Genomic DNA, 568,371 nt, shown 5'->3' on the forward strand with positions numbered 1-568,371 from the left:
GGGGGATTCGCAGATCGACTACTTAAGTTACTATTTATCAACAGTAATCCAGTCTTCCATTCTGATTTCAGAATACTAAGTTACAACTAAGCCTAAGTACGATGTACCACCCAACCTAGCCCACCTATTCCAGGCGTGCCAATTGTACATTAAGTATGCATTTCCAATTCTTTTAGTCCTCAACAATGCATATGGTCAAATGGAGGACACATGACTACATTTTTTGTATACACCAAATTTTGGGTTGATTGATTGATGCTGATGTTCTGCTAGTGCTAAGCCAATTACCACCACTCATTGAACAAACTAGAAAAGGTTCTGATAAAGACTGGCGTACTAGCAGCACGTGACGTAACTGAGGGGGCATCATGCATACCACTAAAAAATTACTAACTCATACAAAGTACCTAAACCTAAGTATCAATCCGCCCCTATCTCTTAGTGACAGGACAAAGTAAGGACTAGAGTCACTGCAGCATTACGTAACTTAATTTCTCTAAAATAAACTCTTACAGAATCACGCTAAGCGAGCGCAAACCCAAAGTTGCAAACAAGTAAGATTAGTAGTAGCGCAGAGGAGCACCTGTGTCATAACAATCACAGAAGACTTTTAAACATAATTAACCTGGAATGTAAGCAGCAACATTGTAGCTGGTTGGAAGAAAAAAAAGATATTCGCAATATAACACAGAGCAGAAGTACAGACACAAAGTAGTAATAATTAAATAGTTACTCACCAAGACCCAGGACCTCCACTCCTAGCAGGTCCAGCAGGTCCTGCTCACGGTCCAGGATGTCAGACCACCGGTGCGTCAACTGCGCCTGGGTGTGCCGGAACCCAGAGCAGCGCAACACTGCCCGGCGCACCTTCCCCCACTGCTGTTGACGCTCCCGGAGGCCGTACCCGGACCCAGGCCAGCCACCTGCTGCAAGGTTTGTGGGGAGGTGGCGCTTCACAAAGAAAATGAGTGCAGCCAACTCCACCTCCCAAAATAAGGCCCGTGCCTGCACCCTTTGTGGGCGCCGCCTTCCACAAGGAAGGCAGTTGCGGCTCTGGCTGCGACGTGCCCTACCCTTTAACATGGTTCTGGGACGGGCGGGAAAGAAAAGGTAATAAAATTAAAAAAGTAAGTAAAGGAAATAAATAGCAGGCAATAGAAAGAGTGAAAAAGTAGCTAAAAAACAAAAAAAAGTAGACAAAAACCAAAAATATAGAAGCAGGAAAATAGAGAAATATTAAATAAAAAAGATTAAAAAAAAGTGGCTTCAAACAAAGGATTGAAAAGATGCAGAGAGGATTCAAAATCAGGCCCCAGAACCATGCAATAGAGTTAAAAACAAGATGGACGCGCCCATTGCGACCACGTGCGCAAGTTCGCGCGATATTTTCTCACCGAGCAAGCAAAAAGCAACGCGAACAAGTAAAAGCGTTCACGAACAGGAAATATCTACCGCGAACGGGCGCAAGCATGCATAGCGCGACCCGGAACAGGAAGTAAGCATCGCGGGAGGGCGGGACAAGTGAAAACAAGATGGCCGCGCCCATGAGCAACCGCATTGGTAAGTTGGCGAGCCGCGATCACGCAAAAAATACCGCAAACAGGCAGGAAAAAAACTTCTGCGTCTTCGCGATATTTCCGGCATGTTTGCGGAGATTTTCAACATATTCGCGATAGTTTGCGAAAGCAAATTTCGCAAATTCCGCCTACCCCTAATTGTAATTGTGGTGGGTGGCCTCAGCATGTGGGTGGCAGCCATTTTGTGATGGCAGGCATTGTGCTTTTGCCATAGGCCTGCATTGTCTGTCTTGTATTCCTGACCTTTTCTTGTTTTTGTGAGTGGCCTGGCCATGTGGTGGCGGCCATTTTGTGGGACCAGCCACTGTGCTTTTGCCATAGGCCTCCAAGCTTGTGGCCTAGTCTGCCATTAGGCCCAGGGGTACTACTCATCAATCATCACGGGTGCATGGAAGTTAAACAACTGTTTTTGTGTTGTGCATTGAATTTCAACACCATGTATGGCTTTGGATTAAATTGCAAAATGTGGGCTTTACTTTTTTTCTGGGGTATATTTCACTTTTTTGGTGTTGTAAATAAATGCCTTTTTCTGTGTATATGTTCGTTGTTGTTGCTCCCTGATGCTGAATCCATCCCATGTGATGCACACATTTTTATTTAGGGCAAACAGGCTACACTACATTTATGTTTTTGTTCTTTGCTATTCTTATTCTTCCTGTGTGTACACAGTACAGTAGTACACCAGGAGCCCTGGCCTTGTTGTCAGTCTCATAAATGGCTACACTGTTGTTGTTCACTGACTTACTAAAATGTAATTATTGTGACCACCCACCACACACTAAGAAGTTATATATTATATTAGTTTGATTGCACTATCTTTTGACTGATGTTCTTCTGGCTTCTTTGCTTTTAGGTGCACAAAAGACGGAGGAGGCGTGTCATCATCGCCCGTTGTGGTGCCAGACCAACGTCCTGCTGCTGTACACGACGTGACGTGTGAGTGACCTGACCAGCCATCTCTGCAACATGTGCAACTGAGTGCTGTTGACATCTGAAGAAGATGCCCCCAAAGAAAGCAGGTAGCAGGTCCTCCGGTACCAAGAAAGTTGCCATGGAGAAGAAGGAACAGAAGAAGAAGGAAGTGTCACTTAAGTCTGGTGTGCCACCCAAAACCTTTTTTGGGACACCAAAAATGACGCCAGCAGCAGCAGTGTCCGGGGGCCAAGCTGGGGGCAGCACCTCCGCATCAGTGTGCCCAACCCACCAACCCAGGCCAAAGCAGATGAGTGTGGAAGAGGTAGCCAGCCTAATGGTGGAAAGCAGTGATGCTGAGCCTGAACTAAACGTATCGCTATCTCAAAGTAGTACACAATCAATACAGGAGGGAACACAGCAGATAAGTGGTCAACACCAACAGCCGCAACCACCGCCCGCAATAGTAGCTGTTGTTCCTCCCGAAGTAGGGGCAGTTCAGGAAATTGAGCCTCATGCAGAGGAAGAAGAGGAAGCCACTCCTTCAGAAGTTCCATTGTCTTCCAAATCCCCAGCAAGGAAAAGGAAGGTTAGTACATCAAGTTCTTCGCCAAGCCCCCCTTCTGATGATCTAGATGCCACTTGGAAGCCACAAACTGAGTCTGAGAGGGAGACACGTCACAAGAGCAGGCATGGGAAAAGGAAGGTTCCAGAAAGCCTTACACTTATGGAGGTTTGTTAGAGTCGGGGATCTCTGGTTGGCGCAAGGTTGCCCTTGTGTCAAGCAGGAACCCTCTCCTCCACGTCAGGGCGCAGGATAACCCCTCGCGAATGACCCTTGCTCACCCTCTAGGTGCGTGGCGTGAGCAGCCAAGGCGATTCCTCAGGCGTTGTTGGTTAAGCACTTACAATCATACACACAGTAAATACATCAATCCCCCCAGAAACGGACACCAGACTTGGATATATATCAAAATACGATTCTTTATGTAAAAATAAGGTATATATATCTCAGCAGACTTATCACAAGACCAATAACGTTTTTCGCTATGCCACCAGGTTATACAGCAGGCAAATGTTCTTGGTTCGTAGTTTCAAATGGATAGTTTGTAGTCTCTTTACTTGTAGCTCCAGTACTCACAGAGATCGGCTCCTGCGAACGGGGAAATAAGGCGTTGCGGGCCCCGAGCCCGATACTGGACTTCTTCCGTGATTAGGAGAGTCGGCACAGGTCGGTGCGACTCTCAGCTTGGGACGTGTTCTTGGGTCCTCAATCAGCAGGTGTGGGCAAGTAGGCAGGCGCGGCCCGCGACCCTTTAGCACGGCGGTGCAGGAGGGTCTCCACAGCGGGGGCGGCGCGGCCTGAGGTGTCCGGGGATAGCGAAGCGGGGTCGCAGGGCACGGTCAGTGCAGCTGGATGACCCGGCGTAGATCACAGTCGTCGGACGGCTTCCGGCAGGAGGGGTGATAGCGCGTTCAGCGCACTCCAATGGCAGGCGGTGACAGGGATGCAGGCGGCCTGGCCCGGGAACAGAGAGCGGCTCGGGACGGAGCGGGGCTTCTCACGGGTTGGAGGCAGGCGAGCTTCTGAGTGTCACGGCCCTAGGAGGGGCGATGAGGGGCGCAGTCTCTTTTCCAGCGGGATGCACACACGGCTCGAATTGGAGGACGAGCAAGAAGCACAGAGAACCCACTGGTCCTGGGGTTCAGTTCAGGGGGCAAGCTCAGATCAAGCCCTTGGAGAATGTTCAAGCACAAAGTAGCAAAGTCTTTTCAGTAAGTCTCTTCCTCTCCTTTCTCAGCAAGGCAAGCAGCAGGCCAGCTCCTCCAGCGTCTTCTTCTCCTTCTAGTCGGGCAGAGGTTCTTTGTGGTAAACAGGATTCTGATTTCTTAGGAGCCAGGCTCCTACTTTTATACCATGATTCTTTTGTTCTTTAGCGCCAGGGGGCCTAGGCCTGGCTCAGTCCAGTTCTGGAGCACTTTGTTATGGTGACTCTGCTCTTTCCTTTCAGCAGCAGGGCAGAGACATCAGCCGCCCCACAGGGGGTGGCGCCGGCTTTGTGGTGGCAGAGCACAGGTCTATTCAAGAGTCAAGGTGTACTCCTCCCACCCATCCAGGTGTAATCTCTCTACCCACCACCTGGCAGCCAACCTGTCTCTGGGGATTCCCCAACCCTGCTCCTTACTGTTGCCAGGCAGAACACATACACACAGCAGAGGCGGACTGAGATGGTCAGGTCAGTAAATACTAACTTTCTAAAAGTAGTATTTACAAACCCAGGATACTAAAATAGACTTGACTACAAGAAGTATTTTATCATCCTGAGTTCAGGCATACTAAACTTGACACTTCTACCATGCTCTCTGAGTCCACTGGGGTCACAGCGTCGGCGTGATCCCGGCAGCCCATTCTGGCCTATGGAGAGCAGGTAGCCTTCAATAGTGAAGAACGGAAATGGCTGTAATTCACTACTAAGACATGCCACACACATCAGGGCATGTCCTACCTTATGCCTACAATGCACCCTGCCCTTGGGCCTACCAGAGGGGTGGCTAATATGTAGGTAAGGGAAGGTTTAGGGACTGGCAAGTGGGGGCACTTGCGCAGTCAGCGCGACGGTCCCGGACCGCGCACAGGGTCTGCGGTGGCAGACCCTAGACACATTTTACAAGGCCGCTTCCGTGGGTGGCGCAACCAGCGCTGCAAGCCCACCAGCAGCATTGGCAGTCACAAGCCCTGGCACCCCTGGTGCACTCTACTGGGGACTGACAGTGAATCCAATCAACCAATCATGAACATCAATTACAGGTACACTTTACTTAGGGAGCACTTGCACTGCGGCACGGATTAGCCGTGGCGCAGTGCCCTGAGCGGACAACACCAGCAAAACAGTCGAGGCACACCATCAAAAAGTGGAAGGGAAACTCACGCCAAGGTGCCAGGTCTAACACGTGTCCCCTCCAGCTGAAATGTGGGGAGAACTATCCTTGCCCAGGGGGTTCCTCGTCACTAAGGCGGAAATACCTGGACAGACCGTCAGCGTTGGCGTGATCTGTACCAGGACGGTGTTCCACCGTAAAGTCCATACCCTGTAGGGAGATGGACCACCTCAACAGCTTCGGGTTTTCACCCCTCATTTGCATCAACCATCTGAGGGGCCTGTGGTCCGTCTGAACCCGGAAGTGAGACCCAAACAAGTAGGGTCTTAGCTTCTTTAGCGCCCAGACCACAGCAAATGCTTCTCGCTCAATTGCACTCCACCTACTTTCCCGTGGAAGTAACCTCCTACTGATGAAGGCTACGGGTTGGTCCCAGCCCTCCTCAGTCATCTGCGAGAGAACAGCCCCTACACCATGCTCTGAAGCATCTGTCTGTACTAGGAATTCCTTGGAGAAGTCAGGGGCCAAGAGCACGGGCGCCGTGCACATGGCAGTCTTCAGGGTGTCGAAAGCTTTCTGACAGGTGTCAGTCCAAATCACGTTCCTGGGCTGCTTCTTGGAAGTCAGCTCTGTCAAGGGGGCAACGATCGTTCCATAGCCCTTGACAAACCTCCTGTAGTACCCAGTGAGCCCCAGGAAGGCCCTCACTGCGGTCTGCGTCTTGGGGGGTTCCCAAGCCAGGATGGTCTCAATTTTGGGTTGCAAGGGTGCCACCTTGCCACTCCCCACTTGGTGTCCCAAGTACACCACGGAACCCTGCCCGATCTGGCACTTGCTTGCCTTGATCGTGAGGCCTGCTCGGCGCAGCGCCATCAACACTTCCCAGAGGTGGCGCAGGTGTTCAGGCCAGGTGGCACTGAACACTGCGATGTCATCCAGGTAGGCGGCACTGAACGCATCCAGCCCAACCAGTACCTGGTTGACCAACCTCTGAAAGGTGGCAGGGGCATTCTTCATCCCAAATGGCATGACTCGGAACTGGAAGTGCCCATCTGGTGTAGAGAATGCGGACCTCTCTTTGGCCCCATCGGTCAAGGCGATCTGCCAGTACCCAGACGTTAAATCAAACGTACTGAGGAACCGGGCAGCCCCCAGCCGATCAATGAGCTCATCAGCTCTGGGGATGGGGTGCGCGTCAGTCTTCGTGACTGAATTGAGTCCTCTGTAGTCCACACAGAACCGGAGTTCAGGTGTGGCTCCCGGCGCAGCAGCCTTTGGGACCAAGACCACGGGGCTGGACCAAGGACTGCTGGAGGACTCAACCACCCCTAGCGCAAGCATTTTGGAGACCTCCTCCTTAATGCAAGCTCTGACCCTGTCAGTTACCCTGTAAGCCTTGTGCTTTACAGGTAAGCTGTCTCCTGTGTCCACATCATGGACGCACCAATCTGTGACACCAGGAACCAGGGAGAATCGGTCGGAAAACTGTCCCAGCAAGTGGCGGCAATCTTCCTGTTGTTCGGGCGTCAGGGTGGGTGAGAGGTTAACTCCATCCACTGACCCATCTTTCTCAGAGGCCACTAAGAGGTCAGGAAGAGGCTCGGTCTCCTCTTCCATTCCATCATCAGTGGCCAGCAGCATGCCCACTTCGGTCCTCTCTAAGTGGGGCTTAAGGCGGTTAACATGTAGGACCCTCAAAGGGTTCCTGGGAGTCTGCATGTCCACCAAGTAGGTGATAGGACTTTTGCGCTCCACAACCTCAAATGGACCTGTCCACTTATCCTGAAGTGCACACGGCTCCACTGGGGCCAAGACCCACACCTTTTGTCCAGGTTGAAGCTCTACCAGAGTGGCATTCCGGTCGTACCACCGCTTCATCTCCTCCTGGCTGGCTTCCAGATTTGCCTCAGCAAGTTGCCTGAAACGCCGAGTCTGGTTTCGGAAGGCCAGCATGTAACTATATACATTCTGGGGAGGTTTCCTGGGAGATTGCTCCCAGCCTTCCTTTACCAAACTCAGAGGTCCTCTTACCGGGTGACCATACAGAAGCTCAAAGGGGCTGAACCCTAGAGACTTCTGCGGCACCTCTCGGTAAGCGAAGAGCAGGCATGGCAAGAGGACGTCCCACTTACGCCTCATTGGACCGTCCAGGCCCATGATCATGCCTTTGAGGGTTCGGTTGAATATCTCAACCAACCCATTTCCTTGGGGGTGGTAAGGAGTGGTGAACTTGTAAGTTACCCCACACTCCTTCCACAGGGATTTCATATATGTGGATATGAAATTGGTCCCCCTGTCGCTCACCACCTCTAGAGGGAATCCCACTCGGGAGAAAATTCCCATCAGTGCCCGTCCCACCACGGGGGCCGTCACTGTCCTCAGAGGGATGGCTTCAGGGTACCGGGTGGCATGGTCCACCAAGACCAGGATGAACCTGTTGCCCAGGGCTGTCTTGGGGTCCAGAGGCCCCACAATGTCAATACCCACTCGTTGGAATGGCGTACCGACCACAGGAAAAGGTTGCAGAGGAGCCTTGTGCTTCCCTCCGCTCTTACCACTTGCCTGGCAAGTCTGACAGGTTCTGCAGTAGGAATCGGAATTCTTGTGCATTTGGGGCCAGTAAAAGTGGGTGACAAGCCTGTCATAGGTCTTGTCCATCCCCAAATGTCCTGCTAAAGGCACATCATGAGCCAGCCCCAGTAGGAAGGTTCTGAACTTCTGGGGTACCACCAGCACACGGGCTGACCCAGGTTCAGCAGCCTTAGGCTCGGAGTACAGGAGGTCACTCTCCCAGTACACGTAGTGTGTTTTGGCCTGAACACCATTGGCCTGGTCTGCAGCCTGTTGCCGCATACCCACGAGAGAAGGGCATTCTTTCTGCTCCCTGCAGAATTCCTCCCTGGAGGGACCTCCTTCTTGCTGCCAATGGGTCAGCTCAGGCAGATCTCCCAGTTCGGCAATCTGTTCCCCGGTAGGCTCCAGAGCATCCCCCTCAGGGTCTACTTCCTCCCGGGCCGTGGGAACTTCGGGGGCCGGTTTCCCGCGCCTCCTGCGCCTTCTCCCTAAGGCCGGTTCCTGGACCTCTCCCTCAGGCTCCAGGACCCTCTCAACACCCCTACTGGCTGCCATGGACCGGGTGGTCACGCACGCCCAGTCGGGTAGACCCACCATCCTCAGATGCGTGCTCTTCTCCACCTTTTCCCAAGGGGAACTCTCCAGGTCGTTCCCTAGCAGACAGTCTACAGGCATGTCAGTTCTCACAGCGACTTGTAGAGTACCAGAGACCTCCCCCCACTCAAAGGGAACTTGAGCCATTGGACAACGACTCTCTACGTTGTCAGCATTGACAACCCTACAGTAGGCATTGGGTACAATTTGCTCTTGAGACACCAGGTGTTGCCTCACCGAGGTCACGCTGGCTCCTGTATCTCTAAGAGCCTCAACCTTCTTTCCATTGATGGTCACCACTTGCCCATATTTCTTAGTGTTAGAGGGCAGGTAGGTTACAGGGACCATCTCACTGTCTCCTAGCGAGACTAGGGTCATCTGCCCGGGACCCCCACCCTCCTGGACTGCTACCTCCTCCCCAAAGTTAACACTAGCTACTTGCCGGGGTGGAGCACCAGTGGGTGCGGTTTTACCAAACAGGCGACACTTAGGATCAGAGGCAATGTGACCCGGGTCACCACACTTATAACAATTGAAGGGCCCCTTTGGAACAGGTCTACCTGTCGGGGCCCCGTTCTGCTGCGGGGGTGGGGGAGGCTGAGAACCCTTCTGCTGGTTCCCTTGGGAATTACTTTGGGGGCCTTTTTGGAACCCCTTCTGTTTACCCTTGTCCCCCCCACTCTTCTGCTGGGGACCCTGCCCACCTTTGGCGGAGTCTCCCACTTGACCCTTGTGGACCCTGGTGCTGAGCCAGCGGTCCGCCTCCTCAGCAAGCTTCCTCGGGTTGGACAGCTTGCTATCTATCAGGTGCTGGCGTAGCTCAGGAAAACATTGACTGGACAAGTGCTCCCATGCAATTAAATCAAGTAGCCCTTGATAATCATTCACTTGCTACCCTTCACCCAACCATCCAGCGCTCTGCAGAAAAAGGTCACATACTCCACATACGTACTCTCAGGGATCTTCTTGGTCTCCCTGAACCTCTGTCTATATAGCTCAGGAGTTAACCCATACCTGGTCATTAAAGCTTCCTTCATATGGGGGTATGAGGTCTGGACTTCTAAGGGCAAATCTAACAGTGTGTCCCGCCCTTCCGCAAGGAACCTTCCCCACAACCCCGCTCCCCAGTCTTTCTCAGGGACCCGGTGTGAGGACATGGCCACCTCGTAGGCTCTAAACCACTGCCCTATGTCATCCTTTCTAAAATACTCCTTTACTACATCTTTGGGGATGTACACCTTGGACTCTACCTGCGCTGGTGGAGTGCTGCCACCAGAAGGAGCGGTGTCCAAACTTTTCGCCTTCAGCTCCAACTCCTTCAATCTGATATCATGATCCATTTGGCGTTGTTGTGCCTCCAGGGCCAACTTCTGCTTTTCCATTTCCATTTGTCCGGCCAACTTTGCCATCTCCATTGCATGCGCCCTGTCTGCTGCCCTGTCTGCCAGCTCCTCTGGCGACCGGACTCTGCTGGGCTCCTCAAGGTTGTCGGGTGGAACGATGTCCCCCGCATTCCGTAGGTCTCGTGACTCCTTCCAGGCTCTCAACGCCTTGGTGTACTGGGGCTTCCTCTTGCATCCAGCATGGGGGACTCTGAATTTTACACTGTAGCCTTTCAATTGCTCCATCGTGTAGCCTTCCAGTCTCTCCCAATCCACCTCATCTATTCCAGAAATCACAGAGAGTGCTCTTCCAGCGGAGTGCGAGCCAGGCATGGTTGCAGTAATGGCAGATGTCTCAACAAAGTTCAACAATTACAAACCTGTGGCTGCGTTATTTGGTCTGCTCTCACTATCTGGCGATTAATAATTCACTGTATGCAAATTACAAGTGCAAATCCGAAATCCCAACCGCTGCCAACAATGTTAGAGTCGGGGATCTCTGGTTGGCGCAAGGTTGCCCTTGTGTCAAGCAGGAACCCTCTCCTCCACGTCAGGGCGCAGGATAACCCCTCGCGAATGACCCTTGCTCACCCTCTAGGTGCGTGGCGTGAGCAGCCAAGGCGATTCCTCAGGCGTTGTTGGTTAAGCACTTACAATCATACACACAGTAAATACATCAATCCCCCCAGAAACGGACACCAGACTTGGATATATATCAAAATACGATTCTTTATGTAAAAATAAGGTATATATATCTCAGCAGACTTATCACAAGACCAATAACGTTTTTCGCTATGCCACCAGGTTATACAGCAGGCAAATGTTCTTGGTTCGTAGTTTCAAATGGATAGTTTGTAGTCTCTTTACTTGTAGCTCCAGTACTCACAGAGATCGGCTCCTGCGAACGGGGAAATAAGGCGTTGCGGGCCCCGAGCCCGATACTGGACTTCTTCCGTGATTAGGAGAGTCGGCACAGGTCGGTGCGACTCTCAGCTTGGGACGTGTTCTTGGGTCCTCAATCAGCAGGTGTGGGCAAGTAGGCAGGCGCGGCCCGCGACCCTTTAGCACGGCGGTGCAGGAGGGTCTCCACAGCGGGGGCGGCGCGGCCTGAGGTGTCCGGGGATAGCGAAGCGGGGTCGCAGGGCACGGTCAGTGCAGCTGGATGACCCGGCGTAGATCACAGTCGTCGGACGGCTTCCGGCAGGAGGGGTGATAGCGCGTTCAGCGCACTCCAATGGCAGGCGGTGACAGGGATGCAGGCGGCCTGGCCCGGGAACAGAGAGCGGCTCGGGACGGAGCGGGGCTTCTCACGGGTTGGAGGCAGGCGAGCTTCTGAGTGTCACGGCCCTAGGAGGGGCGATGAGGGGCGCAGTCTCTTTTCCAGCGGGATGCACACACGGCTCGAATTGGAGGACGAGCAAGAAGCACAGAGAACCCACTGGTCCTGGGGTTCAGTTCAGGGGGCAAGCTCAGATCAAGCCCTTGGAGAATGTTCAAGCACAAAGTAGCAAAGTCTTTTCAGTAAGTCTCTTCCTCTCCTTTCTCAGCAAGGCAAGCAGCAGGCCAGCTCCTCCAGCGTCTTCTTCTCCTTCTAGTCGGGCAGAGGTTCTTTGTGGTAAACAGGATTCTGATTTCTTAGGAGCCAGGCTCCTACTTTTATACCATGATTCTTTTGTTCTTTAGCGCCAGGGGGCCTAGGCCTGGCTCAGTCCAGTTCTGGAGCACTTTGTTATGGTGACTCTGCTCTTTCCTTTCAGCAGCAGGGCAGAGACATCATCCGCCCCACAGGGGGTGGCGCCGGCTTTGTGGTGGCAGAGCACAGGTCTATTCAAGAGTCAAGGTGTACTCCTCCCACCCATCCAGGTGTAATCTCTCTACCCACCACCTGGCAGCCAACCTGTCTCTGGGGATTCCCCAACCCTGCTCCTTACTGTTGCCAGGCAGAACACATACACACAGCAGAGGCGGACTGAGATGGTCAGGTCAGTAAATACTAACTTTCTAAAAGTAGTATTTACAAACCCAGGATACTAAAATAGACTTGACTACAAGAAGTATTTTATCATCCTGAGTTCAGGCATACTAAACTTGACACTTCTACCATGCTCTCTGAGTCCACTGGGGTCACAGCGTCGGCGTGATCCCGGCAGCCCATTCTGGCCTATGGAGAGCAGGTAGCCTTCAATAGTGAAGAACGGAAATGGCTGTAATTCACTACTAAGACATGCCACACACATCAGGGCATGTCCTACCTTATGCCTACAATGCACCCTGCCCTTGGGCCTACCAGAGGGGTGGCTAATATGTAGGTAAGGGAAGGTTTAGGGACTGGCAAGTGGGGGCACTTGCGCAGTCAGCGCGACGGTCCCGGACCGCGCACAGGGTCTGCGGTGGCAGACCCTAGACACATTTTACAAGGCCGCTTCCGTGGGTGGCGCAACCAGCGCTGCAAGCCCACCAGCAGCATTGGCATTCACAAGCCCTGGCACCCCTGGTGCACTCTACTGGGGACTGACAGTGAATCCAATCAACCAATCATGAACATCAATTACAGGTACACTTTACTTCGGGAGCACTTGCACTGCGGCACGGATTAGCCGTGGCGCAGTGCCCTGAGCGGACAACACCAGCAAAACAGTCAAGGCACACCATCAAAAAGTGGAAGGGAAACTCACGCCAAGGTGCCAGGTCTAACACGGTTGATGTAGAAGAGCAGGTTGATGATGATGATGTTGATGAGCCAGTCATTACGAACATCACTCCCGGCCCAGAGGAGATGGAGACCAACATTTTTACCCTATCCAAAATGGCTGCGAGGGATGTAGCACGCATACCTCCAACACAGGTAACACCAACACGACCTCCAGCTTCCATATTTACATTAGCAAAGGGCCGGCAGCGTCCTACATCCAGCACAAGCACCACCTCAGCAGAAGTAGGTAGTGGTACTGCACAGAGTCAAATTCAACGCACACCCTCCATTTCATCTGGCATTGGAAGTGGCACCTCCAGCAGGAGACAAAAGTTAAGCTCCCCAGTGTGGGACTTCTTTACGGTTAGCGAAAAGGAGGAGAACATTGCTATATGCTCCATTTGTCATACCTCTGTTAGTCGTGGTAAGCTTGGTACAAACTATGGTACCGGGGGCCAAATGACCCATCTGAAAAAACACCATGTAATCCAGTGGGAGGAGCACCTTCATCGCATAAAAACTGGAACCATTGCTGTTGGTTGGGATAAACGAGTAGAAGGTCCACTCACGGTGGAACAGGAAGAAGAAGAAGAGGGAGACATTCTCTGTGGTAGTGGTACACAAAGTAGCCCTGTCCCCAGCACTGCAGTGGTAACGCCCACATCCTCAGCAACATCTCAGTGGCACAAGAGTAAGAGTCAGCCTGAGACACCAAGGAGTTCTGCTTTTATCAAAAAGTGTGACATTGAGCACAGGAAGGAATACCATGCACCCTACCATTCTTTTCATGTTTACTATGCCGGAGGGGCAGTACGAGCGCAACCACCCAATAGCACGTTTGTACAATACGAAGCTGGCTAAAATGTTAGCACTGGACCTTCTCCCTTTTTCTTTTGTTGAAGGGGTGGGTTTTCTGGAATTTGTGACAACCATCTGTCCAAAATGGAAGGTTCCCAGCCGTTACTATTTCGCCAGAGTTGCTGTTCCAGCACTACATCACGACGTGCTGGAATTCCTTGGAAAAGCCTTAAAACAGAGTGGTGTTCAGAGTATCCACCTGACAACAGACATGTGGACCAGTTGCCAAGCCACTGATTACATGTGCATCACTGCACACTGGGTCTCTTTTTCGGGTGTTATAGATAAGATATCTGGAGGTGTTGTTGACACTGCTGAGATTTTTAAAGACACTCGAAAACATGCAACTGTAGCCATGTTTGCTATGGAGAAATCTCATACTGCTGCAAACATTTTGGATGAGTTTAACAGCAAGGTGTTTGAGTGGCTGCGACCAAGAGGGCTTAACATTGGTTTTGTTGCCACGGACAATGGCAGTAATGTAGTTAGGGCCATGAAAGATGGTGGCTGTTTCAGGGTCCAGTGTTTGGCACCCTGCATTAACATTGTTGTTCAAGACTTTCTGAAAAATGAAAGCAAAGTCAGCAACTTACTGACTACCTGCAGAAGAATATGCACACATTTCAAGCATTCTTTTGAAGCCCGAAAGCAGCTGAGGGTCATTCAATGTGAGCATAAAATGCCGGTCAAAGCACTCATCCAGGAGGTGCCAACACGTTGGAACTCAACTTATTACATGCTTGAGCGTCTGTTTGAGCAGTACATACCACTCAATGCTTATGTCATGAAAAGGTCAGGAGATCCTACTGTGAAAGGCATGACCGTTGAGATGGCCCAATGGGACCTCGTTAAATGCCTGACAGAGATGCTACTTCCTTTTGAGGTCTTCACACGTGAAGTCCGTAGGGAGGACTGTACTCTGGGCCAAGCTATCCCATTGTTGTACATGCTAGAGCAAGAGCTGAAGGAGGTGTCAGAAATGTACGTAGGTGTGGATGACAAAGTAGACGCATATTATTTGGCGGATACCTTAACCGTTCGCTTATCTGACAATACAAGGATTCAAAATAACATTGTGTCACATCGACATTACATTACTGCCTCAATTTTGGATCCACCTTACAAATTATTGTTGCGCAGTAATGAAGTAATTCCTTTTTCAGAAGTGGATGTTGCCAAGTACAAAACTTGGATAGCTGATGAAGCCACTGACTTTGAAAACGAACGGATCTTAATTAGAGGCCTGCCACCCCATGCCAGAAAAAGTACTACAGGGCACCCAGAGTCAAGTTCTACTTCAGAGCCCGAGAGCAGTGCGTTTGCCTCCCAGCAGTCACCAACACTACCAGCAATAACATCAACAGCGCCAACAGGATCATCAGCCACATTAAAAAAAGCGGCAGGTGTTTGGTTTCTACGGAAAAGGTATTGTACGTCCATTACTGATGCAAAGGCAAAAGAGGCCAAGCAAATCGGAGCACCACTGAACATTGAGCGGATGGTTCAGCCCTACCTGGATGACACAACAGAGGTCTTCATGGAGCAAACCCCATTGGTGTATTGGTATGGGAAAAGAAGCCAATGGCCAGTGCTCAGCAGGCTGGAGATAAAGTATGTGGCTTGCCCTGTTGCAACTGTCTCTTCAGAGCGTGTTTTCAGTGCTTCTGTGCCATTGTTACTGTGAAAAGGACCAGTCTCTCGCCCAAAAGCATGGAGAGGTTAACCATGATCAAAATGAATCAGCACTTTATACCACCGGAGTACAAAATACGTGAATCACAGCAGGAAGAGGAGAGCGACTTCGATGACATAAGTAGTGGGTTACATGACGTACTTCTGTCCGAACCACCAGAGTTTGAGGACGAGCTCCTCTTCCCTGACAACTAGGCTTTCAAATTGTTCTTCCTTCCTTTATTTGTGTGTGTATCTGTTTTTCTGGTTCAAATCTAATCACAACAAATCCATCAACACCGTCTCCTCTTTTTATTTCCCTATTGGAGTTGCACGTCTATGCATAACTGTCCACTCCACTCCTCAGATTCCTGCTCCATCTTCCTTACTCTCCCTAAATACATTTCAAGCAAGCCAGACATTGGATGGAGATAGAGAATAGTACAATACATGTTGCCTCTAACAGTCCCTCCATAAGAAGTGAAACGTGACTTCAGCTATCGTCCGTTTTGTTTTCAAGTCAAAACTCAACACTGTCAGAAGGCTAGGCATCTGATCTGATCTGACAGCCAAAGAGAAGAGCAAGACAGGTAATAATGATTATTATGAATGATGGCATGCATTGCATTGGATGCTTGCTGACTACGAGTGAATGTGCATGAAGTCTAACTATACTAGTTTATCTACAAAGTAAAAGTGACTCAGGTGACAGTCAATGTTTCCTTGTTGTTTAATAACCACATTGTACTCCTACTACTGCAGGTGCCGGCCAATATCCATTGCAGTTTTGTAATATGGAATATATTATAAACTTAATCAGTCACTACAGACTGAGTTGGTGTTGGAGAACACGTACCACACGGTCATGATGCTGACCATACTATCTTTGCACACAGTCAGTCAGTTGGATCGGAGATAATTGATGGAATAACTGGTTCATGGACTGCCTTAAAAGGTAAACAGTTTCAACAAGAACCACAGCAGACCTAGGCTACATGTCTGTGTAGTGGTGTGGACTGGAGAAGAGTGTAGTGGTATGAGGGACAGTGGCGCATTGATTTAGTCATTTCATTTGGAAAATGCTAGGTTGCTGCAGTGCATATGCCTTTTGTCTGGCTCTGTCAAAATGTAAGGTAAATGGGGGTAGGGTGCCTGGCCTGTGCCATGGTTGGCCTGTTCTGTGCTGGCTCCTGTCCCGTTGTTGTTGTAGCTTAATGCTGTAGAGTAGACACTATGTATCCAAGCCGCCTCAGTCTGAAAGTGTTCTCTCAAGAGTCTTGTCTTCTCTTCTTGCACTCCACTGTAATTGAGTTTATTTTTTTTAATTCAGTTATTATTCAATACCCCTTTTGTTTTTCCATCTACACTTACAGGCCGGCCTTTACCCTGTGCTATAGTGGGAGAAACAACTCACACTTACCTTGCCAATCCGCATCAGGCAGGCAGTGGTACCCAAGATTGATGTGCGGAGTGTCCATGGAAGGGAGGACCAAGATGAATGACGAGAATGATGCAACTCCACATTTGGACCAGGATAATACAGTAACTTTAGTACCATTCATCATTCGTCTTAAAATGTATTTGATTCCTTTTTTCTCTTCAAACATCAATCATTGATCCCTACAACTATTTTTTAATTTCCTTTGCTAACTTGAAAAATAAAAGTAAGTCCGGTACAGCATGCAATTTGGTTCGCTCTGAGGGCAGACAGGCAAGGCAAATTTCATATTAATAATTTCTGCCCTATACAGTCTAATTGTGTAGTAGTAGTTAGTAAGTACAACTCATTAACCATCAAGTTCTATTCATCATTCATCAACATGCATGCATTTCCTTTTTCTCACTTTATAGATTTCTTTGATAATGGATCATGGCCGTCTTCCAAGATAGTGTTTTACTTTTCTTGTGTCCAATGCATACTGTCTGTTTTTCTTTGTCAAACCTTTCCCCAAACCCCCCTTCCCATCCATTCATCAATTCCCCGGGCTGTGTGATTTATATTGAGGTGTGATGTGACTACATTAAATGTACACCAACAATTGATCATACGCTTGCTGGGGCAGATGTGGTGAAAGCAACACTAATTGAATTTCAACTAAGGCAGGGCAAGGATCTTCCTCTGCATGCCCACCCATGCTGTACTTTACTTTGTTCTACTACTACTCCCACAGTCAAGTGACTTTCTCTTTCTTTTTTCAAATGCTATTGCCAGTGTCTACTACTACCACCACAATAATGGCATCTTCTCCATTCATTTGGAGAGCCAACCATGCAGCCATCACTGTGCCGAACTTCATCATCATCAATCACAGGTAAGATACGTTTGGTGGGAGGTATAATGGACTAGGAGGAGAGACTGACAGTACTAGTATGACAAATAAAATAACTCAGTGAGGGGTACCGCATCTATCTGTTTGTGTGTTACAAAATTGGCAGATCTTTTAAAGCAAATACTGGCTGCGGGCATGCAGCAGCAAGGAAACAAAGTAACAAACCATGGCACGTAAATTGAATTTGTAAAACAGTAACCAACCACAAAACATTAACATCATATGTTTAAGTGAATAATATATAATTGAATATACCCTAACAAAAATAAACTATCCCACTCTGACCTGACCCACCCCCCTCCCTAACCCCAACCAATGTCCAAGTCAAAGTCTAAAATGTCCGTAAAAAAGTTAAACCCCAACGGCCAAAACCCACTAACCAACAAAAGGAATTAAAAAAGGGGCAAATTGACAAGGTCCTAAAGTCGGCGGGCCTTGAGGTGTTTGTCCACAAGAATTTTGACACGCTCCTCTACGTGCTCCTCCAAGCTGGCCATCCGGCGGAGCATCTGGCGGTGAAATGCCCTGCAGTTACATACCGGGTGGGGGCAGCAGTGCTAGATGTAGAGGCACAGCGACGGGCGGCTGCCGGACCATGGTGCCTTAAAACTGGAGGCAGGGCCTGACTCGGGCCCGGGGCATTGGAGGAGGCTGATGCTGCAGCCGCCTCCTCCTCCTCCGCCTGAGCGACCAGCTGCCGATATTCCTCGCAAATGGCCTCCAGTTTACGGCTCCGGGCCATGGCTGCCAACTCCTTCCTCGTAGGTTTTGGTTGGGAAGGAGTATCTATATCAAGAAAGAAAAAGAACATGTTGCAACCAATACTCTTAGCAAAACAGAAACACAAAATTCATTAAACACATAGTGGCACAGTATCACTAGCAAGCACAGTGCATAACATTTGTGATTTTGTGGTAAGTATCTATACTGCTACTTCCTCGGACTCTAACATTTGTGGGAGTTTCCGACATTATACGAGCACTATGTACTCCAGTACACACCAGTCGTCTTGTTCTACTTCTTATCTCTAGTTTAGCAAAATAAATTACATAACCTTGTTGTAGCTGCCATGCCAGCTCAATCAGCTAAGCTTGCACCCAAGAGAAACAGATATGAGTCACATGATGCAGACTCACGTTAGTTTTATTTACTACTACTGTCTGCAGGTGGGGAAGCTCATATTTTTGTATTACAGCTGGCACTGGCCATACTCTGTCTGTTACATAAAGGCAATTGCTCAATTTCACTTTCACCCTGCCCTGGGTTCTACAAAAAGGCAGATTATTTATCGGATCCAATGATCATTGCTTATATTATAGATGGTAATACGACATCAGGTCAGTAGCGGTCGGTGGTGGGAGTGCTGCCGGGCAGTGACGTGGGAAGGTGCAGGGTGGGGGTAGTAAACTATGGATTATGGACAATCACAGGTAATTAAACAATACATATAAATAAATAAAACAAATTTTGTTGCACGCACTGCATCGCATTTGGCGGTGCAGTGCGCACAATGAAAATCATTTTATTTATTTTTATGTTTACTTACCTGTATTTGGCCGTAATACATAGTTTACTTCCCACCCACCCTGCCCCTCCCCATTTCACCGCTCGCCAGCACTCCCACCACCGACCGCTACTGCATAGGGTACTTTGCTTTCCTTGATTGTGTAACCAACAGATAGGCCACCCTTTGCAGGCTGGCTGACACAATCGAAAATACATTAACATATATATATATATATATATATTACCTACTGGCGGTCGCCAGTAGGTAGATATAGTTAGGACCCTGTTTCCATAGGAAATCCGCAACATTCTATTTGGAATAACTTTGGCGCCGGTCGACGAATCCTCGCAAAATTTTCAAAATAGGTGGGGCGCTACGCTCCGCTCCTACCCTGAAAGTCTCGGGGGGATTCGTCAAGCAGGGGCCGAGAAAAAGGGGGGTCCCAAAACGCGTCTTCCCCATGCATTTTTCCATAGGACCTTTAGACACAGCTACAGCCCGAACGGCTGAACAGAATTACTTGAAATTTGGCAGAGAGGTAGCCATAAGGTCAAGGAAGTGCCTTTTGCAGGTCTGGTGTAAATCTGTTCAGTATTTCCTGAGAAAATAGCATTTAAAAGCATATATATATGTGGGCGGAGCCTAACCACACATCTCATCCTGAGATCTGATTGGCTGTCAGCACTTCATCCAAGAAGTGTTGGCAGCCATCTTGGGACCAATATACATGATAGCACCTCATTAAAAAGCATTGCAGTTAATAGAAGGTTTTAAGTCTTTAGTTACATTATAAATCATTTGTTGATGGTACCATACTCATTTTAGGAATTGTGGTATGTTCTAAGGTGATTTCACCATGTGAAAAAGCCTTCTGCTGGGATATCATGATTGAGAGAAAAATATTTTCTCATGCTTTTACCACAGAGGTTTGGAAGGTGATCTATAGGCTAAACTGAGAGCTTATTTTCTGTAAATTCACATTATCTTTCTCAGTCATGTGAGAATGAAGTCTGACATTCTCAGTAAAACATGTACATCCAACAAGGGCAGAGACTGTCAGTTGATTCCTTTGTGTTCTACTGCAGCTTCCCAGAGTGTTCCAAAGAACTACTAGAGCGCTAACAGTCCTACTTATGATAAACGTATGGCACACCTGAAGCCATCTTGCTTGGATTAAAGTGGTAACTCTTAAAACATTTAATTTAAAAAGGAACAAAATGAGGGGGTTCATTTTTCCATAAAAAGTATGATTAGTGCTGCAGAAAGAAAAATTAGGGCACATTTTGAGTGACTTCTCAAATCCTCTTCTATTTCATTAAAAAATTCTGACATGCAGACTGAAACATGCACTTTCAATACCAGCAGCAGTTTTCCCTGGTGAGCAGTAGCTTTACTACAGTGATCTAATGAGCAAAAAGAGTGCTAACATTCTGAATTTATGGCAAATGTGTGACACATCTGAATGCCTTCTTGATGGAATCAAAGTAAAAAACTGAAAGTATTTCCTACTGAGGAGACTGCAGTAAATGAGGAAATTAGGAAACTTCATAACAAATAAGTCTCCCAAGATGGCCACCAGAGACAAAAGAGCCCAAATGTAGCCCAAATATCACCCAGATGTAGCCCAAGTATAGCCCAATGACAGAATGTCCCAGAATGTTCTTAAAAACAACTAGAGCGCTTACTGTCTTCATTATGACAAAAGTAAGGCACACCTGAAGCCATCTTGATTGGAATAAACTGGTAACACTTAAAACATTTAATTTAAAAAGGAACACAATGAGGAGGTTCATTTTGCCATAGAAATTATGATTAATGCTGAAGAAAGAAAATGAGGGCACATTTTGAGTGACTTCTCAAATCCTCTTCTATTTCATTAAAAAATTCTGACATGCAGACTGAAACATGCACTTTTAATACCAGGAGCAGACTTCCATGGTGCAGTAGTTTTACTACAGTGATCTAATGAACAACTAGAGTGCTAACATTCAGAATTTATGGCAAATGTGTGACATATCTGAATACCTTCATGATGGAATCAAAGTAAAAAACTGAAAGCATTTCCTACTGAGGAGACTGCAGTACATGAGGAAATTAGGAAACTTCATAACAAATAAATCTCCCAAGATGGCCACCGGAGACAAAAGAGCCCAAATGTAGCCCAAAATCACCCAGATGTAGCCCAAATATAGCCCAATGACAGAAGTGTGCAAAACACTTATTATTTTGTGTTTTTGCAGTGTTATATAGTGCAGACTTGTCAGGTATTGGAGTGCTTTACATGAGCATTGGTTACATCACACAAGAACAAATTCATTTTGGTTGTAGACATGGGGAGACTAAGTGATTTGACCAGAATCACAGAATGTCGAGCTGAAGCAGAAACTTCAACCTGGTTCCCCAGTTGCAAAGTCTGCAGTTCTGGAAGTAACACCACATCCTCTCCCCTAAGTGCAACATTTAATCAAGTGGTCAACTGGATAAAAAAACATAAGATAACAAATAATTTAAAAGTGCTTTGTCGCTATTTGAAAACTCAGAAAATATGTCCTTATTTTAGTCTTTTAGAGCACTAACCATAATTTTGATGCCAATAAGACCCTCTCATATATGTAATTTCTAAAGGAAATGCTCTAGGTATTACAGTTTTGATTACATCAAGATGATGTCAGGCGTTCCACACTTTTGTAATAAATATAGAATGTTAGCAATCTAGTTGTTCATTAGGATACTGTTGAGAGGCAGAGGCCAGGGGCACGGACTCTGAAAATTGAAGGCAGGTAGGAGGGTGCAAAGGCAACAATTTAACCACACTGAGCAGGCAGGAAGGGCCGTGGAAGCACAACAGACTATGGAGGGCAGTGGAAAGGGGGGCAGGGGCAACAAACCAACAATACAGGACTTGCAAGAGAGGCTGTTGGAGGGAAGATCTATTACGGGTCAAGGAAGCTAGGGGCGGTCCCCAGATCCCCGGGAGCCACCACAGAACTGAGCAGGAGAGTGAGTCAGGGACAAAAGGGGCACCTTAATTTGAGCCGGGGTGCCTAGGAACGCTTGCTCCAAAAATGAAGAAAACAGACATATGAGACATGGAATTGGAGGCAGAATACAATGGCAGTTTAATGAGAAGATGCAACTTCAAAGAAACCGCAGAATAGAGACATAAAGTACAAAATACAGAATCCAGATAATCATACAGCTGTCATAATATTCTCTGTATCTCAATTAATGTACTGACAGAGAGAGAGAGAAAACACATCTATAAATGCATCATGAGAAACAAGTTACACCAAGGAAAATGTTACCTAGGAACACTCACGTTTACTCTTAGAGCAAGCATTCCTGCAATTACAATACAAAATCTTTTAAATGCAAAAGTAAAGAGAACAATGGTTAAACATAACATGACATTTCATATAGGTAAAATAGAATAAGATACTTCAAGCAAAGCAGAGCAAGACATTTTAAGCAAAGGAAGACAAGAGCTCCCAGCTCTTGGGGAAAACCTGCACTGCCTGTTAACCTACATACAGACGGCGAGGTAGTCCGTCGATATCTGTGGGTGCTCCCTTTTTATATCATTTTGTGGGCTCCTTTGCACGCCACATCTACCTACGTATGCTACCCAAAAGCTTCGTCTGCAGATTTTACCAGACATTTTGTCATTTACCCACTTAATGCTGACAATGGACTGGGTGAAAAGGTCAGTCTCTCAGGCCAATCGCTTATCGTAAGTTCCATAGAGCAAGCAGAAAATAATGGGTATTGTACGGGAATTCAATATATTCATGTATAAAATCTCCTCAGTTCTCCTAACTTGACGCTCTGCGGTTGCCACTTCCTTAAAAGCGGGAAACCTGCCCAGGAAGCAAGTACCAGTCCAGGATGCAGCCTACTGTATGTCGACAGCTTCAGGGGGATGTTGAACTTTGATACCGAGCACGGAGCACTCGGGTAGGGTGGGGGCTACTAGTTTGGATCAGAAGGCCTCGCAGACCTGCCTTCAGACTGCTATACACTAAAATTGCAGAGCTATGGTCAATTTAACAAAGAGGCCTACATATTGAACAGAAGGGCCTACACAGGGGTTTTATGCTGGCTGAGTGGTAAGGATGTCTCAGGATAATTATATAGCAACACAGGACCCGCTGGTCAATTTAATACGGCCTACAAATGCAGCTGGCAGGGCAAGGACAAGGGTCTCATACTTCAGGTGTGGACAGAACGGGCCAGGGGCCCCCTGTGATACAAAATCTACCCTCCTTCAAGGCTGTGGCAATGTAATAGACCATTGTGGGCAGAAGGAAGAGGCAATGGTAGTACAACCATACATGCCAACAGACCCGATTCAGCCAGGAAACGTCCAATGTTTTTAAGCTCAAATGGGCTTTATTTGATCTGTCTCCTGTCTACAATATCCTCTTTTTCAATGTAACTCAAAGGGGAAAATCAATACCCCAGTTTTTTTTCAAAATCTCCCTCTTACCAAGTTCAAAATGTTCGCAAGTATGGTACATTGGATCATGGAAGGAAATGGGATAGGGACATGGACTTGGATAACAGAGGACAGGAGGGACATGGAGAGGTGCACCAAACTGACCCTGCAGGGCAGGCATCAGGGTTTGCAGCAGCACAATACACCACACAGGGCATGCAGGACGGGAGTGCAGCACAACAATCCATAGAAAGCAAGAGGGAGGGGACAGGACCATGCACATGGACAACAGAGAACAGAGGGGCAAGAGGCAATGGTAGCTAGCTGACCATAATGGACAGACAGGAGAGAAAGCTGCAGTATAACAGACCATAAAGGGCAGGAGGGACGGATCAGGGGCATTACAATGGAACAGACAAGCCAGGAGGGAGGGAGTAGGGCTGGGGGCAAGGGGGCAGGGCAGGAGCAGCAAGATAGCCATGGAGGTCAGGCAGGATGGGCACTAGAAGCAAGACACACCATGAAGAGCAACAGTGAGACTGTGATGGCATACACACAGACCATGGAGGGAAGGTGGGAGGGGGTCAGGGGCAGCTAACTGACCACACAGGGAAGGTGGGAGGGGCCATGGCAGCACAGAAGACCATGCATGGCAAGTGGGAGGGTTAGTGGCAGCACAATGGCTATGATGGGCAAGAAGGAGGGTGGAGGGGCATGCACAAAGGACGATGGAGGATAGAAGGAAGGGTCAGGACCTGTGCACAGACAAGAAAGTTCAGGGGAAGGGACCTCACAACAGACCACACGGGGCAGGCAGGAGGAGCAGTTGCAGCACAACAGACCAGGGAGGGCAGAAGGGTGTGGCAGTACAATGGACCATGTAGGACAGGAGGAAGAGGATAGGGGCATGGCATGTGGACAGGCAGGGTGGAGGTGGCAGGGACAGGTTACAGTCCTCTGACAATGCTAGGCAGGTGGGAGGGGAGTGGCAGCTCAACAGAACACTCAGAGTAGATAGGAGTGGCAGGTCCATGGGACATGGTGGGCAAAAAGGATGGAGCAGGGGCATGCACAAAGACATCGGAGGGCAGGGGGAAGGAGAATAGGGGCAGCAAGATAAGCACAGAGTTTAAGCAGGAGGTCAATGATGGGGCATAGAATTGGGCAATGGAGGGCAGGAGGAGTGGACTGGTACATCATACTAAATTGAGGGCAGTGGCAGCACATCAGACCATGCATGGCAGGAGGGACGAGGCTAGTCCATGGATTCACACAACAGAGGATAGGGAGGAAGGGGATGGGGCAGCAAGCTAACTGTTCAGAGAAGGCGGGTATTAGGAACTTTATTGTTTTTAAAACATTGTGTCTGTGCGAACTACTTAAAATATGAACAAGTATGCAGCATAATCTCACTTTTATTCAGGAAGAAGAGGACGTTTGTGACTGTGACTCCGGGCTCACTTGGCAGAAACACCCCCTGACCCTCCACCCCCTATCGCAAAATGTAATGCCCGTGAAAAGGGTAGGTGAACACAGTGTTATATAGAACATAGTCCTGAGAGCACGATTGAAAATGAAAACTAGATATAGTGTATGGTATAAACTATGCACCAAAAAGTGTGATATAAGATGAACCGGGCGTGAAATATAATATGCAATACATTGTGCGCAATGACAGATTCATGGGAGAGCGCGAGATAGCACAGGCACTAGCGCGTGCTATGCGATATGCGCCTTGGAGTGTAATATGCACAGGGCAGTGCTGTGTAACCTAACTAGTCTCTAAAGTTGTAATATAAAATATGTGCTGGGGAGTGTAACGTTGCATATGCACTGTGACAAAGATATGGATCCCAGATTGTAATATGTATGGCATAGCACTGTGCGTTATGACATAGGCATCGAGAAAGGCACGTTAGATGGGGCAATATAACCCGTGCGAAGACAAGTGTGGCATGACATATTCACGGGGTGGTGTTACAGTGCACATGGGCTAGAGAGTGTCATAGCATATGCACTAGCTAGTGGAATACAACACAGAGGTGTGTGGCACTCGGCAGGCAATGGTGGGTGTAACACAGCATTGGGCTCTGTCAGGAGCACGCTGTGACTCTCAAGTGATGTTCGTCCCCTTTCCAGAGAGTAAAATAAAAAGTATTACACATCCGGCAGTGGATGTGTGTTTTATTAACCGTGAGGGGGGTTTCTTGCATAGTTTTGGTCGAATTTTTGTCGAATCCCCTTTGAATGGCTTGGTGTGCATGTGTATTAAATGTGCCCGTCAATAGCTACCCATGTTTGTATAAATAAACGACAAGGGTGTCTACCAGGATTAGGCACGGTAGGGCATCAGACATGTCAGAGCTTCACTAGTGGTGTAAATACATTCCACGTGGATTCATTGCATGCATAGTCGCCTTTTAATGAATATCACGCAAATCGTCATGGTGATAGGTACGTACGGTTTGTCCATCATGTCCTAGGTGTGTCTATAAATATATATTTTTTAAAAATAATAAAAAACAGTGGCCGGCCCTGGGGATTGGGGTCAAAAAAATATAATTAGGAGACTGGCCCTGGGGGATGGGGTCATCAGGGCCAATACATTAGAATAAGAAGGGGAACCAAACAGCCCCCCTTCTTAAAAAACTAAAATAAATAAAAGACTGGCATCGTGCCGGAGGCCATGCCCCCTCCGTGCAGCACTCTGCAAACGCGCCCCCAACAGGCATCTCCAGTATGCGCCAGGGAGCTGCGCTGCAGCCAGGTGTTCTGAGGCCAAGCCCCTTTTTACACCTCTCTGCAACGCAGCTCTGTGGCGCTTACTGGAGGTACCTAGTGGTCTAGTTTGACCCTAGGGACCCTTAGGATTCAGGGGGACTTAATCTCTCAACTTAGAACAGCCACAGGGCGCGTTTACACAGTGGTGAAGGGAGGGGACGGGGCCTGAGGTGACGTGTGCAAACACGCACTATGGCACGTTTTAAATTGGGGATATAATTTCCCTTCAATACTGAGGGCCACTGGGGGCTAACTAGCCCACCAAGTGCTTCCAGTAAGTGCCACTGAGCTGCATTGCAGAGAGGTGGTCCAGGCCGTGCCACTTTTTACACCTCTCTGCAACGCAGCTCTGTGGCACTTACTGGAGGTACCTAGTGGGCTAGTTGGACCCTAGGGACCCTCAGGATTCAAATGAACTTAATCTCCCAACTAAAAATGGACACAGGGCGTGTTTACACAGTGGTGAAGGGAGGGGACGGGGCCTGAGTTAACGTGTGCAAAAACGCCCTGTGGCCTGTTTTAAGAGGTAGTTTTAATCCCCATGCCCTATTATACACTAGGGGCTTACAGAGGAGGTCATGCTAATCACAGGGGGACCCCAACGCATAATGTTCCCTAGTGTATGTAGGTGTTTTCACTGTATTCTAAGTGTCTTTTAACATAGCACTGGCTCTAGGACTGGTTAGTCAGACTCAGTTACCACCAGTATCCGTCTGATAAAGTTGAGGGTACAGGATGATTTTGCAACAAGGCTTCTTTCTGCTCTTCTTTTTGTTCTTTCTGCACGTTATCCTTCTTCCTGCACTTATCTTCGTATTTGAGGACTTCTGTTGCTTCTTTCTGCACTTCTTTTGTTTCTTTCTGTGCATTTTTTCTTCTTTCTTCACATGTCCTATCTCTGTAGGCATAGTTAGAAATTAGCATTTAAAAAACCTTTGAAATTCACAGAAAAAACCATAGGTTTCAGGCACGTTATAGTTAGGAATTAGCATTTAAAAAACCTCAGAAATTCACTGAAAAAACCATAGGTTTCAGGGGTGTTATAGTTAGCTGGACTTTTCACTTGTACAAAACCATTGAAATTCCCCCGTTATAGTTAGTTCAGCTAACTATAACTCGCGCGCCCGCAATGCACTGCTGATGACGTCACATATTACATCACTCATGACATGGTCAGTGACATCACTCATGACATCACTGATGACATCTCAAATGACATCACTGATGACATCACTGATGACATCATCCTTGTGATAGAGTGGCAGACCTCCTCTTCCCCTAATATAACCTTTGATACACACATTCAAAAATAGAAATTAAAATTTTAAAAACAATGGAAATACCAATACCAGTTACAACAACCTATACAGTAATTCTAAGATCCACATACACATCCACTCATTCACCAACAGTCCTATACAGTCACTCATACATGTACTCACTCATCATATGTACTCATACACCTATACATCCTGTTACACAATGCCACTCATCCATAGAGGTACTCACACACATAGTCACTCATGCTAATAAAGAATCAAACATACATTTACTTGCATATACAGTTATACACACACCACCACACTTACTTCTACGGAAACTTACACATACTTAGTCTTTTAAACAATCACTTATAGAAACACATACTTATTCATATAGGAACTCTTTCAATCTCTCACTGTCACATATACTCGCTTATATACACCAATAGTCACATATACTAGTTTAAAACATATGTAGTTACTCATAAAGACACTATTGAGACAGTCATTCACTCACTAACACACCCATACACTCACTCATCCACCCATAGAGTCCTGCACACATGCTGTCTTCAACACATACAAAGAGTGAGTCATTCATTCATGCACCTATGCACTACGTAATACCCCCACCGAACCATGCAGACACTCAGACTGATACTCATAAAACCAACTAATAACCTATATAAACACCCATGTAGCTACTCACCAACCCATGCAGCCACTTATACACAAAGTGAGAGACTGATACAGATATTTACATATTTAAACATTACTCACTAAGCCATGTATTCACTATGAAACACTTAATCAGTCAGTTACACAATCAATTTTTCAAAAACAAATCATCCATTTAGACACTTATATACCCATTTATTCTTCCATCGACCTTGAGATATACATATATAAAACATATTTAATTTTCAGAAACACACACATTCACTGGATGATGTCATCAGTGATGTCATCAGTGATGTCATTTGAGATGTCATCAGTGATGTCATGAGTGATGTCACTGACCATGTCATGAGTGATGTAATATGTGACGTCATCAGCAGTGCATTGCGGGCGCGCGAGTTATAGTTAGCTGAACTAACTATAACGGGGGAATTTCAATGGTTTTGTACAAGTGAAAAGTCCAGCTAACTATAACACCCCTGAAACCTATGGTTTTTTCAGTGAATATATATATATATATATATATATATATATATATATATATATATATATATATATATATATATATATATATATATATATATATATTCACTTAAAAAACCATAGGTTTCACACATGTTATAGTTAGCTGGACATTTCACTCGTAAAAAACCAATGAAATTCCCCCGTTATAGTTAGTGCAGGCAACTATAACTCACGCGACCGCAATCCTCTGCTGATGACGTCAGATATTACATCACTGTATTTAGACACTTATTTACCCATGTCTTCTTCCATTAATCTTTAGCTATACATATATTACAAATATTTATTTTTCATAAAGACACATATGTCATCAGTGATGTAATATCTGACGTCATCAGCAGAGGATTGCGGTCGCGTGAGTTATAGTTGCCTGCACTAACTATAACGGGGGAATTTCATTGGTTTTTTACGAGTGAAATGTCCAGCTAACTATAACATGTGTGAAAGCTATGGTTTTTTAAGTGAATTTGCAAGGTTTTTTAAATGCTAATTCCTAACTATAACGTGTGTGAAACCTATGTTTTTTTCAGTGAATTTGTACGGTTTTTTAAATGCTAAGTTATGTATTTATTAATTATTTTTTTCCAGGTTTTTCACCATGCGCGTACAGTGCGCGCACCTCGCGATTTTTAAAAAAAATAAAAATTGTTTTTTTCGCACTTGGGGGTCCTTCTGTGACCCCCTGACCAAGGCTAGGGGGTCAGGAACTGTCCACTCTGCCCCCTTTTCACGTTATCCACCTTTTTTTTCACCACCTCAGACTGCGAGAGACAAAATGGCGGCCGACACTTCCTGGTTTCGACCGATTCGAATGTTTACCGACATCTAACAACCAATCAGAATTGCGCTCGCGCACGGCAGGGTGCACGCACAGTGCGCGCACGGTGCGCGCGTATAGATATTGATATGCTTTTAAATGCTATTTTCTCAGGAAATACTGAACAGATTTACACCAGACCTGCAAAAGGCACTTCCTTGACCTTATGGCTACCTCTCTGCCAAATTTCACGTAATTCTGTTCAGCCGTTCGGGCTGTAGCTGCGACTAAAGGTCCTATGGAAAAATGCATGGGGAAAACACGTTTTGGGACCCCCCCTTTTTCTAGGCTCTCGCTTGATGAATCACCCCGAGACTTTCAGGGTAGGAGCTGAACGGAGCGCCCCATTAGTTTTAAAAATTTCGCGAGGATTCGTCAACTGGTGCCAAAGTTATTCAAAATAGAATTTTGAGATTTCCTATGGAAACTAGGTTGTAACTATAACTATCTACTGGCGACCGCCAGTAGATAATGTATATATATATATATATATATATATATATATATATATATATATATATATATATATATATATATATATACACACATATATATATATAAGATGTGCTTGCAGACTCCTGCGAGTCAACTGTATTCTGAAAATACTACTTATATTCCCCTCCGCTTTGCTACTCTGGCGCAGTTTCTTTTACATTTTCTTCAAAGTAAGACTCTCCAGTGACAGTCTCCACCTATGCTGTCTATTGATGATAGTACATCCAGGCATACATCCATTAAAGTAAATGTCTATCCTTCTTTTTTACATATCTCTTAACAAACCTTAGTTGGTTTCACCAACAACCACCCATGCGTCTGCTCCTTCCTTGCTTGCCTTGGCTTTGAGTTTGAACCAAACACCGCTGATTCTTGCTATCTAGTACTATCCACCCATACTGTGTCGCCCACCCAGGCAGGCATCCTCTTTCACCTTCCACCCATCCTTCAACAACCCATGCATCTGATCTGATTACTATCAGCCACCTATGCATGCTTCCAACATATCATTCTCTGCCAGTCAGTCATATTATCTTGCCCGTCCTTCCACCCTTCTTTACCTCTTTGTTCAACACATCCATCAAGGTCATCCAATCTGAGTTTGTCTTCTCCATAAAACCTTCACAGCTGAGTTGGAGTCAGATAGAAGAGGCCATTGGTTACTCAACTCACGCTGCTAATGCTAAGTAAAGGGTGTCTTGTTCAACCGTTGTATAATGTTCACTACAACTTAATAAGTTGCACAGAACAGTGAGTGAAGTAGTGAACACACTTCCATCTAGTAGTAATTTCATGAAGTAATGAATATAACTTACCACCGCTCGCCACTGCTGCTGGCTCCCCCCTGTAGCTCCTGCAGGTATCACCTGTTCTCCCGCCCCCTCCGGAATGGCCGCATCGCCGCCGCTGGCCTCGCCGGCACTGGTGGTTGGAAGTATGCCTAGAAAAAACATTACACATTTTTAGATGCCTGGAAACCTCCCCCTATTTTATTAGTGTTCACGTGGAAGATTGAAAAAAAAGTGAATACAACATACATCAGCACTAAAGTAGTACAGTCAGTAGACAGACACTAGTAGTGTTATATGGTTCCTAGGGTCATCTAGTCCTGCTCTACTCTTTTGAAAGTTAGCCTGAGCCATGTGTAACCCTTTTAGATTCATCATGTCTACTACTCTTTTTGGGCATATTTAATTATACCTCGCAGCTTATTGACATGTGAAGTAGACGCCTTTGAGGCCACATGACGGTTGCGTACAAGTGAAGAGGTCGAAAAACAAGCGACTTTGTTATGGAGTTTGGTTAGTCCGTATTGCTTAGCCATCACATGTACATGTTTCACTTTCTGCCATGATTGCGAAATGCTTGCATTATTGCAGCATTTTTCTCATATAATAGGCGGAAGATTCCCTTCTACAAACCAGAGATTTGCAGAGCTTATGATGCATGATGTAACCAGTATTTGTACGTTCTGCGGTGAGGGGTCTTCCAGAATTCACACAGATCTTTTGTCTTGTTCTTGTTGTCCTGCACTTGTAAATGTTTACTGTTTTAATCTCATGCTTTTTGCTGTTGACGATGGCTGTAGTAAAATTTCATATAACGACGTACAGAGCTTGTTACTTATTTCAAATAAACCTTTTGAACTTACACATAGACACTGTGGTATTTGGTGTGGTGGGGTGGACTTACACAAGTGAGTGAGCAAAAGGGTGTTATTATGTTCTGGGTTGTCTGTCTCAGTCATCATTATTGTGTATCTTCTTCGTGTGGGTGGTCAGGAGTGGGACCTAATATGAGATACTATAGCTAGTCAGTCAGGGGATCGTGGGTTCTTCTGACTGAGGTGTGATGAGTAAGGTCCAACCTCCCATCACCAACATCCTATTTTGTTGTGCATAGTTCTGTATGTGGCTCTGCAGAATCACTACAACAGTAGTAGTATGTACTATCCGATCCAAAATACTAGTCAAATATCTGGTTGGGCACTTTGTTTGTGGTAATTGTCAAAGCCTCAACATTAAGAAGACTAGAAGAAGACAACCCAAAGGACAGGACACAGTGGCTAGAGCTATTAGTCAATCTAAGTTTTATTATTCCAAAGAAAACCTTCAATAAAGAGTGGGCAACTGTGCAAGCTTAGCTACAGACAGAATAATAGTAGTAGTAGTAGTAGTACAGAGAGTCATAGCAGAGGCAGTTAGAAGTAACTTAGTTAGAGGCAGGAATAACCAGAATTTGGAATTAGAAAGTGGACCCTGTCTTCTTGCCCCTGGGTGGTGCTGATGTTCATGTAAGATATAATAAAGAAAGAGACAAACATTAAGGAGTGCTGTGAAAGAAAGAAATCATTTGGAAAAATAAGTTAAAAAACATTTTAGGAAACAACAATTGCAATTATAAAATTGACCTATCTAATCAGATGGATCAACCACTGGGCTGCTTGCTGGATTCACGGATCGTCTACTTATTTATGAACACTCCAGTGTTCCATAATCATTCTGATTACAAATACTAACAAAGCCTAGTAAGTACCACCTGACCTAGACCACCTATTCCATACGGGCCAATTGTTCACTAAGTCTGCATTTCCATTTTTTTTAGCCTTCACAAATGCATAGATGAGATGGAGGACACATGCATACATTTGTGCATGCACCAAATTGTGGGTTGGTTGCATCTGATCTTGTTCTGCTGCTGACTGACCCTGCTAAGCCTACCACTCACTAAACAAACTACAAAAGGTTCTACGGATGACTTGTGTAAGCAGCACTCAGTGACAGAAGAGGCATCACGCAGACCGTAAAACAATTATTAACTAATACGAACTAAACCTAGTATCCAATATCCATCCACCACTATTTCATAGGAGGACAATGGAAGGACTAGAGTCTCTCTAGCAATAGCATTACCTAACTTCAGTTCTCTAAAATAAACTCTTACATTAATCAGCCCAAGCTAGCACAAAGTTGCAAACAAGTAAGAGTAGCACCGAGCACCTGGGTCCTACAATCACAGAAGATTTTGAAACGTAATTTTCCAGCAACGCGTTAGCAGCAGTAATCTTGTTATTCATCAAAAATGTAATTTAAAGACAATAAGTTACTCACCAAGCCCAACGACCTCAACACCTAGCAGGTCCAACAGGTCCTGCTCCCGGTCCAGGATGTCAGACCACCGGTGGGCCAGTTGATTATGGGTGCGCCGGACACCTGAGCACCGGAACACTGCCCGGCGCACCTTCGCCCACCGACGGTGACGCTCCTGGGTAGCGTACCCGGAGCCAGGCCTGCCGCCTGCTGTCAAGGTCAAGGGGAGGTGGCGTTGGATGAAAAAAACAAGGGCGGCCACCTCCGCCTCACCAAAAAGTTGCCGGGCCTGCACCCCTGCAGAACGCATTCTGCCGCAAGGCTGGCGGCTCTTGGGCACAGGCCCCTTGACCTTTGAAGCGCCAGACGTGCCCTTGGCCATGGTTCTGGGGTGGGTGGGAGGTGGAAAAGAAAAGTTAGAAGGGAAAAAAGTTAGGGGGAAGAAGTAAGAAAGAAGTAATAAAAGTAAAAAAAACACAGTAAAAGTAGAAATAAAATGCAAAATATAAACTTAGGGAAAGAGAGAGATAGATGATAACTAAAAAAAGTCAGAAAACATGTTTTAAATACTAAGGATTACAAAGATTAAGGGAGGATAGAAAAGTAGGCCCAGAACCATAGCATAGAGTGAAAAACAAGATGGCCACGCCCATTCGCGACCACGTGGGTAAGTTTGCGCAATATTTCTCGCGAACATGCAATAATCGTCGTGAACAAGTAAAATGCGCTCCCGAACACAACATGCGCATCGCGAACACGCTATACGTGACCCGGAAAAGGAAATAAGGCATCGCGAGCGGGCGGGACAATTGAAAAACAAGATGGCCGCGCCCATTGGCGACCGCATGGGTAAGATCGCGAGATTATCCCCCGAGCATGCAAACCGCTCCCCGAACACAAACAACACGCTCCCGAACAAGAAAAAGGCATCGCGAACGGGTGCCCCAAGCAACTACGCATGCTCGCAAAGCGACGTGTAGCTCGCGTAGTGCAAGAACATCTTCGCGTAGCTTCGCGTAGCGCGACTACGTGAACTACACCCAGGGTTCGTTTTAATGTGCACATGTTCTGCAAATTTATGAAACACCGTTTCTTGAAGCAGGGGCATGCTGGGGTGATAGACGAGAGGTAGCAGCGGGGAATAGAGCATCGGGGCATCTAACAGACCACTTATGCGTTGCCACGCTGCCACAGTGCAAGCAACTGTGGTCGACGGCTGCTCCCTGCCAGTAGACACATCATACAGTGCTTCGTCTATCGAGATGGGATGAGCAAGCCAGTGTTCTGCTGCCACTTGTGGCATAGATCGCGGTTGACGCACTCAGAAATAAGCATATTGAGCCTGCGCACTAAGATAATATAATTCAAAATTGGGCACGCCAAACCCTCCCTGCGAGTATGGTCTAATGAGTACACTCCACTGTAGCCTTGGGTGGTTGCCCCCCCCATACCAAGCGTATCAATTCAGATTTCAGTGTTTTGAAAAAGTAATTCCCCGGATAAAATGGTATGTTTAAAGAAAGATACAATAATTGGGGCAATATCATCATTTTAATCAGGGATGCTCGTCCCGCCATGGAAAGAGGGAGAGTAATCCAGCGGGAAACGCATTCCGTTATACGGGTCAGGGCTGTTCCATAATTGAGGCGCATTAATGCATCCCTATCCCTCGTGATTTAAATGCCCAAATAGCGCAATTCGTCCTCGCACCACTCCAGGGGATAATCTAGCGGGAAGCGGGCCGCTGCAGCCGTCAGAGGGAAGATACAGGATTTGCCCCAGTTAATTTGGATCCCGTAGAGCTTCCCGAACACGATGGACTCTCTAAGGATTGGATTCAAATTAGTTTGCGGGTCACGAATGTAAAGAGTGATATCATCCGCATAGGGATAGGGGGCATCCCTGCCGGGTACCCCTTGTGACCGGGAACGCCCTGGATGTGCGACCATTGATGAGCACCTTAGCAACTGGCGAGCAGTACAATAGCTTAATCCATCAGAGAAGGAGAGGAGGAAAGCCCATGCACAGCATCATCCCAAATATATAGTCCCATTCAATTGAATCAAAAGCCTTTGTGGCATCGAGAAACACTGCCGCCAAAGGCAATTCAGGAGAGACGTTATTCAACACTGTGAAAAGAGTTTGCAAATAATGAGAGGTAGCGCGGCCGGGCACAAAACCAGACTGATCAGGCAATATTAAGTTCTCCAGCAACAGGCTAAGGCGGTTAGCGATGAGCTTGGCCAGTATTTTAACGTCACAATTAAGGAGCGACTACGGCCTGTACGAATCGCATTGATGAGGCGCCTTCCCAGGCTTTAATAGCGAAACGATTAGGGCCTCTCGCATAGAGGGGGGAAGGTGCCCGACTTCTAGGGCATCTTCATATACTTCACGAAGTATGGGGTCCATCTGATCTATATACATTTTATAGAATTCTACAGGTATGCCATCTGTGCCAGTGGCCTTTCCCGATTGCAGATGCATAATTGCATCCCTGACTTCATCAAGCTCAAACGGTGGCATAGAAACTCTTGCTGCCTGTCACTCAGCCATCCCAATGTCACATCGTTCAAATAGCTATCCTGATCCAATTCATCTACCCTATGCGTGGCATACAATTGAGCATAGTGCATGGTAAAGGCATTGAGGATACTGGCAGTATCTCTATATACCACCTCCCCTGAACCCTCAAGTTCCAGAACCTTTGGCATACTTTTACTACACAGTTGTTTTGTGCTCTGTGTGAAAGGAGTGATGTGAGCATGATTACTCACCCAGTAATAATTGTTTAACAAGCCATGCAGGAAGTGAACATACTGACAGGCCTTATTCCTCTATGTGGTTATGGAATTCCTTGGTGTTTTGCAAAATACTTATAATGTGTGTTGAGGGTTCTTTATCGCTTATATAATTAAAAAACTATTTTATTCAAAATAACATTAATCTTTTTAAATCTAAAAATAAATGTAACTGTAATTTGTAAAAAATATAATACTCAAATTAGTTTAAATTAATTCTATAGATAACATTTTGTAACTTTTTATACATAAAAATGTAAACATTTCGCTTTAGGTTGAGTTTTTGTTATTTAAGCTTTAAAAAGTAATGTTAATTCAGTATAGTAACATTGATTAATTATGTGCAGAGCGAGCTAAACGAGACTTGCTCTTTGTTTGCGAGCACCCACAAGATTTGGTAGCTGCCCGTGTATTACTACAAGATTTTGCCGCTGTTAAAGCGGCATTAGGCCGTGCCAGCGACTTCCTGTGCTTCTTTTGTGATGTAGGTGAGTGTGATCGATTGAGAGCGACTGCAACCTGGAGAAGATGCTGCCCTGGAAAAGCAACTAACTCCCCTCAAAAGACAATTTGGAGTTAATAAACTTCACAAATGGAGCGTTCGGTTTGTTTATTTTTGTGCGAGGAGCCCTTTTTTTTATTTTACTTTTTTTTTCAATAAGGAGTAAGTGCCCAACAGACTCCAACTTTCTGTTCCTGTTCATCAGGCTCCTCCCAGTTCTTTGTCCACCTACTGGTCATTCTCATTTGTATTTCGAATTAGCAGGATCACTGTTTGTCTGATGCATATATACTATTGGATTTTAGAACTTTGTCTTTGTGATTTTGAAAGTAAGTAAAAAAACTGTTGCATAAGGGTGTTTGTTTGATAGATGGCATGCACCATGATTTATTTGTACTGTTAATTGATTTTTAAAATGTATTGTGGTGGGTGGCGTGCAGTTTTGGTAGGGACCTAGTTATTTTTTTGCATGTAAGTTTTCTTCTTTTGTAAAGACAAAATGTTGTACAGTTCAGTACATTTTCTGCATGTTTTTAATGAATTTGCAATATTCATTTAATTTACTATGTTGCTTAGTACTAGTCATAGGTACATGAAACAATTGTTTCTATGCTGTCTGTTGAATTGAAACATCATTTAGGTCATGGATGGCATTGGATTAAATTACAAAATGTGTTTTTTGGGGGGTATTTCACGTTTTTTTCCGCAAACAGATTATAGAGGGGTAATATCTTTTGATGCCTTTGGAGGATGTGTGTTGTTGTAAAATTGTATAGCCCCGTTACATTTAATTTTGGCATTGCTGAATTAATGTTCTCCTGTGTTACCATGCCTCCTTTGTCTGGCCAATGTGTGAATGTGTTTTCTATAGGCCACCATTTGTCTTTGCTCCCCATGCAATGTGGCCAGTAGTCATTTTGCTTAGACAGTGTCCATGGGCCTGCATGTTCTCTTTGTTTTCTATGCCTCCTTGCTTGTTGTTTGCCCATGTGGCTGGTGGCCATTTTGTGTAGCCACTACCAGCCAGTGTGCTTTTGCCAGAGGCCTGCATATGTTCTTTGTTGTAACCATGTCACCTTGCTGGTTGCAGTTGTTTGACCATGTCACTGGTGGCCATTTTGTGTAGCCAGCCAGTGTGTTTTTTCCAAAGGCCTGCATGCCTTCTTGTTGTGGCCAGACCTCCTTGCTGGTTGTTGTTGTTTGACCATGCGGCTGGCAGCCTTTTTGTGTAGCTAACCAGTGTGCTTTTGCCATAGGCCTGCATGTGTTCTTTGTTGTGGCCATGCCTCCTTGCTGGTTGATGTTTGACCATGTGGCTGGGGCCATTTTGTACAGGCAGACAGTCTGCTTTTGCCATAGGCCGGCATGTGTTCTTTGTTGTGGCCATGCCTCCTTGCTTGTTGTTCAACCATGTGGCCATTGTGTGCAACCATCCTTTTTTCAATTTTCAAAGCCATTTTGTATGTAGGGGCTTAAGCCTTTTTGTTTGTGCTAATTTTCTTTTTAACTTTTCCCTGATACCAGTTTAACATTTTGCTTAAGGCCTAGTTGCTGCTCAATGCTCAGAGTAAATGTACTGTATGAACTGTGTTTTATATTATTATATAACTTTTTAGCATTTTTCACCTGCACCATTCCTTGTCTTCCAAATCCCAATGGGTTTCTCATGATCCCCCAATACATCAGCAATTATATATTTGTTTGATAATTGTTTTTACATACATTTATTTAATGTCTTTAAAAATTACTTTTTTCTTTTTTTCATTCTTTATTTCTATTTTTACATTTGTTTTAAAAAAAAGTTTTTACATTTTGTTTTAGTTTTTAAAAGCATTTGCAATTTCTTTTATTTAAATCTTTCTTTTAATGATTTTCCATTGCACATTTTCTCAACATTCATTAACCCAATGTCTGCCGTAGGCGCAAAGCCGCACACAGCATTCATTTTCTAAGGATTATTCCTTTGTCACTGTCTTGCTTTCACCCCTCAGATAATACAGAATCTTCTACATGGTAGCTCAAACCCACAAGGCAAAGCAGGAGACATAACACAGCACCTTTCGAAAAGGGTTTTATTTTACTAAATGCAAGAGCTCTCTTTCTTTGAATAAGGCTTTGGGTTTTATTTTACACAATGCTCTCTAACAGAAAGGCTTTCCCAGATGCCAAATGCAGAACATTCAAATACACATAGAGATATATATTTATATACAAGCAATAATAACACACTGGATAGATGCAGCAGTTAGATGCATGAATAATACCATGAATAAACAAGCAGCAAATAATATGAAACTACACTCAATAACATATAATATGCTGGACGTCCTGCAAGATATCAGAAGGATATATACACTGAATACATGAAATGATTACTTTGGATGTGCACCTCAAATCACTCACACATCACAAAGAAGACACCTCAAATGATCAAAGCCACTGGCCAAACATCACAATGGCAAAATTCAATACTCAATATTAAAATGACCACAGACACTGGAATCACGCATCACAATGGCACTAGTCAAAACTCAATACTTCATCTGGTGCAAACACTGCATCTTAGTCCACTCCTGACTGGGGGATACATTAACAGCCGGGGATAAGAGCCTCAGCAACCAGGGTTCCACGCTCCGATGTAGACGCGTTCGTACCCTGTTTGGATTCCAAAATCACAGTTTCTAAGTCAACAACCATCAGCTTTATAATCTCAAAACAAACTAGAAGGTTCAAGAGAAATCTCCCCCTGCGCCAGAGGAATCTTACCAGAACTGGCCAGCTTCCAAACAAGCATTCCCTGGCTGGAAGGAGTTCCCATGTTCCCCTCTCCAATCTCGCATGTTCCAGCCTTTATCTTGGCGAAGCTCACAAAGCCTTCCGGGTACATTAAACGATCTGTGCACGCAGATAGAGGTCAAGCAAGGCAGAGTTAGAAAACAGGATGACATGAGGCCATGTCAAAGCCAATAGTAAGAACTTCATAATTCTACCAATGTATTTCACAATACACATTTGTGAACACACTGCTTATAGATTCTCATACTTCATCTCTCAATGTCCTATAGCATCACATACTTTATCTCTCAATGTACAACACCTAGCACATTTGTCATCACAACACTGCACTTCGAGACCAAAAAGTACATTCCACACCTCTCTCTCCCTCTCATGCTTTCAAATGCACATCCCACACGTTCTGTTCTTGGCAAGGCTGTTCTACTCCATGACAGCTCCCACTGAAAGACAACAAGATTAAAAGAAGAAACTTTTAAGAGAAACAGGCATATGCTGGACGTTGTACATTCAGGTTAGGATAAAATAATACACCAAAGTCAATTAAAATAATGGTAGTCAAAGGTCATCACAGGGTATCAGACCACAAAAGTGCCTCTAGCACTACATTCACCTGCACCTTCCTGAGTGCCACATCCCAACTTGACGCACATGAACGAACAGTTGCATCTGTATGTTGTTGCCCTATTTTATCCTTCATGATTGTAAATGAAACCTTATGTTGGTGTGGTTTTACTTTTGAATGGATACACTGTATTGTTGTTAATATTTATAACTTAAGTAACCACACTAAATGATATTGTTTGTATTACTAATTAAAACTGCAACAATGCCATGTTTCACTAATGTTTTTCTTGTTTGTTTGCTTTTAAGTGCACAAGAGAAGAAACATCCCCCACAGTACTGCCAGACAAAAGGCCTGCTTGTCTAAGACTCAGGCGGGATCCAAGTGGAGTCTTGATCATCAGAATGGGGGCTTGGAGAAGAAGATGGTGGAGTACCCTTCCTTTTTCTTGCTGGAAATCTGAAAGCCATGATATTAGTCTCCTGTATGGTCGGATTGGAGTTGGACCAGTGTGCAGTGTAGAAGCCCCCCCATTCCCTTCAAGGACAGTGGAGAGACAATGCCTGCCTCTATCCTGTGCCTATCCTTTTTTTCATCCCCTGTCAGGAGTGCCCCAGAATATTTGATTTGCAAGACTGGCCAATGAGTGTTGTGTGAATCAAAGAGGATCAGCAGTGTACCACCGTGTTTGAATTGGAAAAGGTAAGTAATACACCAATGAGTGATATGTGAGTGATTGTGAGCGTTGAGATGATTCATGTGGTGGCAGACAATGAGAGTGGGTATTCTGTTTAATGATAATTTGTACGCTTGATTGTCTTTGTGATGATTTACAATGTTTTTGGCCGAATGGGCGATCATTTGTTGCCTGTAGGTGATTATTCCTTCCCCTTTGGCACTTAATGAGATTTGCTTACTGGGTCCACACTGCTTTGTTTTCTAAATCATACTCCTCAAAGACCCGACCAGTCCATTTATCTAACAAACACAAATCTACACACAAAAATTACTCAATGTTTCTCCTGTTTTTCATCAACAGTATCACACTACAGGTCGATCTCTTTCATTTGGGTCAGGAGTCGGAACGGAGTTGGACATATTCGTTACTCGGAGTCATGAGGATGATGGAAGGACTCAAGTTGTTACTATCTCAACAACTGCCAGAAGAAGGAAGTTGTCAACTTCACAGAAAACAACATGGTGATGCCTCCAAGAGGCCTTCTAAACTCCGTGGACTGGTGAGAGGTGTATTGATTATTTGATTTAGGAAATGCATTGCTGCTGAGTGTGTGTGTTGGCTGGCTCAAATTTTAAACTATGGGGGATATTCACAAGGATCTATCGCCGAGTTAACCGCACATTATCGCAGCCAAAGTTGCGATAAACTTATCGCCCAAATCACAAGCTGGTGTTAACAGCCCACAGCACCAGTTTACCCGCGATAGCAGCTGCAAAAAACATCGCCACAGATAACCCCCACAACTATCGCTAATGAGATGCAGAGTAGGCGTTCCCGTGCCAAAAGCCGCGACAACACCACTCCACAACATTCACAACGACCAGCCAGTGCTGCGATAAGAACACAAAACAGGCAATAAGGCGCGTTAGCAGCAGGAAAATAACACTTGCTCTGACCTGGTGCAAAGTCAGACCACAGCCTGCACCACAAAAGGGAGCACAGCCCAGACCCACACCTGAAGAACAACAGATGCACCCGGCCAACTGAACATGCAGCCCAGAGGTCCGAAAGGGCAACAACACCCGCTGCCACCACCCCCAGGACCCTCCCTCCCCAGCACCCCCGACCAAAGACATGGCATATCAGCTACACCTAAACATGTACAAAATAATCCGCTTGATGTCGCACAATCACAACTGGTGACATACATGTGTTGTCACAAAAATGAGCATCACATGTTCACTTTAGAAGCAACAAAAGAAACTTTCTTAAAATGAACACTGAAATGAAGACACATGGTGGCTCCGTAGGTCACAGCCTGCAAGACAAAAATCATGATGAGAAGGTGTGTGCTGCGCACATCAAAGGACAGAGGGGGAACAAAGGAGAGAGAGAGGGAGAGAGGGAGAGAGAGAGAGAGAAGAAGAGAGGGGAGAGAGAAAGAGAGAGAAGAAGAGAGGGGGGAGAGAGAGAGAAGAAGAGAGAGGTAGAGAGAGGGATAAGAAGAGAGGGGGAGAGAGAGAGAAGAAGAGAGGGGGAGAGAGAGAGAAGAAGAGAGGGGGCTGTGACATGCTGACAACTAGAGCAGTGGCCTGCAGACCACCAGCGAGTACGCCTGCGACGGGTAGCAATGAGGGCCGCCCTTCGGAGCGTAAGCGGAGTGGTCTGGCCTGCCGTACGCCGGACCAGCGCAGGGCTTGCAACAATGACTTGTGGGCTCTGGGCGTGGGTCAGTCCATGTCCGGACATGGAAGTGACTGATGCGTGTGTCCCTATTGTAGTTCACGGGACCCGGTACACAATATGCAATGTAGCACCCTCTGACTGGCATCCAACAGGATGAGCATCATTGACGCAAGGGAAATCACTGTCCCTACATTCATCCACACATTCATACATGAATGATGAAAGACATGACACAGCAGTGTGTCACTGGATGTTTATTGCACATCCAGTGCAGTTCTGCAGCTGAAGCGGTACAGGGCAATGCTGAACACACTACACAATATGGGCCCGTGGAAGGCCAGCCAGAGTCCATCCGGGGATGACAATTACTGCGGAAGAGGAAGGGTACAGTCCGCAGTCTGGTCGCCGTGTCATTGGTCATCAAACAGGATATGGCAGTCCATGTTGCTGTCCAAGGTGAGTGCATCGGAGTGTATCGGGGTCAGTGGAAGGTCATGAGGCCATTTGCAGCACCAAGCAGAAATAGGCCAGGTGGCGGAGATGAATGCTAGTGCCTCCTGATCACAAACGCATCCATGTTTTCGTCCCCGGATGTGTGCTCTACCCTACCTGTGGGTGTTGCAGTACCGTCTGAGGCACTGTGTGCCACTGACACATCAGGTGCCGGAGTAGATACGTCTGCCGCACTGTGAGGCAATGGCACACCAGGGGGTGGAGATGTGGATGGTGTGGGGGCAGCAGCATTCATCTGCGCCACGCCTTGTGACAGCAATGCTATGATGATGATCTGCAAGGCATGGTAGATCCCAGCTACATTTTGCTGATGTACAGCGGTTGCTGCCATCCTTTCCACCTCCATCCACACTACGTCCTCCATGAGCCTCCGCATGTGAGCCAGCTCACGGCTGGTATTGCTGGTGCCCCTCTGAGTGGACAGGTGTTCTTCTCTCCGCGTCAGGACTCCAGCGATGTCAGTCAGGGCTCGTTGGAGACCATGGAGCGGGCCTAGACACCCATGGATTGCGTCCAGTTTGGTGACCATGAGCTCGAACCCACCCGCACCTGCTCAGCCGTCTCCCTCTGGGTCTCCAGCACATGGTGTTGGAAGGCCGTGTGTTGTTCCTGGGGGTCTTAGGAGACTGCTACGGCCGTGGGTGCCACCTGCTGGGTGGTTTGCGTGGTGGGTGGGGTCTCCTCGATGCAGCTGGTCAGCCCTGATCCTAGAGGTGAGTCGCGGATGATGTCAATGATGTCTAGGAGGGCTTGTGCGTCGATGCTGGGGTTGTCCTCCTCATCATCAGTGAATAGTGGCTGGTACTGCTCTGCAGGGGGTGTTGACGGTAGCCCTGCAATGTGAAGGGGAGATGGCGTATTGCTATGTGTCCACATGTATGTAGCCGCATGGTACATGTTGACATTCAGACAGCATGTCATTGTACATTGTGACAGTCTATAGATCTGGGCAATGAGCCAGAGTCATTGAGGATATGCACTGTGCTCTGCTTGATTGTGCATGTGTGCCATCGTGGCCATCTCCACCCGTCCCCCCAATACCTGGTTGTCACTCACCCTGTTGCGGTTGTGTTGTGTCCTGTTGAGCAGTGTCCGGTCCCCCAACTCCGACCACAGTATCCACACTGATGACTGTCGACACCAGCTCCTCCATGTCATCCAGCACGAGCTGTGGCGCTGGGCCCACACCTCCAGTCTGCATCGCTGCCTTCTGGTTGGCTGCGAGTTTGTCCTTGGTCTTTCTCTTGATGTCATTCCATCGCCTCTTGATCTCATCCATTGTCCTCTTGTGCTCTCTGACGGCATTCAACTTGTCCACGATGTCCTGCTATATTGATTTTTGGTGCCCAACGACACGTTGGAGGTGACAAACAGTTGTTTATGGTGTTCCATCACCTCCGTGACTATGATCCTGTTCACCTGCAGACTGAACTTCGTCTTCCTCTTCTTCTTGTCCTTGCCCAACCCTGTCCCCGATGTCCTGGGCTGGTCGTCCGGGGTGCTTGTGGGGTTGCGCTCATCCTCTGCGCCTGCTCTAGCTGCCGCCATAGTGCTTGGGTATTGGTCAGTTTGTGTTTGGGTGTTTTTCTACTTTTATGGTGATTTTTCCCGCCTGTCAGGTTTGTGTTGCAGGCCTGGCGCTGCTTATCGCTGATTTCCTCATTGCGCTTTGGCCCATCGCAGGTTTTTTTGTGTTGTGGTTTGTGGTTTTATCTCCATCAAGGTGGTTGTCTCGCGGACATTGTCCATGGTTTAGGCAGACTATTGCATGGTACCGCCTTGTTGTGAATTCCACGTTGACACAGGGTTATTTTCCCGTGATGGGCTGTGATGTTGAGAGTTGCGTTAAGCTACTCTTGCAGTAGTTAACACACATTCTTGTGAATATACCCCTATGTGGTTGGGTGGGCGCCTGTTGCTGTAGGTAACTGGAGACAAATATGTGATGATGTCACATCATCACATTATCCACGTGCTAGGCTAAATGTTATGATGATGATCATGACAGTTGCGAGCTTGATCAGCCCGGTACATGAAGCCACTTGTCTGTGATTGTTGGTTGTTGTAATTGCTCTCACTTAATTGATCACGCATGAGTCATAAAATGAATGACTGCAAAGGAGTATGCTCTTGCTATGCCTCTGAATCTTCTTGGTACACTCCTCATAAAGCTTACCTTCTGTCCTTTTTTTTGATTCAACAATATCATTTCTGTTTTATAATCTGCAGGCCTTCTCTTTTCCTGCTTAAAAGACAAATGCACCATAACACTCATGCTTACCTTACCGGACCGTGTCAGCCAGCACCCAAGATTGACAGACAATCCAATCAGATTATGGATGGTTAACTTTCTATTTTTGGTTATGGAAGTTCTATTTACGTTGATTGTGACTGTTCCAATTTCGTTATTGTCTCCCTTGTAGGGGAGATTAGAGGACTCAGGTGTAGACTCATAGGACAGTAGTAAGGCTAACGTTTCATCTTGCAATAAACACTTAAGTTGTTGGCGAGGGTAATATTGCCTAAATATCAGCGACACGGCTAGACGATTTGGCTTGCTTTGTAGATTGAGTATTGATTTTTTAATTAGCTTGATTTTTGACAGGGAGTTTTCTGTGAGGTGTAAAATGCTCTTCATTTCGAGAATAGCATTTTGAATGTTGTTAGTTTTGAGTTTCAGTGATTCTAGCTCCGTTTGGGTTGCTGGCGATGGATGAGAAGGGTCCCAGGATCGTTTTGCTACAGAGCTCGACGCACTTGTGGGTATGGCTAGCTTTAAACCTACCAGTAGCTTTTTTTCTAGTAAGAGGAGTGACCGAGGCACCATTTCTATTCAGAGTGGGGGGGTGGCCAAGGGGTCTTTAGCAGAGTTCAGCGATGCACTTTGGGTGTCCTGGGTACCTGATGCTGAGGAGGTAGTATGCGGAGATTGTATGGTTGATTAGGTTAGCGGCGCTGGTTTGTGGTAATGTTTAGAAGATTGACTGACCATTAACCTATTAGCTTTTTGGTGGTTGCTACCTGGTGCCACGTGATGAGTGGACAATCCGATTAGGGGTATAGGGACCGACCTATCTGTGAGTGTTGGTGTTAATTAGCTATTGGTAATATATGGTGGATTGTCCTCTGACTACGGGTGGTCGCTATCCTGTGACTTGAACCTGGTTGATGTGAACTTAGTTCGCTCGGGTTCTTGTACTGTCATAGGGTCTGTTCTAGATGGGAGACTGCTTAGAGGTATATTTGTTTGAGTGTAAGGCCGCTGAGTAAGTCTTGTGGGAGTACTATTAAGTACCTGCTCTTTCAGGGTGGTAAAGTAGTCATCGAATTTCTTTAGATCCTTGTTAGCCATTTTGATAGATTGTTACATTTAGATCTGCTCTTAGACCTTGTGAGGGAGCGATCTGTAACGTGGTGCCATGCGGTATATTTATTGGATCTTGTCTGTTTAATAATTTTGTTATGGTTGTGTGCCATATTGCTATTTTTCTACTGAATAATATTAGGCAATTTACAATGATCCCTTCTTTTATGTTAAAGGACGTGTCAGAAATCAGTGTCTCTAAGTACTTTCTCAAAAGATTGTGTTTAAAGGTTTTAGTTGCAGTCCTTGAGAGGTTAGGGTGTATAATATAGTGTAGGAGTTTCTTCCTGCTGTTTTCAAAGATTATCGTACCATATTGGAGATTGTGCTTTCGTCGATTTATATACATTTCTTTCCATTTCCCTTTCCAATCAGCAAATTCCCTGTTGTCTCAAAAAAAGCAGTCTAAATTGAAAACATACAAGAAATTAATAGCTTTCTAAAAATTGCTAAGGTTAATACAGCAAATTAGCTGATAAATTCTGGTCAATGTATTGGTAGTCGTTTCAATATGGCCGCCTCTTTGCTTGCAGCAATCAACCTAGACAGGCAGTCCTCTTTTCTTTTCCAACCTGGACTAGCAGTCCCTTTTTCTTTTCTATTTTCAAGGTGTTGGTGTTCTGTCACTTGCAAGTGCCTGAGGGCTAGCTCCGAGTTTGGCCATTTTGGTCCTGGGCAGATCAGAAAATGAAGATAATGGCAAAGGAAAAAAGTGGGGACAGGGCACCAATAACAGGTCAGTAAGAGTACTCCTTTGGCTCCACTGGCAGTTCCTGCAGTTATAGGGCAGCTGCGCACCATGCATTTAACGGTGTGTCCTATGACTGAAACTGGAAGGAGAGGAGGCAAGAGACCTCAACGTCCCTCATGAAATGCAGCACAGACTATGTGCTCAGCCACACTGCTGGGGGGAGGGGGAGCGCCGCAAATGGGCGAGAACATCTCTTTCGCGCTCTTGCCGGCGGCAGCCACGCCTACCAGTCTAGGTTGGAGCTCTGCTCCATGTCTGCTGTGATAGTGACAAGACCTAGGCAGCCTTCATGGGTCTTGTGGGGTCGGGAGGCCCTGTGGAGTTAGCGGGCCCAATTAACCTCGGAGGAGAGCCCCATTTACACCACGGTAGCATGAGTGGTAAACTATGCAATTGCTCTGTTGGGTGGTATGCGGATGTTAGTAGGGCTTCAAACAGAGCCTTTGTGGGTGAGATTTCTCTGGCTCTGTCAAGTTTCGTAGTTACTCGCGACAGAGGAGCATTACCTGTAGGGGCGGCTGGTCTTCCAACTTAGCTGTGAAGCTCCGATATGAGAAAGTCATCGATCTTGCACATGAGTAGAACCGGTGACTCTTACTTAAGTGATGTTCTGAGCCGGGGTGGTATGTGGTGGGGGGTAACACAGGGATCACTACCGATCGGTAATACCAAACTTGGGAGCTTCCTTGAGATGCTCCTGTTCAGCGGACATCTTAGTTGGTTAGTAAGTAAAAAAGTAACTGCTACTGCATAAGAAATCTTTTATCTTTATCTATGTTGTTGTAGGCAATATAGGTTATGGCATCATCCCCCTAATGGTCAAGATAATTACACAGGTACATAACTAAATATAACTAACCAGTATACACATTTATAACAGGCTGCATAAAAAGGCAGCAGTGCCAAGTAAACGTAGAACACAATTAAACTACTTTAGGCATAAATTGTGAAGACCTTGTGAGGGAGCGATCTGTAACTTGGTGCCATGCGGTATGTTTATTGTATTTTGTCTGTTTATTCATTTTGGTATGGTTGTGTGCCATATGGCTATTTTTCTACTGAATAATATTAGGCCATTTACAATGAACCCTTCTTTTATGTTAAAGGACGTGTCAGAAATCAGTGTCTCTAAGTACTTCCTCAAAAGATTGTGTTTAAAGGTTTTAGTTGCAGTCCTTGAGAGGTTAGGGTGTATAATATAGTGTAGGAGTTTCTGCCTGCTGTTTTCAAACATGATCCTGCCATATTGGGGAATGTGCTTTCGCCGATTTATATACATTTCTTTCCATTGTCTCAAAAAAAGCAGTCTAAATTGAAAACATACAAGAAATTAATAGCTTTCTAAAAATTGCTAAGGTTAATGCAGCAGACTCGCTGATAAATTCTGGTCACTGTATTGTCAGTCGTTTCAATATGGCCGCCTCTTTGCTTGGAGCAATCAACCTAGACTGGCAGTCCTCTTTACTTTTCCAACCTGGACTAGCAGTCCCTTTTTCCTTTCTATTTTCGAGGTGTTGGTCTTCTTTCACTTGCAAATGCCTGAGGGCTAGCTCCGAGTTTGGCCATTTTGGTACTGGGCAGATCAGAAAATGAAGAAAATGGCAAAGGAAAAAAGTGGGGGCAGGGCAACAATAACAGATCAGTAAGAGTACTCCTTTGGCTCCACTGGCAGTTCCTGCAATTATAGGGCAGCTGCGCACCATGCTTTTAACGGTGTGTCCTATGACTGAAACTGGAAGGAGAGGAGGCTAGAGACCTCAACGTCCCTCACGAAATGCAGCACAGACTATGTGCTCAGCCACACTGTTGGGGGGGGCGCCGCAAATGGGCGAGAGCATCTCTTTCGCGCTCATGCCAGCGGGAGCCGCGCCTAGCAGTCTAGGTTGGAGCTCCGCTCCATGTCTGCTGTGATAGTGACAAGACCTAGGCAGCCTTCGTGGGTCTTGTGGGGTGGGGAGCCCCTGTGGAGTCAGCGGGCTTCACCGGAGAGAGCCTTGGGTCCAATTAACCTCGGAGGAGAGCCCCATTTACACCACGGTAGCATGATTGGTAAACTATGCAATTTCTCTCTTGGGTGGTATGCGGGTGTTAGAAGGGCTTCAAACAGAGCCTCTGTGGGTGAGATTTCTCTGGCTCTGTCAAGTTTCGTAGTTACTCGCGACAGAGGAGCATTACCTGTAGGGGTGGCTGGTCTTCCAACTTAGCTGTGAAGCTCCGATATGAGAAAGTCATCGATCTTGCACAAGAGTAGAGCCGGTGACTCTTACTTAAGTGATGTTCTGAGCCGGGGTGGTATATGGTGGGGGTAACACAGGGATCACTACCAATCGGTAATACCAAACTTGGGAGTTTCCTTGAGATGCTCCTGTTCAGCGGACATCTTAGTTGGTTAGTAAGTAAAAAAGTAACTGCTACTGCATAGGAAATCTTTCATCTTTATCTAGGTTGTTGTAGGCAATATAGCAGTGGCGGCTGGTGACATTTGAAAGTGGTAGGGCGTAAAAGTTCAGGATGAGTGCCTTGGAGTGAGTGAGCTAAACTTGTTGTAAGGGGGGGGCTTGGGGAACAAAAATTTGAAAAAAAGAGTGGGGAAAGGTGCGTTTTCATGCAAAGTTGAGAAAGCAAGAAGGTTAATAAAGCAATAAGAGCCTTTGAGATAACAATGCTGAGTACCTTACAGATCAGTGCGCTGCACATGCTTTTCTTGAGCTGGAAGACATACTAAGCAGCATGCTTAATGCACTGCTGCAGGATGGCTAGAGAACCAACATTCTACCCTGGAAGATATTTTCCAAGCCTGCTTATGAAGACTGAGATTGCTCTTGCATGTGTGATCTGCGGCAGAAATGTGCCCTTACGAATGATATTATTCATGTAGTGAATAAGCACTTCAGTGTATAAACAGCTTTGTGGATCAGGCCTGCAGCAAGGTCCTTTATAGGTGCTAGATGTTGGCACTGAAAGTTGTGGTGAATTTGTTTGAGGTGTAAAGAAGGATTGGAGATCTGACTGCTAAAATGAATAAGTGTGTGCTTTGTTCTTACATAAATGGAAATTACAATACTTACTACATACACGTGTTGTAAAGGAGCTACTGACCATCAGAAGTGTGACTTAATTCAACTGGTTTAACTCACACAGTGAACAGGTTTAGAAAAAAGAACATTAAGGCTGCAGTTTGATTTAATTTTGTAATGATTGTAATATGGGGTTCCTCCTGAGGTTTCATTATCAGTCAGTGAGCCAGGGCTCTAAATTGATGATGTGCATGTGAAGGTCAGAGTAAAGCCTCCACACCTTGTTGACACTCTGGTAAGTCTAAGAGCCCCCAGCCTCTAAGGGAGGCGAGGGGCACTGGGGATTATAAACATTGCTGATGAACAGAGCTGAAGAAGATCTGGGTCACTGAGTAGTGTGTCCCTCGTGTTTAATTTAGGACAGCTGCTCAGGCTCCTGTGCCTCTCTAACCAGTGCCACGCCCCCACTATTATTCAAACAGGCCTGTCTGCGAATGTTGCCGATTAGCAAAGATCGATTCCGTGCACTGCAATTAGAAAAACGGTTCGGGGCACCTTGCACACTGAGAGGAGAGCGGGAGGTTTGCCAAAGACATGCACGGTCCTGACAGTGGCGGCTGGTGACATTTTAAAGTGTTTATGCCACACTACGTTTTTCTCTGTAATCATTTCATATCCATTTCCGCCGATAAAAATAAAAAATAAACTTGCTGACTCGCCAGTCTGTGCGATTATTAATGCAACTAATTTTCGGCGCGACTGAGAAACATCTCCAAACCCCGCAAAAGCGTCACCCACTACCTCTCCACGAGCTTCCTGACGAAACCTCAGCCACAATTCCATGATCTGGGCATGCATGCACGAACAAGGTATCAAACTCCGAATGTAACAATGGGAAACTGCACTTAAAATGCAGGGTCAAGCGCGGGGGGTTGTTATAATTAAAAAATAATACACCTACCTTACCGGTCCCGCTCCATGCCGCCTCAACGCTCCTGGCCGGGTCCTGCCGCGTTTTTCACAGGAAGCACCCGCAGGCAGCGTCCCTCCCCTCCACCAATCACAACGCTGCGATGGCAGCGTTGTGATTGGTGCGGTGCAGGCGCACAGCGCCCCACCCAGGAGCCTAATCGGAGGCCCTTTTCTCTATGTAGGCTGCATGCAGCAGCCTACATAGAGAAAAGGGAGAGTGCGCATGACTGCTTTGGTTTGCCCCAGGCCGAACAAAGCAGTGAGGTTCCACAACAGTGGGAAAGCCACTCCCCTACTGCCCTCCAGCGGGACCGCCCACCCGCCCTCCCACAACCAAGCACTGCCGGCACTTCTGCTTACTCGCAGTGCGAGAAGCAGAAACATACTGAAAATTGTAGTTTTACCATTGTATGTTTCTGCTTCTCTCACTTCGAGAAAGCTGTGGGGCGACGCCCCCACACCCCTATAGAGGAGCCGCCGCTTCAATATAGGTTTTGGCAGCATCCCCCTAATGGTCAAGATAATTACACAGGTATATAACTAAATATAACCAACCAGTATACACATTTATAACAGGCTGCGTAAAAAGGCAGCAGTGCCAAGTAAAAGTAGAACACAATTAAACTACTTTAGGCATAAATTGTGAAGAAATGTATCCCCTTCATTTTTGTACAAAAATAACCCACCTTCTCCACCCACAACAGGTCTACCCCTCTCCCCAAACAAATCACCCAATCCCCAACCAAAGTCCAAAGAAAAGTGTCATAGTCCAAACTCCAGGTCCCAACGCCCTTCCCAATTCCTACCCTCTCCACACACAATAAAAGTCCCTCCCACCAAAATGAAAGATTCAAAAAGAGCTAAACAGGGCATCATCTATTCAGGTCTAGAGGCTATCAAGGTTCTCCTCCATCCGGGCCATCCAGTTCTCACATGAGGCAGCAATGGAATTGGTAGTCTTAGTGGGAGATGGGGGCAGCAGTGGCAGTGTGGGCCCCTGACAGCTGGCAGCAATGATGATGTATTGGACAGGAGGCTGGAAGCTGCGGCTGGTTGTGAGAACTGGTGCCCGGGGCAGATGCCTCCACCTTCTCCTCCTCCTGGGCCACCAGCAGGGGGTTTTCTGCCTGAATAGTCTGCAGCCATTGCCACCACTGCCAGGCCACTATCTCCTGTCTGTTGGGTAGTGCTGGTGGACCTGCAAGAGTAGCTATATCAAGTAAAAACACAAAAGAAAAAAGACAAATTGAAAATAATGCTATGTGCAAACATTTTTTTAAGATTAAATAGTGGCACAGTAGCAGTACATTGCTGGTTCCCCAGGACCATTGGAATTTGATGTGATTAGGAGTGTCACAGGCCACTTTTTTACACACACATGCCTCACATAAAAAACACTGACTGTCTGGCTGAAACGAATTAAGGGTGAATAACACCAGACTAAAACAACAGACTGTTTTATTATTTTCTCTTAAAGGCTTTCCTAGCTAAAAACTAAACAGACACTTTAGGGCTGATTATGATGATGGTTGGATAGCCTCCGACCGCAGGTCAGAGGCTTTCCAACCGAGATCTCTAGTTTTAATTCCGACCGCCTAATAACAATGTAGCCGGTCAGAAATGAAACGGGCTGGTCATTCTGGCTGTATTCCAACATTCTGAAGGAGCCCGTCGTCCAGTCAGAGGCTCCAACGTAATCCCTGAGAACGGCGTTTCCGCCGTCGGGATTACGGTGTCAGTTTCCAACAGGCTTTCCATGTCGAGCTTTCTGACAGGGAAAGCCTGTTGGAGAGTGACTTGGGGGCCCCTAACAGGGCCCCCATTCTTCCATGGCCTCCGGTTGAGGTGCCTGCCACCCGGTGCAGGGATTAAAACAATCTCTCATTTCTTCATGGGAGCTTGTGCCACGGCCGGTTGCAGCACAAGTTCCCATAGGGAAATGGGAGTATTGCAGTCACCTTGTAATGGCGGTGTAGGGATTACCTCTCATTAATGAGTAATGTATTATGCACTCTGGAGTACAAGTTGTTGTGCTAAATTGATGGAGGCATGCTAGCCACCACGTTAGGCACTTTGCTACTCTCTACAGTCTGCATCTGGGGCAGCTGTAATGGACAATAATCTTACTTTAATTCCAATGGCCCTGCTCTTTGTCTGTAAATGCCTTTCAAATTCGACCCTGACTCCACTGCAGTCATGGTGCTGCCTTTGTGGTAGCAAAATGCAATGGACAGGGAGGGAGGTGACATACCTGCATCGCTTAACAAATACAGTGCGTCAAGGGAGTAGACCAACAATCAAAATAGCCCCTTGTTAGAAATGGGGGTCTCTAGTTGGCAGGTTTGTACCCTGTCTAAGTAGGGATCCTTTCGTCTAGTCTGGATAAGGGAGTACAGACCTAAAATAACCCTTGCTCACCCCCTTGGTAACTTAGCACGAGTAGTCAGGCTTATTTCAGAGGCAATGTGTAAAGCATTTGTATATAACACACAGTAGCACAGTGAAAACACTACAAATGGACACCACATCAGTTTAGTAAAATAAAGTATCTTTATCTAAACAAAACAAGACTGAAACAGCAAAAATCCAACATACAGATATACAAATTTTACTTTTAAAAGGTAAAAACAGTTCTGTCTATAGAAAACTATGGGAGCGTCACTTTTAGCACTTTTAGCACAAAGTACCTTGGATGTATCAAAATTACTGGACGAAAACAGGTGCAGGGAAGGTGATGCATCAGTTCCTTGCTTCAGGGGAGGTGATGCGTCAGTTTCTTATTGGAGAGGAGATGATGCATCGGTTTCTTACTGCGACAGGAGGTGATGCGTCAGTTTCTTACTGAAAGCCCAGCGTTGATGTAGATTTGGTGCACAGGTGTGATATGTGAGAAAGTCCAGGTGCTACGGGTCGATGCAGCAGGGATACAGGTGCTACATCAATTTTTTCAGCCGCATACAGGTGATGCTTCGATTTTTTCAGGCACACAGCAGGTCCTGAGTCAGAGTCAGAGCGGGAGGTTCAGACTTTGGAGACTAAGAGCTCGGGACTTATGTTGAGTTGGTTTCTTCAACCGCTAACAAGTGCTGCGTCGATATTTTCAGCCGCACCGTGGAGCTATATGTGTTTTTCAACTGTAAAACAGCCTGTGGTGGGAGAAATAGCACTAGAACAGAGATGCATTGACTTTCAGCAACAGGAGCAGCAAAACAACGTCCAAGGGCCCAGAACTAGAGTTGGCACCACAAGGCAGGACAAAACTCCCTCAGTGGAGCTCAGGATGCTGCAGGTGAAGTCTTTGTGTCCCTGAGACTTCTTAACAGGAGGCAAGCTCTACATCAAGCCCTTGGAGAATCTTCTCAAGCAGGATACACAGCAAAGTTCAGTCTTTGGCCTCTCCAATGCCGAAGCAGCAACTGCAGGCCAACCCAGCTAAGCAACACACAGCTAAGGGGCAGTACTCCTCCTCAAAGCTCTTCAGCTCTTCTCCTTGGCAGAGGTTCCACTTGGTCCAGAAGGATTCTAAAGTTCTAGGGTCAAGGCCCCACTACTAACACTACTTTCAGCCTTTAAAGTGTGCAGATTTCAAAGAAAATCTCTCTTGCTTATTAGCACCAGGTCTGTTCTTCCTGGTCCAGCCACACTACAGGTGGTGGAGACAGCATTGTAAAAGGCAGACACAGCCCTACTCAGGTGCCAGTGACAATTTCTTCCACCACTCTAGCTCAGGAAGGCTCATCAAGATATACCAGCAACACCTCAGCTCCCTTTGTGTGAGTGTCTGGAGTGAATGCACAAACAGCCCTAGTCAGTCTAAACCAGACATTGATTCCACAAGCAGACAGAGGCATACAGAGTGGTGAAGCAAGAAAATACCTTCTTTCTTAAAGTGGCATTTTCAAACACACAATTAAAAAAACAATCTCACTAAAAGATGTATTTTTAAATTCTGAGTTCAGGGACCCTAAACTCCAAATCACTAGCTGTTCCTAGTCAAAAGTTACACTTGTAAAATGTTACAAGGAAGCTCCAGTGATAGCCTATGGGAGAGTTAGTCCTTGCAATAGTGAAAAACGAAATTGGCAGTATTTCACTATCAGGACATTTAAAACACACCAGTACATGTCCTACCTTTCACATACACTACACCCTGCCCATAGGGGTACCTTGGGCCTACCTAAGGTGTGCCTTAGATGTAATAAAAGGGAAAGTTTGGGGCTAGCAATGGGTGCACTTGCCAAGTCGACATTGCAGGTTAAAACTACACTCACAGACACTGCAATGGCAGGCCTGAGACAACTTTACAGGGCTACTCATGTGGGTGGCACAGCCAGTGCTGCGGGCCCTCTAATAGCATTTGATTTACAGGCCCTGGGCACAAATAGTGTACTATACTAGGAACTAACCAGTAAATCAAATATGCCAATCATGGACAACCAATCATAATCACAATTTACACAGGGAGCACTTCCACTTTAGCACTGATCAGCAGTCGTAAAGTGCCCAGAGTACCTAAACCAGAAAAAAACGAACTCCAGCTCACAGTCAAAAAGCCTGGGTAAACTATGCCAAGGATGCCAGGTCTAACACCCCCAATTTGAACCATAGCTTTGATAAAACCAAGTAAGGGAAGTAGGTGAGCATGCCACTCTCCGGAAGAGTTCCCTTGTTTCTTCATCCAAGCAATTACTTTTTCGTCCTTTCATCCCTCTACATTCACCCATTGATAGCCACCATGTCTTTCACCAGAATTTCTAATCCATCCATACATACATCCATCCATTTAGCATCCACCCTTTCAGCCATACTTTCACCCATCTATCCAATATTACTTACCACCGCCCGTCCCCGCCATTGCTGTGTCATCTCCTCCAACCGCAGCCACCTCTGCAGAAGAACCAGCCCCGGCACTGGTGGTCTGTCCGGTTCGAAAAATAATTGCACATTTTTTAGATGCTGATACACCTCCCCTTTTTTTAAATTAAAAAATACAACTAAAATACATCACTACAGTTTGGGTAGCAGTATCTTCTATCAAAAATATCACTTTGGGCATTCGGTTGGTTGACAATGTTAGAAAAGCCAGGTAGTCAAGCCAACCAAAAACATTTCGTAATGGAGGGGCAAAGCTATAGTCTATGATGATGACTCTGAGTCATTGAAGCGCAACAAAGGAGTGGAATAACGGTCAATGATTGACATATGGTGTTGGTTAGCAAATGCCATGGGACCTCATACTAGTTTCCAGCCATGTTGCAGTGAGATGGAAACTGCTGGTATACTGTATAAATGAATTACAGCACAGCAATGGGGGGTAGTCCATGACCCTGGCCACTCTGTCGTTAATTGTTAGAGCATGAGCCAGAAAAAGCAAACCTTCTAAACAAGCATGTGTGGTGAATATTATTCATAATGCAGTCTTCCTTGGGCCTGCAATCTTCACAAAAGACAGTATAGGACCAAAAATCTGTTCTTAGTCTTACAGTACCACTAGTTATAGAGGGAAGAGGGAAAGATTACTAACAAAGCAGAAGAAAACCATAGACTAGTACAGACAGAAGAAAGTCCGCTAAAACAAAACCATGAAATTTGGATAAAAAGGATAGTGCAGGGATAACAAGATTTGTTTTTAAATTGGATAGGTTAGTTGGAAAAAAAGGAGACAATATATAAAAAAAAAACAAGGCAAAATGTAAAAGTAGCATAGTGGGAAAAGGAAAACAAGCTAATCCATTGTGCTTTGCACTCGTTGGTTTGTATCCCATCCTCATTACCACATGAAAGGAAGACAGCAGGTATGGGTGTAAGAGCAACTTTATTTCTCGCCAGCAACACAAGGCTCTAGGCAGTTACTCCTGTCCTGGAACCCAGCACCAACATTCCACTACCCTGATATTCTACCTTGAGCCCACAACAATCATACAACCCAACATTAGAGAAATGCTAATAATAAATATTAGGACTTACTGGGGTTAGTAGGGCCTTCTGCAGTGGCACTGGTGGTTGGCGCCTCCTGACCAGCTTCTCCTGGACCTGCCTCCTCAACGCCTCTCTACTTGCACGTGGGTGCTGATGTAAGAAATAAAGAAGATTTTAAAAAATAGATTAGAGGTAGAGTTAATCTCCACAGAATTGTTAAGACAGACAAAAGCAGTCACATTGTACTTATCTAAAACAGATTGCCTATAATACTAAATTCAAGCCTATCGACTGTCGTTGTGTTAGTGATACAAATCCTAAAATCCCTATTCCAAAGTTCTTTAACAAAACCTGCATTTGAACTAATGTATTGCAATGAATGATCTTTGATTCTATTCTCATTTCTCAACCTTCCGATAGACCAACTCAGTCTCCCTTTTTTGCAATGCATAGATATACTACATATCAGCGTGATATAGCTTGTGACTGTAGGAACTACGTCAAGAAGGTCCCACTGAACTCTAACTCACTGATATCACTGATTCACTAGGGTGGCAGAAGGACAGAAGAATCTGCAATGGCTTCTTAATTATTCATCCAAAGCAAGGGCCGTTGAATACAGTTAGGTAGTGCTGAACAAACACCTGCCTAGCTAAAACTAGGTCACATAATATTCTAACGTAAACTAAACGTAACTTACCAGTTCTGAGTGTTAGCAGCATGCTATTTGAAAAAGAAAATGTTAGCACTCTAGAACATAAACACAACAAATAATTAATACTCACTGAGCCCAAGAATCTCGATGCCTGGCAGGTCGATCAGGTCCTGTTCTTGGTGAAAGATATCTGTCCAGCGGTGCATCAACTGCTCGGTGGTGTGCTGGACTCCGCTGGTGTGCAACACACCTGTGCACCCTGCCACAATGCTGCTGATGCTCCCGCAGGGGGTACCCACTATCGGGCCTGCCGCCTTTTGCAAGCATGGAGGGGAGGTGGCGCAGAACGAAAACAGTACTACTATCTCCACCTCACAAAAGATTGCCCGGCGATGCACCCCGGGATGGCGCCACTGCCCACAAAGTGGGTGGCTCCTGCTACTGACTGTTCGGGGGGCCTGGACCCGCTGCCCCCCTAGTCACCCTGCTCTGCTATTGTGCTGGGTGGGGTAAAGAAAAGAAACGGGAAAAGGAAGGAAGAAATAAGGAAGTAAAGGGAAAAATAAACAAAAATACCAAAAGTCACCAAAAAGAAGTAAAATACACAGACACAAAAACACACACTAATACAATAAATAAAAATGAGGGGTAGATTAATTAGGAGGGCGGAGGATTAAAAAGATTAAGAGGGAATTGAAAAACAGGCCCAGCATCATAAACAGAGTGCCGTTTGCACGTGATTTTGAACGAGAGGACGTACTGCAAATTGCATTTGACATAAAATGCAACGTGACTGGGTGTGCCGGGAAACTCTGCCTGCCCACAGGATTCTGCACAACTCTGTGAATTCGGCCCAGGCAGAATTTTAAGTCCCTCCAACCATTTTTAGGTCTCGCCTGACCCAGCGCATGCGCTGGTCTGGCGAGACTTATTGAGAGGGCTCCAAAAAGTGCTACCAGGCCAGCCTAGAGCTACAGTGCATGTGTGCGGTCGCGCGCGTTGCGCTTGACCGCGATTACTTTAACTTTCACGGCCGCACGGCCGCTTTGATGTTTGATCGCGATCACTTTCGCGGCCGCACTGCCGCTTGTTTGTTTTTGTTGCAGTTTTGTAGAAAGCGATCTCGACCGATTTACATGAGCACTGGTTTCACTGCACACGGTAACATTCATTTTTTTGTCAGCTTGTCCATGACTCTTCCCCCCCATTTCCCATGCTGTTCCCAACACCATCTCACCCATCCCACTTGCCCACCCCACCACCCTCCGAGGTCGAGACCTCTTTCAGCTTTGTATTGATTCCCCCCCATTTTTTGTTTCAGCAGCGGCTTCTGCCTTATAGCTTTGCGCTCGGCCCTCTAATTTACATACATTTACAATGTATTGTATTGGTAGCGCTGTAAACCATCCCTGATTAATTGACCTCGTTCTGTTCATTATTGCATCGTAAGCAAAAGCGAGGCTCTGAAAGGCGCTTGTCTGGGCTTACCTTTTTACAGCCCTTAGTTATCATAACAGAGGGACTGCAGCAGAGTGAATACTAGTGTCACAGGAGTTTTGGTTTTAGAGGACGCTGAATATGGAAGCCCCGCGTGATGCCATCATCCCTCACGGCCTTGTGAAATTTCCTTGTTTGCATCAGTCTGTCATCAATTGCAACCACACTGCTTAGTGACTTACATTGACTCTCTTGTGGACTAATGCCTGAGTTATAAAGCTTTAAGTGGAAGGATTACATATTCTAATGTAGTAGGCAATAAAGTAAGAAAATAATGGCTTATGTTTATTTCATACAGGTAGAGAATGTGGCCTTATGACCAGACCTGCCGACTTTGAAACCGGGGTCCGAGGTTCTAGTCTGAGGAGTAGCCTCAACAGCCTTTGATTCTGGGCAAATGACGTAATCTACCAGTGTCTGAAACTCTACATAATTTAACTGGTGCTCATTTAAAGCGCTACATTATATACGGTCAAGTTTACGCTTTAAAGAAGTACAATTATTTCTAGATGAAGCTCATGCAAATTCTGTTAATGTGATTCCACCTGTTGTATTTGCGATTGAACTCCCTCTCTTTTTGGTGTTCTATAATACATGCTTTACTATTACAGTGTTGCCTTTCCTGGTGATAACTTTGCACAATTTCCTTCCTGTGGCGCAGCAGACGTTGCACTCGCTGTCCAATGTTCTTGGTGCACTTAATGGCTCTGTACACAGTGACTCTCGGCCATGGCTCTTAACAAATCTCGCTGAACAGTCTCCCCGTGCCAAAGCTGTTTGCTTTGTCTACTAGATCAGATATGAAACATTTTGTCAACTTCTGTTTTCTTGTCGTCCCCAGACTCTGGTGTCCCTGGGTCTCGTCTGTCACAGAAACCAGTGCTGGTTTCTCTGAGCTTTTAGCCAGTAGACTGAATGGGTAAACTGTATAAATGTATACAGTATCCTATAGTGCAAACGAGGCCACAAAGGCAACATAGCGTTACTAAAGAGATGCATCTGCGGGAGAGAGAATTTGGTTGCAGTTGAAACACATTTGTAGTTAGGCGTATGATACGTTTGGCCACTGGTGCCACTGTGCAGATAAATGCCAGAAGCCTCTCTACTTCCAAATGGGAGACAGAGACCAGCTCATATTTCCTCGCTCAGTGCACTTCATGATGCATGTTTTCGCCACACCACTTAGAAAATTCACCAGCTGCCACTGGTCTGTTTCTTCCCCATCCCCTCGACAAAAGCGGTGTCTTTATTATTCTTTATAGAACTAGCTCTCATTTTGAGGTATGTGATTGTTTGCAGTCTGTCTTTAGTTAGAGGAGTAACCACCTCACCCGCTCTACAAATGCCACCTGTCTAGCTGCTGCCGCAGCCAGGTTTGGGTGTTATCAGTAAAATAAAATATTTGCCTCATATCACACAATTTACTTACTCTCGGAAGCTGTGATTAATCCAGGTTTTTTGGTTTCACTTTCTGCCTCCTGATCCATCCACTTTATTAGCTTGCTTTTTGTTTAGATGTTTTCAAACCTGCTGATTGTAAACATCAAACCGCTCATGCATACCCACAACCACTCGACTGCAGAAAAAAACATAAGTAGGAAACATTGCCATTTACATTGCCAGTAGCTCTAACTTTCACCAGTGCGAGACCTATTGCATTGCAAATGCTTGTTGTTTTTATGGGAGGGTTTGCCAGATCCAGTGGTTGCCATAAGATGAGCTGGACTTACCCCAGCTTTGAACTGGAGCACATTGATTACTGTTTTTGGTTCTTTTGTTGGCTGCAGTAACTTTGGAAATGCACTTATAATAGCAATGGGCTTCCTCTTTTGGTTGGTGGGTGCATGTTCCGCCCTAAGAACATCCTGAACCATTCCTTACCCCTCTCTAAGCCCCTTCTCGTGTAATAGCAAGTGTGACCTGTTTTCTACGAACTCATTATGTCCCTCAAACCTTTACTACTACGTGGTAGATGTACATGTGTGAGGCTCTCCCTATAGAAAAGACAGGAGAGGTGGAGGGGAGATTTGCAGTCTTAGGTTTCTCAATCACATTTTATAGTAAGGAATACGTTCTAGAAAATGTAGTTCGTGAACGGGCCTTCATTGTCTAAGACAGGATGCTTACGTTATCTAGGTGAGCCTCAGAGAGCACCAGTGAACGGCAGCTGTTTGGAATTGTCCTTGTGTTGCAAGCATCTGCTGTGACTGAGTCAGGCAAAACCTTTACGTCTTAGAAACCAGCGCCATCTGTTAGTGTGTCTTCCTCGGTACTTGGGTAAGCATCCTCTTGCCTGATAGTGAGCACTTTATGCTTGAGAGGATATGCTCTGAGTAAGCTGAAATATGAGATGGCTTAGAGCAGTTTGCAACCTGTGCTTTGGCGGCGCGGTCTGTTTCGTTGCAGGCTCATTCTCATCAAAGCAAAGCCACTTGCAGTCCACATTCCTGCTCTTCAATCACAACGTTGCTAGGCGCTGCGCTCTCGCCAATCAGGAATCACGCACAATAGGAGCGCCAGGCCGTTTGGCTTTGCCAATGCTTGTTAATAACTGCATTCACAACTAGACATATTGTATGAGATGCCGAGCTTGTTAAAATTGCGTGAGCCTCGCAAGTCAGATTGGCTACTGAAGTTTAGTATGATGTTGATTGATTGATTGTAGACTTAATTACACACACTCACCGATGATGCTAAAAAATACAGAGACAGAATATTCAGGATGCAACGCAACAGATTGATTGATTCCTCGCCCTTAGTTAAAGCCCCATCAGTCAGGCGCCCTCATTCAGCGCGCTTTCTATGCTATCTAACCTTCTGAGGCGTCGCGCGCTTTTATTTCCGTCCGTCAGCATATCCGCCACGAGCTAGAGAATCTTTCTTGCAGGTTAAAGCCCACTTCAAAGTGCAGGTTTGATTAATGCGCTCATGGGCTGTGCGATAGCTTGCACCCGCTGTCGGCTGAAGAGCCCCTCTCTGCTGCCTTCCCCCTGTGCTCAGGCCAGATAGCATTAAAGCAGCAATGGGGACCGTGACATCCCAGCAGGCCACAAATGGGAAAGCGAATGAGTTCGTCGCGTCTGTGTGCTCCACTTCCTGGATAAGCTTTTACGTGCTCATCTGGCTACAGGTGGGGCGCAGGGCTCATCGGACCCTGCACGAGTTCTCATTTCACCTCTCTTACCTTTTCCTTCTGTAGGAAGAGGTTGTGGCGTATAGCCAGAGCTGCCGACTTTAAAACTGGGGGGAAAGGGTTTGAGTCCTGGCGTTGTATCTACGTTCTGTGAATCTGGGAAAGCGCTTAGAATCATTGGGGCAGATTTACAAGCCCCTTGCGCCATTTTTGCGTCTTTTTTAACATGGGAAAAGTGACGCAAAAGTGGAGCATGGGGCTTGTAAATCTGCCCCCTTGTGTCTAAAGAATGACTGACACTATGGGGGAGATTTACCAAATCTCCACGCAACGCAGCACAGCCCCACATGAGGCTGCGCTGCGCGACAGGGAGGAGCAGGAGAGCGCCAATTTTTCAAATATATGGCTCGCTCCTCTCCTTTCCCATGCGCCGGCGCTGACTTCAGCTGCCGTGCGCCACCTACACACCTTAGCGCCATAGCGCTAGGGTGTGTGTGTGTGTGAGTCCAGCATAGGTTTTGTACAGGAAAGATACCCTTCCTGTACAAAATACTATGCCTAGACACAGGGGAAAGCTTTCCCACTTTGCATGCGTGCTGCAGAGTGCAGCACGCATGCAGAGTTGCTAAAGTAAGGAGAAATGAAAGCATTTCTCCTTCCTTGCGCCTAGTTTAAAATGGCGTAGTGTTCTCACGATAAACCCAATCTACTGTGTCTAGTAAATTGGGTTTAGCGTGAGAAACTTTGGGTGGATGCATGGGAAAGCCCATGCACCACCGTTGGCACGTCCCTATGGCGCAAAGTAATACGAAACAGCGCTAAGAGCTGCTTCGCATTACTTTTACATTATTTCCAGCGCTAATCAAGTTTAGCACTGGAAAGTAAATTAGGAAAAAAAGATTTTGTGCCATTTTGCGTCACTTTTGTGACACAAACAGGGCGTAAAAACTTTGTAAATCTCCCACTGAGTGTGTAATTTAGCTGGTGCTCATGCAGGCGCGCAACTGCCAGGGGCTAAAAGGGCTGAAGCCCCCCTCCCCAATTTCCTCCTTCGTGTTTTGTGGCTAGGCAGAAACTGTGTGTCTGTCTGTCCCAAGGAAAGTCTGGGCAAAGGACAGCTGGTGAAGAGAGCGTCAAAATGAAAAATGTTCTTGTCTCTAACATAGACCTACAACTTATCTTGCTGCTTGCTTTGGCCATCAAAGGGGGCTTCACATGTGATTCATAGCATCGTGGACAAAAACCCACAGTGGGGGTTCTAATGGTGCAAACAGTGGAGGATCCCACATCTGCATTTTAAAGTCAATCTCAGATATCTTCCTGTGCTTCTGTGCAAACAAGACAGAATCTCAAATTGTTTTATTTAAAATTATATAGCGGCATATCATCAAGAAACGGCGTTAAAATTATTGCCGCTTTAGCGGCAGAAAACTGCTGCTAAAGCGGCGATAATGGGCTTGATAATATGCCCTTGAGAATTCCCATAGAAGCCCATGTTCTGGTGTCAACATGGGCTACTATTGGAAGTCTCTGCGGCATATTATCAAGCCCAATATCGCCGCTTTAGCGGCAGTTTTTTGCCACTAAAGCGGCGATAATTTTAACGCTGTGCTTGATAATATGGGGGCATATCAACAAGCAGGCGATAAAAAATTATCGCCGCTTTTGCGGCCGTTTTCGGCCGAAAAGCGGCGATAATTTTATCGCCTAATCAGCAAGGTCACGCTAACGCGTGAAACCTTGCTTTAGCGTCATGATTCCTAACGCCCAGCTTTGCATCTCTAATGAGATACAAAGTGGGCGTTCCTGACCTGGCATGACAGGAGAAATGTCGCTAAGCGACATTTCTCCTATCAGCAAGCCTAACGCTATGAAGCATAGCGTCAGGAAAAGTAGCGATAACCCCTGTTATCGCTACTTTCCTTACGCCTGCTTCAGGACTGACTTAGCCATGATATCCTAAGGAAGGTGGATATCATGGCTAAGTTTGTGAGTCCCTATCAACTAGCTAACGTGAGATTATCGCTGGGTTTCCAGTGATAATCTCACGTTAGCCAGTTAGCGCTAGGATTTTTATCGCCAATGAGATAAGCGTTGCTAATAGCACGCTATCTCCGCGATAAAAATCGGCGCTAGCCGTCGATAATTATCCGAGTGCTAAATGCGCTCAGCGATAATTATCGCCGGTTGTTGTTGATATGCCCCATGCTCCTTTATTTCTCCTACTTATGTGAGGAGTAATAAGCGCTAAATGCATGCTAAAAAGGGAAGAAAGAGGATTTAAAAAAAGCAGTGACCATCCAGCCGTCCAGACTTTTCCATCAAATTTGTGGATTTGGTTATAAAAGTGCCAAATACTAACTAAAACATCAGAACAAGCAAAATTATGTTGGCAAAATAGGGGTGGGGGTGGATGGATAGTAAGGAGGGCCAGTGAGTAGCTGTTCCAATCCTCTGGGTAGAAGTTTCCTGGCTGCCTGTCATTTTTGTATTTGTGTAGTTTTATATAGAGCAAGCACAGACAAAAGGCATCAGGTTGCTTTACATGAGCACCCGATTACATTACACAAAATAAAATGAAAAAATAGGCACAGGGAGACTAAAGGATTTGCCCAGGATCACAGGATGTTGAGCTGATGCTAGGATTCAGACCTCATTCCCCAGTTCCAAAATCGGTAGCTCAGGTGGTTAGGCCACACCTCGTCACTTAGCATTGGCGTCACTGGCTGCGGGTGTTCTTTAAAAGTGGTGGGCGTAATACCGCCATGAAGTTTACACCCATTTTTTTCAAAATTTGCGTCACTCCTACTCATTGCCGCTCACATTTGGAGAAAGATTAAGAACAATTTTGCACCGGGTTTACTTCTCAAATGTGACGCAAACCTGCACAAAGTGTTTTTTTATTTATTTTCCAGTGCACAGCATGTTTTGCACTGGAGAGTTGCATGAAAGTATTGCAAAGCAGTGCAAAAGCACTGCTTTCTGTTACTCTGCGTCAAGGGGGCATTCTCCACTCACTCCCTCATGCTCACTTTGACTCTCATTTACACTCTCAAACACACCCTTTCACTCAACCCCATTCATTCTCACTCACTCACAAACACATACACAAATGCACAGAGAAGTAACATTTTACATTTCAACTTACCTGGCTTACTTAGCTGGCAACACGGAGGCTCCGTGGCAGCAGCAGAACAGTAATCTGGTGGTGGGCATAGCAACCAGCAACCCATGATTCCCAACAAGGATCCAGATGGAGCAGCAAGGGCAGGAGTGAAAAGGGTAAGACCCACCTCAATGCCTCTCCCAATTTATTGATAGGCAGGGCACTGAAATTATGTGTCAGGGCAGGGCCAAATTATGCGACAGAGTTGACTAAACTATGAGGCAAGACAAGTCAAATTATGCGGCATAATGCAGCACATTTTTTGAAAGTATCATTTCATTATTTTGTTATTTTTACATTTGTTAACACTTTCTGAGCGTAGGCTGCACCTCAAATGTACCAATTTAACACCTCTAGCAATAAGCAAAGGCCCCCTGCTACGTATCAACATGTGCTGTGTTTTTTGTAACTTTTTTTAACCATTTGAGCTAGAGTTAAAATCAATTCGGAGAATATGCAGTAGATGATGGCTTATGTGGCAAATAAGGCAAAATCATAATTGTGTGAAAAATGCTGCAGCCACACAATCATATATTTCCAGTGGCCCTGTTGAAAAGACTTGAAGCACAGGAGTATAAAAAGCTGGAATAGTACTGGGGATCCTGCCTCTGCTGCACTTTGTGACTTTTCATTGGCTTCAGGGAAGCACTGATTTGTGCCCTGACTGCCCCATTTTAGCAGATATACTGGGGTGCCTGAGGCATGTGCAGTATGTCTGTTAAATAAAATAGATTGTGCCTTATTAGGGAATCATAGTTGAACTACGCACCTAAGACATCTCACAGTCCACCTCCCAGAAGGTCTTTGTGTTCCTCTTGCCCTCTTTTGTTTGGTGTACAGACATATAATAAACTAAAGAGGCGGATCAGAACAATACTGTAGCTAGACCTGGCACTTCTCCTACCAAAGCTTTCTGCCCCAGCCGCATGGTGTTCCCCACCAGACTGCTCTGACCTCACGTGTTCCACCTCTTGATCATCCTTACCATCCCTGAAAGTGGCAGCTGGGGGTTGGAAAATCTTTAGCCCAAGGTCGAATGGTGCCTCCAAGACACAGTCACATTTCATAGGATCCAAATCCGTAAGTGTAGACCCATGGGTTAACACACCTACCTCAGAGCCTTGGTCCACCTTGCTTCCCCCTTAATGGAGTCCACCTGTTTTAAAGTTCAAACTTGATGCTCACAGACAAGGGTTAAACATTTATGTTTTTTTTTACTTTGCTTTTCTGCTCAAGCCCACACTTTCCTTCCAATGTGCCACTGTGTAGGTAACATCTATTGCATTGCCCATAGGTTGCCACCTGGACCTCAGCACTGTTCATCCTGCTCTATGTCCCTCTTGTCACTCTCTCCACATGTTGCTGCCTTCTCTCCTGTTCCCTGTCATCCTCCCTTTTCATTTTTTTCAAACTGCCCCTTTCCACCCCATACATTTCACCTTTGTCTTATTTCAGATTCAACATTGCCTCCATCTCTCAGCCTGATCTTCCGCACTTTTTCAAAACTTCCTCACTACAAATCTAGACCAAAAAAAGTACATACCAAAATGACTTAAAAGCAATGAACATCAAGAAGACATTCCCAACAATTCACACTCTGAGAAGAAAGAGGGTATACCTTTGAGGGGGATAGGAAGACAAGATAAATAGAGCTCAGCACCATGTGCTCAAACTCTTGTAGTGCAAAGTCAATTTAAAATTCACCACTCAAAAGGGTAAAGTCTGCTCCGTATCAAGTAGCTCATTTCAATGTCAATGCCTATTTTAGTAAGAAGAAGAAATTGGCTGTTCTTTTGGAGATAGGCAGAACACTTAGAAACATGAGCTGCACAGAGAAAAAGGAGTTTCTTGCTCATACAGAGACAGTGGAGCTGTGTCATCATCTTGTAGAGCTGAACTTACTCCTCTGCAGATAAAGTTGAGCTCCAGCACAGATGCTGCCAAGTCCCCGCATACATAGTGCTCAACCCATGCACAAATATGAGCAGAGACTTTGTACCCATAGGTAATTTACTTAATTGAGCTGGAACTGAGTTCCTGCTTATATAGCACTGCGGCTCTGGGCAGACAGAGCCGATCTCTTCCAACTATGCAGCTCAGCTCTATTGCAGGCAGTGATGAGCCCCTGTGTAGACATAGATGGAGGTGGGTCAGTTCGCAGTCTGAGTTGAGCTCTTACAGCATTCAGTTCTATAATGTAAATCCCAAGGTTTTGTGGGAACCGTTAAACCAGGACTAGCTAATATTCTGTGGAAGTATGATGCATCTCTCACCCAGGTTAATCTTCCTGATAGGGAGTGAGGTGGGGAAGGTAGGAGGGAGGATGACAGTGAAATAAAAGGGATTGAGAGAAGCGATTGGAGAGAGAGAGAGAGATAGATAGATAGAGACAGAGAGAGAAAAACAAGGTAGAAAGTAGCGAAATAGAATTAAGCATGTGAATATGGACATAAAGGTGAGGAAGAGAGGAGAAAGAAATGAGGATAATGTAACTGAGGTGGAAAAGAACAGATACTGAGTGTGAAATGGGAGACATCAAAATGAGAGATGTAGGAACAACACCAGAACAATAATGCTAAGGCAAACTTTATATTTTGTTATGTTAAGGGTATTTGTGAAGTGCACAGCTCACCCTGGCAAGTATTCTAGTGCTGTTAGAGCTGAGGCTATGTCGGCTGTGAATGGGCGTTTTCCAAGTTTTCAGTTTCTTGTGGAGCTCAAGTACTGAGGAGGCAGTTCTAATGTGTAATGGATAGGCCTTTCCAGGCTTTAAGCACAAGGTAGGGGAACACACAACAGCTGACTCTGGTACTCTGTATGTGGGGAATGTGTTCAAGCAGGATTCTGATTGAGCAGAGGTGTCTGGTGGGTGTGTTGCATGTGAGTTAGTGATTGGTGGCATAGCAGGGGTGTTTGTCGGGGGGAATGATGTGAACACGGGGGAACGCCTAAGTATGAGTATGAGTATGGCAGTCAGATTGTGGTTCTGACAGTGTGTGTTGCTGTAGTCCAATTTGCTGGTGATGAGGGTCTGGGTGACCATTCTGCATATGCTGACTGGAAGCCATTTGAAGATTTCATTGAGCATTTTGAGGGTGTGGAAGCAGGAGGGGTTGACTATGTTGACTGAGAAAACTTTACAGCATATTTCACCCTATTGCGTTTGATCCCTTCAGAAGAAGTCTGCCTTTCATTGTTCCAATGGGCAGTGTTGTTTGTGGATGGTGCTGATAACAATCTCCAAAGAAACATTTTGGTCACCACCACACATGCTTTTTAGCAAATTAAGCAGTAGGGTGGAGTGAAGGTGCTACGAATGTGACAGATTTACTTGGCAGCTATGTTTTAGAATTGTAAAAGGTGGTCTAGACTATTTTGAAATTGTTTTTCATGTGGAACATCAAATGTAAACCCTTTTAACATGAAGGAGTTTGGTATTGTATATATTCACTTCTCTGTTATCATTTCCCAGGCGTGGTTGATATAGGCAAACCCCATAGTGAGTAAATGGAGGAGTAAAGCAAGCTAATCATTAAAGTATGGATTGGTGGCACTACAAATAAGGGGAAGGGCTCCAATCATGGTGCCCTCAAATCATGGTCTCCTCTGTGGACAAAAGCTCTACATACTCCCCTACACCTTCCATCTCCCTGCGAGAGAGCACCCAGCATTTGTACAGGTGAAGGAACATAAGCTCTGTGTTCGCTGAGGATGCAGTCATTGTGCACTGGATGGAGCTACATGAGCCGTTTGAGTCAATTACTGCAGGTCTGGGGGACACTCTCCGAGCTCCAGCAGTGTTCGGAGTCCCTGGGGAATACATTGGTGAAGATAATAGATCTGGCTTTCATGTGCTACAGCATGAAAGAACAGGCATGGACATGTTCCTTTTCCATGCATTAGCACTTTAAAGCCAGGCCATGTGGCCTTCCAAACGTGAATTCTAATACTCTCAGCCCCCAGTGTGAGAAATGGTAGCCCCACCAACACTGTCTAATACAAGCCTCACCCGAAGTCCGGGCTTAGTTGTGCCCCTGTGCTCATGTAAGGTGTTCCAATGCAATTGGGCCGTGTTTCAGCTCTATAAACTGCAAAAAATATGCACAATTTGTGCCTGAAATCTTTTTTTGGAGGACGACCTCACCCCCTTGTAGCCCATTTCTCCAAATAGTGCCTCTCACTTCCACCCCAGGCACCCCCTGCTGCCGGCATGTAAAATGACCGAAGCCGGATTGTAGCAAGTGAAGCAAGGAAGGAAGCACAGTTTGCAGAGTGGAGTTGAAGGCAGTTCTTCCCCTTGGAAAAAGCTTTAAAAATTGGGACGAAAAGGATTTTGGAGCACAGTTTTCTCTTAAATTTGCCCAAAATCCATAGGCTCTCAAAGGTCATTCTGCCACATCATGTATGCAGTATTCTAGTACATTTATGGTCCACTTTGGGGGAGCGCAAAAGCTGGAAATACACCTGAAATAATTACAGTAAAGTAAGGTAGTCAAAAGTGATCTGAAACTTGTTAGCCTTGCTTATTAGCCATTATTCGTATGATTAAAGGTTTACGCAGGACTTTATAATGGGATGAAAAGAGAGGGGTGGGGAGGTCTTTAAAAAGGGTGTGGCCTATGTAATTAAGGATGAGGCATGTGCTGAGGTTGAGCCAGTGGTTGCAGGTGGCAGGCACCAGCACTCATTTTTGAGGACCGAGATTTATTTTTTATCATTAGACTTTAATTAGAGAGAAAGAGAAAGACAATAGAGGAAGACGAAAAACAATGAGAAGTTGAGAAAGCAGAGATGAAAAAATACCTGCAATAGTAACAACAAAGGAATAAGATTTATAGGGCAGTGGAACAAAGAGATGTAAAGTTGAAGTAGAATGTTGTATCTTGTGTTGCTGCAATGCATTCTTCCCTGGTGCTCTGTTCCTTGCTGCTCAGCCAGGGTGAGTGTGATGTCACGGAATGTTGGTGTGTGCCTGGTTGAGTGAGCGTCAGTTGGTGGGGCTGAGCAGCAGGGAGGCGGCTCCTTGTGGGGCATACTTTCCATCTTACCAGTTACTTGGAGCCAACTGTAACTGTGACTTAATAAACCTTTCTCATAACCTACTCTACTGCCTACTGGATTATCTACATGCAAGGATGTTACCCCCATTACAACATTGAACCATGTATATGCAGGGTTGGCATTCCAAACTCCAGCATTTGGCAGAACACTTTTTACAAATTAAGCATTGAGAAGCACAGTCCGAAAGAACCTTGAGGTTAGCTCTAGGTGTTTGACACTTCGAAAGTGGGGTTCTTGTACTGCTCCCAATGAGAAAGGAGAGTCCCAATGCCTACCCTGCTGTAGATGCCCCCACAAAGACTTGCTGCCACACACACTGCACCATGCATGTGGTGCAGCAGAGGCTGTGCTGTTTGTATCAGCCCCCTTAAGAGGGCTTCAAGGTCACCACATGGACCTGCGAACTCTATCAAACACAGACAGACAGTTTCATCATATTTAGTAAGATATGGCACATGTTTTCTCTCCACTATCACTTTTGGCTTCCATGTGCCAATGCTTGCATGCTTGTACCGTAGTACAAGGGTGTGTGCGTTCTCTGAAGCATAGTTTTTGAATTGTAAGTGGGCCCTTCAAGTCCAAAAACGAACCCTTTATATTTTTCTCACGTTGAATTTGTGCTGTACAATGTAGCACACATGCGAAATTGGAAAAATAAGGAGAAATTAGAACATTTCTCCTTGTTACGCCTGCCTCGAGGTGGCGTAAGGTTTTTGCCCAAATCCATGTCTACGAATGATAGTAGAAAGGGATTTCTGTCAGAAAGCATGGGTGGCTGTATGGGAATGCCCATGTAACACTCCCTTGATGAAAGGTAGTGAAAAGTAGCGGATAGTACAACTTTGCATTACTTTGGGATACATTCCAACGCTAATCCTGGTTTGTGTTGGATAGTAAATCCCACCATAAAAGTCTGCACAAGATTTGCATCACAAAAGTGACACAAACTCATGCAAAGCATCAATAAATCTGGGCCTGAGTGTCACCCACCCACAATGTAAGGATAAGCCTGGGCAATTCAACAGGAAGAAGCAGCAACACAGAAGGCTTCAATACACAGAGGTTTCCTTATCTTTCCAAATGATCTTGGTCTCATAATGTAAACTTTTCAAGTCTTCTCTTCGAATCAACACCCATGAGCACCAATCCTTAGATAAAATAGTTAGCTCTGTATCTCAGAGAGGGCATTACATTTTGTCGCTCTATAATGGGAGATGTGTCATCCATAGGGTCACAAGAGGGGAGCCAAGCAAAGTACCAGACTACTGGATCCTGTTCAACAAAGCCTACCACTCGGTTAAGGGTGCAGCCATTTATGCAGGGGTAAGCATCTCATTCTTTTTTATTTCTTTGTCTTTGTTCCCTACTCCAGCCCACCACTATACAAATAAATGTGCATGTGCATGCACACACACCATCAAACACATGCGTATGCATGTGCCTAATCGTGACTTTAGTCAGCCATATGAAGTCCATTTAATAATCCTTGTATTCCTTCGGATGGATGGGTTGTGATGTGATGCATAGTGCTGAAGTGGATGGTTTGTCAATTTTTCGGTCTCCTAGGCCAAAGATCATCTTCAAGACCAGTTGTAGGAAAGTAGGATCTGCTTCTTATAGTTACCCCCACTTTTTGCTTGACGTCACACTGTTTTTGACTAGTCTGACTGAGATCTTGCTAATCAAGACCTCCGTCTATCTGCTTTCTCCCTAAAATGTTATGCCATGCAGTAAGGTACACTCCAGATTGGATACTGGGGTACCCTTGTCAGCCCCAGTATATGGTACACAAGTACCCAGGGCATAGGTACCCCAGAGGCCTCCCATGGGCTGAAGCATGTATTATGCCACCCATGAGAGGCTATGCAAAATGGAACTGCAGGTCTGCCAGTGGAGGCTGTGTAAACTGGTTCTTGCACCACTTATGAAAGATATAGGTTTCCATATGTCAATAGGTCACTACACTTAAAACTATCAGTCACCCCTCTAGCAGGCCTTAACAATCCAGGGCAGGGTGCTGGGTTTTACATGAGAGGGTGCTCCTGAATGAGCAGGACACCCCTACATCCTTCGGAGACCATTCTTGCACCACTTATGAAAGATATAGGTTTCCATATGTCAATAGGTCACTACACTTAAAACTATCAGTCACCCCTCTAGCAGGCCTTAACAATCCAGGGCAGGGTGCTGGGTTTTACATGAGAGGGTGCTCCTGAATGAGCAGGACACCCCTACATCCTTCGGAGACCATTCTCCCAGGTTGTCAGTGACACATAGATAGAGGTGCATTATATGCTCGCGTAAAATGCTATCTCGAAAACGGCTACAACAAAACATGTTGTGTTTGGTATCAAACACCTTGGAATCAAACCTCCCCACCGGTAACCGCTGAGGTAGGTATAACTCCACCCTTCTGAAGTGAGCTTCGTGGGTTCCCTGGTCTTCCCGGTCCCAGCCTTCTCGACCCGGACAACATAAAATGGTTGCTGCCAACCAGAGACTCATTTCTGCCCTCCTGCTGCTGAGCCAAGCTCGAGGAGGGGAAGGCAGAGCAATGGGCATCCTGTCACAGGGAGGTGTGACCACCTCCCAGGCAGGATTTAGTGTATTGGGGCTGGGTGGGTGCACTTCCAAAGTGCCTGAATGTCTGCATCTGGGGCACATTTGGTGTCCCTGTGCATAGTCCAGTTCAAACCAGTCCTGGTAGCCGTTGGCTCCTGCTCTGGCGCGAAACTGGACAAAGTGCATGGGAGTATTCTCCCCACTGTCCTGACCCTCCCCTGGGAGGGTCCCCTGAATCTGTCCAACCCTCTCCCGTGGGTATATAAGGGTATACCTGGCTGTAGGAACCCTGATTCGACTTGGACAAGATTCTGAACAAGAGAACACTGATCTTTGACCATCTGGACACACTGGACTTTGCTGGACTTCGACTGGGACCGAGTTTGTCTTCCTCTCTGTCCAAAGCATTGTCTTTGCCCGTGCACCATACAGGCTCCATGCAGGACCTGTGGAGCATCAAGGACAACTGAAGTTAGCTCCCTTGGGGTGAAGGAGTCACTCTCCTGCATTTGCAGGCACTGTAACATTACTGACTGGTCTGCTGATCCTGAGCTCCTGCATACTGCAAAGGCTCCAGCAACACAAGAGGTGGGTTCCTATGTTTCTTGAAGTTGAGCTGCCCTCTCACCAAGTCTGAGACCAGTATCCCTTGCGGGGATTGCATAACCCAAACCCCTGTGCATTGCGTACTTTTGCAAGTGCATATGCTTGTTGGCTTTTTCCGAATGAGTGTATTGGGCTATAAATAGCCCCAACCTCAGCGCACATTTCATACAAAGAACTTTGGCCTTCTAGCACTCTGTGCCCTGCAAGCTGTTACTTTGTGAAACTGCTAGAGGTCCCCTTGCGACTCTTATGCCTCCGGCCTGTGGGTCCATTTGAGGGGCAACAATGCTTTTCTTGGGCTTCCCTGGCTGCTCCAGGCCTGCTCCGCCTTCCCTTGCTGTGGTGAGTCTCCTGGCCCTTGCTAGGCCAGACCGTAACCTTACTCGACCTTCTGTGTGGGTTGCTTCTGCCAAGGCTTGTTGGTGTTCCTGCCAGACACCGACCCCTCAGCACTCTACATCCTTTGTGGAACAGCTCTTATCCAGATCCTGGTTATCCTTGATGTCTCCTAGTCCCCATGGCTGCAGAGTCAAGGTCTCCCTCTTTCACACCTGAAGCACTCGACACTGGTGAGCATTCGTCTACCAAGCCCATGGTAACTCCTGAGTGACCCAGACTCTGTTCCCTCTGCTTTCAGGTTCCTTCCATCAAGAATCCACTGTGGGTTCCACTGGACACTTTTCTCCTTTCCAGCAGTGGCATTGCTTTGAAGATTCCTATTGAGATCGACGACGGTTTCTGATGTCAATTCAGCCCTATGCACTCGGCTTCCCTGGGATAGGTAACTCTGGTATCCACGGGTGGGGTGGCTCTCCAACCTTCTATGTTGTAAAGAGTTTCATCATAATCCACTGGGAAGGGTCCGTAATCACTAAAACTGCAACCCGACTCTCCCATTGAATTATACGTAGCACGCGGTCGTGTTCTCACACTCCACCCATCCTCCATTGGGTCCCGCCTTACTCCCTTTGGGTGGTTCCTTGGGGTCCCAGCGATTTTACAACCTCTAGACACTGTCTTAAATTGAGTCATGGCTCCTATAGCACTATTTTAGTATATGGTTTGGTCTCCCCCTGGAGCCCACTGTGTATTAGTGCTACTTACGATTGTTTCTGTGCTACAGTATTGTGTGCTTTGTGTTTATCTACGTGTAGCAGATACTGTGAGGTATTTAAAGTGTTTTATAATAATATATACATATTTTTATAACTACTGTGTGGTTCTCCTTTCATTTAACCAATACTATAAGGTTGCATTCTGGTAAAACAAGCTGCTTAACATTTCTTCAAGAGTAAGCCTGAAGGCTGCTCTCCACAGCTACTACTTGGATAGCTTTCTAAGGTTATCTTTGACCTCTTAAATCACCATAAGGGTTGTTTGGACTGATGCAAGGTGCCCACTTTAATTAGTTGACATCATATACCAGGCCAACTTCTCAGACTAGTTGTCAAAAAACACAAATGGTCGACCCTTGTTGATCCTAATATGGGAAAAGGAATATACAACTAAAAATTGTGCATGTGCATAAGATAGCATAACATAAAACTATAAAAACCACACAGGCAGCATAACACAATAAAAGGCAAAAATAAAGTCCAAAAGAATCGGGGACAACTTCATTTACAACTGGTACAGCTATGTCTCAAATCCTCAGCAAAGTCTATGAAAAACACAAGTTAGCCAGAGAAACACTGCACAGTAGCCACTGCAAATTAACCTAATGAGTAAAGTAAAGATAGCTGGTGGATCTTACAGAGTGAAACTCGAAACGGGGAGGAAGCACCCAGTAACCCAAGTCACAATGAGGTAGTCATTGACTGGGTAACCTTTCACTTGCAAACGTTTTTATGCGTGTTATGAGGTTGCCATCTTGAATCTGGTGGAAGTGTCTAGTCTAGGATGAACTTAAACAGATATCTGAGCATAAACCAAATAAATGGTGTATTGATATGAACCTCAACCAAATTAACTCCTAATTGTATCAGTAGTGCAGCGGAAGCTGTATAAGAATAGGCATAATAATCTGCAAATAAAAATAGCAGCTAATAAAAGCTGACCTCTCCTGGCACAAGGGTGCTAATGCTGCCATACGTAAAATTAGAGGTAAAACGTGGGTGCCATATTAGTAGTATGCAAGTAAACAGAAGAGGCAGACAACGTACATCATTGTGCGAGGGAAATACAATAAACAGAGCATAATTACAGGCAACTTAACAGTACTTATTACCAAAACAACCTGGTGCCCGATTCACAGAACTAACTTTAAGACAAAATCCTATACTTACTACCATTTTGGCATTCACAGAAGGCACTCATTTATTTTGGTATTCAAAATGAGTAAGTTACTCATTTTGGTATTCACAGAAGACACTTACTCATCAATGAGTAAGTACCTTCTGTGAATACCAAAATGAGAAAGTGCCTTCTGTGAATACGAAAATTAGTAAGTGCCTTCTGTGAATACCAAAATGGTAGTAAGTTTAGGATTTTGTCTTGAATTAGTTCTGTGAATCGGGCCCCTGATGTTTTTTAAGTAGTTCTAGCCATGTAATGCTGACATCTGTAAGCTAGAGCGGCGCAAACTGACTGCTATACTGGTAGTATGCAAAGGAAATGAGTGACAACCTGTGTGCATATTGTTGTAAGAAACCAATCACAGTGGAGAGAGCAAGGAGCTGTAAGAAAAGCTACAGACAGATATAAATGTCAACCGAGTCTGACCAACTCTTTTTAATTAGCTGGACAGATTTACAATATAAAATGACAACTTCCAATGAGGAGAAAAACCAACTAACTGTTAAACAATGTTTATTCTGGTGAAATGGAACATGCATGTGTTCATCCCATAAAGTGCGGCCAGCACGTACAATTCAACTTACGAGTTGAGACCATTTTTCACAGCCTCTGCTTGCCATATACACTTCTTTTATGTGAGCAACCAGTCCACATGATGTTTCCTCATGCACCTTTTGACCACCTCTAAATCATAACATTTCATTTCATTAGCAGAACGGTTGAGTTCCTCATAATGATCCACCAAGTGATCACTGAGAACATTACAACAAATTCTTGATTATTTAATTTATTTATTTATTCAATGTTTTTTATAGCGCGAAAATGACCCAAAACCATGAGTGTCAGAGCGTTTTACAGTTAGATCACACTACAAGTTCAGATAATATCCCTATTTTACATCTTCTACCGGGGATATGTGACTTATCCCCGATGCATGCTCTAAAAGTTACAATAACACACACTTGATAGTACTAGACAACCGTAATACAAATCCCATAACTCTTATTTACAAACCAAAACCAATACTGAGAATTACTAGGAATACACAATGGTTGAAGTATTGTATGACAAGTACAGTAGAAGACCAGAACGACAATGGACTGGTCAAGGAACCTGACGTAAGTCCTCTGAATTGACCTTATACCGCTCCATTGTTATGGGAGGAATTTACTCATCATTATTCACTCAACATCATGATTGATGTTGCAACATACAGTGTTGTAGTTTTTAGGATGTCTTTCGAATGTACCATAGGCCACATGGACTTTCAATTCAGTAAATTAAGTTTATTGTGGTATATTTCGAAAAATGTTGTTGTTTCCATTCTTTACCATTCATGTTGCATGATTTTATAGTACATGTTGTGTTGCATGCCAGACAGTTCCCATATCGGTAGTGACCAACATGGAGTTCTAAATAGGGATTCGCCATCATTTGTTAATGCTCATTTGAACATTTTTTTGACCAAATGGTATGGTTATCCTCTGGCAACCAATTTGGATGCTAACAGTTAGCCTCAGTGAAGTAATCATTTATCTTTGTACAGTTACATCGAAAATGTATAAATTGGCTAAATGGCAAGTTATCCCTAAGATTTCTAGGGTGCTGACTGTTACATTCTAACAGTGTATTACATGGAGTAGGTTTGGTGTACTAAAAAGTACAAAAGGTTCCTGCATCATCCTTGATTGTCAGATCTAGAAAGTTAATCTGAGTGGTGATCCATAGTAAACTGTAAATTTGTGTTTTGTCTATCAAGCCAGTTGTTGGAAAGATCTAGATTGATCAATGACCCTCTCTATATCACAAATACATTACCAATGTATGACAGTCGTTCGCTTATGTGGCCTTATAAGGATTAATATCAATATAGGTAGCAGTATTCTCAAATGTTTCTACATGCATGTTAGCTATTTCAGGTGCAAAAACGGCTTCCATTGCCATTTCTTTAACCTGGGTAAAAAAGCATAACTGAAAATAAAGTAATTAAGTTTGAGGGCTTTAGCTGCACAATTCACAATAAATTAATTAGGTAAACAAAGATTGAAAGATAGATTGACATCCTGCCACAATGGGAGGGCTTCATATTGTAAATTGGACATATTGTAACTTATGTAATTATGCTTTCCAAAGAGTGCTTGTACTTCAGATAGTACAGCGTTTTCATGAGTCAATATCTCTTTCATCATGGTCTTCGATGTAGTGAAATGCAGAGATACAGCTTAAACTCATCACATCCGATTGGGGTTCTGAATCTCATGTAGAAAATAAATATCTCAGTCGAATAATTCGAAAGAAATGTAACAGTTCCTTTGAATAACAGCGTGTACACTTTTCATGAGCTGGGACAAAAGGTAGTCCTGTGCTGAGGTCTTTCATCTCTGATGTACCAAGTTTGTGACTTGACAATATGAATATGGGAATGGTCTGTTAGTCCATATTATCTTCCTCTAGCATTTGAAATGTTTGTAGTGAGCCTGTAGTTGTCCTGGTGTGTATTGGTTTTTGTACTACCCACACCTTCCTCCCCCACATGGACACCATTGGAGCTGGCCCTAAGGGCCTCTGTCTAAAATAGACAGAGTTGAGCTTGAGGGTTGATCACAGAATCCTAACCTTGTGTTACCTTGGTGACAATGGTCACTGTCTGATTCTGATCCAGTGTCTGAAACATATGACTGTGGTATGTCAGTTTGGTCACCTGGGACCTGTTGGTAAATATCTTTCCCTAATAGGGATAGGTAGATTCTTTATTTTTATCTTTTGATATCATTCTGAAATTTGTTTGCTTTCTTTAGGATTTTAGTTTGTTGAAACTCTTTGATTGTCCAAGACGACATTGGCCTTACACAGCATAAAAACGTTTCCATTAGAACAATTGCCCAGTCAATGATATATGACTGAGGCTGCTGGGTGTTTCCTCCCTGATTTAGTGTCTCACTCTGTAAGATCTATGTGTTATATTTACTTTATACAATTCATTAGATTAATTGGTATTGGTAACTGTACAGTGTTGCCAACTTGTGCTTTTTCTGGACTTTGCTTAGGATTTGGGAAATTACTGTACCGGTTGCAAGAAGATATACCCTGATTTTAATTTTTGGCCTTTATTTTTGTAGATTAAAACTATTGCCACTTGCTTCACAGGATACAGCATGTATCTTACTTTGGATGTACATTGAATCCCTTTTATTTGTTAGTATTTGGTAAGCTGTATTTATTCATCACTTGTAATCTTTTTAGGGCTTTTTGGAAGCCAATATTTTATAATGGTTGCTTCACGATTCACTAATTGCACAGCATGAGATGGGAAACAATATGCGTAATGGTTGTGAATGATGGGTCCATGGCGTGCTTTCGGTATTTTCACTTTCAGTGGGCGTACTTCCGTGTAATTTTTATGGTTTTATGTAATATATTATGCACTAATACAATACTCCATTGTAAATAGCGTTTCCCATATTAGGATTAAAAAGGGTCAGCCATTTATATTTTTCAACACGTTGTCCTGAGGATGGTCTCATGTACTTTTTGACCTGGGAGACCAAAATGACAGTAAACTATCCACTTCAGTCCTATACATCACATCACAACGCCTCCATCAGAAGGAATACCAGGGTTCTTAAATGGACTATATTTGGCTGAGTGGACTTCCCACTGACTAAGGCCACAATTATAAAGAATCTTGCAAATAAAATTGTCCCTACATGTCAGTGTGTGGTTTTTATGGTGACTCCATGATGAGATATAAATGATTTAGCATTAAGAAAACTATTGATCATAATGAAATACTTTTTCATTGAATGTGATCTCAAACAGAGGTCACCTCACTACACCCTATATGTTAAATGTATATTCTCTTGTTTAAATTCTTTCATTGAAGTAGTGATTCAGATAACAGCCATTGTATAATATTGTAATCACTCTGATATTACTCCTTCAGGAGTTGCCTGTGTTTTTGAAAGTAGGATATACCCAGTCTCCTGAAGGATTGGGTTGCTGTATAAGGTATTCACTTAGACTCTTGTATTAAGCTCCGTCCAGCTTTTTAAAAACATTTTATTTTGCTTTTTCAAAGATAACAACAACAAACAGCATATGGCTTGCTGATCACATTTCCCGCTTGCCCCCACTATCAAATACAATGTCCTTTTCAGATTTACAGTGTGATGTTACTACTTGTGCTAGTGCTCAATCAGTTCCCCATCCAGGGAAGGCTGATCTCTTGATCGCAGGTAGTTCAAAAGCGGCTCCCATATGTCCCTGGGCCGCGATGTCACTGGTAACTCTTCTGCATATAGCTTCAGGTTCTCCTTACAATACACCAGGTCTTTTATCCACTGCTCGGGCAGAGGAGCTGCCCTGCCCTCCCAGTTCCTCACCACCCTCCTCTTTGTTAGTAGTAATGCAATTATTATAAATTTGCCAATTGTACCTTTCAAATGGGGAGTTAGACTCAGTAGACAGACTTGTGGTCTACACTGCATGGTGGTGGCAGTCATGATCTGTAAGTGATGTACCACCAACTTCCAGAACTTGTGTACTCGTTGACACTCCCCTGTTAAGTGCATAAAGTCTGCCCCCTGCATCCTGCACCTCTACATGCGTCATTTTCCCTGATGCCGTATTTATGCAACCTAACTAGTGTGTGATAGATTTGATGTAGGTATTTGAAATGAATAATGCAAAGGTTGCCATTCAACGTCAGTGCTTCCGTCAGCCGGCAGCTATGCTCCCATTCTTCCTGTGTGAGCTGGGGTTGGATCTTCTCATTCCAACGAGGTAGACTTCTATTTGTGTCATTTGTAATTTCGTCCCTAGCTGCACTATATAGTTTAGTGATTAATTTGTGATGCATGGGACTAACTAATAGCGTCTGTAGTGTTTGTAGTGTGGGCGGCTCCTCTGGAAAGGTGCGGTAGAGAGCCTCTACAGCCACCCGGAGTCAGTGATATGTGAACGTGAACAGTGGTGTCTTGCTTTATATGCATTGTAAATCATCTGTCGAAAGAAATTTGCCATTCGGATAAAGATCCTGCATTTTTTCTATGTCTGCATGTTTTAGAGTGTTCACAGCCCCTGCTTCCTGGTTATCCGATAGAGCTGAATGCTGCGCTAACAGGAGCATTGGGGTGTATAGGGGAAGTTTAGCTGTTGTGTACCCTATGGCCTGCCAGGCAGTGACTGTGCAATCTATATTGTTAATTTCAGTTCTGGGTGTCCTACGCTTGGATTATGTCAGAATGGTGCATAAAGGAATTGGGTGTGCATCACCGTCTTAAGCACGGTCTAGCTTGTTTAGGTACCAGATGGCCAACACATTGTCCATCATGAGAAGAATACAAGACAATGCACCAAACCTTTGAATGATAAAGAAAAACTGAGCAACTTTGAATAACTTCTGTGAATTGAGCTTCTGCCTCTGACCATTTGCTTCCTGCAATAAAATCCCTGTACCTTGTTCTCCGACAAGGATTCTAACGTGATATCTGTGATATGGCCAAAACCTGATTATTTATTCCAAGTCTCCATCACGGACAGCCACCAACCCACCAACCCAACTCCTCCCTTCCATTTGGAGACAGGGAAATTAACGCTGAGTACGAGAGCTCCATTCTTAAATGAGGAGTCTTCGAATACTGCAGAACTCGGTAGTGAAGAGGATGCAGAAAGATTGCCTTAATGGATGCTGTTAGCAAACCCACAAACTAATTTACTAACTTCTGAAGGGAAAATATATCTAATCTCGTATCTTGTATTGCGCAAGAAAAAGGGACAGTGCCACTGAGGCTATTAAAAAGCTAGGAACAGAATCAAATGGGATATGATTAAGACTGACTATTTGTGATTGATCAAAAAATCCTAGTTGCTGTAGAACCTGTGCTGCCAGTTTGAGATGAATGATACCCATAATCTGTCCTCAAACATCAAAAGCATCCCATTGAGGTACATATTAGCACCCTCCTTGACTTCAGGAGAGCAAGAACTGGCTTCAGCAGCTTCATAAAGCATCATGGGGCTGAGGATTGATGAAATGAAATGGATTTGAACTGATATTTGTTGAGGTCTCATCAAAACTAAAGTAAATAACGATGAGGTGTCCAAATTAGAATCAAAAGAGAAGCTTCTTTCAAATCCAACTTGAACATCCAAACATGACAGTAAAAGGAGCTGCTCAAACAGTGCATTCCCTCTATTTTGTACTGACTTACAGTACTTATGGATTTTGCAACCTTATATTTATGAGCGGATGAACATCTTCGTCCTCTTTCACATCTAAAAACAAATGATCAAACTTGAACCTGCTCTGATTCTAGCTGCAATGGACAAGAATACAACTCTATCTTGTACTTCATGACCCTCTGAAGAACCTAGACTTCTGATTTGGTTTCTTCCTACAGATGAGAAAGAGGGTGAGTCTGCCATTCAACCTTTTCAGGGGAAAAAAGATGTAAAGATAGGTGGTTCACTATTTGAGGGTCTGAACCAACAACCTCTTCCTCTCTAAGCTCAACCAACCCAGGAAATTGAATGTCAGTTGTCACTTCGCATACCATTACACTGAGAGTCTTTTAATCGGGAGTGGTTTGACTTTGCAATCCCTGAAGATAATATATGTGTGTGTGTGTGTGTGTATATGTATATATGTTTATTTATATATATATATATATATACACACACACGTGTGTATAAATACACATATATAAATATATATAAAAACAATACCCTTTCAAGCATAGATTGCTGCATAAATTATGCTGCTGGACCGAGAGGCCGTGGCCGACGCGCTATTTCTTAACCTACCTGAAGTTGAGGAAGCGCAGAGGGGTCAGTCTGTAAACCCCAACACTAACAATGACATTAAATCTTTATTAAACAAATTGGAGAAACTGCTATGCACGGAATTAACTAATTGGGGGGAAAAAAAGTCCCTGGAGAAATAAAAAGAAGTGGGAAGGGTCCCACGAGGACTAAGGGTGATGATAGCTCCTTCATTTGAAAATCCAAATCCCCTTATGTTGAAGGAGTGGGCAACCAATAACCGGGAAGCATCAATGAATATGGTGTCAATTTTGATTCAATATGCCGAGATAGACAGAGTGGAAATTTTAAAAGACATCGAAGCAGTGAATGGTCTGCTGGAAGCAAGCGAACACAAAGAGCAGATTAAAAAAGGTTGTGATGAGATAGAAGCACGCCTGAGGAAACATGAAGATACCATAAAGGCTAGAAAAATCTCCAAATTCGCTAGAGACAAGCGAGACTATGAGACAGGGAGAATTTTTACAACGTTAAGAGGCAAGCACTTGTTACTAAATCCACACCTCTCGCAGTACATGTGCAAACTGGTTTTGAATCTTCATATTCTGAGACCAGCTCTGTAGACAGTAGTCATGAATTCAATTACAGTAGTGGTAGTAACATGTTTGTACAACTACCCACCAAGTTCACTCCAGGAGAGGAATTGAATTTTATATTGGAAGACCGCCGCCAAACCCTACGACCGTGCAATCCTGCAAGGAAACAAGAAGAAGGAGAAACCAACACAGGAGACAGAGGCGCAAGCTCAGGAAATAACGGCAGAGGCAGGGGCGGGAGAGGCAAGAATTGGTCCCAAAAATAAACGATTCTGACAATACAGTTATCAGTTTATCTGACACTGTTCTATCCATTGCAGAAAAAAAACTGTTGTCACTTGGACTATCATACTGTCTTACCCATTGCTTCAAATACACACTGACAAGAGTGGATGTCTTTAAATGTATCCGGAAACTCAAACTTCGGAAACACTTTCAATTGCAAAATGCAATAGAAACTGCATCCAACATTCGGAAACCTTTGGGATTTTCTTCTACCCTCCAAGATTCAGACATCAATACGCTTTTGTCAATACATTTCTTGGCCGCTGATGAAGCAAATACATCCAATTCCACCCAAGAAGACCTGCGGGAAGCTGGCATTGTTTGTAGCAGTTCCTCAAATAACCCCTTTCGTCCGACTTCAACCTTCATCCCTATCATGCCTATAGACGTTATTGATGTTTTTAGTGAATGTGTTATTGAGGATTTGAAAAAACTGAATAGAACTGTCTTGCAGAAAGTTAAACAAAAAGACATTTGGACATACAACATTCCAACCTCATTCACAAGTTGCAAGATAATGCTGATCTAATCATCAACAAGGCAGACAAAGGGGGCAACATAGGGCCCGATTCACAGAACTAACTTAAGACAAAATCCTAAACTTATTACTATTTACTCATTTTGGGATTCACAGAAGGCACTTACTCATTTTGGTATTCACAGAAGGCACTTACTCATTTTATTTGTTTTTTATATATTTTTTTTATTGAAGTACTTTAGTGTCATTAAAGGATTGCTGATCAACAATACATAGGATCAAATTCAAGGCACTTACTCATTGATGAGTAAGTGCCTTCTGTGAATACCAAAATGAGTAAGTGCACTTACTCATTTTAGTATTCACAGAAGGCACTTACTCATCAATGAGTAAGTGCCTTCTATGAATACCAAAATGAATGAGGGCCATATGTATCATTCTAAATTGCGATTGCAAACGCCGTAATTCGCAGACTTTCGGCATTTGTGATCGCAATTTGGCTCTTTGGTAAAACTGCCTCGCAAAATAAGGAATCGCAAACTTTGCGATTCCTTATTTTGCAATTGCAATTAAGGAATCACAAATTGCTATTCCTTAAATGCTATGTAAGAAGCACAAAAAAAGTGCAATTTGGCCTTAAGGAATCGCAAATTACCACCAACTTCAAGTTGATGGTAATTTGCGATTTCTCTGAAAAATGCACTTTATTGCATTTTTCAAAGTGCCATGAGGGGCACATACATGCCTTTAAGGCATGTATGTGTGCCACTTGTGCACACATGCACATTTCAGGGGTGCAACAGGGTGTCCTTTTGACACCCTGGCACCCTTGAAATTGCATTCTCAATTTGCGATTCTCTAATTGAGAATCGCAAATTGAGAATGTCTTCCCATTCATTCCTATGGGCCTCTAGCACCATAGGAATGAATGGGGATGTATTCCTTAATTGCGAATCGCAATTTGCAATTCGCAATTAAGGAATATGTAGGATTCGCAAAATTATTTGCAAATACTACATACATAGCGTTTTGCGATTCTCTAAAAATGATTCACAAAAAATCGCTATTGGAGAATCGCTAAAATGTATTTTCATACATATGGCCCTAAGTGCCTTCTGTGAATACCAAAATGAGTAAGTGCCTTCAGTGAATACCAAAATGGTAGTAAGTTTAGGATTTTGTCTGAAGTTAGTTCAGTGACTCGGGCCCTTTGTGTTGTGGCCAAGAGCCCACTATATGGAAGAAGCCTCTCGCCACTTAAATGATGGGGACTGCTACAGAAAAGCTACCTTCAATGAACTTGGGCAAGTCAAGGACATTGTGTTCAAAGATTTGGCCCAGTGGAAGCGCATGGGCTTGTTAATTGAGAATGAATTCTGCTTTTTAAAGAACGATTTACAAATAACACCAGTATTGTATTTTATACCCAAGGTCTATAAGAATGTAACACCAGTGCCAGGGAGACCGATAAGTGCAGCTCAAAAAAGTCTTTTAGAACCCATGTCTAAGTATGTTGAATATTTGTTACATGAGTTTGTTGAGCTTCTCCCTTCTTTTATCAGAGACACAGGTCATTTTTTGTCAAAACTTCAGATAGTTAACTGGGAAGATAATTGTCTCTTGATAGTAATGGATATTTGTTCATTGTATACTAGCATTCCCCATTCTGATGGCTTTGAAGCAGTACGTCACTTTTTGGATAAACAAAGTATTCACTTATATGAACACACCAAAATGATTTTAAAAATTATTGAGATTTGCCTTACTAATAACTATTTTATGCTCAATAAGGAGGTCTACCAGCAGCTACCTGGGATGGCGATGGGGGCATGCTTCTCTCCCAGCTATGCGTGTTTACATGTTGGCTGGTGGGAGGAGCATGTCCTCAGTACCACCCACAAAGCTATATTTGACGTTCATGTACTCCACTGGTGGAGATTTATTGATGATGATGTCTGTCTGATTAAGAAAGGATCAATGGATTTAGCTAGACACTTTGTTGAGCCCGTAAATAACAACATGCTGAATTTACAATTTACAGCAGATATAAGCGATGAGAGGGTGCAGTTCTTAGATGTACAGTTATACATTGAGGGTAACTCCATCCAGACCAGACTCCATAGGAAAAGGACTGCTGGAAACTCTGTACTCCATGCTAGTAGTTCCCACCCAAACCATTTAATTTGGAGTATTCCTTATGGGGAGTTTTTAAGAATACAGCATATATGCAGTTCTGATGCTGATTTAAATACCTGTCAATCAGAAGCTTTCCAGCGGTTTAGTGCCAGAGGCTATAAAACTAAAGATTTGAAAGCCACTCTAAGTAGAGCCAACAGCCACAGTAGGGAAGAGTGTCTTACCGTTACAACCAGTAGCACGCCCCCTATTCCGACTACCACTCACCAGAATACCTCTGAAAATATGAATACAGTCAGATTAATAACAATTTACAGACAACAAGAGAGACAAGTACGCAAGATCCTCTATAAAAACTGGCCTATAGTATTGTCTGACATCACTATGTCAAATACTGCCAGAGCTCCCTTCTTTAACCTTTAGGCGAGCACCATCGATGAGAGATGCTCTTGTCAAAACTAGTCCCGAGGTGATTGTCTCCAGTACTTGGTTGTCAACACGGTCAGGAATTTTTAAGTGCAGCTCGTGTCGAGCTTGCAAATTTGGCAAGAACACCACTGAGTATGCTACTGCTTTTGAATCCTAACCCATTAAGATCCAGGGTCATTTTACTTGTAGAACTGATTTCGCAGTCTATGTATTGGAATGCACTTGTCATCTACTTTATGTTAGGAGTACAAAACTGCAAGTTTTTAATAGAATACTCCAACATTTACATGCAGTAGTTAACTCAGATCCCAACTATCCAGTGGCGAGACACCTTAAATTGGTCCATAACAACAATCTTAATGATCTTAGTTACTATGCCATAGGTTCAGTACCAAAATCTATCAGGGGTGGCCTTCGAGAGAAAAGATTAAGGCAGTTAGAATCAGAATTTATCATGCTACTAGACACTAAGATGCCTAATGGTCTCAATACGGGTGAAGATCTGCATAACTTTTTCTAGACTGGGTTCTTGGTGTCCCTATTTTTATGATGTGCTGTATTGTTTTAAGGTGGCTTTTTACTATGTTTTAGCTCTATTTTCCCGTTGGTTTTAACCTGGTTTTATCCGGTTTTACCTGGTTTAAGGAGGGTTTTTGCTGGTTTTAGCTCCTTGAATCAACTGTACTGTATACTCTGGAGGCTCTAATACATGTATGATACGTCTATTGGTTTTGCACTAATCATATGTTTACAGTGCACTTGCACTTTAATACCATGTGAACGACAACTGTGCAACATGTATATACTGCTATTGTTTACAATCAAATAATCTGCGCTCAGTCATATGTTTACAGTGCACTCGCACTTTACTTGTATATGAACTGGGCTTGCCTTAGGCTGGTTTAAGTTTAGTTGGGAACAACGATCATGAGTTATTGTTGATATCTAAGCACACCTTCGCACATTTACTTGCGCTTGCACTTTACTGTTCTTTTATTACTTTGTTTATCTCATAGCAATAGCTATCAGAAAAAAATGGAGGGGATGTTCCATGTAGCATACATGTATTTTAACTGCATTCTGTATAGGTGATTACACTGTTATTTCCACTTGGCAACAATATGTATTATATGTATGTAATTCTGTTGTTACTGAATGCGATTCAATCAAGAATCTGTGATTAGGAATAATGTCCCCTCTCTTGTATTCATCAAATTTATTCATCAAATCTTTCATGTTAAATTTTGTTGTAAACTGCAGGCTAGTAGACTTCATTTTAGAAGTGAAACCTAAACAATATGTTGTCTATTTCTATTGCTGAAATGGGTGTGGCTATGTTGCTAATGAAACTTATCATGTCATTATATATTGGTTTTATTGGTCCAGCGCGTCATGTGATCAAGACCGTTGAAACGCGATCGAAACGCGTCAGGCTGGGCACTTGCTTTGTTAATTTTTGGATGCACTTTTTCCTGCAATAAAAGTGCTGCACTTCAAACTCCACGTTATGGTCCATACCTGTTTGTTGCAGTGGTGGTAATTAAGGACTGTGGTTATTGGTATATATATATATATATATATATATATATATATATATATATATATATATATATATATATATATATATATATATATATATATATATATATTTATATATATATATATCTTTATATCTTTATATATCTTTAAACTCCGCTCGCATTCCACTGCCACCAATGTTAGTGACGGAGCACGGACCACGTTGTTAGTGCATAGAAGTCTTTTATTTAAACTCCTCCAACACCAGCCATCAGGACGCGTTTCGAGCCCCAAAGCCCTTGATCAAAATATTCGAAGAAGAGAGCGGCGCAAAAAGAGGAAAAGCGCCAACAAGAAAATCATACTGGCGCAGAAAGTGAAAGCCAACAACAATACTATTATCAACCTGTCATCATTAATTTTATCTCAAGCAGAGGAACAACTTTTGAGCTTGGGGCTTTCTTTTTGTCCGGTAAGCGATTTTAATTATTCCCAGACTAGAGTGGATGTGTTTTGTTTTATTAGAAAATTAAAACTCAAAAAGTTCTTTGCCATCAAAGATGGAATGAAGGAAATACAGGCCAACCAAAATACATGTCAAATGAAGTCTACCACATGCAGCAGTGAATTAAATGCTTCAGATGCTATGTTATTACGAGATATGCAACACCTCAATAGAGAGACATTACCAGGGATTGATTTGGAGGGTGAGCTGAGTTCCACACAGGAAGGTTTACGCCTAGAACATATATCACAATTGGGAGCTGGCATCAGTCCATTCAAGGCTAAATCAAAGTTCATACCTATTATGCCTAAGGATGCTATTGACATTTATCATGAAGTTGTAATTGAAGATTTAAAGAAACTTCATTACCGTACAAAACATAAAAAACGGTACAAAAGTGAACAAGAAATAGAATATGCCAAGTTGATTAAAAAACTGGGAAACATGCATGAAATCATAGTCACCAAATCGGACAAAGGCGGCAATATGGTTATTTGGCCCCAGAAAGATTATATATTAGAAGCCACAAGGCATCTACAAGACGCAGAGTGTTATGAGAAAACCTCTTTTAATAAGTACAATGTGGCCAAACAAACTCTTAAGAAGAAACTAATGGCTTGGAAAAGAGAAGGGGTCATTTCTATGGAGGAATTCAAGTTTCTGCACATAGAACATCCAGCAATAGCCAAACTTTATTTCATCCCAAAAGTATATAGAAAGACAACTCCAGTTCCCGGTAGACCAATTATATCGGCTATCAATAGCATGGGGGAAAATGTGACCCAATATGTTGACTTTTTCTTACAAGAGTTTGTTAAAACATTACCAAGCTACATCAAAGACACTGGGGATTTCTTATCAAAGATAGAAAACATTACGGGGTCAGAGGATTTACTTTTTATAACATTGGATATAGAATCCTTGTATACCAGTATCAAACACTCTACAGGTCTAACGGCAATAGAACATTTTCTGGGGCTAAGACCCATTGAATTTTATCAGCATAATAAGATGCTTGTGAGCTTGATTTCATGGTGTTTACACAATAATTATTTCATATTTGGCAACGATGTATACCTACAGAAAAGAGGCGTGGCGATGGGGGCTTGCTTCTCCCCCAGCTATGCATGTTTGCATGTTGGCTGGTGGGAGGAGCAGGTCCTCAAGATTACCCATGCCAATATTTTTAAGGAAAATGTTTTGTACTGGATGCGCTACATTGATGATGTTTTTGTAGTTTGGAAAGGGAGTGAAACTGAAGCATTGCAATTTATTGATGAAATGAATGTCAATACGGTCAATCTTAAGTTTACATCCAATATGAGCAGAAATAGTATTGACTTTTTGGATGTGAAGGTGTATAAAAGGGATGGATTTTTAGGTACGACACTGCATAGAAAAGAAACAGCTGGCAATTTAATTTTGCACGCCAGCAGCTCACATCCTAAGCATATGGTGGACAATATCCCATATGGTGAATTTTTGCGTCTTAAGAGGATCTGTAACAACCATGAGGATCTTAATAGATGCACTGAGGAAGCATATAGCAGATTTAAAGAAAGAGGATACAATGAAAAAATTTTAAAAACTGCTCTGATTAAAACAAGGGAAAGATCCAGGGCATCCCTTCTCACTAACAAAGTGGACAGTTTACCTGATGATAAATCTGCTGTAAGGTTGATTACAGCGTATAACAAACAAGAGAGGAAAATCCGTGCCATAATCAAACGTCATTGGCCAATTATCTTAACAGATGGGTTTTTATCGACTAGATTACCATCCCAACCTACTGTCACATACAGAAAAGTGATCTCTATGCGCACACAAATAGGTAAGGCATGTCCGGAATTAACTAATGCCAAAATGTGGCTACAGCCCAAAAATGGCTTTACAAAATGTACCACTTGTAGGGCGTGTAAATTTGGTATCAATACCACACATTATTTTTCGCCTTTCAGCCCTGATAAAATAGCCATTAAGGGTAACCTTACCTGCAAAACAGAGTTCGCTGTATATGTCCTGACGTGCACTTGTGGACTTAAGTACGTTGGCAATACTAAGTTGCAAGTGCATGTCAGGATATTGCAACATTTACGCGCTATTGTTAACAACGACTCCTCATACCCGGTGGCCCGCCATTTCAAATCTACTCACAACAATGACCTTAGTTGTTTAACTTATTTTGTGGCAGCAGCCATTCCAAAACTACGTCGAGGTGGAGATCGAGAGAAAGCCTTAAGACAGTTGGAATCTAAATTAATTCTTGAGCTCGATACTAAGTTCCCATCTGGCCTTAATAATACTGAGGATTTGCATAATTTCTTATAAACTAGCATAATTTAGTTAGATCTTTCAAATCTGTTTCAAGTCCGGATCTTTTTATGTATCTTATCCTTATGTCTATGTATATATTTTTAGATATAATACATGTATATTTACTGTTGCCACATACATATTTGCCTAGTGAAATATAAATCAATTGAAATATATTTTATTGTTATATATGGCTGAAATATGTTTTAGGGATACATGTACCATGGGTATCACACTATTGTAATTCACACAGTCACACTTTTGCTATACTTTGCACATTATATGAACATTTTAGGTGTTTTATACTGATGATATGGTCTTTCAATTAGAAAAGTCAGTTTTGCTCGCATTTTGGGTTTAGAAATATAGTATTCGGTACGGCTATCACACGATGGTTGTATACTTGCATTCATGCAGTATTATTAGCATTTTAGGATCCTTATCTATGGGTTGCAGATTGAAAGGACGGCGACTTTGCACACAAATATTGTTAATTACATTACTGAATGGTTTTTTAATATTCGTAATATATTTATATTTCAATTTTTTCAGATGAAATTATTATTGAGTGATTGCAATGTACCATCCTCATAACTACATACTATGAGATTTATCTCAGGATCTGATGTTTCCGGTCACTTGATGAAATCCAATATGATCTCTTAAGGACTTTTTCTGCATATCATGTTTAACACGCATTAATGTTGTTTTCACCCTAACCAAACAAGATGTTAATTCAATGTAGTAATAACATTGAATTAAGGGGCACGCTTTTGAAATATAAAGTCAATATTATCATTGCAAAAAGACCATGACATCCTTTTAGATATATACCTGATATCTAAATGTGTGAAGTATTTTGTTTATGTTTATTCACGTTGTGTGGTCACATGGGTGTAGCATCACAATTTAAAAATGGCAATTTTACCTCTTTTCGTTGATGTGATCAAGGGCGAGTGACGCCCGAAACGCGTCTTCAAAGGATTCTACAGCTTAAATAAAATTATTGCTGCTTTAAATCCGTGGTTCGTGATTCCTTGGTGACTGGGTCGGCGAAAAAACAAGCTGCAAGTTTACTAAGGACCAGGTGTGTTTCTATATATATATATATATATATATATTATATATATATATATCTTTATATATCTTTAAACTCCGCTCGCATTCCACTGCCACCAATGTTAGTGACGGAGCACGGACCACGTTGTTAGTGCATAGAAGTCTTTTATTTAAACTCCTCCAACACCAGCCATCAGGACGCGTTTCGAGCCCCAAGGCCCTTGATCACATGACGCGCTCTCAAGTAACAGGTAAGTTTAAATGCATTTTTTTCATTTTCTCTTAAAGTGACAGTGCAATGGGTGGTTTGTATAGTAGACATAGTGGACAGATCTTTGGCATTTTAAAGTGCAAGTTATTAAGCAAACATCATATGAATAGCAGCAAGTTTTATAATAAATAAATAAATAAATGTTCACAATTAATTACCTGTTAAGGTTAAAAACAGTTTTAAATATATAAAACCATTAATGTGAAACAAATATTATATATTGTTGTTTAATGACATATATCTGGCAGCTTGCTAGACTTCGGCAGTAGTGCTTAGGTCTGACTGTATCCAATTCAGAGCTGATTAGCAGGGAACCCCATTTGTGAGTATCCTGTTTCTTCCATATGTCTATTACCATAATTCCCCCTGCTTAACTTAAGATGTGTTGCCTGCCTTTGTTTTTGCCTTGTCTCACTAATGTATTTGCAGGGTTCGCCTGTATTGCCCATTTGAGGGTTTTAGGTGGCGTTCAGGTCTAAATACCTTAAATAGCCACAGACTTCGTACAGTTGTTACTTTGCTATATAGCCATATAGCTTGTTGTATCAACATGTGCAGTTATATTAAAAGCTCCAAGATAAATACCTGCAAATAAAATCTTGCCCATTGCGTGTAGTGCAAATACTAAAAATATTAATTTACTAAAAGTGTAAAGTGCTGATGTGCTGTTATCTTAAAAATAAACACCCTGTCTTGAACCGTGAATGAATGTGTTTATAATAAATTTGATTGGGAGTTGGGCGGATTTCATAACCTTATTTCTTTTAGCTTGATGTAATATGACAGATTTGGTTCAGCTAGATTTGTAGAGTTCCTCGGTAGCATTCAAGCCCCGTGGGGCCTTTGTATCTAAATCCAAAATGTACCGGGTCTTGAAGCATCTTAGTGCCTTTTCTCTATTTCCTCCTCTCTTGTTGGGTGGGATGGCATCTATAAGGAAATACATGAGACCCATAGGGTTTCCATTGTGTTTTTCTTCAAAGTGCCTCGCCACCGGGTAAGATTGGTCATGATTTTTAATGGCTCTTATGTGTTGGAGTACCCTTTTGTGGCCCTGCAGAATGGTACTGCCCACATATTGTAGGCCACATGGGCACTCCAACACATAAACAACAAACTCACTTTTACAAGTTAATGTTTTGGTAATAGGTTTGCTCACTTCACTGAAAGGTGTCTGGTAGGTAGTTTTGCTTATCCCAAATTGGCACGCTTTGCAAACTTTGCATTTATGGAAACCCTTTCTCTGGGATAACCATGTGCCAGCTGGTGGTGTGCTTACATCGTTATGTACCAGGGAATCTTTCATTGAAGGTGCCCTACTAAATGTGATGGAAGCTTGTCTTGGTAGCAAATGACCTATAACAGGATCTCCTAGCAGGAGTGGCAAATTTCTTTTGATGATATTTGTTATGTTTCTGTGCTGTTTGTTGTAGTCAAAAATTATTCTGAATGTTGTATCATCCTCTCCTTGAGTACTTTGCTTTTTTTTGGCTGATTTCTGTTCTAGGAAGCTTGTTCTGGGGATAGCTGCACTTTTCTTTATAGTTGCATCTACACATGTTTGTGTGTAGCCCCTTGCTAAGAATTTGAATTTGCTGTCTGTCTGTGCTTTTTTCAAATCATCCTGACCACTACAGATCCTTCTCAGTCTAATCATCTCCCCATAGGGGATGCTATAGATCAAATGCGATGGATGGGAGCTGCTCGCATGTAAGACCGAATTCCATGCCGTAGATTTCCTATGCAGTGTGGTCTCTTTCTTACTTTCTTTTATGTAAATCTCAACATCCAGGAATGTAATTCTTTCGTGGCTAATGGTGGATGTAAAATGCAGGTTTAGGCTGATTACATTACGGCAGTCTATAAACTCTTGTGCTGACCTTTCTGAACCTTGCCACACTACAAAGAGATCATCTATAAATCTGTACCAACATTTCACATTGTTGCGTAGAGTTGTTTCAAAGTGTTTATGGAGGACCAGCTCCTCCCATCACCCCATATGCAGACAGGCATAGCTTGGGGAGAAGCTGGCCCCCATAGCCACCCCCGTTGTTGTTGGTAGTGGGCATTTTGGAACAGAAAAATGTTGTTCTTCAGACAGAATTCAACCATACTGATGATCATTTTACTATGCTGTTCTTGTTCCGGTGTTCTTCTTGCAAGGTAATGACCCAGGGCCCTGTCTATCCTGATGGTTGATAGAAGTATAGAGCGAAGTGACATCCAAAGCAATTAATAGATAGTCCTCCTTCCACTCCAGGTCTTGTATCTTGGATAGAAAGTCCCCCGTATCTCTGATGTAAGAGGGCAGTTGTTGGACATGGTCCTGTAGATAGTAGTTTACATATTGCGATGTTGCTTCTAGTAGACTACCTCGGGCCGAAATTATAGGTCTGCCCAGAAGTTTGAGAGGGTCCTTATGCACTTTTGGAATAAAATATAGTATGGGAGTGACCGGATGGTCATTGCGTAGAAATCTGTATTGCTGTGCTGTGATTAGTCCTGCAGTTTTCCAAGCTATCAGCTTGCTATAGTAGCTGTTCTGCATTATTTTGATTGATGTTTGATCAGCGGAGATAACATTCTCTGCCCTTCAGTTGCTTGTTAGCCTCTTCAATGTATGCTTTTTTACTCCAAATTACTAGGTTTCCCCCTTTGTCTTAGTTTCTAACGACAATGTCTTTGTTGGTTTTTAATTTGCTGATCAATAGATGGTACTGTAGTTCTTTTTTGTTTTTTGTTTTACTTCTGTTAGGTTTATTGACCTCAAAGTTCAGTTTTTTAATGTCTGATATCACGTGCTCTTGAAAGATGTCGATGGCGTCTCTTGTTATAATCGGGTTAAAGGTTGACCGTGGTCTAAATGGGGCTGTTTCCCTTGATGGTGTAGCCTGTCCACTTAACTGGATTGTATTCCTACTTTCTTCTGCTAAATCCAATAGATTGTTGAATATTGGGGCATCAGAAGGCGTGAGATCAAAAGAAGGTGACATATTTGAAGGTCCAGCTAACTGTTCTGAGGGTTCCTTATCTGTTTTATCACTTAGATGAAAGTGTTTCTTCAATTTAAATTGTCTCACGCTTTTGTAGATGTTTACTCTGGTTTCTGCATAGTTGAAACTAGTTTGAGGACAGTATGATAATCCAAGGCTTAGAAGTTGTTTTTCTGCTTCGTTAAGTTTAATCATCAGTCAAATTGGTGATTGTCTGGTTATTTGAATGTTCTGTGCTGCTTAACGCCTCCATTTCTTTTTTGATTTTTGTGCTGTTTTTTTGTTGTTATATATATATATATATATACCTGTTTGGAGTTTCATTTTCGTATTTTACTTGCATATGTCTTCTATGTCCATTGGCCCAGTCATCACGTGTTTTAGTCACTGGCACTTTAAATAATTTGGCTTGTACTACAGACGTCATGTGATCAAGGCCTCCGTGTTGAGGCCGAAACGCGTCATGGTGGTTCGTGTTGCACTGTCCGATTAAAGATATCTTCACGCACTGAACTTTTGGGTCCTGTTTCGTCCTTCCAGGAGATGTGTCCTTCCAGGAGATGTGGTAGCAGAGGCGAATTTCCTTTTATATTTCACACCGAAAAGCTTCCTCGGTGTTTGAAGGACCGCTCCCTCCCTTGGGCCGAGCGGCAGGAAGTCAGCCTCTGGGAAACCGGAAGCATCTGTTTGTTCCGGTGAGGAGCAGCCGCGGGAGCCCCCGGTCAGCCGGACCTATACGGATTGTCAGCAACGGGCAGAAGTTGGAGGATTGTATCCGTACACTGCTTCAGCCCTGGATCCTGCAAAGGTAGGCGTCGTTAGGCTCTGACCGGTGAGGGAGTGTGCTCGATCTAGCAGACACCACTATTTGATTGAGTGTTTGGATTGTGGTCGATAGATTATTTTTGGATCAAGACACAGTGCATAATGGCCGCCGACGCTGTAAGAAGCCGTGAGGAGGCGGCAGCTCAGATGTTTGATGACGCCCCGGTCACTGAGACGTCTAACGTTTCGACAGACATCGGCAAACCCGGGGGTAATGAATTGAAGGAAACGTTCAAACAATTGGAGAAAGCGATGCGGGTAGAACAGTCAAAATGGTGGGAGCACAAGTCACTTTCACGATATTTAGAGGTGGGTCGTATCCCACGAGGTCTTCGCATAATGCTGGCTCCAAGCTATGAAAACCCCGACCCAAATATGCTATCAGAGTGGGCCGAGTGCAATCTTGACTCTTCGTGTAGCCTGGTGAGAATCCTAGTCAAATACGCGGAAAGCGATATGTTGGCAGCTCAGACCAGAATTGCGGGACTTAATGATTTAATAACTAGAATGGGTGACCCAGAATCAGAAAAGAAAAAATGTCGTGATGACATGCTTCTTCGCCTGGCGAAAGAAGAGGATATCATAAAAAAACGCAAAGCGTTTAAATTCCAAAGGGATAAGATGGACTATCAAAAAGGGCAGATTTTTACATTTGCGAAAAAATTTGACTCTTTCAAAAGAATCAAAGCTGCGACATTGGGTCAAACAGTGTCATCCAACAGTAACCCCCTGGCTCAGTTATCTTCATCCGTATCGGATCTAAGTTCCGTACCTGGAAGTGAGTCGGAGGACGAACTAGCATCGTCTAGCTCAAAGTTGGGGTTTCCCAAATTCTCCCTGGGCCAAGAGTTAGACTGTCTGAGACAAGATCGCAGGCAAACCCTCAGACCCCGGGTACAGAATCGCAAGCCAGACAAAGAGCAAACCGCAAACGACACGAGCGCAGAAAAAGCCGCAAGACCAGACAACTGCAGCAAACCGACCTTCAAAAAACAACAAAGGAAATGGATTCGGAAGTGAGCCCTGCGGATGTCAATCCACTCTCGATCATAAATCTCTCTGACATACATCTCACCCACAAAGAAAGTGAAATCCTCTCCTTGGGTCTATCTTACTGCCCTCCAAATGACTTCAACTACACAAGGACCCGCATCGATTTATACAAATTTATTCGGAAATTAAAACTGAGCAAATTTCATCTCTAGAATACTTCTAATCGTGCCACTACAAGTAAAAATATGGGTGTCGGTCTCAGTCCCTCATGCCCCACGATAGGGGAATACGAGTTATTAAGTAACTTACAGGACTTATAAAGGGAAGGCACGACTGATGAATATCTCCCTGTAGACACTCAACAGCCTAGACTGGATCTACCGGGCTGCTCAGGGTTTAAGCCCAAATCCAAATTCAACCCGATTATGGTACATGATAACATTGACATCTTCAATGAAGTGGTCATTACCCAGCTCAAGAAATTACATGCTTCAACAATAAAAGCTCAAAAACATTGCCAAAGTCAAAACAACAACTTTGGGAGTTTGACGAAGAAGTTGCAAAGCAATGACAGCGTGATAATCCGACAATCCGACAAGGGGGAAATGTTGTTCTCTGGCCCAAATCCAAGTATATGTCGGAGGCCCTCCTCCATCTGAACAATCGTGATTGCTACAGACGTGGCGACTGGCCAGCTGTCAATAGAGCGTGGAATGAACTTAATGCTAAGTTGTTATCATGGAAGAGTATGGGCTTACTGAGTGGTGATGAATTCAAATTCCTAAAAACAAACTATCCAGTCATCCCAGTATTTTATTTAATTCCGAAAGTGCATAAAGACCCTGCCAAACCCCCGGGGAGACCCATTATCTCTGCTAGGAATAGCATGATGGAAAATATCTCACGATACATTGATTTCTTCCTTCAGGAACACGTTAAGAACTTACCCTCTTATCTTCAGGATACGGGTGATTTCCTAAGGAAGCTAAGTACTGTTTGTTGGCAAGATGACTATCTTTTAATAACATTGGACGTTTCTGCTCTATATAAGAGTATCCATCACTTGGATGGGATAAGAGCGATTGAACACTACCTGCGTACTCGTCCTGTACATATGCCGCAGCACAGCAAAATGTTGGTTGATATGATTCAGATTTGTTTGAATAATAACTACTTTCTCTTCCAGACTCAGGTGTAGCAACAACTGAGAGGCGTGGCTATGGGGGCTTGCTTCTCCCCCAGTTACGCATGCTTACACATGGGACTGTGGGAGGAGCAGGTCCTCAGGGCCCGCTTCAGCCACATAATGGACAATCATGTTATATTGTGGTATCGCTTTATTGATGATTTGTTCATAATCTGGAGAGGGTCAGTGGCATCAGCCAAGTTATTCATTGATGAAATTAATATCAATAATCTGAATCTTAAATTCACTTCATCAATCAGCGAAACATCTGTTCATTTTTTGGATGTAGAAGTGTTCATCAAGGATGGTCACATTGAGACCAAACTACACCGTAAAGCTAGAGCAGGTAACACTGTTCTGCACGCGTCCAGTCATCACCCAGACCATCTGGTGCGCAGTATCCCTTATGGAGAAATGCTGCGCATCAGACGGATCTGTAGTAGGGATACTGATTATGTAGTGGCCCAACTGGAGAGCAGGCAGCGTTTTATCAACAGAGGTTACACCAGCTTAGTGCTAGACAAAGCAATCGAGAAAGCTAATTCTATATCACGATCCACAGCACTGTCAGTTAGCTCTGAGATTACGGTATTACCCAAAGATATCAATCCCATGTTTGAACCACCAAGACTAATTACTACCTACAATTGTCAACACAGTAAGGTACGTGCCATCTTCAACAAGAATTGGCCATTGGTTCAAAATGATTCTGTAATTGGTGAGTTCTTGCCCAAAACCCCTAACATTACTTTTCGAAGATCAAGATCAATGAGGGACATGCTAGTGCAGAGTAGTCCTGAGATCAGCACGCAAAACTCATGGTTACAGAGCTCAAAGGGGTTCTTTAAATGTGCCAGTTGCAAAGCATGCAAACTGGGGCGCAACAGGACATCTTTTAAAACTCCTTTCAGCGATGTTCCTGTCGTGATCTCAAAGAAACTAACGTGTAAAACTGAATTTGCCGTGTATGTGCTGGAGTGTGCGTGTGGCCTGCAATATGTTGGTAGTACCAAGTTGCAGGTTCACAAGCGCATACTCCAGCACATGCGGGCTATCATCAGCAACAATGATGCAACCTATCCTGTCGCTAGACATTTTAAGGGGATCCACAATAGCTGTTTAGATTTTTTAAGCTACTTTGTGGTAGATTCAGTCCCACGGCTCTGGCGCGGAGGCGATCGGGAATCTCTACTTAGACAGCTGGAGACTAGGTATATTCTGATGTTGGATTGCAAAACACCCAATGGGTTAAACTCCAGCGAAGATCTCTTTACTTGTTTATAACGTTAGTCAACACCCTAGAGGTGATGAAATTACTGTGTTTTATAAACAATGGCTATTCTTGGATTCAATTCCAGGACCCAATTATGTTTTAACTTGGTATATCCTGATTGACTACAGTCTGACGAATGGCTGCATCGCTTGAGTCACTAACATCTGAGCTGCTCATGTAATATATGGTAGTGATGTTTTTGTAGGAAAGTTTTTGTATTATTACAATGTTTTCTCCCCTCCTCTTCTTTATATTTTATATTTCACTGATGCGTGATAATTTTCTGGGCAGATTGGGCATGAGGTAAACAATGTTTGGATTAGCCATTCAAGATCTAAATGGTATGACAAAGTTGATGAAACATGACCGGCAACCATCAGCTTGCATTAAATACTAGGCACTGGCACTTTTAGCTGGGTGGGGATCTTGATGTCATGACCTCAATTTTAGGAATCTTGATGTCTTGTTGATCCTCTTTTTGCACTTGCAGCAATTTGCACTTTGCGATTTTTTTGCACATTCGTTTTCTATTCGAATAGTGGAGAAATTCTGTATTAATAAGATTCTGCCACTCCAATGATCAATCGACTGCTTATTACAGTCTGTGATTTACGAATGTTGAGTCATCTTTGAACTCTTGCAAAGTTAATTATTTTTGCACACGCAGGTATTTTGCACAATGTATAAATTATTATTTATTGCACTTGCAGCTATTTGGACCATGCTATTTTTGCACATTTGGTTTAATTGGCTCAGTGGAGTATTTTCGTAGTAACTATACTCTGCCACTTGAATGATGGACCCACTGTTATTTACAGGATGTGTTTTATGAATATTGAGGTATTATATCTCTTCAATTTTTGCCAAATCAGCTAAATTTGCATAGGCAGTTATTTTGCACATTGTATAACTGATCATTTGCTGCATTGAAGCTTTTTACCTGTTTGGAGTTTCATTTTCGTATTTTACTTGCATATGTCTTCTATGTCCATTGGCCCAGTCATCACGTGTTTTAGTCACTGGCACTTTAAATAATTTGGCTTGTACTACAGACGTCATGTGATCAAGACCTCCGTGTTGAGGCCGAAACGCGTCATGGTGGTTCGTGTTGCACTGTCCGATTAAAGATATCTTCACGCACTGAACTTTTGGGTCCTGTTTCGTCCTTCCAGGAGATGTGGTAGCAGAGGCGAAGTTCCTTATATATATATATATATATATATATATATATATATATATATATATATATATATATATATATATATGAACAAACTTCTCTCTCGCTTCACCCCGAGTCCCAGGGTTCGTCGCAGCAAAGGAAAGCACGGCACCACAGGGAACACTCAGTTAGTGTTTATTCAGCATAAATCATCAAGAACACGCACAAAAGGACGGTCGACGCGTTTCGGCACTCAGCCTTCAACTGGACCATAGAGTCCTATTGCCCAGAGTGTCTTTTTAAAGAAAACATTTTCAAAATAATAGTAGAAAGTGAAAACATACTGGACATACATTGTATCGTCGATCAAGATATGTTATTTAAAGGTAAATAAGAATTTAGATCAGTTGAGAACCACAATAATTCATCCTCCACGGTGGTTGTTGTTAATTTAAATAATGTTAGAGAATTATTACAATTAATCTCAGGCAATCTGGAATTAAAGATGAATCACGATCATGGTAAAGTACCTTTAGCCTATCAGAGAATCTTATTGGAATTAGGCAATCCTAGATGATGTAGTCTAAGATGGGTATTTACATAAAGTATGTAATGTCAGTAGACAAAGTGCATTATTTGTCAAAATTCATAACGTTACCAACCTAGAATCATCTAAAAAATTCCAATTGTTGCAAAGTAGAATTCATGTGTCTATGTCAACAACAATCAAAAAAATGGATGGGTAAAGAGAGATGCAGTGAAAACAATTGACAGTTGGCAATTTGTTGATCAACCGTGGAAATATATACAAGTGCAAAAAGGAAAAGGAACAGGGAGGAGCCCATCATAGGTCGTCAATTCAAGTCTCGTTAAAGGTGCACATGTAGTTCAGCATCCAAGTTATGTCCTAGTGGGTTTTCTGTACCCATTAGTAGTATCATTCTCGACTCTGCTCTTCTTAACTCAAGAATACGATTTCCACCCCTTTCCTTCTGTTTAACAATTTTGATGCCAGAGTATTTGAGCTGATTGTTGTCACTTGAGTGGAAGTCATAAAAATGTTTTGCCATAGGATATGTAAAGTCCTTATTCTTGATAGCACGCAGATGCTGTAGGATGCGAAGTTTGAGTTTATTGATTGTGCTGCCTATATAGTATTTATGACATGGGCATTCCAATCTGTAAATTACATATTTAGATTCACATGTGATGTGGTCTTGAATCATTTCATGATGGCCATTCTGTAATTGGTAAGAGGTGATGTTTTTGCCCTGTTCACATGCCTTACATTTTGAACATTTCCAGAATCCCGGTGTGGTTAACCAGGACTTGGTGGTTGGCGGTTTAACTTCAAAATGGCTGTGTGTGAGAATGTCTCCCAGAGAAGCTGTCTTTCGATAGGTGATTCTTGGTCCGGGAGGCAGAATTTTCTTAAGGGTTTCATCAAGCAGCAGTACTTCCCAATATCTAGAAATAGTTTTTTGGAATTCATTACTTTGATTGTTGAAATCAATTATGAGTCTCGTTATGTTAGCAGTGTCCTCTTTATTCCGGCCTACTTGGAGTAATTCATCTCTGTTTTTGTTCTTGACTCTATTAACTGCAGTTAGGATTACATCCATAGGGTAGCCTCGTTGCAAAAAAACGTTGACTCATCTCATCTATTTGTAGGCTAAAGTCTGAGACTTCTGAGCAATTCCTTCTGGCTCTTAACATTTCCCCATAGGGGATACTCCATTTAAGTTTAGCTGGATGTCCACTATTGGCATGAAGTATGCTGTTACTGGCCGTAGGTTTTCTGTGCATTTTGGTACAGAATTTGCCTTTTAGTATATAAACTTCGACATCCAAAAATACAATGTTAGAGGTACTAGTAGTAGATGTGAAAGTCAGTTGGTATCTGTTGGTGTTGAGAGAGTCCAGAAAGTTCGTGAAGAGCTCAGAGTCGCCTTCCCAGATGATGAACAGGTCATCAATGTATCTTGACCAAAATTTAATGTTTTTAGCGCGATCATCTTTTAAGACTTCAGTTTCCCATGTTGCCATGAGGAGATTGGCATATGTTGGGGCAAAAGATGTGCCCATCGCAGTCCCTTGTTTTTGCAGGAACAGTTCACCTCTAAACAGGAAGACGTTGTGTGTCAAACAGTAGGTCAGCATTTCAATCAACATTTCAGAGTGTTCCAAAAAACAAATTGCTCTAGTATTAAGGAATTCTTTTACTGCTGCGATTCCATCAGAATGACGGATGGAAGTGTAAAGTGAAGAAACATCAATTGAGGCCATGATGTAATTTTGTTTCCACTGTAATTGATCAATTTTTTGCAAAAAGTCCATTGTGTCCCTCATGTATGATGGGAGGGCTGTAACATAATTCATTAAAAAGATGTCAATAAACCGAGATGTAGATTCTAGTAGAGAGCCGATGGAGCTAACAATGGGTCTGCCTGGTGGATTGATGGTAGACTTATGGATCTTTGGTAAGAAATAAATTGTTGCCGTAATGGGATGATTGGTTTTTAAGTATAAGTATTCTTCCAGATCAATAAGTTCTCTCTCTTTCCAAGCCGTAAGTTTCAAATGGTATTCCTCTGTCCAATTCTTGATTGGATTCTTTGTTAATCTTTCATAGTGATCCTTATTATTGAGTTGTCTGACAGCTTCTTTAATGTAATCCTCACAGTTTTGAATAACAATGTTGCCGCCTTTATCAGAGGCTTTAATAATGATGTTTTGATCATTACGTAATTCTTTTAATGCATTGTGTTCTTCAAAGGTGAGGTTCCATGTCTTACTCTTGTCCTTATGTTTAGTAGTAGTTTTAAACTTTTTATTTGATGACATCGGACAATTGGTGGACATTTTATTGATCTCCTCCACCATAATTTCCTGGAAGAGATCGATTTTGTTACCAGGAGGAAGTTGTGGACAAAACGTTGATCGGTTTTTAGAGCCACTATTTCCTCCTCTGTTAGTTTCAATGCCAGTGTCTTGACAATATTGTAGATCAGACATGGAAGAAAAGTTGCTGGCACCAGCTTGTGTAGGTGATTCAGTTTGTAATAAGGTAGCTGTTCTTAATGCTGGAATGTCTTTGATACTCAAAGGTTGAGTAGTTTGGCTTGGTGGGAGTGTAGAAGATGGTTGGGAAGGTTTCTCTTCAAAGTATTTCTTGAGTTTGATTTTACGGCAAAATTTGTACAGGTCAATGCGTATGTTGGCAAGGTCCATGTCTTTGTTGGGACAGAAGGATAAGCCCTTGTTGAGCAGTGAGGTTTCTGCTTTGGTAAGAATTTTATTGGAGAGATTAACAATCAAGTTAAGATCTTGTGGTTTTAGTTTTATTTTGCTCTTCCTCTTCCTCTTTTGGGTCTGACCACCTCTCCTGGTTCTCCGTTTCGGGGTTGTGGTCGTCCTCTCCCCCGTGATGGTCCTTGGCCGCGTCCTCTTTGTCGCGTTGTCATCTGCATGAGGCGCATTTCCCCGGAAAAATCCAGACTGGAGGTGAGTTGATCCTCATCAGCTGAGCTTAATTCAGAGCTCTCTTCTGAGACAGGAGTTTCTTGTCCACTGTATTTGTCCATGACAACACGATTTCTGAATGTATCGTATTTTCTGGCAAAGGTATAAATTCGGCCATATGTGTAGTCAAGTCTGTCCCTGTTAAATTTATTAGCTTTGCGTTTTTCCACATCGTCCTCGTGTTTGTTGACTTTCTTATCCATTAATTCAATTGATTTGGTAATATCCTCATCAGTGGGGATTTGATTTAACTCTGTCTCCAATTCTTTAATAGTTGTAGCGACCGTGGCTAATTTCCTTTCAGCGTGGGCAATCAGGGTGGCCATCAATCTAAAAGAGCATTCGTTGGTGTCGGTTTGCCATTGTTTAATTAAATCAGCATCCAGGTCATTAAGGGTGGGCATAATGAGAATCCTCAAGCCTCTGGGAATTCTTTTGAATTCGATATATTTTTCTAGCGTCGTTTTCTCCCACCATTTGTTAATTTCTTGGATGCGAGCGGCTTGTAATTCTTTTAGAATGCAGGAGAGGGTTCTCTTTTTTTTGTCTCCACTAGATGAGCCATCAGCAGTTTTGTGAGAAGAATTGGAGTCATCGTTAAGGAGATCACATGCTCTCTGTGCGCGATTTTTTACTCTTTCAGCCATGGTGGATTGTGGGTATTGTGGTTCAATGAGATGTAATTACGATGCAAAGATAGTAATTATTTAAGTGCGTGTGATTAGATGATTAATCTTGTAAGACGGTGTCTCTGTTACTTGACTAATAATTCGTATTAGTCAATTCCGGGAATATGGTCGTTGTTTGCCGCTAATGGTATCGTATGTTGATTTCGTTCAAGTATGCAGGAGAAAGTGTAACGAGGCTCTGATCGTAACGATTCTCTGAAACAGTTCCTCTACACTTGAGCAGAAATGGAAAGCAAGGGGTCTCCGAAGGTGTCGGGTACACGGCGGGGGCAGCTCGGAAACCGCGCCGCAGTGTCTAAGGCGCCACCAACCGCTTTCCCCGTGACCTCACTCACCCGAAGCTCTCGAGTTGCTCCTCCGTGTGCGAAATCCTGTTGCGGAGTCTCCAAGCCAGTGATAAACAGGTAATGGGCAGCAAACAGCAATCAGAACAGCCGGCGAATGATTTCTCCTTCCGGTAATTGGCTTGTACTACAGACGCCATGTGATCAAGGCCTCCGTGTTGAGGCCGAAACGCGTCATGGTGGTTCGTGTTGCACTGTCCGATTAAAGATATCTTCACGCACTGAACTTTTGGGTCCTGTTTCGTCCTTCCAGGATATGTGGTAGCAGAGGCGAAGTCCCTTATATATATATATATATATATATATATATATATATATATATATATATATATGAACAAACTTCTCTCTCGCTTCACCCCGAGTCCCAGGGTTCGTCGCAGCAAAGGAAAGCACGGCACCACAGGGAACACTCAGTTAGTGTTTATTCAGCATAAATCATCAAGAACACGCACAAAAGGACGGTCGACGCGTATATATATATATATATATATATATATATATATATATATATATATATATATATATATATATATACATATATATATATTTATATATATATATATAAATATATATAAAAACAATTCCCTTTCACGCATAGATTGCTGCATAAATTATGCAAAACAGAAGTAGTAAACTTTGGGTAGTTCCCAAGTTTAGGTGGAGAGCAGCTCCTGTATTGAGCACCCTACAACACCAGCGACACTCTGAGTCTGCTCACATCAAATGTCTGCTTTTCTATCAAAGTTTTTAAGCATAGGATTAGCAGAGTGCCATCCATGCCTAGATAGAATGGGACAAAGTCTTTTGCCATTTCTGCAGCAAAGTCTTTAAGCATAGGATTTGCACAGTATCATCCACGCAGAGCTGGAAAATTACAAGAGCTTTTTACCACGCCAGGCACAGTTTACAGCTTTGGATTGGTAAAATACCATCCAAGCCAACCTGGAATTAATTAAAGCAACCTCTGACACGTGTTTCGCTATCTTTATAACTCTTCAGAGAGATTCAGCTTTGTCCAGACATACGTGAGCACCCAGTATAAGTCAAAACAATACTGTTTCAGGCATTGCGTGCGGCATATATTAGGCAAAACAGAAACAGAGAACTCTGGGTAGTTTCCAAGTTTAGGTGAAACCTTTGTTTTTTCCAATGAATTTGTATGTTTTTTTTTAACAGAAAGTAATATGTAATTACAGTATGTTAATGCAACCACTGCCACGAATGGACTTTGGCCATGTGCAGCGGGGATTGACCCCAGGGCCTGGCCGCAAGCTGACCACAGCCTTAGGCCATGTGCGGCGGGGGTTTGGTGGGAGAGTGGGTGTATTTTTTAAACTCTGCGTAGGATCAGAGGATCCATTGCAAAATTACACTGGGGATCACTCTGAGCTCTATGGGGATCTACAAGATCTACCTTTTGGCCCCAAAAAGTATTTTTGGGTAATTTCTTGCCCATGAGGGGTCCCTTAGGAACCCCTCAGTGTGGTTAGGATACATTATCCTGACTCCCTATTTATTTTTACACTTTATTTTTCTCCCCCTCAGCCCAAATGACAAACAAAATGGTGCCCACAACTTTCCTGTCAGGTTGTGACCAGCCAATCGGGGCCTTGCTTTTGATTCTGGATCTGTAGATACCCCACAAGTGATTCTGCGAAGGACTCACGCCCCTAGATATACAATTTTGTTTTTGCTTTAATAACTCTGAAACTACTGAACAGATTACCACCAAATTACAAAAATGGATCTTTCAAGACCAAGATCTAGCTTTCTGTCAAATTTGGAGTTATTCTGTTCAACAGTTTGGGGTGTAGCCGTGTCTAATTCCCATAGACATTGCATGGCGAAAAAGTGTTTTGGGACCCCCCCTTTTTCTTGGCCCCGCCTGGTGAATCACCACAAAACATTACACACACAGCAGCTGAACTGACTTGCGTATTAATTTTGAAAATTTCGTGAAGATTTGTCAAACTGCGCCAAGGTTATTAGCAAAACAAAAACTGCTTTATCTATGGGAAAAGTTAGTTCTAACTATTATATATAGTATATGTATCCCAATATTAGTAGCTGTGTAGTAATAGTTAGGTCTGCTTTTCCATAGGAAAAGTATTTTTTGCTTTCCTAATAACTTGACTCCATTTGATGAATCTTCACAAAACTTTCTGGAAAAAAGGCTCATCCACCTCAGTTCCATCATGTTAAGTTTCAGGGTCATCTGTCAAGCGGAAGCTGAGAAAAAGAGGTGTCTCAAAACACGTTTCCCTTCTTAATTTTCTATAGGAAAATTGAACAGTGATACCGCAAATAACGCTGAACGTATTTACACCAAATGTGGCAAAAGCTAAATCTTGTTCCAGAAAGTGTGCTTTTTGTGATTTGGTGTAAATCCGTTCAATAGTTTTTCAGCAAGTAATGTTTAAAAACTTTGCATATTTCACTACGGGGAGGATTCAAGCTGAGATCTAATTGGCTTCCACCACATCAACAAGGGCTGCTATAATGGCGGCTCCAGATATGATGAATTTCAGCTCGGATACGGGGGTAGTCGCCTTTGCGTACTCTAACGACTCAGTCGCCAGTATGTTGCAGGGAAGTTGCTGTACAGCATCCTGCTATTCAGCAACTTTCCTGCAACATACTGGCGACTGAGCCGTTAGAGTACGCGAAGGCGACTCCCCCTGTATCCGAGCATCCTGCTATTCAGCAACTTCCCTGCAACATACTGGCGACTGAGCTGTTAGAGAACACGATTAAAGCAGCCCTTGTCTCCTCGCCCAAGTTCCCCCATTCTGGAATTGCGGCTAATGAGGCTCTATTTCACAGGCATGTTATTTAAGTCCTGATGATGATCCACTCATCCTTCAAACGAATTGAAACGTCGTCGTCACCCTAATACACCTTATACGCAAAAAACCTTTCGGTCATTCTGCTGTAAAGGTGTTTTTTAGTGATTTGTTATTGTAACACTGTATATCCTCCTTGTGTAACAAACCGGAAAAGCTTTGCCTGAGCCCCCTGTTGTTCGTTTTTGCCTTGTTTATGTACTCTACTGGCTAAGTAGGACACAGGATTGTGTCCCATTTTATGTATTGTTTTGTATGATTATATCCTAAACCTACAAGTAAATATCAGACCTCTGTCCGGCTGGACAAGTCCACTAAATATAGCTACAATTGAGTCTATATTAATTTCTTTGGTTTCCATTTCACTTTCTGAGGACCACTGTTGTTGAAAACAATTTTCTCCCAAGGTCCCTGGTCGACTTCTCTTGGGTTCCCTTGTTGTTGCAGAATATCCTTCACAGTACTATGGCGCAAAACAAGGCTGATATCCTGGAGGCTATTAGAGACTTCCGTGTGGCGCTTGAAACTAAAATAGACACTGTGGTGATGGATATCAATCATTTGCGCCTGGATCTTCGTAAGGTGGCGGATCAAGTTACGAGCACGGAGGGAGAGCTGGGTACATTAAGAGAGGAAATCCAGAGACGCCGCACGACAGTAACGTCGCTTCAGGAGCAGTCTACCCATCTGGAATACAGAGCAGAAGATGCAGAAGGGAGATCAGGGAAGAACAACCTACGGTTCCTGGTATTTACGGGGAAGGCCGAGGGCATGGCGGCGGACCTTTTCCTAGAACAGTGGATAGGGTCGGCTTTTCCGAACATCAGCAGTCCAAAATGTTCCCTATAGAGATGGCCCATTGTTCCCTTGGGCGCCCACAGAGTCCGGGATCACCTCCCAGAGCCATGATAGCCCATTTATTCAATTTCAGAGACAGAGATATAATAGTGCAATATGTCCGTGCACATGGCCCGCCTAAATTTGAAGACCGGGACATTCACATCTACCCTGACTATACCAGGAAAGTGCAAGATTTATGGAATTACTTCTTGGGAGTCAAGAGGCATCTTTCGGAAGTCAATAATAAATACGGCATGATGTTTCTGGCTCGGCTTTGGATACAGTATGGAGACAGAGTGCACTTTCACAATATTCCGCAAGAGGCCACGGATTGGATGGACTCAATAGGCCTGGCAGGACAAGACCAGAATCACGGCTGGTGAGAGCAACGCAGGAGAAGCGGGCAACAACGGAGACAGCGTCAAAACACCGGAGAAGAAAGATCCAAACCGCACAACTCATCAGAGATGGGGCATATTCTAGTGCGTCCCGATGGAACCCTACGGACCGAAGTGGAGGGGATACTTACACAAAACCAGTTTTCTCCCCTCTGCTTGGTTCAAGAAACTCAATCGCAGCTGGATGATAACCTTAATAAAACCGATGAAGGCTCATAAGGTACATTGATACGGTTGTCGGGATTGAACCGGAAGACAATATGGTCACTGAAGCGGTAAGTACAGAAACATGGAATATGGGGGAACGAATGTGATGGAAGATAACGGGGGGGTCGGTCCCTTAAAAGACTGAGAAATAAAGACTGCCAAGTTTGTTGGGACCCGGTTCCGCCACTGTAAATGTTTAGGACACTCCAGCTGTGATGCACTGATGCGGCCTTGTGAAACCGAAGGTTGGGCGAGGCAGCGCGGTGCCTGACAGTCTGGCCGTACTTCAGAGACTAGATTTTTGCATTTCTATACGATATTATATTAGTTGGAATCTAAGTTGGGTGAAGGGAACTAGGGAGGGGGAGGAATGAGCGTTATTGGGCAGAGTTCCAAGTCCTTGGGCAACCGTGGTGCTACGGGTCCAGGGTACAACTGCCTGGGCGAGGGGTTGGTGGCTTTTGGCGATTACACAGTTATGTTGGAAAGTTCATTACCGGGAATACAAAGAGACGATATGTCAGTCAACATATAGCAACAATGGGTGGCCTATACTATAACACAGTAAGGGGTCCTCAACCAGATAGAGAAGTGCTGCACCATGGCACACTGAAGTCATGACAGGCAAAGGACAGAACTACAAGTTTATAAGCTGGAATGTTCGGGGGCTAAATAATGTGGTCAAACGGGTTTGGGCGGCAATGTCTCTTAAAAGGTACGGAATGAGTATAGACTTTCTTCAAGAAATGCATCCATGGGGTGACTGCCTTAAGTAGGTCCAGAGATGCTGGAGGGATCAATTCTTTGCAACGTCTTATTTGGGGTATGCCAGAGGCGCACTGATCTGGGTGGCACCGGGAGTCCCATTTCGGGTGGTAAAATCTAGAATAGATCCATCAGGGAGATATGTGGTGGTGGAATAAACACTAGACAGGCGGAATGTATGTCTGATTAACATATATGCCCCAAATAGTTATGATGGCGAGTTTTTGGGGTCAGTACTGGGACAGTTGGACTGTGCACCGGACACGGAATTGATAGTTGCAGGGGACTATAATTGTGCATTAGATGGCACAATGGATAGACATCCTCTGCGGCCGGAGGCCAAACCTAAAACCAGAGATGCCATGCATCAGATGTTAACAAATTACAATCGTATGGATATTTGACGGCACCATAACCCCCATCAAAGGGAATACTCATGTCACACACCTGCGGCTAACACACATAGTAGATTGGATTATTTCTTCATACAGAAGGGGGCACCAAATCAAATAGAGGAGGCACACTACCTAGCCCGATATCTGTCAGATCATTCCCCACTGTGTACAGTATACACACTGTGCCGGCCACAATCTAAGGTACCACTTTGGAGAGTTAACACAGAGGCACTACCTGATCCAGTATTTAAGGCCACAATAGGAGAGGAAATCCGGGGGTATATTGACACAAATAGGGATACCGCCAGCACAAAAGCGCTGGAAAGGGATGCCATGAAAGTCGTGATGAGGGGAGTATGTATGTGTATAGAGGCTGGGGTCAAGAAAATGCTAGAACAGGATTTGAAACACCAAGAACAACATTTGACTGTCTTAGAAAAGGCACTCCCACAGATAGAGAGGGCCCAGCTAGCTGGACGGCACACCAACAAAAGATAGGGGGCATATGGGAAGCACTAAGCAAATATAACAGAAATAAGAGTAGAAGATGGTGGAATACGGAGGGTGACAAGGCCGGTTGCCTACTGGCAAAACTAATCAGTATGGAGACACAGCCTCAGCCCATTCTGGCAATTAGAGATGACCAACGACAAATGGTCTAAATACAACATGAGATCAATAAGACTTTCACAACCCACCTGACCAGGATATATTTGGAGTCTCCAGACTCCACACATACCCAGTCTATAGAAACATACTTTGCAGCAGGGTCGGACTGGCTGTAGCGGGCACCGGGCAATCCCCTGGTGCCCCACACGGGTTGGGGCCGGTTTTGGGCCCCTTGGGGCCGTTTTTGTTACAGGGTTGTTTTTGCAGCATAGCTGGAAAGTCGTCCCTGTAACGAAATCGGCCGAAAACCGGACCTGGCAAAGAGCTCGGTGGCACCCCCAACCCCCCCGTGGGGTGGGGGGGTACGGCCGAGTACTTTGCCAGGGCCGGTTTCGGTTCCCAGTCCGGCCCTGCTTGGCAGGGGTGGAAGTACCCAGCCTGGACCATGAAACTCAAGAAACCCTAGGGGTCTCCCTCAGATAGGAGGAAATAAAAGCAGCAATAACTCATTTAAAAACAGCTAAGTCACCTGGCATGGATGGCCTTGTAGCTGAATTCTATAAGGAGTACACTGGAGTGATGGGTCCACGACTGCTGGAGGTTACTGCGGAAGCGAAAGAGAAGGGTGAACTACCAACTTCAATGCAGGAAGCATTGATAGTCATGATTCCTAAACCAGGAAAAGACCCATTGCTCCCCAGTTCGTATAGACCCATCTCTATGCTAAACGTTGATCTTAAAATTATAATCCAGGTGCCTGCGAACAGACTCCTCCCCTGTCTTCCGCAGCTGGTGCATGTGGACCAGTCTGGGTTTATACCAGGTAGAAATACGCTGAGAAATATTTGCCGTCTTGTATATGTAATGCAGATGCTTGGGGGAAAGGCACAGGACAGTGCATTAGCTTATTTGGGTATTGAACAAGCATTAGTTGGGACCACTTGTGTCAGGTGATGCTGTAGATGGGATAGGGCTCAGAGTTTGTGAATTGGGTCAAACTGCTTTATACTAAGCCTACTGCAAGGGACTGCACAGGACGCTATGTGTCGGATATTCTGATGCTACAGAGAGGAACAAGACATGGATGTCCGCTTTCCCCTTTGTAATTTGCCCTTGCTATGGAGCCAATGGCGTGTCACCTCCGGGTAGTGCTGCAGTGTCATGGTATTAAAGTGGGTCACACGGAACATATCGTGTCACTGTACGCGGATGATGCTTTGATGTACCTTCGCCGGCTGACACATTCCGTTCCAAGATTGCTCGACTCGCTGCGGCGATTTGCCATGGCCTCTGGCTTGCGTATCAATAAACTAAAATCACAACTATACGAAATAGGGATGGTAGAGGAGGGAGCAGAGTCTCAGCCCCCGAGTTGCGGCTCCCCTGGGAACCAGAAATGGAGCGCTATCTGGGGATACGGATAACTAGAGGAAAAGATGCTTTTGACCAACACAATTTGGGTAGGATACTCAAGGGGCTAAAAGGGAGTCTAAACTTTTGGAATACACAAAAATTGTCCTGGATGGGAAAAATTGCCTTAATAAAAATGGTGGTACTACCCAGATGTCTTTATACCATGCAAGAGTCCTTCTATGAAATACCGCATAGAGTATTCAAGGAAATAGATATACTTCTTACACAGCTCCTGTGGAATGGGAAATGTTGTAGGGTAAGTTTGGAGGTGATGAAAAGACAATGGGGCAAAGGGGGGCTGGAAACTCCAGATTTAGAGTTATACTATATGGCGTCACAGCTACAGCATGCTGTAGCTTGGCTGGATATGGAATCCTCTTGGGAGCGGACATTGCTTGGTGGCTCCTATGGTGGGCAACAGCTGGGAGTGCTTATTTGGCTATCCAGGAAACAACTGGAGAGGTACCCCCCAATGATTGGGCTAATGGCTAGACTGTGGGACAGGACGAAAAAAAACAACTGATTAAGGGGAGACCCTATGCACCAGAGGGAGATATTTGAAACATGCCGCAATTTGCCCAAATAGAACGAGTAATGTCAACTGAAAAATCGAAAGAGGGGGGTTGTTTGATGTTGTCCGACCTATACCCTGAAAACAGGTTTATTACCTATCAGAATGTGGTAGATGCGTTTGAATTGGGGGCTGGCCAATTCCTGCAATACGCTAAAATAGCAGCTACGGCCCGGCAAAAGTGGCCTATGTTTCCTGAAGCTCCGGTACACACACGCACATTGGTTACCATGATTGCAATGGCGGGAGGCCGGAAACTGGTCACTCACTTGTACAGGGCACTCAGAGATGACAAAAAGCTTAAACCCTTGAAGGTGGAGGAGGAATGGCAAGAGCCCAGTCCGCAAATGATCATGGAAAAAGAGTGGGGAAAAATCCATTAAAACATCCGCAAAGTGCAAGTTTGTAGTAGATCTAAACAAATTCAGTACATTATAGTTCACATGACATACCTTTCTCCCAGGCGACTGCACGCCATAAATGCAACTCGATACCAGAAATGCCCACACAGGCAGATCTGGTGCATATGATATGGCACTGCCAACTAATACAAACGTATTGGGCGGTCGTCCTAGAACAACTGAAGAGAATAACAGGCCTTAGATATGAAAACCTGCCTCCTTGGTCCGAGACCCAAGAACCGCAAGTGTGAGACGAGTTGGCGATTTCTAATTCTGGGGCTCACGATAGCGAAAAGGAGAATAGCAATACACTGGCTGACCCCACAGGGGCTGCAGGTGGATAGCTGGAGGAAAGACTTAAAAGAATGGGCGTTAGCTGAAGAGGAACCTATGAGGAAGACTTGAGCAGATGACAAATTCCCAGATGTGTTGATGGCATGGGGGATAATGATACAAGAAATAGAAGCACCTGCCCAGCAATCTACAGGTGAATTACAAGACGAGGAACTTTGCAATAGACTTGATAACCAAAGTCAAATATCAGGGAGGGGGGAAAATCAACCCAATGTACTGACAAACGCTTAACATCGATCTAGTAGGAAAGGGTAAGGGGGTGTGGGGAGAAATAGTTGGGGTGTTAAATGGGTATTTAACATATTTCAGATATACATTCATGATCCTTATGGAGAACATCTAACAGAAATAGTCCTTCTTTGAACTGGAACAATGAACCTACAACATACATGAATTGTACAAATCTGTATTTTGAGCATTGATCATGTCTGTTTTCTTTTTTGCTTTTGAAAAGAATAAAGGATTTTTTTTTATATAAAGTTCATTCACTTTGGCTCCTTTGTGGAAACTTTTGTGCTGATCCACCAAGAGGGGGAGAGAATAAGGGGTATCTGAAAAGTGTTATTTTCTATTTTAATTACCATCAAACGTTTGCTCTCACATACAGAAAAACTGCTGAACAGAATTACATCAAACATGGCACAAACTCAGAGCTTTATTCAAGAATTATGCTTTTGTTGGTTTGGTGTAAATCCATTTGGTAGTTTTTGAGAAAACAGCAAATAAAGAGAAGTTTTGGTTGGACATGAAGGGCTTAATCCTCACAAAAATTTGAGCTATATTCACATTGAGGATCCATAGATATCCGAGAATCCCAAAAATAAAAAAATAAACAACGTCTATTGTCCAAGGGAGCTTTTTCTTTTCTAAATCAATTAGAATCTGAGATCCAAAGGAGGATCTACACATCAAAAAGGATCTGATTGGCTGGCACAACATAGGAAGAAAATGTTGCTGCTACCATTACAGGGCTTGAGCCCTTTGTCTTTAGTCCTGCATTATTTTTTTAAAGGATCCAAAAGAGGGCAGGATGAGCTCAATTTGACGGCAAGTGATGAGAATCACAGTGGGACCCTTCAGTATAGATGTGAGGATCTGTTTGTGACTGCTCACCAGTGACACCACCACCCGGTGCAAGCTTCACAGACTCAATCGGCTTGCTGCAGAGGCACTTCCACCACTGGGTGCAAACCATACAGACTGAAGGGTCATGCCAGCGGTGGTGCTACTCCTGCCCACTCTGGTCACCATCACTGACTCACCAGATGCATGCTTTATGGACTCAAGGTGGCCAGTTACGGAGATGCTAGAAATGCCCACCTAGCATACCACCACCAGATCCAAGATCCAAGGACCCAAGTCTCTGTCTGCAGAGGCGCTAGAACCACGTACCCGATACACAATGCACCGGGGTGCAAGCTTCACTGAATGAATGGACCTCGATGCAGAGGGGTTAGTACGCTGGCATGGCACACCACTGGAGGGTGCAAGCTTCACAGATTTAAGATTCCCAGCTGCAGAAGTTCGAGTACCACGCCTGGTACACCAACACTTGGTGCAAGCTTCACTGACTCAGGGGACACAGCTGCGGTAGCTCTTCCACCACCATGTGCAAATTTCACAGACTCAAAGGGTCTGTAAGGAGAAGTTCTGGTTCCACCTGCACAGTACACCACCACTGATTATGTGCAATCTTCACAGACTCTAGTGACCCGGCTGCGCTGGGGCTAGTACCGCCTGCCTGGTACACCTGCAGTGGGTGCGAGCTTCATGGATTCAGGAGGCAAGGCTGGAGAGACACTAGTACCTTCTGCCTGGCACAACACCACCAGCTGCATGCTTTACAGACTCCTGGAGCCCAGCTGCAGAGGAGCCTCTACGTCTCCACCACTGGTTGCAAGCTTCACAAATGACTGTTGAGGGAGGATCTAGTTCCGTCCACAGGTACACCACTACTGGGGGTGTACCAGTAGTGGACAGGCGCTTGGCTGGCGGTGTGAGTGGACTGGTGCTTGGCTTGTAATGTGTGTGAGTTGGTGCTTGGCTGGCAGTATGCGTGGACTGACACTTGGCTGGCAGTGTGCGTGGACTGGTGCTTGGCTGGCGGTATGTGTTGGCTGGCACTTGGCTGGCAGTGTGTGTGGACTGGCACTTGGCTGGAGGTGTGCGTGAGCTGGTGCTTTGCTGGCAGTGTGCATGGGCTAGAACTTGGCTGGTGGTGTGTGTGCACTGTTAAGTAGCTGGTGGTGCCTGACTAGTGGCTTGCTGCTGGCCACTACACACACTGCTAGCCAAACGTCATTCCACACAATCTGTCAGCCGCTAGCCAGTGTGATAGCTGTGTCAGTCATGTGGGAGTATGAAAGTGGTGGGCCCTTGATTGGCACTGTCTAAAGTGTGAGTGTTATAATGTGCAGGGCCCATGGCTGGCAGTATGAATGGTCTTGTGTGTGTCCAGAATGAATGGTGTATGAATGACATGTTAAGCGGTTTGTGCCTTGACACAGCTTTACAGCTCACGAGCTCTGAGTCATTGGTTCAGTTTTTGACCTTTCAATTATTAACAGTGTATTTCATTTTTGTGAAATCTCTGGTTGATAAAATTTACATCTTGAACCTTTCACTCTACCTTGTACCAAATCCAAGTATGTGTGTGTACTTGACGAATAGATGGTTGTGAAGTAATAGTTGTCTTTTCTGTCTTTCCCTGCCAGCTTGTACATTGTCTGTAGGGAATATCTACCAACTCTAGATATTTTTGTAACCTAGACACCCAGGGGAGTACAGGTTGGTGTGCCTCTTGTGGATCCCATCAAGTTTTCTCACCCACAATGCCCTGCAACCCTCAAAATGTGACTAAAATCATGCATTTTTGTTCATTTCAGTGCTATATTCTTCCAAAATAAGAAGGAAACTACAAATTTCCTACCACCCATCATTCCCCCAGGTCTCTTGATAAAAGTGCTACCTCATTTGTGTGGATGGGTTAAGTGCCCGCAACAGAGAAGGGCCCAAACTGTTTTTACAAGAGGGCACCTGCGTTTTTGGTCCCGTGCTTGGTGATCATCTAGGGATCCCCTGCCAAATCCAGACATTTCTGAAAACTAGACACCCAGAGGAGTCCAGGGTGGTGTGGTTTGCAAGGATCCTTCATCGATTTCTGACCCAGAATCACCATCAAACCTCAAATTTAGCTAAAAAATACCATGTTTGTCACATTTCTATGTGACAAAGTTGTGGGAACACCAGACTGGCACAAACTTCCTCCCACCCAGTGTTCCCCGGGTCTTCCGATAAAAATGCTACCTCACTTGTGTGGGTGGTGCAAGTGCTTGTGACAAGGAAGGACCCAAAAAACACTGTGGACACATCAAAAATATCTATTACAAAACAACCACATTTTTCAGGGGGGCACTTGTGTTTTTGGTTGAGGGCTCGGCGGCCATCTAGGGAAATTTGAGGAAAATGTGTTTTTTAATCAAACTAGAGTTTTGCAAGGGATTCTGGGTGAATAAATGTGATGAGAGCCACACAAATCAGACCACCCTAGATACGCTTAGGTGTCTGGTTTTCAAAAATGTACAGGTTGGCTAGGCTTCCAAAGGTGCTGACTGAGCTGGGATCCAACATTTAGAGCTACCTACATTGGAAAAATAGGCTCAGGTTTCGTGGAAAAATGTGATGCGTCCATGTTGCGTTTTGGGCCGTTTCCAGTCTCAGGCCTTAGGCCTACCCACACAAGTGAGGCACCATTGTTATCAGCAGACTTGGAGGAAAGCCAGGCAGATGGAGGTTTGTGGCTTTCGTTAGATTCCAGAACTTTCTATCAAAGAATGTGAGAAAAAATATTTTTTAGACAAATTTTGAGGTTTGCAAGGGATTTTGGCCAACAAAACCTGGTAGAAGCCACACAAGTCACCCCATCCTGGATTTCCTCAGGTGTCTACTTTTTAACAGTGTACATGTTTTCTAGGTTTCCCTAGATGCCGGCTGAGCAAGGACCCAAAACCCAAATCCATGCACAATGCAAAAAACTGATCAGTTTTCAGTGGAAAAATTTGATAAATCCACATTTGGTGTTTGCCCGTTTCCTGTTGTGTGCACGATACCTACCCACACAAGTGGGGTACTATTTTTATCAGGAAACTTGGGGAAATGCCGGGTGAGCAGACGTTTGTGGCTTCCAGCAGATTCCAAAACTTTCCATTATAGAAATGTGAGGAAAGTGTGCTTTTTTTAGACAAAGTTAGAGGTTTGCAAGGGATTCTGGGTAACAGAACCTGGCCACACAAGTCACCCCAGCCTGGATTCCCCCAGTTGACTAGTTCTCAAAAATATACTTGTTTGGTAGGTTTCCCTGGGTGCTGGCTGAGCTACGGCCCAAAATCCATAGCTAAGCACATGCAAAAAATAGTCAGTTGTCAGTGGAAATATGTGAAGTGTCCAAGTTGCATTTTTGGCTTTTTCCTGTAGCGGGCACTAGGCCTACTCACACAAATGAAGAAACATTTTTATTGGAAGACTTAGGGAAACAAAGAATAGTGCTATTATCAATTGTCTTTTTCTGCATTTGCGCCTTCCAAATGTAAGACAGTGTGTAAGAAAGAAGTCATTTTGAGAAATGCCCTCTAATTCACATGCTTGTATGGGTAACCACAAATTCAGAGAATAATGACTGGGTCTAAAGTCCATTTCTTATGGCCATTTAGGAAATACATTGGTTTTATTGATACCTATATTTCACTCTTTATATTTTACCAAATGAATTGCTGTATACCCGATACACTTTCAAAAACCATTGCAAGGTGCAGCTCAGTTATTGGCTCTGGGTGACTCGGGATCTTGGTGAACCTACAAGCCCTATATATCCCCATAAGCAGAAGGGTCCAATAGATGTAACAGTATATTGCTTTTGAAAATCTGCAATAGTTAGAAGTTACAGATAAAAACGTAGACACAAATGGCTGTTTTTATCAATTCAATTTCAATATTTTGTCATTTCAACTGTTACTTTTTATAGGAAAACCTTGAAGGATCTACACAGTGACCCCATGCTGAATTCAGAATTTTGTCTACTTTTAAAAAATGTATCGCTTGTCAGGATCCACCAAAAGTTTCATACCCACTTCTACCAGTAACTGGAAGGAGGTTGAAAGCACAAACATTGGGAAAAATGGTCTATCTCCCAGTAAAATGCCAAAACTGGGTTGGAAAATTAGGTTTTCGGATTCAAGTCTGCCTGTTCCTGAAAGCTGGGAAGATGGTGATGTTAGCACCACAAACCATTTGTTGATGCCATTTTCAGGAAAACAAAACAAAAGCTTTCTTCTGCAGCACTTTTGCCCCCCCAAAACAAATTTAGCTGTATTTTGGCTAATTTCTAGGACCCCTCCAGGGGAATCCACAAAACCTGGGTACCTTTAGAATCCCCAGGATGCTGAAAAAAAAGGACACAGCTGTGGCGTGAATACCTTATGTTGACAAACAGTTATGTGAGCCTAAAGACAAACTACCCAAAATAGCCCCAAAAATGCTTAGCTTCGGGGTGGGGGGGGAGGGGGGGGAAGGGGGCTAGCAGCTAAGGAGTTAATTTAAAACTGCATATTTTTGAGAATATATATATATACATTTATATATATACACGGCCGAAACGCGTCATGCCTACTGAATAAACCTTACATAAGACAATCTTCAGTGTGTGGTGGTCTGTACCTGTTCCAGCTATCTACTGGAGTCTGGGAACTCCTCTTGTGATATATATATATATATATATATATATATATATATAAACTATTAATTTTTGCATACAAAACAAGAACACTGGCGTAGAGTGATGGACATGCAGTGGAGTAGAGTAGTGTAGAGTGGAATGGCATGTTGTATAGTACAATGTAGTGGCATAAATGGAGTGTTGTCGAGTGGAGTGTCGTGGAGTGGGCTGTCTTAGAATGGAGTGTCGTCTAGTAGACTGCTGTAGAGTGGCATAGAGTGGAGTAGAGTGTTGTAGAGTGGAGGGACATAGAGTGGAGTAGACCGGAGCAGACTTTCTGGAGTGTCATCAAGTGGAGTGTCGTAGAGTAGAGTGATGCGAGAGTCGTAGAGTGTAGTGCCATAGAGTGGAGAGTCCTAGAGCGGAGTGTTGTATAGTCAAGTACAGTGGACTACAGTGGCATAGAGCAGGGGGGCATACGGTGGAATAGATTGCTCTAGGGAAGAGTGGTGTAGAGTGGAGTGGCATATCATAGAGTACAATGGAGTAGCATAAAGTGGAGTGCAGTGTCATGGTGTGACGTGTTGTGCAGTGGAGTGTCGTCAAATGGAGTGTCATCGAGTAGAATGTCGTAGAGTGGCATAGAGTGGAGTAGAGTGTTGTGGAGTGGAATAGAGTGAAGTAGAACAAGTACAGTACAGTATAGTGGATTAAAGTGAAGAGAAGTACCATACAGCAGAGTCTCATAGAATGGGAGTATCGTGTACTGGAGTATAGTTGAGTGGACTGTCATTGAGTAGAGTTTGGTACAGTGGCATAGAGTGGAGTAGTGTATTGTAGACTGAAGTAGAGTGGAGTAGAATGTCGAAGGGTGGAGTGTCGTCAAGTGGGGTGTTGTGGTGTAGAGTGGAGGAGAGTGTTAAGAGTGGAGTGTCATAGAGTGGAGTGGTGCAGAGTGGACTGGGATGTCTTAGAGTAGACTGGAGAGGCATAGAGTGGAGTGGCATGTTTTACAGTAGAGTGGAGTGGCGTGTCTTAGAGTGGCAGGTCATAGAGTGTCTTTGAATGGACTGGTGTGGAGTGGAGCGGCGTAGAGTGAAGTGACATATCGTAGAGTAGAGTGTCATAGATTGGAGTTGCGTTTCAAAGAGTGGAGTAGAGTGGACAGGCATACAGTGGAGTAGAGTGTTGTAGAGTAGAGTGGAGTGGCGTGCAGTGGAGAGGTATGTCATAAAGCAAAGTGCAGTGGCATAGAGCAGGGTGGAGTATCGTAGAGTGGAGTGTCACCAAGTGGAGTGGCATACAGTGGAGTTTTGCTGAGTGGAGTGTTATCGAGTAGAGTGTTATAGAGTGGCAAAGAGCAGAGAAGAGTGTTGTAGAGTGGTGGAGTCGAGTAGTGTCATAGAGTAGTGTGTTATCATGCGGACTGTCATAGAATACAGTGGAGGAGAGTGTTGTAGAGTGCAGTGTCATATAGTGGAGTGTTATAGAGTGGAGTGCAGTAGAGTCTCTTAGAGTGTGGTAGAGTGGAGTGGCATAGAGTGTCGTAGAGAGGAGTGACAAAGAGTGGTATAAAATAGAGTGGCGTATAGTGGAGCAGTGGAGTTCAATGAAGTACTGTGCCGTAGAGTGGAGTAAACTGGCATGGAGTGGTGCAGAGGGAGTCGCATAGAGTGTCGTATAGTAGAGTAGAGTGCCATAGAGTACATTAGAGTGTGGTAAAGTGGCATAGAGTGGAGTAGAGTGTTGTAGAATGGAGTGGCATAGAGTTGAGTGGAGCAGAGTGGAGTGTCATACAGTAGAGTGGAGGAGAGTGGCGTGTTGTAGAGTGTCATAGAGTGGAGTGGAGTGTCGTAGGGTGGAATGTCGACAAGTGAATTGTCGATGAGTGGAGTGTCATCGAGAATAGTGCTGTAGATTGGCATAGAGTGGAGTAGAGTGTTGTTGAGTGCATTGTAGGGGTGGGCGGAATTTGTGGAATTAACCTTCGCAAATTATCGCGAAAATGTTTAAAATTATCGCAAACAAGCAGAAATATCGCGAAGATGCGGAAGTTTTTTTCCGGCATGTTCGCGAGATTTTCTGCATGGTTGCGGGTCGCCAACTTACCCATGTGGTTGCTTGCGGGCGCGGCCATCTTGTTTTGAGTTGTTCTCGCGGTGCATGATCGCGAGAAGAAAGACGTGATCGCGCGACGCATGACGTCACTGCGGGCGCGAACTGTCGCGAGACAGCGCAAATGGCTAAAAACAATACAACATCTCATGGAGAACGCGACCGGATCAAGAAAACTTGTCGGCGAACGCAGGGATTCAGGTAAGGCGATCGCGCGCGCGCGAGAATGTATTATTTTACAGCGCGAGCAAGAAACAAATTATCGCCAAGCTGCGGAAACCGGAATTTTTGACATTTTCGCGCTCTCCGCGGAACGCGAAAATGTCAAATTATCGCAATTTCCGTGAACGGAACAAAATTTTTGCCCAGGCCTAGTGCATTGGCATAGAGTGGAGTGTCGTCAAGTGGAGTGCAGTGGAGTGGAGTGGAGGAGCATGTCGTACAGAGCAGTGTCAGAGAGTGGAGTGTTGTAGAGTGGCGTGGCATAGAGTAGCGTAGAGTTGAGAGGCATCGAGTGAAGTAGAGTGGTGTGGTGTGGAGTGAAGTAGTATAGTAAAGCGGAGTAATTTGGAGTAGTGTGTAGTTGAGTGGAGTTAAGTGGCATGGGTTGGAAAAGAGGGTGTTGTGTAGAGTGGAGTACAGTGTCGTAGAGTGCCGTAGAGTGGAGTAGATTGGAGTGGCACAGAGTGAAGTACAGTGTTGTAGAGTGGAGGGGCGTTGATTTTCATAGAGTGGAATGTCGAGCAGCAGAGGAGAGTGTCATGGCATACAGTGTTGTGGTGTAGAGTGGAGTGTTATAGAGTGTTGTAGCATAGAGTACCTTGACATAGAGTATTTTGGCATATACAATATACTGTCATGGTGTAGAGTGTTGTAGTGTAGAGTGTTGTGGCGTATGGTTGAGTGGTGTAGAGTGGAGTGGTGTCTTTTAGAGAAGACTGAGTGGCATGCAGTGTCGTGGAGTGGCATGCCTTAGAGTGGTGTGTCGTAGAGTGTCTGTGAGTGGATTGGTGTAGAGTGGAGTGGCATAGACTGAAGTGACATATCGTAGACTGGAGTGACGTATCATCGAATGAAGTGGTGCGAAATAGAGTGGAATAATTTGACTTAGAGTGGAGTGGAGTGGAGGGGCATACACTGGAGTAGAGAGTTAGATATGGGTGGGCAGAGTTCGTGGAGTCCCACTACGTGGAATTCTGTGGAGTTGCAGAAAACTCCACCACGCAACATAGAGTTCCGTGTTCAGGGGAAGTTTGCAAAGTCACGCAGGAACAGCACTTCGCAGTCCTTAAGTGTGCTCTCGTTCTAAAGCACACATGAACATCACCACACGTTCCGCATGGGCGCGGCCATCTTATTGTGCTGAGACTAATTTTTAATCTCTTGTTAATGTTTGTCATACTCCTCCTTTATTACTTTTGTACCCCTAATTTTTACTTTTTACAAGTGTGCCTCTTTGTGTTTGTGTATTTTATGTTTTTGTTTAAATGTTTTCTGTTTTTTGTGACTTTTTTGACTTAGTTTATATTCCCTTCTTTCCTCATTTCTTTATTCTTTACTGTCTCTTCCTTTTTCTTCTTGGTTTTTATTTCCCCACCCAGCGGCGTGGCAGAGGGCGTCTTCCTTTCGGGCCACGCCAGCGCCCAGGTGTGCAGCCCCGGTCGATCTTTGGAGAGGGGGAGGTGGCAGCACTAGTTTTTCTTTTGCTGTGCCACCTCCCCTCTATGCTGACCATAGGAGACAGGCCCAGTAGCGGCTACTCCCTGCAGGAGCGTCGGCTGCACTGGGGACGGTGCGCCAGTGCTTGCGGAGCACCAGCAAGGTTTGGTGCACCGTCCAGCAGCTGAGGCAGCGCTGGGCCGACATTCTCGATCGGAAGAAGGACCCGATCGACCTGCTAGGAATCGAGATTCCGGGGCTTGGTGAGTATTATTTATTTGTTGTATTTGTGCTCTACAATGCAAGAAAGAATTCTGAATAGCATGCTGCTCACTCCCAGAGGTAAGTTATGTTTAGTAAAGTTTATGCTGGTGTATTATTGTGTCATCCAGTTTCTAGTTTCTGCTAGGCAGGTGCCGCTACCTATTTGCATTCATCAGGCGCTCACTTTGGCTGATTAATTAAGAAGGCATTGCAGACTGTATTTTTATGTCTATACAGTAAATCAATGAGTAGCGCGTTCTCTCTGTGACTTTGTTTATGTAGCTCGAACAGATACAGGTTATTTAATTGAATTCACAGTGATGCTGTGAAGTATGCATCTATGCATTGCAAAAAAGGGAGACTGAGTTGGCTCATGAAGGGTGTTGAGAAATAGGAATAGAATAAAATCAAAGATCATTAACTGCAATACAATAGATCCAAATGTTGTGTTAAGGAGATTTGGAATATGGATTTAACGACAGTCGATAGACTTGAGTCAAAAGCAATTAGTAGTACTATAGGTGATCTGTTTTAGCGATTGCGTTTGCTTTTCATAAAACATTTTGTGGAAATAATTTTTTTAATAAACTTTATTTAAACATTTTACAAAAACACAAATCAGGTGTGCAATCAGTGAAGATAAAACATATGATGATAAAGCATTATGGTGCAGTGCGAGGTAACAGTACAACTGCGACCCCTCCAATGGTAGACATTTAACAAGCATACTACACTATTATTCCCCTTCATCTGCTTCAGATCCAGCCTGGCTGTCCCCCGATAGTACGCTCTGGGACCCTGTCTGCAGTTCATTGGAGAGTAAATCGTGACAATGTTCCCTCCAGAGTCTTAAGTCATCGTCTAGTTTGTCGTCTGTGCGGCAGCTCTTCATATGTACCTCCTCTGCTAATGTCCATTTGCGCACATCACAAATTCAAGCCAAGACCTCAGGTGGACGCACCGCCAGCCACACAATAGCTATTCTACACCTTGCTAAGTCTAAAAGCAACTGCTGGAGTCTTAATACTATCTTGTTTTGCTTCCTGTGCTTCCGAATTAGGCCCAACAAGCAATGTGTGGGTGTCAGTTGTACTCGCCCATTCACACTACCCCTAATCCACTCAACCACCTCTGCACAGAAGCTACTGATTTCAGGGCTTTCCTACGCCAGGTGCATAAAATCGGCGCCCTTCTTGTGGTACCTAGGGCAGGAGTTGGACCTGTCAGGGGCCATGCAGTGTAGCCTCTCAGGGCTCATGTAGGTGTGATGCATATAATTATAGTGAATTAATCGAAAATGGGCATTGAAGGAGACCGTGCGTGTGAGTAGACCTACCGCCCTCCAGTCCTTATCCTCCAATGGCGCCCCTAGATTTGCATTCCAGGGCTCTAACTGCCTGGGTGGGAGGAGCCCCAGTGTCTCCCCTCATAGCCCTATATAGTAATGAAACCACACGTTTGCCTGCAACACAGGTGAGTATGATGTCCAGTGTCTGTGTGAACTGTGAGATTGCTGGGTACATGGCCCATATTTATTTGAATATATTAGCTAAAGTGGCATATTGGATGTATAGACCCTGCTCCAAATCAAATGCATCTCATACTTGTTCAAACATATTAAAGCGTTTGCTCGGACACAGGTGTGCGAGCGTGTCACAGCCCCCCTCCCTCCATGCCCTAAATATCATGTTGGACATCAAACTCCTAACCGGCACAATATCCCACACCGACAGGTCACGATGAAATGGAGCATGTTTCAAAATTCGCACTACAAACAAACGCCACACGTGCGCAGTCTGTCGGACCACGTATGACACTGCACAGCAATCTTCTGAGCTTGGCAATGTCTTGCTTCAGTAAGATTCAAGCAGCAGATCTGAGGGACTCTGCCGCCCCTCAGATATTTATTCCAAGTTCTTTGGGGCAAGCAGGAGGTCAATCCTGACCAATGGGAGCAGGCTAACTCCCCAAAGATATGACCACATCCTGTAGAGTGTGGCATTATTTTGTCCTAGAGTGCACCAATTCTTCCAAATTCATAATGGCTGATTTTCCAGGAGAGACTCAAGAGCTGGCTAAACACATCACCTAGGGTGGCTTATTTCCATAGACTTCCCCCCTACCATCTGCACATACCTTCCCCAATCATAGGTCTGGTTGGGGTCAAATGTGTGGAGTGGAAACTGACACTAAGGCCACCCCCCTTCTTTTGAAGACCATGGTTTACGACGCTTCCCCCTGCTCTGGAATTCCTGTGCAGCAGCACACTGCCCTCCCAGCAGAGTTGGTTAACCCTAGGGGCTCTTTATCACCTCTTCAAAGCAGCCAGGCTAATCCACTTAACTCTGACCAATCAGGACAGACGACTGGAAAGCTGAATTTGGATTTACAAACAAGAAAGTCTTATAACTTCTTGTCTGTGCATTTTAGGAGACATTCAACAATATGATATTGTTGGATTTATTAATACCATTCTGGGAAGTCTTTAAATGGTATTTCTAGCCTTTTCCTATCAAGAGTTATTAGTTACTAATCTCTTGTCATGTTAACCTATGTAGTCTGGGATTTGCAATGGAGAAAATGACTTGGGCCATTTTTCCAGCAGTAGGGCTTACAAAAACATATTTTATAAGTACTTCACTGATTTCTACAGGACCCCCACCCCATGTGCAACTAGGGGAGGCTTTAGGGGTTCTTAATCTGTAGAAATATTGCAGATCCTCCCTCCACAGTGCTCCTAGCATCAAAGTCAAATTTGAGCAGCACTTTACCAGAATATGGGGAGTGAAATGTGAAATTTCACTTAACCCAGGGCATATAAAACTCATTTTATAAGGGTGTACCGTATAAATACCTGACCCCCCCACCCCTGGGACACCTAGGGGAGACCCTGGGGGGTTCATAATATGCCAAAACATTGTAGGTTATCCATTCTTAAGTGCCCCAAAGTCGAGTTTGGGCACAATTTACTTTTTAAAAGCAGTCCTGGCACCCAGGGCTGGTTTTAAACTGACCTCAGGCTTCAGCAGTGCACACATGCAAGTGCAAAAATAGCTGTTGGCCTCTACACTGCCAAACCCTAGGGTACTAGGGACTTCTAGGTAGTTTCAATTCCCCTACCCTATTATATACTAGGGGCTTATAGGGTAGGTCATGCCAATCACAGGGGTACCCCACCATACCATTGTGTACCCTAGTGCATGTAGGTGTTTTAACTGTAGTCTAATGTGTCTCTTTCAGCATAGCACTGGCCCTGGGCCTGGTTAGGCAGAGCCCAGGGTCAGTCAGAGTCAGTTATCACCAGTATCAGTCAGCAAAAAGTTGGTGGGGTCACAGGATGACTTTGCAACACTGCCCCCCAAATGAAAGGCGATGGGTTACTAACCTACACTCTGGAAGTCCTCATCAGCTAAGTGGAAACACCTGGAAAGTCCATCTGCATTTGCATGGGCAACCCCAGGTATGTGTTCCGCTATAAAGTCCATTCCCTGTAGGGAAATGGACCACCTTAACAGCTTGGGATTCTCCCTTCTCATCTGCATGAACCATCTGAAATATGGTCTCAACTTTTTCAGGGACCACATCACAGCTAAAATCTCTCCCTCAATGGCACTCCACCTCTGCTCTCTGGGAAGAAGCTTCCTACTAATAAAGGTAACTGGCTGATCAAGGCCCTCTTCATTTAGCTGGGACAATACTGCCCCAATCCCTTGCTCTGAAGCATATGTCTGCACCACAAATTCTTTTGTGTAGTAAGGGGCAAGCAGTACTGGTGCTGAACACATAGCAGCTTTCAGAGTGTCAAAAGCCATCTGACACTCTGGGGTCCAATACACCTTTTTGGGCCTCTTCTTAGAAGTCAGTTCTGTTAGGGGCTCCACAATGGTCCCATAATTTTTAACAAACCTGTCAGTCCAAGGAATGCCCTGACCTGAGTCTGGGTAACAGGAGCTGTCCAATCCAAAATAGTTTGGATTTTCGCTTGGAGAGGCTGTACATGGCCCCCACCTACCAGGTGGCCCAGGTACACCACAGAACTCTGCTCTATTTAGCTCTTACTTGCCTTAATAGTCAGGCCTGCTTGCTGCATGGCCTGACACACTTCCCGTAGGTGGTTTAAGTGATCCCCCCAGGTAGAACTGTATACAGCTATATCATCCAGGTAAGCTGCACTGAACTGTTCCAACCCAGACAAGACCCTGTTCACCAACCTTTGGAAGGTATCAGGTGCATTACCTTGAACTGATAATGTCCCTCTGGTGTGGAGAATGCCAACCTCTCCTTTGCTCCATCAGTGAGGGCAATCTGCCAGTAACCTGAAGTCAAATCAAATGTACTCAGCTACTCCGCAGCCCCTAACCTATCTATGAGCTCATCAGCTTTAGGTAGAGGGTGAGCGTCAGTCTCTTTGACTGCATTCAATCCTCTGTAGTCCACACAGAACCTTGACTCCTTGGGTCCCCCCTGAGGATTAGGTTTAGGTACCAGCACCACTGGACTAGCCCATGGGCTCTCAGACGGTTCAATTACCCCCAATTCCAGCATCTTAGCAACCTCAGCTTTAATGCTGGCTCTGACATGGTCAAACAACCTGTACAGTTTATTTATGACAGGTAGGCTGTCACCAGTGTCAATGTGATGCACACACCACTCATTGATGCCTGGGGTCAAAGAGAACAGGCCAGTAAACTGCTCCAGCCCTTGCTTACAGTCTCTGTGCTACTGGTCTGTCAATTTGGGAGAGAGTACAACTCCCTCCACTGACCCATCTTGCACATTAGTGGAGAGGAGGTCGGGCACAGGCTCAGTTTCCTCCTCCACATCCACATCAGTGACCAGTAACATGGTCATATCTGCCCTGTCATGGTGGGGTTTCAATCTATTCACATGCAGAACCCTGTGAGGGTTCCTGGGGGTGCCAAGGTCAACCAAATAGGTAACCTCACCCTTCTTTTCTAAGATTGGAAAGGGCCCACTCCACTTGTCATGTAGGGCCCTGGGAGCCACAGGTTCCAACACCCACACCAATTGTCCTGTAGTATACTCAGGCATAGTAGCCTTTTGATCATACCAGTGCTTCATGAGCTCCTGGCTGGCCTCCAGATTCCTGTTTGCCTTGTACATGTACTCTGCCATTTTAGATCTCAGGGCTAACACATAGTCAAGCACATTGACCTTAGTTTCTTTAAGATGCTTCTCTAAAGATTCTCTTAGCAGGCTCAATGGCCCCCTCACAGGGTGTCCAAACAACAACTCAAAGGGACTGAAACCAACCCCTTTCTGTGGCACCTCCCTGTAGGCAAACAGTAAGCATGGGAGGAGAACATCCCATCTCCTCTTGAGTTTCTCTGACAACCCATTTATCATGCCCATCGGGGTTTTGTTGACGCTCTCAAAAAGACCATTTGCTTGTGGGTGATAGGGGGTGGTGAAATTGTAGTTAACACCATACTCATCCCACATAGCAGTCAGATAGATGGACAGGCAGTTTTTGCCCCTATCTGACATCACCTCTTTTGGAAAACCCACTCTGGTGAACACAGCAAGCAGTGCTCTAGCCACCGCAGGAGCATCAATGGGTCTAAGAGGTATGGCTTCAGTGTACCTAGTGGCATGGTCAACTACCACTAAGATATACCTATTCCCTGTTGCAGTAGGTGGGCCCAGGGGACCAACAATGTCTATCCCCACCCTTTCAAAGGGAACCCCAACCACTAGCAGTGGTATTAAGGGAGCCTTTGTCTTGCCCCCTGCCTTGCCACTGGCATGCAGGTGACACAGGAGCTGCAAAACTCCTTTACCTTTTCAGATATATGGGGCAAGTAGAAATGGTTCACCAATCGGTTCCATGTCTTTGTCTGTCCCAAATGTCCTGCCAAGGGGATATCATGACCCAAAGTCAGGATGAACTCACTGTACTTCTGGAGCACCACCAACCTCCTGGTGGCCCCGTCCTTGAGGTTTCTACCCTCAGTATAAAGCAGTCCATCTTCCCAGTAGAGTTTGTGAAACCCACTGTCATCCCCCTCCTCTTGCTTAGAAGTAATCCACCTCAAGCTCTCAAGGGTGGGACAGTCACGCTGACCCTGACTGAACTCCTGTCTGGAGGGTCCACCTCCTCCTGTCAGTTCTGCCAAATCTGACAGCTCTGGCAGGGATGGAGTCCCTCCCTCAGAGGCCAGATCCTCCCCATCAGGGTTAGATTATTCCTGCACCTCTGGAGTTCCCTGGACTGCTCACCAGGCCCAGTACCCTTGTCCTTGGATGTTTGGCCCTATGTTCCAGGGTCCAAGTGTCCAGCCCCTCCCTTCTTGCTAGTCTGTGACCTAGTCACAGCACATACCCACTCAGGGAGCTCCACTATTTTCATATGGAGTCCTCTTTCCACCTCTGACCACTGAGAGGCTTCAAGATCATTGCCAAGTAAACACTGGACTTGGAGCACCTTTTACACAGCTACCCTCATAGGGCATGTCACACCTCCCCATTCCAAATCCACCTCAGCCATAGGATGGAGTTTGGTAGTGCTGTCTGCATAATTCACCTGGTGAAACTCACCAGGTAGCAACCTTTCTGGAGGCACCAGCTCATACAGGACCATAGTTACACTTGCCCTAATGTCTCTGATACCCTCAACCTCAGTCCCATTCACTTTAGGCCTCTGCCTATACTTGTCCATGTTTGTTGGTAAGGCTGCAAGAGTTGCAATATTCACCCCACCCAGGGACACTAAGGTTGCCTCCCCACCTGACTACCCCTCTCTGGGACACCATTGTCCACCCCCACACTTACACTGGCAATCCCTGTGGATGGCCCCTTAGAGGGGAGCTTTTTGGCACAGACAGCATCTCCCTGTTTGTGTCCTGGCTGGTTACAGTCATAGCACTTACCCACTTTTGAGGGGTCATTTAACTTACTAGGCTTTCCCTGATATCCCCTCCCTTTGATTTTGGGTTGGCTCGGGTCCCCCCTCCTTGTGCAGGTTTTTGTGGGTTTTTGGAGGACTCCTTAGGTTTTTGACCTTCATTTCCTCGGGCTTTCCCATGGGAAGGGACCTGTCCTCCTTTCTTCTGGTCGTGTGGGCGTAGTGCTCCGCTCCGCCCGCGGAGTGTGCGTAGTGCTGCCTACTTCGTGGTCTACGAAGTAGGCGTAGCAGGCAGGCTACGCACACGCCACAGCGGAGCAGAGTTGCCCACCACCCACTTCCCGCCCGCCCTAATTTTAAAATCACTTAAAATGCTTAAAAGTAAGTGCCCCGCGCATGCACATTTGTGAGGAAGAAGTCGGCGTTAGAGCAGGAAGAGGGAGCCCCGGGACGCCGCAGTTCAGGTAAGTCATTTTCCTTACTTTTAAGCATTTTAAGTGATTTTAAAAGAGGGCGGGAGGGAGGCGGGTGGCGCGTAGTAGGGCTACGTGGAGTGCGCGAGTGTGCGTAGATTTGGCCCCACTACGTGATGCTCCGCATAGCCCCACTACGCCCACTACGCCCAGGGTTAGTCATCTCCCTGGTCCTGAATGGAAACCCGGGTTCTCACCCACTCATCAGCTGCTTCCCCCAGCTCTCTGGGGTCTGTCAGCTTAGAGTCCACTAGTTACTGACGTAACTACTCTTCTGCACAATGACTCAAAATATGTTCTTTCAAAAACAAACTATACAATCCCTCATATGTGTCAACTTTGTTACCAACAATCCAGCCTTCCAGTACCTTCACTGAAATATCCACAATGTCTACCCAAGACTTTGAACTCACTTTCTGGGTGCCTCTAAACTTCATCTTGTACTGCTCTGGAGTCAGACCAAATCTCTTGACTAAGCATGCCTTCATCTGCTGCTATGATTCTGCATCCTCTCCCTTCAGGGTCAGGAGCCTATCACTCCCAGCTACTGGAATCAACTCCCACAGGAGTGTACCCCAATACTTAGAGTGGACCCTACTCATTCTAAGGGCCCTCTCAAAAGCTGCTAGCCACCTGTCAATGTCATCCCCCTCTGTGTACTTGGGCACAATACCCTTGGGAAGTTTGTGATCTCGACCACCCCTGGACATTTCAAAATCTTCATCATTTTCACTGCCACCATTTCTTTCCAACGCCTTCTCCCTTTGCCATCTCTTCTCAGCCAATTCCAGTGTACTCTGCTCTAAAGCTATCAAAGCTAATTGAGCCTGAAGCTGTTGCTCTGCAAGGGACGGTGATGGTTCCTGAGTAAGGGACCCTTCCCCACTCCCACCACCTGGAATCACCTGGCTAACATTAGTAACAATGGAGGAGGTATCATCCTCACCCCACTCTTGGGTGAGGTTGGGGGAACATCCACCATCCCCCCCTTGGTTTTCCTCAGCTCCCCCAGCCCAGGCCTGTAGGGACTCAAGCAACCCTGCCCTCCTCATCTTCTTGGTAGCAGGCAGCCCCCTAAGCCTACACTGTGCCCTAAGATCAGCAATCTTGAACTGGGACAGTTGTCCAGGTTCAGCTCCATGGTTCCCTAATTTTGTGTCACAACAACTAGGCACAACCGACTTAGAAGAATTTGGAAAACTCAAAACAATGGATTAAAAACAGTTTAGTCCAAATTCTCAAAAATCAAACTCAAAAGTTTTGTTCTAAGGCAATTTAGAGGATTTTTATAATCTTAATTCATTCACTGAAAGGTGTACTTTTTAAACACAAGTCCACATCCACACCGCTGAGCACCAAATGTTGGAAAGTAGATTATTGGTAGGGGCAAATGTAGGTCTGCCACTGGCAATAAGGCCACTAACACATGATAGGACTCAGCATAGGTCTTAGAAAATTATTCCCATGCTCATCCCTTGGTAGCTTGGCTGCGAGCAGGCAGGTTTAACTTCAAAGACAGGTATGTAAAGCATTTAAAAACAACAATTCAGTAAAGAATTCAGACACAACACATAATAAAAATCCAACACCAATTTATAAAGATAGGAAATATTTTTTATCTTTGAAAGGACACCAAAATGACAAAAATCCAATATAGGGAATCAAAGATATGAATTTTCAAAGATTTAGCCAAATATAGCACTTTGAAGACTATAGCACCATATTGGGAAACCTGCTCGCGATAGACCGGGTCAAAGTCAAAGTTTCAGGCCGACCGCGATGGAGCCCTGGGCGGCTACAGCTCTCGGCAGGTCCCGGTCTCAGTTTCTACCTTCGGACTTAGAAACTTTTCTGGAGCTTTTCTCCTCGAAGCTCCCAGCCAGTCCGGATTCGGTGAGGGTTTGCCGGATTGCCTTGCGACGAGCTCCCGGTCACCTTCCTTCGAGCGAACTTAGAAACTTTTTCTGCAGTACTTCAGCGGGGCAACCCAGGAGTCCAGGCTGACACGCGGTTGAAGGCAGGCAGCTTGGCGTTTGCGGTTGCTCCCGGTCACCTTTTCTTCGAGCGGGCTTAGAAACTTTTCTCGAGCCTTTTCTCGCTGGGTCCGTCGATGGTCTTCATGTAGCTGGATCCGGTGAGGGTTCACCGGCTTCAGGTTTCTTCTAGTCCCGGTCAAACTCTGGAAGTTGGACCGACGGAGCTTTTAGTGGGACAAACCTGGAGGGCTTGGCCAGCTCGCGGTTGAAAGCAGGCGGCCAGGCCAGCCAGGTTGAGTCGGTCCCTCTAAGGAGTTTTTTTTCAAAGTTGCTCCAAAGTTCTCCAAACTTCTTGAACTTCTTCCTGAAGTTCCTCAAGGGGTCCCAACGTGTCTCAAGCCCACTCCAAGGTTCTGGAAGCTCCAAGATGGTCCTTGAAAGTTGAGGGCTTCAGTTCCCACAATTAACCTGTAGCTTTCAGGGAGTCAGCTCTTTAGTTCTTTTTAAGCAAGATAATCCACAGGGCTGTAGTTTCAGATGGTGCAGTCTTCAGAGGTCAGGCCTTAGAAATCTTTGCACAGCAATCTTCTCAGCTTGTCAATGTCTTGCTTCAGTAAGTTTCAAGCAGCAGATCTGAGGGACTCTGCCCCCCTCAGATATTTATTCCAAGTTCTCTGGGGCAAGCAGAAGTTCAATTCTGACCAATGGGAGCAGGCTAACTCCCCAAATATATGACCTCATCCTGTAGAGTGTGGCATTATTTTGTCCCAGAGTGCACCAATTCTTCCAAATTCATAATGGCTGATTTTCCAGGAGAGAGTCAAGAGCTGGCTAAACATACTCCCTAGGATGGCTTATTTCCATAGACTCTCCCCCGACATCTGCACATACCTTCCCCAATCCTAGGTCTGCATGGGGTCAAAAGTGTGGAGTGGAAACTGACACTAAGGCCATCCCCCTTCTTTTGAAGACCATGGTTTACGACTCCTCCCCCTGCTCTGGCATTCCTGTGTAGCAGCACACTGCCCTCCTAGCAGAACTGGTTCACCCCAGTGGCTCTTTATCACCTCTTCAAAGCAGCCAGGCTAATCCACTTAACTCTGACCAATCAGGACAGACCACTGGAAAGCTGAATTTGGATCTACAATTAGAAAGTCTTATAACTTCTTGTCTGTGCATTTTAGGAGAAATTCAACAATATGATATTGTTGGATTTATTAATACCATTCTGGGAAGTCTTTGAAAGGTATTTCTAGCCTTTTCCTACCGAGAGTTATTACTTACTAACCTCTTGTCATGTTAACCTATGTGGCCTGGGATTTGCAATATGGAAAATGACTTGGGCCATTTTTCCAGAAGTCTTGCTTACAAAAACATATTTTATAAGTACTTCACTGATTTCTACAGGACCCCCACCCCATGTGCAACTAGGGGAGACTTTGGCGGTTCTTAATCTGTAGAAATATTGTAGATCCTCCCTCCACAGTGCTCCTAGCATCAAAGTCGAATTTGAGCAGCACTTTACCACAATGTGGGGAGTGAAATGTGAAATTCACTTAACCCGGGGCATATAAAACTCTGGGGGTTCCTAATATCACAAAACATTGCAGGTTATCTATTTTTAAGTGCCCCAAACCCAAGAGTCGAGTTTGGGCACAATTTACTTTTTTTTAAGTAGTCCTAGCACCCAGGGCTGCTTTTAAACTGACCTCAGGCTTCAGCAGTGCACACGTGCAAGTGCAAAAAGAGCTGCTGCCCTCTAAACTGCCATGCCCTAGGGCACTAGGGACTTCTAGGTAGTTTCAATCCCCCTGCCCTATTATATACTAGTGGCTTATAGGGTGGGTCATGCCAATCACAGGGGTACCCCATCATACCATTGTGTACCCTAGTGTATGTAGGTGTTTTAACTGTATTCTAATGTGTCTCTTTCAGCATAGCACTGGCCCTTGGCCTGGTTAGGCAGAGCCCGGGGTCAGTCAGAGTCAGTTACCACCAGTATCAGTCACCAAAAAGTTGTGGGGTGCCCAGGGCACAGGATGACTTTGCAACACATACAATTCGGCTGTAACCCCGGGGTCCACAGTATAAACCTTCTGTAAATGATGCTAGAACACCTCGAGTATCCTCGCCATAGTATGCTCGAGCTTCCCTCACACAGCCAGTATTTGGGGGGCATATTAAACAGAATCACAAATCTATTTTTATTTATCTTCTTAATTTCTTTCATCAGCACCCAAGGAGAAGAATGGGATGATTCTGAAGGTCCTGGGCAAGCTGGTCAGCCGGCGCTGACCACCAGCGCCGCTGCCAAGGGCTCTGCAGATCCCAGTAAGTCATTTTATGATTCTTGTGGACTTCTTAGGGTAGAACCGTAGAATCTTGGGGTATTTATTTGTTTATTGGAATGTTGGTGCTATCTATCGTGATTTTAAAGATTCAGATAGCACGCCCAAACAAACTAGAGTTTTAAATAAAAATAATAACCATGTATGTTTGTTCAGAAGGCTTTCCTTTTCCTGATTATGCGTATTTCTAATAGAATTCAGTTCACAAGACAGTGGCCATGGTCATCATGGATCCCCCCTCCCCCCAATGTAGTGTGCTGCAGAGTGCAGACCCATTCATTTATAGTTACAGTACACCACCAGTTTCCAATGACAGTGCAGCAAGGCTGGAGGTCCCATTTTCATTGCATTTGCCACCCAACACAATAGGTTTTTCATTGACCGTTATTTCAGGCCTGGCTTGTCTAATTTTGTGAACCAACCAATCAACTGCACAGAGTGATATTTGGTAGATACGTGATAACTATGCTGTAGTGCTGCATTGCTGTTGTATTTGGGGTTGCTTATCTGGGATCTAAATTATGTATAATGCTATATATTCTAGCCACACAAAACATCGGTGATGCTGGCTCCAGTGCTGCTGCAGGAGGAGACAGCAACGGCTCAGTTGCAAGGGGAGAATCGGCAGCTGGGACAGGCACTGGTAAGTCATATATATCTTGCAATTACTATGCTCACTAGCTATTGCCATGGCGTCGCTCGTCGTCGTCATCAAAAATGACTGTGAGGTAATCCCCCCCTCAGCTTTACCAGCCACAGCTGTGGTTGAGTTATTATGGACTCTTCTATCTACAATGCAGCAAAATCTCACATAATGAGCTTTGATGGCTTGAGGGAGACATGAAAAAATGGAAGGTAACTTAAAAGAAAGACAATTCTAGATGAGTGACTGGGTGGGTGGACCATTCCTGGCATGTACCACATTTAATCATGCGATACCCATGTGAAGTGATTCCAGAACATGCATCATGGTTTCCCATAACATATTAATTTACACTTATTCAGATTTTTCCCTTTTTAAATTGGACAGTGACTGAGTAAGTCAAAGATGATTAATCGATGATCAGTGTAGTGGCCCCTCTATTATATATAAAGAAAGGCTCTAACCTACCTGTCTAATCCCTCTACCCTACCCCCTGCAGTAGAGAAAATCAAGTTTCCTTTCCTTGGTTCTTGTCCAGCAAATGATTTTGCTGGAAAACTTGGTGACCTGCGAGGCCACAGAGTAAAGTGGGAGTAAGTGCATGATTTGAAGTTTGTCATGTGAGATACACAGTGATGAATGTGCCAAATAAAATCTATATAATTTGTTCCTTTACCTCTAGTGCAGTGCATTAGATTTAATTTTCCTCAACGCCTACTTCTCACCTCTTTTTAAAAAAAAATCTGGGGCTCGGCACAAGCCAAGTCCCTGATGGCTGCCAACACTTCCTGGTTTGAAGTGTTAGCGTTAGCAGCCAATCAGATCTCAGCACGAGATTGGGAGGGTTTGCGAAGCCTTTGCGTCCCTAAATATACAAATATGTCTTTTCTCTTAATATCTCAAAAACTACTGAACTGATTTATGGCAATTTACAAAAAGGTCATTGTCTGGACCAACAGCTACCTTTCTGCCAAATTTGGTGTAATTCCGACTGTAGTCTTGTCTGAACGTTCTATGGGAATTAGCATGGGGAAAACGTGTCTTAGTACTCCCCCCACCCTTTTTTCTTCACCCCTGTTTAACGGATCACTACGAAACTTTCAAGACAGCAGTTAGAGTGAGCGTCATACTAGGTTGGGAAATTTTGTGCGGATTTCTCAAACTATGCCAAAGTTATTGCAAAAATATTAATTTCATTAAAATATCACAGTATATTATCACAATCATAACTGCCAACAATTAAAATGTAATTGAAATTAAAAAGCATAATAAAATTAATATTTCACAAAATAAATAACACTATTTTTAATAAATGAATAAACACTTTTAGATGTATTATAGCTTAAATAACTTCCCAACCTATACCTCTACAAACTAAACAACACTCACCTAAAATATAACTTACCAAATATGATTATTTCACAATTTACAAAATTATCAAATAAATAATTAACAACAAATTCCTAAATACTTATTAAAAATTATTTTTTAATTATCTTCCCACTCTGTACTCCTTAAAACCCCAGCAAACCACACCTAAAATATATCTTCAAAATTATAATAATTACACAATTTACATAATTAATGATCAATTAAACAATAATAATCAATACATAATTATTTATTTTAAATAACTTCCCTGCACCTGAAATATAACTTTAACAATATCTTAATTACACAATTTAGAAAATTAATTATCAATTAAATAATTATTATTTATTCACAATAAGTTTTTATTAATTAAAATCAATTTACTTTACACCCTGTATCCCTACAAACCCCACAACTCGCACCTAAAACATAGCTTTAAAAATAAATTAATTACCAAATGCCAAATCACACTTATCCCAATGTTTTACGGTAATTCCCTCATTGGAGATGAGGAGTGAAATGACGCGCTGTAATCAAACACTCAAATGGAAAGTGTATAATCATTATTTTGAAAATGCCAGCTATTTTGCTATCTTTTGTTTGTCCCAAGGAGTGTCTATTAATCACTTGTAGTAATATGCAAACCATTGTGTTTTTGGAGCAGCAGCAAAAACAACTTTCTCCTTTTGAGGATAAATATATGACTTTGTTCTCGGTCCTGCCTTATTCTTATACTGAGAAATCAATACAACAGCTCCAAGTTTTGGAAAGCTGTAAGATATCATCCCCTAAAAATACCAAGATAATTAGTCAATGTTGTAAACACATAAATTATCTAGCCACATTAGTGTCACAAGTAGTCCTAACCCTGTAAGGATGAATCATCAGACAAAAGCGCATAAAGGGTAAATTAACTTGTTGCAGTTTTTGCTGATAAAGATATCAATTGTCTTTAATCAAGAAAGACCAGGGAATCTCATCATTAAGCTCATGTCATGGATAAGTTGGACCCTGTCATTTGGTCAATAACAGTGAACCACATTTCATTTTCACTGTGCCCTGTTTCCACGTAATATGTGCTAAGTAGAGTTGCTATCTTTCTACATCTAATATTACTCCTCTGGTCATGTATCTTTATACAGACTTTCCATAGGGTCATACCCACATATCTGAGACCACATGAACAGGTGATAAAATAAATTTTGTTCATAGAATCACAAATAGTATTTTGCTGTAGGTTCCATGGTGTGTGTAGGCCAAGGACTAATTCTTTGATTGGCTTCGTAAACTGACAAATGCCACAACTGCGGCATGGATTGGGTCACTCTGGTTTTTTGCTGCTAGCGTTGGGACGCTCCCTAGGAAGCAGCTGCGCACTTAAATATTTTGCATGGTATTGTATGGATAGTCCCCAGTAACAAGGAAGGGTGGAGCAGTCCCTACAGAGTTGTCCCTTTCCCTTTGTTGTCTTTTCTTGGCTGTGTATGAACTTATAGGTCACACAGTTGAACACTCCTCCTGAATGAGAGCTTGGGTTTCCCAAACTGTAGTTTGTTAACACATAGAATCAATGCTTATTGATTACTTGTTTGACTCTGAACGATTCTTTGTTAAAGCTAGTGACGTATATCAATTTGTCATCCTTTTCATTCAGATATGTTTTAGCTAGGGACTCATAATAATTGTTTCTAGCTCGCGTATTAGCCATTTCAATTATTCTTGTAAGATATTTATGATTTATGAGTTGCTCAGTCAAGACATCTGCCTGATGCTCATAGTCAGTCACAGAGGAGCAGTTCTGACGAAGACATAATAACTGTCCAAAAGGCACCAGAGACCAAGAAAATAATATGGGGAGCCCCGCATTTCTCAGCCCCATCCTTTTCAACATATACATGACACCGCTCGCCAACATCATCTGATCACAAGACATCACCATCATCTCCTACAGCGATAACACACAACTCATTCTTTCCCTGATGGACAAGACAACCACCACCAGAACCAACTTCACCAACTGCATGACCATAATAGCAAACTGGATGCGAACCATCTGCCTGAAGCTCAACTCCTGACAAGACAGAAGTATTGGTCTTCTGCAACAAGACCTCCCTGTGGGACTCCACCTGGTGGCCATCAGAAATAGTACCCACACCCACCCTACATCGCACCCAAAACATGGAATGACCTCCATCAACACATCAGAGCCTCCTCCTCACTTCTTGATTTCACAAGAAGCTGAAGATCAGGCTCTTCATATAAGCACTGTGTGGACCACACAAATGTACACCTGCCCTAGTGCTGCGAAGCCCTCTCTGGTTATTAGTGCGCTATACAAATCAAGATAACAAGTTCTAGCTTACCAGGTGAGGGTAGAAGCTGTCGAATCATAATAGATTATTCTTATCTGTTGGTTTTTGGAAAGTACCAGTGACTAGTTGTCCATCTGTAGATGATATTGACAGATCAAAAAATGGTTTTGGATATTGAGTGCGTGAAATTGAGTAACTAATTCTGCTTCTTATTCAGATATCTAATGAAATGATTTGCTGCCAAAAGGTTACCCATCCATAAAACAAAAATACTGCCAATGTAACAGCGCGATCGTTTTATGATGTCTTTGAAGGGATCGTTTTCAGCCCAGATATGTTTAATCTCAAAGCTATGTGTGTATAAGCAGTCGAAGCTTAGGGCAAAAGTACTACACATCGTTGTTCCATGAATTTGTAAGTAAAATGTTCCATCAAATTCAAATTGTTTTTCCTGGGTAAACTCAGCACTTTCCGCTACACAATGTCTGGGAGTATTATAGGCCCAATCAGAATGGATTAATAGTTCCTCAATCACCCTTAAAGTCTTCTCCTGTGATATGCTAGTATAGAGGGACTCAATATCCATACCAATAAGGAGTTCATATTCACAGTCAAAACTCAGGTCTTTGAAAACATTCAGAAGGTGTTTAGTATCTTTGATGTAAGGGGGCATTTTGATTATCAGTGGTCTAAGGAAACAGTCACAGAACTTCAATGGTGGTTCAATAACTGTACCTATGTAACTTTCTCAATTGGGCATTAATGTGGGGGTCAAGTAGGTTCAGGTGTATTTGGTAGAGTGTAAAAGGAACATGTAAGTGAGTTCTTAGTGGTCAGAAAGTATGGGTGATTACTTGTGATTCCCTTTTTTGTAGAGTCTCATTAACAGATGTTTTAATATTGAGGATCAAATCATTAGTGGGATCATGGGAAATAACTTTTAGTTACGTGGGTCTCTTAGTAATAGTAGCGATTCATCATTGTATAATGCCCTACACTGCAACATAATTGCCTCACCTCTATCTGCTAGTTTAATTGTCAGTTACATATATGACCTTTATTCATGTAATGCTGTTTATTAATGTTCTGATAGGTTAAAGAAGGTTTCACTATTACTAACATTGAGGTTCTCTATTTCTTTGCTTGCTGAAAATTCACAACTGTTACCACTGGTGGAATATTCTGGGAAGGCGGTGGAAATGGGGATTGTTTATCGGTCCTGTATCGCCTCTTTCTTCATCATCTAATTCCACTGAGGAAAAGAAAACCATCAATGTTATCATTCAAATAAATGCTGACAATTCACACCTGAGTTTGAATTTGTCAGGTCCATTGATCAGTACCAAGCCTAATTCTTTCTTAAGTAAGCTCACTTGCTATTCAGTCAGAACCTTGTCAGGAAGGTTGTCAACTAAGTTGATGTGTTGCTTGTCCCTGGTCATGATTCCTTGGCCAAGCTGCACATAATTCTTTGGTTGATATCTTCTCACTGTGTAATTTGTGAATTTCTGTTTTCCCCTTCCCTGTCCCCCAGGGAGCTCTAAAGTAAAAGGCCAGGGCGTGTAGATAAAAGACATCCCCTGTGGTGGACCAAACTGATTAGGCAAACCAAGGAAGGGGGATATTTAAGGTGGTGGAAAGAACTCCAACGGGTGAAAATGTTCCTTTTTATCTTCCTCATCACCACAAACTTGTTCCCATCCCATTACCTTCATTACTGGAGGCACATGTTCAACTATTCCTGTGAAATCTCCTCTGGTGAGATTTCTTTTTTCAGATTGTTTTAGATATTATTGTTTTGTAACATAACGATAAGTAACTACATGGGTAAAAGTCTTTAGATCCTTCCACAATGTATTAATCTCTGGTTGGATTAGGAATTTCTTGAATTTTGTGGTTGACTCTTACGTGTCCCATGATCACTTCCAATTTTCTTTTGTCTACCCCAATCTGTATTGGGTTTTCGACAGATTTTCACTTGTTTGAATATTTATCAACATGGCGTCTGATATTCTTTTTGCTGTGTTAATTATAAGAGTCAACCAATCTGCCATGCACTTCCATGCCATTCTTTTCTAAATGCAGTGTCATCTAAAACGATATGTGCTCGTTAGTGACAATCAGCCCCCAAGGAGCGGCATACCCATGTAAATACTCACCAGTGCTCCAAAGTTTTGACCTGATTTTTTTCCCATGATTCCCAACCTTCCACTTGAGTGATTGCTTGGATGATGCTATTTTCTGCCAATAATGGTGGTGCTGATAAAAATGAGGATGGGACCTAGTCTGAAAAAGAGAGTCTCAACTTCTGAATCATTGTTTAACCGTGTATGAGCACAAACGTCTCACTACATGTTCCTATTTCCGATCCTGTAAATATTGTAACTACAATAACACAGTGATCCACTGCTTAAACTATTGCACAAATAATATGAAGTGAGAGGAAAAAACGGTTGGTTAAGATATCCTCCTGAATTAACACTTCAACAAAACAAATCTAATGGACTGTTCTAGACCCAAAATAGAGGTTCTACAGATAAAGTAGAAGAGAAATTCCTTTCATTAGATAAAAGGATCAATCAGTGCAGGTTCATCAGGGTTTGCTTGATAGGGTTTGTAATGTCTGCTGCTTCGTCATCTGTAGTCTTGCTGCTTGTCTTGCAAGTCTTTGATTTTCGGTCTGTGAGGACAATGGCCCCTGTTCTGTTCTATGATCCTGCTGTGTTCTGCATTCCTGCATTCTGTTGCTGTCTAATTAATGTTCTGTATTCTAATCAGTTGTTTCCTGCTCCCCTGTTGAAAACGTGACTCACCTTATCTCTGAATTATTCATTTTCTAGCAACTGCTTTCTGATTGGAGAGTGTTTTGCATTGATATTTTGGTTAGAAAGCACCTCAATCTTTGCCCCGTCCCCCTGCTTCCTGATCATAGATGGTTCCTGCTCCCTGCCTCCAGCCAGGTGCAGTGCGTTCACTCTTTACATTAAATCACTTAAGTCCAAGCCATAAGTCGGGGGTGCATGGTGGTAGACAGCGTCTGAAGTCTCGCACCTGAATGCAATAGAGGGGAAACACAGGCAGAGTTTTTCACTTCACAGGTCCTTAAGTGAGGTTGCTTTTGACTTTGTTCAGCCCCTGTCTATAAGAGATATGCATGTACTTTAGGAATGTCAAATGTGTTTGTTTGTCTCAATAATTACACAAATAACAACTTAAATGCCACTATTTTATTTGTTTCTATTATAACGCTACTTATCCCAATGCAGGGTCTCAGAGCGCATTACATCATACGTAAACATTATACATTGACAATAAATTGTATGTGTGTAAACAATAGATAAGATGTGTCACATAAGACAGTGAGGATTGGAAGTTGTAGGAGTCACATACCCTTCATAGTTCACTGTGCTATATGAGAGGGATGCAATTTATGAACTGGAAGTAACAAAATAATTTTTGTCTTAAAAGCAGTAATGCACTTAACTAGCTACATACAATTAAAATCTGTCATCTGCATGTTACATGATGTGCTTGTTACTTTGATTCAAAACTGGGGCCTTAACAAAACACAGATCTCTAACCTTCAGAGTTATCTTATCATTATTATTATTCCCTAAGATCTACTGGGCGCACAAAGACCTCTGCAGCAGGTGCCTTAACCCCATAAGATATTTTAAAATGCAGACTTTGTGACCAATACAAAATAGATGTACTGACACATTTCTCCTTGCTATCAATTTCTTTGTGGCAGTGTTTAAAAAAAATAAATGTCTAAATTGAGGCTCAGATTTTGTGTTGGAGTTTCGTCACTCTTTTTGTCACAACCCCAATGTGAAATGTCACTTGTTAAATCTCGTAATGCGCTCAAATGTGCTTGTGATAAAAATGCGAAACATATGTCTGAGGTGTTAAGATCTACTGTCACGTCTTGTGATGCCACTTCCTGTGAGGCCACGGGTTGTGATGCCACTTCCTGTGAGGCCACGGGTTGTGATGCCACTTCCTATGATATCACTTTCTGTGATGCCCCATACGATGTCACACGCCGTGGTGTCATGCACCAGTATGTCATTGGCACTGCCTAACGTGGTTTTAGATGGCATACAAAGTGCACTTGTCCCCCACCACCATTCATCACCCTCTCATAGAGACACCTGAGTCAGCTTTGGTCTTCACAGTGTAAACATTTATTAAATTACATCTCTGGCCAATTATTCCGTCGGCCTCTCTTATTTATTGTGAACATCTTTTAAAATACTTTGCTTAGAAACACCACAGCACTCCAAATAAATCTCAAAATTATACATTGTCGTTGTATTTACAACCCGCTCTCCAAGGGTCTTTTTGCTTGACCTTCGGGCTGTGCCAGCAGGCCACAACCAAGATAGCCTGCTCTCCTTAGGCTGACCGCCCTCCGGTCAACAGAGCCGCAGGTAGATAATTTGCCACCACTTGTGACAACCAACGGCTTCCAGGGTAGAGCTAGAGAATCCAGAGCCACCAGCAGGTCAGCCCCATCTCTCGCCAGCCCGGAGCCCCTGATAGATTTCAAGACCTGTTCTGGGGCCAAAAACGGCACCGACCAAAGGAGTCCCTGTCATTCCTCTTGCCCAGGACCCCGCCTAGCGCTAAAAACATTATCTTCAGGGATGGGTGGGTGGGTAACTTCCGATGCGACCTCCGACCCCGAGCAGGAGAGTGGACAAAAGAGGGCGCGGCTACTGCCCCACTGCCTTTTCAAACCTCGCGCCAGCTTTAATTACCTCCGGGGTCAGCCTGCCTTTTTCCCGACGCACTTCCTGTTCTAAGGGTTGGTATCCCCTTCCAGGTCACACGACCCGGAAGGGATCCCTACACTACACTGTCCGGCCCTTTGTTGCCACTAACGGCGCCACGCCCCCTAGGTGGGGTGGCGCCCTTCATTCCCTCCACTTTTTTAGGACTTTTGCCTAGAAATACCTACTTATTTACATTGAAAGAAACAAAAAAACAAGGTCCAGTGGGCGTAGGGGTGTCTGATTTCAGAATACTTCGAGGGTCTGAATCTGAGTCTCCCTTGGTGGGTGGGTTGTCATGTACACATGCAGCCCCACTCGTGAGTCAAGATTGCAGAGCCAGAGGTTCCAGAGGGATTCGTAGCGCGATTTGTGTAATTACGCACTGCTGATTGCCTGCTGATTGCCTGCTCAATATGACGGGGTCTCTGATTGTTTGAATCCCGTGCCCTCCACTGATTAGAGGGGGACTGAAAAATGATTTCTCTAAAACCCATTCATTCCTCTCTCCACTCCCTGCCGTTGTACCAGGATCCGGCCGGACTCGTAGCGCGCTGCATGATTGTCAATATTATTATTGACTATTTTTACAAAGCGCACCACAAACTACAATGTCCCTTGACATTTCAATAACGCAGGTGTTATTTATTAGTCGCCTCAGGTGTACTCATCAAGCTTGTGAAATAAAAGACTGAGTCAGGATTCGATCCTCAAGGCCTCCACAGGGTACTAAATTCGGTGAGCTTTAAGTGTTACTGTGGAGACTCCTGCCTCTCACTCTGATTATTCTGATTACTTTCCGTCTCTTGCAGGCCAGCCCATTCCTTGGCAGCTGTATGTGGCAGTGTGTGTATGTATGTAGTCCAGAGACGGCTGCAGACCATGCATCAGCAGATGTGGCCTTAAGGTAAGAGATTTCACATTTGCAACTAAGGCGCCAGGTTCGAGTCCCTGCGTCGGCTCAACATCCTGTGATTCTGGGATAATCACTTGAATTTTAAAAAAAAATCGAACCTTGTTGAATGTAACTGCTGCTCATGCAAAGCGTTTCAAACCGTTGCGTCGTCGAGTGCGTGCCATATAAAACTGAAAAAATAAAAAAGTTGCTGTTTGTGGTAGGCAGTCCATTGAGATACTGAAAACTATGAAAGTCTTTCGTGTTGCATTCCGAACAATAGGTTATTGCTTCTTTGCTGAGAGCCTCCGCCCTTGGTACATGATCATGGAGACCCTTTAACACTGCTGAAGAGGCGGGCACATAACCTCGAAGAACCAGTGAGGCGGCCGAAAGAGGATGCTTTCAATAACCAATATCGACAAAGATAACTGCGTCACGCCCGTCCTACTTTTACCGATATGCAGTTCACGTGGCAGCTTTTCCTCTTCCGAAGCCCGGGTTACTGAGACATCTGTAAGCTGGCATCGATGTGCCATGGACGAGGCGCGCGGATTCACGGCTCTTGACTCCTGTGCCAAGACGCTGTAACTCGAGAAGGTTGAATGTTCCACTCCTTTCTTTCCAGAAGGTCTCCGCCAGGTCATCCGAGGCAAGGAAACGTCATGTGCCAGTGCGGCGGTGTGGGTGAGCGGCGGATCCGCTTTGATAATCCTTACCAGGTGGGCGAGGACGTTCTGCCTCGCCACATGGCTTGATCAAACAGTAGTCAGTGCCAGCTTCGAGCAGCGTGGCATCACTGGCCCTGAAGGGTCCAGGGATTAAATTGGTTGGGGTCGTTGCACAACAACACTTTTGCTGAAAACAGCTCCCCTCAGGGTGGATATAACAAACACAGTGTGTACTCCCCACGTTTGACAGAGAGGAAGCAAGAACTCTCTGGTCTCCGGAGTGTCTACAGGGTTTAAACGGCTGTCAGTGCTCTGGTTCCAGCCCAGTCTTCCGCCCTGCAGCAGAAGAGTTCTATTCTACAATTGTATCCATAATAACCTGGATAAAAAGATTAACTTAAATCCAATAAAAATTATTTAAAAAACTCTAGGTCATGCATAACCAACCAAATCTTGGCAAAATAAACAAAATACTGAACACATAGAGGCTGAATTGCTTGAAACTCAGTGATGACGCATAGGAGAAGAGCTCAAGTCTTTTGATCCAGGCATACAATCTATATTAGAACATTAGAATGTGGAGCACTCCATTGAATACAATGGAGTGCTCCGGGCTTCTATAGGCCGGTAAATGCCCGCAGAGCAACATTCCAATGTTGCTTTTCTTCACAGCTGTTGCTGTGAACAAAGGGCTCTTGGAGCCCGAGGGGATTTCCCCTCGGGCTCCAAGAGCCCTTTGTTTGCTTGAACATTCTACCCTCTAGTGGCAGAATGTTCTGATAGCCGTATAGCTCTTCGTAGCTGGGCTATACCGGCTATTAAAGCCCCGCTACCCTTTTAAAGCTGGAGCGGGCCTTTAATGGCCGGTATTGTCCGCTACAGCAGGCTATAAGGCTATATCAGAACATTGGAATATTGGGAGCTCCATTGAAGACAATGGAGTGCGCCGAGCTTCTAATGGTTGGTAAAAGCCCAGAGCTCCAACATTCCAATGTTTGTCATTTGCAAGTGTTGCTGTGAACAAAGGCCTCATGGAGCCCAAGTGGATTTATTTGTTAGAACATTCTACTCTCTAGTGGTGGAATGTTCTAATAGCCTTATAGCATGCTGTAGCTGGGCTATACCAGGTGTTAAAGGCCCTCTCTCTCTTTATAGGTTAGAGCCGCAAAAACTGGTATATCCTTCTGGAGCGGACTATGAGACATTTCCTGCAAGAAGTTGACTCAACAGTGGTTTGCAAGTGTTGTTTACGTCAATGCGCCCCAGCTAGAAAGCCACCAATCTTTAGCATGACATTCCATTCTGCGGGCACTAAGTTCAGATGCTTTTCATGAATTGTAGACTTAAGTTCCACCTCAAAAGGGCTATGTATTTGAATTGCTGATTCAAATCAAACCAAGGAACTATGCTTTACTTTTGTTTGTCCCAGGAACACGTTGGTTATGCACACTAAGATGCCTGCATCAGTCATCAAAAAGACTGGTCAGAGTTGACAAAGTCACAGGCCCAGCTCAGGGGTCTGCCACATCTCAGGGTCTCCCTTTTGATGATGCTTTTCAATGTCACCCATAAAAAAAGCTCTAGGGGATTTAGGCTTCCGCCCTGCAATAGCAGGGTTACACATAATTCAGCTTGTTAACCAACCCTTTCTCAACTTGCCGCAGGGTGAGGTGCGGTCAGCTAGCTTCACTGACGCCATTCCATACTTACCACGTTGGAAAAAAGTGTCCCGAAAATGCAAAAACCTGGTATTATGCTAGCTGAAAGCTAGAACCAGACTCTTGCTTTTAGATTCCTGCTTCAGCGCTTGTGGAGGGAGCAATAACCAGAATATAGGTGAGCATCTGCCGGAAGGCTCCTTTGTGCACCAGCAGTAGAGGAATTGAAGCTGGACCCAAACAGGAAGCTGAAGGGTGAGTAAAATCAAAACAAAATGTTCTCTAATTTGGTGTGCAAATATGGAGGGACACTGAGTGTGTCTGAGATATGTGTGTGAGAGTGTATGAGAGCTTACATGTGAAAGATGCTGTGTGCATGAGCGAGTGGGAGTGGGAGTAAGCGTGAGAGTCAGTGAGAAAGCGTAGGAATGAGTGGGTGAGACTGTGGGTAATTAGGAGTGTGAGTGAGAGAGTATGTGAGTGAGAGCGTGAGTGAGTGAGGGAGTGAGACAGTGAATAAGCATGTGAAAGTAGGTCATATAGGGAGTGAGTATTCATGGGTGGAGAACAGCGTATTAGTGTGTGAAAATGTGAGTGAGACAGCTTGGGAACATGAGTGGGACAGTGAATGAGCATGTGAGATGGATGTGAGTATACGATGGGACAGTGTGTGAGATGGTGAGTGAGCATGAAAGAGAGCATGAGCGTAGCAGTGCTTGAGACAGTATGTGAGCAAGTGTGTGAGACAGTATGTGTCTGTGAGCATGTGAGTGAGTATGGATGCAAGTGTGTGTATGTTATGCTTCTGAGTCTTCTGCTGATACTGTAGGTAAAAGATAGGCCCTGGCATAGTGGAAGTAGTTCTTAATTTATGGGGCATCCATGGCAAAATGCAGGCACTGGCCTGTCACAGGTAATTCTTGGTAAGTATCTAATTCGCAGAACTTCTGTGGCAAAATATTGACATAAATAATATTAGCGCAGAAAAATATTGCTAAAAAAAGAAAACACAAATATTACCATCCGATACATAAAAAACAAAAAAACAAATATTGCTGTAAAATATTTCTAAAATACTTAAATAGCAAAATCAAAAATATAGAAATACTAAATATTGTAATTGTCAAAAAACATATGACACGTGACCCAAGCTACAAAAACAAAATTAGCAACCAAAATATTGCAAAAAAATCTGTAAAAAAAATATTTGTAAATGTATTTCTTGGATTAAATATAAATACAAATACATGTATACATAAAAAAAAAGGTAAAGGGACGTTAGAGTTAGGTGAAAATGTCAGTTAAAATATGCCATTTTAAAAGAACAAAACAACTGAAATTTCCCAGTTACAGTTATCTCAAGTAACTATAACTTGTGCACATAATTAACTATTACTAGCACCAAGTTCCCATGTCCTGAAATGGTAGCTGCAACATTTCTCTTCATGTTGCGGCCAGCCAATTGCAGCACAAGCTGGGTGGGCTCCATCGGGGGCAAAACAGCTGACAGGAAAAAAGCCCCCTCGGCAAATCACCTGGCTCTGTTTTTGATTTCACCAGCCTCTCATGAACACAGCTTCCAGCTATAACACGTTTTTTAACCTTTTTTTCTGAAAAACTACTGAGCAGAATTACACCAAATCACAAAAACACGCTTTCTGGTCAAAGATCTTGCTTTCTGACTAGTTTGGTGTAATTCCGTTCAGGCATTTTGGCTGTAGCCCTTTCCAAAAATCCTTATGGAAATTGCGTTTGGGACTCCCAATCCTTGCTTGAGATATCACACCAAAACTTTCCAAGAGCACTTTTTTGTAAAGTTTTGTGAAGATTCATCTAACAGTGCCAAAGTTATTAGCCCACCATAAAAGCCAGTGTCCTCTCCCTTTCCCATGGAGCCGCAGTCTTCACTATAACTGTATAATAATAACAATCACTATATCATTCATATATATATATGGGGCGTTGGGGACCGGAGGGAGCTCCCAGCACCGTTCAGTGCGCAATCGCCAGTTGGTATACAGCCCCCTTCTTTTGCTTGGCACAACACAGCGCCTACTGCAGTTACATCGATCCAGCTGCCACACTTACCTTCGTGATGCATGCTGGAGTAGTAGTCTCCCATTAGACTATTACGTTCCCAGTGCAGCTGGGTCAGCTGATCTCTCGCCAATGGGAGTGCCTGAGTAAATTCAAAAGGAGGGAGTAGGTGATTGAGGGGCATTAGCAGCACCTGAGGAAGGCGGACAAGCCAAAATGCATTGTGCACTGCTGTACCGGTGAATAAAGAGCTTCCAAAGTATTCCCCGCTGTGTCCTTGTGGTTTACTTTGAGGAGTTGCCTGTTGGAGATATATATATATATATATATATATATATATATATATATATATATATATATATATTTATATATTTATATATATGTAAATGTATACATGTATATATATGTATGTATATATATATATATATATTCACTGAAAAAACCATAGGTTTCACACATGTTATAGTTAGTGGAAATTTTACTGATAAAAAACCAATGAAATTGCCCCGTTATAGTTAGCGCAGGCAACTATAACTCACGCGACCGCAATCCTCTGCTGATGCTAATACTGTATTTAGACACTTATTTGCCCATGCCTTCTTCCATACATTTTTAGCTATACATATATTACAAATATTTTTTTTTCATAAAGACACATATGTCATCAGCAGAGGATTGCGGTCGCGTGAGTTATAGTTGCCTGCGCTAACTATAACGGGGCAATTTCATTGGTTTTTTATCAGTAAAATTTCCACTAACTATAACATGTGTGAAACCTATGGTTTTTTCAGTGAATTTGCAAGGTTTTTTAAATGCTAATTCCTAACTATAACGTGTGTGAAACCTATGGTTTTTTCAGTGAATTAGTACGGTTTTTTAAATGCTAAGTTTTTTTCCCTTATAATAAGCCCTGTACATTTGGTGGACTACGGCCACCAAAAGCACAGGGGGTGGGGTAAGTGTGGATAGTGTTTTTTTCCATTGTAATAAGCCCAGCACATTTGGTGGCCTTCGGCCACCAAAAGCACAGGGGGTGGGGTAAGTGTGGATAGTGTTTTTTTTATTTTTATTTTTTTACCGTACGCTTACCGTAAGCGTACGGTAAGCGTACCCCGCGAAATTGCCGAAAAAAAAATAAAACCGTTTTTGCACTTGGGGGATGTTTGGGGACTCCCTCAACATGACTATGTGGGAGGGAGTTGTCAAAACAGCCCCTTTACATGTTTTTGGGCTTCCGATTTTAAAAATCTCTCTCAGTGCGAGAGACAAAATGGCGGCCGCCGCTTCCTGGTTTCGGCCGATTCGAATGTTTACTAAGATCTAAGAGCCAATCAGAATCGCGCTCGCGCACGCCACCGTACGCTTACCGTAAGCGTACGGTAAGCGTACCGTAAGCTGGCTCAGATATATATATTGATTTAAAGGCTATTTTCTCAGAATCTACTGAACAGATTTACACCAAACCTACAAAAGGCACTTCCTTGACCTAGGGACTACCTCTCTGCCAAATTTTGAGTAATTCTGTTCAGCCATTCGGGCTGTAGCTCGTTCTAAAGGTCCTATGGAAAAATGCATGGGAAAAACGCGTTTTGGGACCCCCCTTTTATCTCAGCCCCCGCTTGACGAATCCCCCCGAGACTTTCAGGGTAGGAGCGGAGCGTAGCGCCCCACCTATTTTGAGAAATTCGCGAGGATTCGTCGACCGGCGCCAAAGTTATTCAAAATAGAATGTTGAGGTTTTCCTATGGAAACGTGGTCCTAACTATAACTACCTACTGGCTATCGCCAGTAGGTAATATGTATATCACGAACTCCGCAGTCGAGCAGCAGCACAGCACATACGGACACGGACCAAAGGGTAGGTGCAGATGAATTTATTTCGTGCAGTATGTCACCATAATGTTTCGGCTCGTCCGAGCCTTGTTCACATGACGTATATATATATATATTCACTTTAAAAACCATAGGTTTCACACATGTTATAGTTAGCAGGACATTTCACTCGTAAAAAACCAATGAAATTCCCCCGTTATAGTTAGTGCAGGCAACTATAACTCACGCGACTGCAATCCTCTGCTGATGACGTCAGATATTACATCACTGATGACATATGTGTCTTTATGAAAAATAAATATTTGTAATATATGTATAGCTAAAGATTAATGGAAGAAGACATGGGTAAATAAGTGTCTAAATACAGTGATGTAATATCTGACGTCATCAGCAGAGGATTGCGGTCGCGTGAGTTATAGTTGCCTGCACTAACTATAACGGGGGAATTTCATTGGTTTTTTACGAGTGAAATGTCCAGCTAACTATAACATGTGTGAAACCTATGGTTTTTTAAGTGAATTTGCAAGGTTTTTTAAATGCTAATTCGTAACTATAACGTGTGTGAAACCTATGGTTCTTTCAGTGAATATATAAACATATAAATATAATCTGCATATCTATATAAATATAAATTCATGCAAACATATACATATATGCATACATATGCATGGTATGTACATGAAAGTTTGAAAAACTCTAATACAAGCAAAGCTAAAAAGCCACCTAATTACAAACAGCATTGCTTTAACTTAAACGAGGGCGAGACCTATTGCATTTTCAATGCTTGTTTACTTTGATTCCATCAGAAAGGCATTCAGATGTGTGCCACATTTTCCATAAATTCTGAATGGTAGCACTCTAGTTGCTCATTAGATCACTGTAGTAAAGCTACTGCTCACCAGGGAAGTCTGCTGCTGGTATTGAAAGTGCATGTTTCAGTCTGCATGTCAGAATTTTTTAATGAAATAGAAGAGGATTTGATAAGTCACTCAAAATGTGCCCTAATTTTTATTTTTTCCTCACTAATCATAATTTCTATGGCAAAATGAACCTCCTCATTGTGTTCCTTTTAAATTAAACTACTCATTCTCTACTACTCACTCGCTACTACTTTATACTACTAACTCTCTACTACTCACTTTCTACTACTCTCTACTACTCTACTACTCTCTACTACTCACTCTCTACTACTCACTCTCTACTATTCTCTACTACTCTCTACCACTCACTCTCTACTACTCTACTACTCACTCTCTACTACTCTCTACTACTCTCTCTCTACTACTCTCTCTCTCTCTACTACTCCCTCTCTACTACTCTCTCTACTACTCACTCTCTACTACTCACTCTCTACCACTCTCTACTACTCTCTACTACTCTCTACTACTCTCTACTACTCTCTCTACTACTCTCCCTCTCTACTACTCTCTCTACTACTCACTCTCTACTACTCACTCTCTACCACTCTCTACTACTCTCTACTACTCTCTACTACACTCTACTACTCTCTACTACTCTCTACTACTCTCTACTAATCTCTACTACTCACTCTCAACTACTCCCTCTATTACTCTCTCTACTACTCACTCTACTACTCACTCTACTACTCACTCTACTACTCTCTACCACTCACTCTCTACTACTCTCTCTCTCTACTACTCAATCTCTACTACTCACTCTACTACTCACTCTACTACTCACTCTACTATTCACTCTCTACTACTTCCTACTACTCCCTACTACTCACTCTACTACTCACTCTCTACTACTCTCTACTACTCACTCTCTACTTCTCTACTACTCTCTAATAATCACTCTCTACTACTCACTCTGTACTACTCTCTACTACTCTCTCTACTACTCTCTACTACTCACTCTCTCTACTACTCTCTCTCTACTACTCACTCTCTACTACTCACTCTCTACTACTCACTCTCTACTACTCTCTACTATCTACTACTCACTCTCTACTACTCTCTACTACTCACTTTCTACTACTCTCTACTACTCACTCTCTACTACTCTCTACTACTCACTCTACGACTCATTCTCTACTACTCATTCTCTACTACTCTCTCTCTGCTACTCAGTCTCCACTACTCACTCTCTACTACTCTCTACTACTCACTCTCTAATACTCACTCTCTACTACTCCCTCTACTACTCACTCTCTACTACTCTCTACTACTCCCTCTACTACTCACTCTCTACTACTCTCTACTTCTCACTTGCTACTACTCTCTACTACTCACTCTCTACTACTCACTACTACTCTCTCCTACTCCCTCTCTGCTACTCTCTCTACTACTCTCTACTACTCTCTCTACTACTCGCTCTATACTCTCTACTCTATATTACTCATCCTCTACTCTCTACCTTTCTCTACCTCTCTCTCTACTACTCTCTACCTCTCTACCTCTACCTCTCTACCTCTACCTCTCTACCTCTACCTCTCTACCTCTACCTCTCTACCTCTACATCTCTACCTCTCTACCTCTCTCTACCTCTCTCTACACGCACACATATGCTCATATATGCATTTATATATATGTATGTGTATATATATGTATATACATACATATATAAACATATATATAATCTGCATATCTATATAAATACAAATATAAATGCATGCATACATACACAGATATGCATGTTATTTACATGAAATTTTGAAAAACACTAATAAAAGCAAAGCTAAAAAGCCACCTAATTACAAACAGAATTGCTTTAACTTAAACGAGGGCGAGACCTATTGCATTTTCAATGCTTGTTTACTTTGGTTCCATCAAGAAGGCACTCAGATGTGACACATTTGCCATAAATTCTGAATGGTAGCACTCTAGTTCCTCATTAGATCACTGTAGTAAAGCTACTGCTCACCAGGGAAGTCTGCTGCTGGTATTCAAAGTGCATGTTTCAGTCTGCATGTCAGAACTTTTTAATGAAATAGAAGAGGATTTGAGAAGTCAAAATGTGCCCTAAGTTTTCTTTCTGCAGCACTAGTCATAATTTCTATGGCAAAATGAACCCCCTCATTTTGTTCCTTTGCAAATTAAATGTTTTAAATGTTACCACTTTATTCCAATCAAGATGGCTTTAGGTGTGCCATACCTTTGTCATAAGTAAGACTGTTAGCGCTCTAGTTGTTCTTTAAAACACTCTGGGATTTCTGTCATTGGGCTATACTTGGGCTACATCTCGGTGATATTTGTGCTACATTTGGGTTCTTTTGTCTCTGGTGGCCATCTTAGGAGACTTGTTATGAAGTTTCCTAATTTCCTCATTTACTGCAGTCTCCTCAGTAGGCATACTGTCAGTTTTTTACTTTGATTCAATGAAGAAGGCATTCAGATGTGTCACACATTTGCCATAAATTCAGAATGTTAGCACTCTAGTTGCTCATTAGATCACTGTAGTAAAGCTACTGGTCACCAGGGAAGTCTGCTGCTGGTATTGAAAGTGCATGTTTCAGTCTGCATGTCAGAATTCTTTAATGAAATAGAAGAGGATTTGAGAAGTCACTCAAAATGTGCCCTAATTTTTCTTTCTGCAGCACTAATCATACATTCTATGGCAAAATGAACCCTCTCATTTTGTTCCTTTATAAATTAAATGTTTTAAATGTTACCACTTTATTCCAATCAAGATGGCTTCAGGTGTGCCATACCTTTGTCATAAGTAAGACTGTTAGCGCTCTAGCTGTTCTTTGGAACACTCTGGGAAGCTGCAGTAGAACACAAAGGAATCAACTGACAGTCTCTGCACTTGTTGGATGTACATGTTTTACTGAGAATGTCAGACTTCATTCTCACATGACTGAGAAAGATAATGTGAATTTACAGAAAATATGCTCTCAGTTTAGCTTATAGATCACCTTCCAAACCTCTGTGGGAAAAGCATGTGAAAATAGTTTTCTCTCAAACATGATTCATGATATCCCAGCAGAAGGCTTTTTCACATGGTAAAATCACCTTAGAACATACTACAATTCCTAAAATGAGTATGGTACCATCAACAAATGATTTATAATGTAACTAAAGTCTTAAAACCTTCTATTAACTACAATGCTTTTTAATGAGGTACTATCATGTATATTGGTCCCAAGATGGCTGCCAACACTTCTTGGATGAAGTGCTGACAGCCAATTAGATCTCACAATGAGATGTGTGGTTAGGCTCCGCCCAGATATGTATATGATTTTACTTTTGATTTTCTCAGGAACTACTGAACGGATTTACACCATATATGCAAAAGGCACATGCCTGACCTGAGGACTACCTCTTTGCCAAATTTCAAGTAATTCTGTTCAGCCGTTCTGGCTGTAGCTGTGTCTAAAGGTCCTATGGAAAAATGCATGGGGAAAACACGTTTTGGTACCCCCCTTTTTTCTCGGCCCCCGCTTGACGAATCACCCCGAGCCTTTCAGGGTAGGAGCTGAACGGAGCGCCCCATTAGTTTTGAAAATTTCGCGAGGATTCGTCAACCGGCGCCAAAGTTATTCAAAATAGAATTTTGAGATTTCCTATGGAAACTAGGTTGTAACTATAACTATCTACTGGCGACCGCCAGTAGATAATATATATATATATATATATATATATATATATATTACCTACTGGCGGTCGCCAGTAGGTAGTTATAGTTAGGACCACGTTTCCATAGGAAATCCGCAACATTCTATTTTGAATAACTTTGGCGCCGGTCGACGAATCCTCGCGAATTTTTCAAAATAGGTGGGGCGCTACGCTCCGCTCCTTCCCTGAAAGTCTCGTGGGGATTCGTCAAGCGGGGGCTGAGATAAAAGGGGGGTCCCAAAACGCGTTTTTCCCATGCATTTTTCCATAGGACCTTTAGACACAGCTACAGCCCGAACGGCTGAACAGAATTACTAGAAATTTGGCAGAGAGGTAGTCCTCAGGTCAAGGAAGTGCCTTTTGTAGGTTTGGTGTAAATCTGTTCAGTAGATTCTGAGAAAATAGCCTTTAAATCAATATATATATCTGAGCCAGCTTACGGTGCGCTTACGGTACGCTTACCGTACGCGTACGGTGGCGTGCGCGAGCGCGATTCTGATTGGCTCTTAGATCTTAGTAAACATTCGAATCGGTCGAAACCAGGAAGCGGCGGCCGCCATTTCGTGTGTTTCACTCAGAAAAAAAAGAGTGATAACAAGAAAAGGGGGCAAGGAGGAGAGTTACAGACCCCCTAACATTTGTAAGGGGGTCAAAGAAGGACAGAAAAGTACAGAGAAAACATTTATTGATTTTAAAAAAAATCACGGGGTACGCGTACGGTAAGCGTACGGTAGAAAAATAAAATAAAAAAAGAAATGAAAATCAGATTTAAGTGTTTAGATATTAGGGGGCTCTAAAAAGAGCCGTTGTATTTATTAAGTGATTTTTTAGTGGTACCTACAAGTAAGTACCGATGCAGAGTCTAAGGTTCAAGAGGAAGACTCTGTTCCCTTCATCATTGAAGTGTACACCATCTCCTCTATAAATGTCTTGCATGTCATAACGCAAGTTGTTGTGGTAAATGGAACCCATACCATAGTCACGGAGGAAAGCAGAAACAGATTTGTTGACGTGCTTTCTTGCTTTGTCAATCTGCGGACAGAAATGATTGGACCAGTTCCATTTTTGCCTTTGGCATATGTTAGAAAACACAAAGGCAGTTTTAGGGAAAAGTGAAAACAGTTGTGCAAAGGTGTCCTTCATAAGCATTTCCAGACCTACCCCAGTCAAAGTGCCTAGGTCATTGCCACCACAGTGCACTATTATGAGGTCAGGGTGTTGGATGTGCATGAAGGATTTCACCAATGGCATCAATTGATGCCACTTTAACCCTCTCTGACCAATCCATTTAATGTCTACATTTGGCAAAGCAAGGTCTCTCACCATATCTGTTTTCTCTGCATACTTTTCACTCCAGAAGACATAGCTGTGCCCTACAATCCACACTGTGAACATCTTCAAAGGAGAACTGGATGCACTCAGGAGGTGTCTTTCAGTAGAATGGCAATATGAAAAGAAAGACAGTTTGGAAATGGAGGCATACATATTTTTTTCAAAAAAAAAGAACTGATTGGCTGTTTCATACCATTCTAGAATAAAAACTAGGCTGTATGTGTAAATTAATAGAAGCATGTTTTGTATTGGTACAGAAAAATGTGTTACCAAAGAACAGTACTATGGATTTGCTGTTAGGTTTGAAAAGTCAAGCACTCTTGCTCTTTGGAATTGAAACATTGTTTGGCGAACTTCTGACCTGACTCCACACAGCAGTGTTCCATGAGCTGTTGCTATAGTAGCAGGCAGAAGTCAAGTTGGGGGAAGGGTACTAGGCAGAAGTCAAGTTGGGGGAAGGGTACTTTTGGAAAAGGGTTGGGTTTTCAACCAATAGAAATGTGTGATTACATTTGAAAAAAAGGGGCAAGCACTGAGATTTGAAACTAACATGTATATGTGTGGAAAAAGAGAGGGAAAGTTTGCCATTATCTGGTTCTGCTGAGAGGAGAGAGGTGTAGAGAACAGAGATCCTGGCTCTGATAATCTGCTGTTTGAGTGCCACATGTCTTTCACAACTAACTAATTTTAAAGGTGAGTTTAGAGTCTGGGAGGGGATGTATATGGTAAATTAAGAAATGAATAATAGAAATGCAATTCTTTTTGTTGAAGTTGTGTTTATTATTTTCTGTTTTGGGAGAAATTTAAATGTGAGGAACATGTAAAATAATATGGACTATGTTTTCACAATAAATTAAGGTGTACTGGTATAATAAAAGAATAGTTTAAGGGTTTGAGGTTGGACTCAGTAATGCAAATACATTCAGCATCACTAAGGCTGGTTGCCCTTGCTGGAGTGTAGGCAGACACCCAGGTTACAAATGATGCTGGTCTGAAAAAGCAGTTTGGACATGTGCTTTGTAAAAAATCTGAAAAGTGGATTCATAATGTGTCAGTCTGTAAAAGTGTTTATCACTTGCCAAAAAAAAGAGCAGTAAGTGTGCTTTCAAATTGGCAAAGAAATTTCGTTTTGTGACTAATGTGAAAACATGACTCTGTGTGCAAATAGGAATTACAGGCAGAGATTTATTGCGTATTTCTCTGGTGATTTCACAGTTGCATTAGATGGAAAGGGGGAGACATTTTTTGGTGCAGAAGCAGACTCTTAGCACACAGGTAGCTGCTTACCATGTGGAATCATGCACAGTATTCACAAGCGAGTGGGGTTTGAGGTTTCAGTCAGTAATGCAAATACATTCAGCATCACTAAGGCTGGTTGCCCTTGCTGGAGTGTAGGCAGACACCCAGGTTACAAATGATGCTGGTCTGAAAAAGCAGTTTGGACATGTGCTTTGTAAAAAATCTGAAAAGTGGATTCATAATGTGTCAGTCTGTAAAAGTGTTTATCACTTGCCAAAAAAAAGAGCAGTAAGTGTGCTTTCAAATTGGCAAAGAAATTTTGTTTTGTGACTAATGTGAAAACATGACTCTGTGTGCAAATAGGAATTACAGGCAGAGATTTATTGCGTATTTCTCTGGTGATTTCACAGTTGCATTAGATGGAAAGGGGGAGACATTTTTTGGTGCAGAAGCAGACTCTTAGCACACAGGTAGCTGCTTACCATGTGGAATCATGCACAGTATTCACAAGCGAGTGGGGTTTGAGGTTTCAGTCAGTAATGCAAATACATTCAGCATCACTAAGGCTGGTTGCCCTTGCTGGAGTGTAGGCAGACACCCAGGTTACAAATGATGCTGGTCTGAAAAAGCAGTTTGGACATGTGCTTTGTAAAAAATCTGAAAAGTGGATTCATAATGTGTCAGTCTGTAAAAGTGTTTATCACTTGCCAAAAAAAAGAGCAGTAAGTGTGCTTTCAAATTGGCAAAGAAATTTCGTTTTGTGACTAATGTGAAAACATGACTCTGTGTGCAAAAAGGAATTACAGGCAGAGATTTATTGCGTATTGCTCTGGTGATTTCACAGTTGCATTAGATGGAAAGGGGGAGACATTTTTTGGTGCAGAAGCAGACTCTTAGCACACAGGTAGCTGCTTACCATGTGGAATCATACACAGTATTCACAAGCGAGTGGGGTTTGAGGTTTCAGTCAGTAATGCAAATACATTCAGCATCACTAAGGCTGGTTGCCCTTGCTGGAGTGTAGGCAGACACCCAGGTTACAAATGATGCTGGTCTGAAAAAGCAGTTTGGACATGTGCTTTGTAAAAAATCTGAAAAGTGGATTCATAATGTGTCAGTCTGTAAAAGTGTTTATCACTTGCCAAAAAAAAGAGCAGTAAGTGTGCTTTCAAATTGGCAAAGAAATTTCGTTTTGTGACTAATTTGAAAACATGACTCTGTGTGCAAATAGGAATTACAGGCAGAGAATTATTGCGTATTTCTCTGGTGATTTCACAGTTGCATTAGATGGAAAGGGGGAGACATTTTTTGGTGCAGAAGCAGACTCTTAGCACACAGGTAGCTGCTTACCATGTGGAATCATGCACAGTATTCACAAGCGAGTGGGGTTTGAGGTTTCAGTCAGTAATGCAAATACATTCAGCATCACTAAGGCTGGTTGCCCTTGCTGGAGTGTAGGCAGACACCCAGGTTACAAATGATGCTGGTCTGAAAAAGCAGTTTGGACATGTGCTTTGTAAAAAATCTGAAAAGTGGATTCATAATGTGTCAGTCTGTAAAAGTGTTTATCACTTGCCAAAAAAAGAGCATTAAGTGTGCTTTCAAATTGGCAAAGAAATTTCGTTTTGTGACTAATGTGAAAACATGACTCTGTGTGCAAAAAGGAATTACAGGCAGAGATTTATTGCGTATTTCTCTGGTGATTTCACAGTTGCATTAGATGGAAAGGGGGAGACATTTTTTGGTGCAGATGCAGACTCTTAGCACACAGGTAGCTGCTTACCATGTGGAATCATGCACAGTATTCACAAGCGAGTGGGGTTTGAGGTTTCAGTCAGTAATGCAAATACATTCAGCATCACTAAGGCTGGTTGCCCTTGCTGGAGTGTAGGCAGACACCCAGGTTACACATGATGCTGGTCTGAAAAAGCAGTTTGGACATGTGCTTTGTAAAAAATCTGAAAAGTGGATTCATAATGTGTCAGTCTGTAAAAGTGTTTATCACTTGCCAAAAAAAAGAGCAGTAAGTGTGCTTTCAAATTGGCAAAGAAATTTCGTTTTGTGACTAATGTGAAAACATGACTCTGTGTGCAAATAGGAATTACAGGCATAGATTTATTGCGTATTGCTCTGGTGATTTCACAGTTGCATTAGATTGTGGTAAATAATTTTCATTACCGGGACTTAATTTGATACGGAAACATAATAAAATAGCTCAGTAAAATGAGAGGCAGAATCCGTGGTATTAGAGGTTCGGAATGGGCTTTATTCCAATGAACGATTATAATCGGTTGCTCCAAGTTCCATCACCACGGAGGTTCAGGAAGTGAAGTACATACTTTATTGACAAGAAATGACTTTTATAGTACATACATTACAATGAAGCGAATGCAGTAGGCGTAACAATTGATAAGGAAAATGACGATTCATATGCGTAACCGAAAATGGGTGTAATAAGGAGTAAAAAGGAACATAATTGGTTATGATGTCATATATAGGTGGATCTATAAGATAATACTTGGCATAGATGCGCGCGCAGCAGCATGACGTGTGATTGACGTGCAACTAGGGGGTGAAGGGGACTTGACATTTAGCTCTACATGTGGAGACGAAAAGTCTGGGGGGTCAAGTCAACCTAATCCCAAATCATATCTAACATCCTATGTTTAAAGAACTATGTTATCCACAAAAGAAGGACTCTCGAACAGAATCTATTCTATACTGACTGTGCGTGCGTGTACAAGCGTCTAAGTGTCTACACTAAATACGAGGGGGTAGGAATATTCCATGGTAACAGGACTATGAATTACTTGCATAAAGACAGAGAAGCCGAGCCATTGCTCGGTAGCTGGAAGGAATGTTTACTTAAACTACTAGACAGGAATGCATCGGCTGAGGGGCGAAGCAGATAACTCGAAGGTGAAATACAGTTCTTGGCAGAGAATAGGCTGATGTCAGGCTTCGTGAGCCGCGCAGAGAATGAGACAAAGTTCATGGTCACAGATGCAGGCTCAGACTGGTGCTTTCAGAGGCAGAAGGCAAGAAGAGTTTGACGACAAAATCAGGGCCTACTTGCCTGGACTGTAAAATGGCATAGGTAAACCATATAAAGCCGGTGGCTTTTCATACTTAGGAATGGAATATCCGGCCTATTCATGGCGGATCTGACAGAGGACATGTTGACGGTGGACGCACATGTGTTTGCGTCTTCATAACTGGAACTGGAGGGAATATACATGTACTTGTGATTCATACATGGAACCGTTGGGGTCCAAGATAGGGGACATAACTGACCAGAAAAATCCATATTTCCACATTCCCTCCTTGTCCCCTACTTGCCCGTCAAGAGATATCAATCTTCATCAATCCATTGATCTGTTCATATAACATCATTTGTTCTTCTTTCTTCTTCCGTGACGAATGAGATCTTGGTGGTGGAATACACGATGTGGCACACAGACCACAGATCGCTGGTCCACATTGTAGACATAGACAGCAACTGAATAGTATGAGAAGGCCAATACCTAGGAAAGATAGAACTCTCCATCCCCAGGCTGATATCACACTCCAAAACCAACCGGACCAAGTCCAAGTGCCTGGGTTCTGGTGTATCTGGCTTACAATCTTATGAAGGCGAGTTATAGCTTTATATACAGATGGCGAATTTTCTGGTATGAAAATGCAACAGCTTGATCCGATGACCCTACAAGCTCCGCCCCTATCAGCCAGGATGACGTCAAGGACAAGACGATTTTGAAGCACAACAATCCGCATAGCAGACTGCTCTTCTGTTAAATTGCCTAAGGCGGAAATAGTTTCATTCACTACTGCTTCAAGGGTTCTAGTTAATCTACGTATCAGCTTACTATTAGTAACAGTACCTATATAGGGAAAGATGCCTTTATTGAAATCTGTGTATTTTTCCCATGCTGTTTCAGTGTAATCGACAATTGGGAGATCTCTCCGCTCTCTGTTGTGTATTAAATGAATATTTTTATAATAATCAGGAGGAGCTAGGAAAACAGGTGGCAAAAGGAATGCAATGTAGCAGGTACCATCCCAATCCAGAGGTAGACGCATATATGCAGTTTGACCACATATAAAGTAGGAGTGGCGACAAGCTCTAAATGAAGATTTGCCTTGATCACTGAATTCTACTATAGTAGTGCATTTACTATGGCCCATATGTATGGAACCAACTTTTCTTACACACAATTCACCTTTCGCTGGGAATACTGACATGGTTGGTAAAACTAGTTCAACTTCGGATTCGACATTTAGAACCATGAGATTAGGAGTAAAGTTACCTAATCCATATACTTCATTTTCTAGATCAGTTCCTGTTCCTTTGGGGCGACCCTCCTTGTCAGGGTAACAGACTTTGAATAAAACTAGGTTCAGATTTCCCCATACCCACTGGTCTTGGTAAACGGCTGTATCTGAGTCTATGGAATTGATTAAACTAAACCATGCTCCACAGGAGCCATTATGTGTAAACGGATGTGGAAAGAAAGGCAGGACTCCTTCATAATTCTGATAGGGAGGGAGTCGGCCACACACCCAACAATTAGTTGCATTACTAGTCTGATGGGAATGATGTAACATACTAATGAAAGTGTTATTGCGCAGCGCAAGTCTATAAGACAATTCATGCGGGGGTAAGTCACTAAAAGAATGTTCAGCAGTAACATTGTAAACATTTCTGGCAATAGGGTAATATATGTGCAACAATATACTTGCAGTAATTATTAAAAGACTTAAGAAAAACAAGATTAATAATGTCACTATGCAATGGCTACGCAGTGATTTACAATACGCCTGTTGTTTCATCATTTTTCGCGACTGTCCATGATTCAGGTCTAGGCGATACATGTCGGAGACAGATTCAACCGCTTCACCTAGGAGAGGACTTAAACAATCAAATCGTCCGACGGTCTAGGCCTTAATTTTAGTTTATAAAGTTCGGAGTCACTTTTTTCCACAAAAGGAAGTTTTGAGTCAATGGGTGAAGACACACAAGGTGTGGTATTCACATCTGATTTCAGTCCATGAAATTTCTTGATATGACTTGAATGAATCCATCCTTTCCTGCCTTCAATCTTCACGGCTGTCCTTGTGGTCAGCAGGACCAACTTGGGTGTCTTCCACCAGGGCTCCAGCTGAGTCTTTCGGTCGAAATTCCTCACAAGGACGAGGTCCCCCGGAATTACGTCATGGGGTTTCACCTCAGTGTTGTCGGGAAAGGCTGCAGCTACCTGTGAACGACAAGATTGTAGTGCAGACATCAAGGAAGCCAAGTAATCTGTCAGCATATTACAGTCAATATCAGTTATTTTGCGTGGTATAGGCGTCCCCCACATATTTGGTGGTCTGCCGAAGATCACCTCATACGGGGATAGCCCTGTTCGAGAGTGTGCTACCATTCTTGTGAAAAAGAGTGCAACTGGTAACGCTACTACCCAGTCGACACCTTTCTCCCTGCATATTTTGGACAATCTAATTTTCAGGGTCTGATTATGTCTTTCTACGAGACCTGCTGCTTCGGGGTGTCGGACACAGTGGAATTTCCACTGATAACCTAACAAAAGTGAAACATGTTTCATTAATTCGGATGAGAACGGCTGGCCGTTATCTGAGTGAACAACACGTGGTAAACCGTATCGTGGGAAGAATTCTCAAACTAACTGTTTGGCAGTAGTCGGGGCAGTGTAATCTGAAACCGGGTATGCCTCCGTCCAGCGGGACAGAGCGCAGACAACTACGAGAACATATTTGAATCCTCGACATCGTTCCATCTGGATATAATCCATCTGGAGGACTTCAAAAGGGTGATTAGGAGGATGAAATCCACCTTGTTCTACGGGAACACTTTTTCCTGGGTTGAACTGGCAACAGATCATACAGGTACGGACCTTTTGTTTGGCTGCTGCTCGTAAATGTTTATTGAACCAAATATGTTGAATGCTGTCTAGCATAGCTTTTTCTCCTAGATGTGCTGGACTATGTATAGTGTTAACTATAACTTGGACCATTGAATCAGGAAGGAACCACACAGACTTTTCCTTCATAATCCATCCTTGATCCGTTTGGATCCCTCCTAATTCAGTCCATTTCTTTATTTCGTCTGGTGTAGCATGTGTCTGTATGTCAATTACGTCAAGAGTAGGATCTTTAACTGTCATACAATGTGTCGGCATCGGGACTATTGTCTTTGTCATGTCGGACGTTTGTGTTTGAGCAGTCTGTTTAGCTGTTCTGTCGGCTAGATCATTGCCTTGAGAAATGATATCAGTGACCTTCGTATGAGCCTTACATTTCATAATTGATATTGCAGTAGGTAGATGTATTGCATCTAATAAGGCATGAATGAGGGGTCCGTGCTGAATGTGGGCACCGTGGGAAGTTAAATAACCTCTCTCTCGCCACAGCACGCCGAAGTCATGTACAACTCCGAATGCATAACGTGAATCAGTGTATATGTTGACTTTTTTACTTGTGGCTTGAATACAGGCTTGTGTCAGAGCAATAAGCTCTGCGGCTTGAGCTGACAAAGTATTTATACGATTAGTTTCAATGACTTCAGTATCTGTTGTGACTGCGTAAGCAGCCACCAACTCTCCTGTATTTGTTCTCATACATGAACCATCTACATACAATGTCAGGTCTGGGTCTGACAATGGGACATCGGTTAAGTCTTGTCTAGGTTTCGTCGTTATTGTAATAACTTCAATACAGTCATGGGCTAGTGGGTCTGTTCCGGTTACTGGCAAAAGTGTGGCAGGATTCAATGTGTTACAGCGTCTGATTTCTATGTGTGGCTGAAACAATGTAAGTTCGTACCCTGTAAGTCGCGCTATAGTCAAGTGTTGTGTTTGCGTTCTATTTACAAGAACCTCTACTGCATGTGGTACTTGAACTGTCAATGGATGTCCTAACACTATGGCATCGCTTTGTCTGATTGCTAAAGCTGTCGCTGCCACTGATTTTAGGCATGCAGGCAAAGCCTGAGCTACGGGATCTAATGTACTAGAAAAATAAGCACATGGTTTGCGTGCTCCTGCTTGTTCCTGTGTGAGTACTGACAAGGCAGTACCTTCGCGTTCTGTAACAAAGAGTGTAAACTGCTTTCTGTAACATGGCGTTGCTAAAACAGGTGCTTGACATAAAGCTTTCTTTAGGCTTTCAAAAGCTTGTGTATGTTCCTGAGTCCAAGGGAGAACAGTCGATGTGGCTGCCTCCTGTGTTGTCAACTGAATGAGTGGTTTTGCTAGAAATGCGTACTGAGGGATCCACTGCCTGCAATATGACGTGAGGCCTATGAAAGCCCGCACCTCCTTTTGTGTCTTGGGTATTGGCATGTTAGCTATTAACTGAATGCGGTTGGGTGTAAGCTGCCTTCCCTCCTTGGACAGCGAGTGTCCAAGATAAATAACTCGCTGGACACAGAATTGCAGCTTAGAAGGGGACACCTTGTGCCCCTTTTCGGCTAGAAATTGTAAAACTGTCAGTGATGCTTTTTCACATTCCGGTTCACTTCTCGCGGTGATCAACAGATCATCGACGTATTGAAGCAGAGCAGTGTTAACTGGCATGTGGATACTGTCAAGTTCTCGTTTCAGTGCTTGGCTATAGATGCTGGGGCTTTCTGTAAATCCTTGAGGTGCGCGTGAGAATTTAAAGCTACGTCCATTTAAACTAAATCCGAACAAATATTGGCTTTCCGGATCTATTGGGACGCTGAAAAAGGCATTCTTGAGATCGATTACAGTAAAGAATGTCGCTTCGGAATCAATAGCTGTCAGTAATGACGAGATATCTGGGACCACAGGAAATTGTGGCACAATGCATTTGTTTAATTCGCGCAGATCAATAACCAATCGATATACTGGCGGGGCCTTTGGATCTGTTCGTTTAAGAATCGGAATTATCGGTGAATTACATACATTGGAGTCTGTTTCTACAACTACTCCTTGGGCAATGAGCTCGTCAATGATTTGTAGTAAAGCCACTACAGCATCTGGTGGTAACTTGTATTGTCGCATTCGTGGTAGCACCACTCCTGCCTTTAATGTGACTCGATATGGTGTAATATTCATGCAACCAACATCAGTAGGGCCTTGTGCCCATAGATGTGTAGGTAAAGTCTGCAGTCGGGGATCCATGTCTCTAGACACATAATGACCTTTAAAATCACGTAAAAACAACCTTACTCCTTCCGGAGAACAACATATTATAGCTCCTAGAGCTTTCAGTGTTTTTATTCCTAACAGATTTTCTGGACATGATTTAGTAAGCAATTAATCTGTAGTTCGGGTCAAAGGTCCTATCGTAAGTGGACGAGGTTGTGACACTTCATTAACAATAGGTTTTCCTGAAAAACCAAGGGAAATATTCTGTGAGCCTGAGAGGGGTGCCCCTGGAACTTCACTACGTTTTATGGTTGTTCGACTTGCCCCTGTATCGAGTAAAAATTTTCTGTCTTGGCCTAATAATTCACTATGTACATAAGGTCCTTCTTGATCTACAGGGATCTCGATAAGGGGTAAGTCAACTTCCCTCTCTAGGCTGGTTCATGCGTATCGTTGATAATCAGGATAGTCGTACTGTGCGGTCTGGTACAGTTGTCGTGTCGTGGTTTGTGTGGCAGCAACAGGCAGCGCTGGTGCAGCTGGCACAAACTGTATAGACTGTTGTGAAGCTGGCATGGACTGTGCATGCTGCGGAGCTCCTTGTTCATTCTGGCCCTGTCTAGGTGGCCGTGGTCTTTCTTGTGTTTTACCTATGGTGATATTATGTTTCAAAACTGAACAATCGTGTACGTAATGACCTGGCTTTTTACAATAATTGCATGTCCCTTTTACAGGTCCGGCTGAATCACCGGAATGTGTCATACCCTTTTTATGTCCTTCAGCTGGTACTGTCTGAGAAACTAACATTTTCATTTTTGTGTCTTTCATGCGTCTGTGTTCATGTTCTTGTTCTTCTCTAATTCTATTGTGATGGTACTGTAACATTTGTAACATTTGTGATGGAGTGTTACCTTGCCAGGTACTCTCGAATTTTAATACTCTATTCTTTACTTGGGGCAGGGCATTTTCTACTAATTTTGTTACAAACAGATGTGGGTATGATTCGCTACTCGCTTTTATGCCACTATTTATACCAAAACATTTTTCAAATCGGGCATAGTAATCACTAGTGTCTTCATCTTGCTTCTGTTTACAGGCTGAAATTGTACCCCAATCTTCCTTTTTCGTAGTTAATAAACGTGGCAGTACCTGTACTAATAAACCTGGTAGTGCTTTAGTTTTATCCCCGAGTCCTGCTCCTGCAGTTCGGGCCTTTTCTTCTGCTTCTAATACTGACCATTCTATCTTTTGGTCTCCTACCTCCCACTCTTTTTCCCTGAGTTTCTCATAAATGCCAGCAGGCATCAATACCTTTAATATTGTCATAATGTCGGGATAGGTATACTCTCCCATGAGTAACATGTCTTTAATTTCTCGGTGAAAACCCGCTGGATCTTTGTCATGACTGGGTACCACTTTCTTCATTTCTAACAATTCTATTTTTGATATGGGCGTATATACAAATACGCGCTTAAACTCGTTGTCCTCGCCCTTTATTGGGTGCACTTCTCGTAAGGGATTCTGTCTATCCATGTAATACGTGGTTCTTTCCTTGATGGGCAGTGAAACATGTTCTGAACATACAAAAAGAATATACTGCTTTCTTGATTCTAGAATTTCTTTAATTAATTTAGTACCTGAACCTCTCCATCTATTCATGAGTAATTCAGTCAATATGTCAGGTAAGGGACCAGGGTCCGAATGCTGACTCTGATATAGTATAATAAGTTGTTGAATCATATAAATCCCAGCTAACCGCTGTTCATCTGGGGTGAGATTCAAGAATGCGCGTGCTACTGTATCATCACTATATTTTCCGGGACTGTCAACCCAATGGACAGCTGACCTGGCTAATTCTTGTTCATCCATAGAATCGAGAAAATGATAACCCCTTCGTTCTCGGAGTAGTTTGTCGGCGGCTTGGAACGAATGCTCGTTAGACCTGATGTTAATTATAGGTATTTGGAAATTCCTGTTATTATCTGGACATATCGGACGTATCGGGTCAATAGGACATCTATTACTATTACAAGATCTTCCTTTACCTACATAGGCTATGGTGTCTGACTGTCCTGCGGGCAGTCCTGACCCTTCTTCCTCGTTTTGTTCGCACTCGTCTACCGCTAATCTTTCTTCGTGTAGGCGTTCTATTTCTTTACGGATCTTTCGGCACATGGCTATTATACAATTTTGTTTATCATGTCTACCTTCTGATATATTCTGGCTCCATCTGGTAAGAATTTGCATTGCTTCCGGGTCTACCCCCGGTCGGTCTTCATTTCTGATCACACAATTTATGAGGAAACGTAACAGTTCCCCCTGTATCTCCACTTTCTGGTATTCCATAGCTCTGTTGATACATTCTGGATCTCGCCCTGTTTGGACAAAATGGTATATTTTATCTAGGTGCGCAGTCATTCCTGGTAATTTCCCTAAATACACTGCGGCTCGTCTGATACGTAATGATGCTAGGGTCATTTCGTCCTCTTTTCCGGGCACAGGGTCATATCTACAATCTATAAGAAGTTCCTTAAGCGTACGGGCATTTATGAGTTTGGGGGTACGTGAATGTGCTGACTCTTGGAAGGTAAGTTTATTTATTCTGGGTGGCGTAGAAAAAATGTTACTAGCACCTCCCGTAGCCCCATCTGGGGTGTCGGGTGTGAAAGGATTCGTTGAACGTGACACAGCAACTATAGGTGTGGACACAGCTATAGAAGCAGCTGTAGGAACAGATGTAGAAACAGATGTGCTTGTCGGAACTTGTGACACGATCTGTTGCTGTAGGGATACGGGTACTGGATCTTGGCGTTGAACCTCCCTGGCAGGCGGTCTATGTGGGGCGGAATTTGCATACTCGGGAGCTGCGTCATCTAAATATGAGGAAAGAAAAACATCTTCTGCGGTTCTAGGATGCCCTTTAGGATGTACCTTTATTGGGAATAATGGGGGCGGCAAGTCTTTCGGTGTTTCTGGAGTAGCTTTAGGTAATCCTTCGGCCAGAAGGGGATACATACCATTCATAAGGGCATTTCTTTGTCTGTCTACTTGTTCTGATTTCACTCGGATACCTTCCTCAATTAATAGATTTTCTCGAACTTTATTGGAATTCTCTTTACTCTTCTCCTCCTGTCTACGTGCTTTTTCTGTTCGTCTATGTGATTCTTTACGCCATAACTCAATGGCGTCTTTCTGTGACTGTCTGACTTTCCTTTTCCATAACTCTTCTTCTACTTTCATGATGCACTCTGCATCCCAGGTTCCCGCTGTGGGCCACCTCTGACTTTCTGGTAATTCCTTGGTGTAGTCTACCCATAAATCAAGAAATAATATAGCGTCTAAGCCATGTTTGTGATACATGAAGTACCCTGGAGTGTCCCTAGGAGGAATAGGAACGGCTTCTTCGAGTACCCCTTTTCTTGTAGTGATCTGTCTTAGTTTCGAAAAGAGCGGCATATTGAGAACTGATCTGATACTTAATCTTGAACACACTTAGTACAAAAGCACAATAATGAACAACCATTCATACCACAATATGCCGGACGTTTAACACATTAAACATTAAACATTAAACATTTTTTAACCTTTAAAATAACCAACAATGATGATCGTCTGCATAACTAATCACCAAGCATAATTCTTTGACAATAACTAGATACTTCGGAATACTTGATATACTGCTAAACAGTACATATACACTGCTAAAACAGTGCAGACCGGATTTGTGTACCCAAACCCGTCTTGACCGGCACAACCTATGTGCACGTCAGAAATGCCTCCCCAGCAATGGTACTCACCGGGTAGCTTCGGAAACGGAAGGCCTCAGAAACTGAACTTGGACCGGACTGGACTCAACTCGACTCGTCGGAAACTGGACTCGACTTCGAACTGGTGGGCCTCTGTATACCTCGGATCTTGCTCTCTCAGCTAGGCTCTGGTCGGGATACTTCGCACTTCTCACCGCCTCGTCTGGGTGTTGATCGCAGCCTCAGTCGCCCCCGCTTGACCGGAGGGAGACACAGGAAATCCTGCTGGTACGCGTTATTGTCCGTCCAGCTGTGGCAGGAGACCGGGCCTGCAACTCACCGCCGGCGCGTGAGATGAGAAAGTGTCCCTGTTCGGGCGCCATTCATGTGGTAAATAATTTTCATTACCGGGACTTAATTTGATACGGAAACATAATAAAATAGCTCAGTAAAATGAGAGGCAGAATCCGTGGTATTAGAGGTTCGGAATGGGCTTTATTCCAATGAACGATTATAATCGGTTGCTCCAAGTTCCATCACCACGGAGGTTCAGGAAGTGAAGTACATACTTTATTGACAAGAAATGACTTTTATAGTACATACATTACAATGAAGCGAATGCAGTAGGCGTAACAATTGATAAGGAAAATGACGATTCATATGCGTAACCGAAAATGGGTGTAATAAGGAGTAAAAAGGAACATAATTGGTTATGATGTCATATATAGGTGGATCTATAAGATAATACTTGGCATAGATGCGCGCGCAGCAGCATGACGTGTGATTGACGTGCAACTAGGGGGTGAAGGGGACTTGACATTTAGCTCTACATGTGGAGACGAAAAGTCTGGGGGGTCAAGTCAACCTAATCCCAAATCATATCTAACATCCTATGTTTAAAGAACTATGTTATCCACAAAAGAAGGACTCTCGAACAGAATCTATTCTATACTGACTGTGCGTGCGTGTACAAGCGTCTAAGTGTCTACACTAAATACGAGGGGGTAGGAATATTCCATGGTAACAGGACTATGAATTACTTGCATAAAGACAGAGAAGCCGAGCCATTGCTCGGTAGCTGGAAGGAATGTTTACTTAAACTACTAGACAGGAATGCATCGGCTGAGGGGCGAAGCAGATAACTCGAAGGTGAAATACAGTTCTTGGCAGAGAATAGGCTGATGTCAGGCTTCGTGAGCCGCGCAGAGAATGAGACAAAGTTCATGGTCACAGATGCAGGCTCAGACTGGTGCTTTCAGAGGCAGAAGGCAAGAAGAGTTTGACGACAAAATCAGGGCCTACTTGCCTGGACTGTAAAATGGCATAGGTAAACCATATAAAGCCGGTGGCTTTTCATACTTAGGAATGGAATATCCGGCCTATTCATGGCGGATCTGACAGAGGACATGTTGACGGTGGACGCACATGTGTTTGCGTCTTCATAACTGGAACTGGAGGGAATATACATGTACTTGTGATTCATACATGGAACCGTTGGGGTCCAAGATAGGGGACATAACTGACCAGAAAAATCCATATTTCCACAAGATGGAAAGGGGGAGACATTTTTTGGTGCAGATGCAGACTCTTAGCACACAGGTAGCTGCTTACCATGTGGAATCATGCACAGTATTCACAAGCGAGTGGGGTTTGAGGTTTCAGTCAGTAATGCAAATACATTCAGCATCACTAAGGCTGGTTGCCCTTGCTGGAGTGGAGGCAGACACCCAGGTTACACATGATGCTGGTCTGAAAAAGCAGTTTGGACATGTGCTTTGTAAAAAATCTGAAAAGTGGATTCATAATGTGTCAGTCTGTAAAAGTGTTTATCACTTGCCAAAAAAAAGAGCAGTAAGTGTGCTTTCAAATTGGCAAAGAAATTTTGTTTTGTGACTAATGTGAAAACATGACTCTGTGTGCAAATAGGAATTACAGGCAGAGATTTATTGCGTATTGCTCTGGAGATTTCACAGTTGCATTAGATGGAAAGGGGGAGAAATTTTTTGGTGCAGAAGCAGACTCTTAGCACACAGGTAGCTGCTTACCATGTGGAATCATGCACAGTATTCACAAGCGAGTGGGGTTTGAGGTTTCAGTCAGTAATGCAAATACATTCAGCATCACTAAGGTTGGTTGCCCTTGCTGGAGTGTAGGCAGACACCCAGGTTACACATGATGCTGGTCTGAAAAAGCAGTTTGGACATGTGCTTTGTAAAAAATCTGAAAAGTGGATTCATAATGTGTCAGTCTGTAAAAGTGTTTATCACTTGCCAAAAAAAAGAGCAGTAAGTGTGCTTTCAAATTGGCAAATAAATTTCGTTTTGTGACTAATGTGAAAACATGACTCTGTGTGCAAAGAGGAATTACAGGCATAGATTTGTTGCGTATTGCTCTGGTGATTTCACAGTTGCATTAGATGGAAAGGGGGAGACATTTTTTGGTGCAGATGCAGACTCTTAGCACACAGGTAGCTGCTTACCATGTGGAATCATGCACAGTATTCACAAGCGAGTGGGGTTTGAGGTTTCAGTCAGTAATGCAAATACATTCAGCATCACTAAGGCTGGTTGCCCTTGCTGGAGTGTAGGCAGACACCCAGGTTACACATGATGCTGGTCTGAAAAAGCAGTTTGGACATGTGCTTAGTAAAAAATCTGAAAAGTGGATTCATAATGTGTCAGTCTGTAAAAGTGTTTATCACTTGCCAAAAAAAAGAGCAGTAAGTGTGCTTTCAAATTGGCAAAGAAATTTCGTTTTGTGACTAATGTGAAAACATGACTCTGTGTGCAAATAGGAATTACAGGCAGAGATTTATTGCGTATTGCTCTGGAGATTTCACAGTTGCATTAGATGGAAAGGGGGAGACATTTTTTGGTGCAGAAGCAGACTCTTAGCACACAGGTAGCTGCTTACCATGTGGAATCATGCACAGTATTCACAAGCGAGTGGGGTTTGAGGTTTCAGTCAGTAATGCAAATACATTCAGCATCACTAAGGCTGGTTGCCCTTGCTGGAGTGTAGGCAGACACCCAGGTTACACACGATGCTGGTCTGAAAAAGCAGTTTGGACATGTGCTCTGTAAAAAATCTGAAAAGTGGATTCATAATGTGTCAGTCTGTAAAAGTGTTTATCACTTGCCAAAAAAAAGAGCAGTAAGTGTGCTTTCAAATTGGCAAAGAAATTTCGTTTTGTGACTAATGTGAAAACATGACTCAGTTGTACAAATAGGAATTACAGGCAGAGATTTATTGCGTATTGCTCTGGAGATTTCACAGTTGCATTAGATGGAAAGGGGGAGCCATTTTTTGGTGCAGAAGCAGACTCTTAGCACACAGGTAGCTGCTTACCATGTGGAATCATGCACAGTATTCACAAGCGAGTGGGGTTTGAGGTTTCAGTCAGTAATGCAAATACATTCAGCATCACTAAGGCTGGTTGCCCTTGCTGGAGTGTAGGCAGACACCCAGGTTAGAAATGATGCTGGTCTGAAAAAGCAGTTTGGACATGTGCTTTGTAAAAAATCTGAAAAGTGGATTCATAATGTGTCAGTCTGTAAAAGTGTTTATCACTTGCCAAAAAAAAAGAGCAGTAAGTGTGCTTTCAAATTGGCAAAGAAATTTCGTTTTGTGACTAATGTGAAAACAAATGTAGTAATATATTTAAATAAAATAAAGGAATTTTGTTTTTTGTTTTTTTCAGGTATTGCTGAAGAGCAGTGAACAAAATTTAAGATGCCTACAAAATCCAGAGCAAAAAAAGAGCAGAAAAAAAACCTATATTTGAAGACAACTGGAGGACCTAAGTTAGTTGAAGATGCTCATGTTGGGAAGAAGAAAAAATCTTCTGGTAAGCAAAAAAAAGATTTTCTAAGGAACATATTCAAAAAAAGGAAAAATGTACAAAATGTCTGTACTGGAAAGAATTATTTGAATCGAAAAGGACAGGAAAAAATTGAGAATTTAGTTAATGCAAATATACCTTCTGCAACTCAAAAGATAAACTTAAACAGAAAAACAGCGTTTAAAGAGATAAGTAGAAAAATGTTTCAGAGGAGAGTTATGTCCAATTTGATAAAGGATGTGAAGAAATATAAGCAAAAGGCAAAGTTTTTTAAGAGAAAAAAAGAAATTGAAGCCATTGCAGCAAAGGCATTAGCATTAAAAAGGAAACTATTCATTTTAATTTTGAATAGGATGCGTACATTAGACAAAATGGTTAATGTACTGAAATCACATAGCAAAAGGAAAAGAGTAGTGAACAGAACAAACTTTTGTAAAGTGTTTTTAGGAAAATGGATGCATAGTTCAAGTAGTGAACCTTTTTTTAATGAAGAGAGCTATTTTCAAAGTAATAGTTTGCTGCATGCAGTTGACACCAGAGGTCGTGCTTATGAAGTGAAAAATGGTTGCATAATGGAGAAGGAGATAATGGTTCCAAGAGATGAGGTACAAGTGATGGCGGATGAGGCTATGGGGAGACGTCCTAAAGCCCCAGTGTACACTTGGAATTGTAGTAGTATTTGCACTGTGCGTCAGGAATCTATTGATAAATTTCGTGAGTTTCTAAGAGAATATAGCAAAAAAAGTGTGAAACAGAAGATTAAGGTGCTTCAAAGTCTAGATCCATGCAGAGTGAGAGAGAATACTGGTTTGCAGGGTCATTCTCTGGCTTGTCTATCTAGAAAAGTGTGCAATAGTGTTTTCCATCATTTTAGGATGCTGGCTGTTCATCATACTGAAATGAGAAAGTTTGTGAGACGGTTGTATTTTGCTAAAAGTCCAGCAATAAAGTTAGATGAATTGAATAGGGCTCTGTTCCGTGGAACGGTATCAGATGTAGAGAAGGTTGTTGATGAAATTCAGTTTTGTTACTTTGGTCCTGAACAAAACAGTGCAGAGAAGGACACAGTAAATGAGGAAGAAGTGGAAGAAAATGTAGAACCCTCTGTAAGTAAGACATTTAATGATCACATAACAAAATTTGCAATAATCTCTAATGAAAGACCAAATATAACTTGTATTTGTTGCCGCAGAACTCATTATAGAAAACAAACCAGGTATGTTGATCTCTACAGAAAGAGTGAAAATGAAGATAATTATAAGTGGAAGGATTTTGCCACCTATATATTTCTTGAAAATTGTTTTGAATTGGGTGAAGTTCAGCGTATTTGTAAATACTGTTACAACAAGTTAGAGGAAAATAGAATGCCGACCAGAGCTGTACATAATAATTTAGAATTGGATGCTATTCCTGCTGAACTTTCTGAATTAAATACATATGAGTCTATACTCATTCAATGTGTTCATCCGTTCCAGACCATAGTACGTATGGAGCCCAAAACTGGTAAATTACCTCCTTCAGATTTACTGAGAGGTTTAAAAGGTAGAGTGGTGTATTTGCCCTTGGATTTGAAAAAAAATATGGAAACTATTGATGCGGATACTTTGGAAACTGAACCATTAATTATTCTGGTTAATGGTGTACCTACAAAGAATAAGAAGATTTGGCAGGAGCTGGTAGATGTACGGAAAGTACAAAGAGCAAATTTGTATTTGAAAAGGAATAACAAATGGAATGAATCAATTTATATAGAAGAAGAAGAAGAAGAAGATTTACAAGAAGACACAGAAACACCAACTGGACAAATTGAAAAAGTGGACAAGTCAAAGGAAGAAGAAATTTATGAACATTTTAGCATACATCCTCTTCATTCAAAAGAAGTTATGGGAGACAATATTGATCTATTTCAGATGAAGAAAGCAAAAGGAACTCCCGTGAGTGTATGGGAGGAGAGCTTGGAAGCTCGATGTTTTCCCCAGCTGTTTCCTAAAGGAAAAGGAGGACGATACGATGAACGTCCGGAACAGATTCCAGCTTCTGAGTATCGGACTACAAGACTATATGCTGAAGATCCCAGATTTCGACAAAGTATTCCTTATTTGTTCCATCTTTTATTTGAAAGCGACTTGTCTGCACTGTCTTATGCAGTAAATCACATTTTAAAAAGTGGAGTACATTTACAAAATGTGTCTGCTAAGGATTTTATGGAGAAAGTGCAGCACCGAGATGATCATTTGGAAATACAACTGATCAATCTGATGGCTTGTCAGCGTGGGACAAATGAATATTGGTACCGACGCCATGGTGAATTAAAATGCATGTTACGGAATTTAGGAACACCAACATGGTTCCTTACCCTAAGCTGTGCTGAGTACGCTTGGGATGATTTACTGGATTTTCTACGAGAGGCAAATTCAAACATTAAAAACATCGAATACAAAACAGCAGGAGAACTGTGCTCATTGGATCCGGTTAATGTTTGCAGATATTTCAATCATAGATTTGAGGCTATGATGTCCTTCATCTGCAATAAAAAAAATCCACCTCTAGGAGAAGTAGTGGATTTCTTTTGGAGAAAAGAGTACCAGGCAAGAGGTGCTCCTCATATTCATATGCTGTTGTGGATCAAGGATGCCCCAAAGTTTGGAACAGATACTGATGAAGCAGTGTTATCTTACATTGAAGAATATGCAACATGTGCTATACCAAAAAGCACAGAAGAGAAAAAGTTAAAGGAGCAAGTTTTACGTTTCCAAAGTCATCGGTGTGGAAAATACTGTCGACGGAAATACAAGAGCAAAGATAAATACTACACTAAATGTCGATTTGGATTTCCTAGACCTGTTCTTTCAAAAGGAAGAGTTAACAGTTTTATGTCAGCTGTGAGACATACTATCACAAGAAAATCACCTAAGAATACCTACAACCTTAAAAGAAAAGAAGAATCAAAAAATATAAATGACTACAACCCAGTGATTTTATCCACGTGGAACGCTAACATGGATATACAGTATGTAGCTGACAATTCCATTGCTGTTGCTCGATATGTAACGTCTTACATTACGAAATCAGAAAAAACAGAATTGAAGGAAATGTGGGAAGAGATTTCTCACGAGAAAACTGTCAGTAAGAAGCTGTACAGTTTCAGTTTGAAGATGTTATCGCATCGAGAAATTGGATCCTACGAATGTTCAGATAGGTTATCTTCTGCAAGTCTCTACTCGAAATCAAGAAGAATAATTTGGGCAAGTTTAGGCCTTGCAGCAATGAGAAATCGGGTACTGAAATCTGTTGGAGAAATTGAATATTTGGCCGAGAATGACCCAGAAAGTACAGATATTTTGAAATCAAACATGTTGGACACATATTACCCAAAGAGAAGTCATCATCTGGAGAACATGTGTCTCTATGAAGTGCTGCAGAGCTACATTTATTCACGGAAAGCCGCAGAAGACATCAACAATGGAAAATATAAAGTTATTGGTGAGGAAGCATGTTTGGTGAAGCAAACAAAAGGAAGTTTGATAAATCACCGGAAGCTGAGTTGCGACACTACTGACAAAAAGGAATTTTACTACTTGGCTCTTTTACAGCTGTTTAAACCATGGCGTACAGAGGATGAACTACTGGGAGAATTTCAAAGCTATGAAGATTCATTTAATGCTTGCAAAGACAGCATACAATGCAGAACATTCACAACTTATCTGCAAATGTTAAATGAAGAAATTGAACAGGAAACTACAATTGCAGCAGAAATAGCTAGAGACAGTTCTCAGGACAGCCAAAGTTCAGGAACACTCAGTCAAGATCCCCTAGGACAACCAATCGTTGAAAATGAAGCATCAATAGCCATGAATGAAGTGGAAACAGCTATGAATCAAGCTCAAGAAGAATTTATAGACTTACAAAATTTGGAAAGACAACTGAATCAAGAGCAGCAACAAATTTATGAAGAGATCAGAAACAAAATTGATCACGGATTTCTACATGAAAAAAAAGAGTGCTCATGCACATCATTTCATCCAATCAGGATGTATGTAAGCGGACAAGCTGGAACTGGAAAAAGTTTCCTTATAAAAGTCATCAGAAGCTACCTACAGCAAAAAACGGATTCTACTTTGTCTTGTGTGGTTACTGCTCCAACTGGGTTAGCAGCATATAACATAAAAGGAATCACTTTACATCGTTTGCTAATGTTACCAGTGGAGCATGAGAACAAAATACAATACAACAAGCTAACTGGAGAAGCATGCTTGGAAGTTTCAAGAGTATTGAAGAAGATGCAAGTTCTCATTATTGATGAGGTGAGCATGGTATCGAACTTAATGCTTGCCTTTGTGCATTTAAGAATGCAGCAAATTCTGAAGTCAGACTATGACGTGTTATTTGGAGGAAAACAAGTCATAGTTTTTGGAGATCTTTTGCAACTTACTCCAGTTAAAGGACAACCAGTGTTTAATACTGTGACACATGAAGACACGAGGAAGTCATTGGGAAGCATCGGTAATGCAAATATTTGGTCCTTCTTTGAGTACAAGGAACTTACAACTAATATGAGGCAAGCAAACGATGAAGAATATGGAAGTATTCTGAAAGATATCAGGATTGGACTACTCACAGAAGCTGGCAAAAAAGCATTACAGACTCGGCTGCTACATAATTTATTTCCAAAGGAAGAAATAGTTGCAGAGAAGATATACAAGAACATTGCAGAAAACAAAAGTGTCATCTGCTTAATGCCAACTCTACGTGAGTGCTCAATATTCAATGAGGAGCTTTTGAAATTGGAAAAGGAAGATATCAGGAAATTGGAAGCAGTGGACAAAATTGAGGATGGAAGAATTACTGTCACATTAACAGGCACACTGAAAAATAAATTGGATTCACTAGAGAAGAAGATTTCCAAAACAGCTGGATTAGAAAAAAATCTATATGTTTGCATGAACTGTAGAGTATTTTTAAGGAGAAATTTGGATTATGAAAAAGGTTTAGTTAATGGAGCTATGGGAAGAGTTTTGGGTTTTATTAATTATCAGAAAAAAGATGGAATTGAATGTTTAAAAATAAAATTTGATCAGATAGAAGAAGTTAAAGATATTTGTCGTTGTACAGTTCGTTTCATGCTTGTGAAAGACTTATATGTACGTAGGAAGCAGTTTCCGTTTTCTCTAGCATATGCTGTAACTATTCACAAGTCTCAAGGATTGACTGTAGATTGTGCATTTGTGAACATTGGTTCAACTGTGTTCAAAGAAGGTATGGCATATGTTGCTTTGTCACGAGTGAAAACATTATCAGGTTTATTCATGATAGACTTTGATGATTCAAAAGTTAGTGCTGATACAAACTGTGTAAAGGAGTATAATAGATTAAGAAGAAGCTATGCTCCTCATTTAGGTCAGTATCCTGTGTTGGAGAAACGTGTAGTTTCTCGTAAAAGGAGAAATGAGAATATCTGTAATGAAGATGTAGAGAGGAGGAAAAAAAAGAGGAGTGATGTAATTGCAAGCAAAAAGAATAAGGAAAATGAAGAACAGGTTGTAGGATGTCATTTTGAAAATAGCTCTGGTGTCAACTGCTACGCTAATGTAGTGCTGAATGTTGCATTTTATCTGGAAAGTTTGCAAGAGCAGATAATAGTAAATCAGGGAAAAAGATTCTGTACTGTGCTGAGTCTCCTTTTTGAAAAGCTGAGTAATGATAAAACTCAAATAGAAAGTGCTACTGAAATTAGAAAACTTTTAGATGTATGTTCAGGACGAACACAGTTTTCTCAAAATGTACAGCAAGATGCACAGGAATTCTTGATGTATTTTCTTCAGGTACTGGAAGAGGAAGGGGTACAAATACAAAATATTTTTGGTCTCTCTTATAAATGGGAACATAGTTGTGAAAACTGTTATAATATATGTGGCTCTAATGTTGATTCTGAAAGGTTTATTTATTTAACATTGCCAGAGAGTAAAACAGTCACTTTTGCTAAATTAGTTAAAGATGCTAATCATAGCATGCAATGCAGTGAGTGTAAATCTGACATGTTTTCAACATTAATTTTAAAGGAATACAGACAGTATGTAATTTTAATGATGCAACGATGTAGAGCTGATGGTTCAAAATTGGATACTTTAATAAAGAAGTTTACAGGACAGCAATTATCAATTTCAGGAAAAACTTTTGTAACAGTTGCAATAATTTTCCATGATGGACCTACTGTAACTTCTGGTCATTACACAGTTTATCTTAAATGTGAAAAAGGCTGGACACTGTGTAATGATTCCCAATTGATTTTTAAGCAACGTTTGCCTTTTGATTTAGCAAATTCCTATCTAATCTTCCTGAAACCTAAATTTTAGAGAGATTTGACAACATCTGGAGAAAACAATTTTACCATTTTATTGGATTACCATTTGGAATTTACAAATAAAAAGATTTAACAAATTATCATTTGGCCTAATGGAAAGGTAACCAATTGTAATGTGGAATTTTTCCATTTTTTAAGGAAATTTTGGAAAACCTAAAATTTAGAAAAAATCGGTAACATCTGCACAATTTAAATTTTGGAATGTTATTGGATTGCTATTGGAAATTTTTTCAAAAAAGATTTTTAAAATTACTATTTGGCCATGCGGAAAAGTAAACAATTCTATTGTGGACTTATTTAATTATTAATTAATCTTTCGGAAACCAAAATGTTACAGAGAAACGGTGACATCTATACAATTTAAACTTTTGTTTTTTATTGGATTACCATTGGAAATTAAACAAAAAAAGAATTTTAAAATTACTATTTGGCCTAAAGGAAATGGAACCAGATGTATTGTGGAGTTATTTGACATATATTATTGTGATTATACTTCTGAAACAAAAATATCAGACGGTATTTTAAAGAAATAAGTATAGATATTAGATGATATTTTTTTAGAATATTATGCATTTCTTTAAAGTTATGTTTATGAAAAAAGAGATTCTGGGCTTTTTTAAAAACAATCTTTGAGATTGTTAATTTTTTTTTGCCTGCTGTTAAATGATGAATGCAATTGCTTTCACAATTTATAGTGAAATGCAATATTTTCTGAAAACAGCAAAAAAAAGGCAAAAATATTTTTTGAAAAATATGTAAATATGTGTACTGTATTATTAAATGTTTTATTAAATATTAATACTTTTTTCTTTTTTTTCAGATTGAGATAGAACATTTTCGAAAACTATAACCATTTAAAAAGCAATTAAAAATAAATTAAATGAATAAATCTTTTTTTGAGTGGCTATGGTAAGTCAATAATGTCATGGTCCCTTTTTTCCACTTCTCTACAATCACATTTGCAGTTTTTAATTGTAGTCTCTCAGGGACCTTGTAATGTGATAATTGATTTTTAGTGTTTTAAAAAAAAAAAAAAAAAAATTACGCGTACCGTACGCGTACGGTAAAAAAAAAATAAAAAAAGTTTTTAAAAAAATATATAAAAAATAGATGAAAGGTAAGGTTGGCTCTTAAAAGAGCCGTTGTGTTCATGCAGGGACAGAGGAAAGAAAGATTGGGAATATTAGACGGTACGACAAGTGTGCTGATCTATTTTACTGTTCACTAGGGAAACACTGGTCTCCCTATAAGTAATTAGATCGTGACAATGGGCGCACCGTACTTCAACCCTCGCAAACCGAGGGTTAATTTCCAGAGGACCAGAAAAAGGAGATGCTCTCCCCACAGATGAAGGGCTCACCTGACCTGCAGAAGAAGGACTCGGCTCTGCAGATGATGGTCCAGGCTGAGCTGCTGTGGATGTGCTTGGTTGATTTACTGAAGGGTTACCTTCAGTAAGTCGAGCATGTGTCCTTCTGTGTACATCCTTAAGGTGTCTCATCATGGTGTGATTCCCAAAGGAATACTTCCTGTCAGGATTACCTCTTGAAAGTACACGCTTACACAGCTTGCAAGTCACTAAGGGTGCATTTACCTTTTGCTGGCCTTCTGGAAAAGTAAAATAATCCCATACGTAAGAGGTCTTTTGTTTCCTCGCTCTCTGCCTCAAGGTAGTGCTGCTAGCCTCACTCTCAGAAGAGCTCTGCTGTTCTGCCATCGTATCACAAAGACAACCCAGCTCCTTCTCCTAAGGGATCACAAGCAGAAATGAGGGGAATGGGTGTGGTGTAGGAGAGTTCTAGAACTGAAAGTAGTTTCAACCAATCAAAAGTTGTGTTTCATGATCACATGACCTACCGTACGCTTACGGTACGCTTACGGTGCGCTTACGGCAAAAGTACGCATGCGCGTAAAAAAGACACGCGCTTGCGCGCATGCGCTTAACAGTCACTCCCCGACACTTCCGCGTAACGTGCGCGAGTAGCGTACACGCGTACGCATCCCACGCGGAGTACGCGCGGCTACGCAAATTGCGTAACTATACGCAAACAGCGTAGATAAATTACGGACGTTGCGTAAACCGTACGCTTACCGTAAGCTTACGGTACGCGTACTAAAAAAAAATAAAAAAAAAGGAAAAAATGTATTGCTAATAAATTTTACGTTTATTTTATAAAATATATTTAAAAAAACATATTATAGAATTTTAAAAATTTAACCATAGTCTTTAAAAAAGGATAGAAAATTAAAAAAAAAATATGTAAAAAAAAAAAAAGAAAAAAAAAAAATTTGCATTTAAAAAACCTTGCAAATTCACTGAAAAAACCATGGGTTTCACACACGTTATAGTTAGGAATTAGCATTTAAAAAACCTTGCAAATTCACTGAAAAAACCATGGGTTTCACACACGTTATAGTTAGGAATTAGCATTTAAAAAACCTTAGAAATTCAATGAAAAAACCAAAGGTTTCACACATGTTATAGTTAGCTGGACATTTCACTCGTAAAAAACCAATGAAATTCCCCCGTTATAGTTAGTTCAGCTAACTATAACTCGCGCGCCCGCAATGCACTACTGATGACGTCACATATTACATCACTCATGACATGGTCAGTGACATCACTCATGACATCACTGATGACATCTCAAATGACATCACTGATGACATCATCCTTGTGACAGAGTGGTAGACCTCCTCTCACCCTAATATAACCTTTGATACAAACATTCAAAAATAGACACTAAAATTTTCAAAACAATGGACATACCAATAACAGTTACAACAACCTATTCAGTAATTCTAAGATCCACATACACATCCACTCATCCACCAACAATCCTATACAGTCACTCATACATGTACTCACACATCATATGTACTCATACACCTAAACATCCTGTAACACAATTCCACTCATCCATAGAGTTACTCACACACATAGTCACTCATGCTAATAAAGAAACAAACATCCATTTACTTGCATATACAGTTATACACACACCAGCACACTTACTTTAACAGAAACTTACACATACTTAGTCTTTTTAACAATCACTTATAGAAACACATACTTATTCATACAGGAACTCTTCCAATCTCTCACTCTCATATATACTCACTTATAAACAACAATAGTCACATATACTAGTTTAAAACATATGTAGTTACTTATGAAGACACTATTGAGACAGTCATTCACTCACTAACACACCCATGCACACACTCATCCACCCATACAGTCCTGCACACATGCTGACTTCAACACATACAAACAGTGAGTCACTCATTCATGCACCTATGCACTACGTAATACCCCCCACCGCACCATGAAGACACTCAGACTGATACTCAAAAAACCAACTAATAACCTATATAGACACCCATGTAGCTACTCACCAACCCATGCAGCCACTTATACACAAAGTGAGAGACTGATACAGGTATTTACACATTTAAACATTACTCACTAAGCCATGTATTCACTAAGATACACTTAATCAGTCAGTTATACAATCAATTTTTCAGAAACAAATCATCAATTTAGACACTTATATACTCATTTATTCTTCCATCGACCTTGAGATATACATATATAAAACATATTTAATTTTCAGAAAAACACACATTCACTGGATGATGTCATCAGTGATGTCATTTGAGATGTCATCAGTGATGTCATGAGTGATGTCACTGACCATGTCATGAGTGATGTAATATGTGACATCATCAGTAGTGCATTGCGGGCGCGCGAGTTATAGTTAGCTGAACTAACTACAACGGTGGAATTTCATTGGTATTTTACGAGTGAAATGTCCAGCTAACTATAACATGTGTGAAACCTATGGTTTTTTAAGTGAATTTGCAAGGTTTTTTAAATGCTAATTCGTAACTATAACGTGTGTGAAACCTATGGTTCTTTCAGTGAATATATAAACATATAAATATAATCTGCATATCTATATAAATATAAATTCATGCAAACATATACATATATGCATACATATGCATGGTATGTACATGAAAGTTTGAAAAACTCTAATACAAGCAAAGCTAAAAAGCCACCTAATTACAAACAGCATTGCTTTAACTTAAACGAGGGCGAGACCTATTGCATTTTCAATGCTTGTTTACTTTGATTCCATCAAGAAGGCATTCAGATGTGTCACACATTTGCCATAAATTCTGAATGGTAGCACTCTAGTTGCTCATTAGATCACTGTAGTAAAGCTACTGCTCACCAGGGAAGTCTGCTGCTGGTATTGAAAGTGCATGTTTCAGTCTGCATGTCAGAATTTTTTAATGAAATAGAAGAGGATTTGATAAGTCACTCAAAATGTGCCCTAATTTTTCTTTTTTCCTCACTAATCATAATTTCTATGGCAAAATGAACCTCCTCATTGTGTTCTCATTCTCTACTACTCACTCGCTACTACTTTATACTACTAACTCTCTACTACTCACTTTCTACTACTCTCTACTACTCTACTACTCTCTACTACTCACTCTCTACTACTCACTCTCTACTATTCTCTACTACTCTCTACCACTCACTCTCTACTACTCTACTACTCACTCTCTACTACTCTCTACTACTCTCTCTCTACTACTCTCTCTCTCTACTACTCCCTCTCTACTACTCTCTCTACTACTCACTCTCTACTACTCACTCTCTACCACTCTCTACTACTCTCTACTACTCTCTACTACTCTCTACTACTCTCTCTACTACTCTCCCTCTCTACTACTCTCTCTACTACTCACTCTCTACTACTCACTCTCTACCACTCTCTACTACTCTCTACTACTCTCTACTACACTCTACTACTCTCTACTACTCTCTACTACTCTCTACTAATCTCTACTACTCACTCTCAACTACTCCCTCTACTACTCTCTCTACTACTCACTCTACTACTCACTCTACTACTCACTCTACTACTCTCTACCACTCACTCTCTACTACTCTCTCTCTCTACTACTCAATCTCTACTACTCACTCTACTACTCACTCTACTACTCACTCTACTATTCACTCTCTACTACTTCCTACTACTCCCTACTACTCACTCTACTACTCACTCTCTACTACTCTCTACTACTCACTCTCTACTTCTCTACTACTCTCTAATAATCACTCTCTACTACTCACTCTGTACTACTCTCTACTACTCTCTCTACTACTCTCTACTACTCACTCTCTCTACTACTCTCTCTCTACTACTCACTCTCTACTACTCACTCTCTACTACTCACTCTCTACTACTCTCTACTATCTACTACTCACTCTCTACTACTCTCTACTACTCACTTTCTACTACTCTCTACTACTCACTCTCTACTACTCTCTACTACTCACTCTACGACTCATTCTCTACTACTCATTCTCTACTACTCTCTCTCTGCTACTCAGTCTCCACTACTCACTCTCTACTACTCTCTACTACTCACTCTCTAATACTCACTCTCTACTACTCCCTCTACTACTCACTCTCTACTACTCTCTACTACTCCCTCTACTACTCACTCTCTACTACTCTCTACTTCTCACTCGCTACTACTCTCTACTACTCACTCTCTACTACTCACTACTACTCTCTCCTACTCACTCTCTGCTACTCTCTCTACTACTCTCTACTACTCTCTCTACTACTCTCTCTATACTCTCTACTCTATATTACTCATCCTCTACTCTCTACCTCTCTACCTTTCTCTACCTCTCTCTCTACTACTCTCTACCTCTCTACCTCTACCTCTCTACCTCTACCTCTCTACCTCTACCTCTCTACCTCTACCTCTCTACCTCTACATCTCTACCTCTCTACCTCTCTCTACCTCTCTCTACACGCACACATATGCTCATATATGCATTTATATATATGTATGTGTATATATATGTATATACTATTCAAACACACCTGGTCCTCAGCTAGTGAGTAACGTCCGTTACACCCACCTCCACACCAAGGAACCACGAACCACCGATTGGAAGCAACAAGATGTTTATTGAAGCTGTAAGTCCTTTAGAAGACGCGTTTCGGGCGCCACTCGCCCTTGTTCACATCAAAGAGGCAAGGTAACTCAATAATTTTTAAATAGTGATGCAAAAAACCACGTGACCACACACCATGTATAGACATAGAAGAAATATATACATATATTCAACCGTTACTATACATAATTGTTTTTAGGTGTATATACAAATTTCACAACATCCATCATAACATTGACTAAACATTTTTTTGTTGTTTTTGCTTAATTTTTTTGTCATTATGTTGTTTGTCTCTCCTTTTGAATCCGTCTATAGAAAATGACATATTTGTGCCCGTATGTTGTCCTTTTAATTTCATGTTCTATCATTCCGTGGAGACACATAAAATAAGAATATCCCGAGTTAAATCTCATGACATAGTGCGGTGATAAATTTCATGAATCCAAATTTCTATCTGTAACAAGGCAAATGGTAAAATGTATAAATATATATAAATATATTAAAAACATTAAAAGAACTGTTTCATGTAAATAATACAACTCTTAATACAAATTTTGCTATCACACCTATCACCTATATCTGAAAAAAGTCCATTGACTATGTCCACCGATGTGCTCCCAAATGGTGTGAACTTATAGAGAAAGAGTAATGCTCTACCATAGGACTTAGAAGTTTGAAAATGGGTCATACTCTTGACCTAACTATAGGGCTGATTTCTAGATTCCAAGGAGCCACCTAAAAGCAAAATAATATGTGCAAATTACGCTGTGGTGTGATTGTGCAAAAAGAGGAAAATATATAAAAAAGTTCATAAATGTGTCTGTATATTTAAAAACAGCAAAAATCGAATTTTCACATACACTTGGACCATGTTATGGACACCTTGGGTCATAATATACATAATCCACCATGTGTGACAATTGTAAATATACAAACTACATATAGACACAAGTATTAATGCTCTCCCCCTCCTCTCAAATAGAGCGGAATTTTGAATATGTATACACAAAATGTGAAAGAGAATGTAAAACAATCCATATACAATGCTGAAACGAATGCAAGGAGCTATAAAAATTCATTTAAAGATACTGGTTCATAGGAAATTATGTAAATCCTCAGTGTTATTCAGGCCGGAAGGAAACTTAGTATCTAATTCCAAAATGAGTTTGGATTCCAACTGTCTCAGGGCCTTTTCACGATCCCCGCCCCGGCGTTGTTTTGGAATTGCAGCTGCCACAAAATAGTTAAAACAACTGAGATCATTATTATGTGTTGATTTAAAGTGGCGGGCCACTGGATATGAAGTATCGTTATTGACAATGGCACGTAGGTGCTGTAATATCCTGACATGCACCTGCAACTTGGTACTACCCACATACCTAAGTCCACAGGTGCACGTCAGGACATATACCGCAAACTCAGTTTTACAAGTAAGATTACCTCTAATAGCTATTTTGTCAGGACTAAAGGGGGAAAGATAATGTGTCGTATTAATACCAAATTTGCAAGCCCTGCAGGTAGAGCACTTGGTAAACCCATTCTTCGGCTGAAGCCACATTTTGGCTGTGGTTAGTTCTGGGCAGGCTTTCCCTATTTGGGTTCGCATGGAAATACCCTTCCTATATGTGACAGTTGGTTGAGGTGGTAACCTAGTTGATAATACTCCATCCGTAAGAATGATAGGCCAATGACGTTTCATAATGGCACGGATGTTCCTCTCTTGTTTGTTAAAGGCTGTGATTAATCTGGGGGCAGAATTGTCATCAGGTATCGGGTCTGCTTTCTTGTTAAAAAGAGATTCCCTCGGTCTATCCTTGGTTTTATTTAAGGCAGTTTTTAAGATCTTATCACTATACCCTCTGTCTTTGAATCTCCTGTAAGCTTCTTTTGTACATCTATCGAAGTCTTCAGTGTTATTGCAAATCCTTTTTAAACGTAAAAATTCCCCATATGGGATATTGTCGATCATATGTTTAGGATGTGAGCTGCTGGCATGTAAAGTCAGATTGCCTGCTGTTTCTTTCCTATATAGTGTTGTTGCTAATACTCCATCCTTTACATATACTTTCACATCCAAAAAGTCAACACTTTTGCTATTTATATTAGCTGTAAATTTAAGATTTGCAGAGTTAGTATTCATTTCTTCGATAAAATGTGAAGCTTCCATTTCGCTACCCTTCCAGATTAAAAAAATATCATCGATGTATCTCATCCAATATAAAACATTTTCCTTAAACACCTTAGCATGGCTAAGTTTGAGGACCTGCTCCTCCCACCAGCCAACATGCAAACATGCATAGCTAGGAGAGAAGCAGGCCCCCATCGCCACGCCTCTTTTCTGGAGATACAAATCGTTACCAAACATAAAGAAATTATTATGTAAGCACCAGGAAATCAAATTTAAAAGCATCTTATTGTGGTGATACATTTCAATTGGTCTTTGGTCCAGAAAGAATTTGGTCGCCCTTAGACCTGTGGAGTGCTCAATACTAGTGTATAGGGACTCTATGTCTAATGTAATAAGAAGCAAATCCTCTGACCACATGATATTTTCTATTTTAGACAAAAAGTCCCCAGTGTCCTTGATGTAGCTCGGTAAAGCTTTAACATAATCCTGTAGGAAATAATCCACATATTGCGTTATTGTTTCCCCTATGCTGTTAATGGCCGATATGATCGGTCTCCCAGGAACTGGCATTGTTTTTTTGTGCACTTTAGGAATAAAATAAAGCTTGGCCATTGTTGGATGTTCTATATTAAGAAACTTAAATTCATCCATAGAAATGACCCCTTCTCTTTTCCAAGACATCAGCTCCTTCTTTAAAGTCTGTTTGGCCACATTATATTGGTTCAAGGAAGTTTTCTCATAGCACTCCACATCTTGCAAATGTCTCTTGGCTTCTAAAATATAGTCTTTCTGGGGCCAGATCACCACATTGCCGCCTTTATCTGATTTAGTGATAATGATTTCATGCATGTTACTGAGTTTTTTGATTAGTTTGGAGTATTCAACTTCCTGCTGACTTTTGTGACGCTTTTTGTGCCTAGTGCGATAATGAAGTTTTTTTATATCCTCTATGACAACTTCATGATAGATATCAATCGCATCCTTAGGCATAATGGGAATAAATTTCGATTTTGCTTTAAACGGGCTAATACCCGCTCCCAATTGCGCTATACATTCCATGCGCAGACCTTCCTGTGTGGAGCATAGATCTATCTCCAAATTTGTCCCCGTAGTTGCTTCTCTATTGAGATGTTGCATATCTCGTAGGAGAGCAGCGTCGGAGGCAGTTAAATCCTTATTAAGCGTCATTACATTAGCCTGTCTTTGATCCTGATCCGTCTGTATTTCTTTTAACCCATCCTTGATGGCGAAAAACTTTTTAAGTTTTAATTTTCTGATAAAACAGAAGATATCAACTCTAGTCTGGGAATAATTAAAATCGCTTACCGGACAAAAAGAAAGTCCCAAGCTCAATAGCTGCTCCTCAGCTTTTGATAAAATCAATGGAGAGAGGTTGATGATGGTGTTGGATTTTATTTCCTTCGCCAATACGCTTTTCTTGTTGGCGCTTTTCCTCTTTTTGCGCCGCTCCCTTCTTCGTATGTTTTTACGTTTTCTGGTCTCTTGTTGTTTGGATTCCGAGGCCTTAGCGTTTGGCGTCTGTCGAAAGCTAAAAAATCAATCTCCTCACCCAAATTCAGGATCTTTGTTTGTTTCGATACTTCCAGACTGGTTGTACTTTCACATTCTGATGAAACTTCGCTGGTCAGAGAATCGCTATCGGTAATTGCATTTGTAGTAGAACTTGGTCCTGCCATCATCGGTTTGCTCACATTTTGAGGGCCTGTCTGAAAGATTGCTTTCTTCGCGTTTTCATATTTACGCGCGAAAGTGAAAATACGACCTTCTTCATAGTCGTATTTGTCACGAAGGAATTTCTGTGCCTTCCGATTCTTGATTTTTTCTTCCTGTTTGTTACTTCGCTCCTCAATGTCACGTTTCGTTTTAGTAATAAACTCACTTGGTTCTAGTTTTGCCAATTGCTCTGTTATTGTGGCCATCTCTTCCAAGATTGCCAAGCGGTCTATCTCAGCATATTTTACCAAGATGCATACCAGGTTTCTCGATGCTGCTAAATTGCTTTCTCCCCATTCCTTTAACATCAGTGGGTTAGGATTTTCAAAGCTAGGAGCTAACAGGATACACAAGCCTCTGGGAACACGGCCAACTTCAATATATTTAGTAAGTGATTTATGTTCCCACCACTTAGTTATTTCAGCTTTCATACATTTTTCCAGTTTTTTAAGTAAGTTCTTTGCATCCGTTTCTGCACTAGTATTAACAGTCTCTGTATTTTCCCGTGCAGCATGGTTATTGGGTACATCTTTAAATACTTCTTCTGCCGCAGCCTCTCGGGTGCGGACCACCTCGGCTGACATCATAGCAGGCACCAACAGCTAATATCCGACCGCAGCGTAAGCTGCAGGTCCAAAGTTGCTAGAAATCACCTCCCCACCTTACAATCGTATTGCTGTGCTTATGGATCTTGGTTGTCCACGGAATCCAATGTTTGTACCGCGAAGCCGTAATCCGGTGTTGCCACAAAAGCAGGATGCAATAACGTAAGGGGGTTGCCGCCAAAACTCCTTTCTCGGATCCACACGTTAGCCGGTTGAGGGCGGCAGCCACTTTCCAGGGGAGGGGGTTCGTCACAGAGGCAACCACCTTCCGTCAATTGGTATTCAAACACACCTGGTCCTCAGCTAGTGAGTAACGTCCGTTACACCCACCTCCACACCAAGGAACCACGAACCACCGATTGGAAGCAACAAGATGTTTATTGAAGCTGTAAGTCCTTTAGAAGACGCGTTTCGGGCGCCACTCGCCCTTGTTCACATCAACGAGGCAAGGTAACTCAATAATTTTTAAATAGTGATGCAAAAAAACACGTGACCACACACCATGTATAGACATAGAAGAAATATATACATATATTCAACCGTTACTATACATAATTGTTTTTAGGTGTATATACAAATTTCACAACATCCATCATAACATTGACTAAACATTTTTTTGTTGTTTTTGCTTAATTTTTTTGTCATTATGTTGTTTGTCTCTCCTTTTGAATCCGTCTATAGAAAATGACATATTTGTGCCCGTATGTTGTCCTTTTAATTTCATGTTCTATCATTCCGTGGAGACACATAAAATAAGAATATCCCTCTACCTCTCTACCTCTACCTCTCTACCTCTACCTCTCTACCTCTACCTCTCTACCTCTACATCTCTACCTCTCTACCTCTCTCTACCTCTCTCTACACGCACACATATGCTCATATATGCATTTATATATATGTATGTGTATATATATGTATATACATACATATATAAACATATATATAATCTGCATATCTATATAAATACAAATATAAATGCATGCATACATACACAGATATGCATGTTATTTACATGAAATTTTGAAAAACACTAATAAAAGCAAAGCTAAAAAGCCACCTAATTACAAACAGAATTGCTTTAACTTAAACGAGGGCGAGACCTATTGCATTTTCAATGCTTGTTTACTTTGGTTCCATCAAGAAGGCACTCAGATGTGACACATTTGCCATAAATTCTGAATGGTAGCACTCTAGTTCCTCATTAGATCACTGTAGTAAAGCTACTGCTCACCAGGGAAGTCTGCTGCTGGTATTCAAAGTGCATGTTTCAGTCTGCATGTCAGAACTTTTTAATGAAATAGAAGAGGATTTGAGAAGTCAAAATGTGCCCTAAGTTTTCTTTCTGCAGCACTAGTCATAATTTCTATGGCAAAATGAACCCCCTCATTTTGTTCCTTTGCAAATTAAATGTTTTAAATGTTACCACTTTATTCCAATCAAGATGGCTGCAGGTGTGCCATACCTTTGTCATAAGTAAGACTGTTAGCGCTCTAGTGTTTCTTTAAAACACTCTGGGATTTCTGTCATTGGGCTATACTTGGGCTACATCTCGGTGATATTTGTGCTACATTTGGGCTCTTTTGTCTCTGGTGGCCATCTTAGGAGACTTGTTATGAAGTTTCCTAATTTCCTCATTTACTGCAGTCTCCTCAGTAGGCATACTGTCAGTTTTTTACTTTGATTCAATGAAGAAGGCATTCAGATGTGTCACACATTTGCCATAAATTCAGAATGTTAGCACTCTAGTTGCTCATTAGATCACTGTAGTAAAGCTACTGGTCACCAGGGAAGTCTGCTGCTGGTATTGAAAGTGCATGTTTCAGTCTGCATGTCAGAATTCTTTAATGAAATAGAAGAGGATTTGAGAAGTCACTCAAAATGTGCCCTAATTTTTCTTTCTGCAGCACTAATCATACATTCTATGGCAAAATGAACCCTCTCATTTTGTTCCTTTATAAATTAAATGTTTTAAATGTTACCACTTTATTCCAATCAAGATGGCTTCAGGTGTGCCATACCTTTGTCATAAGTAAGACTGTTAGCGCTCTAGCTGTTCTTTGGAACACTCTGGGAAGCTGCAGTAGAACACAAAGGAATCAACTGACAGTCTCTGCACTTGTTGGATGTACATGTTTTACTGAGAATGTCAGACTTCATTCTCACATGACTGAGAAAGATAATGTGAATTTACAGAAAATATGCTCTCAGTTTAGCTTATAGATCACCTTCCAAACCTCTGTGGGAAAAGCATGTGAAAATAGTTTTCTCTCAAACATGATTCATGATATCCCAGCAGAAGGCTTTTTCACATGGTAAAATCACCTTAGAACATACTACAATTCCTAAAATGAGTATGGTACCATCAACAAATGATTTATAATGTAACTAAAGTCTTAAAACCTTCTATTAACTACAATGCTTTTTAATGAGGTGCTATCATGTATATTGGTCCCAAGATGGCTGCCAACACTTCTTGGATGAAGTGCTGACAGCCAATTAGATCTCACAATGAGATGTGTGGTTAGGCTCCGCCCAGATATGTATATGATTTTACTTTTGATTTTCTCAGGAACTACTGAACGGATTTACACCATATATGCAAAAGGCACATGCCTGACCTGAGGACTACCTCTTTGCCAAATTTCAAGTAATTCTGTTCAGCCGTTCTGGCTGTAGCTTTGTCTAAAGGTCCTATGGAAAAATGCATGGGGAAAACGCGTTTTGGTACCCCCCTTTTTTCTCGGCCCCCGCTTGACGAATCACCCCGAGCCTTTCAGGGTAGGAGCTGAACGGAGCGCCCCATTAGTTTTGAAAATTTCGCGAGGATTCGTCAACCGGCGCCAAAGTTATTCAAAATAGAATTTTGAGATTTCCTATGGAAACTAGGTTGTAACTATAACTATCTACTGGCGACCGCCAGTAGTAATATATATATATATATATATATATATATATATATATATATATATATATATATATATATATATATATATATATATTCACTTAAAAAACCATAGGTTTCACACATGTTATAGTTAGCTGGACATTTCACTCGTAAAATACCAATGAAATTCCACCGTTGTAGTTAGTTCAGCTAACTATAACTCGCGCGCCCGCAATGCACTACTGATGACGTCACATATTACATCACTCATGACATGGTCAGTGACATCACTCATGACATCACTGATGACATCTCAAATGACATCACTGATGACATCATCCAGTGAATGTGTGTTTTTCTGAAAATTAAATATGTTTTATATATGTATATCTCAAGGTCGATGGAAGAATAAATGAGTATATAAGTGTCTAAATTGATGATTTGTTTCTGAAAAATTGATTGTATAACTAAGTGTATCTTAGTGAATACATGGCTTAGTGAGTAATGTTTAAATGTGTAAATGCCTGTATCAGTCTCTCACTTTGTGTATAAGTGGCTGCATGGGTTGGTGAGTAGCTACATGGGTGTCTATATAGGTTATTAGTTGGTTTTTTGAGTATCAGTCTGAGTGTCTTCATGGTGCGGTCGGGGGTATTACGTAGTGCATAGGTGCATGAATGAGTGACTCACTGTTTGTATGTGTTGAAGTCAGCATGTGTGCAGGACTGTATGGGTGGATGAGTGTGTGCATGGGTGTGTTAGTGAGTGAATGACTGTCTCAATAGTGTCTTCATAAGTAACTACATATGTTTTAAACTAGTATATGTGACTATTGTTGTTTATAAGTGAGTATATATGAGAGTGAGAGATTGGAAGAGTTCCTGTATGAATAAGTATGTGTTTCTATAAGTGATTGTTAAAAAGACTAAGTATGTGTAAGTTTCTGTTAAAGTAAGTGTGCTGGTGTGTGTATAACTGTATATGCAAGTAAATGGATGTTTGTTTCTTTATTAGCATGAGTGACTATGTGTGTGAGTAACTCTATGGATGAGTGGAATTGTGTTACAGGATGTTTAGGTGTATGAGTACATATGATGTGTGAGTACATGTATGAGTGACTGTATAGGATTGTTGGTGGATGAGTGGATGTGTATGTGGATCTTAGAATTACTGAATAGGTTGTTGTAACTGTTATTGGTATGTCCATTGTTTTGAAAATTTTAGTGTCTATTTTTGAATGTTTGTATCAAAGGTTATATTAGGGTGAGAGGAGGTCTACCACTCTGTCACAAGGATGATGTCATCAGTGATGTCATTTGAGATTTCATCAGTGATGTCATGAGTGATGTCACTGACCATGTCATGAGTGATGTAATATGTGACGTCATCAGTAGTGCATTGCGGGCGCGCGAGTTATAGTTAGCTGAACTAACTATAACGGGGGAATTTCATTGGTTTTTTACGAGTGAAATGTCCAGCTAACTATAACATGTGTGAAACCTTTGGTTTTTTCATTGAATTTCTAAGGTTTTTTAAATGCTAATTCCTAACTATAACGTGTGTGAAACACATGGTTTTTTCAGTGAATTTGCAAGGTTTTTTAAATGCTTATTCCTAACTATAACGTGTGTGAAACCCATGGTTTTTTCAGTGAATTTGCAAGGTTTTTTAAATGCTAATTCCTAACTATAACGTGTGTGAAACCCATGGTTTTTTCAGTGAATTTGCAAGGTTTTTTAAATGCTAATTTTTTTTTTTTCTTTTTTTTTTTTTACATATTTTTATTTTAATTTTCTATCCTTTTTTAAAGACTATGGTTAAATTTTTAAAATTCTATAATATGTTTTTTTAAATATATTTTATAAAATAAACGTAAAATTTATTAGCAACACATTTTTTCCTTTTTTTTTATTTTTTTTTAGTACGCGTACCGTAAGCTTACGGTAAGCGTACGGTTTACGCAACGTCCGTAATTTATCTACGCTGTTTGCGTATAGTTACGCAATTTGCGTAGCCGCGCGTACTCCGCGTGGGATGCGTACGCGTGTACGCTACTCGCACGTTACGCGGAAGTGTCGGGGAGTGACTGTTAAGCGCATGCGCGCAAGCGCGTGTCTTTTTTACGCGCATGCGTACTTTTGCCGTAAGCGCACCGTAAGCGTACCGTAAGCGTACGGTAGGTCATGTGATCATGAAACACAACTTTTGATTGGTTGAAACTACTTTCAGTTCTAGAACTCTCCTACACCACACCCATTCCCCTCATTTCTGCTTGTGATCCCTTAGGAGAAGGAGCTGGGTTGTCTTTGTGATACGATGGCAGAACAGCAGAGCTCTTCTGAGAGTGAGGCTAGCAGCACTACCTTGAGGCAGAGAGCGAGGAAACAAAATACCTCTTACGTATGGGATTATTTTACTTTTCCAGAAGGCCAGCAAAAGGTAAATGCACCCTTAGTGACTTGCAAGCTGTGTAAGCGTGTACTTTCAAGAGGTAATCCTGACAGGAAGTATTCCTTTGGGAATCACACCATGATGAGACACCTTAAGGATGTACACAGAAGGACACATGCTCGACTTACTGAAGGTAACCCTTCAGTAAATCAACCAAGCACATCCACAGCAGCTCAGCCTGGACCATCATCTGCAGAGCCGAGTCCTTCTTCTGCAGGTCAGGTGAGCCCTTCATCTGTGGGGGGAGCATCTCCTTTTTCTGGTCCTCTGGAAATTAACCCTCGGTTTGCGAGGGTTGAAGTACGGTGCGCCCATTGTCACGATCTAATTACTTATAGGGAGACCAGTGTTTCCCTAGTGAACAGTAAAATAGATCAGCACACTTGTCGTACCGTCTAATATTCCCAATCTTTCTTTCCTCTGTCCCTGCATGAACACAACGGCTCTTTTAAGAGCCAACCTTACCTTTCATCTATTTTTTATATATTTTTTAAAAAACTTTTTTTATTTTTTTTTTACCGTACGCGTACGGTACGCGTAATTTTTTTTTTTTTTTAAAAAACACTAAAAATCAATTATCACATTACAAGGTCCTTGAGAGACTACAATTAAAAACTGCAAATGTGATTGTAGAGAAGTGGAAAAAAGGGACCATGACATTATTGACTTACCATAGCCACTCAAAAAAAGATTTATTCATTTAATTTATTTTTAATTGCTTTTTAAATGGTTATAGTTTTCGAAAATGTTCTATCTCAATCTGAAAAAAAAGAAAAAAGTATTAATATTTAATAAAACATTTAATAATACAGTACACATATTTACATATTTTTCAAAAAATATTTTTGCCTTTTTTTTGCTGTTTTCAGAAAATATTGCATTTCACTATAAATTGTGAAAGCAATTGCATTCATCATTTAACAGCAGGCAAAAAAAAATTAACAATCTCAAAGATTGTTTTTAAAAAAGCCCAGAATCTCTTTTTTCATAAACATAACTTTAAAGAAATGCATAATATTCTAAAAAAATATCATCTAATATCTATACTTATTTCTTTAAAATACCGTCTGATATTTTTGTTTCAGAAGTATAATCACAATAATATATGTCAAATAACTCCACAATACATCTGGTTCCATTTCCTTTAGGCCAAATAGTAATTTTAAAATTCTTTTTTTGTTTAATTTCCAATGGTAATCCAATAAAAAACAAAAGTTTAAATTGTATAGATGTCACCGTTTCTCTGTAACATTTTGGTTTCCGAAAGATTAATTAATAATTAAATAAGTCCACAATAGAATTGTTTACTTTTCCGCATGGCCAAATAGTAATTTTAAAAATCTTTTTTGAAAAAATTTCCAATGGCAATCCAATAACATTCCAAAATTTAAATTGTGCAGATGTTACCGATTTTTTCTAAATTTTAGGTTTTCCAAAATTTCCTTAAAAAATGGAAAAATTCCACATTACAATTGGTTACCTTTCCATTAGGCCAAATGATAATTTGTTAAATCTTTTTATTTGTAAATTCCAAATGGTAATCCAATAAAATGGTAAAATTGTTTTCTCCAGATGTTGTCAAATCTCTCTAAAATTTAGGTTTCAGGAAGATTAGATAGGAATTTGCTAAATCAAAAGGCAAACGTTGCTTAAAAATCAATTGGGAATCATTACACAGTGTCCAGCCTTTTTCACATTTAAGATAAACTGTGTAATGACCAGAAGTTACAGTAGGTCCATCATGGAAAATTATTGCAACTGTTACAAAAGTTTTTCCTGAAATTGATAATTGCTGTCCTGTAAACTTCTTTATTAAAGTATCCAATTTTGAACCATCAGCTCTACATCGTTGCATCATTAAAATTACATACTGTCTGTATTCCTTTAAAATTAATGTTGAAAACATGTCAGATTTACACTCACTGCATTGCATGCTACGATTAGCATCTTTAACTAATTTAGCAAAAGTGACTGTTTTACTCTCTGGCAATGTTAAATAAATAAACCTTTCAGAATCAACATTAGAGCCACATATATTATAACAGTTTTCACAACTATGTTCCCATTTATAAGAGAGACCAAAAATATTTTGTATTTGTACCCCTTCCTCTTCCAGTACCTGAAGAAAATACATCAAGAATTCCTGTGCATCTTGCTGTACATTTTGAGAAAACTGTGTTCGTCCTGAACATACATCTAAAAGTTTTCTAATTTCAGTAGCACTTTCTATTTGAGTTTTATCATTACTCAGCTTTTCAAAAAGGAGACTCAGCACAGTACAGAATCTTTTTCCCTGATTTACTATTATCTGCTCTTGCAAACTTTCCAGATAAAATGCAACATTCAGCACTACATTAGCGTAGCAGTTGACACCAGAGCTATTTTCAAAATGACATCCTACAACCTGTTCTTCATTTTCCTTATTCTTTTTGCTTGCAATTACATCACTCCTCTTTTTTTTCCTCCTCTCTACATCTTCATTACAGATATTCTCATTTCTCCTTTTACGAGAAACTACACGTTTCTCCAACACAGGATACTGACCTAAATGAGGAGCATAGCTTCTTCTTAATCTATTATACTCCTTTACACAGTTTGTATCAGCACTAACTTTTGAATCATCAAAGTCTATCATGAATAAACCTGATAATGTTTTCACTCGTGACAAAGCAACATATGCCATACCTTCTTTGAACACAGTTGAACCAATGTTCACAAATGCACAATCTACAGTCAATCCTTGAGACTTGTGAATAGTTACAGCATATGCTAGAGAAAACGGAAACTGCTTCCTACGTACATATAAGTCTTTCACAAGCATGAAACGAACTGTACAACGACAAATATCTTTAACTTCTTCTATCTGATCAAATTTTATTTTTAAACATTCAATTCCATCTTTTTTCTGATAATTAATAAAACCCACAACTCTTCCCATAGCTCCATTAACTAAACCTTTTTCATAATCCAAATTTCTCCTTAAAAATACTCTACAGTTCATGCAAACATATAGATTTTTTTCTAATCCAGCTGTTTTGGAAATCTTCTTCTCTAGTGAATCCAATTTATTTTTCAGTGTGCCTGTTAATGTGACAGTAATTCTTCCATCCTCAATTTTGTCCACTGCTTCCAATTTCCTGATATCTTCCTTTTCCAATTTCAAAAGCTCCTCATTGAATATTGAGCACTCACGTAGAGTTGGCATTAAGCAGATGACACTTTTGTTTTCTGCAATGTTCTTGTATATCTTCTCTGCAACTATTTCTTCCTTTGGAAATAAATTATGTAGCAGCCGAGTCTGTAATGCTTTTTTGCCAGCTTCTGTGAGTAGTCCAATCCTGATATCTTTCAGAATACTTCCATATTCTTCATCGTTTGCTTGCCTCATATTAGTTGTAAGTTCCTTGTACTCAAAGAAGGACCAAATATTTGCATTACCGATGCTTCCCAATGACTTCCTCGTGTCTTCATGTGTCACAGTATTAAACACTGGTTGTCCTTTAACTGGAGTAAGTTGCAAAAGATCTCCAAAAACTATGACTTGTTTTCCTCCAAATAACACGTCATAGTCTGACTTCAGAATTTGCTGCATTCTTAAATGCACAAAGGCAAGCATTAAGTTCGATACCATGCTCACCTCATCAATAATGAGAACTTGCATCTTCTTCAATACTCTTGAAACTTCCAAGCATGCTTCTCCAGTTAGCTTGTTGTATTGTATTTTGTTCTCATGCTCCACTGGTAACATTAGCAAACGATGTAAAGTGATTCCTTTTATGTTATATGCTGCTAACCCAGTTGGAGCAGTAACCACACAAGACAAAGTAGAATCCGTTTTTTGCTGTAGGTAGCTTCTGATGACTTTTATAAGGAAACTTTTTCCAGTTCCAGCTTGTCCGCTTACATACATCCTGATTGGATGAAATGATGTGCATGAGCACTCTTTTTTTTCATGTAGAAATCCGTGATCAATTTTGTTTCTGATCTCTTCATAAATTTGTTGCTGCTCTTGATTCAGTTGTCTTTCCAAATTTTGTAAGTCTATAAATTCTTCTTGAGCTTGATTCATAGCTGTTTCCACTTCATTCATGGCTATTGATGCTTCATTTTCAACGATTGGTTGTCCTAGGGGATCTTGACTGAGTGTTCCTGAACTTTGGCTGTCCTGAGAACTGTCTCTAGCTATTTCTGCTGCAATTGTAGTTTCCTGTTCAATTTCTTCATTTAACATTTGCAGATAAGTTGTGAATGTTCTGCATTGTATGCTGTCTTTGCAAGCATTAAATGAATCTTCATAGCTTTGAAATTCTCCCAGTAGTTCATCCTCTGTACGCCATGGTTTAAACAGCTGTAAAAGAGCCAAGTAGTAAAATTCCTTTTTGTCAGTAGTGTCGCAACTCGGCTTCCGGTGATTTATCAAACTTCCTTTTGTTTGCTTCACCAAACATGCTTCCTCACCAATAACTTTATATTTTCCATTGTTGATGTCTTCTGCGGCTTTCCGTGAATAAATGTAGTTCTGCAGCACTTCATAGAGACACATGTTCTCCAGATGATGACTTCTCTTTGGGTAATATGTGTCCAACATGTTTGATTTCAAAATATCTGTACTTTCTGGGTCATTCTCGGCCAAATATTCAATTTCTCCAACAGATTTCAGTACCCGATTTCTCATTGCTGCAAGGCCTAAACTTGCCCAAATTATTCTTCTTGATTTCGAGTAGAGACTTGCAGAAGATAACCTATCTGAACATTCGTAGGATCCAATTTCTCGATGCGATAACATCTTCAAACTGAAACTGTACAGCTTCTTACTGACAGTTTTCTCGTGAGAAATCTCTTCCCACATTTCCTTCAATTCTGTTTTTTCTGATTTCGTAATGTAAGACGTTACATATCGAGCAACAGCAATGGAATTGTCAGCTACATACTGTATATCCATGTTAGCGTTCCACATGGATAAAATCACTGGGTTGTAGTCATTTATATTTTTTGATTCTTCTTTTCTTTTAAGGTTGTAGGTATTCTTAGGTGATTTTCTTGTGATAGTATGTCTCACAGCTGACATAAAACTGTTAACTCTTCCTTTTGAAAGAACAGGTCTAGGAAATCCAAATCGACATTTAGTGTAGTATTTATCTTTGCTCTTGTATTTCCGTCGACAGTATTTTCCACACCGATGACTTTGGAAACGTAAAACTTGCTCCTTTAACTTTTTCTCTTCTGTGCTTTTTGGTATAGCACATGTTGCATATTCTTCAATGTAAGATAACACTGCTTCATCAGTATCTGTTCCAAACTTTGGGGCATCCTTGATCCACAACAGCATATGAATATGAGGAGCACCTCTTGCCTGGTACTCTTTTCTCCAAAAGAAATCCACTACTTCTCCTAGAGGTGGATTTTTTTTATTGCAGATGAAGGACATCATAGCCTCAAATCTATGATTGAAATATCTGCAAACATTAACCGGATCCAATGAGCACAGTTCTCCTGCTGTTTTGTATTCGATGTTTTTAATGTTTGAATTTGCCTCTCGTAGAAAATCCAGTAAATCATCCCAAGCGTACTCAGCACAGCTTAGGGTAAGGAACCATGTTGGTGTTCCTAAATTCCGTAACATGCATTTTAATTCACCATGGCGTCGGTACCAATATTCATTTGTCCCACGCTGACAAGCCATCAGATTGATCAGTTGTGTTTCCAAATGATCATCTCGGTGCTGCACTTTCTCCATAAAATCCTTAGCAGACACATTTTGTAAATGTACTCCACTTTTTAAAATGTGATTTACTGCATAAGACAGTGCAGACAAGTCGCTTTCAAATAAAAGATGGAACAAATAAGGAATACTTTGTCGAAATCTGGGATCTTCAGCATATAGTCTTGTAGTCCGATACTCAGAAGCTGGAATCTGTTCCGGACGTTCATCGTATCGTCCTCCTTTTCCTTTAGGAAACAGCTGGGGAAAACATCGAGCTTCCAAGCTCTCCTCCCATACACTCACGGGAGTTCCTTTTGCTTTCTTCATCTGAAATAGATCAATATTGTCTCCCATAACTTCTTTTGAATGAAGAGGATGTATGCTAAAATGTTCATAAATTTCTTCTTCCTTTGACTTGTCCACTTTTTCAATTTGTCCAGTTGGTGTTTCTGTGTCTTCTTGTAAATCTTCTTCTTCTTCTTCTTCTTCTATATAAATTGATTCATTCCATTTGTTATTCCTTTTCAAATACAAATTTGCTCTTTGTACTTTCCGTACATCTACCAGCTCCTGCCAAATCTTCTTATTCTTTGTAGGTACACCATTAACCAGAATAATTAATGGTTCAGTTTCCAAAGTATCCGCATCAATAGTTTCCATATTTTTTTTCAAATCCAAGGGCACATACACCACTCTACCTTTTAAACCTCTCAGTAAATCTGAAGGAGGTAATTTACCAGTTTTGGGCTCCATACGTACTATGGTCTGGAACGGATGAACACATTGAATGAGTATAGACTCATATGTATTTAATTCAGAAAGTTCAGCAGGAATAGCATCCAATTCTAAATTATTATGTACAGCTCTGGTCGGCATTCTATTTTCCTCTAACTTGTTGTAACAGTATTTACAAATACGCTGAACTTCACCCAATTCAAAACAATTTTCAAGAAATATGTAGGTGGCAAAATCCTTCCACTTATAATTATCTTCATTTTCACTCTTTCTGTAGAGATCAACATACCTGGTTTGTTTTCTATAATGAGTTCTGCGGCAACAAATACAAGTTATATTTGGTCTTTCATTAGAGATTATTGCAAATTTTGTTATGTGATCATTAAATGTCTTACTTACAGAGGGTTCTACATTTTCTTCCACTTCTTCCTCATTTACTGTGTCCTTCTCTGCACTGTTTTGTTCAGGACCAAAGTAACAAAACTGAATTTCATCAACAACCTTCTCTACATCTGATACCGTTCCTCGGAACAGAGCCCTATTCAATTCATCTAACTTTATTGCTGGACTTTTAGCAAAATACAACCGTCTCACAAACTTTCTCATTTCAGTATGATGAACAGCTAGCATCCTAAAATGATGGAAAACACTATTGCACACTTTTCTAGATAGACAAGCCAGAGAACGACCCTGCAAACCAGTATTCTCTCTCACTCTGCATGGATCTAGACTTTGAAGCACCTTAATCTTCTGTTTCACACTTTTTTTGCTATATTCTCTTAGAAACTCACGAAATTTATCAATAGATTCCTGACGCACAGTGCAAATACTACTACAATTCCAAGTGTACACTGGGGCTTTAGGACGTCTCCCCATAGCCTCATCCGCCATCACTTGTACCTCATCTCTTGGAACCATTATCTCCTTCTCCATTATGCAACCATTTTTCACTTCATAAGCACGACCTCTGGTGTCAACTGCATGCAGCAAACTATTACTTTGAAAATAGCTCTCTTCATTAAAAAAAGGTTCACTACTTGAACTATGCATCTATTTTCCTAAAAACACTTTACAAAAGTTTGTTCTGTTCACTACTCTTTTCCTTTTGCTATGTGATTTCAGTACATTAACCATTTTGTCTAATGTACGCATCCTATTCAAAATTAAAATGAATAGTTTCCTTTTTAATGCTAATGCCTTTGCTGCAATGGCTTCAATTTCTTTTTTTCTCTTAAAAAACTTTGCCTTTTGCTTATATTTCTTCACATCCTTTATCAAATTGGACATAACTCTCCTCTGAAACATTTTTCTACGTATCTCTTTAAACGCTGTTTTTCTGTTTAAGTTTATCTTTTGAGTTGCAGAAGGTATATTTGCATTAACTAAATTCTCAATTTTTTCCTGTCCTTTTCGATTCAAATCATTCTTTCCAGTACAGACATTTTGTACATTTTTCCTTTTTTTGAATATGTTCCTTAGAAAATCTTTTTTTTGCTTACCAGAAGATTTTTTCTTCTTCCCAACATGAGCATCTTCAACTAACTTAGGTCCTCCAGTTGTCTTCAAATATAGGTTTTTTTTCTGCTCTTTTTTTGCTCTGGATTTTGTAGGCATCTTAAATTTTGTTCACTGCTCTTCAGCAATACCTGAAAAAAACTAAAAAAAAATTCCTTTATTTTATTTAAATATATTACTACATTTGTTTTCACATTAGTCACAAAACGAAATTTCTTTGCCAATTTGAAAGCACACTTACTGCTCTTTTTTTTGGCAAGTGATAAACACTTTTACAGACTGACACATTATGAATCCACTTTTCAGATTTTTTACAAAGCACATGTCCAAACTGCTTTTTCAGACCAGCATCATTTCTAACCTGGGTGTCTGCCTACACTCCAGCAAGGGCAACCAGCCTTAGTGATGCTGAATGTATTTGCATTACTGACTGAAACCTCAAACCCCACTCGCTTGTGAATACTGTGCATGATTCCACATGGTAAGCAGCTACCTGTGTGCTAAGAGTCTGCTTCTGCACCAAAAAATGGCTCCCCCTTTCCATCTAATGCAACTGTGAAATCTCCAGAGCAATACGCAATAAATCTCTGCCTGTAATTCCTATTTGTACAACTGAGTCATGTTTTCACATTAGTCACAAAACGAAATTTCTTTGCCAATTTGAAAGCACACTTACTGCTCTTTTTTTTGGCAAGTGATAAACACTTTTACAGACTGACACATTATGAATCCACTTTTAAGATTTTTTACAGAGCACATGTCCAAACTGCTTTTTCAGACCAGCATCATGTGTAACCTGGGTGTCTGCCTACACTCCAGCAAGGGCAACCAGCCTTAGTGATGCTGAATGTATTTGCATTACTGACTGAAACCTCAAACCCCACTCGCTTGTGAATACTGTGCATGATTCCACATGGTAAGCAGCTACCTGTGTGCTAAGAGTCTGCTTCTGCACCAAAAAATGTCTCCCCCTTTCCATCTAATGCAACTGTGAAATCTCCAGAGCAATACGCAATAAATCTCTGCCTGTAATTCCTATTTGCACACAGAGTCATGTTTTCACATTAGTCACAAAACGAAATTTCTTTGCCAATTTGAAAGCACACTTACTGCTCTTTTTTTTGGCAAGTGATAAACACTTTTACAGACTGACACATTATGAATCCACTTTTCAGATTTTTTACTAAGCACATGTCCAAACTGCTTTTTCAGACCAGCATCATGTGTAAACTGGGTGTCTGCCTACACTCCAGCAAGGGCAACCAGCCTTAGTGATGCTGAATGTATTTGCATTACTGACTGAAACCTCAAACCCCACTCGCTTGTGAATACTGTGCATGATTCCACATGGTAAGCAGCTACCTGTGTGCTAAGAGTCTGCATCTGCACCAAAAAATGTCTCCCCCTTTCCATCTAATGCAACTGTGAAATCACCAGAGCAATACGCAACAAATCTATGCCTGTAATTCCTATTTGCACACAGAGTCATGTTTTCACATTAGTCACAAAACGAAATTTATTTGCCAATTTGAAAGCACACTTACTGCTCTTTTTTTTGGCAAGTGATAAACACTTTTACAGACTGACACATTATGAATCCACTTTTCAGATTTTTTACAAAGCACATGTCCAAACTGCTTTTTCAGACCAGCATCATGTGTAACCTGGGTGTCTGCCTACACTCCAGCAAGGGCAACCAGCCTTAGTGATGCTGAATGTATTTGCATTACTGACTGAAACCTCAAACCCCACTCGCTTGTGAATACTGTGCATGATTCCACATGGTAAGCAGCTACCTGTGTGCTAAGAGTCTGCTTCTGCACCAAAAAATTTCTCCCCCTTTCCATCTAATGCAACTGTGAAATCTCCAGAGCAATACGCAATAAATCTCTGCCTGTAATTCCTATTTGCACACAGAGTCATGTTTTCACATTAGTCACAAAACGAAATTTCTTTGCCAATTTGAAAGCACACTTACTGCTCTTTTTTTTGGCAAGTGATAAACACTTTTACAGACTGACACATTATGAATCCACTTTTCAGATTTTTTACTAAGCACATGTCCAAACTGCTTTTTCAGACCAGCATCATGTGTAACCTGGGTGTCTGCCTACACTCCAGCAAGGGCAACCAGCCTTAGTGATGCTGAATGTATTTGCATTACTGACTGAAACCTCAAACCCCACTCGCTTGTGAATACTGTGCATGATTCCACATGGTAAGCAGCTACCTGTGTGCTAAGAGTCTGCATCTGCACCAAAAAATGTCTCCCCCTTTCCATCTAATGCAACTGTGAAATCACCAGAGCAATACGCAACAAATCTATGCCTGTAATTCCTATTTGCACACAGAGTCATGTTTTCACATTAGTCACAAAACGAAATTTCTTTGCCAATTTGAAAGCACACTTACTGCTCTTTTTTTTGGCAAGTGATAAACACTTTTACAGACTGACACATTATGAATCCACTTTTCAGATTTTTTACTAAGCACATGTCCAAACTGCTTTTTCAGACCAGCATCATGTGTAAACTGGGTGTCTGCCTACACTCCAGCAAGGGCAACCAGCCTTAGTGATGCTGAATGTATTTGCATTACTGACTGAAACCTCAAACCCCACTCGCTTGTGAATACTGTGCATGATTCCACATGGTAAGCAGCTACCTGTGTGCTAAGAGTCTGCATCTGCACCAAAAAATGTCTCCCCCTTTCCATCTAATGCAACTGTGAAATCACCAGAGCAATACGCAACAAATCTATGCCTGTAATTCCTATTTGCACACAGAGTCATGTTTTCACATTAGTCACAAAACGAAATTTATTTGCCAATTTGAAAGCACACTTACTGCTCTTTTTTTTGGCAAGTGATAAACACTTTTACAGACTGACACGTTATGAATCCACTTTTCAGATTTTTTACAAAGCACATGTCCAAACTGCTTTTTCAGACCAGCATCATGTGTAACCTGGGTGTCTGCCTACACTCCAGCAAGGGCAACCAGCCTTATTGATGCTGAATGTATTTGCATTACTGACTGAAACCTCAAACCCCACTCGCTTGTGAATACTGTGCATGATTCCACATGGTAAGCAGCTACCTGTGTGCTAAGAGTCTGCTTCTGCACCAAAAAATTTCTCCCCCTTTCCATCTAATGCAACTGTGAAATCTCCAGAGCAATACGCAATAAATCTCTGCCTGTAATTCCTATTTGCACACAGAGTCATGTTTTCACATTAGTCACAAAACGAAATTTCTTTGCCAATTTGAAAGCACACTTACTGCTCTTTTTTTTGGCAAGTGATAAACACTTTTACAGACTGACACATTATGAATCCACTTTTCAGATTTTTTACAAAGCACATGTCCAAACTGCTTTTTCAGACCAGCATCATGTGTAACCTGGGTGTCTGCCTACACTCCAGCAAGGGCAACCAGCCTTAGTGATGCTGAATGTATTTGCATTACTGACTGAAACCTCAAACCCCACTCGCTTGTGAATACTGTGCATGATTCCACATGGTAAGCAGCTACCTGTGTGCTAAGAGTCTGCATCTGCACCAAAAAATGTCTCCCCCTTTCCATCTAATGCAACTGTGAAATCACCAGAGCAATACGCTATAAATCTATGCCTGTAATTCCTATTTGCACACAGAGTCATGTTTTCACATTAGTCACAAAACGAAATTTCTTTGCCAATTTGAAAGCACACTTACTGCTCTTTTTTTTGGCAAGTGATAAACACTTTTACAGACTGACACATTATGAATCCACTTTTCAGATTTTTTACAAAGCACATGTCCAAACTGCTTTTTCAGACCAGCATCATGTGTAACCTGGGTGTCTGCCTACACTCCAGCAAGGGCAACCAGCCTTAGTGATGCTGAATGTATTTGCATTACTGACTGAAACCTCAAACCCCACTCGCTTGTGAATACTGTGCATGATTCCACATGGTAAGCAGCTACCTGTGTGCTAAGAGTCTGCATCTGCACCAAAAAATGTCTCCCCCTTTCCATCTAATGCAACTGTGAAATCACCAGAGAAATACGCAATAAATCTCTGCCTGTAATTCCTTTTTGCACACAGAGTCATGTTTTCACATTAGTCACAAAACGAAATTTCTTTGCCAATTTGAAAGCACACTTAATGCTCTTTTTTTGGCAAGTGATAAACACTTTTACAGACTGACACATTATGAATCCACTTTTCAGATTTTTTACAAAGCACATGTCCAAACTGCTTTTTCAGACCAGCGTCATTTGTAACCTGGGTGTCTGCCTACACTCCAGCAAGGGCAACCAGCCTTAGTGATGCTGAATGTATTTGCATTACTGACTGAAACCTCAAACCCCACTCGCTTGTGAATACTGTGCATGATTCCACATGGTAAGCAGCTACCTGTGTGCTAAGAGTCTGCTTCTGCACCAAAAAATGTCTCCCCCTTTCCATCTAATGCAACTGTGAAATCACCAGAGAAATACGCAATAAATCTCTGCCTGTAATTCCTATTTGCACACAGAGTCATGTTTTCACATTAGTCACAAAACGAAATTTCTTTGCCAATTTGAAAGCACACTTACCGCTCTTTTTTTTGGCAAGTGATAAACACTTTTACAGACTGACACATTATGAATCCACTTTTCAGATTTTTTACAAAGCACATGTCCAAACTGCTTTTTCAGACCAGCATCATTTGTAACCTGGGTGTCTGCCTACACTCCAGCAAGGGCAACCAGCCTTAGTGATGCTGAATGTATTTGCATTACTGACTGAAACCTCAAACCCCACTCGCTTGTGAATACTGTGTATGATTCCACATGGTAAGCAGCTACCTGTGTGCTAAGAGTCTGCTTCTGCACCAAAAAATGTCTCCCCCTTTCCATCTAATGCAACTGTGAAATCACCAGAGCAATACGCAATAAATCTCTGCCTGTAATTCCTTTTTGCACACAGAGTCATGTTTTCACATTAGTCACAAAACGAAATTTCTTTGCCAATTTGAAAGCACACTTACTGCTCTTTTTTTTGGCAAGTGATAAACACTTTTACAGACTGACACATTATGAATCCACTTTTCAGATTTTTTACAAAGCACATGTCCAAACTGCTTTTTCAGACCAGCATCATTTGTAACCTGGGTGTCTGCCTACACTCCAGCAAGGGCAACCAGCCTTAGTGATGCTGAATGTATTTGCATTACTGACTGAAACCTCAAACCCCACTCGCTTGTGAATACTGTGCATGATTCCACATGGTAAGCAGCTACCTGTGTGCTAAGAGTCTGCTTCTGCACCAAAAAATGTCTCCCCCTTTCCATCTAATGCAACTGTGAAATCACCAGAGAAATACGCAATAAATCTCTGCCTGTAATTCCTATTTGCACACAGAGTCATGTTTTCACATTAGTCACAAAACGAAATTTCTTTGCCAATTTGAAAGCACACTTACTGCTCTTTTTTTTGGCAAGTGATAAACACTTTTACAGACTGACACATTATGAATCCACTTTTCAGATTTTTTACAAAGCACATGTCCAAACTGCTTTTTCAGACCAGCATCATTTGTAACCTGGGTGTCTGCCTACACTCCAGCAAGGGCAACCAGCCTTAGTGATGCTGAATGTATTTGCATTACTGACTGAAACCTCAAACCCCACTCGCTTGTGAATACTGTGTATGATTCCACATGGTAAGCAGCTACCTGTGTGCTAAGAGTCTGCTTCTGCACCAAAAAATGTCTCCCCCTTTCCATCTAATGCAACTGTGAAATCACCAGAGCAATACGCAATAAATCTCTGCCTGTAATTCCTTTTTGCACACAGAGTCATGTTTTCACATTAGTCACAAAACGAAATTTCTTTGCCAATTTGAAAGCACACTTACTGCTCTTTTTTTTGGCAAGTGATAAACACTTTTACAGACTGACACATTATGAATCCACTTTTCAGATTTTTTACAAAGCACATGTCCAAACTGCTTTTTCAGACCAGCATCAGTTGTAACCTGGGTGTCTGCCTACACTCCAGCAAGGGCAACCAGCCTTAGTGATGCTGAATGTATTTGCATTACTGACTGAAACCTCAAACCCCACTCGCTTGTGAATACTGTGTATGATTCCACATGGTAAGCAGCTACCTGTGTGCTAAGAGTCTGCTTCTGCACCAAAAAATGTCTCCCCCTTTCCATCTAATGCAACTGTGAAATCACCAGAGCAATACGCAATAAATCTCTGCCTGTAATTCCTTTTTGCACACAGAGTCATGTTTTCACATTAGTCACAAAACGAAATTTCTTTGCCAATTTGAAAGCACACTTAATGCTCTTTTTTTGGCAAGTGATAAACACTTTTACAGACTGACACATTATGAATCCACTTTTCAGATTTTTTACAAAGCACATGTCCAAACTGCTTTTTCAGACCAGCATCATTTGTAACCTGGGTGTCTGCCTACACTCCAGCAAGGGCAACCAGCCTTAGTGATGCTGAATGTATTTGCATTACTGACTGAAATCTCAAACCCCACTCGCTTGTGAATACTGTGCATGATTCCACATGGTAAGCAGCTACCTGTGTGCTAAGAGTCTGCTTCTGCACCAAAAAATGTCTCCCCCTTTCCATCTAATGCAACTGTGAAATCACCAGAGAAATACGCAATAAATCTCTGCCTGTAATTCCTATTTGCACACAGAGTCATGTTTTCACATTAGTCACAAAACGAAATTTCTTTGCCAATTTGAAAGCACACTTACTGCTCTTTTTTTTGGCAAGTGATAAACACTTTTACAGACTGACACATTATGAATCCACTTTTCAGATTTTTTACAAAGCACATGTCCAAACTGCTTTTTCAGACCAGCATCATTTGTAACCTGGGTGTCTGCCTACACTCCAGCAAGGGCAACCAGCCTTAGTGATGCTGAATGTATTTGCATTACTGACTGAAACCTCAAACCCCACTCGCTTGTGAATACTGTGTATGATTCCACATGGTAAGCAGCTACCTGTGTGCTAAGAGTCTGCTTCTGCACCAAAAAATGACTCCCCCTTTCCATCTAATGCAACTGTGAAATCACCAGAGCAATACGCAATAAATCTCTGCCTGTAATTCCTTTTTGCACACAGAGTCATGTTTTCACATTAGTCACAAAACGAAATTTCTTTGCCAATTTGAAAGCACACTTACTGCTCTTTTTTTTGGCAAGTGATAAACACTTTTACAGACTGACACATTATGAATCCACTTTTCAGATTTTTTACAAAGCACATGTCCAAACTGCTTTTTCAGACCAGCATCATTTGTAACCTGGGTGTCTGCCTACACTCCAGCAAGGGCAACCAGCCTTAGTGATGCTGAATGTATTTGCATTACTGACTGAAACCTCAAACCCCACTCGCTTGTGAATACTGTGCATGATTCCACATGGTAAGCAGCTACCTGTGTGCTAAGAGTCTGCTTCTGCACCAAAAAATGTCTCCCCCTTTCCATCTAATGCAACTGTGAAATCACCAGAGAAATACGCAATAAATCTCTGCCTGTAATTCCTATTTGCACACAGAGTCATGTTTTCACATTAGTCACAAAACGAAATTTCTTTGCCAATTTGAAAGCACACTTACTGCTCTTTTTTTTGGCAAGTGATAAACACTTTTACAGACTGACACATTATGAATCCACTTTTCAGATTTTTTACAAAGCACATGTCCAAACTGCTTTTTCAGACCAGCATCATTTGTAACCTGGGTGTCTGCCTACACTCCAGCAAGGGCAACCAGCCTTAGTGATGCTGAATGTATTTGCATTACTGACTGAAACCTCAAACCCCACTCGCTTGTGAATACTGTGCATGATTCCACATGGTAAGCAGCTACCTGTGTGCTAAGAGTCTGCTTCTGCACCAAAAAATGTCTCCCCCTTTCCATCTAATGCAACTGTGAAATCACCAGAGAAATACGCAATAAATCTCTGCCTGTAATTCCTATTTGCACACAGAGTCATGTTTTCACATTAGTCACAAAACGAAATTTCTTTGCCAATTTGAAAGCACACTTACTGCTCTTTTTTTTGGCAAGTGATAAACACTTTTACAGACTGACACATTATGAATCCACTTTTCAGATTTTTTACAAAGCACATGTCCAAACTGCTTTTTCAGACCAGCATCATTTGTAACCTGGGTGTCTGCCTACACTCCAGCAAGGGCAACCAGCCTTAGTGATGCTGAATGTATTTGCATTACTGACTGAAACCTCAAACCCCACTCGCTTGTGAATACTGTGTATGATTCCACATGGTAAGCAGCTACCTGTGTGCTAAGAGTCTGCTTCTGCACCAAAAAATGTCTCCCCCTTTCCATCTAATGCAACTGTGAAATCACCAGAGCAATACGCAATAAATCTCTGCCTGTAATTCCTTTTTGCACACAGAGTCATGTTTTCACATTAGTCACAAAACGAAATTTCTTTGCCAATTTGAAAGCACACTTACTGCTCTTTTTTTTGGCAAGTGATAAACACTTTTACAGACTGACACATTATGAATCCACTTTTCAGATTTTTTACAAAGCACATGTCCAAACTGCTTTTTCAGACCAGCATCATTTGTAACCTGGGTGTCTGCCTACACTCCAGCAAGGGCAACCAGCCTTAGTGATGCTGAATGTATTTGCATTACTGACTGAAACCTCAAACCCCACTCGCTTGTGAATACTGTGCATGATTCCACATGGTAAGCAGCTACCTGTGTGCTAAGAGTCTGCTTCTGCACCAAAAAATGTCTCCCCCTTTCCATCTAATGCAACTGTGAAATCACCAGAGAAATACGCAATAAATCTCTGCCTGTAATTCCTATTTGCACACAGAGTCATGTTTTCACATTAGTCACAAAACGAAATTTCTTTGCCAATTTGAAAGCACACTTACTGCTCTTTTTTTTGGCAAGTGATAAACACTTTTACAGACTGACACATTATGAATCCACTTTTCAGATTTTTTACAAAGCACATGTCCAAACTGCTTTTTCAGACCAGCATCATTTGTAACCTGGGTGTCTGCCTACACTCCAGCAAGGGCAACCAGCCTTAGTGATGCTGAATGTATTTGCATTACTGACTGAAACCTCAAACCCCACTCGCTTGTGAATACTGTGCATGATTCCACATGGTAAGCAGCTACCTGTGTGCTAAGAGTCTGCTTCTGCACCAAAAAATGTCTCCCCCTTTCCATCTAATGCAACTGTGAAATCACCAGAGAAATACGCAATAAATCTCTGCCTGTAATTCCTATTTGCACACAGAGTCATGTTTTCACATTAGTCACAAAACGAAATTTCTTTGCCAATTTGAAAGCACACTTACTGCTCTTTTTTTTGGCAAGTGATAAACACTTTTACAGACTGACACATTATGAATCCACTTTTCAGATTTTTTACAAAGCACATGTCCAAACTGCTTTTTCAGACCAGCATCATTTGTAACCTGGGTGTCTGCCTACACTCCAGCAAGGGCAACCAGCCTTAGTGATGCTGAATGTATTTGCATTACTGAGTCCAACCTCAAACCCTTAAACTATTCTTTTATTATACCAGTACACCTTAATTTATTGTGAAAACATAGTCCATATTATTTTACATGTTCCTCACATTTAAATTTCTCCCAAAACAGAAAATAATAAACACAACTTCAACAAAAAGAATTGCATTTCTATTATTCATTTCTTAATTTACCATATACATCCCCTCTCAGACTCTAAACTCACCTTTAAAATTAGTTAGTTGTGAAAGAAATGTGGCACTCAAACAGCAGATTATCAGAGCCAGGATCTCTGTTCTCTACACCTCTCTCCTCTCAGCAGAACCAGATAATGGCAAACTTTCCCTCTCTTTTTCCACACATATACATGTTAGTTTCAAATCTCAGTGCTTGCCCCTTTTTTTCAAATGTAATCACACATTTCTATTGGTTGAAAACCCAACCCTTTTCCAAAAGTACCCTTCCCCCAACTTGACTTCTGCCTAGTACCCTTCCCCCAACTTGACTTCTGCCTGCTACCATAGCAACAGCTCATGGAACACTGCTGTGTGGAGTCAGGTCAGAAGTTCGCCAAACAATGTTTCAATTCCAAAGAGCAAGAGTGCTTGACTTTTCAAACCTAACAGCAAATCCATAGTACTGTTCTTTGGTAACACATTTTTCTGTACCAATACAAAACATGCTTCTATTAATTTACACATACAGCCTAGTTTTTATTCTAGAATGGTATGAAACAGCCAATCAGTTCTTTTTTTTTGAAAAAAATATGTATGCCTCCATTTCCAAACTGTCTTTCTTTTCATATTGCCATTCTACTGAAAGACACCTCCTGAGTGCATCCAGTTCTCCTTTGAAGATGTTCACAGTGTGGATTGTAGGGCACAGCTATGTCTTCTGGAGTGAAAAGTATGCAGAGAAAACAGATATGGTGAGAGACCTTGCTTTGCCAAATGTAGACATTAAATGGATTGGTCAGAGAGGGTTAAAGTGGCACCAATTGATGCCATTGGTGAAATCCTTCATGCACATCCAACACCCTGACCTCATAATAGTGCACTGTGGTGGCAATGACCTAGGCACTTTGACTGGGGTAGGTCTGGAAATGCTTATGAAGGACACCTTTGCACAACTGTTTTCACTTTTCCCTAAAACTGCCTTTGTGTTTTCTAACATATGCCAAAGGCAAAAATGGAACTGGTCCAATCATTTCTGTCCGCAGATTGACAAAGCAAGAAAGCACGTCAACAAATCTGTTTCTGCTTTCCTCCGTGACTATGGTATGGGTTCCATTTACCACAACAACTTGCGTTATGACATGCAAGACATTTATAGAGGAGATGGTGTACACTTCAATGATGAAGGGAACAGAGTCTTCCTCTTGAACCTTAGACTCTGCATCGGTACTTACTTGTAGGTACCACTAAAAAATCACTTAATAAATACAACGGCTCTTTTTAGAGCCCCCTAATATCTAAACACTTAAATCTGATTTTCATTTCTTTTTTTATTTTATTTTTCTACCGTACGCTTACCGTACGCGTACCCCGTGATTTTTTTTAAAATCAATAAATGTTTTCTCTGTACTTTTCTGTCCTTCTTTGACCCCCTTACAAATGTTAGGGGGTCTGTAACTCTCCTCCTTGCCCCCTTTTCTTGTTATCACTCTTTTTTTTCTGAGTGAAACACACGAAATGGCGGCCGCCGCTTCCTGGTTTCGACCGATTCGAATGTTTACTAAGATCTAAGAGCCAATCAGAATCGCGCTCGCGCACGCCACCGTACGCGTACGGTAAGCGTACCGTAAGCGCACCGTAAGCTGGCTCAGATATATATATTGATTTAAAGGCTATTTTCTCAGAATCTACTGAACAGATTTACACCAAACCTACAAAAGGCACTTCCTTGACCTGAGGACTACCTCTCTGCCAAATTTCTAGTAATTCTGTTCAGCCGTTCGGGCTGTAGCTGTGTCTAAAGGTCCTATGGAAAAATGCATGGGAAAAACGCGTTTTGGGACCCCCCTTTTATCTCAGCCCCCGCTTGACGAATCCCCCCGAGACTTTCAGGGAAGGAGCGGAGCGTAGCGCCCCACCTATTTTGAAAAATTCGCGAGGATTCATCGACCGGCGCCAAAGTTATTCAAAATAGAATGTTGCGGATTTCCTATGGAAACGTGGTCCTAACTATAACTACCTACTGGCGACCGCCAGTAGGTAATATATATATATACATATATATATATATATACACAAACAGAACCGGCACACCAACTCCTTGTACCAGAACACAACACCGCAATCCAAGCTTGAAGTATAATTATAGTTTATTCCAAAATTCAGGCTATGACACGTTTCGGCAGGGTCTCCTGCCTTGATCACTTACAGAGCCACACTATCAATTTTAAATGCATTGCTGCCATCACGTGGCAACATAAACATAGAAAAAATACCACACAGTGCCGATAAAGCTCATAATATACATTGTAAATATTGTGGTTTTTTTTTTTTAAATAAGCGATAATCTTTTTACTTTTTACATTATTTTAAAATTTGTACACTTTTATCTTTCGTTTCTCTCTACAGTCATCTTTTGTTATTTTATTTTTTTGTCTCTCTCAATTAACTTTATTGTACCAGACAACCAAGCCCTTCATGAGTGTAGACATAACGTGTGTCACATCACCTGATGCATCAACTGGTGCGATTTTCCAACTGGCTCTCCACGTCCATTTCATTTATTACAACATTGTACATCCGACATGGCATTTTTCATGGATTGTTCAATGTGTGATGCACGCAAATCCTTCTAACTTAGGACTGTGTGCCTAAATTACAATAAAACGCGCAAGTGCTGCATTCTACCACAACCATACTTGTAGACTGCGGTTGCTGAGGTTCTTTACCTGTTCTCTGATGTCAATTGCAAGTGCTATTTATTTCCATTTCTTATAGGAGTTTCAATACCTGAATCTATAATGCACATGTATACCAGATCCTACCAATTCTCTATTTGAGAATAACTTTTTAACCTCATAAAGCGCTACATGCTGGTTGCAAATCCCTACATTTAAGGTGCCTAATTCGAATTAGCACTATTCTCAAACTAGCAGCTAAGGGTACCACAAGGATTATCCTATCTCTCCAAGTGCAAAGTTGCAACTACAGCTGCCAGGTGACATAAAGTGCCTGTGCTTACATAGGATCTTAACGTCACTAAAGTGCAAATAGCGCATTATTGGTATTTGTGTATTTTTATACACTATCCTCAATCGTCCTAGATGATATCTTATCTAAGGATAATATCCCAGTTTGAATGTGTGCAAAGTTGCAATTACAGCTTCCGATTGTGCATGTGCTTTTTTGCTAGTTATACCAGCGCTCGCTAAGTGCAAAACTACAAACTTCTAATGATTAAAACCCAATAATTAATGAAATGTATCATTAAAATTCTATTCAACACACCAGATTATTTGATACATTCAGTAAACACATTTTTTCAAACTCTTAAAAAGATCTTTAAAAAAAGGATCTTTTAAAAAAACATTCCAGGGCATGTTACATTATCTGATTGTTTTAAACAGGTGTCTATGTGCAGTTTACACAATCTGAAAAGGTCATAAAAGTGTACCACAGACTCATTTTCCTTAATTGATTTTTTCTTTAGGGATTTATTTTACAACTACCTCTATGAAGGGAAGACTGGGTCATAGGAGCTGTACTGGGTTGTGCCAATGATACCAAGTGGACATATAAGTCTTCAACAGAGTTTAGGCCATTCGGAGTCTTACAGTCAAACATTAAAATATAGCGCAACTCCAGTTGTCTTAGCTTGCCCTCACGGTTCCACCCTCTTCTCTTTTTGGGAACCGAGTCTATTACAAAGTATGTTAAATCCTCAACTCTGCCCTCATGGATCACATTTATGTGGCGGGCAACTGGGATGCCTTGAGATGCTGCGGAATTCTGATATGGGCCATATGGATTGTGCTGCCTACATATACCAAGAGGCGTGCATTGAAGCACGTGCACCACATGGTAACTTTTACAGTTAAAAAAACGAGGAATCCTCCAAGGTTTGTTCATAAAAGGCAACTGTATCTCTTTCTTATTCACCCCATGTTTGCAGGCCTTACATTTAAGGCACTTAATAAAACCAGGGTTGGCCTTCAACCAGCTTCCAGTTTCAATTAACTCCGGGCTGCTCTTCACTAGCTGCTGTCGCATTGATTTTGCTCTCCTGTAGGAGACAAGGGGGTTTTCATGAGACTAGTCGATTAAGGGTAGGGTCTACTTTGACCAGGTGCCAATGCTTTTTCATGCAGTCTCTCACCCTTGTATGATAGGCATTGAATCCGGTTATCATCCTTATGTCCTGTTTCAAGCCCTCATTCTTTTTCTTTTCCTTTCTTTCTCCAAAGAGTATTTCTTGTCTTGATCGTTCTTCTACCTTTACTACTGCTTGATCAAGAACGGTCTGACTATATCCTCTCTCTTTGAATCTCCTTCTCAGATCCATTTGTGCTTGTATTAAAGAGCTCGCTTTGCTACAATTTCTCTTCATGCAAAGCTGCTCAGTGCAGGAAATATTCTGTTTAAGTTTCTGGGGGTGGAAATTACTACATTGTAATATAGAGTTCCCCGCAGTGGGTTTTCTGAAAGTACGAGTATGTAAAATATCATCACTTATAAAAACCTCCAAATCTAAAAAATGCACAGTAGAATCACTTATGTTACAAGTAAACATCAGATTAAGAGTATTCACATTGAAGGCTGCTACAAACACTCTAGCACTTTATAATGACCCTCTCCATATGATGAACAAGTCATCAATGAATATGACCCAGACCTTGATGTTTTCCTTCCACTCCTTCTTGTGTTTAACTCTGAGCACCTGCTCCTCCCAACCGCCCATGTGAAGATTCGCATAGCTGGGGCGAAGCAGGTGCCCGTGGCTGTCAACCTGAGTTGTCTATAGGTGTCATTGCCAAACAGGAAGAAGTTAATTTTCAATCACAGTTCTACCATTTTTAGTAGCGTTTCTGAATGTTGGTACACTCGTAATGGTCTGCTGCCTAAAAAATATCTAAGGGCCCATAGTCCATCTTTGTGTGCAATGCACTTATAGAGCGAGGTGACATCAAGAGTGATTAACAAATCTTCCTTTTCCCACTCGATTTCACGTAGTTTCCTCAGAAAGTCCCAGTGTCTTGAATATGGGATGGTAACATGGTAACAAAATTCTTCAAAAATTGATCTAGATATCTGGAAGTGGTTTTAAAGAGGCTTCCAATAGCTGATATTATCGGCCTACTGGGAGGGGTCACCATATATTTGTGAACTTTTGGTATTAAATATAATATGGGAGTAACCGGGTTGTCTACTTTCCAATATTCGCAAAAATCAATTGGAGAGTGGATCACTAGTCCTGAAAGAACCAGGGTATGCAAGGTCAGTACTTGGTACTGTTTAAGAAACCCTCATTCACGTTTAGGAAAGATCGAATAAGGCGGTATATCTTGATTCTCCGCTCAATTATTATAAACGTGACAGCATCATCATTGGGTTAATTCAATGCTTCCTCCACCCGGAGGTTGTACCACTGGTAGTCTCAGTAGTGATCGTGAATAAAAAAGTGAGGTGACATGTGGTGAAAGAGTACTTGATAAAAATCTCATAAAACCAGCGAATGTACTTTAATAGAGCTGGGTTCGAGATTGTTTTAAAAAAAAAAAATTATATTGTAAGTGTGCACGTGTACTTTCAAATATTGCCGTTCAGCTTCTGATATTAGACCCATGCTCCTTCATCCAGCCAATTTCTTATGATACTTTGTTTTTACTTCCAGGATATTGCTGTGCGGGACACTCTGGTAACATTCTGGATCTCTTAGTTGTAACCTTGCTTCGTCATTGTTTTTCTAGAGTGGCCAAAGGACTATAATGCCTATATATATATAATATATATATATTATAATAAAACTAATGGGGCGCTCCGCTCAGCTCCTACCCTGGAAGTGTCGGGGTGATTCGTCAAGCGGGGGCTGAGAAAAAAGGGGGGTCCCAAACGCGTTTTCCCCATGCATTTTCTCATAGGACCTTTAGTCGAAGGTACAGCCCGAATGGCTGAACAGAATTACTTGAAATTTGGCAAAGAGGTAGTCCTCAGGTCAGGGATGTGCCTTTTGCATATATGGTGTCAATCTGTTCAGTAGTTCCTGAGAAAATTGCAGTTAAAAGTACATATATATCTATATGCGTGCACCGTGTGCGCACCTTAACGTGTGCGAGCGTAATTGTGATTGGTGGTTACATGTCAGTTAACACTCGAATCGGTCGAAATCAGGAAGTGTTGTCCGCCATTTTGTGTGTGACAGTGAAAAAGAAAGGTGTTGAACGTGAAAAGGGGGCAGGGTACAGAGTTCCTGACCCCCTAGCTTTTGTCAGCGGGGTCCCTGAAGGACCCTGATGGGTGAAATAAACATGTTATTTTTTGTTAAAAAATTGTGGGGTGCGCACACCATGCGCGCACCGTCGCGAGGTGCGCGCACGGTGCGCGCACGGCGGAAAAAAAAATCATAAAAAAAATAGAATTAAAAATCAAATTTAAGGAGGAGGAGCCTAGCGCGCATCCAAGATGGTCGCGTGAGCACAGGGCTCCCCGGACCCTCGCTGCTCCTCGGAATTTATCCTGACAATATCCTGATTTGGTTTATGGAATCTGGGAGATGACGACCGGCTGAGCACGTATCTCCTTTCAGAAATTTAATCGGACCCGGGAATCCTGAGTTATCGTTGTTTGAACTTTTGGGACCCACCCGACGGAGGTGCCCGGGGCGAAGGTGAGCCGTGGGGCCGTGTCGCAGTTGAACAACAACGGCTGCGGCGCGGTGCCAGGGGCCGCTCGGCCACTTTCGGTTTCACTTTCAGACCTCAGGGGGCTGGCCGGTGGAGCGATTGAGGTGGCGGGGTGTTTCCCTGACCTCTGCACAAAGCTTTGTCACCACCTGCCACTAGAGTGCCTATCGCCTTGGGTCCCCCCGCACCGTCATACTGTGGCCTCGGGTGAGGCGCTGGTTTCCAGGGCCGGTATCCCAACTACTTTTGTCCGGCGGTCCCCCTCGGAGTCCGTGGCCTCATGGGGGGCAAGGGGGGCCCCGAGGGGCGCAAGACTAAATCCTCCCTCCGTGGAGGATCGGTCCAGACCAACAACATGGACCGCTATACTCAGGGCAGAGGCTCTCCTGGAACGGCCGGTCCCCCCTCACACGTCGCCGGTGGTGGCACATCCGTCTCTTCGGAACTTTCCCTACAGGACATCATGGGCGCCATTGATGGCATCAGGGAGACCATCGCCACGCAATACGAGGCCCTGGCCCGCAAGATCGATACGGTGGCGATTGATGTCACCTTAATACGGGCGGACCTCTCCAAAACAAACGAGAGGGTTCAAACTCTCGATGCGCGGACCTCCACCCTGGGTGCGGATGTGGCGGACCTGCAGGCCGCGCTCGGCGACATCAAGGTGGTCAATGAGCAGATGGCCCGGCGGCTGGAGGACTTCGAGGGACGGGCCCGACGCAACAACATCCGTGTCATCGGCGTACCGGAGTCCTCCGACGACCGCCCGGTTGACCTCCTGGTCGAGGAACTCATCCTCCAACAGCTGACCCCTGCGGGCTTGAGTAAATTTTTTGCCGTTGAACGGGCTCATCGAGTTCCGGGCGGGCGGCCACGGCCGGGGGCCCCCCCGCGGCCTATCGTGGCCAAACTGTTTTACTACAGGGACCGGGATGCGATTCTGCAGGCCTCGCGGGTCCATGGCCCGGTTCGATATGAGAACTCATCCATTAACTTTTATCCGGACTTTACTCAACTTGTCCAGAAACAGCGGATGGGATTCCAGGGGGTGAAACGTCGTCTTCGTGAGCTGGGCCTAAAGTACTCTATGCTCTACCCTGCCAAACTCCGAGTGGAACATGAGGATCGGACTGCCTTCTTTGACTCTCCTGTGGCCGTGAGTGGCTGGTTGGACTCGCTGCCGGACAGAGGTGGCCGTCCCGGGCCCTCTGCGGGTGCCAACGGTGACGGGTCCCCTCTGGAGTGACTCTTGGTCCTTGATTTTGCCAATTTGCACTGCTCAGCTGGGTTGTACTTCTTTGGTTCAGTGTGTTTTGTTAGTACCTGTATGGGGGGCGGGCGGGGACGGGTCCCTCTCCTCCTCCGGGGTCTTTTTGTAGACTGGGGTTAGTTGGGCGACAGGCACACTGCAATTTGGGGGGTTTTTTTGGCCCGCAGGGGTGCAGGGTGGGGGGAGTTGGGTGTTGGGGGGGGTGGGGGGGAAGGAGGGGTTGTTTTGTAGTGTGGTTTTTGTTTGCAGGGCGAGGTATTGATTTTCTGCCACCTTTGGGACTTGTGCTGCTTGCGGGGAGACCTCTGATCTATTGGAGGGGATGGGGGGGGACGGGTTGAAGCTGATGTCATGGAACGTCAATGGGTTGGGGGACCGTATCAAACGGGGTGTAGTCCTGCAGTATTTGCGTCGTCTGACTCCTGTTGTGGTGTTTATCCAGGAGACGCATTTGGTTGGCAATGTCTGCCATGCAATGAACAGGGGGGGATACCGCCTCGTGGCTCACTCTGGTTTCACAACTGGCTCCAGGGGGGTGGGCATTCTCCTGCGATCCTCACTTCCGTTGGAGATCACGAGGGTGGTCTCAGATGACAGAGGGCGTTATGTTTGTCTGACTGGGAGGTGGGAGGGGCATCCCCTTGCCCTGGTCTCAATTTACGTCCCACCGGGCCTCCAGAACTCCACCTTCGCGGACTTGGGTCGAATGCTGCTTGAACTTCCGGATGGCCTTTTGCTTATGGGCGGGGATTTTAACTCGGTGGTTTCGGGGGACCTGGATCGTCACCCACCCAGGGCCCTCCCCGCTGCCCAGGCTTGGCTAGGCGGTCTGTTGGAGACCTTCGGCCTGGTGGATAGTTGGCGATTAATGCATCCGACCCAATGTCAATACACCTTTCACTCTGGGGCACATGGGAGTCTTTCTAGGTTAGACTATCTCCTTATGCCCGCGGCGCAGACGGGTCGAATTTGAGAGGTCAGGCACCTGGCGAGGGGTATCTCCGATCATTCCCCGCTGTGGCTTCTCTTTGACACCGAGTCGCGGTCTGCAGGGCGGATCGCTCCCATTAACCCGTGGTACCTGCGAGACCCCACGACCCGCGAGAGTCTGGTTAAGGCTATGGACCAATACTTTCTTGAAAACGAGGGGTCTGTGTTGTCTGCAATGTCCCTGTGGGAAGCCTTTAAAACCGTAATCCGCGGACACGCCCTCTCCCAGATAGTAGTGGCCAAGAAGCTCAGGAGTGAGGCGGTGGTGAAGCTGGAGACTGACATCTCGGGGCTGGAGTCGGCCTTGGAGGCGGGTGTCACTCCGGACGGGCTCCATGCCCTCAGCCTGAAGCAGTTTGAATACAGATCTCTTGTCACCAACGCTGCCAAGACTATGTATAGGGAGCAGCAGGGTCGGTTGTATGATGCCGGGGACAAGGCGGGAAAGCTGATTGCGTGGCTGGACAAGAAGGAGAGAGTGAATCGTGTGGTCCCGGAGTTGCGTGTCTCGGATGGAGTGTGTGTGACTGAGCCTGGTGAGATTGTGGAATGTTTTGCCGACCACCTCCGGACTGTGTACTCCCCGGTGACTGATAGGGATGAGGAAGATTCTCGCCTTCTCCTGAGGGACATTGCTTTGCCTGGCCTTTCTGCCGAGGACCGTGAGCAGCTGGACGCTCCCTTGTCGGTGGATGAAATCGCGACTGCGATTCGGTCCCTTCGCTCGGGCAAGGCCATGGGTCCCAACGGTCTACCTATCGAATTATATAAGTTGCGCCCGGATAAACTAGCTCCCTTCCTCAGTCGTATGTTTCAGGAGTCCCTTGAGGCCGGTTCCCTTCCGGTCGACCAGCGACTGGCCACGATAGTCGTGATCCCCAAGGAAGGTAAGCCACGGGACCGCTGTGCCTCTTACAGGCCTATCTCACTGCTAAATGCAGAGCCTAAAATCCTGGCTAAAGTCCTTGCCAATCGTTTGTTGAGCGTTATCTGCGATCTGATTCATCCTGATCAATGCGGCTTCATCCCACATCGCAACACCGCCCTCAACTTGCGGCGACTCCATGGCGCCCTCGCCAGGGCAGAGTACCTCTCCGAACTGGCCGTGCTGGTTTCTTTAGATGCCACGATGGCCTTTGACACCATCGAGTGGCCATTCCTCTGGGCTGTCTTGACCAAATTCGGCTTTGGGGAGGGATTTCTTGGCTGGGTGAAGCTTCTCTACACGGGACCCATGGCTCAGGTGGTGGTTAATGGGCGGGTCTCTCGGCCCTTCGCTATCGGTAGGGGTACGAGGCAGGGGTGCCCGTTGTCCCCTCTGCTCTTTGCTCTCGCCCTGGAGCCACTCGCCGCTTGGCTCCGCTGGGAGCCCTCGATCAGGGGGATCCGGTGGGCCCCGGGCTTTGAGGATCGGATCTCGTTATATGCTGACGATATCCTCCTGTATCTTACCTCGCCGCGGCAGTCGCTTAACGTTCTCTTCGATGTTCTGACTTCCTACGGGAGAAATTCGGGTCTCACGATTAACTGGTCTAAATCCTGTGTCTATCCTATCTCCGGTGGCCCCCCTCTCCTGCCGCCTCGGCTTCCGATCCAAATATCTCTGTCCGGCTTTAAATACCTGGGGATACACATCTCGCTGGACCCGGTAGCTCGCTATGAGCACAATCTCCTGCTTCCACTTCGGCGTTTGAGGGAAGACACGGCTCGGTGGTGTAGGCTGCCCCTGTCCCCACTGGGTCGGGCCGCATTGTTTAAAATGATGTCCCTTCCCAGGTTCCTCTATGCACTTCAGAACTCCTTCGATATCATTCCAGTGGCCTACTTTCGGGAAGTAGAGAGCCTGCAGAGGAGACTGGTGTGGGACGGACGGGCGCGTATCGCCCTGGCCAAACTCACTCTCCCCTGGTACGACGGGGGCATCGCGCTTCCCGACATTCGCAGGTATTATTGGGCCTCACAGCTATCAGCCATTAACCATGCCACGTATGCGCCTGGCTTGAACCCGGCGTATGAGATGGATAAATTCCTGCTTCCCGGCGGTAACTATAACAGGGCGCTTTACTCCCGCTCGGCTGGACGGACCCTGACGGGCCCCACTAAGATCGCGGTACGGATTTGGAAGGCGGCCAATGTAGCCATGGGCTGGAGTGAGCGACTGACATGCGCTACTCCTTTATTTGCCTCCGACCGACTGGGAAGCCTCTGGACAACGAAGGGGTTTGACCGTTGGGACACGATTGGCATCAGTAGAGTGGGAGACTTATGGATGAAGGGCGCGGTTAAGACCTTCGCGGCGCTCCAGAGCGAATACGAACTCACGGAAAAGGAGTTCTTCCGATACGCCCAGGTTCGGCATGCCCTGTTCTCTGTCTTTGGGGAGGGGACCAAGATCCCAGCCTCTTCGCCCCTCGAGGACCGCATACTTGATGGTCATGTTCCCGACAGTACTATCTCCTTAATCTATAAAAAACTCATTAATAATCGGGCTGACCTATTGGTGCGCCTTCGGGAGGCGTGGACGGGGGACGGGGTGGAATTAGACGACGAGGACTGGCAGTCCGCACTATCGTCCCCCAAGGAAGTCGCCATTCCAGCCCGTCTCCGCCTGGTCCAGTTAAAGATTCTCCACCGGGTGTATGTGACGGGCCCCCGTCTGGTCTCGATGGGATTCTCGGAAGATGGGCTCTGCAAGCGGGGGTGTGGGCTCAGTGCCACCTTTCTCCATATCCTTTGGGAGTGCCGGGAGGTGGCGGAATACTGGCGTCGGGTTCATGGGGTCATGGGACAAGTCACCGGGGTGGCGCTGCTGCCGGAGGTGCGTCGCTGTGTCTTGAATGTGTGGGAGCCCAATGATTATAATGCGGCGCAGACTCGGTGGGCGGCCCTGGGTTACATGATTGCTAAGAGGGATATAGCGCAGCTTTGGGGCTCCCAGCGGCCACCCACCGTGTCAGTATGGAAGGAAAACATGGACTGGTGTATGTTCAGGGAGAAGACGGTATATGTGGCCCGCGGTAAACCCGGGGCATGGGGTAGAATTTGGGGGCAATGGAACGTGTATCGTGGGGGTATCTGTACGCCCCCCCTAGTGGACACCGATATTGCCTTGTCCCCCTGACCCTTGATGGTTCCTTGCGACTGATTGTAATAATCGAATATGGATGTTCCTTTCCCGTTACCCCCCCCCGATCTTTCAGTACTCCCTCCTGTTGATAGCTAATTGAAGGTTTGGAGTAAAAGTCCCCCGGATGTAGCCTGACACACGCTTTTTGCCCGTATGCCTCGCCTTTTGTTTTTTGTTGTTATTTATGTTAAATGTATGTCTCCTGCTTCTCTCGAGCTATCCTGAGCCATTTACGGGGCTGGGCCCCAGGTGTCGCCTACTGCTTTAACTAATGTACGATCCTTTCTGAGTCTAGCGGCCGGCCCTGGTGGTTGTAGGCCCATGCTTGTAACTGCTTTATTGTTTTAATAAAATTTTTGAAAAAAAAAAAAACAAAAAAAAAAAATCAAATTTAAGTGTTTAGATGTTAGGTGGCTCTGTTAATTGAGGAACAGAGGAACAAAAAAATGAAAAAAAATATAGGGTGCCGCATGTGTGCTGCTGTATCTTGCTCTCTATTAGGGGAATGCTGGTGTCCTCATAAGAGAGAAGAGCATTGCACGCATTGCACCGTATATGCACCCTCTTGAACAGAGGGTGTATATCCAGAGGAACAGAAAAATGAAAAATGAAATGAAAAAATTATATTTATATAGCGCGTAACTACCCGGAGGCCTCGTCGCGCTTCAGCAATTACTATGACGAGCTCCAAGGTACATTAGCACGCTTTCGCAAACAAATGGGTTTTTAGGACTTTCCTGAATGCCATCCTATTGTTGATCTGTCTAATACTCACAGGAAGGGAATTCCATAGTTTGGCGGCAGAGTGTGAGAAAGAGCGACCGCCCCAACGGGCTTTGATAACCTTTGTTGGAGTTGCTAAGTGCAGTGAGCCGGAACGAAGGGCTCTGGAAGGGACGTAAGGCACTACAAAGGGGAACAAGATGGCAGGGCCTGTTCGATGAAAAGATTTGTGCACTATGCACATCGCCTTAAACTGAGCTCTGGCAGTCATTGGGAGCCAATGAAGCTCCTTAAGGGCTTTCTTAGCTGATTGCCAACGAGGAATATTAAACAATAGCCGGGCGGCACAGTTTTGGGTGACTTGGAGCCTTTTGGTCACCGCTACAGGGGCGCCCAAATATAAGGCGTTCCCGTAATCCAGGCGAGAGAGAATCAGGGCCTGAACCATGACTCTCCTCGCCTGGAAAGGGAGCAGAGGAAGGACCTTGCGGAGCATTTTCATTAACCCAGCACAAGTTGAGGCAGTCTTGGTGGCTTGGACCGAGAAATCAAGCGCCCTGTCAAGCCAGATTCCAAGGCTCTTTATCTGGGGCTTAGGGAGGGGAGGAGTACCAAGGCATGTAGGCCAAATAGAGGCCAAAGTGTTCGGTAAGGAATTACCTAATAACATGATCTCCGTCTTCTCCCCGTTAAGTTTAAGACAAGACACATGCATCCACTCAGCAACAGCCTCTAGACACAGACCCAGGGTGTTAGATGACCCCTCCGAGTGGTCCAAAGAGACCACCAGTTGGGTGTCGTCTGCGTAGGTGACGATACGCACACCAAAGGGCTGAACTATATTTGCTAGAGGTTGCATATAAACATTAAAAAGAGTGGGGCTCAGGGACGAACCCTGCGGAACCCCACAACTGAGTGGTTGCTTGGCCAAGATCGTCTCACCCTCGAACACCTGAAAAAAACGCTCATCCAGGAAGGAAGTCAGCCATTCCAGGGGCGCGCCCGACACACCCATGCCTTTCAAACGATGTAATAGGATGGCATGGTTGACAGTGTCGAACGCGGCACTGAGGTCGAGTAGTATGATGGCTGCTTTTCCTCCCTGGTCCAGCACCGCTCTAGTCTCTTCTGTTACTGCTATAAGGGCAGTTTCAGTTCCATGCCGAGGGCGGAAACCCGTCTGAGAGACACATAGTAGGCTATTAGATTCTAAATAGTCCACTAAGATGTTATTAATGTGTCTCTCAAGAAGTTTGCTCATCCAAGGAAGTAGGGAGATAGGGCGAAAGTTGGCCAAATTGTTCTGATCTAAGGTGGGTTTTTTCAGAAGTGCCCTAACCATCGCACACTTCCATTGGACTGGGACAGAATTCGAAGCAATGGAAGCATTGAGGACATCCAGGATGGCAGGACGGATGACGTTGATTACTTTGATAAGAGTCTGAGGAGGTGCTGGGTCGTTAGGGAAACCCGAGGTGACTTTAGGGATTATTCCATCCAATAAGGAGGACTCTAGAAGGGGGAATTTGTCCAACAGGCAAGAAGTCATCGTGTCGGGGTCCATTGTGGTGGTAGGCTCCAAGTTCCCACCAGCTATAGAGAAAGAGGAATAGATAGTTGAAATCTTCTGGGAGAAGAAAATTGCTAAGTTATTGCAACGGGTTTTTGCGCCGTCAAGTGACTGACGCTCAGGGGGAGGGGGAGTGATTAAGGATTTAGCAATTTTAAAAATTTCCTTAGGAGAATTGGCAGCTAAACGAATTTTTGATTCATAAAACTGAGCTTGGGCAGATTTAATTTCACTTTTGTAGAGCTTTATAGCAGCTCGGTACTCCACTTTTTTAGATTGAGAATATTCTTGTCTCCAGGCTCTCTCTAGTTTGCGACAGAGTTGTTTCCTAGACCTGAGAGCAGGCGAGTACCAGGGAGCAACTTTGGGTCTATTTATTAGATGCAAAGATTCCTTTGGAAGGACTAGATCGAGGGTGCTGGAGATCCAATTGTCAAAATTGACAGTGGCTGTGTCGGGGTTAGTCACCTCCGGGGCTGGCTGATCAATGAGAGCTAGTTTCCATTTAGCAAGTGGAAGTGAAGCCCATTTTCTTCCCCAGCGCTTATTGTGGGAGTGTGACATAGAAAAGCTGCCGGTAGACCAAGAAAAAGGTACCAAAAAGTGATCGGTCCAGGGTAGTGGTATAGGTGTCTCCACGGTTAGGCTCTCTAGATTACTGTAAATGTGATCTAGAAGATGGCCCCTGATATGCGTCGGTTGAAAGCCTTTCTGTAGCAGGTCCATAGCCTGCAGATTAGATCGAAGGCTATTGGCATCTGCGTCAAGTGGGACATCCAAATGCAGGTTCAGGTCTCCTAGCAGAGTAAAATTTGCTGAAGACAACACTAAGTCGGCAACTGTGTCCGTTATATTGGTGATAAAATTGCTGAGGGCGCCAGGTGGTCGATAGACTAACATACCAGAAAAAGTGTTTAAGGGGGAGAATTCAAGAGTAAAGTGTAAAGTCTCACAGGCTGGCGTAGAGGATGGGGTGACACGACATCTAAAATTGTCCCTGTAAATAATGGCCAGTCCTCCCCCTCTACCTGTCTTACGATCCAAACGTTTACAGGTATAGCCTTGGGGGGTGGCCCATACAATTGTAGGATCGATATCTAGCTGAAGCCAAGTCTCCGTTAAAAAAAGGGCATCAGGTTTAAGATCTTCTATCAACATAGCTAGTTCAATATGATGTTTTGGCAGGGATCGGCAATTGAGGAGACACATCTTCCATTTGCGCGTAAAGGAATGATTCCCTGAGTCTGGAGGTGAAACACTCCAGTCACAGGTTTTGCAGCGGGCCTTACGGTTTATAGGCAAGACCGAATGTAGGCAGGCAGCTTTAGTAGTAGAACGAAGTGCATGCAGCAAAGGAGCACTGTAAATAACATGGTTGCCTACCATGTCTGCGGAACTGGGGATGGGGACTGGAGCTGGAGCGACCGGTCGCGGACTGGCGCAGACTGGCTTCTCTTTGGCGCCTCGTCGGCGCGTCTATGGTGCTCCCGCTGCGCGTGCCGCTGCGCGGTGCAACAGTGGATTAAATAGATTAGGCTCAGAGGAGACTGGAGCGTCAACCCCCTAAGATGGCCGCCCTATAATGGCACCACCAGGAAGTGAACGCGCTCTGTACTCCCTCCACATCAATCAGCCTAACGCTGCGGTGGACCGGGGAGTCAGAGTACAATTCAATTTAAAATGACAAAAATAGCAGCAACAATGTAGCAAGCATAAAAACGTTTTTTAGATAAAACACCAATAGCAAAGCACCCACGATGTTGTTAGCTGAAGCTCTAGTGCAAAAATGACTCGTATCAAGGTTTCTCGAGCGCACAGGTGCTGGGAACTTAAATAATCAAGGCTCAGAGGAGACTGGAGCGTCAACCCCCTAAGATGGCCGCCCTATAATGGCACCACCAGGAAGTGAACGCGCTCTGTACTCCCTCCACATCAATCAGCCTAACGCTGCGGTGGACCGGGGAGTCAGAGTACAATTCAATTTAAAATGACAAAAATAGCAGCAACAATGTAGCAAGCATAAAAACGTTTTTTAGATAAAACACCAATAGCAAAGCACCCACAATGTTGTTAGCTGAAGCTCTAGTGCAAAAATGACTCGTATCAAGGTTAAGCTCGTAACAGAAGCAGGTGAAGCTGCCGCCGCAGATGAGGTGCTCGGCTGAGCTGCCGATGATGTGCTCGGCTGAGCTGCTGCAGATGTGCTCGGCTGATCTGCTGGAGGGTTGTCTCTAGCAGCTCGAGCAAAAGCCACAGGATGTACTCCTTTAACGTGCCTGATCATAGTGAAAATACTAAAAGAGTATTTCTTTTTAGGATCTCCTCTTGATAAGACAACACCACAAATAGCGCAGGTGACTTTTGGAGCATTCACCTTCTTCTGTCCCTCTGGAAATCTAAACAATTGCCAGATAAAAGAGTCTTTCTGTTTCCTCTGTCTCACAAGGGTCTCCTGCTCACTCCCAGAAGATGACTGCTGCTCTGCTATTCTCAAGTACTGGAGTACTGGAAAAGCTGCTCAGTTCCTTCTCCCAGGGAATCAGAAGAAATAATGAGGGGAGTGGGTGTGGTGTTGGAAGTTTCTGGAACTGAAACTACTATAAACCAATGAAAAGTGTTGTTTCTTAATCACATGACCTGAAACTACTATAAACCAATGAAAAGTGTTGTTTCTAAATCACATGACTTGCCGTGCGCACACCGTGCACGTACTGTGCGCGCACGGAGCACGCACGCATGCGCGCACGGAGCACGCACGCATGCGCGCATGGAGCACGCACGCATGTGCGTACGGAGCACGGGCGCATGCGCGTACGGAGCACGCATGACGTACGCATGCGCACGTGGAGCACGTACGCATGCGCACACAGAGCACGTACGCATGCGCGCACGGTGCGCGCACGGTGCGCGCACGGTCAAAAACCCTTAAAAAAAAAATTCATAATAATTTAAAGTGTTTATAAGTTTATAGAAGATATTAACTATGCTGTTCAACTTTATCCAAATTAAAAAAAAAAGAGCTGAACCATTCCATATTACAGGATAAAGTCAATCTATAACTATATACATAGGTAGCTTATTGTAAAATAAATATTTAAAAAATATAATAATACATTCACAAATTAGTATTTAAAAAACCTTGCAAATTCACTTAAAAAACCATAGGTTTCACACACGTTATAGTTAGGAATTAGCATTTAAAAAACCTTGCAGATTCACTGAAAAAACCATAGGTTTCACACACGTTATAGTTAGGAATTAGCATTTAAAAAACCTTGCAAATTCACTGAAAAAACCATAGGTTTCATACACGTTATAGTTAGGAATTAGCATTTCAAAAACCTTGCAAATTCACTGAAAAAACCATAGGTTTCACACATGTTATAGTTAGCTGGACATTTCACTCGTAAAAAACCATTGAAATTCCCCCGTTATAGTTAGTTCAGCTAACTATAACTCGCGCGCCCGCAATCCACTGCTGATGACGTCACATATTACATCACTCATGACATGGTCAGTGACATCACTCATGACATCACTGATGACATCTCAAATGACATCACTGATGACATCACTGATGATATCATCCATGTGATAAATTACCACATCTTCTCACACCCTAATATAACCTTTGATACACCGACTCAAAATTTCAGAGTTCCATTCTCAAAACCATACATACTCCAATACCAATAACTACATACCCACTTATTAACTCTTAGGTCTACATACACCTCCACTCATTCACCTGTACAGTCACTCATACTTACAGTCACTCCATACAAGAGTATCATATGCATTTATACACCTATATAGACACTCACACACCACCAATCATCCATAGAGGTACCCTCACACCTAGTCAGTCATGCAAATAATCACACTCCCATTTACTCACCTATGCGGTTATACACACTCAAGTTCACTTACTCATAAAAATAGTACCACATTCTTAAGCTCTTATAGAATCATTGATACAAGCACACACTCATCCATACAGTCACTCTCACAATCACACACTCTCACATCTACCCACTTATATACTCTTACACGCATGTAGTTAGTCACAAATGTACCAATGAGATATACATTCAATCCCTAACACACCCATACATACACTCACTCAACCATACAGTCCATCACAGATGCACTCTTAAAACCATGCACCCATAGAATCACCCACTCACACATCTATGCATAGAGTCACACACACCCTACCCACACAAACTCTCAGGAACCCATACAGATACTGAGACAAGCAATCGATAACTCATATAGACACTCATATAGCTATTCACAAAACCATGCAGCCACTTATACACCAACATACAGACACATACAAACATTTACACAGTTTAGTCACTAGTCTGCAGTAAGATACATTTAATGACTCACTTATAGAGTCAGTTATGCACCACAGAAAATCATCCAATTACACACTTGCACATCCACTTATTCTTCAACAGGCCTTTCCCTATATATATTAAACATATTAAAATTGTTCAGAAACACATACTCAATGGATGATGTCATCAGTGATGTATGTATGATATATGTGTGTGTGTGTGTGTGTGTGTATATATATATATATATATACATATATATTTGTATAAAGATCATGCCTAAATTTCTGGATATCGATCCAGAGACGAACAGGTACGGACCACCAATTTCTTGAGTCTCAATAAATATCCAAGAACAAAAGGTTACTGCTTCATTTCTGTTTAATTAGCATCACCAAAGTTAGTGCAGACAAGTGTCCTTCCCGGACGCATTTCGATCGCATAAGCATATTTATATATATATATTTTTTTCACTGTGATTCATTTGAGATGTCATCAGTGATGTCATCAGTGGTGTCACTCACCTGTCATGAGTGACGTCATCAGGAGTTCATTGCGGGGGCGTGAGTTATAGTTAGCTCAACTAACTTCAACGGACGAATTTCTCTGGTTTTGTACGAGTGAAATGTACAACTAACCATAACATCCCTGAAACGTATGTTTTTTTCAGTGAATTTGGAAGGTTTTTTAAATGCTAATTTCTAACTATAATGTCCCTGAAACCTATGGTTTTCATTGAATTTCTATGATATTTAAATGCTTATTTCTAACTATACCGTCCCTGAAACCTATGTTTTTTTTCAGTGAATTTCTAAGGTTTTTTAAAGCTAATTTCTAACTATAACGTCCCTAAAACCTATGGTTTTTTCAGTGAATTTCTAAGGTTTCTTAAATGCTAATTTCTAACTATAACGTCCCTGAAACCTATGTTTTTTTCTGTGAATTTCTAAGGTTTTTTAAATGTTAATTTCTAACTATAACATAGCAGTTGTGTTTGCAGAGTGGTGCAGAAAGGGGACTTACAGGGGGTACCAGGAAAGCTACTTGGCCGCCAAAGTCCCTCAGGAGTAAAGTGGACTTCATCCCTCAACCCTCCCTCCCTCGCAGAGTAGTGGAAAAAAGTGAGCGTAGCCTCCGAAGACCTCTTAGCAATCCCACTGTTTGGGATTTACTGGAGGTAAACTTTGGGGGCCAACAATCCCTCCTGTTACCTCCAGTACGTCCCACACAGCAGGATTGCTGAGTTCTCATACTAGGCCATGTCCCCTTTCCCTACCACTATGCAATCACACTTCCTGGTGCGCTCTTGGATGGGGATTAAGGTCCCTTTCGCTGCTGGGGATCCTTAGCGGCCAACTATCCTACCTGATACCTCTAGTATGCCCCAGATAGTGGGATAGCTGAGAGGTGGACACAGGCCACGCCCCCTTCCTCCACCACTCTGCAAACGCGCCTCCTGGTGCGTTCTGGGTTGAGGGATTAAGGCCCCTTGAATCCTGAGGGTCCCTGGGGGCCAACTATCCCACCAGGTCATTTGAGATGTCATCAGTGATGTCATTCGGGATGTCATTAGTGATGTCATCAGTGATGTCACTGACCATGTCATGAGTGATGTAATATGTGACAACATCAGCAGTGCATTGGGGGGCGCGAGTTAGAGTTAGCTCAACTATCTATAACGGCTGAATTTCTCTGGTTTTGTACAAGTGGAATGTCCAACTAACTATAATGTCCCTGAAACCTGTGTTTTTTTCAGTGAATTTCGAAGGTTTTTAAAATGCTAATTTCTAACTATAACGTGCCTGAAACATATATTTTTCAGTGAATATATATATATAGATATATATATACATATATATTTATATATATATATATATAAATATATATATAGATATATTACCTACTGGCGGTCGCCAGTAGGTAGTTATAGTTAGGACCACGTTTCCATAGGAAAACCTCAACATTCTATTTTGAATAACTTTGGCGCCGGTCGATGAATCCTCGCGAATTTCTCAAAATAGGTGGGGCGCTACGCTCCGCTCCTACCCTGAAAGTCTCGGGGGGATCCGTCAAGCGGGGGCTGAGATAAAAGGGGGGTCCCAAAACGCGTTTTTCCCATGCATTTTTCCATAGGACCTTTAGAACGAGCTACAGCCCGAACGGCTGAACAGAATTACTCAAAATTTGGCAGAGAGGTAGTCCCTAGGTCAAGGAAGTGCCTTTTGTAGGTTTGGTGTAAATCTGTTCAGTAGATTCTGAGAAAATAGCCTTTAAATCAATATATATATCTGAGCCCGCTTACGGTACGCTTACCGTACGCTTACGGTAAGCGTACGGTGGCGTGCGCGAGCGCGATTCTGATTGGCTCTTAGATCTTAGTAAACATTCGAATCGGTCGAAACCAGGAAGCGGCGGCCGCCATTTTGTGTATTTCACTCTGAAAAAAAAGAGTGAAAACAAGGAAAGGGGGCAATGAGGAGAGTTACAGACCCCCTAACATTTGTAAGGGGGTCAAAGAAGGACAGAAAAGTACAAAAAAAACATTTATTGATTTTAAAAAAAATCACGGGGTACGCGTACGGTAAGCTTACGGTAAGCGTACGGTAAAAAAAATAAAAATAAATAAATGAAAAGCAGATTTAAGAGTTTAGATATTAGGGAGCTCTAAAAAGAGCCGTTGTGTTTATGAAGTGATTTTTTAGTGGTACCTACAAGTAAGTACCGATGCAGAGTCTAAGGTTCAAGAGGAAGACTCTGTTCCCTTCATCATTGAAGTGCACACCATCTCCTCTATAAATGTCTTGCATGTCATAACGCAAGTTGTTGTGGTAAATGGCACCCATACCATAGTCACGGAGGAAAGCAGAAACAGATTTGTTGACGTGCTTTCTTGCTTTGTCAATCTGTGGACAGAAATGATTGGACCAGTTCCATTTTTGCCTTTGGCATATGTTGGAAAACACAAAGGCAGTTTTAGGGAAAAGTGTAAACAGTTGTGCAAAGGTGTCCTTCATAAGCATTTCCAGACCTACCCCAGTCAAAGTGCCTAGGTCATTGCCACCACAGTGCACTATTATGAGGTCAGGGTGTTGGATTTGAATGAAGGATTTCACCAATGGCATCAATTGGTGCCACTTTAACCCTCTCTGACCAATCCATTTAATGTCTACATTTGGCAAAGCAAGGTCTCTCACCATACCTGTTTTCTCTGCAAACTTTTCACTCCAGAAGACATAGCTGTGCCCTACAATCCACACTGTGAACATCTTCAAAGGAGAACTGGATGCACTCAGGAGGTGTCTTTCAGTAGAATGGCAATATGAAAAGAAAGACAGTTTGGAAATGGAGGCATACATATTTTTTTCAAAACAAAAAGAACTGATTGGCTGTTTCATACCATTCTAGAATAAAAACTAGGCTGTATGTGTAAATTAATAGAAGCATGTTTTGTATTGGTAAAAAAAAATGTGTAACCAAAGAACAGTACTATGGATTTGCTGTTAGGTTTGAAAAGTCAAGCACTCTTGCTCTGTGGAATTGAAACATTGTTTGGCGAACTTCTGACCTAACTCAACACAGCAGTGTTCCATGAGCTGTTGCTATGGTAGCAGGCAGAAGTCAAGTTGGGGGAAGGGTACTAGGCAGAAGTCAAGTTGGGGGAAGGGTACTTTTGGAAAAGGGTTGGTTTTCAACCAATAGAAATGTGTGATTACATTTGAAAAAAAGGGGGAAGCACTGAGATTTGAAACTTACAAGTATATGTGTGGAAAAATAGAGGGAAAGTTTGCCATTATCTGGTTCTGCTGAGAGGAGAGAGGTGAACACAACAGAGATCCTGGCTCTGATAATCTGCTGTTTGAGTGTCACATTTCTTTCACAACTAACTAATTTTAAAGGTGAGTTTACAGTTTGAGAGGGGATGTATGTGGTAACTTAAGAAATGAATAATAGAAATGGAAATTGTTTTTGTTGTAGTTACACATGGTGGTTTCATAATGTGTCAGTCTGTAAAAGTGATTTTCACTTGCCCAAAAAAAAGAGCAGTAAGTGTGCTTTCAAATTGGCAAAGAAATTTAGTTTTGGGACTAATGTGAAAACATGACTCTGTGTGCAGAGAGGAATTATAGGCAGAGATTTATTGCGTATTGCTCTGGTGATTTCACAGTTGCATTAGATGGAAAGGGGGAGCGAATTTTTGGAGGAAGAAGCAGAGTCTTAGCACACACCCAGCTGCTTTCCATGTAGAATCATGCACAGTATTTACAAGCGAGTGGGGTTTTCAGGTTTCAGTCTGTAATGCAAATACATTCAGCATCACTAAGGCTGGTTGCCCTTGCTGGAGTGTAGGCAGTCACCGAGAATACACATGGTGGTGGTCTGAAAAAACAGTTTGGACATGTGCATTTAAATAAATCAAAAAAAGTGGTTTCATAATGTGTCAGTCTGTAAAAGTGATTTTCACTTGTAAAAAGTGATTTTCACTTGCCCCGAAAAAAAAAAGAGCAGTAAGTGTACTTTCAAATTGGCAAAGAAATTTCGTTTTGGGACTAATGTGAAATCATGACTCTGTGTGCAGAGAGGAATTATAGGCAGAGATTTATTGCGTATTGCTCTGGTGATTTCACAGTTACATTAGATGGAAAGGGGGAGCGAATTTTTGGGGGAAGAAGCAGAGTCTTAGCACACACCCATGTGCTTGCCATGTATAGTCATGCACAGTATTTACAAGCGAGTGGGGTTTTCAGGTTTCAGTCTGTAATGCAAATACATTCAGCATCACTAAGGCTGGTTGCCCTTGCTGGAGTGTAGGCAGTCACCGAGAATACACATGGTGGTGGTCTGAAAAAACAGTTTGGACATGTGCATTTAAATAAATCAAAAAAAGTGGTTTCATAATGTGTCAGTCTGTAAAAGTGATTTTCACTTGCGCCGAAAAAAAAAAGAGCAGTAAGTGTGCTTTCAAATTGGCAAAGAAATTTCGTTTTGGGACTAATGTGAAAACATGACTCTGTGTGCAGAGAGGAATTATAGGCAGAGATTTATTGCGTCTTGCTCTGGTGATTTCACAGTTGCATTAGATGGAAAGGGGGAGCGAATTTTTGGGGGAAGAAGCAGAGTCTTAGCACACACCCATGTGCTTGCCATGTATAGTCATGCACAGTATTTACAAGCGAGTGGGGTTTTCAGGTTTCAGTCTGTAATGCAAATACATTCAGCATCACTAAGGCTGGTTGCCCTTGCTGGAGTGTAGGCAGTCACCGAGAATACACATGGTGGTGGTCTGAAAAAACAGTTTGGACATGTGCATTTAAAAAAATCTGAAAAGTGGTTTCATAATGTGACAGTTTGTAAAAGTGATTTTCACTTGCCCAAAAAAAAGAGCAGTTTGTGTGCATTCAAATTGGCAAAGAAATTTCGTTTTGTGACTAATGTGAAAACATGACTCTGTGTGCAGAGAGGAATTATAGGCAGAGATTTATTGCGTATTGCTCTGGTGATTTCACAGTTGCATTAGATGGAAAGGGGGAGCGAATTTTTGGAGGAAGAAGCAGAGTCTTAGCACACACCCATGTGCTTGCCATGTATAGTCATGCACAGTATTTACAAGCGAGTGGGGTTTTCAGGTTTCAGTCTGTAATGCAAATACATTCAGCATCACTAAGGCTGGTTGCCCTTGCTGGAGTGTAGGCAGTCACCGAGAATACACATGGTGGTGGTCTGAAAAAACAGTTTGGACATGTGCATTTAAATAAATCAAAAAAAGTGGTTTCATAATGTGTCAGTCTGTAAAAGTGATTTTCACTTGTAAAAAGTGATTTTCACTTGCCCCGAAAAAAAAAAGAGCAGTAAGTGTGCTTTCAAATTGGCAAAGAAATTTCGTTTTGGGACTAATGTGAAAACATGACTCTGTGTGCAGAGAGGAATTATAGGCAGAGATTTATTGCGTATTGCTCTGGTGATTTCACAGTTACATTAGATGGAAAGGGGGAGCGAAATTTTGGGGGAAGAAGCAGAGTCTTAGCACACACCCATGTGCTTGCCATGTATAGTCATGCACAGTATTTACAAGCGAGTGGGGTTTTCAGGTTTCAGTCTGTAATGCAAATACATTCAGCATCACTAAGGCTGGTTGCCCTTGCTGGAGTGTAGGCAGTCACCGAGAATACACATGGTGGTGGTCTGAAAAAACAGTTTGGACATGTGCATTTAAATAAATCAAAAAAAGTGGTTTCATAATGTGTCAGTCTGTAAAAGTGATTATCACTTGTAAAAAGTGATTTTCACTTGCCCCGAAATAAAAAAGAGCAGTAAGTGTGCTTTCAAATTGGCAAAGAAATTTCGTTTTGGGACTAATGTGAAAACATGACTCTGTGTGCAGAGAGGAATTATAGGCAGAGATTTATTGCGTATTGCTCTGGTGATTTCACAGTTACATTAGATGGAAAGGGGGAGCGAAATTTTGGGGGAAGAAGCAGAGTCTTAGCACACACCCATGTGCTTGCCATGTATAGTCATGCACAGTATTTACAAGCGAGTGGGGTTTTCAGGTTTCAGTCTGTAATGCAAATACATTCAGCATCACTAAGGCTGGTTGCCCTTGCTGGAGTGTAGGCAGTCACCGAGAATACACATGGTGGTGGTCTGAAAAAACAGTTTGGACATGTGCATTTAAATAAATCAAAAAAAGTGGTTTCATAATGTGTCAGTCTGTAAAAGTGATTTTCACTTGTAAAAAGTGATTTTCACTTGCCCCGAAAAAAAAAAGAGCAGTAAGTGTGCTTTCAAATTGGCAAAGAAATTTCGTTTTGGGACTAATGTGAAAACATGACTCTGTGTGCAGAGAGGAATTATAGGCAGAGATTTATTGCGTCTTGCTCTGGTGATTTCACAGTTGCATTAGATGGAAAGGGGGAGCGAATTTTTGGGGGAAGAAGCAGAGTCTTAGCACACACCCATGTGCTTGCCATGTATAGTCATGCACAGTATTTACAAGCGAGTGGGGTTTTCAGGTTTCAGTCTGTAATGCAAATACATTCAGCATCACTAAGGCTGGTTGCCCTTGCTGGAGTGTAGCACTCTGGACATGGGCTTTTTAAAAAATCTGAAAAGTGGTTTCATAATGTGACAGTTTGTAAAAGTGATTTTCACTTGCCCAAAAAAAAGAGCAGTTTGTGTGCATTCAAATTGGCAAAGAAATTTTGTTTTGTGACTATTGTGAAAAGAAATGTAGTAATATATTTAAATACAATAAAGGATTTTTTTTTTGTTTTTTTCAGGTATTGCTGAAGAGCAGTGAACAAAATTTAAGATGCCTACAAAATCCAGAGTTCAAAAAACGCTAAAAAAAAAACTATATTTGAAGACAACTGGAGGACCAAAGTTAGTAGAAGATGCTCATGTTGGGAAAAAGAAAAAATCTTCTGGTAAGCAGAAAAAACAATTTCTTAAAAATATATTCAAAACAAAGAAAAATGTACAAAATGTCTGTACTGGAAAGAATGTTACAAAAGGAAGAGAACAGGAAAAAATTGAGAATTTAGTTAATGCAAATATACCTTCTGCAACTGAAAAGATTTACATAAACAGAAAAACAGCGTTTAAAGAGATACGTAGAAAAATGTTTCAGAGAAGAGTTATGTCCAATTTGATAAAGGATGTGAAGAAATATAAGCAAAAGGCAAAATATTACAAGAGAAAAAAAGAAATTGAAGCCATTGCAGCAAAGGCATTAGAATTAAAAAGGAAACTATTCATATTAATTTTGAATAGGATGCGTACATTAGATAAAATGGTTAATGTACTGAAATCACAAAGCAAAAGCAAAAGAGTAGTGAACAGAACAAACTTTTGTAAAGTGTTTTTAGGAAAGTGGATGCATAGTTCAAGTAGTGAACCTTTTTTTAATGAAGAGAGCTATTTTCAAAGTAATAGTTTGCTGCATGCAGTTGACACCAGAGGTCGTGCTTACGAAGTGAAAAATGGTTGCATAATGGAGAAGGAGATAATGGTTCCAAGAGATGAGGTACAAGTGATGGCAGATGATGCAATGGGGAGACGTCCTAAAGCCCCAGTGTACACTTGGAATTGTAGTAGTATTTGCACTGTGCGTCAGGATTCTATTGACAAATTTCGAGAGTTTCTTAGAGAATATAGTAAAAAAAGTGTAAAACAGAAGATTAAGGTGCTTCAAAGTCTGGATCCATGCAGAGTGAGAGAGAATACTGGTTTGCAGGGTCATTCTCTGGCTTGTCTATCTAGAAAAGTGTGCAATAGTGTTTTCCATCATTTTAGGATGCTGGCTGTTCATCATACTGAAATGAGAAAGTTTGTGAGACGGTTGTATTTTGCCAAAAGTCCAGCAATAAAGTTAAATGAATTGAATAGGGCTCTGTTCCGAGGAACGGTATCAGATGTAGAGAAGGTTGTTGATGAAATTCAGTTTTGTTACTTTGGTCCTGAACAAAACAGTGCAGAGAAGGACACAGTAAATGAGGAAGAAGTGGAAGAGAATGTAGAACCTTCTGTAAGTAAGACATTTAATGATCACATAACAAAATTTGCAATAGTCTCTAATGAAAGACCAAATGTTACTTGTATTTGTTGCCGCAGAACTCATTATAGAAAACAAACTAGGAATGTTGATCTCTACAGAAAGAGTGAAAATGAAGATAATTATAAGTGGAAGGATTTTGCCACATATATATTTCTAGAAAATTGTTTTGAATTGGGTGAAGATCAGCGTATTTGTAAATACTGTTACAACAAGTTAGAGGAAAATAGAATGCCGACCAGAGCTGTACATAATAATTTAGAATTGGATGCTATTCCTGCTGAACTTTCTGAATTAAATACATATGAGTCTATACTCATTCAATGTGTTCATCTGTTCCAGACCATAGTACGTATGGAGCCCAAAACTGGTAAATTACCTCCTTCAGATTTACTGAGAGGTTTAAAAGGTAGAGTGGTGTATTTGCCCTTGGATTTGAAAAAAAATATGGAAACTATTGATGCGGATACTTTGGAAACTGAACCATTAATTATTCTGGTTAATGGTGTACCTACAAAGAATAAGAAGATTTGGCAGGAGCTGGTAGATGTGCGGAAAGTACAAAGAGCAAATTTGTATTTGAAAAAAAATAACAAATGGTATGAATCAATTTATATAGAAGAAGAAGAAGAAGAAGATTTTCAAGAAGACACAGAAACACCAACTGGACAAATTGAAAAAGTGGACAAGTCAAAGGAAGAAGAAATTTATGAACATTTTAGCATACATCCTCTTCATTCGAAAGAAGTTATGGGAGACAATATTGATCTCTTTCAGATGAAGAAAGCAAAAGGAACTCCTGTGAGTGTATGGGAGGAGAGCTTGGAAGCTCGATGTTTTCCCCAGCTGTTTCCTAAAGGAAAAGGAGGACGATACGATGAACGTCCAGAACAGATTCCAGCTTCAGAGTATCGGACTACAAGACTATATGCTGAAGATCCCAGATTTCGACAAAGTATTCCTTATTTGTTCCATCTTTTATTTGAAAGCGACTTGTCTGCACTGTCTTATGCAGTAAATCACATTTTAAAAAGTGGAGTACATTTACAAAATGTGTCTGCTAAGGATTTTATGGAGAAAGTGCAGCACCGAGATGATCATTTGGAAACACAACTGATCAATCTGATGGCTTGTCAGCGTGGGACAAATGAATATTGGTACCGACGCCATGGTGAACTAAAATGCATGTTACGGAATTTAGGAACACCAACATGGTTCCTTACCCTAAGCTGTGCCGAGTACGCTTGGGATGATTTACTGGATTTTCTACGAGAGGCCAATTCAAACATTAAAAACATCGAATACAAGACAGCAGGAGAACTGTGCTCATTGGATCCGGTTAATGTTTGCAGATATTTCAATCATAGATTTGAGGCTATGATGTCCTTCATCTGCAATAAAAAAAATCCACCCCTTGGAGAAGTAGTGGATTTCTTTTGGAGAAAAGAGTACCAGGCAAGAGGTGCTCCTCATATTCATATGCTGTTGTGGATCAAGGATGCCCCAAAGTTTGGAACAGATGCTGATGAAGCAGTGTTATCTTACAATCAAGAATATGCAACATGTGCTATACCAAAAAGCACAGAAGAGAACAAGTTAAAGGAGCAAGTTTTACGTTTCCAAAGTCATCGGTGTGGAAAATACTGTCGACGGAAATACAAGAGCAAAGAAAAATACTACACTAAATGTCGATTTGGATTTCCTAGACCTGTTCTTTCAAATGGAAGAGTAAACAGTTTTATGTCAGCTGTGAGACATACTATCACAAGAAAATCACCTAAGAATACCTACAACCTTAAAAGAAAAGAAGAATCAAAAAATATAAATGACTACAACCCAGTCATTTTATCCATGTGGAACGCTAACATGGATATACAGTATGTAGCTGACAATTCCATTGCTGTTGCACGATATGTAACGTCTTACATTACGAAATCAGAAAAAACAGAATTGAAGGAAATGTGGGAAGAGATTTCTCACGAGAAGACTGTCAGTAAGAAGCTGTACAGTTTCAGTTTGAAGATGTTATCGCATCGAGAAATTGGATCCTACGAATGTTCAGATAGGTTATCTTCTGCAAGTCTCTACTCGAAGTCAAGAAGAATAATTTGGGCAAGTTTAGGCCTTGCAGCAATGAGAAATCGGGTACTGAAATCTGTAGGAGAAATTGTATATTTGGTCGAGAATGACCCAGAAAGTACAGATATATTGAAAACAAACATGTTGGACACATATTATCCCAAGAGAAGTCAACATCTGGAGAACATGTGTCTCTATGAAGTGCTGCAGAACTACATTTATTCAAGGAAAGCCACAGAAGACATCAATAATGGAAAATATAAAGTCGTTGGTGAAGAAGGATGTTTGGTGAAGCAAACAAAAGGAAGTTTGATAAATCACCGGAAGCTGAGTTGCGACACTACTGACAAGAAAGAATTTTACTACTTGGCTCTTTTACAGTTGTTTAAACCATGGCGTACAGAGGAAGAACTACTGGGAGAATTTCAAAGCTATGAAGATTCATTTAATGCTTGCAAAGACAGCATACAATGCAATACATTCACAACTTATCTGCAAATGTTAAATGAAGAAATTGAACAGGAAACTACAATTGCAGCAGAAATAGCTAGAGACAGTTCTCAGGACAGCCAAAGTTCAGGAACACACAGTCAAGATCCCCTAGGACAACCAATCATTGAAAATGAAGCATCAATAGCCATGAATGAAGTGGAAACGGCTATGAATCAAGCTCAAGAAGAATTTATAGACTTAGAAAATTTGGAAAGACAACTGAATCAAGAGCAGCAACAAATTTATGAAGAGATCAAAAACAAAATTGATCACGGATTTCTACATGTAAAAAAAGAGTGCTCATGCACATCATTTCATCCAATCAGGATGTATGTAAGCGGACAAGCTGGAACTGGAAAAAGTTTCCTAATAAAAGTCATCAGAAGCTACCTACAGCAAAAAACGGATTCTACTTTGTCTTGTGTGGTTACTGCTCCAACTGGGTTAGCAGCATATAACATAAAAGGAATCACCTTACATCGTTTGCTAATGTTACCAGTGGAGCATGAGAACAAAATACAATTCAACAAGCTAACTGGAGAAGCATCCTTGGAAGTTTCAAGAGTATTGAAGAAGATGCAAGTTCTCATTATTGATGAGGTGAGCATGGTATCAAACCTAATGCTTGCCTTTGTGCATTTAAGAATGCAGCAAATTTTGAAGACAGACTATGACATGTTATTTGGTGGAAAACACGTCATAGTTTTTGGAGATCTTTTGCAACTTACTCCAGTTAAAGGACAACCAGTGTTTAATACTGTGACACATGAAGACACGAAGAAGTCATTGGGAAGCATCGGAAATACAAATATTTGGTCCTTCTTTGAGTACAAGGAACTTACTACTAATATGAGGCAAGCAAACGATGAAGAATATGGAAGTATTCTGAAAGATATCAGGATTGGACTACTGACTGAAGTTGGCAAAAAAGCATTACAGAGTCGGCTGCTACATAATTTATTTCCAAAGGAAGAAATAGTTGCAGAGAAGATATACAAGAACATTGCAGAAAACAAAAGTGTCATCTGCTTAATGCCAACTCTACTTGAATGCTCAATATTCAATGAGGAGCTTTTGAAATTGGAAAAGGAAGAGATCAGGAAATTGGAAGCAGTGGACAAAATTGAGGATGGAAGAATTACTGTCACAGTAACAGGCAAACTGAAAAATAAATTGGACTCACTAGAGAAGAACATCTCCAAAACAGCTGGATTAGAAAAAAATCTATATGTTTGCATGAACTGTAGAGTGTTTTTAAGGAGAAATTTGGATGTTGAGAAAGGTTTAGTTAATGGAGCGATGGGAAGAGTTGTGGGTTTTATTAATTACCAGAAAAAAGAAGGAGTTGAATGTTTAAAAATAAAATTTGATCAGATAGATGAAGTTAAAGATATTTGTCGTTGTACAGTTCGTTTTATGCTTGTGAAAGACTTATATGTACGTAGGAAGCAGTTTCCGTTTTCTCTAGCATATGCTGTAACTATTCACAAGTCTCAAGGATTGACTGTAGATTGTGCATTTGTGAACATTGGTTCAACTGTGTTCAAAGAAGGTATGGCATATGTTGCTTTGTCACGAGTCAAAACATTATCAGGTTTATTCATGATAGACTTTGATGAGTCAAAAGTTAGTGCTGATACAAACTGTGTAAAGGAGTATAATAGATTAAGAAGAAGCTATGCTCCTCATTTAGGTCAGTATCCTGTGTTGGAGAAACGTGTAGTTTCTCGTAAAAGAAAAAATGAGAATATCTGTAGTGAAGATGTAGAGAAGAGGAAAAAAAAGAGGAGTGATGTAATTGCAAGCAAAAAGAAAAAGGAAAATGAAGAACAGGTTGTAGGATGTCATTTTGAAAATAGCTCTGGTGTCAACTGCTACGCAAATGTAGTGCTGAATGTTGCATTTTATCTGGAAAGTTTGCAAGAGCAGATAATAGTAAATCAGGGAAAAAGATTCTGTTCAGAGCTGAGTCTCCTTTTTCAAAAGCTGAGTAAAGATAAAACTCAAATAGAAAGTGCTACTGACATTAGAAAACTTTTAGATGTATGTTCAGGACGAACACAGTTTTCTCAAAATGAACAGCAAGATGCACATGAATTTTTGATGTATTTTCTTCAGGTAGTGGAAGAAGAAGGAGTTCCCATTGACATTTTTTTTGGTCTCTCTTATAAATGGGAACATAGTTGTGATAATTGTTATAATATATGTGGCTCTATTGTTGATAATGAAAGGTTTATTTATTTGACATTGCCAGAGAGTAAAACAGTCACTTTTGCAAAATTAGTTAAAGATGCTAATCATAGCATGAAATGTGGTGAGTGTAATTCTGACATGTTTTCAACATTAATTTTAAAGGAATACGGACAGTATGTAATTTTAATGATGCAACGATGTAGAGCTGATGGTTCAAAATTGGATACTTTAATAAAGAAGTTTACAGGACAGCAATTATCAATTTCAGGAAAAACTTTTGTAACTGTTGCAATAATTTTCCATGATGGACCTACTGTTACTTCTGGACATTACACAGTTTATCTTAAATGTGAAAAAGGCTGGACACTGTGTAATGATTCCCAATTGATTTTCAAACAACGTTTGCCTTTTGATTTAGCAAATTCCTATCTAATCTTCCTGAAACCTAAATTTTAGAGAGACTTGGCAAGATCTGGACAAAACAATTTTACCATTTTACTGGATTACCATTGCAATTTTGTAAAAAAAAGATTTTTTAAATTATCATTTGGCCTAATGGAAAGATAACCAATTGTAATGTGGACTTTTTTAATTTTTAATGAAACTTTGAAAAACCAATAATTTAGAGATTATCGGTAACTTCTGCACATTTTAAATTTGGGAATGTTATTGGACTGCCATTGGAAATTTTTTCAAAAATGTTTTAAAAAATTACTATTTGTCCATGTGGAAAAGTAACCAATTCTATTGTGGACTTAATAAATTATTCAAAAAATTTTCGTGAACCAAAATGTTACAGAGAATCGGTGAGATCTGGACAAATTAAACTTTAGAATTTTATTGGATTACCGTTGGAAATTTATTCCAAAAAAAAATTTAAAATTACTATTTGGTCTAAAGGAAATGAAATCAGATGTATTTTGGAGTTATTTGAGATATAATATTGTGATTATACTTCTGAAACAAACATATCAGACGGTATTTTAAAGAAATAACTATTGGTATTAGATGATATTTTTTTACAATATTATGCATTTCTATAATGTTAAGTTTAAGTAAAAAAAGAATCAGGGCATTTTTAATACAATCTTTGTGATTGGTATTTTTTTTTGCCCGCTGTAAAATGATGAATGCAATTGCTTTCACAATTTATAGTGAAATGCAATATATTCTGAAAACAGCAAAAATAAGGCAAAAATATTTTTTGGAAAAAAATGTAAATATGTGTACTGTATTATAAAATGTTTTAAAAATATTAATACTTTTTTCTTTTTTTCCAGATAGATATAGAAAATTTTCGAAAACTACAAACATTTTTAAAACTATTTTTTAAAAAAACAAATGAATAAATATTTTTTCAGTGAGTATGGTAAGTCAATAATAATAATTGTAGTCTCTCAAGGACAATGTAATGTGATAAATGATTTTTAGTGTTTTTAAAAAAAAAAAAAAAAAAAGTACGCGCACCGTACGCGTACGGTAAAAAAAAAAATAAAAAAAAGTTTTCAAAAACATATGGAAAAAAAAGATGAAAGATAAGGTTGGCTCTTAAAAGAACCGTTGTGTTCATGCAGGGACAGAGGAAAGGAAGCATGGGAAAATTATTCAAAGCGACAAATGTGCTGATCTATTTTGTTGTTCACTAGGGAAACACTGGTCTCCCTATGGCAAATTAGATCTTTACAAAATGTGCAATGAATATCAACCTTCCGAAATCGAGGGTTCATTTCCAGAGGGCCAGCAAAAGGAGATTCTCCCCCCACAGATGAAGGGCTCACCTGACCTGCAGAAGAAGGAGTCAGCCCTGCAGAGGATGGTCCAGGCTGAGCTACTGTGGATGTACTGGCTCGTCTTTCTGAAGAGTTACCTCCAAAAAGATGACCATGTGTCCTTCTGTGTACATCCTGGAGGTGTCTCTTCATGGTGTGATTCCCAAAGGAATACTTCCTGTTAGGATTACCTCTAGAAAGTACACGCTTACACAGCTTACAAGTCACTAAGGGTGCATTTACCTTTTGCTGGCCTTCAGGAAAAGTAAAATAATCCCATACATAAGAGGGCTTTTGTTTCCTCGATCTCTGCCTCAAGACAGTGCTGCTAGTGCTAGCCTCACTCTCAGAAGAGCTCTGCTGTTCTGCCATCGTATCCCAAAGACAAACCAGCTCCTTCTCCCAAGGGATCACAAGCAGAAATGAGGGGAATGGGTGTGGTGTAGGAGAGTTCTAGAACTGAAAGTAGTTTCAACCAATCAAAAGTTGTGTTTCATGATCACATGACCTACCGTACGCTTACGGTACGCTTACGGTGCGCTTACGGCAAAAGTGCGCATGCGCGTAAAAAAGACACGCGCTTGCGCGCATGCGCATAACAGTCACTACCCGACACTTCCGCGTAACGTGCGCGTGTAGCGTAAGCGCGCACGCGTCCCACGCGCAGTACGCGCGGCTACGCAAAGTGCGTAACTATACGCAAGCAGCGTAGATAGATTACGGACGTTGCGTAAACCGTACGCTTACCGTGAGCTTATGGTACGCGTACTAAAAAAATATTTTTTTTTTTTTAAAAGTACTGCAAATAAATTTTACGTGTTTATTTTAAAAAATATATTTAAAAAAACATATTAAAGAATTTTAAAAATTTAATCATAGTCTTTATAAAAGGTAAGATAATTAAATTGAAAATATGTTAGAAAAAAAAAAAAAAAAAAAAAAAATTAGCATTTAAAAAACCTTGCAAATTCACTGAAAAAACCATGGGTTTCACACACGTTATAGTTAGGAATTAGCATTTAAAAAACCTTAGAAATTCAGTTAAAAAACCATAGGTTTCACACACGTTATAGTTAGGAATTAGCATTTAAAAAACCTTAGAAATTCAGTGAAAAAACCATAGGTTTCACACATGTTATAGTTAGCTGGACATTTTACTCGTAAAAAACCAATGAAATTGCCCCGTTATAGTTAGTTCAGCTAACTATAACTCGCGCGCCCGCAATGCACTGCTGATGACGTCACATATTACATCACTCATGACATGGTCAGTGACATCACTCATGACATCACTGATGACATCTCAAATGACATCACTGATGACATCACTGATGACATCATCCTTGTGATAGAGTGGCAGACCTCCTCTCACCCTAATATAACCTTTGACACACACATTCAAAAATAGAGACTAAAATTTTCAAAACAATGGACATACCAATACCAGTTACAACAACCTCTTCAGTAATTCTAAGATCCACATACACATCCACTCATTCACCAACAGTCCAATACAGTCACTCATACATGTACTCACTCATCATATGTACTCATACACCTATACATCCTGTTACACAATGCCACTCATCCATAGAGTTACTCACACACATAGTCACTCGTACTAATAAAGAATCAAACATACATTTACTTGCATATACAGTTATACACACACCACCATACTTACTTCTACGGAAACTTACACATACTTAGTCTTTTAAACAATCACTTATAGAAACACATACTTATTCATACAGGAACTCTTCCAATCTCTCACCCTTGCATATACTCACATATATACACCAATAGTCACATATACTAGTTTTAAACATATGTAGTTACTCATAAAGACACTATTGAGACAGTCATTCACTCACTAACACACCCATACACACACTCATCCACCCATGCAGTCCTGCACACATGGTCTGTTCAACACATACAAACAGTGAGTCACTCATTCATGCACCTGTGCACTACGTAATACCCCCCACCGAACCATGCAGACACTGAGACTGATACTCAAAAAACCAACTAATAACCTATATAGACACCCATGTAGCTACTCACCAACCCATGCAGCCACTTATACACAAAGTGAGAGACTGATACAGATATATACATATTTAAACATTACTCACTAAAACATGTATTCACTATGATACACTTAATCAGTCAGTTAAACAATCAATTTTTCAAAAACAAATCATCCATTTAGACACTTATATACCCATTTATTCTTCCATCGACCTTGAGATATACATATATAAAACATATTTAATTTTCAGAAAAACCCACATTCACTGGATGATGTCATCAGTGATGTCATCAGTGATGTCATTTGAGATGTCATCAGTGATGTCATGAGTGATGTCACTGACCATGTCATGAGTGATGTAATATGTGACGTCATCAGCAGTGCATTGCGGGCGCGCGAGTTATAGTTAGCTGAACTAACTATAACGGGGCAATTTCATTGGTTTTTTACGAGTAAAATGTCCAGCTAACTATAACATGTGTGAAACCTATGGTTTTTTCACTGAATTTCTAAGGTTTTTTAAATGCTAATTCCTAACTATAACGTGTGTGAAACCTATGGTTTTTTAACTGAATTTCTAAGGTTTTTTAAATGCTAATTCCTAACTATAACGTGTGTGAAACCCATGGTTTTTTCAGTGAATATATATATAATATGGGATATGTCATATACAATTGCATACAGCTATAACATGTTGTCCATCACAGTGCGTGGTATTTCACTATTTTGCAGTAGTTTTCCAGAATACAGCCATCTGAGTGGACAAACCTTAGTGTTGGTGATGAGTTTATGTGGTTCTCTTGGTATGCTCAGCACTTAAAATAACAGCATCCCAGAACACATTTTCATTTACCAGCAGCATCTCTCTCCCTTCTAAATCTTCAGAAAGAAATACTTACTTACATTTTTGTTTGTCTTTGTTCATTTTTAATTTTTTTAAAGTCACTTTTTTTAAAAAGCTAGATATTTTTTCGCCCCTTCTCAGTCAGCATTTGTACTCCCGGTAGGGTTGTGCTATTGTTGCAGTTCTCTAAGTGTGTCATAATCTGCATCCTGCACCTGTCACGTCTACATAGTTTGCCTACACCGTCTCTCCATGTGCTTGCACCTTCCTTTGCACAACAGATGTCCTTGAGAACATCCATGAATCTTGCACTCTTTGTTTTATCTTTCCAATGTATTTCAAGATAGCTGACATCACTGCTTATAGTGGCTGGAGCAGCTGTCCCAGCTTTGTTGTGCCTTTGATCCTTGGAGCCTCCTCTTAGGCATTCTTCGGACTCCACTCATAATGGTTCATTTCTTCTACACCCTTGAATAACTAAGTGAAGTATTATTTTCATATTAAAGTAATTTTGATAGGACACACCTACCCGCTGCTGTTTTCTGTGTTCTGGTGTGATACCTCTCCTGTCCGTTGCTAGCCCTAAACCATGTCTCATGAGTCTTTGTGATACGCAGTAAATCAATCAATGTTAGCAAACCAGGCACAGGTCTGGTCACAGCACACTTTTTGTTGTGGACACTGTATCTATACACTATACACAGTGGCACTAAGTGTTCATGAGCTGTCAGTCAATTGAGTACTGAACAGCTGAGAGGAAGGGACCACTCCGGATTGTATACAAGTGATAAGGGCTTCTATGCTTGCCTGCCCAAGGACCTCGAGGCGCATGATGGTCTTGAGGGTAGGTTAGCCCTCTTGAGAACTCTTCAACTGCTTCCTGAAAAGAAATGACAGATCAAGTCTAGTCTGTGGCAGGTCATGTTCTATTTTTTCGGACCCCGCCTCCTCCCCCTTTTTGGCTTGTACAGGCACACACACACCTGGTTATCTTCCTTTTGTGTTTTGTCCCTTCAGGGTTTTGTATGTGTATACAGTGCACATACCACATTCCCATAACCCAGTGTAGTGATTTGTTTATTGTGTTGTGTGCCTTACATAAGTTGCCCCAATGCTTTTTTTCTCTGAATTGCCATTTTGTGTGTGTGGGCGGGGCATTTAACTCGAATGGCAAAATCCCTTGGTATAGTCTTACCTCAATGCCCAGCCATTTTAGCACATTTGTTCTTGCAGATAAGGCTATCTATCCTATAATTTCCTTTTTACAAATATGGTTCTCAAGTGTATGAATCAAAGTCGTTCAAGTGAAACAATCTAAGACCACCTCGCAGAATGCATTAGGGGTTTCACATGAAAGACAATTACTAGAAACATGGTGTCATAATGGCATAGAGACAGGTGTTTTCCCGAGTTCCAGCTTACAACTGACACCCTGTGTGATCTTTGGCAAGTTCCTTACATGCCCCTGCACACCCATAACTTTGTCTTTGGCTTTGGAATCGGGCGGTGCCGTTTGAGAACAACCTATGCTGTTGTAAAAGCGGTACCATAGATGTAGGCCGTCCTGCAAGATTCGCCCACTCCTGAGGTTTACCTGCACGACCTCCTCGTTGGTAGCGGCTTCCAGGACTCAGACTTCAAAGCGGGGCTGCATCCATGGCATTGGCTCTCCAATCTCGGTTTCTTCCGCCTTCCAATTCATCCATTAATGATTTGCATTGTAGAAACCGGTGTGTAATGCGCGAGTGACTGTAAAGGAGGACCCACCATCTGTGGAAAAAAAACCTTTTGTTAAGTCTCTGTGAGCATGCCACTGAAGGCTCGGTGAGTGAAACACTCGGACCTCTGCCATTGCCCCTTGATGTCTCTCTTGCACTTGTCATTCGTTTCATCCATCTCCACTCCCCTTTGGCCATCTTCTTCACTTGTCCCAAGTTCTTTACTTTTTAGTCTCCTTCCATTTCCCTGTCTCTTTTCAGTTTTATCTCTCCAGGGGTCTTCTGCACCTTTCTCTCTTCCGCTGCTTTTTCCTGTTTCCTTCTGCTCCCCGACCATTTTTCTCTCTCTTCCCCCTCAGCTCCCAATACCTCTGTAACACCTTCTTCAAAAGCTGTGTCGAGCACTTTCACTCTACTTTATGTATTACGTAAACATGTGCTCCTTTCTTTTCGGGTCTTAGTCTTGTGACACTGTCTCGTGCTAGTAGTGATACTCGCTCTTCTCCTTTGCGTAGTGTTCTTTGCTCTCTCTTTGCAGTGTTACACAGCGCAAGCCTGGCCCAATGGTATCAGAGCACTTTTCACGAGCATCAGATTACATTACACAAGGTCAGTTGTAGGCACGGGATAATTAAGCATTGTGGCCAGAATCACAGGATGTTGAGCCAAGGCCAGGACTCAAACTTGTTTCCCCAGTTCCTTGCTAGGTAGCTCAGGCCTCTTCGGCGACCCTACAGACTCTAATGCACCTGCCCCTCCATTCGTCCCTCTTTTCACTAGCTTCTTGCTTTTATCCTCCTCCTCACTCTAAAACTCCCATCCTTTGTCACTTAATGCCTCTTTGTCGTTTGTGTGTATGACTCGGAAGTCACAAGCCTCCCCTTGCTGCCCGCTAACTATCTGCCCACTCATCTGGCTCTTCCTCTCTATGCTTTCTCATGCACTGTCTCGCTAGACGAGGGCTATCTCACGCGGCTCACTCGGGTCTGTCTCCTACTTGGTTTCTTGCTCACTCTTCCCTTTACTACTGCCTCACACACGTTGTCTCTGCGCTGCTCTGGTATCTATCTAGGTGCAATCACAAGTGTATGTTGATTTGCCTTAAATGTTTTTGTAGCACTTCCATTAGGTTTTTGGTTGCTTCAAGACACCAGGGGTACATCTGCGGAGCAATGGTGGAATGGATGGAACAAGGGTGAGTGGAAGGACAGGATGATGAGGAAATGGAGCCGGGGGGGTCTTTGACGCACCTGTGAGGGATGAAGGGTAAAAAACGAGCATGTTCTCCCGTAATCTTTCTAAGCTCCCTTGTGCTCTACCTATTTTTTTCATATCTCGGGTTTTCTCGCACTCTCACGAAGGCTCTCTGTTGTCCGGGCAGCGTACTTTCCAACAGCCATTTTGTCTCTCACTGTCACGCAGTCGCCTATGTGATCTCCTCCTTTCAACATTACACTCTCAGATTTCAACTTTCACTGCACTCTAGCACAGATTTGCTTGCGCTTACTAGTCCAGGCTGTCGCTCATGGACACTAAATGGTTTATTCCCCATCCCCGCCGCATACCAGGACTCCGACTTTATCTCCATCCACGAACGCTGGCAGCCCAAAGCTTGATCCTTTCCATCTCATGCCCTCAGGAGCTGAAATTCTGCATGCTCCTGCGGTCACTTGACGGTGCTGCTCCTGTTATCTGGAGCGTCTCCTGATGCAGAACTCGAGGCGGACCCAGCTGCCCGTCAGAATGAGTGGGCGAACCCCGAACCTCTTAGCAGTCCATGTCCGCGCCTCCCCGGAAGCTGCCCCTGCAAAGGTCACTAGGTCTGCAGCCCTGATATCGGGTCCAAGGCTGTTCAATGAACAATACTGCTCCTTACAGCGAACTAGCAGCTCTCCTCATCAATGAACGTCTGTGTAGCACCCAGTCCAGCGTGGCAAGGTGTGCCTGCGCCAAATCAAATCTGCTCCGTGAATGGGAGTAAAGCGCGCTCTTCACCACTTTCCACATCTCTGCTCCACCGGAACACGCTCCCTGCTAATAACCGCAGGGAAACGCAGCCTGGCACACATAGTTCCAGCAGTGACAATGTGCCCAGGTTTTCACTGGTAATCCATCTCTTATCCCCAGCTCGGGGAGGCTGAGCATTATTCAAAGAAGCCCTGGGTAGGTGGTGGTCTCTGGGGCTTGGGGCAGCCCGTAAGGCCCCCCATTTATTATATAGTCCCGAGGAGGTCACGGGCCCCTCATACATTAAGAATATTGCCCCCAGGACTTGGCCAACCCGGGGGCTTAAGGATAAAGAAGCCTGGGAGCCTGCACTTTGTTTTTTTTTTAATTTCTCGACCGGATTCATGCACCCAGTGCGAATTTAGCAGAATTATTTTTTGTAATACTTTTTTTGGGCCTGGGGATCCTTGTGGGACCCCTTGAGCAGGCCTAGGGTGTCACGGTGTTTCTACCCTGCCCCCTTTTCTTATTTGTCAACCTTTTTTCCACTGTTCCACCGAGTCACAAGATGGCTGCCAACACTTCCTGGTTTGGAGTGTTGACAGCCAATCAGAAGTCAGCTCGTGTTCGGGAGGAGTTGCTCAGATATCCATATTTTTCTTTTTTTAATTTCTCAGGAAATACTGAACGGATTTACACAATTTAAAAAAAGGTCGCTTTCTGGACCAAGACCTACCTTTTTGCCAAATTTGGTGTAATTCTGTCAAGCAGGTTGGGCTGTAACCTGTTTCAAACTTTCTAAGGAAATTAACATGAGGAAAATGCGTTTTGGGACCCCCCTTTTTTCTCGGCTCCCGCTTGATGAATCACCCCGAAACTTTCAAGACAGGAGCTGACAGGAGCGCCCCATTAGTTTTGAAAATTTCAAGAAGGTTCGTCAAACGGCGTCCAAGTTGTTGGCAAATCAAAAAATGCTTTTCCTATGTAAACTAGGTTCTACCTAAAGCTACCTACTGCCGACCGCCAGTAGGTAATATATATGAATGTCATAAGGCTCGGTTGAGCCGAAACGCATAATGGTGACGAAGCAATAAGCTAATTTGCAAAGCACTTACAGAAGGGTCCGTGTCCGTATTTGGAGATATCCAGGAGGTAACGGAATGGAGTGATATATATATATATATATGATCTGCCGTATATATTAATTATTTGCACATGTTTTTGAATTGTTGGGAGAATGTTAATTTGTTTGTTCAATGGCAGAGTTGGGATAGTTGCGTAATTTGCACATTAGCACTAACACTTTGAATTGCCAAATCTTTCACTCAATGAAGAAGGCACTTGCCGAATATGAACGACGAAATTGAATGGTATTTGCACTTGCACTTTAAGAAATATGCATCTTTATTGAAATATGTAGATATGACCGATCATAATTGATTAATAAGAATGAACGCAAGGAATGGTATTCCTGCTAACTTAAAAAATTAAAGTTATTAAATCGGTGCAAGAAATCTTTTTAGATGCAAAGAGTACTATTATATGTGAATAAGAAAACATTAAAGGAGGAAAGTAACTCTTCTAATGATAAAAAACGTGTTCAATGGAGAAGAATGAACATGTTAAAAAATGGCTGCCAAATTGCAAACAGTAGAGCTTGAGATGTAATGTGTCGAGTCCCTCCTTGATGTTGTTCACCAATGGAGATGTATTTTATTGACAAAAAAAATGGCGCTCAGACATCGTGAACAAAGCAGCGTGAGTCTGCTGAAACGCGTTGATGTTATATCTCGTTCGCTAAATAAAAGAGACCGAGTGTCTAGATTTTTCCTTGGAGTGCTGGATGTTTATTTCTTAAAAGGAATGCACCTATAATTGTATATATATATATATACATATATATATATATATATATATATATATATATATATATATATATATATATATATATATATATATATATATTCAATGAAAAAACCAAAGGTTTCACACATGTTATAGTTAGCTGGACATTTCACTCGTAAAAAACCAATGAAATTCCCCCGTTATAGTTAGTTCAGCTAACTATAACTCGCGCGCCCGCAATGCACTACTGATGACGTCACATATTACATCACTCATGACATGGTCAGTGACATCACTCATGACATCACTGATGACATCTCAAATGACATCACTGATGACATCATCCAGTGAATGTGTGTTTTTCTGAAAATTAAATATGTTTTATATATGTATATCTCAAGGTTGATGGAAGAATAAATGAGTATATAAGTGTCTAAATTGATGATTTGTTTCTGAAAAATTGATTGTATAACTGACTGATTAAGTGTATCTTTTTGAATACATGGCTTAGTGAGTAATGTTTAAATGTGTAAATACCTGTATCAGTCTCTCACTTTGTATATAAGTGGCTGCATGGGTTGGTGAGTAGCTACATGAGTGTCTATATAGGTTAATAGTTGGTTTTTTGAGTATCAGTATGAGTGTCTGAGTGTCTTCATGGTGCGGTGGGGGGTATTACGTAGTGCATAGATGCATGAATGAGTGACTCACTGTTTGTATGTGTTGAAGACAGCATGTGTGCAGGACTGTATGGGTGGATGAGTGTGTGCATGGGTGTGTTAGTGAGTGAATGACTGTCTCAATAGTGTCTTCATAAGTAACTACATATGTTTTAAACTAGTATATGTGACTATTGTTGTTTATAAGTGAGTATATGTGAGAGTGAGAGATTGGAAGAGTTCCTGTATGAATAAGTATGTGTTTCTATAAGTGATTGTTAAAAAGACTAAGTATGTGTAAGTTTCTGTAAAAGTAAGTGTGCTGGTGTGTGTATAACTGTATATGCAAGTAAATGGATGTTTGATTCTTTATTAGCATGAGTGACTATGTGTGTGAGTAACTCTATGGATGAGTGGGATTGTGTTACAGGATGTTTAGGTGTATGAGTACATATGATATGTGAGTACATGTATGAGTGACTGTATAGGATTGTTGGTGGATGAGTGGATGTGTATGTGGATCTTAGAATTACTGAATAGGTTGTTGTAACTGTTATTGGTATGTCCATTGTTTTGAAAATTTTAGTGTCTATTTTTGAATGTTTGTATCAAAGGTTATATTAGGGTGAGAGGAGGTCTACCACTCTGTCACAAGGATAATGTCATCAGTGATGTCATTTGAGATGTCATCAGTGATGTCATGAGTGATGTCACTGACCATGTCATGAGTGATGTAATATGTGACGTCATCAGTAGTGCATTGCGGGCGCGCGAGTTATAGTTAGCTGAACTAACTATAACGGGGGAATTTCATTGGTTTTTTACGAGTGAAATGTCCAGTTAACTATAACATGTGTGAAACCTTTGGTTTTTTCATTGAATTTCTAAGGTTTTTTAAATGCTAATTCCTAACTATAACGTGTGTGAAACCCATGGTTTTTTCAGTGAATTTCAAAGGTTTTTTAAATGCTAATTCCTAACTATAACGTGTGTGAAACCCATGGTTTTTTCAGTGAATTTGCAAGGTTTTTTAAATGCTAATTTTTTTTTTTTTCTTCTATTTTTTTTACATATTTTTATTTTAATTTTCTATCCTTTTTTAAAGACTATGGTTAAATTTTTAAAATTCTATAATATGTTTTTTTTAATATATTTTATAAAATAAAAAGGTAAAATTTAGTAGCAATACATTTTTTCCTTTTTTTTTTATTTTTTTTTTAGTACGCGTACCGTAAGCTTACGGTAAGCGTACGGTTTACGCAATGTCCGTAATTTATCTACGCTGTTTGCGTATAGTTACGCAATTTGCGTAGCCGCGCGTACTCCGCGTGGGGCGCGTACGCGTGTACGCTACACGCGCACGTTACGCGGAAGTGTCGGGCAGTGACTGTTATGCGCATGCGCGCAAGCGCGTGTCTTTTTTACGCGCATGCGTACTTTTGCCGTAAGCGTACCGTAAGCGTACGGTAGGTCATGTGATCATGAAACACAACTTTTGATTGGTTGAAACTACTTTCAGTTCTAGAACTCTCCTACACCACACCCATTCCCCTCATTTCTGCTTGTGATCCCTTAGGAGAAGGAGCTGGGTTGTCTTTGTGATACGATGGCAGAACAGCAGAGCTCTTCTGAGAGTGAGGCTAGCAGCACTACCTTGAGGCAGAGAGCGAGGAAACAAAAGACCTCTTACGTATGGGAGTATTTTACTTTTCCAGAAGGCCAGCAAAAGGTAAATGCACCCTTAGTGACTTGCAAGCTGTGTAAGCGTGTACTTTCAAGAGGTAATCCTGACAGGAAGTATTCCTTTGGGAATCACACCATGATGAGACACCTTAAGGATGTACACAGAAGGACACATGCTCGACTTACTGAAGGTAACCCTTCAGTAAATCAACCAAGCACATCCACAGCAGCTCAGCCTGGACCATCATCTGCAGAGCCGAGTCCTTCTTCTGCAGGTCAGGTGAGCCCTTCATCTGTGGGGGGAGCATCTCCTTTTTCTGGTCCTCTGGAAATTAACCCTCGGTTTGCGAGGGTTGAAGTACGGTGCGCCCATTGTCACGATCTAATTACTTATAGGGAGACCAGTGTTTCCCTAGTGAACAGTAAAATAGATCAGCACACTTGTCGTACCGTCTAATATTCCCAATCTTTCTTTCCTCTGTCCCTGCATGAACACAACGGCTCTTTTAAGAGCCAACCTTACCTTTCATCTATTTTTTATATATTTTTTTTAAAACTTTTTTTTTTTTTTTTTTACCGTACGCGTACGGTACGCGTAATTATTATTTTTTTTTTAAAAAACACTAAAAATCAATTATCACATTACAAGGTCCTTGAGAGACTACAATTAAAAACTGCAAATGTGATTGTAGAGAAGTGGAAAAAAGGGACCATGACATTATTGACTTACCATACCCACTCAAAAAAAGATTTATTCATTTAATTTATTTTTAATTGCTTTTAAAATGGTTATAGTTTTCGAAAATTTTCTATCTCAATCTGAAAAAAAAGAAAAAAGTATTAATATTTAATAAAACATTTAATAATACAGTACACATATTTACATATTTTTCAAAAAATATTTTTGCCTTTTTTTTGCTGTTTTCAGAAAATATTGCATTTAACTATAAATTGTGAAAGCAATTGCATTCATCATTTAACAGCAGGCAAAAAAAAATTAACAATCTCAAAGATTGTTTTTAAAAAAGCCCAGAATCGCTTTTTTCATAAACATAACTTTAAAGAAATGCATAATATTCTAAAAAAATATCATCTAATATCTATACTTATTTCTTTAAAATACCGTCTGATATTTTTGTTTCAGAAGTATAATCACAATAATATATGTCAAATAACTCCACAATACATCTGGTTCCATTTCCTTTAGGCCAAATAGTAATTTTAAAATTCTTTTTTTGTTTAATTTCCAATGGTAATCCAATAAAAAACAAAAGTTTAAATTGTATAGATGTCACCGTTTCTCTGTAACATTTTGGTTTCCGAAAGATTAATTAATAATTAAATAAGTCCACAATAGAATTGTTTACTTTTCCGCATGGCCAAATAGTAATTTTAAAAATCTTTTTTGAAAAAATTTCCAATGGCAATCCAATAACATTCCAAAATTTAAATTGTGCAGATGTTACCGATTTTTTCTAAATTTTTGGTTTCCAAAGTTTCCTTAAAAAATGGAAAAATTCCACATTACAATTGGTTACCTTTCCATTAGGCCAAATGATAATTTGTTAAATCTTTTTATTTGTAAATTCCAAATGGTAATCCAATAAAATGGTAAAATTGTTTTCTCCAGATGTTGTCAAATCTCTCTAAAATTTAGGTTTCAGGAAGATTAGATAGGAATTTGCTAAATCAAAAGGCAAACGTTGCTTAAAAATCAATTGGGAATCATTACACAGTGTCCAGCCTTTTTCACATTTAAGATAAACTGTGTAATGACCAGAAGTTACAGTAGGTCCATCATGGAAAATTATTGCAACTGTTACAAAAGTTTTTCCTGAAATTGATAATTGCTGTCCTGTAAACTTCTTTATTAAAGTATCCAATTTTGAACCATCAGCTCTACATCGTTGCATCATTAAAATTACATACTGTCTGTATTCCTTTAAAATTAATGTTAAAAACATGTCAGATTTACACTCACTGCATTGCATGCTATGATTAGCATCTTTAACTAATTTAGCAAAAGTGACTGTTTTACTCTCTGGCAATGTTAAATAAATAAACCTTTCAGAATCAACATTAGAGCCACATATATTATAACAGTTTTCACAACTATGTTCCCATTTATAAGAGAGACCAAATACATTTTCAATGTTAACCCCTTCTTCTTCCAGTACCTGAAGAAAATAAATCAAGAATTCCTGTGCGTCTTGCTGTACATTTTGAGAAAACTGTGTTCGTCCTGAACATACATCTAAAACTTTTCTAATTTCAGTAGCACTTTCTATTTGAGTTTTATCATTACTCAGCTTTTCAAAAAGGAGACTCAGCACAGTACAGAATCTTTTTCCCTGATTTACTATTATCTGCTCTTGCAAACTTTCCAGATAAAATGCAACATTCAGCACTACATTTGCGTAGCAGTTGACACCAGAGCTATTTTCAAAATGACATCCTACAACCTGTTCTTCATTTTCCTTATTCTTTTTGCTTGCAATTACATCACTCCTCTTTTTTTTCCTCCTCTCTACATCTTCATTACAGATATTCTCATTTCTCCTTTTACGAGAAACTACACGTTTCTCCAACACAGGATACTGACCTAAATGAGGAGCATAGCTTCTTCTTAATCTATTATACTCCTTTACACAGTTTGTATCAGCACTAACTTTTGAATCATCAAAGTCTATCATGAATAAACCTGATAATGTTTTCACTCGTGACAAAGCAACATATGCCATACCTTCTTTGAACACAGTTGAACCAATGTTCACAAATGCACAATCTACAGTCAATCCTTGAGACTTGTGAATAGTTACAGCATATGCTAGAGAAAACGGAAACTGCTTCCTACGTACATATAAGTCTTTCACAAGCATGAAACGAACTGTACAACGACAAATATCTTTAACTTCTTCTATCTGATCAAATTTTATTTTTAAACATTCAATTCCATCTTTTTTCTGATAATTAATAAAACCCACAACTCTTCCCATAGCTCCATTAACTAAACCTTTTTCAACATCCAAATTTCTCCTTAAAAATACTCTACAGTTCATGCAGACATATAGATTTTTTTCTAATCCAGCTGTTTTGGAAATCTTCTTCTCTAGTGAATCCAATTTATTTTTCAGTGTGCCTGTTAATGTGACAGTAATTCTTCCATCCTCAATTTTGTCCACTGCTTCCAATTTCCTGATATCTTCCTTTTCCAATTTCAAAAGCTCCTCATTGAATATTGAGCATTCACGTAGAGTTGGCATTAAGCAGATGACACTTTTGTTTTCTGCAATGTTCTTGTATATCTTCTCTGCAACTATTTCTTCCTTTGGAAATAAATTATGTAGCAGCCGAGTCTGTAATGCTTTTTTGCCAGCGTCTGTGAGTAGTCCAATCCTGATATCTTTCAGAATACTTCCATATTCTTCATCGTTTGCTTGCCTCATATTAGTTGTAAGTTCCTTGTACTCAAAGAAGGACCAAATATTTGTATTACCGATGCTTCCCAATGACTTCTTCGTGTCTTCATGTGTTACAGTATTAAACACTGGTTGTCCTTTAACTGGAGTAAGTTGCAAAAGATCTCCAAAAACTATGACGTGTTTTCCTCCAAATAACACGTCATAGTCTGACTTCAGAATTTGCTGCATTCTTAAATGCACAAAGGCAAGCATTAAGTTCGATACCATGCTCACCTCATCAATAATGAGAACTTGCATCTTCTTCAATACTCTTGAAACTTCCAAGCATGCTTCTCCAGTTAGCTTGTTGTATTGTATTTTGTTCTCATGCTCCACTGGTAACATTAGCAAACGATGTAAAGTGATTCCTTTTATGTTATATGCTGCTAACCCAGTTGGAGCAGTAACCACACAAGACAAAGTAGAATCTGTTTTTTGCTGTAGGTAGCTTCTGATGACTTTTATTAGGAAACTTTTTCCAGTTCCAGCTTGTCCGCTTACATACATCCTGATTGGATGAAATGATGTGCATGAGCACTCTTTTTTTTCATGTAGAAATCCGTGATCAATTTTGTTTCTGATCTCTTCATAAATTTGTTGCTGCTCTTGATTCAGTTGTCTTTCCAAATTTTGTAAGTCTATAAATTCTTCTTGAGCTTGATTCATAGCCGTTTCCACTTCATTCATGGCTATTGATGCTTCATTTTCAACGATTGGTTGTCCTAGGGGATCTTGACTGAGTGTTCCTGAACTTTGGCTGTCCTGAGAACTGTCTCTAGCTATTTCTGCTGCAATTGTAGTTTCCTGTTCAATTTCTTCATTTAACATTTGCAGATAAGTTGTGAATGTTCTGCATTGTATGCTGTCTTTGCAAGCATTAAATGAAGCTTCATAGCTTTGAAATTCTCCCAGTAGTTCATCCTCTGTACGCCATGGTTTAAACAGCTGTAAAAGAGCCAAGTAGTAAAATTCCTTTTTGTCAGTAGTGTCGCAACTCAGCTTCCGGTGATTTATCAAACTTCCTTTTGTTTGCTTCACCAAACATCCTTCCTCACCAATGACTTTATATTTTCCATTGTTGATGTCTTCTGCGGCTTTCCGTGAATAAATGTAGTTCTGCAGCACTTCATAGAGACACATGTTCTCCAGATGATGACTTCTCTTTGGGTAATATGTATCCAACATGTTTGATTTCAAAATATATGTACTTTCTGGGTCATTCTCGGCCAAATATTCAATTTCTCCAACAGAGTTCAGTACCCGATTTCTCATTGCTGCAAGGCCTAAACTTGCCCAAATTATTCTTCTTGATTTCGAGTAGAGACTTGCAGAAGATAACCTATCTGAACATTCGTAGGATCCAATTTCTCGATGCGATAACATCTTCAAACTGAAACTGTACAGCTTCTTACTGACAGTTTTCTCGTGAGAAATCTCTTCCCACATTTCCTTCAATTCTGTTTTTTCTGATTTCGTAATGTAAGACGTTACATATCGAGCAACAGCAATGGAATTGTCAGCTACATACTGTATATCCATGTTAGCGTTCCACATGGATAAAATCACTGGGTTGTAGTCATTTATATTTTTTGATTCTTCTTTTCTTTTAAGGTTGTAGGTATTCTTAGGTGATTTTCTTGTGATAGTATGTCTCACAGCTGACATAAAACTGTTAACTCTTCCATTTGAAAGAACAGGTCTAGGAAATCCAAATCGACATTTAGTGTAGTATTTATCTTTGCTCTTGTATTTCCGTCGACAGTATTTTCCACACCGATGACTTTGGAAACGTAAAACTTGCTCCTTTAACTTTTTCTCTTCTGTGCTTTTTGGTATAGCACATGTTGCATATTCTTCAATGTAAGATAACACTGCTTCATCAGTATCTGTTCCAAACTTTGGGGCATCCTTGATCCACAACAGCATATGAATATGAGGAGCACCTCTTGCCTGGCACTCTTTTCTCCAAAAGAAATCCACTACTTCTCCTAGAGGTGGATTTTTTTTATTGCAGATGAAGGACATCATAGCCTCAAATCTATGATTGAAATATCTGCAAACATTAACCGGATTCAATGAGCACAGTTCTCCTGCTGTCTTGTATTCGATGTTTTTAATGTTTGAATTTGCCTCTCGTAGAAAATCCAGTAAATCATCCCAAGCGTACTCGGCACAGCTTAGGGTAAGGAACCATGTTGGAGTTCCTAAATTCCGTAACATGCATTTTAATTCACCATGGCGTCGGTACCAATATTCATTTGTCCCACGCTGACAAGCCATCAGATTGATCAGTTGTGTTTCCAAATGATCATCTCGGTGCTGCACTTTCTCCATAAAATCCTTAGCAGACACATTTTGTAAATGTACTCCACTTTTTAAAATGTGATTTACTGCATAAGACAGTGCAGACAAGTCGCTTTCAAATAAAAGATGGAACAAATAAGGAATACTTTGTCGAAATCTGGGATCTTCAGCATATAGTCTTGTAGTCCGATACTCAGAAGCTGGAATCTGTTCCGGACGTTCATCGTATCGTCCTCCTTTTCCTTTAGGAAACAGCTGGGGAAAACATCGAGCTTCCAAGCTCTCCTCCCATACACTCACAGGAGTTCCTTTTGCTTTCTTCATCTGAAATAGATCAATATTGTCTCCTATAACTTCTTTTGAATGAAGAGGATGTATGCTAAAATGTTCATAAATTTCTTCTTCCTTTGACTTGTCCACTTTTTCAATTTGTCCAGTTGGTGTTTCTGTGTCTTCTTGTAAATCTTCTTCTTCTTCTTCTTCTATATAAATTGATTCATACCATTTGTTATTCCTTTTCAAATACAAATTTGCTCTTTGTACTTTCCGTACATCTACCAGCTCCTGCCAAATCTTCTTATTCTTTGTAGGTACACCATTAACCAGAATAATTAATGGTTCAGTTTCCAAAGTATCCGCATCAATAGTTTCCATATTTTTTTTCAAATCCAAGGGCAAATACACCACTCTACCTTTTAAACCTCTCAGTAAATCTGAAGGAGGTAATTTACCAGTTTTGGGCTCCATACGTACTATGGTCTGGAACGGATGAACACATTGAATGAGTATAGACTCATATGTATTTAATTCAGAAAGTTCAGCAGGAATAGCATCCAATTCTAAATTATTATGTACAGCTCTGGTCGGCATTCTATTTTCCTCTAACTTGTTGTAACAGTATTTACAAATACGCTGAACTTCACCCAATTCAAAACAATTTTCAAGAAATATATAGGTGGCAAAATCCTTCCCCTTATAATTATCTTCATTTTCACTCTTTCTGTAGAGATCAACATACCTGGTTTGTTTTCTATAATGAGTTCTGCGGCAACAAATACAAGTAATATTTGGTCTTTCATTAGAGATTATTGCAAATTTTGTTATGTGATCATTAAATGTCTTACTTACAGAGGGTTCTACATTTTCTTCCACTTCTTCCTCATTTACTGTGTCCTTCTCTGCACTGTTTTGTTCAGAACCAAAGTAACAAAACTGAATTTCATCAACAACCTTCTCTACATCTGATACCGTTCCACGGAACAGAGCCCTATTCAATTCATCTAACTTTATTGCTGGACTTTTAGCAAAATACAACCGTCTCACAAACTTTCTCATTTCAGTATGATGAACAGCCAGCATCCTAAAATGATGGAAAACACTATTACACACTTTTCTAGATAGACAAGCCAGAGAATGACCCTGCAAACCAGTATTCTCTCTCACTCTGCATGGATCTAGACTTTGAAGCACCTTAATCTTCTGTTTCACACTTTTTTTGCTATATTCTCTTAGAAACTCACGAAATTTATCAATAGATTCCTGACGCACAGTGCAAATACTACTACAATTCCAAGTGTACACTGGGGCTTTAGGACGTCTCCCCATAGCCTCATCCGCCATCACTTGTACCTCATCTCTTGGAACCATTATCTCCTTCTCCATTATGCAACCATTTTTCACTTCATAAGCACGACCTCTGGTGTCAACTGCATGCAGCAAACTATTACTTTGAAAATAACTCTCTTCATTAAAAAAAGGTTCACTACTTGAACTATGCATCCATTTTCCTAAAAACACTTTTAAAAAGTTTGTTCTGTTCACTACTCTTTTCCTTTTGCTATGTGATTTCAGTACATTAACCATTTTGTCTAATGTACGCAACCTAAAATGAATAGTTTCCTTTTTAATTCTAATGCCTTTGCTGCAATGGCTTCAATTTCTTTTTTTCTCTTATAAAACTTTGCCTTTTGCTTATATTTCTTCACATCCTTTATCAAATTGGACATAACTCTCCTCTGAAACATTTTTCTACGTATCTCTTTAAACGCAGTTTTTCTGTTTAAGTTTATCTTTTTAGTTGCAGAAGGTATATTTGCATGAACTAAATTCTCAATTTTTTCCTGTCCTTTTCGATTGAAATCATTCTTTCCAGTACAGACATTTTGTACATTTTTCCTTTTTTTGAATATGTTCCTTAGAAAATCTTTTGTTTGCTTACCAGAAGATTTTTTCTTCTTCCCAACATGAGCATCTTCAACTAACTTAGGTCCTCCAGTTGTCTTCAAATATAGGTTTTTTTTCTGCTCTTTTTTTACTCTGGATTTTGTAGGCATCTTAAATTTTGTTCACTGCTCTTCAGCAATACCTGAAAAAAACTAAATAAAAATTCCTTTATTTTATTTAAATATATTACTACATTTGTTTTCACATTAGTCACAAAACGAAATTTCTTTGCCAATTTGAAAGCACACTTACTGCTCTTTTTTTTGGCAAGTGATAAACACTTTTACAGACTGACACATTATGAATCCACTTTTCAGATTTTTTAAAAAGCACATGTCCAAACTGCTTTTTCAGACCATCACCATTTGTAACCTGGGTGACTGCCTACACTCCAGCAAGGGCAACCAGCCTTAGTGATGCTGAATGTATTTGCATTACTGACTGAAACCTCAAATCCCACTCGCTTGTGAATACTGTGCATGATTCCACATGGTAAGCAGCTACCTGTGTGCTAAGAGTCAGCTTCTGCACCAAAAAATGGCTCCCCCTTTCCATCTAATGCAACTGTGAAATCACCAGAGCAATACGCAATAAATCTCTGCCTGTAATTCCTATTTGCACACAGAGTCATGTTTTCACATTAGTCACAAAACGAAATTTCTTTGCCAATTTGAAAGCACACTTACTGCTCTTTTTTTTGGCAAGTGATAAACACTTTTACAGACTGACACATTATGAATCCACTTTTCAGATTTTTTAAAAAGCACATGTCCAAACTGCTTTTTCAGACCATCACCATTTGTAACCTGGGTGACTGCCTACACTCCAGCAAGGGCAACCAGCCTTAGTGATGCTGAATGTATTTGCATTACTGACTGAAACCTCAAATCCCACTCGCTTGTGAATACTGTGCATGATTCCACATGGTAAGCAGCTACCTGTGTGCTAAGAGTCAGATTCTGCACCAAAAAAAGGCTCCCCTTTCCATCTCATGCAACTGTGAAATCACCAGAGCAATACGCAATAAATCTCTGCCTGTAATTCCTATTTGCACACAGAGTCATGTTTTCACATTAGTCACAAAACGAAATTTCTTTGCCAATTTGAAAGCACACTTACTGCTCTTTTTTTTGGCAAGTGATAAACACTTTTACAGACTGACACTTTATGAATCCACTTTTCAGATTTTTTACAAAGCACATGTCCAAACTGCTTTTTCAGACCAGCATCATTTGTAACCTGGGTGTCTGCCTACACTCCAGCAAGGGCAACCAGCCTTAGTGATGCTGAATGTATTTGCATTACTGACTGAAACCTCAAACCCCACTCGCTTGTGAATACTGTGCATGATTCCACATGGTAAGCAGCTACCTGTGTGCTAAGAGTCTGCTTCTGCACCAAAAAATGGCTCCCCCTTTCCATCTAATGCAACTGTGAAATCACCAGAGCAATACGCAATAAATCTCTGCCTGTAATTCCTATTTGCACACAGAGTCATGTTTTCACATTAGTCACAAAACGAAATTTCTTTGCCAATTTGAAAGCACACTTACTGCTCTTTTTTTTGGCAAGTAATAAACACTTTTACAGACTGACACATTATGAATCCACTTTTCAGATTTTTTAAAAAGCACATGTCCAAACTGCTTTTTCAGACCAGCACCATTTGTAACCTGGGTGTCTGCCTACACTCCAGCAAGGGCAACCAGCCTTAGTGATGCTGAATGTATTTGCATTACTGACTGAAACCTCAAACCCCACTCGCTTGTGAATACTGTGCATGATTCCACATGGTAAGCAGCTACCTGTGTGCTAAGAGTCTGCTTCTGCACCAAAAAATGGCTCCCCCTTTCCATCTAATGCAACTGTGAAATCACCAGAGCAATACGCAATAAATCTCTGCCTGTAATTCCTATTTGCACACAGTCATGTTTTCACATTAGTCACAAAACGAAATTTCTTTGCCAATTTGAAAGCACACTTACTGCTCTTTTTTTGGCAAGTAATAAACACTTTTACAGACTGACACATTATGAATCCACTTTTCAGATTTTTTACAAAGCACATGTCCAAACTGCTTTTTCAGACCAGCATCATTTGTAACCTGGGTGTCTGCCTACACTCCAGCAAGGGCAACCAGCCTTAGTGATGCTGAATGTATTTGCATTACTGACTGAAACCTCAAACCCCACTCGCTTGTGAATACTGTGCATGATTCCACATGGTAAGCAGCTACCTGTGTGCTAAGAGTCTGCTTCTGCACCAAAAAATGGCTCCCCCTTTCCATCTAATGCAACTGTGAAATCACCAGAGCAATACCCAATAAATCTCTGCCTGTAATTCCTATTTGCACACAGAGTCATGTTTTCACATTAGTCACAAAACGAAATTTCTTTGCCAATTTGAAAGCACACTTACTGCTCTTTTTTTTGGCAAGTGATAAACACTTTTACAGACTGACACATTATGAATCCACTTTTCAGATTTTTTAAAAAGCACATGTCCAAACTGCTTTTTCAGACCAGCACCATTTGTAACCTGGGTGTCTGCCTACACTCCAGCAAGGGCAACCAGCCTTAGTGATGCTGAATGTATTTGCATTACTGACTGAAACCTCAAACCCCACTCGCTTGTGAATACTGTGCATGATTCCACATGGTAAGCAGCTACCTGTGTGCTAAGAGTCAGCTTCTGCACCAAAAAATGGCTCCCCCTTTCCATCTAATGCAACTGTGAAAATCACCAGAGCAATACGCAATAAATCTCTGCCTGTAATTCCTATTTGCACACAGTCATGTTTTCACATTAGTCACAAAACGAAATTTCTTTGCCAATTTGAAAGCACACTTACTGCTCTTTTTTTTGGCAAGTGATAAACACTTTTACAGACTGACACATTATGAATCCACTTTTCAGATTTTTTAAAAAGCACATGTCCAAACTGCTTATTCAGACCAGCACCATTTGTAACCTGGGTGTCTGCCTACACTCCAGCAAGGGCAACCAGCCTTAGTGATGCTGAATGTATTTGCATTACTGACTGAAACCTCAAACCCCACTCGCTTGTGAATACTGTGCATGATTCCACATGGTAAGCAGCTACCTGTGTGCTAAGAGTCTGCTTCTGCACCAAAAAATGGCTCCCCCTTTCCATCTAATGCAACTGTGAAATCACCAGAGCAATACGCAATAAATCTCTGCCTGTAATTCCTATTTGCATACAGAGTCATGTTTTCACATTAGTCACAAAACGAAATTTCTTTGCCAATTTGAAAGCACACTTACTGCTCTTTTTTTTGGCAAGTAATAAACACTTTTACAGACTGACACATTATGAATCCACTTTTCAGATTTTTTACAAAGCACATGTCCAAACTGCTTTTTCAGACCAGCATCATTTGTAACCTGGGTGTCTGCCTACACTCCAGCAATGGCAACCAGCCTTAGTAATGCTGAATGTATTTGCATTACTGACTGAAACCTCAAACCCCACTCGCTTGTGAATACTGTGCATGATTCCACATGGTAAGCAGCTACCTGTGTGCTAAGAGTCTGCTTCTGCACCAAAAAATGGCTCCCCCTTTCCATCTAATGCAACTGTGAAATCACCAGAGCAATACGCAATAAATCTCTGCCTGTAATTCCTATTTGCACACAGAGTCATGTTTTCACATTAGTCACAAAACGAAATTTCTTTGCCAATTTGAAAGCACACTTACTGCTCTTTTTTTTGGCAAGTGATAAACACTTTTACAGACTGACACATTATGAATCCACTTTTCAGATTTTTTAAAAAGCACATGTCCAAACTGCTTTTTCAGACCAGCATCATTTGTAACCTGGGTGTCTGCCTACACTCCAGCAAGGGCAACCAGCCTTAGTGATGCTGAATGTATTTGCATTACTGACTGAAACCTCAAACCCCACTCGCTTGTGAATACTGTGCATGATTCCACATGGTAAGCAGCTACCTGTGTGCTAAGAGTCAGCTTCTGCACCAAAAAAAGGCTCCCCCTTTCCTTCTAATGCAACTGTGAAATCACCAGAGCAATACGCAATAAATCTCTGCCTGTAATTCCTATTTGCACACAGAGTCATGTTTTCACATTAGTCACAAAACGAAATTTCTTTGCCAATTTGAAAGCACACTTACTGCTCTTTTTTTTGGCAAGTAATAAACACTTTTACAGACTGACACATTATGAATCCACTTTTCAGATTTTTTACAAAGCACATGTCCAAACTGCTTTTTCAGACCAGCATCATTTGTAACCTGGGTGTCTGCCTACACTCCAGCAAGGGCAACCAGCCTTAGTGATGCTGAATGTATTTGCATTACTGACTGAAACCTCAAACCCCACTCGCTTGTGAATACTGTGCATGATTCCACATGGTAAGCAGCTACCTGTGTGCTAAGAGTCTGCTTCTGCACCAAAAAATGTCTCCCCCTTTCCATCTAATGCAACTGTGAAATCACCAGAGCAATACGCAATAAATCTCTGCCTGTAATTCCTATTTGCACACAGAGTCATGTTTTCACATTAGTCACAAAACGAAATTTCTTTGCCAATTTGAAAGCACACTTACTGCTCTTTTTTTTGGCAAGTAATAAACACTTTTACAGACTGACACACTATGAATCCACTTTTCAGATTTTTTACAAAGCACATGTCCAAACTGCTTTTTCAGACCAGCATCATTTGTAACCTGGGTGTCTGCCTACACTCCAGCAAGGGCAACCAGCCTTAGTGATGCTGAATGTATTTGCATTACTGACTGAAACCTCAAACCCCACTCGCTTGTGAATACTGTGCATGATTCCACATGGTAAGCAGCTACCTGTGTGCTAAGAGTCAGCTTCTGCACCAAAAAAAGGCTCCCCCTTTCCTTCTAATGCAACTGTGAAATCACCAGAGCAGTACGCAATAAATCTCTGCCTGTAATTCCTATTTGCACACAGAGTCATGTTTTCACATTAGTCACAAAACGAAATTTCTTTGCCAATTTGAAAGCACACTTACTGCTCTTTTTTTTGGCAAGTAATAAACACTTTTACAGACTGACACATTATGAATCCACTTTTCAGATTTTTTACAAAGCACATGTCCAAACTGCTTTTTCAGACCAGCATCATTTGTAACCTGGGTGTCTGCCTACACTCCAGCAAGGGCAACCAGCCTTAGTGATGCTGAATGTATTTGCATTACTGACTGAAACCTCAAACCCCACTCGCTTGTGAATACTGTGCATGATTCCACATGGTAAGCAGCTACCTGTGTGCTAAGAGTCTGCTTCTGCACCAAAAAATGTCTCCCCCTTTCCATCTAATGCAACTGTGAAATCACCAGAGCAATACGCAATAATTCTCTGCCTGTATTTCCTATTTGCACACAGAGTCATGTTTTCACATTAGTCACAAAACGAAATTTCTTTGCCAATTTGAAAGCACACTTACTGCTCTTTTTTTTGGCAAGTGATAAACACTTTTACAGACTGACACATTATGAATCCACTTTTCAGATTTTTTACAAAGCACATGTCCAAACTGCTTTTTCAGACCAGCATCATTTGTAACCTGGGTGACTGCCTACACTCCAGCAAGGGCAACCAGCCTTAGTGATGCTGAATGTATTTGCATTACTGACTGAAACCTCAAATCCCACTCGCTTGTGAATACTGTGCATGATTCCACATGGTAAGCAGCTACCTGTGTGCTAAGAGTCAGCTTCTGCACCAAAAAAAGGCTCCCCCTTTCCATCTAATGCAACTGTGAAATCACCAGAGCAATACACAATAAATCTCTGCCTGTAATTCCTATTTGCACACAGAGTCATGTTTTCACATTAGTCACAAAACGAAATTTCTTTGCCAATTTGAAAGCACACTTACTGCTCTTTTTTTTGGCAAGTAATAAACACTTTTACAGACTGACACATTATGAATCCACTTTTCAGATTTTTTAAAAAGCACATGTCCAAACTGCTTTTTCAGACCATCACCATTTGTAACCTGGGTGACTGCCTACACTCCAGCAAGGGCATCCAGCCTTAGTGATGCTGAATGTATTTGCATTACTGACTGAAACCTCAAATCCCACTCGCTTGTGAATACTGTGCATGATTCCACATGGTAAGCAGCTACCTGTGTGCTAAGAGTCAGCTTCTGCACCAAAAAAAGGCTCCCCCTTTCCATCTAATGCAACTGTGAAATCACCAGAGCAATACGCAATAAATCTCTGCCTGTAATTCCTATTTGCACACAGAGTCATGTTTTCACATTAGTCACAAAACGAAATTTCTTTGCCAATTTGAAAGCACACTTACTGCTCTTTTTTTTGGCAAGTGATAAACACTTTTACAGACTGACACATTATGAATCCACTTTTCAGATTTTTTACAAAGCACATGTCCAAACTGCTTTTTCAGACCAGCATCATTTGTAACCTGGGTGTCTGCCTACACTCCAGCAAGGGCAACCAGCCTTAGTGATGCTGAATGTATTTGCATTACTGAGTCCAACCTCAAACCCTTAAACTATTCTTTTATTATACCAGTACACCTTAATTTATCGTGAAAACATAGTCCATATTATTTTACATGTTCCTCACATTTAAATTTCTCCCAAAACAGAAAATAATAAACACAACTTCAACAAAAAGAATTGCATTTCTATTATTCATTTCTTAATTTACCATATACATCCCCTCTCAGACTCTAAACTCACCTTTAAAATTAGTTAGTTGTGAAAGAAACGTGGCACTCAAACAGCAGATTATCAGAGCCAGGATCTCTGTTCTCTACACCTCTCTCCTCTCAGCAGAACCAGATAATGGCAAACTTTCCCTCTCTTTTTCCACACATATACATGTTAGTTTCAAATCTCAGTGCTTGCCCCTTTTTTTCAAATGTAATCACACATTTCTATTGGTTGAAAACCAACCCTTTTCCAAAAGTACCCTTCCCCCAACTTGACTTCTGCCTAGTACCCTTCCCCCAACTTGACTTCTGCCTGCTACCATAGCAACAGCTCATGGAACACTGCTGTGTGGAGTCAGGTCAGAAGTTCGCCAAACAATGTTTCAATTCCACAGAGCAAGAGTGCTTGACTTTTCAAACCTAACAGCAAATCCATAGTACTGTTCTTTGGTAACACATTTTTCTGTACCAATACAAAACATGCTTCTATTAATTTACACATACAGCCTAGTTTTTATTCTAGAATGGTATGAAACAGCCAATCAGTTCTTTTTTTTTAAAAAAAAATATGTATGCCTCCATTTCCAAACTGTCTTTCTTTTCATATTGCCATTCTACTGAAAGACACCTCCTGAGTGCATCCAGTTCTCCTTTGAAGATGTTCACAGTGTGGATTGTAGGGCACAGCTATGTCTTCTGGAGTGAAAAGTATGCAGAGAAAACAGATATGGTGAGAGACCTTGCTTTGCCAAATGTAGACATTAAATGTATTGGTCAGAGAGGGTTAAAGTGGCACCAATTGATGCCATTGGTGAAATCCTTCATGCACATCCAACACCCTGACCTCATAATAGTGCACTGTGGTGGCAATGACCTAGGCACTTTGACTGGGGTAGGTCTGGAAATGCTTATGAAGGAGACCTTTGCACAACTGTTTTCACTTTTCCCTAAAACTGCCTTTGTGTTTTCTAACATATGCCAAAGGCAAAAATGGAACTGGTCCAATCATTTCTGTCCGCAGATTGACAAAGCAAGAAAGCACGTCAACAAATCTGTTTCTGCTTTCCTCCGTGACTATGGTATGGGTTCCATTTACCACAACAACTTGCGTTATGACATGCAAGACATTTATAGAGGAGATGGTGTACACTTCAATGATGAAGGGAACAGAGTCTTCCTCTTGAACCTTAGACTCTGCATCGGTACTTACTTGTAGGTACCACAAAAAAATCACTTCATAAACACAACGGCTCTTTTTAGAGCCCCCTAATATCTAAACACTTAAATCTGATTTTCATTTCTTTTTTTTTTTTTTTTTTACCGTACGCTTACCGTACGCGTACCCCGTGATTTTTTTTAAAATCAATAAATGTTTTCTTTGTACTTTTCTGTCCTTCTTTGACCCCCTTACAAATGTTAGGGGGTCTGTAACTCTCCTCCTTGCCCCCTTTTCTTGTTATCACTCTTTTTTTTCTGAGTGAAACACACGAAATGGCGGCCGCCGCTTCCTGGTTTCGACCGATTCGAATGTTTACTAAGATCTAAGAGCCAATCAGAATCGCGCTCGCGCACGCCACCGTATGCGTACGGTAAGCGTACCGTAAGCGCACCGTAAGCTGGCTCAGATATATATATTGATTTAAAGGCTATTTTCTCAAAATCTACTGAACAGATTTACACCAAACCTACAAAAGGCACTTCCTTGACCTGAGGACTACCTCTCTGCCAAATTTCTAGTAATTCTGTTCAGCCGTTCGGGCTGTAGCCCTGTCTAAAGGTCCTATGGAAAAATGCATGGGAAAAACGCGTTTTGGGACCCCCCTTTTATCTCAGCCCCCGCTTGACGAATCCCCCCGAGACTTTCAGGGAAGGAGCGGAGCGTAGCGCCCCACCTATTTTGAAAAATTCGCAAGGATTCGTCGACCGGCGCCAAAGTTATTCAAAATAGAATGTTGCGGATTTCCTATGGAAACGTGGTCCTAACTATAACTACCTACTGGCGACCGCCAGTAGGTAATATAATATATATATATTGTATATATATATATATATATATATCAAGAAGACTACTCCCAACAGCCTTGAAGGTCCTTCAACTGCCAAAGAAGTAAGTACACGAGCCTGGAATTGGTGCTGGTTTCTTTTATTTACCCAGAGCGACGGCCATAACGTTTCGGCTCCGTGGAGCCTTGATCACATGACAGCTTTTTGCTCGTGAAGTTACAAATTTAAAGTGAAAAAGTAGGTCACATGGGGGGAATCACTTACGTTTGCGGTCATAGACATAGACAAGGATATAACACCATTGGTGGAAAGAGAAGAAATATCCAATCGCCAATTTACAAGTGATCATAAATCAACAAGTAAAATAATAAATAAGAATACAAGCAAGTAATAATTTACAATGTCGGCATAAATGCTTAGAAAATCTGGAAAGGATAGGAGCAATTGTCCATTGTAATATAGATAACCAGTTGCTCATGATTACTAAAAAAACCAATCGGTTGAATCACACAGTACTTGTCAGACCGTAATGCCATAAAACTGCATATCACATGTAAATAAATATATAAATATATATTAAAAACATTTCTTGGCATAAAAACATTGATAAATGTGGTTAATCCAAGTTGTCCCATGGACCCCTCTTAATGGAAAAGTGAATAGTGCAAGAAAAAAATAATAGATAAATAAACTAATAAAATATAAACATACAAATAAGCATGCTATTTAAAGTGCCTGAGTTCTAATGCTAAGGAATACTGCATAACCTAAGTAATTGGAAAAAATAAATGCAGTTCTCATCTGGATGTAGCACAGGGATAGGGTAAATAAATGGGTGAACACAACGTGGGTAGAATGGGTAGCATGAAAGGCAAATTCATGGATAACGGGGACTCCTTATCGAGAGAGTCAAACTAATTCTCAACGGGTTCATTTAACGTGATGGGACCGCGGAGGGTCTCAGTTGTTATGCCAGTATGAATCAGCTATCATGGTCGAATAGACAACATACGGGCGGTAGTGGGTGCGGAGTTGAATCCCAGGCTGGGGAACATTACAATCTATAATGGGATCAGGATGTGCAAATCTCGCTTATTTTACATGAGAAAAGTACATTATGTCAACAATAAATAGTAAAATACTAAATAAATAACCTAAAAAAACATATATAATAGGATTATGACAAATGACTAAAATTCGTAAAAAATAGCTAAGAACACATCAGATAAAAGGTTTCCCATTAAAAAACAGTATAAAAGTGTAAAATCAACCCAAGCATGTATGCATGTCCTCTGTCATGTTTAGACCTGTGGGGACCTTGGTATTGAGTTGTAGGATGTATCTTGTTTCCAATTTGTGGAGATTAGACTCGCGATCCCCACCCCTTCTACTGGGTTCAATACAATCAATAACATAGTAGCTTAAGCCCCTATTGTCACTACTGTGTACTTCCCTGAAATGACGTGCCACGGGGTAGGTATTGTCTTGGTTGGTAATCGCACGCAAGTGTTGTAAAATGCGTTTGTGTACCGCTAGCTTCGTGCTGCCTATGTACTTCAGGTTGCATGGACAAGTGAGGACATATATAGCGAATTCCGTCTTACAAGTCAACAATTTATTAATCCTGAGCTGTCTCATGCTAAAAGGATCAATGTAAGTTTTAGTATTAACACCGTGTGAACAAGCTTTGCAGGTTTTGCATTTGTAAAAACCACTGTTGAGTTGTAGCCAAGATATATATATATATATTCACTGAAAAAACCATAGGTTTCATACACGTTATAGTTAGGAATTAGCATTTAAAAAACCTTGCAAATTCACTTAAAAAACCATAGGTTTCACACATGTTATAGTTAGGTGGATATTTCACTCGTAAAACACCAATGAAATTCCCCCGTTATAGTTAGTTCAGATAACTATAACTCGCGCGCCCGCAATGCACTGCTGATGACGTCACATATTACATCACTCATGACATGGTCAGTGACATCACTCATGACATCACTGATGACATCATCCTTGTGATAGAGTGGTGGTCGCGTGAGTTATAGTTATCTGAACTAACTATAACGGGGGAATTTCATTGGTTTTTTACGAGTGAAATATCCACCTAACTATAACATGTGTGAAACCTATGGTTTTTTAAGTGAATTTGCAAGGTCTTTTAAATGCTAATTCCTAACTATAACGTGTATGAAACCTATGGTTTTTTCAGTGAATTTGTACGGTTTTTTAAATGCTAAGTTATGTATGTATTATTATTTTTTTTATATATTTATTTTAAAATAAACTACGTATTAATTTTTTTTTGTTTGTTTTTGTTTTAAACCCCCGCGATTTAAATTATTATTTTTTTTTTCTGCCTTCGGGATACTTCAGGGACCCCCTGACAAAGGCTAGGGGGTCAGGAACTCTCTACCCTGCCCCCTTTTCACGTTCGCCACCTTCCTTTTTCACTCTCGCACTGAAAACAAACAAAATGGCGGCTGACACTTCCTGATTTCGACCGATTCGAACGTTGACTAACATGTAACCACCAATCAGAATTACGCTCGCGCACGTTAGGGTGCTCGCACGGTGCTCGCACGGTGTGCGCACGGTGCATGCACGGTACGCGCTTATAGATATTTATATGCTTTTAAATGCTATTTTCTCAGGAACTACTGAACAGATTGACACCAGACCTGCAAAAGGCACTTCCCTGACCTGAGGACTACATCTCTGCCAAATTTCAAGTAATTCTGTTCAGCCGTTCGGGCTGTACCTTCGACTAAAGGTCCTATGGGAAAATGCATGGGGAAAACGCATTTTGGGCCCCCCCCTATTTTCTCGGCCCCCACTTGACGGATCGCCCCGAGATTTTCAGGGTAGAAGCTGAGCGGAGCGCCCCATTAGTTTTGAAAATTTCGCGAGGATTCGTCAACCGGCGCCTAAGTTATTCAAAATAGAATTTTCAGATTTCCTATGGAAACACGGTCCTAACTATAACTATCTACTGGCGACCGCCAGTAGATAATATATATATATATGTATATGTATATATATATATATACATATACATATATATCACTCCATATATATATTCAATTACCACTCAATGGTGCTATCCGGCACCGAGACGAGAAACGGACAACTCCAATGCGCTGATTCTGCTTGTCAAAAATTCCCATTTATTTTCCAAGTTTTAAAGGTACAATGCGGTCATGACACATTTCGGCCAACGCAGTATATATTTCCAAAGCCTCTCCCATACGGAAAAAGAGTGAGCCGCACACATTGCGGTAAAATTCAGAATTTTATTTCTGCGTTTTAAAGCTCCACTGTCCCTTATGCATTTCATCCAACTTTGGCCTTCTTCAGAGGAGGAGCTGCAAGCATCTAGGGGCTGCACAAAACACACTAACACCAGGTAATTGCTCAATTTATGTCCCTTTGATTACCCTCTGGTGGGCGCCCCAATGGGCTTCAGTGTAGAGCATGCTGGTCTTTGTAATGCGTCGCCAGCCTCACAATTACTACCCTTCAGTGGGCGATGCCTGCTAGAGTCCGCTGATGGAATTGCCCCGCGATCCCCTTGTAAACCTTTTTCAAGCGTGCTGGGGGCCAAACCAAGGATCGGTCCCTGGTGGCTACCGCTGCCCTTGTAGCCTTCGCCAAAGTCACAAAAAGGGTCTATTTTTGGGTGGTTTTGGCGCACTTCTGGTGGCGGTGCGTTACTCGTGGCAGGACCGAGCCGTATTGTATTTCCAAAGCCTCTCCCATACGGAAAAAGAGTGAGCCGCACACATCGTGGTAAAATTCAGAATTTTATTTCTGTGTTTTAAAGCTCCACTGTCCCTTATGTATTTCAGCCAACATTGGCCTTCTTCAGAGGAGGAGCTGCAAGCATCTGGGGGCCGCACGAAACACACTAACACCAGGTAATTGCTCAATTTATGTCCCGGTGATTACTCTCTGGTGGGCACCCCGATGGGCTTCAGTGTAGAGCACACTGGTCTTTGTAGTGCATCGCCAGCCTCACAATTACTACCCTTCAGTTGGCGATGCCTGCTAGAGTCCGCTGATGGAATTGCCCCACGTTCCCCTTGCAAACCATTTTCAAGCGTGCTGGGGGCCAAACCAAGGATCAGTCCCTGGTGGCTACTGCTGCCCTTGTAGCTTTCACCAAAGTCACAAAAGGGTCCATTTTTGGGCAGTTTTGGTGCACTTCTGGTGGTGGTGCATTACTCGCGGCAGGACCGAGCCGCATTGTATTTCCAAAGCCTCTCCCATATGGAAAAAGAGTGAGCCACACACATTGCGCTAAAATTCTGAATTGTATTTCTGCGTTTTAAAGCTCCACTGTCCCTTATGCATTTCAGCCAACATTGGCCTTCTTCAGAGGAGGAGCTGCAAGCATCTTTTTCACTCTCGCACTGAAAACAAACAAAATGGCGGCTGACACTTCCTGATTTCGACCGATTCGAACGTTGACTAACATGTAACCACCAATCAGAATTACGCTCGCGCACGTTAGGGTGCTCGCACGGTGCTCGCACGGTGTGCGCACGGTGCATGCACGGTACGCGCTTATAGATATTTATATGCTTTTAAATGCTATTTTCTCAGGAACTACTGAACAGATTGACACCAGACCTGCAAAAGGCACTTCCCTGACCTGAGGACTACATCTCTGCCAAATTTCAAGTAATTCTGTTCAGCCGTTCGGGCTGTACCTTCGACTAAAGGTCCTATGGGAAAATGCATGGGGAAAACGCATTTTGGGCCCCCCCCTATTTTCTCGGCCCCCACTTGACGGATCGCCCCGAGATTTTCAGGGTAGAAGCTGAGCGGAGCGCCCCATTAGTTTTGAAAATTTCGCGAGGATTCGTCAACCGGCGCCTAAGTTATTCAAAATAGAATTTTCAGATTTCCTATGGAAACACGGTCCTAACTATAACTATCTACTGGCGACCGCCAGTAGATAATATATATATATATGTATATGTATATATATATATATACATATACATATATATCACTCCATATATATATTCAATTACCACTCAATGGTGCTATCCGGCACCGAGACGAGAAACGGACAACTCCAATGCGCTGATTCTGCTTGTCAAAAATTCCCATTTATTTTCCAAGTTTTAAAGGTACAATGCGGTCATGACACATTTCGGCCAACGCAGTATATATTTCCAAAGCCTCTCCCATACGGAAAAAGAGTGAGCCGCACACATTGCGGTAAAATTCAGAATTTTATTTCTGCGTTTTAAAGCTCCACTGTCCCTTATGCATTTCATCCAACTTTGGCCTTCTTCAGAGGAGGAGCTGCAAGCATCTAGGGGCTGCACAAAACACACTAACACCAGGTAATTGCTCAATTTATGTCCCTTTGATTACCCTCTGGTGGGCGCCCCAATGGGCTTCAGTGTAGAGCATGCTGGTCTTTGTAATGCGTCGCCAGCCTCACAATTACTACCCTTCAGTGGGCGATGCCTGCTAGAGTCCGCTGATGGAATTGCCCCGCGATCCCCTTGTAAACCTTTTTCAAGCGTGCTGGGGGCCAAACCAAGGATCGGTCCCTGGTGGCTACCGCTGCCCTTGTAGCCTTCGCCAAAGTCACAAAAAGGGTCTATTTTTGGGTGGTTTTGGCGCACTTCTGGTGGCGGTGCGTTACTCGTGGCAGGACCGAGCCGTATTGTATTTCCAAAGCCTCTCCCATACGGAAAAAGAGTGAGCCGCACACATCGTGGTAAAATTCAGAATTTTATTTCTGTGTTTTAAAGCTCCACTGTCCCTTATGTATTTCAGCCAACATTGGCCTTCTTCAGAGGAGGAGCTGCAAGCATCTGGGGGCCGCACGAAACACACTAACACCAGGTAATTGCTCAATTTATGTCCCGGTGATTACTCTCTGGTGGGCACCCCGATGGGCTTCAGTGTAGAGCACACTGGTCTTTGTAGTGCATCGCCAGCCTCACAATTACTACCCTTCAGTTGGCGATGCCTGCTAGAGTCCGCTGATGGAATTGCCCCACGTTCCCCTTGCAAACCATTTTCAAGCGTGCTGGGGGCCAAACCAAGGATCAGTCCCTGGTGGCTACTGCTGCCCTTGTAGCTTTCACCAAAGTCACAAAAGGGTCCATTTTTGGGCAGTTTTGGTGCACTTCTGGTGGTGGTGCATTACTCGCGGCAGGACCGAGCCGCATTGTATTTCCAAAGCCTCTCCCATATGGAAAAAGAGTGAGCCACACACATTGCGCTAAAATTCTGAATTGTATTTCTGCGTTTTAAAGCTCCACTGTCCCTTATGCATTTCAGCCAACATTGGCCTTCTTCAGAGGAGGAGCTGCAAGCATCTGGGGTCGCACGAAACACACTAACACCAGGTAATTGCTCAATTTATGTCACGGTGAATACCCTCTGGTGGGCGCCCCGATGGGCTTCAGTGTAGAGCATGCTGGTCTTTGTAGTGCGTCGCCAGCCTCACAATTACTACCCTTCAGTGGGCGATGCCTGCTACAGTCCGCTGATGGAATTGACCCGCGATCCCCTTGCAAACCATTTTCAAGCATGCTGGCGGCCAAACCAAGGATCGGTCCCTGGTGGCTACCACTGCCCTAGTAGCCTTCGCCAAAGTCACAAAAAGGGTAAATTTTCAGGCGGTTTTGGCGCACTTCTGGTGGCGATGCGTTACTCACGGCGGGACCGAGCCACATTGTATTTCCAAAGCCTCTCCCATAAGGAAAAAGAGTGAGCCGCACACATCACGGTAAAATTCAGAATTTTATTTCTGCGTTTCAAAGCTCCACTGTCCCTTATGTATTTCAGCCAACATTGACATTGACCTTTGGAGATATCCAGGAGGTAACGGAATGCAGAATATATATATACATAATGTTACGATTTTCCTATGGTAACTAGGTCCTAACTATAACTACCTACTGGACACTGCCAGTAGGTAATATACACACACACACACACACACGCATATATATATATATATATGTATATATATATATATATGTGTGTGTGTGTGTGTGTGTGTGTATATCACCTGCTGGCAGTGTCCAGTAGGTAGTTATAGTTAGGACCTAGTTACCATAGGAAAATCGTAACATTAAGTTCCCAATAACTTTGGCGCTGGATGACGAATGTTCGCAAAACTTTCAAAGCTGGTGGAGCACTCCAGTCAGCTCCTATCCTGAAAGTTTGGGGATGATTCGTCAAGCGAGGGCCGAGAAAAAAGGGAGGTCCCAAAACACGTTTTCTCCATGTTATTTCCCATAGGAAATTTAGGAACAGGCTACAGCCCGAACTGCTGAACGGAATTACACCAAATTTTGCAAAAAGGTAGCCCTTGGTTCAGAAAGAGACCTTTTTTTCATATGGTGTAAATCCGTTCAGTAGTTCCTGAGAAATTAAAAAAATAGAGGTCAACAAATCAATTTCCTATAGTAAACTTTAGGCACAGTTATAGCAAAAACTGCTGAAGGAAATTACACCAAATTTAGCAAAAAGGTACTGTTTGGTTCAGAAAGCGACCTTTTAAAAAAGTGTGTAAATCCGTTCTGTAGTTTTTGAGAAATTAAGAAATAAAGATAGTGATATCTATGGCCGCAGTGGATCTGCGCACCCTCCCGATCACGAGCTTCATGCTAATTGGCTGCCAACACTCCAAACCAGGAAGTGTTGGCAGCCAGAGGCACAAGAAAAGAGAAAAACAAACGTGCAACACGCTAAAAGGGGGCAGGGTAGAAACCCCCTGACCCACTAGGCCTGCTTAGGGGGTCCCACAGAGGATCCACGGATCCGGCCATGAAATTTTAAAAAAACGAAGTGCGGGCTTCCGCACTTTGTTTAAATAAAGCCCCCGGGTCAGCCAGGTCCCGGGGGCAGAAAAAAAAAGTGTGGAGGGGTCCCAATTCCCCCCACACTGCCCTGGGGACCGCCACCCCGGGGCTTTGCCCAAAGATTTGTGGGGGGCACACGGCCCCCCACAGCTCCAGGGACTACCACCCCCAGGGCTTTGAATTTTTACGTGGGTGGCATCCAAGCCCCCCCAAGCCCCGAGGACTGCCACCCCCGGGGTTTTTCAAAAGCATTTGTGGGGAGCTCACGGCCCCCCACAGCCCTGGGGACCGCCACCCCCGGGGCCTGTACAATAAATGGGTGGGGGGCTCAAAGGCCCCCCCCCAAGCCCCGGGGACCGCCACCCCCTGGGGCATTTGTAAAATATTGGCGGGGGCACATGGCCCCCGCAGCCCCAGGGACCACCAACCCTCAGGGATTGATCTAAAAATGAAAAATACCTGTGTGGGGGGGCTCAAACCCTCCCACATGCCCCGGGGACCCCCACCTTTCCTGGGCTCTAAATATGTAAATTTGGGGGTCCGTTACGGACCCTCGAGCCCCAGGGACCACCACTACTGGAGGTACCTGGTGGGCTAGTTGGAACCCAGGGACCCTCAGGATTCAAGGGACTTAATCCCCCAAATTTAAACGTGCCACTGGTTTTGTATGAGTGAAATGTCCAACTAACTATAACACCCTGAAGCCTCTGGTATTTCCAGTGATTTGCTAAGGTTTTTTAAATGCTAATTTCTAACTATAACGTGCCTGAAACATATGGTTTTTTTCAGTGAATTTCAAAGGTTTTTTAAATGCTAATTTCTAACTATAACATGCCTGAAACCTATGGTTTTTTCAGTGAATGTCAAAGGTTTTTTAAATGCTAGTTTCTAACTATACCTACAGAGGTAGGACATGTGATGAAAGAAGAAACAACGCACAGAAAGAAAAAAAGAAATGCAGAAAGAAGCAACATAAGTCCACAAAGACAAAGAAAAGTGCAGGAAGAAGAAGAGATGTACAGAAAGAACCAACAGAGGAGCAGAAAGTACTCCTGTGCCCACAACTTTTTTAGACAGGTACTGGTGGTAACTGAATCTGAAGAACCAGGTCTAGAGCCAGTGCTATGCTAAAAGACACTTAGAATACAGTGAAAACACATACATACACTAGGGAACACTGTGCGTTGGGGTACCCCTGTGATTACTATGACCTCCTCTGTAAGACCCTAGTACATAATAGGGCAGGGGGATTAAAACTACCTCTTAAAACGTGCCACAGGGCACGTTTGCACACTGGTGATGGGAGGGGGGTGCCTGAGGTGACATGTGTGCAAACACACCCTGTGGCCGTTTTAATTTGGGGGATAAAGTCCCCTTGAATCCTGAGTGTCCCTTGGGTCCAACTAGCCCACCAGGTATCTCCAGTAAGCGTCACAGAGCTGCGTTGCAGAGAGGTGTAAAAAGGGGCACGGCCTGGACCACTTCTCTGCAACGCAGCGCAGTGGCGCTTACTGGAAGCACCTGGTGGGCTAGTTGGCCCCCAGGGGCCCTCAGGATTGAAGGGGAATTGGAATCGAATTATATCATCCGACTCAATACCAAAATCCCTGAAGGTCTTAACATTGAGGAAGACTTTCACACGCATCTATAAAGTCATTACCGCTCTTCTCCCCACTCTGATTTTAACATGTAACGTGCGTAAGTTTTAGAACTTGTTTTAAATTTAGCACAAGCACTTTATATAGACTAGCGCAATTCAGTGTGAGACAAGACGAGTCTGCTCAAGGGCTCAGAACAGTGTCAAATTTGCCCAATTGGGCTGGATTACTTGAACCTTGGTTATTTAGTATTGCTCTTTTATCAGTCAGGTTATTGTGACTATTGATGGTCCCTGTTTTTGCAATCATTGTGTGTTTTTATCGACCAGGGTTTGAATCTCTTCAATTCATTTTTTATCAAATTGTGGATTAAGTTTAATAATGTTTACAAATTTTAGAACAGCTATTATGTAAAGCATTATAAGTGTTTTCAATGCATAGAACTGTGCTTTAACACATTAACTGTTTACAATTGTAACCCTGAGCTGCGTACATAGTTTAATCTGCACTGAACTACTAGTCTGTTTTCCCTTGTTATGGTTGGGTAGTTCTATACGTATCACGTAATCACTGTTTGTTTAAAATGGCTGAAAACTTTATGCTAATTGTTAGTGAATAAGCCTGCAGGGCAGGCGAAACACGTCTAACGCTTTTAGCTGACAAAATAAAATAAGTTTGCGTATCAGACGAGGCGTCGACTTTCCTCTTTGAAAAGGAAGTTTTTGTGAATATTTTTGGCCCGTGCTTTGGAGGCCCGTGCGTCGACGCGCCCTCTGGTCTGGAGGTGGTGGGCATACCGAAGCATTCGGAGGAGCAATATATATATACATGCAGTGAACAAGGCGGTTTTGCAGCCGAAACGCGTCTGTCCTGTGTTTGAAATAAATCGCCTTTTGTGTCAAAATACTTCACGGAGTTGGTGCCTGCTTGTGGAAAGACGATCAGGTTGTAACTATATATATATTCACTGAAAAAACCATAGGTTTCACACATGTTATAGTTAGCTGTACATTTTACTGATAAAAACCAATGAAATTCCCCCGTTATAGTTACTGTAGGCAACTATAACTCACGCGACCGTAATCCTCTGCTGATGACATATGTGTCTTTATGAAAAAAAAATATTTGTAATATATGTATAGCTTAAATTTAATGGAAGAAGACATGGGCAAATAAGTGTCTAAATACAGTATTAGCCTCAGCTGAGGATTACGGTCGCGTGAGTTATAGTTGCCTACAGTAACTATAACGGGGGAATGTCATTGGTTTTTTATCAGTAAAATGTCCAGCTAACTATAACATGTGTGAAACCTATGGTTTTTTCAGTGAATTAGCAAGGTTTTTTAAATGCTATTTCCTAACTATAACGTGTGTGAAACCTATGTTTTTTTCAGTGAATTTGTACGGTTTTTTAAATGCTAAGTTACTTTACGCCATTTGTGGCGTGCGCGCCCACTTAACGCAGTTCGTTCCGTGCACGGTTTTTATCAACTTTAATAAGCCCTGTACATTTGGTGGCCTTCGGCCACCAAAAGCACAGGGGGTGAGGTCAATGTGGATAGTGTTTTTTTTATTTCGATTTTATAATTTCATGTTGCCAAAATTACGTTTTTTTTCTCTATTAATAAGCCCTGCACATTTGGTGGCCTGTGGCCACCAAAAGCACAGGGGGTGGGGTAAGTGTGGATAGTGTTTTTTTTATTTTTATTTTTTTACCGTAAGCGTACGGTAAGCTTACGGTAAGCTTACGGTAAGCGTACGGTAAGCGTACGGTAAGCGTACCCCGCGAAATTGCCGAAAAAAAAATAAAACCGTTTTTGCTCTTGGGGGATGTTTGGGGACTCCCTCAACATGACTATGTGGGAGGGAGTTGTCAAAACAGCCCCGTAACATGTTTTTGGCCATCATGTTTGATAAACAACACTCAGTGCGAGAGACAAAATGGCGGACGCCGCTTCCTGGTTTCGGCCGATTCGAATGTTTACTAAGATCTAAGAGCCAATCAGAATCGCGCTCGCGCACGCCACCGTAAGCTTACGGTAAGCGTACGGTAAGCGTACGGTAAGCGTACGGTAAGCGGGCTCAGATATATATATTGATTTAAAGGCTATTTTCTCAGAATCTACTGAACAGATTTACACCAAACCTACAAAAGGCACTTCCTTGACCTAGGGACTACCTCTCTGCCAAATTTCTAGTAATTCTGTTCAGCCGTTCGGGCTGTAGCTCGTTCTAAAGGTCCTATGGAAAAATGCATGGGAAAAACGCGTTTTGGGACCCCCCTTTTATCTCAGCCCCCGCTTGACGAATCCCCCCGAGACTTTCAGGGTAGGAGCGGAGCGTAGCGCCCCACCTATTTTGAGAAATTCGCGAGGATTCGTCGACCGGCGCCAAAGTTATTCAAAATAGAATGTTGAGGTTTTCCTATGGAAACGTGGTCCTAACTATAACTACCTACTGGCGACCGCCAGTAGGTAATATATATATATATATATATATATATATATATATATACATATATATTCCAAAACTCTTCTCCAATCCAGAAGGAAGCTCGGACACTCGAAATGCTGCAAATAGTTTTATTGGCAGGGTAAAAAACGACGCGTTTCAGCTTTATGCCTTGTTCACGCTCGTATACATAAATATTCTCCGTGTTTAAATACACTTCCTGGTTGTATGTTCCAAAAATAGAAAAGGGACTCATAAAATCAATGCCCCCACATCAATGTTACTGTGGCGGCCATCTTAAAAAGATACAAATGTCAGCATTATTGATATAATACATCGACAGAGTGACACAAAACCATCAAAGAATCACATGCTGATGCAAATTAAATTTCAATATTGACCAGATTACGAGTCCACAATTCAAACCGCTAATACGCTGTTGTTCATATATGACACAAATTTCATATGCTGCCCAATTGGAGCAGTCATATACCTCATATTACGTAAATATATTTGAAGACAATAGCAAATTTGTGTGCTAACGCACTTCTTCAATGTCCACCGTACATTTATATTATTGGCGCGTTGTAAAACTACAAACAGATAATACTGTCCGTGAACAATAAAGATACATTGTTCAACTTAGTAACTTAACATTAATGCCCAAGTGGGCTATAGCACACAAACGATATGTCTACAATACTTCTACATGTATTGCCCAAGTGGGCATATACTTTTAGATGGTAAACTGTTTTTTCTATCAACAGACTATACTGTCTCCATAGGTACAGGCAGCAATATACGATCCAGTTCAAGAATTCTATTCCTCAACGTAGCTTTTCACACTGTAATAGAACAACAACACAAGGAGGTGTAAACCTAGGAAAAAAAAAGAGGATTACATTTAAAATTAATCAATATTTCAAACAAACTGCGGACAACATTCTTCATACATACTAATCATGTAAATGAATTGCCAATTCCTCACTCAAGTTCAGCCCGTTAGGCGCCAAACTTTCCAAGTCAATAATGTACTTCGATTAAAATTTTCACAAGGACAATTCTCTATTGCCTCCTCTCAGACCCATATCCACATTGTCAATAACCACCATGCGTACTAGTGTGTCATCTTGCATGTGGCTTTCAAAATAATGCCGAGCTATAGGATATTGTCTATTGTTATTCCTGATGGCCCTCAGGTGTTCCAATACTCGTTTTTTGCTTGATGCTTGGTACTGCCCACATACCATCTGTTACATGGGCATATCAAAACATATACACAATACGTTGTGTAGCATGTGAGGCTCTTTTTAATTATAAACTCCCTCTTGGAGTTCGGTATTGCCAAAGTATCACAGTCTGTACTCCCTCTACATGCTTTGCATTTGTGACAACATCTAAAACCTGGTCTTCCTCTGAGTTTATTGGAATCAGTGACATAATTCTGACTGAGGGCATCCCGCAGTGAGCGACCTTTTCTGAATGTAATCTGAGGATTATCGCCCACATTTTTCTTGAGATGTTCATCAGTCAGAAGAACGTGCCAGTGTTTTTTAAAGATTTTTCGAACCTCATTGGCTTGGTCAGAAAATGTTGTAATGAATCTGATACAATCACTACTCTCATCCTCTTTCTTCGAATACAGCAATTCATTTCTAGATTTCTTTTCAACTCTACAAATTGCATCCCGGATATTCTTTTTACTGTATCCCCTGTCCTTAACCCTTTGACACATGACAGTCTCCTCACACTTATAATCAATGTCCGTGCTGCAGTTCCTTTTGGCACGTAACAATTCCCCATAGGGGATACTGTACACTAAATTGCGAGGATGACTACTGCTAGCATTGAGGATGCTATTACCTGCCGTCTCTTTCCTGAACAGTTTAGTCGTCAAGATATTATCTTTGACTTCCAAACACACATCCAAAAATATCATTGATTTCTTATTGATGTGTTCAGTAAACCTTAAACTTAGGTTATTGATATTCAATTTCTCGACGAATGTTCTGTCCGAAACCTCATCACCACACCAAATGAAAACGATATCGTCAATCTAGTGGAGCCACAGGACCACCTTATCAAATTCAGCCATGTGCATCACAACCTGCTCCTCCCACCAGCCCATGAATAAATTCGCATAGCTGGGGGCGAAGCAGGTTCCCATGGCTGTGCCCTGTGACTGCCTATATACAATGTCGTTAAATAAGAAATAATTATTCCTTAGACAAATCTCAATCATACTCACAATCATCTGTGAGTGGTGCAGTAATGAGATTGATCTACTTTTAAAGAAATGTTGGATGGTGTGGAGTCCTAGCTCGTGTTGGATGCTGGTATAGAGACTGCTTACATCAAGGGAGACTAACGTGTAATTATTCTCCCAATGTATACCATAAATTATTGTTAAAAAATGTGTCGTGTCTCTCAGGTAAGAGGGTAATGCCACTACATAGGGTCTTAAATAGTGGTCAATGAATCTAGATGTATTTTCCAATAGTGAACCTATTGAGGACACTATCGGTCTCCCTGGAGGATTGTTTAAATCCTTGTGTAGTTTAGGGAGTAAATAAAGAATTGGAATCCTGGGATGTGCACAATATAAATAATTGTACTCCTCCCATTCCATTAAGCCTCTGTCTCTCCACTCATTCCAACTTTCTCTATACATAGTATAGGATGTCAAAACTTCAGTCATGTTAGACCTACAGTAACATTTTTCATCACTCAGTTGTCTTAGACCTTCCACAAGATATTTCTGTTTGTCCAAGACAACCACGTTCCCCCCTTTATCCGATTGTCGGATTACAATACTTTTGTCTGCTTTTAAGTCATCAATAGCAGCAATTTGTTTCACTGACAGATTTTTCTTATAACATGGAGTTTTCTTATACCTCATTTTGTGCAAATCATGTAGTATTCCTTTCTCAAAAACATCAATTGCATCACATTGTACATTTGGGAGGAACACTGATTTGGGTTTAAAGCTACTCCCAGGATTGCTCCCTAAGTCTTCCCCCCAAGTATCCCATTCAGGGGTCCCGATATCTACAATCTGTTCCTCATTAGCCATTAGATGTAATTCATGTAACATTTCAATGTCAGCAATGTCAAGATTACTCACTTTGTCCCTGCTGGTATCAGTCATATGCCCACTTGGGCAATACATGTAGAAGTATTGTAGACATATCGTTTGTGTGCTATAGCCCACTTGGGCATTAATGTTAAGTTACTAAGTTCAACAATGTATCTTTATTGTTCACAGACAGTATTCTCTGTTTGTAGTTTTACAATGCGCCAACAATATAAATGTACGGTGGACATTGAAGAAGTGCATTAGCACATAAATTTGCTATTGTCTTCAAATATATTTACGCAATATGAGGTATATGACTGCTCCAATTGGGCAGCATATGAAATTTGTGTCATATGAACAACAGCGTATGAGTTAGCAGTTTGAATTGTGGACTCGTAATCTGGTCAACATTGAAATTTGAGTTGCATCAGCATGTGATTCTTTGATGGTTTTGTGTCACACTGCGGATGTATTATATCAATAATGCTGACATTTGTATCTTTTTAAGATGGCCGCCACAGTAACATTGATGTGGGGGCATTGATTTTATGAGTCCCTTTTCTATTTTTGGAACATACAACCAGGAAGTGTATTTAAACACGGAGAATATTTATGTATACGAGCGTGAACAAGGCATAAAGCTGAAACGCGTCATTTTTCACCCTGCCATTAAAACTATTTGCAGCATTTCGAGTGTCCGAGCTTCCTTCTGGTTGGAGAAGAGTTTTGGAATATATTACAAGGAGTATCGGTATCCTATCTCGGACCGCCCATGACAGCCTGACTCTTTTACTGATATTTGTGGATTTAATATATATATATATATATGTTTTCGATCCTGACAGCGTCCAACAAACAGGCACCGACACCGTGAGTAGATTCAGCAAAGAAGGATTTATTTCCAAATGTGGCACAGACGCGTTTCGGCGGGAACAGCCGCCTTGTTCACTGCATCCATTTCACAAGTGGTCAAACATAATTATTTATACATAATTGTCTCGTCACTCAACTGCGGTTGTCACAGCAACCAAACAAAAAATCATAGACATAGTGAAGGTCATGTTAGAGTTGTTGTTATGGCAACCACAAGAAACCGACCTAGCGGGTTTTTAGTGTCAAAACCAAATCGAAAACGAAATATTACGGATAAGGAAAACACTGTACCATTATTTCATAATTGCATGATAACAGTGAAATTAAGAAAACCAAAATGGTGAGAAAAACAGACAGTGTAGAAAAATAATCTATATTGTACATGCAAATGTCGGTTGTTGGTATAAGCCTACTCAACGGGATTCCTCACGGAGAAATATATACGTTTAAAATCCACTAAAGTTTTGACTTATTCCTTATTGAAGCACATGGATACGCTTGTAGAAAAAACAGTCTACTTAATGCAATGGTATATATAATAAATAACCAAAACGAAAATAATTAAACCTTTGTGCGTGAGACAAGGAGTATGTATCCTAGGTGTGTACGTATATTAGGTATCATTCCAGAGACTGTTTTTAGTGGTATATATATATATATATATATATATATATATATATTCACAGAAAAAAACATAGGTTTCAGGCACGTTATAGTTAGGAATTAGCATTTAAAAAACCTCAGAAATTCACTGAAAAAACCATAGGTTTCAGGGGTGTTATAGTTAGCTGGACTTTTCACTTGTACAAAACCATTGAAATTTCCCCGTTATAGTTAGTTCAGCTAACTATAACTCGCGCGCCCGCAATGCACTGCTGATGACGTCACATATTACATCACCCATGACATGGTCAGTGACATCACTCATGACATCACTGATGACATCTCAAATGACAATGACAAGTTGAGAGATTAAGTCCCCTTGAATCCTAAGGGTCCCTAGGGTCAAACTAGACCACTAGGTACCTCCAGTAAGCGCCACAGAGCTGCGTTGCACAGAGGTGTAAAAAGGGGCTAGGCCTCGGAACACCTGTCTGCAGCGCAGCTCCCTGGCGCATACTGGAGATGCCTGTTGGGCTAGTTGGCCCTCAAGAACCCTCAGTATTGAAGATGAATTAATTCCCCAACTTACAACTCGCCAGGGGGCGCGTTTGCACAGTGCTGCAAGGAGGGGGCGTGGCCTCCGGCACGATGCCAGTCTTTTATTTATTTTAATTTTTTAAGAAGGGGGGCGTGTGGTTCCCCTTCTTATTCTAATTTATTGGCCCTGATGACCCCATCCCCCAGGGCCTGTCTCCTAATTATATGTTTTTGACCCCAATCCCCAGGGCCGGCCACTGTTTTTTATTATTTTTAAAAAATATATATTTATAGACACACCTAGGACATGCTGGACAAACCGTACGTACCTATCACCATGACAATTTGCGTGCTATTCATTAAAAGGCGACTATGCATACAATGAATCCACGTGGAATGTATTTACACCACTAGTGAAGCTCTGACATGTCTGATGCCCTACCGTGCCTAATCCCGGTAGACACCCTTGTTGTTTATTTATACAAACATGGGTAGCTATTGACGGGCACATTTAATACACATACACACCAAGCCATTCAAAGGGGATTCGACAAAAATTCAACCAAAACTTTGCAAGAAACCCCCCTCACGGTTAATAAAACACACATCCACTGCCGGATGTGTAATACTTTTTATTTTACTCTCTGGAAAGGGGACGAACATCACTTGAGAGTCACAGCGCGCTCCTGGCAGAGCCCAATGCTGTGTTACACCCGCCATTGCCTGCCGAGTGCCACACACCTCTGTGTTGTATTCCACCAGCTAGTGCATATGCTATGACACTCTCTAGCCCATGTGCACTGTAACACCACCCCGTGAATATGTCATGCCACACTTGTCTTCGCACGGGTTATATTGCCCCATCTAACGTGCCTTCCTCGATGCCTATGTTATAACGCACAGTGCTATGCCATACATATTACAATCTGGGATCCATATCTTTGTCACAGTGCATATGCAACATTACACTCCCCAGCACATATTTTATATTACAACTTTAGAGACTAGTTAGGTTACACAACACTGCCCTGTGCATATTACACTCCAAGGCGCATATCGCATAGCACGCGCTAGTGCCTCGCGCTCTCCAATGAATCTGTCATTGTGCACAATGTATTACATATTATATTTCACGCCCGGTTCATCTTATATCACACTTTTTGGTGCATAGTTTATACCATACACTATATCTAGTTTTCATTTTCAATCGTGCTCTCAGGACTATGTTCTATATAACACTGTGTTCACCTGCTCTTTTCACGGGCATTACATTTTGCGATAGGGGGTGGAGGGTCAGGGGGTGTTTCTTCCAAGTGAGCCCGGAGTCACTGTCACAAACGTCCTCTTCTTCCTGAATAAAAGTGAGATTATGCTGCATACTTGTTCATATTTTAAGTAGTTCGCACAGACACACGTTTTAAAAACAATAAAGTTCCTAATACCCGCCTTCTCTGAACAGTTAGCTGAACAGTCCTGTATTGTTGGTTTGTTGCCCCTGTCCCCCTTTCCACTGCCCTCCATAGTCTGTTGTGCTGCCATGGCCCTTCCTGCCTGCTCACAAAATGAGTATGGTACCATCAACAAATGATTTATAATGTAACTAAAGTCTTAAAACCTTCTATTAACTGCAATGCTTTTTAATGAGGTGCTATCATGTATATTGGTCCCAAGATGGCTGCCAACACTTCTTGGATGAAGTGCTGACAGCCAATCAGATCTCAGGATGAGATGTGTGGTTAGGCTCTGCCCACATATATATATGATTTTACTTTTGATTTTCTCAGGAACTACTGAACAGATTGACACCAGACCTGCAAAAGGCACTTCCCTGAGCTGAGGACTACCTCTCTGCAAAATTTCAAGTAATTCTGTTCAGCCGTTCGGGCTGTACCTTGGGCTAAAGGTCCCTATGGAAAATTGCATGGGGAAAATGCGTTTTGGGACCCCCCTTTTTTCTCAGCCCCCGCTTAACGAATCCCCCCGAGACTTTCAGGGTGGGAGCGGAGCAGAGCGCCCCACCTATTTTGAAAATTTCGCGAGGATTCGTCAACCGGCGCCAAAGTTATTCCAAATAGAATGTTGCGGATTTCCTATGGAAACACGGTCCTAACTATATCTATCTACTGGCGACCGCCAGTAGATAATATATATATATATAGATATATCACACAAGTCTCTATCTTCTCAGAAAGAATGAGCCGCACTCTCCACGGTAAAGAAAAAGATTTCAAATATTCATTTTGCAACATTGGCAGTTTTAATACATTTCGGTCATATCTGACCTTTCTCAAAGATAAGCCAAGGCATCCTAGAGATCACAAAACGCACCGGCCAAGTGATTGCCGATTTTGAAGTTCTCGCCCCCTGGTGGACGCCCCGATGGGCTGAACTCTAGCATGATGGTACTTGCGGTTCGTTTTGGTTTCCAAACATATTTACCCTCCATTGGGTGATGCCAATTTTCTTGCTGCTGATTGCCGTGGCTCCATAGCATGCCCTTTTAAGCATGCAGGAATCCTGACCAAAGTCCAGTCTTTGGCGGCTGCCAAATGCCCTTTTTTTGCTACAGCAAAGTCAACAAACAGAGTCCGATTTCGGGCATTAATCTGGCGCTCTTTTTTGGCGGTGCGTCGCTCACGGCGGGACCAGGCCGTTAAAACATCACACAAGTCTCTCTCTTCTCAGAAAGAATGAGCCGCACTCTCCACGGTAAAGAAAAAGATTTCAAATATTCATTTTGCAACATTGGCAGTTCTAATGCATTTCGGTCATATCTGACCTTTCTCAAAGATAAGCCAAGGCATCATAGAGATCACAAAACGCACCGGCCAAGTGATTGCCGATTTTGAAGTTCTCGCCCCCTGGTGGACGCCCCGATGGGCTGAACTCTAGCATGATGGTACTTGCGGTTCGTTTTGGTTTCCAAACATATTTACCCTCCATTGGGTGATGCCGATTTTCTTGCTGCTGATTGCCGTGGCTCCATAGCATGCCCTTTTAAGCATGCAGGAATCCTGACCAAAGTCCAGTCTTTGGCGGCTGCCAAATGCCCTTTTTTTGCTACAGCAAAGTCAACAAACAGAGTCCGATTTCGGGCATTAATCTGGCGCTCTTTTTTGGCGGTGCGTCGCTCACGGCGGGACCAGGCCGTTAAAACATCACACAAGTCTCTCTCTTCTCAGAAAGAATGAGCCGCACTCTCCACGGTAAAGAAAAAGATTTCAAATATTAATTTTGCAACATTGGCAGTTCTAATGCATTTCGGTCATATCTGACCTTTCTCAAAGATAAGCCAAGGCATCATAGAGATCACAAAACGCACAGGCCAAGTGATATATATATCTTCAGGAAATTTTCCCCAAAAAGTGACCCAGTGATTCTTGTTGCTCATGGAACGTTTTGGGGTGATACATTAAGCGGGGAATGAGAAAAAAGGAGGTAAAAAAGTGCCTTTTCCCACGTTAATTCCCGTAGGACCATTAGACTACTGAAACTGAATTACACCAAATTTGGCAGAAAGGTAGATGTTGGTCCAAGGAAGTGCCGTAATGTCAGGCTAAAACACGAAAATGCAGTAAGGGATATCTGCGCAGGGTAGTGTATACAGTATCTCCAAATCAGATATTCAAATCAGTGTTAATGCATCAAGGTCACCTTACAATGACCACCCCACAATGTAACATTGTAGACAAAGTCCACAAATAGTACAATGAAACACAGTAGGTAACCTGAGCAAAAAACACAAACGTAGAAGAAACAAATAAAGTCCAAATCTCAATCCTTGATGTTATCTTCTTGCTTTATTCCAAGCTCAATGGGTTTATATTCATATTTTCAATCTTCTTAACACTTGTAATCCAAGCCACAAACCATTCCAACACGTGTTTTGTCTATGCGGCTTCAGGCCATAGACTTCATCAGGGCTAGAACCAAAGCAAAATAAGCAGGTTACAGTTTTAGGCAACCAGTCACTTGCGTAAGAAATGTAGTGTGTCCTTGATCCATAGTGTATTTGTCAATGGTGGGCAAACTAAGAAGATGTCGTGAGTCGATCCAAAAGAGGGGCAACTTACTAATTACGTCTGACTCATTAAGAGAGAAAGGAAAAGAGTAAAAGTCAGAAAAGATTCACCACTTTTCGTACGTGTATGTTCTTATAAGATTAAATATTCAAAAATTATAAAAATTGGAGTAAGTCAAAAAAGAATAGCTAAACCCAGTATCTCAACACCACGTAGTGATCATAACAAGTGCCACATACACTTACCAAAAGAAAAACTTATCATAATCATTGTGTTAATAAATAGAAGATATTATAAATATCCAGAAAAAGCCTGAGGGAGCAAAAAACACAATATCTTCATGTTTTTAGAAAGTCTACCGAAAAACTATCCATAGCACCAAAAAACTTATATTGCGCATAATCCTGTCAATTATCCATAGCACCAAAAACCATATATTACTCCCAATCCTGCCAGGTCCACATATATCTCATAGTAAACGTATAGGACATTAAAATCTAATGTCAAAAACACGCGTTATCAAACGAATATAAGCATAAGTGTTACTGTGGCCAACTATTATAATTATAATTTTTGAATATTTAATCTTATAAGGCAAAGCGTACCTAAAAGCAACATGACTGCCTTTAACTTTTGTAAAGGCAATCATTAGCCAATCACATGACTTGTCATCGCTACGTACCATGGTACTTCCACGAAATACTGCAAAATGCCATGAAATTTTGTTAAAATACAGTGGCCACAGATATCATTAAGTTACATGCCTTATAACTTGAAACATACCTACCCTATTCACCTGCAGTACCCAAAAGGATCATCTGCAAACCATAATGTCTAACCCTGCCAAATTTCATGTAAATCCGTTAATTGAAAAAACAAATCATTGCAACACCATCAATTAAATACATACAGATGAATAAATACATGGATACATGTAGAAATACAGCCAAGAAAGGATAAATTATACAGGAAGAGTTAAAATTCATCTTTCAAATTTCACAATAAAGTAGCAACAAGGAATACCTTCCCATATCCTAGGGGTTGCCAGCCATTTAAACTATTCTCAGCCGGCCTTGCTATAATTTTTCCAATTATAAAACGTGGCCCAGACAAATTTACCTACTTTTTTTGCTCTCCGTCCCTTCCTTTCATAAATCCCCTTTTCAAGGCTAAACATAGATAAAAGCAGTATGAGCCATTGTTGGAAATTAGAGAGGATGGGTGGGGACAGGTCATGCCATGTGGAGGAGATACAGATTCTTGTAACTGGCATAACCAGTAAAACAAAGTATTGGTTGGCCACTGGCATTCCTTCATTAATAACCCCCAGTAGCATTAGCTCTGCTGTAAGTTCTACCATAATCTTCAGGGAATGCTCTAAAAAGGTTTCTATATCCTTTATTAGTGTTTCTAAGATCAGACAAGTAGAAAACATATGAACAATATCAGCATTTGTACTATGGCATTGTGGGCAGAAGACCCCTGCTAAGCCACCCCATTGTACAATCTAAATGTAAATTCGTTCAGTCGTTTTCCCACTACACAAGATACAAAAGTCTATGTAAAATGCAATGGTGGAAAACATGTTTTGGAACCCCCCACCTTTTATCTTTGCACCCCCTTGACCAATCACCACAAAACTTTGCATCATCCATAAATGGGGAAGGAAGAATACATCTGCAAAGTTTTGTGGAGATTTGTAAAACTGGAGCAGAATTATTAATGGTGAAAAATCCAAGGAATTCCTATCTCCGATTACCCTTTACTATACCTACTGAGTGACTACGCCACTCATTAATATGTATGTATGTATGTGTGTATATTTTGTACTGTGGAGTAGAAAAATGTATGTTGCAGAGGTCCAGAGACAATTAGATGATACCCAGTCAAAATCAACATTGAACAGTACATCAACAGTATTTTACAAATATGGAGGAAACTTACTGGTTGGAAGGATAGTGGGATTCTAGAATGGGAGGAATTTTGCTATTTGAAACAAGATTATCCCAAATTGCAACAAAAAAAACAACAAACCACCGGGTAGGCGCATAGTTTCCTCCTGATGAAGTGTATTGGAGAATGTCTCATAGTATGGAGATCATTTTCTTTGAGTGTATGTCACTGCTCTTCCCTCCACATAAGAGACACCAAGGACTTTTTGGACAAACTAGAAGACGTTAGATGGGAAGTAGATTTTCTTCTCATCACTCTTGATGTTAACTTCCTATATACGATTATTGATCAAGCCCTAGGCATTAGGGTTTGCCACCATTTCCTAAAGAACAGACAAATATGCTATGTGGAACATACAAACATGTTATTGGAGATGATCAAACACTGTCTGCACAATAACATGTGTATGTTTGATGGGCCATATACAAACAGATCCTGGGCACAGCCATGGGCACATGTTTCGCCCCCAGTTTTGCTAATCCTTTCCTGGGGGCATGGGAGGAATAAATCCAGAAAGAACTAGCGATCTCCCCAGTGAACGGGCAGGTGGTTGTTTGGGTTCACTACATCGATGACCTGTTTCTTATATGGAAGAGAACTGAATAGAAACAATTACAATCTGAAAGTCACATACAACATGAGTAGAAAATCAATTGAATTCCTGGACGTTCAGATTGATATTATTGAGACTACTTTTCGCACTTAACTATTTCGTAAATCGGCAGCAGGATACAGCGTTCTCCATGCTCTCAGCAGCCACCCAGAGAAACTCAAAAGGAGTATCCCCTATGGGGGACTGTTGAGAGCAAGAAGAAATTGTCATACTGATGAGGCCTATTCTAAGGAATGGACAAACATGATCAGAAGGTTCAAGGGACATGGATACCCTACATGGGCCCATGACAAAGCCGTGTCCAAAGCCAGCAAAGTTAGTAGGAACTATACCTTGAATGAACAATAGGAGAAGAAGCTTTAGAATGGCTCCACTGACACTAGAGTTATCCTTAACTACAATGCTAATTCAGAGGGGATACTCACAAAAAAATGGAATATACTTGCCAGTGACCCAGTTAAAGGACATATCATACAGTCACTTCCTGGAGTTACATACAGGAAGGGGTGCAGTCTGAGGGATATTCTGGTAGAAGTAGACATCATTCTCAGACATCCCTCGAACCAATACAATATTCAGGGTTTTTTTCCATGTGGGCACTGAAAGGCTACATGAAGAAAACTTATGATGCACATAGAAACAAAAGAAATATCACCCAATTCCTCACATGCAGCCCGACCATTTTTTATTTTTTAAACAAACTTTATTGCCATTTATTATTAGTCTGGTCAACCATAGAGCTTGATATCAATGAGTTCTGACTTTAATTGTTAGCAGTATGTCACATATCCCATTCTGCATTCTGCATTCCCCGTAAGCACCGTTCTAATATGTCCTCGCCCATTCTCGTTTTCTGAGGGGTAAACTGTTGCGTTGACCTCGTGTACCCCCTCCCCTCCCGCCCCCAACCAATCAAAAACAGTTAACTAAGTTCCCTCCCTCCCCCCCTGCTCTGCTGTCTCCCCATTGTCAGCCCAACGTTTGTGGTATATGTCCTTGAATGCCCTTTCAATTTAAGATATGTGGGGAGTACAACTCTTATGGTCAAGAAAAAGATACTTGAGCACATGAGGGCAATAGGCACCAGCGATGCACACTATCCGATAGCTAGACATTTCCAGGAGTACCACCTATCCAATAACTCCCTCCTTAGATACTTTGCAATTGAACAGGTACATGCAAATCCCAGAAGTGGCAACAGAGTACTCTAATTCCGCAAAATGGAGTCCAAATATATTTTTTATTTAGAAACCAAGAGCCGGGGGGGGGGGGGTCACAATCTTGATGAGGAATTAGGAATACAGCTTCATGAAAATTAGGTTATTTGGGGTTTGTTCTATCTAGTCTCCAATTTATAGCCGATGAGGCTGTTAATCTTAGGGATGATGGTCTCCGTAGTGCACTTCAGGGCAATGGAACTCTCTTCCAATATAATTTAAACTTAAGACAAATCTGCTGGATTTCAGGAAACTTCTGAAAACCTGGCTCTTCAATAAATAACTTTGGTTTGTCGGGGTCTTCCTAGCTTTCGTTTCTACTCAGCACCAAATTAACCCCCGGGTTAATTTCCTGCACTCTACAAATTTTATTTTCATTTCATTTTCAGTGTGATTATGCATGTGATTATACATTTTATATACATATATAATATAACAGATATGCTGTAATGCTTTTGTATTGAAATCTTTCATTTTTATGTTTTTAACTTGATATTTGTTTTTTTTACTGTAGGAGAAAAGGAAGGGGAGACCTCGACACGGGTTCTGTACCCTTTTCTTCAGAATCACGTCCACATGATGAAGGGTGTACAAGAGATAAAATTTCTTTATTACATTTTTTTCATGATTTTCTAATTTTCTATTATTTGGGATTTGATTTGAGATTGTTATTTTGAACAGAACATAACACTATTGAAAGTTTTAATATTTTATGTTCACCTTTGATGATATGTGAACTGATGGTGTATGCAAAGACACCTCATTTAACTTGATTGAACTTCATAGTTAAAGAATTGTAGGACTACACACAGCTCCTGGTTTGCTACTGGGCGACTAGATCTTAATTAATGTTTAACAGGATAAGCATTGGATTTGAAGCCATTAGGTACTATATTGAATTACAAATTGTTATTGGTTAGATGATTTGAACATGAAATGCCTTTGCTAGTGTCCAATGACATGTGTCCTCCCTTTTCTGGAATTTTCTGATGTAGGACTACAAATTATTTGTGCCCAGATTGTATTGACAGTTCCTAAAAAAAAAGCCACGTGCCACAGACAATGTGATATTTGCTGTACTGCAGTTAATTGGGACAAACCTTGCATTACAAGATGTAAAATGTTACAAATGTGATGTATTTCCTTTATTGTCCAATTATTTGTACTCCCCCTTTGAGATGGTGCAGTATTTAGCCTCATTTGTAAGGTTAGGGGTCTTAATCATACAACCACTTGGCTCTTACACTGTATTTTGTATTTTATTGTTTCATTTACATTTGCATGGGCATATGACACTGTAGGGACACAAGTGATATATCTATTGCATACAGTGATCAGCATATTGAGGTGTTCTAAGATGGCCACCATGTTGGATTCACAACAAACATGAACTGCATGTTAGTCCTTTTTCCATGTCTCAGTGAACTATGTTAATGAGTTGTTGGCATCATTTCAGTATGTGAGCAAGACTGTTCGCAGTCGAAACACATTACAGAAATAAATTTAAATTCTGCTGTGCATATTTCCCCTGTGAGTGGGCTTTATTAGTTGTTGTGGAGATTGATTTGTCCGGCGTGCTCTGCCGACACAGACCTGTCTATGGGCCTGGAGAACAGAAGGAGCTTTTCTTGTGTAAATAGCTATGTTAGTGAAATGCGGGGGGGGGGCACGTGTCTCCCTGCAGCCTCAGGGACCGCCACCTCCCAAGGCAATTTGCATAATTAGGCATGGGGGTTCCTGCCACTCCCATGCAGTCCCAGGGACCGCCACCTCCCCAGGGCTACTTTGCAAATTGGAGACGCGGCCCGCCTCCTGGAGCCGTAAATGGCCATGGGGATGACCACCCCCCAGGGCTGTGTCCAGCAATGTCCTGGGGTGCCCACCTGCAGGACATTGCAGTTTGCTATGGCTTGGCAGGAGCACTGCTCCCACCAAGCCATAGCAAACTCTGGTCTGCTTCATGGAAGCGAGAGCAGGAAAAATGCCCTCGCTTCCATGAAGCGGAGCAGAATGCTTTTGGGCAGAGGGAGCTGCATGTTTGCAGCTCCCTCAGCCCAAAAGCAATGCCAGCTTCCTCAGGAGGTGGGGATTTGGCAGGGACTGCGGAGGCCTTGAGGCTCCCCCCATGGTCCCCAATGACGTGGCCAGGCACCAGGGCCGAAATCGGCCTGGGAAAGGGGCCCGCGCTGCCCCCTCCCTTAAAATAAAGTGAATTATTTTTTTTTAAATGGTCAAGCCGGAAGGGATGGAGGTCCCGGGCCAAAAATGGCCTGGGGAGGGGAACCCCTAATTTGAGATGTTATCAGTGATGTCACTGACCATGTCATGAGTGATGTAAAATGTGACATCATCACCAAAGCAAATTGCGGGCGCGCAAGTTATAGTTAGCTCAAGTAACTATAACAGGCGAATTTCTCTTGTTATATATGAGTCAAATGTCCAACTAACTATAACGTCCCTGAAACCTATTGTCTTTTCAGTGAATTTCTAAGGTTTTTTTAAATGCTAATTCCTAACTATAACGTCTGTAAAACCTGTTTTTTTCAGTAAATTTTGAAAGTTTTTTAAATGTTAATTTCATATTTTAATATTTATAAAAACTATATTTTTTCTATTTTTTTTAAATAATATTTTGGAACTCTATAATCCTTTTTTAAAAATGAATGAAAAAAAATATGTAATGCTTTATATCTTCCCAAAAAAGTATCTATATATTTTTATTTTTTTTGGGAAAAAACTGATGTCCCGTACCGGTTGTGTACCAAGCTCCATCAGCACGTGAATCCTATCCGACATATTGCTAAACTTGTAAAGGATGCGCATTTTGTATCCCACGGGTTCGTGGCACCGCGTCCCGCGTAACATCATATACGTATGTGGTCGCTCTAGCTGCTACTTTGGTATGCGACAGGTACGCAGAACCATGCCGCGCCTTACGTCATGTACATATGGGGTCGCACCCGCTGTGCGTTGCGTATGCAACGTGTGCACGCTGCCAGGCCCCGTGTTACTTCATAGGCATACGGTGTCGCACCGGGTATGCTATTCCCTCATTTTATTTGTCTCAAAACTATATCCCTAAATAAGTTTAAAGTGTATATGAGAACAAGCCATAATGTAAAATATTTTAAACATTTATATATTTCTAACTGTAATAAACTTATATTATAGCAAATATATTTTGTCAAAATCGCGTCGGGTGCGGCCTCCTTGCGCGCTCGGTGTGCGATTGCCATGTGACCTTAAAGAAAAGCGTTTGATTGGTTCATAACATTTCCCATTGTAACAGTTGGAGGACCCCACCCATTTTAGTCATTCTCTCTACAGCGTTTGATGAGACTCCTCTTCTTCTTAGACAGCTTTTTTTTTAAACTTATTGCTATGTGCACATATCTGACACTACACACAACATATAACCTGTGATAGCCATGCATCTAAAAGCTACATAACAGAAGTTTTCCCCACTGCCAGAGGTAACATTGTTGCATACGCTGTCCACAGCACAATGTAATATGGTACGGCCCAGGGGCAGTATCATGCATAGATAATGAACACACGGACACAGATAGATAGTGGAAGTGGGTATGGGCACGTGCGCTCGACTCCTTTTTATTACCAGGGTCACATATCCAATGACGTCTGTGCTGAATGCGTGTGGGGTGAGTGTAAACCAGCCCTCAGGGAATGGTTGCTGCTAGCATCAACTACAACAGTAATCATTGGATCACACACAGAGATTCAATAATAAAAGGGTCAATAGTTTGTGCTGCAGTAAGGTAGGGACACTAGATGTGAAATAATACAGAAAAGATTCTATTGTAAAAGAACCATAACTTGTGGTATACTGAGTTACAGGCAGTAGATCTGAAATAATACACATAAAGATTGAATCATAAAGGGTCCATCAGGTCTAGTGCACTCAGATAGCCACATCAAAAGCATTCAGCATGTGCACAGCCAGCGATGATGCGTGCTGCGGGTGGGCCATACTAGGAACAATGTCTGTTGCCTACAGGACTGCCTCATCTGCAATAGGGACTCGATCTGAATTGTAAACACTGCTGTCAGCAGTGTAGTCCAGAGAGCGGTCAGCAAGGGCCCACAGCCACGTGGCATTGACTTGAGCTGCCCAGTTTCTCATACGCGAAGCAACAAAAACCGTGTGCGGACCCTGCAATGATGCGTATGCGTGGTGCGGACAGAGCGCACTGGAGCACTGTCTTTAGCCTACAGGACTGCATCATCTACAATAGTGACTCGATCTGAATAGTGAACACTGCTGTCTGCAGTATAAATTGAAGGCAGTAGTGAGCACAGTCATCAAAGAATACTTTTTCTCACTTCCTCTTCACAACATACAACAACATAAATTACCAAAAACTCTGCAATAAATAAATCAAAACAATTCAAATTGCGATCTCTGCTGTCCACAGTGTAGACTGTTATTCAGTGTTCTTTACCACTACCAAGAAGAATTTGGTCATTGTACTAGAGCTATAAGTCATCTAAAATAAGTAGGGGTGGGCGGAATTTGCGAAATTAACTTTCGCAAATTATTACGAAAATGCTAAAAATCTCCGCAAACACGCCAGAAATATCGTGAAGACGCGGAAGTTTTTTTCCCGCCTGTTCGCGGTATTTTTTGCGTGATCGCGGGTCGCCAACTTACCCATGCGGTTGCTCAAGGGCGCGGCCATCTTGTTTTCACTTGTCCCGCCCTCTCGCGATGCTTACTTCCTGTTCCGGGTCGCGCAATGCATGTTCGCGCCCGTTCGCGGTCGATATTTCCTGTTCGCGACCGCTTTTACTTGATCGCGTTGCTTTTTGCTTGCTCGGGAAGAAAATATCGCGCAAACTTGCGCACGTGGTTGCAATGGGCGCGGCCATCTTGTTTTTCACTCTATTGCATGGTTCTGGGGCCTGATTTTCAATCCTCCCAAAATCTTTTCAATCCTTTGTTTATAGCCACTTTTTTTGGATCTTTATTACTTATTATTTCTCTAACTATTTTCCTGCTTCTATATTTTTTGTTTTTGTCTACTTTTTTTTGTTTTTTAGCTACTTTTTCTCTTTCTATTGCCTGCTATTTATTTCCTTTACTCCTTTATTTATTTTACCTTTTCTTTCCCGCCCCGTCCCCAGAACCATGTCCAATGGTAGGGCTGTTCGCCGGCACAGCCAGAGCCGCGACCGCCTTCCTTGCGGAAGGCGGCGCCCACAAGGGGTGCAGGCACGGGCCTTATTTGGGGAGGAGGAGTTGGCTGCACTAATTTTCTTTGTGCAGCGCCACCTCCCCTCAACCCTGGCAGCAGGTGGCAGGCCGGGGTCCGGGTACGGCCTCCGGGAGCGTCGGCAGCGGTGGGGGAAGGTGCACCGGGCAGTGTCGCGCATCTCTGGGGTCCGGCGCACCCAGGCACAGCTGACGCACCGGTGGTCCGACATCCTGGACCGTGAGCAGGACCTGCTGGACCTGCTAGGAGTGGAGGTCCCGGGGCTTGGTGAGTACATATTTAATTACTACAACTTTGTGCCTGTTCTTCTGCTCTGTGTTATATATTGCGAATATTTTTTTTCCTTCCAACCAGCTAGAATGTTGCTGCTTACAATACATTCCAGGTTAATAACGTTTAAAAGTCTTCTGTGATTATGGTGCTCTTCTGCGCTACTACTAATCATACTTGTTTGCAGCTTTGCGTTTGCGCTTGCTTAGCGTGATTTTTTATGAGTTTATTTTAGAGAAATTAAGTTACGTAATGCTACAGTGACTCTGGTCCACTCCTTACTTTGTCCCGTCACTAATAGATAGGGGCGGATTGATGTTTAGGTACACTACTTTGTATGAGCTTCTAATTTGTTAGTGGTATGCGTGATGCCCCCTCACTCAGTTACGTGACGTGCTGCTAGTACGGCAGTCTTTAGAACCTTTTCTAGTTTGTTCAATGAGTGGTGGTAGGCTTAGCAGTTACTTAGCAGTAGCAGATCAGCATCAATCAAACCAAAATTTGGTGTATACAAAAAATGTAGTCATGTTCATGTGTCCTCCATGGTTTGACCATACGCATTGTTGAGGAATACAGTGGAAATGCATACTTAATGTACAATTGGCATTCCTGGAATAGGTGGGATAGGTTGGGTGGTACGTTGTACTTAGGCTTAGTTGTAACTTAGTTTTCTGGAATCAGAATGGAAGACTGGATTACTGTTGATAAATAGTAACTTAAGTAGTCGAACTGCGAATCCCCCGATATTACATGTTGACCAGATGAGATCGGTCAATGTAGTTATTGCAATTGGTGTTTACATAAGTGTTTTTTGACCGTTGTTGAAAAATATTGTATTTGTTTGACACCATCCATCAATGTTTGTCTCTTTCTTATATCTTTCCTGTTCATCAGCACCCAGGGGCAGACCGACAGGGACTGGGCAGTCGGCGGGACAGGAACAACACCACCAGGAGGACACCGCTGAGGGCTCCTCTGCTGGCCCCAGTAAGTCTTCTTGTTTTTAATAATATTTCTTGTTCCATAACTTTTACTGCCCCATATTTTTCCTGAATTATTGTTTGTTTCCAAATGCTATTTTTTTACCACCAATTATCCTTCGATCTGTACGGTTTCAAAAATCTTATCCCTGCCTCCGCTATGATGACTCTGAGTACTACTACTACTACATACTATCAGTCTGTCTGTACTGTAGTAGCTAGTCTTGCCCAGATGGCCAGTGCCACTCTTTGTGAAAGGTTGTAATATAAAACTCATATTCACCAGTAGCTCGAGCCATTGAGTCCAATCCGTTGGGTCGTCATCTTGTACTACTTTTACTCTTATTGATCTTGAGGCTTTGAAAATTCACAGCAACAACAGCCCTACCAGATTTATTACTATTTTGATATGATACCCTATAGGACATACTACTGTTGTAGGGATCTTGCACATACATTTGCACCAGAAAATAGGATGTTGGTGATGGTAGGTTGGACCTTCCTTGCACACCTCAATCAGAAATTCCGCACCCACCACAATTCCACTGCTTGACTATAGTACTGTCTTGTCATAACTATTAGGTCTCGGAACTCTCCCCCCAAGATACCCAACAAGTAGACGACCCAGAACATAACACACCCAATCTCTCAGTCGTGGAAGCAATTCACATGCACACCCTTACTTTAATTTGCTCACTCGTGTAAGTTAGTCCACACCAAATACCACCAAGTCTATGTAAGTTCAAAATGTTTATTTCAATTTGAGAAGGTCTGTTTTCTTAGCAGCACCAACCGGAAAATCAATAACATTAAAACAATATACATTGTTACACTTATACAGTTGGGAATTAAATCATGATAGCTGAACAGTGGTGGAAGGCAGCACCACCATCCCATAGCAATTTAGTTTATATAAATGTATAAAAGAAGATGTGAGTGAAGGGACCCCTCACCTTAGAAGAACCTAGTACTGGTAGTTGTTGCATCATTCAGAAGCTCTGGTTCGTAGAAGGGAATCTTGCGTCTGTAATGCGAAAAAAGAAATGGTGTGCGTTAGTATATTGCAACTTGCAAGCATTTCTCAGCCGTGCCAAAAAGTGTAGCATCTATGGATAAGCAATATGGACTAACAGTAACAGTAGTACACCAGTACTTCCTAAAAAAGTGGCTTGTTAATGTTTGTGGACCGCTTGTACGCAGCGCGTAGACTAGACAGTAGCAGTGTGAGGCAGGTCATGTGGGCTCAAAGGTGTCTTAAGAAGCTGCAAGGTAAAGGTAACGTCACATGTGCAAAAATAAAAGCCACAAAGGTAAAATGGTAGCATGGCTAGGGCTAATTAAGCAAAGGCTACAATGATCATATATAACTATTAGTGTCTACTCTACTACTACCTGATTTGTACTAGTGATGTATGTTAGTATTAACTCATTTTTCAACCTTGCAACTGATCAATAGGGGGGAGGTGTATATGGCGCCTAATAAATGTGTAATGTTTTCTAGGCGCACTACCGACCACCAGTGCCGGGGCCAGCGAACAAGGCGACGCGGAGGGAGAGGATGCGGCAGTTGCTGCCGATACCGACGATGGAGCGGTAGGGGGAGTGGCAGCACCAGTGGCAGGCGGTGGTAAGTTAGATTCATAATCCTTAACTATTGTTGAACTTGACAGCACACTCACTGCAAGGGTGTACTGTATGTATATGTATACTGTACAGTTGTGACTTAGGGCCCCATTAGGATGGTGGGCGTATTGCCCCCGCCGGGCCGGCTGGAATTCACTGCCAACACCGCAGGGGCAAACCTCCGCCATCCCTGTAGAAATTATTCAGACCCCCCACATGTCGACCAGGCGGAAAAGGGTTCAATATGGCAGTGGTGTCTCTCTGAACACACCGCCAGCCATATAATCTGCATTTTGGAATGCCTCTGCATGGCGGCATTGCCGTCCGCCACGGAAAGGCATGCAGACATTGCAGAGTATGCTTGGGTGCCCCCATGGAGGGTACCTACCTATGCTATGGTACCCCCCCGCCTTTCCAAGCAAAACGTGACAGGCTCCGTGCGGGGCCCGTCATGTTGTGCTTGGAAAAGCAGCACAACATGTATTTTTAGCATTGCTTTCGGCACCGCCAACCAGAATGTAAAAAAACAGGCTGCGCCAGCCACTGTGCCGGGCGCATCATCCTAATTAATTGTCCCCACGGGACCCCCACCCTTTTTAGCGTGAGGATGGCGGGCGGACAAACCCGCCATACGATGTCGTAAGTAGTAAATATGAGTTGTTGTGAACGTTTGAAGTGTGAACTATAAGACTAGAATCCCTTTAATTGGCATAGGAGCGGGAGTATTGAGTAACCGATGGCCTCATCTATCTAATTTCAACTCCGCTTTGAAAGTTTTATGGAGAAGAGCACCTGGTGCACTGTTCAACTAAAAAGTGAAAGACGGGTGGAAGGAAAAAGGACGGGCGCGATATAAAATGTTATGTACTACTGTGCTTTATAGTGCTACTCTACCATGCCACTATGTGTATAAATAATTAACTTGTCTTACTGTTTTTCTAAGAGTATATTTTACAATTGTCTTGTTTTTTTCTTTTTGATACACAGCTACTCCTAAACTAAATCGAAGGGAATTGGCCGCCAAGGCACGGCGCCGGATGCTGGAGGCAATCCAGCGAGAATACCGGCGGCTGGTGGTCTTAGCCGAGGAGGAGGAGGAGACTGCGGCTACAATTGGGGAAGCCTCCTCCCGTGGCCCGGGCCCCAGCCACCACCCTCCAGCGTTACGGCGCCACCGTCTGGCGGCTGCCCGCCGCCGCCGTGCCATCTCCGGTGCCCCCCCCACTGTGGCTGCAACTGCCGCACCCTTAGACGCCGCGTCGCCCGTTTAGAGGGTGAGATGCGCCAGATGCGTGTCCTCCTCGAGTCCCGCCCCACCAGTTAGTCCCTGTCATCCTGTTCTGCCCCTTTTTTAATTCTTGTTCTTAACTCGTTTGGGCGTTACAGACTTTTTTCTACTATGGACAGTGGTTGGGGTTAGGGAGGGGGGTGGGTCAGCTTTTGTGGGTTTAGTTTATTTTTGTTAGGGTAAATTAAATATATTTTTCTATGTTACATGCAATGTTGTTAATGTTTTGTAGGTGGGGTAACTGTTTAACATCACACTGTTTCCTTGCTGGTGCATGGCCGCCCATAGCCTGTGTTTGATTTCAATAATTGGCTGACTGTATAAGACACAAACAGATAGATGAGAGACACACCTCACTCATTGACTGGTCCTTCTAGTACTTTCAGTCTGTCCTCTAGTCTATGCATTCTTTGTACTGGTGTGTGAAAACGAAATCATTGACATGTCCATTATTAATTCTGCCTCCCCCAAACTTGTCTCTTACCGGTGCTTGATGTTTATGTCCAACTGTGTCACAGCACTGGCTGGATGGTGAAGATGGTTTCCTTTTTCATACATGCCATGATTGGGGTGGTGGTGGTGGTAGTATAGTAGTAGTAGTAGACACTGGCAGGGCGGCAGCATTTCCAAAAAAAGAAAAGGAGACAGTCAATCGCCTTTGAGAGACTGTTAGAGGAGTAGTTGAATGAAGTACAGTACAGAACTTACCAAGCAACAATAATATGCTCAAATATTTGACAAAAAAACTGAATGGTGGTTAGGAGGATAGCCTACTAGACAGAGTTACAAATTATAGTTGTGTCGAGTCACTTGACTATGCCTACAGTCTAACAGTTAGTGCTGTATATGAGGAATGACAACACACAAATCCAATCAATGCCGGCAATTCATGCTGAGGTATATGTTCCTTTGTTCAATAAAATAACCTCTGAAATATCCTACTCATGGGTGGCCAAGCAGAAGAAGATCACCGCTCTGCCTTGAAATTGAAGTAGTGTTGCTTTCACCACATCCGCCCCAGCAAGTGTGTGATTAAGTATTGGTGTACATTTAATTTAGTTACACCTCGACAATAAGTCACACAGCCCGGGGGAAGAGGGTTAGGGTTTGTTGAATGGATGGGAAGGGGGTTTTTGGGAAAGGTTTGACATAGAAAAACAGTATGCATACATAGACAAACAAACAACAATCATTGAAGACTACCATATCCATATGTTAAGGGAGAAAAAGGCAATGCATGCATGATGATGAGAGACCCGGATTACATACACTTCTAGTTCTTGTTCTGATGTTCCGGCCTTAATACTTTAACACATAGCAAATAGAAATTTTAAATATTGGTAGGGAAGAAACGTAAACACAGAGCAAACCTAATGATGATAACAACTCCAAAAACACACTGTTGTAAAGATTGTATACAAGATATTAATCAAATTATTTAAAAGAAGATAAAAGTGGATACTGTTACTGTCTTATCCCGGTCAAAAATGTGGACTGGATTTGCATCTCGGCATTCCTCTTGCTCCTCTCGTCCATCAATCTTGGGTGTGTCGCCTCGCCACTGCCCGGCTGGAAAAAAAAAGGTGATGGATTGGTAAGGTAATTAATATGCATTGTAATGTTTTACAAAGTTTAGGGCAAGGCCCGGCCTGTAATTGTAGATGGAAAACCAAAGGGGATATTGAGAAAGAAAGTTAAAACAAATGCACAAGTGATGGTGTAGTGCAACAAGAACACTTTCCGAGGTGGCATGTATGCATCATCTCTACTCTAGTCTGTTTCCAGCATTGACCTTCAACAGTAACAGGAGAGAGCAGGCCCACAGTGCTTAGCATTAGCACATCCTACGTTAACACTTTAGAGTCCTTTTTTTTTCTCTCAAAGAGTTGGACGAACGCAAAGCACATTATCCATTGCAAACATAGCATTTTACAGTTTAAGTTAGTAAAATCAATGCACTGCAGTCATCCCACCGCTACACTCTATTCAATTTCTACACAGACATTTGGGTCTGCTGTGGTTGTTGTTGACGTGTTTACCTTTAGGCTTTTCCGTTGTATGCCACTCCTGAAACATCCTCCTGACTTCATCATCATCTCTGATACTTTTACTGACTGACTGTGAAGATCAGCCTGCAGTATAAGTACAATTTTTATGACACAACAAGAGTAGAAATATAAATATTACTGACTTGAGTCATTCTTTATTGTGTACAGAAAGATAGATTACTACTAGTACACTTTGACATCACTTTGTGCACAACAAACAAACAATGCAAACACAAAGACCAATAGCTCAGAGTCAGGTGTCCAATGCATGCCATTAATTGTCATCATTCATTACCTGTTCCTTCTCATCTTAAGTTAACGGGCCATCTCTTTCGCCATCATCATGATGGACGGTGCTGTTGTGTCACAGTCATTTGCATTGCGCAGATTGAGTGAGTCCCCTTCCTGTATTGAATTAAATGCAATGTATCACCAAGATGCAGGAGAAGTACACATTTCTTATTTGCAAGAAGGGGAAAATTGAATTCACCTTGAGTTAAGTTTAGTGTGTTCTGTAAAGTTGATTAGTGGCAGTGCACAAAAACATAAATTCATGCGCAACAAACACAACAAAATCTACATCATTCAGTCTGCGACTCTGTGGCCAATGCATGGCATCAATCATTACCTGTTCCATCTCATCTTGTTAACAGGCCGTCTATTTCGCCATCATCATCATGGACGGTGCTGTTGTGTCACAGTCATACGCATTGCGCAGATTGAGTGAGTCCCCTTCCTGTATTGAATTAAAAGCAATGTATCACCAAGCTGCAGGATAAGTACAAATTTCTTATTTGCAAGAAGGGGAAAAATAGTGTGTTCTGTAGGAAGTTGATTAGTGGCAGTGCACAATTACATAAATTCATGCGCAACAAACACAACAAAATCTACATCATTCAGTCTGCGACTCTGCGGCCAATGCATGGCATCAATCATTACCTGTTCCATCTCATCTTGTTAACGGGCCGTCTATTTCGCCATCATCATCATGGACGGTGCTGTTGTGTCACAGTCATACGCATTGCGCAGATTGAGTGAGTCCCCTTCCTGTATTGAATTAAAAGCAATGTATCACCAAGCTGCAGGAGAAGTACAAATTTCTTATTTCCAAGAAGGGGAAAAATAGTGTGTTCTGTAGGAAGTTGATTAGTGGCAGTGCACAATTACATAAATTCATGCGCAACAAACACAACAAAATCTACATCATTCAGTCTGCGACTCTGCGGCCAATGCATGGCATCAATCATTACCTGTTCCATCTCATCTTGTTAACGGGCCGTCTATTTCGCCATCATCATCATGGACGGTGCTGTTGTGTCACAGTCATACGCATTGCGCAGATTGAGTCAGTCCCCTTCCTGTATTGAATTAAAAGCAATGTATCACCAAGCTGCAGGAGAAGTACAACTTTCTTATTTGCAAGAAGGGGAAAAATAGTGTGTTCTGTAGGAAGTTGATTAGTGGCAGTGCACAATTACATAAATTCATGCACAACAAACACAACAAAATCTAAATCATTCAGTCTGCGACTCTGCGTCCAATGCATGGCATCAATCATTACCTGTTCCTTCTCATCTTAAGTTAACGGGCCGTTTATTTCGCCATCATCATCATGGACGGTGCTGTTGTGTCACAGTCATACGCATTGCTCAGATTGAGTGAGTCCCCTTCCTGTATTGAATTAAAAGAAATGTATCACCAAGATGCAGGAGAAGTACAAATTTCTTATTTGCAAGAAGGGGAAAATTAGTGTGTTCTGTAGGAAGTTGATTAGTGGCAGTGCACAATTACATAAATTCATGCACAACAAACACAACAAAATCTAAATCATTCAGTCTGCGACTCTGCGTCCAATGCATGGCCTTACCTGTTCCATCTTATTTTCAGTTAATGGCCAGTCTCTCTCGGCTCTGAAAGGAGGATAGCTATAGTAGTCATCTGATTCATGGTTCACTTGTTTTGGAAGGACGAGGAAAGTTTGAATTTGTTGTTACCATCATCCAATCATCATTCATGAGGGAAATGGAATTGAGCAGGAGATTCAGTATGATCGAGCGGAGGAGCTGGATTTGGAGGACTGTACTGTCAAATGGCAGACACCTGAAACTTGTATATTAAATTAGAAGAGTAGAAGACGGTGATAATGGATTTGTTGCGATTCACAAGTTTATAACCTGAACGACAGACACATAAACAAAGGGGGAAAAAAGGGAGGAAGACAGTAAGTGCGAGCCTAATTGTCAGGGAAGTATAGCTCGTCCTCAAACTCTGGGGGTTCTTCCAGTAGTAGGTAATCATCTGACACAATCATTCCGTCACCTGAGCCGCTGCCCTCATCTTCCTCTGTTGATTCATGTATTGTGTAATTCGGTGGTATGAAGTGCTGATTCATTTTGATCATTGTTAACCTCTCCACGTTTTTTGGAGATAGACTGGTCCTTCTCAATGTTACAATGGAACCAGCAGCACTGAAAACACGTTCGGAAGAGACACTTGCGACAGGGCAAGCCAGGTAGCTTATCGCCAGCCTGCTGAGCTGTGGCCATTCAGACATTTTCCTATACCAATACTGCAATGGGTTTTGATCAACGTACACCTCTGTTGGGTCGTCCAGATAGGCCTGGACCATCCGCTCAATGTTCAGGGTTGCTGCTGGTAAGCTTTTGTGCTGTTTTTTCTGTGCATCAGCACTGTGCTTACAATAGCCTATCTTTACATACCAATCCTGTAATGATAATGATTGTACTCGGCCTAATGATCCAGTTATTGTTTCTGTAGTCAATAGTGATGGTGAGTGTTGTGATTGTGAGCCAACCGCACTGCCCTCAGCCGACGAAGTTGCACTTGATTCTGCATGGCCTGCTTCAGTATCAGTACTTGTTGTGGGTTGATGTGGTGGGCTTTTAAATAGCAGCCCTTCGTTTTCAAACTTAATGGCTGCTTCAGCTATACAACTTTTGTAGCGGGCAACATCATTGTCGGAAAAAGCAAGGAATGTCTTCACTAGTCCTAATTTTGCACGTGGATCAGAATTGTGGCACAAATGTAATGTTCTTGTGACAAAATTTTATTTTGTATCCTTACATGTTCAGTTAAGCGCCTGGATAAGCTCTCCACCAAGTCATGGGCTTGCCTTCTGTCCTCTACACCTTTGTAGGATTCAGACACATTATTCAGCTCATGCTCTAGCATTTGCAACAATGGGATAGCTTGGCCCATTGTACAGTCCTCCTTGCTGACTTCACGTGTGAAGACCTCAAAAGAAGACAGCATCTCAGTCAGGCATTTAATTAGGGTCCATTTCTCCCTCTGAAGGGTCATGCCTTTAACACTAGCATCACTGCTTCTGTACCAGACATATTCATGGAGTGACCTGTGCTGTTCGTACAGACGATCAAGCATGTAATACGTTGAGTTCCAACGTGTTGCCACCTCCTGGATGAGTGCCTTGACTGGCATCCTAAATTCACGTTGGATGATCCTCAGCTGCTTCCGAGCTTTAAAAGAATGGCTGAAATGAGTGCATATTCTTCGGCAGATGGCCAGTAAATTGCTGACTATGGGTTCTTTTTTCAGAAAGACTTGCACTATAATGTTTATGCAGTGTGCCAAACACGGAACCCTGAAATAGGAACCAAGTTCCATGGCCTTAAGTACATTACTGCCATTGTCTGTGGCAACAAAACCAATACCAAGCCCTCTGGGCCGCAGCCATTCCAAAACCTTGGTGCGAAACTCTTCTAAAATGTTTTCAGCCGTATGAGATTTCTCCATGGCGAACATGGCTACAGTTGCATGTTTCCGAGTACCTTCAAAAATCGCAGCTGTGTCAACAACACCTCGTGCAGATAGTTTATCTCTAACCCCCACAAAAGAGATCCATTGTGCAGTGATGCACATGTAATCTGTGGCTTGGCAACTGCTCCACATGTCTGTTGTCAGGTGGATATTGTGCACAGCACTCTGCTACAAACCATGACCAACCAATTCCAGAACATCATGATGTAGTGCCGGAACAGCAATTCTTGCGAAATAGGACTGGCTGGGAACTTTCCATTTCGGGGCAGATAGCAGACACAAATTCAAGGAAACCCACCCCTTCCACAAATGAAAAAGGAAGAAGGTCCAGAGCTAACATTTTAGCCTACTTCGCATTGTACAATCGTGCCGTTGGGTGGTTGCGTTGGAACTGCCCCTCCAACCTAAACATGCTCTCAATGGTAGGCTGGCTTACTTTCCTTAGTGGTGCTGTTTTCATTAACCCACTAAGGCTCAACGACACAGATTGTCTCATTGAGCTACTCGTCGGTCGCCTTGGTTTCTCACCCACACTCTGAGTATGGCTCTTACTGTGGTGCCACTCTGATGTTACTGAGGAGGATGTGGGCGTTACCACTGCAGTGACTGCACTACTGGAGACAGGGCTTGAAATGCCTCCCTGTTCTTCACCTGCCACCACAATAATATCGCTCCCTGATTCTGAATCCTGACCAACTTCTATGGGTTGACTTTTTCTACTTTCTTTTAACTTAAGTAGGTGATCCTCCCACACGATAGTGTGGTGTATTCTGAGATGACTTGCTTGTCCTCCGGTACCATAGTTTGTACCAAGCTTACCACGCCGAACACCTTGCCGACAAATTGAGCATATAGCAACGTTCTCCTCCTTGGCGCTAACAGAAAAGAAGTCCCAAACTGGGGAGGAGAACTTTCTGGCACTGCTGGATGAGCCACTTTCAACACCAGATGAACTTGAGGGGGTGTTTGAAAATGTGTGACCCTGTGCACCTACACTGTGACTTTTACTACCACTACCTACTGAGATGGTTGAGCTGGATGTAGGTCCCTGCCGGGCCTTGGAAAATATGGCAGCTGGAGGTAGTGGTGGTGTAACCTGTGTTGGTGAGATCCGTGCTACATCCCGCTCAGTAGCAGCCTTTCTGGATAGGGTGAGAATGTTGGTCTCCAATCCCCTTGGGGCGGGAGTAATGTGCGTGATGACTGGCTCGTCTTCATCAACATCATCACCCCCCTCTTCTACATCTACCTCCATAACTCTAAGTTTTCTGGGACCTTCCTTTTCAGAAGCATTGTCTTGTGGCATATATCACTCTCAGACCGAGCTGGTGGGACCCAAGTGTCATCACGATCATCAGAAGCGGGGCTTGAAGAAGAAGATGATGGACTAAGCCTCCTTTTCCTTGCTGGTGGTCTGGAAGACAATAGATCCTCTGAAACAGTGGTTTGACTTTGCTCCACTTTGTCTGCAGGAAGCTCGATTTCCTGAAATGCCCCTACGTCAGGAGCAACAACTACTATGGTGGGCTGTTGCGGCGGCTGCTGCTGTTCTTGTTGCGGCGGCTGCTGCTGTTCTTGTTGCGGCGGCTGCTGCTGTTCTTGTTGCGGCGGCTGCTGCTGTTCTTGTTACGGCGGCTTGACACTGATCTGCTGAGTTTGCGCCTGCGTTGAACTTGATTGTGTACTAGTTTGCGGTAATGACATTTCTTCAACATCGCTGCTCGTTAGTAGACTGGCTACCTCTGCGACACTAAAGCCCTTGGGCCTAGGTTGGTGGGGTTGGACCGCTGTGCTGCTCCCAGCTTGGTTCCCGGACAACGCTTTGGTGCCAAAAAAAACATTGGCCGGCACACCACCAGTCGTGGTTAATGGCACTTCCTTTTTCTGTTCCTTCTTCTCACCGGCAACTTTCTTGGTACTGGACCTGGTACATTTCTTTGGGGCCATCTTCTTCAGATGTCAGGCAGGATGCAGATGCACAACAAGTTCTGGTCTCACGTGATGCGCAGCAGGACTTCTGTCTGGCTGGCAGTACAACGGGTAGCCGGGTAATGCTGATGACACCTCCTACTCTGTCTTTTGTGAACCTAAAAGCAAATAAGACAGGAGAAGAACATCAGTGAAATGTTGCATTTGTTGTTGTGGTTCAGTTACTAAGGGGCATATCAACAAGGGCTTTATCTCTGCTTTTTTGGCTTTAAAAGCCAAAAAAGGAGAGATAAAACTAGCGCCCTATCAACAACAGGGTGCTAACATGCAAATTTGCATGTTAGCACCCTTTTACTCTAAGCTTCCCCTTGCATCTCTAATGAGATGCAAAGGGGGCGTTCCAGAGTAAAATAATAGGAGAAATGTCGCTAAGCGACATTTCTCCTATTATCAAGAATGTCGCTAACCCTGTTAGAGACAAAAAAAGCAACGCTAACCGCGGTTAACGCTGCTTTTTTACATCTGGTATTATTCAGACTTAGCCATGATATCCTATGGAAGGAGGATATCATGGCTAAGTTTGCCTGTCCCTATCAACAAGGTAACGTGTGATTATCACTGGGTTTCCAGCGATAATCTCACGTTAGCCTGTTAGCGTGAGAATTTTTATCGCTATTGAGATAAGCGTTGCTAATAGCACGCTATCTCAGCGATAAAAATCAACGCTAGCCGGCGATAATTATCCTAGCGCTAAGTGCGCTTAGAGATAATTATCGCCGGTTGTTGTTGATATGCCCCTTAGTACTGTACTAGTGCAAACAAAAGATAGTCTAGCCATTTATGACTTTTTTTTTAAACTAGAGCTATGTTATACTACTGTGTACAGCCACACACTACACTCTCAGGAAGGATAGGAAAGTTAATAATAACCACCAAAATAAAAATGTAATGAAAGTGGGGTGGACCATTAAATTATTTGAGCATCTCAGCATCCATGGAGATGCTGCTGGCAAAGGGGGTGGATGGATGGAAGCAGTAAGCCAAATAGCCAATAGGAAAACCATGCAGGCCTCTGGCAAAAGCAGGACACTAATAACTCACAGTCCAAACACCAAAAAAGGCCACCACCCACATGGACACTCACAAATCACAAACAAGCCGGGGGCCTGGGAAACACCAGGAGCTGACAAAAGGCCTATAAAAGCCAGGTAAAGGATGCATGCTAAAGCACACTGCTCTGTCTTTTTAATGCAACAAAATGGAAATACGAACATTCACAGGCCCCACAAAGGTCTGCAGGGTGCATGCATTGCACACCAACACACCAGACACATACAAAAAAAGCATGTCTTAAAGACAACCAACATCAGAAAGGCCACCCCAAAAAACACACTTCCCCAACTCAATCCAATGCCATCCATGCCCTAAATGATGTCTAAATTCAACAGACCACACAGAAAACACTTGATTAATAAAGCTGTGGCTACCTGCTCTGATCCTGGTGGATGAAAAAGCAGGCCTGTTGACAGACAAGGCCAGGTAAGCTTGCAGGCCTAGGCTTCAAAATGGCCACCAGCCACATGGCCAGGCCCAACAACATCACAAAGGCCACCCCCAAAAAACACACTTCCCCAACTCAATCCAATGCCATCCATGCCCTAAATGATGTCTAAATTCAACAGATCACACAGAAAACACTTGATTAATAAAGCTGTGGCTACCTGCTCTGATCCTGGTGGATGAAAAAGCAGGCCTGTTGGCAGACAAGGCCAGGTAAGCTTCCAGGCCTAGGCTTCAAAATGGCCACCAGCCACATGGCCAGGCCCAACAACATCACAAAGGCCACCCCCAAAAAACACACTTCCCCAACTCAATCCAATGCCATCCATGCCCTAAATGATGTCTAAATTCAACAGACCACACAGAAAACACTTGATTAATAAAGCTGTGGCTACCTGCTCTGATCCTGGTGGATGAAAAAGCAGGCCTGTTGGCAGACAAGGCCAGGCAAGCTTGCAGGCCTAGGCTTCAAAATGGTCACCAGCCACATGGCCATGCCCAACAACATCACAAAGGCCACACCCAAAAAACACACTTCCCCAACTCAATCCAATGCCATCCATGCCCTAAATGATGTCTAAATTCAACAGATCACACAGAAAACACTTGATTAATAAAGCTGTGGCTACCTGCTCTGGTCCTGGTGGATGAAAAAGCAGGCCTGTTGGCAGACAAGGCCAGGCAAGCTTGCAGGCCTAGGCTTCAAAATGGCCACCAGCCACATGGCCAGGCCCAACAACATCACAAAGGCCACCCCCAAGAAACACACTTCCCCAGCTCAATCCAATGCCATCCATGCCCTAAATGATGTCTAAATTCAACAGACCACACAGAAAACACTTGATTAATAAAGCTGTGGCTACCTGCTCTGATCCTAGTGGATGAAAAAGCAGGCTTGTTGGCAGACAAGGCAAGGCAAGCTTGCAGGCCTAGGCTTCAAAATGGCCACCAGCCACATGGCCAGGCCCAACAACATCACAAAGGCCACCCCCAAAAAACACACTTCCCCAACTCAATCCAATGCCATCCATGCCCTAAATGATGTCTAAATTCAACAGACCACACAGAAAACACTTGATTAATAAAGCTGTGGCTACCTGCTCTGATCCTAGTGGATGAAAAAGCAGGCCTGTTGGCAGACAAGGCCAGGCAAGCTTGCAGGCCTAGGCTTCAAAATGGCCACCAGCCACATGGCCAGGCCCAACAACATCACAAAGGCCACCCCCAAAAAACACACTTCCCCAACTCAATCCAATGCCATCCATGCCCTAAATGATGTCTAAATTCAACAGATCACACAGAAAACACTTGATTAATAAAGCTGTGGCTACCTGCTCTGATCCTAGTGGATGAAAAAGCAGGCCTGTTGGCAGACAAGGCCAGGCAAGCTTGCAGGCCTAGGCTTCAAAATGGCCACCAGCCACATGGCCAGGCCCAACAACATCACAAAGGCCACCCCCAAAAAACACACTTCCCCAACTCAATCCAATGCCATCCATGCCCTAAATGATGTCTAAATTCAACAGATCACACAGAAAACACTTGATTAATAAAGCTGTGGCTACCTGCTCTGATCCTAGTGGATGAAAAAGCAGGCCTGTTGGCAGACAAGGCCAGGCAAGCTTGCAGGCCTAGGCTTCAAAATGGCCACCAGCCACATGGCCAGGCCCAACAACATCACAAAGGCCACCCCCAAAAAACACACTTCCCCAACTCAATCCAATGCCATCCATGCCCTAAATGATGTCTAAATTCAACAGATCACACAGAAAACACAAGATTAATAAAGCTGTGGCTATCTGCTCTGATCCTAGTGGATGAAAAAGCAGGCCTGTTGGCAGACAAGTCCAGGCAAGCTTGCAGGCCTAGGCTTCAAAATGGCCACCAGCCACATGGCCAGGCCCAACAACATCACAAAGGCCACCCCCAAAAAACACACTTCCCCAACTCAATCCAATGCCATCCATGCCCTAAATGTGCTTGAAAATGAAATACATTAAAAAAAAACAAAAGGAACAGTTGCTTCATCATGCACACACCCATGAGGCCATGCCCATGGCTAGCTCGGGCCTACTACTACTACCCACAAAATAAAAAAAATAAAAAAGGAATGATGATAATTAATTATCAAAACTAAATTGTAGTTACAACAACTGCAATGCCCACAATCAAACAGACACAAGAACCACTTACTTGTAAAATATGCTATTCCAAAAATCCTCAAATCCAATTGCAATGATGCAGCAGACAAAAAGAGTGATCTTTCCAGCTCCAAATCCAAAGGCAGAATGGGCAGGAGATGGACAAAGCTCTGGGAGGAGCCTGCTGGACAGGAACAGGGAGTTGGAGATTCTGTGTCACTTCCTCCCTCTCTCCACCTTTTAAAAAAAGGACTCCTTGCACAAAAAAGGACAGCCAAATGTTAATGTAAGGAGTTGTTTTCATCCAAAATCAGCATTTGCAGAAGGTTTCATGCTGCTAGAGCTGATATTCCTCTCCAAATTGAAAATTTTACATATTCGAGTTCTCGAGCTTCACATTACTTCCGCCGGCGTGTCGAAAATGACATGATCGCGTTCTCTTTGTCCCTGTCGCGTTGGATATGATGTGTTCGGGGTCTCTTTCTCCTGTTCACGTTCAATTAGACGTGCCCGCGTCCTCACCCTCTCGCTCGCGATGTAGAATGACGTGTTCGAGATCTCAATCTTCTCATACTCGCACGGTGCATGATTGCGACAAGAAAGACGTGATCGCGCGACAAATGACGTGATCGCGCGACAAATGACGTTAATGCGGCCGCGAACTGTCGCAAGACAGCGTAAAATGGCTACCAACAATCCAACATCTCGTGGAGAACGCGACCGGGTCGGGAAAACTTGTCGGCGAACACGGGGATTCAGGTAAGGCGATCGCGTGCATGCTAGAATGTATTATTTTACAGCGCGAGCAAGAAACAAATTATCGCTAAGCTGCGGAATGCGGAAATTTTGACATTTTCGCGCTTTCCGTGGAACGCGAAAATGCCAAAATATCGCATTTTCCGCGAACGGAACGGAATTTTGGCCCAGGCCTAAAAAAAAGGTCTTCAAGCAAGTATACTAAAAGGCCATTGTGTATATTTCAATAGACGTTGTAGTTAGTAGTCATTAACGCCTCATAGCCACGTGCCATTGGATTCGAAAGCACGGAGTTGGTTGCACCTGATTGGAGGGGGTACACACAGATCATCACAGACTTTAACTTCTGACATCCTCAATCACAGAATCAAGACCCCGTTTCACTGTTCCGACCTGCTGTACTGCGATATACTCCACCGACTGCAGTCAACCAAGCCCAATAATCATGTGCAGCAGTTAGCTACGGAAGCACAGAGTGTGATGCACCTCAACGGAGGGAGTTCTGTGAAAACCAAGCAGCAGGTAATATCGGACATCGTCCATTGTGGAATCAAGACACCATTCCACTGTTGAGACCTAGAGTTGGTTGCACCTGTTCGAAGGGAGTACCTTCATCTCCACTCTCAGATGCAGTTTTAACAGCGTACATTGTGGGATCAAGACCCCGTTTCACTGTTCGGACCTGCTGTACCGCGGTGTACTCCAGCAACTGCACTCAGCCAAGCCCAATAATCATGTGCAGCAATTAGCTACGGAAGCACAGAGTCTGATGCACCTCAACGGAGGAAGTTCTGTGAAAAACAACAAGGAGCAGGTAATATCGGACATCGTCCATTGTGGGATCAAGACACTGTTCCACTGTTGGGACCTAGAGTTGGTTATACCTGGTCGAAGGGAGTACCTTCATCTGCACTCTCAGATTCAGTTCTAACATCGTCCATTGTGGGTACAAGACACCGTTCCACTGTTGGTACCTGTTGGACTACTGTGTTAGTAGTATACAGAGCACTCCACGGTGCTGGGCCTCAGGCTGGGCGCTGTCTGCCTGTGTCACGGTAGCCAGCGCTGATTTCAGGAGCCTTCCCAGCTCGCAGACCTCGGCCCAAAAGCTTCCGCCGGCACGTGGTGGGCCCTCTTTCACATACGGCGGTGTCGAAAGGTGAACTGTGGGGCATATGTGCATCACAGCGGCCATGACGGTTTCTGGGTACCAGCAGGCTGAGAGCATTATTCCCGCAGCAGCCTTCGCTCATGGCGTCAGCCTCGTGGCGGTGTAAGCTGCGCAGACCTGACAGACATGTTCGCCATTCCGGAATAGAACCACACCCAGAGAAACATGCCTTTTATTCATACCCCTACGCTAGCCTTGCGTACGCCGAGCCAGCCCACTACACTAAAAATTTGCGGGGGAGGGGGCACGTACGCGCTATGTTTTCGTAATCTTCCCTACTGACTGTACTATCATGGTTGCGTCCACTGTCCACTTCACTCAATAGACCATCAGTGTATGTTGACATGTACATGTCTGTTCTCTGCATACTCAAGTCTGTCCGGCACATCCCCTCAACACTTTGCATTGTATACTTTTATAATCGAGAATCACTTGCCACCTTTGCACATACTTTGCTCCCATCTCTCCCCGCATTCTGCATCGTGTGGCAGAGGTGCTATGTTTGGTTTGTTTACATGGCTAGCCACAGTTCCCACAGTACGTAGTGTTGTTGTGTCTTCTAGCTGCACATATTGTTTGTCATGTTGTATGTGATTATATAAGGTAGCGTGTTTATTTCCGAGTAGTGGTTTCTTCCATTTACATATCGCTGTGTTAAAGAGGATACAAAACTTTCTCACAGGTGAAAAGTGGGACCACAATGGCAGTCATTCATTACTATGCATGAATGTCCAACTGCACGACGCTTCTAACCTTACAGCCCCCAATCTTGCGTGCTTTCTTAAAAGCACGCCAACTCCCACAATCAGATCACCATTCAGACAGCTTTCTAACGGCAGTTATCTGCTTCTTAATAACATGGACTGCTACGCAATGTGAGCAGGCATACCATATGTCCTTATTGTTTCAAACCGGATAACTTTCTGTGGCAATCTCTATTCCCACCCACACAAAGTAACTCTCAAAGTTCAACTTGGCCGTCAATACCTACTTTGAAAACAGATTTTATTAAACGGAGCAAACTGAAAGTGCTTTTGTTTCAAACAGAAGTGTCCCTCACTTCTCCAAAAGTAATTTATCGACTGCAGAGAGCATGAACTTCAAGTAAAATACACTCCCTTTTAAATGTGAACCTCCCATTACACTTTGTGAATTGTTACACAATTTTCAACACATCTGACATTTAAGCTCTGGCACACTTTTTTAACACTGTCTCCTCCGGCCTTGTCACAGGCTTTCAAACTGCTTTTGGTATAATACCAGACTTCATTCATTCGATCATCTTTGGAATAACAGGAACAGTGCCCATAATTCTCGCTCTGTTTGCGGCCATCCTAATACTATTTTAGCTTGTAAAAAATGACTGCGCTCACTGTGGTAACAAGCATGTCCGACAGAATACGCCTCTACGCAAAGCTACATCAATACCGTGAAAAAATGGAACAACTTTTCGGCTGACTTCCTCTATCTATTATCGGAGCCAGCTACAACATGACATTTATTTACACATATACAATCTGTGTGCAACCATCTTTTTATTGCAAAACTTGCCCATTTGACTGGCGAATAGATCTATGCCTTCCCAACATCGCAGCAAACGCTCCCGATATCCAGCATGTAATGGAGTATCTTGAAAACCATGAACTTGATTGTTCGGGCAGTGGAGCAATGTCGGATGCAATGCAAAAAGGTATCCTGGCGGAATGGGATTGCTGCGCAGCCGTGAAAGATCTCCTGCTATGTGCGACCTTTGACAACATCGCAGATTGCCTACCAGTTCAAATTGGTGCTCCAACATTCGAGGAACATTAGTGTCCCTTCGAAGATATGAATTGGATCGCTTCGCTTTTCTCACACGATGGCAACAATCGCCTCTTGGAACATTATGCATCTCAAGCCACTGAAGAACTTCCGGACTGCAATCTCCAAGACTTGTAAGAAATTCACTTTATTCTTGGATTGATTTTTTCCAGCTTTTTTGACTTTGTCCTATAAATTTTTTTAATACACTTCAATTGAACTATTTTCATATAATGACTTTCTAAGTATGCTTAGGCATTTGAACTCTGTTTTTATTGCCCCTTACGTCTCCAGACTAACCAGGGATAGGTGATGTATGGCCTATGCAAATACGCTATATACTTGCTAAATTAGCCTAAACCCGACATCCATTTTGAAACCATGTCTATTCTTTGTACATACGTCTCTCTGCCTGCCTGTTATCCACTAAGCCCTTTCACACAAATTAGCTCACGAGCTGGTGATCAAGATCAAAAAACATGGCATTGTTTAGGAACTAGTTGGCACAGTGTGGTAATTGTATCCTACCTTTATTTTCATTCTACAATTTACAGTCATTCATGTCTAATAGGTATTGTTTATGTCACATGTAATGTGAAATTGACTGATGCAGGAGCTTAGGTTTGAATACAGCAGAAGCGGTTGGAGTTTGCCTCAGCTGGATGCCTTAGCTCTTGCACCAGTGGGTCCATTTATGACACTTAAATAAAGACAATTTTTATATAACTTGCAGACTCCATCGCTTTATCCCACACAGCAACTTTCTTAAACACACCTGATTTCACCATTTGTCTACTGTGGCATTGCAACATTCTGCATTATATTCTTCACGATTATTTCTTTATTCCTGCTTGCTAAAACACTCCATTCGAGTCTTCAGACCGGTAGGGGTGAGTAGTTTGCTTCCGCTATAGCCTAAACCCATACTAACACCACTTGCACAGCTATGCTACAGCGGCCAGTTTACGACAGTGCCCAGAGCACATCAGTTCACAGCAATCAGCTCACGGTTTCATCCCCGAGTGTACTTTCACCTCACTTCAGCGCCATCTCACTCTGGGCAAAACAGCACTTTCACACCGGTAGGGGTGAATACATCGCTTCACACTCCCTGTATAGCACACCCTAACCACCCCACAGAGCTCACAGCGCTCCTACCCTCCTCTTTCCTACTCTTTTCGCCTTTTTTCCCCTTACTCACTTCAACAGAATCACAAAATGACTGCCAACACTTCCTAGTTGCAACCGCTCGCAGCCAATAATCAGCAAGCTCGTGCTCGTAATGCCTCAGCCAATCAGATGGCAGAATTCCCAAATATCGATATCTGTAAATTTCGATATCTCTCCAAAACTACTGAACGGATTTACACCAAATAAACAAAAGCGTGCTTTCTAGACCAAGCCCCTTCTCCCTGCCATATTTGGGGTTTTCCGTTCACCCGTTGGACCTATAGTCTGGTCTAAAGTTTCCTATGTAAATTAACATGGAGAAAACATGTTTTGGGACCCCCCTTTTTTCTTGGCCCCCCCTTGACGAATCACCCCCAAACTTTCAACATAGGAGTTTATATGAACAAGGAATTTGTTTGGAAAATTCCATGAAGATTCATCAAACGACGCCAAAGTTATAAGCAAAACAAAAAATTCTCTTCCTATGGAACCTTGGTCCTAACTATAACTACCTACTGGAAACCGCCAGTAGGAAATATATATATATATATATATATACGTGGATTCCGCTGGAGGCTTCACTCTTCCAGATACACGGACACGGACCCAAATTGGTGCTAAAGGTGTTCTTTATTCAACCGTCGCCATTACGCGTTTCAGCTCCGTAGAGCCTTGCTCACATGACATGGTTGCTCAACTTTGTGTCTTATTTAAAGTGAAACATACCCACATTTGGGGAATCACATGTTCATAGATATAGATGACTCCATTGCACATTATATATATAAACAGTAAATTCATAAATATTATGTTTAAAAATGTACAAACTAATTTAGCTGATTAAAATTTAAAGTGAATATACTTTTTGTGTCCTATTTCAAATTTTTGAAGTAAGGACACCTTGAAAACTGGATAATCAATTAATACTAGGTTATATCCCTGTACCAGTATATTTCCTTTCCTACATTTTAACCTCCTTATGTGGCCCAAGTATGTTTTGCAATTATCCATAAGTGCTGAACGTAAATAGTGCTATGTGCTGAAAATAAAAAAATAATTTAAATCATCTTTGTATTGTTTTAATTTCTTCAAAATTAATTTTCTTTAATAATTTATAATTTTATTGTTTTTCGAATTCCGATCTGTTTCCTGTCACATAAATACCCTTAATGAGAGAACTGGGTTTGAATGTAATGATAGTTGTAAATATCATATATCAATAAAATGCCATGTGTTTGTAAATGTGGCTTTAAAGTACCCCTGTGTCAGTTATATAAACAAAGATGGATATCTAGCTATTGAGCTTTTCCTATCTCCACCTATCAGGGGTTGTATCTCTGTTTTATAAGTGGCCCATATGTAAACATTGACACATAAATATATAAATATATAAATAAATAATTTCCATAAATTAATATATAAATATATAAATAAATATATAAATATATAAAACCATTTGAGTACAATACTCCCATCTGGTATAGTCCTGTTTGTCAATATTATCATGGGCTCCAACTTATACTGATATATTAATTTCTTAATAATTGTCATCCACTCTTATTGTATCTGTGATAGTTTTCAAATCTTTAGCTTAAGCACGTGGGAAGATCCTCTGTTGCGTTGAGCCCTGATGGTGCTTTTGAGTCTAACTGTATGATATATTTTGTTTACAGTTTCCTCAATTTTGTGACTCTATCCCCCCCCCCGTCTACTGGGAGGCACTGAATCTATTACATAGTACTTAAGGGCTGTATTATCCAAATTGTGCTTTTCTTTAAAGTGGCGCGCCACTGGATAGGTATTATCTTGATTTGTTATAGCCCGCAAATGCTGAAGAATACGTTTGTGCACCTGCAAAACGGTGCTGCCTATGTACTGCAGGCCGCATGTGCACTGCAATACATATACAGCATACTCCGTCTTGCATGTTAAGAGTTTATCAATTTTAAACTCTCTATCACTGAATGGAGTGCTGTAAGTGTTTTTATTTATACCATGTGTGCAAGCCTGACATGTTTTGCATCTGAAAAACCCTTTTCCCATCTGTAACCAACTGCCTTTGTCAATCACTTCCGGGCTTCTCCTGACTATTTTGACTCTTGTTGAAGGCGCTTGGCTATATGTGATAGATACTCTTTGTATAAGTAGAGATCCAATTACTGGGTCACAGAATACCATGGCCCAATACTTTTGTATGATTTTCCAAATTTCTTTATGCTGATTGCTGTACTTTATAATCATACGAAACATTTCTACTCCCTGTTTTCTTGTGTCTCCCTCTTTTTCGTTTAAGACATGATTCCTACTTTGCTCAGTAGATCTAAAAATGGCTCTATCAATTGCTTTTTCTTGATATCCTCTTTGTAGGAATCTAGCTTTGCTTTCTCTTTGGGCTACTAATAATTCACTATTGTTGCTGCAGATTCTCCGCAATCACAACATCTCTCCATAAGATATGCTGTTTACAAGATGTTTAGGATGCATACTGCTTGCATGGAGAGTTGAATTGCCAGCTTTTTTTCCCTAAATAGCCTAGTTTCAATATTATGATTTTCAATATATACCTGGGTGTCAAGAAATTCAATAGAACTAGAGCTAATAGTAGCCGTAAGCTTAAGATTAATGTAATTGATGTAGAGGGACTGAACAAACTTGCAGGCTTCACTTTCTGTTCCTTGCCATATCAAAAAAAGATCATCAATTTAACGTCGCCACATTTTCACATTTTCACATTTTTCATCATATATTGTTTATGTTCACCCATGAGAGCCAGTTCCTCCCATCTGCCCATATGTAGGCAGGCATAACTGGGTGAAAAACTGGATCCCATGGCAACTCCTCTAGTTTATTGATATAACTGGCTGTTGAACATAAAAATATTATTGTATGGACAGAACTTTATCATATCAATAAGCATATTACTGTGGCGTTTCAATTGCTCAGGTCTGCTTGATAAATATTATCTTATTGCCTCTATTCCGTCTGTGTGTTCAATGCTCGTGTATAGCGAGGTTACATCCAATGCTATTAAAAGATAGTCATCATGCCATTTACATTCAGAGATTTGCCTTAAAAGTCACTCGTGTCACGAACATAACTGGTTAAGTTCTTGACATAGGCTTGGAGGAAATAGTCAATGTATCTAGCAGTGTGTTCTAGTAGACCATCCCTGGCAGAAATGATGGGTCTGCCTGGGGGATTATCTTGATCTTTGTGAATTTTGGGGATGAAATATAACGAAGGAGTGGTTGGGTGTTCTTTTTTCAAATACTTGTATTCATCTCCCGTGATCAGATTTTCCTGTTTCCATGAGGATAGCATTCCATAATATTCTTTGTATGACGCATTCAACTTGGCCTGATTGCGCCAATTGTAACATAGTCTATCATTGAGCTGGCTATATGCTTCCTTGTCATATAGATTTCACGGCCAAAGTACAATATTGCCTCCTTTATCGCTGCTACGCACAACAATTTCATCATTTTCTTTCAGTTTTTTAATCAAATTTCTGTATTGTAGATCTTTATTTTTTATGTTGATCTGTTTTGTCGCCACAGTCTTATTGAGTTTTTTTAAATCCGCTGTCATTGATTCATGAAACAGATCTATAGAGTCTCTAATCATGATGGGATTAAATGTTGATTTTGGTCTGAAAGGGGTGGGTATAGTTTCCCTTGTAATCTCATTATTTACTGCTAGTAATCCATTGTCCTTGGCAGTATTACTGACATTTTCATCCCATAATTCTTCCATGGTTTGAAGAAGTATTTGATCAGTTTGTGATGTTATTATTGTGCCAGACCTTTCATTAAACATTTGATCTTTATATGTTTCATTTTGTTCATTCTGCTCTTGATTTGTCTTCATTTGAATGTGATATTTTTTTAACTTCAATTTTCTACCTCCTTTATATATGTCCAGTCTTGTTGTAGCATAGTCAAAATTTACTTTTGGAGCATATGATAGTCCTAAACTCAACATATTTGTTTCCTGGTTTGTCAGAATCACATTTGACAAGTTAATGATTGTGTTGTTTGTTTTATCAGACTGATTTGTTTGCGTTACCAATTTATATATATAAATAAAACATTCTTAAACTTTTTAGAAACACACAGTCACTGGATGATGTCATCAGTGATGTCATTTGAGTTGTCATCAGTGATGTCATCAATGATGTCACTGACCATATCGTGAGTGATGTAATATGTGACATCATCAGCAGTGCATTGCAGGGGTGTGAGTTATAGTTAGCTCAGCTAACTATAACGGCTGAATTTCACAGGTTTTGTACAAACTATGACAATCCTGTAACCTGTTTTTTTCTGTGAATATATATATATATTAACCACCAAAGATATGAAACTCCGCACACCAGCAGAGTCTTTTAAAGTTGATTGTCTTAGTGGACACACACCCACCACATAAACCACCACCTTTTCTTTTCTTGTAAAGTTGATTTTATTAGTGGATGCACATCTGCTTCATAAACCACCACCGACTCGTTTCGACTATCAAGTCTTATTCATGGTTTAGTGAATCCATCTTCGATTTCATTTATATATGCAAACATTCAACCTGGCCAATTATAAGGCATTGTGAGATTTGTAGCTGACAAAATAAAATATTTAAAAACACAGTATACATTGCTCTGAAGGAGGGGCAGGGTGGGGGGTAGTAAACTATGGATTACGGAGGTTTACAGGTAAGTTAACAAATAAATTAATAAAACGAATTTCGATGCGTGCACTGCATCGCATTTGGGGATGCAGTGCACGCAACGAAATTTGTTTTATTAATGTATATGTTAATTTACCTGTAAACCTCCGTAATCCATAGTTTACTACCCCCCACCCTGCCCCTCCCCCTCCCCACGTCACCGCCCTGCAGCTACTCCTACTACCGACCACGGCTTGTTGAGAGCATTCTTTTTCAGTCACCCTGCTTTTCCAGAACCCCATTATCACTTTTAGCAACAGCCGCCTGTCTACTGCTGAGGATCTGGCCCAGATCTAGCTGACCACAACACAAATTGGAGCTATAGGGGCAGAGAACAGGTCATCCCCCACTCAAACGTTTCATACAACAAGTGACCTGTTCCCAAGGTGAAAGACCAGTCAAGCATCTATACCCTTAGTCTTATATTTAAGACAAACTATTGAGCATGTGGTTACACCATCAACGCTACTTATGGGTATGATTTCACCTATTTAGAAAAAGAAAAGAAGAAATTCATATGAGGTACAATTGTCTCACCAGATCTAGCTGAAACAATATTTTATTAGGTGCTCTAAATGAACCCAAAAGTAAAAAGTCATCCTGTATTCGCTGTCGGACTTCTGCTGAATTTTGCCATCTATCCTCCAGTAGGAAGTAAACAAATTTGCCAATATCCCGCTTTTCCCCACTTTTGAACAATTTTGGATGCAAGCTTCACCCCCGGTTCAATATCTATGACAGCCAGTGGTTTTGCCGCATTAATCTGGGGAATGGAATATCTCCTATAGAGATCCTGGCGCTTCCGAAAGAACCACTTAAGGCTCTTATTGTGTACTCTTCTGGGTAGTTTAACCATCTTTAGCACATCCAGAATCTGAAGTTCTTTAAAAATCAACTGCATAAAATTATTCATTAAAAAAAAACATGTGCAACTTTGAATTAAGCCTATTCATATATTATGCAAAGTAGGCAAAGTAGTAATCTTTAAGATTAGGGAGTGCCAACCCTCCATCCACCCACGGTTTGTATAAAGTGATCAATGCAATTCTGGGTGATTTGTTTGCCAGATGAATGATGAAAACATGGATTCTACTGATTTAAAAAAAGAGGTAGATAAAACCCATGGAATGGCCGCAAACAGGAAATTGAATAATGGGAGGACCGACACTTTATTCAGAGACACTCTCCCTAGGATAGTCAACGGGAGAGAATTCCACTGAGAGAATAGATTTTGAACTTTTAAAAGGAGAGGAGCCACGCTGAGGTCATATAAATCCTCAATCTTAAATGAGAACCTTATTCCTAGATATCTCTTTGGAAGGGAGTTTACACATACAGCCATTTCCACAAGTAGGACATGAGAATTACACCCACACAGTATTATTTCTGTCTTAGTTTTGTTAATTGTATACCCTCCCAGTTCCCCATACTGAGCAAAAATATTGAAAACCTTTTCTTGGGTCTCCTTTCTACTATCCAAAATTAACATGATATCATCAGCATATAGTTTTATCTTATCCATCTGTGGGAGAGTAGGCTAAATGGTACCATATCTTTTGATTGCTCTAGCCAGAGGCTCTATAAAGACGGCAAATAAAATAGGGGATAGCGGGCATCCCAGTCTTGTGTCCCAAATCACCTTTACTTGCTTCACTTCTACTGAGTTGATGATAATACCCTCATCAACTTTACAGTACATATGGTCAAGATATTAAATAGAGGTTCCCATACTACGAGGTCAAAAGCTTTTTCCGCATCGAGCAGATGCACCAAAGCTTCTATGTAATTCAATGTAAAGTAATCTGGAGCTTCCGCCAGGTAGTGAGTATTGGTCCCTAACTGCTGGTCTACAATGAAGCCATTCTGATCTGTATGGATCAATCTGGCTGCTACTGAGTTTAATTTCTTGGCGAGCAACTTTGTAATGATTTTATAACTTGTATTTAGTAATGTAATGGGGCGATACGAGTTTGGATCCTCAGCATACTTACCTTTCTTAAAAAAAACTTACAACATTCCCTTTGAAGAAAGAAGGTGGTATATCGCCCTCTTGTAACATTATATTAGTGAGAGATAAAAGATAGTCGGCTAGGACATCAGTAAAATTCTCCCAGGAGTCCATCCGGGCCACAAGCTTTACCATTCGGAAGATTCTTAATAACCTCTACCAATTCCTCTTTAGAGAAGGGTCGAGACATGTCAGCCCCATCTTCACTGGTTAAGGTTAGGATATTGCAGCCTGCTAAAAATCTACCCAGGGAGAGTACGTCAATCTGCTTAATTTGTGTACATATCTGTCTATAATAATCTAAAATGATTTCTCCCACCTTCTCTGATTCCCTACTTACAGTTCCAGAGATTGGGCATTTCAGAGCATTTTTCCTATTCTTGGCTGCTAGTTCCCTTGCCTACCAGGCTAGGAATTTGCCCGTAAAGTATCTTTGCACATATACTTTTTGGGAATGAAGCTGGCTCAATTTGGCGCATTTTACGTAATATGCATCGCTCATTGCCTGTCTAGCAATGTTGAATGCTTTTTTATTAGCCCTAGATGAATTCTTCAGAAAGCTACCGTAGCTCTGCTGTACCTTATCTTCTAAAATGATTTTTTGTTTTTTAGCTTTTAAACTATTTTCCGCATCCTTGCCTATTACTCTCCCTTTAACGAATGCCTTCATAGCATCCCAAACAATGCCGAATGGTGCTGTCTTGTCATTAATCATAAGAAATTCCCATATCTCCTCTTTGAGAGTTTGCTCCCAGCCTACCTCCTGTAGATATTGTTTATTGAGCACCCGGCGTCTGGGGCGCATAAGGGGCTTACCCACTCATAACTCAAGAATAATCATTGCATGATCTGAGAACCCATTAGGAATAGTCGTTTGGGTTTTTATAATTGAAGGTTTGGGAGATTTAAACAAATCTATATGTGAAGAGCTGCGGAATCTCCCTGAAAAGCAGGTGTATGAGATTTTAATAGGGCAGGCGGCTCTCCAGGAGTTGACTAAAGCAAATTTTTCCTGAAAGTTCCAAATGACTTTTAAGGATTTTGGTTTTGTCTGTTTTTTTGCCTTAACTAAAGAATGCACTTGTGGATCCTGCAGCAAATTAAAATCTCCCCCAATTATCAATTCACCCGGATTTTGTAGAAGCGATTGAAACAGGTCCTCGTATGGTATAATATTATCTTCGACTGGGGCATACAAGCTAGCAAATATTATAAGCTTGGATCATACCGAGCAGCACACCTAGCACCAGTAACTCTCCTTACGCTGGCACTGTTGACCACTTCGTCGCCCACCCCTTTTGACAAAAAAATAGCAGTGCCACAGTAGGCTGCTTAGAAAGACCAGAACCCTCTATATGCTGCCCAGTTTTTAAACATCGAAAATCCTGATAACTTCCCAGCCAGAATATGAGTCTCCTGAACCAAAATTGCTGCTGGGTTTTCAGCTAGAATCCAGTTTTCTATTGCCAGTAATTTCTTAGCATTGTATAGGCCATTTGCACTAAAGGAAACTACCTTCAGGGAATTACTCAGACTGATAGTCTACTCTAGGATAGGCTTGAAGACAAAATATTATCTTACTGACCCCCTTCCCACGCCTACAGGCCGAAGTTACTCCGCCCAAATATGGGTTATTCACACAAGTAATAACTGGTTCCCACCCATCAACATCATCTTTATCTTGCAATAAGCTAGAGTGGAGGAACATCCGATGATTCCCTTCAAACAAGGTTAGCATTCTACTCTACCTTCCTTAGAACTTATACTTAACAGCTGCATACCTGGATCCATTTTTATCAAGCTTTCCACCCCATCCATCCACTTGGCTCATGACTCCCAACTCTCCCTCCCTCACCCCACCCTCCCCTAAGCTGCGGTGAGTGGTGCACCATCCCACTCACTTCTTCACCCCCAAGAGTCTGGCACCCTGACCTTGTGCCAAGATTGATTAGCCTACCCCTATCACCCCGCTACACCAGGGCAGCAGGCCAGGACAAAAAAGGGAGAAACAGTGAAAACATAAAGCATCCCCCAAATAGCATCCAAAATACACAAGTTCTCACTCCAAAAGCCAATAGACATCCCATCTCTGGTCGACAACTGATTAGCTATGACTCATTAACCTTTAAATAGTGTTAAGAAGCATAGTGCAGGGACCCCCAGCCCTAAAAGCCCTAAAAGCCAGCTTTAAATACCAGAAGAGGAGCAAAACAACCTGTACTAATCACAATCACACTCCCTAGTCTTGGTTAGCCAGCTTGGTCATCCAGTTTCTAATCATGCAGTATATAATTACAGCTTATTTGATATTTGCTGTAATTGTTCCTGAGCCTCAGGGACATCACATAATACATGGAACTGCATGTTTACTAACACCTTCAGTTTTTGACAGTTGCCCGATCATTGCATGGGCTCCCTGTGCTTTAAAAAGATGAAGCATCTTTACGAATTATTTTCTCTGTTTAGCTGCTGAGGCGGACATGTCGGAGAATATGTGACAGAGAGGAATGTCAGGAGTATTGTACTGTTTCTGCTTAATAGCATTGGATAGCACTAACACCTTCACCCGATAGTCTCTGAAATTCACGGGCATTGTACAATGATACTTTGAATTCGGGGGCTGATGTGCAGATACTCGGTGGCCTCTTGTAAGTGTGAGATATCCGGAATGTTGAGGGAGAATATATGTTTTGATAAAGATGTTGGCCCACTGCAGCATTTGCTGTCCCTCTAGTCCTTCCGGAAACCCAAAAATGCACAGATTCGTGCATCTTGAGTGATTGTCCAGTTCCTTCAACTTATACTCAATTGAGGATTTCCATTTCTGGAAAGTGTCCGGTTTCTCCTGTGGACTGGCTACCTGACGCTCTAGCAGAGAGATCCTTATTTCTTTTCTTTTAACCTCTCCGGTATCTGGGTAACTGTCTCCTCGATCTTAGAGAGTCATGCATGTAAAGCTGTGATTTTGGTGGTTTGTGAGGCTTTCAGGTCCCTTATTTCCTCGAGGATGAGATTTAACATAGTCTTGGCATCCCACTGCATCGCGGAAGGAACATACCCCTGCAGTGTCTCATTGTTTGGAAAAACCAGGTCTTGTTGCATCTTTCCACATCCTGGGGCCTCCTGTTCAGTGTCTGGTGATCCCAGGGCCATTGCAGACATAGTAGGAAATGTCAGGAGTTAGAATAGTATTGAATTGCCATCTGAGAAGAGAGCAGAAGACGGATGCTGGGGTCGCGGTGGTTGCGTGGGTTGCGGGTGTTGCGGCTTCTCAGGCAAATCTGCCCCGGAGTGTGCACCTGTCCCCATACCCAGTTTAACCTACCTGAAGAGAAAGTATTCCATGGCTTCTTTGGTTTTTAGAAGATAGACTCCGGTTCCGGGAATACTTGAATTGAATTTTGCATTAAGTAAGTAGAGCTTACACAGATTCCGGGTTGCTGACATTCCGAGTATGGCTCATAGAGACTGTCTCCAAAGCCCCATCCGGGAAGTGCTGGTCCTCACTGATGCTTAAGCCTCCTTCACGGTATTCAGTATTACAAGGGAGGATGTCGTTTTTTACGGGCTGAGGCGGTATGATTTGCTTGTGCTGTAGCTTGCCCCTCTCATTTTTTAGTCCGTTGGGTCAGGCGGATACCTCAAAGTGGGTTGTAATTGTGGAGCCAGAGACCTTAGAGTGGCTTAGCATTTTTTCACCCGCACCCCTAGATGGTAGCATTCTTTGCCCAGTAATTATGTGCTATTAGATGTATGTTAGTGACACTGAGTCAGGTTTAGTAACCACATCCCTGGATGTTATATAGCATCTCTACTGGGTGGACACAGCCCTATCTCGTGTAAAGGTTGATACACATGTTGGTTAACTGTCCATTGAGGGGGTCAGAGGTGTACTGCAATTCCTCAATATAATATTTAAAAACATCTATTAGGTGTATAATGATGACCAGTGATGTTGTGCCCTTGATGTGACATGATTAGGAGATTTCTGCTACCACTGCGATTGATTAGATATTGCAACTCCAATTCAGGTGACATACAGCAAATCCTTGTAGTATTGACCCATTTTTTTGACATCACAAGAGACATCTTATTGTGTATATATTGGCATGTATGGGTATATGGTACATTATAGGTTACTAATCAGATGACTTTAACTAGAGCTGGTCAATTCATAAGTGAACATAAAGTTCCTCGTCCCTATTCAGTCCATGCAGGGCCTGCGTTATTAATCTTATAAGGAGGCATCACTCCAGTCGTCTCCGTTTTAGGACTTTGTCCCCCTCACTCGTTGTTGGGTATACTCACTATACTACAATAGCTCATACTTTGCCGGTCTTTTTCAAGCTGTGTGATAAGATGCTTGGCCATTGCATAGTTCACATCTTTGTTTTGCACGGCTCTAATGTGCTCATGTATGCGGTTTTTCAAAGGGTTGATGGTCCTCCTCAATATTTTAATCCACAAAAACATTCTATCACATATATTACATATGTGGTGTTGATTATCCTCTCACTGATTTTGAATGTTTCGCCTTTAAATCCTGGAAGTCCCTCATTTTTTTTACCAATTTGGGAGGCTTTCCATTTGTCATAATTTGCTGCTTGTCAAACCAGTTCCTTGTTTTTTTTTATGTCAAAGTGGCTTCTCACTAGCTTGTCCTTTAGTGAAAGTACCTCTTGATGGGTCATAGTGGGTCTTGGTTCTAGTATGTTCCCAATGTCCGGATCTTTCTTTAGTACATTCCAGTATTTGTTCAAGATGTTTACAATACGCTCGTTCTCCATACTGTATGTCAACACCATTATGATTGTAGTGCCTTTGTTGCTAACATTTTCTCCACTTTTGGTGTTGTTAACTAATGTTTGGGCACGTGTGAGAGATCGTGTTAGTTCCTTTCCCTGAATGGTGTCTCTGTACATGTATCCCCTCTGTAGAAATCTTTGTTGCGTTTCCTCAAACTTGGCTTCCATTTCTGTATTATTTGAGCAACTACATCTCATTCTCATAAATACTAACCCTGGGCGAAGTTGCACAAAAATTCCGCGTAGCTACGCGGGCATGCGGAGTTGCTTGTTTCCGCATGCTCGTGTGTGCTCGCGTATGCTGCTCGCGAGATGTTTTTGGCGTTCGGCAACGCGGATGATATGTTCGGGGGAAATATCGCACGAACTTCACCACACGGTCGCCAATGAGTGCGGCCATCTTGTTTTCCTATCTATTGCATGGTTCTGGGCCCTGTTTTTCAATCCCTCTCCAATCTTTTCAATCTTTTGTTTTTACACTGTTTTTCTGACCTATTTTTATTTAATATGTATCCCTCTCTGTCCCTAAGTCTATATTTTGTGTTTTATTTCTACTTTTACTGCGTTTTTTAAACTTTTCTATTGTTTTATTTTACTTCTTTCTTTACTCTCCTACTTCTTCCACTAACTTTATTTTATCATGCTAAATTTTCTTTTCACCCCCCGCCCACCCCAGAACCATGGCTAAGGGAAAGGGTACCGGCTCCAATGACAAGGTGCCTGCTCCAAAGAGCCACCTGCCTTGCGGCAGACTGTTCCCGGCAGGGGTGCAGGCCCAGGCCCTTTTCAGCAAGGAGGAGGTGGCCACCCTTATTTTTTTTTAGCAGCGCCACCTCCCCTTGACCTTGGCAGCAGGCGGCTGACCTGGCTCCGGGTACGCTACCCAGGAGCATCACCGCCGGTGGGCGAGGTTGCGCCAGCCAGTTTTTCGCTGCTCTGGGGTCTGGCGCACCCATAACCAGCTGACCCACCGGTGGTCAGACGTCTTGGACCGGGAGCAGGACCTGGTGGGACCTGCTAGGTGTTGAGGTCGTGGGGCTTGGTAAGTAGCCAATACTAGGAGTATTGTGTGTTCTCTAGACTGTGTTACTGTTATTGTGAATAGAATTCTTTGTCCGAAAATCAAGAATGCTGCTGCTTACATTGCAGGTAAATTAAGTTTAAAAATCTGTGATTGTTATTCTTCTAGACACAGGTGCTCGGCGCTACTAATCTTACTTGTTGTTTTCAACTTTGCGCTCACTTGTGCTGATTATGTAAGAGTTTACTTTAGAGAACTTAAGTTAGGTAATGCTAGAGAGACTCTATGTAGTGATGAAGAAGGCACGAAGGTGAAGTTTCCACATCTTTATTCATAGGATGCTACACAGCAGACTGGAGACATAGGAAAATCTCCATCCAGTTCCAACTGCTCACCAAACCTTGTTTGAACAGATCAAACCCAGCAACAAGGAAGCTAGGGAACCAAGAACATTCTAATCAACATGACATAGGCATCAGAACATTGAGCTGCAACAAAGTGCTGCAGCACTAAGTGAAGTATTACAGAGAATACAACATATCCTCCTTCCTCAATAAAACAAAAAATATATATATATATCAATGTACAAAACAACCATATAAAATAACAAGAACAAAGAAATCTAAACACGGTATATGCTGGGAATAGTTCTAGATCTCATGCTTCTCCTAGCCGGAACCTCAGGAGACCCAAGAGCATCATGACTTACAAAAGAGAAAGAAACATCAAATGGTACGTTCCTGACTTTAACAATCTTCCCTACATTCCACCACTTTCCTCCCTCATCTTGAACAGCATTCCTCCCCACCCTGGTGACAGAGATGGGTGTTCCAAACTTGCTGTGTCCCTTTTTAACATGGACGGTTGATTTTACACATACCAAAACTCCCACAGCAACAGAAACAGCCTTAACAGCTTTCTTTTTGTCATACCATGACTTTTGTTTGGATTATGAAATAGAAACATTTCCTCTGACCAAATCAATGAGGCATTCAACATCGGATATGCTCTTAACCCATTTATTTATCCAAGCAGGTTTAAAGCTAGTGTTGGCCCTTCTTCCCCTTAAAAGTTCAAAAGGAGATACTTTGGTCGTAGAATGTGGAGTCGTCCTATAAAACCAGAGCATGCTATCTAATGACTTCACCACATCACAATTACTAGACTTGGAAGGTGCTTATAAATAGACCTACCCTCGAATCCCAAAGAATGGAGGTGGAACAACAGATTGCATAGTGTAGGTTAGAAGGCAAGAAATAAAGGGAAAAACAAAACAGAGACAAGAAATAAAAACAGAAGAAAAGATGCCACTTAAAAGATGAAAAGAGAAAACAAATAACCAACAGGGTACAAACAAGAGGAGCAGGAGCTAGTAGAATAACGGAAAACAAAAGAAGGAAAACAAAAAAAATATTGGTGTTCGAATCACGCTGTGTAAATTCGCTTTTTCCTATTTAGGGTGTGGAGTTTCGTTATGCACATCTAAAGAATGTGTAACTCTTGAAGAAAACAATCACTGTACTTTCTATAGTTAGGCTTGTAAATAAAGAATTACTGATGTGGTGATCACAAAATATCAACTGAAAAAGGTGTTCTGATCACCGTGATCAGCTTGCGTAAACAGGGACTGAAGACTGATAAGAATTTGCTCATCACAGAACTCGAGATGATAAAAGTGTGCTAATCACCGTGATCAGCTTATCGTGAGGTGGAGAAGGAGTCTGACAAGCAATTAATCCAACAACTGTATTGGTGTGCATATCACCGTGAAAGTATCCGCGATATTTATGGAACTGTACAAAGATGACTTCACTGTACTGTACTGTAGACAGTGGTAGAAAATGAAAAGAAGAGGTTTGCCCGTCACCGTGACAGGCCTCAGGCTTGTACAGCGAAGAAAGATAGAGCGTTGCTAGGCAGCCGAACTGGTTGCGAAATCCTCACTGTGACGTGCTAAAGATGGCCGCCAAAGAATGCGTGAAGAGTCATAAATGCAGAGTCAGGCAGAGTCAGGCATGAAGAAAGGCCTGGTTTTCGATGTAAGAGGTCAGACAAATACAGGCAAAACGGATGTTGGGCCCGCCCAATGCGTGAAGTCAATGCGCATAAACAGAAAAATAAACAGCACGGGCAATGCTTTGAAAAGATCGTCGAACAATTAAGTCAATTGCGGGCACTAGTGGGGGCATGATCCAGTTAGATACAATTTGAAAAATGTCTCTTAAGCGGAATAACAACGAAATCCCTCCACTTCTTTTGACCTTAGAGATGATGTGTCGTGAAATCGATTGGGATGACCCACAATTACAGTCAAACAGAGTCTTACCGCCTTACTGTTTCTTCAGTAGATAACTTGAAATTTGGGATGCACATGTAAGGTTCTTCATGTTGCCGTGTAGCCAGCTCATCGCCACAAATCTTTATTCGTAGGATGCTACTAGGGGTGGGCGGAATTTACGTAGTTGTCCTACGCAAATTATCACGAAATTGCGCTAAATCTCTGCGAGCATGCAGAACTTTTGCGAAGACGCAAAGATTACTTTTCCCGCCCCTTCACGATGTATTTTGCGTGCTCGCAATCGCCAACTTGCCCATGAGGTCGCTAATGGGCGCGGCCATCTTGTTTTTAACTTGTCCCGCCCGCTATCAATGGTTATTTCCTGTTCCGGGTTGCGTAAAGCATGCTCGCGATGATTATTTACTGTTCCGGGTCTCGTACTGCATGCTCCCGCCCATAACTGGAAATACAGACTTAGTGGAAAATGGTGCCGCCTGGAAGAGGTGGGCTAGGTATGGTGGTACTTAGGCTTAGTTGGTAGTCTGGAATTAGAATGGAACACTGGATTAGTGCTGGATTAATGTTGATAAATAATAACTAGTCGGTCCACAAATCCCCTGATACTACTAGTAGACCAGATTAGATAGCTCAATTCTATTGCAATTGTTGTTTCCATACATGTTTTTTTGACCGTTTTTACAAATATTTTATTTGTTTCACACCAATCATCAATGTTTGTCTCTTTCTTTCTTATATCTTTCATGATCAGCATCCAGGGGCAACAAGACTGGGTCGGAGTCGGCGGGAGCAGCTGGCCAAGAACACCAGGCACAGGAGGAACAGGACCAGGACTGCTCCTCTATCGAGGGTTCGGCTGCTGGCCCCAGTAAGTCTTCCTGTTGTTAATAATAATAATTATTATTCCCTAACTTTTACTGCACCTTATTTTTTCCGAATTATTGTTTCCGTTTCCTAATGCTATTTTTTTTTACCAATTCTTCTTTGATATAGGCTATCTGTTTCTAAATTCTTGTTATCCCTGCCTCTAACTGCCTCTGCTATGACTCTCTGTACTACTTCTATTCTGTCTGTAGCTAAGCTTGCCCAGTTGGCTACTCTTTATTTGAAAGGTTTTAAATAAAACTCAGATTCACCAATAGCTCTAGCCATTGAGTCCAGTCCTTTGGGTTGTCCTCTTCTACTACTTCAAGTCTTCTGAATCTTGAGGTTTTCTTAATCTTGAGGCTTTGACAATTCCCACCAACAGAATACCCTACCCGATTTACTATTTTTGATAGGATAGGACATACTATTACTATTGTGGGGATTCTGCACATACAGAACTTTGCACAAGAAAATAGGAGGTTGGAGATGGGAGGTTGGACCTTCCTCACACCTCAATCAGAGAACCCACCACAATCCCCTGACCGACTAGTTATAGACAGTGTCTCATTGCTATTAGCTCTCCGACCTCCCCCATACCCAATGAGTGGACAACCCAGATTAGAACACTCCCGACTTCTCAGTCACGGAAGCAATGCACATGCACATTGCACACCATTTCGCTCACTCACTCGTTTAAGTCCACACCAAATACCACCGAGTCTATGTAAGTTCAAAAAGTTTATTTTCAACTGACAAGCTCTGTACGTTGTTCTATAATGCAGCACCAACAGCAAAATGCGTAAGATTAATACAATAAACATTGTTACAGTTCGTTACACTTAGTTACAACAACTACAAGATGAAGACAAAAGGCGAAATCATGATAACTGAACAGTGGTGGGAGCACCAACCTCCCCTTGCTAGGAATATAGTTTATATAAAATTATAAATGAAGATCTCTGAGCGAATTCTGGGGACCCCTCACCTTAGAAGAACCTAGTACTGGTTACATTATAAGCTCTGCAAAGGTCTGGTTCGTAGAAGGGAATCTTCCGTCTGTTACGAGAAAAATAGTGCGCATTAGTACTATATTGCAAGCATTTCTCAGTCATGCCAAAAAGTGTAGCATTTTTATGGATAAGCAACATGGACTAACAACAGAACTCCATAAGAAAGTGGCTTGTTTTTAGACCTTGTACGCAGTGCTCATACAGTAGCAGTATGAGCTCATGTGGGCTCAAAGGTGTCTTACGCTACAAGCTGCGAGGTAATGTGCACAAAAATAAAAGACACAAAGGTAAAATGGTTGCATGGCTCGGGCTAGCTAAGCAAAGACTAGAATGACCCACACTACTAGTGTTTACTCTACTACCTGATTTGTAGTAGTGATGTCTGTTGTATATGTATGTATTAACTTTTTTTTCAATCTTGCTAGTGAAAACTAGGGGGAGGTGTATATGGCATCTAAAAATTGTGTTATGTTTTTTCTAGGCATACTACCGTCCACCAGTGCTGGGGCCAGTGGCGAAGGCAACGCAGCTGCTGAGGGAGGAGAAGAGGCAGCAGTTGCAGGAGGAGCTGCAGGGGGGGAGCCAGCAGCCGTGGCAGGCAGTGGTAAGTGACATTCCTAATCCTTACTTATTGACAACGCATTACACTCACTGCAAGGGTGTACTGTATACTGTACTGTTGAGACATATTAAGTAAGATGTTGGGGTAAACGGTTGAAGACACCCTTTACTTAGCATTAGTAAAAGCATTAGCGGCGGGAGTGTTGAGTAACCTATTGCCTCTTCCATCTGACTTCAATTCAGCTGTGAAAGTTTTATGGAGAAGACTAAAAGTCAGATCAGATGACCTTGATGGATGGGTTGAACGAAAAGGGAAAGAAGGGTGGAAGGAAGAAGGATGGGCGAGAGTTAATATTTATGACTGGCAGAGAAGGATACGTGGGATGCATGCATGCATAGGTGGCTGATAGGAATCAGACTCATGGGTGTTTGAATGCCTGAATCTCCCACAAATGTGAGAGGCCGAGGAAGTGGGAGGATACATACATACCACAAATGTTATGTACTGTGCTTGCTAGTGCTACTGTGCCACTATGTGTAGAATTAATTTGTCTTACTGCAGTGCTTTGCTAAGAGTATATTTTACAATAGTCTTGTTTTTTTTCATGATATAGCTACTCCTTCCAAAGGTAAACCTGACAGGAAGGAGATGCCTGCCAAGGCCTGGCGCAGGAAGCTGGAGGCCATACTAAGGGAATACCGGCGGCTGGTCATTTTGGCAGAGGAGGAGGAGGAGGCAGCAGCAGCTGCAGCCTCCTCCAATGCCCCGGGTCCCAGCCACCTCCATCCAGCGTTACGGAGCCACCGTCTGGCAGCCGCCCGCCACCGGCCATCTTCCATCAATGCTGCCCCGCCCCCCATGGATGCAATTGTCGCGTGTTGAAGCGCCGTGTCGCTCGGCTAGAGGAGAAAATCCGTGCCCTCCTGGAGAGGCGAGCCCACCGATAATAAGACCCAGTTAATTGCCCCATTTTTATTTCTTCTTTTGGTGAGTGGGAATCGGTATTTGGGGTTAACTTTCGTTGGACAATTGGACTTTTTCATCCTGGACATTGGTTGGGGTTAGGGAGAGGGGTGGGTCAGGTGTTGTTGTGGGTTTTTTACATAGTTTGATTTTGTTAGGGGATTAAATTATATATTTATACTTCACATACAATGTTGTTAATGTTTTGTGGATGGGGTTACTGTTTTACATCACACTGTTTCCTTGCTGGTGCAGGGCCACAGCCAGTGTTTGATTTAAATAATTGTCTGACTTTGTAAGATGGAAACAGATAGATGCGGTACTCCTCACTGAGTGACTTGTCCTACTAGTACTGTCAGTCTCTTCTCCTAGTCTATGCATTCTGCAACTGGACTCAAAGGGGTGTGTGAAATTGAATTAATGAAAAAATTCCCATTATTAAGTATGCCTCCCCCAAACTTCTTCTCTTACCTGTGCTTGATGTTTAACTTAGGCACAGCGATGGCTGCATGGTGATGATGGTTTTCTTTCTTAACATGTCATTGGTTGTGGTGGTAGTAGTAGTGGACACTGGCAGTAGCATTTGCAAAAAAAGAAAATGAGACAGTCAGTCGCCTGAGAGAGACTGTTGAAGGAGTAGTAGAACGGAGTACAGTACAGAACTTACTGCAAAACAATAATGTGCAAAAATCCAATGAAATATAATGGTGGTGGGGATAGCCTAGTACATAAAGTTACAAACTCTAGTTGTGTCGAGTCACTCGACTAGGCCTACCTACAGTACACTCGACACAAGCGTAATCGTTAGTTCTGTGTAGGAGGATGACAACAAATCCAATCGATGCTGGCAATTATTGCTGATGGATTAGGTTCCTTTGGTAAAAAAATTACCTTGCAAATATATACTGCTCATGGGTGGGCAAGCAGAAGAAGATCCTTTCCCTGCTTTGAAATTGAATTAGTGTTGCTTTTGCCACATCCGCCCCAGCAAGCGTGTGATAAATTACTGGTGTCCATTTAATTTAGTTACACCTCAATAAGTCACACAGCCCGGGGGAAGAGGGTTAGGGTTTGATGAATGGTTGGGAAGGGGGGTTTAGGGAAAGGTTTGACAAAGAAAAACAGTACGCATGGACAACAACAAAAGAAAAAACAATCTTGGCAGACAACCATATCCATAAATCTGTTAAGGGAGAAAAAGGAAATGCATGCATGTTGATGATGATAACTTGATGGTTAACCCCTTCGCTGCTAGGCCTTTTCCCCTCCTGTGCTAAGCCTTTTTTGGGCTATTTGGGGTAGTGCGCGCTTAGGCCCCTGTAACTTTTTGACCACATTAGGTATCCACGCCAAATTTGCGTCCTTTTCTTCCAAAATCATGGGGATTCTAAAGGTACCCAGGGTTTGTGGATTCTCCTAGAGGGTTCCCAGAAATTAGTCAAAATACAGCAAAATTTTGTTTTTTTTGTGTAAAATGGGGAAAAGTGGCTGCAAATGAAAGCGTCTGGGTTTTTCTCTGCAAATGATATCAAAAAAGGGTTTGTGGGGCTGAAATCACAATTTCTCCAGCTTTTAGGGAATGACAGTTTTTTGTTAGAAATCCAACATTTTTTATACCGTTTTGACATTTTTCTGGGACATACCCTATTTTTGCTATTTTTTGTGCTTTAAACCTCCTTCCAGATAATGGTAAAAATGGGTAGAAAAGCAATAATGGATCCTGGAAAGCTATACATTTTTGAAAAGTAGACAAAATTCTGAATTCAGCAAGGGGTCATTTGTGTGGATCCATCAAGGTTTCTTTATAGAGACTAACAGGTAAATATAGGAAAAATTAAACATTTGTTGAAAAAAGCAGCCTTTTGAGTCAACGTTTTCACCTGTAACTTCTTCGAATTATGACATCTCTTTGAAAGCAATGTGCCGTTACATCCGGTGGACCTTCCTGGTTGTGGGGATATATAGGACTTGTAGGTTCACCAAGAGCCCAACGAACCCAGAGTAAAAAACTGAGCAGCATTTTGTAATGTTTTTTTTTTTTGTTCCGGGTATATAGCAATTATTGTGGGAAAATGTATACATGGAAATATCGGTATGAAAGACACCTATGTATTTCTGAAATGGGAACAAATTACAGAGTTTAGAAACAGTGCATATTAGCACATTTTCGAAATTCGGAATACTCATAATTGCATGACAATTATTGGTCATTTTTCAAAATTACTTTTTTTTTACACAATGTCTTTCATTTGGAAGGGAGAAATGCATCAAAAATCAATAGGTAATAACAGTTGCTTTACAAACCTGAACTACCCTAAGTCTCCCGATAAAAATGGTACCACACTTGTGTGGGTAGGCATAGTGCCCACGACAGGAAGTGGCTCAAAACCTAAGGTGAACACACCACATTTTCACACTGAAAATTTACACTTTTTTTGCGAAGAGTCTAGCTGTAGTTTTTGAACCCTAGCCCTGCCGGCACCTAGGGAAACCTAGCAAACCTATACATTTTGGTAAACTAGACACCTAGGGGAATCCAGGATGGGGTGACTTGACTGCCTCCCACCATGGTCTGTTACCCAGAATCCCTTGCAAACGTAAAAAAATGACAAAAAACCACATTTTCCCCACATTTCTGGGATGGAAAGTTCTGGAATCTGCGTGGATCCACAAATTTCCACCCACCCCGCGTTCCCCAAAGTCCTACAAGAAAAATGGTACCTCACTTGTGCGGGTCGGCCTAGTGTCCGCGACAGGAAACGGTGCAAAACGCAACGTGGTCACACCTCAATTTTGCAGTGAAAAATGACCCCTTTTTGGCAAAGTGACTAGCTGTAGTTTTTTAACCCTAGCCCTGCCGGCACCTAGGGAAACCTAGCAAACCTATACATTTTTGAAAACTAGACACCCAGGGGAATCCAGGATGGGGTGACTTGACTGCCTCCCACCATGGTCTGTTACCCAGAATCCCTTGCAAACGTAAAAAAATGACAAAAAAAACCACATTTTCCCCACATTTCTGGGATGGAAAGTTCTGGAATCTGCGTGGCTCCACAAATTTCCACCCACCCCGCGTTCCCCAAAGTCCTACGAGAAAAATGGTACCTCACTTGTGCGGGTCGGCCTAGTGCCCGCGACAGGAAACGGCGCAAAACGCAACGTGGTCATACCTCAATTTTGCAGTGAAAAATGACCCTTTTTTGGCAAAGTGACTAGCTGTAGTTTTTTAACCCTAGCCCTGCCGGCACCTAGGGAAGCCTAGCAAACCTATACATTTTTGAAAACTAGACACCCAGGGGAATCCAGGATGGGGTGACTTGACTGCCTCCCACCATGGTCTTTTACCCAGAATCCCTTGCAAATGTAAAAAAATGACAAAAAAAACACATTTTCCCCACATTTCTGGGATGGAAAGTTCTGGAATCTGCGTGGATCCACAAATTTCCACCCACCCCACGTTCCCCAAAGTCCTACGAGAAAAATGGTACCTCACTTGTGCGGGTCGGCCTAGTGCCCGCGAAAGGAAATGGCGCAAAACGCAACGTGGTCACACCTCAATTTTGCAGTGAAAAATGACCCCTTTTTGGCAAAGTGACTAGCTGTAGTTTTTTAACCCTAGCCCTGCCGGCACCTAGGGAAACCTAGCAAACCTATACATTTTTGAAAACTAGACACCCAGGGGAATCCAGGATGGGGTGATTTGACTGCCTCCCACCATGGTCTGTTACCCAGAATCCCTTGCAAACGTAAAAAAATGACAACAAAAAACACATTTTCCCCACATTTCTGGGATGGAAAGTTCTGGAATCAGCGTGAATCCACAAATTTCCACCCACCCCGCGTTCCCCAAAGTCCTACGAGAAAAATGGTACCTCACTTGTTTGGGTCGGCCTAGTGCCCGCGACAGGAAACGGCGCAAAACGCAACGTGGTCACACCTTAATTTTGCAGTGAAAAATGACCCTTTTTTGGCAAAGTGACTAGCTGTAGTTTTTGAACCCTAGCCCTGCCGGCACCTAGGGAAACCTAGCAAACCTATACATTTTTGAAAACTAGACACCCAGGGGAATGCAGGATGGGGTGACTTGACTGCCTCCCACCATGGTCTTTTACCCAGAATCCCTTGCAAATGTAAAAAAATGACAAAAAAAACACATTTTCCCCACATTTCTGGGATGGAAAGTTCTGGAATCTGCGTGGATCCACAAATTTCCACCCACCCCGCGTTCCCCAAAGTCCTACGAGAAAAATGGTACCTCACTTGTGCGGGTCGGCCTAGTGTCCGCGACAGGAAACGGCGCAAAACGCAACGTGGTCACACCTCAATTTTGCAGTGAAAAATGACCCCTTTTTGGCAAAGTGACTAGCTGTAGTTTTTTAACCCTAGCCCTGCCGGCACCTAGGGAAACATAGCAAACCTATACATTTTTGAAAACTAGACACCCAGGGGAATCCAGGATGGGGTGACTTGACTGCCTCCCACCATGGTCTGTTACCCAGAATCCCTTGCAAACATAAAACAATTACAAAAAAAACACATTTTCCCCACATTTCTGGGATGGAAAGTTCTGGAATCTGCGTGGATCCACAAATTTCCACCCACCCCGCGTTCCCCAAAGTCCTACGAGAAAAATGGTACCTCACTTGTGCGGGTCGGCCTAGTGCCCGCGACAGGAAACGGCGCAAAACACAACGTGGACACACCTCAATTTTGCAGTGAAAAATGACCCTTTTTCGGCAAAGTGACTAGCTGTAGTTTTTGAACCCTAGCCCTGCCGGCACCTAGGGAAACCTAGCAAACCTATACATTTTTGAAAACTACACACCCAGGGGAATCCAGGATGGGGTGACTTGACTGCCCCCCACCATGGTCTGTTACCCAGAATCCCTTGCAAACGTAAAAAAATGACAAAAAAAACACATTTTCCCCACATTTCTGGGATGGAAAGTTCTGGAATCTGCATGGATCCACAAAATATCACCCACCCCGCGTTCCCCGAAGTCCTACGAGAAAAATGGTACCTCACTTGTGCGGGTCGACCTAGTGCCCGTGACAGGAAACGGCGCAAAACGCAAAGTGGTCACACCTCAATTTTGCGGTGAAAAATGACCCTTTTTTGGCAAAGTGACTAGCTGTAGTTTTTGAACCCTAGCCCTGCCGGCACCTAGGGAAACCTAGCAAACCTATACATTTTTGAAAACTAGACACCCAGGGGAATGCAGGATGGGGTGACTTGACTGCCTCCCACCATGGTCTTTTACCCAGAATCCCTTGCAAATGTAAAAAAATGACAAAAAAAACACATTTTCCCCACATTTCTGGGATGGAAAGTTCTGGAATCTGCATGGATCCACAAATTTCCACCCACCCCGCGTTCCCCAAAGTCCTACGAGAAAAATGGTACCTCACTTGTGCGGGTCGGCCTAGTGTCCGCGACAGGAAACGGCGCAAAACGCAACGTGGTCACACCTCAATTTTGCAGTGAAAAATGACCCCTTTTTGGCAAAGTGACTAGCTGTAGTTTTTTAACCCTAGCCCTGCCGGCACCTAGGGAAACATAGCAAACCTATACATTTTTGAAAACTAGACACCCAGGGGAATCCAGGATGGGGTGACTTGACTGCCTCCCACCATGGTCTGTTACCCAGAATCCCTTGCAAACATAAAACAATTACAAAAAAAACACATTTTCCCCACATTTCTGGGATGGAAAGTTCTGGAATCTGCGTGGATCCACAAATTTCCACCCACCCCGCGTTCCCCAAAGTCCTACGAGAAAAATGGTACCTCACTTGTGCGGGTCGGCCTAGTGCCCGCGACAGGAAACGGCGCAAAACACAACGTGGACACACCTCAATTTTGCAGTGAAAAATGACCCTTTTTTGGCAAAGTGACTAGCTGTAGTTTTTGAACCCTAGCCCTGCGGGCACCTAGGGAAACCTAGCAAACCTATACATTTTTGAAAACTACACACCCAGGGGAATCCAGGATGGGGTGACTTGACTGCCCCCCACCATGGTCTGTTACCCAGAATCCCTTGCAAACGTAAAAAAATGACAAAAAAAACACATTTTCCCCACATTTCTGGGATGGAAAGTTCTGGAATCTGCATGGATCCACAAAATACCACCCACCCCGCGTTCCCCGAAGTCCTACGAGAAAAATGGTACCTCACTTGTGCGGGTCGACCTAGTGCCCGTGACAGGAAACGGCGCAAAACGCAAAGTGGTCACACCTCAATTTTGCGGTGAAAAATGACCCTTTTTTGGCAAAGTGACTAGCTGTAGTTTTTGAACCCTAGCCCTGCCGGCACCTAGGGAAACCTAGCAAACCTATACATTTTTGAAAACTAGACACCCAGGGGAATCCAGGATGGGGTGACTTGACTGCCTCCCACCATGGTCTGTTACCCAGAATCCCTTGCAAACGTAAAAAAATGACAAAAAAACACACATTTTCCCCACATTTCTGTGGTGGAAAGTTCTGGAATCTGCGTGGATCCACAAATTTCCACCCACCCCGCGTTCCCCAAAGTCCTATGAGAAAAATGGTACCTCACTTGTGCGGGTCGGCCTAGTGCCTGCGACAGGAAATGGCGAAAAACGCAACGTGGTCACACCTCAATTTTGCAGTGAAAAATGACCCTTTTTTGGCAAAGTGACTAGCTGTAGTTTTTGAACCCTAGCCCTGCCGGCACCTAGGAAAACCTAGCAAACCTATACATTTTTTAAAACTAGACACCCAGGGGAATCCAGGATGGGGTGACTTCACTGCCTCCCACCATGGTCTGTTACCCAGAATCCCTTGCAAACATAAACAAATGACAAAAAAACACATTTTCCCCATATTTCTGGGATGGAAAGTTCTGGAATCTGCGTGGATCCACAAATTTCCACCCACCCCGCGTTCCCCAAAGTCCTACGAGAAAAATGGTACCTCACTTGTGCGGGTCGGCCTAGTGCCCGCAACAGGAAACGCCGCAAAACGCAACATGGTCACACCTCAATTTTGCAGTGAAAAATGACCCTTTTTTGGCAAAGTGACTAGCTGTAGTTTTTTAACCCTAGCCCTGCCGGCACCTAGGGAAACCTAGCAAACATATACATTTTTGAAAACTAGACACCCAGGGGAATCCAGGATGGGGTGACTTGACTGCCTCCCACCATGGTCTGTTACCCAGAATCCCTTGCAAACGTAAACAAATGACAAAAAAACACATTTTCCCCATATTTCTGGGATGGAAAGTTCTGGAATCTGCGTGGATCCACAAATTTCCACCCACCCCGCGTTCCCCAAAGTCGTACGAGAAAAATGGTACCTCACTTGTGCGGGTCGGCCTAGTGCCCGCGACAGGAAACGGCGCAAAACGCAACGTGGTCACACCTCAATTTTGCAGTGAAAAATGACCCCTTTTTGGCAAAGTGACTAGCTGTAGTTTTTTAACCCTAGCCCTGCCGGCACCTAGGGAAACCTAGCAAACCTATACATTTTTGAAAACTAGACACCCAGGGGAATCCAGGATGGGGTGACTTGACTGCCTCCCACCATGGTCTGTTACCCAGAATCCCTTGCAAACATAAAAAAATGACAAAAAAAACACATTTTCCCCACATTTCTGGGATGGAAAGTTCTGGAATCTGCGTGGATCCACAAATTTCCACCCACCCCGCGTTCCCCAAAGTCCTACGAGAAAAATGGTACCTCACTTGTGCGGGTCGGCCTAGTGCCCGCAAAAGGAAACGCCGCAAAACGCAACATGGTCACACCTCAATTTTGCAGTGAAAAATGACCCCTTTTTGGCAAAGTGACTAGCTGTAGTTTTTGAACCCTAGCCCTGCCGGCACCTAGGGAAACCTAGCAAACCTATACATTTTTGAAAACTACACACCCAGGGGAATCCAGGATGGGGTGACTTGACTGCCCCCCACCATGGTCTGTTACCCAGAATCCCTTGCAAACGTAAAAAAATGACAAAAAAAACACATTTTCCCCACATTTCTGGGATGGAAAGTTCTGGAATCTGCATGGATCCACAAAATACCACCCACCCCGCGTTCCCCGAAGTCCTACGAGAAAAATGGTACCTCACTTGTGCGGGTCGACCTAGTGCCCGTGACAGGAAACGGCGCAAAACGCAAAGTGGTCACACCTCAATTTTGCGGTGAAAAATGACCCTTTTTTGGCAAAGTGACTAGCTGTAGTTTTTTAACCCTAGCCCTGCCGGCACCTAGGGAAACCTACCAAACCCACACATTTCTGAAAACTAGACACCCGGCGGCTTCCAGGGAGGTATAGCTTGCGTGGATCCCCCAACGTTTCCTTACCCAGAATCCCCTGCAAACCTCAATTTTTTCTGAAAAAATCACTTTTTTCACACATTTTGGGGTGGGAAAGTTGTGGCATCACCGGGCTCACACAAATTTACCACCACCCAGCGTTCCCCCAGGTCTCCCGGTAAAAATGGTGCCTCACTTGTGTGGGAGGCCCAAGTACCCGCGGCAGGGAAGGGCCCAAAACCTAGTGAGGCAACATCAAAATGGCCTATCGCAAAACCACCTGTTTTTGCAAGGGGGGTCACTTTGGTTTTTGACCCGGTGCTCGGCGGCCATCTAGGGAAACCTACCAAACCCATGCATTTCTGAAAACTAGATGCCCGGCGGCTTCCAGGGAGGTATGGCTTGTGTGGATCCCCCAACGTTTCCTTACCCAGAATCCCCTGCAAACCTACATTTTAGCTGAAAAAATCACTTTTTTCACACATTTTGGGGTGGGAAAGTTGTGGCATCACCGGGCTCACACAAATTTACCACCACCCAGTGTTCCCCCAGGTCTCCCGGTAAAAATGGGGCCTCACTTGTGTGGGAGGCCCAAGTACCCGCGGCAGGGAAGGGCCCAAACCTAGTGAGGCGACATCAAAATGGCCTATCGCAAAACCACCTGGTTTTGCAAGGGGGGTCACTTTAGTTTTTGACCCGGTGCTCGGCGGCCATCTAGGGAAACCTACCAAACCCATGCATTTCTGAAAACTAGACACCCGGCGGCTTCCAGGGAGGTATGGCTTGCGTGGATCCCCCAACGTTTCCTTACCCAGAATCCCCTGCAAACCTACATTTTAGCTGAAAAAATTACTTTTTTCACACATTTTGGGGTGGGAAAGTTGTGGCATCACCGGGCTCACACAAATTTACCACCACCCAGCGTTCCCCCAGGTCTCCCGGTAAAAATTGTGCCTCACTTGTGTGGGAGGCCCAAGTACCCGCGGCAGGCAAGGGCCCAAAACGTAGTGAGGCGACATCAAAATGGCCTATCGCAAAACCACCTGGTTTTGCAAGGGGGGGTCACTTTGGTTTTTGACCCGGTGCTCGGCGGCCATCTAGGGAAACCTACCAAACCCATGCATTTCTGAAAACTAGACACCCGGCGGCTTCCAGGGATGTATGGCTTGCGTGGATCCCCCAACGTTTCCTTACCCAGAATCCCCTGCAAACCTACATTTTAGCTGAAAAAAGTCGCTTTTTTCACACATTTTGGGGTGGGAGAGTTGTGGCATTGTCGCCTCACTAGGTTTTGGGCCCTTCCCTGCCACGGGTACTTGGGCCTCCCACACAAGTGAAGCACCATTTTTACCGGGAGACCTGGGGGAACGCTGGGTGGTGGTAAATTTGTGTGAGCCCTTTGATGCCACAACTTTCCCACCCCAAAATGTGTGAAAAAAGTGATTTTTTCAGCAAAAATTGAGGTTTGCAGGAGATTCTGGGTAAGAAAACGTTGGGGGATCCACGCAAGCCATACCTCCCTGGAAGCTGCCGGGTGTCTAGTTTTCAGAAATGCATGGGTTTGGTAGGTTTCCCTAGATGGCCGCCGAGCACCGGGTCAAAAACCAAAGTGACCCCCCTTGCAAAACCAGGTGGTTTTGCGATAAGCCATTTTGATGTCGCCTCACTAGGTTTTGGGCCCTTGCCTGCCGTGGGTACTTGAGCTTCCCACACAAGTGAGGCACCATTTTTACCGGGAGACCTGGGGGAATGCTGGGTGGTGGTAAATTTGTGTGAGCCCAGTGATGCCACAACTTTCCCACCCCAAAATGTGTGATAAAAGTGATTTTTTTCAGTAAAAATTGAGGTTTGCAGGGGATTCTGGGTAAGGAAACTTTGGGGGATCCACGCAAGCCATACCTCCCTGGAAGCCGCCGGGTGTCTAGTTTTCAGAAATGCATGGGATTGGTAGGTTTCCATAGATGGCCGCCGAGCACCGGGTCAAAAACCAAAGTGACCCCCCTTGCAAAACCAGGTGGTTTTGCGATAGGCCATTTTGATGTCGCCTCACTAGGTTTTGGGCCCTTGCCTGCCGCGGGTACTTGGGCCTCCCACACAAGTGAGGCACCATTTTTACCGGGAGACCTGGGGGAAAGCTGGGTGGTGGTAAATTTGTTTGAGCATGGTGATGCCACAACTTTCCCACCCCAAAATGTGTGAAAAAAGTTATTTTTTCAGCAAAAATTGAGGTTTGCAGGGGATTCTGGGTAAGGAAACGTTGGGGGATCCACGCAAGCCATACCTCCCTGGAAGCCGCCAGGTGTCTAGTTTTCAGAAATGCCTGGGTTTGGTAGGTTTCCCTAGATGGCCGCCGAGCACCGGGTCAAAAACCAAAGTGACCCCCCTTGCAAAACCAGGTGGTTTTGCGATAGGCCATTTTGATGTCGCCTCACTAGGTTTTGGGCTCTTGCCTGCCGCGGGTACTTGGGCCTCCCACACAAGTGAGGCACCATTTTTACCGGGAGACCTGGGGGAACGCTGGGTGGTGGTAAATTTGTGTGAGTCCGGTGATGCCACAACTTTCCCACCCCAAAATGTGTGAAAAAAGTGATTTTTTCAGCTAAAATGTAGGTTTGCAGGGGATTCTGGGTAAGGAAACGTTGGGGGATCCACGCAAGCCATACCTCCCTGGAAGCCGCCGGGTGTCTAGTTTTCAGAAATGCGTGGGTTTGGTAGGTTTCCCTAGATGGCCGCCGAGCACCGGGTCAAAAACCAAAGTGACCCCCCTTGCAAAACCAGGTGGTTTTGCGATAGGCCATTTTGATGTCGCCTCACTACGTTTTGGGCCCTTGCCTGCCGCGGGTACTTGGGCCTCCCACACAAGTGAGGCACCATTTTTCCCGGGAGACCTGGGGGAACGCTGGGTGGTGGTAAATTTGTGTGAGCCCGGTGATGCCACAACTTTCCCACCCCAAAATGTGTGAAAAAAGTTATTTTTTCAGCAAAAATTGAGGTTTGCAGGGGATTCTGGGTAAGGAAACGTTGGGGGATCCACGCAAGCCATACCTCCCTGGAAGCCGTCGGTTGTCTAGTTTTCAGAAATGCATGGGTTTGGTAGGTTTCCCTAGATGGCCGCCGAGCACCGGGTCAAAAACCAAAGTGACCCCCCTTGCAAAACCAGGTGATTTTGCGATAGGCCATTTTGATGTCGCCTCACTAGGTTTTGGGCCCTTGCCTGCAGCGGGTACTTGGGCCTCCCACACAAGTGAGGCACCATTTTTACCGGGAGACCTGGGGGAACGCTGGGTGGTGGTAAATTTGTGTGAGTCCGGTGATGCCACAACTTTCCCACCCCAAAATGTGTGAAAAAAGTGATTTTTTCAGCTAAAATGTAGGTTTGCAGGGAATTCTGGGTAAGGAAACGTTGGGGGATCCACGCAAGCCATACCTCCCTGGAAGCCGCCGGGTGTCTAGTTTTCAGAAATGCGTGGGTTTGGTAGGTTTCCCTAGATGGCCGCCGAGCACCGGGTCAAAAACCAAAGTGACCCCCCTTGCAAAACCAGGTGGTTTTGCGATAGGCCATTTTGATGTCGCCTCACTACGTTTTGGGCCCTTGCCTGCCGCGGGTACTTGGGCCTCCCACACAAGTGAGGCACCATTTTTCCCGGGAGACCTGGGGGAACGCTGGGTGGTGGTAAATTTGTGTGAGCCCGGTGATGCCACAACTTTCCCACCCCAAAATGTGTGAAAAAAGTTATTTTTTCAGCAAAAATTGTGGTTTGCAGGGGATTCTGGGTAAGGAAACGTTGGGGGATCCACGCAAGCCATACCTCCCTGGAAGCCGTCGGGTGTCTAGTTTTCAGAAATGCATGGGTTTGGTAGGTTTCCCTAGATGGCCGCCGAGCACCGGGTCAAAAACCAAAGTGACCCCCCTTGCAAAACCAGGTGATTTTGCGATAGGCCATTTTGATGTCGCCTCACTAGGTTTTGGGCCCTTGCCTGCAGCGGGTACTTGGGCCTCCCACACAAGTGAGGCACCATTTTTACCGGGAGACCTGGGGGAACGCTGGGTGGTGGTAAATTTGTGTGAGTCCGGTGATGCCACAACTTTCCCACCCCAAAATGTGTGAAAAAAGTGATTTTTTCAGCTAAAATGTAGGTTTGCAGGGAATTCTGGGTAAGGAAACGTTGGGGGATCCACGCAAGCCATACCTCCCTGGAAGCCGCCGGGTGTCTAGTTTTCAGAAATGCGTGGGTTTGGTAGGTTTCCCTAGATGGCCGCCGAGCACCGGGTCAAAAACCAAAGTGACCCCCCTTGCAAAACCAGGTGGTTTTGCGATAGGCCATTTTGATGTCGCCTCACTACGTTTTGGGCCCTTGCCTGCCGCGGGTACTTGGGCCTCCCACACAAGTGAGGCACTATTTTTCCCGGGAGACCTGGGGGAACGCTGGGTGGTGGTAAATTTGTGTGAGCCCGGTGATGCCACAACTTTCCCACCCCAAAATGTGTGAAAAAAGTGAATTTTTCAACAAAAATTGAGGTTTGCAGGGGATTATGGGTAAGGAAACGTTGGGGGATGCACGCAAGCCATACCTCCCTGGAAGCCGCCGGGTGTCTAGTTTTTAGAAATGCATGGGTTTGGTAGGTTTCCCTAGATGGTCGCCGAGCACCGGGTCAAAAACCAAAGTGACCCCCCTTGCAAAACAAGGTGGTTTTGCAATAGGCCATTTTGATGTCGCCTCACTACGTTTTGGGCCCTTGCCTGCCGCGGGTACTTGGGTCTCCCATACAAGTGAGGCTCCATTTTTACCGGGAGACCTGGGAGAACGCTGGGTGGTGTTAAATTTGTGTGAGCCCGGTGATGCCACAACTTTCCCACCCCAAAATGTGTGAAAAAAGTTATTTTTTCAGCAAAAATTTAGGTTTGCAGGGGATTCTGGGTAAGGATACGTTGGGGGATCCACGCAAGCCATACCTCGCTGCAAGCCGCCGGGTGTCTAGTTTTCAGAAATGTGTGGGTTTGGTAGGTTTCCCTAGATGGCTGCCGAGCACCGGGCCAAAAACCAAAGTGACCCCCCTTGCAAAACCAGATTAACTATTGTTCCTACAGCGTGAGAATTTTGGAATAATATTGAAAAGAAAATGTGGCAGACATTTTGAGGTTTACAGGACATTGGGGATAAAAAAAAATGTTGAATTCACAAGAGAGACATCACCATGAATTCCCATGGGTTTTCGACAATATCTACAGTTGGTGGGTTATTCTTGCATGGAAAGTGTACCTTGGAAGAGAAACGAAAGACAAAGATTCCTGCACAACCATCTATTCCTCAAACACACACACATACTGGTTGGATTTGGCACGAGGGCGAGTCATGGTTCAGTGTATTTTGAATTTTATTAACAAGAGATTTCACAAAACTGAAATGCACTGTCAATAATTAAATTCACAAAAAACCAAACCAATGACTCGCAGCTCGTGAGCTGTAAAGCCACTTCAAGGCACCAACCACTTTACAGGCCATTCACACACCTTTCATACGTGATACAAACAAGACCATTCGCACCACCAGGCACAAAAGCAACACATTTCATAATTCACCAAAAAGGGACAAGGTACACCCTGCTTCAGAAAGACAAATATTACTGCACAGCCATCTAATCCGCAAGCACACACACATACTGGTTGGATTTGGCACGAGGGTGAGTGATGGTTCAGTAGATACAATTGTAGTAGCAAGTGATTTTACAGAAATGAAATGCACTGGCAATAATTGAAAGGGCGAGAAACTGAACCATTGACTCACAGCTCGTGAGCTGTAAAGCCACGACAAGGCACCAACCTCTTTACAGGCCATTTATACACCTTTCATACGTGTGAGACATACAAAACCATTCACACCGCCAGCCGCGGGCCCATCACATAACAAAACTCACACCAGCACACAGCGCCATTCAAGGGCCCATCACTTTCACACGCCCAGAATCCAGACACAGCAACTACACAGGCTGATGGATTGCGTGGAGTGGCACTCAGCTAGCAGTGTGTGTAGTGACCAGCAGAAAGTCACTACTCACACACAGCCAGCCGAGCACCAGTCCACACACACCGCTAGCCAAGCGCCAGTCCACGCACACCGCTAGCCAAGCGCCAGTCCAGGCACACCGCCAGCCAATCGCCAGTCCAGGCACACCGCCAGCCAATCGCCAGTCCAGGCACACCGGCAGCCAATCGCCAATCCACCCACACCGCCAGCCAAGCTCCAGTCCACGGACACCACCAGCCAAGCACCAGTCCGCACACACCACCAGTCCACGCACACCGCCAGCCAAATACCAGTCCACGCACACCGCCAGCCAAGCACCATTCCACGCACACCGTCAGCCAAGCTCCAGTCCACGCACACCACCAGCCAAGCTCCAGTCCATAGACACCACCAGCCAAACACCAGTCCGCACACACCACCAGTCCACGCACACCGCCAGCCAAGTACCAGTCCACGCACACCGCCAGCCAAGCACCATTCCACGCACACCGCCAGCCAAGCTCCAGTCCACGCACACCACCAGCCACGCACCAGTCCACGCACACTGCCAGTCCATGCACACCGCCAGCCAAGCACCATTCCACGCACACCACCAACCAAGTGCCAGTCCAGACACACCAACAGCCAAGCGCAAGCCTACACACACCGCCATCACATTTAGGATTTTTTTAGAAAAAAATAAAAACACAAACAAATTGCAAATAGATACAAATCTTCTAACAGAAAATCAGCAACTAAATACATTGCACTAACACCAACCTTGAAACAGAATCAAATTATCCAAAGAATACAGACCAGGCAGTTCACTTTACAACTCATGAATGCTCCCAAAAATTATTTTGCGTGTGGTACGGTCTGAAACAAGCAGGGAGACACAGTGCAGGATGAGAAGGACAGTCGGGGCAGTACATACGACTCTCCTTCCGCGAACCTCTTCGCCAACAGACTCTACATCTCCTACTGAGAAAATCTTTTGCGGGTGTGGGAGGAATGTGATCTGGAAAGTGGCATTCTTTCAATCTAGCAACATCCTCCACCACTCCAACTCTAGGAACACTTGCCTGTTCCACTACAACAAGGCTGCCTATTACAGACTCCTGAAACTTAGCAAAAGTCATCTTTGACTCAGGGCAAGAATCCTGGAACACAACAAAAGCATTAAACATTGCCAAGTGGAAAAGATGGATAGCCAACTTCTTGTACCAAATGTAAGCCTTACGAAGAGCAGTGTAAGGTTCCAACCTCTGATCTACTCTGTCAACACCACCCATGTGCCTATTATAGTCTAAAATGCACACAGGTTTGCGCGTTTCAGCGACCTGACCCCAAACAGTCACAGGTGCAGTGCTTTCATCATGGATGGTAGTCAGCATGTAGACATCTCTCCTGTCTGTAAACTTCACAGCAAGAAGCTCCTGGCAACGCAACGCACTGCACTGTCCCCGCACAAGCTTTTGACAAACAAGTTCTTTCGGGAAACCTTTACAGTTAGAGCGGATTGTGCCACAAGCAAGAGTGTCCACTTTGGCCAATTCCCTGAACAACCGCACACCAGTGTAGAAGTTATCTACATATAAATGGTGGCCTTTGTTAAAAAATCCTCTTCCAAGTTCACAAACAATTTTCTCAGTCACTCCAAAAGTGGACGGACAACCAGGGAGGTTAAACCTAGATTCCTTACCGGTGTACACCCTGAAATTAGAGACATATCCAGTCCTACTGTCACACAGCATATACAGCTTTATTCCATAGCGTGCCCTCTTACTAGGAATGTATTGCCTAAAAACCAAGCGGCCCTTGAACAACACCAAAGACTCATCCACTGCAATTTCTTTCCCAGGGGCATAAATCTCAGAAAATCGATCAACAAAGTGATCAAGGACAGGCCTAATCTTAAAAAGACGGTCACAGTCAGGGTGATCTCGTGGCAACGCTAAACCATTATCAACAAAATGCATCATCCGAAGCAGAAGCAAATACCTGTCACGAGTCATGACTGCCGGAAAAATAGACGTTGCCATCAAGGGACTGCTAGACCAATATGAAGACATTGATGGCTTCCTTAGCAAGCCCATCAAAAAAGTTAAACCCAAGAACTTCTTCATCTCTTCAACATTTGTGGGAGTCCACCGGGTAGCTCTAGAGTGTGGCTTAAGACTGGCACTGTTGTCCCTCAAAAACTGTTCGGCATACAAATTAGTCTGCTCGACAATCTCTGCAAAAAACACATCGTCCATAAACAACTGAAAAAAATTGACCGGCAAAAAGTTCTCAGTATTCACTCTAGACCCTGGCACACCAGTAAACTCTGGCAATGCCGGCTGCCCCATGCCAGGGGCAACCCAGAGGTCATCACTTTCAAAGGGAAGCCTTGCAGCCCCAGCCTGCAGCCCAGATGCCTCTTGCCGCACTACACCAACGTGAAGCCTTGCAGCCGCAGACTGCAGCCCAGAAGCCTCTTGCCGCACTATCGGCACATCAGTCTCCTCCTCTAACACAGGCACTTCATCCGCACTAAGAGTATCTTCATCATCCGATGACTCCATACGGAGAGACAACTCACTGCCAGAATCGTCCCCTGCCTCCTCTCCCTCAGATGCAGAGTCAGTCTCTGAACCAATATCAGAGGAAGACTCAAACAGCAAACCAACAACCTGCTGAGCAGTAATCCTGCGGCTAGCCATTATACTTACTAAGATAGAAGACTGCACAAACAAGTCAACAACAACCAACAATGTGCAAACCAAGTAAGTAAAGAAATGTGTACCTTCATCACAAAGATCAATGTACTCAAAAACTATACAATCCAATTACAAGAGACAGCTGCACTCACCAGAAACCAACTCTGCAGTGACACAGCAAAAACCAACGATATCAAACTAGAAAGAAGAAAAAAAAAATTACTCACAAGACAACAAATTACACATCGAGCACCAATGCAAAAAGTTTTTGACACTCAAAAAACAAACATACTGCTATTATTACACCATTTGTAAAAAGAATTCATGCAGAGAAATCAAACACATTTACATTGTACAAAAAAGAGTCTCTTACCAAACTACACAAACAGCAGAACCGCTAGTAACAACACGGCAAACTGAAAAGAGCAAAAGCCTTCACCTAGAACAAAAAAGTAAAAAAAAAAAACATTACTATTGCAATTCACAAAAAATAAAACAAACATTACAAAATGCTATGTTACTACCCAAATGGTCAATCGGGTTATGTTCCAGGTGGGGCAGAAAACAGCAGGAAAAAAAAAGGCTACTCTGTCCCGGGGCGGGTGGGCCAAATACATATTATAAAAATTGCCCCCTGGAAGCGACACTTGCCAAAGGGGTCACTTCCATTTTTATTTACACTAATTCCCTGGTGTCTAGTGAGCTTTTCTGCCCTCCCCTGGGGCCAGACACGGAGCGAAAGTGGACCGATCTGCCCCCAGGGGGGCAGAAAAGTCTGAGCATGAATGTTTCCCCCTGGGAAGCGACCCTTGCCCAAGGGGTCGCTTCCCATATAAAAAAAAACGACATCCCTGGTGTCTAGTGGGCTTTTCTGCCCCCCCTGGGGGCAGAAACGGACCGAAAGTAAACCGATCTGCCCCCAGGGGGGGCAGAAAAGTCTGTGCAATAATTATCCCCCAGGGAAGCGACCCTTGCCCAAGGGGTCGCTTCCCATAACAATATTTCGAAATTCCCTGGTGTCTAGTGGGCTTTTCTGCCCCCCTTGGGGGCAGAAACGGACCGAAAGTGGACCGATCCCCCCAGGGGGGCAGAAAAGTCTGTGCACAAATTCTCCCCCAGGGAAGCGACCCTTGCCCAAGGGGTCGCTTCCCATAACAATATTACGAAATTCCCTGGTGTCTAGTGGGCTTTTCTGCCCCCCCTGGGGGCAGAAACGGACTGAAAGTGGACCGATCTGCCCCCAGGGGGGGCAGAAAAGTCTGTCCACAAATTCTCCCCCAGGGAAGCGACCCTTGCCCAAGGGGTCGCTTCCAAAATGGCCAAAAACGACATCCCTGGGGTCTAGTGGGGGCATTCCTGTCCCACGATCGCGACGCTGTGCGCGATCGTGGGACAGGAATGCCCAGCATTGAGACATCAGGGGAGAGGAAATACTCTTTCCTCTCCCCCGATGCCTCAAGGCCCTGGAATTCCGCCCCCCCCCGCCACACCGCAATCAAACACTCACCCTCCCCGTTGGACGCGCTGGAAGAAATGAATTCCAGCGCGTCCAACGCTTCCTGATGATGCCGGCGCGCGCTGTGCGCGCTGACGTCATCAGGAAGCGTGGGGGCCTCGGGGGTGGCAGCGGAAACTCTTTCGCTGCCATCCCCCTTTGTGGGGGCACAATCGATGCCCCAGGGGGGGAGCGCCAGCGCTTCCCCCAGGGGCTGTGCTCATGACGGAGCCGTTCCGTCATGAGCACAGCTCAACCTATGCTCATGACGGAACCGCTCCGTCATGAGCATCGAAGGGGTTAATGAAGTACTTACTAACTACAATTAGACAGTACAGGGCAGCAGTATATTATGCAATTTGCCTTGCCTCTCTGCCTTCAGAGACCCGAATTGCATACAGTTTCTGTTCTGTTGTACCTGCCCGGGCTTACTATTAAAGATAGCAAAGGAAATTCAAGAATAGCTGTAGGGATAAATTGGATTATAAGCAGAGAGCAAACATACTAATAACAACAACACACAGTACTAATGATTGAAGACAACAAATGAATCACATTATTTAAAAGATGATGAAAGTTAATACTGTTACTGTATGTTATCCTGGTCAAAATGGGGAGTTGCATCTCGGCATTCCTCTTGGTCCTCCCTTCCATGGACGCTCCGGCCATCAATCTTGAGTGATGGCACTGCCTGTCTGGCAGATGTAGATTTATTGGTCAGGTAATTGTGAGTTGTTTTTCCCAGTATAGCACAGGGTAAGGGCCGGCCTGTAAATGTTGATGGAAAAACAAAAGGCATATTGAAGATCAAGTAGAAAAAGAATTGATAAATTATGGTGGGGTGCAACAAGAACACTTTCAGAGGTAGCATGGATACATCATGTTTACTCTAGTCTGTTTCTAGCATTAACCTCCAACAACAACAGGACAGAGCAGGCCCATGGCACCCGCCGTGACCCCTCCTCCATTTAACATACTTTTTTGGGGGGACAGAGGTAGACAAAGCACATAATATACAGCAACATAGCATTTTACAAATTAAGTGACTAAATCAATGCACCGCTCTCAGTCATACCACCACACTCGACTCCACCACTACACAGACATGTAGGTCTGCAGTGGTTGTTGTTGACCTTTTATTCCACTCATGAAACACTCTGAATTATTCCATCAATCATTTTGGATCCGACTGAGTGACTGCAAAGATATTATGTCACTGTGGTCATCATCATGGTGTTGTCCAATTCAGTGTGCATTGTATAGATTGAGTCCCCTTTCCATATTCAAAATGCAATGGGTCGGCCTGCAGTAGAAGTACAAATTTGTTATTAAAAAACGAGAAGGGAAAGAAACATTGCCTTGAGTTACTTTTAGTGTGTAGATTAGATAATAGCACACAATGAATAACTTCATGTACTACAAATAACAACAACACAAATCACTCAGTCAGCGCCCAATACATGTCATCATTAGGTTCATTACCTGTTCCTTCTCATCTTCAGTTAATGAGCAGTCTCTCTCTGCTCGGAAAGGAGGATAGCTATAGTAGTCATCATCATGTTCCACTCCATTTGGAGGGACTCAACCAGGCAAGATTTTCTTCTATAATGCTATTCATCTTGCTTGAGGGCAATAGATTTAGGGCAATTCAGAAGGATGGAGGAGCAGGACTTGGAGGAGTGGACTGAAATGCAGAAAGCTGAAACTCATATATGGCAATAAAAGACCTGAATACGGTGGTGATGGATTTGTTGTGATTCAAAGTTTCTAACCAGAAAGACAGACACACAAATAAAAGTCAATAAGGGAGAAAGACAGTAAGTGGTAGTCTAGTTGTCAGGGAAGTATAGCTCGTCTATAAACTCTGGGGGTTCAACCAGAAATAGGTAATCATCATCTAAGAAGCTACTTCCGTCACCTGAGCCGATGTCCTCATCTTCCTGCGTTGATTCATGTATTGTGTAATTTGGTGGTATAAAGTGCTGATTCATTTTGATCATGTTTAACCTTTCCACATTTTTGGGCGAGAGACTGGTCCTTCTCACTGTTACAATGGAACCAGCAGCACTGAAAACACGTTCAGAAGAGACACTTGCGACAGGGCAAGCCAGATAGTTTATCGCCCGCCTGCTTAGCAGTGGCCATTGGCCCCTTTTCCCATACCAATACCGCAATGGGTTTTGATCAATGTACACCTCTGTCGGGTCATCCAGAGAGGCCTGGACCATCCGTTCAATGTTCAGGGGTGCTGCACTTTGTTCGGCCTCTTTTGTCTTAGTATCAGCACAGGACCTAGCAAGTCCTTGCTGTAAATACCAATCCTTTAATGATTTTACTGGGGCTGATGATGCGGTTCTTGCTGTTGTCGATAGTGTTTGTGAGTGTTCTGAGCCAAACACACTGCCCTCACGCTCCGAAGTTGAACTTGACACCGGATGCACTACTGCAGTACTTGTTGTGGTTGTGGGTGTATGGAGCGGGCTTTTAATCACCAGCCGTTCATTTTCCAACTTACTGGCTGCCTCAGCTATCCATGTTTTGTACCGGGCAACATCCACTTCAGAAAAAGGAATTAATGTCTTACTTTTCAGTGCCGATTTGGACCGTGGCTCCAGAATTGTGGCACAAATGTAATGTTCTTGTGTCAAAATCTTATTTTGCACCCTTGTATTGTCAGCTAAGCGACGGGATAAGCTCTCCACCAACTCATATGCTTCTTTTTTTTTCATCTACACCTTTGTACACTTCAGACACCTCCTTCAGCTGTTGCTCTAGCATTTGCAACAATGGGATAGCTTGGCCCATAGCACAGTGCTCCTTGCTGACTTCATGTGTGAAAACCTCGAAAGGAAGAAGCATCTCAGTCAGGCATTTAACTAGGCACCATTGGTCCATCTGAAGGGTCATGCCTTTCACAGCAGCATCCCCTCGTCGCATGCCATATTCATTGATTGGCTGTACTGCTCAAACAGGCGGTCAAGCATGTAATAAGTTGAGTTCCAACGTGTTGCCACCTCCTGGATGAGTGCTTTGAATGGCATTCTATAGTCACGTTAAATGATCCTCAGCTGCTTCCGAGCTTTAAAAGAATGGCTGAAATGAGTGCATATTCTTCGGCAGGTGGTCAGTAAGTTGCTGACTATGGCTTCTTTTTTCAGAAAGTCTTGAACTATAATGTTAATGCAGTGCGCCAAACACAGCACCCTGAAATAGCAACCAAGCTGCATTACCGAAAGTACATTACTGCCATTATCTGAGGAAATAAAACCAATCTTAAGCCCTCTTGGGCGCACCCATTCAAAGACCTTGCTCTGAAACTCTTCCAAAATGTTTACAGCAGTATGAGATTTCTCCATGGCGAACATGGCTACAGTTGCATGTTTCCGAGAAGCATTAAAGTTTTCAGCTGTATCAACAGCACCTACTTCAGATAGCTTATCTCTAACCCCCACAAAAGAGACCCAGTGTGCAGTGATGCACATGTAATCAGTGGCTTGGCAACTGGTCCACATGTCTGTTGTCAAGTAGATATTGTGAACAGCACTCTGCTGCAAAGTCGTGATGTAGTGCTGGAACAGCAACTCTTGCGGAATAGGACCGGCTGGGAACCTTCCATTTAGGGCAGATGGCTGACACAAATTCAAGGAAACCCATCCCAGTGCCATTGGGTGGTTGCATTCGTACTGCCCCTCCAACCTAAACATGCTGAGAATGGAAGGCTGGATTTTTTTACTTTGTGGGGCAGCTGTTTTCTTGAGCCCAGTTAGGCTCAACGATGCACTTTTTTTCATTGCATTACTCGGTCGCCTTGGTGTCTCAGTCTGACTGTGAGTATGACTCTTACTGCGGTGCCACTGAGATGTTGCTGAGGATGTGGGCGGTACCACTATACTGCTCGGGACAGGGCTAGAAATGTCTCCCTCTTGTTCACCTTCCACCGCGATCATATCTTCCCCTAATTCTTCATCTCCAACAACAGCAATGGGTTCAGTTTTACTTTTTTCTAAGCGAAGTAGGTGAGCCTCCCACTGGATACTGTGGTGTATTTTGAGATGACTTGTTTGGCCTCCAGTACCATAGTTTGTACCAAGCGTACCACGCCTAACAGCCTGTCAACAAATTGAGCATATAGCAATGTTCTCCTCCTTACTGCTCACCGAAAAGAAGTCCCAAACTGGGGAGGTGAATTTCTTGCACTGCTGGCGGTGCCACTTGCAATGCCGGATGAACTGGAGGAATTTGACTGTGCAGTGCCAGTAACACTACCTAAAGAGGTGGTGGTTGTTCTGGATGTAGGTCCCTGCTGGGTTTTTACAAATGCAAATATGTAATATAGAGGTCGTGTTGGTGTTACCAGTGTTGGTGGAATCTGTGCCACATCCCTCACAGCATCATGGGATGGGGTAATAATGTCGGTCTTCATCTCCACTGGGGCGGAGTGATGTTCATGATGACTGGCTCGTCATCGTCCTCCGCTTCTACATCTACCTCCATAACTCTAAGGCTTTCTGGAACCTTCCTTTTTCCTAGCCTTGTCGCGTGGCCTGCCTCACTCTCAGACTGAGCTGGTGGCTTCCAAGTGGCATCTAGATCATCAGAAGGGGGACTTGAAGAAGAAGTTGATGGAGTAACCCTCCTTTTCCTTGCTGGGGATCTGGAAGATAATGGATCTTCTGAGCGAGTGGCTCGCTCTTCTTCTTCCTCTGCAGGAAGCTCGATTTCCTGAACTGCCCCTACTTCGGGAGGATTAACTACTATTGTGGGCTGTGGTTGCAGCTGTTGTTGCGGCTGTTGTTGCCCCCTTATCTGCTGAGTTTCCTCCTGCGTTGATTGGGTACTACTTTGCGATGACGATAAGTCAATTCCAACATCACTGCTCATTGGCGTTTGCGCAATTAGATTAGCTGCCTCTGCGACACTCATGGACTTAGGCCTAGGATGGTAGGGTGAGCCCACTGATGTGGAGGTGCTGCTCCCAGCTTCGTCCCCGGACACTGCTGTTGCAGGCGTAATTTTTTGTTTCCCAACAAATCATCTTGGCCGGCATACCAGTCTTGGTAAGTGCCACTTCCTTATTCTTTTCCTTCTTCTCACTGGCAACTTTCTTGATACTGGAGGACCTGGTACCTTTCGTTGGGGCCATCCTCTTCAGATATCAGCAGGACGCAGTTGCACAAGTTGCAGAGATGTCTGTGGTCATGTGACGTCATGCGCAGCAGGACTTCTGTCTGGTAGTACAACGGGTGATGATGATACCTCCTCCTCAGTCATTTTTGTACTTATAAGCAAAGAAGCCAGAAGAACATCAGTGAAATGTTGCATTTTGTGGTTCAATTACTACTGGCACAAACAAATAAACAAACAACTATTATATATCATTTAGTGTGTGGTGGTCACACTTGTTAGTGTTATATTATTAAAATGTATTAACAAAGTTACAAAAAAAACAGTGTAGTCATTTGTGAGACTTTGACAGCAAGGACTTTCATGGTATACTGTTACTGTGTACACTCAGGAAGGATAGGAAAGAAGAAGGACAAAAACATAAATACAAATATAATGGAAGTGGAACCTATTTGACATTAATTTGCGCATCACGTCATTCAGGGAGCTGCAGCTGGCTAAGGGGATGGAAGCAGTAAGCCAATGGGAACAAAGGAAAGACATGCAGGACTATATATGGCAAAAGCAGCACGCTACTAAACTACCACACTACTAAACTACCACCAGCCACATGGTCACTCGCAGTCACAACAAGCAGGAGGCCTGGAAAACAATGAACTCAAGCAGGCCTATAAAGGCCAGGTAAAGGAGGCATGCTAAACAACACAGCTTTAATGCACAAATGCAAAAACGAAAATCCAGAGGGCTAAACAAGGTTTGCAAGTTACACAACAACAACCACACCACAAACACATCCAACAAAGGCATTTCTTTAACACACACCAAAAAAGTGAAATACCCCCAAAAAATACATTTTGCAATTAAATCCAATGCCATCCATGCCCTAAACGATGTTTAAATTCAACAGACACCACAGAAACAGTTGTTTCATGCACCCATGAGAAGCTCTGAGCTTACTGGCTGAAAGGCCTATATTGGCAGACTAGGCCACAAGCTTGCAGGCCTATGGCAAAAGCACCCTGGCTGGCTCCACAAAATGTCCCCCAGCCACATGGCCAGGCCACCCACAACAACAAGAAAAGGAAGACAGACAATGCAGGCCTATGGCAAAAGCACACTGCCTGGCTTCACAAAATGGCCACCAGCCACATCGTCAGGCCACAACAACAAGAAGCATAGGCCAAGAGGAACAAAGGAAAGACATGGAGGCCTATATATGGTAAAAGCAGCACACTACTAAACTACCATCACAAAATGGCCACCAGCCACATGGTCACTCACAGTCACAACAAGCAGGAGACCTGGAAAACAATGAACTCAAGCAAGCCTATAATGGCTAGGCAAAGGAGGCATGCTAAACAACACAGCTTTAATGCAAAAACGAGAATCCACAGGGCTAAACAAGGTTTGCAAGTTACACAACAACAACCACACCACACACACACACATCCATCAAAGGCATTTATTTAGCACACACCAGGCCACAACAACAACAAGCATTTGCAATGCAATAGGTATCACATTTGCAAAAGTTTGAGCTATTGGTATTGTAATGACAATGCTTTTTATTTATGTGTTTTGAAAACCTGCAAGCGGTGTGCAAACAAGCACTTTGTACTTATAGTCATTGCTTACGAGAAGCAAGACTGGCAGTAACTGCGCCCATTTTACTAGCAGCCTTGCTTCTCGGAAGCAAGGACTATAAGTACAAAGTGTGGGTTTACACATCCTTTGCAGGTTTTCAAAACACATTAAAAAAAGGTATGGTCATTTACAATGCCAATAGCTCAAACTCTCGCAAATGTGAGCCCTATTGCATTTTAAATCATTGTTTTAGGACGTGTGCCCTAAGTTTATGTAAAGCAAAGTAATGCCTACTGCATCCGCTTTGTGTGGAGGATCGGACGGTGTCGAGTGTCTGTATACTTGAAAATCTGGGTGGTCTGAAGTCCCATATGCTTATAGAAATACACTGAGTAAGATGCTAGCTCAGAAACAAACCTAGACAGAAACAGTTCAGCCATGCATGATGCAACGAGAAATAAAGCTGCTTTACTGCTGGATATAATCGAAAAAGCAGCTAATTCAGTTTACTGGAAAGTCAGTAACAGCCCTCTTCGCCCCAAGGAAGAGCGTCCTGGTACATAGATTCCGTTCATCCGGATCCACTGTCTTAGTCTAGGATTCAACACAATGCAAAACAAGGTGCAAATCTGGCATATAATGTGGCTCAAACTGAGAGCTTGTGTAAAAAAAAAATCTATCGACCCGTACACCCCCTTTTTTGCTAGTAAGACAATAAATGGCTTATGTAAACCTACACACATCCACGTCCAAAAAGGACAAAATCCCATTGGAAGCCAAGTAGTGCCCACGGACGTGCCACACCCTGTGAGCGAGGTCAATAAACACAGAAACAAATATACCATATCTTCCTCTATTGTTGTTGCATGAGTTTCCAGCAAATAGACTGCCCGAAAAGATTAGAGATCCCAAAAGTGTGAACACAGTACAAAATAGATAGGTGGGAAAGCTCACTGTGAACGACTCGTAATTACTCATAACTTAGTTGCCGCAAATTCTTATAACATCTGGCTACGTTTCAAAGCAGAGAGAAAGCGGGGAAAATCAGAAATGAGACAGAGCTGCAGTGACGGCTAATTTTGACTAGTAACACCGTAGGCAATGACTGAGGTACTCATCATTAAAGTAGTAACTCATCCGAATAACAGACTTGGCTAAGGATAGCATGTATGTGTACAGGAGCCTCTGAGCCACTAGGTCACACAATCATGGAGACTTTCACAGAGCTCAGCAAGTATGGGTACAGGATGCAGAAGGCCCGAGGGACAAAATGTGTGAGAGGGAGAGCTTGGAGTCATAACTGAACTTCAAACTGATAATAGACTGGCATCAGGGAACATATCCCATACACGTCACTGGCTGCAGGGGCTGTGCGCCCTCGGAGGGCAGTGGGAGGGCTTATAATGTGAAGGGTATTGAAAATGGCAACGGGCCAAAAGAAGACTGCTGCAGGGGAAGTGGGAGAGCAGCGACACCAAAAACATCACCAATAAAGATAAACAAGAAGCGATAACCGAAAATTGAAAACAAGTATAGATGCCAGTTCAGGGAGTAATGGCAAGTGGCCCCTTGCATGACCACTGCTCACACAAAGCAGGGACTGGCATTCCTGGGATGCCATGGCTCCTAGGAGGGGGAGGGAAGGGGTGAACAGCTTGGCAACTGTTAAACAAGGAAGGAACACACATAATGAAAGTTAAAGCGCAAAGTCGCGGTGTGCGAGCGAGCACTTTGTAAAATAAAGTGTCAAATAAAGTGACCTTGAAAGCAGCTCTAGCCTAGGTGGGGGAAGGAGCATTAAACAACACAAGACATGCACAGGACTGTTGCTGTAACTATCTGAGGAGCTGGTCACTACACACACGCACACACCAGGCAGACATACACATGAACAAACACTGTGTCCTCTACACACGTATAAGCACGCACAGAAGATAGGCAAATTATGAAAGGCCCGTGCATTTTAAACATATGTGCATTTTTGTCAGTGAACATGGCACTTAAGATCAAAACAAAGAAGTAGTCCTTACATGAAAAGATGCAGCCCCTCGGAGACACATGAACCACTACAAGTGGATGAAAACTGTAGTTAGGCGGTGCGGAACACGGAGTTGCAAAAAATCTGCAAACTCGGCAAGTGGAGCGGATTTTAACACCCAGGGTTAATAAATACACCATATGGCTCTTCTTTAGTGAGTTCAGGCTAAAGCTCAATCTTGTTGAATACTGTTAGTTGATATAGGTTTGCGATACAAGGTGGTTTGAATTTTGATTGTTTTCAATGTACACAGTTACATCAAGGAACTGTATTTTGGTGGTACTCGTGTTGCTGGTGAACTGTAGGCTCACTTCCTTGTCATTTAGAATCTCAAAGTATTGCAAAAATTACTCTGCTGTGCCATTCCAGATAAGGAATAAAGTGTCTCTAAACCTTGCCCATAGTGCTATCTTTTCAGTATGTTCCTCATTCTCCTCTTTCCAAGCTTAACACATGGTGATATTGGCATAGCTTGGAGAAAAAGAAACTCCCATGGCTGTCGCACAGATTTAGGAATATAATTGGTGATTGAAAAGAAAAATGCTATTCCTGAGACATAGCTTGATCATTTCCAGCAAAATGTTGGAATTTTGTAGTTCTTGAATATTCCTTTGTTGTAGGAAGAACTTGGTGACTTTCAGGCCTAATTCATGGCTGATGGAGTTATACAATGATACTAGGCGGATTGTTATGAGTAGGTATCCCACTTGCCATCTTGTGTCTGCCAATATCCTGAGGAAATGTCCTGTTTATTTTATATAGGAGCTAAGGGTGGCCACAATTGATGCTGAGAAGTGATCCACATAAGTCAATACATTTTCATATAGGGAGCCACAGCTGGATATGATCAGTCTCCCAGGGAGTTTTTGCCAAAGTTATGTGTACTTTTGGGAGAAAGTATATTGTGGGGAGCACAGGCCTCTTAGTGGAGGCCACAGAGGGACTGGCCCTTGCTAAGGGCCCCCAAAGTCTGTTTCCATCTGCCTTTCTATGGCGGTCGGACTGCCATAGAAAGACATCCCAAAAGGGACATCATAATCCCTACGGCGGTGCATGAGAAGGCACCGCCCTTATTGTAGGTATTACATTCCGACGGCTGGGGCCTGTCAGAACAGCATCGGTTGGTGCCCCCACATGCTGCCTCCAACCACCGCAAGAATAAGGCTGTTGATTGCGATCCAACCAACATCGTAATCAGCCCCTACGTAACTCAGTATGCCATCTTTTTAGTTTGCTGTTTAATTTCACTGTTAGGTCATTGATGGGGCTCGTCATCAGTTTCATGTAGTTGATGGTTAAATTCAGTTGTCGTATTGCTTCTTCAATGTAGACTTGCTTTTCCAAGATTACTACATTGCCTCCTTTATCTGCTGGTTTGATCTCCAGGGTATAATTTTTCACCAATTCATCCAGTGCATTTTGTTCTTCCAGTGTCCGCTTTTCTTTTCTGTCTTTGTGTTTTACATTTTCCAGTTGTTCCAGTTCTGATACCACTAGTTCGTGAAAGGTATCTATCTTATTACCTGGAATTAGAGATGGGCAGAATGTAGATCTTGCTTTAAACTGGGTGTGTTAGTGACGATCTGTATCAATGCCTAGTTTCTCCAGTATTTGTATCCCAGTCATATCATCCTTTTCAAGACTATGCATCAAGTCATAGTTCGTTTTCACATCCGATTTTTGTTCTATTAGTAGAACGGTGAATTGGTTAGAGGAACAGGCCCCAGGGTGTTTTTTGGTTCCTGTTTTAGAGAAAAACCTGGCCAGCTTCAACTTTCGTATGAATTTGTATAGATCTTGTCTTAACATAGTCATAGTGTTTCTCTGGGCAGAACATCAAGCCTTTGTTCAGAAGTTTGATTTCATGCTTGTTTATAGTGTGCTTCGAGAGGTTGATTATCAGATTTTCATCTCTTCTGATGGAATTATTGTTTCTTTTGTCGATTGCGCAGGGGATAGCTTTTGCTTTTTCCGGACCCCCTTCTTATCTTTCTGTGCTTGTTGACCCTGGTGGACGGCCTCTTTCCCATTTACGTCCTCCCTCTCCCTCTTCCTCTGGATGTTCTCTGGTCTATGAACATGAGCTTCATCTGGTCTAAAAAAGTTGTTGAGGTCCGTGTCTGATTCACTGATAGTTGCATCTAGGGACTCGTTCACAGTGATTTGACCAGTGTGCAGTTGTTTCCATGCACTGAACCTTTTAGCACATGTGAATACTGTACCAATGTTGTAGTCCCACTTGTCTCTTCGAAATTTCCTCTGTTTTCCTTCTTCCCCCTCACTTTCATGTTTATCTACGTTGGAATCTGTGTCTCAATCTCTCCTATTCATTTGTGGATTTCCTCGATGTTTTTCTTCGCATATTTTATGATAATCAACATCATACTCTCAGAGCACTGCATGCTGTTATTTCCCCACTCTTCCAGCATCTCAGGATTTGTATCCGGGAGATTGGGTAGGGTAAAAATCCACAGTCCCCTTGGAACCCTCCCAACTTCAATAAACTTTTCCGGGGTGATTACGTCCCAGATTTAGGTTATTTCCTTTTTTAAGAGTCATTCCATTTGAATGTATTACTGCTTCAAATTGTTCTCTTCCATGTTAGTCGATAGTTTGGAGTCGTTCTTTTTTGCCAGTTTGTTCTGCTGCATCTTTATTGAATAGAAGTTCAGCTTTTTGGATTCCTTTTGCTGTTCTTGCCTCCATAATGTAGCAAACAGCAGTAACCCTCTCCTGTGGATACTGTGTGAAGATGTGAAGATTAGCCAGCAATGCCCTGTTGCTGTCACTCACAGTAGGTGGTTACTGGTGTTGAGCGCCTGGAGTCAATCAATACTTTATTTCGCGGGAATTTTCAATGCATAAAAGTTCATAGACCGCAGAATATCAAACAAATAAAATACAATAAAATCATGAAATATTAGTTTTAAAACAAATAAAAAGATATCAATTATTTAATTGGTCAAATTGCATCGTATTCATCAAATCACATTGATGCTAAACTCATTATACAAAGATAGGTATATTCCCCTTTCAGCTCCCTTTACATCTCTGATTTTTATGAGAAGTCAAGAACTGGGATCGAATTGGAATCTCAACCCTTGGAGATGTCATGAAGGGAACGGGTCTGAAATCGTTCGAGGGCCTCCGTAAAGACTTCTCCATGCCCCAGATGCAATTCTATAAATGTGTACAATTACGACATGCCCTTCATCCATATATTAAAGATCTGACTAATATGCCAGAATTCAACCCATTGGAGGGCAAACTGCTAATGGGGGACAGTGGGACCATAAATTCCGAAATTCATCAAACCTTGGTTACTAATAGTCCTACAACCTTAGAATCCCTGAGAGCAAAATGGGATACTGATATTGGTTCGATTGATGATGATGACTGGACAGAGGCGCTCCAGTCACCTCGCGAGGCAGTGGTCTCGAGTATCAACTCAACTTTGCCTCATCCAGTTCAAATACTTACACAGAATGACTACACTAGACATCGGCTATGTAAGGCGGGCTGATTGCGTTTCTGCATTGTCTTCGATGTCATGTGGAAGAAGGCACCTTTATACACACAATATAGTTGTGCCCAGTTCTAGATCGTTTCTGGCGGGGGGTATTAAATTGCCTGACCGAAGTACTAGCTTGGGACATACCGGGATCTCCAAAATTGACACTATTGCACAGCACGGACACCTTAGGAGGTGACAGGTACAAAAGACATGTGTTATTCATCGGTATTACCCTAGCTAAGCATGACATTGCTAAACTGTGAAACGCAGAGGCCCTGCCCCGAGCAGCACTATGGAAAGTGGGTATGGATTTTATTATGGAACTGGAACTCCCGGTGTTCCTAGCTCGGTGGTGCCCCCAAAAACATGCTAAAATCTGGGCAAGGTGGGCCACCTATAGAAACATCCCCCTGGAAACGCATAATGAGGCAGAAGTTCAACTAGCTACAGAGGCAATAACATAGACACAAAGACAGAAAGTCTATTGATGTACACATAGATACATCAAGTAGATGCGCGGCCAGGAGTTAAAAGATGCGCAAGTACTAGGCATAGTTAGAGTTATACCTTTTGCCCCCCCCCCCCTTTTTTTCCCTTTCTTTCCCATCCCTTTTCAATAGAGTGAACATATGGGGGCACGTCCTTGACTAAGAATGTACATGGGAAACTGATAAATAATGTCGATACATGATGTCTGATATTAGGATGTGTGGTAGTATGATGCTAAATACTCTGTAATGTATCTATAAAAACAATAAAATATGTTCTTAAAAAAAGAATCTGTCATTAATATTGTTTACAAAAATATCTTTGTTAATAATATCCTTTTTTCATTTTTGTATGTATTTTATGTATTTTAGTATTTGTTTTAATTGTATATAATAAATTGTTTGTATAGTTGTTAATGTTTTTGAATATAGTTTATATATTTTTATTCATTTTTAAATGTAATTGAATTGTTTATTGTAATTTTTAGTGTTGTACTGGGTTGTGGGGATTGCAGGGGTACATGGTGGGAAGTAAATTAATTATAATGAATTAATAATTACGTTTTAATTATTAATTATTATTTAATTGATGATTATGTAAATTGTGTAATTAGTTTATTTTTTAAGTTAGGGTTTAGGTGTGTGTTGTGGGGTTTGTAGGGGAATATGGTGGGAATTAAATTAATTATTTTTAATTAGCAATTAATTTGTAATTATTAATTACTTAATTGATAGTTAATTATGCAAATTGTGTAATTAATTCATTTTTTAGGTTATGTTTTAGGTGTGGGTTGTTATGTTTTTATTGGTACAGGGTGGGTAGTAAATTAATTATAATTAATGTTAATTAATAATAATTATTTGATGAATAATTAATTATGTAGATTATGTAATTAAGATGTCTTTAAGTTGTATTTCAGGTGTGGGTTGTTGTGTTTGTAGGGGAAAGGATGGGACATTAATTAAAATAATAAATTAATTCTTGGTTAATTATTAATTGTTTAATTGATAAGTAATTATGTAAATTATGTAATTATTCTGATTTTTAAGATATATTTTAGGTGTGGGTTTTGGGGGTTTTTGGGGTAAAGGGTGGGAAGTTGATTAGGGAAATATTTTTTGATAATTAATGATTAATTTGTTAATTATTTAATTGATAATTATGTATATTTTGAAATTATCATATTTGTTAAGTTATGTTTTAGGTGTGTGTTTAGTTTGTAGAGGTATAGGGTGGGAAGTTATTTAATTAATCATAAAGTTATACTTATTTGTGTTATTTACTTTGTAAATTATATATATTGTGTTATGCTTTTTAATTTCAATTACATTTTAATTGTTGGCTTTTTTGATTTTGGGAATATACGGCCTTATTATATGTTTGGCGGTCTTCGGCATGGATCGCAAGTGCCACGGTCCCAGGAAGACCGCCAAGCCTGTGGTGCATCCGCCTGCCTGAATACAAGTTTAAACCAGGGCGGGCGGTGCTGCGACGGTCTCACCATGGTAGCATTTTAGGCTCATAGGAAAGCCTATTCACTTCCGGGCAAGATGGCGGCTGAGTAGAGGCTGAGTAGAGGTTGCGGTGTGTCCTCCCTGTCTGTGTCCCCCTGAGATGACCCTGCACAGCTAACCCAGTACAGCTACAGCTTCTGAGATTCGAGACTCAAGACTGATCGCAGCATAAGGATAATGTCGAGAACTGGTCGCTACTGATTTCTGCGGTCTGTAAGCGGGAAAAGAAAAAGCTCCTAGGCTCCTAGACTGTTTCTGCAGCCTCCGGCGGTCTTAAAGAAACTTAAAGAAACCTCCTGGATGTCAGCAAGTAAGTCTTAGGCTTAAGTCTTGGTCGACGGGGGATTCATAGAGGCCATTGCGTCTTCACTTTTCGCTACTATACTGTAAAAATTAAATAAAACCCCTGCAAGCCAAAGCCTAGCTAAGTCAAACGTTTCCTGGTGAGGCTGTGAAGAGCTCATGAATCGAGTGAATCGAGCGCCCAAAGGAACGAAGGAACGAAGGTAAAAATAGAGCCATGGCTCGACTATCCATGCCGCCATTGCAGCTAAAATCAAACGCACATGCTGCTGCTAACCTGAAGTGTCCGGCGGGTCTTTCCAGGTCGCACCGTGCACACGGGTCTCCGTCCCCCTGTGCCCGCGGTGGAGATCAGCATTGAGGTTTGCGGGCGACGGCGTGCGGGACGGAGGCTTCAGCCGTCGCGGAGCCGTTGTCTGGTGCAGGCACGGCATCCACAGCGTCCGGAATTGCAGATCGGCCGGTTCTCTCTAGCGGTTGTCACTATAGTAACAAGGAGAGAAGAGAAAGACTACAAACACAACTACCGGCATAGACACGGATACGGACACGGACAGAGGAGCACTCACTGGGTCACAATTGAGAAACAAGTATCAGACAGTTACTGGGTGCAGGATTACAGTGCTCTGACTGGGAGAGGCTGTGAGATGGCTGGGAAAGGTACAGACACGTCTAAAAAGTGCAATGCAAGTGATGCAAGAATTGAGGATAAAGATCAAACCCCTGAAAGAGAAGCGATACCAGAGACAGAACAAAGGCGACCGGCAACCCAGGCTCTGAAGAGTAAAAAAGATTGTGAAAACGAGGAGGAATATAGGGGGCAGAAAAAAACAACTAATAAAGAGGACATGCTCGTCAAGAGGGTCAAACGAATACAAGTGATCAAAAATATGAAAAGTGTCACTTCTAGTTCGGTTAATGCTAATCAAGATGCCACAAGACAGCCTTTGATAACCAATATATTTTCCCTGGCCCAGGGCGGCAGATCTGCAAGTAGATCAGTTAATAAGGTTTCACAAGAAACACAAGAAACACAAGAAACACAAGACGTACAAATAATATCGCAAGACGAACTTCATATGGCCCATATGAAATCAAAAGAGATAAACCCTTTAGACAACGTTGTGCCATCTCTGGGGGCCATCAAGACATGTAATGTAGTCGTATCAGTCACTGAAGATTCTGAGAGGTACGAAACAGGTTTATCTACGTCAAGCAATGGCCCGGAACACCTGAACAAAGCTACAGATTCAAGTACCTCAGCAGATGAGATGATAAGTAAATCCAAACTTGAAGAACAAGACATGATACAAGGAAAATTAAAAAAACGAAAAAAGCTTAAAAAAAGATTGCTTGGAGAGCTCACCGACATAGAGAGTAAGAATATCAGTAATACCGACACTAATACTGATAGTGATTCTAGTGCTCGATGGCACTACTCATCGTCTCAACTTACTGCTCCCTTCGATCAAACACTATGCTCACCAATCAATTTTGGTAAGGATCAGGAAGAACAAAGGGAAGAGCATAGTAATGACTATCGTAAGAAGGAGGAACCTACGATGACAGACATTTTAAATTCCATAAAAAGTTTCCATAGTGACCTCAAATCAGATAACAGGAGAAATCAAGAAGCAATTCAAAAGCTACAGGGGGTCGTTAAGAAAGTAGGTCGCACCTGTGTGGAAATCTCAAATTGCATGGCTTCTGTGGAGACACGCACCGAAGTCCTGGAGAAAGATGTTGCAACCCTCCAAACTCAGGACAAAGAACATGACGGCATCATCAAAGATCTCATGTTTAAAATCGAGGATCAAGAAAATAGAGCTAGAAGAAATCATCTTCGCCTACTGGGAATCCCTGAAGGAGCAGAGGGCAGCGACCCACGGGCTTACATGGTGACACTCTTTAAATCTGCTTTTCCCGAACTTCAAAAGTGGGAATGGGAGCAGGAGATCCAGCGTGTACATCGCTTTCATTTGAATCTCCCCAAGCGACCTTAGTTGCCAAATCAGTATCCACGTGCAATGCTAGTCTATTTCAGCAACTTCTTATTACGCCAAGCAGTTTTCGACCTAGCCCGTCCCAACAAAAAATGGGAATTCAATGGCTATGCGTTCTTCAGCAGACCGGACTTTGCTCATGCTACGGCGGAACGAAGGTGGCGGCTACAACAACTCTTTACCCCATTTCAACAAGCAGGAGCGACCATCTATTTGCAGAACCCCGCAAAACTTAAGACAATCTTTAATGGAACCACACAGACATTTACCTCTGAAATTCAGGCGCAAGCATACTTGAACGATATATGAGATAAACATTGAAGGGAAAAACCAAAGCCAAGTCTAATCGATCTAAGAAATATGGACTGATGTTTTTTTGCTTAAAGACTCTGCTTAAAGACTGACCACATATGGCTGCAATAACTAAAATGCTGGGTGTTAAGGGGGGAGAAAGAGGGGGCTAAACAAATAAGGGCACTTTAAATAATGTATAGCATACTATCTACTTTACTCAATTGAGTTTAACCAGCTCCTGGGTCTCCATGAAATTTAGCTTCTAAAGGGTGAGAACATGTATCTATTATCATTAGTAGTTGACGGGGACATAGACGGGGGACTCTACACGGGCCCACTTCTGCTCAGAAGCCATCAGGCTGGTTCGGCTGAACCAGGTTGCCAAAATGGGTGGTGGGAGGGGGGTGGAGGTCTGGGGGGGAGGGAGATTAGGGATCAGGAATTGGGGGATGGAAGGGAGGGAAGGGGTGGGTCCGACTAAGGGACAGTAAATATCAGATGGGTGGAAAAAATGTTGAGAGGTTGCATCCTTGTGATAAAACAAACGATTGGAAGCATAATCTTGAATCAAACAGGTCACTATAGACAGCAAATAATGACCAGTCTAACTTTATCATGGCTAAACTAAAAATGATCTCAATTAATATATGTGGTCTCAATGATATGAAAAAAAGACAGAAAGTAGCCATTGGGCTACAGCAAATGGGTGCGAATATCGTTTGTTTACAGGAGACACATATCGAGGGTTCCCAACATTACCTGCTTAAAACATTCGGGTATAAACTCATCGCTGCCTCGACACAGGGGGTTCGAACTAAGGGGGTGGCCATTCTGGCGAAAGAAGGGGGATCCAATGTACAAAATCTTCATCTGATAAATACGGGCGTTGGGCAATCACTGAATTGCACTATAATAATGGATCAGATAAGATGACGCTATGTACTATCTATGGGAGTGTCAATGATGATCCAGAATTATTGATTCATGTTTCCAATGAGCTAGTACACTGGCCTATGCCCCTGATAGTCTGTGGGAACCTCAACTTACATCTACCAGGAAACTGGTTGTAAACCTAAAGTTTACCGGGCACTTCAAGATCTTTGCACACTACATGATTTGACGGATATTTGGCAAGGCAAACATCTTATGGATCCCGGGTTCACATATTATTCTCATCCACATTCATGTCATGCCCGTTTAGATTATATGCTTATCTCAAACTCCTTGAAAATTAATTGCTGAATAGAAAAATTATCGAGAGTTTTATCCGACCATAACCCATTAGAATTAAATCTAAACTGTATTAAAAGCAATCCAACAATTAGATTATGGACTTTTGAAAGGGCACTCTTGAAAAATGAGAATTATTGTCAAAAGATGAGAGAATGGATCCCGATTTTTTTATTGGATAATTTGGTAGTGCACCGATCAATGTGGTCAATAGCTAAAGCAACATCATGTAAAGAGAAGGTTTATGAAATGAGTGAACAAGTGGGACACTAGTTAGCGGTTCGTACAAGAGAAGAATTTTCTGCAACAACAATAAAAGAAATCCAAGATCCAGAACTAGGTTTGAGAACAGATTCATCGGAAATTAGAACATCATTCCAGAAATTCTATCAAGAACTTTATACAGAGTCAGACAAAGGACAGGATTATCCAGAAGCATATTTAGAGTCAACTATCCGTAATAAATTTAAAAAAGAGGATCAAGATAAGTTAGATAATCCCCTTGTCTGGGATGAAATTCTTCTCTCTCTAAACTCATTGTCAAACGGAAAAGCAGCAGGCGTTGATGCGATCCCGACGGAGTTCTATGCTAAGTTTGTAGAACAACTTAGGGTTATCATGATCGATCTATTCGCACATATCTTTCAGGACAGGACACCACCGGCCTCTTGGTCGGATGCTAAGATTGTGGTTTTTCCCCCAAAAAACAAAATAACCACAGAAATGGGATCTTACCGCCCTATAACCCTGATAAATGGGGATTCCAAAATCTATTCTAAACTTTTGGCCTCTCGATTGGCACCGATTATACACAAAATCATGTCCGAACGTCAACACGGGTTCATTCCCGGTAGATCAACGATCGATCATGTGCAGAGAGTCATCTCCCTATTTGATTATACAGAGACAACAGGAGACCCTATGGCGCTTATTCTGCTTGACGCGGAAAAAGCATTCGATAGGGTCTCCTGGAGATTTCTTTGGGCCGCCCTGTCTTACTCTGGGATCACCGAGAAATGTATACAAGCTATACAAGGACTGTACATCAATCCGGGGGCCCGTGGTTTGATTAATGGGCTTTTCTCTGAAAGATTTACTATTACCCGGGGAACTAGACAGGGATGCCCATGTTCTCCTCTCCTTTTTTCAATCTATATCGATTCATTCATTTGCCGGCTAGAGAACCATACGTCAATATTACCTATTCAAACACATAATCATAAAACTAATATTTTAGTATATGCAGACGATATAGCAATTGTCACCCCAGATCCTCATAGTGCTATAACTGCTATAGAAGATGAGGCACAACAATTTGGAACTGTCTCAGGGTGTAAATTAAACCCTGGGAAAACGCAGATTGTTCTGAATGATAAAATCAAGATGAGGGACATAAGAGTTACCGATAATGCTGTATATCTAGGGGTTAACATAAGTGCCAAAATAGAAAATGTAGTCAGTATTAATATAACCCCCTTAATTGCCCGCACCAAAAAAGAACTGGCTCGATTGAATAATTTGCACCTGACAATAGGGGGCAGATGCAACGTAATTAAGATGCTGTTTCTGCCAAGATTTTTATATTTCTTTCGAGCTACCTGTCTGGAGTTCCCCACAGAATTATTAAAAGCAATAGATGCAAATTTTTCGAGATTCATTTGGGGATATAATAATCCTCGTTGAGCCCTCAGATGGATCACCTTACCTAAGGAAAGAGGGGGATTAGCATTACCCAATTGTAAATTATACTATTGGGCCACTGTCCTAAGGTATAGTGTAAACTTGATTTCCCAGGATTCCTATGATCATATTATACCGACACCTCAAGAATTTATTCTAGGGGAGGGCTGTGAAGGATGCTTTTGGCGACACATCAACGATTGTTATTTCATGAAAATTAAGTTTAAGACTATATCTAGTGCATATAAAGTCTGGTGTAATGTACGAAAGCTAATTGGGCTGGGACGATATCGATCTTCCTGAGATCTTTCACGATAGTTGTATAGAACGGTGGGTCATTGCCGGACTGAAGCAGCTAGGTTGTTTTTATACTCCGAATGGCCTCAAAATATTTTTGGAGTTACATCTCAATTATGGAATCATCAACAAAGATTTTTTTAAGTTCCTTCAAATCAGAGATTTTTTACCCAAGAAGGGGGTGGGGCGATTAAAATTTCAAACGAGTCAAATTATAGATAACCTATGTAAAAAAACCTACCCCTAAGATCGGGGAACTATATGACGCTTTGAATTCGCTACTCCCGGATGATATGGAGAAACAATACACAAGCTGGCAAACAAAATTAGCAGTTCGACCAGAAATTCCCCCTTCTGCGTTTGAATTATCGCAAACATATTTGATGTCCATTAAATTACAAGCCCAACTTTATAAGACATGTTTTTCCCTATACTGTACTCCTCATAAAATTGCAAAGTGGGGACCTGGAAAGGGAACTACATGCCCGCGATGTATGTTGTATGAGGCTGATATTATTCACATGTTCGCTTCATGCAATATGCTTACAAACTTGATAACAGAAATTTCTGGTTTTCTCGCCGAGATATTTCAAATCAGGATGAACATAACAACGGAGGAGATTATATTGGGAGTTGCAAACCAGAAGAGGCTAAAGCATATGCAAGGCCTAATCTTTGTTGCTATGGCAGTTGTACGGATGTGTATCGCTACATCCTGGCTCGATCCGAACCCACCCGCTTTTGCACAATGGAGAACTAGATTACTGGCAACATGTAGTATTGAGGTGGCCATTTACAAAAATAAAGGGTATAATAAAAGAAAAAGAGGCATGACAATCTGGGAACCTTTGCTTTCATGGATACACATCCACACTTAACTATCATTTCGTTTTGTGACCTCAAACGTTTACGGGGGGAATACGGAATGTAATATGGGGGGGGGAAAAAAAAAAAACCTTGAATAAAGATTTTTTTTTTAACAAGGAAAGCCTAACAAGAATACTGCCACCATGAGAGAGCCTGCAGCGTGTTCCTGCATAGTGTGGCATGCACCATGTCGTGCATGCCACACCATGCAGGAACGAAGGTGCAATTCCAGGGGGTCACAATGTGTACCTTCCCCACATGCACCCCCATGGCCAGATTCGGCCAGGGGTCCTTTTAGGTACCCCTTACCTGCATTTCTGCCACCCTTTTCATGGTGGGGTCCCCAACATGAAATGGGCTGTGAAAATGCAGGTCGCAATATGCTCCATGGTGCCAGCATCTGCACCTCCAGCATATTCAGGTCCTTTGAAGATCACCACTGCAGCAGAATCATTGATCATGGCAGATGCGGCGATCTTGTGGTGGTCCCACCACCACATTCGTAAAAGGGCAGACAAGTGGTGGTGGTTGGACTGTTACCACAAGTACGGCCATCCCGGGACCGCCGTACTTGTAATAAAACCCATAGTGTGGTAAATATTCTTTGTTTAAATTGATACAAAATATTTAAAAATGTATTAATTATGTAATTTGTTTAATTTTTGTTAACATTTAGACATATCATTTTACAATTCAAATATTTATATTTTTTGTTATTTAAAAGAGTTGTAAAAATATGTTATTTATTTGAAATGAACGTCTCTCTCTCTACTGTTGCACCAACTGGAATTGGAATAGTACATTTTACCCCTCCTGAGTTCAACCTTTTCCCTACTGTTTGACCCACTGGAGTGAGAATAGTAAATTTTACTCCTCCTGAGACCAACACTTTCCCTATTGTTGCACAGACTGGAGTGGGAATAGTAAAATTAAGCCCTCCTGAGTTAAACGCTTTCCCTGTTGTTGTACGGACTGGAGTGGGAATAGTAAATTGTACCCTTTCTGAGTCTAAAACTTTTCCTACTGTTGCACCCACTGGTGTGGGAATAGTAAATTTTACACCTCCTGAGTCCAACACTTTCCCTACTGTTTTATCAACTGGAGTGGGTAGAGTAAATGTTACCCCATCTGAGTCCATTGCTTTCCCTACTGTTTCACATATTAGAATGAAACTAGTAAATATAACCCCTCCTGATTCCAACGCTTCCCCTACAGTTGCAACGACTGGAGTGAGAATATTAAATGTTACCCCTTCTGAGTTCAACACTTTCCATACTGTTTCACCCAGTGGAGTGGGAATAGTAAATCTTACCCCTCCTGAGTCCAATGCTTTCCGTACTGTTGCACAGACTGGAGTGGGAATAGAAAATGTAACTTCTCCTGAGTCCAACATTTTCTCTACTGTTACACAGACTGGAGTGGGAGTAGTACATGTTAACCCTCCTGAGTCCAACTCTTTCAATACTGTTGTACAGACTGTAGTGGGAAGAGTACATTTTAACCCTCCTGAAATGTTCTCTCTAATTTTTTTCCTCTGTGTGCGGCGGTGTATGGTCTCTATGTGCTGCAGTCAAGACTATGTGTGCCAAGTACCCGACCATGTATGCGAGTGCAGCGACAAATATCAGTGCAAATACCACTCCAAACATTTACTTAATGTGAAAAGAAGGTGCATTTCCACCCAAACGGCACCATTTGGGGGGTCTCAAGACAGATTTGCGATTTAGATACGCGTGCCATGGTCTTGATGGACAGTCCATTCAAGAAATGGCAAGCCATGAAAGCCCCACAAAAAGCACTGGTTGAAGTGAGCCGACCCAAAGCCCTCTCTCTGTATTACTTCTGGTAGATCACAGAACCTGCCTAATAGTGCTTATTCACCTGGATAGAGCTCAAGTTATTGACCTCACACCATCACTTGCTGTAGTATGTACAGAGGCCAAAATTTGAGGTGCGTGTAGTCTTGACGCCTCTAGGACCCATTGGCAGACACTGTGTGAAACTAGCACTGCATTCTGCCTCAAATCCAGAGCTCTCACTCATGTCCCCCCATAAAAATGTACCCACAACTTCTCAAGACACCTAAGTTCAACTCAATTCACAGTATACAATGTACAGTCATATGCTTCTTTAAAAAATACCTATTCACATAATCTGGAAAAGCAATTACTCTTAGGAAATTGAGGATGAAATACAATGTGAAGCATCCATATAGCTCAATGTATTTTGTTTTAAATAGACTGGTAATGGGGTTACAGAAGTCATGAAGCAGCGCACAGACCACAGTTGTTTTCTGTGGCGAACCGCAACATAATGAGCAAAAAATGTACAGTGCTCAAGAAAATAAAATGCTTGGAGCTATTAAACCAAAACAAAAAACAAATGGTGATTCCAAGTTAAAAATGATACACGTACACTGTTTGTGTGCTTGTGTCTTAGTAGCTGAGTGCGTTAACTCAGAAGATTGAAGATTGATAATGTTACAATCTCTTTTAAACTGCAAAGGATCTCTGACCTTATTTTAGTAAAAGTGTCCTCTCCTCATGCTTGATGAAAGTGCGCATGTTATATATTTGCAAAACACATGCATTTAAATAAGTGCAAGTACTGTACAGTTTTTAAATCACACACAGTAAAGTCTACTGTTACTGCGAGGTTTATAAAGGAAGCATCAATGCCAGCAGTGGCACTTTACTCAAGTGTATGCATCTTTTTGCAAAGGCCCCCAGGATGCAGAGTGGTAATGAAAAAACAAGCATTTGCAATGCAATAGGTCTCGCATTTATAAGAGTTTGAGCTATTGGCATTGTAAAATTACAATGCCTTTTATTTATGTTTTGGTTTTAAAACAAATAAAAGGCATTGTCATTTACAACGTCAGTATCATAAACTTGCATAAAAGCAGTGTGTGGAGTGCAGCAGTGTGTGGCGTGCAGCAGTGTGCGGCGTGCAGCAGTGTGTGGCGTGCAGCAGTGTGTGGCGTGCAGCAGTGTGTGGCGAGCAGCAGTGTGAGGCGTGCAGCAGTGTGTGGAGTGCAGCAGTGTGAGACGTGGAGCAGTGTGTGGCGTGCAGCAGTGTGTGGCGTGCAGCGGCATGCAGCAGTGTGTGGCGTGCAGCACTGTGTGGCGTGCAGCAGTGTGTGGTGTGCAGCAGTGTGTGGCGTGTAGCAGTGTGTGGCGTGCAGCAGTGTGCGGCGTGCAGCAGTGTGTGGCGTGCAGCAGTGTGTGGCGTGCAGCAGTGTGTGGCGAGCAGCAGTGTGAGGCGTGCAGCAGTGTGTGGAGTGCAGCAGTGTGAGGCGTGGAGCAGTGTGTGGCGTGCAGCAGTGTGCGGCGTGCAGCAGTGTGCGGCGTGCAGCAGTGTGTGGCGTGCAGCAGTGTGAGGCGTGCAGCAGCGTGCGGCGTGCAGCAGCGTGCGGCGTGCAGCAGCGTGCGGCGAGCAGCAGTGTGAGGCGAGCAGCAGTGTGAGGCGTGCAGCAGTGTGCGGAGTGCAGCAGTGTGCGGCGTGCAGCAGTGTGCGGCGTGCAGCAGTGTGCGGCGTGCAGCAGTGTGCAGCAGCGTGCGGCGTGCAGCAGCGTGCGGCGTGCAGCAGCGTGCGGCGAGCAGCAGTGTGAGGCGTGCAGCAGTGTGAGGCGTGCAGCAGTGTGCGGAGTGCAGCAGTGTGCGGCGTGCAGCAGTGTGCGGCGTGCAGCAGTGTGCAGCGTGCAGCAGTGTGCGGCGTGCAGCAGTGTGCAGCAGTGTGAGGCGTGCAGCAGCGTGCGGCGTGCAGCAGCGTGCGGCGAGCAGCAGTGTGAGGCGTGCAGCAGTGTGAGGCGTGCAGCAGTGTGCGGAGTGCAGCAGTGTGCGGCGTGCAGCAGTGTGCGGCGTGCAGCAGTGTGCAGCGTGCAGCAGTGTGCGGCATGCAGCAGTGTGCAGCAGTGTGTGGCGTGCAGCAGTGTGATGCGTGCAGCAGTGTGAGGCGTGCAGCAGTGTTTCGTGTAGCAGTGTGCGGCGTGCAGCAGTGTGCGGCGTGCAGCAGTGTGTGGCGAGCAGCAGTGTGAGGCATGCAGCAGTGTGTGGAGTGCAGCGTTGTGAGGCGTGGAGCAGTGTGTGGCGTGCAGCAGTGTGCGGCGTGCAGCAGTGTGCGGCGTGCAGCAGTGTGTGGCGTGCAGCAGTGTGAGGCGTGCAGCAGCGTGCGGCGTGCAGCTGGACAGAGCGGCGCCGGGCCTAGGAGAACGTGAGGCCCGGGAGGCACACAGCCCAGGAGACTCTGATCGGGCGGAGCGGTGAGCTGGTACTTCGCAGCCTGATCCTCCTGAGCTGTGACACTGAGGCGCTGGCACTCGCTGGGCTCTGCATCGGCGGGCCGGGGCCGGTGAGTTGGGCGGGCGCTGCACATGAGGCTGCAGTGAAGGGGCCAAACCAGAGACGCCAGCGCGGCACAGCCTTGGTCTGCCGGCCGGGGTCTAGTGTGGAAGTCAGCGGTTGCTGATATTTTTCCCCCAAAAAACATAACAAAACGAAGAAATCAAACAAGAAATGAAGACTGGCTGTGCGGTGAGGGCGCCCGAGCTGGACTGCGGCGGATTTCAAAATGATCAAAGTGCCAGCAAAGTGCCAGCAGCAAGGCCCGAGCGACCTGCGAGGAACGCGCGCGGCTGCAGGGATGGAACCGCCCGGGGAGCCCGGTCTCCGCGAGCTGAGGCGGCGCAGTGCGAGAAGGATCGCGGGTGTAGCGGGCTAATATGCTCCCCCTGCCGTGGCTGGAAGAAGAAAGCAGCGTGAATGCGGTGCTTGCAGCCTGCAGAGGTGCGACTCTAAAGGAGGGAAAATCCATGATGAAAATAAAATTAAAAAAGACCATTTTTGCAGTTGCTGCAGACAAATCATAGCATCAATAAACCTTGGCAGACTGCAGGTGAGATCGGGGTGCGCCTCAAGGTATTCGACTGTGCTCTTCGAAGTTTGCTGACCAAGTACCCTGTTGTTTTTCTCCCGCCCACACCAGTTCGGGTCAGACCTAAAGAAAAACAAGCGCTAGTAATGTTGCCAGTTGTGGGTGTGCTGGCAGAGGAGGCTGGGTCTGCGGCCGCGAAATTGAAAGTGATCGTGATCAAAGCGGCCGTGCGGCCGCGAAAGTGAAAGTAAGCACGGCGCGCGCGCCCGCGCACATGCACTGTAGCTTTAGGCCACGGCAGCACTTTGTAAAGCCCAGATATAAAATGTCTCTTCGAGCCTTTGGCTCGCGAGACCTAACAGAATCATTTCTTGCATAGTGCATGAAAAAAGTGAAGTGGTGTGTTTAAAAAGAAGTGCTACAATGAGTGCTGTGTGTGAAAATAAATTCCTTAGGCATTCAAAGATAATGGTAGTGACAACATTTACAATTAACCGTACATGTTTCAAGCGCTTGAAATGGGCAGGTACTCGCTGCTACAGGCAGGGCTCGAGCCGAGGGTATACTCAGAGAAACACTGCCTACCCGCTATTATCAGTGGGTAGTGCCGTCTACCCTGCTGCAAAGCTGGCTGCTTTCAGCGGAATGCCACGTTCCTTTCCTACTACTCCTGGAATTCTCAGAAGTATGCTGAACTCATCTCGGTGTAATTTTCTGACACTGGGACACTTTCTCTGCTTTTGTTCTGAGTAGCAACGTGCAGGCAGGGAAGGGGTTTATCAGATTCCAGTGTTGCCCATAACAATAGCTGAAGTTAAGGGACCATAAGATAAGGCCTCTTTTTGATGCAGTATCCTGCATGTGAGCTTCACACCTAGATGCAATGGTGGGGAAAACAAAGGCTCACATCTTATCCCTTCACAGGTACTTAAAGAAGAAATGCTTTTTACTTTGTTCAGCCCCGGTATATTGCAAGTGTAATTGTATTTATATAGCTCTTAATATCCCTGACGACGCGTCGAAGCACTATTCAGCGAGTAGCACACTACTCCGTGACCCAAAAAGGATTAGTGGTGGGTTAGTATAGGAAAATAGGGAAATATATGTTAATTTGAGTGGGGGACATGTGGGTCTGTTAGTTGGATTGAATAGGATAATGGAGGGAAAGAAGAGGGAAGAGTCTAGAAGGTGCTATTTAGGAGATCATAGTACTGAGATGAGGTTTGGGATGAATGAAAGGCAAGATTAAGTAAGGACAAGTCTCTAGAAAGGAATTAGGGAAATAGTAGTAAAACGAGGTTTGGGATCCATGAGGGATGGATTCAAGGAGAGTTGCTTGGGAGATCATAGTAAGTAGTAAAATACGGTTTCCTACAAGTAAATATATTTAAAACAACACCAAAACCTACTGCAACCAATTGCGCTTTCAAAGTATCTGCTCGTTTTAAAACCCATAAGTTGTTTTAAAAATAAACTCAGTGAAAGAAATTCAACAGTGGAATGTGTGTGCTTTTATGCCGCGTACAGAATAAAACATACCCCATGTTAAACCAACCCATTTGTTAAATAGTGGATTCTTCCATTAAAGATGAGATGAGTAGTTGATGGATTTTCATAGGTTCTTTATTCATGAGATTATAAGTTCAACAGCTCAGCCACCCAACTGCCTCTCACTCCTCTCTTCAAGATTCTCCTCCTTCCAGCCCACAACGCTGACCCATTCTAGAACCCTCAGATGTCACCACAGCTAAGATAGACAGCTGACAATCTGACATATTCAAACTGATGAACACAAAATAGAAAATAGAAAGTACATGACTTTACAACACCATGTGCAAAAACCGATTGTGCAAAACCAAATATAAAGCAAAGCAGATAAACTCACAGTGCTTCAAAACTGTAATCAGAACCTTCAGTGTCTCAGGCACCGAACCCGCCGCGTGACATCTGACAACTACTGAACCATCTCAATTGTGCACAAAATAAACTGGTCATTGTCATTGATTAACTGATTTTAAACACTGCAAGTGGCGTTAATTCATTCAAACCAGGCAATTTAAATGAAACACGAGACTCTAAAGGCTCTACAGATCTTAAAAAAAGACCAATCCAAATCGTGGAAAGCGGAGAGAAACATTCAGATAGCCGTGCACATCATACCCATTAGTGAATCACACCTGTGCTGTAATAATATGCTGTTCCACGAATAACAATTGTAGTCACTAAAATACTGAGTAAACGTAATGAGAAATAAGGAAATTTAACAATAAGAAACAACCAAATTTCGTTCAAATGTTGACCTTGACATTGACAAAAACAGTATTTTGTAAATCATTGTTCAAAGCTTTGATGATGTAAAGATAAATCCTGCTGATAAGCCGAGTGCTACCCAGAATTTCCAAGAGGCCCCGAGATGGCATTTTCCTTGTTTATTCTGCCTTCTCATCCGGAGAATGTAGGAATGTTAGAAGTGTTGGTCTCCCCAGTATTTGCACAAATTACAATTTAAATACCACTATTTTGTTGTATTTCTTACAGTAGCAGACCGTGGTGGGAGTGCTGACGGGTGCTGACGTCGGGCGGGGGAGGGACTGGACGGGGGTAGTAAACTACGGATTACGGCAAATTAGAGGTAAATAAACATAAAAATAAATAAAACGAATTTGGTTGCGCGCGCGGCATCACCAAATGCGATGCTGCGAGCAGCGCACGCAACAAAATTTGTTTTATTTATTTTTATGTTTACTTACCTCTAATTAGCCATAATCCGTAGTTACTACCCCCACCCTGCCCCTCCCCTGCCCGACGTCAGCACCCGTCAGCACTCCCACCACGGGCCGCTACTGATTCCTTATATAGTGCTTTAGCACTGCAGTAGTGCTGAAGTGCTATAAAAGAAATAAAACAAAATAGTGGTATTTAAATTATGTGTGTGCGCGTGTGAAGTAGAGTGCTCTGACATCCTGCACTGGGATGAGAAGTGTCACTGCTCACCCCAATGCAGGCCGTCAGAACGCCTTACATCACACGTCCAGATTATACATTGACAATAAATCATGTGTGTACATCAATATAAAAGATGTGTCAAATAAGACATTGAGGGTTACAAGGCATAGGCGTTACATGTCCTTCATTGCCTCATAGCTCACTGTGCTGTATTAGAAGGATTACAATTTATGAACTGCACCTGTTGTCACCAGTGGGTCAGATATAACAACAACCCCTCCACAGGTTGCTGAACTCCCCATGCCTTCACCGAATGAAAGGGGCGAAGTGGGCTAGAATGTGCTCGCCGACATCAGCATATCTAAACTTTCAATGGATCACACTGGCGTAACGAAAGCTGAGGGGGCCCCCCTGCAGGGTACACGGAGGGGTCCCCATTCCTGATTTAATCCGGAGCTCTAAGGCCCGAGTACTGGGCGGAGGAGGCCCTTGCAGCTCGGGCCCCTCCCCCACTGCAGGGGATGCGGGGCCTGTGTTACGCCCCTGATGGATCACAGTCTATTGGTATGTTTAACATTGCAAATTGCTAAGACAACCTTTTCACAAACAATAAGCAGACTGATCTTTATCTTGCCAGGAGCAGTGAGTGGAACAACGAAAGCCCACTTATAAAACACATGCCATGATTAGAAACATTTTTTTTAAAAAGCAAACAAAACAAAAGGTGTGCTCTGCAAGTCAAACGCAAAGCAATGCAGATTGTGTGGCTTTTTAATTATATTTAGTGATTGTGAAAGTGCATCATGCTTCGAGACGGCGTTGCTATCAGTGCTCATAAAAGTGAGATAGCAGCGCTATCTCAAAGCATGACACATGCTTTCATGATCACTAACATATTTAGAAAGTCATACAATAATCTGTTTCACAAGCCCCGCAGCCAGGCTCAGTGGTGGCTGGCACAGGTAAACACACTGGTACGGGACAGGGTGGGAGGGGGAAGTGGACAGACGATGGAATAGGTCAAATTAAATAAATAAATGATACCTATTCTGTCATCTGTCGACTTCCCCCCTGCCGCGCCCTGCCACGCTTACCTGTGCCGGCCGTCGCTGGCCACGCTCCAATTACTGAATGGAATGCAGCAAGTGGCGTGTGCTGGAGCCACTTGCTGCTCAACTTGTTTTGACCCTCCGCCCAAGATCGCTGCCACTGCTACTTCGTCTTATCCCTCAACAAACAAACAACTGTTTTTTTGCGCTGCTCTCATTTTTAAATCTGCAGCGCGAAAAGGTCTCTGTGTGATGGGATGTGTAGTGAAGTTTGCATGCTTCACAGTAGACACTAGTGCGCCGATCACGATCCTGTAAAAACCGGGTACGAACCGTCGGACGGAGCATATTCTCCGTCTGACGCGTACCCGGTCGTCAAAATATACAAACATGGAATTACGATTCGCACGGGAACACCATTCCCGTACGAATCGTAAAAAACCCCGACCGAACAAAATAAACCTACAAATGCGATCCGGGAAAGCGCCGACCTGACGTCGGGACGCTCGCAGCCTGCCATTCACGAACCAGGAATTACGATTCGCACCGACGTCATCCCGCACGGTGAATATTTTCCGGCAGCCAAAAACTGCCGGGAAATCAGGACGACGCGAACAAGGACCACCAGTACGCGACGGACAGACAGGACGACGCGAACAAGGAGGACCAGTACGCGACGGACAGACAGGACGACGCGAACAAGGAGGACCAGTACGCGACGGACAGACAGGACGACGCGAACAAGGAGGACCAGTACGCGACGGACAGACAGGACGACGTGAACAAGGAGGACCCGTACGCGACGGACAGACATGGACCCGAACCTACGTGTCATCCCGGCCCTCATAGCAGTCGACCTCCTCTACAGGTTCGGACGCAGACGCCGCAGAAGGTCAGAACAACTAAGGGAGGGGGGAAAGTGGGGTGGGGGGGATGGCAGGACCAGGGCAGGCCACAAACCCCCCACCAAAGTCACACAGCACACATGCCCTGGACATACCTGACTCCCAGGCCCTGGTCACTACGAGGGGGTGGGGGCGTGTCCAGCTAAGCCAGCGACCGCCACAACGGAAGTCCGTCACGACGCGAACCGGCAACACAACCAGACAGGTACGTCCCGTACCCACGCCTGAAGAGCGTGGGTACGAGTCGTACCACGCCCACACCCACGTCACCCCAACAATGGCGGGACGGCTCGTACCCACGTGGCAAAGGCCTGGGTACGGGCCGCACAAGCATCACATAGCGTGGGGACGGATATGTACGGACCGTACCCCCACCCCGTATGCATGGAGCGTACCCCCACCCCAACAGTGTAAGTACGACCCGTACCCCCACCCGCATACGTATGGAGCGTACCCCCACCCCAACAGTGTAAGTACGACACGTACCCCCACCCGCGTACGTATGGAGCGTACCACCACCCCAACAGTGTAAGTACGACCCGTACCCCCACCCGCGTACGTATGGAGCGTACCCCCACCCCAACAGTGTATGTACGACCCGTACCCCCACCCGCATACATATGGAGCATACCCCCACCCCAACAGTGTAAGTACGACCCGTACCCCCACCCGCGTACGTATGGAGCGTACCCCCACCCCAACAGTGTATGTACGACCCGTACCCCCACCCGCGTACGTATGGAGCATACCCCCACCCCAACAGTGTAAGTACGACCCGTACCCCCACCCGCGTACGTATGGAGCGTACCCCCATCCCAACAGTGTAAGTACGACATGTACCCCCACCCGCGTACGTATGGAGCGTACCACCACCCCAACAGTGTAAGTACGACTCGTACCCCCACCCACGTACGTATGGAGCGTACCCCCACCCCAACAGTGTATGTACGACCCGTACCCCCACCCGCGTACGTATGGAGCGTACCCCCACCCCAACAGTGTAAGTACGACCCGTACCCCCACCCGCGTACGTATGGAGCGTACCCCCACCCCAACAGTGTAAGTATGACACGTACCCCCACCCGCGTACGTATGGAGCGTACCACCACCCCAACAGTGTAAGTACAACCCGTACCCCCACCCACGTACGTATGGAGCGTACCCCCACCCCAACAGTGTAAGTACGGCCCGTACCCTCACCTCGAATGCATGGAGCATACCCCCACCCCAACAGTGTAAGTACGACACTTACCCCCACCTCAAATGCATGGAGCGTACCCACATCCGTGTATGTCATGAGCGTACATATTGTGAAATAGGAGGGGTGTGTGCAGAGTCCTCCCAGCAGTGCCCAGACACAGGAGGGGTGGGTGCCCATCACTCCCAGCAGTGCCCTGAGACAGGAGGGGTGGGGGCCTATCACTCCCAGCAGTGCCCAGAGACAGGAGGGGTGGGTGCAGAGTCCTCCCAGCAGTGCCCAGAGACAGGAGGGGTGGGTGTAGAGTCCTCCCAGCAGTGCCCAGTCACAAGAGTGGTGGGTGCCTATCACTCCCAGCAGTGCCCAGAGACAGGAGGGGTGTGTGCAGAGTCCTCCCAGCAGTGCCCAGAGACAGGAGGGGTGGGTGCCCATCACTCCCAGCAGTGCCCATGGAACGCAAAGGGTGGAGTAGCTACAGATACCATGCCCACAAATGTCAGTCAGGTGCACAAAGACCCTGCAGTACATGTACCACATGTGTGCGAGGCTGGGAGTATACGCATGCATAGCGCAGAAAAGAAAACATGTACACATGAAGTCATGCCAATAGGCCACATACACAAGTACAATGACTACCAAGGATGCCACGAATGATGCAGGTGGAGACATCGCTCAGCATGCATGTGCAAAGGTGAAGGACTACGTCACACACCCAGCTAATGGACACACAGCTCTGCGCTAAAGTCAGGGGACACCCTGCAGGGAAGAAGTCAGGGTACACAGAGGAAGGAATACACCTTGGGACAATTGCAACATGCAGCAACTGCTTACATGCATGGAGAAAGGTAGCTAACACCGTGTGATGGCACACAGATCCCAGGGTCTCCCCTATGAGCAGCACACTACTACATTTCCCACACACCCAACACATGACCAACACCCACAACCATGTAGCAGCCCCACCAACAGCAATGCCAGCAATGCAGGAGTGTTCCAAGGGCAAAAAATAAATAGCTTTATTCAGCATGAGCAAAAAACTAGTATGACGTAAGTCCAATATTAACAAAGGCCATAGGGCAGTCCAGGAGTCCCAGCTGGATGGGGGACACAGTGGGATGCGTGTCCCCTAGCTTGCCTGCACAGTTACAATCCGTTGTCTTCCACAGGGGTGAGGGCATCATGTGGGGGGGAAGAAACAGGCACCGCAGGGACAGGAGGGTGAAGGGTAGGCGTCGTGGGTGCAGGGATGGAGGACTCCACCACAGGGGGTGGGGCAGGGCCAAAGGCGGAGGCCAGGATCTCGCTGCACACCTTAGCAAGGTCCTCCAGGGACTCCCCTGCACCCGAAGGAACCACAGGCCCCAAGGAGGGGGGGGGTCAGAGGGATGGGTCGCAGCGCCACTGGGGGAGGATGTGGACAGGGGGGGGGACTCAAGCACCCTGACCGGGGACCTCCTTGACCGCTTGCGGGGTGGTTTCACTGTGGGGCTCAGGGACAGAGCGGCCATGAAGGAGTCTTTGGGGGAGATGTGGCCAGGAGAGCTGAGGGGAGGGGATTTGGAGGGAGTGGATTGGGTGGAATGCGGACTCCCACTCTGGCTGCGTGTCACACGTTTGCCCCCCGACCCAGTGGGTGTGCCTACTTCACCCTGTGTGTGCGTGTCAGGAGGTGTGCGGCGGACCTTCCCTGCTGGTGTGGTGCTTGTGTGTGTTGTGGTGGGTGCATGCTGACGTCTGGGTGTACGTGGGACAGGTATGGGAGTGGGAAGTGTGGAAGGGGCAGGGGTAGGGGGTGGGACGTAGCGCTGCAGGAGACACACTTCTGCAGTCAGTGTGGAGTCTATGGACCTCAGCAAGTTGCGTTGGTCAGCCTGCGATGAATGAATGCCCTCCAAGTATGCCTCCATGTTGTTGAGGACCTGGCTGTGGGCATGGAGGACATTAAGGATCGCAGTCTGACCAATCTGCACCTGCCGCTGGATGTCCACAGACTCAGCATTGGCGGCAGCAGTGGAGACAGGGGCAGGGGGTGCGGTGCCTGGCAGGAAGGAGACATGTGGTGACCGGGCACGTTGGGAAGGGACACGAGCAAGTGGGAGGCGGCTGATGCCAATGGAGGGGGCGGTGCGAGATGTAGGGCTGCTGTCAGATGGTGGTGCAGCCACCGCCCACTCGGAGAGATCATCCTCGGACCCGTCAGCTTCATACTCTGTTGTGCCAGTCGACAGGTCCCCGGGTTCACTCTCCTCCGCCTCTGTCCCACTCGAAGTGCCAGGCACGAGGCCACCGCTGGCACTGGTGCTCGGTCCCTCCGCGCCGTCTGTGTCCATGTCTCCCTCCGTGTCCCCCGACGATGCTGTGGGCAGGGTGTCATGCGATAGGTTGGGGTGGTTGCGTGCCTGTTAGTGATTTTGGTTGTGGATGACGTTCCCCCCATGTGAGGTGCGTTGTTTGTGTACTCACCTGGGTCTCGGAGTCCTCCTAATCCTTCGACTGCCTCCACCGGTTGTATGGCCATCACCCTCTCCTCCCAGGGCTGGTAGTGTACGGGTCTGCGGGAGGGCCCTCCTCCAGTGGCGTTGGCCTGGTTGTGTTCCTCCAGCATCTTGGCTCGGACCCTCCTCCGCAGATCGTACCACCTGGCTTGGCATTCCTGCCTGGTCCTTCTGGTGTCCCCAACAGCATTCACAGCATCGATGATGGTCTGCCACATGGCTGTTTTTGCTGCCATGCTGGTGTGTCTGACCAATGTTCCAAAGAGCTGTGGCTCGACTCTGAGGATTTCATCGACAAGAACCTCCAACTCTCGGTTACTGAACTTTGGATTCTTGGTTGTGGGCATGGTGAGGGGTGTGGATGGTGGGGGGGGTGTGTGGATGGTTGTGGGTGTGTGGGTGTGGTTGTGCAGGTGTGTGTGTGTGTGAATGTGATGAGGAGGTGTTTGTGAAGGTGATTGTGTGAAGGTGTGCAAGTGTAAGGTGTGGTGAAGCTTGTAGTATGGTTCTGTGGTGTCTGGCAGCAGTGAGTCTGTTGCAAAGGCTCATGGTTTGTGTGTGTGGGCCCTTTTTATTGGTCCATTGGTGGGTGTGGCTGTGTTTGAAGTTTGGGTGGGTGTGTTATAAGGAGTGGTGGTGTTTTGGGCCTCTGTTTGTTTTTGGCAGTTGCAGGTCAGTGAAGGTGTTTTTTTAGTGTTTGTTGGCCATGTTTGGTGGCTTTGTGCCATTCGAATAGTGTATTCTTGTGTTGTTTTGTTTTGTCCTGGTTGTGTACGTGCGTTTTGAGCGTGTGTACGGTGTGTACATGGGCCATTTGGTTGTACGGTGCTGTCCTTGTGTGTGGCTTGGTACGACTCGTACATGCGGTTGTGATGTTGGGGCCTGGGGTGCGCTCCGTACTTAGGAGGTTGTGGTGGGGGTGCGACTCTGACGTACTGGGGTGTACATACACGGTGGTACGACACGTACAGGGGTGGGGGTACGACGCAAACGTACTGGGGTGTACATGCATGGGGGTAGGACACGTACAGGGGTGGGGGTACGACGCAAACGTACTGGGGTGTACATGCACGGGTGGGGGTTCGACACGTACAGGGGTGTGGGTACGACGCGAACGTACAGGGGTGTACATGCACGGGTGGGGGTTCGACACGTACAGGGGTTGGGGTACGACGCGAACATACAGGGGTGTACATACACGGTGGTACGACACGTACAGGGGTGGGGGTACGACTCTGACGTACTGGGGTGTACATACACAGTGGTACGACACGTACAGGGGTGGGGATACGACACGAACGTACTGGGGTGTACATGCACGGGGGTAGGACATGTACAGGGGTGGGGGTACGACGCGAACATACTGGGGTGTACATGCACGGGGGTAGGACACGTACAGGGGTGGGGGTACGACGCGAACGTACTGGGGTGTACATGCACGGGTGGGGGTTCGACACGTACACGGGTGTACATACAGGGGGGGGTGTACATTAACGGGGAGTGCGACTCGAACGTATGGGTGCTGGGGGGAGTGTTGGGCGCGTATGCGGGGACATGTCTCCATGGTTGCAATGGGAGTTCGGTGCGGACGGTGTTTTTACCATACGGTTGTGAGATCGGACGCACGGGTTGGATCGTGATTGCTCGGTCGGAATTGACTTTTCACATTTGTACGGTAAATCGTCCGAGGACGTGTCGGACACATTTTCCGACCCGAGGACGTGTGGGGAAATATTCCGAATGCGGTTCGTATGGACTTTTTACCATGCGAATCGTGATTGCCAGTTTGTACGGCACTTGTACGATTCGTACGGTAAAAAGACCGGATACGAGTCGTACGGGCTATTTTTTTACCGGATCGTAATCGTCACCTAGGTGTTTGTGGTAGCACTGGTGCAAGCGCGCAAGCTCACACCCTACAGGGAAAAATGCCCTCCTGAGTTAAATGCTTTCTTTACTGTTGCATAAATTGTAGTGGGAATAGTATATTTATTATTTATATAGTTTCCTTTTTTATTATTATTAATGGTTAAATATATAATATTATTACATGTTTGTGTATTTAAATTTATATCTTCATCTATATATAAACATTTGTAATTTTAAAGATATCTGTGTTAAAATGTATTTTTATATATTGTTTATTTTTTTTTATCTATAATTAAAATAGAAATATTTGTCATTGTTTTGCAGTTTATACTTTTGTAATTTTTTATGTGTATGTATTATGGTATTAGTTTACAGGCAGTGGTGGAGGTATTAAGGCATATGTAACCCTCAATGTTCGATATTCATGGAGAACTCATGCCTTAACCAAAACACCAAATGAATGTGGCCGTTCTGCCCTCCTCCGCTGCAATATGTTGGTACAACCCATGGCACGGTACCCTTGGAGTGAGTGTGACTATAAGGGACTGCCTCCGCCTGCACTTACAAAGTGTGGCTTTCTATTGACAAATGACATTAATATATGTTTGCAAATTAAAACAGGCAAGTAGGTTGTTCATGTTTTATGTTGAATGTTGTCCTACAGATATGGACTAGTAGGGACAGGACAAACATATTCCGCTACAAAGTGCTGCATATTGGTCCTGATAAAAGCCCTGATTCCTAATTTGCTTATCCACGAGGTGTGAAACATGATATAAAAACACTTTATCCTCTAAAAATACCACCTTACCTTCCTTCAATCATAGCAGAGGCATCAAATATTATAGGGACACTAGGGTGCCCTACAAGTATTTTTATTCTCATTAGAACCCATTCGATAAATATCACAGGTACTCTTTGAATTTGGTTGAGGCCATCCTGTTTTCTAGGATCAGGATGAGACCCGATGAAGGAGCATGACACTTATAGTGTGTGTATGGGTCAAAGGAAAAGCCTAATTTGTCTTATTTTTTTATGGCTTGCATACTCAAAAGATAATATCCACCTTTGAGGATCACAGGGCACCCTTACGTGATAAATATTATTAGGGAGATAGTATCCTGCACTTCCTAAACTTCTCTCTCCCCTTCCCATTCTATCAAGGAACACTCAGGGAGAGTAGTGATAAAGGTACTATAGCACAGGCAAGGGTAGAGTTTCTAGACCTGATGGCATGGATAGTTATATTGGGGTTTAGGTAGGGAAAAGTTTCTAGTGTATAACTAGGGATAGTTGTGCTAGGCTATAGGCAGAGGTATTGGGATATAGGTAGGGTATGAGCTACAAGGGTATATGCTTGGAAAGAGGAATGGGTAGAAGCACTTGTGTATAGGTAGAGTGACCACGTTAGACGTAGGAGTAGGACTTGGCTCTTTTTGGCTAAAGTCCCCAAACTTTTTGCTTCCCCCCAGACCTTTTTCTGACATGGTGTTGCCAACTTAGATGCTTTGGACACTTTGCCACTGCTAACCAGTGTCAAAGTGTAAGTGTTCCCTGTATAAAGTAATGGTAATTGGTTGTACATCATTGGTATCTTTGCCTTACTAGTAAAGCCCCTAGAAAAGTGCACTATGTGTGCCAGGGCTGGTAATGCAAATGCTACTAGTGGGCCTGCAGCACTATTTGTGCCACCCACACGAGTAGCCTTAAAAAGGGAACTCAGGCCTGCCATTGCAAGGCATGCGCTCAGTTTGTGAAACTGCCATGTTGTTCTGTCAAGTGCACTCACTTGCCAGACCTTACCCTTCCCTTTCTGTGCACCTAAGACACCCCTATGGTAGGTCTAGGGTTCCCTTGCCCATTGGACAGAATGGGAGAGCTGTGTAATGTTTTCCAGCCTGTCCTCCCAAAGGTTTAAGATGGAAAGGTGAAGTTTAGTATGCCTGTAATTACAATGTAATAACACATCTTTTTATGTAGGTGTTTTTTGCATTGTGTGTTCAGAAGCCACTCTTTTGAAAGTGGCTGCATTTTCGTGCTCTGACATTTCTGTGTGTCTCTGCCTGGCTGTGGATTTACTGTCTGGATTTGAAAGCGATAGGATCTGGGGAATGTCTTGACCGAGGGAAGGAGGTGAGACAGCAACAGGCTGACCTGCATCTAGAATGTAGGAGGAGGAGAAGCCCCTAGAGGTGAAGAGGCCTGGGCTGCTGCTATAAAACAATGGTCCCATTTCCTGCTGAGTGATTGACAATCCAGACCCCACTAATCAAAGGAAGAAGGTGTCACTGGCAGGGAGGCACCCTGAACTGGTTTGAGCAGGGGTCAGTGCCCCCTAAAGCACAAAGACTTCAAAGCCATTGAGGGGTATAACTAAGAGAACTGAAGCCCCTGAACTTTGGAGAATGGCTTGGTCACGTGTGAACAAGACTGGAGCTACTTCATGGTCAAGAGGACCTTTGCCAAAGAAGAAACAACTGAAGAGACTGATGGATAGGACTGCTCTTGCTGTGTGATCTGGGGCTGGCCTGCAGTTTGCTGTTTCAACCAAGGAAAGGCTAAAGAGACTTTGCTGTGTGCTGTGTCCCCCTGCTTGAAGGACTTTGCAGTGTGCTATGTCCTGAAGTAACTATCCCCAAGGGCCTGAGGTGAGCTGGCTCCCTGTTCGGAAACACAGGAACATAAACGTTTCCAGGAGAGTCTCAGTGGCGCAGTGTGAGCGCACCTGTTGCAGTCTGAGACCCTCGTAAGGACTACCTGTGATCATAGGTGCCTGGAGTCCAAATGAGTCTCAGTGGCACTGTGTGTGCATGCTTTGTGCAGCCTGAGATCTTCAGGAGGATCGGTCTGTGATTGGCGGTACCTGGAGTCCAAGCAAGGATCAGCGACACGGTGTGCATGTGCTTTGTGCAGCCTGAACCTCTTTGTGAGGATTGTCAATTGATAGTGTGCACCGGTATCCAAGTGAGTCTCAACGCCGTTGTGTGCGGGTGCATTGTGCACCGTGAGACCTTCATGAGGATTTGCCTTGTCATCGTGTACACCGGAAGCCAAGTGAGTCTCAACGCCGTTGTGTGCAGATGCATGGTGCACCACGAGACTTTCGTGAGGATTGGCCTTGTCATCGTGTGCACCAGAACCCAAGTGAGTCTCAACGCCGTTGTGTGCAGGTGCTTTGTGCACCTTGAGACCTTCGTGAGGATTTGCCATGTTATCGTATGCACCGGAGTAAAGCGAGTCTCAGTGGCACTGTGCGTGTGATCTTCATGCAGCCGGAGACTCGTGTGTGGAGTGCCCAGGGATTGTGCACTCAGAGTGAAGGAGGATTCAGCATCGCTGTGTGTGTGTGCTTTGTGGCAGCCTGAGATCTTCGTAAGTGATATTTGTTATTTAGAACTACCCCGGCACTCTAATATTAAAGTTGCAATGTCAACCAGTGTTCTGAAAAAGTGAATAAAAACAACCATAAGTAACTTTACATAAGATTGGTACTGTCCCCTCAGTGAAAGACCATATGTATCATACAGAGCTCCTTGAAAGTAAGTGAAGCGGCCCGGACCGGCAGTCCTGGAGGAGCTGTGTTGCCGGCCTGAGCCGCCGTTGCCATTTCACAAAGCTGCATTGGAGGACCAGCCGCTGACTGGGGAGAGGAGAGTGAGTCCCCCCCCCCCCCCCCCCCAGGTAATGTGTGTCATTTCTGTATAACGGCATACCTGATTAGAGTATTACGCATTGCATTATTGCTGCATACCGAACTACCTGATTAGTGCATGGCGCATGGCATTTTTATCTGCAAAACGAACTACCTGATCATCATATGACGCATTGCATTGTTTCTGAATAACGATCTGCCTGATGAGCGTATTGCGCATTGCATTTCTCCTGCATAACAAACTACCTGATTAGTGTATATCCATTGCCTTATTTTTGCAGAACGACATATCTGGTGGTGGTATCACGCATTGCATTATTTGATCTTGCAAAGTGCCTGATTGTTACGTTACACATGACAGTATTATTACATTGCACAAGTATCTGATTCTAGCAATATAACTGTATGATATGATTTTAGGAGTACAGGAGAATGTTTAGAAGTGCTCATTGATATCGCCAGAACGTACAAGGGCTGGCTGGCCTAACAACCGGACAGGAGAAATATTACACAACCTCATATGTTGGTTTTATATTGTGTGGTCTTATCGTATATCTTTTTACATCAATTTTATACTCGTTTTTACAAAACTCGTGTGGAGTCTATTTGTGGTGTCATCATTGGATTATTGTGAGCGTGGTTGCGAATACTTTACACATTTGCCTTGAAGATATGCCTGGCTGCTTGTGCCAAGCTACCGAGGGGGTGAGCGGGGCTATCTGAACAGGTGACCTTCCTTTCCCTGACGTTGGAACGCGGGTCCCTACTTGGCCTAAGGTACCTACCTCAGCCAACCAGGGTCCCGGGTCTAACAGTAGGAATAAATGTAATGGAGTATTGGCAGGGTAGAGGTCTCCAAGTCAACGTGAGTACTACATACGTTGACTTCTAGACCCACCATATAGATAACAATCAGCTTTATACCATAAGTATTAACAGACCCACCTTTGACCTCAGAGGCGCTCCCACCAGCTGTAATAATATAGGTTACTATTGCCCTCCCTAGGCTCAATTGCCCTTAGAGCAAAACACATGTTGCCAGACCCTCTGTGTGCCTGAACATCTATGTACAGATGTTATGTCCTCAAGATATAAATAAATGACCCTTTCTTCTCATTATCTGAGATGTTTTTTATTGATGCAACAAATATTTATGAGAATATAAATTATAAATGTACGGTAACCGCACGCCCCCCTAAAGTCATTTTGATATGTATCCTTAAGTATGTTTTTTACACATTGCAATCAAATAAAAATATAATCCTGGGAAAGGTACTAAGGAATGTGTTGGCTTCTCATCAATGATGCTAAAAAAATCCAGTCAAATTACTCTGCACTCAAATTTGTTTGCTGCAAAATTTTCTCAAGGAAGTCAACATCCAAAAACAGTTGGATGTAGTCAATCAGCAAAAAATGTACTGTATCAACTTTACAGCCAGTGTCACCAGTGAATAAAGTAATTTGGGACTGCACTAAATTGGGGGGCTGCCAAAAAAGCTCTCCATCTGTGCCTGCCACCGAAGACGCCTTCTCTCTGTATTGTTATAAAAATGACACATTATTACTTCACCTTGCCACATATCCAATACCACAGCATGCATTTGTTATAGCTTATGCAAAACTTGATTGTGTTGGAGCTGTTGGGTCTTTGCTAGTATAAAATTAAGGGCCTCATTACGATGGCAGTAGGACGAACATCCGACCACCATTGCAGCGAGAGTGAGAGTGTTCGACAAGTAGTTGGCGGTTCCACCTGACAGATTATGATGTGACCGCCGTGTAGGCAGTGCTGTGGCCTGGAAAAGGGCTGCAGAGCAAGCCGCAATAGAAAAAGGGATGTTGTTAAACATCCATGCACCATGTGGTACCTGGAACACAATTCATGGATGTTTTTGGGGACACTACATGTGCTCACCTGGCTACATAGCAGAGGCCCACGGCGGATGGGGGCCCTTTAGGGATTACGGTCCGACCGCCACCCCGACGGGCTCCTTGAGCCTGTCGGAGGTGGCTGTCTGTCCCTCCGACCACTGCAGCCCTAATAACTGCATCATAATGTGGTCGATCGGACTATCCTGGACTATTCTTTATAGCTTCTCTCATGCACTGGTCGGTCTGTGGTGTTCTCTTTTTCACTCCTGAACTTTTGTCGCCTTTCCCTTTTCTCAACTCTGCTACATTTGGCTTTCACTTTCTCCCCTCTTTCGCTGATCATTTTCTCACCTGTCTGTTCATAACTTCTCTCTATTTCTCCTATCTCTCTCAATCAGCTGTCGATTTGTTTACACATCTGGCTCTTTATAGCCTGCTTACGACTCACTCTCTGTCTCAATCTCTATTTTCTCTGATCTCTCTCTCTAGCATGCAGCTCTTTTTGTAATGTATGTCTTTGTAAGCTCGTTAGCTCTTTCTCTTCTTTCATTCTGCTGTCTTCTATTCACCTGAAGCCTCTCTCTATGTCTCCCTTTGTAGTGTGCTCCCTCTATTCTCTCCCCCCCAATCTCTGTGACAAAGAGGAACAGAAAGGGGTGCCATTTCGCAGGGGCTTTTGTACATCTCAACAATAAATAAAAATGTTGCAACTCCCTTGCATTCAGCTGTTTGCCCAGTACATCTCATTAAGTTGGCTGTAGCCTAGCGACAGCGTTTATTGTTCATTATTTGGCCAGATCAGTCTGACATTGGATAGGTTGATAAGGTGCCTCGTCCAGGATGGGGAAGCCCACCTCCATCCACACAGAGGCGACGGATTCTGTGTTATGCCCCTGACCATATGCCCACTCCAGTTGGCGGTCAGTTACACCAGACAAGAACAAACACATGGGCATCCTTATCTAGCAGAAGAACCACCAAAGTGCTGAATTTGAAGATTCCACATTTCACCCCACGGTCATATCCTAAAGCCCAGTAAACCCAGTGGTAGCACATCTGTCTTTAGTTTGACGTTTATCATATCTGACATTGTGTCAATAACCTTTGCCTGAAAAACAGCCCAAACAAATGTAATACCACTCGAGGGTTGTACATCCAATGCATTGATTCGAAATCTAGCGCCTGTGTCTCCTATTCAAAGACTCCCTTTTTGTGTTCATAGCGTTTGTTCATTGTTAAGCAACCACCCCAAGGTCACAGCCCAGTGTCTTCTAGGTGGTAGCCCCTGGAATTTGGGAAAGCATCTGCTGCATGTAGGTTCCTAGTATGATGACCCTTAAATATATCATCTTAGCCAGGAAGAAGGGAATTTGTGCACCCACTGAACTGAGCACCTTAAGATAGAGGAACACATGTCGCACAGTAAACCTCTGCATCCTTGAACTGATTCAATGATGGGAACCACAGGAAACAGCATTTACAACGTGGGCTTAACCGTGCATGCCGTTTCCATGCAAGAGGAACACCGCTTGTCTTAACCACACATATTCCTTAGCCACGCATATGTGTTGTTTATGCAGCCAGTGCTCTGGATGCAGAGCGAATGGGCGGGCAGAGGAACTGGAAGGATCAGGACAGGAAGCACCGAGACGCGGCTTGGTAGGGCTGGGGCCGCAGGGGGGTAGATCGGTATAGTTTTTAGGGCACAGGGTGGGGGTCTGGGCTCGGGATAGTTTTTAGGGCTGGAGATTGAGGTTTAGGGCACAGGGCGTGGGGAAGGGGCAGTTTTCAGTGCTGCGGGCCAGTTTTAAGGCTCAGGATGGGGGGCTGGGGTCAGGTTATTTTATGGGGCTGGGGGCTGGGTTTTAGGGCTCAGGGTAGGAGGTCGGTAGTTATTAGGGCTGGGGCGGGTAGATTGCAGGGCTGGGAGCTGGGGTTTAGGGCTCAGGGCAGGGGGGGATGGGGTGTGAGCTTTACCACGCAAATTCCTTTACCAATGATGCCTTTACAACGAAATTCGTAGTAAAGGCATGTGTGGTGAAGGCATGGTTGGTAAAGAAGCGGTCATTGTTAAGACCGCGTGGGTAAGGCATGCGTGGTTTAGGCATGCAGGGTTGTGTCATACAATCAGGAACCACCCATCCGTGCACAGATCACTTTGGACTCAATGTCCCAGTCCACGTCAGTAACATCCATGTCCCCACGCTGTATGGGAGGGTCACCATACTGGAAATGCTACTGCTCCTTAATTTACAGTGTTAATTGCATTCGGTTATTTGGGCACTTTAAAAAAAAATAGAGACAGTTAAAAAATAGATATAGTTGTTTTAAGAAAGTCTTAGAATTGGAGGGGGTCGAGGTCTGAATTTGAACACAAGAATCATTTTCAGTAGCATTATTACAAAACAGGAACAAGTAACACACCCGATGTGCCAAGGACAGACACTGCATAAGACCCTTGGAGGTATCTTTCACTCAAGTACTTCTATGGCTCATAAGCAGATTCTCAATATTTCAATCCTTTCAAATTCTCTTTTATCTTCAGTCAGTCATATGCATGGTGCCACAGCTGGAGGCATTTATATGGAGCTTAAACTATATGACGGATATATAAAGCATTAGCTACATATGTATGACTGGCTGAAAATCAAACGAAATTTAAACCGACTGAAATCTTGACCATCTGCTTTTAAATCTTGAGAAGTGGAATAGCGCCCAGACGCCTCCTTTTTTGAAAACTATGCAAATGAAGTTCGCGTTTGACACTTTCGTCGGTGTGTTTGAGAGCGGCGAATGTTCGAAGTTCTTTGTCGTGGAGCACGGGTGTTATGAAGCCCGCAGAGGCGCATTGACTGGCTGATAATGGAGTTTTATTATGCTGATGCCAGGTTATGATGGGCTTTACCCGCACACCGCTGACTCTCTCGAAAAACAGCCCTCCCCTCCCCGGGAAACCACTTCAGTGCTCGCGCTTCTCGAAGGACTTGTTTTTGCCGCGGGTATTAGATTTGAAGGATGTAATTTTTGGAAAGTGAAGTCTCTGGTGCAGCAGAAGGAACAGAGTGGGCGAGGCAGTTAGTCATGATAAAAGCATAACTAGACTGCTAAATGACGTAAATAAATCATTTTCAAAAACTGAAGGTCACGAAAGGTAGGGTCATAACTCTAAATGCAACATTAGCTTTTAGCATGGCTCATTAGCCTCGAGCTACTAGTGCGCCAAATGTGATCCTTTTTTATCAGCGTTGATAATCCATGTGGAGATGGAGAGGCCATCTGTTGTGTTTCCATGCACAGATAATGCCTTGTGGTTCTGTATAGAACCATGTGGATGCGCCTGAGGTGTGAGAGAGGCAGGAGATGGGAAGTTGGAGGGGAGCTTCTTAAGCAAGATGTTGCTCTGTTGCTGTGTATAACTTCTTCACATCCCACGAAGAAAGTCTCCAGAGTGATATATCACAACCTAAGAGCCCTCTGCTGCCTTTGGCTTGGTTCTGACAAATATCACATACATTGACAGGTGGCAACAGGTTTGGTGAAGCGTCCAAGTGACAATACCATGAGAAATGCCATTTGTCAGCCACGAACAACCACCAATGATGGCATACTGAACATCACACAGGGTGTGTGTTACTCAGTTTTCAACTTAAGGAGGATTTTGTTACCAGTCCAGGGTAAGCGTGGTCTGAGACAAGTGCCACAGTGTGCTATTAAACAGCAGGACCTTGCCACAAAGGTGTGCTGAGAGTTGCTTCTGGCCAGGCACCTCATGTTAACAGGATGCTACAGTTGAGAGTAGCTGTCGCTGATTGTTGCAGCAAACAGGTCACCTACGCTGTAAGAGTGCTGGAGTTTATAAAGTTGTGGGCTCTAGTTCCACATACTTAGAAATAATGGACGCACAGTAGTATGGTTACTGGTAACTGGCCATGAGCATCTGCACTCGGGCCCATTTATTGGCAGGGTCACCTGACCGGTGACCCCTGTGTTGGATGGGTGTGGGATGTACGTAAAGGCCAGCCCTCGAAGGAGTGGCTGGTAACTATAGATGCCTGAACACTAGAGCGGGTCCAGCAGCACACTACATTCTTTCAAAGCTTTATTGAAAAATAAAAACAACATAAGTTCAACCTGTGGGGAAAAAACAATAACAAAAATAAATACCACAGGGTCCATCAGCATCTAAAGTCGAACAACCGGACAGCAGCAAACATGTGGGCTGATCAAACAACTGCATCAGGAGCTCTCCGCTTGCATTCATAATTTAAAATAGAGGTTCAAGGCACGAATGCTGGCTTGGATACATCAGCTGCACTTTGAGAGCATACCGGTGGAAACGTGTCTATGGTCTGATGCTGTTTCATTTAGCTGACGATCAGGATGCTCTGTGTAGGTCTCAATAGTTCGGGAACAGGGTGCGTCAAGAGTGTGATTGGAGTCCATTACGAAGGTTCACAATGCTGTTACTTGATCCACTGAAGACAATCTTGGCATGCTGCGACTTGCTTGAGGCTCTGTTAAACAGCATTGCTACCTTCCTGGAATCTTTCTGTGGGGCAACATTAAGTCCATGTCTCAAGCTTGTGGGAGGCCCCTTGGTTGGTTGCCACAGAACTGCTTGTGGGGTACTCTGGGACTGCGTATGCCTACGTCGAGGCAGCTGCAAGACCACAGAGAAGCCGCTGCTGAGTCGCTCGCGCAACCTCAGAGGTAAATGGGTCCTGGTCAAGCTGTGCTCTCGCTACCCAGATCGGGATGTAAGCCAGGTGAGCAGGAAGTGACTGATTCTTCAGATTGTCACTGGTATTTCTTGTCAATTGGCATATAATTGTTCAATGCTACAGGAGTGGTAGTGTTGACGCACTGGAACTGGGCTGGCTCGATGGAGTTGCCAGCTGCTTGGTGTACCTGAACTACAAATGGTGACAACTCGCCTGGATGATTGCAGGCCTCCTTTCTTGAGTCGTCGACAAATAGAAGTGATGGTGGCCAGGGGATTCAATTTCCTTTAGGCAGGCATCTTTATCCTTGAGATGAACGCTTTTGTGTTTCTGAGCCATCAGTGACTGTGTCTGGATAGACACACTGAGAAGTGTGAGACAGAGACTCACATGCGTACATCTTAATCACTGGTCTACTGCCGTACAGTGGTCAGGTCATTCTCATGTCGTGTCATCTTGTTAGCTCACTGCTTGTGTCTGTATGCGCTTCATCAGCAGCTCGAGTCTTCTTGAGCATGCCTTTCAGGCCTGGCCTCTCAAGATTTTCCCTCCTGAACTTGGTCGGTTGTCAGGTTCCTATTGTAGATCAGCAGGTCACACACCCATCTCTACTTCTGGGTGGAGTGACATGCACCATCTTCCGAACAGCAAACCAGGCCTCTCAGGGTTCAATGGTCTGTGGACCAATCAGGCGAGACTACTAGTTGCTTGAGTGTCTTCTTTTGGGTGCAGTGGTATGCACCTTCTCCAGGGTCGGCCAACAGGATCACGCAGTGGTCAACTTTTTCCATAGTCTGCCTACTGGCCTCAGGTGTTGGGCTATGGCTTAGTGTGGATCACAGCAGATGCTGATCTGGTTCTCCTCTTCCTGTTGGGTGCTGGGTGGCGTCCGGCCACCTGTCTCAGGTACTCTCTTCAGGGACATTCTTGAAGCTCCTACTCTGGGTGTTCCCTCTTCAAGGAATTGCTTTCGCAGGCAGTAAGTAGCTGTGGTGGTGGCAGCTTGCCACTCAGGGTGTGCCTGTATTGGGCCATGGTGACTCAGTCTTAAGGCAGTGTGGGGGAGGACACTCAGTGCAGTCTTTGGCCCACTGCGGGGCGGTGCTGGTGCAGTTAGGGTGAACACTATCTCCTTCCTGCGTTCGGGCCAAATGGGGCGCTTCCTCTTGGATCTCCTTCTCTGTCATTTTCTTGATGCTTCACTTCGTAGATGGCGGGCAACCTCGCTTCTGCCTCCTCTTCGGTCGACGGTGCAGTGCTTATGCCTCAAGGCTGTTACATTGGGGTGCTGGGTCCTGCCTAGATTCATGCGTGCTTGGCAGGGTCTGTCACTCTGTGCGGCTTGCGCAATTACGGGCCAATCGTGGCCTTTTCATGCTGGGGCACCCGGCTGGTGTGGCCTCTTCTCTCTCAAGCTCTCTGGTGCAGTCTTGCATTGTCTCTGTGCCCCTTGACATAGTGCTGACAGCTGGCTCCTTGTGTTTCTGCTTTTCTCCTATGGTAGCATCAGTCAGCCACTGTGGGGCGCATGCAACCCATGATGCACCTCACCTGCAGAAAGCCGCTAAGGGCTGCGCAACGCTCACTCCTCCCATTACTGGGTCATTTTGGCTTCTACCTATTTGTCCTCTTCTCTCTGGCCCATACACATTGCTTTCTGTGTGCTGTGAATGTAATGTTCTTTGAGTGCTTGAGACAGCTGAGGGATTCTTAGGGCACTCTCTCTGCAGGGGTTCACAGTCTCTCCTCTTCAAAATGATAGGTAGTCCACTTGGCCACTCTCTACTTTCTCTAGGGTTTTACTTCCCTAGTGCCACGCTCTGTGCACTGCCCGCATGTCTCCACTCTTGTGCTGATGAACAGGGGGCCTTTGGTTTTACTGGTCTCGCTGCAGCATCCTTGAGGCTCTTTGCAGGGCACTGGAGCTGTTGGTGCAGGGTATGCACCATTCAATAGCAGCTTATGCATGACATGAGTCTCTGCCTAGTTAGGGTCCGTTTCTTTGTTCAGGTGCGGTGCCACCAATGATCACTAGATGGCAATTCAGTCTCTTCTAATCTCTGCTCTACTCGGGCCCTCAATCTTTGCACGCTGGCAGTTACGGTGCCTCTTGGAGAGGCTGCTGCAATCTATCCAGGATGGGCAGACTGGTGGAGGCACACCATGCCTCAGGGGCCTAGACACAGGCGCTTATAATGGCAGACAGTTACTGAGGCATCAGCTGTCTCTGTGCGGCATTCAGCAAGTGGGTGTAAAGGTGTCCCAGTCATTGCAGGCTTTATTCTTTGAGGCAGCAGAGCCAACTTACACTTTCCGATGAGTCTATTTAGGCTGCAGCAGCTTGCTTGATGCTGGGGCCTTTTGGGGCACTGTAGATACTGGTGCGGGGGAAACAGCCAGTGTTATATGTGGTTTATTGTGCTGCAGCTAGGTGGCACTGCAGTCGCTTTTCATACTGCGGGCACAAATCAGTCGCCATGGCAGCTTTGCTCAACTGTGGGCCGTGCTCCTCTTACCTGCTGAGGGGGAGGCTAACTTCAGTACTGGGGGCTACGCTGGGATGGACATGTCGGTGCAAGGAATATCGTTGGTGTGACCTCGGTTTTCTTTTTATGCAAGCAGGGGTCGCCGCATATAAGGCGCTCAGAGCTGCCACTGCACAGATGGGTCATGGCAGCCACTTGGTGCATGTTTGTGCAGAGGGGGATGATGCTTCCAGGTGGAAATAGCGGCGGGCCGATCCACGCTCCCCACCCTTGCAGGTGTGGCATCAGCAGGCAGCCAGCACACCTATTCCAGGGCCGCCGCACTGCTTCAGTATCCAGCTCAGCGAGGTGAGTGTAAAGCGGTGTGCAGGCTTCTCCAGAGCTGGCAGTGTTCAGGGGTGCTATGTGAAGCAGGTACCGGTATATCCCCAAATATGTCGCTGCAAGTTGGTACAAATACACAGAAAAATTGTGCAGGTCTACACACATGCATGACATATGTGGGTATATGCTTTGTGCTGCATGTACCCCATTGCTGGAGTGTGGCTATATGTGCACAGTCCAGTCAATGGGGATACATAGCGCCTCTGACACCCACAGGTTCATAGTCTTTGGGGTTCAGCCGCCACGGTGTAGGGGGGACCTGGAGAAAGGAATCAACACCAGACACTGTCAGGGAGAAGCTGTTGTTTTGGGTGAGTATCCACCCCAAATCCTTAGTTTCTGATGAGTCAAGGCAGTCAGTAGGACCTCCATGTTTGGCTCATCGGAAATGCCCATTGTAATCCGGACGGCAGTTGGAAGTCCCTGTACAGCTCTATGGCTGCTGCTTTTCTCCGGCCTCCATCTCAGCAGTCAGAGGGAGGCTGTCGGAGTCGGCGGTCTTTCAGCGGTCGGTCAGACTGCATTCAGCATGCATCACCATTCGCGGTCAGTCTGACCGCCTCCGACAAGACCATGGTGGTCCAACCGATGCTGGCGTGACCTCGGATGGTGGTCTGACCGGCATTGTAATGAGGCCCTGCGTTCTTCCGCTTCTGTTATCACAGATAGGTTATGAGTATTATTTTGCAATAGGATACGAATATTGTTGATTTAAATGCTCCCCAAAAAATCTTGACATTTTAGGCAGGTTCTCAAGTATATAACAAGAGAAAGCAGAATTTCTTTTTTTTTCATTTTGACAATAACAAGTTGAGTTAGTTTTTGTGTTACAAGTGTCTATACAGTTCAGTTCATAAGGCTTTATTCGGAGCTTAAAAACAAAGTCCATAAAAGCACATACATACATATAAAACAGCTTCATCATTTTGACAATCAAACATTTAAAAGTACTTTAAAACAGTTTTAAAATGACAAACTTGGCCTTGCTTTAATGGCCCGTAGAAGAAAAGTGGCAGTGAAAAAACAGACATCAGGTGATGGGTTAAATAACAGTTTCATAGTATCTTTTACAGTCCTAACTCCATACTTCTTAAAAACGGGTTTTAAAAAAGCTGATCGAATATTCCCATAAAATGAACAGAACAGTAAAAAGTGCATAGTACTTTGTACGGTAATATTATCACATGGGCAAGGACCAATCGGGTGTTTTCTAATGCTTGGAAATGCTACCAAATGATGAACAATACCAAAACGGAGTCTTGTCAGAACGAATCGATGGGAGGGTCTGGAAACAAAACTCAAGTACGGTTGAAACCCTGTCGTTTCGCTAAAACTTCCATAAAACCGACAGGTTGTTAAATTACCACTGATCCTCCCTCGCTTCTCGTTCCTATGGTTCATAAAAGTAGATTTCAACTCGTTTTTGGTCAAGCAAGAGGCGGCGTAGTGATCCTCTATTACATTAAGATCATAGATTTCAGAAAAACTATCAGAAACAAATTTTACCCATGGAATCTTTAAATAATTATCGGTAGAGAGACAGTCTTCAATAATAGCTCTATTTAAAGAGGTCTCTTCCTTTACCCAGATTGCACGCCAAAGCATAAGTGGTCTAAGGGCTACGGAGTCTGAGAGATGTTGGATTCCAAACTCCCTATGCACCAGGTCGGTAGAAGCCGAGGTGGGTAGACTTAAAAGTCTTTTAAGGAAGGTATTTTCCTCCACTTGTAGACTTCCACTCGGGGCGTGCCCCCAAATACCAGCACCATAGAGAGTAATAGAAAGACACCTCATTTGGTAAATTTTCAGCATGTCCATGAGCCGTTTATCCCCAAGTTTAGAAGCAAACTGAAACACCCCATGGGCACTTTTCGCCATTCTACCCCTTACATAGTTGATCTCATTGGACCAACTACCTAATTTGGAAAAGGTGATACCTAGGTAGTTGAAAGAGTCCACCGTTTGGACCTTTTGCCCTTCGATGAAAAAAGAATGTGGTTTTTTACAACTGTTACCACACTCCATGACAAAGGTTTTTGATTTATTGATCTTCAACTTCCTGTCCTTAATGAACAGAGAAAATCTGTCCATTAGACGTTGGAGGCCGATAGGGGTCCTAGATAAAATAACGGCATCGTCTGCATAAAGTAGAACAGGAATGTGAAAATCAGGGGTTTTAGGGGTATCAGCCGCTACAGTCTTTAAGACCGAGTCAACCTCATTAATAAAGAGTGTAAAAAGCAGGGGGGCGAGTACACACCCCTGCCTGATACCACGTCTAATAGGGAACTTGGGAGTACACTCCCCTCCCGGGCCGTAACGGACGCTAGATCTAAGATTGGCGTATAGCCGGGCCAAGAAATAAACAATGCCCTCTGGAGCTCCCATTTCCAGAAGTTTCTCCCATAAAATCTTGTGGTTCACCATATCGAAGGCACTACTCAAATCTGCGAAGCAGAGAAAAAGAGATCCTTTCTTGGCCTTCGTATATTTCCCTATTAGAAGTTCAAGGTTGAGGCACTGTTCTACTGTCCCCCGTCCCTTCCTGAAACCATATTGAGAGTTAGCCAGTATGTTATTAGAATCGGCCCATTCTTCGAGTCTGACCAGGAGCACCCTACTCATGATTTTCACGGAGGAATCTAGAAGGGAGATTGGTCGATAGTTCTTGGCGTCCCTCCTCTCTCCCTTCTTGTAGATTGGTACTATAATAGATTCCTCCCATGAGGGTGGGACACCGAGGCAGACTGCTGCATTAAACACGATTGTTAATAACGGGCCCCAAATCTCAGGTTCTTTTTTATAGACATCAATGGGCACCCCGTCTGGCCCCTGGGCCTTACCTCCCTTACTGGCAGAAATACTATCCTGAACCTCAGAAATGGATATATCTAAAGGAATGGCAGACCAGTCACCTCGATCTACATCCAGGGATTTGTCCGACTCGAAAATCATGGAAAAGTGGGAAACCCAACTTTCTACGCTAACGTTAGCAGTCAGCTCAGGCATCTCCTCATTTTTAAGAAATGGACAATTAACTGTTGCCCAGAAAAGGGAGGAGTCTGAGGTTTCGGCCGCCTGGTCTAACTTGTCCCAGGCGTCTTGCCTTAATTCGGCCTTCCTATTATTAATTGCTGCCTGATGGGTGGCTCTAAGCTCCCTAACCAAATTTATATCTCTGGGTTTAGCAGCAAGTGCCTCTTTGAGACCCTTAAGTGCAATAGTGCTAGCATGGTCGAACCATCCCCTTTGCCTGCACGATTTGCCCTTTAGGAACACTGTAAATTTAGCATCAATAATAGTATTAATATTAATAAACTTAGGGATAGTTACATCCGTCGGTTCTTTACTCTCTAAAATAACGGAGATATTGTTAAGACAAATATTAATAATGGAGTTGGACAAGATATCTGCTTTATCCCCTTTCCACCTAATTCTAGTACCGTTGGAACGATGGGGTTCGATATTAGCAATTATGTTAGGTTTGGGACCCCATTTCGCCTTCCATAGTACGGCCTCCATAGTTAGACAATTATGGTCGCTGATAAGATTATCTACTATCAGAGGGGCTGTACACCACTGGTTAAGGCTAGATGAGATGCAAATGAAATCAATCACAGTATTTGCATTCCGGCCCGTGAATGTAGGGATGATTTCACCAAAGGCACCCTTCAAGTTCTCCAACAGTTCCAAATCATAAGTCATCAGGATTTTATTTAATGACTCTCCATAGGAATTGTGGGGAAAGTGGTGGACACCTTCCCCCCAGCAATTAACAAAACCACAGGCCCTATGGACAGGGGATGGGCATACAACAGTGTTAAAGTCCGCTAGCCAAATAAAATCAAACATAACATTGTTACCCGTAACTATATCTGCCAAAGCGGACTCTAAAGCAAAAACTACCTCATGCCTAGAGTTGTCAAATACATTATTATAAAAGTTGATTAAAAGGATATTTCTACCCGGCTCCTGAGAAAGCCATAAAATCTGGGAATGGGCCCCAATGGTTACATGTTTCTTGACGATAAGTGGCACCTCCACAGAGATCAGAGTCAAAAGCCCACCCTTAGCTCTGCCCGAAGTGGAAGCCACAGCCGGCAAATGGTAAGAAACAAAACCCAAATAGTTAATGGGTACCAGACTCCAGGTTTCCTGAAAACAAATAATATTAAAATTATTGATAAAATCAAACCATCCTAGACAAGTATCCTTTTGTAAGAGGCCAGCAACATTCCAACATACAATAGTGCACCGGCCTCTATTGTCTAATATGGTGGGTGTAGTTGGATCAATCCTGTCCCCAACACCAATGGTCGGTCTTACAGTTCTGCTGTCCACTGAAACATCAATAAGATTAACATTGGGGTCTTTTAGACCGGTGGTCTCTACTAATTCATAAGCCCCCCATGACATACTACAACTTCCCTTTCCCATAGAAACAATCACAGTCCCAGGGGCCACCGAAGGTAGCCCCAGTCAATCATTACAATCAAGGCCACTCAGGGGCTGAAATCTATTAAACGTGGGGATGGTAGGGCCATCACACATATTCAGACCTCTAGACCTCCCTTGATAACGCTCAGCATCCGGTTGAATATCAAAATCTCTATAGAAGAACCCCAGGGGACGTAGGGATATTCCTTCATCTCGTGTGGGAAGAGAAGCAGCTTTAATCAACGCCGTGGAGGTAAGTTGCGGATTTCGAAAGTTGATAACTATGCAATCCCCTCCACAAGTCTTGTGTGATTTCCCCACCCAATTGGTTCTTCTAGTGCTCAAAATATCCCCTGAAAGTGCAACTGGAAAACCGCACTGCCTATGAAGCCAATCCACGGTTTTATTCTTTAAAGAGGAGTGTGATTCAACAAGGCCGTGGTTGCTTCCAGACATGTTTAATGGGGGGACATTTGTTAACACTGCTACAAATGGTGCACAGGACGGTGGTAGATCCGGCTGGGGGCTACTAAAACTGTTATGATTTACATTGGGACCCATCTGCTTCCTTAGTACTGAGCTAAAGGAAGGTTTAGCTTGGGCCGGCAACTGCAGGAGGGAGTTAGGTACGGCAGGGGTTGCAACACGATCATTCCCAGAGCTAACATTACTGCTCTCAACCGTTGTCGGATCAGATATGTGGAGATTAGAAGACACCACAGCAGATACAAGATCTTTTTCGACGGTGGTTACTACCTTAGCGGTATTTAGGAGGGTATCCACTAAACCACCCAGTCTGACTACTTCGTCAGAAATTGTAGCAAGTTTGGTCAGTAGGGGTTTAACAAGGAGATCAAGCTTGGCCTCGATAGCATTAAGTAAAATATCTAGTTGCTCATTATCCAAACTGATCGTGGGACCATCCTGTAACTTAATTTGGTCATGCTGAGTATTGGGCAATAAGGGGTCAGTTCTTTTAACAGGGCGATTCCCCCCTCGTTTGGGCTGATTGGTTTTGCTATTAATCCTGCATGAACGTATTGATCTTTGTGGCCTTGGGGCCTGCACAATTGGGGCTATTGGGTCTGAAGAAATTTCTACATCTGATTCTACTTCATTGATGGGCATGGTAGTGACAATTGTCTCACTTATAGTATCATTGGAGTCAACCAAAACGGGGCTGGCCATTGAATTCGTATGAACACTAACATTAAGGATGGAGGTTGACTGAGATACTGGTCCGGTAGGGGAAGAAGGGCCTATGCTTTGTGGCCCCGATCGTCCTAGGGACTTCCTCCTTTCCTGATTGATTTTATCCACCATCTTTACCAAATAGTTATCCATAGTGGACAACGCAGCCGCTGGTTTAGCTTTAGGCATTGAAATAAACGAGCTGTGCCAGTACCAATAATGCAAACACAGGATGACACGATAATAATCAGCAACCTATTATCCAGGGCATATAAAGCTACCCAGCACAGAGGGTCACGTCGATCAGTGCCACTATGTCACTCACTGCCCCTCACTCGTAGCAGTTACGACACGGCAGGACACACAACCAATTGGGCAGGTTAACAGCAGACGGTATACAACCAAGGATAATGGCCCCCTCCTACCCGCTCCTGTCCCGAACTGTTCGCCCTTTGTCCGGGCTTAGTCCTGGGCGTCCCGCGTCGCGTCCCGCTCAGCGGGAACCGATGTTATTTGGCCGGCACAAGAGCCAATAGGCGATTAGGGCGGTCTGTGGGCGGGAGGGCGGGCCGCTACACACCTGCGGACCTCACCGGCTCACGGGCTCCTGGGACCTGCAGTCCCGTCCGGCGGCCCCTCTCCGAGCCCAGCAACACAGCAAGACGTTAGCGCTGCCCCTCCAGGGACAACAGGCTCAGCAGGTAACAGGGAACCTTCACCAGCGATGCGGGTGTCTATACATTTTGTATACTACAGAGAACTTCACTCCTCTACCTCCAAACCCAATTGATATAGGTCGTCTCAGTTCCCTACTCAAATATGCATTACCAATCAGGCTGGTCAGGAGATTTGAACACAATGTACGTAATAAGCTGCCCATTCTAAAGAGGACCCAATGAGTGTGTGTGTCTTCTTTGTTTGTCCTCAGAACACAGCAGAGAGGCAAAGTGGGCAGGGATCTGAGCAGGGAATCCTAGAGAGGGATGCCAATGTCTGGTCTTTATACTTACCACAAATAGCAAGAGCAAATAAAGTAGAGCCACAGTCCTAACAATGGAAAACACTTCCAGCAAAGATATATACATTACTTATTTATTAGAATGCCTATGGGAAAATAGATTATTAGTCGAGGTGGGTGGTAGTCCATCATAAGTACTAATACCACTATTCTTATTAGGTCCAGTAAATGTTTCTGTAATTTAGAAGCACAATATAACCCCCACCCCAATTTATAATACATAAAGGGAAATCAGGTATATGAATTTCTAAAGATTTTAATAAAAGAAGCTCCCAAAAGTTCAAAGTGCCAACCGTGGGCACTGGTTGCACCAGAGTGGGAGAAGGGTAAGGTTTGAGGCTGACCATGATGGAGCACAGGTCACATGAGAGGCCTACGTAGCTGCTGACCGAAGTGTTACCTTCAGACTTGGCAATCTTTCTGAAGAAAACTGTTCGTCGATGAGTTGTTGGGAGGACAAGCTGCAACACAATGGTGGCAGGTTGCTGTTGAAAGGGTTCCTGTGCAATCATCAATAAAATACAACTTGATCATTAAGTTGGATTTTAAAATAATATCAAAACGAGTCCTTGAATAATTTTTATAGCTACTTCAAAACTGAAGTTAAGCATTATGAAGTGTTATACACCTCAGGATGGGCCACTGGATCTCGATACACAAACACGCTCAATTAAAACTCTTCATACACACATTCAAGGCGCTACACAACTCAGGTTCCACCTAGCTGAATAGTTGCATTTCCTACCACAAACAAATCAGACACCTCCTTTCCATAGAACTCCTACTATCACACATCCCACGCATACACACAACAAGATCAGGAGCATGGGCATTCTTTTACATCGCTCCACATTAGGGCCTCCTCCCCCTTTCTTCTTGAACTCCGCAAGAAGCTGAAGATCTAGCTTTTCGGTTAACTAATCTACCTTAGGCAGGGATAGGCACACACACCTGAGCAGCAGCAGGATACCCTTACAGGTTATAATGCGCTTTACAAATACACATAACATAGTATTACATGTAACCAAACCCAATAGTAAGCCTTGCAACAGTGAAAAATGACTTTGGAGTTTTTATCACTGCCAGGACACGTAAAACATAAAACACACTTTTTCGATATCATGCTCTCGGCTCTATGAGCATTTAGGGCCTATCTTAGGGGGGCTCATAATTATTATAAAGGACGGTTTAGGCGAGGCAAAAGTCTTATTTTGCCAGGTCGAATTGTCAGTTTTAAAACTGCACACCCAGCCTGCAGACCTAGAGCCATGCTTTGTAATGTCACTTTAGTGGTGGCACAATCTATGCTGCTGTCCACTTGTTAGAAATGGGATCTCTGGTTGGCTAAGGCTTGCGCCAAAGCCAGGCAGAGACCACCACTCTAGTCAAGGCGAGGGAGTTACACGCCAAAGATAACCCCTGCTCACCCCCTTGGTAGCTTGGCACGAGCAGTCAGGCTTATCCAGGAGGCAATGTGTAAAGCATTTGCGCACGCACACAGCAACAACATCCCAGGCACACTACAAAAGGAACTCCACACAAGGTTATATCAAAAATAGCCTTTGTATTCTCATAACACATTAGAATAGTAAACACATAATATACAAGGTGCCACCTGTCACTGGGTCATATCTACAAGGGTATTATTTACACATGACAGGGCCTCTTGGACCACTGTCAAAACCATCACAAAGTGAACTTAGTAAAAGTAAAACAGATCATAAACGTACAACCAGTAAACACTGGTAATCACTGTACTTAGCATCAGTCTGTAACATAAACTACATTATGCACAGTATCACATCACGCACGAATTACATTCTGCGCCAACCTCACCAGCATAAACACATTATGCAATCATCTCAGAAGTCCAAGCGCATTAGACCCTAACCTCCTAAGTATAACTACATTAGGGGTATAAATCACACAGTGGAACATAATCTCACTAGCATAAACTATAAGATGCAAAACAACCTCATAATCATAGGAACCACATTTAGAGGTATAACACAGGGTGGGTAAAACATACTGTATGAATTACATTTCCTAGCACCACACTCACATTAGGGCCTGGCGCCCTATTAACCTAATAGTCCCAAAAGTCAGGGCGTGCTGCCAAAGCAGCGAAAGTCAAGGGTGCGCAATTTGCGCAGGCCTACACGGTGCAGCTGGCACTAAGTGCTGCGCAGCTGTGAATGTCAGGGGCAAAGGAGGGCATCTCACTCCTAACTAAACATGTTCCCTAAGGAAAGAAAAACCTAAACGGTGCAGCTGCCCACTACTTGCTGGGCAGCTGGGAATAGAAAAATAGGCCCTGGCACAACTGTGCCCTCTGGGCTTCACTGGGGCTCTGGAAACAACCATGCCACATGTTGCAGTTGCCCTCTGTCAAGCGGGGCAACTGTAAAGGACGATGGCCAACACAGGAAAATCACGGGGCCCTCTGGACCCTCTTTCAATAAACTTGCCCATTCCTTGGAGTGGCCCGCTGCCAGACGGGGCTGCTCTGGTGCCGACAATGCGCCTCGATATGCCCCTAAGACTCTGGGGATCTTCACAACAACTGCCCTCAAAGAGAGGTGAGCACTGGCACCCAACGTGCCCGTGGAATGGCCGCTCACCGGGATTCTGACAACAAATGGGGCCACGTTGGAGCGACCCTCTACCAGGCGGGGCCGCTCAGGAAGGGGGCACAAATACAAAGAAGACCCTCCTCAGCCCCACTCACCGGGCTGCTGACGGCAGGCTGCTCTTGCTGCGGGGAAACTCTGCTCTCCTCTGGCGGCAGGCGAGGAGCTCTGTGGCGCCGACTGGCCACCATCTCCATATGCTGCTCGGGGCCTTGGGACGTCTTCTCCTCAGCGGTGCGGGGCTCTCCCAAGATCACAGGAGCCCCACGCAGACTTTCGGCTGTCGGTAGGAGGCCCGGCCCACGACCTGGCAGGGCCGCCTGACATCCGGGTCGGGCTTGTAGCGGCCCGGCAACTTCTCTTCGGACTTGGGCTGCGGCAGTGATTTCTCTTGGCTAAGTGCAGGGTGGGCTCCCGCTAAGGCACACAACGCGGGGTAGGCACCCGCATCAAAAATACTCACAATGCGGGGTGGGCTCCCCCTTCGATCTGCAAAATGCGGGGTGGGCACCCGCTGCCAAAAACGAGCACATAAACGGGGTGGGCACCCGCCAGCAATTACAAAATGCGGGGTAGTCCCACGTCGCAGCACAGCGCTGCAAAACTCCAGCTGGCAATTTGAAATCTAGCACTCCCAAGGCGCTAGAGGCAATAAAAGGCATAAAAATGTAGCGCTCCGTAAAATAAGGGAAGCGCTCTAATCAAAGTCTAGGGCAAAAATGAAGCTCTCTTCCCCAGGATAAAAGCAAGTTTCAGGGGGCAAAGGCTGGGCCCAGGAGCCAACACACAGGGCCCTCCAGCAGGGAGGCAGCCCCCATGGCAGTCCCTCCTGGGCCCCAGCAGCAAGCCCCCCTCCCTCAAGTCAGGATCACACAACCTTTCATGGGGTCACAGCCCCTATATTTATACAACATTTCCCTTTGTGACACAGCACAGGGCTGGGGGAAAAACCAGATGCAACTGGTTTGGGGGAGCTTTGGAGCACTTTGTTGTGCTCAGCTCCTCTCTCCTTTGTCAGGTGGGGCTAGGTGCTCTGACGCACCACAGGGGGCGGAGCCAGCATTGTGGAAGGAAGTCACAGTCCTATTTAGGTCCCAGGTGCAACTCCTCCCTCCCATCTACATGCAGATCTCTCCATTCACTACCGGGCAGACTCACCAAGGCTCCTGGAATTCCCCAGCCCTATCAGCTCCTGTCAATCACAAGCCAGACATGCACTCCACATCAGGCAGGCAGACACACAGCACACAGAAATGCCAACTTCTAGAAGTGGCTCTTCTCCACTAGTCACCATAAATCTGCGCACACCATTGCGCAGCATTTATTCTCACGAGTTCGCACATACTAAATTCGACCCTGCACTCCTCTCACATCAGGAATTAACATGGACACACATATCCCCATGCATTCCTATGGGAGGGCAGGCCAATCTCACCACACGCACTCAGTGAGTGCACACACTTTACACTGGGCCACAGTGCTAAAGTGCACAGAGGCCAAAAATCACTACCACTATGTCAGAGCTTAAGGCAAAAAGTTCAGGGGTGAACCTGCCAGAAGGGCCAAGTCCAACACCACTCATTGCATTTAACTTAAATGGGTATGCTTTTGTACCACATGCTAGGGACATATAGGTAAGTTACATTTGCCCACCAGGAGTATAGCCAATTTTGACATGTTTGAGGGGCAGAGTATATGTACTGGGCCAGGTTAGCAGGCCCCAGTGTGCAAAGTCAAAAAACATCCGCCTCAGTTCAAAACATTCGGAGTGACTATACAAAAAGATGAGTTTTCTTACAATGCCTATGAGAATAGACTTCATGGATAGGCTAATATGTACTGAAGGGCTTAGAACTTTGTTTAGTAGAAATGCAATTAGCAGTCAGGTCAACATACATAAATAGTTCCTGTGAAATGCCCCACATGAAACAAACATAGTGCACTTCTATATTCAATTTGGCCATGGGGAAAACCAAGTTAGAATCCAGACCTTGTATATAGTGGTAGTCAACCTTGAGCAGGTTAAGAAAAAGATGGCAACTGCCATTAAAAAGAAAAACACCATAATTTAAGGGCAGCCTGAGTTTAATGTGTTTGGTGAAATTTAACTTGTGCTGCGATAATTTGTGTAAATTGAGGAATTTTTCATTACACTTGTTACACCAAATTTCTGAAAATATGCAGTTATGCCACATTGCGTAATTATGCAGCGTTCGTGGCCACATTTTACTGTGAGCACTCAAGAATAATGTAAACTGCCAGCTCACCAGTGGCTGCTGCTCCCACCGTTTGTGTTTTTGTACAATTTTTTCATGTAGAGATATGTCACATACTGACGCAAGGATGCATTATATGTGAAAATTAGTGCTAAATGACTTTTTGCATTTCATGTAATTACGCATACTTTTCTAGGAATTTTATGTAATTACACAAAAGCGAATTATGTGAATTTCACACTCCCCTACTCCTTAGCAGGAAATCAATTTGGATCGAAGAGACCAAAAATATCACACATGCTTTATCACCTTAAATGCTAGTTTACAATTTCCCTTTTTTGAGTGCGTCATGCACTGATCACACTTTATTATGTCTAGTAGATCAATAGATTTCAATGGGAGGCTCCATGTTCAAAAATATTGTACCCTTTGGGTTAGGGCCAGTCTATGAAGGTGGAAATATTGACCTACAAAAATAGTGCAGCAATAATATTGACTACTAGTGTATCCTCAAAGTAAGAACATGTAGAGCTAAGAACAGTAAATATATATTTCCAAATATCTATCTTGATTATATAGTGGGGTCGATATGTCCCAGAAAGCCATTGACAGTGGCTCTCAAGTGTTGGCGATCCTGCATAGTGAATACTAGAAACGTGACTCTTTATGCCCCGGCCCTACTGTTGGTGGAACTGCTTCATGGGGGCCCTGTTGTGTACTTCGTAGCCCAGCAGCTATCCGGCTGGATGGAGGCTGGTCTGGTGTCGGTGGAGGACTGTTACCACCTGGCCCATTCATGCCTTTGGAGGACCTGTCAGCCCAACATACTTTGTCTCCAGGACAGTACTAACTTTGCAAGACCCTGGTTCTAAACTCTCAAGGGTCTTTGGGACAGAGGCCAGGATGAGCCAGGAAGCTGTGTAGAGCTCCAGATACTGCTGTCTATGGGATCAGCTCAACATTTGGTAGCATGGTTCTAGAGGGCCCTAGACAGGTTGATACACACACCCTGAGTAACACTTAGTACCGGGTGGGGGAGAATGTTCTGGACTTGGAATGGTGTAAGATTTTGACATATCTTAAGAAGTATCCAGGAACACGAGGCTCAAGTACATTCAATTCAATTCAATTATACCCACATGACCTATCTTATGGCCCATAAACTTCAAGTCAATTATGGGGGTGAACCCCGGGAGTGCGTCATGGACTTAGACATTTGACTTGGAGCTGGCCCACCTTGTTGCTGTTTTGGGATGCATTAATATTATGATTGCACGACACCCTAGAACATACACTCCCATGCATGATTGAGACTTGCCCAGACTTAAACCTCAGATACTAGATTCTTGGATTTACCTGTTGTATTAGCCAAGAGTCGAGACTTCGGTGAAAGAGAGGGGCCTTGCTTAGAGTGACTGCACGAGGGGTGCGGAGATGCCCAAATTGCTAACCTGTGGACTGAGGTATTGGAGAACTGTGAAAACCCAAAGGATGATGTGGGATCAGAACCAGAATAAGAAGCTGAGTGGGCTGACAGTGATCTGAATATAGACCAAGGCACAGGGATAGAACCATACGCACAGTGATAAGAACAAACTCCCTTTTTTTCCCCCTTGGGATAATACACATTACACCTGTGACAGCCCACATGGCTGACCCTGTACCACCCCCCATCCCTTCCTCAATGGATATGGCAGAAATACCATTGTATGCTCTGGAACTTCTGGCCCACTAAGGCTCACTTTTTTACTCCCCATTTGATACTGTTCACTCTCTGCACTTAGCACCCCCACCCCCGACACAGTTCAATCTTATTTATTTTTGTATTTTTTACCTGATGTTCATTCCCATGCTTTCCCTTCCCCTACCACCTGACCCGGGGCCTGCGGACTGCGGGGACCATAACACTATGTGAAACCACAGTAGCTCAAGTAGCCCTGCCCCGGAAAAATTGGTGATCATACTGTGGGGTGAGATTAGATTGGCCCGTTGCTAGGTTTGAGTTAAATAACTTGCCTTTGATGCCTTCTAGGGCTGATCATGTTTGACTGTCACATGTTCGTTATTTGCTGCCTGAATGTCCTACCCAGACACAATGCATACAGTATGGTTGTTCTTACAAAAAAAGCCAATACACATATGTTTAAAAAAAGAAATAGTGGTGCTCGATATGGTGGGTGCAATATTTTGTAGGGGACTATTCGACCACAATGTTGTGATACATATATGTCCATTACAAAACCCTGAACACTTTGGCTTTATGACAACACACTTTCCCTACTGAGGCTGAAAGTTTCAGGCTTGATGGGGAGTGATATATTTCATTTTTGTTAAGGCTGGCATTATCTGAGACCTTTTGATTTTACTAAAAGTAGGTATGTTATGCTTATAAGGGTTTTCAACCATCTGTTTCATTCATTGGTCGACTAAGCTGTTGATACATAATTCACATTTTGTTTCTGCCACAGCAAATAGCACGGGGTAATGGGTCAGCCCACTTCAGCCATTGGCTCTCTTCATTCTGAATGATGAAATTCTATGTGTGCATAAAGTGCGCATCCGCCAAAAAAGTACTTCCATTCAGTGTAAGAGCTGGTGCACCAGTGTTATTAAAGACATACAGTATTTTTCCCTTTTCTAAACATCCATATGGCTTTATTTATTCCATTTTGCGTGGGCCCTGCAGCTCCCTAAACACTGCATGTGAAAAACATGCAGTGGGCACATTTTAAATACATCTCCAAATACCAATTCAAAAGTTTTATGCACAACAAACAACGTCCAGTTGCAGAGTTCACTGTCTGACATTGGAGTCCATTTATGGTGATTGGTTCCTTATTGCTGAACTTCTTCTTTACTTGACATAACACAATCCTATTTCTGCTGAAATTCTAGTCACCTGAAAATCTACTCATCTTTGAATATTAGCATGTTTGTTTCACCAGTATGGCATCAGCAGCATTCATCATGCCCAATTCACAACACCCCCATACACATAGACATAGTGCATGCAGTATGGGAGTGAGCCATGAGCTGTGACGCTCCATTTTATTTATGCCTTCTGGCACACCTAGAGTGGGTGTAAAGTCTTAGGCACAACTTAGGGGCCAAATGCCTCCCTACCTCCCTCCCCACTTTGTTTACAATTTGAATGTCTTCCCCAGCCTCAGTCCTTCGACAACACTTAGGGACACTTAGCATCATAATCATGGCTGGGGGCTGGATTGGGTCACAGGTCATACGTTTGGCTCAGGACTCTCACTGGGTTCGCCCCTCCCTCCTGTCTCCATTCAGAGTCCAGTCCAGCTTTCTCTGTGGTACTCTATTGTCTGGCAGACACACACACTGGCGTCCATTAGTCCAGAGCAATGTCCAGTGTCAGTCTCCGTTCTCGTCGGAGTCACTGAAATGTCTCACTTCCCTACCTCCTTAAGGACTTCCCTGATCTCTGAGGTCGGAATCTTACTTAACCACAGGACATTTCACGTAGCCATTTAATTTCTTCCACTTATAGATATCATAGTACCACTGATTAGGTCAACAGTCCACAGGTCTTTTCCAAATGGGGTCCTAAACTTCCACCCTGGATGTCAGTCGCAGATGAGCACCTGGTCACTTGATTCAATTGGGGAGTTCTGGGCTCTCTTCACTTTACTTGCCTGTTCTTTCCATCATGTTCACGTCTGTTGTGTCTTTGCAATTTGCAAAACAGCTTTCTGCCATACAAGCCCTGCTGGCAGGCTGTTTCACAGTGGTCTCTTGAACATAAGTGTCATGAGAACACACGCTGTGTGGTGTGGTACAGAATATCCTCAAAAGCAGATGAAGGCACCATTCCAAGTCTTCCCCTTATTTCACATCAATCTGGTGAGCCTTATTGTCACTGCGCGTAAAACGGTCTATGTTGCTGTTCATTATGGGGCTGCTGTGGCACTATTTTCTGGTGTTTATTCCCCAGCTATTCCAAGTACTCCCTCAACTTCGTCCCTGGGAAAGTTGCCATTTATCAGTTTAGACCTCTCTGCAAAGTCCAAACCTGGTAAACACCTTCTCCAACAATGGCCTGGTTTTATGAAATGTCGTCAAAGTCTTCAGTAATGCTATACAATAGTTCGAGTGTCCATCAGCAATCACCAATAACATTTGGCCTCCAAAAAACTGACAGAATCAATGCAAACATTTGTCCTTGGGATATCACATAGTTGTATCATCACAAACAGGGCTAGAGTGTCTGACCCACCTGTCAATTCTCAATCTGAACATGCCTTTACCATCTCCTCCACACCCTCAACCAATATTGGGAACCACATCTTTTCTTTGACTCGTGGTTTTGTTTCGGGGACATAATGATGACCCTGGTGTGCATATTCCTGTATTCCTTTTTAAAGTGCAGCAGGCACTACTATTCTGCTTCCCCTCAGGAGGAGCCTATTCCTAGTGATATCCATCTCCTGTTATACTCACAGCAATTGTGTAAGCATCCGTTTGTCTGCCTAGGTCCACCTATGTGATTCTCGTAGCAATTTATTTAATTTAATTGTGGGTTTATATAGCGCTAGAATCGACTCCCGGAGGAGTATCTCCGCGCTTCGACCGCTGGGGAACCCGTCCTGGCTCACCCTGAGAGATGGTCCCTAATGGGTATCTCTAAGGTGCGACCAAGCATCCCCGGCGGTCTGGGGGGGCCGTTGTGAAGATGAGGCAAGCTAATGCCCAGAGTTGCCGAGTGTGGTCCCTGACTGGAGTAGGCACCGAGGCGAGAATTATCGAGCCCGCTGACCCTGGTCCACGACCCTCCCGCGTCGGGAATCGAACCCTGGTCCCGGGCCGTCCTCTGCTTACGGGTCTGCCGCCTCTAACCAGTGAGCCACACCTCTCCACATGCTTTCGAGTTATGTTGTTCCAAAGTCTCAATGACTCAATGTATTCCATCATCCTCTGGGACACTGTCACCAACTTGACCAAAGTCATAGCCTTCGGGTAGATGTTCTGGCCCACCATGTGAGTGAATATAATCCTCTACATCATCGGCCCAGTCCATGGCATTTGCCAGGGGCATCAGTGGATGCCTTGAGAGATAGCCCCCTGGATTACTGGGCCTTGGCATGTATGGTGTAAGCATACTGCTGGAGTTGTACACTCCATCTGTCAATCCATGATAGGGGTGCTGGGCTGTCCTCACGAACATGGGGACCAGCGGCTTGTGGTCTGTAATGATGCTAAATGTCCATCCGTACATATATACATGTAAGTGATATCACCCCTACTTGATTCCGAGGGCCACTAACTTGATTTGAGCATACCTCTTTTCTGTGTCTGCTGGTGGTCTTCTGGAAAATGCTAGACGTACCCATAGTCCTTGTTCATGCTCATAAATAAGGACAGCACCTAACCCTACCGGACAGGCATCCATCACCTATTCAGTGATCTTTAGGGGGTCAGAATAGTTCATCATTGTGCCATGCAATCGCACTGTTTTGACATTGTTTTTTTGCCTCCTCCACCTGGAAAGTCAATTCCCACTTAGGCCCTGATTACCAGTTTTTGGTGGAATCAAGGCCATCTGCCAAAGCTCGCGCCACCCACCAGATTATGACTTTTTCATAGAATGGCAGGCGGGCAGCTTGGCGGTGCCTTTTTTGAAGGCTGCAGTGCCATTGAAAAATGCACCACAATGGTAACGCAATACAAGGTTCCTGCACAGCATGGACTCGAAAGTCCATGCCGTGAAAGAACCTATATTCTCGCACACAGGAGGCACATGTTATGTCCCCCTGTGTTCATCCACATATGTTTGAGGCACTGGACTGCCCTGTAGGGCCCCTTTTGTTTCCTTTCCACCACGCTTCTACTGCTATGAAGAGCCTGGCGAAGAGGAAACTCGTAATATGCTTGGTGGGACTGTGGCGGTCCTGCCAGGGAACGGCGGTTCTTTGGCAGAGCTGGCGGTCCCAGGCCGGTCCGATTGTCCAAGTCGTAATCGGTCGTTCAGACAGCCGGTGCTTAGTGTTCGCTTTGCTTAGTGCTGTCAGAAGTTCAGGAATGGTGGCTAGATGAGAGATTAACCTGATGCAGTATGTAACCAGTGTTTGGACAGAATAGAGACACAAAATATTGTGATAGAAAAATATTGATACAGCAACATTGTGATGTTAAAAATATTGTGGACATAAATATCGAACGTAAGCATAATATTTTTAATTTTGTGTTTAATATTGTTGTAAAATATATTTTACACTAAAATATTGTTGTATGTTTCTCACCATATTTTTGTTAAATTGTTGTGTTAGTTTTAAATTTTTTATGTAGTTAATTTTAAAAGAGGTTGATGTTATGTATATTTATTGTACAAAGTAACCGCAATGTTTATTGTAATTCATTTTGAAATATTGAAAGTTGGGTTTATAGGGGAAAAGACCTGAGAGATTTTCAAAGTATGTGTAATAATTTTCTTATTTCTTTACTTTAATTCTTTTAATTATTAATTAAATTTTGTATACATTTTCAATATTAAAAAGTTCCAAAGTAAAGTTTACATTTAAAATCGCAAAATGTACTACTGGATTGTTTTACATGAAAAACAAAACAGTTTATAATTATTCTTATTGGGGAGATTTGTATAGTATTTGTTTTTATATGACTATTTTTTTGTTTTAGATTTCAATTCTATTATTGTATCCTTAAGCTTTTGTTTAAAAAATCTTATATATTTTAAAATAGGAGATTTACTACTGAAAATTGTTCTTTTTGTTTCTGATAATTGTTCCATTTTTTAATTGTAATTTTAGATACATGACAAAATATGTTTTATATTTCAATTCATTTACATTTTTACATTGCATTTAAAATATAGTTTAATTGGGGCTACAGGTGTAGCTATTGCATGTATATATTTTTTAATTTATAATGCATTTTATTATTTTATAAATATGTTTACTTATTTTTTTAACTAATACTTAATTTGAAATTCTTACAAAATTGACATCTCAATGTTACTTTATTAGTGTTACATTTTTATAATATTAGTAAAATTGGTTCAGAAAATTAGGATCTTGCAGTTTAGAAATGTTTTACTTAGATTATTATCATATAATTATATAATTGAGAATATTTCTTGTTATGTTTTAGTATTTTAATTTATTGAAGTTTTATCTAAATTGTAAATATGTACAGTATTTTATTAATTTTATTGATTTTTTTGTTTTTGTAAAATGACGAATAGTGTTACTGGAATAGGAAATCGGACCCCTTTAGTTTCTAACACATACCCCAAAATGGTTTACATCTTAGTGGGACTAGTAGAATTGATATATTTACTATGTAACAGCTTCCCTAAAAGGATTTTGATTGGAAATGGATTAATACGGTTGACTAATCAACACATTTCTCAAATTGTTTAGATTGGAGTGGGAATAGGAAATTCTACCCATTTTACTCTCCCATACCTTTCTCAAAATCGCTTAAATTAGAGTGGGAATAGTAAATCTGACTCCTTTAGTCTCCAACACCTTCCACAAAATTGTTTAGACAGGTGAAAATCTGACCTCTTTAGTGTCCAACATCTTTCCTAAAATGGTTTAGATTGGAGTGGGAATCGTAAATATGACCCCTTCAGTGTCCAACACCATTACCAAAATGGATTAGATTGGAGTGAGAATAGTTATTGTTAACCTTTTAGTTTTTAACCCCTCCCCCAAAATGGTTTAGATTAGGGTTGGAATACAACATGATACCCCTTTAGTGTCCAACACCTGTCCCACAATTGTTTAGATTGCAGTGGAAATCGAAATTCTGACCTCTTTACTGTCCAACACCTTTCCCAAAAATGATTAAATTGGAATAGGACTATTAAATCTGATCCCTTCAGTCTCCCAACAGTTTCTCAAAAATTGTTTAGATTGGAGTAAATCTGAGCTCTTAAATGTCAAACATCTTTCCTAAAATGGTTTAGATTAGAGTGTAGTAGAATCCAATACTAACCCAGAAATGGTATACATTGGAGTGGGAATAGTAAATGTGACCGCCTTAGTTGCCAACGCGTTTCCCAACACAGTTTCCAAAATAGTAAAGATTGGAAGGAGAATACATAATGTTGCCCTTCTAGTATCTCACACCTCCTACAAAATGGCTTAGATTGGAGAGGGAATCGAAAATAATATCCCTTTAGTGGCCAATCCCTTCCCAACAATCTTTTAAATTGGAGTGGGAGTAGTACATCTTCCCCCTTTAATGTCCAACTCCTTCCCCAAAATGGTTTCCATAGGATTGGGAATAGTAAATGTGACCCTTTTCATGCCTAACACCTTCCCTAAAATGGTTTGGGAGGAGTGGCAATTGAAAATTTGACCTCTTTTTTTGTCCAACAGTTTCCTAAAAATGAATTACATTGGAGTGGGAAAAGTACATATGACCCCTTTAGATTTAGATTTCAGTAGTAATAGCACATTGGATTCTTTTAGTTTCTGACAACTTTCCCAAAATGTTTTAGATTGGAGTGACAATAGTAAATCTTACCCCCTTTAGTGTCCAACACCTTCCCCAAAATGGTTTGTGGTTTGTACTTGTGTATAGTGTGTGATTTTTTTTAGAATATTTAGCAATGCATGTCAATGTTTATACATTTATTTTATTTATGTATTATGTTATTTATGTATTTTGTTTATGCACATCTCTTATTTTTATTTGTAAATGTTTTCCAAAGAATTAAAAATACATAATTGTCAAATGTTACAGTGGTATAATACTGAAGGGACATCACACCTGACACAATAAACACTACTGGTCTTTTTGGTTCAATAGTCCCTCATGACATCAAATAACATGATGAATATGTGGAGTTGAGGCAGCCATTTATCTGCTCAAAATAGTCCATTGGTTGTGAACAGATATCAGGTGTCATCTTTTCCAACATATTCATAGACAAAGTACATCATCATACACATTGTGCAAAACTTACACCTTCTGGAACTCTTCTTGTGCGTTGCACATGGCTCACCCTTAATGTTGATGGGATAAAGCCTGGTTGTAGCAAAAAAATGAGTCAGGTAACATGTGAAACTCGGATAAGAACTTACCCCCTTGTTGCTGCTGTTGGGCCCTCAACTGCCCATCAAGCGCTTGATAAGCCACAGCAAGAATGTGGGCCATTAGGGGGGTCAGGGTGCGGAGCACGAGCCTCCCACATTGGGAGGACTGGCAAAGCTGGACTTCAGCTGACTTTTATATCAAGCATCATAAGTCCTCCCACCTTTACTGTCAGTGGACACTGCACCACTTGAAAACCTCCAGAGTCCGCACCTTCCTGGCGGTGGCCTACCAAATGCCCTGCTTCTGATTAATGTTGACCTGTATAAATACAAGAAATGATAGACAAAATAATGGTTTTGTAATTTTTTCTTTGTGTGTATTGATGTTACACATTTTTGCTACACCTATCACTAGCATAACTCATAAGTTAGCATTCATGTGTATTGTCACATGCTGACTAAAACCAACATCTTAGTACATACGTTTGTAGTGACCTGTTGCCTACCCTCAATCCATGCCATGGTCTACGCTCATCGAATTCAGGCCTGTGATATCATCTAGCCCAGGAGGCTGCTACATATTCTATGATGTGACCTACTTTGGATCAGTGCAATAGAGTGTGAGCTACTAAAGGCTAAACATAAATAGTTATGGCACAGCGAATACTGGCCACATGGAGTCAGGGGCCTGCAGATTGGACATGACACACTATGAAACGGGAGCCCGATGAAATGAAGTGTTAGCTCAAGTAGTTAGGTAACTCTCCCTTTTAACTGTTGTCCATTTAAAAGCATTTAGGGACATCTTTTTAAGCACACCTCAACATTTGACCTGGCAAGGACATATGTTTATGACAGATGTACCTCAGGGCTGCAGTTGTTATTCCCTGTGTCTCTACCCCAGCCCGGCCCATCATTTTGACTGAACACTGCTCATTGTCAGGCCTTGTTATCTGCAGCCTGATGACCATGATGTGTCATCAACACAGGCTTCCCTTTACTTTTCTATGCAAAGAGGACCCTGTGCCTATCTAATAACTGACCTCAAGGCTGTGTGCTACTCAGAAGGGGCTTGAGAGCTACTGGTAGCTCCCATACAACTGTTTGAAGAGCCCTGATATAGGTTGAGTGAGTTGTTGGACTGTACACATAGCTAACATCATTAAAAAGTTGTATGTACAGAAAACATTTTTATGTACAGTTGTAAAGAGGTTCACATTGAATAGGCAAACTATACTGGATTTATGTCATTAGTCGGAGCCTGATCTTCAGCCTCACAACAGAAATCCAACATCTATTTGACCAACTATCAAACTCATGGTAGTACTTCATTTTGTGGCCACCGGATCCTTTCAAAACACTGGCAGTATCTGGTGGAATGTTACAACCAACTGTCAGTGGTGTGCTACAAGATGTTCTTTCTTCAATAAGAGACACATCAACAGCTTCATCCAGTTTCCACGGCAGCAGGATTTAGCCAATGTGAAGGGTGACTTTTATCTTTTGGGTCACCTACCACATGTGGTTGGAGCGAATATGTGCCGTTAAAACGCCACATATTACATCGCGGTAGGTAACAACGCGGTCGTTACCACAACCACGTGCCTTTACAACGCAAGTCGTTTCTACGACTTGCACAAGATGGCGCGCTGGACTTAGGAATAGTATAAATTATTATTCCTACTCCAGTTAGCGCAACAGCACGGAATGTGTTGGATTTAAAATCCAACACATTCCCTGTTGTTGCACTTCACCTAGCGCAAGTCATAGAAACGACTTGCGTTGTAAAGGCACGCGTGGTAACAACGCGGTCGTTGTAATGACCGCGTTGTTACCTACCTGCGGGGTAAGAACAGCGTTGTAAACGCTGTTTCCCGGTTGGAGCTATTGATGGCACACATATTACCTTAGTACCACCACACACCAGAGGACAGGTCTACATTAATCGGAAACACTTCCATTCAATCAACGTGCGGGTTGTCTGCTTATAGGATTTGAACATCACAAGCATCTGTGTGCGTTTCTCCGACTCTGCCAATGGTTCCTTTATAGTATGGAACAGCTCCATACCCCTACAAATCTCACAACTTGAACAAGATAGGGCCTGGCGTGTTAGTCAGTACAATCTTTCATTATGCTGTTGGTGTATGTCCTAGTTGATTAGTCTGTAATCGTGTAGTATATTTTGACACCTTTTTTGTCTTCCATCTAGTAGACTCAGCTTATCCCAACTGACCATGGTTGTTGGCATTGCTGAGGAATCCAACAACGTCAGGTGAAGTACGCTTCAATGAGGCACATGCAAGAACACGGCGGACCGTGGAGCGAGCTTTTGAGTTCCTAAAGGTAAGATTTTGTTGTCTGGTCAAACATGGTGGAGCTCTACTCTACTCACTCGATAAGGTGTTCCAAATCACCGTGGCGTGCTGAATGCTCCATAACATTGCCCAGTGATGGAGCATCCCTTAGATCGCAGAGGATGGAGACCATGAAGAGCCACCGGGTGAGGATACTGAAATCCCAAATGAAGATGATAGTGGTGTAGAGGAAGGAGTTGAATTATGTCTAAATATCATTTACAACTTTGTCTCATGGGTGTAAGTATAGCTTTACATGTTATCAGGTTCACAGTTACACCAACTATTGAATTGATGATGAGAGAAATAGTTGTTGGTAATTTCTGAGGAAGGGCTAGTTCATGATAATAAGGCCAAAGGTGTTTGTTGATAAAAGTTTAGACACATTGACTACTGTGTTCTGTTACATTGTTTATCTCTGATTCATTTGTGAAAGTGAGTCCTCCAAAATTAGACTTTGTAATGTGTCTATCATGTTATGGTTGATGGGCAATCTTTTTGTTTTTATCTTTTTTAGGCTCCTTCACCATGTCATCTTCATTTGTACATTTCAGAGTTGTGACATACATTTGCAGATATATGGTGCTGTTTTGAAGTACAACAAGGAACATGGGATGCTCTTGGAAAGACAGACACAAACTTTGGGTGGACAAATCTTGTACCAAGGTTACTTGCACTGTGCTTGAAGGACAATTTGAAGATTAAATTGGATTTGTTAACTGTCCTGTGTTGGCAACAAGGCAATATGTGTGCCATCTTTGCCTTTAAACACATGTGGAAGTGGAGCCAAATCATGCTACTCTCACCTTCACATTGGCAAAATCCTTATTTTTTTTGTTTACATTTGTTTATTGAGTTTTATAAAGGCAACTTACTGCAGGTTATACAGCTGTATCACATTAGAATATTTATTTAATAAAGTTTGGTAAGCAGGTTTGTAGTACAGCGCATAACAAATGGGAAAAAAGAAAGGGACAAAATATATATAAACCATGAAATGCTTAATCGATACTATAAAAATGATTGCGCTGGTCTAATGAGTATATGGTATGACAATTTACAACATAACATCTATATAACAAGTGTGTTAACACATTGACTCTTTACTTCCAAAATTCAGACGTTAAAACAATGCATTACAGTGTACATCTTACTTCGCTTTTCTATGAGACGTTTCCAATTGCTACCAAGCAGCGCTTAACTGAGTGTAACCTAAACAAGTTGCCACAACTTAGACTTCCCCTCCACCACTAGCAGTGTTCGACACGGATTATGTTGATTGACTTGGGTAATATCAGTAAGGAAAACTCTTCTCCCTTTATGTGGTGCTGTGTGCATTTTGAACAGTTTGGCGTGTCCCTTATGTCCGAGTTAGTCTGTCAGTATTTATTCTGTGCTTCATACAGGTGCGGTGTTTGGCACCTCGGCCTGGTTTTGCCAGATTGCGCGAAAGTCTATCAGAATCGCATCCCAGTGTGCCGCAAGTGGCTGCTTGAGAATACCTATCGCATCCTCACGACGCAGCGCTATACTCTTCGCTTACGCCCAGCAGAACAGTGACCGGAACCAGGCTCGCTCTGCAGGGGGATCGGGAGACTTGCAGCACCGCGTAATCAGACACTTGGCCACTATGAGTCCCAGGTCTATATTCTGGGATGTTAGCTTGTATTTGCTGGATTTTGATACAGCCCCAATATACACACCTCCCATGAGCAAAGGATCGCGCGCTCTGTGCATTGTGTTAGGGTCGTGGTGACCACAACTCAATAAGTCTGTAGTGAAGGGCAGGACCAATTGGCAAAATCCTCATTGTGTGTAATGTGTATGTAGCTGTTGATGTGTGTCATCATTGTAGGACATACTTCTTGTGGCACATTACTGAAACTTGGTTGTGATATTTCACCAGATACTGGAACAGTAGACTGAACTGATCCTGGGTCTACCAAATGTAGGACTTCCATGTTTGTGTCTATTGGTGTTATTGATGTGGGATTCCTTATGTGAACCAGAAGATCTGCCTACAGCTGCTGACATGACTAAATGAGCATTTGCCTATTCAATATGATTGCTCTGAATATGTCCCCTTCTGCCATGTTGGCAAGGTCTGGAACTGGAAATGTGAAAACAGGCACTGAGTATCAGTGACATTTATAGATTACAATAGTAATGTTAATGAACTAACCGTGAGAAAATATAACAGGGTGAAAATAAGATATCGAACTAAAAAAATCAGTCTTGGTGGATGAAACCATAGTTGGAGAGAGAAAATTGTGTGAAGTCCAAAGTCCCAAATGCAAGTGGCATCAGAAAGGCAAATGTGTCCAGAAATAGTCCACAAGTGAATGGTAGGCACACACCGAAGGAAATTTAGATCGGCATTTCTTGCTCGTGGTGTCAGAGGTCTTACAATTCTTACCACCTGGTGATGTGGGGGGACAGCCCCTCCTACGGGGACAAGGAGATCCATAGTTGCAGGGACATGTTAGAGGGTGGTTTTTAGGGTGCACTATACCACCTTAATTTGAGCAGGGGTGCTCTTTCTAAAATAAGGAAGCAAACGTGTGAGATGCACGAACTGAATCAGGAGTGGCACTATTTATTTCAAGAGACAAGTTTAAACAATAAATGTCAAGAAACACCTCATTATTCAATAATAAATTATGCAGTCTTAGCAAAGACCAAGTGTAAGGGACATATTTGAAACAAAGCTATGTGGTTTAAGCGACGATTACTACTGAAAACTGCATAAATCGCTAATCTGGATGTACAGTTTCCTTCTCACATTTTTAACTGTCTTTAATAATATAACTAGTTTTGGGGTTCATCTTATATATATGTTCTTCTTTTATGGCTATCATGCCGAAACAAAGATTTTACAGCTACAGGTTGCGCTAAGAATTTTAAAGTCCAGTACTCAAGAGGCAATTGTAATATCCATAGCGAAATTTCTGGGATGGGCTTGGAGAATAAGGTAACAGTTTGAAAAAAAAACAAGCAGACTGCGACAGTAAACTCTAGTGTTCTGTCTTCTGCTTAGTTTCTTTTATTTGGCATCGCTAAATATGGCCTATATATATATATTTATAAATGTTTTATATTTGTATATTTGCATAGGGGCTTGCTGGTATTCTCTATTTTAAGAAAAGTTCCCTTTGGCTCGTCCTTTTTAAACATTTTTAACAGGGATTCATATTGGACAGTCTTTTTAGTGGATACTCGCTGTTCTTAATATGTTTTTTAATATATGTATTTGTAGTAACTGAGGAGTCAGAGGTATCGGAAATCGTGGTTTATTGCTGAAGATAAACAGAGGAGGCAGCAGACTGGAGAAACACCGCTTACAACAAACAGCATTTTTGTATGTATTCCAACAGTTACAAAGAATGCCCACACAACGTTCCCAGGCAACTGCACTAACATTCTGTTCTTAAAGAACTACACCATGCAAATATAATCTAACACTAGATGAAGTACAATGTGGGGTATAACATATCCCCTTTTCTTCAATAAAAAAAAAATAAAAAAAAATTAAAAAAAAAAATAAAAGCAAAACATCAAACAGTCTTCAAAAACACCAAATTGTACATTATAAACTATACAAACCACTACATAAATTCACTTGCAATAACGTCAAAATAATTTTCACTCCGGTAATACTCCTAAACGCAATAACGTCCAGGAATAATCTTCAATCAGAAATCTTCCTAAACGCTAAAACGTTTAGGAATCGTTTTCATTCTGGTACTCCTTCTCAGAGAAGCTTGAGCATCAATAGTTTCATGAGATAGAGAAACATCAGCACCATTAGCACCAGTTCCCCTATTGCAAGAGGTCTCTTTAACTCGAACCTTAACGATTTTCCCTACATTCCACCAATTTCCATCCTCGACCTGTACCGCATTTTTACCGATACGAATAACCCGGACAGGTGGTCCGAATTTACTCATCCCCTTCTTTACATGAAAAGAGGATTTAATACGAACAAAATCTCCCACATGTACTTCAACCAACCCAGTACACTTCTTCCCATCAAACCATTTTTTTTGCTTGGCCTGTGACACATCAACATTTCTTTTAACAATGTTCATGAGATTATTCATATCATGAATCGATTTGATCCACTTATTCATCCACCCTGGTTTAAAACTGGTATTGGCTTTACGTCCTCTCAATAGCTCAAAAGGCGATACCTTAGTTGTAGAGTGAGGAGTCGTTCTATAGAACCAAAGCATGCTGTCGATCGAACCCTGAATGTTCACATTGTTATACTTTGCCCATCTAATACATTCTCCTACCACTCTATTCATGCGCTCCACCTGACCATTAGACTGTGGGTGATATAGCGAACTCCGCACATGTTTGATGTTACACGACCTTAAGAACACATCAAACTCTGAACTCACAAACTGGGTACCATTATCTGTAACTAGTGTTTCAGGAAATCCTTCTCGGATGAACACCTCTTTTAAAAACGCAATCACACTGGAAGATGAAGTATCCTTAACTATTTTCACTTCAGGCCATTTCGAAGCATAGTCAATCAAAACTAGAATGAAACGACACCCATTAACCATACCCTGAATCGGACCCATGATATCCAACCCCAGTTTACACCAAGGAGAAGACGGACACTCAATAGGAAGAAGAGGAGGTGTCTTAACTTTCAATCCCTTATCCGCGCTTCTACAAATATTGCACACATCAACAACATCCCCAATGTCATTATCCATGGATGGCCACCAAAAACAATCGCGGACTCTTCGTTTAGTGAGAGATAAACCAAGATGACCCTCATGGGCCTTGAAAATTATGTTCCTTCTCAGACTATTGGGAGGGACAAGTTTATCTGCTCGAACCAAAATACCACCCTCAATCGAAATTTCTGATTGCACCTTCCAAAAAGGTTGCAAATAATGTGGCAACGTGCCTTCCCTCGGCCAACCATTCCTTACACACTCACACACCTGTTGCAGTACTTCATCTTGAGACATGGCTTCCAACCAATTTTCTTCACTCCCAACACTATGTTCGGAAAGATCTACTGCAGCAATAAAACAATCATCCGAATCATTGTCATCATCCTCGTTCTCCTTCAAGACTTCCCCTTTTTCCTCACCAATAGGAAACCTAGAAAAAAAAATCTGCCCTTATATTTCTTCCACCAGAAACGTGTACCACATCGAATTGGTATTGCATAAGTCGTGAAACCATCCTTACGATCCTTGGTGAACAACATTTACTAGTTCCTGCACTGAGAATGTTGACTAGGGGTTTATGATCAGTCCTCAATAGAAAACGCTTACCCCAGACATACGAACGAAATTTTTCAACAGCCCACAAACAAGACAATAACTCCTTTTCAATTACAGAGTAGTGTAATTCTCCGTCTCTTAATACTCTAGATGCAAACGCAATGGTGTTTTCACCAGCTTGAGTATCTTGAGTAATAACACACCCCAAACCCACTTGACTTGCATCCACCGTAATGCAGGTAGATAGGGAAGGATCATAGGGTTTGAGTGCTTCACTGTTAGCAAGAGTCATTTTTACCGTGCTCAAAGCTGCATCACACTCATCAGACCAATCAAACAGAACACCCTTTCTTAATAACAAACTGATTGGTCTAACAATAGAGGCATAACTTGGAACAAACTTGGAGTAATACTCAAGTAGCCCTAATAATGATTTGACACCCGTCTTGTCTACTGGAATGGGAGCATCAGTAATGGCATTCAGCAATCCCTTTCTAGGTCTAATCCCCTCTCCAGAGATGTGATGGCCCAAATACTCAACTTCATCACACATAAACTTGCACTTTTCAGGTTTTATGACCACACCACGATCTTTAAAAATTTCAAAAACCCTCTTCAACAAAATGTTGTGCGAATTTATGTCTCTAGTATGAATTAAAACGTCATCTTGAAATACAAGAACTCCTTTAATTTCACCCAACAAACTCTGCATGACTCGTTGGAAAACCGATGCCGCCGAGGCTAGCCCAAACGGCATCCGTTTGTATCGAAATGTTCCTAATGGTGAAATGAATGCAGTGAGATGACGGGATTCCTCCTCCAATTCGATTAGGTGATAAGCATTAGCTAGGTCTAATTTTGAAAAATATCTCGATCCTCTAACACATGAAAACAAATCATTAATCTTAGGAAGAGGATGCGAGTCCACCCAAATTTCCTTATTGAGGGACCTAAGGTCCACACAGACACGTAACTTCCCGCATTTCTTACGTGCTACAACCAGAGGAGAAAGCCATAAAGACGACTCCGTCGGTTCAATAATTCCTTCTTGACAAAGGCGTTTTATTTCAATCTCAAGGTCTTCTCTAACACTGAAAGGTACCCCCCTCAATTTATGCTTTACAGGTAAAGATCCTTCCTTCACTATGATTCGATGTCTAAACCCTCGAATGGTCCCAAGTTCGCCAGAAAATACAGTAGGAAAAAGCTCTTCCCAATTAATACTACTCTTTGGGTCTGAAACCACAAGTACTTGTTCATGGCATCCCGGTTTAAGGATCATACCGAACAATCCCTGGTGGTACCATCCCAAAATATTGAGTCCCTTGACAGCCACATAGACCTTCCCATGAATCACTCTTCCTTTGAACGTCAAACTATCTTCAAAATACCCCATTAGTTCTATTTTGCGACCCTCGTAGGATACAGGTGACCTGTCAGGAGGTGACAAAACTCCCTCTCTCCATGTCTCTAAAAACAACTCCCTCGTGATCATGGTTATTCTCGATCCCGAATCTACTAGCAGATTTAAGGGTTTGTTCCCAACCCATATCTCTTCAACAGGATCAACACATTCAACATCATCAGAAACATGTGAGACGGAATCCAACTTTTCAGTGACAATTGAAACAAATTCAGAATCTGAGTCAACATCTGATTCTTGAACGCAGGCAACAGATCTCCTTTGATCGTAAAAAAAATTTTTAAAACATACTTTTGCAAAATGTCCTACTTTTTTGCAGTAACTGCATACAACATTTGAACCAGGACATCTTGCGCCCTTTTGATGTTGTGGATTACCACATCTATTGCATATTTGCTTTCCACCAAAAGATGGAACGATGTTTTTCTTTTGCCCAACTTTTTTGCTCTGATAATTAACAACATCAGGTTTCGAGACTTCAGTAGGCTTATGCTTAGAGTTAGATGAAACAATGTTGACCGAATCAGGCAGTTTGTCCTCTAGTTCCTTTAAGGAAATTTGTGAAGTTTCAATACTTTTGGCAATCTTTATAGTCTCATCTAAATCAGGATTCGACAGAGAGAGTAATTTTTGGCGTATTTGTTTATCGCTGCAGTGACAGACAAACTGATCTCTAATCAGTTGCTCTAAAAATGTCTCGAACTGACAGTCTGAAGCTAGTTTCCTTAGTGCAGTAATATAGGTATCGACATCTTCACCATCCCTTTGCTGCCTCTTGAAAAATTTGTGTCGTAATACCATCAAACTGGGTTGTTTATGAAACCTAATTCTAAGTTTGGTTACAGCATCTTCGAACACATCAATTTCATCCCCAGGAACATGTGTAATCTCGGGCAGATGCTTGAATATGGATCTTCCCTCGAAACCAAGAGAATGAAGCAATAAATATCTTTTGCGTTCGTTATTAAATCTAGATGCCCCAATGGCACCGAGATATGTTTGAAAAGCATCAAACCAAACCTCCCACCTAACAGGTGGATCACCAGCTGACTCAAGGAAAGAAGGAGGAGGATTAACAGACTGCATACTGTAAACGAATAAGGAAAATTTATATGTATTCACAATATATGAAGATTCCAAATACACTTAGTACAAAACCTGTAAAATGAAATTGCGAGAAAAGAAAAAAAAAACTAATAATTAATTTTTTTTTATAATTGGAATGTCATTAGGGAATTTTCCGCTAATAAAGTTATCCCAAAAAAAAAAAAACAATATGTGTAGCCCCTCTTTTGGATAACGATAGACTGGATACAAAGTTGATTTTGTGTGTGAATCACAGTAGACTAGCTTGACTGTTGAAATTCACAGATTGAAATGGTGTGTGAGTGAATCACAGTAGAGACTCACTTGCTGAGTAAGGAGGATACTTGCAGCGAAAATAGAGCGTGTTGACTGCTTGGTGTTTGAGCGGTATAAAGAAATTCAGCACGGCAACCACGAACGTAGATTGTTTCTCTTGTCGTCACGTCACAATTGCGAGGGTCAGGCACGACTCAGCGCATGTGCAGAACTTAGACGCTGCGATGATTTCCTTCACGCAAGCGCAGAAGATGGCACGTCTCTGCGCATGTGTAGAACTTCGACACTGCGATGGTTTCCCTCACGCATGCGCAGAAGATGGCCGGTGACACAGAAAGAAGATCAATAAATCGGATCTCGTCGTTGGCAAACCGATCTTTGGGAACAATCAATCCGTAAAGAACAGTTGTTTGCTTGACATCCGAGACAGGTAGAGAAATTAAATTTAATTTTAAGCGTGGTTTAAAGTAGTTAAGAGTTTAAAACGGCAGAATTTCTTACCGCATGTTGTAGGTATACAGATGTAAGGCGTGTGTTGAAAACGGAGGCAAAATCGGAAATCCAAGTTGTAGAGGTAGCTTGTGAAGTACACTTTAAGTACACACGATCTTAAAGAGTCCGTTGATGAATGCCTTTCACGTTGAGTCCGATAACTGTATCTTGAGTAAATCGTCGCCAACAATTTTGTAGTAACTGAGGAGTCAGAGGTATCGGAAATCGTGGTTTATTGCTGAAGATAAACAGAGGAGGCAGCAGACTGGAGAAACACCGCTTACAACAAACAGCTTTTTTTTATGTATTCCAACAGTTACAAAGAATGCCCACACAACGTTCCCAGGCAACTGCACTAACATTCTGTTCTTAAAGAACTACACCATGCAAATATAATCTAACACTAGATGAAGTACAATGTGGGGTATAACAGTATTATTAAAAGTCCCTAAAGAATAATGGATTTTATCTATGTGATGTTGTCAATATTCGTGTCTTTTATGATCAATTTGGTCGAAATAAAGACTAATAAAATAAATGAAACAAAGAGAAAAACCATACAATCTAGTAAGTTCTAAAATCATGGCAACGCAAAGGAAAGTGAGCTACAGAGAGAAAATGAATTTCAAAATATAATAAGCATTGCAGCCTCAGGCAAAGACACTCGATAAGATGGCTAAGGGAGACACACACATGCGTCATGTCCCAAGGGTTCACTTATGCGAGGTAGTCCATCGAATGGACTGAAGATCACATCTTTTATACTATTTTAATAAGGAACTGCGAACCACAAGTCTTGATGATGACGCAGGTTTGACCGTCATTCATAACGAAATTAAACATTTATCGAAAATGATTTGCATTACTTCTCGGTAACTTGTTAAGAAAGCAGAAGATCACAAAAGGTTAGAGGTCACTTGTACTTTCTAAAGCTGTGGAAAGTTCCAGTTGGCCCCCACTCCTTACTCTTAGCCAATTTTGTTCTTCTAAATGACAGACACATCCTGTTATTGCTACATCTTGATGTTTAGAAAGATGTACACAAAGAGGTCATAGGAGAGATACATCTGAGTATACAGGAGGGCATGGGGCCTACTGCCTCCTAGACTCTCAAGGCAGTGTGGACAATTTCCACACAACCCTGTATGTGGGCTGGCAGGGACAATTGAGCTTATGCTTCAGATGTGGACAGAATGGGCCTGGGGCACTATATGGTAAAAACTAGAACCTGCTTCAGACGTGGGTGCCTGCAGGTGGTTCTTCCTGTGACAGGGCCTCCCTTCCTGTGGCTGTGACAGAGGTAGATGGGCCATATGTTGCCGGACCACATGAAGGGGTAGATGGTGCTGGGAAAGCCTTGCACGTATGGCTGTAAATGTCCTGCAGCACCCCAGTAAGGGAGCTCATATTGGAGTTGTGGGCCTCCACCTGATAATTGAGCTCCCTCTGCAACTGCTTCATCTCCCAGAGCTCAGTGAGTACCTGGCCCATCATGTCTTGGGACTGTTGATAGGCTCCCAAGACATGGTCGAAGGTGGTGTGGGTGACGATGACTCCAGTGGCCTCACTATGCTAGCCCACATTATCCCTCCCACGACCCCTAACCGCACTACCATGTTCCCTTGGCCCACTGTGCTCCATCTGACTGGTTCCTGGGTGAGCTGAAGCTGGTAGTGGTGTGGTCTAAACATCACTCAGGACTGTGGGGCACACAATCGGTGTCACAGTGGTAGGCACATGATAGGTGGAGTCTTCTGTTTGCTGAGGTGTTACAGCTGGGGTGGGAGGTATCGCTGTGGGTGCAGTGAGTGTCACTGGAGCCATCTGCCCAGACTGACCGGATGGACCAAGCTCCTCATCATCCTCCACTTTACCATGAGTGTTGTTCTCACTGACGGCTTGACCCTGGGCTGGAGTGGAGGTCTCTTAAGGGGCAGATTCTTGGCCACTTACTCTGCCAGTTGGACCTATTGAGAAATTGAAAACAGTTTTATAAGTAAAACTGTGTATTTTTCATCCAAATCTTTAGAGACAAACAATGTAGATATCTAGAAGATAAAAAAGGTAGATGTCATTAAAATTATAGCTTTCAGTGGTATTAAATATATTTCCCTAACCTTCTCCAATTGCAAACAGTCCAACTTCAAATAAGCAGGTAGTAGGATGTCGTGAAATTTTCATATAGTCATTGGGAAGTGTAGCTCACATCTCCTAAACATTCAACCCAACTTAGTGGAGAGGTAAAATGTGTAATTGACAAATCCAAGGCCTGTCTGATTTCAAAATAGACAATTCCACAACTTGGATGGGTGTTTGACATTAGTCATTATGTGAACAGAGCAGAGTCAATGTTTGCAAATACCATTCATATTCAGCATAGTAATGCTCACACCTAACATATTTTGGGTTAACAGAGTTTCATTTGTGAAAGTCAAGCCATCACTTCAATTGGTTGAAAAGAACAGGACAACATTCGGAAAATGACACAAACCATTTTCAGAAAAGAGCATTGAATGGGGATGTATCGGTACTAGACACTTTACCACATGTAGAAATATGTTAATCAAGAGAGAATGAGCAATTTGACTTAGCAATATTCTTTTGAAAAAAGAGGAACAGGGCATCATGGTAATTGTAGTCATTTCAAAGACAACTTCCCAACACTTGCAAAATGGTTACAGGAACATACCTGTGCAAAATATGCTGTTGATATGGGACAGGCACTTACAATTTGATACGCATATGGCTAGTGCTTTATTTGGTGTTCTGACACTTACAGGCAACGTAACATGATTTGTCATGTAATAGAGATTGACACCTGTAATCTTAGATGCAACACAATACAGTCACACAAACTTTCCAAATTATTTGATACTTATACTTTGAGGTTTGTATGTTAGGAAAATATGTGCAGGGCATATTGACAACAGCTGAGTTGAAAACAGGACATTGTGGTTTACTGGGACTTTATTAAGTGTTTTACCAGACTCCACTCCACCAGGTATTCCTGTCAAGCCTTTAGGATGTAGGATCTGCAAGACCTTCTCCTCCCAGGGCATGAGTTGTGAAGGGAGTGTGGGACCCCCACCACCAGTCCTATGGGCGTCCATGTGAGGAGGCCAGGGAATGCACCCTCCCCTGTAGGTCATTCCACTTCTTCCTAATTTCCTCCGGTGTGTGCAGGTTGTTAGCTACAGCATTCACTCTGTCAACTGTTCTGGCCCACATTGACCTTTTCTGCAATAGGGGTGGATTTTGGACTTGGGCTCCAAATAATTGTGGCTCTTCTCTTATGATTTCATCCACCATGATTGACAACTCGCCCTCAGTGAAAAGGAGATTTTGCTGAAAAATTATATCAAAATAAAATATTGACCACAAGGTGTAAAATCCCCCCAAAATGATTTAACTGCGAAAAGCTCTGCTGGCAAGGGTCATGGTGCAATAGAATGGCAAAATGATCATGGCCTGAAATGGAGTGTGTTTTATAGTGTGATATGGAGGTATTTCCATTTGGCCAATGGGACATCAGGTGTATTCTACTGGCATCAATGCAATGGCCACACTGATAGTGCATTGCTGTGCGCGCACCATGATGGACTCACTCTGTCTGGAAACCGCCGCTGGAAGACAGCCAGCACAACTGTGAAACCTAAATCTGCTCGGTGAGTACCCGCTGCCCTGGCGGCGATGGAGTAATATTTACCAGCATTGGAGTCTGCCACATCGGCAGTGGTGTGCAGCGATTGCGGTGGGTAACACTCTGTAGACACCGACGGCAAGGCAGCATGCATGCCTCTAAATACGGTGGGCAAACGACCATCGACTAGACACAGTACTTGGGACCACCGCCGCTGTGCGGGGCGGAGGTAAGACCGCCTAGATCTAAATCCAGCCCTAGGCTAACCTTGCCACTAAAAAGAAAGGCCTAATTTGAAATTCATAGATGGATCACACCTACATACCTGCTCTAAACAATAAAACCAATACTCATTGAAATAGCGATATCTGTTATTATCATCTGTTTTGAAAGCAAGGCTTCCCCACAGCATTAAGGAAACAAAGATGACACAATTCTGCATGAGCTCAGTCCTGAGTCTCTGGCACAAAGTGACCTGTATCTTTTCACCCTCTGTTCTTATTTTATATATCCATTACACTTACTTCTTGCATCCTGTGCTTTTGTGTTAATAACAATAAAGGAGAACTTAACTTATCAATTTTCCATGAAATTGTTTTTGTCATGCAAAACAATCATTGGAACAGGAGGTTTGAATCATACAAACTAATATGAATACATTCAAGCAGGCTTAATTACTATGTGAAAAAATTATACTATGAATAAATATACATTTTATATTTCAACTCCTGCATCTCATAACCAACTATGGGGCATATTATCAAGAAAAGGCGTTACAATTATCGCCGCTTTAGTGGCAGAACACTGCTGTTAAAGCGGCAATAATGGGCTTGATAATATGCCCTTGAGAATTCCCATAGAAGCCCATGTTCTGGTGTCAACATGGGCTTCTATTGAATTTCTCTGCGGCATATTATCAAGCCCATTATCGCCGCTTTAGCAGCAGTTTTCTGCCGCTAAAGCGGCAATAATTTTAATGCCGTGCTTGATAATATGCCCCTTTATTGTCAAATTTCCTTCTCCAAAACCTCAATGTGGAGGAATACTTTTCTCTCTCTCTCTCTATTTCTCTCACACACACACAGACACACACACCCACACACCCTCACATGCATGCTCTCTCACTCTCTCTTCATTCACCTGTGTCTCATTGAGCCTCATTTCTCTCATTACCCCCTCCCTATTCTCTGTCTCACTTCCACTATATCTCTTTCGCAGTTTTCTGCTATCTCACAAACACACTCTCCTCCTCTTGCTGTGTATCTGTGGACTCTTTCTCTTTCATCTGTCTCCTCCTTCTAGCTCTAACTTTTTCTCTCTTAATTTCTGTCTTTCTCTTTGTCCTCTCTCTTCAATTTTTCCTTTCATTGTCTTTCTGACTCACTCATCCCCCATTTATTTTTCTGGTTATCTGTGTAAATGCATGCATTTCACTCTAAAACAAAACAATTCACTATCACTCTAAGCTATCTTATTAGGACATAAACCTGTGACCTTCAGTTAACATTAAGGGCCTGATTACGATGTCATCTTTTCAGGCAGGTGACCGTCAGACAATGTGTTGGTGGTCCCACCTGCCTGTTTACAATAGGACTGCCATGCAGGCGGTCCTAAAATGTCTTTTTCAACAGCAGTTTTTGTTGCAGCCTAGAAAAAGGGACGCAGCACAAGCTGCTGTTGAAAAAGCCTTTTCGTTCACATCCATGCACGGTGCGCCTGGCACACGTTGCATGGATGTGCGTGGGGTACCACAGGTGGATGGGGGCCCTGCTTTGGGCCCCCAAAGTTCTTTTTTTTGACAAACTGTGCATGGCAGTCACACTGGCTTAAATAAACTGTTGGAAAGAGACATCCTAATCCCTATGGTGGTGCCTGCACAGGTACCACCCGCTTTGTAGGGATAGGAGTGCAACGGCCCCCAGACGGGATCCTTGATCCTGTCAGACGTGGTGGTCTTTACCCCCCAACAGCCAAGCTCTGAACGCCTGCATCCTAATGTGGTGGTGGGACCAATGGGCTGGATGCCGGTGGGACCGCCACCGACAGCCTGTCGGTGGTGGTCCCACGCCATCATATTCAGGTCTGAGGGGTTCTGCAGAAAGTGCATTAATCATCAGAGCTATCCACTTTCCATTGCATGATCTGTGGAATGTCAAGTGTAAATCATAGATTTAAATAGAACAGTCTCCTTCTTCTTTGAGGCTTACCTTCTATTTACAAAAGGAGATGATGGACGGAGCGCTGAATCTTTTCAGACACCCACCCCCAGTCACAGATCTCCAAAGTTCAGACCCAGCCATATGCAAATCAGTCTTGACGCTGTTCCTTTTGGGAACAGTCCTACCCGAACTGCCAAGCCAGGCTTTCCCTGGACCGGAAACAAGCATCCTGGGACCGGTTTGGGAGTAACACCCCTCATCAGCCAGGCTAGCTTGAATCCACTGGCAAAGTGAGCAAGGGACCCACGTCTGGGCATAACCTGCCAACTTAGGACAAACAAAGCAAACACAAGGAGATGATGAACTTCTATTTAGACATACTTCTGTTGGTTCTCAGATTATTCATTTTTCTATGCTTAGAATACCTCTAACAACTAAGAGCATGCGAAATTATTGTGATAGTATTTTCCTATTTATACACAATTTTGGGAAAATCATGCAGAAGCACACCACGCACCTGTATTTGGTGCTATATTTTAGCATGAAATGCATCCTCATGTTCATTGTAGATGTAAGGACACACTTTGTACTATAAAAATAGCTCAAGAACCACAAGAGGCAATAACAGTAGCCGCTTGTGTTCTAGTCATTTGCATGGCTCCTGTGTGCTAAATATTTAACCTGAAGGGTGCATAATTAAGCGATGTGGTATTATGGCTCAATTTGGGGGATTTTGTTTTACAAGTGTAACGTGAAATTACCCAAATAATGTACGATTATTCTGCCGTCACATACATTTCACCAAGGCCTACGTGTCAAATGGAAACTCTATTCTGTGGAGCATCAGTGAAGTCCCTTTGGAGTGGACATTAAATCATCATTATTTTTGGCTCTCGGTGGTCTGTAAAATGTCTTTAGGGAAAAGATAAAAGATGCTCTTCATTCACTAGGCTGGTATGATGACACCAGCATAGCTCCATATGCAGTCACTGCTTGTGCTGGGCATGCACCTCACTCTATATAGAAAGGGCACCAGATCTTACTCTTAAAGTCTCAACTCTGGAACAGTCTGTAAAAACTACAAATTAGAAGTGGGCATACCATGCGTAATTCATTATATTGTAAATTAGCCTAATTATCTAAGAATTCCGTAATATTACCCATAATTATGCAAGAAGAGGAGTTCCGCATTTAGCACTTTTTGTTAGTGCAAAAATGTCCCCTTGCTTCCAAAATGTGTGTGAGAATGCATTCTACACTAGGAAATGGTGCTAAATGTAACAAATCACGAATAGAGTGCGAGCAGGTGCTCGCCTAATGTGCTCTTGTGGTAGGATATTCCCCAAACTTACTTCTGGTATTCAGCCTATTTTCTGAGTGCAAAAGACATCCTTGCACCCAGGGTAGGATTGGTAACGCAGGCTCTCGGGAAATGGCCGAAGGCCCGGTAGCCAAGTTCTAGCTGTGGGCTGCTTTGTTGGACAGCCTGGGGGCTCTCTGTGCTGTTAGGATGCCGCCAGCGGCTCAGTGTGTGCCTGAGTGTCCTTTCTTGAGGGAGATGGGTAGAGGTATCACTCCCTTTCTCTCGCTGGACTGGTCCATTAATGTATGCTGATTGAGCGGTGCAGGGGGACTGAGCAGTAATGGTCTCACTTGCATTCATGTGTGGCTCAGCAGTGTGAAATAATCTGTGTATTTTTTAAAATCTAAGTGAAGTTAATAAAACATGCCCCCCCTTTCTTTTCATAAAACTTCGCTAAAGCAGTGTTTTTCAGAAAGGCAATACGCAAATGTGGGCCACATGTTTTTGGTGTTCCCAGGCCGATTTGTTAGCCCAATCCAACCCTGCTTGCACCCAAAATGGAGGCGAAGATTTATTTTGCACTACGACATAGTGCCTAAATGTAGCAGAACACGAATGTGCTCTCGCAATAGGATTCCGCCCCATTACTCTTAATTACCCAAGCAGGTGTAATTGCATTATTATTTGTAATTCTATATCAAAGAATAACTCGTAATTACCGAATTTACTCGCATTACTCTGGCGTAGATAAAAATTCTGCCCAAGCCTACTCACCCTGTTTCCAAATGTGAAGCAACGGAGGGAGAGCGTAATTCTATCATCTTCTGTAAAAGGTGGAAACATAACCCCTCCCAGATGGCGAGTTGCCTCCATCTCCCCTCGTTAGTTTCCAACTGCGCCCCTTATACCTTGAGATACATCAAGTAACAACTTGCTTGTTGCAAAAGAAAGGTCACAGTTTATTAAACACTTAACATCTTATACATTTGTTTCATATGTTGGTACATAACATTATTGTTGATTCAGCCCATTTCGGTTGTTATCTGCTTTTCAAACAGCTTCCCTTCTGGGGGGTGGGGACCCAATACCACGGCTACTGTTGCCAAGGGGCTTAGGCTTCCACTGACTTGGTGGGTGTCTGTCCTGACTTGCCCGGGCCAAAAGTGCCATCCCGCTTGCCTTCAGTGCCACCTTGGCCCCACCCTGCTCTTCCAGGTCTCTGCCGTGTGGCATCCCAAGGACCCCATGTGAGCATCCCAACTATCCAGCCTGCGGCTGAGTTCTACCTCTTGCTCCTTTGGTACCCCTGCGGTGAGGCATCCCAAGGGCCCTGCGGGAGCCTTCCATCTACTCTCTACGTGGCTACTAGCCACTGTTCGCTCCCTCAGTGTTCCTGTCGTGAGGCATCCCAAGGACACTGTGTGAGCCTTCCATCTACTTTAATCAATTTATCTACCTTTCCTATCATTCTAGGTTGTCTTCCGCCTCCCTTCACCCTCTCGCGGCTGCGAAGCCCACTTTTCTGCATTTCTTTGGAGTGGGTGGGTGGGATTCCTTCTATCCTTTCCAACGGAGGGGATTCAATGCCTGAGGGGGGCTGCTTGCCCCCTTCTTAGCCCCCTCTGTGGTTTGCGGCCTGCTCCCCTGATTGGGGAGGCCGTGTTCGCTTCAAGGCGACCAATTGCGGTCACCCTTTTTCGCGGGCTTGCGCCCCAGGGGAGAGGGGGAGCTTCCCGCCTCCAGACGGCGTTTGGCCCAGGCCCCCATTGGGTTGGGCTTCGCCTTCCCCAGCCCGGATTCCGACTTCTCCTAAGGTGAAACTTGCAACGCAGTAAGGTTCGCAAATGCAGCCTCGCTGTTAACATGTTAACTGGAGGGAGGGATCTTAGATGAACAGTGAGATGTGAAAACATAAACAGATAGATGGGGGAGAAACAGGCAGAAGTACACAAATGCAGACAAACAGGAAACAAGAAGGGTGACTCAACAAGAGGATATATGAGCAGACTGCGCTACCGACCGACTCTAGAGTGATGAATTGCCTGATTACATGGATAGATAAAAATAGAAGGACAGTAATAAACAAAGGAACGTATAAAAGAGGAGTATCAATAGAAAAAGACAAAGCAGAACACTGGAAGCTCAATAAAATAAAAACGAGTGAGCGGTTTAAATCAGAGCTGATTGTAAGGCTGGCACAGATGGCACTCTCCCAGGGCTCTCGGCAAGCTTTGCACCAGCCCCGACACCTCCAAAAATACCCAGCATACATTCGAATAAATTCTCAGGTTGAGGCGTCGTGAACGTTCAAAGGTAAAAAAGTATCAGTGCACTCAGTCCTTTATCTTTCGCCGAGTTGTTCTGAAGGAAGCCATGTTTGGGGATATTAAGGCAGCACTGATGGTCTACAGAAGTATCCCGAAGCCCAGGCACTGGGCGCAGCAGTGAATTTCACTGTCCTGCAAAAGACCGTTCAGTTGTCCGAAGCTCCAAAAGAGCTGTATACAGAGAAACTAACTGTACTGCTGTGCGTGGAGGACTGAAATACAGGGGGGGATTAGGGCACATCTGCATGTGTGCAAACGTGGAAGTAGGGTTGCAGGGCTGCTGCAGCACCCCCACAATAACCATGCAACACACATGAAAACAGCAAAAACAAGGCCACTTTGCGGCAGGGTAGGACCAGGTTTTCCAGGTTAATTCTGGTACCGCCTTTTATTTACACCTCCATTGTAAATAGGGGGAAGCGTCAGAATCAATGGGTGTTGCGGTAGAATGCTGTGGTAAATAAGATGAACGCTGGAACACAGGTAAGCTTGAGCCCTTTAATCAAGGTAGAGACTAGGAGAGAGGGGACTTTTTCAAGCTGTTCAAGCACTCAACTGACTTGGAAGAGAACCCTCAACTTAAACCAATACATAGAACACAGAATAAGGTACATTCTTAAAAAACTAGACTGCTAATGATGTACTACAAATGCCCACCGCAACACCCATTTCCCACCCCTTTCACGCTAAGCATAGCATGAAAGGGGGCCTTATTTACAAGGCAGTGTTAAGCCGAGTTAAGTGGCCTAATGCTGCCTTGTAAATAAGGCGAGGCCCCTATCGCCATTACAACATCACTGAAAGGGATATCATGATGGTGATAGGAGCTTGTAAATATGCCTCTGAGTCTCTCAGACCGAGGCCCATTTAGTCTCTCTTCAAGTTCATAGTAGCAGCATGAGACATTCAATGCTCCCCCAGCAGCACGATGCCTCCAGCAAAAGGGACCTTCAAGTGGCACATAGAGAGTTCTCGGGAGCCAAAGGAAGACTTCAGACGAGGGCCCTTCCTGGCAGTGGATTGCAGATCGTAGCTCCCTCCAGAGCTCCCTTGGATACTTGATTCATGACGTGGCTAACTCCAACATTCCAATAAGTCCTTGGTGCTTCTTCTTGAGCGCGACGTATACATGCCCGCAGATGATGATTCCTGGACGCGGATATGTCAGGCGCTATCGTCAGCACACAGTGCGATGATCTTAATTCTTTACGAAGGCACCTCTCTGGTTACTTAATATTCTGGATTGGCTCCAAAACAACACACTTGATAGTGACTCAGTCACGCATTTCACTTGTTGGGCACACGGACCACCAGTAGGTGCTTATCTGAGCTTCAGTCGGGCGTACCACACTAGCAAACCATTACAGGTGTCTAGCTGCTGTGCTAGGGATAAATTCAGAAGGTCGCACTGCCCCATCTGACAGTATTTTTCACCTAAGGTATACGTGCTTAGGGAGTCTCTGTTGGACAGACCCTAAGCCAGGGTCAACTATAGTAGTCTCTTCCATGAGACGCTCCTCCTGCAGGGTTGGCACCTCGTTCCCTTGCTTACAGGTAGTATGTACCATAGCACCCAAGAGAGCCCTGTAATTCGTCCTTGAGAACGGATATGATGTTTTCTCACCTCTGGGGAGTTGGTTGTCATTGCGACAGCAACCTTTGGCTGCATAGTCACCCCTGAGTAATCTGCACAGTACCCTCTCCTGGGTTGCAGAGATAACTACAATGAAGGATCTTGAGCTCCCTCCTTTATACAGACAGTGGATGTATATTCCAGGTATGCTTCCTTGGAACCCATTTGGGTCCGTCCCCCTTTCATGGGTCCTGGCCAGGCCACCTTCCATGACTGGCCTCTGTCTGCAAGGATGCTCTAGACAGCAGGACAGTCTCTAGGTGGAGTATCTGCAACAAGATTGCAAGGAGGTGAGAGCAGACTGCACCCAGTTATTTGCAACCTATCTTCACAGAGATCAGGAAGAGTACTTCTTCAAAAGACTTCTTTCCCTAAAAACAAATACTCTAGGCCTCACCCTGTAAAGTAAACCCTGCCATCTTCCTAACAGCATCTGTAGTCAGAGTCATTTGCAACCCAATGTGTCAGAAATGCCCTGGCACTTCTAAGGAAAGCCTGTCTCCTCTTTTCTCAACATAGCATCTGGTGCATATTGCAGATGCCAGCAACACATATGTGGTGCCTGGAGAAAGCAACCTCACCTCCATTTTGTACTTTGGTCTAGGCTGTGGGCTTCCATAATGGTACCCGTGGACCTGTATTACTCATGCATGGCATGCTATCATATCTAGAACACACACACATGGACAATCCATGGGATGCCGCATTCAGGATTCTGGGTTCATTGTAAGCAGTGGAACTTAATAGGAAAGGGCCTGTAAGCATGCATTCCTGTTCGCTAGAATTCACCAAGCATGGTGTGCTGCAACAACCGTGCTCCATGCATGAAACTTGAGACAGAGATGTAGTTCCCTGTCACTATGAGGGTGTACTTTGTGCAGCCCTCCCCATTCAGGGCTAGGTCCAGAGCCTAGGTCAGTGCACATGGACTTAGTGTGTGGCATAACCAAAACATGTTTTTTAAAAGGGATCACAGGTGTGCAGTTCAGGCATCAAAAGCAGGGTACATGGCTGTACATCATGCAGCAGACATACCCATTTCAACAGCTAGCTACTTAACTCATGTGGAACATGAGAGCCCTTCGACCACATACTTAGTGGATGCTGGATGGTCACAATTGAGAATACAAGTATGTACATATGTTAGTACACCAGCTCTCAGGGGTGGAACTAGGCCCAAACTTTGGGGGAGGGAGGCTAACATTTTGAAAGGTGGGCGTGGAGCCATTAACAACGTTGGAGTCTCAATTACTCTGGTGTCTTCTGTCACTGATAAATATTTGATTTTAATATTCAATGTAAGGAAGAATTGTGTACTTCCGTTTCAGGGACAATCACTAGCAAACTGTGCTTTATAAACACATTGAGGGTAGTTGAAAAGGACTCAAAATATTTGTTTTCAAGATATTTAGAATAACTCACCTCCATCCGCACCCAAGATGGTATTGAAAAGTAGAGACCAGTGGTGTAGTTTAAGTATATTTCTTTAGTTATTTTCTATCCCTATACCACCTATCAACATAGAATACCTTAATAGTATTTGTAGGATGGGATGTTAGTACATAAGATAACTCTTTTGCTGTCATGGGGAAGATGCCTCATTTCCAAGACCTTAAACACATACAATTCTGAAAGTGTACATCTTGATACTACATGATAACCCTAAGTTCAAGTTAACATCAAATAATATTTGCATAGGCACTCCAAAAACCAATCCCTATTTGGAAAGATGTTGGCAGTAAAATAACATGGAGCAAAGAAACCGAGCACACAGTGTGAGCAAACATGGTCCCAAAACAGTAAAGAATAGATACCAAAACCTGCAACTAGCCCATGAATACTGGCAGATGCAGAATCTAAACTTGTAATAGCAGCTGTAAAAATATCTGCTGTAGTGCAGGAAGGATAATTAATCTACAATTTAACTCTTTAAAATGTTTACATATGTTTCACTGTTGGCATAGTGAGTATAATTTTTCTTCAAGGTGAAAGGACCATGCAATAGTAGTAAATCTGTCCCAAGGCCTGCAGGAGGACCCTCATTTAGAGTGGTCTAGATTTAGGTTGCAAAAAAGAGGAAGAAGTGGCTTCACTCTCCTCTGTTAAATTGGGATCCCCTGAAGAATCCTTATACTTACTATGATCCAAGATCTTGCTCGTGCACTGACAGGAAAGAACACTGAACTCTTTAAACTCTTCCTTCTTTCTGGTATTGTTCAGACATCATAGAAACAGGATGCATTCATAACACTACTAAAATAATCCAATTTGCATGCATCTGTGGTAAAGAAAATTCTCTTGCGATAACACTTCAACTACCCTTAGGAAATATCTTAGAAAAGAGTGTAGCTAACTAACTGTCAATTGGTCCTAGAAGAAGGCAAACTGTTTGATGATTAACAGATGGGCATTTGTCAACAGAGGGGCACAGAGACGGTGGTTCTTGTTCTCTATAATGGATGACACCAGTGCATTACTAATCCAGATGACGCGGTTAGAATGGCACTTTTGGATATTTCTGCTGACTTTGATACTGTACAACAAAAGGTGCTTTTGAGAGGACTTGCAGACTCTGGCTTCAGAGGTATGCTGTGCAATTGGTTTAGATCGTTCTTGATAGAGCTCTCCTCATTGCTAAGGTTGGCTACCTCTCAGGCGCCATGTGATGTGATTCCTTTCAGAGTGTTGCAAGGCTCCTCCTTGTCCCTGAAACAATTTAATATCTTTGTTCAACCCCGGCTGCACCTTATGCACTCATTTGGATTTCAAGCATTTTCCTATGTGGATGACACACAGATCATGGTCCAGCTGAACCAAAAAGGACTGGATCTCTGAGCCAACTTGCATGATTGCCCGGACAGTGTCCAGCAATGAATGAACCCCAACGTATTAAGGCTTAATAATGACAAGCTAGAGGCCTTACTCCTCTATCGATAATCATTGCTGGAGCCACTGTTTACTGTCTTTATTCATGGGAAACCCATCAATCTCTGTGGCAAAGATCAGATCATTGAGTGTGATTCTTCCTGAAAATCTTTCCTTCATCCATCATATTTGCTCAGTTGTTAACTCCTGCTTTGGGTTGCTGAGGCAAAGAGTAGAACTCTACGATTCCTTCCAAGTTATTCTTGCACCAATGGAGTATGCCCCTGCTCAGTTGCCAGGTTGGTTACATTAATTCCCAGAATGTAGGCTTGCCGGCAACCCTAACTGCTAGTCTCTAGAACTATAAGGTACAACTGACCTGTAAACTAAAGAAATATAAGCATGTGACAGTTGTAAGGCCAATGCCCTTCTTCACTGGCTGTCCTTGGACCAAAGAATCAGGTGAAGATCCTTTCCATTACTTATCAAATCTAATACAATTAAGCCCTACCTAACTCTAATCCTCAGGTCATTCTCTTCTGTAGGTGCTCAGGATTAATAAAGCTTTCAGTGGAGAGTATTCATTCTGCTTTCAGAACCCTAAGCTTTGGAATGAAATTTCAATCTTTTTACGACAAATACTAAATAAACTGACCTTTCGGAAATCAATCAAACATTTCCTATTTAAAAGACTCAAGTGCTGGCAATTTCTCCTGCTTTCAGTATCACATGCTTTTGTACCAACCTTTTAGGTTGTGTCAGTGTCAAAAACACATTTCTGAAGTTTTGACCATATTTAACTTGCTCTCTGATATGTGGAAGGCTAGAACTACATGATGGAAGAAAGGTGTGCTTAGTGCTGCTGCGCATAAGTATGGGGTGTGGTTAAAAGGGTGAGAATAGAAACCATTGTGCATCAAATTCTGTGTAAAAAAATCACATGTAAAGCAACATAGTCGACCCATTGGACATGATGTAAAACCACCAAGAAAATACTGAACAGAGGAACACAGCAGATTTGCCATATCATATACTTGTGTGAAAAGCTTGCCTTGAAGTACTTAAAACATTTTTTATGTCTTAACATAGACATGACAGGCATGTGGAGTGCATGTTCTTCCTGTGTACATCGTTCGTACTTCTGAAAAACAACAGATGTTGTTACCCAAGTCAATGATACTCACTTTGTTGATCTCAGAAGGATGAAAGGCTGAGTGGTTCATCCAGGATATGAACCTGTGACATCTAGCACAGATCCCTAGATTGGAAACATTAGCCCACTGATCTACCATAAGATTTCTCCTGTTGTGGTCTCTGTGTTGTAACCTTCAGTTTCATTATTTTTTTTATTTAACATATATATTATAAGTTGAGTTTTATGCAACACTTGCTCTGGCAAATGTTGATTTTTTAGCACTAAAAATAGCAAATTCCTATGAGGTCCGTGAGACCTACTTTATCAATCTCAGAAGGAAAGGCTGAGATGCCCATCCTTGGAGTCAAACCCAGAACCAGCAAACTTACACATAGAACGGTACAGTAAGCACAATTCTGGCTGACAAATCCAACTGTATACACATATATAAATTCATCATCTGCACTAATAAGAACAATAGAATTTGATGCCAAAACATACTTTTTCACCCTATGTTAAGAACCTCTTCAAATCACTATATACATAGAAGAAACTTAACATTTTTGTTCTAATTTCAGATTTTTTTTTAACTGCTCTTTTTAATTAAAAACAAATTAACACATGAAAGAACATATTACAGACAATATTATGCACCATGCTGCAGTCGGCAACTATCCATCTTGAAGGTTTATCACCCGCCGGGGCAGAAAATTAAAGATTTTTTGATTACGTTAAAAGATAAAATTGTTCTCTACTTTTTTCTTTATTATCATTGTCTTGCTTTTTTGGCTTGTCTTGGATGTACTCACAACCGGCAGGGCACCCCTGCTGTATTCTGTTTTTCATCTATCATGCTCTCTCTTTCAAATGGTCACCTTGCAAGGAGACTGACCAGGCCGAAAGTGAGGCAGGAGGGAGCACAGCAGAAAGCAACGACAAAGCAAATGAAGCCTCATCGAGCTTTTATGGATGTGAGGCTGATCTCCAGCCTGGCAGCCCAGCCCACGGCTACTGGCTGGGGGGAGCTGAAGCCCTCTGAACCCAATGGTTGTTGCACCCCTGCTCCCGTCACTACAGTGGAGAAAAGGAACCACAGGCAATCAACATTATAAGGTGCAGGGACTTCAACCTTTCTCCAAGAATAACTGGCCCGGTTCGGTGTCAAGTCTTCAAGTTTGATTTACAGACTTAGCTATTATGAAAACATTAGTTCAGTTTTAACTGGAATGCAAAAACTCCTTTAAAGGTATCCAAACAAATTAAGCGTTAACATTTTCTTGAGACTTTGACACAAACATACTTTATTACAAAATATACGTATAAATGTAAAATGAAATATAAATGATGAGATTTACAGAGTGATACTGAAATAGAAAAATTCTATGAAAGTACGAGGATGCCACTGACTGGATGGCTAATGTGAGAAATGTCTGAAGCAAAATGAATACTGTTGGAAATGACCATCTTTTGTGTGGCATTCCTTCAGACTTTTGTCTCTTTTTCCGAACCCATGTTTGTTGGAATAGCGCTCTGCACATTTTACTCCTGCTGTGATCTTTCAGTGACACTTTATTCCGGCTGCCACTGGTAAAGTGCATGTATTCTCCCTTTCAAACATGGTAATATTGGCAAAATAACGCATTGAATTTACTTATAAGTATCTAGTAAATGGTACTACATGTACCCAGGGCAAGTAAATTAAATGCTACTAGTGGGCTGAAGCACTTACTGTGTCGCCCACTAAAGAAGATCTATAAGACATGTATCAGGTCTGTCTTTGCAGCCCAGCTGTGCAGTTTTAAAACTGCCATTCCAACCTACCAAAACAAACCTTTATCTAGGACTAAACCTTCATTTATTTATACTTATAAGCCACCCCTAAGGTAGGCTCTAAATGCCCATAGGGCAGGATGCATGGTTTTTAAAAAGTAGGATATATGGCAACAAAAATCCTACAGCGTCATTTTTCACTGTGACAAGGCTGGATCTTCCATAGGTTATCACTGGTTAACACTATTACCCCAGGTAAGTGCTCAATTCAGTTTGGGAGTGGCTAGAAAAATGGTTGAAGGACTCATTTATTAGTAATTTAATCTCCAACTTAATGGTCAAGTCAGATATGATATCACTATTATGAAAATTATACATTTATAAAGTTGTCATTTTCCTGCCTAGAACCAAAAGGCTTTCCTGCCAGTGTGCCACTGTCACCTGACCCTTTATGCCTCCACTGGGGTGAGATGTGTATTGCCCCCAAACAGTGGACAAAAAACCCTCAGAAGGGGACTGGAGAACCGTCAGAGACCAGGACCTCAGTTAAAGCCACAGCTGTTGATGTTGAATTGCTGGTTGGAGATCTGACTTACAGAATATGTTCTAAGTCCTTAGAGGGATTCAGCATGACTGATGCTGAGCAGCAACCTGTCTATGTTGAGGCCTTCTCTGGTACAGACTTCGGACTTTGTCTGCTCTGTGCTTTCTTGCCTTAGTCGATGACTGCACTGGGACCCCCGCTCTTCAGCAACGCACTGTCATCAAGCCCAACTTCGGATCCAGCTTGCAGCTTGCCCTTGCCACACTGGCGACTTACCAATTACCACTTTTTCTCTGCAGGTTTTTAAGTAGGAATGTAAACAGTAGATACATTTTCCATCAGGCAAACCTGGTCCCGGTATCCGACCTTCGCTTCATTGTGGTTGTACTTCATTTTTTACTTTGACCCTGTGTAGCTCAACCAGATAACTGCAGTTGGCGCATTGTGGTTTTTGGGCTGTTTTTTTTAAATTTCAAACTTAAAAAAATGATATCTCTGGTTTCATTTATTGCATTTGTGTTGTTTTGGTGTCATTTTATTTATTAAAATATTCTCTATTTGTATAAAGTGGTTTGGGAATTTTCCTTGTGCTGTGTTTTCACTTTATTACTTGTTGAGTGCAGCATTAATACTCTGCACTTATCTAAGTTAAGCCTAACAGCTTTGTGCCAAGCTATCAGGGGGTTAAGCACAGATTTATTTAGTGACTTTGGTTGTTCACCTAGTCAAAGACTGTTATTATTATTTGCAGTGGGCTAACACCTCCTTCAACTAATACTCAAATGTCTTACAAATTAATGGGCAAAACAAATGTTCCCTATTGAAACCCAAAAGAATAACATAGTTCATATATAGTTTTTAAAAAGTTTTATAGTTGTTGTACGAAGGTGCCAGAGATCTCCTGAAAATAAGGAGGTCACATACCATCACTTGCAAAGACAGACACATCAATGGACAATTAAGGGAAACAAGTTCACCTTTTGGAGGACTCTTGAAAGTCAGTTTGGATTAACATTCTGGCTAACTGGTGGAAAGGTTACCTGAGTCTCACATCTACCATGAAATCTTATAAATATGTTTCCAAACTTAAAGAATTGTTGTCTTGTGTATCATTTAGTTGAGTAATAATTAACATCTATTATCTGCACCTCGAAACCCGGCAAATTGTGAAGTATTGCTATGTAGGTCTGCTTAACCCATATTTAATTTCCTTGTAAGCAACATTGCGCTGTTTTAGGAGGTGCTTGGCTCCTGATAGAGTGGGTGCCATATTGTAGAGGGTCTTTACCCTTTTTTTATTGATTTTATTGGTACCATTCTCACCTTTCTTTTAGCTTCGTTTAATTTGCCAGTATCTTTCTCCCCAGAAGGGACACTGTGGGAAGTTAGAGAGATTACTGGACCCTGGTTACATTTTGTTTCTTCTGCTCGTTTTGGGCCATGAAACACTGAGACAACATCGAAGCTGCGGCCACATCCCCAGACACTCCCCCTTACATGGTGGGCTATTTAAAACCCCTGACAGCGTGCCCACACAGCGCGTGCACTGCTGGCACCCCAAAGGTGTGCCCAAGGCAAGCCTGTCTGCATCCGTCCGCACCAGGGCCATGCCTAGGGACAGATCCCCTGGATATTTTCAAGTCCATCTCTCTCAGGGCAGATGCTATACTTGTGAGGTATTATTGGCACTCAACATGCTAATTGCACTAGACTTGATCCAGGCGCTATGGCTAACACCCATAATTTAAATTTCCATGATGCATCACTTAGTGTGAGAAGTTTTATATTTGTGGTAACACTAAGCCTATCAAGGATTCAGATTCCTGTTCCACTGGTAGGAAGAATCCCAAACAAGGTAATTACACTTATGCCCTCATAAACGCGAGGTCACTTCAAAAACATAAAATAGAATTTGTCCTTTTACTGGATCACCTTAATTTTGATATTGTTTTCATAACGGAAACGTAGGCAGACCCCACCTCTGACCCAGACATGGTTTTAGGAGTTCCATCCATAGATTGGATAGGCTTAACAGGAGAGGCAGAGGATTAGCAGCACTCTACCGTGAATACTTTTCAGCCTCTTCTAAATACAAACCTTCAGGGGTATGTGAGGCATTCTCTTTTAACACAGAATTATCAAAAACTCAGTTAAGTAATGGCATATTAATTTATCACCCACCCAGGCCCAAATACACCTTTACTCAAGATTATGACCATATTGGAATCCTCCCTATCTTCCTTCGATTTTACAATATTAGGAGATTTAAATTTCCACCTGGAGGCCCACGTGGACAAAGATGCGGTAGCCCTAACTGACGCTATGTCACGTTTCGCCCTTACACTGTGGTGATCGGTCCTACTCATAGGGCAGGCCACATGCTAAATGGCATTTTCACTAACAATTCCATGCTGACCTTTTCTGATATGCTACAGCTGAGCTGGTCCGATCATAATGCTGTCTCATTTGAAGTAAAGCTTGCTCAGAAGGGATGCTCAGCCACTCTGCCTTGCACTGTACAAACTCACCAGGCTTGGTGCAAAATTGACGTGGCTCAATTTAAGCAACTTTTCATCGGTTCTCAGCCTGACTGAATATTTATATCAACTAACTGCCAACTTCTCTAAATGGCTTCAATATACCTCTCTTGCACTGGCACCTGCCAAGTCAATTATACCCCGAAGATCAAAACCTTCGGCACCATGGTTTTCAGATAAGCTGAGAAGCCAGAAACAGGTGAGCAGAAAACAAGAAATAAATTGGAGAAATACTATGATAGGGAAGAGAAAGGCAAATACAAGCAGTGCACTGCAGACTATAAACAACCACTACAAACAGGGGAACCACTAAATGGATAAAGGTAGAGCAGCAGGGGATAATTCAAAAGTAAACAAGGAGGAATCTGCTGTACCTATGTGCTTTTATAAAAATGCAATTAAGTCAATTTATAATAAAGACAACTCTTGCTAGACCATGCATATAAATTGTACTACGAAACAGGTTATCATGTTTTTACTTTTTTATTTTCAAAGTAAAAACATGATAACCTGTTTCGTAGTACAATTTATATGCATGGTCTAGCAAGAGTTGTCTTTATTATAAATTGACTTAATTGCATTTTTATAAAAGCACATAGGTACAGCAGATTCCTCCTTGTTTACCACTGCAGACTATAAAGCCTACTAGTGGAAGAAAAATGTCAATACTTCAATCAGGAGAGTGAGGCGACAAAAAACTCAGGGAAAGATCTGTGCCTTACAGTCAAGAAGCTCTCTAATGTTCCAGGTAACATCACAGCAGAAGGTAGCCAATCTTTTTGCAACTTGTTGGTGACTTTTTTTTTTCAAATAAAGATTAACTTATTTATGATAGATTCTCTTCTAGTCTTAAACCTGTCCTTTCATCCAAGCCGGAGTAAAATATGCTCTCTGACTTTGCTCCTCTTGGAAAGGAACAGGTAGTAGAGTTGATTATATCAATTAAGACTGGTTCCCCCTCAGATCCATGGCCTGTTTTTATTGTTCAACTGGCTCCAGATACTATTGCTAGTTACCTCGCCAAAATGTTTAAAAAAATGATTAAAGCTGTCTTCTTTCCTACACAATGGGAGAACGCCTCAATCCTTCTACTGTTAAAAAGGTTAATCTTGATCCTAAGGACCCCAATAGCTATCGCCCCATCTCTTTTGTTTTCAGTTTCAGTTTAAAGTATATTAAAAGAATGTTGAAGCAAACAGAGGAAAAAACATCATATAAGAGAAATCACAATATAAGAATATTGTAAAATTGAACAAGTAAATACCTATTTCTGATAATTGGAAAAGAAAATAGAGGGAGAGAGGGGTGGGGGGGAAAGAAATCGGAAAATCTAGTACAATATTATTTTTAAAAATTAAGGATAAAAGTGGTATCTAAACCTTAATCTCTATTCATATACAAAGCCGTTTGCAAGTACAAAATAATCATAAGCTTTAAAAACAATAAAAGGAGTAATATCAGAATTATATCTAGAACTAGATTATAAAGACAACAAGTGTTTCATGGAGGTTTTCTAACTTCATCAGGAGTATTAGCTATAGTAGCGGAGGTTGAAGCTATATCAGTTAAGTAAGTGGACAGAGGGAGCCATAAGAGATCTCTTTTAAGGGATAAAGATAAAGGAATAACATTGCTTGTGTCAAGTCTATGATGAAAGCAAACAGCATTCCACCATGCTCTGAAAGTAACTTTGTCAGCTTGTTTCCAATTGGAAGTTATTAAATGGAGGGCTATTGCTAATAATAAATCAATTAATGAGGGGCTGGAGGATGAGTGTGTCCTGGATGGTTATAAGGAGCCTAAAAAGACGTTAGATGGAGAAAAAGAAAATTGGGTTTTAACATTTTTATTAATTTGGGTCCAGACTATCGCCCCATCCCTAAGATTTCCTTTTTTTGCAAAAATTGTTGAAAATCATGTGAACCAACAGTTGGCTACTTTTATTCACAAGCATCAGCTCCTGGACCCTCCACAATTCAGTTCAGAAGGGGCCACAGCACAAAAACAGCACTAATAGTGGCCACAAAGGCATTTTGGGCCACTCTCGATAAGAATGGGAGAGCAGCTCTAATAATTTAGATTAATCATCGGCCTTTGACATGGTCAGCCACGATTTGTTGGTTGACCAGACTGGGCCACCATTTTCACGCCAGGTCTTGCCTCACATGTCCCAGACGGGTGGGCCTGATGCGGGAGGCCTCCGTGCTCCACTTACAACTGGCCCACTTGTTAACTGCGTCTGCCCATTGACTCAACTGCCTGCTGGTCTTGTGCCTCCGCTTTCTCCTGCGCTCCGCAGCCTACAATCCGCTGTCAGTCTGCTCCTACAGTCATGGGAAGAACCGACCCCAAGCAACCCAAACTCACCTTTGATCAGCACCGCTAAACGCGCCAGGAGGGCACAGGGGCTGATGGAAGGGACCCTTCGTCTCCACCCGACAAGGCTCCAAAACGTGAGGACGACGACCTAAAGGCCATCATGCTGGATGTCAAGTCCACTGTCACCGGCATTGCGACACAGCCGGATCAATTGTCCGCCCGTCTGGACACAGTGAAGGCCCGAGTCGACTCCCATGATGCCCACCTTCTGCATGTAGAGACTAGGGTATCGGACGCGGAGGACGCCGCCACCCAGGATCATCAGAAACTGTTGCAGATGGACAAAAGTCTAGATCTCATCCGGACCAAGAACGAGGATTTGGAGGCGCGCTCCCGCAGGAGCAACCTCCGCATCACGGGGGTGCCCGAGTCCGCCAACATCCCCCGCATGGAGGACTATGTGGAGCAGTTGGTGCGTGAGCTCTTCGGCGATATCCTTTCTCCGGTCTTCATTGTCAAGCGGGCCCACTGCTTCCATGGCCCTTGGCCTGGCCCTGGCTTGCCGGCCTGCCCCATCATAGCCACAATTTTGAATTTTAGGGACCGCGAAGCCATTCTATGGGCTGCCAGAGAGAAAGGGGAGATCCGTCATCAGGGTAATTCACTCTCGTTCTATCCCGACTATAGCACTACGGTTCAGGCGGCTCGCCATGAATTCCTGCCGGCAAAGCGCATCCTGCAAAAGCACGAGATCCCCTACTCACTGGCTTATCCTGCCAAATTGCGCACCAAGCAAGGCTCCAAGACTCTCATTTTACCGGATCCCAGAGAGGCGTTGGCTTTCGCTAAAAACTAGACAGGTCACATCAATCCTCGCCCGCCACCTCCCGGGCTGCTGCCGATAACAATCTTAGTGACAATGACTGACCCGCTGGCAGGCTTTATTCTTTAGGCTCTTGAGACCTCTTGCCTCTCAGGCTCTGAGTTTGGACGGTGGCTACTGACTGTATGTTGCTCCCTAGACCATCACAGGTTATTTCTTTATTGTTGGCGTGGTGTTCTTTACTTATTGATGCTTATAACTATTTGTTTGCCACTACTTGTGGCTTGGCCACCCTGTCTTTCTGGCAGGGGTGTATGCTGGGTGCTGCCATGCCCTTACGGGATAATTCCCTTCTTGGACACAGTCTTTTCCCTTCCTAGTTGTGGGTCCCTGGGGTGGGTATGGGGGGTATCTCAGCCTGATTGAGGGTTGGTGTGGGAGTGGGGATGTGGGGTTTTCCGGGTATCTTTATTTTGGGGGAGGGCCGGGTGGCTGGGTGTTGCCTTTTTATGACATGTTCCCTGTCTTCTGCTGTCAACACTCAGGTTGAGGAGTTTATATTGTTTGCTTTGTTGCCTCCTGATGTGGCCCATGTTGTATTTTCGATTGCACTACTTCAAAATGATTCCACAGTTACCGCACTGCTACTCTTTCCCATTATCCACTGCACCGCTGAATGCAATTGCATACAGTTTCTGCTCTCTTCTTCACCCCTTTTTGTCACTCCTTCCCTTGCTAATGCGCCATGACTGACACTACACTCTGGACCTGGAACGTCCGTAGGCTCAATCACCATTGCAAAGTGCGACTGGTTCATGCCCATCTTATTCGGCATGGGGTGGACATTTTATTTTAATTTTCCTTCTACTCCAACTATTCACGGGGGGTATCTATACTGCTGCGCAGAGGGCTCCCATGGCAGACCTCACAGGTGATCATTGACTCTGGGGGGGGGCGTTTTGTAATTCTTCATGGCACCCTTCGGTCCTAGCCTCTGACGCTTGTTGCGTTGTATGGCCCAAACTGCGATGACCCGGACTTCTTCGCGCAAGTCTGGCACCACATCTCATCCCTTGCCCTGCTGCGCTCCTCTGGGGGGTTGGGGGGGCAATTTTAATGTAACTCTGTCCCCTGCTTTAGACCGCTCTGGCTTCCATGCCTCTCACCCGCGCGCGGCTTCACTTCTTTGCTCTATTCTCTCGGATATCTCCCTGTACAACGCGTGGCAACATGCTCTCCCCGACGTGCGGGAGGGTACTTGTATCACTGGCATCCGTGGTTGCTGGTCCCGTCTTGATTTGTGGATCACTACTCCGGATGCCCTGGTCTGGCTTACATCTGTTGATCATATGGCACGCACTCTCTCAGATCATGCTCCCGTTCGCCTATGCCTTCGTCTTCCGCACTCTCCCTCCCGTGCCTTCTCCTGGCGACTTCCCCCTAACACGCTACGCGACTCCGTCTTTTGTGACAAAATTCACAAAACTGCTGTCATAAACTACTTTGAGGGTTCGTTGGATTCTCCGTCTACGCTCTGGGAAGGGTTCAAAACTGTCATTCGTGGGGAATGTATCTCCAAGAAGTCTGGTGTTCTCCGCTCTATCCACCGCACTCTTGATAAACTGGAGGGGGAGATTAAGACTCTCGACGCCTCCCACGCCAGTGATCTGCACCCTGACACACTTGCCCAGATATGTGGGAAACTCACTGACTTCACCGACGAGGTCGGCAGAGTACTTGCATTTCTCGGTAGGGAGGCTCGGGCGCGCCGCTTCGGTGAGGGGGGATCGCCCTGGCAAAATCCTCACTAACCTCTTCCGCCAGCCTCGGGCAGCATCCTACATCACTGCCCTTCGGGATGGCAGCCCTGCCCGTACCACCTCCCCTGAGGAAATTAAAACACGCTTCACTACATTTTACACACAACTCTACACGGCCGGTTCGGTACCATCGCATGAGATACTCGACCAGTATTTTGACACCCTTCAGCTCCTTTGGCTCGGAAATCCCCATCGGGAATTCCTCGATGAGCCCTTCTCAAAAGAAGAGATTCTAGCGGCAATCAACGTTATGCCCGGTGACAAGGCCCCCGGTTTGGATGGCCTGCCAGGCTCTTTCCATAAAGCTTTTTCCCCGCTTTTGATTCCTCATCTTGCCTCCATGCATAACGAGTCTTTTGAAACGGGTCAGTTCCCCTCATCGCTACGCGAGGCATTATTAACTCTACTCCTGAAACCGGACAAACCGCCTGAACTGTGTGACTCTGAACGTCCCCTATCCCTTATCGACACAGACAATAAAAGTTTTGCCAAGCTACTTGCATCCCGTCTCCTTCCCCTCATGCCGCTCATTGCCCGCCGAGACCAGTCCGGTTTCATTTCTGGTTGCGCGACCTGCCACAACCTTCGGACCATTTTCTCCATCCTTCATCAAATAAATACTGCGCTCCCGGCAGTGGAGACCCTGCTCGTTGCCACCAAGGCCTTTGATACCTTGGAGTGGCCCTTTCTGTTCTATCTCCTCCCCCAGTTGGGTTTTAGCCAGGTCTTCTTACGTAAAGTGCAACTACTTTACACTCTTCCAACTGCCCGTCTCCGGACAAATGGACAAATCTCGGAGCCCATCCCCATCAGGTGTGGCACTCGGCAGGGCTGTCCGCTTTCCCCCATGCTATTCACTGTGGCAATGTAACCCCTCACGGCTCGGCTCCGACAACACCATACCCAGAGAGGCATTGCTTTTGCGGCTCATGCTCTGTTGGTCTCTATGTTCGCGGATGACGTTACCCTTTATGTCCGCAATCCCCAAAAGAACCTCAGCCCATTGGTCCGTGAGGTGATACGTTTTGGTGGCTACTCCAGAATTCAGGTCAACTGGAATAAGTCGGTACTATCCCCCCTCACAGACGCCACTGCGCCCTTTGTCCCCGATTATCCCTTTGTGTGGACCTCAGAGCCCACCAGATATTTGCCCATTTGTCTGAGCAGGGGCGTTGATGAAATTTGGAAAATTAACTTTGGCCATGCAGTGGACTGGTTTGAGTCCAAAATCCTTCTTTGGAACCGGCTGCCCCTTTCTTTGGCCGGGCGCATTGCCAAAATGGTGGTACTCCCAAAGTTTTTATATCTATTTGTTAACATCCCCATCCCTCTCACCTCTCACTTCTTTCACAAAATTCGCTCCCTGCTAATCACTCTAATTTGGGCCGGTCGGCAACCCCGGATTGACTACAGCACACTTACTCTCCCGATGTCACGTGGCGGGCTCGGCGCACCAGATTTCAAGCTTTATGTCCTCAGCGCTCAGGCCAGTTTTCTCCATTTCTGGCTTCACCCCACCCCGTTTCAACCCCATATTGCGGTAGAAGCTGATCTCGCTGCTTCGTGGCCGCTCACGACTGCCCTATTTGCCCTGACAAAACTCCTTTGCAGTGAAATCGGCATGGTTGAGACCCTGCGCTGGGCCTAGGATGGGCTCCTCAAATTTTCAGGCTCTGATATGCTCTCCGCGAACAACATGCCAATCGCGCATCACCCCACTTTTCCTTTCTTCAGTCTTCCGGGATGATCAAGCACGCCGCGCGTCTGGGACTCTCCACAGTGTCAGACCTCTATCCTGGGGACACATTTTTCTCGCTTGCCGCCGATTCTGGCCCCATAAACACCCTGTTATATTACCAATTTAGGGCTATATGCAGGAAGCTTCAACCCACATTACCTCAGCCCCCCCTTTGATTGCCACTCTCGATCATCTATATGCATCTTCCTCTCCTAAAAGATTGGTCACTAAAATCTATGCTTACACACTCGCAGCATCTGCCATCGCTACTGACCGTGCGCGCGTTGCATGGGGCGACGACCTAGGAACCGAAATTTCTCAAGCCGACTGGCTGTATTGTTGTAAACAGATCAAACGTCTCTCTCCAAACTACCGTTTGCACCTTATTCACTTCAAGAACATACATCGGTTATATCGGATCCCCGCCCAACTCCATAAGCTGGGACTTATTGCTAGTGATAGATGCCTGCGCTGCTCAGCACCCGCGGCTGACTTCTCTCACCTCGCCTGACTGTGCCCCCGGGTCTCCACATACTGGGGCGAGGTCTGCGCTGCCATCTCTGAAATCACTTTGTCGCTGATCCAAGTTGACCCTCTGGTGTGCGGCGTAGGGTTTCCATGTGCTGGGGTCGCAGGCATGAGCCTAAAGTTGCCCTTTGGCTTGAGGATGCCTCCCGCTGCCAAACTCTCCTATCCGAGTTCTGGGACCTTCAACCAGCCAGGTCGCGCCCACTTGACATTTGGGGTCCACTTGTGTCCTATCTCTCAAATCACGATCCACAGCCCCATGACCTCTCCCGCGCTCCCCGCAGGCGCCATGCCCGTGGCGGCCGCCGGTGAAGGTCTGTGAGCTGCTCCCTCTCTGCTCCTGTTTCCCTTCTGCACCCTCTGTCCCTCCACCCCACTCATGGTACCTTTTCCTGATATAGGTTTCACCGCATCGGTGGTTACTTGTTATTGTCCCCAGATCTCGCCCCTGGTGACGCAATGTTAAGAGTGCCTCTGCTGTGCTGTATTGTATTGCTGTGCTTACTCCTTTACAGCTGTGGAATCTTGTAACTGTACTGTGCAATTTTTTCTCAATAAAGGTTTTTTGAAAATTAAAAAAAAAAAAAGTATGCCCTAAACGTTAAAATACAAGCACCCCAGCTCCTTACAATTTTATTCTACTAATCTTTTTTTATGTTTGCTACACCTGATTTGTGTGATTCTTTTTTTATCTGCTTATTGTTTTTAGTGTTATTTTTAATGGTTTTAACATTGATAATTTGTATGCTTAATTATTGACATGAGTATGCTATGTATTCATCTCTGTTTGCTGATATTTATTGACGAGTTATCTTGCTGCACCATCGATTTTTGATTATACCGATGTCTGAACTGAGGTCTTTTGTCTCTTAATGATGTTGTTTTAGTCTGTTGCGCAATGTTGTATTTTCCTCATGTCTTTCATGGCCTGTTTGCTCGAATAAAGAATTACTGATTGCCACTCTATCTCTCTTTTCTCTTATGACAGATTTGCATTCGGTATCATTGTTACAAGCCCACGGAGATTATTTACTCAACTTGTAATATGCTCTTTGGCCCACCTACCGTGACGACCCTACAAGTGGCAATTAAAACAAATAGATGAAATGGGTAAAACCCATGACAACCCACTTCAGCTTGTAGCCATGTAAAGTACCAATACATCTTTTATATTCCTCAGAGGTGATGGGTTCAGTTTCATCAGGTTTAGTTCCAGTACCATGAGATCATAAAATGGACTCATTTTCCACTATACATCTTCAGCTTTTGAGTCCGGCTGCATATGGGCTGGTTACACTGATACATTGGAAAGGGGAGGAATTGTGGGCTGTGTGTCTGGTCGAGGGCCTTTAATAAAAATGTGTTCACAAAACTCAGGGCCTGATTACGATGGTGGTGGGACCCCCACCATCAGGCAGTCGGTGGTGGTCTCACCGCCATCCAGCCATTGGATCCGACCGCCGCATTAGGATGCAGGCGGTCGGAGCCAGGCTATTGGGGGTAAAGACCGCCACATCTGACAGGATCAAGAATCCCGTCAGGGGGCGGTCGGACTCCTATTCCCTACAATGGGACGGTGCCTGCCCGTAGGGATTAGGATGTCCCTTTCCACCTACCATTTCATGCCATGAAACGGAGGCAGAAAGTGACTTTCGGGGCCCCTAGCAGGGCCCCCTTCACCCTCTTGACCATCCACTACTGGTCCTGAGGGGCACCTATGGTGGCACCATGCGGGGCCTGTCACATGATACAGGGATGTTTTAAATGTGTATATTTTGTATCTGAGCTTTTCCCGACACTGTTGCGGAAAGGAACTGCTGACCCTAGGTCAGAAGTTCACACCGCAGGATTACGATGGGCGGTCACAAACCTCCATTTGTAAATGCAAGCCTGTGTGACGGTGGAAAAGAAGGCCGCTCAGCACATGCTTCCATTGACAAATGGAGGTTTGTAAATATCCCTGCACCAGGTGCCTGCCAAACGGTGCAAGGATGTTTAGGGGGCACCATTGGTGCCCCCTAGGACCCATTGCAGAGGGACAGGGGAAAGAGGGCCCTGCTAGGAGCCGCAATGTCGCTTTTCAACAGCCTTTCCATGTTGGAAAGGCTGACATGGAATGGCTATCAGAAACGACATCATAATCCTGACAGCGGAGCTGCCGTTATTAAGAGATGATGCTGTCTGTCCGACGTGAACCACGTCGGGAACCCCCCGCACGTTGTCCTCCGGCTGCCATCATCCTAATACAGCAGTCGGACTGTAAACTTACCATGTTGGTCCACCCAACATCATAATCAGGACCTTTGCCTCTAAATACACTAACTCACCCCTCTACATAATTTTACTGTCAGTTGAAATAACCTGCATTGTGGAAAAACCGTTCTTTTCTAACATCTCCAGCTACCCTTAACAACCAGATTGAAAGGGATGTTTGATTTTGCTTCTTATCTTTTTTAATGTTTTAGAATCAATTTGTACTCTAGGGCTAGTTTAAAATCTCAGTAGTGTTCCGGAAACATCTTAGCAAAAAAGACTCTTTTCAGTTTTTATGAGTACAATTTTTTCCATAAAAAGATTTTGTGTTTTACAAGGGCATATCAAAGTGAAACCGCTCCTAAGAAGACATCTTACCCTGGCTGGAATTCCAAAATGTATTTTCAGTTGAAAATGTGAATTCATATGACAAGGGTGAGGAACTATTAAAGGGTGGGACTGGCCTAAACGGTAATCTGGCTGGGTCAGATGGGTCGTCTGACATGTCAGTGTGTGGGCTGTTTTTTGGCTGTCTGTGGGCCTGTTTTATCATTTGCTAGGCTGGCCTCTACTGTTAAATTCTCAGTAATTTCCACAAACACTACCAGCAGTGAGCACAGATGCATGAAATTTCCCATGCATTGTAAAATACCTATACAGATGTCTTTACAAGTTCAAACCTGCCCTCCTTTTTAAATGTGTATCTATTTTTTCAGCTATCTGAGTCGTTTATGGAGTCAACGTTTGTTTTGGTGCCCGGTCCCATTTTCTGTCCAGCTTTAAAGTAAGAAAGAAAAATATTACTTGGAGCTGTGTCTGTTTACGTTATGTTTCTTCATTAGAGCTTGGTGATTAAAATAACAGGGAAAAAATCTAAATTCGTGGCAGTTCCAAAATATTTTCAGATTATGAAACACAAGCCTTCTAGTATGTATTAGTTGTGGACTATGTTAATGTTTTCTATAGTGCACTACTTTTTGGTGTCGATAAATTCTGGAGCAGCACAAGATTATATAGATATTTGAGAAGGATGGGATACTACTGTTACAATTAAAATCCACATATAGAAGAATTTTTTGACCTACTGCTCAAGACGTTTCTTTTGTTGTAGTGTTTAAAAGGTTAACATTGCACTTGCTTTGTGGCCCTTTCCCCAGGCATGTCTTTTAGGCTGAGCACCAGGCCACAGGTGTTGGACCTACCCTTTTTCACATGCCCCTCCCCCCCAGATGTTTGCCTTCTGTTGCTGAACCGGTTTTTGTTGGCATTAGGACTGTACACCTTTTCCTTGCTAACCAGTGGTAAAGTGCTTGTGCCCTCTCCCTAAAACACAGTGTAATCAGCCTACACCTATTTAGCACATTTACTTTACTTGGAAGTCCATAGTAAGTGGTACTACATGTACCCCTGGCTTGTAAATTAACTGGCACTAGAGGGCCTGCAGAACTCATTGTGCTACCCAATGAAGTAGCCTTTGAAAACAAGTCTCTATCCTCCTATTGCTGCATGTAGAGCAGTTTTAAACTTCCATTTCGACCTGGCAAAATAAAACTTTTACCAAGCCTAAACCTTCCTTTTTAATACTTATAACCGATTCCTATGGTTGGCGCTAAAAACCCATATGCCAGTGTGCATTGTAGTGAAAAAAGTAGGACACGTGGGTTTAGGTTTTATATGTCTTGATAGTGAAAAACTCCTAAAGTCATTTGTCAATACTGTAAGGCCTATCTCTCCCACTGGCTAACACTGCGCTATGGTATAGCGGTATTTGGACATTGTTAGAACTGGGGGTCTCTAGTTAGCAATGATTTGCACATTTGTCCAAATAGGGACCCTTTCTTCTAGTCAGGGTAAGGGGGATACACTCTTAAAAAAAAACCTCCTCACCCCATGGTAGCTTGGCACAAGCAGACAGGCATTTCTCAGAGGCAGTGTGTAAAGCATTTGTGAACACCTACACACAAAGAGCAAAGTCCTTTTCTCCTTTTCTTGGCAGCAAGCAGCCACTGCAGGCCAACCCCAGACAGTAAACAGCACAGGGGCAGTATTCCTCCTCAGCTTATCCGGCTCTTCTCCCTGGCCAAGGTTTCTCTTGATTCCCAGAAGTGATCTGAAAGTCTGGGGTCTGGGCCCCTCTTTTTATACACCAAAATCCTTTGTTCTCTGAAGGCAGAGAGTGTCTGTACCTAGCCAAAACCAGTTCTATGGTGCACTTTGCAAGTGCACAACAACCTCCTTTGTCAGTGTGAGTCCTGACCTCAGACACACCACAGGGGGTGGAGCCGTCATTGTGAAAGGCAGGCACAGCGCTATTCAGGTGAAGATGCAACTCTTCCCACCACTCCAAATGCAGACCAAGCCTATTCAGCCCAGCCCTGACTCATCAGACTTCTGGAGCCACTGCCCTGCTCCAGCCCCTGTCATCCAAAAGCCAGACATGCAATCAACAAACCTAGCATAGGCACACTGGATGGTTAGGCAAGAAAATACCTACTTTCTAAATGTGGTATTTTCAAACAAAGAATGTAAAAATCACGCTCACTAAAAGATGCACTTTAACATTTCAGTTCAGGCATACTAAACTGCATTTTCCTATATTGTTCCTAGGGTCAGTTATGTTTATAAGATGTTATAAACAATCTGCCCATTCTGGCCTATGGGAACAGATAGCCTTGCAATAGTGAAAAACAAAATTGGCAGTATTTCACTATCAGGACATGCCACACACATCAGGGCATGGCCTACCTTTCACATACAATGCACCCTACCCACAGGAGTACCTTGGGCCTACCTTAGGGGTGACTGGCATGTAGAAAATGGAAGGTTTAGGGACTGGCAAGGGTGTGCACTTGCCAAGTTGACATGGCAGTCCCAGACTGCACACAGGCTCTGCAATGGCAGGCCTGAGCCACATTTTACAAGCTGTTTCTGTGGGTGACACAACTAGTGCTGCAAGCTCACCAGCAGCATTTGATTTACAGGCCCTGGGCACACATAGTGCACTGTACTGGGGGCTGACACGTAAATCATATCAGCAAATCATGGAATCACTAAGCCATCACAACAATTTACAAAGGGAGCACTTTCACTTTGCCACTGAACAGCAGTGGCAAAGTGCCCAAACATCTAGAACTGCAAAAATATATGAGGCAACAGCAAAAAAAATGGAAGGGAGACCCACGCCAATGGTGCCAAGTCTAAAAGACATGATATCGGATGCTTAGGAGCCGATTAGGATGGCGGGCGGACTTTAGTGCTGGGACCGGCCGCCAGTGGTGCGGCGGTCCCGCACCTGCAATTAGGATGCCACCACCACCGTGGCGGTGGCATCCTCCATTCCCAGCATTGTGGTGGGCGCTGCTCACAGCACCGCCCGCCACAATGCTGGCAATGCACTGTGTGCATTGTCATGCACAAGGTGACAGGCACCATAGGTACCTTCTATGTGCACCCCCAACCCCACCCTACCCTGGGGGCCCGCAACGGGCCCCCGACAGCAAGCCCTGCATGCGATGCCGCCACAGAAAGGCACGTCTCCGCCTACATCCTAATATGGATGGAGGTGTCATGCAGACACCGCCACCATATTGAGCACCTTTTCCGCCCGGTCGACTGGTCAACCGCGAAAAAACGGCGGACGGTCTTTCCGTCGGCCGGGGTCTCTCTGCCATACTAATATGGTGGGGGGGAAATGGGTGGTGGGCGGGGAAGGATGTAGGGTGGATCGCCACCGCCATGCGGGCGGTGGAGATTCGCCCTACATCCTAATCGATGCCTTAATATCCAACTACTAAAATATCCAGTTTTTAGTGTTGTGACAGAACAATATTGTGATGCAGAAATATCGTGGACTTAAATATCAAATTTTAGGTAAGTATTATCATTTGTTGAAAAAATATAGTTTTATTATTTGCAAGTGTTTTCGTTCATATTTTAATTGCGTATGTTATATATTATTTGTATAATTGTTGTTAATATTTTTAAATATAGTTTTACATTTTAAGTTATTTATAATTTGTTATTTACTTGTTAATGGTAATTTATAGTGTTGTGGCAGGTTGTGAGGTTTGCAGAGGGACAGGGTAGGAAGTTAATTCAGTATGAGTAATTAATAATTAATTTTGTAATTAATATTGATCATTTAATTGATCATACATTGTGTAAAATGTGTGTGTATTATACTTTTTAAGCAATATTTTAGGTGTGGGTTATTTTGGTTGTAGGCATATCGGGGACGTTAATTAAGTAATATTTTATTAATTATTAATAAATTTTTGTATTATTTATTCGTTAATTGGAATTATGTAAATTGTGTGATTATTATATATTTTTTGGTATATTTTGGGTGTGCGTTATTAGGTTTGTAGGGGTATAAGGTGTGCTGTTAACTAAGTATTAATTGATTAGTTATTAATGTATTAATTATTTAATTGATAATTAGGTACATTGTGTTATTTTGTATGCTCTTTTTTAGGTGTAGGTTGTTAAGTTTGTAAGGGCTTAAGGTGGGAAATTAATTAATTAATAATCAATTATCAATTCATTATTAATTTCTAGGGAAATATTCCATTAATAATTATGTAAATTGTTTATTAATTATATTTTGTTTTTTGTGTTTGTAGGGAAATAGGGTGGGAGGTTATTCATTTATCATTAATGAACACATAATCATTTATTAAGAATTATGTTACTTGTGTTGTTGTTTTATTTTAGTTATATTTTAATTGTATGTTGCTATTTTTGTGGAAGTATGAGTGTTTTTAATTTGAAATTAATTATTGAAATTGTAAACAATTATTTAAAATAGTTGCTTTTTTATTTATAGATATAATTTTTATATTATTAGATTTAAATTTTTGCTCAATTAATAGAGTTATTAAAATATGTTATGTGTTTGAATTGAACTACATTTTCTACTGTTGCACAAACTGGACTGGGAATATTAGTTGTACCCCTCTAGCGTCCAACTCTTTCCCTACTGTTCCACATAGTGGAGTGGGATTAGTACATTTTACCTCTCCAGAGTCCAACGCTTTCCCTACTGTTGCACAGGCTGCAGTGATAATAATATGACCCCGCACCGCCAAAGTCGTAATCGGGCCCTTGTTGTTCTGCGAAAACAAAGGGAGAGGTGGCTTTGCAAGAAGACACTGATAGGAGGGGAAATGGACAGGAGCAGGTTGAACAAAACATCAGAAACTACATCATTATTAATAATGATGGCGTCTTACATGGAAATTTGGCAAAATAAATGGTCTCAACATCGACCCTTCTAAATGACATAGGAAATTAATTTTATTTGCTGCTAAATCATTTATTCCTCAGTTAGCAACCCCTAACATGTCAAAACATGGTAGAATTAATCAATTATGGTACATTGAAATGGTAAGTATAGACAGACAAAAACTATTAACCTGTCTAATTAGGTGATGTCAATTTTGAGATGGCTCCTATATACAAATGCTTCATGTGACCATAACTATCAATGCCCCGTGGCTATTCAACAGAGGTAACCAAGGACCACACTGTGGCCTTGTCTAGCATTTAGATCACTACTTTGACAAATGAAAGTGGCTGAGATCCAGGGATCTATGCTCAAAGCAACTGAAAACACTTTCATGATGACATATACCTATGTGTCTCTGTTCACAGTCGCAGTTATCTAAGAACCCCTAGTCATAACAGTACATCGCATCCATCTGCAAAAACCTTGCAAGTTTCTTTGTCAGTCATTGGTCAGTTACATTTATTGACTCCAATGTTTCACCCAGTGTTTAATTTGTAAAGAAAAAAAGGAACTAGTGCCCAAAGCTTTGCTTAATAGCCTGTGGACAGTGCTATTAAATGCCTACATGATGAATACCAAGGCCTTCCTGGACTTGAATTCACCTCAGGCATCTTCAATTCACTAGAAAACACTGCCCACCCCTTTCTCCTTACGTGATATTTTTTCCATATTTCTCTTAATCCTTCTTTCCCTTTTGTGTGTGTTTTCCCCTCAATTGCTCTCCGTCAATATCTGATGAGGAAAAATTATTTCTGGACCCCAAAAATGAGTGCCGGTGGGCCCCCCTGACAAACACTGACTCAACCTAAGCACTGGTCCTACCAACTCCTCTCAGCTATGTGTATGCATCTGCTATGACCATAAATGTGTACTTAACTGGGTCTCTTCTGTTTAAACACATCACATCACTATGCCTCCTGACTGTTGTGCAAGCCATTTTCTAAGTCATAACTGTGCCATCAACAAACTCAATTTGGAAACACTTTGAAAGATGCCATGGCCATGAATTGACATATAAGTGTCCCTCCACATGAGAAACACACACGGCACTGTCACTCTGGAAGGGAGTCCCAAAGTTTAGAAGACTGCACTGTGAATGATCTCTTTTTGCGATATCGTGGGATTTTTAAGAGTCGCTGATTGTTGGATCTCAAAGCACGATTTGGCTGGTACAGCTGCAGCCTTTTTTGGAGGTACCCCAGTCCCAGGTTTCTGTTGGCCCTAAATACCAGTGTCAATTATTTAATTTCGATCCTTCTGGTTATAGGAAGCCAATGAGGTTGCCTCAAATGTGTAGAGATATGGTGGCACAAAGGTACCCACCTGAAGTAAGTATGCAAGTAGCCCCAGATTTAGGCTGCTAGCATAGTCCAATAAGGCTGTGACGAATGCATGGACTACCCTCTATCGATGAACTTCTGGCAGGAAGTGCATGAATTTCCTAATTTCCCTCATCTTCCAAAAGCAGGTGGACGAGAACGAGATATGCCGTATCTGGGCGGAAAAGAACAGCTCTTTGTCCAACCTGATTCCCAGATTCCTGGCAGCCTTTGAGATGGGTAGAGGAGAATTTAATTCTAATGGCCACCACAGTCTGGGTGGAGGAGGGGGCGCACGGCTGAAAAACAGGACTTCCGTTTTCTCAGTGTTTCATTTCAGAAAGTTCTTATGCATCCAGCCTTGAATGTCTTTTAGGGATGCCATGAAATTGTGAAGCGCCTCCACTAAGTGATCTTTAAAGTCAAACAATAATCGCGTGTCGTCTGCATAGAACAACAATTTCATGCCCCAGGCTTCAATCAGCATGGCCAGAGGAGCAAGGTAGATGTTGAAAAACCGGCAGGCTGAGTGCCAATCCATGTGGCACCACAAACCTTAGCAGTTTCGCAGACGTAAAAAAAGGACAAAGAAACACCTGTTGGGAATGGTTCTCCAAAAAAGATCGGAGCTAGGGTAATGCTGATCTGCACACTCCTGCCTGGTGAAGTCTGCTGAGTAAAATGGAGTGTTGAACTGTGTCACAAGCTGCTGATAAGTCCAGCAGCACCAACATAGCCGAGGCGCCTTGATCCATAGACTCTTGAATGGATCAGAGACTTCTAGTAGCGCTGTCTTGGTGCTGTGGCCAGCTCTGAAGCCCGACTGGGATGCAAGGAGAAGGCTTTAGGTATCTATGTAGGTTGCCAGCTGCTTATGCACCAACCTCTTCAGGATTTTGGCGGGGGCATGTAACAAGGAAATAGGTCTGAAGTTACTACGAGCCTCAACATCCACTGCTGGTTTTTTAAGGAGCGGGAGTAAAAAGGCATGTTTCCAAACTGCAGGAATGGTGCCTGTTTCAAGGGATGAGTTCTAAATCTGGTTAAGTCTTGGTTTTAACCAGTGTTCCAGTGAACTTTAAAAGGCGGGTGGGACAAGGGTCTGATTTGCATCTCAGCAGTTCAGCTAATGTTTCCTCAAAGGGAAGTTGGGCAAAAACAGACAGCAAGGCGTGCGAGCCTGAGAGCGGCAGGGAGGTAGTAAGATCCTCTACTCGGGGAAATGTGGAGTAGATATCAAAAATTTTGGACTCAGAGAAGTCTGACAGGTTAGTACAGTGTGTCGGGTAGGGCGAAAGGAGCGGTCCAAAGCAGTGGGATTGATAAAGGATTTAATGATGTTAAAGCTTTCTTTGGTGGAATTGGCTGTGCTTTCTATGCAGTCAGCAAAATATTCTCTCATCTTGTGGTGCTTGAGGCTGTGAAATTTTTTCAGGCCTTCTTTATAGAGTTCCTTGTCAACCTGGTTATAGGACTTTTACCAAGTCTGTTCCAGCTTCTTACATCCACTCTTCTCCTTTCTTAGTTCTTCGGAGAACCAAGGGGCGGAGAGTTTGAATTATTTCCTGGATACTTGCTTTAAGGGTGCTATTGTCCCTTAGACATTAGCTACCCATTCGTTGAAGCCAACGGAGTCCTTATCAGACGTTGCCTGTCAACTGTGGAAGTTATTTTAACAGTGCCAGCCCCAGATACTCTGCAGTGGCTTTTCACCAGTCCCTTGCTTTTGCTGCAGAAGGCCAGCATTCTGCAGGTCGAGCCTCTAGGCTAAAGGTGAATGGCACAAGAGAGTGGTCAGACCAGGCCAGGCAGAGGAGGGGCCTACCCTGAAGTTTGCATTATTAGAGAAAATGAGATCCAGCATGTGTCCCTTACTAGGAGTGGGTGCCAAGACCAATTTTCTGAGGTTGAGGCCATCCAGAGTTTCGAAAAACTGGCCCGCCTGGGTGCAAATGTAGTCATATACATGTAAGTTAGAGTCCCCTAAGACTATGAGGTTAGCACATTGCAGAGAAAGTTGAGCAATCGTATTGCAGAGCTCTGAGAGGTGGATTGCAGAGATATCTGGGGGTCTATACACTAGCAGCCCAGCCAGAAATGTGGCTGTCGAGAGCTTAAGGCAAAAGGAGAGGGCTTCAATGTTCCCAATGTGACCTACTCTCTCTGAGGTAATCCCCCACTTGTCTCTGAGGACAACTGCAATGAACCTTCGCATCCTGTTTGACCCTTTATTGGCACATGTTATCCAAAATGGCTAACATTATGTCTTGGTTGGAGACCTCTTTCAGCCATGTTTCCATTAGAAACATTAGATCACAGCCGTTTGTGTCTAAGGAGAGCCAAATGTCCTCTGTGTGCTTCGGCAGGGATCTGAAAATGATTAGGCAGGCTCTAATTGTCGACTGACTGTTAGTGCTTGGGCCAATGGCAGCCATATTCCCTCTAGGTAACCCAGCAGCTTTCCTCAGTGTAAAGTTACAAGTCCTGTAGCAATAATCTATACTCTCCATTGTAAGGTCAACTGTGCTCTCACCGCGGCATCTATTGGTTTTCAGGGCCAGAAGCGCTTCTCTTTACCAGGTTACGGTGTGGTCGTTGTCGAATTGGTCAGCATGGCTGGCGCTGGCCACGGTCCGGACACGGACAGGCTCAGACGGGCTTGCCTTTGGTGCACTTTTGGCGTACCAGCAGCGAGTCTGTGCCACAGCTCCCATTTTGAAGGATATGGGCAGGCAGGCAAACAACAACTAGCCTGCCAACCCCCAAAATGGCGTCCAGCCGATGTCCCTATCAGGGAGCGGAGAGATGGCAGCTCCCTCAGATTAGACAGTGGTGCAGCATTATGGCCTAAGGCCCAGTCACTCCTTCCCCCAATGAGAGCAGCAGTAAGAGGTGAGGAGGAAGAAAGGTGAGGAGAATGGTCAGCCCTGCACCCTGTAACATGCAGCAATGCGGAGTGGCCTTACAGAACAATTCCTGTAAGCAATGTTTGTTGGTAATCATTTTACATATGAATGTAAAATGATTACCAACAAACATTGAATGTGTGATCATATAGCTATGCTTTTCACCATTGACACATTAAATTGACACACCCGTTAATAGACATACTGATACACGTTTATCTTTTCTCAAGGGCTTCTAACATTCTTTCTAATGATAATCTCCTATAATCTTCTCTTTATTCAGTTTTGCTTAAAGTAATAATTTCAGTCATGTGATTTTGCTCCCATTCAATTTTATTGAGAAAAAGTGTATACAAATGTGTGTTACGTATAGATTTTAGCATTCCATGTGCCATCGTGATTGTGGACGAATGCTCAGATCCCTTGCAATGGCAATTACTTTGCTTAATGGGAACAATAGACAAATGGGTATGTAAAGGAAAAAGTCAGTTTACTTTGGCAATTTTACACGTTTACACCATAAAATGAAACTCATTTGTTCAAATCAAGGCGCAGGGATCTTGGGAAGAAAAGCAGGACCAGACACAACCTCAGTTATTTGCCACATAAGTAATACGTGGTGGTGGATGGTAGGAGGATGACAGTGACAGCGGGATGGGTAGGAAGCGACACAGCAGCAGTCCAGGAGGACACCCTTTCCTTTGTGACAAATCCCCACTCAAAGACCGGCATGATGGCCTGCTACAAGCTGATGATCTTCTTTAAGTCTTCATGGACAAATACAAGATGGCCCAGTGGTGTCCCATTCTCACCCTTGGCTCCTACTATTCCATTGGGTGGGCATTTTTGAGTTGGGTTTCAGGCCACAAGCCTCCTAGAATATGTTATCGAAATTGACCACCTCCCCTATAGCTGAGCTCTCCAGCCAGAGCTGGTTAGTAGAGGAGTGGGTCTGTCTCCAGGAAGCACGGTCTTCCCATCTATAAAGGTACCCTCTGCCTCATGTTCTTCCTTGACTCTGGTCTATTTAGATGCCTATCCTACAGTCAAGGTCCTCATCTCCTTTGCCACGGTTCCTGTTGTTCCCACCAGTTTTCAGGCTACACATAGGAGAGAGAGGGAGAGAGAGAAAGGTAAAGGCTCATGAGTCAATTTGCTCCCTTATTATGTGAATTAGTGTTAACATTGTCAATAGTATGTGTTGCATTGCACAGTAGACATCCATGGACATCCATTACTCTCCTACACCATGGAAAAGGCAAAGTTCCTTTATGCACCATTGTCTAGTGGGACTGTTTGGTCAAGTAAGATGCATCTTAGCATGTTCTGGTTCTTCCTGCAATATATCTCATTTCTAGATGTCACATGTTCCACAGGTAGAGCTGACAAATCAGATGATACTATTTGCTGAAGCTACATTCGCTCATCACAGCAAATATACTCACAGCCCATATTCAGAGGTCCTCATTATGGAACAGATTTGTTTGTATGCTTAACCGGTTTAATGCACCTAACAGATGACACATAGAGGTGTGCACCATTTGCGCGAGACAATTAATTAGATCACATACACACATTTTCCACATCATTTAGGTGAAATGTGCATTATTAACAAAAGCCATTTAAGAATTCATGAAAATATTTTGGGCACCGGCCTACTTAACGTATGAAATTTGCAAAAGATAGCAGTTGGACATTGTTTTGAGGCATACATTTGACGTTTTATACTGTTTCTACGAGGCTTGCTATATTGTAACCAGTGTCTTGTGTGCTAATATATGTTGATTCGTTTGTGACACAAACATTGAAACCTTTTTTAATTTGGTATTGCATGAGTGTATATACCTAATTGGTTATTTTGCCATACAATCTACTAACTCTGGCCTAAAGACAACACACACGACAAAAATATCTTTTTGAGACTTGACCTGAAAATGCTTGACATCTCCTGGAAGAGAAGTGTGAGATGATATACAGTTTTTCTGTCGCCAATTCATTTTGAGAGTGAAACACTACACCTGTACATACCTGAAGTGTGTTTCTCCAAACATAACAAATGGATGGTGCAGCTGTGTGGGGTTAGACTGTGATTTTTGGAGACATGACTGAGAGGATACTATTCTAGGAGAGAATCAGGCCTAGTTTGTTTATGTTTGTAGAAAATACAGTAAGTCAATGTGTGTGTGTTTTTCTTTTACTATTTAGGTGTGTTTGTGGGTATTTGTATGTGTTAATATCTGATTTATGTCCCACAGATGTTTATTTTTTTAATGTAATTTTAACATTTTTACAATTTAGCATCTTTTGTGTGCACAGGTTTCAATTGTGATGTGTGTGAGTGTCTGCCTTGCTAAATTATATTGTTTATTCCCTTTTTCCTTTGTTCTGAGAATGTTGTTTCCGTCTCACTTTATTGCTACAATTACGGAGCGTTGCCATTTGTGGTGTGAGCCTTCCTCTAGGGATGACCTGGGGTAAATTTGACCCTGTTTTGGCCAACAGTACTATTTGAATAAATCGGGTTGTACCGCTGGTGAATTGTACGCATTTTACACATCCGTAAGTGTTTTATCATTTCCATGTCCCTCTCTGTGGCCCTAATTTCTCATCTGATTTTGGAAGAGATATTTATCACTTTTGGAACACTCCTCCTTGTCACACTGTAGGTTTAATAAGTGTGGGGAAACCCACACACATTGCACACCACTGCACACATGGGATATAAAAGGCTCTGTATGCATTCACCTTTCTGATTTGCCATGTATGAGTATCTGAAGTAATACTACAGGAGTAATTTTCCTCAAACTTATAAATGGATTTGTGAATTAATTCCAGGGTCTTTCCACACTTGCACTGAACACACTAATAATTCAATAAATATCAGCAATCCTACATGGCATCTTTTTGATCACCTGATACTGACTAATATGTGACCTGAGATCCTGATAGGCTTGTCAGGTTATATTTCTGAAGTTCAAGAAAGCCAGAATTGGAGATTGACCCCTGGAAATGATGACAGCTAAAACCTGAAACTCTCTTTCCTTAACCCTATAGTCTCGACAAACTTTTAGGTGCCTTAGGAAATAACTCAAGACCTTTTTTGTTCACCAACAATATCAATGTATGCATTTTTCTTTTTGCCCTCTGGAGGAGTTATTCTGTTGCTCCATTTCATACTTTTCTGGTTTCCATTCTAATGTCAGGACGCTTTGTTCATGAAGTTACTGTTTATCGCTCCTGTAAATTATCTATCCATCCATTTGTTTATTCATTTGGACACAGAATCGATTATATATATGAAGACAAAAAATAGATTAAGAAAAACTTTCAAAATTATATCAGTGGACATTTTATGCAGGGGAGACCAGGACCTCTAATACCACTGTTCATTTTAGGTATCTCAATGCTCCGGTGAGCCACTGAAAACAATATGTGATCCCATCACAACATCATAGTGTTCTGTGTCAAGGAGGCCAAACATTGACTTTATGAAAATTCCAGTGAGAAACAGAGGAACTGCAAAAATCAGCATGGCCTCCCTGCTCACCAGCCAGTGGAGGTCTGACATCAAGAGATCGAATTCTGAGAGTGTGCAGATGTTGAATATGTATGTTTGACATATGTTGACCTTTGGCCACACACAAAACATCTAAGATTATGCTGAGGACAATCTTTATTTTTGTGCAGGGCAAACCAAGACCTGTATGGCCAACTATTCGTATTGAGTATTGCAACACCCAGACTAAAAAAGGATATGTGCCCAGCAGAGGGAGGACTCACCTTTTCCTGTTTGAAGGAGGCCAAAGATAGCAGATTAATTATGAAAGTTCATGCAATATGTTAGACCTGTCAGCCTTAGGGTTGTCTTACCCCATACTTTTTGAATCACCTCCTCTATTTTTGCTGCAATTATGTTTGTTAACTCTGTGCACTTCACCACTGCTAATTTTCACTAAAGTGCTTGTGCTCCTCCCCTAAAACATGGTTACATTGGCTTACACCAAATTAGCATACTTAATTTACTTGTAAGTCCCTTGTAGAGTGGTATAGTATATACCAAGGGCCTGTGACTGAAATGCTACAAGTGGGCTTGCAGCACTTTTTGTGCCACGCATTTAAGTAGCACATTAAAATGTCCCAGGCCTTGCACTGCAGCCTGAATGCAGGTGTAAACAGTCATGTTGATTTGGCATTTAAACTCCCTTGCCAATCCTTAAGCTCCTCTTTTATTACATATACGTCACCCCTAAGATAGGTCCTCGGCAGCCCATAGGGCAGGGTGCTGTATACTTAGATGTTTGGGAATGTACTGTTACGTTTTACATGTCATGGTATTGAAAATCCCTAAATTTGTTTTCACTGCTGTAAGGCTGACTCCTACCATTGGATAAAATGTATGATTACTTATTACATTTAATAAGCTGTCATTTCCAATTGAAAGCTTGTGGCTATGTCATGTTTGGTGTCTTTGGAAATGTGGTGACAAACCCCATTTAACAGTAAAGTTGGATTTTTAATCATAATTATAAAAATGCCACTTTTAGAAAGTTGACATTTTCTTGCCCTTAACCCTTTTGTGCCTATGACCTGCCTGGATCATATGACTTGGTATAACTGGCAGTTAGACTTTGCGAATTCCACCGAGACAGTCACACACAGAGGGATTAGGTGTGCCTGAAGGGGCCATCTGCTGGCAGAGTGGGGGTCAGAGCTGGGCACAGCCTCACTAACAACTGTGCTCTACCTTCACATACAGGACCTAACAACCCTGCATTTTCACTTCAGCCAGTTTGGTGCCAGGGTAGGGGAAGCAGGAAATGCCATGCACTCCAAAGCCACTTTCTAGAAGCGTCACTCACCTTCCAGAACCAAGACACCACAGTAAAAAAATGGACCTAAAACACTAACTTTTCAGAACACTTCTGAACCTGTAAATACTCTTCCAGGAAGAAAGACTGCTGTGCTGCTGGAAGGACTGCCACTCTGCTTGACTGCTGCTCTACAAGACTGCTAACCTGCCTGGGTTACAGCCCTGTTTGTCCTGCTGCTCTGTTACCTTCTGCCTGGGGACATGGACTGGATCTTCAACTGTCGCAGGAGCTCCAAAGTGACTCACAAGGGTTAGCTTGCTGGGTTCCTGTTCAGAACCAAAGGGACACAAATGGTTTCTGCCATCTTGAAACCGCACCTGGACCCAGTCTTGGTGAGTCCTGACCCTCCAAGTGGTGTTCCTCTAGTCCTGGACCCTTGGAAGTAGTGATAAATGTGCAAGGATAGCGAAACTCCAGAAGAGGAGACTGAAAATTTTAGGCTAAAAACTAGTCTGAGAACCAGGAGGAGAGCGGCACCACCCTGCTTGCCTATCCACCCAAGGTGCATCACTTGTCGGATTGACTTCACAGCTTTTCCTATGTTCTTCTTCACAGGAGAAAAGTTCTATTTCAGCGGTCCTTCACCATGGGGTATTCAACCTCATGAAACTGTCTTTGGCTACAGCCCTCTGCCTCCCCAAGCTGAGTATTTTTGACTTCCATTTCAGAGACTACTTCCAAACTTAAAAGTCTTTACCGTGGCCTGAACCCAAGTCTATCCGTTGACAATGCTCCCTCATCGGACATTTCCTGATGCTTGCCCTGCTGAATTTTATCTTCTCAGAACATTTTTCTTAAGAATTTTTCCAAGTCTAAAGGTAAGTGCTGACTGGGCCCAATCCACTTCTTGTATCTAAAACATGCTCCTTTGCGGTTGATCACATTTTTCGACTTTGCCCTGGTGTCTGGGGTTATTGCTTTGATCTATTCGGTGCCAGTACTTAGTAAAAACTTTTACAAATCATTAATTCAGTACTACGGAATGATTTCTTATAATTTTGTGTCAAATAATTTATTAAAACTTACTCTATTTTTCTAAATTTTGTTGGGATTTTTCTTGTTTTGTGTTTTCATGTCATTACTGTTTGTGTGCTGCAAACATACTTTACACATTGTATTTAGATTAATCCTGCCTGCTTTTGGTGCCAAGCTACCTAGGATTAAAAACAGGTTAATTTAGTGACATTTTGTGGTTCACCCTAAGAGGGACTGTGGATGTTGCTTGACCAGGGCTAATACCAAAGTCAACCAATAACTCAATTTCTGACACAATGTTTTCTCCCTGCAAGTCAAACAGGGTGCGGGATCTGTGCCTCCCATGAAGAAAACTTTAGATGTGTAGATGTTAAAAAATATATAAGCCTGTTATATTTCATAATGACCACATCAACAGCAGTTTTCACCTTTTTGAATTGAAATTCTTCAGGTGAAAGTTTTCTGGCTCTTGTACTAGTTTGTGCTTTACTGGTTTGGTAGTAGTATCTCCATCAAATAATGCGTTTGTTGCAAGGAGATCATGCGACAGAATGTCCTCGATAAATTCACACCTTTTTCTACATTCATCTCTCTATGTGCTCGCGAAAGCTGTATTTTTGTAACCTGTTTTGTGGTGGCTGGTTGGGCGAAACTCTTACTATGGCAATTAAAGTTTAGCTTTAGTGAATATGTGAAACAGCTTTTTCTCTTTCAATACAAATCTTTCCTGCTTCAGTTCTGCATATAGTTTTGATCCATTTTCCAGGGCATCTAGTAAACATGTCTTTATATCGTTTTCCACATATTATTTGGTCACAAAGTTGTGTAGTCGCACAGGCTCAGTCATTTCAAAGGGGTTTCCTTGCTTAAGCAATAAATGAAGAAGGCTGTCAATTTGTTAATTAAAACGTTGTCCACTCTTCCCCACAAGTACGAGGTGAGTAACAGTTTCACAATGGTCCATTGATTTTTAATTTGTCATCGCTCTGAAAACATTGCCAATAGAAATGAATTCATGGCAAACTAGCTGCCATGAGCAACATATTCACTTTTACATGTCTGACCAACAATTCCCTTGGAGCTTTTCTGTGACTTCTGGATTGTCTGTTCCAGTTTCATATCTGGAGCCACAGCATTGAATCTCCCTGTCTGTCTCTCACTACAAAATGTCTTTGAATGAATTTTCTGTAGAGGTATGGTTTTTCCACCTCTAGCTTCTTCACTCATTTAAAATAACAGGACCCATATCTCATATAGTGTATGCAATCGAATTGGCGAAACACATGTAATCAGTGACTCAACAGTCTTCACGTGCTTCTCTCAACCACCTTCCCAATCAGTAACTATCCAGTCTTTTACTAGAAGTATCATGTGCAAAACATTTCCCAAGTACTTTCAAAGTTCTGATTTTTCTTCACATTCTATGACAAACTACATATTTGATTTTCAGGGTTTCTGATTTTCAACTGAGTGTATTGAACATTGACTGGCTTTGCATTATGTCTTTGCAATGAAGTGCACCCTATGTCTTTTTCACTTCTGAGATAAGATAGGCAAAACCTAATTTGTCATTCTTGTTCCAGAAAGCATTCCAACACAATGTTTCTATAGCCTGAGGTATGATGAGCATACCTTGTAACAAACAAATATAATGAGATCGACTCAATACTGACTGTACAGTTTTGCTTCTTAAAGATTTCAGCCTCAATTAGTGCATTGTCTATGCCACATCCACAGAGATAACGTCCTGCACACTGCAACACAACTTTTCATGTGGAAAATGCCCATCAATGGAAAAAGATCATCAAATTCTACCGGATTGCTCATTAAAATGTCAGCTATAATACGGAAAACACATTTATCGCAGAAAAGTGGCAAGATAGGCTGTTCCTCAAGCTGAGGGTGCACATTTGGAAACTTTTTAGAGCTGTGTATACTGTTGGGTAGTTTGTGACTGGAGATGGTATTACTGGTAAAAACCAAACCTTCTTCAGTGGGCCAGTATTGTAAGAGATCAGAGCATGAATTCCAGCCCACAAGGGAACTGTTTTTTCTTCATCCTTCAGTCCGCACCAAATAAGCAACATGATATTCATGATATAATATGATATGACCGCAGCATCAGGTAGAAGAAGATCCATGTCCTCAGCCACTATGAAACTTTCTGATACACTGGGACGTGTTGATGGCTTGCAGTGATTTGGCACATGTTGGCAAGGCAGTTGGATTATAAGTTTGCTTCTTCGTTTGTTTATGCCTACAGCTGAGACAGCTTGTTTTCCAGCAGCTACTTCATTGGTACAGTCTTGAAAAAGCACCATGGCTGTATCATTTGTGCTGGATGTTCCAGAAATAGAAGAGCTGTCTTCAAAATCAAACTTATCAAGAGCAGCAATTGTAAACCGTTTCCTGGTAAAGTGACTTGGAAATGGCGTGCTGTCCTATTCAGGAGAATTTACAACATGAGCTGCTAACAAGTTCCTGTTCCGTACTATGTCATTTTAACTTGTTGATACACCAATGCCATTCATTGAAGTGATTAGCTCTCTACTTTTTTCACTTGTCATAGATTGCGTGGGCAGTCATCATGTGTAGAGGAGTTTTCTTTTTGCCACAATGTGATTCATAAAACATCATTGGGAAAAGACAGATCATTTGCACAGCATAAGCCTGTCGGTTCATGGGATTGTCTTCCACTTCTATGCTTATATCTTTAAAGCCATCATTAATGTTGTTGTCTTTTGTTTCAAACTCATGAACTTTAGTTTGTAATAGTTTTGCTTTGCTGATATTAAACAATGAGCTAAAAAAATGATAAGACAACATCAGACATTCTTGGTGACTCCCATGATTTGTGGAGCTAACAGCCACAGGCCTGCAAATCCCACGCGTCTGGCGGAACAATGCACAAGAAAAACAACAAAATAATACACCAAAAACCATCCAAAGTGCGTAGCAACATGGATGCACCCTGACACAGTGCAGGGGCCAACCCGAACCCCACAACCCCCACAGACTACCAGCAAGGAACAACGGGGCCGGGGAAGGCCAAGGAGAAGAGGGAGTGGAAGACGGGGTGCAGACCGCAGGAAACCATGACCAGCGTCACAGAGGTGACAGAACACTACCAGCAACTGACCCACAAGCAGACAACCTGGATTGCAGGCGGAGTGCCGAGGAGGCCAATCCCGGAGGCCAATAGGCGCTGACATTACGTGACTACCTAAACCAGGCACAAACCCGCTGCCAACAGGAAGGCAGCAACGGCTACAGGAGGTGGCAGTCCAGCGCCACCGGAGGAGCTGAAGGAAACCCAGGCCACAGTCATCAGTGTGGAGACGGTGCAAGGAGTAGGGAGTATGGACACAGCACGAGAGGACCTGACAAAACAACAACAGGGAGTGCAACAAACAGGGACTGGGGAGACGGCAGTAGTGGGCACAATAGCACACATGCACAACGAGATGTACTACACTGCACACCCACAATCACCCAGGTCCATGGCCCAGATCCCCTTGGCACACTGCAGCACACACACATAGCACAAACAGCACACCCGCATAGCCGACACTGCAGAACAGAGAACACAACTGGCTCCGCACATGCACAGAAACATGCCTACTACATCTGACGGAGCTGGAAACTGTGAAATGGAAATTTTCGCGTATGAGCTCACATCTGTCATGTAGACCAAATGTACACTGTCCCGCAGAAGATTCCTGTACCCCCAAACGGTCACAATGTACATTGCCATACAGTCTGCATGCAAACCTGCACAATGCACCAGCATATATGTCAACACAAAGTCAATACGGACCTCCCCTTCACATCGCAGAGGGGCACACAACACATGCAGCAGAGCACAGAATACAACACATCAGTGATGCCAGAGAGGACCACCAGACCGTCGACACTGATGCCCTACAACAGCACATTGATATCCCACGCAACCCCCCACCAGGACCCGGACAGCCAAACTACTCAGAGGAGAACACCCAGCTGGCAACAGACCACACAGCAGGAAGCACCCGCAAGCACAGCTGGCTCACAACACTTCACCCACCCACACATCGCACCCCAATGCCATGCTCCTGCACGCCAAAAGGAGGTGGCCCAACAGGTTTGAGTGGGGGCCGAACCCATGGAATGTGAACCAGGACACATACGTAGGTGTCTATCCCCCATCAGGGGCCACCAACACCCCACTAAGGAGACCCACACTGCCAGAGAGACACATGCAGATGCACATTCACAGTACAGAATCACGGGCAGGGGCGCTCAAATAGCAGTCACACACCCATGTTAGCCCTGCATACGACGGCCCTGGACACTCCCCTTACGAATTGAGTGGGTGAGGACAAAGCTACATGTGCAAGCTACAACCCGCTGCCTGCGGTGACACGTCTGCATCTGATGTAAACAGCACAGTGTAATGTCGAAGGGCCCAGGGCCCTTATGCATTCCACAATACCACAGGGACACACGCAGATATTATGTTGAAGTGGCTACGGGCACGTGCGCTCGGCCCCTTTATTGGCAGGGCCACTTGTACAACAACACCTGTGCTGGATGTGTGTGGGGTGAGTGTAAGCCAGCCTGCACGGAATGCTTGGTGCTGGCAACAACTTGAACATTGGACACCAGTGCAACGGAAACAAAAAACACATGCATAACAGAGTCAACTGCACAGCAACATGGAGAAAGCAGAGTAAAGACAGAGTTCACCCGAAATTCAGTCAGGAGGTTCCGTGAGTTGGAGTGCACTGAGGTAGGGGCACTAGAGATGAGCGCGCTCATGTGAAGGAAATGCTACGATTGTGTCCCTTCTTGTTAGTCCTGATGTAGATGTAGTGGAGTGTGTCACACCTGCATCAACATCCTCATCAACGTCCCAGGTCTCCCACACTGTCTGAGGTGACAGTTGTGTGCGCAGGCAACAGCGCAATATCCAGTAATGGTTCCGGGTGTGTGGCTCAACTACCACCTCCAGTCTGCATTCCTGCCTTGGGGATGTTGCCTCCTGCCCTCCGATTGTCTGTGCCATCTCCCGTCTGCACACTTGACACATCTTCCTCATCATAGTCCCAGCTCTTCTCCACTGCATGAGGTGACATTGCTGTGCAACCACTCGACAGCACAAATATCAATCAGTAACGGACAATGGCTTGTGGTGCACTGAGTCACTAGCACCTGGAGTGCTGACCAAGGTTTCAGGCCGATGATGGCATCCACGACAAGTCTGAGCAACTCTGTAAGTCTGTCAGGACCACCACGTTGACTGTGGCAGATAGCTGTTGGAGGTGGTCCTTGCGGTGGTGGCATGTGCCTCCTGCGGTGATGCCACGTCCGGGCCGGTCAGGACTTGATTTGGTGTGTGAGCCCTGCTGGGACGCACTTGGCCCGGAGGCTGCATTCAGCGCAGGGCCACAGAGAAATGGCATTGATGAGCCCAAGGCCAACGCTTCAGGGGCCATCCAATTTCTCAGAAGAAGGGGTCCCGGACCTGACAAGTACAGAGTTAGTGGCCCCGGATGCACAACGGCCGGCAGAGGCATCCCACCACAGGACGGTCACTTGCGGTGCAGTCAGAAGGGCCATGCTACCTGAGTGGGTCACCATCAATTTCCAAGGTGTCTGTTGCAGTGGGTTTTGGGGGACAGTGGAAGGTGTCCTCCAGGGCATGGCGCCGAAAGGTTTGATTTTATCTGGAAGCAGCGAATGGAGGAGTGGAATGCGACAGCCTCGTTGCCACCACCAATTCGGTAGCAGCTACATGAGGATGAAAACTTCCCCCTGGTTCATAGACTCAGACGCCACTAAAGTTAGACCAGAGTGTGTCCATGATTGTCGGGGAACAGACTTAGTGGCACCGGGGCTGAGAGGGGATGCAGTCTGCGATGATGCTGGTACACTGATGTGAACTCAGCCATTGCAACATGATGACTCTGTGATCTACTGGACCGCAGTGTAGGCCGGAGGCAGCGGTCAGCACGGGCCATTCACCGAGTGTTGCCGTCATTGATTAGTGGCCCCATTGGTCTGTGTAGTTCAGGTTCAGTGGCACCACGTGTTCGCTCATCTCCATTACTGTGACCCGGCGTTCGTCCGGACTGAGCCGCATCTTCCTCTTACTCCTCTCCGTGCGACCACTGGTGTGGACTCTGCCATTCGTGATTAGCGCAAAGATGCTGCGTGTGGGACCTACTGGACCGCAGGGTAGTCCCGGTCCCTCATCCACATGTCGCTGGCTGGCGTTGAACAGGGTTAGTGGCACCACGTGTCGCAGGCTGGTGTTGAACAGGGTTAGTGGCACCACATGTCGCAAATAGCCCATATGGAACTATGCCTCACTGATCCGGGTGGGTCTGGTGCTGTGGCCGCTGGCCCGGAATTGGGGTCACTGCCTTTCATGAATCTGGACACATTTTTGCACATGTGACCAACTGGGCCGAAGAGTAGTCCAAAGGCGGCAGTAGAGTACGTCAACGAGAAAGTAGTAAAGCGTGCCTGTGTCGTAGAGGCCGTGATGAACTGAGGAGGCTGCCAAGGTCGCGGCCCTTGGGCTTGGAGTTTGTGCCGGCACGTGGTGGGCCCTCCTTGACGCACACCGGTGTCCACAGGTGATCAGTGTGGCCTGGCTGCACAGAGCGGGCCTGACGGGTTCGTGGTCCAGCGTGCCGGGGTCCGGCAGGCGCACGGCATCGCAGGCAACTCCGCTCACGAGGTCGGCCTCGGCCTCGTGGTGGAGTGAGAGGCGCCGCCCTGGCAGAGACATTGTGCTTTCCGGAAGAGGACCACACCAGGGCTACATGCTTTTTATTCACACCCCTACGCCGTTGTGACGTTCGCCGGGCCATCTCATTCCGGCCACGCTTGGGGGGGGGCGTAACAGGCAACATTTCCACAAGGGCCCCCACTGGCAGGGGTGAAATGGTTGCGTCCACTGTCCACTGGACTCCATACCCCAGAGGTGTGTGCCGCCATGGATATAGGTGTGTTCAACATACTGGGGTCTGTCCAGCCCCTCTCCGCCACTCTTGGCATTGTGTACTTTCCATATCATGGTTCTACTGCATCCTTCACACATGCCTAGTTGCCACCTCTCCCCACATTCGGATGTTGTGTGACTGAGGTGCCATGCCGTTGATGGCTCTTGTTCACGGCTTGGCCAGGTAATCATTGTGAGTTGTTCTGTCGCGTCTGGTGGGTGGTCATGTTGTTGTGTATGTTGGTAGTGATTTTGTGACATGTGCATTGCCAGGGTTGTGAGTTGCATGGTTGTGGAGATGAGGTGAGTAGGGTGTCCATTTGAAACTTGCCATGGGGCTGTGCATTTCCCTTGTTTCCATGCTGGGTACGCTGGTTGCTGATGGACTGTCGGAGGATGCACACTGGCTGTGTTTTTGCAGGTGACATTGTTAGAGGTTCCACGGTGTTCTGGTGTTGCCTGCACATTGATGTGAGACATGTGCTTCCTGTTGCGGTGTTGCAGCGGTGCCTGAAATTCTTTGCACTCCGCTGCTTTCCTCGTTACTGCTAGGTGATATAACAAGCTTAATTTAACTTTTAATCATCATTGGTTTTAAAAGAGTGTACGCACTTATTGTTTTTAACAATTCTATTTTGCGCCGTACTCACCTGTTCTGACCTCTCACCGTCTCCCTAGTCAGCTGCCTTAGACCCCGGTCCATTACGGCTTCACCGGAAGTTGTAGGTAGCGTTCTAGTCTCCCCCCGCCATTCCTTATTTAAACAGGGGAAGGGCGCGGACGCGCGCAGCGGCGCACCGGCAGCGCGCCAAAGGTGCGCCAAATGCAAGCCCGTCTGCGCCCATCCACGCCTGGCCGCCGCCAGACGCCAGGATCTCTGTAACATTGCATATTGTTTTCTTAGTTTTCAAGGGCTGGAGGATAAACCACAATCTGGAGGTAATATAACAATTCTAAAATATTCAAAGAAAGAACTTATAGAGTTAAATACTTCCAATACTGCTCTGACTGATGCATTTGCAGCAGAAATTTTCGGTATCCCAGAAATTTCTTGCTCAACAGTACCTACTAACTCCAAGTCTCACCACCCCAATAAGCCTAGTGTTCCCAATCAACTAAGTGCCATCTACTTCAACGCCCGCTCTATCCCTAAACATTCTGTCGAGATATGGAGTCTGTTAGATCAAGTGGCCCCTGACATCTGTTTTGTCACGGAGACTTTGCTACACGAACATGCCTCCCCCGACGTATAAACTGCCTTTCCCTCTCAATATAAGACAATTCGATTAGACAGGAAAGAGACTAGAGGTGGCGGTTTACTAATAGCCTCTATCCATGATCTAAACATTATCGTCATAGAAAGTCTTGTCCAAAGCCACTTAGAAATCTGCATTTTTAAGATAAATGGCCTTTCCAACAGCTCGTGGAGAGGGACCCTAATTTATCGACCCCCAGGACCTAAGGGGGACTTCTCTGATAAATTATTAGAGACCATAGCTCCACATGTACTGGCCTCAGACAGCTTCCTCCGAATTGGAGATTTTAATCATCATGCAGAATTATCATCTAACCCTGACACTGACAAGCTGATTTCTAACATGAACATCCTCGGTCTCGCCCAATTGGTCCTAGAAACTACGCACAGCGCTGGTCACACCCTTGACCTCTTTTTTACCAACTTGTCCGGAATTATAGTGAAATCTCCAGTTCCACTATTATGGACTGATCACTATCTCCTAAAATTTTCCATTCCGACCAATCTGTTTAAAAATGACCATGAAAATGATTCCACATTGCGTAGGCCCTGGCGTAAAGTCACCCTGCCTCTTTTTTAAAAACACTTTTGTCCTGACCAAACTGGCTCAGAAATGAGTATAAGTCAAGTAGTACATGTCTTGGATAAGGCAATTTTGATCGCATTAGATAAAATTGCCCCTCTCAGACATGTTAAGATCAAGACCAGAATCACCCCCTGCTTCACAGACCAACTAAGAACTACAAAGTTTTTTGTGTCGAACCGCGGACCGAAAATGGCGCAAAAGTAAAAATTTGACTGACGTGAAATATATAAAAAACTACATCATGGTTACATGAATGAAATAAAATCGGCAAAAAAATTATTTCTTATAGAGAGGATAAATAAGGCAGAAAATTCCTCAAAGGAACTTTACCAAATCCTGAAGGAATTTACAATTCCCAGTAATCAGCCATCAATACCCGATTCTCAACATTGGGCCGATTCCCTTTTCAAATTTTTTGAAGAAAAAACCTTAGCCATTCATCATTCCTTTGTATCACAAAGTAACAATATTCACTCTGATGACGAGCCTTGCACACCCTCTGACCCTCCTCATATTCTGAATGAATTTGCCAAATGCGACACTGAGTTAGTTTCAATCGCCATGCAGAAGATAAATTCTGGCTCTCCCACTGACCCTGTACCTCCAAAATTCTTTTCCATTATTGCACCAACTTTATTGGACAGCGTAACCGGTCTATTCAACAAGTCACTCCTCGATGCGGATTTCCCAATGATATGGAAAGCAGCTCGAGTAAGACCAATCTTGAAGAAACCTACGGCCGATCCTAAACTTCTTCTAAATTATCGCCCAATCTCCCTGCTTCCCTATCTGGGGAAAATGTTGGAATCCTTTATTACCCAACAGCTTGTGGGCCATCTTGAGAGCTACGGACTTCTAGATCCCTCACAGGCCGGCTTTAGGGCAGCACACAGTACAGAGACAGCCCTGGTCGAGGTTACCGATAATATCAGACTGGATTTAGATAAACATCAGTCAGTCATCCTCGTCCTCCTCGACCTGTCGGCTGCATTTGACACCATCTCCCACAGAATTTTAGAACATCGGCTCTGGGAGATTGATGGCAGAGGAAATCCACTAATATGGTTCAAAAGCTACCTATCTGACCATGTAACAACTGTTCAGGTGGGCAACAGCATCTCCTGTGCAAGACCTGTTGGGATGGGAGTGCCACAGGGCTCTATTTTGAGCCCCAAACTCTTTAATCTGTACATGACTCCACCGGCCTTGGTGATCAGAAATTATGGATTTGATGTCATGTCTTACACAGATGACACACAAATCCTGATCACACTAGGTCCAGATCCGACCGAAACCAAGTCGCGTTTCAAAAATTGTATGTCTCACATTGACAGGTGGATGAGATCTAACCACCTTCAATTGAATGGTGCTAAGTCAGAGATCATGCTCTTTGGTAAAGCGCCAGAACATTGGACACCCGACTGGTGGCCATCTGATCTGGGCTCTTGCCCAATCCCCAAGGAGATAGTTCGCAATCTTGGTCTTACATGGACAATCAATTGTCCATGAAAAGCCAAATAAATCATGTCATCGGTACCTGCTTTGGTATAATGCGCACTCTGCGGAAGGTTTTCAAATGGATCCCTATTGAGGCAAGAAAACCATTAATCCAGGGATTAATCATAAATAGAATGGATTATGGAAATGCCCTTCTGCTCTCAATAAATGAAAACCTTCTAAATAGGCTCCAAATTCTACAGAACACCGCAGCCAGACTGGTCCTCGACCTTCCGCACAGATCTCCTTCTGCCCCCTGTCTAAAAGCCCTACACTGGCTTCCTGTAAAAAAGCGAATTCTTTTTAAAATCCTTTGCTTGACACATGAACACTTGTACGGAAATGGCAAGCGATACTGGTCCAAAAAACTACGTTGTATAAGCCTCAGAGGATGCTTAGATCCAGCACGGATTCACTGCTCACTCCCCTTAGAATCCATACCGCGAGACAAGGTGGCAGATCTTTCTCTTATCTCGCACCGGCATCCTGGAATAAAATGCCTGCATACCTACGCACCATCCCCGTCCATGGCTGCTTTCGTAAAAACTTGAAGTCATGGTTATTCGACCACTAAGTTAGCATTCTTTCAGAGCCGTCTGCAAGCGCCATGAGACTCTCTGAGTGATGTGTGCGCTATACAAATGTCCTTGACTTGACTTGACTTGAATTGTGTGTTGTGTCACCAGGGGGCACAGGTGGGATATGTTTGCTGTGGATTTCCCCCAACATGTGCGTGCATCCTGATATGGCGTATGGTCCTTGCTTGGTCTCCAGCGAATCCTGCGCATTGTGTTGGACGTATGGGGACTGGGGTACCAGGGTGATGGTGATGTCCAGGACAGGTGTTGGGGACTTGGATTTGGCTGGCTGTGAGACTCCTCGGACTCTGGCGGGTGTTGTTTGGGGGGTGCCAGGGGCCAACAGGTGCAGCCAATCCAGCAGCTTGGTGTGGGGTGGGATGTTGGTTGTCCACTATGTTGGTGCTGTAGGCCTGTTAGGCGATGATGGTCAGGATGCGTAGGATGGTTGTCCCTTTCAGCCTGTGGTGGACAGTGACATTATCAGATGTTGGTTCTGTGAGGCTGGTGCGTTTCCTGGGGGTGCGCTGTCTTTGTCTGCACGGTCTCTGTGGATGTCTGGGGGGGGCGGTCTGGGTGTGGGGTGTGGTCCTGGGGTGGTGTTGGTGGGTGTTGTGGCCCTCTTGGGTGTCCAGGCCGCATGATGAGTGGCTCCTTGACATCTGTTGCCCTTCCGATGTGGCCCTGGGCTGGTCTCCCTTTTGTGGTACAGTCTGCTGTCCGACTTAACACCAGGTCAGATCAGGTGTAGATTTCCTGGTGCTAATGCGCCTTATCGCCTGTTTTGTGTTTTTATCGCTGATCTGTCTGGTCATTGAGAATGGTGAGGAGTGGTGTGGTCGTGGCTTTTGGCACGGGAACGCCCACTCTGCATCTCATTAGCGATAGTTGCAGGGATCCTCTGTGGTGATGCTTTTTGCGGCTGCTATCATGGGAAAACTGGTGCTGTGGGCAGTTAGCACCGGCTTGTGAATGGGGAGGTAAATTTATCACGACTTTGGCTGCGATAAAGTGCCGTTAATTCTGCAATAGCTCCTTGTGAATATGCCCCTAAATCTTTTAGGGCATTTCTTAAAATGGTTCTTGCTGATTTTACTGCATCCTGTGATCTCATTTTGGCAGCAAGAATTTCAGGAGTCAAATCAGCTGAGAACACCATAAGTGGCTCATTCTTTTTGTTAGACTGACAAAAACAAATTCTGTCATTGTACATTCTCACCAGTTAAATCTAAATTTCATTCATATGGATCATTACAGTTTCAGCAATGTTGACTATTATTTATCTGATCTCACTGAGTGTGAGCCCATAACCAGCACTCAAGAGTGGCTTTAAAACTTTATTTGCTTTTTAAGAGTGTTAACTGAATGCTGCCGGTTACATTGCTGCTTGGCGCTCATTGTACATTTATATTTTCAAATGTATGCATGCATGCAGTCCGGTTGATCTACAAATCTGCTGCATATACATTCCCCTCACTGTTTAGATCAGCTACTCAGCTGAAAACTTCATCTAGGAAGAAACTAGCTGCAGATAAAAACATGTTTGCCATTTGAGACTCACATACTCTGTACTTTATTCTTTCATCCATCCCCTTGGCCCTCGTTCTGTCTAAACCATAGATAACACATTGAAGATCCTCTGCCTTCCGATCAGTTGTTGGAGGTGGACGGGGGTAAGCCATCGATCTTCTAAGTGAATGGGCATTGAGTTTGGTTGTCGTCGCTTTCTCAGAAGACTCGGATTCTTGGTGTGATTCACTGGTTTCTGCTATTTTTTTACAACATTGTTCCTGTTGTTTTTTCCATTGTACATGACTTGTAGCACTTGTTGTTACAATGATAAAATATTTGATCCTTTTTACCCATCCGTTTCAATATTTTGTGAACTTTGTTTAGCTGTATTTCTGCAGCATCTTAATATCCCTTCTGTCCAGCTGCAGTTGATGTTAGCTTTTCTTTCAGATTAGTTTGGCATATATTTTTTTGTTGAAGGACTCCTCAGATTCTGTAGTTAGCAACACTCTGTCAGGAGGTAAAGATCCTCTGCTACCACTTGCTTTGCTCATGTTTACAAATTTGAATTAATGGAAAACCTGAAACAAAAACAATATTAAAAAAATATACCATTATGACAGCTAAAACACATCATTATAGAGCCACCATTTTAGAAAATGGCAGAAGGTTTACTCTGTTGAGGTATTTTCTGTCTCTATAAGACTACTTGACCCTCAAAACCTATGTTTTGACACTAAAATGAAGTATATTGTTCTCATGGTTTCTAAATATTACATCATCACTGTAACACGTCCGTCATTTTTAAAAATGTCATCCAGAAAAATTCGTCAGAGATTAACATTGTCTACCAAAGCTAAATTACTTCTCTAATGATACAAAAACACAAATCAAAAATGAAAATCTCTGGACAACAATAATTTTTATCGAGGTATATCAAGGGACCAGGACAAAATAACGACTCCCATCCTCCTTTAACTAATCCACTTCAATGAATCATTCCCTTTAAAACAAACAGTGAATACATCATCTCAATGAGCCCTAAATTAAAATACTTACCACTTGACACTAATCCACAGCGAAACAACAAACCCTTTTTAGTATTCTGCTAATGTCTTACCTCTAACCCTGGGCTTTGGAGTAGCAAAGTGTTGTTTGGAGTGCTACTCACCGTAAAGTGCTTCAATACCTCATAAGGGGTAGTAAGAGCTATATAAATACCATTTGCAATCGCAGTTACATTTATTGGCATGTTCTTAGCTTCTCTAATACATATTATACCACATCTGTAAACTTAATTCCTGTTCTTTTGTGTCTGGACTCCGAAAGTCAATTTTTGGCAGAAACTTGTTTGAAGTAATTTCTTAAAAGCTTTCTCCTGTGGAGTGTTACAAAATACAGCTACAAAAGAAAGAAACTGCATTATTTGACTTCTTAACCTGGCACAATTTCAAAAAGAAAAGAAAAGTCATCAAACTGCAGGCCTTCACTTATAATGTTTATATGGTGGTAGTCAAGGTAAAATAAGCCTCAATAGCTGAGTTGCCTTCTTCTATAAGGCGAAAATCAATGCCCACTAATGTACTTTAAAAGCTGGGATAAACAAGAAAGACAATGATCGGAGGGTAGGGGGTGGGATGAGAGGGTAAACTGATGGATTACTTTTGCATTGTAAAAATAAATCACTGCTGGCAAGTGCACCAGTACTGCTTAACTGTGAGGTGTCAGATAAAGCGTTCTGGGCCCATTTTAATATCAGCAATAACACCATGATTATGTGCCCTGAAAGAAAAAGACACGCTTTGAAAGAGATTGTGATTCAAGGTTTCAAACGCAGATCATTTTATTCAGTGATCATTATAACGTTATGAGTGTGTGAACAAAGCTTAGCAATAGATTTAGGAAAAATGAATTACTTACAAAAATGAAAATGCTGTAAAACACCAGGGTGCTATAACCCAATATTCATCACAAAGTTTTGTTGATTTTCCATTAATCAGAAGAAAGCCGTGCAATTACATCATCACCAGAATCTTTGCCCAAAATTGTATTATTCCAGTTTTTATTCTTGTGCATGCTTATTTATTGCCAGAGCAAACGATTTGTCTGAAAGGATGGTGGTGAAAATGCTTTTCTGACTTCTATTCAAAATATGCATTATTAATAGTGTGTAGATCAATTAATCTATAATTGAATTAACGTGTTTACAGACAAGAAGCTATTGAATTTCAAACGATTTGCTGTGGCTTGTTAAAGTGAGTTTTCCTGGCTTATACTAACCAGGTATCAGTTAGGCCTCAGCACCATCTTGTTCTCAATGGATGTCACAGCATCATGTACATTCAATACCTAGGTAAGCATGATGTGGATGTGTTTATTTCTGAATGATACTGTTCTTGAGGAAGGGCTTCTAGCTTTGTTCCCTATTTTTAAGGACATTCTGCTTGCACGCGGCATTGCATTCATTCACAGTTTTTCACTGCTGTTTATGGAACTAGTTTGTTTTGACACCTCCAGAAGACATTAGGGCAGAGGGGCTGAATCAATATTCATATAGTGGATTAGTGCTAAGCTGGCAGGGTTATATGGCGATATACAATTCTGTAGGCTAATTTGTTGAAAATATAATTAATTTCTCAAAGCACAATGAGATTAAATTGGCCATACAAACTTGAATTTGGGGCTGAGCAAAAACTTTTTCGAAATCTTTTTGGACTCTACAATGGGATGTTGCCCAATTTCTTACTGATTTTGTTGCACATTTGAGACTTAGCCTATTACTGTTTTTGCCTATTATTCTGCATTGTTCTATTTCTGAGAACCTTCATGGCAACGATTTATGCATTTAAATGAGATCTGCTGCTTCTGCACTTTACTATTTCTGTACTGTACACTTTTTACATTTTTAATAAACCTTCACGTTTTTTCTAAATTCCACTCTAGAACTCACTTTCTGAGTCAGCCCTTTCTAATTGTGGCTATATATTTAAATTATGTTTTTAACCTTGTCTCTGGGACATATCACTTTGTGATTTGAGGTTAAGAACATCCCAATCCACCCAACTCCTGGGCTTGCCACTGTGCTGCAACATTTCAGTGGTACAGTGCATCCACAGTAGTGAAGGGGAATAGTCAGTCCCTGTGTCTCAACTCAACAGTGTCTTTCAAAGGCAGTGATCTGTTGGGAAATCTATCAAGTTCCCTACTGGCCTCTAAGCACTCACCAAAAAGATGCAAGTCACATTCAAGACTTGTATAGCCCCCAATGACGTCCAGAAATCCCCATTTGTCTGTCATCTTTTTCGCAGACAATGTTTTATGAGATTAAGTCCATGACTGGGAAATGAAAAATCAAGCTAGGCTTTTAAATTTAAAACAAAATGTTTTGGAATCAGCAGAGCACATTTCTAAATAGGGCCAACGTTGTAAGCTCCTTTTCCTTAAATGCAAGGTGACAAACTTTCTTGTGGTTTGGAGGATATTTTTTCCCTTTATAACTGAGTGTCTGGCATTATTCAGTGGCAAAGTCTGGTGTTTTTCCCACAAGGATTTTTCAGAGGCCGCCAATTGACCCTGGCTTGATCTGTTCCTGTTGCGGGCACTAGGCTCAGCCACACAAGTGGGGTGTCATTTTTAGATAATATAAAGATACCACAGCACTCTAATGAGAAGTATGACAAATCAGAGCCCACCATGTAGAAATTAGAAATGAATTATTGATACATAGAAAGTTCTGTAATCCATTGTGAACTGGCCATCATAAAAACAGCTGGCACATATTTTGTCACAAAAAGTGTCTTTTTCAAGGCTGCAAACATATACAACTAAAATCAGATAGAGATAAACTAAATTTTGTACAAATTCTATCGAAATTGAGAGGTAGAGATGTAGAAAGAAACCTCACACCCTTACTCGACAGGCCAGTGCATCAAATGAGAGAGAGTATAGCGCACACCGTGACACGCCCACGGAGCAGGAAATGAAAAGAGAAATAGTGACCCCCAATATCCAAGTGGCACAAGACATCAGTCCCAGAAAATCTTTGTGATTGTGTGTATCAGTGAGGATGACCCACCAACATTGAGTCACAAAGTGGGGTAAAAACCAGGTGAAGTTACAAACATCAGATTTAAAAAGAGGAGCATGTATCGTAGACAAAGAGCACTGACCTGATGGTGTTTAGATGAATGGCAAGACTCAATAAGTTGTAAGGAAAGGATCCTGCATTAAGAAGTCCTCATTTAATTAGGTTCTCCTTATGTAGAATAATGGAGCGAGGTAGAAAATGAATGTTCAATATATTGAATTCCGAGGGTCCAATTAAGAGGCCTAGTTAGAGTATGCCTTAAATATAACACTGCCCTTAAATAGTAATAAGACGTTCTAGCAATAAAGTGGATTGCTTGTAGCAGCATGAATGAGTCCTGTGTCGAAAATCCTTAGGTCAATAGTATCATCTAAAGGAAGAGACCGAAGATTAAAATGGAGATATAAGTGTAAATATAGTGGCTCTAATAACGCCCAACACCTGAGTAGTAGAGGACGGTACTTACACAAGGTCTACAGTCTTCTCCTCCCTGGGTAGATCAGGGGACAAGTGGCCACAGTAGTCAGCTGGCATGAGGTAAGAGTCTTCGAGTAACTCCCCCTATATAGGTATGAATAAAATGTATGGATCAAAAGTGCTGGGGTTGGGAGCCATATAGAAGCAACATAGTTAGAGTCTGTCAAACAAGGGCATGGAACCTACCACGTAAATCCACATAGAAGAATATCATTCTAGTGGTTCTATGTGGCACTCATTACAAAAAAAAGTGGTAATGACATTAAGGTAGGCTCCCACCTAAACAGATACATGTATTAAAAATAAGTTAAATGTACATATGTTACATATATGGTAGCACTCAATTTAAAAATAAGAGATTGACTAGTAAATCATGCTTGTGTGTCACAAATACCTGTACAGAGAAAACGTTGCTATAAGACTGCTTTTTGAGTAGTGGGGCAGCGTATAGTCATGAACCCAATATCAGATTCTCATATGTTAGTGTACAAAATGTATAAAGGTGTGTCAGTGGTGCTTTGTTCAGGGTTTTTTTTTCAGGGTTTGCAACTTATCCTCGAAAACCGCAGAATTGATAAGCGGTCCAGAATGTGTTTGATATCTGCCAATAGAAGTGGTAAGGAGACCCTAGTAAGCTCATACCTGTATAATGTAAGATCAAGTTACCATAAGAACTAACGCTGTGTTTGAAAATTCAAAAGTTAGTTGTAATTAAATAAAGTTCCCAGGCTAAATAAATACCTGCAAATGAGGTCTCACAAGGCATCCGAAGCACAGGAAAAGGATGTCATCTAACCCTCATGTATTTAAGCAATTCGTTAATATTAAAGAGTTTACCAAAGGAAAACCCCATGTTAAAAATCCACCGCAGGGTTCAGGCCATCTTGGACTTATTATATCAAAAAAGTAGTAGCGAGTCATACTAGGTGTCATAACCTAAATAATTTAGACTAGGCATGCTGTGAAGGAGCCATGGTATGAATATTAATTATAATAACCTGTGTTCAAAAAGTATTTCTCTCTTACCCAACTTGGGGAACGTTAGTAAAAGATGAAAGTAATCAGAGTAGCTGCGCTCGTCAGAATTGCCAAACAACTATAAACATAAACGTCCAAGGGGACGTCCCATGTAAAAGTACATTTTGTGCATATGGAGTGGCGCTTTTATTGGGACAAGTAGGTAAACTCTAGGTGGTAGAAAATTTGTGGAGCCCTGCATATTCTGGAAGTTTATGTCAAAGAAATGCAAGGAAATATGCAATTTTAGGAACATTTTGAGGTGTGCAGGGAATTGTATGTAAGAAACCATTGTAGGATCTATGCGTGGAACATCACCCTGGAATCTCCTAGGTGTCTTGTTTTAAAAAATGTCTGGGTTTTTTAGGTTTCCCAGGTCGGCCGTCCAGCCGGTACCCAAATACTGCCACTACCCCTATTGCAGATTTCTGCATGTTGCATTTTAGGGCCTTTTGTGGTGTGGCTGTTTGGGTCAGCCACACGTGGGGTACCCATTTTATTGGGAAAAGTGGGGGAACGCCGGGTGGTAGGAAATTTGTGATTCTTCATAAAGTCTGGAAGGTTTTTTCCCAGAAATCTAAAGAAATCGCATGTTTTCGGGCAAAGTCTGAGGTTTGCAATGAATTGTTTGAAAAAAAACATTGTGGAATCCATATAAGGCACACCACCCTGGAATCCTCTGGGTGTCTAATTTTCAAAATGGCTGGGATTAATTGGTCTCCCTGGGTGACAGAGCATGGACCCGAATAGTGCAACCATTCACCATGGCAAGTAGGAGGAAATTGAGGTTTACTACTAGTCTGCTGGTCTATATGTCGAAACAATGGCTAAAAGAATAATAATTTCCTCTTGCTTACCCTGGGAATGGAGCTCAGAGCCCCAGGGGTGTGGGGGAGGGAGGAGGGGGAATGTGGGGGTTTTAGGGATAGACGATAGGCCCAACACCAGGGTGGTCCCCCCCACATACCATATTGTTTTTCTACAACAATAAAATATATCCCTGATGTCTAGTGGGCTTTCTACCACCATGGGGCAGATTGGAGATTATCCCCCTCAAGCTACATTGGGGAGAGACTGTTAGTTGCATTCTGGGGTGAGGGCAAAGCCCGATGGCAAGGGGAGCGCCTCATCACCATTTCTTTTTTTAAACCATATTGTCTCTGGTGTTTTGCCCACCAGGTTGCCAGATGAACACTCCCACCTCCCCTTGCTAATGGGGCAGAAAGATTAATTGGGGTAGGGGTTAGGGGGAACAGAACCATGCCATTGATGCAGCTCCTTCCCCCAAAAATACTGCCATCTAAAACTCCCTGATATCTAGTGGGCTTTCTGCCCGAGGAGGCAGATTGGGGGTGAAAACCCCCATTGACCCCCTTGGGAGAGTAGAAAGACTACTAGGTCCTGGGACGGGGAGGACAGGACTATGGCACTGGGAACAATTCCTACAAAAAACATAATGCAGTTTACCAATCGCTGGTGTTTTTTTTTTTTTTTTTTTTTTTAAACCGTTTATTACAAAATTAAAAAAATATACAAAGATGGGCCTACAACCTTCAGGCCGGCCGCTAGCAAGCAAGAGGAGCATGTGATACAAACAATAGCGCGCATGCCACGGCAAAGGGAAATGCACAGGAGTTAGGAGCGGTGGTAGCCACATCATCCGGGCCCACATAACGGTTTCATTTTAATATAAATAACAATAAAAATAAATAAAAAAAAAACCAAATCCACAAGGCAACCCACAATCGGAAACAGCAGCATGTGCTCCCCTAGCGGGGGGACCCTACCAATCCATAGGAGTATCAAGGGGGGGAAAAAGGTCAAGACTGGGATTAGGTGGACTCAGTGCCCGGAACCGGGGAGATAAACTGGCTAAGGGGACGGGGCCGGTGACGGATCGGGCAATAACGGCGGGGTGCAGATTCCCCCGCGGTAGGCGTTTCAGGGGCCCCATACATTCACCCATGTCCCAGGCTTACCTCTCGCAACATACACCACCTTTTCCCGAAACATGCACCAATCCATGTTATCCTTCCATGCCGAGACAGTCGGCGACCTCTGGGAACCCCACAGTTGAGCAATGTCGCGTTTGGCCACCATATATCCCAGAGTCACCCACCGCGTCTGCGGCACCGAGTAGTCGGTTGGCTCCCACACATTCAACAGGCATCTCCTTGCTTCGGGCAGCAGCGACACACGCGTAACCACCCGCAGGACCTCATGCACACCACGCCAGAATCGCTCCACCTCCGGGCATTCCCACAAAATATGGAGAAAGGTCCCCAAAGAACCACACCCACGCTTACACAACCCGTCCACAGCATAGCCCATACGCAGTAGCCTTGGCCCCGTAACATAGACCCTATGGAGTATCTTGAGCTGGACGAAGCGAAGGCGGGCCGGTATGGCCACCTCTTTCGGGGAGGCCACCGCCGATACCCAGTCCTCGTCATCCAGCTCCAATCCATCCGCCACCCATGCCTCACGAAGGTTAGTCAGCAGTCCCGAGCGGTCATTGATAAGTTTTTTTATAGATTAATGAAATCGTGCTGTCCGGTACATGTCCATCTAGCACTCTATCCTCCAGAGGGGAATACTCCGGGATGGAGGCAACGTCCGGGAATACGGAGCATAGCGCATGACGGATCTGCATATACCGAAAGTACTCCCTGTCCTGCAACTGGAATTCTGTCTGTAGCATCTCGAACGTTTTGAATCCCCCCCTCGTCCAGAGATCACCCACCCTGCTGATGCCTATCATGTCCCACTTTTCAAAACCCTTCGAGGTCCACAGGGAGCCCAACTGCTCAGATGCGTATAGTGGCGACGCCCGGGTCAAACGATCTTTCCACCCCATCGCCACATTAGCCGCGTGCCACACTCATACCATGACACGCGTGGGGCCCGTCAGACGTGCGTCAAGCGAGCTGGAGTAAAGCGCTCGGTTATAATCACCACCCGGCAGTAACATCTTATCCATTTCAAAGGCCGGGTTTAGAGCGGGCCCGTACAGGCCGTGATTAATCGCAGCCAGCTGGGAGGCCCAATAATACCATTTGATATCCGGGAGGGCGATCCCCCCGTCATACCACGGGAGCGTCAGCTTCGCCAGGGCGATACGCGGTCTACCTTCCCAGAACAGTCGGCGCTGCAAACTCTCCACCTCGCGAAAGTAGCGCGCCAGGACGACGTCCATTGTGTTCTGCAGAGCGTACAGGAAACACGGCAGCGACATCATCTTAAACAATGCCGCCCGGCCGAGCGGCGAGAGCGGCAAGCGCCTCCAACGCGCAACATCCTCCTTCAGGCGCTGGAGGGGGGGAAGCAAGTTCTGACTATATCGGGCCTCCGCGTCCAGGGTAATGAAGACACCCAGGTACCGAAATCCCCGCGGGGCGATCTGGATAGGACAGCCCCGCGGAAGGATAGGATCCTCCCCAGAGAGAACATAGACGCACGATTTAGCCCAGTTGATGACAAGGCCGGAGTTAAGACCAAATGAATGCAATACATCAACCAGTACTATCAGTGATTTACGTGGGGAAGCCAGGTACAGGAGAATATCGTCAGCGTATAGAGATACGCGGTCCTCATACTCGGGGGTCCAGCGGAGACCACGAATAGAAGGTTCCCACCGCAGCCACTCCGCCAGGGGCTCCAAGGCGAGCGCGAAAAGGAGCGGCGATAACGGGCAGCCCTGCCGCGTGCCCCTGCCCAGCTCGAACGGAGCCGACACTCTACCGTTCACCACCACCTGCGCCAGCGGGCCAGAGTACAACAATTTTACCCAACTGATGAATCCTGGGCCAAACCCAAACTTCGCGAGCGTCGCCCAAATATAAGGCCATTCAAGCGTGTCAAACGCCATAGTGGCGTCCAAGGACGCCAAAATGGCCGGCTCTCGTATGAACGGGACACGTGCGAGCAACCCCATGCAAACGCCGCAGGTTAAGCGCTGTATTGCGATGAGGGATAAAGCCGGACTAATCCTGGTGAATCAAGTCACACACTACGCCGACCAGCCGATTGGCCAACACCTTGGCGAGGATTTTGGGCTCCGCATTCAATAGCGAAATAGGCCGATAGGATGTGACCCGGTCCCGTGGCCTCCCCTCCTTATGGATAACCACGATAGTAGCTAGACGCTGGTCTAGCGGGAGGGAACCCGCCGAGTGGGCCGCGAGGAACATAGCACGGAGATGCGGCGCCAGCGTATCCGGTCGCAGTTTATACAACTCGATGGGAAGACCATTAGGACCCATGGCCTTGCCGGAAGCGACCGAACGTATGGCGAGGGCAATTTCTTCGGAAGTTGGAGCGGCGTCCAACGACACTCTGTCCTCCTCCGAAAGGGAAGGCAGCGCGATATCCCTGAGCAGGGCGTGGGAATCCTCTTCAGAGCGGGAGGACACCGGGGAATACACCCCACGGAAATAGTCTGCAAAGCAGGAGACAATTTCTTCTGGTTCAGTGACACACACACCATTCTGTTTCTCAATCAACGGGACAACTCGACTCGCTCTCTCCTTTTTGTCCAGCCACGCAATCAATTTACCAGCCTTATCACCCACATCATACAGTCTCCCCTGTTGCTCTCTACTGAGGCCCCTGGCCGCCTCCGTGACGAGGGCCTTATAAGCCGCTTGCTTGAGTCGGAGAACATGTAATTTGTCATCTGTCACCCCACATTCTAGATCACCCTCCAACTCGGTTATCTCAGCTTCAACACGGGTCACCTCCTCCCGCTCGCGCCTCCGGGAATGGGAAATAAGGGACAAGGCCTCTCCCCTGAGTACCGTCTTGAACGCCTCCCACAATGAGATCGCCGATGACACAGACCCCACATTCTCGTCAAAGTAGCGCTTAAGGGATTTAACCAGCTCTGCGCGAATGGTGGAGTCACGCAGGTACCAGGGATTAATCGGGACCACCCTACCCTCTCCCCTCGGAAGAATATCAAAGTGCAACAAGAGCGGGGAGTGGTCCGAAATACCCCGTGCCAAATGGCGCACCTCCCCTATCCTCCCAACGTGCGCCGCCGGAACCAGGACATAATCTAGCCGTGAGAGACTACCATGAGCCCCTGAATGGAAGGTGTACTGTAGCTGCGTGGGATGTTTCAAACGCCAACAATCCACCAGCCCCAAGGTATCCAAGAGGCCAGACAACCACGCCTGGGCACGGGGGAGATCCCTAGGGGGGTGACGATCCACAGTTCCGGAAACCACAGCATTAAAATCCCCCCCCACCACTAGAATCCCCTCCGGAAGGCCAAGGAGGAGGTGCCCCAGATCCGCAAATGTGGTCGTCTGCAGCCCCGGCGGGACATAAACAGACACGAAAACGACCACTCTGCCCTCCATTCTACCCACCAAAACCGTGTAACGTCCCCTGTCGTCATGGTGCACCTCATCAATCTCCAACGGGAGCGAGTTCTTAACCATAATGCCCACACCCCTTGAACCAGACGTGAAGCCCGAATGGGCCACAAGGCGGTAGCCCCGTCGATTCATGGCACAAAAGGAGTTGCCAATGAGGTGTGTCTCCTGCAGAAAAACTATATCGGGCGAAATTCGCTTCAAGAACTGCAGGACCACACCTCGTTTTATCCTGTCCCCCAATCCATTAACATTCCAGGACAACAGACTCAGTCCCCTACCCCCCATCATAAACAGAAGCCATCACTCGTCCCCCAGAGAGCACTTTAGAAATAACACAACGATGCTTTTGCCTTGTGGTAGAAACGAACAACACCCCACCCCAACCCACCCACCCCAACAAAACTCCCCCCTCCCTGCACCCCTGCGTGAGCCCAGACAGCCCCCCCAACTTGCAGTGTGCCTGTCGCCCCTATATAATGAAACTAGCTAGACCCCCTAGAGGAGGAAAGAGTACCCCTTCTAGACCCCACACAACCTCCAAGGGAGGGGAAAGAACAAAGACAGAAGCTTGGTCGAAAGTGGCATCATAGTCGTCCAGAGTGAGGCCCAATATCAACCCCTCAGTCCCGATCCAGTGGGCCGTCTCCTCCCGCCGCCCCCCCCACCATCTCGAGCACTACCCCCAGACAGAGTGTCCAGCCAGTCCCCGGCCGCTTCGGGACGATCAAAAAAGTGCGTGCGACCATCCACCTCTACCCGCAGCTTGGCCGGGAAGAGCATGGCGTATTTTAAGTTCATGTCCCGGAGCCGGCGCTTAACACCCAGGAAACTCAGTCTCTGTTTCTGGACCGCTTGAGTGAAATCGGGATAAAAGTTCACCTCCATATTTTCCAGCTTAATCGGCCCTTGCAGTCTGGAGGCTTGCAAGATCGCGTCCCTGTCCCGAAAGTTAAAAATCCGGGCAATGAGAGGCCGCGGAGGGGCTCCGACCTTCGGCCTTCCCCCAGGAACTCTGTGGGCCCTCTCCACGGCAAAGAATTTACTCAGTCCCCGAGGCTGGAGATGGGTAGCGATCAGGTCCTCTACAAAAAGATCCGCCGCCGCTTCCTCCCGTCCCTCGGGTACTCCGATGATGTGGATGTTATTCCTCCGGGCCCGACTTTCGGAATCCTCCAGGCGCCGATCCGTAAGCGCACTCGCCTGACGAAGTCGGTGCACCTCCGTTTGGAGGGCCGCCACCTCAGTCGTGAGGCCCGACGCGGTTCGGGCCAAAGAATCAACCCGGTCGTTGGTCTTGGAGAGATCAGCCCTCACCAGGCCGACATCCACGAGGACCGCGTCGATCTTATGCGCCAAGGTGTCGAACCGCTGGCCCACCGAGGCCTTCATCTCAGCAATGGCGCCCATGACGTCTTGCAGAGTCAGATCTGTGGGCAAATCCGGAGCATCAGGGGGGCCCTCAGAGGACTTGTGCGGTCCGCCGGGAGATCCCTTCTGGAGGGTATAGCGGTCCATGATGTTGGCCTGATGTACTGCGCCACGCCGGGTCGACTTGGTCTTCGACCGATCTCCGTCTTGTTTCGTGGCCATCGCCACGGGTCACACACCCGCACCAGCTACGCCGTAGAGGGCAGGCAATCAAGGCCACGAGCTCCGGGGGGGCCACCCCAGGTCGACGGGTTGGTCACAGCCGGCAGGCAGGCAGGGTCTCCCGGCGAGGCCACACCAACACAAAGAGCTCCGCGATCTCACTTGCAGAGACGGCAAGGGGGTGCGAAAGTGAAAGCGAAAGTGTGGGGTACGCGATTCGCCAGGCCCGTCCCGCCGTTGTTGTTCACTTTGCCACTGGATCACCCCCCAGCGCAAATCCGGGGTCCGGCGAGAAGTAGGCCGCAAACTTCAATCGGTGCCCACTCCGGTACCCGAAGCCCAATTCGAGAACGGGAAACGGGTACCACCTCAACTCAGGCTCACCGACACAGTCCCCTCAACCGAGGCAGGATGAAGACAGGATAAACGTAGGAGGTCGCGGAGGTCCTCGGGAGCCTCGCACCTACGCGGCCATCTTGGTTGCGCGCTAGGCTCCTCCCCCACCAATCGCTGGTGTTGAGCGGGCTATCTGCCACCTCGGAGAGGAGGCAGATTGGAGGTGAACCCCCATCCACCCCATGCGGGCAGAAAGATTAATAAGGGCTGGGGCAAGGGAGCACAGGCCCATGGTATTGGGCCCGCTCTTTTCTAAAAAAATTATATCTAGTGGGCTTTCTGCCCGAGGAGGCAGATTGGGGGTGAAAACCCCCATTGACCCCCTGGGGAGAGTAGAAAGACTAATAGGTCCTGGGACAGGGGAGCACAGGACTATGGCACTGGGAACAATTCCTACAAAAAACATAATGCAGTTCACCAATCCCTGGTGTCTAAAGTGCTTTCTGCCCCTCCATGGTGCATATTGGGGATGAACACCCCCATCCACCTTCCGGGGGTCAGAAAGACTAATGAGGTCCTGGGCAGGAGGGGGGCTCAGGCCCATGGCATTGGGGCTGCACTATCCCAGTATCCCTGAAAAACAATGCAGTTTACTAATACCTAGTCTCTAATACCCCAGGGGCAGATTGAGGGTAAACACCCTCATCCATCCTGATGGGGGGGCAGAAAGACTAGTGAGGCCTTAGGGGAGAGCTCAGGCCGATGCTCAGAGTGGTTACTCACCTCCCTTGCAATCCAAAACTCTGGTGTCTAGTGAGTGAAACCATGGTGGAGGATTGCCCTCCTGCGGCTATCCCAAATCTAGGATCCTCTAGAGAGAGATACCATTGAAAAAGGGATATAAGGCCTAAATTATTTTCTGGCAGATGGCCCGTTGTTCCACCAGGGGGACAGAGTACATTACTGCGTCGCCCTGGTTGAGGGACCCCCCGCCATATTTATAAATGTCTGCCAAGCTTGTGATCATTTAAAGAGCATTGCCAGGAACCGCCATTACGGCGGTTCCTGTCAGTGCTATTATCAGTTTGGTGCAAGGCTCTGTCAGCATGATGGAGCTTTGCCCCAACCCGCTTTTTGTTTTTATAAATAGTTTTTTTATTGAATTAAACCTTCAAAGAGTGACAAAACATCAGTATGCATACCTCTGAACATTTTATATCATGTAGTTATGGCAAAAGAGTGCCTATTCAATCAGTTCAGCCATCCGGATAAATGTCCATTGTGTCTTGCCATTTCCAGTTCGACAGTTGGGGATATACACAAGTCACCCCTATGCCCATTCCACCTACCCATTTCTTGGGGCATCCTCTAGATTTATACACTTCTTTTTCAACAATCACGCACTTATCCATTTCAGCCGCCCAAATCCTAGTCGATGGTCTGTCTGCTGCCCCCCATTTCATTGCGATCGCTCTCTTGACTAACGTGTACCCTAGTGTGACAAATTGCTGTTCCACTTCTGTGAGATCAGTAAGTTCCCTAATATTAAGAAGCCACAGCGGTGGTGTGAGTGCTGGCTGTTTCCCAGTTGCATCCTGCATGTGTGTTGTTGCCCCATCCCATATGTAGCGTATGAGTGGACAGTCCCATATAGTATTATAGAAGGTAGACTCTTGATGACAGCCACACAGACATAGAGCACTCTGTCTAGTTCTCGTTTTTGCTAAGGTCACCCCGTGAGATATGTTCTATGAAGAATTTTTAATTGGATTAGTCGAAAAGGAAGATTGATGGTCGCTTCCCTTGTGATGAATACAGGCCCCAGCTAGGCCCGCAGGACACAAGGGTTCGCTCTCCTGTAATGGAATCTATAAGGAAGTTGGCACGGAAACTGCAAAGTACAAAGACAGCATTTATTAACCCTTAAGGGTGGTCCTACAATCCACACAACACTCTTCAGTATTGCATAGAGTAGCACAAAGAACCTTCGTACATGGTCCCCTTTTATACACAGTAGAGGGGCTCATGAGTGGGTGGATACAACATGAAGACGAAGAACATTACCATTTATGGTCATTTTCGATACTGAATCAATATGTGGGCGGAGCTAACGCACTCCTTGAGCCCGCGAAAACATGGTCAAGCAAGGCTAACTGATAACAGATGTGGTCAAGTCTGGGCATGCGCCAGATGGACAAAGGAGCTATTTATAGACTGTTACTGGGCAGATTACAAGAGCAATTAACACAGAGGTTGGACTCTTCTCGTGGGGAACACGTGAAAGCATGACAATACAAAATGGAGTCCAAGCTTCGGTCAACATAACAGAGAAAACACAATCTATAACAGAGGAATTTATGTCTTTAGTAAATGCTTAATCACATCGTTGTTTCAATTTACAACAGACGACCCTTTCAGCATTTACTGAAGACATCCGGTTTGTTAGGATAATCATCATATATATCAATTGTCATCATTTCTTCAACTTCTTTAGCTAAACGTTTTTGGTGGGCAACATCGGCAATAGCTTTCTTATCAGGGATACAGAATGATACACATATTGAGCAGAGCAAGGGACCACATTGGATACAAATACAGCAGGAAAACAGAACCGCTACAATAATGCAGAGACCAGTTAGAACCTTCCATCCCCAGGTGGTAATTAACGCCCAAAACCATCCAGAAAAAGACCAAGTGCCGTTTTCTGTATGGATCTCAGCTGCAATTTTATGCAGTTTATTGATGGCATTATAAACTGATGGCGTATGATCAGGAATAAACACACAACAGCTACTTCCAATAATTTTACATGCTCCTCCTCTGTCAGCTAGCATAACGTCTAGTACCATACGATTCTGCAATGCAACAATTCTAGTGATCTGTAATTCCTCCGTAAGATTCCCAAGAGCAGCAGCAGTCTGATTTGTCACAGCTTCTACCACTCTTGTTAATCTTCGGATCTTCCTACTGTTCAGGGCAGCTCCAACAAAGAAAAACAGTCCTAAGTTAAAATCAATATACTGTTGCAGACTGGTGTCAGTCTGATCTATATCATCAATTGATAAAGTACGTTTATACCTATTTACAGTCACATTATTTAATAATTTCAAATCCTTATGATAAGATGCGGGTGCTAAGAATACAGGAGGTAATAGAAATGATACATAGCATACCCCAGACCACCCAGCCGGCAGACGGTAATAACCTTTATTTCCACACACAAAGTACGTATTATGGGAGGCTAAAAAGGTACTATTGTTCAACCCATCAATATTTAAAACAGTAATGCAATCACTGACACCAACAGGGATGAAACCCACACTCTGGACACACAGGTCCGCTTGAGCTTGTGCTACTTGAATCACAAATTTATCTCTTCCCACAGTGTCTCTTGTGTTCGTAAAGATGTAGGGAATGGATTCATTGTCTGGTCGGTACTCTTCCCACTCCCAAATTGTCCCATTCGCTTGTGGATACCCATTCTTGTCTTGATGGCATTCTTTATTAAGTCTAAAAAGCAATCGTCCCACTGTCGGTTTCCGAGTGGCAAAAAGCAAAGTGTACCATGCTCTACAAGAGCCATTATGAGAGAAAGGAAGTGGTATAAATGGCGTTCCTCCTTTCTTCTGATGAGCTGGCATCATCCCACATATCCAACAGTTCGTAGCATTCGTAGCAACGTGGGTATGATGCAGCATCTGGATGAAAGTGTTATTCAGGTAAGATTGTCGATGCTTCAACTCTTGATACGGTAATGTATAAAAATAGTGCTCCTCAGGCACCGGAGTTGTCAACACAAGAATCTTCCGAGCGGGAGTTACATCCTCCACAACCCATGTGGTTATCCCAACAATGGCTACTGTCAACATGAACCCTAATGCACAAAGGATTTTCTTTTTCTCCATATCAAGGTAAAAATAAAATCCAATATCTTCCTGAAACTAAAAGTCTGTCAGAACTCTTCCCCTTGGGCAGCGGTTGATTTCTTCACCAGCGGGCCAAGACGGGTGTCGCTACACTAATGCAGGGCTGATCCCCCCCCCTTGCCTCATCGGCTCTCCGTTTCACTAACCCAAGGGCCGTTCTGACAGTATGTCCCGCTACTGGAAAACTCACTTCCTTGGTCGAAGATGATATCGCCTTCCTCCAGGAGTCGCGTGGTCCGGAAAGAGCTCCTCAGTGGCGTTTGGCTCCGCAGCACGGCCTGTCTCTGCAGCCAAAATGTCTCGTTGATCGGTCAACACGGCAGGTTCCACCAATCCGGGCGGCACCTTCCTACAGTGCAGAGAGTGGATCCAATTCTTTCGATTGGAGACTCGCACAGCCGTCCTCGTTGCGAGGAGGACCTGCTCAGGGCCCACCCATCTCGGCTCCAAGCTGTTCGTTCTGTCGAAGACTTTCACCATGACATGGTCACCAGGCCGGAGACCATGTCCTTCGCCGGAAGACCGATCAGGGAGCGCCTCTCGGACCTGTTGATGGATAGAAACCAAGTTATCCGTTAACTGTGCCAGATAATCGCTCATCATTACACAAGGTACATCATACACAGCCTTAGGTCTTGGTGGACCCCAAATATTCATTGGGCGTCCAAAAACGATCTCGTATGGCGTAAGGCCAGTTCGAGAGTGCGGTACTGATCTAATTGACAATAACGCCAGTGGCAGAGCGTCTGGCCAAGTCAAAGACGTCGAAGCTTGAATTTTGGCGATCTTAAGCTTCAGTGTACCATTATACTTCTCAACTAGGCCTGCAGACTGAGGGTGAAACACGGCGTGGAACTTCTGAGTGATGCCTAGGCCCTTCAAGACATACTTTATAACATCCGCTACAAAGTGAGGGCCGTTATCACTCCACAGAAGTCTACAGACGCCATATCGAGGGAAGAACTCTTTCAGCAGCAACTTCGCAGTAGTCATTGCAGTATTGTCTTTCGTAGGGTACGCTTCAACCCATTTGCTGAAAGCGCAGACCACTACTAGAACATACTTCAAATTATTACAGCGCTCAAGCTGGATGTAATCCATCTGCAAAACCTCAAAGGGTGCAGTGGGTGTCACAAATCCTCCTGCTGGAGTTCGAGTACCCTTTCCTGGGTTGTACCTCAGGCAGATCATACAGGTCTGCACCACTCTCTTTGCCGTGCTAGCAATCTCTGGATGCTCCCAGACTTGGGTAAGCATTTTCACAATTGCGGAAGCTCCAACATGTGCTAGCCCATGTGCCATCTGAACCATAGGTTGTACAAAGGCCGTGGGTAATTTCCATCTATCCATCTGCTTATTTCTCCAGCAACCCTCGTCATCCAGTTCTCCCTCGCTAGCCCATTGTTCCCGCTCTTTGTCAGAAGCGGTCCTTTGCATTTCTCGCACTTCCTCCTTCGCATCATGCCATCTCTCCACTTGTGACTTCACTACATACATGGCAGTAGTACCGGGCTGCATCGCAGTCCCCCGTGCTACTCGATCCGCTAACGCATTCCCTTCTCCAACTTTATCAACCACTTTCCTATGGGCGCTACACTTAACAATGGCAATTTTCTTTGGGTATGTCAATGCAGTTAAAAGATTATGAACTAACTCTCCATGCATTATCTGTACTCCATGTGACGTTAAAAACCCTCTCTCCTTCCAGAGTAGGCCAAAGTCATGCGCTACTCCGAAGGCATAGCGGCTATCTGTATAAACATTCACACATAATCCTGTACTGAGCTCACATGCCCGTGTTAATGCTATCAGTTCCGCTGCTTGAGCTGATTTCTGTGGTATGCGTGCTGTCTCCACTATCGTTTGTAATGTGGTAATTGCATATGCTGCTGAAGCCGTACCATCTGGTAGTTTCAGACAGGATCCATCCACCCACAGTTCTCCATCTACATCTGGAAAGGGCGTATCCTGGAGATCAATACGACCCTTTGTTTGTTCCTCAGTCACGAGAATACAATCATGCGCTTTCCGCGCCTCAGGCTGGGTTTCGGGGTATGGCAGCAATGTTGCCGGGTTTAGCGTTACGCACCTTTTCAACGTAATATGAGGAGCCAAAAGCGTCAACTCATATCCCGTTAAACGGGCACTGGTCAAATGCTGCGTCTTTGTTTGATTAAGCAGGGCATCAACAGCATGGGGGACTAATACCAACAGCTTATGAGATAACACAATTCCCTCGCTTTGGCGTATTGACACAGCTGTCGCCGCAACCGAGCGAAAACACCCTGGTAATGCTCGGGCAACAGGATCAAGTACAGCCGAAAAATATGCACATGGGCGCTGCTTATCACCATGCATCTGCACTAAAACTGACAATGCACATCCATCTTTCTCATGCACATACAACGAAAAGGGTTTTGCATAATCAGGGGTTCCTAACACTGGTGCTGAACAAAGGGCCTGTCGTAGTTGCTGAAAAGCAGTATCACACTCATCTGACCAAGGGATTGGGATAGGCGTGTCCTTTGTCAAAAGGGCTAACAATGGCTTAGCTATGTGCGAAAACCCCAATATCCACTGTCTACAAAAAGAAACAAGGCCCAAAAATGCACGCACATCCTTCTGTGTGGATGGTCTCGGTGTATCCAAAATTACTTGGATACGATCCGGTGTGAGTGCACGTCCCTCCTTAGACAAAAGGTGACCCAGATAAGTCACCTTTGGTCTACAGAATTGCAATTTCTTCCTAGATACCTTATGATTGCGGGACGCTAGAAAGGAAAGTAAGGATAACGTACTTTTTTCACATAACTCCAGGGTGTCAGCCGCCAGTAAGATATCATCGACATATTGAATGAGGGCGACACCCTCGAGCAGGACAAAGGAATCCAATTGTCGTTTCAAAGCCTGACTGTAAATGCTAGGGCTTTCTGTATAGCCCTGGGGAATCCTACAGAAACGATAAGATCTATTATTCAGTGTAAACCCAAAAAGATATCGGCTATCAGGGTGAATGGGAATGGAAAAGAAGGCATTTTTCAAATCAATCACTGAGAACATGGTCGCCGTAGGCGGGACCAAGGTAAGCAACGTCGTGATATCGGAAACCACTGGGTATTGAGGTATCACGATCTTGTTCACTTCCCTCAAATCAATTATAAACCGATAAACTCTGGCATCCGTATCCTTTTTCAGTATGGGAAGAATCGGACTGTTACAAATGTTGTAGGGGACTTCCTCGACTACCCCAACCGTTATCAAATCCTGCACTATCTGTATGAGAGCCTCCTCGCCCTCCTGGGAAATACGGTACTGTGGGAGGCGTGGTAACACCGCCCCCTCCTGGACGCTAATGTGGACCGGCGGAATCACCATTTGTCCCACATCAGTATCTGAAGTTGCCCACAAAGCATGAGGGAGGGTAGCTAACAGCGCATCCTCTGACATCGTACACATCCGTTCAGATCGGGGGTAATTGTCATTCAATATTACCCGCACACCAGCAGGGGAGCAGCGGATAGTAGCCCTAAAGTGCTTTAACATATCAAGACCCATAATATTGTCCGGTGTGTACGGGGCAAGCAGAAACGGACAGGGTGCAGAAAAAGAATCAACCTTAAACATAAGGGGCTGTGAAAGAGGGCTTCGGGAGAGTGTACCGTCAAACCCTACCGATGTGACCATTAAGCCGGATGGGGGAGCCCCCGGAACCAATTGCTTAGATAGCGCACTACGTGTCGCTCCAGTATCCACTAGGAACTGATCAGTAGAGCCCAAAACCTCAGCCGATACATAAGGGCCCTTCTGATCGACCGGCACCTCAACTGATTCTAACCCCCATCCAACGCAATCCTATGCATGCTGAGAGTCATGGTACCCTGACCGGTCAATTCCTGATGCTTGATACTGATGCTGGCGATCGAAAACATTTGATCTATCTCGGTGCTGCCCAGCAGACTCAAGACGAGCCTGTTCGTTAGAATTCCCTCGAAAGTTCGAGAAACCCCCTCTACCTCGCGGGCCACCGTGGGTGTGCCCCTGGCGCGATGCATGCAACACCGGGCAGTCCCTAGCCCAATGACCCGCTTGCTTACAATACGCACATTGATTCCTATTCAAATCAGACCGGCCCGAGGGAGGACCATAAGATCCTCCCCTACCTCTATTACTACCCCGCCGAGGCGGGCCATAGACTTGCGCCAACATCACCTTTGTTTTCAAATCTTTCGATTTCTTTTCCTCCTGGCCCTTTGCTTCTTGCTCCTGACGCTCATAATACTGAGCGATAGTCAGGAGGGCCGTCGGCGTAGCGGAGGACCAAGAACTTTCACTCGCTTTCAGACGGGCCGCAACTGCCGGCAGCAGATTAGCCACATATTTATCCGCAAAAAGGTGGCGTCCCGTATCGTCAGTAAGCGACTGGCCACTAAAATCATGAAACGTCTCCTCAAAGCGCGTAAAGAAGTCCGCAACTGACTCATCAACTTTCTGTTTACATGCAGCTAACATATTCCAGTCAATTTTTTTAGGGGGGATAATTGTCTTCAACTTAGCCACAATAGCAGCAGGGAGATCTAAAATATTCTGGGGCGGTTTCTGCGCAGGCTTCCTCTCCCTATCCTCATCCTCCAGTTCAGACCATCGAGCCTTAAAAGTGGCAGCATCATCCACCTTCCGCACAGATCGCCACATGTCTGGTGGTAGAATAAGCCCAAAGAACAAATCTATATCTGCTAAAGTCATGACGCAAGAATTCAAGGCCCCCTCTACTTCTTCGTAGAAGGCCGCTGGATTCTTGCGAGGGTCAGGCAGCGCATTCTTTAAAGCCATAACATCAGCCCTATGCCATGGAGTGTAAACCCAATTATACACGAAATATCCCTTAGCATCGGCGGAGGTAATGTCCGAGCTAGTCCCCGCTCCTTTAGGAGGAACATACAAAGGCGCCGCCTCTCGCATTGGTTTAACATGCACTATGTCATCCTTATCTGACTGGGAGGTGGATGAGTGGCCCTCTGATGTGCACGAATCCGACTGCTTCTCCTTCCCTGCTCGCTGGCGCGCTTTCTCTTTATAGACCAGCACCTCGTCCCGCAAGGCGAACAGCCGCCGAACCGTATCTGGAGCCTTAGAAAAAGAGAAAACACCATTACGCAATGCTTTAGCATCCGATGATACTTCGTCGGGCTCAAAAACACCAGAACGTTTCCGGAAAGCATCAATCACTTCATCCGCGAAATGACCCAGAAAATACAATTTATCTCTCTCCTGCCACGACCCCCAAGTATGAAATAATTCCTCTATAGATATCTTGCCGTTAAGTGCACGGAAGGAAATTTGCCGAAGCTCAGCCATTTGGTCGGCTGATAACATGGACCGCGTATCTACCTTACCCGTACCCGGGACAGAATCTTGCGGCCTCGGAGCAGATGCGCCGACATATGGGGGCGGAGGGCGATCTAGTAAAGAAAAATCATCATCGAGATTATTAAGGACAGGATAAAGTGGCTGCCGAACAACGTATTGACCCGAAACTTGTAGCCTACGCTCCTTCTCTTGCCTGTCCGTCTGCTCTCTGTCCTCCCGACGCTTCGCTTCCTGTGCTCGCACATGATCATTCTTCCGTTGTTCTTTATCAAACAGCGCTTTCTCACGCTTCTCTCGCTCACGCACCTCCTTCACCCACAACCGCACACACTCAAACATATCCTGACGAGCACGCCGCTTACACATACACTGTTCCACATACTCAATCTTACGTATATCAAACGATCCATACAAAGGCCATCGCAACTCAGGATCTTTTTTTGTATATTTCCTCCATACTGTGCTGTACATTATGGAAGAAAGACCATGCTTCACATACATATCCCTATTAGGAGTCCCCTCTGGGGGGGCTGGAGCAGATTCCTCGAGGTTCAACCGGTTTCCGAAACAGCAGCACCACTTACGGAGTGCGCTGAAAGCAGGCATGCTCAGAAATAATGCAAAATATGCAATATTATAAAAAATGGCACTTAATCGTTGCGCCGTTCAAAGTTACACAGCTCTGGAGAAATCTCTCCACATTACCTGCCTATATGTGTTGCAACGCATATATATTCACAAAGACAAATCCAAAACATGACTAGTCATCACAAATCAAACTCAAATAGCCAGATGAGGCTTCAAAAACTCGGAGCAAGTACCGTACACCGGTTCTTACCAATCAAGAGTCCAGATTCCAACTGCCAAGCTCCACAATCGCCCAAACGGCTTTCACGGCAAGACCGACAGAAGAGGTCTCAGTCGAGGACCGGCGCCACCCAGACGGTCAGCTCGGAAGGGAAGGAAGAAAAACCTTGGGATGCCAGGGCTAAGACGCCGCTGGCAGTGATCACATCCCCGGCCCAATTCCTCACCTTCGTCGCGACCAATCCTTCGAGCATCCGAGTCGCCGATGAGCCCCACGTGACGGGCGCCAATTGATGAATACAGGCCCCAGCTAGGCCCGCAGGACACAAGGGTTCGCTCTCCTGTAATGGAATCTATAAGGAAGTTGGCACGGAAACTGCAAAGTACAAAGACAGCATTTATTAACCCTTAAGGGTGGTCCTACAATCCACACAACACTCTTCAGTATTGCATAGAGTAGCACAAAGAACCTTCGTACATGGTCCCCTTTTATACACAGTAGAGGGGCTCATGAGTGGGTGGATACAACATGAAGACGAAGAACATTACCATTTATGGTCATTTTCGATACTGAATCAATATGTGGGCGGAGCTAACGCACTCCTTGAGCCCGCGAAAACATGGTCAAGCAAGGCTAACTGATAACAGATGTGGTCAAGTCTGGGCATGCGCCAGATGGACAAAGGAGCTATTTATAGACTGTTACTGGGCAGATTACAAGAGCAATTAACACAGAGGTTGGACTCTTCTCGTGGGGAACACGTGAAAGCATGACAATACAAAATGGAGTCCAAGCTTCGGTCAACATAACAGAGAAAACACAATCTATAACAGAGGAATTTATGTCTTTAGTAAATGCTTAATCACATCGTTGTTTCAATTTACAACACTTGGAGGCATCACTACCGTCTGCCAGTCCTCGTCCTCAATATGTCCAATATCGGCCTGCCACCTGTCTCTCAGAGCCTGAAAGGAATCTGGCAGGTTGTTACAGAGTTTGCGATACGTCAGCTTTGTCCGGAATGGGCTCAGAGAGTAGTCGGTCCTCCAGGGGGGACGATTCCAACAGGTTACCTAGGTCTGGTAGTGCTGGTGTAAGTGCATGGCGGATCTGCAAGTAGCGAAATATCTCCCCCTGAGCCAAGTCATATTTCTGCTGTAATTCATTGAATGTAAGCATTTTTCCCTTCTTTACTAAATGGCCTATGGTGGAGATTCCAATTGTGTCCCATTTATCAAAGCCTACTTGGTAACACAGGAGCCCAAGTTGTGAAGTAGACATTAGTGGTGTGGCCTGAGTCAATACCCCGGTCCAACCCAGCCGTTTAGTTACCTGATGCCAAATTCCTACCATTTGTGCAGTAGGGCCCACGTACCACCCTTTCTGGATCGTCATATAGAGAGCTCCTAAGCACCCCTCTCTTCCCATCTGGTATCTGTCTAGCATGTACGCTGGGTCCATCGGAGAACGGTATAGCCAGTAATTAATAGCCACTAATTGTGAGGCCCAATAATAAAGTTGTATGTCCGGAAGTGCGATCCCTCCATCATACCACCCTTTAGTCAGTTTTTGCAGCACTACGGGAGGCATTCCCCCGTTCCTTAGCAATGTAATCTGCTTTTTTTACTGTTCAAAACAAAAATCACTAAATTAAATTTTCTTTTTGAAAATAAAAAATATACTGCTCCTCTTGCCATGGGAGTCATCTCTCATGGTCAGAGGGGCATTATTTCTTTTTTACTGTCCCATACTGCCAGGGTTTGGCTGGCGGTGACGAACTGTAAGAAAAACAACTATATGTCCACCCATCCGAATTAGCCAGATATACATATAGCCTTCCCTCTAACGACTCTTACTCTGTCGAGCTGCCAGAAAAGTTTGGTCGAGGTGGAGATGTAGTATTCACCGCCATAGCCAAACTTAAGGTCCACCAGCATCTAAATTGAGGAGGCAGACTACTATGTTTGTTGGCAGTGAGGGATCTTTATTGCTGTAGTGACTGAGTTCTCTCTTCACCAACATTCAAATCAAGGCCTGCGTCCCCTTTCCAACGTTAGCTCCCAATGTAACTCAGTGCTTGGGGTGCTGAGTTATGCCCCGTGCACGGATTCAGTTAAAGTGAAATGAGCTGATCAGCTCATTTCACTTTCATTGAAATCACTTCTGCAAGCCATGCATGCTTATTGTCATTTTAGAAGCGTCCAGATCTCTAAAATGAAAAAAGGGAACCCTCTGGTGCGAGCACCAAACGGACCTTTAGAGCCTTCCCCAACTTCCTCCAATGGATGACGGATGTACTCGGGAGGGAGTGCGGGCATAAGCCAGGGGTCGATGCCAGCACTTGAAAGGTGAAGAGTTTTTTCACACTTAAGACACAAATCTAATCTTAAGTTTAGGAAATCAGTCCCCTATTGTCTAACAAAATTTAATAGATATAAAATAATAAAAAGCATTTTAGTGGGAGGTTGCCATTTTTTTCATTATTGTTTAAATATTATAATTTTTCAATTAAATTAATATATTTAAATTCATTATTTACTTAATACACATTTATTTGATGAGTAAATGTGCTGCAACATTTTATTTTATTAGGTCTAGGTTGAAAAAAAATATTTAAAATTAATTTACATTTATATTTTACAATTCTTATTAATTGGGTTGTTGGATCACTATCAGCCCAAGTTAGGCAGCGATCACAATCTTAATCAGGGTAGGAGGCAGGCATACCCTAAATTAACGTGTGCTCACCCTCTGGTAGCTTGGCACAGAGCACTCAGGTTTAACTCAGAGGCAATGTGTAAAGTATTTATGCAACATTTCAAACAGAATAAACTGAAAAATAGCCTTTGGAAGAAATATATGCTTACTTGGGATGTCTGGTTGCGCCGTGCCGGACCGGGACAAAGTCACAAGTTCAGGCCACCCCGATGGACCAAATACTAACTGTCAGCTACACCTAGTCATGTGATCAAGTGTACAGGATGCAGGCACCAAATGGTTAGGACAAGAAAATTCCAACTTTCTAAAAGTGGCTTTTTCAGAATTTAAAATCCAACTTTACCATCAAAGAGGGCTTTAAATTACAAGTCTTTAGGCATCAAACTCAACATTTCTATCTGATCCCAATTGAAAGTCACCACTGAGTTTTGCAGGGAATACACAAGAAATGACAAATATATGAAAAAGGAAGGCTCGTGTCTGGCAAAAGGTTAATTTCCCAGGTTGAACTGGCCGTTTAAAACTGCACACACAGGTTGCAGTGGCAGGCCTGAGACATGTTTAAAAGGCTACTTAAGCGGGTGGCACAATGAAGTCTGCAAGCTACACTTTTGCAGTATACTGTGGTACATGACTATGACAAAACTAAATGTTACTTGCTACTGACAGCCCGTCCACAAGAGAAATGCAGCCACATTGTTTATACTACGCTATATGTATGTTGTAGAATTGAGGACAAATATTAGTTGTTACTGTTTTAATATTCTATAAAAACTAATCAGCCACATTATAAAAATGTATTTATATTCTTTCATTTTTTTCTAAATGACATTACAGAGTACTGCGGTACTACCTTTGAACCTATCAAGGTAGTACTGCAGTAACTATGTAAATAAAACAAAACATGTGTGAAACCACACTGTGCAATGCGCCACTTCTCTCAATGGACACTCTACAACATGCTGCTCCACTCTACGCCATTGGACTGTACGCCACTGCACTCTATGCCTCTGCACTCTTCTCCACTGCACTCTACAACACTGCACTCTACTCCACTGCACTCTGTGTCACTCAAATCCAGGGCATTGAACTGTAGGCCACTGCACCTGTACTCCACTGCACTATACCACACTACACTCTACACCACTGCACTTTATGCTATTGCACTCTACTTTAGACCACTGCGCTCGACGCCACTCTACTCTACTTTTCAACACTCTACTCTTGGCCAATTCACTCTACATTAATCTTTTTTTTTTGTTTTAATATTTTTATTGTCAAAAAGAAGTACAATCAAGAAAACAATTCTGCTGCGCAAAATACATTAAGCGAGTAAGAAAGAAGGTGAGGATTGTACTAGGATAGTAACACTAGGATGTAAATAAAATAATCGGTAAAATATGTACATATATTTAGGTATAATTTTAGACAAAGAAATAACCAAAGAGCGAAAAATAGACAACGTCAGAAGCTCCCAAAATAATTATTTTATGAGTCTTCTTAGCAGCCCCATATAGACCTGTATTTTTGCAAAGCATGGATCCCCCTTACTTTAGCTAAAGCCTTCTCCATTTCCCCAGTTCTTTAACAATTAGCCACCATTCCATCACAGTGGGAGATTTGGGAGAAATCCAAGCTCTGGCAATCGCCAGTCGGGCAGAGACTAACATGATTGCGATTATAGATCTGTGTTGACCACTACCCTCCTTATAACCCAATATCTTTTCAGCTATCGTAAATGTATATTCGACCCCAAGTCGGAGTTTAATTGCTAATTGTATTTTCTCCCAAAAGAGACTTAAAGCAGGGCACGTAACAAACATATGAGTTATATCCACAGCATATAGCCCGCATTTGGGGCCACTACGACGCATCCCCCCATAGACCAGTCCCTGTCCAGCCCCTTGAGACCATCTGGTAATCCTCTCCTGGGTATGATAAAGTGCACATAGTGTCCGCAATTGTTGCCATCGTAAATGTACAGAATGTACAGAGCGGTCAGTAGTATCAAAAGCAGTCTTCATATCTTCTATAGGAATATTTATCCCTAATATCTTACTCCATGTAGACGCTAATTTCCCACACCCCTCAGCTCAAGACTGACAGAGATCGATACATCTTACTAATAATAGCCCACCGATTCTGGGCATACAAACATTCCCATATTTCTGAGCCTGAAACACTTCGGATAGTTAAGTGTCTGACAAAATAATCTCTGACCTGAATGTATTTAAAAAACAATCGTTGAGGAATATCGAACAGTAACTGAAGATTCTCAAATGACTTGAAGCCATTGCTGTCACACAAATGCCCCAAACAATATACACCATACTTTGCCCATTGACGGTCCGTAGTATCCTGAAATATTCCGGGCAGCATTGGATTACCCCATAGAGGAAGTTTGTTATGTAAAAGAGATAAAGAAGATCTAGCTTTAATGCCTTGCCAGATATAGACACAGTCTCTAATAGTCTTGAGGGAAAATGTGATAAAATAATCTAATGAACTGTGTAGTATTACAAGCAACATACATTTGAAATGGTAAAGGAACAGAAAGGTAAAACAACATGTAATTGTGTTGTGGTAGGTCCCTCCAATTGGCATCATTCAAGGGTTTTCACTGTAGGAAACAACTTTGCAAGAGGGAGGACATTTTGCCAAAGTTTACAGAGATGGAAGGAGGAGTATAAGAACAGGTTGGTGTAAATTGGTGAAATTACCTCCTATGAACTAGGTGTGGATAACTCTCAAGTCGGGATGGGGTGTTGGCTGTAAGGAGTTTAGACTATTTTGAGTGTGTAGAAGATGCAGGATCACCTGTCTGACCATTATTGGCTCTAGCAATATAAATAACTGTGATGATTGACACGAGTCAACCCTAATCACTTATAAGGAAGAACTTTGAAAGATTAAATGCATCCACAGTGATAGACAGTGAGTCCGAAAATAAACCAGATGTTATCCACGTTGGAAGTGCTACAGAATTTCTGCACTTCACTTGAAAACAACCTACAACCAAATTGAATTTGCATCTGATTCAAAATATTTTGACGGCTTTTATAACACCTTTCTTCTGCAGTTTCTTTTACAAAGACTGTGACAATTGCGTGAAATGAATCCCAGACAACATCTCGATATTCACAATAGATACTAAAGGAGTTTTTTATGTACTCAATGAAGTCTGTTCTAGACTAGCCAAAAAGGGTGTAGTTATACTGAGAAATGCTCTCTTTTTAAAATCTCAAGATGACTGCATAGGATATGCAATATCACTATTAGAGAAAAGGGTTGTGTCTAAAATTATTTGGTAGGTGCCATAAACAATGCCACACCACCAGGATCCAAAAGGATTTGCTGTTGTCGTTGGTTGGACATTTCAATACTACCGCAAGTAGGTTGATCTTTTTGTAGAAGAAATGATTCAACAATGGCCTGGATTTTGTGGGGTAAAAGAGTGGGATGCTTTTCGACATGTCAAACACCAAATCATTGTTGCTGCCAACTTAAAATCAGTTTGTGTAGGCAAGACTTGTTTCATTACCGTAGATGACAATGCCTATAGGTTGTGGTTAGTCCTTTCTCAGAAATTCAGGGAGCAGATGATAACATTTTGTTCTTGCATACTAAATGAGACAGAGTGGTGTGCATTGATTGGACGTGAACTGTTCTCTTCTGTTTGGGTTGTGACCCCTTTTAAGCACTACTACTGAGGTTACAGGTTTACACTGAAAACAGACCAAAAGACGCCATCGAGCATTCTGACTGGGTGGAGGATTGTCTTCTACCCCACATCTAACTTATTTATGGTCAACCTTACTAAAGTATTATTTGAATGTAGCTTGTATTCGTGGTGGGAACAACATAGCAATCAACTGCCTGTTACATCTTCCTTGTCTTGGACCTTCTTCAATTGACCCTGAAGGAATGGAAGTTGAAATAGATGCCACCAATCAAAAATGTATAGGCGTTTCTGGGAACAGTATATCCAAGGTACTGTGGCGAGCAGCTACTAACAAAGATACAACTATTGTGCTAAAAATAAAGTATAATATGGAATGGTGGCCTGCTAGTAAAAATCGAAAAGGGTACTAGTATCTTGGTGGTACAAGAATTGGGAGTAGCAGGAAATTTGGTCATAAGAAATGATCAATGCATATTCGAGCGGAGTATGTGAGTTCTTACTGATAAATGGGCACCAAGGACACATGAGGTTGTCAGTCATAAAGAGCATGTTGAAGCCCTATTTCTGGGGCAGGGTATGGCTCATGGGGCTTACCGTTGAGTTAGATCTTGTAATGTTCATGCTTCGAATGATAGGAACCTTAGGAGCTCTGTCACATTACATCGATGCAGCCTGTTCCTTGCCCACAATCTGCTTGGCAGAAGATAGCATTTGACAATGGTAGACTATTCAAGGCCTTGCCAGTCCACTTGCATTATGCCCTTCTCTATGTTTATTTGTATTCAAAATGTCCTGTGGAAATATTTGTACAAAAAGCTACTACCAGTAATGTTAAAAAAAATTCTGATGGACGTTTTTAGTAAAAAATGGTCCATGAGACCCCTGTCTCAGACAATGGGATTCAGATTTTAGTAAAGAATGGTCCATGAGACCCCTGTCTCAGACAATGGGATTCAGATGGTACAGAAGAACGTGTCAGGTTTCGTTTGCAGATATGTCATAACATTACTAACACTGCTGTACGAGATCCACAATGCATGGGACCCGTTTAATGCTTTAATTATTGTCTAACATATAGCGTTAATCTTGGTTTGAAGAGTTGGGGTTACATGGGATGTGTAGAGATTGAAAAATGTAGAGTTATCAAATCGATACCTCGTTTCACGACAGGAGTCAGCCAGGTGAGATGGAAAACTCCTTATTTTCAGGTCTGCTTTTGGTGGTGTAATAAAACGACTTAAGGTGACACACTGTAATGTCCGTAGTAGTAAAGTACAATAGGAAAGCCATAGAGGGAAACGAAGCAGAAGTGAAGTGTAGGTATGACGCAAACCATATGGTACAGGTTCCTAGCTTGGTGCCAGATGATTGGCTCCAAATTGGACCTGGGCGGAATTTCAGTTATGCCAAAGTAATTGGAAAAAAAACGTAATTCTGTATTACTTTTTGATGCAGAATTACCAATAATTATACAACGAGTCCTCCTCGCGTAATTAAGGGTAATTTGGGAGAAAAAATCCTAACACAACCTTTAATTTAGCAAGGGACTCCTTGTGCTTGCTTTTCATTTTCTGCTGCATTTAGCGCTGTTTCATTTTCAAAATGCATCCTTGCATCCATTTTGGATATGGGGGTGCATTTCGCATTAAGAAAATAGTATTAAATGTCGGTAGTAAATTGAGCGTAAATCCTACATGGAGAGAGTATTTCGCAAGCATGAGAGGCCTTTCGCTATTCATGTTCTGCTGCATTTAGAACTATTTCATAGCGCAATATACATCCTCCCACTCATTTTGGGAAGGAGAGTGTATTTCGTGCTAAGAAAATAGTGCTAAAGGTCGGTAGTAAGTTGGGGGAACATCCTACCCCAAGAGAACATATAGCAAACGCGAGTAGACACTTGCTACTCTCATTCTGTTGCATTAAGTGCTATTTCTGAGCACAAAATGCATCTTCATATCGACTTTGGACACGGGAGGGCATTTAAGGGCTAAGAAATAGAGCTAAATGCAGAATTACTATTCTTGCTTAATTCAAACGTAATCTTGCAGAATTTTTGACAATTTCACGTTATTGCGCTACTCTGAATTATGCGAGTTACACCCACTCTTGTCCAAATTAAAGTCCCATGATTTCCAGATAAATACATGTCTATTACAGTGAACCCTTCGAAGTTGTGATCAGAAAGTCTCATAATGCACAATGGGAAAAGTTGGAATGTGAGAAAACTGACAAAATGCACGGTGGAAGCGACCAAGAACATTTCTGAGGGAAAGGTCGGCAGGGAGAATGGACAGATGGGCAGATGAATGGAGATCATTTTGCTAATGTTATGCCAAGTATCTTGGGTGTCAAATATAGGTATATTGCCTTGCCATTGTTAAGATTACAAAATGATGAACCTGACTAAATAACCTGGGATTGCAGAAGGAACCAACATTTTCAAGATACAAAAACAATGAGGGCACTACTGTTGAATGTGGGATGAATTTTGGCCAGTTTACACAGCCTTTGTGGAGAGTGACACAAGGCTGGATGTCTCCTATTGCTTCATAAGATCATAGCAATCCAAGGTGACTTGAAACATCCTTTTAATGTGTGCTAAAGACTATTTTATTCCTTATCATACATGGACACATCATTACCATACCCACAAAATGCTTAAATTGTTGGTGTCTTTACACTTCAATGTTCTTGGCAGTTAAAATGACTAAAAGAAGATGTACTGCAAATTAAACACATTGATAAGCAGTTAACAATTTTTAGAAAAATATATTGCAATCAGTTTAATGTCAGTCATGTTAAAAAATAATGTGGGTCAGATTGTGTAGAAACATGCAGAGATTCTATCTTTCCTGTAATGACCTGTAGCGTACTGCAGATCACATTTTCTTTTTAGACAAAGTCATCAGAAGAAAAACCAGTTCAGGTTTTTCTTGTTCAAACTGCAGCTATACTTGCCATACATTAAAAATCACCTGGAAGTTCCATGGCCTTTTAAATGGACTAGTCTTCTTGCCTCGTTCTTCTATATGGTCACACATCTCCTCTGTTAAAAGGATATTGCAAGTCACCTGGGAGTCCCATGACCTTTTTGATGGCATTTGTCTTCTTGCCTCGTTGCTCCATATGGTCACACATCTCCTCTGTGACTTCGACTATCCCTATATTGTACAGCAGAGACCATTTTTTACCATACACAAAAACATCCTGACACGCCCTGTCATTGGCACATGGGACAGAACCTTGGAAGTAGGGGCAGTTTGGGGGGTGGGGTGACATAGGAGCCCTATCCTCCTGGGTGTTTTGGATGGGAGGTGTTGTCCAGTGATCACAAGGAGAGCAATAGGTCAGTGGCCAGGGGAGGGTGGGATTAGGGCTTCAAATGAATTATCAGTTGGAGGCAAATTTTTGGAACTTGAACAAATTTGTATGTTAATCATTACAATGAGCGGCGCTGGGGAGGAAGTGGGAAGGAAGTGGAAAATCAAGAGTAGGAGTAATGGACTATACGTTGGGAGGTTACTGATGGATGAAACTTTGAAGTGGTGAGTGTGTGTTGTACAGGGGAATGCTTATTGACATGTTTGGGGGGAGAGGCAGGTGGACAGGTTCTCAAAATGTTTAGTGAGACCATTGCTTTTAATATGCATGGCAAGAGCTGTGGAATGTTTACCTGATAAATATACCTGACTCATTAAAATGGCCTTTTCACAGATTAGGACCGTAGTGGACTGGATGTACTCTATAGATGAACTGTTGGACAGAGAATAGGGAGATATCTAGTCATAGGAAGTTGTGAAGAATACTTAGAAACAAACCTGGTGTTTATGTTCCCGCTTTTTAGGTCAAGCCTCAACCTGTTGTATCCTCTTCTTTGGGCTCTGGAAAACTCACCAATTGCCATTGGCTGTTATGTTTGTCAATTACAAATACTGTATTGCTATTGGTGCATTTGTTAAAATGTCCCTAATTGTGGGCTTACCTCCCTCCCAGGCGATTTCACTCAGAGACGTTATTGTTTGACCATAACACTGTACAACGTGTGATGGCCCCTCCTCCCTCCTCCTGTATGGGCATTCCAGCCTAACACCGCTTGTTTACTTTGTTCCATTGGTGCTCAAGTACAGCGGAAGGTGTGCCTCCTCGTCCTTCTTCTGTGTTTAGCTTCTGTTTCCCTCTGTCAATACCAACGTCATGGTTGAGGGACCTCCCGGAAGTAATGGGCTGGGCCGTGGATGGCTCCAACGGAGGATTCAAACAATGCATGCAGCAACGCCGTCATTCAGAAGAAGAGGAAAAGCAAGGTGTGTTAGTGACCAGCCAAAGCGATTCCATTTGCTTTCCTAAAAAGAAAAAAAAAACTGCTAATGGCTAAAAAGAAAAAAAACAACTGCTAATTGTGATCGTGATAGAATCTGCACTTCCGATGCTGCAGAAAAAATGCCTTTTGATCTGATATGACATTAGTTGGACGTGGAAGGTAGGCGGGCTGTGGCGGCGAACCCAGGGGGCGTTCTTTTTCCCCAACTGTGTGAATTGGCTGAAGTGGTGCTGGAGCAGAGTTTTCAGTTTGAAAATTCTGGGGCTTTTGAAGCTCTGGCATGTCTATTCGTTGTACTAATTATTAATAATTAATAATTAATTATTTGTCTTGTGCAAGTGCGTTTATATTAATCAATCCGTTTGTTCTAACAAGAGAGAGTTACACGTGGGTGTGCATAAATATGCTGTTTAAAAAATAACGTGAGTGTTTTCATGTTTATACGTTGCTATGTGCTGTTTATTTTTGAGCACAAAACGCTTTCCGAATTAATGCTTTTCTATGTTGCAAGTGCTAGATAAATGCATACACATAAGGGTATTAGTGGGGTTAACACTGTTTAATCACTATGCTGTGGTAACGTTGTTTTGTCTCTTTTAATTAAGATGGTCTATTGAGGCCTATGTTGGCCTAAGAAAAGATGGCCGACTTGTGAGCCTGGCCGTGATTTATAATGTGAAAACTGTGACGAGGGAGACCCCTGCTGGAAATGGTCCTGAAGCTAACTGACCATGGTCCTTGCTTGAAAAACTTTCCATGAGGACAGCAGCAGTTTTTGGGAGATCTCCAAGAGAAGTGAAAGTGTCCTTGGTAGCCTTGGGAAACAAAGGAGCCTTAGAGAGAAGCTCTGAACTGTGGCTCGATGGCCAAGGAGAAGCAGGATTATTATGATACATGTTTTATTTTCTTGGTTCCTGTTCCGTAGTTTTCATTATGTGTACTTTTCCTGAGCGGAGATTCTCAAATGTAGCGATGTTACATCCTTTCCTTCTCGCTCTGCTCAGCAAGTCCGGCGGACATTATGGTTTTTTCTATGTTCCCAATGTATCTTTCTATTGTTTAGAAACTATAAGAGATGTTAGCCTAGAGAGGGTCTTTGCCACTTGCCATTTTGCCTTTGCCGCGTACCGAATCTGCGTTGCTGAGGATTGATGCTGAAGGGACTTCGTCTTGAGAGACATTTACCGAGAGACTTGTCCTGACCCGTTCTGACATTTAGCTAGAATAGGTAACTATGAGAAATGATTTACTCTGATTGATTTTCTTTGACTAATTTTAGATAAAGCAATATAATTTTAAACATGGTGTTGGATATTCTTTCTTGTCAATTATTGGGTTTGCATTATTGATCATTGTTGTATATATTGTATAGATTATGCTTAAGGACAGTCACAAAAACCAGGTCTTATCGACCTCGGTATAGATGCAGGGTGTTTAGGAGTGTTTTCCTTCCACAGGTTTATTGCTGGTAGAGTATTTGAGCGTATGTTAGTGAAATGGGCCCTAGCGTATGATGTATGCATGTGCGTGTAACTGTGAGATTACTTTATTCGTGGTAGTGGGAATATTGTACACACCCTGATCTCTATCAATTTCCTGGTAGCAGAGTTTGATGGTTTTTGATGATTGTCTTGATCTGATAAGATTGTTTTTATTGATTATTGATTATTGGTTCATGTTGGTATATGTACTAATACTATATGTTGGAGTCGTAATGTTGAGTTATATGTAGTGCTTCTGGAATTTGGAAGCTGTAGCAGTTTCGTAGTAGGGCAGAGGGAAGTATATGCTGCTCTAGGGAAAGACGGAATTGTAAGGAATAACGTGTGACAATTGAAGTTGCGCGTCACATTGTCTGGGTTCGGAATCAGTGACATCGTCGTATGTTACTATTAGATATTTCTGGTATATAAGGAGTGTGTATGATAGTGAAGGTTATCTGTGAAACTCTGGTCTTAAGTCCCAGGGATCCGTAAGGATTTCCGTTAAAGCTTATCGCGGGAGGAGTAATAGGTATTCTCTGAGCTTATTTGAAGAACTGGGCAAAGAAAGTTTGCTTAGTTGATGTATGTTATAATTCTGTAGTGGAGCAGATTGTCTGTTCTCGGGAAGCAGGATTCTGTGCGTATGTACTATATTTCCTTTGTATGAATGTGCGTGAATGTTTGTACATTTAGTTGATTGTAAGACTCTTTGGACAAGTCCTAGAGGAAACAGTTAATGAATGTATGTTAGTAGGGCAGAGTAGAAGAAGTGCTACTGTGTCAATGAAAGGTTTCTTATGAAATAGACTCTCTTTTACTATTCTGTGGTTAGCGAAGCAGACAATGGAGATGTTTTTATGTTGTAACTAATAGATTTTGTAGAAATTTTGACACGAAGTCTACTGAAAAGATTTTGTAAAGGAGGGGTAGACGAGTGACAGAAGACAGGAGACAAACTGCAGCGACTGTTGACGTCAGAAAGACCGCGCTCTGATTGGATGGTAGATCAGAATAGTGCTCGCGCTAGGATTGGTGCGTTAGTGTGAGCCGCGCAAGGATTGGAAGGGTTATTTAGTGACGTAGACGTTCCAGGATTGGTGCGTTAGTGTGAGTTGCGCTGCAATTGGTTGAAAATTCGTATTGTATATTTATAATACGGAAAGAGTAGAGAGTTTTTTGTAAACGCTAAAATGTATTACCAAGAAGAGAAAAAGAAGAAAACATTTTTTGGTAAAGTTAAAAAGTGGTTTAGCAAGGATAAAGATGTTAAAACAAGAGAGGGCGAGTTGTTACCTCCACCGAAAACACCTGCATCCTTTATGGCTGCAAGACATGGGTTTCATACCTGTATATGGTTGGAGAATTGGGTTAGGTACACTAAAGAAGATGGTGTTCTAGCATTTCCAGAACATGGTTCATTTAATATGGCCGTGTTGAGAAATTTACGGGAAAAGATGCTATGTCTTGACCCGAAACGGAGACCTACACAGTTCGAGGCTTTAGTGGAATGGGAAGAGGAAGTACATGAGAGAGAAAAACAAAGATCTGGAGGGTACTATAGGTATATGTTTGGGAGGAGATATGATCGTGAGACTCATAATGATCGAATGAAAAGGTGGCGAGATGTTAGTATGTCAGAGGGATTATATCCGATGAGAACAGTTGAAGGAGGAGCAGAAAGGGTTCCTGAGTAAGAGATAAGAAAATATGGAGTTAATGAGTATGAGGATGAGGTCTTGAATGACATGATTTACAAGAGACCACCTCCATATAGACCAGAACCGGACAAAAGTACACCAGTTGTTTCTCCGATAAGAGATACAGTTTGTGTTAGTGAGACGGAAAATGAGACACCTGAAGTGAGAAGTGATCATTACCTTGATAAGAATGCCAGACAATTAGCCAGAACTACAACAGAGTTGATTGAGAAGATTAGGGAGTTAACGAAGAATCTAGAAGCTGTTACGGTGCCTGTAACAATTGGTCCAGTTATGCCTGTGTTTGACAAACAGAGGACAGGTGAGAATGGACTGGTGATTCCATATGTTGGGAATAATGTGACAAATTCAGTTGGTCCTTCAGGAGATTCAGGCAAAAGAGCAGAAAGAAATGACCTGAGACAATAAAGACATGACACATGTAGTGAAATATTGGATGCTAGTGAAGCTAGTTGTTCAGGGATGCCGATTTTAGAACCGCAAAAGAGAGTGGTTCCAGTGAGAAAAACTGCTGAAATAACAGTTGATGATTTGAATGATTGGATGAAGGTTCTACAGAAAAAGGATAACGATTCACAAGTAATTGATGTAGCTAGGTTACGTGTAGAACTAGAAGAGCTTGTCACAGGAACAGTTCCAACAGAGATTCTGAAGAGTAATCATGATGGTGAACTAATGTTTATGTGTAAGAGTGTTACCTGGAGAGCAAGGAATACACATGACAGGCTAAGAGCAATAGCAAATGAACAGGGAGTTGACATTGATAAAGTGAAAGCTTTACAAAGAACTTACAGGATGGATTTTACAGAGAAGGACATTGAAAATTTGAATGCTACTGGTAGAACAGGACAGATTAAGGAAATGGTAGCATTATTGCGAAGATGGGGTGATGTAGAAAAGTGGAAGGATAGGTGGTACAAGAAAAGAGATGAGACTGAAGATAGAACAACTTATTCAGCATTTCCAGTGAGAGAAAAGGAGAAACCAGTGGATAATTATCCTATGAGAGAAATACCCGGAGGAGGATATGTACATGTTCCATGGACCAGACAGGATATTTTATCATTTACGAATGATTTCCCTCGATTGAGAGAAAAGCCCGTCGAGTGGTATAGGCAGGTAGATAGATTTGTGAAATTGTCAAAAGTGCTGTGGGTTGACCTGAATAGTCTGTTTGATATAATTGTTCCAGCAGACTTGTGGACTGAGTGTAAAATAGTTGTGAGTTGGCCTACTGAGGAATATCCAAGAGACCCAAGAACAGGGGCACCAGATCCAGAGGTAATGAGGAAGTATGATCAGGTGATGGTATACCTGAAGAGTAAAGTACCTGCAAAAGAGACAGACTGGGTAAAGATAGATCGAACACAACAGGAAGCGAAAGAATCAGTTCATGCTTTTTACAAGAGGCTGATACTGGCATTTAAACAATTCAGTGGAGATGAACACCTGGGTGACAAAGATTTGAGTAATTTTGTATACAGATTTGTATATGGCCTTAGACCTGAAATTGGTGAGAGAATTCGTGAGCACACAGTGGATTGGCAGAGTAAGAAAGTAGATGAGATCCTGAGACATGCAAAATACTTCAGTGATGAAATTGAAGCAAAACAAAGAAAGCTGAAAGAGAAAGCAATGTGGGCACAAGTGAAAGTTGCAGAGAGACAGGAAACACAGTTAGTGGAACAAGCAAATAATCCAGGAAATAATGCAGGGAATAGACCTAGATATGCAGGAAAAGGAAAAGGAAGTATTGAGGAAGCGAAGAAAAAGTTCCCTTGTCACAACTGTGGCCAATTGGGGCATTGGAGATCGGAGTGTCCTAATCCCCCATTAGTGAGTAATGAAAATAAAAATTTAAATCAACAGGTGCAGAACGAAGGAAATAATCAACAGCAGCAACAACAGAAAGTTGTGAGACAGCAGAGTAAAGAGCCAAAACCGCCCTTGCCGCAGAATAGAGGGTTACAAAAGTATAATCAGGATTCAGGATTCTACAATGATGAGCAGGTAAACAAACCAAGACGTTCTAACAAAGTACAGCAGTACTTGTTAAAGAGTGAAGGAAGTGAGTCTGAAGGTGATTATTGACGGTGCCGAGGAGAGGAAGAAGAGTGCATACTTGGTGCAACTCTAGAAATAGATCAGGCAGGACCATTTGTGGATGGGAAAATAAATGAGGAGAGTGTTACTTTTTTGGTAGACACAGGTGCGACAAGATCAACTGTCAGGTCAACAGATGTTAGAAATCTTCCTCTCTCGGATGAAGCAATCCAAGTAGTTGGTGTAGCCAATACACAAATCAAAACACGTCTTACTGAACCTGTAAGAGTACAGATAGGGAAATTTTCAGACATGCACAGATTCATTGTCTGTGACACGAGTCCAGTGAACCTATTGGGTAGGGACTTGTTGTGCAAGATGAACTGCACAATTTTTTGTACACCGGATGGAATAGCCTTTGAGACACCAGATGAAGATGCTTTGTACCGAGTGACTCTAGAAAATAGAGAAAGTGAGTTAATTGGTGCATTTGCTGTGTTTAATCCGGAGGATTTGCCTCAAGAGCTGAGAGACACAGTGAAAAGGACAGTTTGGGATTTTACTGGAGAGGATGTGGGATTGATGAATAATGTAGATCCAGTGAAAATTGCAGTAAAAGAGGGAATCACATATCCTAACATTCCTCAATACAAAATGACACCAGAAATAATTGAAGGGATAACTCCTATAATTGAGAAAATGATTCAGCAAGGAGTCCTGAGAGAACTACTGAGTAGTCCGTGTAATTCACCGATAATGGGACTAAAAAAACCCAATGGGAAATTTAGGATTGTACAGGATTTGAGAAAAGTTAATCAAATTGTGGTGGCATGTTGTCCTATTGTGCCAAATCCATCAGTGATCCTGTATCAAATTCCACATGATGCTGAGTGGTATACAGTGATTGATTTGTGTCATGCGTTCTTTTCAATTCCATTGCATCATGATAGCCAGCCGATTTTTGCATTTAGGTTTGGCCAGCGTATCTTAGCATGGTGTCGAATCCCACAGGGGTATACGGAGAGTCCTTCGATATTCAATAAGTTATTGAAGAAATGGTTGGAAAGTTTGATCATGCCCGAGAATTCAGTGCTAGTGCAGTACATTGATGACCTACTGGTGGCATCAAAGACACGTGAAGCTTGTGAAGTAGATACCATAGCTTTACTGAATAATCTGGCAGATGGAGGGTTAAAGGTATCTCCAGCAAAATTACAGTTTTGCAAAAAAGAGGTGCATTATCTTGGACACAATATTGAAAAGGGTCTGAGAAAAGTGACTACTGACAGGATCAGAATAATGAGAGAAATGAAAGCTCCAAAAACCCAGAGAGAAGTGAGAATGTTCCTGGGTATGGTGGGTTATTGTCGTCAGTGGATAATTAATTTTTCCTTGATAGCAAAGCCACTGATTAAACTGACAAAAAGTGAAATGACAGATCCATTGGATCTAGATGCAGAACAAATGGCAGCATTTGAAGAGCTCAAAAGTAAAATGTGTGAGGCTCCAGCTTTGGGTATGCCTGACTATGAGAAAGAATTTGAGCTGTACTGCAGTGAAAGAAATGGATGTGCACTTTCAGTGTTAATTCAGAAACATGGATTACTGAGAAGGCCTATTGCGTACTTCTCATCGACACTTGACCCTGTAGCTGTGGGTTTACCAGGTTGTCTGAAATCTGTGGCTGCAACATGCAGGAGTATGGAACAAAGTGAGGGAATAATAATGGGATATCCTGTAAGGGTATTCGTACCTCACAATGTGGCAATTCTTTTGACAAGAAGCAGAACTCAGTACATGTCACATAGTCGATTGACTAAATATGAAAACGTGATTCTGGGAGCATCAAATGTGACTCTCGAGAGATGTGTGAATGTGAATACAGCAACACTTTTACCGGATATTGAAAATGTGGGTGTGAAGATGGAAGATGATCATGATTGTTTGGATGTGCTTGAGTACTCTACAAAACCAAGACCAGACATAAGGGATCTACCCTTGAATGAGAGTGATCATGTGTTGTTTGTGGATGGATCATGCCTGAGAAATGATGATGGTGTGCTATGTGCAGCATATGCGGTATGCAAAGTTTCAGAGGTCATGGAAGCATCACCATTGAAAGGGGTGAAATATGCGCAAGTTGCTGAATTGATAGCATTGACAAAAGCTTGCGAAATTGGGAAAGATTTGAGGACAACTGTATTGACTGATAGTAAGTATGGGTTTGGAGTGGTGCATGATTTTGGCCAACTTTGGCTACAAAGAGGTTTCTTGACATCGAGTGGAACTCCAATAAAGAATGCTGAAATGATTGGTAAATTGCTTGAGGCGATACAGCTGCCTAAGAAGTTAGCAGTTGTAAAATGTGTGCCAAGACAAATGAATCCATCAACAGGGACAGAGAAGGGGAAATGTCTTTACTCTCTGTGATGTTTACTAATGTCTTAGAGACCTGGGATGAAGTGAAACAGTTGCAAGATGAGGCAGGAGAGGAAGAGAAAAAAGATTGGATTAAGGCAGGATGTGCTCCAAGAGAAACAGACCATGTTTGGGTCTACAGAGATGGCAGACCAGTGATGCCCAACTCCATCTTGTCGTCAATGGCAAGGATGTATCATGGCCAGGGACATTTGGGGAGGGACGCGATGGTTAGGTCGTTCAAGCAAACCTGGTACAATGCAAAGTTCAGGACAATTGCAGAAAGCATCTGTCAGAGGTGTTTAGTTTGTAAGCAATTTAACACTGGGAAAAAGACAGTGGTGAGTCTGGGGACAATAGGCAGAGAAGGAGGTCCTTTTACAAGAATGCAGATTGATTTCATTGAGATGCCCCAAGTAAACAGACTGAGGTATGTTCTAGTGGTAGTGTGTTTGTTTTCAAGGTGGGTGGAAGCTTACCCGACTAGAAGAAATGATGGATTAACAGTGGCAAAGTTACTGTTAAGGGAGTTGATTCCTAGGTACGGGTTTCCAGTAACAGTTGAGTCTGATAGAGGTGGACATTTTCAAAATGAGCTCATGGGTTTGATTTGTGAAGCATTGAAAATACAGCAGAAGCTACATTGTGCATACCGACCAGAGGCTTCTGGTGTGGTTGAGCAGATTAATGGCACAATAAAGAATAGAATTGGAAAAATGTGCTTAGCCACTGGCATGAAATGGCCAGATGTTTTACCTCTAGTTCTGATGACTATGAGATCTACTCCAGATAGAACTACTGGTTTGAGCCCGCACGAGATAATAATGGGACGTGCTATGCGCCATGCATTAGTGCCTGTCAATAAATTGGTGACAATAACTGATGACATGATTTTGGATTACTGTAAAGGCCTGGCTGACGCAGTTCATTCTGTGTTTCACCAGGTTGGAGAAGAAGCTACCACACTTGAGAAGAAGAAAGCCCATGATCTGAGTCCAGGAGACTGGGTGAGGATAAAAGTTCACAGAAGAAGAAATTGCTTGATTCCAAGGTGGGGAAGGCCGAGACAAGTTATTCTGACTACGACGACTGCAGTAAAGTGTGCTGGAGTGAAGCACTGGGTACATGCAAGTAATACTATGAGAGTTCCAAACCCAAAAGAAGGGACTGGTAAAGAGTATTTTGAAGAGTAAGATTCCAGCGATGATGAAGATACAGAATCAGTGGGGAAAGAAGTAGGAAGAGCTTCGAATGAACCACTGCGAGTATCAGAGAGGAGATCAAATTCTGTAAAGGAGCCTGAAGTTTCAAACAGCAGTGAAGGAAAAAGAAAAGAAAAGAGAAATCACACAGAGACTACTCCTGAATAAGAAGAGGAGGAGATTGAAGAACCACTTGAGATTATACTTGAAGAAGTAGGGTCAGAAGAAGATAGAGAGGGACAGATTGCGGAAGACCCCCGAGGAGGTGTAGGGAACATTCTTGATGAGCCAGGTGAAGGGACAAGTAGACAGCAAGAAGAATGCGTGTCGGAGATCCGAGGAGGGACAGGAGTAGGGAAGTCTCTAACAGTGGTGAAAAAATCTGTGGGAAAGAAGAGAGCTGCTGGAAAGCGGAAACAAGAGGCACTTGAAACAGATGATGAAGATGAACAAACAGAGGGTCGAGTTCTGAGAAAGAGAACTTGGATTGGAGAAAGAAGTAATAAAGAAATAAAGCCGAAAAAGGTGTTAAGAGGAGATCGTTGGCCTAACAACAGAGTTAAGAGGCTGAGATACAGAATAATAAGAGCAAATACATCGAAAGCTGAACAAGTGAATGAAGTTTCGAGTCAAAGTTCAAAAGCTGAAGGAGAAGAATTAAAGGAGTCAAACGAACCAGTAGAAATAAAAAGAGTAAGAAGACCCAACCAAAAGTACAGATCGCCGGAATGGTCTTATGTGGCACTGTCTGAAGGAGGAAAAGAAGAAGCAGTGACTCGAGATAATCCGGAAGAGATCTTGAGAGAAGTGGTTGAGGAAGATACTGGTGAAATTCTGAAAGTACTCTTGACTGACATTGGAGAAGAGTCGAGTACTGAGGATTTAGATGTTGGAGATATGATACAATTTGATGTTGAAGAAATTGAAGTGAAGAATGACAAATATCCAAACTGAATAAAGGAAGGATTCACTTGGATTAAGTGAAAGGAGAGATCATTTGGATAAACTGAAAGCTGAAGAATTGCTGAAGAAGAATTGAAAAAGTTCAAACAGTAGTGGAGTAGTAGAGGCTAAACTAAAATGGCTAACATAGAGGATAATAGAAATAGATGTGCCTTCTTAAGAGGTGGTGTAGGATGTGCTGCTGCTGTACTGGATTATTAATGCTTCTATGGGGTGTTTTAGTTTTATTAGTTACTTTTAAAGTGGAGTTTGAAATGCATACAGAGAATGTGACAAATGTAGAGAAGAATTCACAAAAAGTAGTTCCAATTAGAATTAGTAATACTTACATACACAAAGATAGGTCAATTAATAACTTTTCTAGTAATGTTTTTTCGAAACTGTTATATGAATATGTGAAGACAATGGAAGTAAGGGATTGCTACGTCTGTATGCAATTACCTGCATCGGTTTCAGAGGGTGTTACTTATCATCATTTACCAGCTACATATGGTATTTCCTGTGGTATTTTAAGTAGTGTTTTTTATTTGTTAGGGAAAGTAGATTATAAGATGTCTAACAGAGATAGTATTTTTGGGCACTTGCCAATGAACAAAGAGCTGAATCCAGCTAAAGAAGCTAACACTTTTGGTGAGATTTTTATTGAAGAAAAAGGATTAACATTAGATTACATTTTTAAGAATAATTTAACTTGCAGTTTGAAAGGAGAGGAGAAAGCTTTCCTGGATATGGTAGAAGAAAGGAGATTGAACATGCATGAGAAAGCAGGAAAATATAAAGTGAGTGAGACAATTTGGGACATTGAGATGGGAAAAGAGTTGAAGAATGGGGCTAGTCCAACTTTAGCTCTAGATGCACCACAGAAAGGTAAACTTTGTATTACAAGAAGGAAATACCAATATGATACATATTTTGTCGGGACTAGTGAGTGCCATGATACATACTTCATTGCAACAGGTTGGGGTTTCAGAGGTGGAGAAGATACAATTTTTCCAGGAGTATATTATGTTTGTGGGAATAAGGCTTATTACAAGTTGCCTGACCATTGGTATGGCACATGTTATGTGGGCCTAGTTTTTCCAAAGATTTTTCATATAGATAAAGTAACAGATGTGGAACATATTAACTTACTAATGCGTTTTAAGAGAGAAACTTGGTCTGAAATAGTGGGTGATATTTTTGGGGTTTTGATTGCAGCAGTGGGAATTTCTTTGAATGCTTATGGAATTCGGAAACTGTCCACAGTGGTTGATCGCTTATCGACAAATACCGCTGGAGGGTTTCTTTTGGTGAATACGGAATTAAGTGCCGTACGTGCCATGTCTATGCAAAATAGACTTGCCCTTGATATTCTATTGGCCAAGGAGGGTGGAGTTTGTGGAATGCTGAAAGTTCAACATTGTTGCACTTACATTCCAGACGAAAGCAAAGACCTGAAGGTCTATATCAAAAATATTACTGATTTGCATGAAGAATTAGTACCACTTGAAGCTGAGAGTTTATGGACTAAAATAGCTAATAAAATGATAGCTGTTAAGGATTTTATTGCAAAAATAGGTAGTACTATTATAGGTAGAATACTGTTTCCTTTAACTTGTATAATTGTTGCTTTATTAATAATAAGATTGGTGTGTGTGTGTTGTAAAAACAGGGGAGAGAGGAAGAAATTGAATAAAGAAAAGAAAAACAAGAGGTTGAAAAGAGAACCTCAAGAAATTGAACTAGAAGAATTGAGGGAGAGTGTTTACTTAGAGACAAAAAGGGATGATGAAAGAGTGACTGGTGTCTGATGTTGTGTATAGGGGAAAAGACATTTCCGATTTCTCCTAAAATGGGACTAAATTTTCACTAATTTTTTTTTGGGGTTTATTTGGTGATAAAATCACCAAAGGGGGGATTGCTGGAGCAGAGTTTTCAGTTTGAAAATTCTGGGGCTTTTGAAGCTCTGGCATGTCTATTCGTTGTACTAATTATTAATAATTAATAATTAATTATTTGTCTTGTGCAAGTGCGTTTATATTAATCAATCCGTTTGTTCTAACAAGAGAGAGTTACACGTGGGTGTGCATAAATATGCTGTTTAAAAAATAACGTGCGTGTTTTCATGTTTAAACGTTGCTATGTGCTGTTTATTTTTTAGCACAAAACGCTTTCCGAATTAATGCTTTTCTATGTTGCAAGTGCTAGATAAATGCATACACATAAGGGTATTAGTGGGGTTAACACTGTTTAATCACTATGCTGTGGTAACGTTGTTTTGTCTCTTTTAATTAAGATGGTCTATTGAGGCCTATGTTGGCCTAAGAAAAGATGGCCGACTTGTGAGCCTGGCTGTGATTTATAATGTGAAAACTGTGACGAGGGAGACCCCTGCTGGAAATGGTCCTGAAGCTAACTGACCATGGTCCTTGCTTGAAAAACTTTCCATGAGGACAGCAGCAGTTTTTGGGAGATCTCCAAGAGAAGTGAAAGTGTCCTTGGTAGCCTTGGGAAACAAAGGAGCCTTAGAGAGAAGCTCTGAATTGTGGCTCGATGGCCAAGGAGAAGCAGGATTATTATGATACATGTTTTATTTTCTTGGTTCCTGTTCCGTAGTTTTCATTATGTGTACTTTTCCTGAGCGGAGATTCTCAAATGTAGCGATGTTACATCCTTTCCTTCTCGCTCTGCTCAGCAAGTCCGGCGGACATTATGGTTTTTTCTATGTTCCCAATGTATCTTTCTATTGTTTAGAAACTATAAGAGATGTTAGCCTAGAGAGGGTCTTTGCCACTTGCCATTTTGCCTTTGCCGCGTACCGAATCTGCGTTGCTGAGGATTGATGCTGAAGGGACTTCGTCTTGAGAGACATTTACCGAGAGACTTGTCCTGACCCGTTCTGACATTTAGCTAGAATAGGTAACTATGAGAAATGATTTACTCTGATTGATTTTCTTTGACTAATTTTAGATAAAGCAATATAATTTTAAACATGGTGTTGGATATTCTTTCTTGTCAATTATTGGGTTTGCATTATTGATCATTGTTGTATATATTGTATAGATTATGCTTAAGGACAGTCAAAAAAACCAGGTCTTATCGACCTCGGTATAGATGCAGGGTGTTTAGGAGTGTTTTCCTTCCACAGGTTTATTGCTGGTAGAGTATTTGAGCGTATGTTAGTGAAATGGGCCCTAGCGTATGATGTATGCATGTGCGTGTAACTGTGAGATTACTTTATTCGTGGTAGTGGGAATATTGTACACACCCTGATCTCTATCAGTGGTGCCGGTGCAGTGGTCTCCGGCTGTTCAGTCGCGCTGCAGTGTAAACTTCAAGGTCTGCATCCACGGTGCAATGTATACCTGTAAGGGAGAAAGTGCACCTCTGCAAGGACGCACGGTTGGTGTCCCATTACATTGCTCATATTCTGCTGCAAAGCTGATTTTGTCTTCGTGCTGCCCAGTCATCCAAATTGACTTTGCAGTGCAATTCATCCTTTAGAGAATGTCATACACAGTTAAAGCTTTGTACCATACCGTGAACAGTCGAGCTTAGTTAGATGATGTTACTTTTTCCCATCCTATTGTCCCATATGAAAGTGGATCATGACGAGGGTGTTTGGGGAAGTGCCATCATCCACGATATGGCATGGAATCAGGGACGCAACTAGGTCTTAATTTTGGGGGGGGTACCATGGCAAATGAATTGGCGTGGCTAAAAATAATCAATAGGGGTGGGGCTAAAATGACCCCCCTGGCACCCCAAAACCCATACCCGCCCTGAACCCTAAAATTACCACCTGGCACCCCAAAACCCATAACCACCTTGATCCCTAAAATTGCCCCAGGCACCCCAAAACCCATACCCACCCTGATCCCTAAAATTACCCCCTGGCACCCCAAAACACATTCCTACCCTGAACTCTGAAATTACCCCCTGGCACCCCAAAACCCATACCCACCCTGAAACCTAAAATTACCCCTGGCACCCCAAAACCCATATCCACCCTAAACCCTAAAATTACCCCCCTGGCCCCCCAAAACCCATATCCGCTCTGAACCCTAAAATTACCCCCTGGCACCCCAAAACCCATACTCACCCTGACCACTGAAATTACCCCTTGCACTCCATAACCCATACCAGCCATGATCCCTAAAATTACCCCCCGGCACACCAAAACTCATGCCCGCACTAAACCCTAAAATTACCACTGGCACCCCAAAACTCATACCCGCCCTTACCCCTAAAATTACCCTCGGCACCCCAAAACCCATACCCACCATGTACACTAAAATGACCCCCCTGGCTCCCCAAAACCTATATCCGCTCTGAACCCTAAAATTACCCCCGGGCACCCCAAAACCCATACCCTCCCTGAACCCTAAAATTACCCCCTGGCACCCCAAACCCATACCCACCTTGATCCCTAAAATTGCCCATGGCATCCCAAAACCCATACCCACCCTGACCCCTAAAATAACCTCCTGGCACCCCAAAACCCATTCCCACCCTGAACTCTGAAATTACCCCCTGGCACCCCAAAACCCATACCCACCCTAAAATTACCCCCTGGCACCCCAAAACCCATACCCACCCTGTACACTAAAATTACCCCCCTGGTCCCCCAAAACCCATATCTGCCCTGAACCCTAAAATTACCCCCTGGCACCCCAAAACCCATACCCACTCTAAACCCTAAAATTTCCCATCCGGCACACCAAAACACATACCTGCCCTGAACCCTAAAATTATCCCCTTGTAACCCCAAAACCCATACCCACCCTGAACCCTAAAATTACTCCTTGGCACCCCAAAACCCATACCCACCCTGAACCCTAAAATTACTCCTTGGCACCCTAAAACCCATACCCACCCTGGCACCCTAAAACCCACACCCACCCTGAACCCTATATTTACCCCCTGGCACCCCAAAAGCTGAACACTACAAGCTTACACTATATTTGCATATTCGGAGGGGACTGTCCTCCTTTGACGTTTCCATGTATGCACGTCTAGAACACTGTTCACTTAGAGTAATCTAGATATTGTATTGTATTGTAATTGAATTTATATAAGATATGCAGCCAGTATGTAATGCTGATGCTGTAGAATGCATTAAAGTTAATGGAACTTACTTAAAAACTACTGCCTGCTTTTCTGAGACTATTCTCTCCAGTCGGGCTGATCAGCAGCACTGTCGTCCTGGCATCCAGCCCCTCCCGAAGGTCTCACTGTGTAGATAGATGTGGGTCAAATGTCTCCCGGTTTCTCCTTGCCTGGGACTCCTCTGCTTCTTCGCCCCTGCACTTGGATACAAAAAGAGACAGATCCATGACACTGTTCACCATTGATATGGTGAGCAGCGCCATGGATGTGCATTCCATTCAAGTGCACAGACAGCACATCCTGGACTATGACGCCAGCAGGATTTCCTTTACAAAGGAAAAGAGTCACCTGCACTGGCCATCACTTCCCCCCTGCTGTACAATCTTCCCCCTCCCTCCCCATGCTCACCACACATCAAGTGCTTAGGTGAAATCCCTGCCTTCAGGCAAGGATATTACCTAGGTGGCACCAGTCTAAAAGAAAACAAGAGGTGGGTGCATGGAAGGTCGCTGAAACCGTTCAGAGGCTGGCTCGCTCTGGCTGGTCTGGGCCTCTCAGAAGGGGGTAATAAGAATCACATTCTCGAAAGTTTAGCATTGATCCGATGCGCAGCCTTCTTTCATTATTTCAGTGCGTGTCATCTTAGCTCGGGCTGTAGAAGACGACGGGGGTAGGGGGCTGAAGCCCGGTGAGCCCATTGGGTGTTGCGCGCCTACATGGAATACATTAAATTCAACCATTATGAAAGGGACTGGAAACTTTATGAATGCAGCCGCATTACAGCAAGGCGCTGAAAGACATTTCTAAGTCCCCCATCTTTCTCTGATGAATTCGATCCGTGTTTCGTGCCTAGGATCTGGTTGTCTAGGTCAGTTATGTATGTCTTGGAAAAAGAAAATATTTTTATAGGAACCCCAAAAATCGATTTTCACTAGTCCTTGTTTGTTTTTATTCAGCTGGCATGTCCTTCTCTTTGCATACCTGTTTTTCCGTTACACGAAGCTTTCCAGAGTTTAGGATCAGGATTGTGCAGAATTAATTTGATTTAATCAATTCTAGCTCTTAAAGGCCTGGTGCTTGGTTACTTCATCTGTCCCTGACAGTATGTATGTTACAGTTGCATCAGTTTAGCACAGCTTAAATACTCAATATTGATGTTTTAAAAATCCTTGGTGCTTATTTGACCTTAGTGTGCCATAGAGATAGAGGAGCCCACCGGAAACACTCTGTTATTACGTTTTTAAAACATTTACTTTATATGTTAATAAGATGCATTTCTAGTCTTTTCACTTCAGAAGGTGCAGCGTAAATATGCTTTTCCTATAAATCAGCAGTAAAATCAGAAATCGCCCGGAGGAAACAATATATAAATCTTACTCTTCAATAGGGGACTGTATATTCCTCTTTTATCAGTACATAGTCCTGTCATAACATGACATAACATGACAGGACGATGTACTGATAATAGAGGAATATACAGTCCCCTATTGAAGAGTAAGATATATATATTCTTTCCTCCTGGCCACTTCAGATTTTACTGCTCTATTGTTCTTTACCCAGGCATAGGAGGATAATTTGGGTAAACCCCTACATTTTTCTGAATACTTTCCTATAAATCAAGCCAGTGATAGCTGGGGTTTCTAAGTAGCAGTGGTTCTCTCGTGTTTTAGCTCCAGTGCAAAAAAACAAAGGTATTCTTTCTGGACTCGCATTGCATGGGGACCGTGAATGCAGTCGTGGTAGCTTCATCTGCATTGAAAGCCGCAGGCAATCATTAATTGATGAATTTGTTTAATCCTTGAGGGCTGCACTACAGGCAGTCATCAGGTGGTTTTTAAAACCTTGCCACTTGGATGTCATAAAAAAAGAAATGCAGTTTTACCAATTGTGTGTGTGTGTCTGACTATAATTTTACATGTGCCTTCAGACGAAACACCCTTTTGTAAAGCAAAAGTACCACTCATGGGCAAATAATCAAGAATGTTTTTTTCAGGCCAGGTTTATTGTGTCTGTCTATTTATGGGTGCTTGTGTCTACAAATATGTATGTGCCTGCATGTACTTATGTTTCTACCTGTGAATATATATGCGGGTCTGTAAGTGTGTGTGCATGTGAGTGTGCATTTTTGTGTGTTGGTATCCAACCACGCATTCAAGTGTGGAAGCTGCATGGGTGCTCCTCTACATACTTGTATGCATGCACACATTTCAGCACATAGGTCTATTAATGTGCACACACATTTCCACAAATGTATTTGTAGCTACTACAGCTCAAAGAGCAAATTATAGCATACATACCTTTATCGTTTGGCGTATATGAAGTGCTATGGCAAATCTGGCAGGAAGATGACCTTGTCAGGAAACGCACCACTTTGGTGGAGGAGCAGGAGGTTGTCACCTTTCTTAGAGAAATGTATTGCCCATTTGTACGTGTTCTGAGATTCTGATAAGCAGCTATTTGAATGTTTTCATCTTGCATTTCTCACTTTATGTGTGTCTATCTGCTATCTCTTTGGTGCAAACCTAGCCAAAGGGCAGCGGAGTGCTGCACATGGTCAAAGTCAATGAGTGACAGGCAAGGTAGCTGGTTTGTGGACTGTTTATTTGTTAGCGGTGTAGTGCTTGGTGGGCCTTATTGTCCAGCTTACTGTGCTTATTATTGGTGGCTTGACATGGAGAATAAAATGTAAGTTGTGTTTGTGCAGAGTAACTCTCACTGCAACCACTGCTTTGTTCTCACGTTGCATGAGCATAACTTACAACACATACTTTGAATTGTTTTTGACTGCGCCACAAGCTCATTACGTGCTCAAGGTAGTTGATGATTATCAAACCATTTTCATTTAATTATTTCAGGTTTTGCGATTCTTTGGATAGTCTGATAATGTACCGCACGGCTAAACACTTATAAGGACCCAAAGGCTAGACCTATTGGCTATGCCAATGCTTGTTTCATATATGCACTCTAGCATATTTGTTTTTATGTTTTTGAGTTTCACAGCACTATCAAACTATCAGCACATGTGTGGTAGCATATAAAGTACACAAATTCAAGTCCATCTACCATGTCTTGAAATATCCCAACCAGAACCCCCAGAACTAACTAACCCTCCCTCCCCTAGTTGTACCCAAAAGAAATCCATACAGCAGATAGTTGAATCAGGATCCCTTAGGCAATCCACTAGTGTCTCCGAGGTCTGAGCCATGTCCAGTGAGCCATGTCCCCGCCTAGCTTTCCTTAGCGCTACACAAACAAATGATGGACGGAATGCTGAATAATCATACATTCACCCCCAGTCAAGAGATCTGGGTTAAATCCATTGTTCTTTTGCTCACCATGCCACCCGAGTTTAGACCCAGCCATATGCAAATCAGTCTTGACCCTGTGCCTCATGGGAACAGTCCAGACCAAATTGCTAAGCCAGGTCCTCCCTGGACCGGAAACAAGCATCCTCAGACCGGTTTCTGGGTATTACCCTTCATCAGCCAGGCTAGCTTGAATCCAGTGGCACAGTGAGTAAGGGACCCACGTCTGGGCATACCCCTCCCACTTAGGGTGAAAAGTGCTACACAAAAAAATTATGGACGGAATGCTGAATAAATCATATATTCACCTCTAGTCAAGAGATCTGGGTTAAATCCATCGTTCTTTTCCTTAGCAGCACATCCCTCTCATATCCCGCCCACCTCTTGAGTTCTCTGCGTCAAATTGTAGCACAGGGTCCCCTAGGAGCCTTCTAATGTCTGTTGACTTCCCTCTGTGCAAAACTAAAGGCTAAGGGGTCCATTAGGATGACGGTCGGAAAACCACCCAATGGTAGCGGAAACCAACCGCCCGACGGTACCGCGGCAAAACCGGCGGTCCAATTAGGACCAACCGCCCAAAAAAAACGACCGTGCTGGAAAGAGCCAAAGAAAAACGCCCGTAAGGGCAGAGAGGGTCAAAAGCCATCTGCGGCGTACGGATTCTCGGTGGAAACACACCAACCCTCCGCCACGATAGCGGAGACACCGCCTGGAAAATTTGGATTTCCCCGATGTGCCTGCGGTATGTTCCGCTGTTTCCGGCCACCGCGGTCGCAAACAGTGATGAATGGGAAATACGGCGGAAGAGCTATAGCATAGCCAGCTCTGCGGACGCTCCCTGAATAAAATGGCGAACAATATGAAAACACACAACATGGCCACCAAGTGCACACAGCAAATTAGTCCTGCCCCTAAAAACACCAAACACATCCCAAAGACACACACCCATGGCAAATCTGAGAATTACAAATCCCAGGACAACCCACACAACACACCCACACAACACACCTGACAGCAATAACCCACTTTGACACACCCACATAGCTGATTATAAAACAAGCCCCTTCACTGACCACAATCCTTTGCAATACTCCACAACTGAAGGGCCCAACACCACAGCTGAAAGGAGAGGCAAATCAGCACAGCACAGCACACAGACATCACCACCACCAACACAACTTCCACACCTGCACATTTAACCCCTTTGCACATCACACACCCTACACATCACCACCACAACCACCACTCCCACACCTGCACCTCTAACCCCTTGGCACATCACACACCATGGCACCACAGAAAATGCCAAAATTTACAGAGAGTGAGTTGAAGGTTATGGGAGATGAGATAATCAGAGTTGAACCACAATTGTTTGGTAACCTGGTCCAACAGACTCCATTAGCCACAAGAGCACCATTAGCCACAAAAGCACAAATGTGGGTAAGGATAGTTAATAAGGTCAATGCAGTAGGGACCACCCCGCGCAACAAACAGGAAATCCAGAAGTGGTGGCATGACCTGAAGACTGTTGTGAAAAAGAAGAGGAGCAAGAACTGGGAGCTGGCACAGATGACTGGCGGTGGCCCTCCTGTTCCATTAAAAACATTTACTTCATGGAAGGAGAAGGTGCTTGCCATACTACATCCAGAGAGTCTCTCAGGAATAGCCGGGGGAGTGCAGGCTGGTAAGTACAAACAAATGTATACTATCACACTGCTGTGTACTGTCTTGCACAACTAGAAAGCTACACCACCTAGGCCCAAGTCCATTAGTCTGCACCACAATACCCAACACATGTCTCACAGATGTAACATTTACTCCATCTGAATCACCTCAAAGCTACACAACATTTACAGGGTGGCATGTGTCCAGGCAACGAGCACCACAACTCACACCATGCACCCCTGTCCCACCCCTGAGCAGGATGGAGCACTCCCTCCCACCCAGATGCATGTGGCAGCCATTGTATGGTTCCCCTCACCTAACAAGTAGGTAGCCATCTTCTCATGGAGGGCTGTTTGGGGGTGGGAGGCCTGTACTACAAATCCCACCATGCACCCCTGTCCCACCCATGAGCAGGATGGAGCACTCCCTCCCACCCAGATGCATGTGGCAGCCATTGTATGGTTCCCCCTCACCTAAAAAGTAGGTAACCTTCTTCCCAGGGAGGGCTGTTTGGGGGTGGGAGGCCTGCACTACAACTCCCACCAGGTACCCCTGTCCCACCCCTGAGCAGGATGGAGCACTCCCTCCCACCCAGATGCATGTGGAAGCCATTGCATTTTCCACCTTCACCTAACAGGTAGGTAACCATCTTAACAGGAAGGGGTGTCAGTGGTTGGGAAGCCTGCACTACAACTCATATCAGGCCCACTTGTACCAAAGCTCAGCAGGATGGAGCACTCCCACCACACCCACAACCATGTGTCCTCCATTGCATTGCTCTCCACAAACTTACAGGTAGGTAGCCAACTTCACAGGAAGGTGTGTTTGTGGTTGGGAAGCCAGCACTACAACTCCCACCAGGAACCCCTGTCCCACCCCTGAGCAGGATGGAGCACTCCCACCCAGATGCATGTGTCAGCCATTGCATTGTACACCTTCACCTAACAGGTAGGTAGCCATCTTATGCTTTCTTGTTCCACCCCTGAGCAGGACGTAGCCGCCCACCACACAAACAGAGAGATGTGTCACAAATTCCACCCAATTGTCAGAACCGAACAGGTAAGTAGACAGTGTGTGCACCCAGCCATTCCCCCCAAAAAGCATGTTGCCATATGACAACACTAGCACTCTAAACACACCAAAATTCACACAGATCCTAGTGCCACTTACAGTGTGCAGCCAGCCAAGCGAATGTAACTGTCACAGCAACCAAAGTGTGACGCACCAATTCACATGTTGATGAAAGTTGCTGCACAACAATGCACAGCACTGAATGCCATGTGTAAGTGCCATGGGGCCAGAGCATCAATTACCATATGAGAACAAAGAAAGCATGGGCGGCAATACAAATTGAGGTTTGCACATGGCATGGCAAAGGAATGCATGAGATAACAATGGCCAGTCCATGCTCAGCTGTAACCTCTGCCAGGTAGAGTGATCAACAAAGATGCTTCACATTAAATTGGTGTGGCATGGTCGTCAGATGACAACATGTCCTTGTAATCACAAAATATGCACTTTGCGTATTGCATGTATTGACATGTCACACCATGGACAAGCAACGCATGTCCTGCCACAGCAAGTCAGGATGCACAGTAGTGTGCAGACAAACAATGTGACAGCTAGTAAATGGTTTTGTGTATGAACAGTGAATAAAGTACATCTAACACCATGCTTGAGGGGTGTACTACAATGACCATCTCCCCTCTGTCCTACAGGTGACCAAGAACTGACTGCAGAGGACGACAACAGCAACCTGCTGAGACAGTGCCCCCCACTGCAACATGGACTCTCGGATGTTGTCTCCCTGGATACTTTGGATGAGGAGTTCGAAGCCAGCCCACCTGGTGTGCCAGGGCGCAACAGGTCCCAGGACCCCATTGTCCCCCCACCACATCTTCTGCAACAACAACATCTCTGCAGCCCCCTGCTGTAACGGCCTGTGCGTCCTCAACAAGCACCACCACCACCAGTGCTGCCTGAAACACTCTCCCAGCACCAGAGGATGACCACCCCACACCACCAACTAAGGAGTGCAGGCAGAGTATGCGTGTGTCTGCAGTGGTGAGGCAACAGGTCCGTGGCAGCAGGACAGGTAGGAGGACAAGGTTCAGACATAGACAACCGGATACAGGGACCAAAGCCCTGGACAACATCAACAAGTCATTGGGGCCTGTGAACAGGCCCAGTGACAAAGGGGGTGGACTGAGGAAGATTCCCAAGAGCTCCTCCTGCTGATGAGGTCCATGGACACCCGCATGGGACAAATTGTGGACCTCTTGGGCCAGCTAGTGGCGGTACTGAGGGACAGGCCTGCGTCACAACCAATACCTCCACCTCACTTTGGTGGGCTGCAGGATGACAGTTCCCCATCCTCCCCTGCGGCCACAGAGAGGGGTGAGTCCTCAGACCCCACTGGCCCCGCAGCAGAGGGCCCCCCGCAAAACAAGCAAGGGGTTGTCCAAAGAAATCCCTGGGAGTAACCCATGGCAAAGCACCTGCCAAAGGCCATTCACGGAGCCAGCCATGATGGGCTCACTCTTCAATACTGCATTGACTTTCTGGACTGTCCTTACCCACATTGCCTTGTGAATGGCATCTGTCTGTTGGACTGGGTCACCACATCGATGTGGTGACTACTTGATTATCTCATGTACCATAACTGACAACTCACTGCATTAATAATCACTTTATTGTAAATATTCACCCACCCTCACATGTCCCCATTGTAAATAAACACTACTCAAACACACATGTTGTTGTGTCAGCTTTGTGTTTATTCCAGGTAGTGCAGTCTTCACCATGATTACAATGTACTTGGAGTATGGAATGTGTGTTGGCAAGGAGAGGCTGAAGGGACCTAGGAAAACAGAACAGAACAATATTCACTAGTCAGGTGTTGGCATCACAGCCATCACTCAACACTTGTCATCAAGGTACTCAATCCTGCACACATTACAATGAGCGACAGTGCTGACATAAACACAATGTAGATGTGCCAAACAACTCTGTCCCAGAAACATTGTCAGCCAACATTGAGTCAACAACCAGCTGCAATCACAAAGCTGACACACACCTTGCCAACAACAGCGACATCATCACACAATGGGTCCATTGTACATTGTCACTCACCTTCAAGTGAAGTAGCGGTTGATGAGCTGTCGCTGCAGGTCAACACCTTCCTCCACTCCACTATCCTCGTCACTGAACATGGGTTGATTAGCAGGCGGGGGCCTCGGCTGCTCATCACCATCCAGGAGCAGGGTGATCTCCTTGCACAAGGCAAGGTTGTGGAGCATGCAGCATGCTACAACGATCTGGCACACCTTTTGTGGGTGTACATGAGGGCACCTCCAGTCTTGTCTGGGAAGCAAAACTGTGACTTTAGGAGACCAAAAGTCCGCTTCACCACACGACGGGTCCTCCCATGGGCATTGTTGTAGTGAACTTCAGCTGGTGTCTGGGGATTGCGCATTGGGCTCAGCAACCAAGGACGGTTGGGATATGCAGAGTCACCTAGGTGTGTGATAAACAGACCTACTTTGTAATACAACTGTGGCAGCGGACAGCATGTCACACACACGGCACGCTAATTGACTCTGCATACTCACCCACAATCCATGCCCACTCAGGAAGCAGATTAGCCATCAGCTGGAGCATGAAGCTGTTCTGCATGATGTATGAGTCGTGGGCCGAGCCTGGAAATTTGGCACACACGTGCGAGATGATCATATCTGCCTGGCACACCACTCACTAGGGGTCAATGTGAAAAAAAAGATAATACTTTAGATCAAACAAAACATAACTGTGGCTGATTAAGGAAACATGTATATGTGTATATGTGTATCCAGGCACTTTGAATTTGCTTGGACTATGATTTAACACATTGACCCCTAGTGAATCAAGCAAGTCCTATGTTATATAAGGTCTGAATTTACCATCAAGATTAAGATATGACAAAAATAAAATAAAATATCTTATTGGCATTATAGGTGGATTTTAATTTTATTCCTTCCACGAGAAGACCGCATTGATCATAATAAATCCTGCAATATTCCTGCGGATTTCTCTGCACCAGTGTGTTAAGATTATTACATCCTACATAATTGTGCGATTATCGAGGTAAGCAGGAAATTCCCTGTGACTTGATTTAGTGGGGATCTTGTCAATAACAGTATTGATCTCAATAGATATTTGTATTATTTATATTTTTATTAGGACCCTATAGTCCGAACAAACAGTGACATCAAGGCATTTCATCAAGAACATATACACAACAGAGAACAACAATAAATCTGTTCTCTTGATTAAACTGAACCCTCTGTGGGGGTATGTATCACTGCTAGCTTGCAGTGACAATATCGCTATTAAGATGGGCTCATTACATAAGGTTAATTAATTGACCTGATGGAATATAATAATATCAGTTGAGCCTTCAGGTTGCAGTATACATGAGGTAGATTGGACAGTAATGAAGATAGTTTGATGTGATGAATTAGTGTATGTGTGTGGGTTATGCATGAATCTAAGGACTAGAGGACACCTTTCCTAATGGCCGTATGCACTCAATGATAAAGATTGGATAGAACTATATACACAACAGGTTTTTCGTACAAATAGGATACCCTACTGATCGTTTTTTCAATTTGGAAATTAAATAACAAATGTTTAAAATAGATGACATTAATGGATTTAACTTTGATTTAAGACCTCTTGTGTAACAACGTATTTAGGAAACTGATAGCATTGTTGTTGTTGCCTTTTAATTTTAAAAAAACGAATAACTATTTGTTTTCTCATCTCTTCTTTCTTATGGCCTAAAATTTCTTTTTATTGCTTCATTAGGTTTTTTAAACTTTTTAGAAAAATTGGAGAGATTGTATTCTTGTCCTGATGAAGGGGGAATCTAAATAAGAATTAACCACCGAAACGCGTCGACCCCTGTGCAATTCAGAATTGGTCTAAATCCAGAAACTGTTTCATATGTTGATCTATTGAGAAAAGAATAGACCTATGATACGTATATACTGATTTATACTGGAATTACACCATTCTGTGATGAATATATTGACTTCACATTACACCTTTGCTCTCTAAAGAAAAAAAACTTTTATTGTATTTTTTAATTGTATGTTTTTGTATTTTATGTTGAATGTATTCATGGACTCAACTGTAGGGCTGTGGATATGTGGACATATCTTTGTCAATAAATTACGATAATAATTTTTAAATTGATTTTGTTTCTTTATCTTTGAGTTATATACGGTTATTGATCTTGGTGATCCAGAACTTAAGTTAAGCTTGGTTGAATATTAGGAGTTTTTACAACTTCAGTTGGTAATATGAGTGACTGATACTTGTATGATTGAATTTGACATAATGGTGGTTTAGGTGGTTATTTATACCCAAGAGAATTCTTCTCTTTACACATTTGTGGTACCCTGTCTCTTGGGCAGTAGGGTCGATCCCATTATTTTTTATATACAACATGCACATTGTTCATTGACACATACATCGCTGGGATTTTGTCTTCCCTTTCAGACATTGACATGTGTACCCATTGGAAAGTCCATCACAACTCTGTTCTGTGTAAATGCCCATCAAAATCACAAGTGACATGTGAGTGAGTACATGCCAATGTACTAAATCACATATACAAACATGGCATGTGTAGTCAACAGTGGTCTAAATGTCAATATGGCATTGTGTGCACAATGATGTGCCATTAATCATGTGGCCACTGTGCACTGTTGATAACTGGCCTTTGGCCATTGACACAGCATGATGTATCCATAGGTGCTGTCAAACAAAGTGCTCGTCATCCAAATCACGGTCACTCATTGCAGTGTATGGCACCTAAATCGTGGTAGCTACCACCTGGCACCAGCGGTGTATCACCGCCAATGCCAAAGTCACACTCAAGGTACTGATAGGCATATGAGTCTTGCCATATGGCGTTTGGCATGCTCCGCCATCCAAATCATGGTCACTCATTGCAGTGTATGGCACCCAAATCGCGGTAGCTACCGGCTGGCACCAGAGGTGTGTCACCACCATGTACCATGCCCTTACAGCCAATGGGAACCGTAATCACGGTAGCCTAATGCAATTTTGAAAATCGCGGTAGGCGTGCTCCACCACCGCAGTCCCGGACATTGGATGCAATTGAAAGATGCACCACCGTGGTAGCGCCCACCTGGCCCCTGCGGTGTGTCACCACCATGGGCCATGCCCTTACAGCCAATGGGAACCACAATCGCGGTAGCCTAATGCAATTTTGAAAATCGCTTTAGGTGTGCTCCGCCACCGCAAGACCGGTCATTGGATGCATTTGAAAAAGGCTGACCTGGAACACCAATTGCAGAACCTTAGAACCACAGAAACTACCCCAGGGGGCTATATATGTGTGGGAGAGACCCTCACATCTCCACAGCTTCCAGTGCCTGCTGCCTGAGACCCCTCACCTGCCGCTGCTGCCTCCAGGGACTGCTGCCTGCCACACCTCAACACCAACAGCTTCTGCCTCCAGGGACTGCTGCCTGCCACCCCTGAACACCAACAGCTTGTGCCTCCAGGGACTGCTGCCTGCAACACCTCAACACCAGCAGCTACTGCCTCAAGGGACTGCTGCCTGCTACCCCTCAACACCAACAGCTTCTGCCTCCAGGGACTGCTGCATGCCACCCCTCAACACCAACTGTAGCACCTGCTGTCACCTGGCCACAGTGATAGCAAGGACTGAGAAGATCCGGGCCAGTCCCTACACCAGCAAGGAGCTGGAGGTCCTGGTGGAAGAGGAGCTCACACACGTTCCAAGGCTATATGGGGCCACAAATGTCGTGGTAAGTCTTCAACAGTGTGAGTGAGAGTATGGGGGCACACATGAAGTAGAGATGCTGCAGTACGTGCCTGAGAATGTGGGGTTTTATCATGCAATGCCTAGCATGCTTTCTACAGGGGGATGGGGTGTGTAGCCTGTGTCACACATTTCCCTGCCTGCACATTAAGATTTGAGAGACATGTATTGTCTTGTCAGCCAGACAGTGACGCAGCAAGTTGGTAATGCAGGAGTCAGGACAGTGATTGCTTGTGTGAATGGCTGTGTAGGTCCCTGTTGTCCCTCTCCCATCCAAAGCCCAGTGAAGCAGGGGAAGGAGGGCACTATTGGGGGAACACCTGGTAAACAGGGGATGGAGGTGCAAAGGCAAGGCCAGGCCAAGCAAACTGTAGGATCCAGCATGTCCCCAGAGGGTGGGCCACCGTCTGCACCTGATGCAGCTTTGGTGGTGAGTGTGCCTGTTGTGTCCACACCACTTCCCATTAATCCCAAGACAGGGAAGCCATTTTGAGTCCCCAAGAAGTGGAAAGGCACCCCTCCACAATCTCCCACCCACACTGTGTCTCATGGCAGCATGACTCCACGTGCCACTACACCACCTGGTCCAAGCAGCCCTCTGGCTTCCCAAGCCACTGATGCCTCTACCTCAGCTGGGCCTCTCTCTCCCCGGGCCAGGCCTCCAACTGTTTCTGACACACAGCCAGCTCCCAGTCCAACTGACAGCCAAGTCTGAGTGGTAGTCACCCTCACACACCTGTCTCTCCTACAGCGGTGCCTGTACTGCCCATTCTTACCCCCTGACTGTGTTGGTGACCTTGGGAGGGTACATTCACACACATTCCCTGTGCAGCTTCTCATGGGCCCACTCTGCACATTGGACTGGCCACTGGTCTTGTTGTTCACTCCTGTTTGCCCCTTGCCTGTGCAGCTTCTCATGGACTCACTCTGCACATTGGACTGGCCACTGGCCTTGTTGTTCACTCATGTTTGCCCCTTGCCTGTGCATCTTCTCATGTAACTACTCTGCACATTGGACTGGCCACTGGCCTTGTTGTTCATTCCTGTTTGCCCCTTGCCTGTGCGCCTTCTCATGTAACTACTCTGCACTTTGTGCTAGCCACTGGCCTTGCTGTTGTCTAATATTGGTGCCTATCTGTGCAATATGTGAATAAAGACAATTGCTCCTGTTGTCTGTTTTGTCAGTGTCCCTACTTATTAAAGTTATTTCTGTGTGTGTGTATGGTTTACTGTGCCACATGCTCTGTATGCCACTTAAACATTGCCAATGGCTTGTCTCATTTCTTCTATTTTTACAGGGGTGACAGGGACTTCAGTTCTTCCTGACTCTGATGCTTGTGGGTTCAATGATGGTGGTTTAATTTGAAATACTGTTGGCATCATCATACTTTGTTCATGTTAGCTATATTGTACACATGTCTGGTTTGGAGGCACTGGAAGCAGGGAGTGGGATTCTAACCACAGGATTGCAGGCAGGCTGGCCAGGGTCATCATGTATGTGTGATCTTACTTTATCTGTTCCTCAGAAGTGTAGGTGTATAGTCATCTTGTGTCATCCTAGTCACATGGGTTACTTTCAATGTGTGCACTTGGGTGATCTAGAAGTGTGCAGTGTGAAGGGGGTGGATTTGCCGGGAGTGTTGATGTGTGTGTGCCCCTGCAATGTCAACTACACACGTGTGTCACCCAGGAGTAGAGTGCCTGTTTGTGTGATTGTTCAGCCCTGTGCTTGTGATTGTGTGCACATGTGTGTGTTTTATGTTGTGCACTATGCAGTGTGTTGTGTCCTTGTAGTTCTGGCTGACTCCTACTTATTGTTATTGGCAATTGTGATTATGCAAAGTATGTGACTGGCAAGTCAGGGTGGTGTTTTGTTGATCATCCATGCGCCTTGATGCTGTTTGTGGTCACTGTGCATACCTGCTCAGCCACACTGACATTGTGGGTGTGTTTTCTCATACATTGCTGTCACATGGGGCTTTATTGCCTCCAGTATGGCATGTGGGATGTGGTGTCATACCATCCCCTATCTCTGCTTTGGATGCCTAGCCATTGTGAGTCTGCACTCCATCTATTTGTGTATGGTACACTCCTGCCATGTCCACTACTGACGTACACACTACTTCACTTTCATGTCAGCTGTCTCCTTGGGTTGCCTCTGTGTGTGTGCCTCCCCATCACTTCATTTTTGACACTGCTTTGTGGCGCAGATGTTTGCGCAGGAGCAATGTGCCATTCGGGACATTTTGCCACATGGTTACATGTGATTCTCTTGTACTGTTTAGCAGTCGTGGTTGTTCATATGCAATTCAACAGTTTGTGCTGCACAATCCTCTGGTCAGGTTGTTTCCACTTTGGTGTCCCAAACTTGTGCATCTGTGGGTGTTGGGTTAGGTGGATGTGTGTTTACTGAGGTACTGCTTCACTTCCTGAGTGTGGTGTTGTCTGTGTGCTGTTTTGGTTGTTGTTGTGGGTGTTCATGGTGTGTCACTCATATCTGTTTGTGACGGGTATGTTTGGTGTGCACACACTGCTTGGTGTGCATGCAGTTCTGTGGGTGTATGTTGCCTTGTCCTTGCCTGGTGTGCATCCCCTGATGTCCTGCTGTGTTTGCAATGTGATTTATTGGCATGTGTATCTGTTGTGTGTTTGATGTGGCTGTGTGCAGTATTTGGGCTGTGTTGTCTCTTACAGCTGACAGATGCTCTGTGTGTGGTATACTATTTGCATGTCAGTGTGTGTTTTGTTGGTGTGTTGTGTTTCATTCAGATGTGTGTTGCCGGTGTGGTGTGCCTTACTTGTGTGTCTGTTACATGAACGTAGGTCTATTCTAGTTCCTGTGCTTGTGTTAGGTGTGTCCTTGGTGTTTTCTCCTCTCATATTTGAGCTGTCTCTTGTCAGTCTTGTGCATGTACAGGCATGTAGTACACTATGACACCATATTGACTTGATGGGTGGTGTGGTATGTCTGTCTGTGTATCATTGTAGGCCCATTGGTCCCAGTTGGTGTCCATGATTGTGTTGTGGTATGTAGTCTGTGCATTGTTCCTGATGGGGTTGTGCACTCCTGTTCTGTCTGTGCTCCCATTGCCTTTCCACAGTTTTGCTGCACAAGTCATGTCTGGTCCTGTTGTGGTTCTGTGTGTGTTTTAGTTGTGTTATGTGTTTGGCTGTTGTTTTGGTGCAGACTTTGGTTCTGGCATCCCTGTGTGTGTGTGATGTTTGTGGATACCACACAGAGAGTGTGATTGTTTGTCTAATGACTGGACATTGTTGGCACCCTTCTGTGTGTCTAACACTGGGGTTGTGTGCTGCAGGTGTGAGGGGGTATGTGTGTAGATTCCTACATGTGTTTGATAGTCATGGAGTGTTGCTATGGGCCCTGTTTGTTGTGCTGCTGACATACTCCTGTCAAGTAGTTGGATACAGAGATGTTGCTGTTCACTGTTTGACTTCAGGCTCTGCCTTTCATCCCTGTGCCTATACATGGGTTGCCTTGCTGTCTCCCTGAGCTGTTGCACTGAGGTGACTGTGGGTTGACTGCACTCACTGTGCCAGCCATGTGTGATTTGATGGGCTGAGGGTGTTCTTATATGTTTCTTGTCTTGCATGTGATGTACACATGCTTGGTAGGTAGCTCCTTGTCCTTCAATTTGTGTGCACCTCACTTTAGCTTTCCTATATGTTGCACTCCATTGCTGCTGGCATGTGGTCTGTGTATGTGGCTATATGTCAGTGTGAGAAGTTGGCCTGATATATGCTGTCCACTGGTTATAGTGGGCACCTTGTATCAGTCCAAACAACCCCTTATGGTGATAGGTTAAAGACAACCTTTATTGAAAGCTATCCTAGTGGTAGCTATGGAGAGCAGCCTTCCGGCTAAATCTTGAAGGAATGTAAAGCAGCATGTTTTACCAGTCTATAATCTCTTGAATGACCAAATGAAAGGACAACCACAGCAGGTATATATTTAAAATATATGTATTTAAGATAAAACACATCCCTCTAGTCTCTTTATGAGGCTGGAGTTCGAAGTACTTAAGTTACAAGTCAGTATTCAACAGTAAAAGCACAAACACACGTTTGGGCCCTAGGGGTGTACCAAACCATATACCAATAAAGTGGTATAAGAACCCCGACTGAACTAGACACAAGGGATAGAGCCTGTAGAAGTGCTTGGACCACAAGGAACCAACCAAGCTAGTGACACAGGGGACCCACGGGGGACACGTGCAGTGTGAGAATACAGCTGCAAATCGCCGTTAATTCTATGGGGAAAGTCGCGGTTGGAAATTAAGAGTTTAAGGACACTTAGAGGATGACTACGAGCGAACCCTTTTGGACTTAGAGGTGTCTAGGGCCAAAACTCACGGGAGCACCGGAGTACTCGAGTTACCTCACCCAGGGAAGCCGGGTGCATAGGTGTCTTTTGGTGTTGGGTCGCGTCGCTGTTTTCAATGGAAGCTGGCAAAGAAGTGCTGCTGCTGTGAAGAGGAGAAGTGTCCGAAGAGATCCAAGCCTGGATCGAAGATGGAAGGAACCTGAAAGCAGAGGGGACAGAGTCTGGGTCACTTACCAGTGACCAGGGGCACGATAGTCCAATGCCCACAGATGTCGGGTGCTTCAGGTGAGTTGATGGGTGTATTGATTCTTCAGCCACGAGGTCCAGGAGGCATCCAAAACAACCAGGAGCTGGATTCGAGCTGTCCCACAAAGTCTGTCGAGTGCTGTAGTGTCGGTGACCAGATTGGACCCAACAAGCCTTGGCAACGGCAAGTCACGTGGAAATAGAAAAAGGACGTCGGTGCAGACCAGCAAGGTCTGGGGGACTCACCCAGTGAGGGTAAGTTGGGGCAAGTCTGGAGCAACCAGGAAAGCCCAATCAGAAGAGGAGTTGCCTTTGTGGGGACCCACTAGCCAATGGGCTAGCGATCGCAAAGCAGCCTCAAGCGGTCGCACTTGAAACGGGCCCACGGGTCACTCATGGAGTGAAGGCCAGAGATCTTCGGTGCAGGAGGTGCTCAAGGCTGGGGCTACTCGGAGCCCAAAGCAAAACTTTGAGGAAGACCAGAAAGATGATGGATCAGCAAAAGATCACGGTGTCCAGGGGTCACGGTTCCACATCACCCACGATAGCCGTGGGCCTCAGCTTTGCTGTGAACTCAGGGTAGCCTTGGGGAAGTCTGGAAATCCACCTCTGGTGATGCAAAGACTTCGGCGTCCGGCGGAAGCTTCAGAGTTGCAGACCGGACAGTTGCTTCTTTGGTGCCTGCCAAGCAGGGGAGTCACTCCTTGACCCCAAGGGAGATTTCTTCAGTCTTCTAGTGAAAATAGAAAGTCGAAGGTCCAGGATATATGTTGCAGAGTTTTGTCCCGGGTAATCTAAAGTCACAAGGACTGGGTTCCCATACTTATCCTAAGTTTGGGGGTTGGACATACTCTAGGGACCCACCTATGGGAGGGTTTGGAAAGATGGGTGGTTACACCCATTTCCTTTGTCCAGTTTCGCACCAGAGCAGGGGCAGGTAGCCCCTGCAACCGGTTTGAACTGGACTATGCACAGGAACACCAAGTGTGCCCCCAGCGCAGGACTTCAAAACACTAGAGAGTGCTCTCGCTCAGCCCCAATACAAATCTGCCTGTCTGGGGAGGTGGTTACACCTCCCTGGGACATGAAACCTATTGTCCAGGCCTCCCCTGCCAGAGTTTCGGTCAGCAGCAGGAGGCCAGATCCGTGTCTGTGGCAGTGGCATCCATTTTGTGATGCCAGAGCTTTAGAAAGTCTTTACCGGGTAGACCAGTGTGAACATGTCTGTCCCTCTAGACGGGTGGAATGCTACCACCGCTGCCAGAAATGGCAGGGGGTGGTATTCCAAAGTGTTTGACACCAAACACGACATGTTTCCGTGCAGCCAGTCCAACGTTAGCTTTTACCGCAAGGTTATAATGCACTTAAGAGTATATGGTCCGGCTGCACCACAAACAGCATCAGAGGAGGTACTCTGAACGCTGCAGAGGGGCTCATGCAGGGGCACCCTCTCACATAAAAACCAAGCACTTTGCCTTCAGGATTTTTAAGGCCTGCCATAGGAGTGACTTATAGGTTTTATATGTGTGTGCAATGGTAGTGATATAGGTAGCCTATACCACAGTATGGGGTGCATGCACCACCTTACCCAGGCTGCAGTAGCAGACCTGTGGTGTCATTTTGGAGCGCTTCCCAGGTGTGACATAATACATACTTCAGGCCCTGGTAGGCCTCTGAGGTACCTATGCCCTAGGTACATAGTATACCATATACTAGGGGCTTATAAGGCACTCCAGAATCCAATTAGGAATGTACCTAATGTACATGGAAACCTTTTTAGAGAGGAAGCAGCTAGGCTGGAGTCCTGATTAGCAGGGCCACAGCCAGACTAAGGTTGAAAAACAGTGAAACACCAGCAAACAAGTGGGGGTACCCATGTGAAGCAGATCCTACTCTCCTACAGTCAGTGTGGGTTATGCCTGTATGCCTGTATGGCAGGCAGGGTGTCTAGGGGAGTGTGTGTGTTCATTTTGTGCTTGGACTCAGTTTTCTAGCCATGTGTGTGGTGTTATAGTGTGTGGGTTGCCCTGGCCCTGTGCTTCTGTGCTGTGTGTTCTTCTGCAGGCACACCTGCTGAGGTTGTCTCCCTAGTTGTCTGGTGTGTGGGTTCACCTGGCTTGTTTTTGGGCATGTGGGTGCAGAGGAGGGGCACAGGAGGGGCATATGGCTTGTCCCTTCATGTTTGAGGGGGGCCTAGTGTGTGGAGGGTGGAGGTGTGGCCCCATGACCTTTGTTCACTGCCTATGCCTGGCGCAGGCCCTGCCTTCTGCCCTGCCCTCTGCATTGTGCGCATATTTTCCCACGTCTTCACCACTGCGTGACGTGACCGCGACATTACATCAATATCGCGGTCGATGGGTGTCCTGGATTCAGAGGGGAGATTTAGTGACAGGTGGGACATGTGTGGGTACACTTGTGGATGTGTTCCTGTCCCCATCAGGGTGTCTGGTGTGGACAGGAACCCTATATCAGCCCATGAGTTGTGTGTTGTGGTTCGCGACAGTCCATGAGTTGCTGGTAATGTATCAGATACAGCACCGGGAAGACATGTAGAGCTGGTTCCTTTGCCGTCGGCACCGGGTGGAAGGGACCGGGACTCAGGTTTCGCGCTTCGCTGTCGAGCTTCCGCTGTCTCGGGTTGGGTGGTTTCTCCGCTGCAGTGTAAATGGATGTTTGGGGCATCCTGATTTGTAGAGTGGACGGGACGTCATTACGCACAGTGGTGAGTCTCCGTTGGCTCCCACCGCCGCGGTGGCGGGCGCACTTTGATGGCGGTTCGCGTCGCACCGCTGCGGACAGGAAATGGGCTATGTTTGGCCATACTAATATGGCGGCCGTGAGGACCGCTGCTGGCGTGCGGTAAAAAGCCTTTTCCG

At 43.4% G+C, this 568,371-nt stretch overlaps 1 protein-coding gene across 5 annotated transcripts; it reads left to right on the top strand.

Moving 5' to 3' along the window:
• Positions 1–46,561: 46,561 nt before the first annotated feature.
• Positions 46,562–301,526, top strand: LOC146860866 (uncharacterized). Of its 5 annotated transcripts, XM_085646387.1 has the most exons (6): positions 46,562–46,698; positions 71,363–71,456; positions 135,024–135,121; positions 135,683–135,781; positions 145,052–145,146; positions 300,517–301,523. In XM_085646387.1, exons 1-5 carry the CDS (start codon positions 46,650–46,652, stop codon positions 145,099–145,101), a joined length of 390 nt encoding a protein of 129 aa, XP_085502513.1. In that variant the 5' UTR covers positions 46,562–46,649; the 3' UTR covers positions 145,102–145,146; positions 300,517–301,523. The 5 variants fall into 5 exon arrangements, 2 of the variants coding, with proteins under 2 accessions (XP_085502513.1, XP_085502512.1); XR_014979218.1 differs by lacking the exon at positions 71,363–71,456 and having other exon boundaries at positions 46,580–46,698; XM_085646386.1 differs by lacking the exon at positions 145,052–145,146 and having other exon boundaries at positions 46,587–46,698; positions 300,517–301,526.
• Positions 301,527–568,371: the final 266,845 nt, after the last annotated feature.

This window comes from Triturus cristatus, chromosome 3_1, assembly GCF_964204655.1.
Source record: "Triturus cristatus chromosome 3_1, aTriCri1.1, whole genome shotgun sequence".
Lineage (NCBI taxonomy): Eukaryota > Metazoa > Chordata > Amphibia > Caudata > Salamandridae > Triturus > Triturus cristatus.

Excerpts from the sequence above, each read along its gene's own strand:
- LOC146860866 (XM_085646386.1), top strand. The coding sequence starts at position 46,650 with ATGAAGATAATGGCAAAGGAAAAAAGTGGGGACAGGGCACCAATAACA. Across the intron at positions 71,457-135,023 it reads GTGCAGCCATTTATGCAGGG|CACCCAAGGAGAAGAATGGG; the intron begins GTAAGCATCTCA and ends TTCTTTCATCAG. Across the intron at positions 135,782-300,516 it reads GGCAGCTGGGACAGGCACTG|GAGAAAAGGAAGGGGAGACC; the intron begins GTAAGTCATATA and ends TTTTTACTGTAG.